The sequence below is a fragment of the Lissotriton helveticus genome, chromosome 3_1, assembly GCF_964261635.1.
Source record: "Lissotriton helveticus chromosome 3_1, aLisHel1.1, whole genome shotgun sequence".
NCBI lineage: Eukaryota > Metazoa > Chordata > Amphibia > Caudata > Salamandridae > Lissotriton > Lissotriton helveticus.
Window position 1 is genome coordinate 699,396,128 of NC_136061.1, and position 506,115 is coordinate 699,902,242.

General features: G+C 45.1%; 1 protein-coding gene across 3 annotated transcripts; it reads left to right on the plus strand.

The window, feature by feature from the left end:
- Positions 1-139,667: 139,667 nt before the first annotated feature.
- On the plus strand, positions 139,668-442,743 carry DNAJC24 (DnaJ heat shock protein family (Hsp40) member C24). Of its 3 annotated transcripts, none has more exons than XM_078680829.1 (6): positions 139,668-139,725; positions 148,185-148,280; positions 232,164-232,303; positions 350,577-350,715; positions 434,406-434,474; positions 442,295-442,743. In XM_078680829.1, the coding sequence occupies exons 3-6, from the start codon at positions 232,196-232,198 to the stop codon at positions 442,423-442,425; spliced, it is 447 nt and encodes a 148-aa protein (XP_078536955.1). In that variant the 5' UTR covers positions 139,668-139,725; positions 148,185-148,280; positions 232,164-232,195; the 3' UTR covers positions 442,426-442,743. The 3 variants fall into 3 exon arrangements, with proteins under 3 accessions (XP_078536955.1, XP_078536954.1, XP_078536956.1); XM_078680828.1 differs by having other exon boundaries at positions 139,692-139,788; XM_078680830.1 differs by lacking the exon at positions 434,406-434,474 and having other exon boundaries at positions 139,703-139,788; positions 442,295-442,574.
- The last annotated feature ends 63,372 nt before the right edge of the window (positions 442,744-506,115 follow it).

Genomic DNA, 506,115 nt, shown 5'->3' on the forward strand with positions numbered 1-506,115 from the left:
ACCATCCTTGATCATTCTCACCACATCACTCAACACAACATCCTCTTGCATATGTTTATACCACAAGTTCCTTTGAATTGCATTCACATACGACTCCAGAGCATCATCCACATTTGCCACAACCTCCTCCATCGGTAAATCCACGACCAAACCCTTTATGTCTGGTAAACACGACAAACAGTTCGCTACCCTGTTGCGCCAGCCAGGTAGATACTCAAATTTACAATCAAACTCTTGTAACTTGACCGCTAACCGGGCTAGTCGCCCAGAACAATTTTTAATTCCACCTGGACCCAGAACCTTCAACAAGGGTTTGTGATCTGTCCGTAACGTAAATGGACTCCCCCACAAAAATACCCTAAAGTAATTGGTTGCCCATGCTGCCGTCAATGCCTCCCTTTCAATTACTGCATAATTCCTTTCAACCTCAGACAAAGACCTGGAGGCAAAAGCAACCGTCTTCTCCTCTTTTCCATGTCTCTGTGCAAAAACGGCCCCCAATCCCGACAGCACTGGCATCCACAGTCACCACACACTCCAAGCCAGATTTAAATGGAGTTAACACTCCAGCATGTGTGATATCATGTTTAACCAAGTCAAAAGCTTCCTGCTGTCGCACCTCCCAAACGAACTTCCTTCCACGCCTCAACAACTCTCTCAAAGGCTCAGTGTTCCATGCAAAATCGAACACAAACTTTGCATAATATTCCACAAGACCCATAAAGGACCTTAAGGAATCATTGTCTTTTGGAGCTTGGGCATTGACAATGGCACTTACCAAATTTTCTTTTGGTTTAATTCCTTCACTGGTGACTAAGTGACCTAAATACTCAACTTCTCTTGTAAGGAACTTACACTTTTCCCTACGCAATGTCAACCCGCCTTAGCCATGCAGTCAAGAACTTTGGCCAAAGACTGATTATGTTCTTCTTCACTCGCCCCCAACACCAACGCATCAGCTTGAAACAAACTGCTTTCTTCACACCTACAAGAATTGTGTTCATCAACCGTTGGAATACACTCGCTGCGACTGCGCTTACTTGATTGCTTTTAATCAGCTGCTTTTGTTTTCTTTCACTTGTCACTGCCTTAAGCCAGCAGTAAATTGAAATTACTCACCGTGCTTCCGTTTTCACTCTTTTCTGTGCAGCTTGAGTAACTGTCACTTCTGCTCAAACGCTTCGGTTCGATTTTAGTTCTGAGTCAATCTATCTCCTGCTGCTGCTCCTTGCCACGCCTGGATGTCGCCAAAAATGTTGTAAACATATTACACAAAATCGGAGCTTGGTCTTGAGTTTAACTTTAATTCAGGAGAACCCAGAACCAACCCTACCAGGCGCAGCTGGCTAAACTGTCACAGCCCCCACGAGATGATGAGCTCACGTAAGGAACCATGAGTACCTCACAGGTGACATCACCCAGCCTAGCACAGGAGACTCCATTATAATATAACAACAATCTACAGGGATTTTTCCCATGTGGTAACTGAAAAGCATGTCGCAACAGTTACATGAAGAAGGAATTTTCTACATCTAGTGGTAAACCCAACAGGCAGATCATACAATTCCTGACATGTAGCACAACATTTGTGATCTTGAATGTCCCTGCAATTTGAGATACATTGTAGCATGACATTGATAGTCAAGAAACGTATATTGGAAGATATGAGGGCCATCGCGTACAAGGATCAACATTATCCAATTGCTAGACATTTTCAGGACTTTCACCTTTCCAATAGCTCTTTACTAAGCTACTTTGCTATGGAACAGGTAAAAGCCAGTCCTAGAGGAGGGAAAAGAACATTGGAATTACGGAAACGAGAAACTCAATATATACTAGATTTGGAAACTATGAACCCAGGGGGACACAATCTTGATGAGGAACTTGGGATACATGGTGATTAAGTTGTATGTAGACCATGTTATGCTTTTTCCTCCCTCCGCTGCCTGGTTAAATTACTCCAAGAACAGGTTCATAAAGGTTGTCCGTACTTTTCACATTCTGTCTCTCTTCGTTCTCATATATTCTTTAATAATGCCATCCCTCAAGTCTCGAGAGTGTTTCAAACTATTATGAGATTATATTTTTAATCCTGTTTCTTTGTTTGTTTTATTTCTCTGAGGAAAGGAAGGGACCCTACATGGGTGGGGAGTAATACATGGGTTCCCTACCCTTTCTTTATGAAACCCATCCATGGGGTGTCACTCTTGTCTAGAAGAGAAGAGGTTGTTTTATGTGTTTTTCTTGTGTCATTTTTGGTTTAGTATTCAATTTTGACTTTTCTCAAACCTTTGTAGTAGATATGTGAATGTTGTGTAAATTCATAACGCCTTTACATGCTAAAGATTTGCATGCTGCCATTGACATTCCTCTGTGTATTCATATTTGAAGAGATATATGGTGTTTCTCTGAACTCAGCCACTTGGCTAAGAAATGATGTATAATCGTATATTTGCAATACATTACAGCATGGGCAGACAAACATGTTCCTATTTTGCCGAGATATTGTCCCGTGCATTCATGAATTATACTCACAGGGAAGGAATACAGGACTTATGACCACTTGGGTCTCAGTATCCTTCCCATTGAGATTGTTGAGAGCGTCAAGACAGAACTTCTTCCCAGATTGTACACCATCTACTGATTTAAAACTTTGCAGACAAGTCACGTCAATATATTTTATTTTTATGAGGGGGATTTAGAATATGACAATATTACTAGTTTTCTAGCATCTATTCACACTGCAATATGCGTACATGGAGCAACATACTTATATTCATATTATGATACATGTTGACTCTTTAGTGACACTTATCAGTTTGACAATATGAACCCATGGTATCACCTATACTTTATATGCATTATTCATGCACTATGCATTAGAGAAGCTGAATCTGTCTTTTGATTATGCATAACTCATTGTATATCATTGGTTTCCTATAAAATTTGGAATATGTCTTGTGCAATTGTATATATTTCTAATCCAATTTATTTTGTCACAAGATGACCGCTGTTTTCTAGCATCACATCATTGTAGTATTTTAGTTCATCTTCCTTGTCTAACTTTATATGTACGAGGTAATCTCAGGATACTCTCTGTGTGAACAAGACTGTTCGCAGTCGAAAAGCGTTATGAGATTAAAACGTTTGCACTGTGATTCTCGTGATAGTGTGCTTTATTGCAGTACCTCAAGATTTAAAAGTGGTCCGTTTTGCTCTGCCGGCTCAGCACGACACGTCTCCATGGGCTCAGGGTGCCGGAAAGGGCAATCTTCAGAAAAAGGATATATATATTGGTCAGAACAGATTTTGTTATGGATTAGGGTTATTGATTACGTTTTCGTGCTGTGGCAGGACACGAAGACGGATATAGAATTATTCATCAGGGACCTTAACCAAAACTCTCTCAACCTGGAGTTTGTAGGACAACATAGTAAGACCACTATAGACTTCCTAGATATTCGGGTAAAACCTGTGGGAGAGAAATTGGAAACCACAGTTTTTAGAAAAGCTACAGGTGGAAACACTATCCTCCATGCGGGTAGTGCTCATCCTGCACCCTTAATTAGGCGTATCCCATTTGGGAAGTTCTACAGAGCACAAAGGGCTTGTAGCAATCAGGAAGAATACTGTATAATAGAACAGGAAATGACATAGAGCTTTATTCAGAGAGGATACTCGCCTGAGGTTATAAAATGGGCAGCCACTAAGGCCAGGAATCTAGAAAGAAAGAAAGTGTTTTTCGAGCCATCTAGAACACAACAGAGAAAAAATGACAGTAAAGAGCAGAAAAGTCTGGAGAATTCTAGATTCATAACCACATTTAATGTCAAACATAAAGAAATCAGAACTATTTTAAATAGACACTGGCATCTGATAAAAGATGATCAAGTTCTAGCATCAAAAGTAAAACAACATCCAAACATTACTTATAGGAAATCTAAGTCATTAAAAGATATGACTATCAGGAAAGGAGAGGAAGTTCCCCAATGTGGCTGCAACAAAAACCAGGTTTTTAAAAGTGTTTTAGATGCAAGGCGTGCCAACACGGCATGAATCGCATGGATTTTAAGAAATAAAACAATCACCATCAAAAGATTCCTGGCCTGTAGATCTAGTTTTGTTGTCTATCTATTAGTTTCCTTGCTCCAAAATGTATATAGGAAGTACAACCTTGCCTGTATGTAAACAAATTCTGCAACACAGGAGAGCGATTGTAAATCAGAATAGGAGTTATCCGATTGCAACGCATTTTGAAACCCATCACTAAAGCAATCGCTCAAGCTTGCAGTATACCTGTATAATAGAAATCCCCAGGAAAAGAAGAGGTGGGAATAGGGAAAAAGAGCTCAGAAAATTAGAAACTCTCTGGATTTCTGGATGTCAGATTTGAGGTACAGGAAAACACCATCCTTACCAAACTCCTCCGCAAAACAAATGCAGGGAACAGTCTTCTCCTTGCTTTTAGAAGTCACCCTTATAACCTCAAGTGGAGCATCCCGTACGGAGAGCTCCTTTGTGTCAAAAGAAATAACGGATCAGGCCTTCTTAGCTGAAGAGATCATGTATGCTAGATTTAAAGAATCTGGATACCCTTCATGAGTATTAGATAGAGCGATAATGAAAGCTAAGAAAGTATACAGAGCTCAGACACTGGTGGAGCAACCCATGAACAAGACGGAGGAGACCACCACCAATACTTGAGTTCAACAGCAATGAACCCCATGGGTTAAATGTAGATGAGGATCTATATACTTGCTTGTATTAAGAGAAAGATGGAGAAAAAAGAATGATAAGAAATCTGCACACAGTAAAGACATTAATCCTATTTTTGTTTTTAATTCTTAATATTTGTGAATGACTGTGGAACACAGGGGACATAAGCTCAAATAATCAATATGATAGAAAATACCATTGTAGAATAATTCTTGGACAAGTAAACAGTGCCAGGGTTCAGTTATATTAGTAGACATGAGAAAACGTTCTTAGATTATAGATGTTTGCAATAAGGAATGTTTTTAAGAGGTATTTGGCATATATATTTTCCAATGGAATCCTCCCTTATATATTCCATGATATATAAGGGTAAAAGACAATAATAATAATGCCATATAGCATGTATGAATGTTTATTGTCTTTTACCAGGTGCTTTGATAAAGTTTCAAATTCACCATTGAAAGATGGCGACTGTATTCAGACTCCAGTAGTCCTTTGTTGATCATTATACATTTTCTAATGCTGTGACCCACGCAATGTAAACTTTAAAATGTCTGCTTTGTTGGCGTGAATTATGAAAAACATAATACTTAGGCATCGCCGAAACGCGTCTATTTTTTCATGCTTTCCGCATATGAATTAAAATACCTTTGAAAACTGCAGCAGCCCCGTGAGTGCGTTCCTGGAACCAGTAACGGAGTAGGAATGAGCTGATGTGATAACACGAATGTTTGCAGCACCCGTCCCGGAGTGCGCCGTCCAAAGGTGCAGTTTGAGCGTGGATATTTGTATATATATATGTACATTTTGGGACCTGTGGGCGCCAGCAACCGGGCGTACATCGGGAGGCAATTGTAATGTATCTCACCTGGAGGGGGCGGAGCGGGCATCGAGCAGCAAGGAGAAGGCGGGCATTTAAACCTATGCACTAGCGCCTGCTTCCTTGACAAAACACCCCAGGCGCTGAAGAAGGCTTACCATATGCCAAAATGCATTCGCCAGGTCGGGTGCTTCCACAATAAAGCTGGCTCTAATATGGTCCCCTGCTCTGACCTCGTCTTTCTTTTTTGGAGGAAGGTTTCTTTTGGATATTTCAAACGCGATGTCCAGTGTCGCGTCTACGAGGCCCCCGCAGCATTAAGTTGGCCCCCGGTTTCACTGGTCACTGCCCTGGCAGAATTGTTGTTGTTTCCAGGTTACTGGATGTGCCTGGGCCCACCCTCAAGCCATGGAAGATATAGAGCGGTGTGGCAGTCACTTGGCTGCTCGCTGGGCGAGGCGGACTTTTTGCCTTGCCCCCGTTGTGAGGACTCCAACGACTTGGTGGTTGCTGCGGTCTAGGGGGCCAGAGGAGCTTGCTTGACTTTGGGACACTGACTTTGGGGAGTTTTTCTGCATTATTTCATCTTTGACTCTGTTCCACCCCCGCAATGCCTACCCACCTTTGCACTGCATTTTGGGACCTGTAGGTGCCAGCAACCGGGCGTACATCGGGAGGCAATTGTAATGTATCTCACCTGGAGGGGGCGGAGCGAGCATCGAGCAGCAAGGAGAAGGCGGGTATTTAAACCTATGCACTAGCGCCTGCTTCCTTGACAAAACACCCCAGGCGCTAAAGAAGGCTTACCATATGCCGAAATGCATTCGCCAGGTCAGGTGCTTCCCCAATAAAGCTGGCTCTAATATGCTCCCCTGCTGTGGCCTCGTCTCTCTTTTTTGGAGGAAGGTTTCTTTTGGATATTTCGAACGTGATGTCCAGTGTGGCGTCTACGAGGCCCCCGCAGCATTAAGTAGGCCCCGGTTTCACTGGTCACTGCCCTGGCAGAATTGTTGTTGTTTCCAGGTTACTGGATGTGCCTGGGCCCACCCTCAAGCCGTGGAAGATATAGACCGGTGTGGCAGTCACTTGGCTGCTCGCTGGGCGAGGCGGACTTCCTGCCTTGCCCCCGTTGTGATGACTCCAACGACTAGGTGGTTGCTGCGGATCCAGGGGGCCAGAGGAGCTTGCTTGAGTTTGGGACACTGTGACTTTGTGAGTTTTTCTGCATTATTTCATCTTTGACTCTGTTCCACCCCCGCAATGCCTACCCACCTTTGCACTGCATTTTGGGACCTGTAGACGCCAGCAACCGGGCGTACATCGGGAGGCAATTGTAATGTATCTCACCTGGAGAGGGCGGAGCGAGCATCGAGCAGCAAGGAGAAGGCGGGTATTTAAACCTATGCACTAGCGCCAGCTTCCTTGACAAAACACCCCAGGCGCTGAAGAAGGCTTACCATATGCCGAAATGCATTCGCCAGGTCGGGTGCTTCCACAATAAAGCTGGCTCTAATATGCTCCCCTGCTGTGGCCTCGTCTTTCTTTTTTGGAGGAAGGTGGTTTCTTTTGGATATTTCGAACGCGATGTCCAGTGTCGCGTCTACGAGGCCCCCGCAGCATTAAGTTGGCCCCGGTTTCACTGGTCACTGCCCTGGCAGAATTGTTGTTGTTTCCAGGTTACTGGATGTGCCTGGGCCTACTCTCAAGCCATAGAAGATATAGAGTGGTGTGGCAGTCACTTGGCTGCTCGCTGGGCGAGGCGGACTTCCTGCCTTGCCCCCGTTGTGAGGACTCCAACGACTTGGTAGTTGCTGTGGTCTAGGGGGCCAGAGTAGCTTGCTTGACTTTGGAAGACTGTGACTTTGGGGAGTTTTTCTGCATTATTTCATCTTTGACTCTGTTCCACCCCCGCAATGCCTACCCACCTTTGGACTTAATTTTGGGACCTGTAGGCGCCAGCAACCGGGCGCACATCGGGAGGCAATTGTAATGTATCTCACCTGGAGGGGGCGGAGCGAGCATCGAGCAGCAAGGAGAAGGCGGGTATTTAAACCTATGCACTAGCGCCTGCTTCCTTGACAAAACACCCCAGGCGCTGAAGAAGGCTTACCATATGCCGAAATGCATTCGCCAGGTCGGGTGCTTCCACAATAAAACTGGCTCTAATATGCTCCCCTGCTGTGGCCTCGTCTCTCTTTTTTGGAGGAAGGTTTCTTTTGGATATTTCGAACGCGATGTCCAGTGTCGCGTCTACGAGGCCCCCGCAGCGTTAAGTTGACCCCGGTTTCACTGGTCACTGCCCTGGCAGAATTGCTGTTGTTTCCAGGTTACTGGATGTGCCTTGGCCCACCCTCAAGCCGTGGAAGATATAGAGCGGTGTGGCAGTCACTTGGCTGCTCGCTGGGCGTGGCGGACTTCCTGCCTTTCCCCCGTTGTGAGGACTCCAACGACTTGGTGGTTGCTGAGGTCTAGGGGGCCAGAGGAGCTTGCTTGACTTTGGGACACTGTGACTTTGGGGAGTTTCTCTGCATTATTTCATCTTTGACTCTGTTCCACCCCTGCAATGCCTACCCACCTTTGCACTGCATTTTGGGACCTGTAGGCGCCAGCAACCGGGCGTACATCGGGAGGCAATTGTAATGTATCTCACCTGGAGGGGGCGGAGCGAGCATCGAGCAGCAAGGAGAAGGCGGGTATTTAAACCTATGCACTAGCGCCTGCTTCCTTGACAAAATACCCCAGGCGCTGAAGAAGGCTTACCATATGCCGAAATGCATTCGCCAGGTCGGGTGCTTCCACAATAAAGCTGGCTCTAATAAGCTCCCCTGCTGTGGCCTCGTCTTTCTTTTTTGGAGTTTTGGAGAAAGGTTTCTTTTGGATATATATATATATATATGTATATATATATATATCATTTTCTATCTCGGCGTGGATAGCACTGTGCTAATCCTCTGCTTAAAAACTTTGATAGAAAAACAGACATTTGAGGTGAGCAGATCTAGAGTGTCGCTGGTGTTGAGAGTGCTCTAACAGGGGCTGCTTTCGACCTAAACTTGAGAACTACCCAGAGTTCTCTCCTTCTTTTTTGCATAATTTATTCGTCACTCTATGCCTGAAAGGGTTTTGTTTTGACTTAATACTGGGTGCTCCCTTGTGTCTGGACAAAGCTATACCTCTCTGAAGAGCTCTAATTAGAGCGAAACACTGTGTCAGGGGTTGCTTTTACTCATTTCAGGTTGGCTTGAGTTGGTATTTTACTAATTCAAAGCTGTAATATTGTGCCTCGAGTGATGAATGGCTTTTGTAATTTTACAGCTCGGCAAGGACCGCACTGTACTAGTCCTATGCTTAAAGACTTTGCTGTATACATTTCAAAAGACTTTGTCATTTTCTATCTCGGCGTGGATAGCACTGTGCTTTTAACTCTCACTCACTTTCACCTGGGCACTTTGAGCAGCGCTAGGCTCGGGCAGTAGCCCTCAGCACGTCCACGCTGTCTCGACCCCCCTCTAAGCCCACAACAACCTCGGCACCGCGTCGACGGTCGCCACGCCCCCTTAGGCCACGCCCCCTTCGCGCCATATATAACGCTGACTACAAGCGTCAGGCGCCCAGAATTGTTTTGTCCTGAGGCGGAAAGCCGGGACTTTTGCTCCTGATTATTTTTTTTAAAACTGCATTTTTTGTGTAAAACTTACTTGTGCTTTTAACTCTCACTCACTTTCACCTGGGCACTTTGAGCAGCGCTAGGCTCGGGCAGTAGCCCTCAGCGCGTCCACGCTGTCTCGACCCCCCTCTAAGCCCACAACAACCTCGGCACCGCTTCGACGGTCGCCACGCCCCCTTAAGCCACGCCCCCTTCGCGCCATATATAACGCTGACTACAAGCGTCAGGCGCCCAGAATTGTTTTGTCCTGAGGCGGAAAGCCGGGACTTTTGCTCCTGATTATTTTTTTTAAAAAAACTGCATTTTTTGTGTAAAACTTACTTGTGCTTTTAACTCTCACTCACTTTCACCTGGGCACTTTGAGCAGCGCTAGGCTCGGGCAGTAGCCCTCAGCGCGTCCACGCTGTCTCGACCCCCCTCTAAGCCCACAACAACCTCGGCACCGCGTCGACGGTCACCACGCCCCCTTAGGCCACGCCCCTCTACAACATCACAATAAAATGTGCCTGGCCAGGAAGCGCAGCGGACGAGCGCAGCGGACGAGCGCAGCGGGAGCGCCGTTTGCGCGCCGAAGGCGCGCCTAAGGCAAGCCCGTCTGCGTCCGTCCGCGCACGAACGGGCACAGGGCCAGAATCTATGCCGGGGCCAGCTTCCAACAAGGTAAGCTATTCTCGCCGGGACCTTTTAAGCCTCAGATCCCTCAAGAATACTAAGTGCCACTATCTCCATGATTCAGACGGACCCTTTACCAGATGTGCACTCTGCCTTCCAGCCCAGCTACACCTTGCTGATCCCCCCCCTACACTGACCGGCCTCAAACTAGCCGTACTGAATTGTAGATCGCTCCCCATGCACGCCCTGCTTATCAATCTCTTACTTGTTGACCACGACCTCGACATACTATTCCTTACGGAAACGTGGCTCACTGCCCACTCTGACTCGGATGTGGTCTTAGCCTTACCTCCTGGCTTCCTTATCCAGTCTCAACCACGTCCCTCCGGTAGAGGAGGTGGACTCGCTATTCTCCACCGGGATCACTTCTCCTGTAGAATGAATGAAGCTCACATCTCGGACTCTGAAAGCTGCCACTTCTCCATCCAAATGGCCCCGACAAGCTCACTGTCAGGCCTCCTAGTATATCGCCCCCCTGGTCACTCCGGCCCCTTTGCTAGTGCTCTCTTGGAATTAATATACTCACTGGCCCATTCCACCTCCAACTTCACTATACTAGGAGACCTCAATATTCATTTCGACGACCCTCTAGACACAGGGGCCGTCGATCTGATTCAAGACCTGGCAGCCTACGGCCTTCAACTGACCAATTCGGGAGCCACCCACATCAAGGGCCACCTCCTTGACCCAGTCTTCACCAACGTCCCCTCCCTCCAAACCAATGTGTCCCTTCCCCTCCCTTGGACGGACCATTTTCTGGTCCCTTTCTCTCTACCAGGAGTCATCAGGAAACCCCACAAGCCCGCCACTTCACCAGGGACAGGGCATGGTCCAGACTCTCCACGGAGGACTGGACCAGAGTGCTGAACTCTACGGCCCCCACGCCCGCAGAAGACCCTGTTAGTGCGGACAGAAACTTCAGGGACTGGATTACCACCTCCCTCGACTCCATCCTCCCCATAAAATCTCGTGAGGATAACAACGGTAAGACAGGATCAGCCCCCTGGTTCAGCACGGAACTTAGAACTCTCCGCAAAGAGTGCAAAAAAGCGGAACGACTGTGGAGGAAAAACTGGCTCCACTCCAGTAAGGAGGCCTATCGTAGTTCGGTGAGAACCTATAAAGCCACCCTTAAAACTACTAAAGCATCACACTACGATGACAGAATAAAAAAGGCTACTAACTCGGCAAGAGAGTCTTACCTCATAGCCAAAGAGCTCCTGAAAATACCAGCCCCCCCTTCCTCCAATGAGATCTCTTTAGGCAGAAGTGAGGAACTGGCTACTTACTTCGACTCAAAAATCTCTGGCATCCTGGCCTCACTCCCCCCTCCCAACGAGTCAATCTACTTCAACATGGATGCTCCCGTGACCCACTCAGGAATTATCCCCCTTCCACAGCTGACGGCATTTAGAGCCGTAACACTGGAGGAAGTAGGTAAGACTCTGGCCAGTATGAAAAGCGGCTCCCCCGGTGACCCCGCCCCCATGAGATTCTTGAAAACAGTGGCCCCCGCTATTTTGGCCCTCATCACAGAGCTGATCAACATCTCCCTGTCCAAAGGCTCTATCCCCCCGAGCTGGAAGGGTGCAGTAGTCAAAGCACTCCTTAAAAAACCTCAACTGGACCCCTCCGATCTGGCAAACTACAGGCCAATCTCGCTCCTTCCGGGCATTATCAAAATGGCCGAAAAACTGGTCAATGTCCAATTGTCCCAGTTTCTTGAATCTAATAGACTTCTGCGTAGCTCCCAGACTGGGTTCCGTCCTGGCCACGGAACGGACACCGCCCTCCTCGCAGTCATCGAGGAGGCAAGGTGCATTTTAGATTCAGGAGGGTCAGTGGCAGTGATCCTCCTGGACCTTAGTGCAGCCTTTGATACGGTGAACCACCGTGTTTTGATCCACCGATTGGCCAGGGCAGGACTCGGGGGCACCGCACTTGCCTGGTAAGACTCTTTTCTATCAGGCCGCTCGTTTCAGGTTTGGGACGGCAACTCCCGCTCAGCCTCATTACCTCTTTCTAGCGGAGTCCCCCAGGGGTCTTCGCTAAGCCCCACCCTGTTTAACGCCTACATGGCCCCGCTGGAAGATATAGTTGCCCCATTCGGTATCAAGATAGTGAGCTACGCGGACAACACGCAATTGGTCGTCTCACTCTCACATCTTGACCACCACCCAGACAACCTGTTGAACTGTCTCCAGGAAATCCACCACTGGATGAGTGATTCGTCGCTCAAGCTCAACGGTTCCAAAACCGAAGTCATGCTCATGGGCAAAAAATGGTCGACTATTCCGCCCTCGGTCTGGCCTGATGTTTTTGGCGAGATCCCCACCCCGAAGAAGGAAATTAAGACTCTAGGAGTCTGGCTCGAACCCGAACTAACCATGAAGACCCAGGCAGCCAAAACAGCAGGGATCTGCTTCGGTCTCATGCGCTCCATTAGGAAGATTCTTCCGCTACTCCCCCCTCCATCAAGGAAGCTTCTGATACAAGGCTTGGTCCTCTCGCGTCTGGACTACAGTAACGCCGTCTATCTAGGAGCCCCCGAATCTACCCTGGCAAAACTCCAGCGCACTCAAAACGCTGCTGCCCGGCTACTAATGAACCTCCCCAACAGAACCTCTGCTAGACCAGCTCTCAAGGCTCTACACTGGCTCCCAATGCGACAGAGGATAGAATTTAAGGCCATGTGCATCGCCCACAAACTTCTCAATGGTCGAGGCCCCTCGATCCTGAGCGACATGGTCACTCCCTACAAAGCCCGTAGACTCCTGCGCTCAGACAATGAGCGTTTGGCCAACGTTCCTAAATTCAAGAAGGCCCGCACTGGCGGTCGACGCTTCACAGTGAAAGCTTCCTCAGGCTGGAACTCGCTCCCACGGAGCTTGCGGCTGGAACCCTGCCACCTTCTTTTCCGCAAAAAATTAAAAACCCTCCTGTTCCCCAAATAGACCCTCCTTCCCCCTCCTGGTCATTACAAGTCCTTACAGCGTGGGGATGCCTTCGAGTCACCAGGCGCTCTATAAATCACTAAAATAAAAAATAAAATAATAAATAAAAATTTTACAGCTCGGCAAGGACCGCACTGTACTAGTCCTATGCTTAAAGACTTTGCTGTATACATTTCAAAAGACTTTGTCATTTTCTATCTCGGCGTGGATAGCACTGTGCTAATCCTATGCTTAAAAACTTTGATAGAAAAACAGACATTTGAGGTGAGCAGATCTAGAGTGTCGCTGGTGTTGAGAGTGCTCTAACAGGGGCTGCTTTCGACCTAAACTTGAGAACTACCCAGAGTTCTCTCCTTCTTTTTTGCATAATTTATTTGTCACTCTATGCCTGAAAGGGTTTTGTTTTGATATATATATATATATATATATATATATATAAACCAGACCCTCCAGGATTTCGCGGTTTGCCGCGAAATCGGCACTTTTGTAAAAATGCCACGATTTTTACAAAAGTGCCCGCGAAATCGGCACTTTTGTAGAAATCACGGCATTTTTACAAAAGCTAATCTATCCTGGGGGGTCTGTTTAGCGCTGGCTGTCTCTTCACTGCTTCAGGCAGAGCGAGAACTGCTGATCTCAGGACCTTCCTTGACTGGGACAACCCGGGGAAGCGGAGAGCATTGATCTGTGGGGGGGAGCAAGCCTGGGAGAGCACTCAGCACTACTGTTTGTAAACAGAAACGTCTGCATCTGTCAGTGCACATCAATAAAGAGGCAGTGGGGAGATATCCCCTCCAGTTAACTGCTTATGTCATGCTCTCTCATAACACCTCTTTGCCCTACAAACGCAGCCCCCCCATCTGTCCATCCTTTATGAAAGTCTCTGCTTTCCTCTCGTGTTCTGTTCCATCATATTTTCTTCATCTCTGCAGCTCTTTTCTGCTCTGTGTGATTCCCTGACTCACCTGCATTGCGCTGCTCTCCCTTTTCATCTATACAGCTCTTCTCTGCTCCCTGTGTTTCCCTGACTCACCTGCATTGCGGTGCTCTCCCTTCTCACTCCCTTTTCATCTCTACAGCTCTTTTCTGCTCCCTGTGTTTCCCTGACGCACCTACACAGCACTGCTCGCCCTACGCGCTCCCTTTTCAAATCTACAGCTCTTTTTCTGCTCCGTGTGATTCCCTGACTCACTTACACGGCACTGCTCTCTCTTCTCGCTCCCTTTTCATCTCTACAGCTCTTCTCTGCTCCGTGTTTCCCAATCCCTGAGGCACCTACAGTGCGCTGCTCTCCCTACTCGCTCCCTTTTCATCTCCACAGCTCTTTTCTGCTCCTTGGGATTCCCTGACTAACCGCCACTACGCTGCTCTTCGGCAATATTTCGTTAGATTGATCTCGCTGTGCACTTTCTCACAAAACCTGAGGGCTTTGGGGATTGCTAGTATCAGGTGTTAAGTTTATACTTTACCCTTCGGTGGCCTTTCTACTGGCAACACAGTGTCCACGTTGTTCCCAGCTGTTAGCTGTTTTCTATCTTTTAACGTATGAACTGTGCTGATTTGTAGTGTGGTTTTCCCATTAGTTGTTGCCATCTAGCTCTTCTTTAACTAGTCTTTATGTTGTATCCTGCTTTTGTAAAGCTGTTAGATGCAGAAGCACTTGGAAGCTGCATTAGTGTAGAGGTCATTATCTTTACATGTATATAGTGTGTATACAGATGTGCAAATAACATTAAGTTATTTATTACATTTTTTGGTGTGAAAGTAGCAATGACTCACAAGTTGTCAAACCTGCAGTAGGCCACGATGCCCCTCAGCTCCCTTAATAGCGGTACTGAAAAGCATACTACTCTTTTCGATCTGCAAGTATAGTAGGCACCATGTTGTGTTTTGCGTGCATGATAGTTATGAAGAAAGTTATTTAACCCAAAGCACAAGGAGTGGAACTGGCACCAGTTGTTTTATTCTATGATGAGGAACGTGGAATTCGTGCGGCATTCTGCAGTGACTATTCAAGTTAGTTAAGCTATACTATGGGGAGAACTTTGAATTTTGCCTGCATATGTCTCTTTCTGCGTCCATTAATATTCTTATTTGAAATAATATGGTATATTGTGGTGAATGAATTTTTCATTCAAACAAGAAAGAAAGTTGATAAAGGCAAGTGATGCTTCTTTATTCACAAAACAAAAAAATAGAAGCAGGTCAAAGTATAGTTTGATTGCGTATTCTCCTCGAGCTGTAGGAAAAATGGCCAAATAAAATGCCGCAAAATTGCCGCTAAATTTCCATATTTGTGCCGCTAAATTTCCATTTTTGTGCCGCTAAATTTGCTAATCCATGCCGCTATATCCTGTGGGGTCTGATAAACTAAACATCATCTCATCACTTCCCTGGTAGGCGAAATGAGACAAGGACCCAGCTGATTTGGCAGGTAGTTCTTCTTTATTTGACCTTTCCTCTGTTACGCGTTTTGAGCACCAAGTGCCCTTGCTCACACAGCGGTAAACACGACAGCCATTCTTTTTTATGTATTTGCTTAGTGTTCCACCGCCCTGTGAGTCACATTATCGCATGTATGGACATAGAAAACATACTTATTAAAGGCTTTACATGTTGTCCTTCAAGTCTTTGACAGACGTGCTTCTTAAATATTAAAACATACTGAATATTTCAACATTTGCATCACTTATTGTTGCAGCTTCAATGCTTGTAATTTAGTAAAGTGACAAGTGCAATGACTTTGTAATAAATGTATAAAAAATATATATATTTCATATATATATATCACACGGTCATTTATATACAAGTTGTTTGATACCACATTTCAAAAAATCCTTTAAAATGCAATAAAATTGTTTATAAAAATGTTTACCTTATACCCTATACACTAGAAATCAATATATTAGTGCCAAAATGCTGTTGCGCAGATTTTGTGCAAATTATGCTCAATGTGCAAATTCCAGCAGTATAAATGGTCCTTATAAAATCATTTTTACTCCTTTTTGTTTATATCCTCTTCAGTACATCTCTTAGTCATTGCACCATGGCATGGTAAACACTTAACTATACAATACCGATTTCTTTAAACTGCTTAAATGCAAGAATAGGCAAATATCCATTTGTCATTCTATTCAGCCTCAAGGCATGAGTATATCTATCATTATCTATGTGCAAACAAAGCGATCCATACTAGAAAAAGTGCTTGAAGTGCTTTACAGTACTCTATATATTCAAAATTGTTCATAAAATCTATGTATTCACCAATATAAAAGAAACCCTAAAACCACAACTATTTTCTAAAACCCACATCGTGTACATAATGTAAAAAGATTAAAAAGTTTGTGCAATTGGGAAGCTGCTCATCATCTAATGTTCATTATTCATAATAGCTGTTTTTCTTATTTTATCAGATACATTTGCTATCAACACAGTAAATATATAGGGCCATAATATAAGAGTTCTCAAAGGTACATAGTTTATAAATATCGAGAAACATAAATGTTTTAAATATTTTTCTCTAGAGCAGGGGCTCTTGGTATTCATTATTTACAGGAAATGACGTAAATCTTCTGTCGTGTTTAACCCATTTGGACTTTTACTGTCCAATTCCAGGACATAACGTGTCTCCAGTTTCCTCAGTAATTTTTCTCGATTGCCTCCCCGCCTAGGGGGCGCCACTGCATCGATTACAAAATAAGAGAGGCATCCCAAATCATTACCATGAATGGCTCTAAAATGGCAGGCGACCAGATATGAACTATCGTTGTTGACGATCGCCCTGATGTGTTGCAAAATCCTGACGTGCACCTGCAACTTTGTGCTACCAACGTAATGTAAGCCACAGGTGCACACCAGAACATATACAGCAAACTCTGTTCTACAGCCATAGTTACCCTTGATGGCTATCTCACATTCAGAAAATGGTGTGCTGTACTGGGTCGTGTTCTTGCCGAATTTACAGGCTCGGCAGGATGAGCACTTGAAGAAACCTTCTTTAGGTCTTAACCATGTGTTGCTAATGCCCATTTCAGGACTTTCTTTTACCAGTTGACTACGCATGGACCTAGCTTTCCTATACGTAATGATGGGCATTTCTGGTAATCTGCTGCCCAAAACCCCATCAGTAAGGACAATTGGCCAATTTGTATTGATAATTGACTTAATCTGTCTTTCCTGACTGCTGAAAGTTGTAATGTGTCAGGGAATACCTTCCTGATCTATCTCTTTGGGATTATTTTGCATTAGCAACGTTTCTCTAGATCTTTCTTGTGCTCTAATCAGGGCCCTAGTTAGAGTTTTCTGACCGTATCCTCTTGATCTTAATCTCACCATCAGTTCCTTGGCACATTTGTCAAATTCAATGGAGGAACTACAAATTCTTTTTAGTCTTAATAGTTCTCCATATGGAATGCTTTCTATCAAGTGCTTTGGATGCAGATTACTGTCATGTGAAATACTATTGCCAGCAGTGGCCTTTCGGAACAAAGTAGTTTCTAGTGTGTGGTTCGTCACAGTTATCTGAACATCCAAAAATTCTGTTTTAACTTGGCTAATATTGGATGTAAAAAACAAATTGCAGTTGTTAACATCAAGAGCTTTTACAAACTCCTGTGCACTGGTTTCATCCCCTTCCCACACACAAAAAACATCATCAATAAATCTTTACAAAAAACAGAATATATCCTGAGCTAAACAGGGACGTCAATAAAAATTCTTCAAATAAATCACGAAAGAGGAGTGATCTTCATATCTTCTTTTATTTATGATGTTATTCTTCATGAAACAAACTAGCCGCCAACCATAGACTTCTTCAGGGTTATAGCTAGATTCTGTAAATAAATCAAATAGTAATCTCCGCAAGTAATGAGAACAATAGATATTGGTTATTTCTCTGGAGGCTCCTGAGTCATTCTCAATGCTACACGCCACGACTTTGGTTCTTCAACTGGTTCACACCACACTCGAAGGATACCTGGGGCTCACCATTGACTTTTGAAGTTTTACCGTCACATTGAGAATGACTCAGGAGCCTCCAGAGAAATAATCCTTAACATCACTAATATCATTAACATACGAGCGTCAAACTATGTTCACAATTGATCAATACATTGATCAATTGATCAATACTTTGCGGTGTGTTCTACCGAGCATACAATCGTTGTTTAACATGGGAGACCCTGGCATCATTTCGCTAGGATGAGTATTAGTCCCACACTAAGTTTACTGTAATAATCTCCCGCACGATCAACCTGATTTGCCACAGGGTTGCCTAGCAACCGATGACGCGCCACGCCACCTACGTCCTCGTGCTCGTCGGACTGGCTTTAACTAGTTGGAATCCGACGAGGCGAAGGCTTACAGCGAGAAGCAGCGCCGGTTCGAGCGAATCTCGCGGCCGGCCCATTGCATTCTGCCGGGATCACCCTAAGTACGGATGCGAACAAATCCTAGCTGTGAATAAGGTAAGAAGCTCACTGCTCTTGTCATTGTCCAAAATTAGCGCTTCTGTTTATTTTAGTCAAGCGCTCGAAGTCTGATCGTGTACCTTTTCCCTTCAGTATAAACCGGAAAAAAGGACACCGATCACTGAGACACAACCCTCTTTGGCAAACATAGATACCTCTGAGAGGTAAGCGTTCTAAATAGTATAAGACGCTCATTGGAATTCATAATTGATTTTGAAGCATACTAAAGAGCACTAATTAGGTTCTAATTTCCAAATAGGACTCGACATTGCAGGAGCCCTTTACCAACAAACATCATTCTCCAAGGGTTAGCCCGGCTGGGCTTACTAGGAGGTGAGTTGCATGCAAATAAGCTAGTTAGAATGGCCTTCTAGAACCACAAGACTAGAATCCAAACCTGATAGTTGTCCTTTTTAATCACTAAGCTGCCTCCCACCCCCACCTACCCCATACAGTCCTGATGAAAACCCGCATAGACACTCAAGTGCGCTAGTACAGGGTTGAAACGTCGACACAATATCTCGTTGAACCAATTCTTTAAGGGATCTGTACTGAAGACTAATGATTGTAGTGTACAGATAACATTTGTTGTGATAGAAATATTGGTCACAATTCCCCCCCCCCTTTTTCAATTTGCACTGGCACAAATTGCATTGAGCACCAATTGTCACTAATTCATCACCTTGCTCACCACTGTAAAAATATTGACAGCCTTTTACAGTTTCAAATGAAAGAATTTATAAATTAAGTTTAATTTATAAAGCATCTTGCAATTTCACAAATGGTTTGAATTCTCATCTTCTTTCATTTTATTTAATAATTGAACCTTGATTTTGTCATTTTACAATGATTGAATAATATGGTGTGTAAGAATAGGAGAGGAGTAAAAAAATTAGTGCGCCTGAATGAACCAATTGTTTACAATAAGAGGTTTAGTAAACTGCGTCATCTCAGGGGTTGCGATTTAGGATGCAAGACACTGGTAAGGGAGTTAGGTCTGAATGCGGCATAAGAGCTCTATCACAGATGGCCGCGGAATACCTATAACGAGAGCTGCGGTGCCACAAGTTGGTGTGCGGGGGTCGGGATGAGACAATGCCTGTGTTTGGCAGATAAGAGTATACAGAGCGACCTCTGTGTGCAAGTGCAAACACCACCACTGTTAACTAAGTTTGGAGGAGAGGTGAGGGGCAAGGGGGACGTTACAAGGGATGCTGCGCGACCGAGTTGTGGGTGGTCTGCTGTGTGAGGGAGAGGGTTGGGCTGGGTAGGGGTAACATTGTTTTTGATGTTAGAGATGTCAACTGAGCTGATGTATGACGCACATTACATATGTAAACCGCATGTGACAGGACACGCTGTGACAGGATGGCTATGACTAGTAGAGCTACTGACTCGAGAGCGATTGATTCCCTCAGAGCACTGTCGTGGAACGTGAGGGGCCTCAATGACCACCGCAAGCTGCGTAAGGTGCTGAGATACCTAAACAGACATGATATAGGTGTTGCCTTACTCCAAGACACACTCCTCCCATTACATAACCCAATAATGCACAGCAGCGGAATATCGGGCAATAATATTACCTCAGGCTTCTCAACCCACGCTAGAGGGGTAATGACCTGAGTAGATCCCAGATCTGACTACACGGACACGGAGGGACGGTTTGTGATCTCCAAAATACAGGGTAGGGGATTAGAATTGCTTATAGTGAATATATATGGCCTAAACTATGACTGCCCGGAGTTCTTTGCAACTATGGCTAACACGATAGGAGGTGATGGGGAGACACAAATACTTTGGGGTGGCGATTTCAACCTGGTTAGAAACCCCGAGATCGACAGATCGGGGGGGTCCGATGAGAAGGTCGGTGGCAGCGGCCAGAACTATTGAAAGCGTCATGATTAGCAAGGATCTCACAGTTGTATGGAGAGAGATGCATCCACATGACGGTGGCTTCACACATTACTCAGCATACCATAACCTACATACACGCATGGATTATTGGCTGGCATCGTCGTCCCTCATGTCTCGGATTCGCACTGGTCAGGTCTTGTCTCGTACTTTGTTCGATCATTCACCGCTTTTACTGGTTTTGTCCACACCTAAGAAAACAATACCACCATTTACGTGGCGATTTCCACCTTACTCGCTTTTGGACCCGGTCTTCAAAGAAGAGATGGCAGAAGCTATAGATACATATTTTGCCGCTAATATTGGCTCGGTGGATAGTTTTCAGACGGTGTGGGAAGCTTTCAAAGTGAACATTCAGGGGGTGGCCATGACTAAACATTCGGGGGTACTCCGCTCCATACGACACAGGTTTTTGACCTTGGAATGGGAACTGGAGTATCTGGAGTCACATCAGTCGGCTGGGGACGGTGAGGAGGTTGCAGATGCAATGAAGGCCTTGCTAGCGGAGTATCAGAAAGCGGCGGATAGTGAAGTGAAACACATGGGAAAATATGCTACGGCGCGCACATACGGGGAAGGAGACAGGCTGGGATCGGTGCTGCTAAAAGCCAAACGCAGTAAAACTTTTATAACTGCAATCCAAACGGAAGGGGGCGAACTGCTAACGGAAGAAGAGGACATTGCACAAAGGTTCAAACAATACTATTCGGAGTTGTACGCTTCCCGCTCGTTGGACATGGATGATGAAATCTTAGATTACCTGGCGCACATCAAGCTGCCCTACCTCTCTGACACGCATAGAGAGTTCCTCATGCATCCCATTGAAAGAGATGAGATCACTGAAGACACTGGCGGGGATGCAGTCAGCCAGCACCCCCGGAACGGACGGCCTCACAGTCGGCTTCTATAAGGTCTTTATTGAAATATTGCTCCCCCATATCTCAATGTTATGTGATGACCTATGCTTGACCGGCAAATTGCCACAAACCATGAGAGAAGTGATACTAGTGGATATCCCCAAGCCGGGTAAGCCCCCTCTTACCGGTCGTTATCTCTGCTGAATGTAGACACCAAGCTGTTCGCCAAGGTCCTGGCCAACCGCCTGGCACTGTTATCCCTGGAACTAGTTGAACTGGAACAGGCTGGGTTTATTTTGGATAGGAACCTTACTTACAATTTGCAAACAGTATTTGGCACTATGCAGCATGTTCGACAAAACATGAAGGCTATTGCGATATTCTTGGATATGGAAAAGGCTTTTGACTTGGTAGAGTGGCCTTTTATGTGGCAAGTGCTGACCAGAATGGGGCTAGGCCCCGTCTTTTTGCAATGGATTGGAGTGTTATACAATGCCCCATCGGCCCACATACAGCTGGGGAATCTAGTTACAGGAGCCATCTCCATTTCCAGTGGAACCCGGCAGGGATGCCCATTGTCACCGACGCTATGTGCTTTAATCGCTGAGCCTTTGGCATGTGAGCTTTGCGACTACCACAGCCCTAGAGGAGTCCAATTTCCAACCACGGTATTGTGGTCTCTACGTACGCGGAGGACACATTGCTATATGTGAGGGTCCCAGAAAGTAACCTATCCCCGGTCCTTAGAGAGGTGGTGCACTTTGGAGCATTATCGGGGTTAAGGGTTAATTGGTCAAAATCCATAGCCTTCCCGCTCACCCAGGCCACTACGCAATTCGAGATGGAATATCCTCTACAATGGATGGACCAGGCCACTACGCAATTCGAGATGAATATCCTCTACAATGGATGGATGACTCGGTCAGTTACCTTGGCATCAGGTTGCACACAGACTCGGAAATTGTGTTCCATGAGAATTACGGTACGGCAGTAGCTAAACTAGAGGATGACGTTGAAACCTGGATCGGCCTGCCACTGTCCCTCATTGGCAGGGTCTCTGTCATGAAGATGGTGGTGTTGCCCAGGTTCCTATTCCTGTTTGTAAATATTCCGATAGTTTTGCCACGCTCCTTTTTCGTAATAAATCATTAATAAGACTGGCTTGGGCAGGCGGGCAGGCATGGGTGCAATGGCGAATGCTTACCCTGCCATACCACCTGGGAGGGCTTGGAGCACCCGATTTAGAGTTCTACTACAGAGCATCACAGGGAGCGCAAGCACACAGTTGGATCCACGGTGCAGATGACATTCCGTACCTCCGGCTTGAGAGGCTTTTTGCAGACCCCCTCCTACTCCCAGCTGTCATTCTGGAGCCGGTAGATGGCAGGACAGGGATTCTTGACTCTCTCAATGCAACAAGGCACGCATGGCACTGCCTGCTACAGCAGCAAGCGGGGGCACTGTTATACTCTCCGGAAATGCCAATAAACTGGATGGTCTGGCTAGCCCCCTGTAGAGACGGAGGGGTCACGGGGGCATTGCAAGCGTTAGACTTACACAAAGCAGGAGACCTGTTCTTGGGTGGTATCGCAAAGACGTGGGACGAGGCCACGGCCACTGCGGAAGCCCCCACAGTGCTGCAGCGCTTCCAGTTCCATAGAGTGCGTAGGGCGCTGCATCAACAAATAGGGGATAACATGAAAGAACCCCCAGAGGTACAAGAGCTGACATATCTCATTAAAGCTGAGTCCCCTCGAAAAATTGTCTCTAATATATATATAAGTTGGCAATGTCGCACAGAGCAAATCAGTATACAAAGGCCAGACTGGCCTGGCAACGCGACCTGGACGTGACGATAGACGATGCCATGTGGTCTTATTGCTGCAACAACATGAAACGAATATCATTACACGGTAAACAGAGACTTATACATTTTAAATACATTATTAGAGTGTATTACACACCGGAGAGACTGCAAAGATACAGGCTGAGAGAGGAGGCAACATTTGATGGATGTCACTCTCTGGCAGCAGATTTCATACATTTGGCGTGGAACTGCCCAGGAGTTTTTCAGTACTGGAGAAAGGTATTTCGTGAGCTGAGCACCATAGTTGGTTCGGAGGTTCGCCCCGACTCGGCAGTGGCACTGTTGTGATATTCCAAAATACTGCCGAAGGCAATTTGCAGATTGGTGGACATGGGCTTGCTGATGGCAAAGCGCACAGTAGCTCTGTGCTGAATGAGGGGTCCCCTGCCCACAGTGCCACAGTGGTCACGAGATGTCCTTTATTGCTGCACGCAATCAGAAAAATTCACCGCGCTGCTTCCTCCCAAGAGTAGACCGAAGTACTTCTGGGGGCTGTACACAACATACTTGAATAGTAAAGGGGATGGTCCTACTGAAGAGACAACAACAGTGCCTGAAGTCGGGGCTGATACCCCTGTCTCAGAGTAGATGGCGTCTTTTTGCGGCATTGGGTACTCACAACCTGCAGGGCAAGGGGTGGCGCCCAGCCTTACAGATGGCATTGATGACTAGGATAACTAATCGGACGACATTGGGGGAGATAAGCGGAAGGGAACAGGCTCAGAGGGGTGACGGTATAAAGGCTCCATGGTCATAAACTGATGCAAGAAGTAGGGGTCCTGATAGCGGTATACAGAGTTGACATCTTTCTGTTTGTTATAAAATGTGTGTACTGTTTATGATTACTGGTGCGCAGCGTACGCTGACGACACTATGATGAGAGCTACAATCCTTAAATGTAACGCTGCCCTGCCTCCGGGATGTGGGCTACGAGTGTTGAATGCTTTATATTGACAAGCTGCCGGCCCTAGTGTTGTAGGCGTATAGCTGTGTATTCTAGTGACAACTTTTACAATAAAAATGTTATTAAAAAAATTTATGGGACGACATAGGGGATGGAGCAGACTAGACAGGGCTGAACCTTGTATCAGTATTCACTTTGAAACCCTTGCGGTCCAGTAGAGCAAGACGTATCAGGGTAGCATTGAGTATGCCACTGCTGGGAAGCAAACTGAGTAGTTCTGGAAGATGTGGACTGCAGCCAGCCATGAGTCAAAAAGGAGAAGAGGCTGAATCAGTCATGAAGACTGTATAATACAGGGGAAGAGGAGAGGTGCATGATGAGGACAAAATCTGCACACTCTATACAGGTGGCGAAACTGTAAGCCCACAGGCTACTACTCCAATCCTCATGGTTAGTGCACCACACCTCTGTTAATTGGGTCCAGGCCACCAATGTGCCTCTGAGACTGAGGTTCCCCCAAGTTGCCGAATATTGGTAGTTCCTCTATGATTGGGACGTGTCTGGCTCACAGGCCATTGGACCCATCTATCTACTGCTGTCTAGCCCCTGGGTGTCCCACCAAGCCCCTGTAAGCTGTAGAATCTGTTCTGCATTCTTGCTCTCACTCTCTGAGGTGCAATCAGGGCAGGATTGAGGTCAAGTCACCATAAAGCAGTAGTGAAGCAAACCTGTAAATGGTGTCCTTTCTCATGAGGCCAAATCACCCCATCCATGCATCCCTCACTCTTTTTTTAATGTTTTTATTTATTGGCATTTCAAACAAAGTACAGGACGTCTTACGTCCGAACATGAGGTAGTCACCCCTCTCACAACATCACTGCATTACAACACTCCACCTCCAACCGGGTATGATCTTGTACATTACACGTCAAACCAGTAAACATTACATCATGTGTACATTACAGCTGTTCGTCGAGTCCAGTTAAATAGTCAATTTAATAATGCCAATAGTCTTTTGGTCGTGATCCTAGTGGTAATTCTTCCTCAAACAGTTTCAAATTGTCTTTGCAATAAACCATATCAATATCCAGTGCTTAATTTGCGGTGCCATTTTACCTCCCCAGCAGATCGCTACTCTTCGTTTGGCCATTAGTAGGGCTATTACGCAAAACTTACGTCTGCGTGCTCTAACACCCGGCAACAGGCCCAGTAAGCATGTGCGAATACTACAATCAATCTGGATGTCCACCATCTTACCCAGTATATCAGTTACTGACAACCAAAACTTCGCCACCCCCCCACAATACCATGCCATATGTATAAAATCAGTGTTTTCGGTTCCACACCTTGGTACGTGTGATGTAAATATTTAACGTGTATCAGCCGTAGATTCCCATTTGGTGTCAGAAGTTCCGTGATCATGCCTGTCATAGCCCATTCTTCTTCTGTGAGTGGGTTGTCCAAACAGCTATCCCATTTCTGGATCGCCTTGTGCGCTGTGATACCCATTTCTGCCTGTAGTGATACATAGAGCTTGGACACTAGGTGTCTGGGGTCAGGTGTTATGAGTAGCAATTGTAGGGTCAGTAGTACGCATGGTTCTGATGGGTAAGTCGGGTATAGCGCTTTAAGTGCTTTTTGTAGTCTATAGAACGTGAATTTGAAGAGCATCGATTGGTTCTGGATGTATGCAAGGTCCTCTAACTTTTTGATCACTCCTTCCTGGTATACGTCCCCCATGGTATCTATGCCCACCTGTTTAAAGAGTTCCATCCCCACCTTTTCCTGTGTAACCGAAATATTCGGATGATAATGTAATGGTAGTTCCGGTGCGTAAATTGGCTGCTTTTTCACCTTTTTAGCTATCAGTCTCCAAGCCTCATTTGTAGCGTCTATTGTGTTTATATCTTGCTTGTGTAATGATGGTCTATCATGTGTCACGATTGCATCCAAGGGGATGGGATGGGCGTCTCCCTCTTCAACGGCGACATGGGTAAGGAATGGGACCTTGTGGAACCAGAAATGAGCATATTGGGCCTGGGCGCACATATAATAGAGTAGGAAGTCAGGGACTTTGAACCCCCCACGTGCAAAAGGTAAAGTCAGCGTTTGGAAGTCAATTCTAGCATTTTTACCCGCCCATATTAGTTTTAGCGTCATGGATGTAATTGTTCAAAACACTGCCATTGGGGGCTTTATCTGTATATTATTAAATAGGTAGAGTAGTTTTGGGAGTACCACCATCTTCACGATCGCTATTCTATTCAGATGTATCCATCTGTCAATTTTCTGTTCTAGCCCTGTAATCACTCTACCGTAATTCGTGCGTATCACTACTTCGGGATCCCTATGAAACCACAGCCCTAAGTACCTAACTGGGCCTGTTTGCCAGTCCAGGGGGTATTCCGTTTGGAATGGAAGAGTGTTGTCGGTGAGCGGGATGATAGTCGATTTAGCCCAATTTATACTGAGCCCTGATTGGTAGTCAAATTTGGCGTATTCGCGCAATAATGGGTTCAGATTGTCTTTCGGGTCTCGCACATACAACAGCATATCGTCAGCATAGAGCGATATGTGGAGTGGTCTCTGGGGAAATTGCAATGCTGAATAGTGGTGGCCCTGTCGTATCTTGCAGGCTAGGGGTTCTATCGCTAAGGTGAAGAGCAGGGGGGATAGTGGGCATCCCTGCCTGGTGCCTCTCCCTATGGAAATTGGCTCTGATACGTATTTGTTGACCCGGATGCGTGCAATGGGTTCAGTGTATAATAATTGCACCCACTGCAGGAACATCGGCGGGAAGCCCATCCTGACCAAGATTGTACGCAGATATGTCCAAGCTATGGTGTTGAAAGCTTTCGCGGCGTCTAATAGGACCGCCGCGGCCTTGGTATTGGGAGTCAAGTAGTGGGAGAGTGCGAATAAGGTTCTGGTGTTATGGGACGGAGAGCGGGATGGGATAAAGTCCAACTGATCGGGTAAGATCAGTCTGGTCATCAGTTGTTGCAGCCTAGTTGCCGAGAGTTTAGAGAGTATTTTAGTGTCAACATTTATAAGAGACAATGGTCTATAAGAGTCGCATGTCTCTGGGTCTTTGTCCGGTTTTAGAAACGCTAGAATCATAGCCTCCCTTAGCGAAGGCGGCGATGTCATTTTCTCGTGAGCATCTCCCAGCATAGCTACAATATGTGGAGCCAGTAGGTCTAAATAGGCTTTATAAAACTCTCCCGTATACCCGTCTGGTCCGGGCGCCTTTCCATTAGGTAGTGATTGTATGACTTCAGTGACCTCCTCCACTGTCACTGGCATGGAGAGGTATTCTCTCTGCGCGTCAGACAACCACGCTAGTGCCACATCGTCACAGTATGTTGCAATTTCGGCCTCCGATGCCGTTGTGTTTGCAGTGTATATCTTCCCATATGTATGCATAAATGCCTCCAGTATCCCTTTCGCTTCATGTCGTAACTCACCCTTTGCGTCCCTCACCGCTGTCACTACTGGTGGCGGTCTCTGCGCACTTATTTTGGCTGCCAATAAAGCACCCGGCCTCCCACCTTCACCATAGCTCCTCGCAACCTGTCTTTTATGGACATACTTAAGCTCCTCATCTGCACACTTTTGATACTCAGTTAGCTCAGTTCTGATTTTGCCCAGTATATTTGGATCCAGAGTCCTTTCGAACTCTATCTCCAGTTCTCGTATTTTTTCTTCCCTTTTCGATAGTTGCTGTTGTAGGTCTTTCAAGATACCTGCATTGGTACTGATGCATATACCCCTAATGGTGGCTTTGAAGGCTTCCCACAGCAACCCAGGGTCATCTGTGGTGGGTGCATTGAACTCGAAATACTCTGCAATGTCTTTTTGATTGTTTCTTTATAAATCGGGTCCAGGAGGGCCCTCCCATTGAATCTCCAGCTAAATGGAGGGGGTATATAGTTGGGTAGTGCTAGGGACAACATCACCGGATTGTGGTCCGACTGTGTACGTGGAAGCAGGGTTATGTCCACCATCCATTGTAACACTTCAGGGGAACCCAGCCAATAATCCATTCTCGACCAGCTACCATGCGCCGCTGTGGTATGTGTAGCTTCCAATTTGGTCGGTTTTTGGTTCTCCAGAGGTCTATTAGGTGCTTGTCTAGTAAGATGTCACGCAGTTTCTTTAATGCTTGTTTGTGTGTCTCCGCTGATGTATGTGATCTGTCAACTACGTCATTTAGTGCTACGTTGAAGTCCCCCCCCCACACCACTGGGACTTCAGGGAGTTCATTTAGTTTCATCCAGGTGGAATTGTAAAATGCAGGATCATCAACGTTCGGTGCATATATATTTGGTAGGTTGATCTTTTGTCCTCTCCGAGTGCCTGCAACGGCTACATATCTCCCTTCGCTATCTGTGTGTACGTGTTCCGTCACGAAGTTTAACCCTTTCCTTATGAGTATCAGGACCCCTCTCGAGTATGAAGAGTACGCAGCCCCATTGTCAGTTCCGCCCATCTTTTGCCTATATGCGTCTGTGCATGAGGGTCTATGTGTGTCTCTTGTAGGAAGGCTATGTCAATATGTAATCTTGTAAAATATGCTAGTATTTGTCTAATTTTCTTGGGGTTTTTGAGGCCCCGCACATTCCAGGTTAAAAGTCTTAGCTTATCCGACATTTGTTTCTCAACCATCACCTCTCTCTAATCTTATGCTGTTCCATCTTGTACTACTGGTAGTGTTTCTATTACACCTTAGCCATACTTGATGCAACATGTACTTCAATACATTCCCCGCTCGGATTAAGGCAGTGTATCTCAAATGCAGTGTTTCGAACCTATTAGTCCCAACTCCTCCCCACCTCCCCCACCCACTTTAGCATCCCAATCATGCCAAAGACATTCCCCACTATCAACATTTAACTTGACAAAACCATGGTATGGGGTCACCCTGTCGGGGGGTCCACCTGGGTCACACAACCTCATCCCACATAGAGGATGTGGCCAGGTTAGTAGTGTTGTATAGCTCCTATATATCCTTATATCGTGTTAAGTTAGCATAGGTACATTTGAGATTTAAACGCCATTTTTCCTTTCTTGCAACTTCTGCACACGACCCTTAATTGTTGACTTAGCTTTCAACCTAGTGGTTTGCCGTGGTGTATGTGAGAATAATATGTTATTGCTCTGATATCAGTTTTGTTTAATAAACCATGTCTGCACGGAGAGTGCTGAAGTTTCAGGAGCAACACGATATGGAATTGTTATGAGGTCTGATCTCCACGCCTTCATAGTCATAACACAAGTGCAGCCTTTGCCAACTTGGGCTTGAGGCGGGATTGATATTGCTTTGCACGAGAATTGTTAACACACTTGATGCGGTGCACATGCAGAGAGAGCTGATGTATGCTGATGTGATTCCTTCATGCTAGGACACTAAGGTATGGGCCCGCCCTAAAACAACCCAAAGAGACCTTCTTAGCTAATAATATAATATATGTGTTAGGGAGGGTGAGATATAAGTGTTGTTAACTCTTATTCATTACAGCATGTTAACATGCTGTCACCATTCGCTTTTTATGTCTTAGTAACTATGCTGATAATTTTGATACTGATAATAAGTATACTTGTATTATCTAAGATACTGCGCCTGAGAAGACGGCATTAGTAAATAAACATTTCAAATGCACATGTGTCTTCTTTACTCCATGTTCTGGTTTGTAATGATAATATAACGAAAGAGTGTTCATGAGTCCCACGTACCCTGAGGTACTGTAAGTTCATGTTCTGGTTTGTCTAAACATTGGGAGTTTGATATGTCCAATGAGACACTGTAGCTAGCTCGGTAAGGGGTGAGTTGGTTGCTAAGGTAAGTTTTGGGACACCCTAATTTGCCGAGGTTCCACTCCTCTGTGCACAGTTCTGTGTGAGTACAGAAACCCTGCAACATGGCGCCCAACGGTTTCGGTGGTCTTATATCATGACACTCGAGTAGTTTATCGTTCATGCCTTAACCCCTTCACGTCCGTTTCCGGAAAACGGGGTGTTGGTGAAACCTACCTATTTTTTGAAATAGGTCTTTATTCAAGCTTGATTCTTACCTAAACGGTTTCTTTGAATTCCTACCCAGTTGTGCTACAAAGTATTCTTTGTTTTTTCTTGTTTCCAATTCTGTAATGGCGGCAGCGGTGGCTATTGCACAGCATAGTCGGGTAGCGGTACGCAACCATCTTCAGACGTACCAGGTCCCAGTAGATGGGATGGCTGTGATTTTCGTGGTATGTGCAGATCTGGCGTTTCCTTACGAGTTGTTTTACTCTTGGGTTACGTTTCCGGCTGTGGACGCTAATTCTGGTTTGTTCCACTCCTACACCGCCTCGGATGTCCCGGCTGAATATACGCCGTACAGGGCATTGGAAATACCTATTGATCATTGGCAGCATCGAGTTTGGTTTGATGGCGCCCTCCCCCACTCTTTGTCCCCTGCGAGGTTAGGTCCACTCTCAATTCCAGGTACTAATTGGCCTGCGTTGGGTGGCTTTACCCCGCACCCGAATCACGGGGCTTGTACCCTGGCAGAAATTCGCAGGCTACATGTAGTTTCCATTTCCGTGATTCGTGCTTTAGTGCAATACATCGGTCGACATCTTCCTGGTGGTCCCCAGGGGGGTGCGGCCGCTCCCATGGAACGAGGCGGAATGCGTCTCAATCCAGTGATGGTAAATTCGGTTTTTGGTGCGCGTCCTGTTGACAACGATGACTTCCCATTCTGGCTAGCAGAGAAGTTTGATCAACTGGAGGCGGTTTTTCCGAATTCTACTCCTGCTGATAAACATAGAATGTTAACGATTACTCTACCGAAGGATATTACTCCTGAACTTGCTGACTGTGAAAGCTGGGGAAAAACATTTGCGGCTGTTTATACAAGGTGCTTCGGCACCCCGTCTATGACTGCCCTGCCTGAAATCATTAGACGTGTTCAGAATGATCACGGTCCAGAGGCAGCGGTTGAATTGGGTATGCGCCTGTGTGGTTCTTTTGAGATTGTAAGTGATCTCATTCTCGCCAATGTTAAAGGAGATGCAGTTAACTTTCAGGTGTCGAATGCTTTGGCTGCTCTGCCCGATGCCGACAAACCCCGCCAGTTAGCAAAGATTGTAGTGGCCGCTTATAAAACAATTGGCCGCACAAGTAGAGGTCTGAAATATTTTCCGGTAAAGGAGAAAAAACAACCACAGGGACAATCTGCAGTGACAGATGCCCAGCCCAAGTCCAAGAAACCGAATTGGCCTAAAAAACAGACACAGGGGAAGCAGACAACGCAGACTCAGGGTCCTTTTCCTGCAATACAAGCTCCTGCGCCACCTGAAAAAGTTTATGATTTGCGCGACCGCGCGATGATTAAATCGCCTGATCGTTTTCAGGGTTCTGATCAACGCTCTCCTCGTTCCTTTCAGGACACATCGGCCCCGAAGACCGGTGGAGGAGGAGGGGGTGGACGTGGACGTGGTGGCCAACAAGGACGTGGTCAGTCCCGCCAGACGGACGGCGCAGTGAAGCAGGAGGATTCTACGCCTAGGCGTCCGCAGTTTGCGAAAAAGAAAGTCGCAGCCTTAACAGCGCATCGATATGCCACAGATAGTGAGAACGCGGCTTCGGAATCTGACGTGGGCTCTGACCTTGCTGGACAGCGCGGCGGAGATAACCATAGTCAGAGAGGCGCTGCGTCCACTACTGAGGGTGACAGCGACTGATGTCTACGTTGTGATAGAAACAGCGGATACGAGACTTGCTCCCCCTGAAAGACTATATGAAATTGTCCTGTTAATTGAAGGTGACATACAGCGTACCGTTAAAGGTGTATTTTGGGAGAATCTATCTTCTACATATGATATTTTACTTTCGGAGGCTGACTGGCCCCCACCTTTTGTGCTCGCGGCGCCGCGAGGGGAGGAGGTGATCCTACCCAGTTTCGCGAACACTGTCTCGAAAGAGCATGCGCAGCATTTTGCAGAAGAGTGGGCTCGGGCTCTCGCGCCGGCTCTGTACCGTAACCAATGTGGTTGGGATAGATTGTCGCCTTGCCACGAAATTCCGTTGCGGTCTCAGCCGCAGCCTCAACCTCAATATCCCATTCGGCGTGAAGCAAAATCTTCCGTCGCGGAAATCCTTGAACAATTGGAATATCAGGGAGTTATTGAAACGTGTGTGTCACCGATGAATAATCCCCTTTTTACTGTGAACAAACCTGACGGATCATATCGTTTGGTTTTGGATTACCGGCATTTAAACTCGCATTGCCGTAACTGTGCTGTACAGAATACCCACGGCTCTGCCCTAGTGGATAGTCTCGTGCGTAAGCGTTTCAAGACAACGCTTGACATATCCAATGGTTTTTATGCCCACAGATTGGACAGCTTTAGCTCCCAATGGACCAGTTTTACGAGCGCTGGAGTCCAAAAGCAATTCCGGCGTCTTCCAATGGGCTACAAGAATAGTCCTGGTATATTTACCGCTCGAATTGTCTCTATTCTGGAGGCACTCGACCCTGATGCTTTTTCGTATGTGGATGACATATATCTCACAGACGACGATATTTGGGAGCATCTGTGTCGTGTAAATTCTGTTGTTTGCAACTTCGCAGACATGGGTTACAAATTTAACTTTGCAAAATCGCACATTGCTGAACACACAGTGTTGTTTTTGGGCTATGAGCTCAACAATGAAGGTAGAGGTTTGGCTCCTCACTTCTTAGAGAAGTGCGCACAATTGCGCGCTCCAACAACACTGAAAAAATTACAGTCTTTACTGGGCTTTTTGAATTTCGGCAGGACTTACATTCCGGAATATGCCCAGCGTATCAAGCCTTTGTATGCTTTGATACAACCAACTTTCTCGAAATCATGCTGGCTGCCTGAGCATTCAGCCATTTTGCAATCCTTGCAGGCTGATCTGCTCGCTTCTAAATATTTACTGACTCGTGATAACCACACCAACCTGGTAATAAGAATAATTCCTGGGACGGTGGGTTTCACGTACCTCACTTTTAATGAAGGTGACACGGTACCTATTGCTTACAAGTCACACTTGTACACTTCGGCTGAGATGCGGTTTCCCACAGTGGAAAAGGTTTTAACTGCTGTACAGATGGCAATTCTAAAAGAACGAGCACTGTCTCAGGGGAAACGCATGCTAGTGGTAACACCCTGTCCTCACTTGGAGGCAGTCACGAAAGCCAGTGTACCGAATTCAAAGGCTTTGCACCCTCGGTGGATTCAGTGGGCAGCGTCATTGTCATCCACGGATGTCATGTTTATTTTTGACGCTTCCTTACGGTCGCAGGAGTACTTGCAGTATGAATTCGTTCATCCGGCTCCTCTGGCGATGCGACCTTTGGAGGACTTCCATTGCATCATTTACACTGATGGGTCGGCGCAGGTTGCGCATGGCTCTAAACATGCCTACGTTTCCGCATGCGCCATTGTAGTTGGTGCTATGTTGAATGATGAGTTCATTTCCAGGGAGGTACACACGTTGCCCCTGGGCGATTGCACCGCACAATTGGCAGAGCTTCGTGCTCTCTTACTAGCTTTGGAGTACGCAGATCCAAGTATTACTACTCTAATTGTAAGTGATTCTTACTACTGTGTCCAGTCTTACAATGAAAACTTGTTCTTTTGGATTCAAAATGATTTTCATGATTCCAAGGGTAGCACAATAAAACATAAAATGATCTGGGTTCGAGTGGCAGAGCTTAAGGCTATGTTGCCACTCGTTTATGTGATTCATACTCTCGGTCATCAGCGCGTAGGAGTTCACGCTGTTGGCAACTCGCTTGCTGATGAAGCAGCGAAATCAGCAGTATCTACATACTTAGTTGCAGCAGTTACTAGGTCTAAAACCAAGATTGATAGCGACATCTTGGCAGCGATTGCTGCCTCTGAGAAGGGAAGTAAACATCCTGCTGGATTCCCTTCGAAGTATAAATACCACTTAAGTCCCGAAAAGGTTCCTTTTGTGACAATTCCTGATGTTGGGGAACGGCTGATTCCCAACTCGGATCGCAGAACAGACTTGATTACAGCGGCTCATGAAGGTGTGGCGTCTGCGCATGCGGGCGTCTCAGCCACTGTAACGCAACTACAACAACGTTTCTGGTGGCGGGGACTGTACAAACAGACGCGTGATTATGTCCTTCTTTGTGACATATGCCAGCAGATTAAACCTTCAACTGCTACGCGTCCGCCACAGACTCAGTTGTACATTTCTAATAAACCACTAGGCTGTGTTTATTTAGATCACTGCGGTCCTTTTTCATCTGATACTGCGTATAAGTACATCTTAGTAGCAGTTGACTCATGCACACGCTTTGTGTGGGTATGGCCACATCGCAGCGCTGATTCACGGACTGTCATTAGAGATTTGCGTATCTTTATAGGGATTTTTGCCTGTGGTACCTTCCATTCGGATCAGGGTCCGGCTTTCGCCTCTAAGGCGTATAAGGATGCCATGACTTCGATGGGGGTCCAAGTCAAGTTTTCGTCACCCTACAGACCTGAGGGTAATAGTGTAGTTGAACGAATGAACCGTGATTTAAAGCAATCTTTGACAGCCCGAGTTATAGGCACTGGCAGAAACTGGCTGGCTCACCTCTATGGCGTGCAGCGTGCTCTTAATAATCTCCCTAGAAGGTCTCTGGGTGGGCGGACCCCATACGAAATGCTCTTTGGCATCAAGATATACATCCCTGACCTTGACGGTCTAGACTCTGTGGTTCGCGCCACTTCCTTTGACGCAGATGAACATTGCAATGTTTTACAGAATCTACAAAAGACCAGAGACACTCTTGCAAAGGAACATTTGCCCTCCACACCGGATGATGCGTTGCAGATCCCGGTAGTTGGCTGGCTACCCCAAGTTGGAGAACTGGTTCGAGAGAAGATCGACAACAAGAAAGAGTTTGGTCCCTCCTATCGAGCTCCAGTCCCAGTGCTTGGAGTGAAGGGCACAAGAACAGTCATTTTACCACCACTTCCAGGTCGTAAGGAAAACAGGTTTATTTCTATTGACAATGTCAAGATACACAGAGTGGCCGATTCTTCTTAGCATGACACCGGCTGTTTCCTGTCCTTCCATTGTGAGAAATTCAATTATGCCCACTGCCTCTAATATTGAACCTGAAGTGGCCATCGAATTACCTGCTGTTTCCAGTCCATTATTAAATAATTTGCCCGGAACTAACATGGATGAGACAGACTATACATACCCCACTGATTTGTCCATGCCTGACCTGCAAGCTCGTTTAGCCACGGAATCCAGATTTTCATTTGACTCTGCTTCTCTTGCCTCGAAAAAACCCTCTCAAATTGCGGTATATGCTAGCCTGTTTAAAAAACATTTTTTGATTCCTCCTTGGATATACATTTGGCTGGTCCTTTTTTCGGTTTACCTTTTTATGTCAATTGGTTTTGTGTTTTATTTTTTTCGGATTATGAATGGACACTATGTCGAGGAGAGAACTTGCATTACTCATTTAAATGGAACATTGGCCCCACTTTCCTCTTCACATTCTACACACAGATTAAAAAAAGACTTGACTTTGCTTAACATCACAGCATGGCCTGTTCTGGATGGAATCGCGTGGGATGCAGTTCGTTTTCAGATTCATGGCCCAACGGAAGTCGTTAATGTTCCTAATGTACTAAGAGTTAATATGGGGGATGTGGTCAAACAAAACATTCGTTCTGATGATTGGGATGTTAATGCTGTGGAAAGTTTGTTTTCTGATTTGAAATACTATGCTGCTTTTGATGCTGAGGATTTATATTTAGAATCTGCTAATTATGGTGAATTGTTCTGTTACCAACATTATGGCAATCACTTCTTACACAAAACATCTTCCCGAAGGGAGGCTGTTAATTTTACTCAGTGGGAACATTGCCCAGCTCCTACACAAGGGAGTTCAGAAACGTTTCTTAAAAAGTATACTTATTTCACTGACTTTAACCAGTCCAATCCCGAGTCCTTTTATTTTAAATTTCACAAACAGCCACTGTCCAAGGTTAGACTTACCGATACAAAATTGTTGTACTCGAAGGCCTTCCTAGATCAATTAGTTACTGGGGGCTATGAGTTATGGAAGGAAACAATAGACCTTAAATCAGTTTGGGGTTCAAGGGCCTGGCAGGTACGAGGCACTGAGGCTTTGCACCGTGCATGTCTCATCCCAAATCATATGTTGTTTTTAAATGAAACCATTTCCCAGACCACATGCTTTGGATTGGCTACGTCTAAAAGGTTAAACACCCCGTCTTTCCCGGAGTTGGAGGAATATGAGAATTGGAGTAATTTTACTCAATTGTCCATTAAAGATATACAGGCTCTGCTTCTTAATTCCTCCTTTAACATTTCCAGTATGAATCCCAGGGGTTGGCTGCTTTGGCACCGTAGTGCTGATTCTTGCCAAAAAAGATTTTTGAATATATCTGACGGTTTTAAGACTGTTAGATCTGATCCCCGGTTTGATTTGAGTCATACTGTCACCTCTTACTCTGTGGGCAAGTTGTGTCAAGCTTGGCTGAAACATTCAACTTTACCTGCGGTTAAGTATCACCTTTCCAAACTGAATGCAGACGTGGATTTGAATGATTTCATTAAAGGCCCAGCTAGTGGCAGGTCGAAAAGGTGGTTATATGGGGTTTACAATGAAATTTGGAAACTCTCACAGATTGAGGCCGCTTCACGCCTTAGGGCTATTGATCAGGCGAATCTTGAGAAAGTGCTTGCAGTTGTTGACAATAGCATTAACGTGCTTTCCTCTAGAATTTACACATTAGATAATATTGTGTCGTCTGTTGTTGATATTGTGCATGATGAAGTGTCAGTATTATACCATGGTCAAAATCAATTACGGTCAATCATGCAGTTTGCATGGACACTTCAGACTCTGAAAATGGGTAAAGTTCCCTGGGGATACATGAACGTTTCCTCTTTATTTTCCCCGTTTAATTTGACAGACAAACAACGCTTGCTTTCAATGCGTGATGCTTCCTTTTCTATGCTCCATATTGAAAGATTGGAGTCTTTACCTTTTTCTGTGGCAGAAGCCACTACTGCTACGTGGCTTATCCACGGTTTAATAACACTGCCTTTTGCTTTATATAAGTTTTCAAATTGTATGAAATATGTGCCAATAGGTCGTTTTGAACCCTTAGGTAGCGGTTTTCTTCATGAGGTCTGGTCACTCCCATACACATACAGATGTTTCAAGGATGAACAAGAAGTTTATCTAACAGGGGATGAGTGTACTGAGACGCCAGATCATTCTTTAATGTGCAGACACATACAGTTACACGGTTCATGTAACAAGGACCGACCGAATATGGCTTGCGTTTTACAGGGCACGCCAGTTCCTGCTATCATCCCCACGTTTAAATTGTTAGAGAATGGTAGTTATTTAATGCTCAATAATGAAAACTGTTGTGGTTTAATTAAAGGTATAGCTTTCATAGTAACAGTTAGTGAGCGAGTTATTTGCTGCAGAAATGTTCTTTATCCTCCCACACGTGAACATAGGGAATCTTCCATTTGGCCACAGATACCGACCTTGGGAGCAGAATTCAGCGGCATGGCTAGAATAAGAGCTCTATTGTCCCAGAAAGAGGTGGCCTTGAGCTCGGCCCGTGAAACTTTCGTGCTTCACATTGCTAACACCCGTACGGAGGTTCAGGCTCTTTTAAATACTGATTTGCCTTTGCATTTCGGAGCCATGGTCCGTTCTATCTTTAACGCATCCTCCACAACGGGCCTAGCACATTTTTTTAAAGTTGTTAGCGGTGGTCTCGTGACTTCCTTTGAGAAGATTTTTGGAGTCATCCCTGCCTTCTTCCATTCTATTTTTTCATCCTTATTTGGAGGGTTCCCGTTTTTACTTGCATTAGCGGCTGGCGCATTGGTGGTTTTCTGCCTTTTTAAATATGGATGCCCTTCCTGTGCAAGACCACGCTCAGCTGCTACTGACGCGGTTTCGCAACCGCATGCTTGATTATTATGGCACACTGCCGTTGGCGACTCTAAGCACGGCGTTTGGATTATCTTTTCGGTTCTCCTATTTCACCTGTGTCCAGCCTGTATTTCGCTGCCTGACCTGTGATTTCCTTTGGGCCATTGATTTGTGTCTCTGCGGACCAATATCTTCTGACGTCGATTTTGATCAACTGATGAGTCCTATCATTGCTCACGAGTTGGTTTGTTCTGACGAAAGGATTATGGCCTTGGCGGTGGCACATGGACTAATGGGTCCCTGGGATGTGTTGTCGGCAGCGCGAAATTTCTTGGAACGAAGTTTTCTTGAAAACCCACCGAGCTGTCCTCTGATGGTTATAGAGGATCCGGTGCTGGAAGATCACGTATGTTCCTTTCATCTTTTAAATTGGATGGCTGAACTGTTTTCGGATGAGGACAGTGACTTCCTCCTGGAGGCTGTTGCGGCTTACTTTTCATATACAGTCTTATCATAGACACTGCCTCAAATTGACATGCTGATTGATAGCATTTCCTTGATTTTATTGACTTTTGGTCAAGACATTTTATTTTTGCTTGCCTATTGGCTTGAGCCACATTATACTTGTGGGCTATTTTTTAGCATTAGTTTTTATAAATTGAATTTTTATTCATGCTCGTTTATAATTGGATTCTGCTCTCATGTGATGGCACTTCTGTTATCTTATTTAGTCCGTTCTCGGATCATGGGGGGGTGTTGTATAGCTCCTATATATCCTTATATCGTGTTAAGTTAGCATAGGTACATTTGAGATTTAAACGCCATTTTTCCTTTCTTGCAACTTCTGCACACGACCCTTAATTGTTGACTTAGCTTTCAACCTAGTGGTTTGCCGTGGTGTATGTGAGAATAATATGTTATTGCTCTGATATCAGTTTTGTTTAATAAACCATGTCTGCACGGAGAGTGCTGAAGTTTCAGGAGCAACACGATATGGAATTGTTATGAGGTCTGATCTCCACGCCTTCATAGTCATAACACAAGTGCAGCCTTTGCCAACTTGGGCTTGAGGCGGGATTGATATTGCTTTGCACGAGAATTGTTAACACACTTGATGCGGTGCACATGCAGAGAGAGCTGATGTATGCTGATGTGATTCCTTCATGCTAGGACACTAAGGTATGGGCCCGCCCTAAAACAACCCAAAGAGACCTTCTTAGCTAATAATATAATATATGTGTTAGGGAGGGTGAGATATAAGTGTTGTTAACTCTTATTCATTACAGCATGTTAACATGCTGTCACCATTCGCTTTTTATGTCTTAGTAACTATGCTGATAATTTTGATACTGATAATAAGTATACTTGTATTATCTAAGATACTGCGCCTGAGAAGACGGCATTAGTAAATAAACATTTCAAATGCACATGTGTCTTCTTTACTCCATGTTCTGGTTTGTAATGATAATATAACGAAAGAGTGTTCATGAGTCCCACGTACCCTGAGGTACTGTAAGTTCATGTTCTGGTTTGTCTAAACATTGGGAGTTTGATATGTCCAATGAGACACTGTAGCTAGCTCGGTAAGGGGTGAGTTGGTTGCTAAGGTAAGTTTTGGGACACCCTAATTTGCCGAGGTTCCACTCCTCTGTGCACAGTTCTGTGTGAGTACAGAAACCCTGCAACAGTAGTAGTTCGGCTAGTACCCCTCATCTGTGCCCTCCCCACGTGTAGTAAGGTGTGGTGACGTCTACGCCAATATCAATCGTTTAATGACACTATGCTTCTGACAGTCGTAGAGCCGATCCAGTCGGTACCCCATGTCCATGTTCCTGCAATTCTATAGCAGTCTGACCAACTGTGTTATTACCACCGCCCCTCCATAACATACTAGTGCAGTGTACATTTGCTTTTACCTGGTCTAGAGGGAAATTGTTGAGACATATTACCATATCACGCCAGCCCTTCTAGCCTAGCCAATCTAGTGCCTTCGTCAGTGAACCCTTCTTTAGGTTATATATTATACCAGCATAACCGGCACCAACGGGCGCCTGACAAGCACCCGCCCGTTATGAGTGACTGATCCACGCCATTGCCGTCTCTTGGATAGTTTGGAGTAGAGTCCCGTTGTATGGTTTCCCCGCTTCACATCCGTGGTAAAGTAGTAGTCGAATTACAATGTTCCCAATCTGCTGTCGCCACAACTGGGATGGCTCCAACTTGCTGTTTACATCTTCGTTTCGCTACTCCGAGTCTTGGTTCCGTTCCTGTCTGCGTTGCTCGCGCCGCCGCTGTCCTATCTTTTTGATGAAGTCGTTCGCCTCTTTTGGCGTTTGACAAATCACAGTCTTTCCGTCCTTCGTCATTTTCAATCTGGCAGGGTAGAGCATTGCATACTCCACACCCATCTCTCTGAGTTTCTGTTTCGCCGGTGTAAATTCTCTACGAGCCATTTGGACGTTAATCGTGAAGTCGGGATAAAATTGCAGTTTACTACCTTGATGTTCGATCGTCTGCTTTTCCCTCGCCATTTTCAGCACTGTGTCTCTGTCTCTGTAATTCAGGAGACGAGCGACTATTGGCCGTGGGGGAGCTCCCGGTTTTGGTCTTGGTGCCAGGGTTCTGTGGGCACGTTCCACAATAAAGACTGATGACATATGCTCGGCCCCAAAGATGGTTTTCAATAGGTCTTCGACATAAGTTTCCATCTTGCCGGTGTTGGTCCTTTCTGGCACGCCCGGTATTCAGACGTTGTTGCGTCGGGACCGCGCTTCCAACTCCTCGGATTTGTTTTTAATGACTTCGAGCACTTTGTCCATTTCCGAGTATTTCTGTGCAGTAGTGTGGGATTCGTCCTCCACTGCTGACAGGCGAGTCTCCGCCTCTTCCAGTCATTTGCCATGTTTGTCTATTTTTGCGGCCATATTATCGACCCTCTGTGTGATCGAGTCTAGTTTCCCGTGCACATCCTGCAGACTTTTTTGGATAGCTTTCAATGTTTGCTCCATTACATTGCTTGGTTCATTGTCATTGTCCTGTTCAGTCTCCGAGGGAGCATTGAATCCTTTTGTTGTCTTCCTGGAGTCAAAGGCCAGCTTGGTTTAGATTTTCTCTGGTTTGCCCATGTTTTTGCCCCACCCGATCTCAGTGCGCGCAGTATTGTGCCTGCTGGTTTGTGGTCACTGTCGATTAGTGTACGCTCCCACCTCACTTGGCCAATGTGGTTCAGGTGCTGTGGGCGTCTTCCCACGCAGGATAAATATGGTGCTACTGAACACTGTCTCTTGGGATTTCGGGGTTTCCCGTCCCTGAGGCGGTTATAGTGGGGTGACACCTGCACTATTGGGACTGCTCTCCTTCACTCTGTCGTTTGGCCGTTTATAAGGGTCAGCACACTCAGGGTCTCACCGTTACACCGCCCAGTTCTTGTTATGTCGCAGCCTCCCCTATGATGTCATCTCGTATCTGCCAGTTGAGGCGGTATGATGTCTGTACCGCTGTCGCCGCAGCCAGCTCCGTGCCGTATGCGCTCGTTTCCTCCTCTAGCGCCTCCCTTAAGCAGTGTCCTCAACATGTGCACAGTGCATCCCAGACCTCGTTCTGGATATGGCGATGTCAGTGCAATTTCGCGTGTGCATTCGATAGTGGTACGGCCTCATTTGCGCATCTTACCGCTATTTCCCGTTCTCAATTCCGTGCCTGCAGTCCCACGTTCTGCTGTCATCTTCGCCTTCTAAAGCGCTATGGGCGCCGCCATCTTGTGATCGATACTGCAGTGGTCTTCCTGTTGCTGTGCATTTTTATGGTGAGGATGAAAGTGACTCGTGCCTTTTCTCTAGTGGGGCTCAGATCTGTGATTAGTTGGGTGCTTCTCGTCAGGGTCATTGCGCGCTACTGTCCCCAATCACCGCCATTTTGCGCCTCGTATTGTTGTGGGATGGGGTGTCTGGGATTATCCGCTTTGTTTGTCTTACACTGCTGTTAAGACCCTCCAAGTCCTGCTGCGCTCCCCTTAATTCCTTCGTACCTGCCTTGAGAGCTACACCGTGATCCTACCGTCCATCTGCTGCCTCCTCCGAGTAACGTGATGCGTTTCCTTCACTGACCCGCCATCTTGGACCTAATCGTTTGCCGGCACCTCAGGTCTCCGGGATGGATTTCTTGATATCCGGTTATTATCCACACATTTCTTCCTCACCCCGTTCTTCCTGTTACAATCCGGTTACGATTTTTGCCGTTTTTGTGTTTCGGGGCACTCGCCTTCCGCTAGCATTTGCCGATATTACAACCCTGCCGGCGGAGCTGTCTCAAGTGGCAGCCATTCCGCTGTGCGCCCTCTAGCGCCCCCCCATGCATCCCTCACTCTGCTAAACCATCAGTGCTAGTGAGGGTAGGCCTCCACCATCAATGAAATGGTGCCACTGTTGCACCATAGGAGTGGTAGAGTCAGTGGTGGTAGGACACAAGAGGGTAGAGGTCAGGCTTGATGGAGCAGAAGAAAGGAGCCGCTGCTGCCTCAGTGATTCCAAGCTGCTGTCTGCTGAAGTAGGTGCTCACAGCAGGCCGCTGAGGTAGGCAGCCATAGTGCTGTGCCACAGCAGTGTCTGAGAGGGTTTTCAATTGCAGTGAAAGGGTGGTTGGCTCCCTCCATGCTGAGTAGTAGTATCAGGAGGGCAGGACGACGGGCTGGCTCTGATACAATGTGGAGGAGGAGATGTCAGTTGTCCCGCACCTCGGGCCAGCCGCTCCTGAAGTAGACCAAAGGTGGAGTTGATCAGATGGATCCACATTTTGCCAAAATTGACCCCACATGGCAGCAAGTGTGTCAGCACCTCCCAGCAAGATGGTCAATACAGCTGCGGGCTCAGCAGTGGCAGAACAAGACAGCCAGACTAGCGCCACAAAGGAGCTCTATCAAGGTGCAGCGAATGTGGTCAGCTCCAGGTTCCACCTGCATTGAGCTGTCCTCTCATTATTTGCAATGAGATGATGAGTTGTCCACCTGATTGTGCTATTTGTTGCTGACTGATTCATAGTGGGTATTGGGTGATTTCACTAATTTCTGGCATATTTCTGTTGTATAATTATGTACTTGTACTGTCTGTGCACTAGAATTAAATGGGTTGACCATGTTTGTACTTTGCCATTTAGTCTTGAGGATAGTCTTACGTACTGTTGACTAAAAAGACTAAAACATCGATGAACCTTCCACATCTGCCACAATATCGCCACATAGTATGCCCCTCATAAGGAATATAATGACTATTAACAAATAATCATGAGGCTAGTGTCAGTGGCTGCTTTTACTGTGACCCCATGTATTTATGACACCATTACGATTAGTAATTTAGTACTGAAAAAAACCGTTTACCATAATAAACCGGTCATATTTGGGGTTGTTCCACAGAGTGCCCCTTTCTACATACACATTGTTGCATCTATGTTTACTTCTTCAATATTCATTAAACGTATTATAAGTTGGATTTATTTAATACCAACATTTACTCGTCAAATTGGGTCCCTGACATTATTCCTTCAGGAGTCGTAGTTGCTCTTTGAGGCATCAGACCGTATAAGTTGTTATCCATTTGCAGCAGTTGATAAATGTATTTTCAATAGAGCGCACCAATGTGAATTATATGTATTGTGTGTTTTGATAGTATGTCTCTTAATAATATATTCACGTATTAATTTGCGTAGTCGGTACGTAGTAACAGCATTATGGTTATAGGCGTTAACCTGAACGTGCTGCTGACTTCTCATGTTATTTTTCCATCAGACATCAAGATCAAGAGGTTTTATTTTTCTTAAACAGTTTGAATGGTATAAATTCACAGTCTTATTCGAGAGTGGGATTTTGAAGACACATCCAAGACAGCAGAGAAACGTGACTCCAAGCAGAGCCACACCAAGGTTGCTTTTCACAACCGTCTTTATGCAGAGAAATTATTAGTGTTTTCCTTTTCCCTTTGCTCAGAAATGTATGTTTATTTGCTGCCAGCATTGCAATATTCTATCAATGGCTGTAAAGAAGGTGAGTCATGATGTTGATACATAACATTCATAGTCCGCAAAAGAAAAAAAGAAAAAAATTTGAATGTTTATTTTACAGATGAGAAATGATTGTAGACTCTTAAAATAAATGCTTCAACATCTACAGGAAGGCCACCAATGGTTCGCTAGGCATAAATATGTAGGATGTGGGCAGACACTTTCATGAACATTTATCTAGATTGTCTTCTAGCAGTAGCTGAAAAATAGAACAGTGTCATCTATAATTCATGTCTGAATTGCACCAGAGCAATATTCATTAATTTCAAGACATGTTATGATAATAACGTACTCCACTCTTTAATTGCACAAGTAGACTTCACAGCATCAATGTCGAAGTCTATCAAAGTGTAGGGCACACCTGAAATTACACTGAAGTATCTCAACAAAAGCGGCTATAATTTAATGTTTCCATTGTTGGATGCACTAGTACCAACTAAGAAATATCCATGTTGTAGTGCAGAGTGCGGTAGGAGATAAGATGTTTAATAGAATCCCACCGCTGCTGATGTGACCTAAGTTTAAAAAGAAAACTTTAAGCACTGAAGTCTCCCATTATCAATCAATGTAATGTAATGGAATTGCAAAATCAAGTGTAAATGGGCAAACTCGTGAACGTCCACCAGTTCAGACCAAAGTATGTTTCATAGGCTGCCAATCCAACAGTAACCAGGTCAGATAAGAATGGGGCATGGTTGCATGTCGTTAAATGGTGTTGTACACTTTAAATAGTGCAAAATGTACAATACGAACAGTGAAAACGGCCATATACCAATAGCTGCTTTGGCAGGTGGAGTAGGTGATGGACAATCGGCTGATGAAGGCAGAAAATTATGGAACAAATCAATATCAAACTAGTCAGATCGATAACACTATCTAGCTATCTATATCTTCTGAATGCACTAAAGCTATGATTCTTAACCTTTTGACTTCTATGGACCCCCATTTAATCATTACTGGAATCAGAGGGCCCCCGCTGAGTCATTAATGGAATCCAAGGATCCTGACCTAAGCATTTTCGATGATTTGAACCATAAAGCAATATATATTTTTTTTTTTTTCACAAAGAAACATAAAAAAATCTACATTTTTAATGGGAAGGTTAAAGCTTGTCTACACTGCATTCTGTATAATGTGCTTGCACTGCTCCTGCAAATCAATCTGAAGGTGCCAGCTTAATTTTTAGCCTCTGATTTCAAATTTCTCTACATTTACAGCTCAATAAAACATTTTAATTTTTACATTTTGCTTCTCTATTTATATACACCTTATTAATTTGTTAATGTTGGTTATTTTTTTTAAGCAGTTGCGGACTCTCAGGGGGACAGTAGATGTCTTGAAAAGGCACATACAAACAGAGCTCTAATGCTCACACTTTGCTTGTGTTTTTCAATAGAAGAGTATGCAACTAGGAGTTCACTTATAATGTTACAATCTTAGCTAGTTGGGAAGGTCCTTATTATGGCAGGCTTAGCTCTGAAGTCTGGAGCTTTTATACGCAGCCATTGAGTACAATTTTGAACTAAACCATAAGATTGTGCTGTATATTTTAACAGATTACTTTCATGAAAAAATAAGTGTCAGAGCCAAGAGAAGGTACAGCACAGACACTATTCACATCAGATGGAATGCCCTTGTCAATAACTAACTTCTACTGGACTAGACTTCTCTCCTCTGCCACAATAAGCACATATCCAACCAGCTAAGGCTTTAAATGCACACGGTTGCTCTAGGTTGGACTCCCCTCTACTCAAAAACAGAAGCCAAGTATGCACACAAACGAGCAACTTTAAGAGAAAAAGAAAAACACCTTCTTAGTCTGCAGTCTATAGATGCTGCTTGCTTCATTTTTTTGTTTACATTTCTTTATTGATTTGACATATATTCATGCATGACAGCGGCATCTGTAAGTCTTCTCAATCACAGAGCAGTGCTGCCGCAAACTTTTGGTAATATACAAACATCATCACCTGTAATAGCATGTTAATTGTTATGATTGATTGAATGATTGAATAAGGATTTGTAGTGCGCAACTTTGCCCGAAGGCGTCAAGGCGCAAATGATGGAAAATAGCCAGGTACATGTATAGAAGTTATGGGATTAACATATAGGTGGGGAAGGGGAGGGGCGAAGGGGGGGGGGGGGGTCAAGGTGAGAATCACATCTCAGTCGGGTGTGGTACAGTGTGTGTAGGGTGTTAATACTATTGTATATTCTGATATGTCTCATCTGCCCTATCACTGCCTACACTGTCAATGTATACAGTGGATTGCCAATGCAAGTTGTCTCAGGTATTGAGCAGGGTTGCCCATCGCGCGGCATCAACGCTACTTTGCCAAGCAAGCGCGCATTCTAAGGCATATGGGGGGTGGGGAAGAAACCTCTCTGGCCCCTTCTGGGTAACCACTGCGTGCCCTCACATCTCGCTTGTCGCCTGGGACGATCCCTGTGATTCCGCCTGTTCCTGCCACTCACCCTGAAGAGCTATGAGTATGATATCCCAAACTGTGCCTAAGGGTATCTTGCGAATGCCTAAAGCATCCTCCCTCTGTAACGACACGCTCTCCGACTTGCGCCCAACAGAGCATGGAGTGATACCACGCCCTTGCCGATGGAGGGTCGGGCACCTTCCAGCACCGAGTAATGAGGCACTTTGCTACTATTATTAGTCATAGATCTATAAAACGGTTAGTCACCTTATACTTCTTTTGCCGTCTATACAGCCCCAAGATGCATACTTCCCATTCAATGTTAATATGCAATCTGTGCATTGCGCCAAGTGTGTGGTGATAATCTCCCAGTATGTGGTCAGTTTATGGCAGGCCCAAAGCATGTGGATAAGATCACCTCTCACCTGCCCGCAGCGTGGACACTGTGCATCTGCGCGGTTGAATATTCTATTGATCTTGTCCGGCATCATGTAGGCGCTTTGTGTTATATAGTACTGTATTAATCTGAAACTGGCATTTCTCGGTATACGAGTGGGGCTCTCTAATAATGCCGCCCATTCCTTCTCTGTGCTCTGTCGCTGCAGATCCACGTCCCAACGCTCTTTTAACTTTACTAATGGAGCCGCTGCGTGAATTTTCAGTGATTCCGCTATCCACTTAACGAGGTGTCGACCCGACCCCAGAACATGCAGGTATTGTAGTGTCAGGTGTATACGCGACTCCTCCGTTATGTCACCCCAGAGAAGTCCCAATTTTCTAATGATTGCTGCGTGCAATAAAAACTGACCCTGCAGCAGGCCATTCTCGTTCACAAGTGTATCGAAGGGAAGTAATTGGCCTTCTTGGTAGAAGTCCCCGATCCTATGGAGTCCCACGCCATCCCATGGATGCAGCTCTGCCTCTGTGGTGACCTGTTGCTGTCTTGGTGTACCCAGGATCAGGAGTGAGGGCACATACGAGGTGACCCCCTTAGTGAGCCGTAGCATCCATTGGAAACATATTTATGCTATGGTCACCATCTGCTGGGTGGGTCATGAGCCCTTGAACATCATTCCGGGTGGAACAAGGTGAGTATTTGCCCTGTTGTGTATCCCGGCAGCAGCGTTGCCGTGGCCTCTAGTTGCTTTCTGCCCATCCATCTAGCCACCCACTGTAGCTGTGCTGCCAGATAGTAGTGCTCCATATTCGGGACTGCCACCCCTCCGCCACCAATGGGCAGGTACATCTTTGCAACGCCACCCTATTCCGGCCCCCGTGCCAAATAAATTGTCTCATATCTGCCTTGAACGATCAAAACATCGCAGGCTTAATATACACTGACTGTTCACGAAGTGATATAGTAGACGCGGCAGTGCCACCATTTTCAAAAGCGCTATTCTGCCCAAGGTGGCAATGGACAGCTGCGCCAGAACCTCTGCGTTTGGGGGCCCGCTGCTGCTCTATTGTAGTTACCTTCCAGGAGGTTCCATGGCTCTCGGTATACCTGGATCACTGAGTGCCAGAAGGCGGTCTGCTGCCAGCGTACCACAATACCGTTTACCATCAATGTGGGATCCGGGGTGTTTTCGGTGCAGGGATAGAGGCAAGATTTGCCCCAATATAGCCCGGATAGCGCCACAAACCCCGCAAGCGTCGCTGCTAATGCCTCACATGGCAGCCAAAGATGCTGCTAGCTTCATATTCTGCTGCTTAATATCTAAACATAGATTTGCTTCTTTTTCCTGATAAAGTGGGAGTAGCATTTTCTAGAAGACTAAACAAATTGCACAACATAAAGGGCATTATTTGCATAGTGAATTGTGCAGTCTTACATACATCACAAATGTATCTACATGAATATAGTTGTGTAAGGCAGCAAAGCATCTCTTCGACCCCAGGATCCACTGCCAAAGCCTCAGGACTGTGAGGGGAAGGATGAATGCGGGTGCATGCAATGGCTTTCCAGGTGGAGCATTCGGCTGTTTTAGTTGTCACCCTAAGCTTTCCAAAGCGAAGCACAGCATACTGTGAGCAGAAGAACGGGTGCATATGATAGAGCGCGCGAGGCCACCCGACCAACAGTTTTCGCCGTTTCCGGCTTCAGGGCCCATATACTTTTCAAATCACCATATACATCGATCAGGTGACTTCACGAGCTCTATCAAGTTGGTGTGTGTGTGTTCCCTGCTACCAAATTTCGGTGCACCCGACTTACCATCCACCGTTGCGGGTGCCTAATGACCACAATGAATCAGGGAGCTAGCTGTAAAGAAAGGCAGCAAAATACAAACCCAACCAATAACATTCAAATACTGTTTAAAATGACCACGGACAACTGGAAGTTTTAAAATGTTTATCTAAAGTTCAATATTTTCTTGCATGAGGTACAGTAAAATAAGGCAATCAATAACCAAGATAACGTAAATCACATAAGCATGAAGAAATAATGACAGAGTAATCATCAAGGTACTAAATAAAATGTAGCGAGAAAAATACTATGTAAGTCAGTATTATCTAAACAGGGATACCTAAGTGTGTGTGACTATAGGAGAGCTTATAATGAATAACATGCTTCACTTAAGGTGAAGTGGCCTTTGAACAATCTAGGCAACGAAGTTCTGGACCATATCAGGAAATGACACACTGCTATGCAAAATATAATTTCTAACAAATGAGAAGGCATAGGAATAGCTTTGCAAAAATTATAAATGACTTTTCAATAGTTGCGGAAAGGCATGGAAAATATAACATATGCAATGTTGAACTTTATTAAAGCAAAAGTTAGAAATTCAGAAGGTGCAAGAATTTCAAGAGGTTCAGAGCAATATTTACCTAGAAAGGTGTGGAAACCAAACCCTGGCCACGGGTCAGTTAAGGACAGGAAACCCTCAAGGAAGGATACCCCTCAAAGGACAGCAGGTGCAGAATGGACACCCAGGATAGGACAGGATACCCTCGGAATAGGAATCAGGACAGGACCCTCAGGACAGGACAGCAAACCCTCAGGACAGGACCCTCTTCAGGACAGGACCGGAACCCACAGTTCGGAAGCAACGCCTGCGCTCCACCCGCTCTGCAGCTATCGATCAAGACCCCGATTGGGTCAGCGAACTCCCAGCTAAGTGCTTTGCCAGCACTTTAAGGTTCAGTAGAACCTTAGTCTATGGTCAAATTCGGACAGAGTGCTCCGCAGCGCTCTGTATCTTCAGTCACCTATTGAGTGCGTTGGGTCAGTGACAGGTCAGCTAAACCAGACAAGTCGGACGGTTCACTAGGTGAACCCAGGGTAGATATACAGTTTGGGGACGGTGTACCACCCCCCCAATGTTGCAAAGTGTCAGAATCCCTCAATTTCGATTGGTCCTAAGGTAGGGTTTGGGTAACACACCAATCACAATACACGATTTGAAGCCTTCATTAACATATTTGGGTACCGCCTAGCAGGTTTGGGGTTCCCATGAGAAGTTACACGGCAAACAGTAGCGCAATATTACAATGTATCATATAAGGAGCCACATTCGCTGTTCTGGCAGGGCAGAGGTGACTTTCTCAGGAGCATCTCGCCCATCACTGCCAACTGGCTATGTTCCATCAGCCAAGGTCCCTCGTGCTGCCGAATGTCGCACAGGCGCAGAAGGGACCTCCAATATGGCTCTCCTCTCACTCAGACCCCCATTTCCCGCGGTACATGAAAAGTAAGCGAAAACAAATTAATACATAATAATGTCATTATGAAAACACATCACAGGGTTTGTACTTTTAACTCATCATCAAGAAATAAACTAATTGCATCTAAATGTTAGCTACATTGATACGGACACAAGAGCAGTGGCACGAGCAGTACCACATGATAAGCACAGCTATGAATTACGCATGCGCATAACTTTCCCTCCACTTCTGCAGACGCGTCAGGACACGTGAGTGTGGCTGACGCATGCGCAGTAACTAAAATACAAGCGGCGGCCATTTTATTAGGGACACGGATTAATTCATTAGAAATACACATAGGCAAGCTTCGGGAACTTTGCTTAAACAAAATAAATGTTAGTAAAACATACAATTTTGTTACCTTATTACACATAAACGAGGTTCTTGATTTCGGCAAGCCGCAAAATATGCGAAGCTTTGCTTCATCAATCCCCTCTTTGATGATATCTACTATCATCACAAATTATAATGGAACCAGATGCCAACTTTCTTTCACACTTTATAAAGTTCTATTTCTTCCAGCAACCGTTCTAACTTTTCTCTCTCAGTTTTAGCAGGGTGAGAAGTCTTCACCTTTTTGTATATCTGATCATTCACTTCCTCTAATTCAATCTCATCCACACTTCGTTTCACTCCTCTTGCATTTATCTCGTGCTTTTTGGTGCGCTTGCGGCATTTACAGCATAAGAAAATGGAAAGTATAATAAGACCTATAATACCAATTGGCATCAGAATTTTGAATAATAAGCTTTTACCTATGCTAGCAAGCCAATGACCTACATTTGAGAGACCATCTACCAGTCTCTTCCAGGCACTATCAACCTCGAGTGGTTTGAGTTCCTTCGCCAAATTGGTAATGTTTTTCACATATCTTTTGATCTGCACACTTTTATCCGGAATATAAGTGCAACAATGTTGCGCCTTCAACATCCGGCAGACTCCGCCCTCTTTCGCTAATAAGGTGTCAAGAGCAAGTCGATTTTGTAAAACCATTGATCTGATCGCAACCATTTCGGTATTGACCAGCAGAAATCCATGAGCTGTTTCAGTAGACAGCACATCTACTATAGTAGACAATTTGCAAATTCTGTGAGTATTCAGAACCACTCCCACTCCAGGTATCAGTGCACTGAAAATACTACCCATAATTTCACCTATACTCTCTCTTTTACTACGCACTAAGCCATTAGTATCTTCATTGCTTCCAGCTTTTCCATTCACATGGTATATTTTCGGGAAAACAATGCCAAAGTAGCAGCTTCCATACCAGTGATCCGGCAATTTGAAATAAGCCTTGTCCCCACAAATGTAATAAATTCCAGGAAACACAGGCTCTGACCCATTTTTGAAACCCCAACCTCCAATTACCTTGTAATTATGTTCGCATTCACTGGAACCAATGAAAACATTATTATAATAGCTAGTCTTCTCGCGGTGAAGACATAGCTTGCCTTTCTTTTCAAAATCCAGCAACAGAGCAGGACCCGCTCCACCAGATGATGTGCCTTCCATGTTTTCTGCCCACTTTGGCTTTTTCTGACTTTCGTCATTAGCCTTCTTCTGAATTTTAATTCTCCTTTTCTCTGCCATGTTCAGGAACATCTTTTCCTGCTCACGCAAAGAACAAGTCAAGTTATCTCTGTGTGCGTCTGCTATGTCAATGTTCCCTATAGTCAGAAAGTAGTCTCCCATATATCTTATGGTGTCAGTTTTGGTATGTACAGGATTCAAGTTCCCACGTATAGGAAGTTCAGAAAAGATCACGTCATTGTTAGAGTAATAATACTGTAACGGTCCCCTTTTGTAAAATAAACTAGCTAAAATGCTACAGGAAATTCCATATGTCAATGGCAGATGATGGTATGTCACGCCTTCAGCCACCGAAGTAGGTAGCTTCATGCAGACATAGCAATCTTCAATTTCCATAGTCTCTACATAGTGTATTAACAAGTTTGCGAAAACGTTTAAGTGTGTCCTGTTCTTCATTCCATGATAATGTAGTCCTCCCTCATCTGATGCTTCTAAATTCTGTTTTGTTTGTCTCAGGGCTCTTTCATGTCGTGCTACACTCTGTGTTGTTAGCTCCTCACTGTCAGTATTTACAACTTCAGTAGGGACAATGTTAGTATCTTTACTTACAGCAAAGGGAATGAAAATTGTTAATCCTATCCAGATAACTATCAGTACTACTACACTACATATACACACCTTGCAACACGTCTTAAAACGGCTGCAACTAGGTCTACCATTCACTGTTGAATCAGACATTTTAGCTCAGAAGGAGTGTTCTCACCCCTCTTTTTAGCTTTTTACACAACTAGCTTACTTTGTGCAAATTCACGGTGGTTTGTCTTCCTCTTCAGCTGAGTACTCTGGGACAGGTTCTCCGTCGCTCACGTCAGTTATATCAAGATCTTCAAGTTCTTCCAAAACTAGTGTCCATTCAGGAGACTTGTACTTTTTGTTTTGTCTTTTTATTCGCTCACTCCTTCTTTTGGAAGAGTCTTCTTCTTGCTCTGCTATTCGAGCACTTCTTCTTGCCTCTGCACGTTTTTCTTCCACTGTCTTTATCCTTAGTCTCAATCTTTTTACAAACCTAGGCTCAAGGTTGTTTCTTTTCTTTAGTCTCTTAGTCGGTACTTGGACTTCACTTTCTTTTCTTATTTTCTTGTTCTCTCTATCTTGTGGTAATTCTTCTCCACTTTCTTCTCCTACTTCCCTTATCTGACTAGTTCCAGGGCTAGCATCAAATTCTTCTGCCTGGTTGCTAATCTGGCCTTGTTCAGGAATATTTTGTTTTTGGCTTTCGATTGTCTTTGTTTCTGTTTCTGTTTCCTGAACCCGTTCTCCTAACCCTCTCTGATCCTGTTCAAGCACTTCGATCTCTTGATTTTCTTCTGCTCGAACTATCACTCTATTTCTAATCTCTCCCTTATCTGCATCAGGTGTTCGCGGTGGTGTATCGAATACCTGCTCTGTCCCTGTCTGACCTTCTCCTTCCTCAGTTTTGATGTGAATCTCAAGCGGCTGAGGTTCTTCGCCTGTGCCTTGCTTTTCCTGACTAGTCCACTCTCTACCTTCACTAAGTCGTTCTCTTGTTCTGATAGGATCTTCAGTCAGATCAATCATCGGTATCCATTCTTCTGGCCATATGCTTGGCAGCTCGTCTTCAGCTACTCCTGGCTCAGTTTCCTGGACCTCTTCAGCAGGCTGGATTCTTGGCAGTTCGTAGTCAACTACTCCTGGGCCAACGTCTGCTGTTCCTGCAACCTGACTGGTGCTGGGCTGCTCGTTGTCAGTTGCTTCTGGTCTGGCTCCTTCAGGGTCCTCTGCTGGTTGCCCTTCTTCTTCAAATCCTCTGTCTGGCAATACCTTCTGGGTGTGTCCTGCGTGGATCCACTGTGGAACACCTGCGACCTTCACTGCAGTGGTTGTCACCAGGATTACTTGGCGTTTCTTTCCCCACCTTGGTGCCAGACAGCTTGATCGAGTGTGCTTCTTTATTTTGACCCAATCTCCTGGAACCAAGCTGTGGAGAGGAGTCGTTGGATTGAGGATGCCGTCGTCTCCAATCTGGCGAGAGATAGAACGCACTTGGTCACCCAATCTTCTGCAGTATTCAAGCACCAAATCATCAGTAATACTCAACAGTTTGCTTCCTGGCACCCATGCTTGTCTCATCACTCTTCCCATAATGATTTCATGGGGACTTAGGCCTGTCTTGCGGTCTGGAACACTTCTTAGTCCCATCAGGACCAGGGGCAGGGCCTTCACCCAGGTCATGCCAGTAGCATCTGTCAGCTTTGCTAGTCTGTTTTTGATAGTTCCATTTACTTGTTCCACTATTCCAGAAGCCTCTGGGTGGTATGCACAATGGAGTTTCTGCCTTATTCCGAAGGCCTTACAGAGTTCAGCCAGTATGTCATTCTGGAAATGTCCACCCTTATCTGATTCAATAATGCATGGTATTCCGAACCTAGGTATCAGTTCTTTTAGTAAACACTTCGCTACTGTCAGTGCGTCACTTTGAGGAGTAGGGTAAGCTTCTACCCATTTTGAAAATACGCAAACAATGACAAGGACATATCGTTTCCCTTCACAACGGGGCATGGTGATAAAATCAACCTGTATCCTTATAAAGGGACCCCCTGATCTCCCAATCTTGCTCAGTTCAACCATTGTCCTCTTGCCTGGGTTCATCTGTTGACATGACAGGCACCTCTGGCAGAGGGACTCTGCTACCTTCCTGAACTTTTTACTGTACCAAGTCTGTTGAAATACCAGAATCATGGCATCCCTACCAATGTGTGATCCTTCATGTATTAATCTTGCCATTGTGCCAAGCAAGTGTCGGGGTAACACAGGCATACCAGTTGGGCCCAAAATCACACCATCCACACGTCTCGGTCTACACCCATCCTCCTTCCATTTCTCTCTTTCTTGCCAAGGAGCCGACTCCTGCCACTCTCTCACCTCATCCCATGTAGGCACTTCCTCAAACACCTGAAGCTGGCAGCTGGTTCCTGGCCCCCCTCGTTTTGGATTTACAATATACCGATCTTTGGCACACCATTGAGCCACTCGATCAGCATAATCGTTCCCCAGTGATACTCTGTCCATGCTCCTTTGATGAGCAGTACATTTTACCACTGCCAGTTCTTTGGGCAACTGGATGGCCTCTAAAAGGTCATGAACAACCTTTGCATTCCGAATGGGAGTACCTGAGGAAGTCATGAATTCCCTTTGTAGCCATAATTGGCCAAAGTCATGCACAACGCCATAACAGTACTGACTGTCAGTATACACTGTTATGCGTAAGTCCTTCCCAATTTTGCAAGCCTTTATCATGGCTATCAATTCGGCTACTTGTGCAGACTTGATGTTATATAGGTAACCTGCTTGTTCAATTTTTGTGAAAGACACTACTGCATAAGCAGCACTCAAGCCTCCTAATTCATGTCTTAGACAGGAACCATCCACAAATAGTTCTTTATCATGCTCAGGCAATGGTACTTCTTTTATGTCTGGGCGTGGCTTGGTACTGAACTCTGTTAGGTCAATACAATCATGTTCATCATCATCCCCACCTTCCATTTCCAAGGGGTCGGGGAGTAAGGTGGCAGGGTTCAGAATACCGCACCTAACACTGCTTACATTTGCTGCACCCACAAGAATCCTCTCGTATTTAGTCAGCCGACTAGGGGTGAGATACTGTGTTTTAGTTCTGGTCAATAGAATTACCACTCCATGTGAAACATACACGGTCACAGGATGTCCCATGACAATGGACTCACTCTGTTCCAAACTTGCACAGGTAGCAGCTACTGCTTTCAGACAGCCTGGTAACCCAGCAGCTACTGGGTCCAGTGTGGCAGAGAAATAAGCCACAGGCCTTCTGGTCGTGCCATGTTCTTGAGTCAGGACAGACAATGCGCAATTATCGCGAGTGTCACAGAAAAGGGCAAACTCTTTGGAATAATCTGGCATTCCCAACGCAGGGGCGGTACACAGACAGTTCTTCAATCTTGTGAAAGCCATTAGACTTTCATCGTCCCACTGTACAACATCTGGCATCCCTCTCGTGGTCATTTTTATCAAGGGCCTGGCTAAGGCTGCAAATCCCAGAATCCACTGCCTGCAGTACCCTAATACACCCAGGAACATTCTGACATCTTTTTGAGTACGGGGCAACTGCATTTTTTGAATTATTCTCACTCTTTCTGATGTGACTTTTCTGACACCCTTTTCTATTTGGTGTCCCAGATATTTTACAGATTTCGCACAGAACTGTAGTTTGTCAGGGGCTACTTTATGCCCTTTCTCACACAGGTGATTTAGGAGGGCAATGGTGTCAACCACACAGTCCCGGTGACTCTTAGACGCCACTAGAAGGTCGTCTATGTACTGCACTAATACAGAGTTCCCAGGTAAGATCAAAGTCTCTAGACATTTTTTCAAGATCTGATTAAAGATAGAGGGGCTCTCTGTATACCCTTGAGGGACCCTGTTCCAACAATACACGTGACCCTCAAAAGCAAATGAGAAAAGAAATTTGCTGTCGGGGTGCAGGGGTATCGAAAAGAATGCATGACACAAATCAATCACAGTGAACCATTCAGCATCCCAAGGAATCTGGTATAATATCACTGCAGGGTTTGGGACAATAGGGCAGCAAGGAACTACAATTTTGTTAACTTTTCTCAGGTCCTGCACTACCCTATACTTGCCACTAGGCTTTTTGATGCCCATAATCGGTGAGTTGAATGGGCTGCTCATCACTTCCTGTATGATGTTTCCTTCCAATAATTTTTGTATTTCCAGAGTGACACCTGCTTTCACTTCAGCATTCATTCGGTAGGGCCTAGTGTTAGGATATACTGCATTGTCCTTGATGGCTATCTGTATGGGGTCCACATCTTTCATCAAACCCACATCTTTTCCAGTGAAATCCCACACTTCTGGCTTTACGGCTTCCTGGAGTTCTTGGGGCAAGTCCTGCAGGGTCAATCTTTTAATTTCTGAGTCAGGTCTGAGCAACAATAATTTATAAATGCCGTCTTCATCTGGGGTCTGTATTTCAACACCCTTTGGTGTGCAAAAGATGGTACAGTTCATTTTGCACAGCAAATCATGACCCAGTAGATTCACTGGACTGGTGTCACAGACGACAAATCTATGCATCTGTTTAAAATTTCCAATTGAAATCTCCATTGGTTCGGTAACAGGAGTACTAATCAATTGATTAGATACACCCACTACTTGGATATTTTCTCCCGAGAGGGGTAGGTTTGGAACGTCCACTGTTCTTACAGTAGAACGGGTAGCGCCAGTGTCCAACAGAAAGGTGACATCATTTCCGTCAACCTTTCCTTCAATATATGGTCCAGACTGGTCTACCGGCAAGGAAGCGCCAAGTACGCACTCCTCGTCCTCCCCTCTCAGGCCCCGTCAGTCCTGATCATTACAAAGGAAGGTATCATTCAGCAGATACTGCGAAGTTGCTGTATTTCTGTTCTCCCCGCTTTCCCAAACCTCTATCTCTTCATTTTCTGCCTGTCTTCCCCTGTATACCTGCTTGGGTGCTCGAGGCACCTGAACTGTTTTTACCTGGGGTTGAGTCTTTCTTGGTCTTTCTTTCTGCGTCTGTGGAGTTAAATCAGGAGTTTTCTCATTAACATCGACTAATTGGGGACACTCGTTTCGCCAGTGTCCAATTTCGCCGCACTGATGGCAGGGAAATTTTTTCATAGCCTCTTCCCTGCTAAATTTGGGCCGGGGCTTTCCTCCACCCCCTCCCCCAGGACCTTTGTTCTCAGCATTTTTAACCATGTTACTCAATTGTTTTTCCTGTTGTTCTGCGAGCTTCACCTGAGCCCACATAACCTTCTCCTTAAGGGCCTTTTTCTTTTCTGCCATCTCATCCTCGCAGTACTTAGCGTACCGCAGGACCTCATCCATTTTCTTAGTATGCCAACAGATTTTATTATCTTTTATCCACTGACAAATTTCAGGTCTTAAACCATTTACAAACCTGTAAATAAAGTGCGTCATATCCTTCAGGTCGATGTTGTCAATACCACTGTATGTTTTAAATACCTGCAATAACCTCTCATAGAAGGAGTGCACTGTCTCGTCCCTTTCCTGTGTTGTTCTATCTATTTTTGTCCAATCAGTTTCCTTTGCGGGCACCTTTTCTTTCAAATGCTGAATTACCTGCTCATATTTTCGCATGACATCCTTTGATGGCTCTCCAGTTTCCTTGTTTCTGGGGTACTCCTCACTCGGCCAGTCTATGTTTATTTTACACTGGGTCCATAAATCTACTGGAACCACAATGTCGAAAAATCCATCCAGGTCTTTCCACAGACATTTCTGTACCTTCACGAACCTTTCCACCTGCCTGTACCAGTCAACTGGTTTCTCTCGTAATTTTGGGAAATCGTTCGTGAAGGACACAATATCCTGCCTAGACCAGGGGACATGCACATATTTCCCCCCTGGAACTTCGCGCATGGGGCATAACTGCTCAGGTTTTTCTACCTCTCTTAAAGCAAACTCGGGAGTCACTTGTCGGGAGCGAACCTCTTCCCTCTTTTTCGCCCACCTGCTTCTCCATCTTTCCACATCTCCCCATTTCTGCAGTACCCCCATTAATTCTTTAATCTGCAACTTCTTTCCTGCCACATTCAGGTGTTCTATGTCTTTGTCTGAGAAGTCTGCTCTGTACGGTTTCTGTAAGGGCTTGGATTTTGAGATATCTACCCCCATACTAACTGCTGTTTCGGTCAGTTTTTCATGGAGCACTCTGGTGTTCCTTGTAAAGCTTTTACATATGAACGACAATTCTTCTTCAGAGTAGGTATTCAATCGATCCAACCCCACATTTCCTGCCATTAATTCTTCTATTTCGACCCTCAGCTTGTAGAGATCTAAAGGCTTTGTTTGCGGAGTCTGCTTCTCTAATTCACGACTCCAACTCTCAATTTCATCCGGAGTTACCAGAGAGACATTCCTAGTACCTGTTGCTGTCTCTAATTTAATTTCTTTTGTATTAAAAGGGTTATACCTCTGCTGTGTTCCTTTTCCAGTCTGTTTGTTTGGCAATTCCAAAAACGCAACTTCAGACTCGCACTCACTGGACTGATCATCTATAATGATCGGTTCCTGTCTCGGGGTTGCCATGACTGGGGTCATAACTGGAGTAATCGGATTTCCCTGACCATTTCCATATAACGGGACCACCGGTCCAATAGTTACTGGAATAGTCAATGCCTCAGGACTGGTATTTAACTGAGAAATTTTCTGAATTATTTCTGTTCTTTGTCTAGCTAGAGCCTCTTGCTCCTTTTCCACTAGTACCCTTCTTAGAGTTGTGTCATGTAATATCTGGGGGGTCAATGGAGGAGTAAAACTCGGGGCAGTAGGATGCGTTTCACTTGGTCCTCCCCCATAATTTGGTTTCGGGAATAAAGTTCCAGTATTAAAGGACCTGCGCTCTTCCCCATATGGAGGTTGAACAAAAGGCAGTCCTGAATTCGAGGGTTTCTCTTCGCTTTCATACAAGGGTCTGGGAAAAAAGGTTTTCGTACGTGAATATTTTTCTTCCTGACTTGCGGGCACTTTGGGATATATATCCCTTGTTTCCGTCAGTTCGGGTTTTTTCAGGATAGGGCAATACTTGACCACCCCCTCCCAGTCCCAGGGACCTGTCTTCTTCTTTTAGGAAGTGGCGTCGGGGAACATCTCCTACACTGGAAGGTCGGGTTCCCTCATTGTAAGGTGGCGGACTTCTGGTACAGATGTCATCTATTAGTTCATCATCTGAATCCCCCAGGGCCCCCCAATGCTTACATTTTTCAGTACTTTTCTCACCCGCTCCAATGTTATGACATGCAGGCATCATGGGAAACAGACCCTCAACAATCATGCTCTGCCTCCACTGTTTCATCCTTTTATCCCTGGATTCCTGTTTCTGCCTGGGGTACCACTTGGTCAAACCCTTGTCCATTCGGGGTCTTTCTCTTTCAAAAGCCTCAATCTCCCATTCCTCTAATGCCTCATACTGCGTTAGTCTCGGTCTGGGATGCAGTTCATTCATTCGGGTTCTTAAATTAAATAAGATCCTACCATTGAAAGTACCATCTAACGGAAAAGCCAATACTCCGTCATCTTTTGTGTACTTCACCCAATTCTCCAGCCACACACAGGTATTGTACCCTCGGTCAAACATCATGAATGAGGCGGGAGTATTGGGTGCTGGGACAAGAACACCTTCTCTAGATTTAATCGGTTTGTCCGTTTTAAAATAATTTTTCACCTTACTTACAAGGGACATTTTTCTCTTGGTTCCGTACATAATATCGTATCTATTAGCCTTCCACTGATCCCTTTCAAACCCTAGATGCCTTGGATCAGGTCGAGTCTCTGTAGTCCGCGAGTGCCACATACGACTTCTGCGCTAACTTTGTTTACAAACTACCTCCAATCAGAACGCGCTTCAGAAATTCGTGCAACCAATGGGTGCGCGACACAAAATAAGCTCCGCCAATGGGTGCGCGGCCCCTTCGTGAGACAGTTCCCACGCTCCGGCGCTCACCCCTCCTTTACAATTTCAGCTCCGCTACCCGCCCGCTGCTTCTACCAATCCCAGCGCGGCACAGAGTGACGTCAGAGGCGCTTCGCGACTGACTCCCTCCCTTCACAAGGTAACGGAAACTTTCTTTCTTTTAAAGTGCTCAGTGCTTGGTTATTTTACAACAAATACACATTCGCCACAGTGCTCAAGTGTCTAGACAGAGAAAGAATTCTTTTACTGCAAGTAAACTACTTCCATTTACTTTTCACGCGCTGCGGGCAGATCTCTTCCGCCTACCCTTCACTCTAGCATCGGTGAACCTGTTATTCCCCTAAACTCATCCACTTCTTTCCGGGATATATTCCGAGTTTAAGGTTTCTCAGCGGACCCCTCTGCTTTCACGCTAGCTCCGAGGAACCTGCTACTCTTCCGATGTGACCCTTACTAGGTTACGCCACTATGGGAATTTTGCCAATGAACCCCGTTACTGTCATTTATTCACGCATGTATTCAGAAAACCCTAGTTAGTGCTTCCCGGTTATCCTAACCTGCACCTAACTTTCCTCGAACCTGTGACCTCAGGACAATGGATTCTATTCACCACTTGCCCTTTCAATTCCCCGGGGAGTTCGGACAACACGTAACGATTCGATTTACAAATGCATGGATTAGTACATATAACAATATAAGAACAAGAATAATAACAATACAAAAATTCATGAATTTCAGCAGCGTATTCACAAGAGAGTGATCAGTTCCCTCAGAACAGCCGCTCTTATAGCAGCATTAATATAATAGCAGCTTCCGACTTAACTAGTCCAACTAATCCCTGCCTTACTCTCAACTAGTCCCTAACCATCCTCTAGCTACCAGAAAACTGATAGAGCGCGCGAGGCCACCCGACCAACAGTTTTCGCCGTTTCCGGCTTCAGGGCCCATATACTTTTCAAATCACCATATACATCGATCAGGTGACTTCACGAGCTCTATCAAGTTGGTGTGTGTGTGTTCCCTGCTACCAAATTTCGGTGCACCCGACTTACCATCCACCGTTGCGGGTGCCTAATGACCACAATGAATCAGGGAGCTAGCTGTAAAGAAAGGCAGCAAAATACAAACCCAACCAATAACATTCAAATACTGTTTAAAATGACCACGGACAACTGGAAGTTTTAAAATGTTTATCTAAAGTTCAATATTTTCTTGCATGAGGTACAGTAAAATAAGGCAATCAATAACCAAGATAACGTAAATCACATAAGCATGAAGAAATAATGACAGAGTAATCATCAAGGTACTAAATAAAATGTAGCGAGAAAAATACTATGTAAGTCAGTATTATCTAAACAGGGATACCTAAGTGTGTGTGACTATAGGAGAGCTTATAATGAATAACATGCTTCACTTAAGGTGAAGTGGCCTTTGAACAATCTAGGCAACGAAGTTCTGGACCATATCAGGAAATGACACACTGCTATGCAAAATATAATTTCTAACAAATGAGAAGGCATAGGAATAGCTTTGCAAAAATTATAAATGACTTTTCAATAGTTGCGGAAAGGCATGGAAAATATAACATATGCAATGTTGAACTTTATTAAAGCAAAAGTTAGAAATTCAGAAGGTGCAAGAATTTCAAGAGGTTCAGAGCAATATTTACCTAGAAAGGTGTGGAAACCAAACCCTGGCCACGGGTCAGTTAAGGACAGGAAACCCTCAAGGAAGGATACCCCTCAAAGGACAGCAGGTGCAGAATGGACACCCAGGATAGGACAGGATACCCTCGGAATAGGAATCAGGACAGGACCCTCAGGACAGGACAGCAAACCCTCAGGACAGGACCCTCTTCAGGACAGGACCGGAACCCACAGTTCGGAAGCAACGCCTGCGCTCCACCCGCTCTGCAGCTATCGATCAAGACCCCGATTGGGTCAGCGAACTCCCAGCTAAGTGCTTTGCCAGCACTTTAAGGTTCAGTAGAACCTTAGTCTATGGTCAAATTCGGACAGAGTGCTCCGCAGCGCTCTGTATCTTCAGTCACCTATTGAGTGCGTTGGGTCAGTGACAGGTCAGCTAAACCAGACAAGTCGGACGGTTCACTAGGTGAACCCAGGGTAGATATACAGTTTGGGGACGGTGTACCACCCCCCCAATGTTGCAAAGTGTCAGAATCCCTTAATTTCGATTGGTCCTAAGGTAGGGTTTGGGTAACACACCAATCACAATACACGATTTGAAGCCTTCATTAACATATTTGGGTACCGCCTAGCAGGTTTGGGGTTCCCATGAGAAGTTACACGGCAAACAGTAGCGCAATATTACAATGTATCATATAAGGAGCCACATTCGCTGTTCTCGCAGGGCAGAGGTGACTTTCTCAGGAGCATCTCGCCCATCACTGCCAACTGGCTATGTTCCATCAGCCAAGGTCCCTCGTGCTGCCGAATGTCGCACAGGCGCAGAAGGGACCTCCAATATGGCTCTCCTCTCACTCAGACCCCCATTTCCCGCGGTACATGAAAAGTAAGCGAAAACAAATTAATACATAATAATGTCATTATGAAAACACATCACAGGGTTTGTACTTTTAACTCATCATCAAGAAATAAACTAATTGCATCTAAATGTTAGCTACATTGATACGGACACAAGAGCAGTGGCACGAGCAGTACCACATGATAAGCACAGCTATGAATTACGCATGCGCATAACTTTCCCTCCACTTCTGCAGACGCGTCAGGACACGTGAGTGTGGCTGACGCATGCGCAGTAACTAAAATACAAGCGGCGGCCATTTTATTAGGGACACGGATTAATTCATTAGAAATACACATAGGCAAGCTTCGGGAACTTTGCTTAAACAAAATAAATGTTAGTAAAACATACAATTTTGTTACCTTATTACACATAAACGAGGTTCTTGATTTCGGCAAGCCGCAAAATATGCGAAGCTTTGCTTCATCACATACAATGGCTTTACAGAGGTTTCGATTGACCAAGCTGCTTTCATTGTCACCCAAATGTTTTGAAAGAAGGCAGACACTTACCTAAATGAAGGCTCCTCGTGTAGAAGGCAGTAAGCCATAGTACGTATCACTTCAGAATTAAATTCACATTTGTTGTATCTTAATGCAGATTTGGTGCTTTTGTCTGCAGTGCACGAGTTGATAAGGCAAGTCCTTTGTTAGTCTAAGAAGAACAAATCCTCTCAGGTGGCCAGTCATCCAGTGCATCTGTTTCTCAAAAAAGCCCAGCTTCCTATGAACTTTGTTGTACCTAACTGAAGATGCTACTGTAGTGTGGACACTTTGAAGTATTGTTCAGCTGCAGTTTCTAACTGGTTGATTAATATGATGCAATTTCAGACTCCAAGTAAAAACAAAATTAAAACATCTTTATTACTATAGCTTTTATCACCTCGGCTCTTTTAACAGAACCTGTCACACCAGTGAAATTCTGTGACTGGAAAATTGGACAATCAAATCTAGGGAAAACAAACTTGGAAGCAAAGCCTTCATTTCACATTGTCTTCAGACTCAAAAGAGGGAGCTAAACACCAAACACATGGAACCAGAAAGTAAGAGATTTGTCTGACTCTTGATCATCAAACATTGGTTAATAAAGAATGCACAAAAGCAGGACAAAGGAAGTCCAGAGGAAGCTTCTTAGCTGTGTTTAACATTGGACTCCTTGGATACCAGTAACTAAAGTGCACAGGTTTTACATGTTACGCTGGCCAAACACAAGAAACTCATAGACTGAAATATCTTGTTCTTGATTTTTATGGGATGAGTTCACACATACATACTGTTAAGCTGCAGTAGGAATATTACACTTACAACAATAAGTGTTTCATGTCCAGTCTTTATTGGCGCATCCACATACAAGAGAGACTGGTCACCATCTGAATAAGAACCCACAGCCCCAGAACCTAGAATGCCTGAGTCTCAAAAAGCTCAGCCGATGAATACAAAGATAAACATCAATAAGGAAAGTAGTACCTGTGGTAAAGAAACTTGATTATGGAACAAGGAGTTATAAGTACATGGAATTCTAATAATAATGCAGCTAACACTAGCTACCACATAAGTCCTATGAGAAAGTGGTGAGCAAATGGCTGAAAGCACTTAAAACTTTGGCGCTCCAGGCACCACACACATCACTTTAATCATCCTGCTATCCAACAAAGTGGACATATGCACCCACAGGGGAGCTGAGACCCTGTACGGCACAAGGAATGGCACTGAAACTCGGCTTCCCACTTAAACGAGGGCTAAGAAATATGCCGCCAGCTCGCTGATGTGACCCAGAGAGCAGTGAGGTAGAAGGAGGCCCTATGTGACACTGAGCACCCAATGCATGAACGTCTGTTCATCTGCTGGGCTGCTGGGATCTGTGTAGCGTTGGGCATTAGGTTCCTGCATCTGGTGACTGCCACAAGCGCTGAGGCTGTGTTTATGGCTGTAGCCGGTGCATGTTCCACTCTTCTTGATTTGCCTCCTGGTGGGGCATGACTTGTTGCAAATAGTGGTGGCTCAGATGACTGTTAGGGCCCTGGGCTTGTTTATTTCTGAATGACCTGATGAAATACAAGGCTATCTTTTATGAGCTGATGGAAGGAGAGATGCCTTAGTGAGGAGGACACCAGGTGGCCCCACTTTGGCACCAGGGCAGCTGTCAAACATTTGCTGATATCAGACTCAGTCCATACTAGGGACTCAAGTGGAGCAAATGTGTTAGAGATGGAAAATGGGAACATCTATGTCCACAGGAGTCGCTGTGCCTCGGTGCCTGGACACCTACATGAATGGATGGATATTTGATACTTTAGAGAAGAAAGCTCTCTGCTCAACTTGAAATTGTGGTTATCCTGGCCTGCTGAAATGTATTTTAGATTGAGACAAGATTAAGCCAAGACCCATGTGAGTTACACTAAACTGTACTTGTGAGGGACTGCATCGAATCCTGCTAGTGGTCTTTGCAGAAGCTTCGAGCGTTCACCCCTGCCCTCAGTTACCCAAATGCAAGTCTCTGATGTGTTTGTTACTTTTTAGTATTCATGACCACGACGCATGTATGCCAAGGACTGTTTTAGCCAAATGAATAGGCAACCCAGTGCAGGACTGTCTGTCCTGGAGGGTCATATAATGCATCACTTCCTTTGTAAATGGGGGACTGTTGCCTTGTGGGATCACATGAGCATGGTAGTGGTCACAAAGAGTGTTTTGGAATCATGGTCGCAGAGTAGGCTGTTTTCCTGTTCTCGGCACTTGGGCAAGTGGCCTATTAGCAATCTGCAGTGGCTTTGTAACCTCCCACCCCGCTATAGCAACGACTGCGGGGGAAGTTCCTTATGGGCCTCTTCTCTCTGGAACTCGGCAAACGAAAGCTCATAATTAATGCTATGAGGAAGAAAGAAGGAAGGGGTGACAGAAAAGGCAAAGAAGGATGTAAGATTAAAAAGAAGATTAGGTGAAAGTAAGGAAGGGTGATAGGAAGGATTGTCAGATGAGTAGGTGAAAGGATGGGTGAATGATAGGTGGATGGAAGAGTTAAACCATGGCAAAGTAAATGGAAATCTGAGAGTGTGGATGGATGAATTGATGAATGAAATAATTTATTGATGAATTGGCAGGTCAAATGATAGATGTATGGGTGGATCGCTTGTACGGATGGATGCATGCAAAGATGATCGATGTGTGAACGAATGATAGATGGAATGATCAATGGTTGGATAGAATTATGAAACGATGGATATCAGTGTGAGGATTAAGGGTGAAAGCATGAATTGATGTATCCTTTGATGAGTGAGACAAGGGAGGTTTTACCAGGCTAGTCAGGCTCACTTGCTTTTCTTGCTTGGTGCCGTCAGAGCTTAGGTACAAAGTCGGGAGTATTTTAATTTTTTGGCTACTGTCGTGATCCTATGTGCAAGGACAGTGCATGTATGTGGCAGAGGTGTGTGGAATTATGTTCCTAGACAGCGTGCACTATGTGGATGGGAGTTCAGTGAAACCATCTTTGACTGCTACTGAAATCATGTTAAACAAAATGGAAGCTGGGGATACCGTGGCAGGCCAGCATTTTGTGTTGCTAGAAGCCCTGTGTTGAATATAACTCTGATTTAGGGGGAGAATGGAGACAGGACTCCCTTTATAAGTGAAGAAGTGACATTTTGATGTGTCTTGCTTTTGTGCCTTCCTGGAGTACTCCCATAAGGATTCTAGCGAGACTGGGGTCCACTGAAATATTAGCTTGTTGACGAGCCTGTTCCAAGAGGTACTGCTTTCAAAAGGTTGATGGAGGTCAGGAATTAAAGCTTTTAGCATATTTGCGGTTATGTTGTGAGTTTCTCCCAGTGAAGCCTCACAGTATCAACCCATACTGCCTGCCACCATCTGAAGATTATGAGTGTGCCTGCACTGGAGGAATACACAAACCAAGTCTGAGAAAGGACTATTAGAAAAGGGCTGAAACTACTTTTCCGTTCTCCAGAACTTCTCATAAACCAATTTAGGACACAGGGTGACTGGGGAAATATTCTGAGATCCAGACCTGAGATCAGTGCTGTTCTGAGTCTGTGGTGGGCTCAGTTGCCTTGGAGTGCCACTGGTGGCCTCAAGTATCACCTCGCCCCCTCCTTCCATGCTCCCCATGCTGTCTCGGATTCACAGATAGATTTTCTGGAGAAAGAAGAGACGTCAACCAGCAAGAGCTACCCAGAAGCAGGTCTTATGGGTCCTTACACACAGCTACATCCTGTGGTTACAACTGTGCCAGTTATTGTGGGCCTGACATTTAGCGTGCAACACTGGAGAAAGCAAAGCCAAATCCTGTGGTTCAGAAGAACTGGGCCCTGTGTGCAACATGGTGGTGAGTCCAAGGCCTTACTATAGTAGTGGTATTGAGCACCTCACTGTCCATGAATTCTACTGCACAGGCTCCAAGCTCAGGAATCGTCCAAGTTTGAAATCCTGTGGGTGGGCCGTGGCCCTTGTCTCTCTGTGGGGACTTTGCCTTGGGTCTGAGAAACACCTCATCTGCATTCCTCTTCTACCACTGTCGTACAGGAAGGCCTGGAGTTGGCAGGGCTCTGGTGGAGCAAACCACAAACTGAAATTATTGGCAATGACCTCATTTCTGAGGTCCCTGTTGCAGTGACAGCAGGTGAGCTTCACAATACTAACCCCCTTATGGGGCAAAGAACTGCAACAGACTAGATTTAGGGGCAAACACGCAATGAGTCACTAAGCTTGGAGAGAGATGCTCACCATGCATAGCATTAGCAGCACCAGTCTAGATTTTCATTTCTAGTGCATATTCCTTTAAGTCCTAGCAAACATTATATTCGTATCAGCTCACCTTCCAATGTTACATATGTTCATGTAGTATCAAGGAATGGCATTTTAAAGTACTTTTTCTTATCAGTGGTTGATACATTGATGAGCTCCGAGTTTCTAACCCCATACCACTCCTCCGAGGAATCCTTGCGCTGCCTGCCTCACTACACTGAGAGTTAAGTGCTAAAAGGGAATTAGTGTTCAGTTGTCAATGTTCATGGTAGACCCACACATCAGTGATAAATGGACTTCAACATCTCTGTTGAGACCCAGTAACCCATGTGTGCATCGGGACCCCTAAAAAGGACTGGAATGTTTTGAACATACCCATTTTCAGTTATTCTGTGATTGGGCCTTTTCGATGACGCCTCATCTACAGCAATAAAGAATATGTTCATGATCCGTGAGGATATACTGGTGCATGTGGACTGTGAAAGTATCAAGTTTGTAGACTAATAACATAGATATTGGCTACTTGGGGATACTGTAGGATAGATGACTGCTGACAAATCTCTCAACACCGGCATCAGTGCTTGTCAGATATTGTCCTGCTGCTCAACAGAGAGTGGCTGTCATGGTGAAATATAAACATGGAAAGCACGGCAAGGCCTACAAAATAATACAACATACATCTGACCAAGTGAAGAGGAATCTCGTAGCACCACTGCTGATGGCACTTTAAGCCTTACAACAAATATATCAAGGGATTATAACAGTGTTACCCATTTGGTCACACAATAAGGACCAGCAATGGGTAGTCGAAATCAAGCAGGATTTATTAAACATTAAGGGCCAGATATACGATCATTTGAAATTGCGCCTCGTGAATTGCGAAAATAGTGAGTCGCAATTTGTGAGTCACAATTCCAAATGTACAACAGTGTCAGAGACACTGTTAGCGATTCCCAGTGGGGTCGCAAAATGCGAGGTTCATCAATATTCATGAGGGACTCGCATTTTGCGACCCCATTGAGAATGGCTGGCCCTCCCAGGGATGGTGGCCTGCTGGGCTCAGCAGACCACCATGTCTGCAACTGATTTTAGATAAAGCATTTATTTTTTTTAAATGCGGCCCGTTTTCCTTAAAGGAAACCGGGCCGCATTTAAAAAAAAAAGAATGAAACGTTTTTGTTTAATTTTTTAAGGGCAGGCAGTGGTCCCTGGGACCACGGCTTGCCTTTAAAAATACTTTCGCATGCATTTGCAAAGGGGAATGGGTCCTTTACGAACACCTTCACATTTGCGACTGCATTACCACCTACTTGAGGTAGGTGGTAAATTGCGACTGTTTTGCGACCGCAATTGCGGTCATAAAACAGTCATACATAGGGCTCAGAGTCGTAATTAGGAAGGGACGCCCTTGAAACGCCCCTTCCTAATTGCGAGTCGCAAATGCTATTTAGCGAGTCACAAATAAATTGTGACTCACTAAATAGCATTTGTAGATGGCCCTGTAGGGTTGTTTGCGCATGATAAAACGGGTCGTACATCTGGGCCTAAGTATCAAATGACCAAGTAAGCAAAACAGAAAAACATTATGCACTTTAAGCATTACAACAAATATATCCAGGCAATCGATATGGATTCCGACTTGAAAGCAAAAGTCCAATAAAGATGACAGTCACAATAATCCAAGTACGAAAGAACAGAATTCGGTGCTCCTCCGAGAAGGTCATTTCCTCCTACCTAAACATGAATATAGAATCTACCACTTTAAAGTGCACGACAGATACATGAGTAGAGGTGCTATTTCCAATAAATGTTAGATAATTACTAAAATCACTTTTACACGTGTGATGCACTTTTCATTTGCATGCCATTTAACTTGAAACAAAAGTGGAACAATGTATAAAAACGACATTTCTTTATGATTAGGCTAAACATTAATATACACACATTTATATTAGCTAGGGGAGAGGGTTGGCCTAACGGCTAACGGCTATGGCGCTCGACCTCGGACCTGGGGATCTGGGGTCGAGTCTCGGTAACGACGCCAAAAAAAAACCTGTGATTCTGGGCAAATCACTTAATCTCCCCGTGCCTAAAATGAAAGTGTGTCCTCATGTAACGTAACTGGTGTAAAGCGCTCTGACAACTGATTCGGTTCGGTTCTAGTTCGTGCTATATAAAACTCTGCAAAAAAAATTATGAATGGCTGGTTTCCACAGTGTATGCACTACAGCAGTGGTTCCCAAACTTTTGACTCCTGAGGACCCCCATTGAGTCACCACTGGAAGCCGGGGACCCCCAAGCAATTTGTATGAGTTAAATTTCAAATATAAAACAGTAATTCGAAAAAAATACACACGTGTGCACACAAAACAAATACTCAAAGTACTTAGGGGCAGATTTACAATAAGTGACGCATCCGTGCATATCAGCAGGGATGCGCCACTTATTGTGCGCTATGCCTTCGCTACCAAGGATGCGCCGTATTTACAATGCTGCGCCTCATGGGGCAAAAAAGCACAGTTGCATGACGCATCTGTGCAGTAAAGGTGGCGCATTGCTGGAGTTAAGTCACAAGCGCGACACAGCTCCAGCAATGCTCTGGGGTGCCGAATCTTGTTAATGCTGCGTCAATCCTTACGCCTGCTTCAAGCAGGAGCAGGGTTTTGACGCAGCATAGGCCCCAAAGTGACTGAGTGAAATCTTGTAGATTTCACTCAGCCACTTTTAGGAGGCGTTCCTGCGCCGGAACGCCTCCTTCTGGCGCAGAGCTTTACAACGTGGCGCATCTCTCAGATGCGTCACGTTGTAAATACCCTGCACCATGGCGCATCTTTTGCGTCACCGCTGCATCACGAAAGTGACGCAACGGTGGCTTGTAAATCTGCCCCTATGGAATTTGGGGCCAGATGTACGACCATTTCATTTAGCGTCTCGCAGTTTAAAAAAAATGCAGCCTATTTACCATGCATTTAAAAAAATAAAAAGAAAATGAAACGTTTTCGTTTTATTTTCTAAGGGCAGGCAGAGGTCCCTGGGACCACTGCCTGCCCTTAAAAAATAATTTTGCATGCATTTGCAAAGGGGAAGTCTTAAAACCATGTACAAATGTTTTGCGGTCGCAAATGCATTACCATCTACTTGAAGTAAGTGGTAATTGCGAGTGTTTTGCGACCGCAAAACATTTGTACATGGTTTTAAGACTCGCTATTTGGAAGGGAATGCCCCTTCCAAATAGCAAGTTGCAAAACCTATTTAGCGAGTCGCAAACAAATTGCGACTCGCGAAATAGGCAATGTACATGGCCCAATACGTTTTTGCATTTGAACGCGGGTTCACAAACCCGTTCACGCATATAAAAACGGATCGTACATCTGGCCCTTAGTATTTTATATTGAAGTAATAGCCCCTCTGTCACATGTATTTCATTTGTTTTATAGCATCTCTCATACCATTGTAGGATGTCAAAGCACTTTACATCACACACATATAGAGACATTGAATCGTACATGTAAAACAGTGTGTATATAAAATGTTTAAAGAGTGCTTGGTCTGGAAAAGCACAAACTCAGGATTCAGAACATAACACAGTGGCTAGCACTGACTTTAACATTAAAAATGTATTTCCACCCAAATAAATCTTTAGCAGCATCAGGATAATGAATAGCTGGGAAAAAAGTTACTAACTGGTACCATGCAGTTTGCAAGCAGCTCTTTGATGACAGTTTATAGGTCCCTCTGCTACATTACGATTGTCACTTATGAAGTGCACAGTAACAAAAGCATCTCTGTGACAAAAGCAGTAACCACAAACCTATGCACATAAAATGCTGCTTTTTAAAATTCATGTTACACGTTCTTTGCAGTAGGCACTCTAACCCTCTGTGCTACATTAGTAAAGTCAAAGCTGCCACTAAACAAAACTCTCCTCACACTCCAGCAGGTACATTAATCACGGGCTTTATCTTGACACTTTTATTGTTGCTGGAAAGCTGCTAATTATACAAGAAACTTTTCTGTGCTTTTAAAACTGTTGCCTGCGGATCCCCTGGGAATGTGTCACGGACCCCTGGGGGTCCGCGGACCACAGTTTGGGAAACACTGCACTACAGCTTACAATCGAGTGCGCCACTTTTTATTAATAACATTAGAACACACAAAGTATATGGTGCAATGCGCACGATTATATTGCATAGTTATGACGTGTAAGGATAGAGATAAAATAACGCTGTTCCACTGCCTTCATGAATTGAGTGTGGCAATGCTGGTGCTCCATTGTCCACTGATATCCTAATGGCGATACCAGACTCCCTTAGAACTCTTACACTTAAAAATGACTATCAGCTGAAATAATTCCTATAAATGCTGAAGAAGGTGGTGGAGAGAACAAAGTCAGCAGGAGACGCAGATGAGACGGTTATAGGAGGCATGTCAGAAATTAGAACTATCATCAAATTCCAGGTCAGCAGGAAACTTGAAATGAGAACTAAAGATGCTAAACGGAGATAAAGTCAGAACAACCTTCACTTTTTAGGATTTCCGGAAAAAGAAGGCCAGTAGGTTGAAAGATTTCAGGAAAAGTGGTTGATGGAGACGTTGAAACCTAGGTGAACTGTTCAACATTTCGTGCATTGAAACAGCCCACAGGGCGCTGGTGCCGCCTCCTAAGCTGGAGCATTGTCACGATTCTTCATCGCCTGCTTTTTCAATTTTCAAAATAGTGATGTAATATTACAGGGCGTGCCTGACAGCAAACATGTGCCATTGGAGATACTATCAATACAGATATTTCGTGACTTCAAATAACTGGTTCAGGATCAGTAAAGGCTCATTTGAAGCTGTCAAAAGACGACCTTGGCTTGGAAGACCAGGTCCTAAATAGATTCCATTCTTCCAAGCTCAGCTCAAAGCACTCAAAGATGGCCAAGCACAATTTTTTCACATTCCTGGAAACAGCTTGAGACTGGATTGATGGATGGGAGGAAACACATTGAGCTTATTTGACCAAAAGAACTGGTTAAGCTTTATTAAGTAGGCCCAACTGGGAGGGGAGGGTGGCGAACCAGCCGCAGAGCGGTGAGCACCGCATCGGCTTAGCATGTATCCTCTGAATTCCGCGACACAGCCCAGGCTTCCTGAGAAGGTGGGCTGACCACGGAGAGCCGGAGCGGCAGTGCCTGCTGCAGAATTGAGACCCGCGGTCAGGTCCGGCATCAAACCAGAGGCATTGAGGTCTGGCTGTGCCTGGGCCCCAGACTTGTGTGCTGGGCGGGCGGATAAAACCAAGGGTAGCCTGCTAAAAAACAGCAGCGACACCACGGAGGCCACAGCCGCGACCAGACGACGAGCTCCAGGCACTACCTTTGAAGTAAGTGGAAGGCGGGACGAACTTGAGAAGCCTGGAGACCAGTGAGGCCCGTACTGGATGACATGAGCATCGACCACAACTCGAAGTCGTGGCCGCGACGAAGTACGACGTACTGGCAGAGCCTAAACAGTAGAGGCGCCGCAAGCCGACAGCAAAGCGGTGAGTGCGGCTGGGGGGTTCCAGGTGCCCCCTGATGGGGTTGTCGTTTGCCGGCGGGGCCGCTGCCCTTGGAGGTCTTGAAGGGAAGGTAGCAGGGCTAGATCTCAGTGGGCAGCCTGTTGGGGTGCGGCCTGAGTGTGTGGCCCCAGTGGAGTGACAGACTCATAGGGGACTGCAGAAGCCTGAAGCCCTGGTGAAGAGAGTAATTCTGGCACCCAATGAGTGCATCCCTCCAGAGTGGTGGACAGTGGAAATGGAGGTACAGTGGACCCATAAGGCCTCAGTTGGATCACAGCGGAGGGGCAGGGAGGCCACACATTGGATTGGAACCCGGAGAGTGCCTGTGGTGCATTTGGGGGCCATGTGGTAGTCTGGACTCTCTCGTTGGGGGGGGTGAGGGATTGGAGGGGTCCCAATCAGTGGACACCAGCATATGATGCAGGGCGTGTTGTAGTACTGAAAATTCTGGACCCGTGTCATAAACATCGTCGTATCATGACGATTTTGGTATCAGCGGACCGAGAATGACAAGTACACTATATACGAGCATTTTCGGCGTATTCGAGTGGCGAGATCACCCTGAAATCAGGGATCTCGTTCTGAACCCTCGAGCTCCATTTTGTGCGTGGCAGCCATTTTGTGGTTGCCCTCACATAGGCCGATGACAAAGGCCGAATAAAGTCATTTGGGACACGTACACCTTTAGCTGACTTTTGTGTGACCTGGGCAAGCTGACTCCAATGCCCGAAGCCAAACCTGTTCGGCCAGTTCCTTTCCCAGTGGCCGAACGAGATTAGGATCAAGGTGCTGCATGTCATAAACCTTTCATTGCACACAACTATGCCTAATCTCGCACACACCTGTCTCTGTTTCTTTCTTTATGACTTGCTTTACGAGGAGGAGGTGCCCGATTTTATTAGGGGTCCGTCCGATATCTGATGAAAATGTTGGGCCTTGCAGGGAAATTGATTGTGGGCTGGACAAACTGAAAATGGGCTTGTCATCATGAATCTGCTTTTTCTTTGTCATCAAAATATGTGAATGGTCAACTGTAAATTAAGGAATGTTCGCCTAAAGCATAATATTTTGTATAAAAAGGGATGGCTGGCTTTGTAAGGTTGAGCAGTCTCCTGAGAATATACACCGTGTTGTACTTCTAGGATATCTGTTACTGGCTGCAGCCAATAAATTCGATCTTTGACTTCACCAAGAAGACTCTGTATTTCTATAGTCTGGGACAGGAAGGGCTCAAAGTCTTCGGGTGTGTTCCCTGGCACCGCTGGGTTCTTAAAAACCCAGTACTTCAGTTTGCGCCCAACGTGGGGCGATTTCAGCGGTACCGGTCCAAGCCAGAGGTTCGTGAGGAGCTTCGTGTGAAAATTCTGGAGGAAGGCCAACCACTTCATCGACCCCTGTATGTCGTTCGTGGTCCGAAAGTCTTTGCTGCGAGGTTCCCCGCTTCCCGACGGCTACGAAGGACTGCTGCCTTGACTATCGCCCTTGGACCCTTTGATGATTTGTAGAGCGAAACGATAGACGAGTCTTCTGGTGACGTCATCGATACCTCAGTTAAGTATGAGTGGAGCCCCTCCCAGTCCTTAGTTTGGTTCTTAGTTTGGGTATCCCCTTGGGATCTTTGATTTGGAACTTGCAAGTACCAAAGCCGAGGGACTCGTGTATTCACGAGACTATCGTATTTCGATAATCCTTTGAAGTTCGAATCTAGACCAGTGAGCAACGATGCCTGGTCTTAGCAGACTTGGAAATTTGTTTTGTCTTGGTTGTAATAGGGATTCCCGATTGGAGGACTCGTGTCCGGTTCCTCCGATTGGAACTCCAACCTATGAGCTCTATATGAAGCACGGCGTGGGCCCCATCAGGTATAATGAAGTATGGATTCGATACACCAGGAAGGATGGTGTTTTAAAATGGCCCCAATATGGTAGTTTTGACGCAGAGATATTAGATAATCTAGAGGTTAGACTTTTTAAGAAGAAAGCCCGGCCGGCGATGTTTGACTCTTTCCGCCTATGGCAAAAGGAAGCCAACCAGAAAGAAATTAAATTAGCTAAAAGGAATAAAATAGAAAGGGGCATCTCGATAATGCAAGCTGCTATGCAATATAAAGATGATGAAGAAGAACAAGCGAATGAGCAGTTGCACAGGCAACGTAAGATGGCAATCGATAAATGCTATCCAGTTTTGTCACCTCTCCAGCAGGATACAGCAAAGGAACTTGAGAAAGATCCTTTAATGTCGCATTTATTGAATTCGCCACCCCCTTATGCGCAGAGTGCTACTGCACCTCCGCAACACTTAGTTGTGCAACCTCCGGTTGTTGTGCCTCAGGTTCCTCCACAACCGCCAGCTCCTTTTCAGTTGGCTCCTACTGCTACGGCTCAGCCTCCTCAAGGGCCGCCGACTTTGCTACCTGCTCCCTCTGTACTTCCTACGACTTTGCCTACTGCATCGATTTCCTCTTCTGATGTTCCTACTGTTACTGCCTCTGCGTCTGCATCTGCATCTGCCTTGCCTCACTCTGCTTTCCCCCCTGTTCTTTCGTCGACTTCTCCATCTGTCCGACAGAGAATGACTGACACTGTTGCTAGTCTCCTATCTCCTCTTTTTGGGGCAGCAAGTATGACCCCTGTTTCAACGCACAAACAGTTGCGCAGTCAACTGCCCGACTCTAGAGAGCGGGAAACATTGGATTATTTGGCACATAAATGGGTTACAGACCCCACAAGATATGAGCTAGAGTCTGTTATGGATGTCTTCCATCAGTGGGAAGCACCGAAGCAAAGATACGTTTTTGATAAAATGTGTGCTTTTCTTTGTGAGGATTTGAAGGATACTGATTTGGAGCCCAATCCACCTGAGCTGTGCCGTGTACGGTTCGAGTTTGCAAAAGGAACAATCGTGGGTTCTGATGTTGAAAGAGCAGTTGCGACATTGTTGTCATTTAGAAGGGAGGCTATCTCTCGGTTGTTTTTTGAGTCTGGTCCCTCTGTTAGGAGGAAAGCGAGACAGTACCCTATGAGAGAGGTTCCTCCAGTATGGAAGGAAGCCGTTGCAGCTGATGTCGCTAATCAAATTGATGCCGTGCCGGCTCACTTTCAGCGTGTTTTTGTACATGTTCCTTGGAAGCGAGCTGAAGTTTTGGCCCTTAAGCAGACTTTGCCTGATCCCCATAAAAATCCTGCAGGGTATTATAAGGAACTGTCACAGACCGCAGACTCATGCATTATGAATTTAGCCGATATCGACATGTTGTTTGGAAATGTGGTTCTACAGCCTTTATGGGAATTGATTCGTCATACAGATTATGCGCCGGAGTTAGGTGATACATGGGCTAATATTGCTACTGCAGATGGCCGACAAGTTGGTGGCGCTAAACCTGAGCCTTTAGTTGCAGAACTCCCTGGTAAAATTGTTACTTACATGAAGACTTTAATGCCTGCTATGCGAGTGAACTGGGACAAATTGTCTGCATGTAAGCAGAAGAAAGAGGAAACCGTGTCTGATTTCTTCACCAGGTTTGAGGAGACGTTCATCGACCACAGTGGTCAAGATATGAGTACAGAAGGTGGTCAACGGTTGTTCGTTGACAAATTCGTACATAATTTGCTTCCTGAGTTGTGTAAAAAATTGAAAGATTCAGAAAGTTCTTGGGCCGTTTCCTCTTCAGCACAGATTTTGGCTACTGTGCAGTATTATGAAAATAGAGATAAGGACGAGAAAGATAGAGTAGACAAGAAAACTAAAGAGTTAAAGACGAAGGTTCTTTTTCAGCAAGCTTATCCGCCCCGTAATGGTCAGCGTGATTATCAGCAACCTCAGCCATTTCAGAGAAACTCGCAAAGGTTCGAGTTTTCTCAACAACATTTTCCTGTAGGCCCTAATCAGTGTGCATATTGCAAAGAAGAGGGTCATTTTAAAAGTAGCTGCCCTGCTCTGTTACAGCGTATGCATGGTGTTTCTAGCGCAAGAGGTCGAGGTGTTTCACAAACTCTTAGAGGTAGAGGGCGTGGAGGATTCTCCCAGAACGCACGTCCATTCCCTCCTCAGAATTCAATGAATAGTTTTGATCAGCAGAATAACGCGTCTGGTAGGACGCCTCAGTACTATGCTGATGACTACTATGCGGAAGATGAGAATATGGAAGGTAATGATTGCTAGGACAGCCATAGACAAAGAGAGGGAGTTGTTTCAGTTCCAGTAGATCAAAGTGAACCTTATGTTGGGGTGATTACATCAGGTGTGTCAGAGCCTTTTCTGTTGGATACTGGTGCTACAAAGAGTTCTATTATGCACTCTAAACTCCCTGGCGCACCTTTGTCCAGCGAAATGAATGTTTCAGTAGGTTTTTCTGGCGCCCCGGTTAGGAACCCGATTTCTAGTCCTATGTCCCTTTCTGTTGGACCTTGTGAATTAGAAGCAGCCCTTATTTTGACGACAGGTTGTGGTGAGAACTTGTTAGGATTGGATCTACTGAAAAGATTGTATGCAACCTTGTATTGTTACAGCTTACACTGGGTAAGAAAGTGGTCTCCCCAATGTATTTGTCGAAGAATAAACTTCCGGCAGAATTGTTATCTCTTCCTGATATTCTTTGGGCTACTGGTCCTAATGATGTGGGTCTTTTGGAAATACCGCCATATGTTGTGACATTAAAAGCGAATGCTAAAATGCCACATATTCCCCAATACAAGATCTCTAGTGAAGGTGAGAAAGCGTTGCTAGCGATCATTTATGATTTGATTGAAAAAGATGTAATTGAGGAGACAAGAGGCAACGTTTGCAATAGCCCAGTTTTGCCTGTTTTGAAGCGTACTGACCCTTCTCAGCCACCTGTTTACAGGTTTGTGATTGATCTTAGAGAGGTGAACAAAATCGTTGTGCCACAATTTCCAGTCGTTCCTGATATCACTGCCCTATTGACTATGATTCCAGCTTCTGCGACTTGGTTCTCGGTGATTGACTTGAAGAATGCTTTCTTCAGCATCCCGATTGCCGAGGAGAGCAGGGATATTTTCGGCTTCTGTTTAGGAGGACGAAGCTTCCGGTTCAAACGCGCTCCCCAGGGCTATTGTGAGAGTCCATCAACATATAGTCAGGCTTTAAAAACACAGCTTGATACAATTGTGTTACCTAATGGCGCTACCCTTATTCAGTACGTTGACGATTTGCTAGTCGCTGCAGATACTGAGGAAATTTGTAAAGAAGCAACGTTGTCATTGTTGCGTCATTTGTCTGATTTGCATCACAAAGTGTCCCTTTCAAAGTTACAATATTGTCGACAAGAAGTGACCCACTTAGGTCATCTCTTATCGAAGGAGGGAAGGAAACTGACCCCAGAAAGAATTCAGGCAATTGCAAAATTGAGTGTGCCTATGACACAGAGAGAAGTGCGTGCTTTCTTGGGTATCACGTCATATTGCAGACAATGGATACCGAATTTTTCTTTACTGGCCAAACCTTTGGTGGAATTGACTCGTAAAGATACACCGAATCCCCTTCCATGGTCTGAGGATTGTCAGAGAAGTTTTACCGAATTGCGTGATGCATTATTTTCGGCTCCTGTGTTGGGTACCCCAGACTACAGTAAGCCTTTTACACTGTATGTCCATGAGAAAGAAGGTTGTGCATTGTCAGTATTGACACAGTCTTTTGGGGACAAGCAACGTCCATGCGCGTATTTTTCGTCGACTTTGGATCCGGTAGCTAGAGCATTGCCGAGTTGCTTGAGAGCCACAGCGGCAGCAGCAGTTTCTATTCGACAGTCTGCTGGTTTAGTGATGAATAATATGTTGATTGTAATGGTTCCACATGCAGTGGACATTTTGTTAAACAGGACCAAGACACAGCACTTAACTAGTGCTCGATTGTCAGGTTACGAGTTGACACTTTTAGCGAGTCATGTGCACATAAAAAGATGCAACACATTGAATCCAGCTACGTTGTTGCCGATTGTAGCAGAAACAGATGTTTCTGAACAGCATGATTGTTTTCTTAAGACAGAGGAAGAAACGAAAGGGAGAGTAGATCACAGAGACACTCCTCTTGTGGAGTGTGATGGTACCTTATGGGTGGATGGTTCATGCTTCAAGCTTCCGAATGGTGCTACGACTGCAGCATATGCTGTTACGACTTTGCATACGATTGTTGAAGCTGCACGTATCCCACATAATTCAGCTCAAGCAGCAGAGTTGATTGCACTTACAAGAGCGTGTGTGTTATCAAAAGGAATGAAAGTGACCATATATACTGAAAGCCAGTATGCGTTTGGTGTGGCTCATAGTTTTGGACGATTGTGGAAAGAGCGTGGGTTTCTGACCTCGCATGGAGCCAAGATTCAGCATGGTCAGTTGGTGAATGAGCTTCTTGAGTCACTTACTTTGCCGTTGCAAGTTGAGATTGTAAAATGCAGTGCACATAAGAAGGTTACTGATGATGTTGGTCTTGGCAATGCATTTGCTGATGAAGTCGGGAAAGAAACAGCAAGAATTGTGATGAGTCGAATGTATGTTGCAGGCCCTGCGAGATGGGTTGGTGACATCGGAATGTGTGAAGATACGATAGAGAGTGTGAAGTCTATTCAAGCTGAAGCTACAGAGAAAGAGTTGAGTGTGTGGAGAGAGAGTACGGGTAAATTGGATGCAAATGGTTGTTGGGTTCAATTGTCAGACCATCAGCGATGGTTGTTACACGATGCATATGTGCTTGCAGTGGTTACAATGGCCCATGGAATGGCTCACATCAGTGTGAAAGGGATTTGTAAGTTGTTGGCTCCGGTATGGCAAAATGCTAGAATTCCTAAGTGTGCAGAGAATGTGGTCAAGAATTGCATGGTGTGTCTGAAATACAATCCTGGTAGGGGAACCCCAAATCCAGCTGGTCATTTTGCGCCTCCAACGTATCCGTTCGAGGTTTTGCAGCTAGATTTTATCCACATGGACAGGTGCAACAATTTGAAATACGTACTTGTTGTTGTTTGTGCCTTTTCGAGATGGGTAGAAGCATATCCCCTGAAAGATAACACTGCCATGTCCACAGCTAAAGCCCTTGTCAAAGAATTCTTCCCCAGATTTGGGTTGCCGAGAATGGTCTGGAGTGATAATGGGAGTGAATTTGTGGGTCGAGTGATGAAGAAAGTATGTGAAGGGTTAGGAATCCAGCAAAAATTTCACGCTGCAAATCACCCCCAATCAGCTGGATTAGTAGAGTGCTATAATGGCACTCTAAAACTTAAACTGGCCAAGATACAAGCAAGCTCTGGCCTTAAATGGCCCGATGCCTTACCATTAGCACTTCTATCTACAAGAATGACTGTGCATTCACGAGTAGGACTTAGTCCTTACGAAATCGTGTTCGGCTGCCCGGCCAACATATGGGGAGTGCCTAGGCCGACAAAATTCAGTGAGATTGAACACCCTGTATTGCTTGATTATTTGTACGATTTGACGGCTAAATTGCGTGTTTTACACCAACAGGTTCACGATACTCTGCATCAGGTCTCTGAAGCTCCAGGACACACTATCGATCCTGGTTCATGGGTCTTGGTTAAAAACTTCCAGCGGACAAAGAATGATCAGCCCCGCTGGACCGGCCCTCACCTAGTCCTTTTGTCAACGAGATCCGCCGTGCGAGTGGAAGGCAAGCGGAACTGGATCCACAGCGTACACTGTAAGAGGGTCCCTTTGCCTCTGCCGTACGACCGGTGGGTCCAGGAGGGTATTGCTGACTCTGAGACTGAGACTGTGCCTCGTTTTCTGCCTTTCAGCGATGCACGCGTAAAAGGAACAAATTCTGAGCGTGAAAGTGACAATCTTTTACAGGAAGCTGTGCCACCGTCAATTCGATTGGACACTACCAAGCCTGAACTGTTGTTCCAAGACCAGACATTACCTGGAAAAAGCCGTTATAATCTGAGGCCGAGAACTATGGACAAATAAAAACCTTTTTCTTTGCTATTTTTGAAAACGCAGCTCTCTCATCTGAGAAACTTTTTTATTTTTGTTTTTCGAACCACCATCCGGGTTCAGCTGTAGGGTGCGGGCGACAAGTCTTTGGAGTGCAAGCCGAAGACACAAGGTCAACGGTTCTGGTTGGTTCTTGGGCGTTTCCCTTGGACTGACAGGCGCATTCCTTAGCACGGAACACCCTACCTCCGCGAGCAGCAAGGTTAGAGGATGGAGTTTTTCGAGATGGAGAGACCTGCCAAAGAGATGAACTTTAAAACCAAAATGTGTATAATGATGGCCAGAAAAAGTAAATGTAAATGTATTGCGACTTATATAGCGCACGTATCACCCGAAGGTATCAAGGCGCTTGCTTAGGGAACCCGTCCTGGTATTCCCCTGTGAGATACCCCGGCAGGGTATCCACAAGGTGAAAGCCAGGCATCCCGCCGCGAGGGGCCATAGTGGAGATTAAGCAAGCTATTGCCCAGAGTCGCAGAGTGTGACCCCGTGAGTCGAGTAGGCACCGGAGCGAGAATTGTCGAGTCCGTGGAATTTTTGAGCCCGAGACCCGCCGAGGCGGGGAATCGAACCCTGGTCCACGGCCGATCTCAGCTTCCGGGTCTGCCGCCTCTAACCACTGAGCCACGCTCCAAAAGCTTTTTGATATTTTGCATTTTTATGATGCTTAGTGTAATGATGTTTTTAATAGGATATGTTTTATTTTATTTTCGAGTGACATTTGCACCAACTGTACAGCCCATGCCTCCTTCTACTGTTTCCTCACATTCTTTTAACCCTTTACCTGAACATGAGTCCGTTAGGAGATTAGAGTTTATCAATAACTCCTTCGTTCAGCTTTTGCACCAACACCAATTAGTAGTAAACACGACTAACTGTTGGGTGTGTGGTCTTATGCCTCATACTACTGATAAAGGTATCCCTTATTTGGTCCTGCCTTTCAGCCATAATGGTTCTGTATGGGCATACTGAACGATGTTCATCTATGCTCATGAAGTCCACCCCCTACGTTCTGAAAAAGATAATCCAAAGAATAGTGCTCTAGTTAAGGGTATAGTAGATATGATTAGAGAAGCTATTTCCTATGAGACTATCCCGAGAGATGAGACACTAGCGTATATTGGATGGAACATGACCGGGTATGGAGTTACTCTGAATGAAAACCAGCGAGCAAAGCGATCCTCCCCAATTTGGATTGTACCCCATCAGGGTCACCTATGTCTGCAAGGTAATGGCAAGAATCCCAGAGCTCAGCTAGGAAAGAGTATCTGCACGGAGATATATGTCTTTGCGCCTCAGACTTCCCCTTCGTTCCTAGCAGCTAAGGGTACCTATTTCATCTGTCATGATAGAGCCTACACAGGGTTGCCCCCTGACTTCTCGGGCACATGTTTTGTTTCGTTCCTGTTGCCACCCACCTACACAGCTGCGGCAGATTACCGTAAGACAAGGATAGTTAGAGGTGTCTTCAGTAAAGAAGACACTGCGGACAAGAATTTGGAGACTTCTTTAAGGGTTTTCTGCCGTTTTGGGGACCTATGGTTAACAGCAGGAACATAAGACAATTGACGAGGGTGGTTGAATCCACCGTAGTTGTAACTGCCGGTGCCCTTAGTAACTTGACTGCTGAGCTCCAGTCGGATCGCCTTATGACCCTTCAGAACAGGGTCACGTTAGACGTCATACTTGCAGACCGAGGTGGGGTATGTAAAGTGATCCAATCGAGTTGCTGTATTTTCATTCCAGATAACGCTCCAACAGTGTACCAGACCATTTCCAAACTACATAAGATCTCTGAATCTATTCATGTGGATAAAGGAGATTGGTCGTTGATGGGGTGGTTCTGGGAACTGATATCCGCCTGGGGATGGAAGACCGCCGACCAGCTCACCACCTCCTTCAACCAGAACCCACCTGCCAGCACACCGGACCCCAACGAAGCTGCCCGCAACTTCACGCACTGGCTGACAACCTGCGCCGACGACCTCGCACCACTGAAGAACCCTCCCAGCAAACCCAGAAGCAAGAAGGCTCCCTGGTTCACCGACGAACTCAAGGACTCCAAGAAGACCTGCCGCACCCTCAAGAAAGCCTGGCTGCTCGACCGGACCACCGACAACATGACCGCCCTCAAACACGCGACCCGCAAGCACCACCAGCTTATCGCACCACCAAGAAGAAATCACTGAAGGAGCGACTGACAACAACGCCCACGACAGCAAGGAACTCTTCAGCATCGTCAAGGAGTTCTCCAACCCCAGCACCGGCAACAACGACATCACCCACTCACAAGACCTCTGCGACTCCCTCGCCTCGTTCTTCCGCCGCAAGATTGCCCACATCCACAACAGCTTTGGCACACCATCCTCGCACCCAACCATCGAACCAATGCACCCCACCACGACCCTCTGCACCTGGACCGCAGTGACCACAGAAGACACAGCCCGCACGATGAACACCATCCACTCCGGATCTCCAACCGACCCCTGCCCCCACCACGTCTTCAACAAGGCCGACTCCACCATCGCACCCCAGCTCCGAGACGTCATCAACACCTCCTTCGACACCGCCACCTTCCCGGAGAGCTGGAAGCATGCCGAGCTCAGCGCCCTACTGAAGAAACCAACAGCGGACCCCACCTACCTCAAGAACTTCCGCCCCATCTCACTCCTCCCTTTTCCTGCCAAAGTCATCGAGAAGATCGCCAACAGACAGCTTGCCGCCTTCCTCGAGACGAATGGATCCCTCGACCCCTCGCAGTCCGGTTTCAGAGCCAACCACAGCACCGAGACCGCCCTCATCGCAGCCACCGACGACATCCGAGCCCTTCTCGACAACGGGGAAACAGCGGCACTCATCCTCCTGGACCTCTCTGCCACCGCACCCTAGTCCAACGCCTCAGAAACACCGGCATCCAAGAGAAGGCATTGAAGTGGATTATCTCGTTCCTCGCTGGAAGAACACAGAGAGTCCGCCTCCCCCCGTTTCGTTCCAAAGCCACCGAAGTCATCTGCGGCGTCCCGCAAGGATCATCACTCAGCCCCACCCTCTTCAACGTCTACATGAGACCTCTCGCAGCCATCGTACGCCAGCACAACCTCAACATTATCTCCTACGCCGACGACACCCAGCTGATCCTCTCCCTCACCAGAGACCCCGACACCGCCAGAACCAGCCTCCACGAAGGGATGAAAGACGTCGCCGAGTGGATGAAGAACAGTCGCTTGAAACTGAACTCAGACAAGACGGAAGTCCTCATCCTTGGACTATCACCCTCCGCCTGGGACGATTCCTGGTGGCCCCCAGCCCTGGGCACCGCCCCCAAGCCGACAGACCACGCACGCAACCTGGGCTTCATCCTGGACTCCTCCCTCTCGATGACCAGACAAGTCAACGCCGTCTCCTCATCATGCTTTCACACCCTCCGCAAGATCTTCCGATGGATCCCGATCGAAACCAAGAAGACGGTCACCCAGGCCCTTGTCACCAGCCGGCTGGACTACGGAAACACCCTCTACGCCGAAACCACTGCCAAGCTACAGAAAAGACTGCAACGAATTCAGAACGCCTCCGCCCGACTCATCCTGGACATCCCTCGACGCAGCCACATCTCCAGCCACCTGAGGAACCTGCACTGGCTCCCCGTCAACAAGAGGTTCACGTTCAGACTCCTCACCCACGCACACAAGTCTCTCCACGACCTGGGCCCCAAGTACCTCAACGACCGCCTGACCTTCCACACGCCCACCCGCCAGCTACGATCCGCTAGCCTCGTCCTCGCCGCCGTACCACGCATCCGAAGAGCCACCGCCGGAGGCAGATCCTTCTCCTACCTGGCGGCCAAGACATGGAACTCCCTCCCCATCCACCTTCGGCTGACCCAGGACCACCTCGCCTTCAGGAGACAACTCAAGACCTGGCTGTTCGAGCAGTAGCGGCCCCCCTCCCCCAAGCACCTTGAGACCCTTCCGGGTGAGTAGCGCGCTATACAAATGGTCTGATTGATTGATTGATTGATTCTGATGGTCATTGGGATGATCTTAGCCATCCTTTTCCTGTTCTGTCTGTGCGTACAGTATGCTCCTGCTTTATGTGGCCTCTGTACTGCATTATGTGTAAGGAAACCTGTATCGAGGGACGAACTAAGTAATAGGATGGTGCTACAGCAACATCTCAATGATTATATGAATATAGACCTTGACTCAGATTAGCGTGAGTGTAGGTTGATTGCCTATGTAAGGGCAAAAGGAGGGGCTGTAGTACTGAAGATTCTGGACCCGTGTCATAAACATCGTATCATGACGATTTTGGTATCAGCGGACCGAGAATGACAAGTACACTATATACGAGCATTTTCGGCGTATTCGAGTGGCGAGATCACCCTGAAATCAGGGATCTCGTCCTGAACCCTCGAGCTCCATTTTGTGTATGGCAGCCATTTTGTGGTTGCCCTCATATAGGCCGATGACTAAGGCCGAATAAAGTCATTTGGGACACGTAGACCTTTAGCTGACTTTTGTGTGACCTGGGCAAGCTGACTCCAATGCCCGAAGCCAAACCTGTTCGGCGAGTTCCTTTCCCAGTGGCCGAACGAGATTAGGATCAAGGTGCTGCATGTCATAAACCTTTCATTGCACACAACTATGCCTAATCTCGCACACACCTGTCTCTGTTTCTTTCTTTATGACTTGCTTTACGAGGAGGAGGTGCCCGATTTTATTAGGGGTCCGTCCGATATCTGATGAAAATGTTGGGCCTTGCCGGGAAATTGATTGTGGGCTGGACAAACTGAAAATGGGCTTGTCATCATGAATCTGCTTTTTCTTTGTCATCAAAATATGTGAAGAGTCAACTGTAAAATAAGGAATGTTCGCCTAAAGCATAATATTTTGTATAAAAAGGGATGGCTGGCTTTGTAAGGTTGAGCAGTCTCCTGAGAATATACACCGTGTTGTACTTCTAGGATACCTGTTACTGGCTGCAGCCAATAAATTCGATCTTTGACTTCACCAAGAAGACTCTGTGTTTCTGTAGTCTGGGACAGGAAGGACTCGAAGTCTTAGGGTCTGTTCCCTGGCACCGCTGGGTTCTTAAAAACCCAGTACTTCAGTGTCTCATTATGCCCGAAGAAGTGGGAATTGAAACAGCGACAACAAGTGGAACGGTGTTTAACCTGAGGCCACCTACCCATACTACATTGTGTGCAGAAACAACCCTGCTTGTCTTTTGCAGAGTGGGTGAAGCCCCTCCTTTCTCCCCCAAGATTCCTGAAGTAGGAGATCCTTGGTGAAAGTTTGTGGGGACCCGGTGGACACAAGGTGCAATCCCCCTGGAACAAGCAGCGCTCAGTTGCTGCTGCAGCGGTGGGTAAACCGTGAGGGAAACACGCTGGGACTATCCCAGAACAAGAAGAAGACCAGAGAGATCAGGCGCGGGGCAGCCCTGAGCCCCAGTTAAAACTGGATCCTATCCAGCAGCAGCTGTCCAAGATCCTGGAGGCCATCTCTGGCACGAAGGCCACACTCCACCAGGACATCAGCACAGTGTCGGTGGGCCTTGGACTCCTCCGCACGGAGCATCAAAAACTTAAGGAAAGGGTGAAGGTGATGGAAACAGGGCTCGAGGACCTATCGCCTGCGCACAAGGCCCTTTTGCAACAATTAGAGGAGTTAACCAATAGGGTCCGGACCCTAGAGCATCGAGCAGAGAACAGAGAAGGCAGCAGCCACCGAAACAACGTACGGATCCTTGGCCTCCCGGAAGCGATCTAGAATGGTAACATGGTGGCGTATCTAGAAAGATGGCTCAAGGAGGTGGTGGCCCCAGGAACATTGACACCGTTCTTCACACTGGAGAGGGCGCATCGAGTGCTGGCCCGCCCGCTGGTGTCAAGCCGCTCCCACGACCAGTGGTGGCCAGACTGCTGCATTATAGGGATAGAGACATACTCCTGCAGAAGGCCCGCTTGGACGGCCCCTTCGTGGTAAATAACGCTAAAGTCGTGTTGTTCCCGGTCTATACCTTGGAGGTCCAGCTGAAGCGCGCCTCATACATACAAGAAAGCACTCAGAGAGGAGGGTATTCAGTACTCTCTTATGTTCCCTGCTAGGCTCTGCATTGTTGTAGATGGCAAGACTCACTTCTGGGGGGATCCCAAAATGGCCTGGGATTGGATAGAGATTTACTGAACCGAGACGTCTGGGCCGGGGCCGAAGCCCTAGCGGGGGCAAAAATCCGCAGCCCCAGGAAGCGCTCTCAGCGATGATCCGAGAGTATTGGGGCAAAGAAACCAAACCCCTCGTAGGCAGAACGGGAGAGGGCTGCAGCGCGTCAGGCTGTTACTGAAATCGGAGGGATCAGGATCCATGAAAGGGACTGAGGGTTCGGAATCCGAAACATCAGACAGGAACTGCCTGGAACTCCCAGTGGTGACTCCAAACACCGCAGATGACATTACATAATGAGGGATGGCCAACCTGGGCTGGTTCCAATTCAGGCCGGTGCATGTGGCACCGCCACCCATCACAAAGTGCTTTATATTCTCGCTGTACTCAACACAGTACGTAGCCTTGTGAGTCCACGACCCCCTGAAGCCTCACACTGAGACTGGTTTGGCCCTTCAATGTTTTGCACTACAGTACATTTGGAGTTTGGGCAGATGGCCATTGCCAGGACGTCCTGGGTCCGGGGAGTTGTAAGTTGTGGTTTTTCATGTTTTATTTGTTATGTTCCTCCTGCACGCAGGAATGCCCCATTTCAGATTTTCAAGGGTCCAAAAGGGGTGGGTCACCATATGGGGGAAGGAGATGGGATCCATTTAAGATGGCGGCTACACACCAGGAATTGGAGTTAATTACATTGAACATTAGAGGGATGGGATCCATGTCTAAGCGCCACAACATATATAGCTATTTGAAATGCAGTGTAATACAGATAGCGCTACTACAAGAGATACTTATTACTCAAGGGGAGGTGTAGAAGCTGAGAAGGAGATGGAGAGGGCAGATCTTTGCCACTACGTTTTCGGCGTATGCATGGGGGGTGCCGATATGGATCCATCCAGGGGTCCCCTTCGAAGCAACACACACATTAATTGATAAAGAGGGAAGATATGTGTTGCTCGGGGGCAATTGCTAGGCCAGGAGATTACATTGGGCTGCTGCTATGCCCCCAACCAAGACCAAATGGCCTACTTGCCCTCCCTCTCTGCTAGCCTAGCTGACATAAAGGTGGGGCAGGTTGTGGTGGGGGGAGATTTTATTTGCGTAGCGGATTTACAGCTGGATTGATCCCACCCACCCCTACTGGGATCCCAAGCATACAGGATAGCAGCTGGCTTGCGAGAATGGATGGCCCAATGGGAATTGCAAGATAGATGGTGGCTCCAGCATGATGGAGATAGAGAATATTCCTTTTACTCCCACATAAACTATCTCCACACAAGGTTGGAGGCATTTTGTGCTCCCTACAATAGGTACCTCCATTAGAAACACCGACTACCTTATTCGGACATTTTCAGACCACAGCCCCCTGTTAATATTGTATCAACCACATGGACAGAGGCCCCCAGCACCTACATGGAGGCTTAACCCAACAGCACTAGAAGATACGTCATTTGCGGAATCCCTGCGATCCAGAATAGATACATACTTTACAGAGAGTACAGACACAGCCACTACAGCATTAGTAGAGTGGGAAGCATTTAAGGTGGTAGTGAGCAGACACTGCATGGGACAGACAGTTGGAATACAGAGAGAGCTACATAGGGAACTACTGTACCTGGAGGGAGAAATGCATACACTGGATAGCATGCAGGGTCCGGGGACACAGGTGCACGCTCAGTTACTGACTACTCAAAAAAAGATAATGAGGCTCTGGAATGGCTTTGATCCCATGACTATAGGTCATATATGAACAGAGTGCAGAACGAGTATGGGAAGGCCAGACGCTTACTGGCATGGTTCACTAGGCCTGAATCTCGGGGCTCCTCAATAACCCATATTGAAAATGATGATGGCATGATTGAATATGACCCGGATAATAGAATCTTCAGGGATATTATGAACGATTGTACACCGCCCACAGGGTGCTTCTCGTGGTTGATGACAAAATTGCGGAGGAATTGGGCGCCATGACACTGATGGCAGGTGAAAGATGCCATGTCCTGATCGCCTCTCAGCCGAGTTCTTTGCGAAGTATGGAGAAAGTTTGGCTCCCCGCCTGGTAACTATGTATAATAAGGATCTCCGACTAGGACACCTGCCGTCCTCTATGTGGTCTGCGCTTGTGCTCCTACTCCCTAAGGCTAAGGGCCATGAAGCAGGGGTGAAAGATTTCAGGCCCCTGACCATGCTCAACACTGACTTTGATAACTAAGTAAGATACTAGCAATTCAACTATTTCCACATATGAAGCACTTGGTTCACTCTGACCAGAATGGGTTTATATCCTCCCTTAACACGTTGTATAATCTACGTAGACTATACTCAGTGCTCTACCAACCCGATGCCAGTACTTTGTCACAGGCTGCCTTCCTCTCAGTTGCCCTGGAGAAGGTGTTTGATACAGTGAATTGGGATTACCTGCTTGAGGTCATGCGGAAAATGGGGTTGGGGAGGGTTGGTTGAAGTGGGTCCGATTGTTATTTACTACAGCGAGAGTTAAGACGAGCAGGATTATTTCCCCACAATACATGATATCACGTGGTACTCGCCAGGGATGCTCTCTGTCCCCACTCTTGTTTGTGCTGGCAGTGGAACCACTTGCTGAGCTGTTTTGCCAGGGTGGGGAGGGTCTGGGACTGATGCCGAATGGTAGAACATACGTGATCTCATTATATGCAGAGGACCTGTTGATATATCTGGGAGATGCCGTCAGGGGTGCGGGAACTGACTTGGGACTGTTGACAACTTTGGGTCGCTTTCGGGCCTACGGGTTAACCAGCACAAGGCACATCTGTTCCCCGTGGCTGGGCCTTCTCCTTGACCGCGGTAGCTCCCGGCAGATTACAACTGGAGTCCCAGTACCTTTAAATATCTGGGCATCCGGATGTTTCACTCGTTGGAAGATAAGAGGGAGGACAATCTGGATGGAGCCCTCTGTTCGCTCCTCTCTAGCATTGACTTTTGGAGCTCATTGTGACTAACGCTGATGGCAAGAGTCTTGTTGACCAAAATGGTCATTATGCCTCGTCTAATGTAGTTCTTCACTAATTTACTGGTGACGATGCCTGCGAGGTGCTTTCGACCGCTGGATGCACTGGTGCGAGAACTTATTTGGGCAGACGGAAGAATCAGATTATTACCGTGGACTCTGCAATGCCCCATGAGAGAGGGAGGGCTGGGAGTGCCAGACTTTGAATTTTACCAGCTGGCAACACAACTGCAGTGGGTGGCGCAATGGCTTCGAGGAGGGGAACCAGGATCGGACCTGTCTGATGGAGCAAAGTTGCTAAAACAGGCCACGAGGATCCCATATACCTCGTTGCTACAGTTCAGGGCCCTTCAGTGTTGGAAAAGGTGTATGATGAGGCTCCCAAGCACTCCGAGATGGGAAACGTCCATTACAATGCAGACATTACATTTTAATGCCTTTACAACGCAAGTACATTTACATCGCATGCCATTACAACGCATGCCATCACAACGCTTGCCATCACAACGCATTATAAGGTTAGTAATGGAGATTTTTACGTTTTAGGGTGGGTATAGGTTTTGGGGTAGTTGGGAAAAGTAATTTTAAACCCTACGCTAACAAACACTTTCCCTACTGTTGCACTCACTGGAGTGGGAATAGTATTTTTAACCCTTACGCCATCCAACACTTTCCCTACTGTTGCATTCACTGGAGGGGGAATAGTAAATTTTACCCCTACGCTATCCAACATTTACCCTACTGTTGCACTAAAAGTATTATGCATTGTAATGGTATGCGTTATAATGGAATGCGTTGTAATGGTAGTTTCAAAAATGCGTTGTAATGGTATGAGTTGTAAAATCATGCGGTGTAATGGTACTTGCATTGTAAAAATTGTGATGTATAAGCATGCGTTGTAAATGTTTGCATTGTAACGACATATATTCCTCTGAGATATTCCCCGACACTTCCACTGGTGGGGTTGCCTTACGGAGAACCGCAGGCAATTTTGAGGGCAGAGCAACTAGTAACCTGGACAGACGCTGAGATAGAGACAAAGGAAAATTGCTATCAAGATAAATGTTTAATTCCCTTTTCTGAACTGGTGGAGGGGTGCGGACTTCCACCAGGCCAGTTCCTTGCATATGAGGTGATTTTGGGGAAAGGGAAGAGAAGAGCCGGCCACGCATATGGTTCTTCATTCACTACTTACATTGGGCACAGCAGGGCACCAAATAAAGTGGTTCTATGCATCACTCCTTGAGAGATCCCTGAATAGGGCACTTACCGATATAGAATGGAGTAGAGTATTGGAATCTCTCAAAAAGATCTCCAGCAACACCCGTCTAAAATATTCAAAATTAAATTACGTACAAATGACGTACATGACACCCCACCGCCTCCAGGCTGCCTTTGGAGGAGAACCAAGAGGCTGCCCAAGATGTGGACAATTGGATGCGGATTTCCTCCACATGATTTGGAGCTATACGCCTCTGCGAAGTTTTTGAGTAGCAGTACTAGCTAAGATCAATGACACACTAAGCCATACGCTTGATCACTCTATAGAGGTTTGCTTACTCGGCCTATACCCTAGACCACCTAAGCGCAAAGTGGGTAATACATTTATTTATCTGTCTTTGTCACTGGCCAGGAGGTGGATTGCGATAACATGGAAATCAGCCATGGGTCCGCAGATTAACACATGGATTCAAGAGGTATCTAGGTGGGCTGCTGCAGACGGTAGAGCACTGAATAGAGAGGAACTGGGGGGTCTGTGTCAGCGCTCAATTGCTGAAGCCTGGAGTGATACATTGTTTAACTGGGACCACCCGAGCTGCCTTAATAGCGAAGACGAGGAAAGCGGGTAAACCACGAAGTTAGAAATTGAGGGCACTGAAGCGATGAGGAGGTGTTACATGGTAGCCGACGTGAAAAGAACACCCCAAATGCTGATTCCCCGACACCTTCAGCCTCCCACCTCCAAACAATAATAATAATACACATATCAGAACTTGGATACTTGGGTCTGCTCGACAGATATAATGGCTAGACCTGACCTGACTTAAAGAAAATACGCTGGCCTAACCACCCTTACCACAAAACCTGCCAGACTTATGGGCACCCGCATGCACTGCTTGAGGTAGATTTTTCCATTTTCATTAACTAGTTACCAAGTGATATTTACGGCATGGCTGTCACATGGAGTTGCCGGAGATTATCACAGCACTCCCTATTAGTCAGTCGGCCCCAGCGAAACAGGTTAAATATGTAAGACAAGAACCCCCTTGAGAGGGATAGGGGGGTCAAATTGATTAACAAAAGGTATTTGTATTCCCCACATTACTTGCCGCACACAAAATACAAATGTGATGCAATAATGCCCTGTATTATACATTAGGTGCCAGAATTGGAAGAAACTGGAAAAGCTCAAATTAATCTGTACTATAAGTCATTTAATGCCTACTGTACAATGTCATGTATATATATATATATTTTCGCTCCGATCACCTTTTCCGGAGTACCCCCAGACAGGTGCTGTGGACGCTCCTTTTTCTCTTCTCTCCTTAAGGAAAATAGCACTCATGGGGGCAATTGCAGTCAGTTTATTTTGAGCAACAAACAGATGCGTTTCGGCTTGTGCCTTTCTTGATGTGTAGAGCCAGGCCGCAAAACAGTATTTTTGAAAAAATTGAATGTTGTCACGTGGCATACATGGAAAGCAAAGAGAGACTATAATAAAGAGTAATCATATCCGCCATGTTGAAACTGTATTATGCTAAACTCATAATTCAATCCTTCAATGAAACAGTTTTTCTGCACATCACATATTTGAACATTGAATCAAATGTATCCGTGATTTCAACTAAATAGTTTTAAAATTCTGCTGTATAATGGCATCCTGCACTTAATTCAATACTTTTATGAATTTACTTTCACTGCGTATTTCACATATGATCGTTCAAAATTTTCAATAACATCTTGCCGTGCATCGGCATACCGCACAACCTGTGCCTCATGCATGTCACGTTTAGTCAATTCATTAATTCCAACAGATACCTTTACAGTTTATTCATGTTCCAACAGTAGCCAATTGTTCTCCTGCAGTGTATTGGCTTTCATTAAAGCAATCGTTAACCTTTTAAACAGAACCCATATTCAGTCACCTAAATGTACTGCAAGTTCCTCCCCACTATTCTTCCCTTTAGGGGATTTAGTCTGCAGGTCAATAATATACCTAGACTCTAACTTCCTGAGTTTAGTATTCCTGTCACCTCCTCTTGCACTTGCTGCTACATGATCTACATGATCTATGCCAAAATACTGTAATAGATCCCTATTACTCTGATGTTTCTCAGCAAAATGTCTAGCGACAAGATACGTGCCATCCTTTTTTAGCTATGGCACGCATATGTTCCAAAATCCAAATTTTGGTGGGGTGAATAGTGCTTCCTATATATTTTAGTCCACACGGACATATCAGGCAATACACTGAAGAAGCAGTATTGCAAGTAAGAAACTTATTTATTGTTTTGCGTTCTTTCAACCCTGGTATCCATACGTTTATGTTCTCTTACTGCCAAAGCACGCCATGCATTTTCCACATGGAGAAAACGCCCTCATTTCTTTAAAGGTACCCTTGTTGTGTGACTTCTTCTGTAGGTAACTATGCACTAAACGGTGTCTTATTGATCTTGCTTTTTTTAAAGGTTACTTGAGGGACTGATGGTATGTCTGGGCCAATAACCACATCCGTCTTAAGGATGTGCCAATTCTTTCTCAGTATTTTCTTGAGGTGATTGGCATCCTCTGAAAATGTTGTGATCATCCTGAACTTAGCTGTTTCTTCATCATTGCTCTTTTTGTCTTTATTTCCCAATAACTATTGCCTCAGGATATTTTCCACTTTTCTAAGTGTTGTGTCTAATAGTCCAACTTGATCCCCCTCCAGTGTGGTGTGCCGCAAGGCTCCTCATTGAGCCCTACGCTGTTTAATGTGTATATGTCCCCACTGGAGGAGGTGGTTGCCCCATTGGGGATAAAAATAGTTAGCTATGCAGACGACACACAACTTGTCGTCTCACTTACTCAACAGGTTCAGTGTTTCGAAAACCTTCATTCCTGTTTGACTGAAATACATGCCTGGATGAGTAAGTCCTCCCTCAAATTAAATGGATCTAAATCCGAGCTTATGTTTCTGGGGCACAAACTGACATCCCCACCTGATGCCATCTGGCCTGCCTGCATGGGAGCTCCCCCCCCAAAAAAAAATGAAATCAAAAGCTTAGGTGTATGGATTGATCAGGACCTTTCTTTTAGATTTCAAGCCCAGAAAACTGCTGGCATCTGTTTCGGCTTACTTCGTTCCGCTCGGAAGGTTCTTCCCCTTCTCCCTGCCCTTTCAAACAAAAACTCCTAATCCAAGGGTTGATCCTGTCAAGGTTGGACTATAGTAACGCCCTGTATCTGGGCGCCCCGGTAGCGACAATCAACAAATTACAATGTATTAAGAACTCCGCAGCTAGGCTGCTCACAGGTACTCTGGCAAGGTCCTCAGCGAAACCGGCCCTCAGAACTCTTCATTGGCTGCCTATCCGTGAGAGGATAAAGTTTAAATCCCTGTGCATTGCTCATAAATCCTTACAAGGCAAGGGGCCTCCCATCTTGAAGAACCTAGTGTCCCCTTACAAAGCCAACAGGCCCCTTCGCTCTGACCACGAGTGTCTGGCCATAATCCACAGAGTGAAGGGGCCGCGCACAGGAGGTCGACGATTTTCCGTCAACGCAGCGACTCTGTGGAATTCTTTCCCGATGAAGATTCGAGCTGAACAGAGCCATTTGCGGTTTCAAAACTCCTTAAGACCTTCCTTTTTCCCCAGGGTCCCTAACTCAACCTTTGTCCTTAGTAATCTTGGCTCAACAGTGCGGGGACGCCCCCGGGTAACCATGCGCTTTATAAATCTGCATTATATCATATCATCATATCAATAGTTCTTTGTCATAACCTCACATTGGGAATCTGTCAAAGCTGCCTTTTACTGCCATTCTGAAATCACTGTCCCTGGGGCTATTCCTTTTCAATCTTAAAAATTCACATAGGGAATACTTTTAATCAACTTGGGTGGGTGGCTACTCTTCGCATGCAGGTTAGAATTCCCTGCTGTTGGTTTGCGATACAGTGACATATTTAGTTTGCCCTCAACTACGCTGACCTTTAAGTCCAGGAAATTCGCAGTTTTGGAACTTACTTCCCCTGTAAATTGTAAATTTATTTCGTTGTTATTAAGGTGCGCAATAAATTACACTGCTAATTCTGTGGACCCACTCCAAATTATAAACAAATCATCGATATATCGATGCCATGATATTACATTTTCCATCCGGATGTATGACGTTACGACGCGTACCGTCACAACGCATCCCTTTACACCGCGTCCCTTACAACGCAAGTCATTACCACGACTTGCGTTGGGGGCGCGGATTTCGAATAGTATAATTTACTATTCCAACACCAGTCCCCGTGGACACTAGGGAAGGTGTTGGGATAGTAAATTTACTATTTTTAATCCTTTAGCGCCCTCCAGCGCAAGTCGTGGTAACGACTTGCGTTGTAAGGGACGCGTTGTAAAGGCCACGCGGAGTAAAATCCGCGTGGTAAAGGTTGTTTCCCTTTCCATCCATGATTTGTTTGCGAAATTGGGGACGAAGCAGGTGCCCATCGCCATTCTGTAAATTTGCCTATAGTAGTCTTCTTCAAATAGAAAAATATTTCAAGCTGAAACCAAAGAACATAAAATCAACCAAACTGAAAAGTAAATCCATGGCAACTGATGCCTCAACCGGTGAGGATTTATGAGCTCTAAAAAATATGGAGGCATTACGTACTGAGCAAGAGGACAAAACAACTAGTACCTCAGACATAGTCGAAAGAACAATGAGACTGGGATCAAACAAGAGAAAGACACTAGTCCCTTTAAACCAACATTGCGATTTTTACCCCAATTGCCCATGCTTGCAATAGATATATTTTTGGATGCAGTCAATAAGGATTTTCTCAAATTGAGAATAAAGAACAGCAACAAAAGAAGATATAATATAACCAAGGAACAACAAAAAGCTTTAGAGAACCTACAAAATTATGCGTCCATAATATGCAAACCCTCAGGTAAGGGAGGGAATATTGTTTTACAAAGAAGAGAGCATTATTGTGCTGAAGAAAATAGACAACTTTCGGATAAAAATTGTTATGATAAAATTAAGAAAGAAAGACACAACGAAAGTGTAACGCAATATAATTTACCTATAAAATCTTGGTATGGCAAATCAATGCTTGAGATAGACTAATATTTCTTTCTTCGTTGTTTGAATTCGACAATACCAACTTTCTACCACATACCCAAGATTCACAAAGACCGAGAACATTCAGCGGGTAGACCCATTGTGTCTTCCCAGGGAAGTCTAACCAAACATCTTTCCATATTCATTGATCACTTCTTGTTTAAATTCATGATTGAACTAACGCCATATATCAAAGACACCAAAGACTTTCTTTGTCGATAGAAGAACTGTCTTGGGATTCAATTTATAAACTAATTGTGTTAGACATCACAAGTCTTTATACCTGCATAAATCATGAAGATGGTTTGCAAGCTATGAACTAGTTTCTAAGTAAACAATCTTTAAAGTTTGTTGAACATAACATAATGCTTTTAGAGTTCACTGAATTTTGTTTGAAAAATAATATTTTTCTATTTGAAGAAGACTACTATAGGCAAATTTCCGGAATGGCGCCCCCAGTTACGCAAACAAATCATGGATGGAAAATGTAATATCAGGGCAACACAAATTATATTATGCATTCAGCATCACATTAGGCGTGAAATATATTCTGCGCCAACCTCATAAGCATAAACCGATTATGCATAACCTCCTAATCATGAATCACACTAGTGGCAGAAATCACAGTAGAAAGTAACCTCATCACATAGACCACAGTAGAGGTATAAATCAGGGTGCATAAATCACAGTTAACTGAGTTAGTTGCTGTACCTCCCCAAAAATTAGGCTGCACCGATCACCTGGCGCTAAAGTTTTCTTGGGCGTTAAGGAAACTGCCCGGCCCCCCACATATTCGCAAGGAGTTACGTAGATACTGGAAAAAGGTCACTCCCGCTCTTTTTAGTCTGGTTTATATCCCTCACCATACTGGAAAACTGTGACACCGCCTTAGAAAGGTTCGAAGCCTCTATAACGGATGGCCTCGACTCTATTGCACCATTAAAGAGGGTAAATATCCAGACGAGGGCAGCTCCTGCCCCCTGGTACTCAGACAGTCTCAAGAGAGAAAAGGCTTCATGCAGGGTGTTCGAAAGAAAATGGAGGAAATCCAAATCAAAGCATGAGGAATCGCGCTACCGAGTGGCTCATAGAGCCTACCTAAACAGCTGTAACATAGCTAGGGAAACCTACCTAGGATCTCACATTATGGAAGCTAGGAACTCCTCTCGGGAGCTCTTTTCCATCCTAAAGGAGTTCACGAACCCGAGGTCCAACAACCCACTCCCGCCATCCACTCAAGAGTTATATGAGGATCGAGGGAGCCACTTTATTAATAAAATCAACGTGATCTATCATGCCTTTGGGCCTGAAGAGGCAGCTCTTGAGAAGGTCACTGTGCCGGAAAACCACTGTCCTTTGAGCCTAGAATCTTTTCCTGACATCTCGGGGGGACAAGTAAGCCTGTTATTAACGCAGGTGAAATCTGGTTCGCCTCTAGACCCGGTGCCGCCTGCTGTGAAGTCCAAACTAACCCCAGTTTTATCTGATGCGCTTGCTGAAGTTTTCAATATCTCACGAGGCACAGCAACGGTGCCATGAAAATGGAAATGCGCTCGTATTAAACCGTTGCTTAACCCCTTCTGTGCCTATGACGAGCTGGACTCGTCATGGAGCACAGTGACCGTGTGCCCATGACGAGTCCAGCTCGTCATGACACCCAATCACGGGGGTAGCGCTGGCGCTCCCCCGTGGGTGGTCAATCCGGGTATTTTTACTGGGGAAGGCAGGGGAAGACCCCGCCCCACCCACCGCGTCCTCAATGACGTCAGCGCGCGAGCCGCGCAGACGTCATTGGAGGTTTCCCTTTCTTATCCGACGCACACTAAGCCACTTGCTTCCTGCATGTCGGAGAAGAAACAGGTAAGTTTGGGGCTGAGGAGGAGGGGATTTCAGTAACCCCGATGCCTTTTTTGTGCATTCCTGCTGCGCGATCGTGCAGCTGGAATGCCCACTAGAGCCAGGGATTTTTTATTTTTTTTGAAGTGCAATTGAATTTCGATGTTTGGGGGAGCGACCCCTTAGGCAAAGGGCGCTCCCCCTATGGGCCCTATATTTTTGGATGTGTGCGCCCCCCTGGGGGGGCAGATTTTTAATGTATGTGTGTTTTTTTGTTGTTTGGGGGAGCGGCCCCTTAGGCAAGGGTAACTCCCCTTAGAGGAATCATTTTTTGGGATTTGTCTGCCCCCTGGGGGGGCAGATTTCTTATATAGTTTATAAAAAAAATGCCCACTGGACCGCCAGGGAGTGTTTGTTGGGGAGTGGCCCCTTGGGCAAGGGTCGCTCCCCTTAGGGGGCCATGTTTGTTTGCTTTGGGGGAGTGGCCCCTTTGGCAAGGGTCGCTCCCCTAATGGGGCTACTAATTTAGGCTTTCTTATATAATTTTAAAAAAAATGCCCACTGGACCACCAGGAAGTAATTGTTGGGGAGTGGCCCCTTGGGTAAGGGTCACTCCCCTTAGGGGGCCATGTTTGTTTTGTTTGGGGGAGCAGCCCCTTTGGCAAGGGTCGCTCCCCTTATGGGGCTAATAATTTAGGCTTTGTCTGCCCCCCTGGGTGGAGGCAGATTTGTTATATAATATAATAAAATGCCCACTGGACCACCAGGGAGTGTTTGTTGGGGAGTGGCCCCTTGGGCAAGGGTCACTCTCCTTTGGGGGCTATGTTTTTGGCTGTCTGCCCCCATGGAGGTGGAGGCAGATTTTGCCATTTTTTAATCTAGGGCCCACTAGGCCTACAGGGTGGAGAGTGGCCCCTTGGGCAAGGGTCACTCTCCTTTGGGGGCTATGTTTTTGTCTGTCTGCCCCTATTGGGGGGCAGATTTTGCCATTTTTTTTTATCTAGGGCCCACTAGGCCTCCAGGGTGGAGAGTGACCCCTTGGGCAAGGGTCGCTCTCCTTTGGGCTCAATATTTGTGGCTGTCTCGGCCAGATTGCCATGTTTTTTTTTAATTAGGCCCACTAGACCACCAGGGATTTGTTTGCGGGGAGTGGCCCCTTGGGCAAGGGTCGCTCCCCTTTGGGGGGCATTAATTAATTTGTAGTGCCACTAGGCCACCAGGGTTTTTTTAATGTTTGGGAGCGGCCCCTTGGACATGGGTCGCTCCCCTTTGTGGGAGGATGATTGTGGCCATTTCTGCTCTCTTTGGGTGGCAGAATAGTAGTATATGTTTAGGCCCATCTGCCCCCAAGGGGAGCAGAAGCCAGTAGACACTAGGGTTTTGAAATTTTTTGTGTTGGGTAGTGGCCTCAAGGGCAAGGGTTGCTCCCCTTTTACTGGGTGAATATTTCATTTATATTCTTAGGCCCACCTACCCCCTAGCTTGGCTGCTGGATTGTATGTGGACTGGTGCATTATTTGCATATGTGATTGTAATGTTTTTTTCTCATTTTTATTCTAGTGTAAAGCTTTTTCTTCCTGTTTGGGGTTTCGACAGTGGTGGTTCTGCAGTTTTGCGTAGTTGCATTTGTTTGGTAAGAAAAACATTTTTGTTGTATTTACTCCAAATGAGTAATATTGTAGTGCATGAATGAATTTTTTTGTAAGTGGTGTCATAATGGCAGCATATTTAGTTAGTGTTTTGAGCATGAAATTCTTTTCGATATGTTTTCCATGGTTTTATGTGTATTTCTTTTATTTTTATTTTTTAGGGGGATATTGTTGATCCATACTGTGTCTGTGCAGAATAGGTGGCGGTGAGTTTAGCTTCCTCTGGCAAGTGAGTGGTATCGTTTTTGAGTATATATGTGTTTTTGATAAAGGTGCTTTTTGTTTATTACTTATTTTTCAAAGTTTTTGTTGTTGTCTATTTTGACAAGTTACCTTTATTAGTAAGCAATAGCGGCCCGTCCCGACGTTGTCTGGGTATAAAATAGAATGTGTGCAATGGTTTGAATAGGTAAGGATAGTTTATTTCACAACCTGCTTGTCCCGAATTCAAAAGCGGCACCGCGATGCTGTGCGTGACCCAAATTCCTACCTCTGCAGCCTTCAAAACCTGGGTGTCCTGAATTCAAAAGCGGCACCGCGATGCTGTGCGTGACCCAAATTCCTACCTCTGCATCCTTCAAAACCTGCATGTCCCGAATTCAAAAGCGGCACCGCGATGCTGTGCGTGTCCCACATTTCTGCCTCTGCATCCGATGATGAAGGTCGCCAACGTTCAGCATGTGTTGCTGCTGTCAAGTCCCTTGGATAACGGCGCCAACATCGCGTGAACGTCATACGTGATAGGACGCTATTCCCACGCCATAAACGCACACACCCACCACAATGCTGAACGCACACGCTGCAGGCGACGTACTCTAGAACGCTATTCTCGCCCACGCCCACCACAATGCTGAACGCACACGCCCACCTCAGAGCTGGTGCTACTTCAAAGGGACTACTTTGTCCCACAACGTGCTTTGTCCGTTCCAAACCACATTTTGCGCTGGAGTATAGCCTATGTCCATCTGCTTTGCCTCCCTTTTCCAATGCTGTATGCGGTGTTCCGGTTGGCGCAGTGGTTCTGGAGCTTACCCGCCTCAAAGGTTTGGTCTCTCTCTTTATTATATTAGTATGGATTATGGCTAGCCGTAGAATGACTGCTCAGCAGGTGGTTAGTATGCTTCTTGAATCTTCCTCTGAGCAAGATTATGAGACTGACAGTGCGTCTGAGGGAGAGGAGGCAGGGGAAGATTCTGGCAGTGAGTTTTCTCTCCACATGGCATCATCGGATGATGAAGGTTCTCTCAGTGCAGATGAAGGTACTCTTGGTGTGGATGAAGCAACTCTCAGTGCAGATGAAGTGCCTGTTTTAGAGGAGGAAACTGCTGTGCCAATGGTGCAAGAGGCATCTGGATTTCAGCCTTAGGCTGCTAGGCTTCCTACTGGAAGTGCTGGACTCTGGGTTGATCCAAACATGGTGCAGCTGGTGTTGCCTGCCTTTAGCGGTGATGCAGGGTGTAGAGTGGATTGTGAACATTTTTTGCTTATTCAGTTTTTTCAGTTGTTTATGGATGATGTATTTTTTGGTGAGATTGTTGACCAGACTAATTTGTATGCTGAACAGTTTTTGAGGGACAACAGTGACAAACTTAGGCCCCAGTCTAGAGCTACCCGGTGGACTCCCACAAATCTGGAAGAGATTAAGAAGTTTTTGGGTTTGACTTTATTGATGGGTGTGGTAAGGAAGCCGAACCTGGCTTCATATTGGGCCTACTAGCCCCTTGTTTGCAACAGCCATATTTCCTGCAGTTATGACTCGTAATCGGGATTTACTTTTGCTACGTATGCTGCATTTTGTTGATAATTCTATGGCGTTGCCACAAGATCACCCTGACTGTGACCGTCTTTTTAAGATTCGGCCAGTTCTTGATCACTTTGTAGATCGATTTTCTGAGATCTATATTCCTGGGAAAGAAATATCTATTGATGAGTCTTTGGTCTTGTTCAAGGGCCGTTTGGTTTTTAGGCAGCACATCCCTAGCAAGAGGGCACGCTATGGAATTAAGCTGTATATGTTGTCAGAGTAGGACAGGATATGTTTTTAATTTTCGTGTCTACACTGGCAGAGATTCTATTATTGACCCCCCATGTTGTCCGTCCACTTTTGCAGTTTCAGAGAAAATTGTGTGGGATCTTGCTAGAAGACTGTTTAACAGAGGCCACCATTTGTACCTTGATAACTTCTACACTGCTGTGCAATTATTTAAGGAATTGTTTAAAATGGACACTTTTGCATGTGGCACAATCCGCTCTAACCGTAAAGGTTATGCGAAAGAGCTTGTTTGCAAAAAACTTCAGAGGGGACAATGCAGTTCTTTGTGTAGTGATGAACTAATAGCTGTGAAATGTGTGGACAGGAGGGGTGTGTACATGCTGACTACCATCCATGATGAGAGTACTTCACCTGTGGCTGTTTGGAGTCAGGTTTCTGAAGTGCGCAAACCTGTGTGCATCCTAGACTACAATAAGCACATGGGTGGCGTTGACAGAGTAGATCAGAGGTTGGAACCTTACACTGCTATTTGGAAGGCTTATGTTTGGTATAAGAAGTTGGCCATCCATGTCTTTGAATTAGCAAGTTTCAATGCTTTTATTGTGTTCAAGGAGTGTTCTCCTGGGTCAAAGTTGACATTTCTTCAGTTTCATCACTCTGTGATAGCTAGCCATGTTCTTGTGGAACAGGCAAGTGTTCCTAGATTTGGAGTGGAGGAGGATGTGGTTCGATTGAAAGATCACCACTTTCCTGATTACATTCCTCCCACATCTTCAAAAGACTTTCCCACTAGGAGATGTAGAGTCTGTTGGCGAAGAGGTTTGCGGACGGAGTCTCGCCTTTTCTGCCCTGGATGTCCTTCTAACCCTGGGCTGTGTGTGCCTGCTTGTTTTAGAGCGTACCACACGCAAAGGACATTTTGGGAGCATCCATGAGTGGTAAAATGAACTGCCTGTTCTGTATTGTTTAAAAAAATTATTCTGTTTCAAGGTTGGCATTAGTGCAATGCATTTAGTTTCAGATTTTGTGTTAGTAGATTTGTATTTAGTTGCAATTTGTTTGTGTTTTTATTGTATATAAAATCCTAAATGTGATGTCGATGTGCGTGGACTGGCACTTGGCTGGCGGTGTGCGTGGACTGGCACTTGGCTGGCGGTGTGCGTGGACTGGCACTTGGCTGGCGGTGTGCGTGGACTGGCGCTTGGCTGGCGGTGTGCGTGGAGTGGCGCTTGGCTGGCGGTGTGCGTGGAGTGGTGCTTGGCTGGCGGTGTGCATAGACTGGCGCTTGGCTGGTGGTGTGCGTGGACTGGCGCTTGGCTGGAGGTGTGCGTGGACTAGTGATTGGCTGGAGGTCTGCGTGGACTGGCGCTTGGTTGGTGGTGTGCGTGGACTGGTGCTTAGCTGGAGGTGTGCGTGGAATGTCGCTTGGTTGGCGGTGTGTGTGGACTGGTGCTTGGCTGGCGGTGTGCATAGACTGGCGCTTGGCTGGTGGTGTGCGTGGACTGGCGCTTGGCTGGTGGTATGCGTGGACTGGCGCTTGGCTGGTGGTATGCATGGACTGGCGCTTGGCTGGAGGTGTGCGTGGACTGGCGCTTGGTTGGTGGTGTGCGTGGACTGGTGCTTAGCTGGAGGTGTGCGTGGAATGTCGCTTGGTTGGCGGTGTGTGTGGACTGGTGCTTGGCTGGCGGTGTGCGTGGACTGGTGCTTGGCTGGAGGTGTGCGTGGACTGGCGATTGGCTGGAGGTGTGTGTGGACTGGTGCTTGGCTGGCAGTGTGCGTGGACTGGCGCTTGGCTGGCAGTGTGCGTGGACTGGCGCTGGGTTGGCAGTGTGCGTGGACTGGCGCTTGGCTGGCAGTGTGCGTGGACTGGTGCTTGGCTGGCAGTGTGCGTGGACTGCTGCTTAGCTGGCAGTGTGCATGGACTAGCGGTCGGCTGGCGGTGTGTGAGTAGTGACTTGCTGCTGGTCACTACACACACTGCTAGCTGAACGCCACAAACGCAATCCATCAGTTTGTGTAGTTCCTGTGTCAGGAATGTGGGCGTATGGAAGTGATGGGCCCTTGAATGGCGCTGTCTGCTGGTGTGAGTGTTGTAATGTGTTGGGCCCGCGGCTGGCGGCGTGAAGGTTTTGTATTTGTCACATGTATGAAAGGTGTATGAATGGCCTGTAAAGAGGTTGGTGCCTTGTCGTGTCTTTACAGCTCACGAGGTGTGAGTCAATGGTTCAGTTTCTCGTCCTTTCAATTATTAACAGTGCATTTCATTTTTGTGAAATCACTTGCCAATACAATTGTATATAAAGAACCATTACTCACCCTCGTGCCAAATCCAACCAGTATGTGTGTCTGCTTTAGGATTCTATGGCTGTGCAGTAATATTTGTCTTTCTGAAGCAGGGTGTACCATGTCCCTTTTTGTGAATGTTGTGATGTGTTGGTTTTGTGCCTGGTGGTGTGAATGTTCTTGTGTGTATCCCGTATGAAAGGTGTGTGAATGGCCTGTGAACCGGTTGGTGCCTTGCCGTGGCTTTACAGCTCACGAGCTGCGAGTCACTGGTTCGGTTTTTTGTCCATTTAATTATTGACAGTGCATTTCATTTTTTTGAAATCTCTTGTTAATAAAATATTTTATACTGACCCATCACTCGCCCTCGTGCCAAATCCAACCAGTATGTGTGTGTGTTTGAGGAATAGATGGCTGTGCAGGAATCTTTGTCTTATTAGTCTCTCTGCCAAGGTGTACATTCCATCTAAGAATAACCTTCCAACTGCAGATATTGTTATTAACCCATGGGGGTACATGGTGATATGTCTCTTGTGAATTCTAACAAGTTATCTTATCTACAATTGTCCTGCAAACTTAAAAATGTCTGTCTCATTTGCCTTGTAATATTGTGCCAAAATGTTCACACTGCAGAAATAAACAACTAATTATGTCTGAACAATTTGGTTGTGCAAGGGGGGGTCACCTGGATTTTTGGCCCCGTGCTCAGCGGTCATCTAGGGAAGCCTACCAAACCCACACATTTCTAAAAACTAGACACCCAGGGGCTAACAGGGAGGTATGGCTTGTGTGGACCCCCAACATTTCCTTACCCAGAATCCCCTGCAAACCTCAAATTTAGCTGAAAAAAAAAATCACTTTTTTCACACATTTTGGTGTGGGAAAGTTGTGGCATGGGGGACTCACACAAATTTTCCACCACCCAGCGTTCCGCCAGATCTCCCGATACAAATGGTGCCTCACCCGTGTGGGAGGCGCAAGTACCCGTGACAGGCAAGGGCCCAAAACTTAGGTTTCCCTAGGTGCCGGCAGAGCTAGAGTTCAAAAACTACAGCTAGGCACTTTGCAAAAAAAGGGTAATTTTTCACTGAGAAATTGAGGTGTGATCACGTTGCATTTTGCGCCGTTTCCTGTCGCAGGTGCTAGGCCGACCCACACAAGTGAGGTACCATTTTTCTCGGAAGACTTTGGGGAACGCGGGGTGGATGGAAATTTGTGGATACACGCAGATTCCAGAACTTCCCACCACAGAAATGTGGGGAAAATTCGTTTTTTTGGACAATTGTTTAGGTTTGCAAGGGTTTCTGGTAACAGAACCTGGTGGGAGGCAGTCAAGTTACCCCATCCTGGATTCCCTTGGGTGTCTAGTTTTCAAAAATGTATAGGTTTGCTAGGTTTCCCTTGGTGCCGGCAGAGCAAGGGTTAAAAAAACGACAGCTAGGCACTTTGCAAAAAAATGGTAATTTTTCACTGCGAAATTGAGGTGTGACCACGTTGCGTTCTGCGCTGTTTCCTGTCGCAGGCACTAGGCCGACTCACACAAGTGAGATACCATTTTTCTCGGAAAACTTTAGGGAACGCAGGGTGGAAGGAAATTTGTGGATCCCCAAAGATTCCAGTACTTTCCACCACAGAAATGTAGGGAAAATGTGTTTTTTTGACAATTTTTTAGGTTTGAAAATGATTCTGGGTAACAGAGCCTGGTGGGAGGCAGTCAAGTCACCCCATCCTGGATTCTCGTGGGTGTCTAATTTTCAAAAATATATAGGTTTGCTAGGTTTCCCTAGGTTCCGGCAGAGCTAGGGTACAAAAACTAGAGGTAGGCACTTTGCCAAAAAAGGGTCATTTTTCACTGCGAGATTGAGGTGTGACCACATTGCGTTTTGCGCCGTTTCCTGTCGCGGGCACTAGGCCGACCCACACAAGTGAGGTACCATTTTTCTCTGTGGAATGCAGGGTGTGTAGAAATGTATGGATCCACGCAGATTCCAACACTTTCAACCACAGAAATGTGGTGAAAATGTGACTTTTTTTTAACAATTTTTTAGGTTTGCAAGGGATTCTGGGTAACAGAACCTGGTGGCAGGCAGTTAAGTCACCCCATCCTGGATTTCCCTGGGTGTCTAGTTTTCAAAAATGTATAGGTTTGCTAGGTTTACCTTGGTGCCGGCAGAGCTAGGGTTACAAAACGACAGCTACACACTTCGCAAAAAAAAGGGTAATTTTTCATTGTAAAAATGTGGTGTGTTCACGTTGGGTTTGGCGCGCTTTCCGGTCATGGGCACTATTCCTACCCACACAAGTGAGGTACCATTTTTATCAGGAGACTTAGGGTAATTCATATTTGTAAAGCAACTGTTATTACCTATTGAGTTTTGGTGCATTTCTGCCTTCCAAATTAAAGACATTGTGTAAAAAAGAAGTCATTTTGAAAAATGACCAATAATTCTCATGCTAGTATGAGTATTCCAATTTTGAAAATGTGCAAAAGTGTACTGTTTCTAAACTTTATAATTTGTCCCCATTTCAGAAATACATAGGTGTCTTTCATACCGATTTTTCCATGTATACACTTTCACAAAATAATTGCTAAATACCCGGTACATAATAAAAAGCCATTGCAAATTGCTACTCAGTTTTTGACTCTTGGTTCGTCTGGTTCTTGGTGAACATACAAGTCCTATATATCCCCACAACCAGAAAGGTCCAGCGGATGAAATGGTATATTGCTTTCAAAGAGCTGTCATAAAACAAGAAGTTACAGGTGAAAACAGTGACACAAAAGGCTGTTTTTTTCAACTAATTTACAGTTTTTCCAATATTTAACTGTTAGTTTCTATAAAGAAACATTGACGGATCTACAAAAATGACCCCTTTCTGAATTTAGAATTTTGTCTACTTTTCCAAAATGTATAGCTTTCCAGGATCCATTATTGCGTTCATACTCATTTTTACCATTAACTGGAAGGAGGTTGAAAGCACTAAAAATAGCAAAAATAGGCTATGTCCCAGAAAACTGTGTAAAAATTGTTGGTTTACTGACAAAAGACTGTCATTTCGTAAAAGCTGGGAAAATTGTGATTTCAGCCCCACAACCCCTTTTTTGATAACATTTGCAGGGAAAAACCCAGACACTTTCATTTGTAGCCCATTTCTCACCATAAAAACAAACATTTGCTGTATTTTGGCTCATTCCCATGACCCCTCTAGGGGAATCCACACGCCCTGAGTACCTTTAGAATCCCCATGATGTTGGAAGAAAAGGACGCAAATTTGGCGTGGATACCTTATGTGGTCAAAAAGTTACAGGGGCCTCAGCATGCACTACCCCAAATAGCCCAAAAAAGGCGTGGCACAGGAGGGGGAAAAGGCCTGGCAGCGAAGGGGTTAAAAAGGCATTAGCGGACCCTATTATGGAGACTCTAGTCAACTGGCACCTTTCCTGCTACTTGGAACAGAATGGACATATGCCAGCTTCCATGCCTCTTATAGCACGGAGGCCGCTCTGTTGGAGTTCACTGACACTTTAAGAATGTCTCTGGACAAGGATATCCCTGTCATGCTAGTGCTGCTTGATCGATCGGCTGCCTTTGACACCATCTCTCATCGCATCCTGTTAGACAGGCTTCAAGAGATTGGTGTCAGAGGCATGGCCCTTAAATGGATTCAGAACTATCTGTCTGACAGAACACAGTGTCCGGTTCGACTCTTTTGTGTCACAAACCCCTGTGGTAGATAAAGGAGTTCAACAAGGCTCAATCTTGAGCCCTACCTTGTTCAATATATATGTGGCCACCTTGGCAGCCATCATCAGGGATTGTGGTTTTGAAACAATATCTTCTGCAGACGACACACAGGTGATAGTCCCCTTTGAGGTCAACCCTTCAGTAACCAAACTTAAATTTATAAACTGTATGACCAGTATAGCAAGCTGAATGAAGAAGAATTTCCTCCAACTCAACTCCTCTAAAACAGAGAGTCTACTGTTTGGCAAGGCGAAGGAGATATGGACCTCTGATTGGTGGCCAGCATATTAGGAGAATCTCCTTCTCCTAGAGAATGGGCTAAGCATCTGGGCATCAAAATCAACAACATATTATCCATGGAAGAGCAGGTGAAGACCAGGTGAAGACCATGTCAGGCACGTGTTTTGCTATCATGAGGATGCTCAGAAAGATCTTTCCGTAGGTCCCGCTAAATGCCAGAAAGACTCTCATCCAGTCACTCTTAGTTAGTCGACTGGATTATGGCAACTCTTTGTTGGTGGGTGTAAGAGAGGACTTGGCGGCCAAACTTCAAGTGGTTCAAAACACGGCAGCCCATCTTACCCTCAACAAGGCTGCTCGAACCCCTCTTTACCTCTCCTGCGTAAATTGCACTGGCTCCCTATTAGAAAACGAGCCATCTTTAAGCTGTTATGTATGGTTTTCAAGGCCCTTCAGGGTATGGGGCCAACATACCCTTCATAAAAAAATCGAACGTTATCAACCTGCACCACAGCTTCGATCCAGCAACCGCAACCTGCTTTGTATTTGGAGAATAAGGTAGGCCATTGGCACTCTCTCCCCGATGAGCACCGCGCATGTTCCAATTTCTTTCAACTTAAGAAACTGTTTAAAACCTGGCTTTTTTAAGCTGTTAATAGGTTGTTCTCCTCTCAGGTGCCGAGAGATCTACCTTGGGATGATTCACCGTGCCCTTTAATTCACCAAAATAAAAATAAAGTTCCTGTGCACCACATAAATCACATGTAGGGCCTGGCGTCCTATCCTCTTAACACAGTCCCCCCTGGCCAACTGGCCTTCATAGAGGGCTCAAATGCCCTTGGTCAAAAAATGTCAGGGCTTGGCTGCAAATGCAGCAAACAGATGTGCGCATTTGCGCTGGCACCACTGTGCCTCCTGAGTCCCCACTGGGACCTGGCAAAACAAATGTGGCCGCACAGGAGATGTGGCACTGGCACCACTGTGCCCTGAGTCCCCCACTGGGACTCTTCAAGTCAAATGTGCCTAACGTGGCCACTGCCCGCCCTGGTGCGGTGCAGCTGTAATTACAAGGCCTGGTACCAACTCGGCCTGTGAGCTCCCATGCCGGGACTCTCACCAGAACTGTCCCCAAGACAAATGAGCACAGGCACCATTAGGCCTACTGAGCTCCCACTGGGGCTACTGGGCGACAACTGCCCCCATGGTGCAGCTGCCCAGTCAGGCGGGGCAGCTGTGGATGAAACAGACACTGGCATTAGGGGGTCCCACTCTGGGGCTCTTAGAACAAAATCACCCCCAACGTTGGAGCGGCCCACTCTCCTGCGGGCTCGCTCAGCAGCTGGGCACTTTACACTGTGCCAACCTAAAGCCCCACTCACCGGGCTCCCGGGGACGCCTTTGCGCTGTCGCTCGTGGAGGAGGCTGCTGGTCCACGAAGGGGAGTGCGACCGTAGGCACCTACAACAGTCAGGCAGCTGCCCCATGCACCGGGCTGCTGTTGGCCAGCTCCGTCTCATCTTCTAGCAGCATGCCCACCACTCACGGGGGCCCGCTCAGGGACACACCAACCTCCGGACTTCCTCTAGCACCATCCAGTGCGGGGTGGGCTCCCGCCTAGATTCTTCTTCCAGCAGATGCGGGGCTCTCACCGACAGGGGCGCTCTGCTGGGGCCTAAGGCGACTTCCAGTCTCTCTACGGCAGGCCCCGCCCATGTCCCTACAAAGGTTGCGTGACTTCCGGGGCCGCGGCGGTGACTTGTTACCATGAAACGTGGGGTGGGCTCCTGCCAGCAAAATAAGCAGGAATGTGGGTGGGCACCCACCGAAGTTTTCAAAATACGGGGTGGGCACCCGCTCTCTTTTTAAAACTGCAGACAACGTGGTGTGGGCACCCGCTCGTCACCTCAAAGCGGGGTAGACTCCCGTTCCTCTCAGCACACCAGAGGGGGAATCCCCACGTTAGGATTCCCTCGAGGTACGTTGCAGCTCCGTGCTGCTGAGCTCACGTGCTCTCCTCTAGGAAAATAGAATGCACACAAGGCGCTATGCCCTCAATAGTCCCAGGGCAAAGGCTGGGCAATAAGAAATAGCGCTCAAGAGGCGTTAGGAGCCACAGATCCAGCCAGCAGAGTGTCCTTTGTGCTGGGGAGAGCACAGACCAGCGCAGCTAAGCCGGCCAGCACACAGGGACCCCCAGAAGACAGCAGCTGGGTCCCACGGCGGTACCTCCTGGCAGAGGGTCCACTCCAAGTAAGTACAGGCACAACATTTTCATAGGGTCACAGCCCCTACATTTATACCACTTTTCCTCTTTGTTCTGCAGAGCACAGGGCTTGGGGAACCAGCAAAAACTGGTTCAGGGGGAATTGGAGCACTTTTTTTACAAGGCTCCTCTTTCTCTTTGTCAGGTGGGGGCTCGTCATCAGACACACCACAGGGGGCGAAGCCAGCATTCACTAGGGCAGGCACACTCCTGTTCAGGGACTAGGGACTTCTCCTCCCACTACTCAAAATGTAGATGTCCCATTCAGCCTAACGCTGACTCACCCTGCCCCTCCTGGAGCCACACACACCTCCCAGCCCCTGTTACTCAAAAGCCAGACATGCAATTCACATCAGGCAAGCAGACACATAGCACACAGAAATGCCAACTTCTAAAAGTGGCATTTCTAAAATAGTTATAATAAATCTGCATACACCATTGAGTAGCATTTATTATCACTATTCCAAACATACCAAACTTGACCATGCTGCGCCTCCCATATCAGGAATTACCACTAAAACACCTATCAGGGAATCCCCAATGCATTCCTAGGGGAGGACAGCCCCACAGTAGTGAGAAACCAAAATGGCTGTTTGTAGCTACCAGGACAGGTCACACCCTTAAGGTACATGTCCTATCTTTTACCTACAATGCACCCTGCCCATAGGGCTAGCTAGGGCCTCCCTTAGGGGTGACTGACAGCTGTAAAAGGGAGGTCACAGACATGGCACACACTTTAGGTGCCACGTCACAGCAGCATTAACACTGCCCACGCAGGCCCTACAATGGCAGAGGCATGAGATAGGTTTGAAAGGCTACTTTGGTGGGTGGCGCAATCAGAGCTGCAAGCTCACCTGTAGCATTTGATTTACCAGCCCTGGGTGTATGAGATACCACTTTACAAGGGACTTATAGGTAAATTAAATACGCCGAACAGGTGTAGACCAATCTTACCATATTTATCACAGAGAGCACACACACATTACACTGAACAGCAGTGTAAAGTGCTCAGAGTCCTAAAACCACCAACACCATGTCATAAAAAAGGCTAGGAGTTTAGGCAAAATGTTTAGGGATGACCGTGCAAAAAGGGCCAAGTCCAACACAACCCCCTTCCAGCCAAAACCCAGGGTTGACCAATCACCACCTTGATGGGCTTCCCTGCCTTGGGCGATAAAACACGGATGCAGGCCCGCCACTGAAGGGACACCCTCCAGTTCTATGCCATTCTGAACCCATGTGGTTTCCTCTGTAAAAGCTCCCAGGACCAACTAAGCTACCCCACTGGTACTCCCTAGTTGTCCACGGCCAGGACCCGGCCCTAGGCCATCCAGATGTATCTGGTCCTTGCCATCTCACAGAGTAGGGGGCCACAACCCCTGGCACATAGTGACCATTCTCCACTCTAGTTCTAGACTGCCACTGATCCTCCAGCCTTGGATCCGCACCCTCAGGCTGACCAGAAGTCACAGGTGAGGCTCTCCTCCCACTACCTCTCCTTCTAGGGTTCTGCACTCTCCTCCTTTGAGAGGCACCCTCAGAGCACAACTCTCCCACCAGTTCAGGACCTCTCTCTTGCAACTGGTCTCCCAACCTAGGGTCTAAACCCTCAGGTTGCACCGGGGTCTGAGGCGAGGACTCCCTCCCTCTGCACACCCTTCCAGAGTTCTGCACCCTCCCAACTGGAGTGGCACCTCTCAAAGCCAAACCGGTCAGAACACTGGTTAAAGATGTCCCTCCCTCCAGGTCAGGCAGATCCTGAACCTGTCCTCCCAACCTTGGGGCTGAACCCTTCGGCTGAGCACTTGCCTGGCATGCCAGGACCTCTGGGGACTCACACAGTATCCCCCGGTCAGGAAACCACCTACCAATGCCCTTCCCTCCAGGTCAGTCAAAACCTGAGCTGGCCTCCAACCCAGGGACCCACCCTGTGGTTGAACACTTGCATGTCACGCCAGGACTTCTGGGGACTCACACAGTATCCCCCGAGGGTAACACATGACTCATGGGTCGCGTGACGGTCTGCCTGGTGCAGATCTCCCGACCCCTGTCCATCTGACAGTGCGGGAAGATCCCCCAGGACAGAAGTGGTGTCACCAAGGTCACTTCAAGGAGACTCAGCCCTTCTGGCTGGTCCCTGACCTACTGGTCCAAAAATGTCAGGGCTTGGCTGCAAATGCAGCACACAGATGTGCACAATTGCGCTGGAACCACTGTGGCTCCTGGGTCCCCACTGGGACAAAAAAAATGTGGCCCTGCAGGAGATGTGGTGCTGGAACCACTGTGCCCTGAATCCTCCACTGGGACTCTTCAAGTCAAATGTGCCCAATGTGGCCGCTGCCCGCTCTGGTGTGGTGCAGTTGTAATTACAAGGCCTGGCACCAACTTGGCCTGTGAGCTCCCACGCCGGGACTCTCACCAGAATTGCTCCCAAGACAAATGAACCCAGGCACTACTGGGCCTACAGAGCTCCCACTGGGGCTACTGGGCGACAAGTGCCCCCATGGTGCAGCTGCCCACTGTCCGGCGGGGCAGCTGTGAAAGAAATGGGCACTGGCACTCGGGGCACCCGCTCTGGGGCTCTTAGAACAAAATCACCCGAACGTTGGTGCGGCCCACTCTCCTGCGGGCTCGCTCAGCAGCTGGGCACTTTACACTGTGCCAACCTAAAGCCCCACTCACCGGGCTCCCGGGGACTCCTTTGTGCTGCCGCTCGTGGAGGAGATTTCTGGCCCACTAAGGGCGGTGCGACCGTAGGCATCTACAACAGTCAGGCAGCGGCCCCACTCAGCGGGCTGCTGCTGGCGGGCACCGTCTCATCTTCTGGCAGCCTGTAGGGCTCCCACCACTCACAGGGGCCTTGCTCAGGGACACACCAACCTCCGGACTCCCTCTGGCACCAATCAGTGCGGGTGGGCTCCCACCTGGATTCTTCTTCCAGCAGATGCGGCGCTCTCACCGACACAGGAGCTCTGCTGGGGCCTGAGGCCACTTCCTGTTTCTATGCAGGCCCTGCCCACGTCCCAACAAAAGGTTGCCTAACTTTCGGGGCTGCGGCAGTGACTTGTTACCATGAAACGAGGGGTGGTCTCCCGCTAGCAAAATAAGTAGGACGTTTTTAAAACGCGGGTTGGGCACCCACTCTCTTTTTAAAACTCGAGACAACGCGGGGTGGGCACCTGCCAACTAGCGCCGCATGCTGTGTGGGCACCCGTTGTTTTAAATTACCGTAAAGCGAGGTAGGCTCCTGCTCGTCACCTCAAAGCGGTATGGGCTCCTGCTCCTCTCGGCACTCCAGAGGGGGAATCCTCACATTAGGATTCCATCGAGGTACGTTGCAGCTCCATGCTGCAGAGCTCACGTGCACTCCTCTAGGAAAATAGAGCGCACACAAGGCGATATGCCCTCAATAGTCCCAGGGCAAAGGCTGGGCAATAAAAGATAGTGCTCACGAGGTGCTAGGAGCCACAGCTCCAGCCATTAGAGTGTCCTTGGTGCTGGGAAGAGCACAGCCCAGCGCAGCCAGGCAGGACAGCACGCAGGGACCCCCAGGAGACAGCAGCTGGATCCCGCGGCGCTTCCTCCTGGCAGAGGGTCCCCTCCAAGTAAGTGCAAGCACAATATTTTTATAGGGTCACAGACCCTACATTTATACCACTTTTCCTCTTTGTTCTGCAAAGCACCGGGCTTGGGGAACCAGCAAAAACTGGTTCAGGGGGGAATTGGAGCACTTTGTTTACACGGCTCTTCTTCACCTTTGTCAGGTGGGGGGTTGTCATCAGACACGCCACAGGGGGGCGGAGTCTCCATTAACTAGGTCAGCCACACTGCTATTCAGGGACCAGGGACTGCTCCTCCTATTGCTCAAAATGTAGAGTCCCATTCAGCCTAGCGCTGACTCACTGTTACATTTATTTATGTCTTATTTACATTGCCCTTTTAACTAGTTATTTCCAATTAAATGTACAGTGTATTTTCAATTGTGGCACATGCTTTGCTGTTACTGTTACATCACTTAGAATTATTTATCTGGTCATTCTGACTTTGGATTACTACAGCAGCAGCAGTAGAATATTACTGTGCTCTCTTCATTAAATCTGGATTTTATTATATCTTGGATTCAAGCATTTTTCTTCAAGAATTTCACATTTTGGCGACGAGGGGCTACGTACTGAGCACAGGAGCGATACTATGTACTTTGGGATCGATATTGAGGACTTAACTTCTATTCCTGAATATTAGGAACATTATTCTGCGTTTGGGGTCTCTCTTATTTTTTTCCCCATCATCGTGTTTGCCACTATTTTCTAAGTGGTTCCTGTACTTCAAAATCAATTTTTGGATGTTTTCAACCTTTTCATATTCCTGGCATCTTTCACACTTCTAATTACCTGCCTCAAAGTCTGCGCTGATCTCAACGCTGGAATGAAGACAAAGACGAGAGTTTGAGAGTAAACAGAGGAATTCTTCAGCTGAAGACGTTCGATATTGAAGACGTGCTAAAGCTGTATTCACGTCTTCGTCGACGCCGATTACCTCACTACGTTGGAGGCCATTTTGTATTTGGTTTCCATAGATACTCTCGACAACAGTATCATGGAAAGTATTTTCGCTTTGGTTTTGTCTTCGCCGATGTGCACGGCAACATTGTGAGACGTCGGTGCACATTTATGCTATAACATCGATGCGCACTGCCATCATTTAACTTGTTTCTGTGTGTATCAACATTACTCCGTCGATACACATGACATTGGACTTCGTGGCACATCTAGTTGGTAATCGAGTTACATCTTCCATCAATTTTATTCTTTGTCTTCACTGTTCAGCATAGTAGTGTTTTTATTTGACTACATTCACTGAAGTTAACGGAGCACCTTCATTTGGAACTATTACTTTTATTATACCTTTTCTTTGTACAATTGACTTTTTGAGGTATTGTTAGAGATTTAAAACAACAAACCTATAAAGTATAATTGTATAATTGTTACATATATTTACATTCTTCTTTCTGTAATTCAGTACCATGCAATTTGACCCACCTACAACATTTTTACAATCTAAAGGTGAACCTCCCATCCCTTGGGCGTGATGGAAAGAAGAATTTTTGACCTATTTGAAAGCTATTGATGGGGAGAGGATGGGCAATGAGAGAGAAAAAAGTATTTTGTTACATTGTTTAGGGTCAGAAGGCCAAGCTGTTTTTAGAACCTTATCTGTTGCGTCTGGTTACTTTAGTACATTTGAAGAGGCTCTCATGAGAATGGAGACACGTTTTAAACCTACAATGAGTATTGCGCTCAACAGATATACATTTTATACTAGAGCTCAGAGGGATAGTGAGACATTGGATGATTTTTTGACTGCCCTTAGAAGCCTTGTGATCTCTTGCTATTTTGGGAATTTAGACGATGAAATGATTAGAGATCAGATTATTGTTAATGTAAAGAATAAGAAAACCCAAGAACAGTTATGGATTTTAGGTAATCCAAATCTAAATGACAATTGCTACAGCAAAAGCTTTTGAGCAATCGGGCTAAGTGGAGGAAAACCATCGATGATGTGAATGCTAACGGTGACAGTAGTAAATGCATTGATGAAGTTTGTGCTGTAAAGAACATATTCAATAAGACTACTCACTTGAACAATAGAGAGACCAGAAAGATTGCTTGTTTTAGGTGTGACAGTACCAACCATGTGGCTTCATTCAAATTTTGTCCTGCTATTGGCAAAGAATGTGTCAAAAGTTGTAAGATTGGACATTTTGCTAAGGCGTGTAAAGATGATCGTAGGAGGACCATCGATACTCATAGTAATGTAAATCCTAGGAATAATGGACTATTAGAACTGAAGATTATTTTTAGGAAAAGTATGGCAAAGTCATGTCAGTTAAGGACCTTGTTCCTCCTGATATTGTGGCTCAGAGTTTTGATGGTTCTGCCATAGATTTTTCAGGATATGTTGCTTCAGATGTTGAGTTCAAAGGAAGGACGGCATTTATTAAAGTGTATGTTGCTAGGAAGGGGGTCAATGTTTTAGGATGGCGTGACCAGTGGAGGTTGGGAATAATGCTCAATCCACGCAACAAAGAACCTATTATGGTGATTGAAGAAAGTGACAACTTTGGTGTTTAATCTGGAAGTGATAGTGCTGTTGATGTTGAAAAAATGTTCCCAGAGGTGTTTTCTGATACTTTAGAAAAACTCAAAGGCTTCTCACATGAGATTAAAATAAAAAAGGAGCCTCACCTGTTAAACAAAAACTCCGAAATGTACCAATAAATGTACGTAATGAATTAGGGAAACTTTTGAGAAGTATGTTGGATAAGGGAGTAATTGAAGACGTGGAGTCATCAGAGTGGGTTTCTCCGATTGTTTTGGCACATAAATCAGATAATTCTTTGAGGTTGTGTGTTGATCTTCGTGCTCTTAATGCCAACATCCTCATTGATTGCCATCCATTACCTAACATTAATGAGGTGGTCAGCATGTCAGGAGGGGCAACAGTTTTCTCCACTTTGGACCATAGGTCTGCCTATCATCAAATTGAATTAGCTAAAGATTCCCGTTCTTTGACTGCTTTTATCACACCACATGGATTATTTCAATTCAAGAGAATGCCCTTCGGGCTAGCATCCGCAGCATCGGTATTTCAGAGGTCAATGTGTCATCTGTTCAAGGAAATGGAATCTTGTGTAAAATGTTTCCAGGATGACATTTTAATTTATTCACCAGACAAAGCAACGCATGCTGAGCATCTTAATAAAGTCTGTGGAATCCTCAAGGACTTTGGTCTCTCTGAAGAAGACGAAATGCAAGTTTTTCCAAGAATTTGTCGAATACTTAGGACACACACTCTCCAAGGAGGGAGTTGTACCCAAGAAGTCATTAGTTGATGCTATACTTAAAGCACCTTCTACCGATACTAAAGAGAAACTTCTTTCCTTTTCAGGACTTTGTGAATATTATAGTAAATGTATAAGAGACTTTGCTTCAGAAATTGAGCCACTATCAGAAAAGATGTTGAATTTGCAATTATCAGAAAAGATGTTGAATTTGTGTGGGGTGAAAGACAGCAAATGGCGTTTGAGAATATCAAAGCAGAAATGGTAGCAGCTCCTTCCCTTAAACCCTTTTGTGTTTGGAAAACTTGTGTGCTGACTGCGGATGCCAGTCTATATGGTTTGGAATATGTGTTGTCCCAGTGTGCGGGAAAGGATGAATGGAATGTGGCTTTCGCTTCACGGACATTAAATCTTACAGAGAGGTGCTATGCTGTCATTGAAAGAGAATTGTTGGCGAGTGTATGGGGTGTAAAACATTTCAGCAATTACATTTGTGGTGCAAGATTCATTTATAAAAATGGATCATGAGCCTTTGATTCACATATTGGCTCCTGGTGGTGGACTAAATGCTACAGCAAGGATAGCCAGGTTAATGTCCCCTTTACAAGAGTATACGTTTTCCGTTGAATATGTTCCAGGGAAGGTGAATGTCACTGCAGACTGTTTATCACGGCTTCCATGTGAGGAATAGTTTCTAGTCTTTCCGAATTGTTATCAAAGGAATTTTGTTCCATTTCAGAAGAGTTGTGGAAAAAAGAAATGTGTGAAGATGTTCTTTTGCAGCAGGTTATAAATTATGCCAATGTGGGGTGGCCTGCCAAGAAATATATTTCTGATGAGTTATTTCCGTACTGGAAGGTTTCTGATGATATTGTTGTAGAAGGAGACTTTATGTATAGACAAGGAAAGTGCATTCCTCCTGTTTCTTTACGTGGTATAATTTTAGCTTTGAGTCATGAAAGTCATTTGGTAATGTCTTCGATGAAAAGACTCATTAGGTCGTCTTTTTGGTGGCCAGGATTAGAGAGGTATGTGGATAAATTGGTAAGAGAATGTCCAGATGTATGTGCAGCAAAAAATCTCTCAAGTGTAATCCAGCTCCATTTATTCCTGTTAAGTGGCCAGATAATCCCTGGCAGAAGATTGGATTGGACAATGCTGGACCCTTCAATTTTTTACTACAAGATTGCAGGTTTGCCATAGTCATGGTGGACTATCATAGTAAGTGGCCTGAGGTGAAGTTGGTACGTCGTGTTACCACTATTAGTGATGTTTTATTTTTAAAGGAAGTTTTTGCCAGGGAGGGTAGTCCTGAAGTCATAGTTTCTGATAATGGGGTACAAATCAAATCCTTCAAGATGTTAGAATTCTTAAAATTGCATAACATCCGTCACGTGACCACTTCCCTATATGAACCTTGGAGAAATGGTCAAGCGGAGCGGTTCAATAAAGTTCTCAAGCAGGATATTCTTTGGGCACGGAATTTTGGTGCACAATGGAAAGATAAATTAAGAGATAAGTTGTGGTTGTATCGTATAACTCCTCATTCAACAACTGAGGTTTCAGCTTTCTGTTTGTTTAAAGGTAGAGATCCAGTGTCTAAATTGTGCCCCTGGTGGTTTAAAAAAAGTGTCAAAATTCAGACCTCTGATGCGAATAAGGAAGACATAGCTCAAAGAGTTGAACAATAACAGCAAAAGAGTAAACATTCCATTGATCTGCGTATGAATGTTAAGATGCCAAAATTTGTAGTTGGAGAGTTTGTTAGAATACGTAAACCAGGAATTCTGCTGAAAAATGAGACAAAGTTTAGCAGGCCAGTTAAAATTGTTAAAGTCAATCGTAATAGTGTGGTTACCCAAGTTGGACAAGTTTGGAATGTGAGATGTGTTTCTAAATGTTCTATGGTTCCTTCTTAATGTTTCTAAAGGGGGAAATGTGTTACATGTATTTATGTCTTATTTACATTGCCCTTTTCACTAGTTATTTCCCATTTAAATGTACAGTGTATTTTCAACTGTAGCACATGCTTTGCTGTTACTGTTACATAACTTAGAATTAGTTATCTGGTCATTCTGACTTTGGATTTCTACAGCAGTAGAATAGTTCTGTGTTCTCTTCATTAAATCTGGATTTTATTATATCTAGGATTCAAGCATTTTTCTTCAACAATTTCACACTTACCCTGCCCCTCCTGGAGCCACACACACCTCCCAGCCCCTGTCACTCAAAAGCCAGAAATACAATTCACATCAGGCAGGCAGACACATAGCACACAGAAATGTCACCTTCTAAAAGTGGCATTTCTAAAACAGTTATTATAAATCTACGTACACCATTGCGTAGCATTTATTATAACTATTCCAAACATACCAAACTTGACCACGCTGTGCCTCCCATATCAGGAATTACCACTGAAACACTTATCAGGGAATCCCCAATGCATTCCTATGGGAGGGCAGCCCCACAGTAGTGAGAAACCAAAATGACTGTTTGTCACTACCAGGACATGTCACACACTTCCCATGCAAAAAATGCAAAGCGTGCATTGGCAGTAAGAGAAACATTAACGTATCTGATTTTTTTGTTAAACCGTTTTTATTGCAGCTTCAAATATACAGTACATCAATTAGGACAAGTTCCGTTATCGCAGAATCCTCGCCCCCCCCTCAGTCGAGCTTCCGTGTGTTGTACACAGCCATACTGCCCACATCCCGGAGGCCGGGCGGCAACATTCAACCACATGTTACATCCATACATGTTTCAATAAGTATGGTCGTCGTGTGAGGAATTCCGCCGTCTGCTTTTAGAGTTTTCTCCCCACTCCCCCAGAATTCTCATGGAATCCAAATTATCTCTGTTAATTGGTCTTGCAGTCCCTCCCTCAGTTCCCCCCCCACTCCCCCCCCCCAGTGTCCCCCACTGCACCTAGCCCGGGAAAGTTCGATTGTGTGGTGGTTAACAGGAAAATCTTATCATTTACTGGGTGTGTGGGATTGGTGAGGGTGCCGGCGCTATGGTTATGTCAACTGCGTTATCAGGTTCCTCCTCCTCTTCCCCCTCAGCTGGATTATCTCGCAGCGCCTGCACTAATATCTCCCATGCCATCGCCGCTTCCTGGGCCCTCTCATCTTGTTTGCGGCGAGCCAGTTGGTACCTGAGTGTGCTCTCACTAGCCGCCCATTTCAGAAATTCGTTCAGCCATCTCCGGTGTGTGGGACCTTGTGGAAAATGACAAAATGTATATGTACATAAGCGGCGTTCATTTGTGTTCACCCTCGCCACTGTTGAAGGTAAAGAAAGTCACGAAACAGTGGCCCCACCATCTTGTTCCCTTTTAGGCTCCATCACGAACATAGATAGTAGCCATCTTTGTGTCATGACCTCTCTGCCCATTGCCGATAGCCATCATCTCTCTCTCTCTCTCGCTCTCTCTCTCTCTCTCTCCAGCCCCGCAAGCACCCCGCGCCCCGACAGCCCCCGGTCTCTCCTGTTCGGGCCATAAACGCACCGCTAAACACGACCTTGTCTCCGTGCTGAACCCCTGCCCCTCGCTCTTTCATCCTACCCATAGAACGGGTCCTTTTGGTAACCTCTTCCTCCCTGCCCGATTGCCCGGCCAGATCCCAGGCCATCACCTAGCCCAACAGATGCAGTTTATTGCTTCCTACAGTAGGACCTCGCCTCACATCAGAGGAGCGGTGATTAATCAAGGCCTTCACACCCCTCGATCTGACCGACACCCCCGCATCCCTCCCAGGAACACCCTTCCTCTCTTCTGGTGGCCTCCCCCCCCCCCCGGCTACACCTGGCCTCTCGACCCAGTCCCACATCATAAAACTAGGTCTCGTGGATGTACCCCTCCGGCCCCGCATAGCGAAACATGATCTTATCGCCCGCCCAACCTTAGATCTGACCACCCCCTCCTGCCCTCGTGCCCCGTTGGAATGTCCGGCTGCAGATTACAATCACATGTCACATTTGGGAGGGGAAGACAACATCAGAGCGGTCAGTATGGGAATGGGCCTGGAGCTGGGGTCCCAAACATGCCCTTTTTGTACTTCAAAGTGTCTTTATTGCAATAAGGAATGTTTGGACATCATAAACCTGTGTATAAAAGACGGAGCCGTAGAGAAACTTGTCAGAGCACCTCGAGAAGATACCCTGTTGTCTGATTTGACGTGTTCTGTTCCGTCGGAAATAAACTCATGTTTCCTGCCTTCCAGTCTCCAGCGCCTGCCTCTTTATTTGGGTAATCGTGAGTTGGGTGAGAAGCGGCTAACGCCGGGCAAACCTAGAAAAGGGGTAAACGACCTGATCTGCCTGAACCCTTTTTCAGCAACCTGTCATCGATTTCCACCCCTTGGTCACCTCCCTCTTGGCCAATATTAGGCCCATGTCTATAAACTTGCTGGATATCTTATTCTTGGGCGTATGTGGGAACCAGTGAAGTATACTAACGGCCTTATCGTACTGTAAGTCCCTGTCCGCTACGTCATTTAATGTGTTGCCTATCTCCCTCCAGTAGTCCTGCAGATGTGGGCTGTCCCTCAGCATGTGAACCAGACCCGCTCCTATTTTATTGCATCTGGGGCAAGTAGCCTCCTCAGCCTCGAAGTATTCCCTCATCTTACCTGGGGTGAGGTACGCTCTATGGAGCACATAGAAATGAATCAGTTGGAATTGTGCATTCCTAGTGCTTTTCCTGGCCCTTCGCACTAGTTTTGTCCACGTGGTGTCAGGGATCTCCAGCTGCAGGTCTAGTTCCCACTTGGCCTTTAACGCTGCCAAGGGCTGAAGGGATTCGTTCAACATTCGCGAGTACAGGCACGTCACTGCTTTGAAGGTGCCTGCCGACATCATAGTGTACTGGCAGGCCAATGTTGTCATTGGCTCAATTAGTCCTTCTCCCCAATGTGCCTGTATGGCCCTCACCACCGCCGCGTGTAATTAGTAGTCTCCTCTCGGGAGGTCGTAGCGGTCCTGCAACGTTTGATACGGGATCAGTACCCAGTCATCGTATAAATCCCCCATCATCTGCAGTCCTGCCTCTTCCCATAACTGCAGCCGCGACCAGTCACCCCCATGTGGGAGTGCCGTCACCATGCCCCGTGGGATTTCGGGCGCATATGGGTGTCTAACTCCTGCACGTTTCTGTGAGCGGTTCCAGCATAGTCGGAACGTGCGCTCTTCCTGGGACAAATCTCTGAGTACCATTCTTTGCTGAAGGGCAATGTAAGCCAACACATGGCGGGGGGTGCCATTGTTCCTCTCCTGTTCCGGACCGCGGAATACCCTTGCTATTTCCTGCGTAAAGGTCTGCAGTTGAGCCGCCAGGTAGTAGAGCTCAAAGTCTGGGACCGCCAGGCCACCATCATCTTTTGGGCGGGTTAGCGTCGCTAACGCTATCCTGCGTCTGCCCGAGCCCCACAGAAAGGAGATTATTAACGACCTCAGCTGCCTGAAGATCGTGCCAGGCACCCAAACCGGGAGTGTCCTGAAGTAGTATAATAATCGGGGCAAGGCGATCATCTTCAGAAGAGATATGCGACCCGTTACTGACAGCGGCAGGGTGGACCAGAAGGACATACTGCCTCGTAGGGCTCGAATGCAGCGTCCTATGTTGCCCTCCAACATGTTCGCGGCGTCATGATATACATGCACTCCCAGGTAGTCCAGGCAACTAGGCTCCCATCTAATCAGCTGGCTGGTGGGGGGCTGTTTCTCTCCTTGCCGCAGGGGGAATAGACAGGTCTTGGTCCAATTAACTTTGAGGCCGGACAGCCTGCCGAAGCGCGCCAGTAGTCTTTCCGCACCTTTCACTGCTCCTTCGGCATCCTCCAAAAAAAGGAGGAGGTCGTCCGCGTACAGCGAAATAAATTGGTGGTTTCCTCTGAATTCTAAGCTTCCGTAGCAGTCACCCATTCTAGCCATAGCCGCGAGAGGCTCCACCGCCAAAGCAAACAGCAGGGGAGACAATGCACACCCCTGTCTGGTGCCGTGGCACACCTCATATGGTTGTGATACCAGCGTGCCCACTCTCACCCGTGCTCTTGCCGAGGAGTACAATACTTTCGTCCAGCGTATGTAGCCGTCGCCCAGGCCAAAACACCGCATTACTCTGTACAAGTACTCCCACTCCAAGCTGTCAAAAGCCTTCTCTATGTCGACTGACAGCACAAGGGGGGCCCTTGCCGTTGGTGGCGGTTCATTCACCAGTCTGACCAGCCGTCGGATATTGTGGGTGGTGTTACAGGTGGGTATGAAACCGGATTGATCCTTGTGAACCAGTTCTTGCATGTGGTGCAACAACCTGGCTGCCAGTATCGTGCTCAGAATCTTGTAGTCCGTCGTCAGCATGAACAACGGTCGGTAGGACGCCAGATCGGTGCTCTCCCTCCATGGTTTCAATAAGGGAATCATTATGGCCTCACTCATGGATCGCGGGAGCTGTCCCTTGTCCTTGGCTTCATTGTACACAGTTCGGAGCCTGGGGGCCAGTTGCTCCAGGTACCGCCCGTAAAACTCTATGGGCAGGCCGTCTAAACCTGGAGTTTTATTGCGAGCCATCCGTTTCACAGCTCCCCTAATTTCCGCTATCTCAATTTGACCGCCTAGGGCGTCTGCCTGCTCTTGCTCCAGGCGTGGCAATCGCAGCTCATCTAGAAATGCTTCTATTTCTTCTCCCTGGGCCACTAGCGCACTTTTGTACAACTTCTCGTAGTAAGACCTAAAGCTGTCCAGTATGTCCGGTTGCGTGGTGCACATACGTCCCTCATCCCCCTGTACAGCTAAGATCGGGCGACTGTTTCTTGCGGGGTTTGCTAACCAAGCCAGTAGTGTCCCCGCTTTATCTCCTTCGGCATGTGATTTAGTCAGATACGACCTGTAGTCAAAGCTGCGAAGACACTCTACCTCCACTGCCACCGCCTCTCGCCCCTCGCAGACCCTGTCTTGAAGCTCGGGCCGATTGGGACGCGCTAATTCGGCCTCTCTCAGCGCGCGCTCGGCCCTGTCCAAGTCGTTCAGCAAGGTCCTGCGCACCCCCGCATATTTTCCTATGCAGTGGCCTCTCACCACAATCTTGAAGGCATCCCACTCCGCCGCCCTAGAGGTCGCGGAGCCTTCATTCTCAGCGAAGTATTGGGCAATCCTCCCTCCCAGCGCTTCTCGGAACGGCGGGTCATCTAGCGTATCCGGCCCTAGCCGCCACGTCGGGACCCGTGATATTTCATTCATCCAGTCTAGCGTCAGTAGCAGGGGATTATGGTCGGAAAGTGTGCGAACATTAACATATCTGATACCAGGGTTAAAACAAAGTAAAACAACAAATAGGTTTCTAACTTGCAAAACTGCTTTTTCAGTGTATTGCTGATGGGTCCATGCAGACTAAAATATATAGAAGCACTATTCACCCCACCAAAATTCGGATTTTGGAACATATGCATGCCATAGCTAAAAAGGATGTCACATATCCTGTTGGCAGACATTTTGCTGAGAAATATCAGAATAATAGGACCTATTACAGTATTTTGGCATAGCTCATGTACCAGCAAGTACAAGAGGGGGTGACAGGATTACTAGCTCTGGAAGCACACAGCTCATCCTCTCCTTTACCGACTCATCCACCAACTGTATGAACAACTTTGCATCTTGGATTAAAAAAAACTGTCACCAGCTCAACCCAGACAAAACCGACGTCCTATATTCTGCAACAACCCCTCCCTCTGGGCTGCCTCTTGGTGGCCCTCTGAACTTGGCCCCCACATACCCCTGCTGACTAAGCAAGAACCTCAGGATCATCCTGGATACCACCCTCTCCATGAGCAGACAGATCAACACAATCTACTCATCATGTTTTCACATCCTGCGAATACTATACACGATTTGCAAGTAGATCCCACTGAATACCAGACAAATGGTCATCAAGGCTCTTACCACAAGTAGACTTGATTACAGAAATACTCTTTATGTCAGAATCCAAGCCCATGTCCTACGCCCACTCCAATCCACCCAGAATACCACCACCAGATTCATCCTGAACATCCGACAAAATAACCACATCCCTCCACACCTCAATAATCTCTACTGGCTACACTGGCTCCCAGTACCAGAAAGATGTACATTCAAGCTACTCCCCCACGTCTACAAAGCTCTCAACAACAACGGTCCAGCTTACCTCAACCACCACCTCAACTTCTACCAACCCATCAACCCCACCAAACAAGTTCAATCTGTGTCCTAGGCTAGAGCCCATCTCCCTTGCATCAAGAAGACCAGAAGCAGAGGACACTCCTTATTCCTCGCAGCCAAGACCTGGAATGACCCCTGAACACCGGAGAACCTCCCCCTATTTAATGGACTTCCGAAGTAACCTCAAAACATGGCTCTTCCAGATGACACAGCAATTATGTACTCCTCCCCCCTCAGGCCTGATCTATTCCGCATCTGGATATCCTCATGGGGATTAGCATGCTCTACAAATTAAATTCACACAACATGACATGTAGTACCATTTACTAGTAACTTACAAGTAAATTGTACCAATCAGGAAGATGCCAATTACACTTTGTTCTAGGGAAAGAGCACAAGCACTTTACCACTGGATAGCAGGGTAAAGGTGCATAGTGTCCTAATGCCAACACAAACAGGTTTAGTAACCGAAGGCAAAAATCGAAGGAGACCCGGTAAATTGGCCAGGTCCAAAATGAACCCTCCACCCTTAAGCCAAAAGCTGGGGTAGGCTAATCAATACATTGATGGATTTGTCTGCTTAGGATATAGAACGAGTAAAATGGCCTTCTTTTGCAGTGGCACTTATCAGTTTTATGCCCATCCAAGCCGAACTGTATCCCCATGGCTTTATTCCGTGGGGTCACTAAACAAGCCTTTGGGGAATGCTTCTTCTCAGCTGTGGACCGCATCTATGAAGCTCCCGACTCTATATCTTGCTCACAGGTGCATCCCAGTAGACAGACAGTACCATCATAGCAACTCATTTTCTGTGGATCATTCCATCCCTTTGGTCAGACTTCTGTCCTTAAACCAGTGAAATCTCTACCACAAAGACAGCAACCAACAGAGGCCACTGACAGCTGTCAGTGTCAAGTGATAGGTCCAGGCCATCCATTTTAAGTTGGAGGCTCGAAGTGGGGGCCTTTGGTAGGGCTCACTGCCAACCTTGGGAAAGGCAACTGGTTCCCTACTTGCTCCTGAGGTTTCCCTGACCTCTGAGGTTTGTCAGAGTGAGCAGAAACAGCTCTGTGTGTTATGCACCCTACTTTCATTGTCCTTCCCACCAGTTGAGCGATAGTATCCTGAGACTGACCTCTCAGCCTAGGGTCTGTACCCTGATCCACTGGTCTTCCCACTATGGACTGTCTCCACCTCCTGCCCCTCAAACTGGGCCTCCAATTTCTAGCAGTAGTACCTCAGAAACCTAAGCTTTCAGGGCAGCCGTCCTTACTAGCTCTTCTAACACTGGTGGCAACTAATTTCCCAAAAATTCAGTCAAAGGGAATCTAGGAACTAACTATGACCTTTCTCTGAGTTACCGCCTCATCACCTTCCAGGGACACCACAGCGATAGGGTGGACAAAGTCCTGCCATGGGCCTGAGTTACACTACACAACTTTCCATTGGGGAAATAGTCTTTGCATTGTGATTTTTACTTCGCTGTGCCGCATTTGTTTAGCTGGTATAGGCCTTTACCATGCATTTCAGGTAAGTATAAGGGGTAGGGGAGGGTCTCCCCCACCAAAAAATATATATATATGTATATATATATATATATATATATATATATATATATATATATATACACACACACACATATATACATATATATGGCTCATGTGATCAAGGCCACGGCGTTGGCCGAAACGCGTTATGACCGCTTGCAATATTTAATTTAATAAAGCACGATATACTTAACAGCAGAACAGCGCATGCCAGAGTCTGTTATTCTCTACATGGTGCCTGCATGCATCTTGGAGTGTAAACTTATATATATATATATATATATATATATATATATATATATATATTTAAACTTACCTTAGTAATGCGTGGTAATGGCATGCAAGATAAAAACATATGCGTGCTAAACAAATGCATTTTAAAGGCATGCAATGTTTTTACTAGTGTTGTACCATCATACAACCATCCAGTGTACTGTTCTGGGTAATCCAGTCTTTCCAACACCATGGTTTGACTAGCACAGGTATCCATTAGGGCAGTGTCAGGTATTGCGTTAACTGTAACCTGATGAAAGTGATGACTCAACTTCAGGGATCAAAAGTTTACCCTTGGAGTCCACCTCCATGCTAAGGGACACCAGGGCATGTTCCATCCTCTCCTCCTAGAGACTACCTCCCTCTAAGGCTACACTGGCTGCACCTGTGGAGTTTATATGAGTGGGTGATTGTAGTGATAGTCTGGACACTGTGAACTAATTGTAGTATGTTATCGTAAAGTAATGGCCTTAAGGGAGAGAAGTAAAAGCATACATCCAGTCCATGTGGGAACAGCCTCCAATCTGGAAGAACCAAATACATCATGGCATTCTAGAATCTAAATTCTACATGTCTAACTATCGAAACCCTAACTGGACAACAAACAAAATGACTACTATTAAATACAGAACACAACACATTCTCCCCATGAAAAGAAAAGGGAATCAAAAACATAACTACATTATTATGAATACATTATAATCAATTGCAGACAAAGTCTTATAGTTTATCTGGTCTTGTGATCCTGCGCCCCCTATCTACTCAACCTTGTTTCATTACTCTCAGCAGAGTTAGAAGGGTGTTGTGCCATCTTCAGTTGGTTACTCTCATATTCTTCAATCTCTCTTTGCTCCTGTTCATTACCACATTCACTACTTTCAACCACATTACCTCCAGCACCTGGAGGGTCACTCTCACACCAGAAGCAATCAGAATTTATTGTGTTCACATCAGAACGATTATCCAAACTTTTATTCTTGCCTTTGTATAAGGAAATACGTCCCAAATGCCACACATTGCCATCGCTCAACTGGACAGAGTTACACAACAACTTTTCTATACGTAAAGGGGGTATGAATTTCCCCCCCGCCTTTTCTGTAAACTCGGGGTCTTTTCACCCTCACCAACCAGAATAATAAGTTATTTAGTTTTACCACTTGTCATAATAACTCTCACTTTTATCCTGAGCTATAGAAAAATGAGCCTTAATTGCAAAGGAGGTCTACTCACTCCTCTTGAAACATTGCATCCATCCTACGTTGTCCTTCAAATAGGGAGGCCTACCTCTCTTTACCTCAAATAGGCTGAAACCTGAACAACCTCAAGGAGTAGCTCTGTACGCCCACACGGTTCTCCACACTTCCTTAACCCACAAAAGTTTCGCTTCCTTGGCCACTTGTATAGAAATCTTGAGCACTCTGTTTAAGTGTTCAACGGCGCCATTACCTGCTGCATGGCAAATGGATGTGGTCTTGTGCACAGTCTCATTCCTCTTTAAATACGCCCCAAGTACCTCTGAACAGAATTGGGAACCGAAATCCCTTAAAATCACCTTGGGGTAACCCCTCTCTTAAATGTAAATGTCCAGTATTTGTAAAGCGCCAACAATTACCCGAAGGTGTCAAGGCACTGGGGGCCGTCGGGAAGATTAAGCAAGCTATTGCCCAGAGTCACATGGTGCTGGGCAGACCCCGGCCACCGGAGCCGGGGATCGAACTGTGATCCCCAGCGTCCATCGCCCTGGCCGCTGCGCCACACCTCTTCCAATACCTTATCCAATACCGTATCCAAAAAACACACCACTGTTTGAGTATCCACCATTGTGACAACCTCAATTTCGGGCCACTTAACAAAGTGATCAATCAGACCAACAGTATACTTGGATTGATGATCTTCTTGAACTGGACCTAGAATGTCTAATACACCAATCCTCTCCCAAGGCATGTCTGATAAGCATTTTCTCTGAGTTGTTTTTCTTTACAATTTCAAGGTCGATACCTGGCCACCAGAATGTAACTCTAGTCTTGTTTTTTTCGTTATTCCTAGGTGGTTCTTGTGAAATATCTCTAGCAACTTGTCCTTCAAACACTCTGGGCAAATCATCCTACCTCCCCTAAGTATTTTCTTTTCCTCAATAGACAGCTCATGTCCTAAATCCCAATATGCTCTCAGTTCATTCATTACATTCCTCTTGATCACCCACTCATCTAGAATCCAAGCATGTAGTTTCTGCAACACAACATCCTTTTCACATGCTTCAACCCATTCACTTTTGTATATTTTTTCAGTAACTTCTGCAAGACATGTTTTCAAATTCTCGCTCTCCCTCTGGTTTAGCTTTAAAAGTAAATGGCTTCTTGCTCAAGAAGTCAGTGATCCTGTTCTTGACCCCAGGTACATAGCAAGCATTATAATTATAATCCAATAGTTTAATGGGCATGCAGGCTAGTCTTGGGAACACATTTAAAAGACCTTTAGTAGTAAGTACTTTAGTTAATGGCTTATGATCACTTCTGAGGATAAAATGAGAGCCCCAGATGTACGCTCTCTTATGCTCCAAACCCCCATATGCAAGGGAGGACCTCTTTGTCAATTATATAATACCTCTCTTCCATAGGGGCAAATGCAATGATACATTTGTTACCACTTTCAACTTTTTTTTTGTAAAACAAATTGAGTTTCCCAGTAATTAAGACATGTAAAGAACAATGCGTTCAACACGTTCTAAATACAAGATAAAATGACAAGAACTTTAGTTGTGTAGTATACGTGTGCACATTACAATTCTCTTCTAAATTGTGATATCATGCATAGCAGTATTTGGGGATCTAGCAGTATGCTTCCGGATTACAAAACACTATTGAAGAACCAGTGCTACTTAATTGGTAACTACATTAAAAAAAACTCCCTCAACTCCCAACCAGCAGGTGCACTCATCGTTGTGAAAAATAATGAAAGTGAGAAAAAGGGTGAGTTATCCAGTCTGTACTTATTGCCAGTATAAGTGTGTAAGTGTACCGATATGTAGTGTTGAGGGGTGTGCAAGAAAGTACAATTACGTCCATCTCCATCCATACTCAGGTAGTAATATTGCCTGTGCTTTGGTCCAGTGTGGAGCTAAGATTTGTGCTGGGGTCAAAACGTGTCCCCCTGTGGCTCGGATATGTCTGACTAGATTATGACCGTATCTAGTGCTTTTGACACCTTTCATAAATTTGAGAAAGTACTGCCCCCAAACCTTTGCATCTTGAGTCCTTGGTAACGATCCTACCCAATTCAGGGTCAAAACCCTGCAGAGCTGGTGCACTTCAAATGTTATCTTTCATTACTTAAAAAAACATCCTGACATTCCCTAGACCATATAAATTCACATTTTTCTTTTAATAGTTGTCTCAAAGAATATGATTTGTAAGAGACGTTCATGACATTTTTGGCATTAAATTCCACTATTCCCCAAAAACTTCCATCCTTATTAGATGGTGTGGGCGTTTCTGATCTCTTCAACTAAGGACGCTTTCGGTTCCACGCCCCTTCTACTAATCTCATGGCCCAAATATTTCACAGTAAGACCCTTTTCACGCAGTATCTCCAGAAGCTTCTTAAGTTTGGGGTCATGCTCGTTCATCATCTTCCCTATGATGAGAATGTTGTCCTGAAAGAAAAAAAAAAAAGATTAACTTTTCCTTCTTAAAGAGCTTAAATATCAGCTATTGGAACGTTGCAGCCCCAGAGGATAAAAATAATGGTACCCTTATGTACTGGGAACACCCAAACATCGTAATAAAAGCTGTCAACTTGCAGCTCTCAGGATAAAAAGGGTATCAGATGGCAGGCTGATGTAAGACGCATGGCTCCCTTAGTAATTGAGAGCATTTCATTGATCCTGGGTAGGGGAAACTGGTCGACCAAAATATTTCTGATTAAGTCTCTTAGACCACACATAGTCAGAGTTTGTCGTTGGCACATCATGCCACCACTAAGGCTGCAACCGAGTCAGAGGGCTCGTCTGACTCTAGGTCAGAGCTGTTAGGATACAAGATGATACTCAGATCCCCCTGGTCCCACCATCCTTAAACAGAAGGGCCCGATTTGTAAACATACAACTTCTCTGCTATCAGTTTCTTAATTGGAATATCAGATTCCTATACCCCAACCAGATAATGGGTTCACCAGTACAACTTTTGGGGGGGAATGTCTGAAGTGACTTAAACTTTCACGCAACACTGGTTTAAATTTCTCATTCCACACAGACTCACACACTATTGTGTACGGTGACCCTTAAGTGGCCATGATGGTAAGTGTTACACCTCCCCAATATTAATTTCACATTTTGTTTTTTCCTCTCGCCATGTGTACCTAATACTGCAGGGTCCGAGTCCACTCTTAAAACACACCTATTTGTATCATCAATGTCTGTGTCTTGCGCTTCCGATTCAGAATCCTCCTCAAAAAGTTTAAAGGCTGTATTTTCACAATTCTTTTCCTGCAAACTTTTTGATAGTGACCTATGATCCCACAAGCAGAACACCTTTGGTTGGGGGCTAGGCATTTTTATCAATTGCTAAATGGCTCAACAACCCACACGTATAACATCTTAAGTCGCTGCTGGAATCTGACTATTTTTTCTTGTAGGTGGACCTAGGTTTCTTTGCTCAAGATGAACTGGCTTTCTTTCCGGCTTTGATTCTGTTTACTATCTCCTTATTATTTTGTTTGTCATTAGTATCAGGAGACTTTTTGTTGTCAGAGAAGACTGACTTGGTACTGTGGTATTGGTAAATAAGTCCAGTAGCTGAGATGTAAGTATAAGATGATGATGGTTTATTCAGGTAGATAAGATAGCGAGAGCCCCACTAGGAACAACCTCCTTGCTGCTCAGCCCATACTCTCAACTGACACTCCCCAGTCATCCCAACACTCTATGACCTCACCACACATACCAATGTTCCACAGCACACTGACTGAGCAGCAAGGGCCATGAATCAGGAAAGATGCATTGCATTGAAGATCAGATACAACACATCTTCCCCTTTATATAACAGCAATAGGAACATAAATCAAGAAGTAGGCATATCAATAATATCAGTAACAATGAAATGAAGAAGCTACGAAACAACTTGAGTCATATGTCCACATAATGTGAGACCGGAATTCAACTTGGAAGAAAAAAGAAAAATAGCCAATCAAGGAGAATTTAAAAAAAGTAGAATTTAACGTCACATTATTTAAACTGCATTTTTGATTGTACACAAATCACGGAGTGTCACAGCACAAACACAAGTACTGGATCCCACTGCTGAACACCAATGTAAGAAATTGGGTTAATGGTTGAGGGGGTGAAAGCCCCACTCAGGCACCAACCACAATCTTTGTCAGGGTGAACCACAAAAGTCACTAAATAAACCTGCGGTTAACCATGGTAGCTGGGCATAAGAGCAGTCAGACTTAACTTAGAAGCAATGTGTAGAGCATTTCTGCATCACATAACCAGTAATAAAGTGAAAAATCCCAAACCACATAAGAGTATATTCTAATAAATAAAATGATACCAAGGCAACAAAAATACAATAAGTAGAACCAGATATATGCAGTTTGAAGATTTTTCATGGAAATAGCACCTAAAAGCAAAATATTCTACTAACGGTCATCTGGTTGCACTAGACAAGGTGAAGTTACAAGTTAATGCTGATGGACAGTGGGTCATGTACAGGAACTAATCTAGTCCTGCTGAAGAGTTACGTTCGACAGCTGGCATGTTCATGGTGGGGGAAACCGTGAGGAGCAGGCTGAGCACCATGGGTGGTCACTGTAGCGTGAAGAGATGGTTAGGTGTCATAGATAGTCATTAGTGTAGCATTGGCGGTTGTCATGGCCTGTTGTTGCTGTAGTAAGAAGTGCGGGCCTTTTAATGCTGGTCGTCGCTGCAGACGCAAACAGCATGTCTCGCCAAAGATTCGCTCTGGCGGTAATCATCAGTGGCAGAGTCTTGGTGCACACGGCCAGTTTGTGGTCACAAGGAGCTCAAGCTTCAGAATTTGCACCTTTACACTCTCATGTCCACCAAGGGTCAAGGACCTGGGGTGGTATATCTTGGGGATCAGGGACTGACCCCAGCAGAGGCCATCAAGGCTCAGGCAGGTATAGTTGCACGTCCTCTGAGGCTTGTGTCCCTGTAGCTTACAGAGGAGGTCAGACAACTGGCGCTTAGAGTCACTCTGGTTAACCTGGGAGGAAGATAAGCAGGTCCAGTCTTCCTTCGCAGGGACAGTCCTTCAAGGGACAAGGCAGTCCCCTGGTAGCAGGGCTCTCCTCCTTTTGTTACTACCACAGGTTCAGGAATGTTCTGATGATGGCTCAGAGGTACAATAACTATACCTGGTACCAGTCTTTGTGTGGGCACATCTGTTTCTGGAAAGGGCTTCATCTTCCTCTGTCAAGGCTTCAAATTGTCTGAGGGTGACAAAAGGCAGGGCAGGCCGGGTGTCAGATTCCTTTTTGTGTGCTGGAGGTGAAGCCCTTTGAAATGTAAATGGGGTCGTGTACAGTCTCTCCGTAGTCATCCAGGCAGGCTAGCTCATCCTGCCCGCACCTGAGCCTCATTTGTGTTAACGTTTGGAAGAAATACACAAACCCCAACAGCAGAGTGGTTCACAGTCATGTGTCCCTGGCCACTGGTAAAAGGTACAAACGGTTGGAAGAAGAAAATGCTAACTTTCTAAAAAAATATTTTTCAGAATTCTAACTTAAAACCTGGCTTTACCATTAAAGAGGATTTAAAACTACAGTTAATTTCAGTGTGATCAGCATATCTCTATCAGCTCCCAATCTAAAGTTAGCACTTATTAGTTAGCACTTATTAACTGTAATAAGGTAACCCTTATAAGCTCAAAGTCCCCAAAATTGTCAACAGACAAGCAGCTAGCTGGGCTGTGTGAGGAGGACAATCTCTCCAAAACTTCTGCCTGTGACCAGGAACAGGGATACGGCCTGACAGTCTCTCAGCTGGGTTAGGGGACATTACCCAGTAAATCCCAACACCACCTGCCTGTTTTCCAAGACCAGTGGGCCCTGTGAGGAAGAGGAGAGCGCTGGAGGGAGCGAGGTCCAAAGGGCGAATCCTCGCAAGCGGATCCAGATAGCAAGATGTTAGGAGATGCTGCTGCACCGATCAATGCCAGAGGGGGCTGCCAGGAAGATTGATAGACTGCTGATCCATTCGGGCCGTCACCTATGTGCAGTGGGAAGTAGGCCACCTAGTATACTGGACTGGGCTGCGTGAAGAGGAAATTACAGCGGTACCGATCGGGACATCGCCCATGTGCGGCGTAAGGTTGGTGACCCGATATGCCAGAGGGGGGCCACTAGAAAGGACAAGGACCTTCGTCTGGATTCAGCCATTCTCCAGAGGAGAGACTGCAGTGGTAACCCGTGCAGGCTCAAGCCCCTGACTGATGACTGGAACTAGAGCAATTTACCCAACACATGTGGGAAGGATCAGAGGAACTTAAAGTCTCAACGGAGGAGGCTTTGTGGACGCCAGGCCACTGCCCATGCAAAGCCATGGATTCTACTCACCAACAAAAGCCACTCCATCCCTCTATGAGCGAAACACTCTGGTAGCGCAAACCGTGCAGGAGCGGGCAAGGCTGTAGGGCCAGAATGTCTTTGGAGAACTTGGGTCTGCCAGATAATGCTTCGGACGCTGAAAAACGTTTGATTTTTTATAGAGCTGGAGTGGGACTTCTGAGACTCGGACAACTATTAGGGTCTAACCTGAACGACACCTATAGTCAGGGTCACAGGAATTATGCAGCAAGAGAGGGCTAAATTATGCGGCAGGGTTGAGCAAATTTATGCAGCAAGAAAAGGGAAATTATACGGTATAATGCGGCACATTTCGTAAAAGTACTATTCCATTATTCAGTTATTTTTAGGTCTCGTCCTTTTCCATTGCGAAGCAATGGGAAATGGGGGAGAATTCAAGTGCTCCATCGGATAGTCAAACCACCGCTTTTTTCCGTGGCGTTTTCTTCGAGTGCACGTACAGGCACGCGCATTTGGCCCATACACTTTCATGGCCATCTGTTCCTGTTCCTAATGGCCCTCCCCCAGCACAGAGCGCGCATCGCGGCCGCACAGCACATCAAAGGGCTTCTCCCAGCGTGTGCTGTGCGGCTTCTCCTCCCCTAATTATGTGGCCGGCCGTACTTGTGTTTCCTGGCCGCTTCGCGGCCGCTCTTGTATTTAATTAGCAGCTTCTTTTGTAAAGCGCTCTGAAACTTTTGGGTAATGTTTGCGCTATATAAAATCGCATTAAATAAAGTCTACACTCCCACCCGTTCATCTCCCTCCTTCCCCCACCAGTCCGTGCCCGGTTTTGGAGCGAGGAGGTGGACGGTGGCTGCTGGACACTGCGCTTCATGTTTGTTAGGGTATACTTTACAGATTATGCCACAGGAACACAACATATAAAGCTGTGCATGCGTCGCAACCTTGGATTGGTTACTGAAGGTTTTGTCATGTGTTTCGTCAGAAAAGATTTTCACTGAGTGACTTTGCGTGTTCTTTTCAGTAAGGAATCTGGAAGTCCTTGATAAGTCGTGTGAGATATTTATACATCTGTAGCTGGAATCACTCCTGGGCGCTGCATTTCTCAAATCAATCTTGCCTATGTCACCCGAGGGCCACTTGTATGCAAGAGGGCTACGGTCAGCTGACCCGCGATTTTAGCCTATTCTGAAAAAAAAGGAAATGCCGCACTGCAATGGTTTACTGGCACAACTTATTCCAAAAGCTTCACTTTTTACAAAGCGCTGTTGAATAATTTACAATCGATATGTTGTGAAAGTGTAAAATTAATAACCTTCTTAACATGCGTTTAAGCCGCTCCGTCATGCTCCAATCACAGCCGATGCCTCAGGTCCTGCGTAAAATGGCCATCCCATAATACACCATGTAGTATGTGCCTGCTGTCTTTTATTTCAATAAACAACAACCTTGTTTCAATAGTCATGTTCTTATGATCGTCAATGCTCCTTGTTTACTGACTGAGACAATTAACGACTCCGCAAGTACTCTGCACTAGGGGAGGAGGAGCAGGGGAGCCCGCGTCCATGTTTCATTTTATTATTTTCTGTTACTGATTTATTACGAAGCAAATAATGCTCTCTGAACATTTTAACAGCTACTGCACAACAAACTACCGCACATACCAAACTTCTTCACACGCTAAACAGACTTTACTTTACTGCTCCTCTTTCTGCTTTCTTGTTCCTCAGAACTGCATGAGAACAAATTGTCAACCAATGGAACATTGAAAAATAGGATTCTCTGTGGTCTACAACTGGGCTAAAAACATTAGCAAAGCCAATAGCTCTACCTAAATAAGGTCCCAAAGGCGAGACCTATTGGCTATGCCAATGCTTGTTTAAGCATGGTAACACTATCTGGGCATTGGTTGCGCCTCATTAGTATCATTTTAATATCAAAATATAGCAATAAACAACAACAAGCATTTGCAATGCAATAGGTCTCGCATTAATTAAGTTTGAGCTATTGAGCATTGCTATATATTGCAACACCAATTGCAACAAAAGTCTATAAATTGTAGGCCAAAAAAATGTGTATTTATTTTTGTAGCAATCGTGGCATGCTGCACTTTAGATGAATATGTTTAAAAGTGCGGTACAAAAGGGGCTGGTGAGCCATACTGCAATTGCTACAATAGTTAATTGTGGATGCGTTAACAATTGATGTGTGCACTGATGGTGTGGTTGTATGTCTGTGGTTGGGTGTGTGTGGGTGGGTGTGGTTGGGTGTGTGTGTGTGTGTGGTTGGGTGTGTGTGTGTGTGTGGTTGGGTGTGTGTGTGTGGGGTTGGGTGTGTGTGTGGGGTTGGGTGTGTGTGTGTGTGTGGTTGGGTGTGTGTGTGTGGTTGGGTGTGTGTGTGTGGTTGGGTGTGTGTGTGTGTGTGGTTGGGTGTGTGTGTGTGTGTGGTTGGGTGTGTGTGTGTGTGTGGTTGGGTGTGTGTGTGTGTGTGGTTGGGTGTGTGTGTGTGTGTGGTTGGGTGTGTGTGTGTGTGTGGTTGGGTGGGTGTGTGTGGTTGGGTGGGTGTGTGGGGTTGGGTGGGTGTGTGGGGTTGGGTGGGTGTGTGGGGTTGGGTGGGTGTGTGGGGTTGGGTGGGTGGGTGTGTGGGGTTGGGTGGGTGGGTGGGTGTGTGTGGTTGGGTGGGTGGGTGTGTGTGGTTGGGTGGGTGGGTGTGTGTGGTTGGGTGGGTGGGTGTGTGTGTGTGGTTGGGTGTGTGTGTGTGTGTGGTTGGGTGTGTGTGTGTGTGGTTGGGTGTGTGTGTGTGGTTGGGTGTGTGTGTGTGTGTGGTTGGGTGTGTGTGTGTGTGTGGTTGGGTGTGTGTGTGTGTGTGGTTGGGTGTGTGTGTGTGTGTGGTTGGGTGTGTGTGTGGTTGGGTGTGTGTGTGTGGTTGGGTGTGTGTGTGTGGTTGGGTGTGTGTGTGTGGGGTTGGGTGTGTGTGTGTGTGGTTGGGTGTGTGTGTGTGTGGTTGGGTGTGTGTGTGTGTGGTTGGGTGTGTGTGTGGTTGGGGGTGTGTGTGGTTGGGGGTGTGTGTGTGGTTGGGGGTGTGTGTGTGGTTGGGGGTGTGTGTGTGGTTGGGGGTGTGTGTGTGGTTGGGGGTGTGTGTGGTTGGGGGGGTGTGTGGTTGGGGGTGTGTGTGGTTGGGGGTGTGTGTGGTTGGGGGTGTGTGTGTGGTTGGGGGTGTGTGTGGTTGGGGGTGTGTGTGTGGTTGGGGGTGTGTGTGTGGTTGGGGGTGTGTGTGTGGTTGGGGGGGTGTGTGTGGTTGGGGGGGTGTGTGTGTGGTTGGGGGGTGTGGTTGGGGGTGTGTGGGGGGTGTGGTTGGGGGTGTGTGTGTGGTTGGTTGGGTGTGTGTGGTTGGTTGGGTGTGTGTGTGGTTGGTTGGGTGTGTGTGTGGTTGGTTGGGTGTGTGTGTGTGTGGTTGGGTGTGTGTGTGTGTGGTTGGGTGTGTGTGTGTGTGGTTGGGTGTGTGTGTGTTGGGTGTGTGTGTGTGTGTGGTTGGGTGTGTGTGTGGTTGGGTGTGTGTGTGGTTGGGTGGGTGTGTGGTTGGGTGGGTGTGTGGTTGGGTGGGTGTGTGGTTGGGTGGGTGTGTGGTTGGGTGTGTGTGTGTGGTTGGGTGGGTGTGTGGTTGGGCGGGTGTGTGTGTGTCTGGATGAGTGTGTGGCAAAGTACAAAGGCTTCAGAAAAACTGTGCGCACACATGCCTGCTGGGTTTTAGGGCTCTGTCTTTGCATCACTCATTAATGTTGTCCCTTCAGGGACCCATGTCACTCCCCATTAGGGGTCGGGAAATGCAAATGTCCAGATGACATTTTTATCTGCGTTCACTGCAATCTCCTAACTCCATCAGGCAGTAATAACAGAGTAATGGGAAATGTGCAGATCAAGTACAAACAAGCAGTTTCTGATGGATTGAACGAGAACTCCAGAGAAACCTCAATCGCCACAGGCAACCAGCCCTTTCAATTACACAAATAGCAAACAAAATAAGGAACCAGCATTACAACGGCTAAGTTATTTGAAGCATGTATCCTTATGCTTTGAAACGCATCCATGAAAACTGCCAGTGTTTTAGAAGATGAGCTGCTCTGCACACTACACAGCTTGGGGAACGTGACCAGGATTCAACAATGGAGCACACATTCATTTAGTAATGAAAACTCACTACAAGTTGCAAGGACACAAGTAATGCTAAAAAATATACAGTATTCACATAAATAAATGTGTTTAGCCTTCTTTGATTGACAACTTTTCAGTAGATCGAAAACTGTTCCATTTGGTCGAGAATCTTTAATACACGCAGGTGCACTTGGAACCAACATGGGACCTACAATACACGGGCAGTAATTTATTTTTCCTTACGGCGAAGAACTTTCTGTAAAACACATTTTTTAGGCTTTTTGCAATTTTCCACAACTTACACAGGCACGCACTACGTCACACATACACAAAAATACACATGCTCAAACACAAAAGGTGCATATTAAACAAGCAGGCAGGCTGATACAGACAAACCTCAAACACACATTGCAACGCAGGCATTCATTATAACACGTACGAAGCACACACATGCAGGGAGCTGCGTCTGAATTTGGCCCTTTAATGAAAACTCGTGCTTTCCGAAAAATGAGGAAGCTGGTCTGGGACGGAAATTGAGCAGCTGGGACCGAGAGTGGAGGATCGATGCTGCTCTTTTTTAAGAAAGGCAGCGCTATGAATGGGGGCTCTAACCTAGGATGGGCGCGTGCAGATATAGCGTGGAGCTTGCCGCGATGGACTAACATCTACCCCCTGGTAGCAGCTGCAGCACTTACCTGAGTATACGCTGGAATCGATGGTCTTCGTTCTTGCAGCAGAACAATGACGTCACTTCCGGCGCTCCCGGATGTGCGTAGGCTTTTTGCAAGAGGAATCCTCCGGCTTCAGGTTTATTCAAAGGTGAGAGAGCTGCTCTCCATTGAGGACCTGCGGTTCGAGTCCCAGCCAGCCTGATGGTTTACAGTAGCTGATTTTGGCATTGTGTTCGAGGCAGCTGTGCTTTTTAAAAATGTATTTTAATATTGTGATGGAGTGAATTCGGCAGTCACCATGACGACAAAGCTTGTTTTCCTTTGCAAGAGACCTATTCCTCGGGCCATGAGCAGGTCTGTCCGCAGTTGTTTAATGAGTCTAACAATCGGATTCCACTAAACTATGTGTTTATACTTTATGAATGAAGTGCAGCCTGGGGTACATAAAGTATCATTTGCAATCACAACAGCGCCTCCCGGCATTCCGCATTCATAAACAGTTTGGGGGTTTGTAGGGCTTTTGGATTTTAGGGCGTACATGGTCATTTTAGGGTTGAGGGTGGGTTTGTGTTTTGGGGGGGCCAGGTGTAATTTAAGGGTTTAGACTTTAGAGCATGTTTGGGTTTGGGGTGCGAGGGTTAATTTTAGGGTTTAGGGTGTGTTTGGGTTTTAGGGTACAAGGGTTAATATTAGGGTTTATGCTGTGTTTGTGTTTGGCGTGCAAGGGTTAATTTGGGGGTTCAGGGTGTGTTTGGGTTTTGGGGTGCAAGGGTTAATTTGGGGGTTCAGGGTGTGTTTGGGTTTTGGGGTGCCAGGGTTAATTTTAGGGTGTGTTTGGGATTGGGGTGCAAGGGTTAATTTGGGGGTTCAGGGTGTGTTTGTGTTTTGGGGTGCCAGGGTTAATTTTAGGGTTTAGAGTGTGTTTGGGTTTGGGGTGCAAGGGTTAATTTGGGGGTTCAGGGTGTGTTTGGGTTTTGGGGTGTCAGGGTTAATTTTATATTGGGGATCAGGGTGTGTTTGGGTTTTGGGGTGCAAGGGTCAATTTGGGGGTTCAGGGTGTGTTTGGGTTTTGGGGTGCCAGGGTTAATTTTAGGGTTCAGGTTGTGTTTGAGTTTTGGGGTGCAAGGGTTAATTTGGGGGCTCAGGGTGTGTTTGGGTTTTGGGGTGTCAGGGTTAAGTTTAGGGTGTGTTTGGGTTTGGGGTGCAAGGGTTAATTTGGGGGTTCAGGGTGTGTTTGGGTTTTGGGGTGCAAGGGTTAATTTGGGGGTTCAGGGTGTGTTTGGGTTTTGGGATGCCATGGTTAATTTTAGGGTGTGTTTGGGGTGCAAGGGTTAATTTGGGGGATCAGGGTGTGTTTGGGTTTTGGGGTGCCAGGGTTAATTTTAGGGTTTAGGGTGTGTTTGGGTTTTGGGTGCCAGGGTTAATTTTAGGGTTTAGGGTGTGTTTGGGTTTTGGGGTGCAAGGGTTAATTTGGGGGCTCAGGGTGTGTTTGGGTTTTGGGGTGCCAGGGTTAATTTTAGGGTGAGTTTGGGTTTTGGGGTGCAAGGGTTAATATTGGGGTTCAGGGTGTGTTTGGGTTTTGGGGTGCAAGGGTTAATTTGAGGGTTCAGGGTGTGTTTGGGTTTTGGGGTGCCATGGTTAATTTTAGGGTTTAGGGTGTGTTTGGGTTTTGGGGGGCAAGGGTTAATATTGGGGCTCAGGGTGTGTTTGGGGTGCAAGGGTTAATTTTAGGGTTTAGGGTGTGTTTGGGTTTTGGGGGGCAAGGGTTAATATTGGGGCTCAGGGTGTGTTTGGGTTTTGGGGTGCAAGGGTTAATTTGGGGGTTCAGGGTGTGTTTGGGTTTTGGGGCTCCCAGCTGCAGGAGGTCAGACGTTTATCTGCAATTCATTGTGCAATTATCCAACAGTTTGCATTTTTCTGGAAAACTGAAACCAAAGTGGTGGACGTGCTTTTTAAATAGACAAGCAATTCCTGTTAAAATCACCAGACGCAAAAACATCTTATTGAAAACACAAAAGTACCTTTGAAGTATTCAGATGCTTATTTTCAAATCACCCCAAAGTCATCAGGAACAATGTCATCTTGTAAAGTTATCGGAGAGTCATTTACAAGTCATCATCAGGAATAATGACACCTTCTGAAGTCAGCAGATACTAATTTTCAAGTCATCCATAAATCATCACGAATAATGACACCTGCTAAAGTCATCAGATACTCCTTTTCAAGTCATCACGAATAATGACACCTACTAAAGTCATCAGATACTCATGTTCAAGTCATCCTTAAATCATCAGGCTGAGCTTCTGCAGCTTGCTGATGACTTCTGATGATGTCTGATGACGTGTAAATGACTTCTAAGGTAGTTGGATGATCATCCAATGACTCTGGGGTGACTTCTAAAGTAATCCTGTTTGACCTGGGAAATGCATAGCTACCATGCTTTCATATCGGTATGTGTGACATTTTCATAATTTCAGTGCAATTATGAGTGACTTTTTAATGACTACAAGTGACACTTTCACGAGATCAAAATCAAGCAACGAAGACGAGGGAAATGTATAAATATCAGAAATTATACCCTTTCGAGCAACTCTAAAAAGGTATTACAACTGCCAAGTGCCAGAAATGGAAGGGCACTTAGGTCTGAATGTGTGAGGCGCTCTGCTTCTAAGCGCCTCGCATCACTGCCCCCCAGGACCTCCAGCCCTCCCTGTGTTCTGGGGCACTCCCTCCTTCCTATCATGACTTTCTCCATAGGTGCCAAGTTTTCAGTTTGCCTGTGTGTGGCATTTCCATGATTTCAGTGTACTTAGGAGTGACATTGTTCAGCCAAACCTTTAACACTTTGAGCGACCCTTTACTACTATGCACATTACAATCAATTACTTGCATAGTTAAAGTGCTTCCTCAGAGGCAGAAGGGGACGTCATAGCACTATAAATAGATAAGTTCAAGTTCAGTATTTGTATAGCGCACTACTCACCCAGAGGGTCTCAAGGCGCTTGAGGGAGGGTGGGTGCATTACTTATCGAAAAGCCAGGTTTTTAGCTGTTTTCTGAAGGAGAGGTGGTTCTGTGTAAGGCGGAGGTGAGTGGGGAGGGAATTCCACGTTTTGGGCGCTAAGTAGGAGAAGGATCTTCCTCCCATGGTGGATCTATGGATGCGCGGGATTGCGGCAAGGGCTTGATTGGATGATCGTAGTTGACGGGCGGGTGTGTAGAAGGACAGTCGTGTGTTGAGGCATTCGGGACCTAGGTCGTCGAGGGCTTTGTGTGCGTGGGTGAGGAGACGGAACAATATTCTCTTGTTGACGGGGAGCCAGTGGAGGTCTTTCAGGTGACCGGAAATGTGAGCTTGTCGGGGGATGTCCAGAATGAGTCTGGCTGAGGCGTTTTGGATGCGTTGAAGTTTTTTCTGTAGTTTGGCTGTGGTTCCGGCGTAGAGGGTATTTCCATAATCCAGTCGGCTAGTGACCAGTGCATGGGTGACTGTCTTTCTTGTTTCAGTGGGGATCCAACGGAAGATTTTTTTGAGCATTCGTAGGCTGTTGAAGCATGAAGATGAGACGGCGTTAACTTGTCTAGTCATCGAGAGGGAGGAGTCTAGGATGAAGCCTAGGTTGCGTGCGTGATCAGTAGGTATGGGTGCTGTGCCCAGGGTCGGTGGCCACCATGAGTTGTCCCAGGCAGAGGGGGATGGTCCTAAGATGAGGACTTCTGTTTTGTCCGAGTTTAGTTTTAAACGGCTGTTCTTCATCCACTCGGCTACATCTTTCATTCCTTCGTGTAAGTTGGTTTTGGCGGTGTTTGGGTCTTTGGTGAGGGAGAGGATCAGCTGGGTTTAGTCTGCGTAGGAGATGATGTTGAGGTTGTGTTGTCGCGCGATGGATGCGAGGGGACTCATGTAAACGTTGAAGAGGGTGGGACTGAGTGATGATCCTTGTGGTACGCCGCAGATGACTTCGGTGGCCTCTGATTTGAATGGGGGGAGGCGGACTCTCTGGGTTCTTCCGACGAGGAACGAGATGATCCAGTCCAAAGCTTTTCCTTGTATTCCGATGTTGTTGAGTCGTTGTATGAGGGTGCTATGGCAGACTGTGTCGAAGGCGGCGGAGAGGTCAAGTAGGATGAGGGCAACAGTTTCTCCGTTGTCCAGTAGCCTTCGAATGTCGTCTGTAGCAGCGATGAGGGCTGTTTCGGTGCTGTGTTTGGCTCTGAAGCCGGTCTGTGAGGGGTCGAGGTATTTGTTGGATTTGAGGAAGGCGGCGAGCTGACTGTTGACGGCTTTTTCAATGACTTTGGCAGGGAATGGGAGGAGTGAGATGGGGCGGTAGTTCTTAAGTTCAGAGGGGTCTGCTGTGGGTTTCTTCAGGAGGGCGCTGAGTTCGGCGTGTTTCCAGCTTTCCGGGAAGGTAGCGGAGTTGAAGGAACAGTTGATGACGTCGCGGAGGTGTGGTGCGATGATGGAGTCTGCTTTGTTGAAGATGTGGTGAGGACATGGGTCGGTTGGTGAACCTGAGTGGATGGAGTTTATCAGGCGGATGGTGTCTTCAGTAGTGATTGGGTTCCAGGCGCAGAGGTTGTGATAGTGCTGTTTAGGGTCGGGGGTGGGTGGAGTGGTCTGTTCTTCGGACTGTTTTTCAAAGCTGTTATGTATGTCGGCGATTTTGTTGTGGAAGAAAGAGGATAAGGAGTTGCAGAGGGCTTGGGAGGGAGTGATGTCGTTGGTGCCTGCGGTGGGGTTGGTAAATTCTTTGACGATGTTGAATAGTTCCTTGCTGTTGTGGGCGTTGTTGTCGAGTCGATCCTTGAAAGTTGATTTTTTAGTGGATCGGATCAATTGGTGGTGTTTGCGGGTGGCGTTCTTGAAGGTGGTCAGGTTGTCAGTGGTTGGGTCTTTTCTCCAGGTTTTCTCGAGGGTACGACATAGCTTTTTGGAGGTTTTTAAGGTCATCGTTGAACCAGGGGGCCTTTTTGCTACCTTGTTTGATCTGGTGTTTTTTTTGAGGGAGCTAAATCGTCAGCGCTGTGGGTGATCTATTGTGTGAGTTTGGTGGCAGCTTGGTTTGGGTCCGATGATATGGTAGGAAGGTTTTGGTTAAGCGATGTGAAGAGTTGGTCAGTGGTAATTTTATTCCAGTTTCTTCGAGGAATAGGTTGTGGGGGGTTGTGGGTCGTGGACTTTTTGTAGTTGAAGTGAACGCAGCTGTGGTCCGTCCATTGGAGAGCTGTAGTGTGATCGAAGGAGATGTGCTTGCTGGAGGTGAAGATAGGGTCGAGTGTGTGTCCAGCTAGGTGGGTGGGGGTGTCCACAAGTTGTTGGAGTCCGAGATTTGCCATGTTGTCCAGAAGGGTGGTGGTGTTGTTGTCGTTTTTCTTTTCCAGGTGGAAGTTGAGGTCTCCCAGTAGAATGTAATCCTCAGATGTGAGGGCATGTGGACTAATGAATTCAGTGATGTCTTCGTTGAATTGTGTGCAGGTTCCTGGTGGTCTGTAGATGAGGGTGCCTCTAAATGTGGTCCTGGGGTCGGTGTGGATCTGGAAGTGAAGGTGTTCGGCGGTCGCGAAGTTATCGTCTGAGCTGGTTGTAATTCGGATGGTGTTCTTATGGGCGATGCCTTCTCCTGTTTGGTTGGTGCGGTCTTTTCGGATGATTTTGTAGGCGTCCGGGATGGCTATGGCGATGTCGGGCGCTGAAGAGGCGTTCATCCAGGTTTCTGTGAGGAAGGCGACGTCCGGCGATGTAGTGTCGAGTAAGTCCCAGAGTTCAGTGGCGTGTCTGTGGACCAAGCGGGTGTTCAGCAGGATGCATTTCAGGTGGTTAGGGTCGGAGCTGTGTTTGGAGTTAGTGGATTTGGTGTGGGTCCTGATGCAGTCGAACTTGCAGGAGTGGCAGGCGAAGGGTCCATGGGTGAGTCCTGGGGTAGCTTTGTAGCAATGAGGTGTGCGACCGGGGTTGAGGTCACTATAAGTCACTATGATATGATATAAGTCACTATAGATAAGTCACTATGCCCTACTGTGCCAACCAGGATATCATTCTGTTTCTCTCTCTGCAGCTGATTGGAGGGGAGCAGAGAAGTTGAAGATTTTTGGGGGAGAAAATTGAAGGAGATTGGGTTTAGTCAGTGGGTGGCGTGTTCATTTGGAACATTGGGACAGGCATGTAATTTCACATGGCTATGTGTTTTATTTTCTTTCATCAAGCTGTCTGAGCCTTTAACTCGCCGTCACCTGCGTACCAACCAAACAACATGAGTTTTCTGCAATATCGTGCTCAGTAAAACCAACACACCTTGAAGCCTCTGTGCATAATATCTGGTGACAATGGTAAATGTCCTGGCATAGGGGTGCAGTATACCTGCGGCGGACATATCAGTCTTGCTAAACTGCTCCATTTTACACTTTCAAACACCTCCATTCATGCCTCAAGTTGCAATCCTGGTAAATTTTTGAAGAGCTGTCAGCTCGAATTTATGACTCCGTCCCAATGAAATCAGCAATATAATGCAAAATGTCCTTTAATGTGTCTAGTGTTTACAGGATATATATGTGGGTAGCACACCTGAGGCTTCCAAAAATTCATCCCTTTGTTCAATCCATCAAAGTTTAACGTGGGTGTGCTCACTGGCGACGTGCTCAGCCCAAACAGCACGTGATCAACTAAACGTCATAATGGGACCCTTTTAGGCCCCAAACCTGTAGCACAGCCTTTTTAATTGCATTTGCAATGACACTTTATTATTTGTCTCTTATTTCTCATTTCACTCCTTTTAACAGCATTTGTTATCCACTTTTACTCTTGACACTGTTTAAGTCTGCATGCAAGGAAAAAGCCATTTCCCAAATTTCTCATGTCCATGATGGGACACCCATAACTTTCTTCAAGAACACGTAACAAAGCCATATCCATCTCAAAGAAGTTTATCGACACCCAATGCATTTCAGGCCTCTGGGGTCCTTCGTCAGGGGTAAATGAAAGTAAACAATTAAACGTACATTATTATCCATGCGCCAATATTTTTACACAATCTCATGTTTTCTAAATTGCGCCTCTCTTCTCTATAACTTGCGCGCATCAAATTCACAACAAATTATTGTTATTATTATTTACACTATTCAAAATAACCAGCTAATGCCTTTAAGCAAACTCAATCTCTACACTATAAAATGTAATTCCCTCTCACAAAGTCAGTGATGCATATGCTGTGCCTTCGTGAACTGCAACCCACTTACTGTCCAAACATGTACACACAACTCTCCCACCATACTTTCAATCCCCTTACTACAAATCAAAACCTCAGTCTTTAATACCCTTAATTCGTAAACCATACTTCCCTTCCCTACTCTCAACCACACCATCCTCTATCTTGCCACTCACCATACTCTCACATCCTTCTATCACAAACCATCCTCTATCGTACCACTCGCCACAATCTCACACCCTTCCATTACGAACCTTCCACGCAATCTTTACCATTCCCTTTCAACTTGGAACATCACCACCCATCCACTAACTCCCGTGGTTTTCCCTCCTTAATCATGCACTCTCTTACCTGCTAACAAACAGACATCCTCCTCCCTCGATCAGAAACCGAGTTCCCTTTCCTTTCCGACCACCTGACTATAAACTTAACTCTTGTCCCTCCTACCATAAACCCTCCCACTTGGCCCAACATAATCACCACCTATGCCGTGTTTAACCTCCCCAGTCTGCCTAAAATACTACAACTCGCATAATGCAAACAATCCCTTCATCAAATTACCCAACACAGAATCTAATGTACGGATTGATGAATAATGCAACAATGCACGTTGCGAAACGCTGACAACATTATGCCCATATTCACTGTTCAGTGTTCATCAATACAATTTCAGTGTTATTCGGGAAATTTCCTGGAATTCTTTTAGCTCTTAAAATAGTCGACGAAGGGTGCCCTGAGGATCTGTAAGTGACAGCAGAATATCTTTAGCAAACATGGTGAGTTTGAAGGTATCTTTGCTCTGGTACCATCTCTGCTTCTGATCGCATTAGCTAGAGGTTCCAGAGATAAGGCACAAATGTGTGGGGATTTGAGGCATTCCTTTCTGGTTCCTCGTCCATCTAAAACTGGTCGTGACAGCCTTCGATTGACTTTGGTTCTTTCCCTTGGTGTTTGATAGTTAGCCATAGCCCACCTCAAGAAGCGTGGTCTCAGACCCATGTGTTGTAGAACAGTTCTCATATAGGTCCAATCCACCCTATTAAACACCTTTTCAGAATCGAGGGAGAGGGCATTTTTATATTTCAGTTAGGCATTCTCTTGAATGGGTACGTTTTTGTCATGCTATTCCCACATTGCCTGTTATTCCTAAATCTGCCATAGGCCTAGACCGTAATTTAACCCCTTTTGTAAACATGTAAACTGACTTCGCTAGGATATCAAATTCAAATGTCATAAGGCTAGTATTAATCAATTAAGCACCATGGTGCTGGAGACTGATGTGCCTGTATTCAATCGCTCGATTTTGATTTGTTTTGCAAAATTGTGATTTTCTTATTTTCTGAGAATGGGTGTGCCAACTTCTAGTGCCTGGACTAACAACCTGTGATCTTCTCTTTCAACAGTACCTTGCCCCAGAAGTTCTCCACAAGCAGCCCTATAATCAGACAGTCGATTGGTGGTGCCTTGGAGCTGTGCTCTACGAAATGCTTTATGTCCTGGTAAGTCGTGCTTTCTCAGGAGTTAGACTGTCTGTTGCCATGGGTTTGTGTCATGCACAGTTTTCAGCATACCGCCTTGCACACCGGCTCTGCAGTATATGGGCCACACATTCTTGGCAAAGGTTGTAATGAGTTAAACAGTCCACCTGTCTTGACTGTTGTTAGACTAGTCATAAGAAGCTATGCTGCTTTCTGCCATAGTTGTTCTTTCATAGTAGGACCATGGCAGGTTGCACACAATGGTGGAAGATCAGATCCAGCATCACACAATTCTGAAACAAACAACATAATTACACTCCACATAATACCACTCAGTGCCACTTAATTACACTCCATATATGTACACTGTACTCCATACAGCATTAAAACACCCCACATAAATGCACTCTTTGCCACATACCAGCAACCCACATAAATGCACTACACATCATGACACATAATTCCAAAATTTCTCTCAATGCCACACAGTTCCACGCCACACAATTCAACTCCACACATTTCCAATACACAGCACATAATTCACAACTCCAAACTACATCCAGTTCAAGTTTATTTGGTTTAGTTCTCTACTGAGAACAACACATTTTCTAATAAAACAGAAAATATATGGAATAAAATACATTTTTCAATATAATTTAAAAAATGATTACAAAAATGTAAACAAATTATGACAAACAAATTCGTTTGGTGGAGATTTACATAACATACTCAATCTTTCCACTGATGAACTATTGTATCTAAACTGAATCAATCTTAAATAACGCTTTCTGGCTTCAACTATCGGATTTGGACATATAGATAAAACATGCTTTAAATCTTGGATTCCTCCTTTACAAAAATCACATTCACTGCTAACTTTTTCTTTATAGTTCCATTTGGATGTCCACGTTTTAAGAGGGAAAATCCCAAGACGTAAAAGTATAATACAGCGCCGAACTCCATGCCTTAGGGTAAAATGGATATAATGTTGTAATTGTTTATATTCAATGGACGCAGCATGAAGTCCGTAATGATGGAGTTTAGAACAATGTTGAATGTCCAAGTCAAAACTAAGCCTCGGCGTTAGATGTTTTTAAAAAGCTTTAGTTGAGCAGGAGTCCATGATTTCAGAAGTGTAATTGTACAATTTGATAGTTTAATAGCAGAAATCAGATTTTGGCTAAAAATATACTTTGTTGATTCCTGCTCGAACGTCTCAAATTTTAGTAATGATCTTAGAGTACCTGGATCAGAGTGTAAAAGATTATAAGCCCATCTTAAAATGTTAGAGATTGCTCGAGCGTTGGAGCTAACTAAGGAACGTTCTAGACGTAATGCTTGTACCGGGATGGCTTGATGGACTTTAATCATTTTGCGTAGAATTTTCCCTTCCTTAATCTGCACTTGATGCCAGTGTTGTATTGGGATATATTCCAGGGCATATGATACAATTGGCGGGATCTTTGAACTATAAACCTGTAATAATGGGAGGAAATGCCTTTCTCCTGAAGAGGAATATAAACGTTGGAGCGCTCCGACGTGGATGTCTGCTTTTTGACTAATGTGTTGCAGATGCGGAGAGTATTGTAATGTTTGAGTGAATATTCGGCCCAGGTATGTGTACGCTTCTACCACTTCCAGCGATTCTCCCCCCCAATATCCAGTTGTACTTTTTGTATCTCTTTCTCCCTCTAAACGGTAGTATCTTTGTTTTTGTTGTATTGGGGATCAAGAAATTTTCGTTTGTGTATTTGGCGAGGGCTTCTAGATTCCTTTGGAGTCCAATTGGGGTAAGGTCAAATATTACAACATCATCAGCATACATTAGGATATAAATTTTGCAAGAGGTTTTTTTTGGAGGAAAATTAGTGTCCTGCAGAAAATGTGCCGGTAGGTTACTACGGTATAATGAAAAGAGGAGAGGGGCCAACAGGCTACCTAGCCTTAGTCCGTTAGATGTATCAATTGGTTGTGTAAGACCCTTCTCTTTTCCCATTAGAACTTGACACCAAGTTTCGGTGTGGAGTGATATAATTATGTAAAGGAGATTTGATGGAATTCCTTGGTTTCTGAGCTTATTCCAAAGGGTAGGTCTATCCACTGTGTCGAATGCTGTTGTAAAATCGACAAAGACAGCATAAACTATTTGTGATTTTGTAACCACATATTTATCTATGATTGTCTGTAATACTGCGATGTTATCAATAACAGCATGTTTTGGACGAAACCCAGCAGAATTAAAGGGGATGACTCCAGTGGAATAGGCCCAGGCTTTGAGATGGTACAATACGCTAGCCGCAAAGATTTTTCCTGTTGCATCCAATAAGGCAATCTGTCTGTAGTTACCGGGATGTAAGCGAGAGCCCATCTTAAAGATGGGAATCACTACACTCCCCTTCCATGATTTCGGAATTTGCCCTGTGGAGTAGCAATAAGAATATAAATGAGAAAAAACGTACTCCACATTTCCGAGTTGTTTTTAAGAGCCTTTACCGGGATCTGGTCCGGACCCATGGCGGCTGTAGACCTTGCAGTCTTTATATACTGCTCTATTTGATGAGTAGCAGGGGCAAGATTGTCTTCAATGATTTCCTCCAGTTCACTTGGTGCTTGCCTCCAATTTTCGCAACTTGGGTTTGGCTTATATAAATTGGTTAAGTATATTTCCCAGTCTGTTGGAGTAAGTGGTGATGCTTGCAAACATTTATTTGTTCCTGTTTGTTTAGCTATTAGATTCCAGTATGTACGAATATCACGATTATTAGCTACCATTTGAATGTCAATCCAATTTTTGTCCAGTTGTCTTTTCCATATTTTTTCCTTTTCCCTCCGTCAGCAGTTTTTAAAATGTTTGATTTCTTTATCTTTTGCCTCTGTAAATTGTAAAAATTGCTGTCGGATTAATTTGTTTAATGTACCAGTTTTTTCATTCACATTCTTTTTTCTATGTTTTATTGCCTGAGTATCCCGGTGTTTTGAGGTCTCCTCAAGAAGTTACATTATCTTGATAAGGGCCATTTCATAATTTGCTATTGGATCTGAAAAGTAATTTATTTGTAATAGTTGAGTTTTAATGATTGCAAGGTTGATTTTATTAAATACGGTAGAAGTCCATATTAGTTGCCCTTGGACATGGTTCACCATTACAGTACTATGAGAATACATAATAGTTGGAGAAGAAGTGGGTTCCAGCGTAATTCCATTTTCGAGGCTTAATATTGCGTGATCACTCCCTAGGACAAAAGTTGTAGTTAGTTTTAATACTCTTCCGAATAAACCCTGAGTACATATCATATAGTCCAGGATTGATGAACTAAAGTTGCCCTTTCTTGTAAAGGAAGCGGGGATATCTCCTTCTGTGCATCCATTTAATATGACGCCGTTTATTACTGGAAGAGAAGATAGTAGAATTTTCCCACGGTTATCTGCTTTAATCCCTGCAGGGAATAGTGGAGTAGGGATTAGCAGTACTTCCTCTTGTTCACCATATTCCCATTTTTCGAGAAGATCATTGGAGATCTTCCCATTAAAGTCACCTAATAGGAATACAGAAGGAAATCCTCCAGCTTTCACCACCTTTTCTATTTCCTCAAATGCTTTGAGGACGTAGATGTCTATTGAGGAACCTGGTGGAAAAATAAGAGTTGAAAATTAGTAAATTGAATGAAGTGTCTGTGGGAGTACTCCAACATTTGACCTTTATACATTGAGTATTTTTTTGATGCATAGGTAAAACTTCTTGGTCCCAACAGTAGTCCTCGTGGAGTAATATTGCTATACCTTCCTTGGAATTGCCCCCGCTTACCGATTCCGCTGGTATATCATATACGAAATAGCCATTTTGGAGAAAATATTTTATTTGCCAAATTTCTTGTAAAGTGACTATCGCAGAGGAATCTTGTAAAGTGACTATCGCAGAGGAATCTTTCAAAACTAATGCCATTTTCTCCTCACTCTTCTCTGCTATATTCCATGACGTTATGTTCAGCCTTCTGTTAAAAAGGGAGTTTATTTTCTCGACCCTGTTTGTGTCTATTTAAATTTTCCGGTAGCCAGGACCAATGCTGTTCCTTAGAAATAGTCTCCTTTTTTTCAATGTTTTTGTTCCAGATCTCTCTCCATTTTTGATCGAGATAATTAAGTTTCTATCCTGATTACTGGTAAGATTTTTTTGAACCCCTATCGTTTTGGTTAGAAACCTGTACTTTCATATTATTTTTTCCTTTAAACATCTCATGTGATTGATCTTCTTTGTTGCATATAGTTGCAGTATCATATCCGTTTTTATATAGGATCTCGATTTCTTTTAGGAGTATTGTCGGAATTACATTAGACCAGAATTCGACAGTAGCCACCGTAATTTTATCCTTTATTGGAAGCATCACTAATTTTATTTCAGAGCTTGTAATAAACTGAAGCGCAGGGATCTTCTAGATTACATTTATTATCCTTCCTCTATTTAAAGGGTCATTACCTGCAGGAAATAACTCAGAAATTTCCAAGAGACAAGACTGAGTTTGCTGTCTCTGAAGGTTAGTCACTCCAGAAATGTTCTCTGTGTTTTGATCTGGGATCAATACCAAATTCTCGTGATCAGACCTTGATGTAGAAAAACTTGGAGCCGATAGATTCAGTTGAATGTGGGTCTTTCTCCCTTTAGTTTCTAAATTATAGTGGTCATTTACTTGTGGATCTATTTCAGTTTTCGTAGCCCGCTCATTTACTGGAGATTTGCATTCTGAGGTTAAAATATTCAGCAATTTCAACTTCTGGGCTTTCTTTTTCTTGAATCTTCTTTTGGCTTTTTTCACGTTTTTTTGACATTGAGACTTTTTGGGCCTTTTTTCATTTTTGTTTACGTCTGAGGCCAGAGGATCTAAAGTTAAAGATTCAATTTTTGTTGTAGCTTTTTTGTTCATTGCATAATTATTAGAAATACCTTTGTCTCCTAGCTGATTAAAAATTGGATAAAAAGGAATTACTTCTGCTTGTTCTTTTTCAATATTTGACTCTTTAAATAACTGTTTTAGGGAATAAATGTCTCCATAATCTGTTTTCATCCTCATTACTTTGAGACTTCCATTCCGTTTGGGTTGCCTTTTGATTCTTACGTAAGGTTGACATTTCTGTTAACATGTTATCTTCATGTATGTCATGGTTTCTATCGCCCTCAGCCTGTTTGTGCAAAATGCTGATTAAGATCCTGTAATTTCTTTTTCTTGTTAACTAAATATTTGTGTGTCCAGCATTTGATCAGAATTGTCCATTATATTTCCCAAAAGAGATAGTATTGACGCCAAGATTTTTTGTAAAGTAAATAGTGAGTTAGACATTGAAATATAATCATTTGGTAAATTTGTACTGTTTAAAAATAACAGATCTGGAGATTGAGAGCAGTTCTCTACTAGGGCGGATATTTTTTTGGGGGTACTATTTAATGGAGCTGGCCTCTCCTTTGTTATTATCTCAACTTGGTGAGATAGGATGTCATTAATATTTATATCCGGTAGGGTAAAATCAGTATGAGAAATTTAATGGATCTTCTACCTTCTTGGTTAGTAGATACATCTAAACCTCCTTGTTGTTCGTCATTAGGTTTCGACCTGGCGAGAGCACGAAGTGCTCCGCCCAGGGCGAAAACTTTTGTCAACAGTATGGATGTTCGGCACGCCTCTGTTTCCCATTGGCTAGCTCCATAAATGGACGCTAGCCATTGGCAAACAGAGGCGTCCGTCATCCTGCGAGGCGACTCGTGGGCGTTCCTGTGATCTTTTTCTCATCCGGCCCCTTTTTGCTCGTCATGCGGCGGTGGGCGGGGTTTATTTTTTCCGACGTCGAGGTTTCATTTGGTCATTCCGCCGCCGGAGGAAGTCAAGGTGAGTGCCTTTCTTGCCGTTCCCACCCCCCTCCCGCTGTCCGTGTGCCCGTTCTGCCCCCCCTCCCGCTGTTCGTCTTCCCGCCCCCCCCCGCTGTCCGTGTGCCCGTAGGTGCTTGTTATTCTCTCTCTCCGCCCCATCAAATTCACACCCTTCTTCTTTCCATGACATTTTGTCTACATTCTTTGTCCAACTGCCTGCAGTGCAAGCCTACAGGGGTAAATCGGACATTCCCCATGTCAGCTTCAAATTCTTCTATGCGGGTGTTCGCAAATGTTGACATGCATGTACCCCAACCATATCTGTTGTTTTGTGGGTGCAATCGCCGTCATTGTACTGCCGTGCCTTGCTTTTCTTTGCTGCTGTATTTGTTTCTTTGTCAACCATGTCCTTCTTTCCGCGACTTTCCACGGTCCTTCGACCCCCAGCTTTGTCTGACCCTCTCCCTTCTATTTTATCTCTGATTTGCCATGCATTTATTTTTTAATAGCATATATTGATGTAGCGCTCTATGCCATTAGAACGGCCTAACAGCGCTATTGGTTTCGAGGACCTCCAAGCACTGGTTTTGAGGATGTCCTTCCATTGCCGCCTCTCACAATTTTCTCTTCCTCATCTTTGTGAGTCACCCCCGCTCCCCTCCAGGCACTTCTCTTCCATATGGCTGAATACCCCCCTCCCCCCGCCCGTTTTCCTTCTCTCATTATTTCCCCATCCTCTCCTTTGTCCTGTTTTACTACCTCCCTTTGACGCGAGCGGGTTACAGGTTTTGCAGGGCAGTCGTGTAAATGCTCGTTATTCCTAGCGCCTAACAACAGTGTTTACCTCATTTCTAAGCGCTTCTACATTTGGCAAATAATCGAACTGAGGATCGGTGTTAAAACAATGCATCAAGGGTCCTTAAGTTACGTGACTTGGGAAATCCGAGGTTTGAGCTACCGACTCCCTGTTTCGCATACCAGTCGGGCGGCACACTATGCTAAGAACAAATTTTTAGCAAGAAGTTTTATGTCATGCCTTTATTTACATCGGCCACGCCCCTTTGTGACCCTTCAGTTTTTTCATCCCGGTTAAAGCACTTGTTCCTAGAATGCTATGGTAAAATGTAGCCCCCAAGTGCTCAGATGCCTCAGTGCGACGACCCGTCTTAGTAAGGAGCCCACCCTCACTGCTTTGAGACCGCTGAGACGCCATTGTATCCTCTCAATATGGTGAAGTCACGTGGTATTGAGGGGAATCCAGCCTTGGAAAACCCTGATCGTGGTCAGGCAATGAAGCAATAAAACAACAAATGAGGTAAAAAGTGTTTCTTGGATGCCCCACGAACAGCTTTAAATATGTGGAATCACAAGAGAAGGCGAGGCATGGCAGAGGGCGGGGGTGGGGAGAACAGGGGAACCTTATTTTAAACTTGGCAGTAGGGAGGATAAAGCAATCTCCCTTCGTCCTTGTTATGTGACACACAACAAATGTGCTTTCTAAGGGAAACTGTTCTTACACTGGTGCGTTGTGAGCGCTGGATGATACAACTCTGCTTCCGACATAGGGGTACAGCCCTGCATGCTGGCCACCCACGTGCAGAGTGATGCAACCGTGCTTCTTACCAAGGCGTCTCGACCGGCATCGCGTACTGCCCCAGTGCGCCCTGCCGTTCCTCCACTCTTGTGCCAGGTCTTCCCAGCTCCTTCGCCTACACCCAGAAGTTCTGTCACAAATACGACTCCTCTCCTCCCTCGTACACACAAACCCAGCAGTTTCACCACAGTTCTGCCTCCTCTCTCAAGGCCACCGAGTACAATCAACTATAGACAAACAGGCGGTTTTTCGTTTTAATGTATGTCCAGATTTGTGTCGCAATGTATGGTGGTGCAGTGTATGACTGGGCGTTCGAGACCAAGTGAGTTGGGAAGGGAGCATGTATTGTATTGCACAGTCTTGAATACACTACCTCCTACAGGGACGCCTGCTGACTCTCCTCTTGATACTCTTCTGCAGGAGTAAATGCACAAGCCAGTTTTCATCGTAGTGCAAAATGATAACTGAAATAGTTGCAATACAAATTGCATTTGCGAGAGATTAAGCTATTGCCATTGTAAATGACAATGCCATTTATTTATCTGTTTTCAAAACCAACACATAAATAAAAAGTTTGTCATTCACAATGCCAATAGCTCAAACTTTTCCAAAGGCGAAACCGTTGCATTGTAAATGCTTGTTTTTCATAAATGGCAAAATTGTAGTGTAATTGTTCGTGCCTTTGACACACTGTTCATTTTTTCCTATCGGGATGTTACCTGTATCTATTTTATATAATTCCGTCTTCCTGAGCTGCTCCGTTTTCTGGTCGTACCTTCTCTTGATCGATTCTGGGAGTTTTGACGAAAAATTTGGATATTTTGGTACTCCCTGAGAGAAACCCAATATGGGGCGCCTTACCAGGGCACTTTCTTATTGGTTGTACCGTACCCATCCTTTTCAGGTGGATTGTACGTGTTAGTAATTTTTTGTAAGCCATTATATAAAAAAAAAATATATCACGTGGAGGGGCAAAAAGTTTTAATTATTTAAACTTTTATTTTAACACTGCGATCAATTACTGAAAGCAAGGTAGGGCTTTTTTTTATATTGCAATTTCTGGTCAGATATCCGAAGAGTGGTGGAAAAGATTTTGAACAAGTTGAGCTGAACAGGGGGGCAGGTGCTGCATCCGATACTAGCCGGGCTGCCTCTGCCTCTACCTGGAGCACACTCTCCGTCTAACAGAGCCCCACACGCACTGCACGTAGAAGATGCTCAGTTTCTAGTGTTGCTTGCTAAACACAAGGTCCGCTTGGTCCGAGTCCTTAATCGCAATCTCCCCAAAGGAAACTCGGTACCACAATGCACCCACAAGTACGCTCACCTGCGTCTTGGGTCAGACTGCGTCCGTCTTGCCTGTCTTTCTTGCCTTCCGTCTTTGCAGGGAGGCTGTTCACCTTCCGTCTTGCTGCCTCCTACTAAGTTCCAAGAATAGTCAGGTTGGTCAGGGGTGTAGCACACTTTGCACTTAGCCACAATTATAGCGGGATAGAGCAGAATAAAATCAACCACCCCTCCCTAAGCACAGGAGCGGAAAGATGCGTCAGTGAAAAATATCAGCGGGGGGTACCAGGAGCTGTGGGTCATGAAACAAGCCGCTGGTTACTGCCCGCAGGACACCTGCTACTGCTGCTCTGTGTCCTCTGCTCTCTCTCGCGGTCACTGTCCAAGCAGAGTCCGGTTCCAACCCCAATTCCGGTCCTGGCTGAGGGGTTTTTAGGCTTGGAAGCTGTGCTCTCCCTGGCCCCCTCGAATCCTTCCCGACTCTCCAATTACTTTCCCCAGCTTTCTGCTTTTCCACCGCCGCACGCCGTCCACAGGGGTCGCAACCTCATCAGGATCGGAGCACCGCGAGGCAAAATCGCCAGGTCCTGATGAATGGTGGGCTGCTGCACCTGGTTCGTCCCTGCTCGTCCCAACTCCGCACCACCCCCGCAGTCCGCCGCGGGAGATGCGAGAGCCGCAGGAGCTGGCGAAACCCAGTGGGCAGCGGTGGGGGACCTCAAGCTGGCCCAAGGCACTCGACGGGTCAATGCGGGCCACAGGCAGGCGGGAGAACTGGGAGGCAAAAGCTGGCAGTGCGCCGTAACAACAGCATCAGCGGGTAGCGGGCAGCAACAGCAACTGTCGAGTGGAACGAGTCTTCTCGTGAGTCACTTCCGGTCTACTCAGTCCAAACTACATATTTCAACTACACAACATAATCCCATTACACACAACAGATTTCAAGAAATTTTAACAGCACATCACATAATTCAAATCCACAACATGCCACTTCACAATAGCACTCCACATAATTAACTACATAACACACAATATCACTCGTCATAATTCCACTGCAGTTAATACCATTTAGTCACTATCCACATAATTCTACAGCACACCATGCAACATGTTTCCACTACACAACTCCACACAATTCCACAACAAACAATCCATCTCAACATCGCACTCACACCAATCCTGTTGTCTCTCCCAAGACGCACCCACTGCCCCTCTCATCTCTCCCTCACACTCCCACTACCCCTCTCATCTCGCAATTCCACTGCCCCCTCTCATCCCACCCTCACACTCCCTGTCTCCTTTCTGTACTGCCTCCTCACACATGTTACCTTCCTATACCTCCTAGTGCTGTGCACTGCTAAACCTGTCCCCCCCATCCCAGGTGTCCCTCCCACTCGTCTCGCTCTCTCTCTATGAATGAATGAAAGTTTGTAAAGCGATCTATTGCCGAGACGTCTTGGCGCTAGAACAGCAGAAATATGAAGGCAGGGGTGGAAATGATTACTCAGCAGGAAAATGGCAGGTTTTCAACAAGGCCCGGAAATGTACATGGGCCGGTGAGGATCTGATATTTAATGGTAGCTTATTCCATAGTTTAGGAGCTAGATAGGAGAGGCTTCTGCCACCCCACTTTGTTTTCTTGATTCTTGGAGTCTTAACGAGTGCTTGCTTTGTTAAGCGCAGGGAGCGACCAGGAATATACCATTGAAATAATTTACATTATTCTATGGGTCCACCTCCATGTAAGGTTTTATGAACCACACCTCTCTCTCGCTCTCATGCACTCTTCACGAGTGTCTCATCTTGCTTCACTTCAGGTCTTCAAACGCAGTTTCTTTCCTGTGGCCTTTCAAAATTCTCTTCTTAGGGTGCCTTCCATGTACAAAGGTGCACTCTGTTTATACGTCTGTGGCCTGCTGTTCCCTTCTTTCTCTCTTTCTCAAACACTCTTTCTGCTCCTCTGGAGTTCATTCACCACTTCATGCACAAACTATCTACCCATCTCTAGCTTCATTTCTATCTATTCTATGCAGCTTTCACCCCTGTCTATTCACCATGCCACATAATTCCATTACACAAATACACTCTACACTACACAATTCCACAACTAACAATTCCAATTCAATCCACGTAATACCACTCCAAACCACTTACATCCACTCCATTCCAAATCAAAATACATGGGTAAAAGACATTGTTATTTACATCGCCAACTGCTCTAACTATCATAAATGCGAGGCTGATTGCAGTGCAAATGCTTTCATTTATTTCTTTCCATGGCGCATCAGCCAAGTACTGTATCCATACGCTGTAGGTATTTGTGTTTTATGGGGACGACTTTTTATTATTCATGTGTTTCCCTGCCTGAGTGTGGTGCACTCTTCTTGTCTGCCGCGCTTTATCTTTTTTCCCCACCCACCCCGTGTCATGCTGTTTGTTTTCGTTCACATTTTCTTTCCGTGGATACATGAGGCATTGTAGCCCCTCTCACTCCCCCCTTGCTAAGCATGGCGGCGACTTTGGAGGTTGCATGCCTTTCTTTTTTTCTGCACATGGCCGCTTTTGTAGGCTCAGGGAGATTATGTAGTTTGCTCAACATCACAGGGTGTTGAAGCCGATACAGACTCGTTCTCTTTCCATTCAGCTCTGTGGTGCGGTCCCGTGTCACCTCTGAGGTGCCCGCGTACACTAAATGGCTTACTTCAAACGAAGGACGATGCTGAGTGTCCGTTACCAAAGCGTTCCTACTCTGTTGTCCAGATTGCGACGAGTCAGGTCTCCTTGTAAAGAACACACTTTAAGAGATTTTACTTGTCCGCAGAGGCATGTCTGAACTAGCTTTGAAATTAAGTATTTAGGTATACATAGAACGCTGTGAAAGTATGGATATTAATTGATTACACTTTAACAATTAATATACAAAATTATATTTTCTGCATTAAGTACATAAAAAAGTTTTCTAAACTATATGGCCATAGATGGTGTATTTGATAAAGAATGAAAATCCTCCTGGCTTTCTTTATGCTTTGGTTCTGTGCAGTGAGAAGGGTGTCCGTTGTAAGATGGCGGGTGGGTCCTGGCAGCCAAGGGGGCGTGGCCCTAAAGCGGGCTTGGCCCCAGTCCATTGTTGCTCTCTCCTTTCCATAACCCAACTCTGTCTCTGCATCACGATGGGCTTCCCATTGGAGTGCGCAAAGCCCCAGACCACCTCCAAGGCAATCAAGTTTCTCTTCGGAGGGCTAGCAGGGTAAAGCATGCCTGGGGCACCCTCTGGGAGCATGACACCCGCGGCTGGTGTAGGGTGTCTTCAAGGAACAGTACCCTGCACCCCAAGACACTATACCCTGCCAATCAACATTAGAGTCTGTGATCTCTGTACCCAGCCCACTCCCACCCTAGAAGGACTTAGTGTCCGCAGGAGGCAGCGCGCTGTCCCCTACTTCATAATGTTATGTTATTAACATTTATATCGCCCACGGCTACTCAAGAGTGTCCCGACGCAGAAGCCAAATGAAAACGATAAGGAGGTAAAAAACTGCAAAACTAGATAAACAGCAGAGTTTTTAGCCATTTCCCAAACAGCCTAGGATCTTGAGTGTTACGCAGCTCATATAGAAGGGAATTCCAAGCTTCTGCTGCCTTAAAGGATAGGGAGCTGCCCCCCATTCTTGTAAGAAGGAAGTGGGGGATCACTGTCAGACACTGCATGGCTGAACGCAGTTGTCTTTGTGGCGCCTAAAATGTTTCCTAAGATAGAGCGGGCCAGATCCGTCATGCAGCCATTCCCCCAAGCCTGAATACTGCCTACAGCCCTCAGAAGACCATACCCTAGGGACCCAGAGGAAACACTACACTGCACCACAGCACCCCCTCTACTGCCCCCTACACACATGCTATATGCACTGGTATCCTGGACACAGATTACTGTCCCCTCCCTACACCTAGATACTGCATTCACAGCACCAGAAGACTGTACCCTGAGGACCCACAGGAAACACTCAACTACACCATTGAGCACTCTCTACTGACCCTACATACATACTACATGTACTGGTATCCTGGATACAGTCTACTGCTCTCCCTACTCGTCGATGCTGCATACACAGCATCCAGGATCCTGTCTCCTGCTCCCTAGAAGACAAGACTTCCCCCGAACCCAAGGGCTTCATGCACATCATCCTTGATACTACATACTGCCCATGAAGAACAAACCCCAGGGGTCCCTAAGAAACAAAACTCTGTACCTCGGAACACCCTATACTACCCCCTTCACACACACATACTACATGCACTGGTACCATGGATACAGTCTGCTGCCTACCTACTCCTGGATACTCCATGGACAGCGCCCGGGATACTGTCTCCTTCTCCTTAGAAGACAAGAATGCCCCATAACCCCATTCATTCATACTTAGTCCCTAGACTGCTTCCTAATAAACTTTAAAAATCCTATTTAATTAAGGGTAGCTACATCTTTGAGGGGGCGCAGGGGGCTGGCCAGGCTACCACCCCAGGTTGCCAGTCACTATTTATTTATTTATTTTAAGAGTTTTATATAGCGCTGCTAGACCCGGAGGTATCAGAGCGCTTTACATGAGGCATTTAGCATTTAGCATATTACAAACGTTAAAAAATTTATCGTTGCGAGGAAGAGGAAAAACAAGGTTATACAAATACATCTAATGATTAGATCATTACAAAAACAGAAGATATTAAGGAGCAATGGGAGCGAGGGGAAAATAGGGGTAAGGGAAAAGAGGGAGAAGGGAAACGTGGGAATGAGTGGGAGCAGGGAGAAAGGAACTGACAAAGGACGGAACAAGACGGCAGGTCAGGATCAGAGGAGAGGGTGAGAAGGAAGATGGGGACAAGAAAAAGGGTTCTGAGAGAGGGAGAGGAGGTCGTCGGAAGAAGATATAAAGAGACAGCAGCTAAAGAACGAGGAGTGTCATGCACCAATGTCCGGCTGGGTAGGTGACGGCCGCGGGCGCCAGACTCCTCTATATCCGAACCAAGCGGCTCCACCGGGCATCGGCCATGTCGTCTCAACGTCTTTACATAAGTTTCCACAAAATTATAGAATTACACCAGTTACAAGTTACATGAGGGATTTAGCATTTAGCATATTATAAATAGCAGCACAGTGCCTGCACCCCCATGTCTACCAGCGAATGATTTATGAGGGAATTACAGGGACAATTCTGTGCAATTAATTATTGAGAAAACATTGAGAACGTTTTTCGAAAGATACTTAACAACTAGCTGCAGTCTTGGGACCCAATTCCATAGCCAACAATTCCAGTCCAACACATCTCTCCCTCGCACTTCCCTATCAACTCTCCCCCACACACCCACTACCCCTCTCCTCTCTTCCTCACAGTGCCACTACTCCCTCTCATCTCACAATCCCACTGCTCCCTTTCATCCCTCCTTCACACTCCTTCCTTCTCTCATCTATACTGCCTTCTCAAACATGCTACCTTCCTGTACCTCCTCATGATGTGCATTGGTCCACCACTCGTCCCCCCCCCCCACCCCTTGTCCCACTATCTGTCTCTTTCTCTCTTGTACTCTCACCTTCTCTATCGCTGTCTCAGGCACTCTTCCCACCTCTCTCATGTGGTTGACTTCAGGTCTTCTAATACAGTTTCTTTTCTGTGCCTTTTCAAGGCTTCTGTCACTCAACCAACGCTCTCCTCCTCCTCTTAGGGTGTATTCTTCGCACACAAATCCTCCCTCTTTATGCATCTGCTTTCTGCTCTCCCCTTCTTTCACTAATTCTCACACACTCTTTCTGCTCCTCTGTCTCGAGTTTATTCACCACTTCAGCACAAACTACCTATCCCTCTCTAGCTTACTTACTATCTTTTCTGTGCTACCCCAACCCTTATCTATTCACCATTCCACATCATTTCTCTACATAAATACACTCCACACCACACATTTTCACCCCACACAATTCCACAACTAACAATTCCAATAAAACCTACATAATTACACACCATATACATCCACTACACTCCAAACCAAAATACATAGGTAAAAACATTGTCATTTACAACACCGATAGCTCTAACTCTTGCAAATGTGAGACCTATTGCATTGCAAATGCTTGTTAATACATATGGTACCCCTATAGCAGGCCCTAAAGAGCCCATAGGGCAGGGTGCACATGTGTTTTCAAGGTTTACATGTCCCGTTAGTAAACCACTCCTAAATTCCTTTTACACTACTGTAAGGTCTCCCTCTCTCATAGGATAACATTGGGTTATCTGATTAAATGCAATAAGTGCTAACTTTTGATTGGGCCAAACTAAATACAAACCGTGTAGTTTGTTAAAGTTGCGCACTGTTCACATGGTGTGTTTACGATTTACTGTAGACAAAATCATCACAATGTTTAGTTTCACACTGTTATATTGTGTGCATTTATATTTGACAAAGTAACAAACATGTTTTCAAATAATGTTGACTTCAGTACATTGTCTATATGTGCATCATTCACTGTTATACATCTTCCAATATACAATACATAAACAAAATTCAATTCGTTGAAGTTCCATGTACATTGCCCAATGCATTTCGGAACCTAATGGTTCCTTCATCAGGGGCTGATCTGCAACAAAAAACATCATAATACACTGTTAGCGACCATGGGGATCAATAAAAAACCAAGTCTGTATGTGTTTAAACTCACATTAAGGTGAAAGCCTATCTTCTATGTTTGTAGTGTAAAGTACAAAGGGAAGAAATCCTCTTTTCTAAAAAAAGAATAGAGCACTATGACTAAGTGTGGTTACACTTCCTATCTTATTGACTTAGATAAGTCCGACAAACAACCTATAAACACCTCCGCTTACCATCAACGGTGAAATAATGGGACTAGATTCAACTGCAAGAAACAAATGTCAAAAAGACATCAGCTTGCACATTATAAAAAATAAGAATGAGTGACGAAAATTAGAGGTTACGCTTTTAAATGACATACCTTAGTTATAAGGAGTCAGTTTGTAGTGCTGAAAGACATATAAAAAGGCAACTAAGTTTCAGATCCTCACGTTAATACACAGACCGTTACAATCTCCATGTGAAAATCTTACCACTGAGAGTGGTAGTTGTGCTCCCCTAAAAAACTTAAAAAACGGAACGAATTACTATGAAAAATGAAACAGATGCAATGTTATAATCGAAAGCTGGACCATAACGGAAACCGTATGACATAGATGCATACCGTAGTGAAATGTCAACTCGCCAAAATGTCAACCCGTTCTAAACGCCCTTTCACCCTTCGCTGAAACCCGTTGGTTTTTAAATTGCTACACGAGGAAAACAAGAGAAACCAATGATGGACTCCTCCATGTACGACCGCTCGATATCGGCGGCCATCTTCAGGTGGAAATACCATGTTTGAAGTCAAATGAATTGTAATTTAAAATCCCCTTACATGGTAAGGTCGCATTTTAGATTACAATTTAAAAAAAAATCTCCTTTTAGAAAGTTGACATTTTGCTGTCCTAAATACGCTGAAACCTTCTAGGAGTTTCCAGCTGCTTGGGTCTGTTAATTCCTCCCCATCAGGAACAATAGGACCTTGGTGTAGCGGGAGAGGGCAATCCTGCTAGGATGGCAGCGGCAGAGCTGTTCACTGACCGACTTACATTTCAAAGGGTTGCCTCCAGTAAACTCACAAAGAAACTCTATCCCAGCCTTTTGTCCCCCTAGACCTCTAGGAGCCTGGGCAGAGTAAGAAAGGGGAAAGAATGAGCTTTCCAGAACCATATGTGAGGGTGGACTAGAAGTTTCCCCCACTACAAAGGGTGGCACTAGGTTTAAATTTTGCACCCTGTGAGTCTTGAATTACTGCCTTGGTCCGCAGGAGACTGCTCTGCTGCCTGAGTGCTGCCTTGTTCTTCAGAGGACTGCCCTGTTGCTATCAGAGGACTGCCCTGTTGCTTGAGTCTGCCTTGTTCCCTAGAAGACTGCCCTACTGCTTGAGGCCTGTCTGGGTTTCTGAAGAGTAAGGCTGGACCTGCTCCCATTATCCCAGGCTAACTTGAGCCACTCCAAAGGTCAGTTGGCTAGCCTCCTGTTCTGAGCTACCGGGACTCAACAAGCTCCTGAGGCGTCCCTGCAGCTGCCCAGCAGACCTGCTGCCACTGGGGCTGCCAGGACCTGCACTTGAAATGAAATGAAATGAAATGAGTCTTATAATGCGCTACTAAGCCCGGAGGCATCAAGGCGCTTGGCTCAGCCTGGACCCGCAATTGAACCTGCTTGAGCCCTGCTGGCCTCTGCTGGCGTAAGTTTGTGATCCTCAACCAAGAGGGGCCTCCCCAGATCCTGGACCCTTAGCTGGCATCAGTTGAGCTCCTCCTCTGAAATCCTGAAGGGTTGAACTTTGTGCACTGGGCTTTGCGAAAGTAACATTTTCAACAGAACTAACCTAGTCCCTGTATCCAGCCTGCACTCATTTGAGGTTGGCCTGAAAATTGTGGCTGTGCACAACCAAATACAATAGTTAGTGCTTTCTGTTTCTTGGTACTATTTTTACTTGGACATTTAAAATTGCATATCTGTGATTATCCTGATTTAGATTTTTGTTGTTTTGGTCTCATTTTATTTATTAGATTTTACTCTATTGGTCTACATTGGTGTGGTATATCTCTTGTGTTGTGTTTGCACTTTGGTACTGTTTGTATGCTGCATAAATACTTAACACAGTGCCTCTATGTTAAGCCTGACTGCTTTTGTGCCAAGCTACCATAGGGTTAATCACAGGTTAATTGAGTGATTTCTTTGGTTCATCCTGACAAGGATTGGTGGTTGTTGCTTGAAAAGGGTTTCTGCCCCCTCAATCAAAAACCCAATCTCTTATTGGTGTCACCAAATGTATTAAACAGATGTGCTGGGAACGGAACAAGTTTAGGGCAAAATATCTTAAAGAATGCAGCTATGTAGCCATCTGGGCCTGGTGTCTTATTGGGCTTTAGTTTTTTGATTGCCCAGATAATGTCTTCTACCGCTATTGGGTCGTTTCAGGATTTCTGCCACGAGTGAGTGATGGCATCTCTACATTGAGTCTTCCGGTAGCTTGCAATCAATTTTGGGCATGTTAATTGTTTGGTATATAGGTGTTGGTAAAAGTCAGTCGGGAATCACTGCACCAGCCTTTCTTTCTAGTCCCTCTGAAGAAATTAATGTTTGAACCCTGTTGTTTTGAGTGTGGGCGTGTAAATGGGCCGTCAGTAGTTCACCCACCTCTTTAAAGGCACAGTAAAACTGTTGTTTAGTGTGAAGTAAAGCATACTCTCCTTTGTCCTAATCTAATGCCCGAAGTTGGGCCCTAGCTGTGGTTACTTTATCCCAATTTTTGGTAGAATGGGATTAATGGTGGTGTTCTTTTGCCTATTGAACCATTGTTTCATGAAAGGAACACACCCCTCAAATAAGTCTTTAGTGAGTCCCTCTGTATTGTACGGGCCATATCAGTCAGGTGTGAATCAATTTTCTCACTTATTTCAGCTCTGTTGTCTAGATCCTGTAGTGAGCTATACTCAGTAAAGTCAAGGGTTAGCATATTAGACACGTGGTTGGACTGGGGTTATTTATCCTATTTCTATGTCTTCAAGGAATCCTGTCAATCTGTCGTCGCCTAGCAGGAAGTGGTCCAGAAGAGTGTAAGATGTATGTTCAGTTGAGTAAAACGTGTATTCTTTGCAAATCTTTTGAGTAGCAAGATCTTCAAAACGAGTAGTAGCTGTGCCGAGGGTGTCATACCCTATAGAAGTCATGACAATTGATTTACATAACTATGTTTGAGCCATCGCCGATTACTAGCTCCCCCTGTGTGTATTGTAAAGCAGATGAGATAGTTGTTTTGAGAAAGGAATCCTGCTGTTTGATATGTGCATAGACATTTCAGATTGTACATAAGTCAGTTCCCAAGTGTATCATCAGACCCATCAATTGCCCATTTTGTTTCTGGTTTCACCTCTAGGCTCTCCCTCAGGAAAAATCTTCATTTTTTTTTCCAAAACATATTTTATTAGTTTTTATACACAGAACATACTGAATTATTACAAAACACACGTTCCTTTCATCCCGTGATGACATAGCATGGATTACAACAGTTCTGGCAATCTGCATCCCATTTAAACAAGGTTTCGACTATTTTCCCCCAACATGCTTCTATCTAATATCTACCCCCTCCCCTCCTCACCAACCCCGTCACCGACGCCTGCAGATGATTTTGCCTCCTATATAGATGTGCGCAGGAAAATACGTGAGTTTTCACACTTGATGCCCTGTCGTGGTCCAAGGTCATACCTCGAACAATAATCTATTCTACATTATCATCTTGCGTCTCATGGTCCCGCAGAGCCTGAACTAGTGCTTCCCATTCTATCGCTGCTTCTAGCATTTTGTCATTCTTAAGTCTGCGCGCCTGTTGATACCTTAGTGTGCTTTCACTGCTGGCCCACTTAAGCAATTCGTTCTTCCACCTATGTCTGCTGGGACCTACTGAAGCTTTCCAGTGCTTTGTAATCTCGCGCTTTGCTAGTATGAGTCCCATGTCCACAAATTTGCTAGTGTTCTTATTCTTTGGTGTGTGAGGGAACCAGTGGAGAATACTGACGGCCATATCAAAATCGAGCTGTCTTTCCGTTATCGCATTCAGTGTGTCCCCCACCTCCTTCCAGTATATACTCACTTCTGGATATGACCATAGCATATGTGACAATTCCGCCTCTGCTCTCATACATCTGGGGCATGCCGCGTCTTCTACTTTGAAGAATTTCTTCACCCTCCCTGGTGTTAGGTACGCTCGGTGTAAAATATAGAAGTGTATCAGTTGAAACCTAGCTTTTCATGTGCTTTTCCAGGCCCTTCGCACTATCTGCGTCCATGTCGCTTCAGGGATGGCTTTCTCCAAGTCCTCCTCCCACTTCCCCTTCAAAGTGTCTAATGGCAGTATCGTTTCATTGAGCATTCTAGAGTATAAGCACTTAACCGCCTTAAAGGTACCTGCCGCCATCATAACATATTGGCAGGCCCTCGTTGTCTTAGGTTCCATTAGTCCTTCTTGCCAGTGTGCCTGCATCGCTCTTATCACTGCTGTATGCAGCAGGAAGTCACCTCTCGGTAAGTCAAATCTGTCTTGGAGTGCCTGGTAAGGCAACACTGTTCCATCTTCAAATAAGACTCCCAGCAGTTGGATTCCTGCCTCCTCCCAAACTTGTAAGTGTGACCAGTCGCCTCCGTGTGGTAATGCCGTCACCATTCCTAGGGGAATTTCGGGTGCATATGGGTTTAATACCCCTGCCTTACGTTGAGACCGATTCCAGCACAGTCTAAGTGTGTTCTCTTCCAGCGTCAAGTCCCTGAGGTTCAGTTTCTGGTGTAGAGCTATAAATGATAGAACATGGCATGGGGTTCCCCTCGTTCGCTTGTGTTGTGGTCCCCTAAACCCTCCCGCTACCTCTTGCGTGTAAACCTGCAGTTGGGCCGCCAAGTAATATAATTAAAAATCTGGTACCGCTAGTCCTCCCTCTGCTTTAGGTCTCATGAGCGTTGATTGCGCTACTCTACGTCGCCCCGAGACCCACAGGAAAGACACTACCATAGATTTCAACAGCCTAAATATAGAGTTAGGTATCCAAACTGGGAGTGTTCTAAAATAATACAGAAACCTGGGAAGTGCTATCATTTTTAGCAGCGCTATGCGGCCTGTCAGTGATAATGGGAGAGTGGACCAAAAGGACATGCTGCTTTTCAGGGCTCTTACTCCCCGTCCTATATTTCCTTCCAGCAGGTCTGCCGCCTCATGGTATATGTGTACCCCCAAGTATTTCAGGCAGGTGGGTTCCCTCCGTACCGTCCGTGGTGTACTGGGCCGTGCCGCCCCCTGCCTCACTGGAAACAAACATGTTTTGGACCAGTTCACTCTCAGTCCCGAAAGTTCCCCAAAGTTCGAAGGCAATCGTACAGCCCCTGACATTGCTTCGTCAGCATCTTCTAGGAATAGTAGCAGATCATCTGCGTATAGAGATATATACTGCTGGTCGTTTCTACTCCTCAATCCCTTGTAGTGGTCCCCCGTCCTTCTCGCGATCGCCAGCGGCTCTACTGCTAAGGCGAATAACAACGGGGACAACGAGCACCCCTGCCTCGTCCCTCTCTCCACTGGATGTTGCGAGGACACTAGTGTTCCCACCTTTATTCTGGCCATCGCAGATGTGTACAGTACTTTTGTCCACTGCAAGTACCCGTCTCCCAGGCCGAATCGCCCCAACACTTTGTATAAATAGTCCCATTCTAAGCTGTCGAAGGCCTTTTCAATATCCACCGACAGTATCATCGGTTGCTGCGCCTCCGGATGGTCTTCTCCCAGTAGGCGCACCAATCGACGGACACTCGCAGTCGTATTTCGCGTCGGTATGAAACCTGCCTGGTCGTCGTGGACAAGTGTGGTCATATGCTGTAGCAACCGGGTCGCTAATATGCTGCTCAAGATTTTATAATCGGTAGTTAGCATCGATAGCGGTCTGTCAGAGGCTGTGTCCCTGCCTTCTCTCCCTGGTTTCAGCAGCGGTATTATGAACGCTTCTCGCATCGAGTGCGGTAACCGCCCTAGTGTCCTCGCCTCCTTGTAGACTTCGTGGAGTCTGGGTGCGAGTAAATCAACGTATTTCGCGTAGAACTCTATGAGCAGGCCGTCCAGTCCTGGGGTTTTATTGCGGGCCATACGTTTGATGGCACCTCGTATCTCCCCTAGTTCAATATCTTTCCCCAGTTCCTCTGCTTGTTCCTGTTCTAACTCTGGTAGTTGTAGGTCCCTAAGGAACATATCCACGGTCGGGCCTCTGGTCTCTAGCCTACTTTTGTAAAGATCCCCATAATAGTGCTCGAAGCATTGCAGTATTTTCTTTTGGGTGTGCATTTCTTGACCTCCTGCTGTATCTACGGCTACGATAGGGGAGCTTCTTTTCATAGGGTTGGCCAGCCATGCCAGCAGAGTTCCTACTTTGTCGCCCTCTGCATGGGCCCTCACTGTGTATGCTTTGTAGTCAATGCTGCGCAAGCGTTCTACTTCCGCTGCCACTGTTTCCTTTGCTGCGCTAACTCTCTCCTGAAGTTCCGGACGGCCAGGCCGTAAGAGCTCCAGCTTCCGAAGACCATTATCAGCCCTGTCCAAATCCCTTAATAGTGTCTTCCGCACTCCCGCATATTTCCCTATGCAGAGCCCCCTGATAACCACCTTGAAAGCATCCCATTCTAACGCTCGCGTCTCAGTCGTCCCAGCGTTCTCTGCAAAGTAATGAGTAATCCCTTCCTCTAACGCGGCCTGAAAGAGTGGGTCTTCCAGTGTCTCAGGGCGTAGTTTCCAGGTGGGGACGCACATGACTCCAGGCATCCATTGCATCGTGAGCAGTAAAGGGTTATGATCCGATATCGTTCTGGTGAGATATTCAGAGTGGACCACAGTAGGCATCACCTTTGGGGAACATAAAACTGCGTCCAGGCACACGTGAAGTTCATGCAAGCCTGAGAAGTAGGCGTAATCTCGGTCCTGTGGGTGTTGTGCACGCCAAGCATCAATCAACCCCCATCGTGTCTGCCAGTCTAATCTCCCTTTCGTTAGTCGGTGTACCGAGGAATCAGCCAAGGTTGGGTGTGATCTATCTAACGGGATGTCCGTTACAGAGTTAAAGTCGCCGATCACCAGTGGGCCCGCTAAATAGCGCGCTAGTGACCCCGACATCTTCGTCAAAAAGCTCAGTTGATCAGTGTTAGGTGTATATACGCTGCAGAAGGCAACCTCCCTGCCCCTCAACCTTCCTTCGATGGCCACGAACCTGCCGTCGGGGTCTATCATCTGCTTAATTAGCTGGAAAGGGACCCCTGCTCTAATCCATATCGACTCACCCCTAGCGTACGCCGAATACGTGGTATTATAGAGTTGGCCTCTCCACCTGCGCTGCAGTGCTGCCCCTTCTGCCTTCGTTAAGTGTGTTTCCTGAAGCATTGCAACATGCACTCCCCTCCTAACCAAATAGGCTTGGACTTTGTGACTGTGTCTTCTTGTCATGGTGTGTAGACCCCGCACGTTCCAGGTTATGCATCTTAAGTTGGTAAAATCACCCATATCCCCACAGTTCCCCGCGCAACTCTACTAGCTTTTCTCCACATCTCTTCTGTGCATCAGCGTCAGTAACAGTCCCTCCCGCCCCCTTACCCAAACACCCCCCAACCCCCCCCAGAACAGGACCTAGCAACAACCATCTAGCTCCCATCCAAACTATCTCAACATTCAACATATCTCTAAGCCCGTCAGTGGCAACTGCGGGCATGCCTTAAGGACAAGGAGAGGGGTCCGGCAGCCGCCCGGTGGTCACACACTCCGAGAGGTCCCTCCAATCTCCGAGCCGTAGGTAAAAATACTCCCCTCTGGCCACTCCCCCCAATGCACAGCAAACAACCAACCCCCTTCGTTAAGCCATCACTGGAAGTCCTCACAGTTCCGATTTCACAGCTGAGCAGCTTCCCTCCTCCGCCTACTCTCCATCTAGCATTCCTTTTGTCGTCGCCCGTGTAACCTTCGGGAGCTGTACGCAATCTGTGTCCGAATGTTCTGAATCGGATCTAATGTTCTCTCTCTCAGACCCCGTACCATCCAGCGGTGGGTTATCCAGTGTAGCCGATAGTGTCCGCTCCGCCGCTGTCTGAGATGGGGATAGTCTCCTCAGTCTCCACTGCCTGTTTCGGAGTCGTCTTGATTTCCGTTGTGGTAAACCTTCTGCGGTAGTTCGTAGTTCCTGTTCACCACCGTCTTTACCAGTCTTATAGGTTTCCAGCCAGGCGCAGGCATCATCCGGGGTGTCAAAGAACCAAGTCTTGCCATCAACAAGAACCCTCAGCTTGGCCGGGAATAAAAGCGAGTACTGTAGTCCCTCGGCTCGCAGCTCTCTCTTTACCGCTAAAAAGGAAGTCCGGCGGCGCTGGGTTTCGTACGTGTAATCGGGGAAAATATTAACCTTACTATTCTCCACCTGAAAGGGGCCATTCACTCTCGCTTGTTGAAGTAGCAAGTCCCGGTCACGGAAATGCAGCAATCGAGCCACCACCGGTCTCGGGGGGCGGCCCTGTTGAGGTGGTCGAGCCGGTACTCTGTGCGCTCGCTCCAACGTGTAAAACGTCGACAAACCCTCCGGTCGACCACAGTTTGGAGCCAGGATTCTAAATAGCGTACCATATCCGATCCTTCAATTTTCTCCGGTAGGCCTACCACCCGTATGTTGTTCTGTCTATTGCGGCTTTCGGCATCCTCAGCTCTTTTTTCCAGGGCCCCTACTCGTTCCAATACGTTGTCTAGACTCAGGAAAAATCTTCATGCAAAGGATCATCACTTCCGTTCGCTTTGTGCTGGCAGAAACAAAAATTGTTTGGAAAAGAAGTGAGAGGGGAAAAGAAGTGAGAGGGGTACCTATCTGTATCAGTTGATAACAAGCGAGTTTCCTGGAAGAGACAGATATCTGCCCCCAAGTGCTTCAGTAGGTTAAGAAAGGGTAATGAGACCTCTACAATTTAAGCTCATGATTTTGATCCTGTGTGCAGATTGTGCCCATTTCTATGGATATCAGCTGAGGCGTTTGTAGGGGATACGCGGCCCTGTGAGGCCCCCCATCTCTTTCAACAACTGTGGTGGCATTAGCCACAGCTACCTCTACTTTACCCTTTCCCAAAAATATTGCCATATATATGAACAGCAACATAAAACAATAGAACTTGGTAATTCCCCATTTCCTTTGTGAGTTGTCATCTTAAATCAGAAATCTAGATCTTCGTTCCTCAACAACATCCGTACTTCAATCTTACCACCCCCTTTCTCATTGCAGTGTCAACCTGGACTCTGATTGTAGGTCAAACTCTTCCTGCTATTTGGCGACTGGGACTCCTCAAAGTCATCAATGGTGACATGATAGCATTGTTGTTACCCACTTTCCCTGCCTCTCTTATTGCAGCTTGTCTTGGTTGAGCTGTTTCTGTTGGAGGAGGTAGACTGTGTCTGCAGTGTCTTTTGGCAGATTGATAGGTGTGGCCTGTGCCTCTTAGAAGTTTAGGTCGGAAACGGTCTAGTGCAGGCAGTCATCCACAGGAAGTTGTAGGATCTTACAGGGTTCAATTGTGATTTTAATCATATGTTTTTAACCCTCTAAGACTAAATTTAGACGGAAAGGGTGGCCCCATTGGTAGGAAACAGCAAGAGTGGGAAGATATTCTGTGACGGTCTTCAGAGTTCTCCTTCTTTTCCACGTAGCGGGTGTGATGTACTTATAGAGGAATAATGTGTGACCTTCAAAAGTGACATGTGGCAAAGTGCACATTCAGGCCATTTTGTTCTCCTTTTCATTATAGAAGTGAACACTCATTAGACTGCCCAAGGAGGCCGCTGTGGGAGCAACCTGGTTGGTCCTGTGCATTAATTGTAATTGTATTTGCGATTCATATGGGCGATTACGTATGGTGATGATGAAGAAGACATTTGACAAAGCCCTGAATGTCTTGCCCCTCTGCACCCCGCAGAAGGCTCCGGATCCTAATGTTGTTACAACAGGGTCTTTTATCAAAGTCCTCTTGCTTGAGAGTGTGGTCTTCAAAGTGTACTTCTAGGGTAAGAAGTGTCCAGCTATTATCATGAAGTTCTTCTGTGGTTTCATCCACCATATGTTTCAGGTCAGATCAGGACCCAGCATGGCCAGATCCTGCTGTATTTCTTTCTGGTCTGAGTGGAGTGGACCCAGCTCCTCTTTCGTTTCTTTCAGAAACCCTTGTAGAACTTTTCAGGAGATGGATACTCCTGAATCTGCTGCTGCATCCTCACTGGAGGATCGAGTGAGGCTTGGGCAATTTTTGACCATTTTGTTTGCTTTAGAGCCCTTTTATGACAACATATGTTTGATCGAGGCGTCCCATCGATTCCTGTTGGGGGTCGTGCCACCATGTAGAATCCTCCCTGGGAATTGGGATGATGATAAGACTTTTTGCTTAGTTGGAGATTGAGTGACTCTCAAGCCGAAAGAAAGCACACCCTCTAGTATCCTTTACCAACCTATAGATCTTCGCCTGCACCCTTGGTTGAGGTAGGTGTGTGGGAGCCCCCAGACTCAGCATCCTCCTCCGATTCTTCTGGACCGATTTTTATGTATGTTATTTAGGGTGCTGTTCACATATGGGGTATTTGGGTCAAAAGCTGATTGGTCACATATTATTCTCCCAAACAAAGTGAAGCATAGTCTTTGGAGCTGTCATAGGAGTGGAGGTCATTTGACAGATATCAAATCACTGACAATAGTAGAGATATTACACTCTGCGGTCCAGACTCCTGATCTTCTAGGAGAGTACGAGAATCTCATCCATGTCAGGTCTGCTTTTAGAAGGCGGTCTGTATAGGCACCTAACAGCTGACTGCCCGGAGCTCCACTGGATGCAGGCACCTCTTATTGTTCAGGGATACCCTCTCATATTGTTTCCATGCCAGCAAGGAGCGAGGTCTATTCTCGGCCTTTGAATTCAGCCCTTAATCAGTGGGTGGGAGAGCGACATCGGCACCCACTGGTGTGACTCAAAGGACAGGAGCTCACCGGAGTCACATTTCCTAAAGCAGCTATATGGGTATCCAGGTCCTGTCACTGAGCCATTAGGCTGCACTGCGTGTCTATACAGACTCCGGGCTAGCATGCATTTGTCACTTGTGGCTACTTTGTTGGGGTTGTGTGTCAGGGTTTAGACTGCGCGCCTACCTGAACTACAATTCCCATGAGTATTAGGCCTTTGACTACATCTCCCATGAGCCTCTGCTTGCTGCTGGATATAGCGCGGTCTGGCCAGGAGGTGAGTGTACGTGATTTTGTTTGGCTTCTGGCGGGAGCGGCTAGCTCTCATTCCGGTGGTTTCCTGGTGGCGGTATCAGAAGAGAACAGGCATCTGCTGGAATAAGGCGTCCTGAACGGTATCGTTATCGCGCCTTTTCTTTGGCGCGTCCTTACATTAAGAAGAGCGCGTCGCTCTTGAGCCGTTTGCGAGCATTTTTTGTTCTCGCTTGTTTTGCGCTACATCTTTTGAATCTCTCACTATCGAGAGGGTGAACTTGGTGGTTTGCGAGCATTTTTTGTTCTCGCTTGTTTTGCGCTACATCTTTTGAATCTCTCACTATCGAGAGGGTGAACTTGGTGGTTCGTTTTGTTTTGGGGGTCGAGTTTTGTGATTCAAGTGGCGGAGTGCAGGGGGAGCCCTCCACATTGCCGTCATGAAGACATGACGTTTTGATTTACTATTTGGTGGAATACAAATACCAAAGCGGACGGCGGCGGTATAGGAACTACGCCCTTCCGTGTTTGGTTAACTATGAACTTGGAAAATTGCTCTTTGTTTTAATCGGTGTAGATGATGGAATCTGTACCGGTTGTCTAGGAACTACATTAGGATATCTCTCTTTGTTTGCATTACCTTATTGTTTATATAACATGGGAGCTGGATACTAGTCAAGATTTGATTGACTTTAAAGATTGTATTATATCTCAGTTCTTAACACTTCTGGGGTATGTACTCTGCATTAACATTACATACATAGGGCAGTGTTGCAGATTATGCAATGTATACTAACTGAGGTCCTTGTGTTGTTTAGGGAAGGAAGGCGAGAAGAGAATACCGTTGCATGGATGCTAAGAACCGTAGACAGCACAGGTGACACCCCATCCTTTAGCGAGAATTTAATGAGAGTAGGATTAAGGAAGTGTACTAACCTGCTGTGTATTTTGTCTTACAGCTTCCCTTCCCTGCTGTCCCTTTCCTTCCCTTCCCGGGTTTTTCCCCTTTTGGGGTTTTTTCCCTCACCGTATCGCTTGAACACCCTGTGTTTATATTCAGGGTGTTTGGGAGGTCCGGAGGTGGAGCTTTATTACTGCGAGCGGATCCTGCAGAGTGCCAACCTGACTTTGTGGGCTCGGTCGCGGAAGCTGCCCGGTTTGGCCTGCAGGGAAGGGTTGTCATGTATGCTTGCGCATGTGTGCCATGTGTGGGCCTTCAAGAAAACAGAGGCCTTTCTGGGGTCTCACGAGAAGCCTCCGGGATGGTTGTCAGCGATTGGATTCAGTGTAGTTGGGAGTAGCTGCACCTCTTCTAACTTTTGTCAGAAGTTCTGGAGAAGTGTGGCCCATTCTGTGGAGATATGACGACGTTGTATTGCCTGTACCACTTCACACTGTCTCGCATCCTCCTCTGCTGCATCCTACTTGCTCATTGCTCCCAGCCAGGCCGCCATTAAACGCCCCATTGGCGCTCGCCAGTGCATTGTGATTCCCCATTTCGGCAGGAAAAGGGCCAGGGACGCAAACTGTGTTTGGACTTTGTATTGTTTCAGGTGTCTGAATATTCCCAACGCACAGGCTTCCCATGTGGTGATGTCGGTTCAGTCCCATAATCCTCCCCCAGGGTCCTGTGGACAGTGTCCCAACAGTGTTGTAAGTTGGGGCAACTCCAAAACATATGTTGGAATGTTGTGCTAGGAGCCTGGAAGACAGAGCGGGAAAGCTGTAGCTCTGGGTTGAAGCGCTGGAGATGCACAACGTTAAATATACAAAACGTGAAAGTGTATATTTTTTAATCGTGAGTTACGGGACACTTTCTTTGGGTACTCTAGGGCTTGCTGCCATTCCCTCTCATGAAGTTGCTGTTCGAAATCCTCCTCCCATTTGTTTCAGTTGAGTGTGTGGTACAGCTGTGCGTTCCCGTATAGCTTTATATATCCAGGTGATCAAGTGGCGTCCTGGGCCCATGTGTAATTTTGTATAGAGCACTGGGTGTGTTATGGTTTCCCCTACTAATAAATCCCAGAGGCGGCGGCAGTCTGAGATGATTTGTCGATGGAGCAGAAACTACCCTTGTGGAAGACCACTCTCCTTTGCCAGTTGGTCAAATGAAAAGAGTTGACCAGCTGCAAAATGGGGTTCCACCTCCGAGACAGTCCATCCAGGTCTGCAGAGCGTGGGTGGTATAATAACTTATGTCACGAGGCAGGCCTGCCAGTGGGAGGAATGGGGCATACAGTTGGGTGTCGCGAGACATTCAATAGACCCCAGTAGTTTAGTGAAATGTTTTGTTCTTTAAAAAAAAAATGTTTTAAAGCAAAAAACAATCAATCTCGCTTTCAAGATTCTGCATATATTTGCATCTAATCAGAGCGCATTCTGGGAGCAGTATGCATAACCTCATATTGCTAAACATTGAATACATGTACACAAATGTTCATACTGGACCCACTGTCAGTAGTACAATCTGGGCTTACAACATGTACTTAGATCGCTCATCCTAATAATAAAGTTTTGCATTAATGAACAATAAATACAAGTTTGAACAGCGTTAACAAATGGACCCAAATATTACCTTAACTGCTGTCAATGTCTTTCCCTGATCCATAATGTGGTACTGTAAACCAGCAGCCAAATGGTTTGTGCGGTAGGGGGTTGGACCTACGTGTCCCAAGGACAAAATACAATTGTACACTTGTTGCCCCTGACCCCAAACAATATGTCCCTGGCGTCTGACTATAGGAATTCCCCATCCCTGGATCAGGAGTCAAAGAAAGAGCTGCTGTGGTGGCTCAGGAACGCATAAGCATGTAATGGCAGAGAACCTAAGAGACAAAGCCAAGACTGCATTAACCTGGCACGCACCTCTTCTCACGCAGCCGACCTCGAGAGCCTGTTGCTTGCGGAGGCCATTAAAGTTAACCGACAAACCAATGGCCCTGGCCCCTATGCAAGTAAACAAATAAAATTATTTTCCGTGCAACTGCGTCCCGGTCAAAAACTATACGCTGCAGTCACACACTAATAAAATGCATAAAGAAACATGACTCCAAAAGCTTTCCTTTATGAAAATATCACCAATAATAACAAACCTCTTCCGAACAAAACCTTTCACTCAACAACTTTACAACCAGATTTACAAATGACTAGTTTTGAAGAAAAGTAATATCATAACATATATTCCATACAATTCCTCATTGATTTCCTCACACTCTCAATACAGTTACTTATCTGCAGGAGCAGCAGCAAAAAAGAAGGCTGTGTGTCCGGTGTTCTGTGGTTTTATTTAGTTAGAATTCTAAAGTTCTGTATTCTTTAAAGGAGCTGCTGGAGTGTTTGGAATAAAGGATGTTGCATAATGTTAGACTCCGGGTCTTGCCATAAAACCTACATTCTTATTTCACTAAAACCAGTCATTCCAAGTTGTCCAATCTTTGTGGCTTACAGTGGCCATGCTAGTATATTCAGTCCTGAATTCTATATACCTTGTTTTCCCCCCTTCAATTTCTGTGACCCCCATTCAACCATTTTCAGTAATTCCCCTGTTATTTGCTAGGTTCAGCCACACTCTTCCTTATTTGTTAGATTGTCAGGTCTGTGGTTTCACAGAAATTCAAGATTCTTACTTCACTAAACCCAATCCTTTCAAGTTGTCCAATCACTGTGGCTTACAGTGGCCATGCTGATGTTTTCAGTCCTGAATTCCATATATTGTGTTATTTCCAATTTCAGTATGTACTACTACATTGTTAAAACATGTTTCAATCTGCGACTGCATGAAACAGAATAGTGCTATGTCTGCTTCTAGGAGATTGGTATTGGATTTCACTACAAACTATGGTCATTATTCTAGAATTTATATTGGAAATGATTTAGGCCCAATTGTATCAAGATTGGTCACAAAAAGAGGTTTCAAATAACACACTAACTTGGTCAATGAGGTTGCATCGCAAAATAGACAGTGATTGGGTTGCAGAATGACCTATCTAATGAATATTAAAGAGTTTGATCACTATTTGCGGCCCCCTGTGTTTGGCTAAAATCAAAGGGATGGTGGCCTCCAAGGAATGGAGGCCACTGTCCCTGTATTTGCATTATGAAACAAGACACTTTTTTGTGTAAAGCAACTTGTGATCCTTAAATGAACCAGTGCCTACTCCCAACTGAGGCTGCTAATACCATTCTCAAAGAGAAAGATGTTCTAGTGGGAATTGGTGGGAGTCATTTGAGGTTTAGGTTACTGATCAATGGTTTGTGACCGCATTCACAGTTGCAAGCCATAAGTCCTAAAGGATTGTTCAACTCACAAAATGTCTTTAGTACATACAAAAAGCCCTTTTGTGTTCACAATCTGTGATCTAGTGAATCACAAGGTTTGTGAATTGCTAAGGGCTTTGTACATCTGGCCCATAGTTCTTTACTCAAACTATTGATCTGGGGGTTTCACTGGACTTTGTACTACTGTCCTTTCTTTTTCTGTGCCTGCTTTACTATTTCTTTTTTATGGTTCCAGGTTTTTCGTTTAAAGCTGCAGTAATCAATACAAATGAGTTATCCTTTTAAGTGCCTGGGTCTTGATCACTATTCATATTTGCTTTCTCCTTGAATTTTTTGTAAGATTCTTCTTCAGTAAGAATACCTTCTTCTGAGCTACTGTTATTTGTTTTCTTAGTAATATGTTTTGACATACCTAGACTTGTGTAAACTCTGTGTAGTTTGCTTTAGCCCCCTTAAATGGCCTTATTTTTCATTTTTTTTTTGGAATACTTGTCTTTCAATATTTTGCCCCACACAGGTTTTATAAAAAAAAAATCTTTTTTGATCTGTACTATTTCTTTTTTCTAATTCTTTGAGTATAGTTGCTAGCTGTTCACTAATCATTAATATCAAGTCCAACAAAGTTTTGTTTGGTATCCTATGCCAGTATTTAGCATATTTTTACATAAACTGCTATATGAAGATCTCATTGTCTTCTCCTTACTTTAGAATATAAGTTGTTGCATGGAGGCACTGATTCAACTTCTGTCTCATTAAGTGTCTAATGTTCTTGTTGATATTCCCAGTTAAAGTAGCTTAGTGCATAATCTACTTAAATAGATAATACATTTTGTTGGTCTCTTCTTGTGTGAAATCTGATGTCTGCCCGATTTACTGTTTGAAGTGAAATCTTTTTGAAGAACATATTTTGAGTTTTGGTGCAATGGGGCCCATTGGCCAGGCGTCAGTATACATTTCCCAAGATGGATATCCATAGTTTATTGTAAATTATGTTTTGACTTGTAACTTGTTCTTTCTCTTCCCACCAGTGCAGAAGGCTGTACAGTCTAATTTCTTTGAGCCTTTAGCTTCTGTATATATGATGTTTCTGGCCATGAAAGTGGCTTTTTTAGTGTAGTCCCTTCTGCACACAGAATTGGGTGCTCTTCTCTCTGACTTCCTACTTGTTTATAGTAAAAGATGGGATAGCTTGGTGCCTTGACCCGATTATCCTTCTAAAAGTTGCTTCTGCATGGGTAAAGCAGAACAGATTATATTGCAAATGTTTCCTCCTCCTGCTTCCTCAGTTGAATTGCTATGGGATGTCTTAGAGGTCAGAAGGACTCCTTTGATATGCTTGAACAGGTCTAGATCTTGTTTAATGGGTAATTTGTTTGACCTTTGGGGTAGGATGTCAGGGGCAGAAAGCTTCTTTTTTGATGACCATCAGTTAGTTGGAGCTTTATTCTGCTATGAACAAGATTTTCTGTCACAGCTGTGGTTCATTTCATGCTTGAGCCAATGATAAGGGTTGCCTTTTGCTAAAATATTCACATTTGCTACTCCGAGATTTGGAGTCTAATGGGAACAAATTTGCTGAATGGATTGTCATTTTCGTCCTTTAAAATGTTGCTTTTAAATAAAGTAACTATGTGCTGTATTACTTGGCTTTGTCTACATATGTTTATGTATGGTGTTGAAGGCAAGATTGGTATTGGTATTCCTCTTTTGTAGTAACTGGAACGAAGCATATAGAGGTAATGTCCCAATTACTTACCAATATAATTCATTACTTCTAGTTCTACTTGTCCTCCCCAAACTCACTACAACGCACTCGCCCTCTTTGAATAGTCCAGCATGAGTCTTAGGCTTGGTATGTCAGGAGGATGCTGGGAAAAGCAGTTCTTTTATGCAATTCAGCAGTATGGATGTGTTTAATACTCAAAGCATTCTTTCTAGTGCTTAGTCTGAGCCGGTAGTTGGCAGTGGGGACCACCTGCTCTTTTCCTCATCTGACATTTCCCAAGAGCAAGAAAGAGGAAAACAGGAGGAAGAAAAAAAACTGTTATAAAGGGCATAGGAACCTCCAAGAGTGAAATAAAGGGCTAAGGAGGTCATGACTATAAAGTTGCGTATTCGTCGTGAAGCATTTAATACCTGCAGCCGCTGGCTTCTGAGCAGAGCTTTGGGCACCGCCACTAATTTATTTTACAAATTAAGCACTGATCCTTTCCAAAGTGTTTTTTCCTGTCTTGAGGTGGATTCATTTCATAAGCAATGCCATGGATGAGTAAGAGAAGGAGTAACGCAGATTACCACTAAGTAATCGGGACATTCCTGCTCGAATTCACCCAGTCACATTAACCTACCGATCAGTCCCTACATTAATTGACTCACCCATTCAAACAACCACACACAGTCACCAATTATATTATCAATTACTTGCTCTTATATAACGCCATAACTGTTGGCTTTGACAGTGCTATATTGTTAGATTTGTTGGAAATATTTTGCACATGCAAAGCTGGAAAACAGGATCATCCATGAAAACGAATACAAAAACAACACCAAATATAGAAAGAGAATATCTTCGAGTTCTAGCCATGAAATGTTACAAAGTACAGTGACCTATCAGGAGAAGGATGAAAACGCAGTCTGTATAAAAAGAATTGTAAGACGCAAAACATTATTTCAAAGATATTATATATTTCTCACTGTGTTGTGGCAAACGGCACCCGATTCTTGTACTCTTTCTTTTGGTCCACAAACGCTGAGGTACATGTTTACCTGTCTCAAGCATACAAGTTCATCCATGTAGGCTCTGAGCACCCCCGCTCTTTCTAATCAGTCTCGCACCGCAGACTCTGGAAATCTCGTCATTACATGATTTAATTGAGCTAAATAGACTTCCTCTCAACTATTTAACACGTTTTAACCTGCAAATTATCACCTCTTGTTCATACAGATTATCTTCTCATCTGTGAGTCAATTAACTGGTTGAAATGAATGTGCTTTTTGTTGGCGAATTGCATTATAGTGCATACACCCTAGTAGCATATCTGATCGTGTAACTTTTGTCCGTGATTCATTCTAAAACCAAAAATATTGACATTAATGTGAAGTTTCTATTCTTGTTTTTCTTGAAAAGCTTAAGCATTTTGGCTGGCATCATTAAAATGTAGTTCTTTATTTGAGCATTATGTTAAAGAATGCGCAAATGTTATGCTGCCAAATGAAAAGTCATAGTGTGGTACACAATTCGTATATAACTTTTTGTTTACATTTAACCAAACATAAATAAAACCGTTTTGTGGCATTAGTATGCATACATTACATCATTGCAATACAACAGGTACAACATTTTTTTTCAATAAAACCGAACTTTTAGTACTAGAAGCCTGACACATCGCTTTGTAAGCAGCTAGTTGATTGCTGCTATAGGAGGGTACGGTAATGCTTATGCTCCTGTGTAACATTTGATTTCAGTGGGTGGAGGGCCTATCTGTTTTAAAAGCTATCGTTCTGTTTTTAACTTGCCCTGAACACCTACCTGACTTTACTGCCTGCTCTGGTGCCCCGGTCCACCGCAGCCTTGTGGCTGATTGTTGTGGAGGGCTGAAAGAGGAGCAAGGACCGGAAATATCCACTTCCGTTAGCGCGCACTGACCCGCCATTTTGGTCGGAGGTCTAGTTGTTCTACGTCCCCTGACCCCTATTTTAGACAGGCATGAAGCGCGGGCACGCCGGCGGCGCGCCCGTCCACGCCAGTACGTCGCCTCTCACCAGGAGTGCTGCCCGATGTAGCCCAGAAAGACGCACTTACTCGAGAGAAGCTCTGCTTAATGTGCTTCCGTTAGTCCATCATTGTACGAGCCCCCCATTACATCCTTTGAGTGGCCCTATTAGATGCTCGTGTGGGAGGTTTTCACTTCACTCACCCATGCTCCTCCCCATCCCCCCCCCGATACCTTTTCCCAACGTCGGCTTAAAATCCTTCAGTTAAATGTAAGATCTCTTGTCAAACACCACGCTGAAATATATGACTCATTATAGATGAAGCCCCTGATATATTCTTTTTGACTGAGACATGGCTCAATGACGATGTGGTTGCCGAGCTAAATCTGGCCCTCCCCCCTGAATACTCTATCTATAGATCAATCGAGATAGCAGGTGAGGTGGCATAGAGGTAATTACTAAATCTTGTTACCCCTGTCTCTTCAATAAAATGTCTATAGAAGGCTGCGAAAGCGCCCGCTTTTGCATCTTTGTAAGCTCCCACCTCACTCTTTCTCGACTATTGATTTATTGACCCCCAGGACAGGACACCGGCTTTACAAACGCCCTTCTAGAGATAGTCGGCCCACTTGCTATGGGAACTGCCAACTTTAGTATCTTTGGCGATTAAAATCTACATTTCGACCTTACCCAGGCCCAGACTATCGGCAGCTTGCTCGCTGATCTAGGGGCTTTTTCAACTCCACCAAATGGTCACCAGCCCCACTCACGTAGGTGGCCATCTGTTAGACCCCATATTTACAAACATGGAGACTGCCACGGTGACGACCCCTACCCCGGTGGCTTGGTCTGACCACTTGACCGTTGAATTGTTCCTTCCCATTTCAGAACAACTTCATAAAAATACAGAACGAGTTGTTTTTAAGCGTCCTTGGAGGAAACTCAAACTTGAGGATTTCCACCATCTCCTTAGAGAAGACCCCCCAGCCCCCTTCTGCAATGTAGAGACAGATTACGACTTATTTTGTGCCTGGATTACCCGGGCACTCGACTCTCTTATCCGAGCAACCTGGAGCAAGTGCCGCTCCCAGGAACCTAGCCCCTGATACAATGATACCCTGACACTACTGAGGAAAACATGCCAAAAAATTGAGAGAGATTGGACAAAAGACTATGACCCAGGGAAAAAAGTGCTGTACCTGGCAGAACTAAAAGCCTATCTTAGAGCCATCTGTAAGACGCGAGCAGCATATTATGCCAATGAGATCAGACTCAGTCCCAACCCTGCCAAATTTATATTTAAAGTCTTCAAAGATCTTAGTGCTAAGAAAGTCTCGGCGCCGACAATCTCTTCAGAATTTCATAGTGAAGAACTAGCCTCCGTTTTCTTGGAAAAAATACGGGCTATTTACCGGTCCTTTCCTGCCGTGACCTCATCCCGCACGTACACCTCCCCTAGATCCAGGCCGGGTTCATGCCTTAACGTTCTCCCAGAGATCTCCGTCAAAGAACTGAGTAAATTATTTGTAAAAATCAAATCCGGCTGCCCAGCCGATACGCTTAAGCCTGTTCAGATCAGAGAATCTTCTTCGCTCTGTCTGATACCTCTGTGTCAGCTAATCAATGCCTCTTTTTCATCTGCCATAGTACCTGCTAAGTGGAAACAGGCCTGGGTTACCCCCATCCTCAAAAAACCCACCCTGGACCCGACTAAGCCTGAGAACTATTGACCTATTTCTCTCTTCCCCTGGTTGGCAAAGGCTGCCAAAGCCCATGCTAATAGCATACTTACCAACTTTTTACATTCTAATAACATTCTAGATGCCACTCAGCATGGCTTCCGCGCTGGCCATAGCACAGAGACTGCTCTCCTTGCGATGGCGGAGCATCTGCGATCCATGCTTGATTCCGGTCAAACGGCGGCTCTGATCCTTCTGGATCTCAGTGCCGCCTTTGATACGGTTTCGCATGAGGTCCTGCTTCGCCGCCTGGAGGAGGTTGGGATCTCTGACCTGGCCCTCAAATGGTTCAGAACGTTCTTGAGAGGAAGATCCTTCCGTGTCTCTACTCCTCCCTTCCTATCCTAAGCACATCCGATTGAGCAGGGCGTCCCCCAGGGCTCGGCATTGAGCCCCACATTGTTCAATCTCTATGTTCAGCCACTGGCTGCTGTCGCCAGGCAATGGGAACTTACTATGGTCTCATATGCTGACGACACACAGCTAGTGGTTGCTCTTTCGGATGGCTCAAGTCAGGATGCCTCCAAGTTTAAAAATGGACTTGCTGCTGTGGCAGATTGGATGACGTCTAACTACCTACAATTGAACACTAATAAAACCGAGGTCCTGAGAACACCGAGCTCTGGGGTGACCAGTGGTGGCCCACTGTCTTAGGTAAGACCCCTGTACCCAGAAATGAGTTTAAGAACTTGGGGGTATGGATAGACCCCTCTCTCAGTTTCTGCGGCCACACTAAAAAAGTTGCGGCCACTTGTTTTGGCATCCTATTTGGCATTAAACCGATTTTTAAATTATTTGACGCATCCACTAGGCAGCTGATAATTCAGTCCACCATTCTTTCTCGTTTGGATTACGCCAGCGCCCTACTTTTGGGGGCTAATCAAGCCGAAATCATCCGGATGCAGCGTATTCAGAACGCAGCTGCCAGGGCCCTAGTCGGCCTTCCGAGGTTCTGCTCTGCCACCGATACCATCCGGAAGCTTCACTGGCTCCCGGTGGCACAAAGGATTCAATTTAAGACGTTGTGTCTGTCCTTTAAAATCCTGAAGCTGGCCACTCCTAAAATCCTCTACAGCCTTCTAATTCCATACGTCCCGTCTCGCCCTTTGTGCTCCATGGGGCAGCACTTGGTCATGGTGCCTCGCATTAACCCCTTCCATGCTGATGACGGCCCCCAGCCGTCATGCACTACAGTGCTCGTGTGCTGATGAAATCTTCAGCACAGGAGCAGAATCGCGGCAGCATGGAAGGGGTTAAACGCTGTAGAACGGGGGGTCGCTCCTTCTGCTATCAGGCAGCAAAACTGGGGAATTCGCTTCCGATCCACATTCGAGCACAGAATGACCTACTTACTGTCCTTCAGGAAGGCAGTTGAGACTCATCTCTTCCCTCTCAAAAAAAAAAATTCTCCTGGTATTTGTCTTACTGAGCCTCTATAGCTGCTTTTTCCTCTTTGCTGCTGTAAGCGCCGGGACGCCCCTTCGCTGGGGCAGCTGAGTGCTATATAAGTAGATATAAGATAACATAACATAACACAAAGGTACACTAGTAATGAAAACCGTCTGATAGGTTCCCTTCCCAACCCCTCGCAGCCCTCTTAACAACCCTATCCGTATTAAAGCATTTAAATTGGTTTGATCAACTTAATATAACAAAGTTCCTCAGCATGCATATGCATAAACTAATAGAAAGCTCGTTTTGACTTTCACAGCATAAAATTGTTGCAATTTACTGACATGAACTTGGCTTAAAGTGATCAGTCTTCAGTAGCCAGAGCAAACGTTTCTCCAGATTAACAAGTATCATACACGTGTGTCTATTAAAGATGTTCAAATATTGTACATGATATTCAAACTGGTCATCACACTTGCAGTTGGCTATATAAATAACCACATTTGTGATCAAATGTCTAGAAATTCATTGAAGACCCCGGTAATATTACATTTTCGGCATCTAAGAGTAACTTCAGGCTATCCTACCTTGCAAAGAATACAGTCCCTCAGGGCTTTTGATCTTGCTAGCCAGGGTGCTAAATGTAGTTTCAGAACTGTGGAAAATGGTAAAGGTAAAACGTATCTTTGCCATAGCTTGCTGTTGTGCAAGCAGTACATACTGGAATTAAATAAAGTTGATGTACACATCTTGGAGCCACGGCATTTTGCAACCAGAGCTGCTTCATAGATCCATGATGTGTATCTTTGGCGAGTGAATGTAGCACCAGTTCTTGATGATATATAGATATTATACTACCTAGTGCTTCAAGCAGGTGCTATGGAAAATCGTTGGCTTGCCTTCTTGTGTTTTTCTCTCCCCTTGGAGCATAGCCTCTTTACCATCCTTTGTATTGACTGACTGCTCACATTTAAGGATCTCTTTTCTTTTTCATTAAGCATTCCTTAAGAGTAGGGGTTTACTTCCTCTCTCATATTTTGTGCCGCTTTCCCCTGCCCTCCAGTATCTACCCCCACTAGTTGCTTCATCTTCACCCTCACCAACCATGTCCTCCATTGCTTACCTAACCGTTGCAGTGGTTGTCATGTTTTTTGGGAGGGCCCCAAGTTGTATAAAGTACCTGTGTAGACCTCCAATTCTCCCATGATCCTTCTTACCCCCTGTTGCTGGTCCCCAGTTCTCTGCAGGGTGTTTGCACAATCTATCTAAAACAGAAATACAGTGGGTCAGACTATTGTGTCAAAAATATAGAGGAAAAGAATATTGTGAAGGTAAATTATATGTATATGTGTATATATGGAGGATGTGTATATAAGTGATATCCTATGGAGGAGCAACCCCTCCACTCGAACAACTCAAAGCAACCCAAAGGAAATACAAAAAAACACATCAGCAGCGAAAAATCCACCTTCTTTTGCGCCGTCTGAACAACGCAAAAAACAGGTCCAACAAACTGTTCAAAATCATCAGGCAACAAACCTCCAAGCCACCGGAAGCCCCCTACAGTCCTCCAAGGACCTGTGTGAAAACTTCACCATCTTCTTTGAAGAATAAATCGCCAAGATTGAGCTCTCACTGGACATCAACATCAACCCAGTCTGCAAAAGCCAGTAGATAGCACGCTCAAAGACCCCACAAAAACCTGGAAGTCTTTCAACGCCATCCCGGAAACCGAGATCCTCAAACTGATCTCCACCGCCAAACCAGCCTCCCACGTCCTCGACCAGACACCCACCCAACTGACCAAAAAACTGAAACTCTCCGTTGCACCCTTTCTGGTGCAAGAGAATAAACAGCTACCTGAGAAGTGGCATCATACCAGAATGCCTCTAAGTTGGCCAAGTCAGGCCACTACTAAACAAGCATTTACAATGCAACGATCTCGCCTTTGCAAAAGTTAGAGCTATTGGCATTGTAAATGACAAAATGTTTATTTATGTGTTGCTTTTGAAAACAGATAAATAAATGGCATTGTCATTTAGAATGCCAATAGCTTAATCTCTCGCAAATGCCACACACAAACACACAGACCCACACCCACACACACACACAGACCCACACACACAGAGCCCCACACACAGACACAGACCCAGACCCACACACACAGAGCCCCACACACAGACACAGCCCCCCACACAGACACAGCCCCCCACACACAAAGAGCAAAGCAATTATGCGAACGTGGACTGACCAAAAAAGCATGCAATATACTTAAAGACATGGAAATAAAAACGGTGGTCCCGCCCTCTCACTGGTCTAAGCCAATGAATGGCAGCCCCATACCGGCAACATTTTCGGTCCCGGGAGCCACTACGTTGGTCTCTGCCACGCCTATCCCTACTGCAGCTACGACGCTTTTGCTCGTGGTTCTCCTTGTCATGTTCTATAAAGTGAAAAAAAAATTGTTTCAAACAAATAGCAACGTAGTAACAATGAGCAAGATGAGGTACCTCGGATGAACTTAAAAGAGTTCATAGATAGGCAAAGCTATTGCTTATCCATGGGACCACTGAGGAACTCAAATGTTAGTAAAATTGCATTTTTGTACAACTGCAACATTACTGAACTACTTTGTACACATTGATGCTTCATTTATCTGAACCATTGCTCATTTCTAACGGAGCTAAGTGACCAACAATGCAAGTTGTGCTCCCATTGGTGTTCCTAATATGTATGCAATATGGAAAACACACTAAAAACACTTGCACTTTTTTACATCTATCTATGAGGTCCAACCCGTGAGAGCAATCTCCTTAGTGCAATTATGTCCAGGTTTTATTCTACCTGAATGAAGACTTATCAATGATTTTTTTTTATGAATCATAGTTTTAGTGGTCAGTCTAGCTGATGGATCCACCTAATAGGAATTCGGACGTTGCACTTATAATGCATTAACTTTATGCTTTTAACTATGTATCAATAAAATATACACACTCGCACTTTACAGTAATCTTTGTAGGGTTTTATTATGTGCGAGCCTCATTCAGCTTACTCGCACCCCAAAAGTCCCAATTTTAACCATTTAAGAAGTTGATATATTTTAATCTGTCAGTTAACATTTGTCTGCAGAAAGAGTTATGGTAATGAATGCATTGGTGAATACACGGTTTTGTACTTCTTTGCACTTTGACAGTCGTAATGACCGAATAAAGTCCTCTGACTAACTGCCTGGCATAAAATACCAGTGCGCACGAGTGCAACCGTACTGCTTTGCCAGACTAATATAAAAAGTAGTTGTGCCTTCTTTCGGTTTTCACAGTAAACCTCGGTGCTCATTTCAAAACGCAATTTGCCTCAGTTGCATTAAATGCACCAAAAGCACAAGCCAATGTTTTCAGACCACATACTTTAAAGTATCTATCGCTATCCGGTCCAAATAACATACATTGCAGTATTTAAAATGTCACTTAACGAGTGTGCTATAAAAAGATGTAAAATATCGTCCTAATATACTGATAAAAATGGCTAGTTTTATTAACACCTTAAAGCCTGCACCCCTAACCCGTTGAAAGTTTTCAGGGCGAAACACTGTTCATGTGCTCACTTGCCTAGATCAAAAGCGATGTGCATCGACCCGCTAGGAGAAAGGATAGACAAGCAGGTGAAAGAGACCGGGGCATAACTCTAGCATCAGTGCTCCCCCTCGGTGCTGAAAGCAGTACGCTTAAAGTGGAGGAGTGGCTGCGTGATTGCTGGTTAGAGGGAACGGGGCGAACAATGAAACAGCCTATCGGTCAAGTACGTGCGCTTGACCACGGTGCATACTTACAAACTTAAAAAAACTCATCTTGTGCCCCACGACCAACATTCGTTCACAGATGCCCTTGTCAATAGTCTCTACAGCGTGCGTAATTAGCCTAGAAGTACTAAGAAAAAAAGCCCCCAAACTAATCTAGCACAGGCTTTAGGCCTAGAGCGTCCTCCTTTTTCCCGTGATAGACTGCTGCGCGCATCGATTTTTGGGTCAGCTTCTGTCCCCCCTCTACCGCGCTCCTCACCTTGTTTGTTTTTGTTCAGTTGCCGCTCAAAGTCGCCGAATTCGGACATGTTGGACACCCTGATGGTGGTGGTGGTGGTAGTGCCGCTGCCGGGGGCTTCTTTCGACCCCTCCTGCCGTAGCCAAGGAAAGAGAAGACAGCAATCCAAACTAATATCTCCTGAAAAAAAGAGGCGGTATGAGGGCGAGCCTGCCCTCCCCGCAAATCTCAACAGCCAATCATCTACCGCACTGAAGCCGGCAACCACTGAGGATCAGCTGTAACATTTACGGCCAATCATAAACAAAAATTTCAAGCAAAATAAGCCAATCAACAGAGCAGTCTTCGCTCCACGCCACTGATGATATGTTCTGCGCGCTAGTTACGTAGAGGCTGTCGTGAGGCTATACAGCGAACACACGCACATATATATATTTAAAATATAAATAGACCTTAATTTACAGATTAACAAAATATAAAAAGGGTTCAGGACGAGAAAAATGCCCACGGCGGTGGGAAAAAAAACCTCAATTAAATAAAAACACAGTTGTGTCTACAAGATGCCTTAGATAATTAGCGCAAGATAAAGTACACCCAAAACAACAGATATCGCGTGAGCTTATTCCCACGCTGAACGCAAATAGCCACGAAACCCGTGGAGCTGCAGATCGACAGAAACGTGACGGACTATTGTACAGCAGTCACCCACCGGCAGCTGGGATCAGGAAAAACAAGCGCTTGCCATTTGTTTCTAAGCTCTGTCTTTTTCAGGCTGGGGGGCGTGTTTTTGACTGTTCCAGCCAATGGAGAAGAGGGTAGAAAGAAATTCAAAAACACGCCCCCCAATCCGAAAAGGACAGGGCTTAGATCGAAAGAATGTCGTCACTGGGACCTCTTCTCCAATGGCTGTTCGCCGTTTCGGAGGCCAGCCAATGGAGAAGAGGTGCTGGGCTTAACCTCGCTACTCCAAGTCATTAAATCTCGCCCGCGAGACTGTTCATGTGCGCAGCCTACGCTAGCCGAGACCTAAAAAAAAGGCTCCAAGGAACTGAATAACTTCAGACCTGTCTCCCATCTCCCCCTCGTATCAAAAATCCTGGAAAAATGCGTCCTCCGACAACTGACTCAGCACATGGATAGCATCTACCTTCTTGACCCCCCACCAATCGGGTTTCAGAAAAGGCTATAGCACCGAGACCATTATCCTTCAAATTACAGATGACATCCACAAATCCCTCGATACCAATCAATGTTGCCTCCTCGTTCTCCTAGACCTGTCGGCAGCCTTTGACACGGTTGATCACCAACTTCTCATCAAGGCTTAGCTGATGAGGTGGTCCTATGCTGGTTCTCCTCCTTCTTACAAAGCCGTTCACAAAGGATAAAACAATTTTTTTTACCTCCGCCCTACACCCCGTCAGCAGGGGCGTACCCCAGGGTTCAGTGCTCTCACATCAACTGTTAAACATATACATGAAACCCCTCACCACCCTACTCAAAAATGCTAACATCCCTTTTCATCTCTATGCAGATGACACCCAGATCTATCTAGAAACCTCCTCCATAGATGACATTCACAGATTAAATGTCACTCTAAAGGAAATCCAACACTGGCTGTCGCTTAACCACCTTAAACTTAACCAAGATAAAACCAAAATCCTCATCCTCTCCAACAAGGAAGATAACCCCCACATTTCAAAATGGCTAAAAGCTCTGGATGTTCTTTATGGAAATAACACTCTGACCCACTCCACAGAATCATTAGAAATCACGCTAGACTCAATACTCGACATGGCCAAACACATGAAGAACTCCGCAAAGAGAGCCTTCATCAACCTGAAGCTACTAAATAAAATAAAACCCTTCATCCCAACCAACGACCTCAAACAAGCCACCCAATCACTGGTGCTATCCAGACTCGACTATGGGAATGCCACCCTCGCTGGTACAACAAAATCTCACCTAGCTCCCCTCAAAACTACTCTCAACGCAGCAGCTAGAATGGTCACTGGAATCAGGAAATACGACCACATTTCACCAGCACTCAGAGAATTAAAATGGCTCCCAGCCAAATTGCGTGCCAGTTTCCGAACTGCCTGCCTCTCACGCAAAGCCCTGTACACAGGAAAAAGTATTTGCACGCTAAACTCAAGAGGGCTGGTCAGACAAGGAGCCTCAGGAGCTCCAGCACCCTACTGCTCATTCCTATAAAACCATGCAAACAAAAAACTGCAGAACGGTCCTTCGCCGGAAATGTGCCCCAAATCTGGAACGCCATCCCATTCGGTATCAGGACTATCTTGTCCTTCACAAAATTAAAAAAACACCGAAAAGTCCTTTTCCTCAACCGCTCCTTTCTGAATGGATAGCCACCAACTAAACGCAAATTACTGCTCGCTCGTCTCTCCCAGACATTGAAGCTCTAAGACTTACCTCCTCCCTGCTTTTTGACACCCAACTGCTCCTCCCCCACCCCCAGTGGTTCAACCCCAAGACAACGTACACTCCATGAGGTTATCTCAGGACTCACGGACTACCTCAATGCTGCTCAGCACACTTGGCCTTCCGAACCTGTATATAGAACACTGCTTTTTTTAGTATCAACCCCAAGACATCGTGCACTCTACGAGGTTATCTCTGGACTCACGTACTACCTCATTGCTGCTCAGCACACTTGGACTTCGGAACCTACCTAAGGGGTTCTACGTCAAGACAACGTGCACTCTATGAGGTTATCTCAGGACTCACGTACTACCTCAACGCTGCTCAGCACACCTGGACTTCTGAACTTACCAAAGTGGCTCAAGCATAAAACAAAGTGCACCCTATGAGGTTATCTCAGCACTCACTGAGTACTTTTGACACGAAATTCTGTCCACATAATATTTGTGTTTTTGATATTCTGTCACTGATCCCCTTTGTGGTCATTTATTTATTTATATGTTTTGGGTGTACCTGGCAGCTGCTATTTGCTGCCAGGCCACTCCCTGTAAATACAGATGCACTCCTTGAGATAATTCGCAAGGCAAAGAATTTGATGCAACTTACTCAGGTAGTGCTACTGGTTCACTCCTGAATATTACAAGAGCAAGTCACACCTACTCATAGCAAAATCCTTGCGAAATGGGCCCAGTATTTCTCTGGGTTTACCTTTGTTCTTGGGCAGACCAAATTAGTACCATTGCTCCAGTCACTCTGTTATTTAGCTTGTGAACTCCGAAAACCCTTTAATGAAAAAATCCTTATATACTTAACTTGTAAAATACATAAATAAATGTATAAATATCTGTACTCATTAGCATTAATTGTCGTATTCATAAAGATAATAAAATAATTTACCCAGTAAAATTCTTATCAATGCAGGAATGGAGCACAAAGACTGTTAATGCATCAATGACTAAATCAAATCAACAAACTACATAAATTGGCCTGCTCCATTGGTTTACTGAAAATGTCACAAATACATTACAAAGCTAATCATACGAACATATCAATTTTAACGCAGGTGAAACCTTTAAAGCAAATTAATTTGTTTAAAAAAATCCTCAATTTAAAGAAATTATGTATATTGTATTTCTTAAGCACAAATCTAGCCAAAATATTCCTAATCATCCAGCACTCAATCAGACTACTACACAAAAGAAAACTCAACTCATAGCATAGGAATCAGAACTTGTCAAACTTTGGAGTCAAAAACAGCACTTGAAAATCAACTGGGAGACTCCGATGTTATGTTGCGTACCTATAAAAGGACATAGCTATGGAAAGGCGGGATTACACCTCTAGAGTCTGCTTACCATTCTCCAAAATCCCGTCACAGGTCGACTGGACCTTTTTACCTGTCATAGAGTGAATTTAGGCAATCTAGTCACAACTAAATAAATCAATTTCAGAATGCCCAATTGCTTTCCCCAAAGAACCGCTGACTAAAGACTGAATTTTATAAGGTTTATTACATAACCAAAAATAACTGGAGATACAGGCACCTCAGCAAGAGGTTCAGGAGATAAACGGGTACTAATACAAACATAATCCTACGGAAAAGTCTCAAACGACTAATGAAAAGAACGAGAATCAACTCCAGATCCATCAAACTAAACAGGATAGCTATAACTTGAGTTCAGGTACTCATCAGGATAAAAGACATAAATTCAGATTAGTCTGTCCCTACTCTATGCTAGATGACATCCCTACTCAACACCAGCCCAACCTAACCAAAAGGTGTCAGCCGTGGGGACTTCCTAAGAAGTTCACCACCTTCTCCCTTAGACTGGAATTTCCATCCCCGCTGCTAAGCTCCTTGCCCATGCGACCACTCTCTCTAACTCCTCAGCCATCTGCTCTGCCTCCACCCTCGGGGCACTGTCCCTAATACAAAACCCCACAATGTTGTCGACACGCCTATAGGTACGCCCATCTAGAAGGTGTTGGGTTCTGTAAACTTCCACATGGCATGGGTCCATCCTTGTCCGTTCAAACGTCCTTGGGTCCCAGGCTCTTCATCCTTTCAAGTTGCCTTCTTGAATTCCTGGTCTACTCCTCCATGTCTGGGTCTAGTATCCTAACGTTCATACACAATGGGCCCTTCTACTCTACTATCTGCTTGATGAGGCGCCTGCAAAGAAATACACGCAAATAGCTCACAGTCTACAATCGTTGCAACATTTTCTAAAGGCTCTTTTATAAAACATTTCTACAGTTAAATGTTAAGCAAGACATTTTCCAACGGGCCTGCGCCATCTCCATAAACTAGGCCTCAGCTAAACTATAGGCCTTACGTTTAAATGAACAATTCTCTGTGTTCACTTAGGTCTTCAACTTTAACGACAAATGCATTTTCTCTATATTCGACTAATTATTGAGTACATAAAACATGATCACATTTCAGTTAACCAATCTGAAGACACATTAGTAAATCAATTAAACACTCTTCTAAGTAATAAAGATTTCATTTCAAAGCAACTCTACATTGCAGCAAATATGAATTTGCACCTTGTAACGTTGGTTCTGCACATTCTCTGATCCCAATTTGCTTGGGTACTTGTCATACATTGCGTCTAAACATGATTAAAGTCCTCTATATATGCGGGTGCTAACTACTTGTACATATGCTGCACCCCTACAAATCTCACTGTAAATGGCGCTCTCTCAGTTCCCCCCTTTGATGACCCGTGTCATCACCACCTTCACATCATCCTCAGGGTAAGAACTAAGCTAAACTGAGCTTGTGGCCATTTTTCCCCTCTTGAGCATCTCCAATGCTCTCAAACTGCGGTATTGATTATCTTGCAGTCTTTCCATTCGCATCTCTTACGCTCTCATTGATCTCGCCAATCTATTTGCCCTATACCACTTACCCAACCTCACTAAACCCCACAAGACGATCACACATACCACTGCTATGATAAGGGGTTTTAGTACAAATCCAAGGAAACCCTTTCCTAGGTTGGCAAACCAGTTTCCAACCTTTCCAAATCCCTTGCCAACGGTCTCCCATGCATTCTCTCGGGTCAAATCCTCGATCTCATAATGGATTGCAGTAATGTTGGTTATATATGTCTCCAGATCCTTAGAGTTGTCTGGTATATAAGTGCAGCATTCCTGAATCTTCAAACGTTTACAGACTCCGCCCTCTTTTGCTAGGATGACGTCTAGGGCAAGACGGTTCTGTAAAACCATTGTCCTTATCGACAACATCTCACCCTCAACCAACACTAATGACTTGGCTGTATTCATTGACAGCTCATCCACTACAGTTGCTAACCGCCTTATCTTGATGTCATTCAAAATGACCCCTAACATAGGTATCGCTGCTCCAAACACATCTCCAATTATCGCTCCAGCACTCTCTCCCTGCTTCACCCTCCTCTGGGACCCTCCCTCCAAGAGAGCAAAATCCTCAGTATGATAAATCTTGGGAAAGATAATTGCTAGGTAACACGTTCCATACCACTTCTCTGGCAATCTCACATACGCATTCTTTCCACAGACAAAATATACAGTAGGGATCACCTGCACCACACTCTTCAAGAAGTCCTTTGTGTAGTACTCTAATGTAAAGGTGTGTTCACATGTAGTATGGCCTACATAGACATTTTCATAGTATGTCTGTGGTCTGTGCAGGCACAGCTTCCCCTTCTGTACTTCATCTAGAGCTATTGGACCATAACTCCCCCTTGACTTGTGTTTCTTCTCTTCTTCGGTCCAATCTACCTTTCCTTGTCCTGAATCTCGCAACTGTTTTTGCTTCGTGTACCTGTCCTCCACCTGCTCAATGAACTTCTTTTCTACCTCTGACAACGAACAAGTCAAATTGTGTCGGTGTGCATATGGGGTGTCTAGCTCTTGTGTGGGAATGAAAAAATATCCCAGTCTGTCCTCTGACTTATAATAATCCCACTTATTCAAGTGCTTGTAATTAGTGACTTCTGGTAACACGGCATCATAATTGGAAAAATAATATTCAAAATGATTCCGTACATATAATATGCTAATCAACAAACTACAAGAAATTCCATATGTCAATGGAAGGTGATGGTATCTAATACCCTCATCTACTGAAGCTGGCAATTGCATACACACGTAACAGTCCTTCGCATCCATCGCATCAATGTATTCATACAGCAGCTTTGCAAACGCGTTCTGTCCAAAATTTCCTTTAGACAGATCTGTATGTAACCTACGACTTTCTGCAGCCAGCAAGGCCTTTTCTCTCTTTTCCCTTTCTTCCTTCTGACTAGGGGTGTCAGGTGCCTGTGTCCCCTCAGCCTTCTCTACTGGTTCGTGTGGTACAAAATAGGAAACTGAAACTACTATAACTATAAGGAGGATAACTCCTGCTAAAAGGGTGCCTACTATGCACTTGGCTCTACGATTCGGGTTTCCAGACGCCATGGTCTCAGTACAAAGTAGTTTGTTCTCGGAAAGCACCCAAAGTCTCCTTCTATGCTATTTGAGTCTCTCGAACCACATCTGGTAACCTGAAATTCTGTTTCAGTTCTTCTTTTGTTTCAATCAACAGACAGCCCTAACCCTTCTCCGTCCTCTGTGGAAAGTCCCTAAATTTGTTCTTCTTCCACTGGGCTCTAGGTTAAGTTCAACAGCTATTGACAAAGTCTTTTCAAAGTCTCTTCAAAGCAAATTCGAAGTTAAGCAACTCTAAAGTTCAAAGTTCAAAAGTTCAGATTTCAAAGTTCTCAATAGTCTATGATTATACTTGATCCGATGGCCTGCAACACATAATCTAAGAGTTCCATGCGGAGCACAACTTCATCATATACTGGCATGTCGGGAACGAATGTAGGAAAAATCAGTCTATCCAGGAGTAAATCACGTATCTTGCTTAGGAGAGGGGGGTTGGGAATGGTGAGTGTCAGTATACCTTCAATTTCAAGTCCAGGTACCAACAGCATCACTTCCAGCTTAACATTGGGGATTGTGCTGGTCACTGCTACTGACCTCACCCTCCCGGACCTCAGTACCCCCGGCATTGGTACTCCTAGCATAGGTAAAAGGGTAGGTCCACTCTGGGGTGGCGTATCTCTGGCAAGGTACTCTCACCCTCCTTGACCTTCTCGGACCCCCCTGCTCAGCTCCTTCGTTTTCCCCTTCCGGATCAGATTCTTCGGACACAGGGGCAAGTTCACTTTCGGAAGCCAATCTCACATTCCTTCGCCTCCGTCCAATGAGCCTCTGCACCTCTTGCTCGTCGGCTTCTCGTTTGCACACCCTGTTCGTCCCCGCTGCTAGGCTCTTCTGCACTCAGATCGCCTTCTCCGCCACTTCCTTCTTCTGGGGCGGATTCGGTGTCACTGTCGTCGTGATCATATACAGCCTGATCAGGGGAATCCCCGACTTCCACTGGCACCCCCACAGCTTGACTTGTCCCCTCTTTCGGATCCTCTTCTTCGTTATTGTCCTTCTGCGGGTGCTGGAACTCGTCGGGTGTGAGAAGCATGGACCCAATTTGGTAATCCGCCACACTTCACAGCAGTAGTGGTGATTAGAATCACTTGGAAAGGTCCTCTCCAACGTACGTCCAGGCAGCTCTTTCTCACGTGTTTTCTTACGAGGACCCAGTCACCCGGGCACAGGTCGTGACATAGGTCGCTAGCAGCCGGAACTTCAGCAGCCTGCACCTGAAGGGACACAGAACGGATGACATCAGATAGTCCCCTGCAGTAATCAAGTAATCTGTGATATTCAGCAAAGCAGTTGTAGGAATAGATGGCAGTCTCATAGCCCTTCCCATCAGAATTTCATGAGGTGAGAGCCCTGTCCTCCTATCTGGGGTACTGCGCATACTCATTAGTACCAACGGCAGTGCATCGGGCCATTTCAGGGACGTGGATGAACACACTTTTGCCATTCGGGCCTTTAGGGTTCCGTTGATCTGCTCTACTATGCCCGAAGCTTCCGGACGGTAACTACAATGCAGTCTTTGATCAATGTTCAGGGCAGAGCATCTTCACAACTTCGCTATTAAAGTGTTTTCCTCTGTCCGATTCCAGAGAGGTCGGAACCCCGAATCGTGGCACCAATTCCCTCAACAATAGTTTGGCTACAGTGAGTGTATCGCACCTACGAGTGGGAGATGCCTCAACCCATCTAGAGAACACACACACAATCACCAAGACATACCTGAGGCTATTACACCTTGGCATTTCAATGAAGTCTATTTGCATCCTGTAAAAAGGTCCACCGGACCTTCCAATGTGACTCAGGGTGACTGGTGTTCTTTTCCCAACATTTATCTGTTGACACGTTACACATCTCTGACACACTGCTTCCGCAGCCTGTCTAAACTTGGGGTTGTACCACGTCTGCCTGAACACACGCAACATCGCATCCCTTCCCAGATGCACAGGACCATGAATCTGGCGTGCCATCGCACTCACCAGCTCATTCGGCAACACAGCTCTTCCATCAGCTGAAACCCACATGTCCAAGTCTCCCTTGACACAACCAGCCGATTCCCACACCTTTTTCTCATAATCTGACGTCTGCTCTTGCATGTCTCTCAACTCTTCCCATGTGTCTGCCACCTCAAGCATCATGCTTAGCTCAGTTCTTTCCCTTGGTCCCTCAATGTATTGTTCAGTAAAGGAGTATCCCTGCTCCGCACAGTAGCGTGCAACTTCATCTGCATAACGATTCCCCATTGTCACGAAGTCCGTGCCTCTGGTGTGAGCTGTACATTTTACCACTGCTATTGCGGCAGGACCTTGCAACGCCTCCAGTAATAACCTGACGAACTCGCCATTCCTGATTGGGGAGCCCGATGATGTCATGTATCCCCTCTGCGACCACAACTGTCCGAAATCATGAACCACCCCAAATCCATATTGGCTGTCAGTGAAAATGGTGATCCGAATCCCATTGGCTGCCAAACAGGCACGCGTCAGTGCAATTATTTCAGCCACCTGCGCGGAGTGTACTCCTTCCAGGCAGGCAGCTTCAATTATTCCAGAAATAGTGCAGACAGCAAAGGCTGCTCTCAACTGACCAGTATTGTCTCTTATGCATGAGCCATCCACAAAGTAAATTTCATCGGGGTCTGTCAATGGCACATCAACAATATCCGGCCTAGGTTTGGTGCATAGTTCAGTTACATCAAGGCAATCATGGCCTTCCCAATCATCTTCTATATCATTCGGTAATGGCAACAGGGTAGCAGGATTCAAGACAGAGCACCTCCTGAGAGTCACATTCTCCGCAGCAAGTATAACCTGCTCGTAGCGTGTGAGCCTGTTGTTGGTTAAGTGCTGCGTCCTGGTCCTGGTCATCAACAATTCCACAGAATGAGGTACATGCACTGTCAGTGGATATCCCATCACTATGCTTTCACATCTTTCAATACTGACACCTGTTGCAGCAACGGATTTGAAACATCCGGGCAACGCTGCGGCTACTGGGTCTAAGGTAGCCGAAAAGTAAGCATCTGGTCTACGGACTCCTCCGTGATCCTGTACTAAGACAGCTAAAGCACATCCTTCCCTCTCGCAGCAGAATAATGCAAATGATTTGTGGTAATCTGGCATTCCCAGAGCCGGAGCACGACACAAGTCCTCTCTCAGCTCAAGAAAAGCCATCATACAATCTGTGTCCCATGGTACCGGATCAACCACATCTTTGTGCGTCAGTTTCTGCAATGGTTTCGCCTTCAGGGAAAAGTTAGCAATCCATTGTCGGCAGTAGCCAACCATGCCCAGGAACATTCTAACCTCTCTTTGGGTTGAGGGCACAGTCATCCTCATGATCGTCTCTATTCTGTCAGGCGACACTTTCCTCTTTCCCTGCTCTATTCTGTGGCCCAAATACTGCACTTCCTGCAGGCAGTACTATAACTTGCTGGGTGATACCTTGTGTCCATTCTCTCCCAAATGGCTCAACAAGGCGATGGTGTCAATCCTACAAGCATCTTCGGTGTCTGACGCAACAAGGAGGTCGTCTATGTACTGTACGAGAACTGAGTTCTGTGGCAGTACCAGACTTTCAAGATTCCTTTTCAGCAGCTGATTAAAGATCGATGGGCTCTCTGTATACCCTTGGGGGATACGGCACCATGTTAAAACGCGACTCTCTATTTTGAACGCAAAAAGATATTGGCTTTCCTCGTGCAGTGGGATAGAAAAGAAAGCTTGACACAGATCAATCACAGAGAACCATTCGGCTTGGAACGGTATCTGAAACAATATTACTGCTGGATTCGGTACCACTGGACAACATGGGACAACTATGTTGTTAATTTTTCGTAGGTCCTGTACTATCCTGAACTTCCCACTTGGCTTCTGCAGGCCCATTATCGGAGAGTTACAGGGACTGCCCATAACCTCCTTCAGAATCCCTTGTCTAATCATTGACTCAATCACGGGTTTTATTCCTTCCAAAGTCTCTGGAGTCAGCTTGTACTGTGGTGTTCTAGGGAAGTCAGCATTTGGTCTTACTTGAATTCTGACAGGCTCTACTCCCTTGATCAGTCCTATCTCTTCCCCCGTAAAGTCCCACACCTCCGGGGAGACTGAATCTCTCAAATCCCATGGGAGTTCATCCACAGTTATAGGGTATAATTAGATGCACTCATGCGTGTTTGTCTGCAATTCTACTCCCTTGGGGGTACAATAGATGGTGCAATTGAGTTTACACAAAAGATCTCTTCCCAGTAGACATACAGGACTGGAATCGCACACTATAAACTGGTGTCTATCTCTGAAACTTCCGATCTTTACCGGAACTGGCTCAGTCAGGGGATTTGTCATTCTTCTGTTTGCAACCCCCACCACTTGAATAGTCTGTCCTGAAAGGGGCAAATTAGGGACCACTGCGGACCGCACAGTAGACCTGGAAGCACCAGTATCTACCAAGAAGGTGGTGGGGTGTCCATCTACGTCAGCCTCTACAAAGGGTCCCCTCTGGTCTACCTCTAGTACTGCTCCCAGGGTACAGTCTTCCTCCCCATTCAGGCACCGTCCTGACACTGGATCAAAGTAATAGTGCTCATCTCCCTCGACTATGAAGGGCATCTGCTTGTAAACCTTGTTCCCTCCTGAAATCTTAGGTGGTTGAGGGACCGGAGCCCTAGGGGCCGATGTCCCCCCTTTTGTCATTTGGGGCTTAGTCACTGTCACCTTCCGCCTCGGAGGGGCTTCGACTTCCTCCTCTTCCTCCTGCTGCACCTGGTTGTCCGGATTATGGGGGCACTCGCGTTTCCAATGCCCGACCTCATGACACTGATGGCACTTGGTCGTCTTCTTCAGGGCCGCTATATCTATCCTAGGTCTCGGACCTTCTTCATTGTCTCTTTTCTGTCCCCCTGACTTCCTCCACAAGGTGCCATTGCCTGACTGACCCTGTCCTCCCGCTTGCATCTGGACTAACATCAGTTTATCCTTAAGCTTCTTTGTCTTCGAGTCTATCTCATCACTGCAGTACCTCGCATACCTCAGAATCTCATCTAGGGGCTTGTTTTGCCAACAGATCAAATGTTGCTGTATCATGAGGCAAATATCAGGCCTCAATCCCAGCACAGACTTGGATACAAACTGTCCCATATCCTTCGGATCCATCACATCTAATCCGCTGTACTGCTTGAAAATCAGCAATAGCCTCTCATAGTACTCATGCACCGTCTCTTTTGGTTCCTGCCTGGTACGATCTATCTTTACCCAATCTATGTCTTGTGGTGGTACTTTAGTTTTCAGCCACGTGATTGCCTGTTCGTACTTTGCCATCACCCTGGGCGACGGTCCATTCGTGGCAGAATCACGTTCTGGCTCTGCCGTGGGCCATTCAACACTGACCTTGCATGCTATCCACAAATCGCTTGGAACCACAATGTCAAACAGTGTGTTTAAATCAATCCACAGTACCTTTGAGATTTTAACGAACCTCTCTACCTGCTTGTACCATTCCACTGGACTCTCTCGCAACTTTGGGAAGGTGTTTGTAAAGGCAGCCAGGTCTCCCCTGCTCCAAGGTACATGTACATATCCACCATGAGCCACCTCCCTCAAGGGGTACGCTTCAGCGTGCATCAACCCTCCTCCCGGGGGTGTCCCGATCACACTCCGCCTAACAGTCTTTTTCCTTGACCACCTTTCCTCCCACTTCTCCATGGTGGACCATGTTCGAATTCCCATGATCAGCTCCCTGATGTGGGTTTTTAACCCGATCACCCTCTTTTCTTCTAGGTCTTGATCCGAGTACTGTAACCTGTGGCCCCCTTGTAGGGCTTTAGTCTTTGTCAGGTCCACCTCATACTTGTTCGCTAGTTCTGAGAGTTTCTCATGAGCTGTCCTAGCTTTCCGAGTGACATCCTTTGCTATGAACAACAGCTCATCTGGTTCGTAAAGTTCGATCCTTTCTATTGGCAGTGTACCTTCCACAATCTCCTCTACTTCTGATTTTAGTCTCAGCACATCTAACCTCCTTGCCTTTATTGCCGCTCTCAAGGTGCCTTGGCTAAAAGTTTCCTTAGTGTCCCTCCCGCTTGTATCCTGACTCACTCTCCTGTTTTCTTCAGGTGTGTTAGGAGAAACCCGTCTACCTTCACAACCCTCTAGTCCCACTACTGTCGACTGTCTCTGGAGGTGCTCCCCACACCTCTGTGTTCCCATTCCTGTCTGCTTTCGCTAGCTCCACAGTGAGAACCCTTCCTATTCTCCTCATTCCCTGACCCAAACACGTTCCTTGACCTGTCGCTTTGGGTATCCACAACTGTTTCCCAAGTTCTCAAATCTGGCCTTAGCTCCCTCATCGACCTCGGCCTTGGTCCTCTCAGATCCATAGATCCCCTCCAACCCCCTCTCTCCTCCGAGGAGTCGGCCGTTGCTACCAAAGGGGTGCTCCGTTCCACAGGTGAGGTAATGTCTTCCACCCATCTGCCACATTAGTTCTGTCTCCACTGGCACTCCTCTCACTCCCCATCTGGAGTGGATTCTCATTATGGGTCTGTTCTGGATTGTACACTGATACTATGGGACCTATGGTAACAGGCACTGTAAGGGCGTCTGGCAGTTTCTGAGAGTGGACACCCTCTTCCACCCGTACCTTCTGTACTGTAAATCTTCCCACTACTCTCGCTACTGGGGAGGGTGGTGGTGCCTTTTCTCCCTTGTCTGGGGTAAACTTGTCCCCTGGGGTTTCCCATCCGTTCCCCATTGGAACTCCGCCTTCCCCTACTGGGGCTTCCCAGTGCTTTGCCGATGTTTGTGTTCCCTCTAGCTCTGGATTGTATGGGGGTGGCCTTTCTGACAACAGCCTCTCTATCAGACTGTCGTCTGTCTCACTGTCTTCATCCTCTGTGCTCTTTTTCTGCCCATCCCCTGCACTTTCCAGCAATGGATACAACTTGTCTACTGTAATAGTCTGTACCCTCCATCTCTTTTCCATGGCATCCCACCTCGCTTCTTGGACCGCCCTTACCGATCGCTTCACTCTTTCCTGTCTCCTGTCTCTGTTCCTGTCATGGGCTGCCCTGATCCATGCATTGAGCGCTTCAAACTGTGTTGGTCTGGGCAAAGGCCGCAATGCAGCCATAATCGCTTTCAACTGGTATAACACTTCTAGTCTAAACGTTCCATATTTAGGAAAAGTCAATTCCTCATTTCCATCAGTCATCTTACACCAATTATCGAGCCACAATATGGTATGTAACCCAACATTCGTTGCCATATAATAAGCTGGAGTGTCCTCGGGTGGAGCCTCCTCCCCACCCCGAGGTTCTATCCTGTTTTCTCCTTTGAAACATTTTCGCAACACTTTAAAACATTTCATGATGAAAACCACGACGTTTCCTTGTTTACAACACTCGTTGTACTTCCTGATGACAATCCACCAATCTCAGCGCGGCTTCACACCAACCGCCCTATCGCAGCGCGGCTTCACACCAACCGCCCTATCACAGCGCGGCTCCTTCTGATGTCACTCGCCTCCGTTTCGCAGCAGTTCCCCTCCTTTCTCCGATGTCTCGCCGGTCACGCATGCGTCCCAATCATACACTAGAAATGATTACTTCCGACTAAGCAACCACTTCCTTGACTGTACGGCCACAGTCTAACCGTAATTGTCACCCAACCGGCAAATGCCTGTCCGCGAACGGACAATCACCTCAACTGTTCAACACACGGTAACTTCCGACCAGCGTCCGTTACCCCCGCTCCCTCTTTCCTCATCCTTCGGGCGATCAATGGTACCTCATGACCCCCTTACAATGGTCGACAATTACTTTGGGTGTTCGATACACCCGAACCACTTAAACTTCCCTTAAGCTTAAGATTTTCACCGGTTGCGCGCGCTCACAACCTAATCTCCTTTCACACTACAGGCATTCAACTCCGCAAGACATTACAACACAATGACACAACATAACATCGCAATCTAGCAACGCATGACCCTTTTCATACTCACTCTCCTCCGACCTGCTGCTTTCTGCCGCACTGTTACTCTCCGTCAGTTTCCATGGAACGCCATCCTCCGTCCGCGATTCTCTGGACGTTCTTCATTTGTTCTCTATGGGCCTCGGGGAAATCTCAACCTACTTCTAGATTACCCTTTCTCTAGAAGGTAACCATCCTACACTGCTACCAACTGGAAAGGCGGGATTACACCTCTAGAGTCTGCTTACCATTCTCCAAAATCCCGTCACAGGTCGACTGGACCTTTTTACCTGTCATAGAGTGAATTTAGGCAATCTAGTCACAACTAAATAAATCAATTTCAGAATGCCCAATTGCTTTCCCCAAAGAACCGCTGACTAAAGACTGAATTTTATAAGGTTTATTACATAACCAAAAATAACTGGAGATACAGGCACCTCAGCAAGAGGTTCAGGAGATAAACAGGTACTAATACAAACATAATCCTACGGAAAAGTCTCAAACGACTAATGAAAAGAACGAGAATCAACTCCAGAACCATCAAACTAAACAGGATAGCTATAACTTGAGTTCAGGTACTCATCAGGATAAAAGACATAAATTCAGATTAGTCTGTCCCTACTCTATGCTAGATGACATCCCTACTCAACACCAGCCCAACCTAACCAAAAGGTGTCAGCCGTGGGGACTTCCTAAGAAGTTCACCACCTTCTCCCTTAGACTGGAATTTCCATCCCCGCTGCTAAGCTCCTTGCCCATGCGACCACTCTCTCTAACTCCTCAGCCATCTGCTCTGCCTCCACCCTCGGGGCACTGTCCCTAATACAAAACCCCACAATGTTGTCGACACGCCTATAGGTACGCCCATCTAGAAGGTGTTGGGTTCTGTAAACTTCCACATGGCATGGGTCCATCCTTGTCCGTTCAAACGTCCTTGGGTCCCAGGCTCTTCATCCTTTCAAGTTGCCTTCTTGAATTCCTGGTCTACTCCTCCATGTCTGGGTCTAGTATCCTAACGTTCATACACAATGGGCCCTTCTACTCTACTATCTGCTTGATGAGGCGCCTGCAAAGAAATACACGCAAATAGCTCACAGTCTACAATCGTTGCAACATTTTCTAAAGGCTCTTTTATAAAACATTTCTACAGTTAAATGTTAAGCAAGACATTTTCCAACGGGCCTGCGCCATCTCCATAAACTAGGCCTCAGCTAAACTATAGGCCTTACGTTTAAATGAACAATTCTCTGTGTTCACTTAGGTCTTCAACCTTAACGACAAATGCATTTTCTCTATATTCGACTAATTATTGAGTACATAAAACATGATCACATTTCAGTTAACCAATCTGAAGACACATTAGTAAATCAATTAAACACTCTTCTAAGTAATAAAGATTTCATTTCAAAGCAACTCTACATTGCAGCAAATATGAATTTGCACCTTGTAACGTTGGTTCTGCACATTCTCTGACCCCAATTTGCTTGGGTACTTGTCATACATTGTGTCTAAACATGATTAAAGTCCTCTATATATGCGGGTGCTAACTACTTGTACATATGCTGCACCCCTACAAATCTCACTGTAAATGGCGCTCTCTCAGCTATTTCTAATTTAATCTCCATATGAAAATGTTGTTATATTCGCAGTTATGGGTTATAGAGTGATGCAGCGGAGGAACCATCAGTGGCATTTCAGTCCATCCAGAAACAAAACGGAGGTTTTTAGAACCAAGACTAGTAGGTTGTTGACAAGGTTACTGTTTTCCATATCTTCTGTTTTGAAATGTATATGCACAGTAGTTGGCAGCAAAAAGAAATTATTTACTCCGTTTTGCCAACTCAGTCTTCTAATTTGTTAATTATTTGACTTGCTAAACTTACTACTAGTTTGTGGTAGTACTGGCAGCATGTTACTTTGCTCTGTAGCTGCCTGATGGTCACTGACCCCCTCTCTCTGTTCCATTGCTGGAAGACAAGTATATGTTCAGAAGGGTTCCTGCTTGTACCTACCTGCAACATTAAGCCCCTTTTTAGGCTGACTCTTGGACTGGGGCAAATCCAGAAGAAGATGGATGATGGCACAGGAGCGTGTCTGATTCAAAGTGCAATAATATACTCTTGCATTAAGGGAGGGTTTCACTACGTTTTGAGTTCCCCACAAAAAACAGAGCTCATGTGATCAATATCATTGATCCTGGTGCTCTGATGGAAACTTGAATGATCTTTAACCTTTCTGGTTGTCTCTATCCCTGGTAGTAGGCAAAAGAATGAGTTACTGTATGGTCCTTTTTCCCCAAGCATCTTAAACCCAGCTCCAACTTTGCTGTTTCTGGGAAAGCTGGATTGATTGTGAATTTCCTTTTTATTTTTCCCTGGCAGGTGGTAATTTGGCTTTTTCATCCTGCTTCCATGGTGAGGTCTTCAGTATTTTAGGTGTTATATGCAACTCCAAAGTCTCTAAGCTCCAGCTAAATCACAATCTGTAGGATGTCTCATGCATTTTACCTTTAATGGGCAACAGTTTGTGACCCAACCCAGCAATAGATTTAGTAGCCACTCTCATGGCCAAAGATGCAAACTTTTCTGTCATCCTCTCACTTTCTGTTCCCACTTAGGTCTAACTCCTCTGCTGTTTCTTGCAGGGCGAGACTTTCCGAGTCCTAGTGTAGGAGCTTTGTTGCATAGTCTTGGTCTCCTCAATCTCCAGGCTCCAAGGCAGTAGCACAGACCTTTCCAGATCCATGCTTCTTTTTCCGCTCACAGACCCACTATCTCCGGTTACTTTACCCCCTCCTTACATCCCATAGATTCCATCGTGCTCACTCCCCCTCATTGTGTGATTAGCCATTAATAGTTACTGTCTAAGACATTAACAAGCGTATCTCCATGTCAGATACCTTGTTTGCTCGTGTTTCTATGCTAAACCATCCAGCAAACTCAGGCTCTTAACTTAGACACTGCCTTGATTATTCAGTGTATTTTGCTACATTCCTTTCTTGGAATAAAAAGCTAAATATTTTGGAAGGTATTCAGCATTTAACAAGCAAGCTTTTTGTTGATTTAGCTTTTGCTGCTTAAGTGACTTTATTACATGTATATATCGCTCTCCAAGCTAAGGTAGCTCTAGGCGCTCTAGCCAGTATAACCTTCATATCTCAGGGTGCAAATGTATCTGTGGCAATAATACACTATTTTTAATGCATTTTGAAATTAAAAACCTACGCAGTGGGTCCCTTTTTTGGGACATCATTAAGATTTCAGAATTCCTTCCCTCCCTCTAGTAGCACAAACCAGCTTGATTTGCTTTTAATTAGATTTTAATTTCTTGACTGCAGTTCCGTACCAAAATTAAAGCTTAAATTCTGCTGATTTCAAACAAATGAACGCGAAGAATCCGAAATTCACGCAATCCCATTAACTTTCTTCATCATGACTGCTTGTAGTCACGGAGGTGCCCTTCTGTACTCTCTCAACAATTAACGGTGCTGTATTTCTGCATACCTTGCTCTAATGCAGCAATTAACTGTATTAGAAACGTGAAGAGCAAAAAGGAACCTGTATAATGTTCATGCTTTTCACACAACATATTTACTTCTTTGTTCAACAGAAAATAAGTAATTATCACAGCAACTGCCACATCACATGCGCTCATGCTACAATACCTCTGAACGGAAAATGAGAAGCGCTACCATCTTGTGTGAATGTTTCTATTTTTTTACAGTGCTTTACAAGAAAACATAGGTGTTAAGGCAAACTTAAATATTCCCCAGTCTGCCTTTAGAGGTACAGGGTTAAACACATTAGATCTGTCTGCTGAAGAAATATGCCTCTATGATTCTAATGAATAATAGGCACTAGGAATAGTTGCAAAAACTATTGCCAGTCGGTTATACTAATTAAGGCTAGCTGATGCATATATAGAGGCATCAAACTATGCACCAAATGGGAACCACAAGATCAATCTCATCCCAGTTTTTTGCTTCTAGGCGTCAGCCACGTAGATCTTCATCAGGATAGCCATGTTACTGTTGAAGTCTCACGTAGATCCTGCATCGTTTGCCTGACCATAGTTCATGGAGTTTTCTTCTTTTCCAGTGTTTTTTACTCTGGTGTAGCATTTCGCCTGTAAACTGGTTACATTTCCTCGTAAGTGCTACTTGGCACTGACAATCGATGTGCCATTGTTGGAAATTGGGTTACTGGTTGAGCTGTGGCTGCAGCTCAAGCAGCAGCCACAGAGCCATCAGGGTGAAACATAAGCAAACCCCAACTTAACCTGTGCTTAACCCTTTGGTAGCTTTGCACAAAGCAGTCCGTCTTAACTCCGAGACAATCTGTAAAGTATTTATGCAGCACTTCAAACAGTAACAGAAAAAACACACTAAAAAAATCCCAAACCAATTTAGAAAATAGACTAAACTTTAATAAATTATTTTAGACCTAACCGACAAAAATCCAATCAGTAGAACCAGAGATCTGAAGTCTCAAACTTTTAAGAATAGTGAATAGTGAATAGTGGATTGAAGCACAAAGCTCCAACTGTGGTTATCTGGTCGTGCCAGAGGGTGATAGCCACATGGTCAGGCCACTGTGATGGATTGCAGGCCGGATACAGGGACCAAGTTAGGCCCAGTAAACAAGAATACCTTAAATCCTGGTTGGGGAGTGTTGTGAGATCCTGCGTCGAGGATGCATCCTGCTGCAACGGTTCCAAGGAGCCATGAGGCTGCAGTGTGAGGTCCGTCATTGTCGAGGATGCCATTGAAGAAGGAATTGTAATGTGAAGTTCTGCGTTGAAGATGCATCGCGCACTGGATGGTTCTGAAGAAGCTGCGGGTCTGTGACGCGAGGTCCTGCATAGTCGTCGAGGATGCTGCTGGTGAAGGGCTTGAGATGCAGAGGCCTGCATTGAGGATTCATTGCTCTGCAACAATTCCGAGGAGACAGCAAGCTGCAAGATTCGGTGTCGGTGATGGGTCGCACTGCAGCAGTTCCAAAGTGGTTGCAAAGAGATGTGTTGCTACATTGGTACTGCTCACAGGACTACTGCTGGGCTGGTAGAGCCCTTTCGGTGCCCCTTAAAGGGGTCCAGGACTGGGTTGGGACCACTTGGGGGAGGGGGATAGGACTCGCAACAGACTGGGTGCAGGTCCTGGGCTCAAGATGTTTGGGGGCCTTCTGCCCCTAAAGCTCTGGTCAGGAGGCCAGTCTACTATACCTTCAAGTCACTCTTGTGGATCTGGGTTCAAGATGCAGGTCCAGAATTTTTACTCAGGCAGCAGGGCAACAGAATAGCAGTATTTCTTGACGAACATCAGTACATCTGAGTCTTCCACAGGTCCAGAGGTGTACTGAAGAGTTGGGTCTGACGGTCCAATATTGATACCTGGTGGCCTCTTTAAAGTAGAAGGTTTTGAAGTGTTCTGCCCCCAGAGGTGCTTTTTTATTTTATTTACATTTTTTATTAATTTTATTATACAGTAGAGCAGTACCATACTACAAACAAATAGCAGGTTAAACATTTCAATTAGGCAGCCGTTACCGACATTATTACATTCAAGGGCAGCAGTAGACATACTTCAGCAGGATACACAATGAAAATAGCTCTTATTTACAGGTGCAGCATTAATAGAGCTATCAAGAAGACCCAGGGCATACATTTGACCCATCTGTATCTATACCAGTTGGGGGAACTCTATGCCCTGCACCTCCCTCTCCCCAGCATGCTGGACAGCGCACTCGTGGTTCATCAATGTGGTATGAGAAGCCAGAGGTAGTCCACATCTATTATGTGTTATCTTCGGATGTTGCATCTATCCTTTCCGAGTCACGTTGAAGCAAATAGCTGTGAAGTGGTCCCCATATGTCTTTCGGCCTAGTTGCCCTTGGGAGAGTTTCCGCATATGCAGTTGTTTGTTCTTGACAGTATACTAAATCAGTTAACCAATCCTTAAATTTAGGGGCCCGTCCCCCTCCACATCTACAGGCCACTTTTCGTTTAGCTATATTGCTGTAAACTTCCGATATGACGTAGGGATGTGTGCTGTGTAGCTGAGGAGGCCCATCATGGGATCCCTCTCAAGTGTGATATTTATCATCTTCCCGATCGCCTCGTAAACTTGGTCCCAAAACTCCTGCACTGAGGAACATTCCCTTGCTAGATTAAAAAAACCTGCCCCCTTCCTACCACATCTATCGCATCTGTCATGATCTTGTAAATGAAAGCAATGTTTTTTTGGCCGGTGTGTAGTATAAACGTTGTAGAAATTTAAAATGCATGACTCTCAACCTGCAACTAGCTGATATTTGGGATGTTTGTGCGCTGCAATAGTCCCATTGCTCATCCGTTACATCAACCTGCAGATCCTCTGTCTAATGTACACGTGCGGGGCTCAAGGAAACCTCTTGATAAGCGTGTATGCATCTATATAGATGAGACACCAAATTCTTCCCATCTACTGGTTCATGTGGAAAATCCGGGAGGATCGCCTTTATCCCTTGCCTCAATCTCACATAAAGAAAGACATGCAGTAGAGTAGGTTGTATCCCCTGAAATAGGTAGTCTGAAGATCTGAACCGTCCTTTATGAAATAAGTCTCCCCACACCGTGACATGGACCCGGGCGCACAGGTTTTGAAACCCCTTTTCCTGTAGTTAGGATATGGCAGGGTGATATGTCAGGGGCAGCCTCGAGGAGTACAACAGAGTTTGAGAAAGTATTTCTGTTATACGATTCCAGGCATCAGCCGTACTCGTAACCACTGTGGATGGAACTGTGCGCGACCATCTAGGTGCCATTTAATGGGATAGGATCTGCGAGCCAATCTTCTGTGGCTACCTGTGGTATGTACTTGAGAGGGTATATCCAATAATAGGCGTTTTGGGCCTGGGCACTCAGATAATAGATTTTGAAATCTGGGATGTCAAATCCACCTTGTTCATACGACTTAGTCAGGGTCTTCCAGTTAAGCCGCGGTTGTTTCCCTCCCCACAGCAGTCTAGTCAATTAAGTGCATAAGGTTTAAAAAAAAAAAAAGAACCGGGTATGTTCAAGAAAAGATATCAAAATTGGGGAAGCACTACCATTTTAAAAGGGAGGCACGACCTGCCAATGATATCGGGAGCGATATCCAGCGTGTAATATTACTGATTGAATTATGGTACTGCAATCACAAAGTTAGTCAAATCGTCTCCTCCCTATCCCTTGTCACCTGAATGCCTAGATACCGCACCATTCTAGGGGAAAGTCGAGATGAAACTTAGGGACCGCTGGCGTGAGGGGAAAAACCTGAGATTTCCCCCAGTTGATGTTAATACCAGACACTCTGCCAAACATTATAAATTCTCGCAATAAAAGGTTGACATTCTGTTGGGGGTCTCTGAAATAGAGCGTCATGTCATCCGCATATAATGAAATCAAGATTTGGCGGAGGCAGCAGCGGAACGCCTTATCCTGATGAAATTGTTGAAGCCTGCAGGCCAGCGGTTCGACTGCTATGGCGAACAAGAGTGGAGATAGTGGGCACCCCTGTCCGGGTGCCTCTTGAAATGGAAAAGGCAGTGGACATACGGCCATTAATTAAGACTTTCGCCATTAGCCGGATATACAATAGTTTAAACCAGGAGATAAAGATCCGCGGGAATCCCATACGCTGCAATACTTCAAATAGATAATCCCATTCTAGGGAATCAAACGCCTTAGTGGCGTCTAAAACAAGCATTGGAAATGCAATAGGTCTCGCAATAACGCGAGTCTGAACTATTAGCATTGTAAATGATAATGCCCTTTATTTTTGCGTTCTGGTTTTTGGAACATAAATAAAAGGCTTTGTCATTTACAAGGCCTATAGCTTAAATTTGCGTTAAAACGAGACCTATTGCATTGCAAATGCTTGTTTTAATTTGCAAGAGTTTATCATATTTTATGTGGTTTGTGTTGTACAGTGTGCATGCGGCTTGTGCAGGGGCTCTTAGACTTCGGCCAGACCCTCATCATGGCATTTGCTGGTAATCTGTTGTTCACTGGGGTGAAGAAAGCTGAGTTCCATGCATGAGACCTTGTGTAGACCTTTATTAAGTCTGTTGAAGAGCGCAGCAGTACTTACTTCATGCTGCAAACACGAGGGCAGCAACTCAACGTTAGGGCAGATACGTACGCCTTGGCCGGACAGGTTTTTAGCAATGCATCTGAGGTGAAACAGCATGGAGGGGATGTGTGGTTGCGCGAAGAAATCAGGGGCCCAATTTGAAGTGTGTGTTGTAATTATGAAAGCGGGCGCGTGTTAAACATATAGCACAGCGCCCATGTACGTCAAAGCTATGTGCAGCAGCCTAGGAAGCGACTGCTGTGGCTAGTCATTACGAGCTGCTCTCGAAGGCGGCTTTGGAACAGATGGTAATTTAAGTAAAAAAAAAAAAGACTTTGATGCAGCAGGGGGCGGAGAGCAGGGGGTCGGAGCGGGAAGAGCTGCTGGCGTGGGAGGGTGATTGATGGGCGGGGCAGCGCTGGGGAAGCCTGGGATGCCTTTGATGTGGGGAGGGAGGAGAGCCTTGTGCAGGAGAAATGAACAGATGTCCGTGAGGTGTGGGAGGAGTGCCTGATGCGCGTGCTTGTGTTTCACGTGAACTGAAAGAAAACGCCGGCTGAAAGCCCTTTGGTTTGACGAGGATTTTGCCGACTTGAATTCTCGCTCCTCAATGCGCTTGCGCGCATTTAAGGTCACGAGACCTAAAAACTGCTGCGAGGGGGAAATCGGGCGCTACCGTCTGAACTAAAGAGAACAAAGTACGGAGATTATGGGAGGTGGCCCTACCAGGAATGAAGCCTGATTGATCTGGCAAAACAAGCGTATCAAGAAGGAGTGTAAGGCGATTAGCCAATACTTTAGCCAGTATTTTAGTGTCGCAGTTGATCATGGACAGCGGCCGATACGAATCACTAGAAGTAGGATGCTTCCCGGGTTTCAATAAAGAAGTGATCATCGCCTCCCTCATTGAGGGGGGTAGTATTCGAACCTCCAGGAATTCCTCATATACCTCTTTGAGGACTGGTGCCATAATGTCTATATAACTCTTATAGAATTCCGCAGGGAGACCGTCCATCCCCGGCGCCTTCCCATTGCTCAGTTGCATTATCGCCTCTCTTATCTCGTTTATCTCAAATGGTAAGCTGAGGAACTCTCTCTGTGTATCCCCCAACCATCCAAGTGTCACGTCTCCCATAAAGCTACCCGATCCATGCCGTTGCGAGGAGTACAATGTCCTGTAGTGTGTGACGAATATTTCAAGGATTTCAGTCGTGTCTCGGTGTATTGTCTCCCCAGGTCCCTCCATCTCCACTATTTGAGTTGCGAATCTTGGGTTTTGCGCCACTTCTGCCAGTGCCCTCCCCGGCCTCTCCCCCTCCCCATATTTACGAGCCACCCAGTGTCGGCCTTTGAAGTTTGCCTCCCTGGTCGCGGTCTCTTCATATTCCGACAGTTTCTCCCGAAAGTCTTTCAGTGCCTGCCCTGCCTCTCTTCCCACCATCTTCCCTTGCAACTCTTTCAGTTCCTCTCTAATTTCCGAATTGTTCTTTGAACGCCCCTGAGCACTCTGAAACGTTTAGAGATGCAATACCCCCTTATCGTAGTTTTGAACGCTTCCCAGATCACATCCACACTGTCTACGGAACCCTTATTTCTGACAAAAAAGTCTTTTATTTCCTCCCCCAATTCAACTTGAAAGACCATATCTAACGGGGCGCGTGGTTGTAACCTCCAGCTTGGTCAAGGCCTATCGTATCCAGGCAGTGCAAGTGTTAATTTCACAGGACAGTGATCTGAGAAGGATCTAGCGAGATGAGTGACATTGCAAATGTTAGTTGCTAACCCTCTGGAGAGTAAACAATAGTCGATGCGTGCCCATGGGCCTGTATGTGTCAAGTGGGTACCCTCCTTCAGGTGGGGATGAGTATGTCGCCAGCTGTCTATTAACCCACCTTCCTCTATGATTCCCTGCATCACCCATGAGATTTAGTGTAATGCTGCATCGTGGGGTTCGGCCTGTCACAGGCCGGGTCCAAGGCCACATTAAAATCCCCTCCCCATATTAAGTGAGTAGATCCCACATTGAGGATTTTTCCCCAGATGGTTGAGAAGAACTCAGGGGTGTCAATATTGGGACCATAGCAATTTATTAACGTAACCCTGTCTCTGCCAATCCTCCCCCACACTAGAACATATCTCCCATGTGGATCCTCTACTGCTCCCATCATCTCAAAAGGCGTTCTTTTTTTGATGAGGATAGCGGTGCCCCGGGCGTAGGAGAAGTAGGATGAAAATAGTCTTATGCTTGCCCATTTGCTGGCAAATGTGTTTGGAGCCCTTGGATTCATGTGTTTCCTGTAGCATTGCCACTTGTATCTGGTGTCTATCTAGATATGCCAGGAGTTGTCTGCGTTTCCTCGAATCTCCTAACCCCATAACATTCCACAACATCAGTTTCAAAATACATTCATTATCCACAGCCATCCCACCAATCAATCCAACAAAATGCATATGAGTGATGCAACAATGGCAGTCAACCGGCCTGCTAATAAATCATGACATTTAGATGAAACGCACCTGCTAAAAACAGCTTCCCCCCCCTCCCCCCTCCCCCCTCCCACTGAAGCATCCCAATCATGCCAGTCGTGTCCATCACAACCCCCTCCCCAACAACAATAAAATTGAACCATTATAGTATGTATCGTCAATAAGGTCAAATAGATCAAACGAGAAACCGTAGTGGGGTACACCCTCACGGGGATGGTCTGCTAGGTGGCCCCCGAATACCTCACACTCCTCCAGGTGAACACCAGCACAGCTCTATTCCCTGGTTGAATTGCGAGGGTGTCCGGTTGTTCATTTATTTCCTGTCCACATCCGAGTCCATATCCTGTTTATCACAGTCTATCCTATGAGCCGCGAAAGCCGTGTCCAATGTTCGCTATTATCCCCATCTCGTCTTTACCCGTGCAGAGCATGGAGTACAGTATCAGCAAGTTAGATGTCAGTCCGTCTGATCACTATTCCACATCCGACGTCTGCGACTCCAGGCATACCTCCGTATTTGAGGACACATGTTTTTGTTTCTTGAGTTTTTTTAGGAAGTCCTCCACGTGTTGCGGCGTAGTAAAGATTATGTGCTCCCCCTGATATGTCACATGTAGCAGGGCAGGGTAGAGTAAGGCATAGGCAATTTGGGCTTGCCTTAATTTCTGCTTGACAGCGACGAACTTGCGCCTTTCCTCCTGGACGTGCATAGTAAAATCAGGATACATGGTAATTGGTATTCCATCGAAATTCAGCTCCTTTTTCTCTCTAGCCACCCGTAATGCTGTATCTCTGTCGCTATAGTTTGAGGCGCGTTATTATCGGTCTTTGTGTACTTCCGGGTTGGCGGTTTGGGCCCAAGTGAGCGGTGGACCCTCTGTACGATAAATTGTGGTGACAGAGATTCCGCTCCTATTACCTCTCTGAGCAACCTTTCAACATACTCCTCCATCTTGCCAGTGTTTGCACTCTCCGGTATTCCCAAAATTCGCACGTTATTTCTCCTACTACGTGCCTCAAAGTCCTTGTTCTTGGCGGCTATGATTTTTAAAAGTTTGTCCATCTGCGTGACGTTTTCTGCATGCGGGCCGCCGTGTCTTCTGCATCTCATATGTGCTGTTCAGCGTGTTTTATGCGCGTTTCATGCCCGTCTAGTTTGTGAGCTATTGCGTCCATCCGTATTGTGAGAGTGTCCATTTTGTCTGTAATAGTTGCAAACCCCTGCCGCACTTCCGTGAGCATCGACTTCAAATCCTCTCCTGGTTCTGTCTGTGGGTCTGATGTCCTCCATCCGCACCTACTTCCTCCTCCTTCGATTGCTGCTTGTGACCCTTCTTGGCTTCAAATGTGATGCCAGGCTGTCGCGTGTCCATTTTCCCCATTGCAGTGATTGGTTGTGTCGTAAATGTAATGTAGTAATAAAGTCTCTCGGGGGCCCACTGCACTTTCCACCTATAGCTGATGCTATCGTGCAACTTCGCAGCTCTGGACGTCCCCTCTGAGAGATCAGTACAGATGAGCAGGCAATTATCACATCGCCAGGTCGCGCTTAGCACTGTGGTCGATATGGCCGCCTTTGGCCTGCCTGCTTATCCTTGTGCCTGCCCACTGTGCACCAAAAATATCAGCAGTTTGTCCCCGCTTCTATCCGGCCGTTCTCAACCACTCGGGTGCCGATTATTATTAGTGCTGCACTGTATGCGCTCCCGTGTTTGCGGGCTTTTAAAAAAAAAAAAAACACTGCAGGATAGTGCTCTGCTCCATGTGGTGGGCCCGCTGTCCCCGACTCACCACCCCAATCAGCGGTGTATGGACTCTAAGTCGCAGCTCCAACAGTATATGTTAGCGTTTATGCTGCCAGAGTTGGGGCACTGCGCAATCCAAATCACTCCGTCTCACGAGCGATGAAAGCTGTGCTGTTAGTGCAGCCCATGCAGTCCTATGCGCCACGCCGTGTGCACGGCGTTACATGCGACCGCTGCGGGGGATATCGTATTGCCTCATTAGTTGCTGCCCCAATCTCTTACCGCCGTCTCCTACTGTCACTGCTCTGATGTCCGCTGACCCTCCGTGCGGCAATGCACCAGTTAGCAGATTCCGGCAGAAACGCGCTTGAATTCAGGGCAGTAGCTCCTCCATTTTACCACGTCAGGCCTGTCACCTTGTGTGCGTTCCGGAGCTTGAATAGACACTGTGCCCCGCTCACTGCTCCAGTCGAGGGCAAGGGACGTCCCGGTCCCAGCTTCTCCTCACTGCATACAGCCGATGAGCACTCCTGGTGCCATACAGGTCAGCACCGCTTCATGCGCACATATTCCGCTTCCTATTCCTGGACTTTCACTGACCCAGCAATAGATTAGGACAAGGATAAATGATGAATTATTGCCGGACTGCGGGAGCCTCACTCAATGGTGGCCATTCCGCTCGTGCGCCACCTAGCGCCGCACCCCAGAGTTGCTTGGAATTTCCTACCTTCCTACCCTGGCCCCAGATTGTCTGGGGTCCCAATAAACTAATAACAAACTCTTTGTCAGTGTGCTAAGGCTGAACCTTTGTGATGTGCAAGTTTGGTAGGTGACCGCTCCTCCCCCTCAAGTCAGAGATGGCATGTCCTGCCAAAATCTATGGCTCTTTGTTTCACTGTCTGGGAGCAATACACAAAGGCCAACTGCCACCTACACCTAGTTATGCGACCCAGTAAACAAGCTCCATGCACCGAATGGTTAAGACAAGAAAATGGCAGCTTTCTAAAAGTGCAAAAAAGAATCAAAGTGCCTTGCTTGAACCACTTGAAAAAGTCACTTTATACATAGCTCAAGACTTATTGTACAATCCCAACTAAACTGAGTTTAAAAAGTGTTTTCACAGCCCCCGGTTTTGTTAAAAAGTGTAGAATACTGACTTCAAGTTATCAGACTATAGACATTTAACCGTTCTATGTTTCTGTACGGAATAGGACTGGGCTCGGTCTTCTTTCATGTTTCTCTAATTAAACACGTTTTACTCCCAGTGATGTTTTGCATAGCACAATTTAGCATGTCATCTGTTTGTGCCTGAGGTGCATCATCAGAGCTGTGTGAATAATAACTGCGGCAGCCCCGTGCCTGAGGTGCATCATCAGAGCTGTGTGAATAATAACTGCGTCAGCCCGTGCCTGTGATGCATCATCAGAGCTGTGTGAATAATAACTGCGTCAGCCCCGTGCCTGAGGTGCATCATCAGAGCTGTGTGAATAATAACTGCGTCTAGTATGCTGGACTACTGCTAGCTTCTTGTTTTATAAAGTGTTTGTAGTTTTGCTGATTATAGCGCTGTAAATAACAATTGCGCTATTATCCAACTTAGCGGTAGGCATTCTCACTTTTTTCTTATGCTTCTTTCTTTCGTGAAGGTTTTTGAGGTAATAAGATCTATCAGGTGATTTCCAATATGTAAGGATCATATCCGTTTTTGTATGACTTTTATGTTCGCTTTGAGCATCTAGGTCAATCTGAGTTGGGTTAGTAAGATCAAAAATGAAACATTCCATTTGTAAATTTCTAGATTATAAAAGTTGTAATTTACTACTTGCTTACGAAGCAGTCTTTGAATTTCAGAGTCTGCCGGGATCCCTCTGTCCTCCCCGTGAACCCCTGCGCCTGTGAGCTCCGTGCCTGTTTGACATTCCGACGCGCGCCTTGGGTCGCGCCCGTGAGCTGTCTAAGTTACAAGCTCACGCGCGCGACCCAATCCCAAGGCGCGTGTCTGAATCCGCCTCTGCCATAGACAATGCTGCACGCGTGGCCGGCTCTTGTCTCAACTCCTTGTCAGCTGAGCCGACGACTATGGTTCTCTGGCGAGAACGCGCTTCGCGCACTTCTAGCCGAGACCCAGGGATATTGGGCCTGGCAAGAGATTTATCTTGCCCGGTCAAAATGGCAGTTTAAAACTGCACATTGAAGCTGCAGTGGCAGGCCTGAGATATGTATAAAGGGCTACTTAAGTGAGTGGCAGAATGAGTGCTGCAGGACCATTAGTAGCATTTTAATTTACCAGGCCTGGGTACATGTGTTACCACTTAACTAGGGATTTACTAGTAAATTAAATGTGCCAACTGGGTGTAAGCCAATTTTACCATGTTTAACGAAGAGACAGCACAAGCACTCTAGCACTAGTTAGCGGTGAAGTGCACAGAATACTAAAGCCAACAAAAACGGGTTCAGAAACAAGTAAACAGGAGGGGGAAGGCAAAAGGTTTGGGAATGAACCTGCAGAAAGGACCAAGTCCAACAGCTAATTTTCCTGCATTTTAATGTGGAAACCTTAGTCTGACATCTTTGAACCTGGTTGGATGTTGTTTCCGCTAGCAACTTGCAAGGGGCGCAAAATGTCTGATTTTGACAAAAAATTGCAATGCGGAAAACTGTTTAAACTACGAGTAGTAAACAAAGTATTTGCTAGTTACAGGAAATTCACAAAAGATAAACTTGAAGCTTCTCCCACCTATGCTCTACTCTTAATTTGCAACCACTACAGCTGCACTAACTGTGTGTCAGCATTGTAGAAAGCTGCTGTAGTTGTGGCCACAGCTCCTGCTGGTAATAATCTTAAGGTGATCACTTACTGGTGAATGAAGACTTTTGAAGGTCAAGCTTAGCCCATCTTAATCATAGCCCGTAGCTGTAAGAGCCTCATTTGTTTTATGATTAGGAAGCCCGCCCATAGACTGAAACAATTTAGTGGTGGCATCTGCACCTTTGGGAACATACAAATATTGGCTTGTACAAAGGTGTTCATTTTATTTTCTCACTCGAGCCTTGCATTTCTTTTTTATTTTAAAACAAAGTTTATGTACGTTTTTGGTCTTGTGCTTCCTTCCATGCTATAAAAACATAATGGGATACTAACATAAGGACGAGCTACAATATCGCTGAAAAAGTTCAGTGGGTGAAAGGGAAAGATATAAGTTGCCATTTGTCATACCACTGAAGAACGTGACGTGTTTGCGTTTGTTAACAGAGCATTCCATAAATGCTTACTTTAAGTATTCATTGCTTTCATGCTACGTGGTTTACATTTTGTGTTCTTTTTGCCAATTAAACGTGCCATAATTTATATTTGTATATCTCTTGCAAGTTACAGAAAGCTCAAGAATAATCACAATTCTCAAAAAAGCATGAGGCAAACAGAGAATGTTTGTAGAGTGCAAAACCATATATGCTAAAGCAGTTAATAAACAATGACTTTGTTCTGCATTTTAATCTGGCATTTTTCCCTGGTGTGCTTTTGTGCCAAAATAGGGTACCTCTTCTCAGTAATTACTTTTCGTGTTCACTTGTAACATGTTGCAATATCATGCAAGTTGGTTTTTCAGGAACTCAAAGATTATTCTTAGGTGCCATTGTATTAAACTGGACAACTATACTTACTCAAGAAATAGACGTGTCCCTTTTCTGTTCTAATAAAAAAAACTTTGTCAGGGGTGTCCAGTGTAGGTCCTGTGGCCGAAGCGGTGCCAGATTTTCTAGATATCAACGTTGTAAATGATTCCCATGTAGATTCATTGGTCGTAAAGGAATCTGAAGCGATAACTCTAAAAATGTAGTATGACTTGGATCCATTCAAGACCGACATTGAACACTGCTGTTTCAAGACACATTGGCTTCTAATCTCTTTTTAATAAAACGCACACAAAAAGAAAGATTGCAGTAATCACACTCATTATTAGTAGGTAAGTAACTGCCTGCTGCATTTCAAAGTATGCATCTCTGCTGTAAAGCTCAGTGAAGAATAGAGGATCTTTAAGTGAAATATATCTCAAGTCTTTCTGTTGCGTGATACATCCACTTGTATGGTACTGGCTTAATGTGATTAGTGGTTGGTGGGTACCGTAGAACCTCATTTGGAAGCACAAGATATTGCGACAAACCACTTTTTGAGGTTCCTTTTCCATGTTTCAGGTACCATAGTCACTTGCCTCCCAAACCTCTTTCTCCATGTCCTGCAAAGGCTGGTATACCTATAGGAGTCTCCAGACCCCCACACAATAATGTATTTGTTTGGCTATGTACTGGAAGGTCAACATAGCATCTTGCAGCCACTTCAAATCCACATCTCATAAGGGAAACATGAGTAAGATGAGAGGTTGGGTGAAGGCACATTGTCTTCTTTATTTAGTGGAACCCAGCCCTCAATATCTGAGGGGCTTTTTTTGTTTGGCAAGAGGAAGTAGTCTGTCTCTCAATTATCCTATTAGCACAAGCTTGCAGTAGTTCTAAGTAGGTTAAACTTCTGGTATAAAGAGTCATTCTAAAAACTGCACTTTTTTACTTTCAAGGAGCACTGTCCTTCCTTGGACCTGCTCTCCTACTCCTCAGTGAAGCTCAGATCTGTGTTGCAGCCTGGACCTGCTCTCTTACTCCTCAGAGAAGCTCAGATATGTGTTGCAGCCCAAACAGAACGAATTCACCAATCCAGCCTTCCTATGGGCCTCAGGCCTGTGATAATTGGTGAAAAGGAATCTGAGCATGGACAGTGGCTGTGCCTAGAAATGGGGTGTGGACACGCCTATATACTAGAGTTCCTAAAACTCATGATTGCCCAGGTTGATGTGAGAGATCAGCTTTTTGGACATCTTAAATCAGGGCAGCCGCCGTTTGTGAAGATGTGAGCCTCGGTTTAACTGAGTGCTTTAGAGTTTCAGCAAAGCCTTGGTAGAGGTAGAGGTAGGTGAAGTGATTTTTGAAGCTACCCTGGAACCCACTCAGGCAGGTGTCAAGCCTGGGTAAAGTTTGCATGTGTCACCAGTCACCCACAAATGGCTGTGGCAGGTTAAGTTTAGAGCTTTTGGGCAGTGAGAGGGCTTAAGTAGATTGACTAAGAGAACAGATTATTCAGGGCCCAGAGGATCTAGGATGGCAGTGACTGAATGACTGTCATGTGTCGGTAGAGGCGTTCTTCAAGAGAATGGTGCGCAGTATTGTGTGTGACCATTTGTTCCTCACCAAGTGCATAACACCTGACTTTTTTGCAGCGGCAGGTCCTCTGCTAAGGCAGAGGAGTGTAAAAATGAACACTAAAGCGATAAAAACTAATGTTATCGCTTTAGTTGTCCTTCCTGCTCGTGGGCGGGCAGTTTGGCCGGGCTGGCCAGTGCAGGGGGCATCGGAAGAATGTAAAGCACACTCTAAAGTGGACAAGACGTTTTGGCCGGCCCAAGAGGGCCAGTCAAACCGTCATACGCACTTTTGCATCTTCCCCACCTGTCTGCATTACACAGCCTGATGAGGAACATGCAAAGCCTCCAAGCCCCTGTCTGAGCGCCAATCCACGGCGCTCAGACCAATCACAACGCTGCTTAAGGTAGCGTTGTAATTGGACAGGGGAATCTGGGAGCTTCCTATTGCGGCGCAGAGGCGGCAGCACCTGGCGACACCCAGGTATATCAGTTTAAATTCATTTTTATATTCCCCTGAACTGCTCTACCCCGCTTGTTCTACCCCTCTGTCCCACCACCTGCGCAACTGCTTTTTTTGTAAATCTGCTTGAGAAATTAGAGATGGTGTTTAAGTTGTTTCCAGACTTTGACTCAGTGCCTATTTCGTTTGCTAGTTTTAATGAGACTTTATTGGCCAACCTGGATCCATTTATCCATTAAGCAGTGCAAGTTACAGGTATAAAAACCCTCTAATCTAATGGATGGTTTATTGAATTATTGTGGAAAAGTTGTCTCGCTCTAAGGCGGTTTGAAAGGAAGTGGTATGCCTCTAATGATTTGGAAGATGCCTGAGAGTATAGAAAAAATGGAAATATTATAAAAGGAAACTTTTTTTAGTGAAGTCTTCCTACATTTGCAATACTATCCTGGGCTCAGAAAATCCCATAAGAGAACGTTTTAAAGTCTGTGATCTTCCCACTATGAAGTTCCTGTCCACTGCTGGCTTCACCAGAATATTGTGATAAAATAGTTACTTTTTTACTGCCAAAATTAATAAGATCTACTTAGGCATACATAACCTGCTTGCCTGCTTGGAGGATAAGTTTCCCCAAGTAGAGCTCGATGAACCAGTGGATGTCAGGTTAACACTTTTCCTGGCCTGCCTTAACTCAGGGAGTTAAAATAGTGTTCTCCTGCTGATCTCTGTCCATTTTCCTTCCTCCTAGCATGTTCCTCAGCTCTGTTATCACCATTCACTAACGCTTCTGCCTGCCCCAAGTAAAACTGTAAAACAGTGTAGCAGCTTAGCAATTGTCCCTCTATCGCGAGGAATCAAACTGTCTAGTTGCAGTTAAGCTTCCTTTGATTTATCCCTGATGAGTTCAGATCAATTGTGGATCAGGAAGAATCTGTGGTCCTCCAAGCTGCTGGATGTTGTCCATGACATCCAATACGTGGAACATGGTATACTCTTGAATCATCTGAAGAAGGTGGGACTTGATGGCTTCTTTCTAGCTTGGGTTGCCCCATTCCTGACCAATAGTTTTCAAACGTTGCCTCTTCCCCCCCATTTCGTTCAGAAGCTCAAGTGGTTGGTTGACTGGTTCCCCAGGACTTTTCTTTGTCCGCCCATGATGTTTAACATCTATAGTCTTCCTCTCTTATAGATCATTTGACTGTCCTTCTGTCTCCTATGCAAAAGATACTCATTTGTAGTCCGTATTCACCATTTTACATCTAATGCGACTGAGAATGTGACAAATTGTCTTTCTCCTGTTTAGAACTGGATGTCTTATGTTTTCCTACGGTCGAATGGCAGTAAAACTGAGATGTTACTGGTTTGTAACAACACTGATAGATGGCAGAATTCCTTCTGGCCAGACTCATGAAACAGTCTTCTTCCCCTATCTTCCAAGGTCAAATCTCTGCTGACCGTATGGGACTTCTATTTGTGCTTGAAACTCCAGATTAAATCAAATTAATCTTCTTCTTTTTTACGTCCTTAGAAAGGTAAGGAAGATACTGCCTTTCCTTCCCAGTATCATATGTAGTTGGTGTTGGCATGAATATTGTCTAGGGTAGATTGTTATAAAATGCTTTATATACCGATTCCTGACTCTTCTGTGGCTTAATGAGATGTAACTACATTTTGCTGGTCTAAATCATACCGCACTGGCATATTCCTGAGCAGATGTTGGTCTTCAAGACTTTGTGTTATGCATAAAGTTTATTCTGGCATGAAGAAATGGACACTCGCTCTCCGCTTTTAGAAGTATGTCATCAAAGATTGTTCGTTCTCGTACACAGTTATTTATTTATTTTTTATACCACTTCAGGAATGTTGGTTGGTGGAAAGTCCCTCCTTGAACCAGAGTTGTGGAATGTTCTACGAATATGGGTTAAATGTACTTGTTTGTGGGGGTGTAGCTTGGAACCGTCTGCAATGACCCCACACTAGAGGGGCCCCGGGCTCTGCAACGTAGAAAAGCCTGATATCCGTCCTAGACTCAGATTGCCACAGGGGAGAGAGGTGCTGAAGAGACCGCCACACACCCGAGGTGAAATTCAGAGAGGTACAGAAAACAGCATAGATTGCGACCGCACAGAGAGATCTAGCAGCAGCGAAACGCGCGAGCTGAAGCCGGCGAGCAAAACTGAAGCCAGAAGGCGGGTGACTGATGAGAAGCCGTTGAAATTTGGAAAAACCTGGTCACATCTTTCCCTTCTCCCCACCTTCTTTAACGAGAGATTGGGACAGTGGTGCCATTACCGTTCATCAGTTGAAGGGCAAGGCTGGGATTGACGAGCGCCGCAGGAGATGGAGAAGCAGGGCCACAGTGAATCAGAAGCAGCCTGGGCATCGCAGAAGCAGCCTGGGCATCGCAGAAGCAGCAGACCCAGAGTAGGAGCATGGCCGGAGGTACTCCAAGAATTAAATGTGCTGGGAGAGTGGTGCAGGGCCCGTTCCTGGGGGTTGGATTCCCGGCTGCGCACTAGGGAAACCAGTGGTGGTTATTATAGAGCCCGGGCAGAAGCGGTCGGAGGGGCAGGCCAGCGACTGGCTTCAGACTTGCAGGCCTAAACGTGCCAGAGTGAACAAGAGGAAGTGATGGCAATCTGGCAGCACTCAGACTGAAGATAGAAATAAGGATCTTGGGAAGTCAAGTGATTATGAAATTGGGATCTATCAACGAGACGAAGAGGTTCGAATGGAAAGGAGGAACACCTTGAGGGCGGTGCGCCGTTAGGGACCAGAGAAATCTAAGGCCTGTCTGGCGATCGGAACCACATATAGCCACCACATAGTCACTACAACTGGGCCTTGATGTTCCTGCCGGCAGAGGCGTGAGAAACCATCTAAAGTGTGGGCATCCTGGGGCTGGGCCTCAACAGCTCCACTGCTAAGTAAAGCAGAGTGGAGGGCATCGAATCAAACCTATAAAGAGGTAGCGAAGTCCCTGGACTGGGATAGCCTCACGAGGAGGACCAGGATCCGCCAAATTGCAGGAGTGCCACCCGGCACCCCATCAATAGCAATCAACGCGTAAATGGTGAAATCAAAAGGCCCATCTACTACACAAACAAATAAAATGGACAAATACGTGTTTACCAAACCTCAAACAGCAGATTCGGAAGCTCCAATGATAGAAACGAGAGCAGTAGAACCTTCACTAGCAGCAATCATGGCAGCTATCACAGACTTGAAAGGATCTCTTGAACCTATAATAGATACCGTCACAGTGGAAATAAACCTCTTGAGGGTGGACGTACGGAAATATCAGAAAAAGTAACAAATGCAGAAGGAAATATCACCCAGCTCCAGGACGCTACACAAAATATAGAGGAATAAGTGCAGCATCTCAAGCAACAGCAAGATGTATTGGCGGCAAAACTCGAAGACGAGGAGGGGCGAGCGCGCCGGAGTTACATAAGAGTGGTGCGTGTGCCGGAGGGAATGGAAGGGCCCAGTCTTGAGCTCTTTGTGGAAGATCTTATCCTAAAGCATCTACGACCCAAACGGACGTCAAACTGAGTTGAGCGGGCACACAGAGTACCCGTCCCGAAACCAAGGCCGGGGGCTACCCCACAAACAATCATTGCTAAGATCCTTATCTATAATATATAGAGATGCTGTATTACAAGCGGCAAGATCTTGCAGCGACCTCAAATATGAAAACGGAACGATCCATTTTCTTTCCCCCCAACTTTACCCTCCAGGTTCAAAAGGTGTGACGAAGTTTCCAGGAAGTAAAGAGAGAGATGCGGTCAAAAAACATCATGTACATGATGTTCTACTCTGCGAGACTGCGAGTAATGGCAGAAGGGAAATCATGGCACTTTTCTAGGCCAGAGGAGGACTCTGAGTGGCTAGAGGGGTGACGAGAGGTGAAACAGAAGTCCTCCAAAGGGATTGACCAGCGGAAAATCTAGAGGAGCCAGAAAGATTGGAGAGCGCTTGTATGGTGTAGGATAAAGACATACGATGAAGCAGAGAACTGGACCCCAACAGAAGTGATGCCATGTACGCAAAAACAGGTAGTTATAGATCTGTCTAGCAGGGAAGCAGGGAGGGGGTGCAAATTCAAGGGTTGGGATTCCAGCAAGTTAGCAAGTGTTTTCTAGAATTATTTAGTTGCAGGCTCAGTGACATTAAACTTGGAAACATACAAGACCATACAAATAGGCACTCAGGTATACTAATTGATCCCACATGGTGAGACACAATTCGATGATGAGCCGGAATCACACATTGGTGAAGCCGGCGGACCGGCGGACATATGAGCATCTATCCCAACTGTCTCTCCAGGTGTTGACGTGGAACGTCAATGGGTTGGGAAGTAAGATAAAGCAAACACGGGTTCTCCAGTACCTTCGGTGACACAGTCCAGATGTGGTGCTCCTCCAGGAAACCCACTTAGGGGTAATTAATGCGAGGCAATGGATAGATAGGGATACAAATTACAAGCACATGCAGGTTACACCTCAGGTTCTAGGGGTGCGGGGATATTAATTAAGACCTCAGTTCTGCTGACAGTGAGTAGGTGTTGGCATGATAAACTAGGAAGGTACGCAGCACTCACTGGCACTTGGGAGGGATCAACTGTAAACATTTGCTGAGTGTACATTCCACCAATGGTACACAGCCACGACACCCTGGCGGCGCTAGGAAGCATTGTACTCGAGATGCCCTTAGGCACGCTCATCCCTGGGGGCGATATGAACACAGTCATGGACCTACAGCTAGACAAGATGACAGGAGTTGCGAGGATATTCAGCAGAGAAACATTAGAAGGGTTTAAAGCAGCGATGGGCATGGTCGACTTGTAGCATGCTCACAATCCAATCAATGTGTCAACTATACTTACATACCTCTGCTGCACACAAAAGCCACTCCAGGTTATATTATATTTTCACATTTCAAACACAGGCGGGACAATTCAGGAAAGCTGTACATAAAGCGCGAGGTATTTCTGACAATTCACTGAAGTACTGCTAAAAGAGCCAATACTACCCCGAGAATAAACTCATGGCATTTTAGAAACCAGCAGTTTGCGCAAAAAGTACAGACATGCACAACACAATACATCCAGGAAAACGAGGGCTCAGTGAAACCGGCTGCCATGCAGTGGGAGGCCTGCAAGACCGTAATTAGAGGATATACTTAGGCGCAAATTGGCACTCAGAAAAAGGAGCAGAGTAGAGAATTAGAAGAACTTGAAACAGAGATAAGTAGACTAGAGAGAGAAACATGGGAGAACACTATGGACGACGAGTCTGTGACGCAGAGACTCCGACTCAAACTACAGGAGTTAAGACCTTGGGGAACAAAAGGTGAGAACACAGGCTCTATCCACTCAAAGGAAATTATACGACGTGGGGGACAAAACTAGCAAAATTATTGACTGGCTGGAGAAAAGGGTTAGAGACAGAAGCTGGGTGTTGGAAATACAAACGCACGGGGGAGGAATCAATCATAAAGGTAAAGAAATAGCAGAAGCATTCGTAAAATATTATGAAGAACTTTGTACGTCCTCAATGATGAGAACGGTGGTGGACTGTATTGAATTGCTACGGAAAATGAATCTCCCAGTCCTAGACGCAGAAGACTTCCAGTAGAGCTCTACAAGAGCTTGGTAAGGATGGTTGCTCCCCACCTCCTAATTATGTACCTAGAGTCAAGTGAATATGGGGAACTTCCCCACGACCAGCGTATTGCCACGATAGTGGTGGTCCCCTAAAAGTGTAAATTGCCGTTTGAGTGTGGATCGTACAGGCCGATATCTCTGTTAAATGTTGAGACGAAGGTGCTGGCAATGGTAAAAGCAACCAGATTACGGACAGTCATATCCACACTAGTACACTAGGATCAATCTGGGTTTATGCGACAAAGGAGCACATGAACTCCTCAACCTGTGAAAGCAATATAGGGTGCTATACTGGACAAAAACGGTACAAACAGAGGAGGCGGTGCTGCTCTCCTTGGATGCCCAAATGGTATTCAATAGCATCGAATGGCTAGTCATATTCACAACACTGAATAGACTGGGCTTTGGACCAAACTTCAGGGCATTAGTAAAACTCCTATGCCTAGATCCTCAGGCAAGGGTGAAGGTCAATGGAGAAGTATTTTGTTCATTTCCACTTGGAAAGGGCACGCAGCAGGGCCTCCCACTCTCGCCGATGCTCTTTGCCCTGGCATTGAAACCATTAGCCACATGGGTCCGAAACGACCCAATAATACAAGGTATACAGGGAGGGGGCACAGGGGAAGATTGAATATCATTGTATGCAGATAATATACTCCTGTATTTGACCAAACCATATAGATCAGTGCACAGGGTGCTCCAGATATTCCACTTGTTTGGTACCTACTCGGGCTACACAATAAGTTGGAATAAATCTCTAATTTTCCCATTGACGGGGACAGTTCCTCAGAGACTGGTGGGTTCCACTCATTTGGTAGACAAGACAAGCTTCCCATACCTAGGTAGCCAGATATCCACAAAGGAAGAGGACTTCCTAACAGATAATCTATATCCCCAAATACAGCGACTGAAGAACGATGTGGAGCATTGGAGGAAACTACTGGTTTACTTGCTAGGAAGGGGGATCGTGTTTAAAATGTTACTACCCAGGTTGCTATATGTATGACAGAATACCCCATACAAAATACCCAAGAAGGTGTTTCGAGATATAAATAGTGAACTGCAAAAACTCTTATGGGATGGAGGTAGCTCTAGAATTGCTCTCTGTAAGCTCCAGAGGGGGTATACGAGGTAGGACTTGAGTCCCTGACCAATACAAGTACTATTGGGCCTGACAGTTGATAGTAGTAAATGACTGGGCATTCACTGACCGTGAGGATGCAGCCTTCAGGGCAGATCACTGGGCTATGGGTGAACGGGGGTACCCAGCAGCACAATCTAGCAGAAGTAAGGAAAAACAGCTACCGCCACATACTCAGACCGTAGTGCGAGCTTTGAGAGAAGTGTTAAAACACATAGGCTGGGAAGGGAAATTGACGGGGAGAACTTCACTGTGGGACAGTGACCAGTTGGCAGAAGTGGGACCCTGAAGGGGTTCCTTAAAAAATGGGGAATGCTAGGAATTGAAAGACTGGAAGACATATGGAGGGGACAGAGACAGCTCTCGTTTGAGGACCTAAAAAGTGAGTATGAAATAGCAGGAACAGAAAGATATCGATATATGCAACTAAGGCATGACACGCCAATATCTTAGACAGGGGGAAGCTCTCCCAGACTGCTCGCCATTAGAAGACAGATTATTGATGGACCCAATGGTTACACAGGCCACTTCATTAACCTACAAGAAAATAATGTATAATTCACTTAACCCGGTGTAGCCCCTGAGGGTGACGTGGGAGGTAGAGCTGGGACTTCTGGAGGACGAGGACTGGGAGGAGGTTGTGCAGAGCCCACGCAATGTAGCTGTAGGGGCTCGATTTCGTCTAGTCCAGCTACGTATACTCCATAGGTCATATGGATCCAGAACACTGCTACACCGAATGGGGCGTGATGTGTCCAGATATTGTGCGAGGGGATGTGGTGAAACTTGTTCCTTCTTTCATATCATATGGCAATGTCAATATATCCAAGTCTTCTGGTGGGAGGTGACGAGAGTTATGACCGAAATCACTGAATTGGACATGCCAATAGAACTGAGATGGCTAATACTATGTGTTCCTGGAAAAGAAAAATGGCTGAAAGTAGCAGCAATGGTGGCCAAAAGGAACATAGCCAAAAAATGGGGAGTGAGCCAGATACCAGACCTGCGGGAGTGGGAAACTGACTTAGACTGGTGTTCAGGGGCTGAGAAGGTAATCTATAAAGCCAGAGGATGTCCACAAAATGGAGTAAAGTTTGGTGTAGTTGGAGTAAGTACAGGGGATACTGCAGAAGAGGGAGAGGGGGGAAAGAAGAAATAGGATTGTACCTAAATGTAGGCCAGCGGAGTCCTGAGCCCTGTTAGCTACTTGAAACGAGGGTATACCTGAGAAGTAAGGAAGTACGGTATTGATATGTCTGTTCCTTGTATTATTATTGAAAAAATGTCCTGAGCTATTTGTTTAATAAAAAGAGCTTAAAAAAATGTATTTGTTTGTAATGCTCTTTCAGGAAATCATTGAAGACCTACCAGTTCTGCTTAGTAATCTGCTAACTTCTTGTAAATCTCAGAAGGTGCTGATTTTTAGTGCCAAGTTGCCTTGTTGGTGCTCATTGCGCTTGATAAGTTCTGTTCGTTAGGTATCACTCCTCTCTTGTCCTACCAAGTCCTTTTGTCATAGGAGCATGTTGTGGTCTTATGTAAATCCAAGTGCCTCAGCTCTGGGATTTGGGCCGTAAACCCTATCTTTGCACTTTTTAAGTAAAATATACTTACAAGATAGCTGGGTGCTATTTTCCCATTGTTTACTAAGAATATCCTTTGTCACAGCAGGGCAAAATAATAAAAAACATACACTCTGATCTCTGAGTAACCACAACAATGCTATTCAAGATAAACACTTCAAAACCTTTTCCTTTCTATAACTTGAGAAGAAATTCTCCTTAAAACAAAAGCCACTTACCTGCTTTAAATTTCAGGCTTGTGTGTGAGTACGCCCTTGTAATACAAAAATCAAGATGCCTCGATCTTATATAGCCGAGGAAAACGTTACCAGTTTTTCAATTTTTTAATATGTTTTTGTTTTCCTAGTGAGCTTTGCCTTTGTTGACAAAGGGTCTTATGTAGAGTTTGGCGGACGGGATACTTGGTCACAAATGTGGTGGATGTACCGGCTGCCGTATTGCACGCGCATTATAGTCTGTGGCACTTGTAATAAGGATGGCAGGATGTTCTCCACATTTTGACTGACTATCCTGTCCACCAATCTCTAAATAAGGCCATAAGTTCTCACTTAAAATGCCAGTGGACAAATGGGTTTTTGAAACCAGGTAAGTATCTGTTTTCATTTCTATTACCCAAGAATATCTCACGAGTTACTGGCATTCATGTTTGAGGTTGATGGGGAACCTTGTAGACAAGTAATCAGATCACTGAGGGATCTCAACAGATTGCAATTTTAAAACAAGTTAATATTAAAATGTTCTTGCATGTGATAGAGGAGAGAGAACAACTCTGGAAAATAGGAGTGGCCCTTGGAAATAAGTGCTGTGTGAACGAAAGCTAATGAAACGATGAATGACACAAGTTATAAACGTCATATAAATTCAGGTATTTTAACTCAAAATATTTGTTTTTTCCACAAAGTTCCAATAAGATTGTGAATTAGACGTCTAAAGATGGCTTCTGGAACTTTCGCAGAGAAGGACTGGTATGGTGTTTTGGGTGCGAAGCCTACAGACAGCCTAACAGAACTGAGACAAAAGTATCAAAAACTAGCAATTATGGTAAGTGCACCTTAATCCTATTGATTAAATAAAAAGTGAACTAATTTCAACAGGTTTGTATCCCTCTAACATGACTTCCTACCATGTTGGAACTCAGAGCTTTGTCCCGAATATTTCATCCCAGCACAGAGTATGTTTGGGAGCAAGCACACTTAAGAAACATTATTCCATTGCCATTCTACGTGTCTTGGAACTTTCAAGACATATCCTGTTATCTTAACGTCTATGATGTGGGACGTCGCTAAGAAATGTACTAATGGCAAAATGTACAATTCAGAACTGTTGATTTTGCCGCTGGCATGTTTTTTTGTGTGTGCGTAACATAGTTCGAATAACTGATTTATTTCACTTGTAAAGTTTCCTTTACAGGCCTCTTTGTCTCTTTATTGTTTAAACGTATGTTTACAAAACTAAAACTTTGAGTAATACTTGAGGATCCTTGGATTGGAAGGAAATGGCAATAAGATCACTAGAGGATATAGAAAAATAATTGGGTATCCTTTAGCGGAGTGAATGGGGGGTCATGTGAGGGGAAGATTACATTGCCAAGATCTACCTATTACTGCTAGCCCTTCATTTGCTTGGGGGTTCGCAATATAAATGTAATCCCGTCCCCAAGTCACCATGTGCTTCTGATACAGAATTGTCATATTGTAGCCAACAGTGACCGTGCCAACACTGCCAAGAATTAGGCCCACCTTTTGCTGCACTATGCCTAGGCAATAATTGCTGCTGTACAGCGAAGATTCCCATTGAATCCATTTCAACCCTTGGAAGGAAGGTATGGCAGTTGCCGCCTTCTCCAAAGAGTGGGAGAGTGCCAGACTTCCTCCCTCCATTCAGCTAAGCTGTGACATTTACACCTTTGGCCATTAAAATGGCCTAGAGCCAACCTCTTCTATAGTAGGAGCTACTTTTGTTCAATAAAAATCATTCCGAGCTACCAACACATAAAATTATGGTACCATAGTGACCACATCAGACAAGATCACATTCATGGCAGGATTAGCACAATGTCCATCTCGATGCATCTGGCAAAGTTAGCAGTAGTAATGTCAAATAAATGCTTTATCAATTTTAATGCCTCTACATGTCATAGCAGCCATATAAGCAATGACACCTGGGAAATAATCTAATTAGTATATCCCATGAAGGGTGCATTATTGTTCGACTATCAACTTTAAAAATGTTTTGTCTCCAAACATCAAACTTAGCCTTTCTGAAAATACATACATTTTACTCCAAATTGCCTGTTTTTCAATCGTAGAAGCATGTTTAATTTAACGCAAAAAGTTCTATTTACTAAGCATAGGGGGAGCTACTTACAGGTATCTGAGAGCTACCAGTATCTCCGGAGCTACTCGCTGGTGAAGCCTGTTCTATCTATCTATCCATCTATCCATCTATCCATCTATCTATCTATCTATCTATCTATCTATCTATCTATCTATCTATCTATCTATCTATCTATCTATCTATCTATCTATATATATATATATATATATATATATATATATTCACTGAAAAAACCATAGGTTTCACACCAGTTATAGTTAGGTGGAAATTTTACTCGCATAAAACCATTGAAATTCCCACGTTATAGTTAGTTGGACTCACTATAACTTGCGCGTGCAATGCACTGCTGATGACGTCACATATTACTTCACTCATGACATGGTCAGTGACATCACTCATGACATCACTGATGACATCTCAAATGACATCACTGATGACAACATCCTTGTGACAAAGTGGCAGACCTCCTATCAGCATAAAATAACCTTTGACACACACATTCAAAAATAGAAACTAACATTTTCTTAAAAAAGGAGAAACCAATACCAATTACAACAACTTATTAGGTAATTCCAACATCTACATACACATTTTCTCATTCACCAACAGTTCTATATAGTCACTCATGCATGTACTTACTCATCATATGTACTCATACACCTATACTTCCTGTTACACACTAATACTCATCCATATAGTTACTCACACACAAATTCACACATGCAAATAAACTATCAAAAAAACATTTGCTTGATTATACTGCTATATACACACCACTACACATACTTCTACAGAAACGGAAACATATTTACTCTCTTAAACAATCAATTATAAAAACACATACTCACTAACCCACCCATGCACACAATCATCCACCCATACAGTCTTGCACACATGCTGTCTTCAAAATACATACAAATAGTGAGTCACTCATTCATGCATCTGTGCTCTAAGTAATATCCCCCACCGAACCATACAGACACTGATACTCAAAAAAACAACTAATAACCCATATACACACTCGTGTAGCTACTCACCAACCCATGCAGCCACTTATACACAAAGTGAGACATAGATACAGATATTTAAATATTTAAACATTACTCGCTAATATATGTATTCACTAAGATACATTTAATAAGTCAGTTAACCAATCAATTTTACACAAACAATCATCCATTTAGACATTTATTTACCCATTTATTCTTCCATCAACCTTTAGATATACATATATAAAAAATATTTATTTTTCAGAAAGATACACATTCACTGGATGATGTCATCAGTGATGTCATTTGAGATGTCATCAGTGATGTCATGAGTGATGTCACTGACCATGTCATGAGTGATGTAATATGTGACGTCATCAGCAGTGCATTGCACGCGCAAGCTATAGTGAGTCCAACTAACTATAACGTGGGAATTTCAATGGTTTTATGCGAGTAAAATTTCCACCTAACTATAACTGGTGTGAAAGCTATGTTTTTTTCAGTGAATTTAATAGGTTTTTTAAATGCTAATTCCTAACTATAACTGGTGTGTAACCTATGATTTTTTCAGTGAATATATATATATATATATTTATATAACATTTCTATGGCAAAATGAAACCCCTCATTTTGTTCCTTTTCAAATTAAATGTATTAAGTGTTACCACTTTATTCCAATCAAGATGACTTCAGGTGTGCCATACTTTTGTCATAAGTAAGACTGTTAGCGTTCTAGTTGTTCTTTAGAACACTCTGGGACTTTCTGTCATTGGGCTATAGTTGGGCTACATCTGGCTGATATTTGAGCTACATTTGGGCTCTTTTGTCTCTGGTGGCCATCTTGGGAGACTGCATATCAGAATTTTTTTTATGAAATATAAGAGGATTTGAGAAGTCACTCAAAATATGCCCTAATTTTTCTTTCTTCAGCACTAATCATAATTTCTATGGCAAAATGAACCCCCTCATTTTGTTCCTTTGCAAATTAAATGTTTTAAGTGTTAACACTTTATTCCAATCAAGATGTCTTCAGGTGTGCCATACTTTTGTCATAAGTAAGACTGTTAGCGCTCTAGTTGTTCTTTAGAACACTCTGGGACATTCTGTCATTGGGCTATAGTTGGGCTACATCTGGCTGATATTTGGGCTACATTTGTTTTTTTTTGTCTCTGGTGGCCATCTTTGGGCTACATTGGGCTACATTTGGGCTCTAACATATATATATAGCCCAATGTAGCCCAATATATATTTTTTCAAAGTTAATTTTCGTAAAAACCACTGGAGCATATATCTTGAGACATAGCAAAGGCACATCGGGGTACCAGTCCCTACAATTTTGCCAAGTTTGGTGGAAATCCATTCAGCCGTTCGGGCTAAAAGTGAGTCCAACCGCCCTATGGAAATTAACATGGGGAAAACACGTTTTGGGACCCCCCTTTTATCTCGGCCCCCGCTTGACAGATCCCCCCGAAACTTTCAGGGACGGAGCGGAGGCAAAGTTAAGGAAAATTACAGGAAGATCCCTCATTCGGCACCAAAGTTATTCCCAATAGAATGTTGCGGATTTCCTATGGAAAACGATCCTAACTATAACTACCTACCGCCAGTAGGTTATTTATTTATATATATATATATATATATATATATATATATATATATATATATATATATATATATATATATATATATATACCTCTCTCTCTTCTCTCTCTTCTCTCTCTTCTCTCTCTCTCTCTCTCTCTCTCTCTATATATATATATATATTACCTACTGGCGATAGCCAGTAGGTATATATAGTTAGGATTTTTTTCCTATGGGAGTTTTGAAAATTCTATGTCGAATAACTTTGGCGTTTGAGGACAGAATTGGCTGAAATTTTCAGGAAAATGGAACATTTTGTTTCTGAGCAGCCCCTGAAAATTTGGGGGGTATTCGTCAAGGGGGGGCCGAGAAAAAAGGGGGGTCCCAAAACGTGTTTTTCCCATGCAATTTTCCATAGGGCGGTTGGCCTCACTTTTAGCCTGAACGGCTGAATGGATTTACACCAAACTTGGCAAAATTGTAGGGACTGGTAGCCCGATGTGCCTTTGCTATGTCTCAAGATATAGGCTCCAGTGGTTTTTACGAAATTTAACTTTGAAAAATATATATTGGGCTACATTGGGCTATATATATGTTGGAGCCCAAATGTAGCCCAATGTAGCCCAATGTAGCCCAATGTAGCCCAAAGATGGCCACCAGAGACAAAAAAAACCAAATGTAGCCCAAATATCAGCCAGATGTAGCCCAACTATAGCCCAATGACAGAATGTCCCAGAGTGTTCTAAAGAACAACTAGAGTGCTAACAGTCCTACTTATTACAAAGGTATGGCACACCTGAAGCCATCTTGATTGGAATAAAGTGGTAACTCTTAAAACATTTAATTTAAAAAGGAACAAAATGAGGGGGTTCATTTTGCCATAGAAAGTATGATTAGCGAATATATGACGAAATCCCGCATACCATCAGTCCGCAAAAAAAATCCCGCATGTACTATTAGGCCGCAAATTAAAATAACGAAAACTTTTAGAACGAATATGCCTTTAGCATACACTAAACAACTAAACTACCCTAAACCCTAAAACACTACCCCCAGCATGACCCTACACTACACAAACAGTACAACACTACCCTAAACCCTAAAACACTACCCCCAGCATGACCCTACACTACACAAACACTACAACACTACCCTAAACCCTAAAACACTACCCCCAGCATGACCCTACACTACGCAAACACTACAACACTACCCAAAACCCTAAAACACTACACCCCAGCATGACCCTACACTACGCAAACACTACAACACTACCCTAAACCCTAAAACACTACCCCCAGCATGACCCTACACTACACAAACACTACAACACAACCCTAAACCCTAAAACACTACCCCCAGCATGACCCTACACTACGCAAACACTACAACACAACCCTAAACCCTAAAACACTACCCCCAGCATGACCCTACACTACGCAAACACTACAACACTACCCTAAACCCTAAAACACTACCCCCAGCATGACCCTACACTACGCAAACACTACAACACTACCCAAAACCCTAAAACACTACACCCCAGCATGACCCTACACTACGCAAACACTACAACACTACCCTAAACCCTAAAACACTACCCCCAGCATGACCCTACACTACGCAAACACTACAACACTACCCAAAACCTTAAAACACTACACCCCAGCATGACCCTACACTACGTAAACACTACAACACTACCCTAAACCCTAAACACTACCCCCAGCATGACCCTACACTACGCAAACACTACAACACTACCCTAAACCCTAAAACACTACCCCCAGCATGACCCTACACTACGCAAACACTACAACACTACCCTAAACCCTAAAACACTACCCCCAGCATGACCCTACACTACGCAAACACTACAACACTACCCTAAACCCTAAAACACTACCCCCAGCATGACCCTACACTACGCAAACACTACAACACTACCCAAAACCCTAAAACACTACCCCCAGCATGACCCTACACTACGCAAACACTACAACACTACCCAAAACCCTAAAACACTACCCCCCAGCATGACCCTACACTACGCAAACACTACAACACTACCCAAAACCCTAAAACACTACCCCCAGCATGACCCTACACTACGCAAACACTACAACACTACCCAAAACCCTAAAACACTACCCCCAGCATGACCCTACACTACGCAAACACTACAACACTACCCAAAACCCTAAAACACTACACCCCAGCATGACCCTACACTACGCAAACACTACAACACTACCCAAAACCCTAAAACACTACCCCCAGCATGACCCTACACTACGCAAACACTACAACACTACCCTAAACCCTAAAATACTACACCCCAGCATGACCCTACACTACGCAAACACTACAACACTACCCAAAACCCTAAAACACTACCCCCAGCATGACCCTACACTACGCAAACACTACAACACTATCCTAAACCCTAAAACACTACGCCCAGCATGACCCTACACTACGCAAACACTACAACACTACCCTAAACCCTAAAACACTAGCCCCAGCATGACCCTACACTACGCAAACACTACAACACAACCCTAAACCCTAAAACACTACCCCCAGCATGACCCTACACTACGCAAACACTACAACACTACCCTAAACCCTAAAACACTACCCCCAGCATGACCCTACACTACGCAAACACTACAACACAACCCTAAACCCTAAAACACTACCCCCAGCATGACCCTACACTAAACAACCACCACAACTCTACACTACACTAACACAACACTACACTACACAACACTACACTACACTACACAATCACTAACCCACGAAAAAATTAACACAAACCCACTTACCTCTCTCGTCATCGTGGTTTTCACAACGCAAATGCATTTACCATACATGCCTTTAAAACGTAATTCTTTGTAAAGGCATGCGCGATAAATGCACATGCGTTTTGAAAAAATGCGGGATAATGGTATGCGCGGTCAATGACCTTGCGGGATAATGGTATGCGGACTGAAAGTCTGCGGGATAAAAAATGCGGGAAAATGGCTGCAAACCATGATTAGCAGCAGACTTCCCTGGTGAGCACTAGCTTTACTACAGTGATCTAATGAGCAACTAGAGTGCTAACATTCAGAATTTATGGCAAATGTGTGACACATCTGAATGCCTTCTTGATAGAACCAAAGTAAACAAGCATTGAAAATGCAATAGATCTCGCCCTCGTTTAAGTTAAAGCCATTCTGTTTGTAATGAGGTGGCTTTTTAGCTTTGCTTTTATTAGTGTTTTTAAAACTTTCATGTAAATAACATGCATATGTATGCATATATGTATATGTATGCATGCATTTATATTTATATTCACTGAAAAAACCATAGGTTATAGACCATATATAGTTAGGAATTTGCATTTACAAAACCTTGAAAATTCACTGAAAAAACCATAGGTTAGAGACCATATATAGTTAGCTGGACATTTTATTGACATAAAACCAATGAAATTCCATATATAGTTAGTTGCACTAACTATATATCGCGCACCCGCAATCCACTGCTGATGATGTCACATATTACATCATTCATGACATGGTCAGTGACATCACTGATGTCATTTGAGATGTCATCAGTGATGTCATCAGTGATGACATCACTGATGACATCTCAAATGACATCACTGATGACATCATCTAGTGTCTGTGTGTTTTTGTAAAGTTTAAATATGTTTTACATATTGAAGAATGAGTGGATGTATGGAAGACTGAGTGTGTGTGTGGCTGGCTGGGAGGTGTGTGACTCTGTGCATATCAATGTGTACTTGTATCAGTGATTGTATAAGAGAGTAAGTATGTGTTAGTATATGTGTGAAAAGTATGGTGTTCTGTGTTTAACTGTATAGATGAGGAAATCGAAGTGTGATTGATTCTTCACAGGACTGACTAGGTGTATGAGTGCATATGATAGTGTTGTAATAATGAGTGACTGTATGTATGAGTGATTGTATGGGTGAATGAGTGAATGTGTGTGTAGACGTAGGAATCTGTGAGTGCGTATGTAGTAACTGGTATTGGTGTGTCATGATGTCATCAGTGATGTCATTTGAGATGTCATCAGTGATGTCATTTGAGATGTCATCAGTGATGTCATCAGTGATGTCACTGAAGTATGGTGTTCTGTGTTTAACTGTATAGATGAGGAAATGGAAGTGTGATTGATTCTTTACAGGACTGACTAGGTGTGTGAGTAACTCCATGGATGAGTGGCAGTGTGTGAGTGTCTGCATAGGTGTATGAGTGCATATGATAGTGTTGTAATAATGAGTGACTGTATGTATGAGTGATTGTATGGGTGAATAAGTGAATGTGTGTGTAGACGTAGGAATCAGTGAGTGCGTATGTAGTAACTGGTATTGGTGTGTCATGATGTCATCAGTGATGTCATTTGAGATGTCATCAGTGATGTCATTTGAGATGTCATCAGTGATGTCATCAGTGATGTCACTGACCATGTCATGAATGATGTAATATGTGACATCATCAGCAGTGGATTGCGGGTGCGCGATATATAGTTAGTGCAACTAACTATATATGGAATTTCATTGGTTTTATGTCAATAAAATGTCCAGCTAACTATATATGGTCTCTAACCTATGGTTTTTTCAGTGAATATATATATATATATATATACATGTGTGTGTGTGTACACACATATATAGAGAGAGATATTTATATAGACATATGTGTGTGTGTGTGTGTGTGTGTATATATATATATATATATATATATATATATATATATATATTTGATTCGAACAAAGGATACGGCACACCAAATGGATTTAAGCTTATTTTATTGATAAGCTTCCCCCACCAACGCGTTTCAGCCACCAAGGCTTTGTCCTTCTTTTATTTTACCTTATATACCCACGTCTGCCCTTAAGTGGCATTGTGGGATATGTAGTTCAAAACCGTTTTTTCAAAACTTTACACACAAACAGAAAGACAAATGCGCTGTTTTAAGTGAGTATTATCGTTTTTTAAATGTTATCGTTTTTTTAAACTGGAAACAATTGTTTAAAGTATTCAGGGTTAGTACCCAGCATCATATTAATGAGTTCCTGTAGAAGGTGTAGTACCCATCTACCTTTATTGAGTTCAGGCAAAGTTCTTCGAGAGCCACGGGATTATTCCAAGTGGACATAAAGTTCCTCATCGTTGTTGATTCCTCCTGGGTGTTTTGTCCGGAATTTTATGATAAGTCGTGATTCAGCTTGATGTAATTTTTGAACACAATCACCTCCTCGAATGTCTTCTGGTACCATTCTGATCCCATAGAAACACATCGCTCTCCAATCGCCCTTTTGGCATGTGAGGATATGTTTGGCTGTTGCATATGTCATATTGGCATTTTTCACTGCACCTATATGTCCAAGGATACGCTTCTTTAGCATGCATGTCGTGCTCCCGATATATTTCATACCACATCTGCATTCAATCATATATATGACAAACTTGGTTGTACAGGTTATATTCTCCTCAATTACCATGATTTTTCCATTTGGTTCTTGAATGCTTGTCATGTTGTTGCCTATTTTGCAGGCTTTACACGATTTACATGCTTTAAATCCTTTTCGTTGGTTTGTGAGCTGTTTTCTGTTTGATTTGAAAATGGCTCCTTACCAGCATATCCTTTAGAGAAGTATTCTTTCTGTACGTTACAGTTGGCTTGTCACCTATTAGTTCTCCAATATCAGGATCCCTTGAAATTAGATGCCAATATTTCTTCATCTTGTTCACAATGCTTCCACTTTCCTTGCTATAGGTGGTAATGAATCGAGGAGGATTTTATTCGTTAGTGTCTTTGGGTTTTTCCATTAGGATTTCTGCTCTAGTTTTTTTGTCAACTCTTTTCTTACATTTCTCGAGGGTACGTTCATTATAGCCTCGTGCTTTGAAACGTTTCTTACACTCCTGAATTTTGTCTTCCGCATCTGCTGTTGTGGAACAGTTCCTCTTCATCCGAATAAATTCCCCATAGGGGATGCTGTTCACTAGTTGCCTGGGGTGGGAGCTTGTACCATGTAAGACACTGTTTGTCGCAGTTTTCTTCCTGAACAGTGTGGATTCTATTTTATCATTGTCTATATAGATCCTTGTGTCCAAGAAGTCAATCTGTTTTTTACTGGTGGTACATGTGAATTGTAGACCCACTTCATTTTCATTTAGTTTGGTAAAGTATCTCTGGAATTCTTTGTCAGTACCATTCCAGATCAGAAATAGGTCGTCGATGTAACGTACCCATAGAATGATTTTATCCATGTCCAGTTGGTTTTCGGTGTCCCAAGCAATGGTGCGTTCCCACCATCCCATCGTGATGTTGGCATAACTTGGGGAAAAAGAGATTCCCATAGCTGTTCCACACTGTTGTTTGAATAGTTCTGTGTTGAATAGGAAGATATTATTCGTGAGGCAGATGTTGATCATATTGAGCAGTATTCTAGTGTGATTCAGTTGTGTTATGCTCCGTTGTTTTAAAAAGTATTGGCAAGCTGTGATTCCGATGTCATGTCTTATGGATGTCTACAGTGATACTACAACGATGGTTACGAATTCCACGTTATTCCTGTGAGTATCCTTAAAAAGTCTCCCGTGTCTTTCAAGTATGAGCTCATGTTTCGCGCGATCGGGGCCAGAAATGTATCCACATACCTGGATAGATTCTCATATAGGGAGCTACATGAAGAAACTATCGGTCTCCCAGGTGGATTAATTGTAGTTTTGTGAATTTTCGGGGGAGAAAATATATATAGGGTGTTGCTGAAAAGTCTGTGATTAGAAATTTTCGTTCTTCATCATTGATGAATTGTTCTTGATACCACCCTTGTATCTTTTCTTAAAATTCCTTTGTCATTTTCTCCATTGGATTAGTTTTCAATCTACAATAGTTGTTGGTGTCGTTCAGTTGTCTTAATGCTTCTTTGACATAATCACGTGTGTCCATTATTACGATATTCCCCCCCCATGTCGGCGGGTTTTATCGTTATTTTCTCATTTTCCATCAATTTCTTGACAACAGCCCTTTCTTTAGTTGATAAATTCTCCCTTCGGTTGATGTTATGCGTTTTGGGCAGTCTTTCCAATTCCTCTATTATCGCGTCAGAGAATAGGTCAATCTTATTATCTGGTGACAACACAGGACAATACCTTGATTTCTTTTTTAATCCAGTGTCTGTGCTTTTATTTGTTTCAATTTCCAATTGTTCCAAAATTTCTAGCTCCGTCATTGCGTCATCCTCCATTTCGTACATGTCAAACATATTTTTAAGATCTGGTTTTTGATCTATCGTTATTTGTCCACTTTTTTCCACATCTGATATAGCACTGGGTTGTGTCATAGGTTGGATTTTATTTGCGTGAATCAATTTTCTGATATATTTGTACATATCAATGCAAACTTGAGTGTAGTCAAAACGTGTTTCTGGACAAAATGATAATCCTTTGTTTAAAACTGTTTCTTCTTCTTTAGATAGATTGTATTGGGAAAGATTCACAATTACATTTGTTTTTTCCTGTTCCGAAGGGGGTATTGCCTTCTTGCGTTTTGACCTTCTGGTTTTTCTTGTGTTTCTGAGGTGGTCGGTGTTGGATTTCCTCGACCTCGACTCATTGTTCTTCCTCGGCCGCCCCCCCTTCTCAAGGATTTGTCCAGATTCATCAGTCTGATTTCCTCTAAAAAAAATCAGCCTGGTTGTATTATCCCTTGTGGATTCATTTTCACTGACATCTGACTCACTCGTGCTTGTAGCAGTTTTATTGGTTCGCATGGGATAGTTCTTTTTTAGATTGTCATAGCGTCTCGCAAAGGTTAATATCCTTCCATGGAGATAATCTTGTTCATCACGTTTGAACTTGCGTTCCTTGCGTTCTTCAATTTCTTGTTCGTATTTTTCCATTCTTAACTCCATGTCTTTGCGCAATTTTCCCAATTCTTCCTGATTTTTTTCTTGACTTAAACTTGCTTCTATGTCTTTGATCTTTTGTGTTATGTCGGAGATATCTATTTTTGCGTGTTTTATTAAGATGTGCATCATATTCATGGAGCATTCTGTGTTGTTTTCAACCCAGTCAATCAAAAGCTCTTCTTTAGTGTCTGGGTGCGTGGGCATTGTAAAGATCCTTAACCCTCGTGGGATACGCTTCACTTCAATATAGTTTTCCAGAGCTAGGACTTCCCAGCTCTTGTTGGTTTCTTTTTTATAGAGCCTTTCCAACTGATTGACTTGTTGTTTCAACGAATTGTCTATTTCCTTCTGATTTCCGTCCGCCTTTTTGGTACTTTCTTGACATTCCCCTGACTGGAACAACGTAGATGCTTTAGACGCTCGTTTTGCAACTCGAGCTTCCATTTTATTTAATGGTTGTTACACAGCGCTTACACTTATGGGGGTTACTTTATGTAATTCAGCTTTCAATTTAAAAGCGTCACCATTTGTAATGTCCCACTCGGCACTGCTTGTATTGTATACATACGCCGTGCTTGGTGCAAGTCGGACAAAAGACTTCGAATCTTGGCTAAGTAATTGTTACAGTTTTGCTCAATTAAATTTGTTTTTTCCTGTTCTGAAGGGGGTATTGCCTTCTTGCGTTTTGACCTTCTGGTTTTTCTTGTGTTTCTGAGGTGGTCGGTGTTGGATTTCCTCGACCTCGACTCATTGTTCTTCCTCGGCCGCCCCCCCTTCCCAAGGATTTGTCCAGATTCATCAGTCTGATTTCCTCTAAAAAATTCAGCCTGGTTGTATTATCCCTTGTGGGGAACTCACAGGAACTCATGAATATGATGCTGGGTACTAACCCTGAATACTTTAAACAATTGTTTCCAGTTTAAAAAAACGATAACATTTAAAAAACGATAATACTCACTTAAAACAGCGCATTTGTCTTTCTGTTTGTGTGTAAAGTTTTGAAAAAACTGTTTTGAACTACATATCCCACAATGCCACTTAAGGGCAGACGTGGGTATATAAGGTAAAATAAAAGAAGGACTCATTAACCGTGAACAAAGCCTTGGTGGCTGAAACGCGTTGGTGGAGGAAGCTTATCAATAAAATAAGCTTAAATCCATTTGGTGTGCCGTATCCTTTGTTCGAATCAAATTATTGGACCAGGACCCGGTCCCTATACCGAGCACCATCTGGCGAGCGCCCTGCGAGCAGTGGGTCACTTTGGAGCAAAAAAAAAAAAAAATATATATATATATATATATATATATATATATATATATATATATATATATATATATATATATATATATATATATATATATATATATATATATATATATATATATATATATATATATATATATATATATATATATATATATATATATATATATATATATATATATATATATATATATATATATATATATATATATATATATATATATATATATATATATATATATATATATATATATATATATATATATTCACTGAAAAAACCATAGGTTTGACACCAGTTATAGTTAGCTGGAAATTTTACTGATATAAAACCAATGAAATTCCACGTTATAGTTAGTTGGACTCACTATAACTTGCGCGTGTAATGCACTGCTGATGACGTCACATATTACATCACTCATGACATCACTGATAACACCATCCAGTGAATGTGTGTCTTTCTGAAAAATAAATATGTGTTACATATGTATATATTATTGAATATCTTAGTGAATACATATATTACTGAGTAATGCTTAAATATTTAAATATATGTATTAGTGTTTCACTTTGTGTATAAGTGGCTGCATGGGTTGATGAGTAAATACATGTGTATGTATATAGGTTATTAGATGTTTTTCTTAGTATCAGTATGAGTGTTTGCATGCTTTGGTGGGAGTATTACTTAGTACATAGATGCAAGAATGACTGAGTCTCTGTTTGTATGTGTTTTGAAGACCGCATATGTGCCGGACTGTATGGGTGGATTAGTGTGCATATGTCTGTGTTAGTGAGTGAATGACTGTCTTATTAGTGTCTTTATCAGTAACTACATATGTTTTAATGTAGTATATGTGAATATTGATGTATATAAGTGACTATATGTGAGAGTGAGGTATTGTAAGAGTTCCTGTTTAAATTAGTATGTGTTTCTATAAGTGATTTTTAAGAGAGTAAGTATGTGTAAGTTTCCTTAGAAGTAAAGTGGTAGTGTGTGTATAGCTGTTTATGCAAATAAATGGATGTTCAATAGTTTATTTGCATGTGTGAGTATGTGTGTGAATAACTTTTGGATGACTGTCGGTGTGTAACAGGATGTGTAGGTGTATCACTACATATGATTAGTGAATATATGTATGAGTGACTATATAGAACTGTTGGTGAACTGTTGGTGAATTAGTGCATGTGTATATAGATGGTGGAATTATTGAATTGGTTGTTGTAACTGGTATGAGTATCTCCATTTTTTTGAACATTTTAGTTTCTATTTTTGAATATGCGTTTCAAGTGTTAGATTACAGTGAAAGGAGGTCTGTCACTGTGTCACAAGGATGGTGTTATCAGTGATGTCATGAATGATGTAATATGTGACGTCATCAGCAGTGCATTACACGCGCAAGTTATAGTGAGTCCAACTAACTATAACGTGGAATTTCATTGGTTTTATATCAGTAAAATTTCCAGCTAACTATAATTGGTGTCAAACCTATGGTTTTTTCAGTGAATTTCATAGGTTTTGTAAATGCTACTTCCTAACTATAACGTGTGTAAAACCTATAGTTTTTTCAGTGAATTTCATTGGTTTTTAAAATGCTAATTCAAAAATATCTCGTGTATACAACCTATACTTTTGTCCATAAAGTTCTGGCAATATTTTTTTCGGAAACAAGCCGTTTTCTTCACTGTTCAAGTTGCATAGAGACTCCTTGTAAAGCGATACAGAATTAGAAAGTCTGTACCTTGCCTTTTTTTCAACGCATTAAAATTTGTCTGTAAATAAAAATAGCCTTTCTAAACTTTCGTGCGCGACCCGGTGTGCGCACTCTCGGCAACAGTTCTCAATAAAATGGATAGCGCATTTCCAGGCTTTCGTGCGCGACCGTGTGCGCACACCCACCTATATATTTCGTGAAAACTTTGCAATCTGAACTTATTGAATTTCTTCATAGACCCATCAAAGAACTTATAATACGTCAAACAGACTAAACCTAGGCTTCTTTTTTAATATTATGAAAATTTTCATTAAATGGAGCCGAATGTCTTTTTAAACTTTCGTGTGTGACCGAATGTACACACCTTGGTATTTTAAAAAAATATATAAAAGGTTTTATACTCTAACAATTGTATGCTTGAATCGAGCTCAAAAGATATATTAAATCCGAATATGTTTGAATTTACTTCTTTTCACGTTTTGAAACTTCGCTGAATTAGACCGCTACTTCCAAATGACGTACGTGACTAGATACTATCACCGCGTACACGTCCTGAGACGCGCATGTGAAGTCATGTGACTTGAAAACAACACTTCCAATTGGTTCTTAGTAGTTTCTATTCTGCAATTTACACGGAGGACTCCACCCACTTCCCTCACTATCTTTTGTACTCTCAAAAGAGAACAACGTTCAACACCCTTCGGAAGACTTTGCTGAAATGGCTGCCGCCCCGCATTCATCTTCCGAATCTGAAGGAAATGAGCGACTACCTTTAAAAAGAAAAAAGGAATGTTTTATTTGGAAATTTTTTACTTATCCTGAAGAATTAAAGAAAGTAAATGCGCCAAAAGTTACCTGCACGATATGCAATTCGGTTCTCTCAAGAGGAAATCCAAGAAAAAAATATTCCTTTTCCATACATACCATGATGCGGCATGTCAAACCAGTGCACCCTGTGGAATTTGCAAAGGCATCGACAAGAGCCCTGGCCACGCTATTACCATTAGAGGTGGCCAGCACATCTTCTGGTGGACGACCTGTATCTCCATCGAGTGCTGTGATGGACTTGAGACCATATCTTGCAAAGGTGCACATGAAATGCAACGAGTGTGGAGAAATTCTTCTGTACGGAGAGCAGAGCCTCATTCTTACTAAACTAAAAATTGAGAGTCATAAATGCCCCGAGAAAAGATAAATTTCTTCATTTCATTTAAAAAACAACATAACAGTTGTTTAAAAAAAAAAAAAGTTCTTTTCAGAACTAACTCATTGTACCAAAAACAGCTCCAGGAGCATATTATAAAGGGCGTTTATCTCCCCGTTTTTGGCTTTCGATCGTGCACGACCGTGTGCGCGCACCCGCCGATATATTTCGGGAAAACTTCGCGATTGTAACTTATTACATTTCTTCATAGACCCATCATAGAACTTATACTACTCAGAAGATATATTCAATCCGGATGTGTTTAGATTTACTCCTTTTCACGTTTTGAAACTTCCCTGAATTAGACCGCTACTTCCAACCAGATACTATCACCGCGTACACGTCCTGAGACGCGCATGTGAAGTCATGTGACTTGAAAACAACACTTCCAATTGGTTCCTAGTAGTTTCTATGTTGCGTCAATACCTACGCCTGCTTCAAACACATGCACAGTTTTGAAACAGCATGGGCCTGAAAGTCACTGAGTGAAATATCATACATTACAGTCAGCCACTTTCAAGACACATTCCTTCAGAGGAACACTTACCGTTTATTAGAGGTAGATCGTCCGACTCCACCGGAGGACACCCCTAATAAAAAAGACATATATATAAAATGCGGACTAGCCGCTGTATCGTACTAGCAAACTTTAACTTAAAAATCATTAGAGAAAACAAAAGGAATCGAACAAAATCAGTAGGCCACTGATAGGATCTCTTTTTGACCTTGCTAAAATAGAAACATTAGGAACAACCCCTCATGAGAAATATGAAACTAGTGAGAGAAACCGAGCTCGACGCCATCTTGCCCCCTTTTAGGCCCCATCACGAACATAGATAGCCCCACATAGCAAAACGTGATCTTATCGCCTGCCCAACTTCAGATCTGACCCCCCCCTTTTGCTCTCATGTCCTGTCGGAATGTCCGGCTGTAGATTACAATCACATGTTACATTTGGGAGGGGAAACGACATCAGAGCGACAAATATTAGAAATATACCACACGACAGCAAAATAACAGGTTAAAACGTTTTTATTCTTGAACAAAAATATATTAAAACAACTATTTACATGACAAACGGCCGCAGCAACAAACCCACAATGCATTTCGCCGTCTACTTGACGCCGTCCCTGTCCCTCCTTCCCCAAAGTAGCAATGTTGGGCTACTTTTGGGCTGCTTTCTAGTAGGGTTTTTGAGCGTCAGAAAGTCTACAAATGCCGTCGGCAACGGCCTGGGGTGGAGAACCATTATGTGAATAGTCCGTAGGCGACACCACTCGCCAAGGCCTGTCCCCAGGATGAACTAAGGGATCCGTTCCTGGGGCCGTGGCAAAGAGCGGCCGGCCGCCATCGGCCAGAGAAGGCATGAGCCCTACCCGAGATGTAGTTGTCTTCCCATTCTCTTCTTTTTTCAGCGCCTTGCAGGCCACGAGGGGGGAATGTCTTGCATATGCCTCCGACCCCCCCCCCCCTCTCTTCATCGCCTGGTCCGGCCATAACAAATGTCAGCAAGACGCCGTGGGGTGCACTGGGAGGGAGAGGCGGCGCGGACGAGCCTCTCCCGCCTCCCCAGGTGGAGGCCCCTCAGCTGCACCCCCAACGATCCACGCACCCGGCAAAGGGTTCGTCCACTGTGGCGATATAGGGACGCTCCACGAGCCCAGCAAAGGGTTCGCATACTGTGGCGGTATAGGGACGCTCCACGAGCCCAGCAAAGGACTCGCCCACTGTTGCGGTACAGCGACGCTCCACTCACCCAGTAGGGTCTCGTCCACTGTGGCGGTGCAACGATGCTTCGCCCGACAGGCTTGAGTCCATCTGCTCCTGCAACCCAGTGACTGCCGGTGGTTGCAGATCTCCTAAAAATGGCGGTCGACTTTGCAGGAATGGGCCTGGCGTGAAAAGTTGGCCTGGTCGCCTGTTAACCAGAAAATGGGCCCCTGTCTTTCCTTTCAAAATGCTGCCAACAATATTATATCAGACTCTGCATCGGTACTTACTTATAAATGCAGAAACAACTCAATTAACACAAGGGCTCTTTTCAGAGCCACCTTATATCAAAGCACTCAAACTTCTGATTTATCTCCATTTTCACACTTTTGTAAATAGTTGTGCGCGCCCGAGTGCGCGCACCCCGCAACTTTTTTCGGAAAAAAAATATATATATTTTCGCGTTTAAGGTCCTTACTGCACACCCTGAGAAAACCTACGCAGCAAAACAATCTCTACCTTCACCCCTTTCCATGTTCCAACGCTTTGAAACGAGAATATATTTACTCGCGCGCACCCCGCAACTTTTTTCGAAAAAAAAATATATATATTTTCGCGTTTAAGGTCCTTACTGCACACCCTGAGAAAACCTACGCAGCAAAACAATCTCTACCTTCTCCCCTTTCCATGTTCCAACGCTTTGATATGACAATATATTTACTCGCAGTGACAAAATGGCGGTCAACACTTCCTGATTTCCTTCGAATCGAACGTTAACAGACGTCACGCAGCAAAAAAAAATTCCGCGCGCGCGCAGCCGCTTGAGTGCGCGCACCCGTCCGCGCTTATAGATATATAATTGACTTTAACTTTAATTTTCTCAACAACTACTGAACGGATTTACACCATTCCACAAAAAGCGTAATCTGCGAGCCGGACTCACCACTTCACCAATCCCCCCCCAACTTTTCAGGGAAGGAGCGCAGCGGACCGAGCCATCTTCTTTGAGAAATTCGCAAAGATTCATCCACCAGGGCCAAAGTTAATCCAAATAGAATGTTGACGATTTCCTATGGAAACTAAGTCCTAACTATAACTACCTACTGGCGACCGCCAGTAGGTAATATATATATATATATATATATATATATATATATATATCCTGGCTCACTGCTCCAAAGTCCGGGGCACTCTTGCAGCGGGTGCTAGTCCAAGCGCGTCAGAGCTTCGCGCTTCAATATCAAAGCTCACTCCCTCCCGATCCCGGGTGGAAATAAGGACAGCACACACGGGGCTATTGGAAATCCAAATGGCAACCTTTGTGTTGCCACAGGCCGATCCACGGCAAGATTTTAGTCCATCGCCCACTGTATTAATGAGAGGGTCACTTGCCGATCCACGGCAATATCACTATGTAAATTCCTCGTTGTAAATATGTGAGGTTTTAAAATGTTTATGAATATTAGTAATCACTAAATGAGTGAGTATTGTTTAATCACTTTCATGTTATTGCAGAATTATATGCACTAGCAAGATGGCGCTACCGCGTCAGTCCTCTCTCTATGTTTACCAACGTGAGTCGTTTGTGTGTTTTGAAATAAAATGGCGCCTAATCGCACATTGCGGTGTAACAAACATTGAGGAAGGAAGCTTGGCTTCCGAAACGCGTCTGTGCGAGTAAAGTTGCTTCTAAGGAGAATTCCCGTGTGTGCTGTCCTTATTTCCACCCGGGATCGGGAGGGAGTGAGCTTTGATATATATATATATATACACACACACACACTCCCAGTATTGTGCAATAAAATATTTGTGCGTAAAGTTTCAATGTAAATCCAGCATATGAAAGACAATAACTTTTGTTTTGAATACAGCCCCTGTGTGGGCCAGGTCCTGGTGGCTCTCTAAGCCCTGGGGGCCACCACCTCCCCGGGGCTAATGAAAGATTAATGGAGGGGTCTTGTGAACCACCCCCCAAAGTCCCGGGGGCCACCACCACCACCTTTCAGTGGGTAAACAACACCTAATGGTAGGACCTCGGGGAACACAACCTCCCTGGGCCCAAATTTATTTTTTAAAATTTGAAGAGGGGGCACATGACCTGCTCCCGGGCCACATAAGGCCCTGGAGACCTCCACCTCCATGGTGCCTGCCCTGAAAATTAAAGGTGGGGGGGTTGCACGGGCTCCCTCCTTGAGCCATACGTAGCGCTGGGGACCACAATCTCCCAGGGCCAGCTCGTGCTATGCTATGTCCATGGGTGCCCACCCCCGGGACATACTTGTTTACTTTCGCATGGTGGGAGCTGACAGCTCCTGCCAAGTGGAAGCAGACTCTCCGGGTCCAGTGGGCGGGAGCTGTCAGTGCTCCCGCCCGCTGGGAGCAGAGGTTTCATCATATAGATATTTTACAAAATGCCTAATTATAAAGGGATTATATTTTGGAGTCGCTCTACACTTACCAGGTATTATTGTCTGACAGAAAGATTTCCGACCCACCTAGTTGTGGGGTTTAAGGTATGTTGTAAAATACTAAACAGTGTTCACTCCTATCATATATTTATTGAAAATGGTAGAAAATGTACTTTGAAACATGTTCACTGATTTTTGGGCGTCCACTTCAAGAAAACGTAAACTTTTTCTAAGATGATTACGGCACCTGCCCTCAAGATATGCCATTATTCCATTAAGAGCATCACATTTACTGGTGTCTATCGTATAATTCTGACAGTATGATAACGTTTTATTTCTTTCTGAAATGACTTTAATTTCTGCACTTTGTGTGCTACATTGGGCCCTTAAAGCATTAGCAATATAGCATCTCATAAGAAAATACGAGGAACAGTCCCTCATAACAATTACTAGGGGTGCTCATATTCTACAATTTAGCAACTGTGATATAGAGAGAGAAGCTGAATAACCCAATGCCAAAAATATTGTCAAGCCGCTTCTCCAAGCCTTGAATTTCTGACTTCTCAAGTGTAATGCCAGTGTGCTAATAACTAGATACAGATTAATTAAAAGTCAGCAATCTTAATAACCTGTTTAAAGAATTGAAGCTTTTGAAATCCATTAGATCAAACATTGTTTTCCTGGAACAACGTAATTCTTTCACAATTAAGAAGAAAGGAGAAATGTTCTAATACCTTCAATCCTTAAGTGATAGCTGTTTAGAGGGGCAGTAGCAGTAAAGGATCATAACCAATGTGCTCAGTGAAAGTGATGCCTTCCTGTTCTATTGTTTTTTTATCTTGGAATTAAACAAGGTACGGAACAAGAGATTCCCCTTCATTCATACACATTTATTTGCATTCAGTAATTTATTTTAGATCATACGTACATATCAAAATGTCACTGACATGGCACATCCATACACGAAATTCGCATTTACTTAAATGGGTTATTCTAAGCATTCTTCCCTTTCATACTCTATTCATTCAAACTTAGTAAAGTGATCACTTTATGATAATCTACTACTCTTATATCCTTTTTAGGTTTCGCCTGGCGTCCGCTGCGCAGCAGCGTTCGCGCAGGCGAAAAAGTTTGATAAGAGTATGGTGCCTTTGTCACGCCTCTCACTTCCATTGGCTAGCTCCATAAATGGAGGCTAGCCATTGGAAGTGAGATCTGTCCGTCATGGTCCGAGGCGATTCGTGGGCGTTCCGGCGATGTTTTTCTCATCCTGCCCCTTTTAGCACGTCATGCAGCTGTGGGCTTGTGTTTTTTTTTTTTTTCCTCCTGATGTTTTTGTCTTTTTGGAAGTGCCTTTAGCCGGAGTGGTCGGCGAGATTTAAGTTGCCAGGAAGTTGTTGTTTGCAATCAGGTAAGCAGCATTTTGTTTATAATTTTGTTTTCCCTTTGTACGTGTACCCCGTTTCATGTCGTCTCCCTGTTTGTTTTACGTTTTTGCGTGTTTTGCTGCTGTTCCACGGTATATTTTTACGTCTTTGTGTGTCTAGAATCCCGTTCCCGCCCCCCCTCCTGCTGTCTGTGAGCCCGCCCCCCTCCCGCTGTCCGTGAGCCCGTCCCCCCTCCCGTAGGCTGCCACGACCGTGGTACTCCTCTGAGACCTGTACTTGCACCATCTTCGGTATCGGTAAAGATGAGGAAGGACTCATTCACAACTCCTAGGGATCAGCCGTTGGGTTAAAATAAAAAAATCCCTAATTAGATCATTAGGTGTACCACCGCTTACTCTTACCGGTAATATCTAGAACTTCTCACAACTTTTCTCAGTGGTTTGCTAGGCAGTCCACAAAGTAAGCCTACGCTAGCCACGCCCATTCACTTCTTACACGCCCCGTGGTGTATGTTAATTATAAACTGTTACATCTAGAACTTGTTACAACTTTGAGGGCTACAAGTAGCTTTAACTCTTATGTGATCTCGGTCCTTTTCGTTCGCGCTGTTTACCCAGGAGGCCGCACTGACCTGATTGGAACACTTGGGCGTGCAGTGTGGAGGAACAAGGGACACGGGAGTTGAAGGATCTCGCCCCGAAACAGCTAAAGCATAAAGCCAAATTGATTTGATTAGAACATGCAACTCGACCCCTTCGGTCTCTTTTGTGATTTCCTAAATATCCAGCTCTGTCCTGGGTCCCAAAATAACAACTGCAATCAGTGATGCATGTTTTCAGGCCGATGGTATTTCGCCGTACAGATCTGAGACACCACCCCATCATTGTTGAGCTAAGCCGTTAGTTATTTTTTATTTACATCAGAATTGGGTTGTTGTAAAATTGCACACTTTCCAGTTCACGAGTGACTAGCAGAAACAGAGAAATGTGTTACTTATGCTTTTACCAGCAAATGTACTTTCTAATACAAATGCAGCCCACGTGTTGGCTATATGAAGCTGCTGAAGTAATATACGGATGCCAAATCTTTTCTTAAACATAACTAAAAATGTAAATAATAAAAAGTATGTTTTATTCGTCGGATAAGAACACTATTCTGTTCTTTACCACATACCTCCTTTCTATAAAAGAATATCTTTACATAATAACAGATGTGAAATACATTGAATCCGAAGATCGAAACCGGCATGATCATGGTTGTAAGTGACGAGGGGTTTACTCAAAATGGGTCCCGTGGTCACTGAAAACATGCTACACTCAACTGAAAAAACCCTATTGGGCCGAACCTGGGCCTGTGTTCAGGTACAAAGAAGACCTGGTTTATCAGTTCTGTTTGAGCTGTTCCAATTGGAGCAGGACCAATGCTGATTTGCATGTGGCGGGATCTAATCTGAAGTGAGGAAAAAACACAATGGGCTGGAATTCTGCTCGAACAATTGCCTGTAGCTGGACTTTTTGTAAGCATTCATCCATCCTCTTTTGTTCTTTAGCGTGTAAAGTTGACATTTAACAACCTTATTCACTGTTGGGCTTTATTTCCCACCCCCTTTCTTCTTCATGGTAGTCTTGTCAGTTGTGGCCAGAAAATCACTTGTCAACCCCGACCTATACAGTAATTTAGATTTTTATTTATGAATGCATGCCGATTATCAGTACGCTTATTTCAGTAACTGAAAACTTGACCGTAAAACCATACAGCTAGGATCAATACTGGTGCTAGACAGAAATGCAGAGCACAGAATGTGACATTTTTACGTAAAAAATACTGTGACCATTGTGTTGCCTTAAAATGCATTGCCTTTGTTCTTTTTAGCTTTTCTTTCTGTTGGCATTTTAAGCGACATTGATGTAGTGCTGCATATGTATACACAAATATGCCTTATGGTTTTGGTATGTTAGTCCTTGAGAGTACATAGAATATACTGCTTGTCCTAAACCCTGAAACCTTTGCCTTTATTGTAATTGTTAGGCTAACCTGCCTGGGTTCCGTCACATGTAGCGTGTTCACTATTTAATTATATATTTGTCTGACTGCAGTTTAAAAATGCACTCTTGATGCGTCAATTTATGTGCCTAAATGGAGTGTGCTTGCTTCCCTGCCCCCTGGCTGTGCTTGCTTCCCTGCCCCCTTGCTGTGCTTGCTTCCCTGCCCCCTCGCTGTGCTTGCTTCCCTGCCCCCTCACTGTGCTTGCTCTCCTGGGTGGGTGTGTGTGGCTCTGGGTGGGTGTGTGTGGCTCTGGGTGGGTGTGTGTGGCTCTGTGTGTGGGTGGGTGTGTGTGGCTCTGGGTGTGTGTGTGTGTGTGTGTGTGTGTGTGTCTCTGGGTGTGTGTGTGTGTGTGTGGCTCTGGGTGTGTGTGTGTCTTTGGGTGTGTGTGTGTCTTTGGGTGTGTGTGTGTGTGTGTGTGTTTGGCTGTGGGTGTGTGTGTGTGTGTGTGTGGCTTTGTGTGTGTGTGTGTGTGGCTTTGGGTGTGTGTGTGTGTGTGGCTTTGGGTGTGTGTGTGTGTGTGTGTGGGTGGGTGTGTGTGTGTGTGTTTGGCTCTGGGTGTCTGTGGCTCTGGGTGTGTGTGTGTGGTAGTAGTTGCTGTCTGCTGAGCTCGTCCAGTAGGGTACAATAGGTCTCACATTTGCGAGAGATTAAGCTATTGGCAATGTAAATGACAATGCCATTTATTTATCTGTTTTCAAAACCAACACATAAATAAAAATTTTGTCGTTTACAATGCCAATAGCTCTAACTTTTGCAAAGGCGAAACCATTGCATTGTAAATGCTTGTTCAATAAGCAGCTCCTCTATCGCAGCCATGTTTCTCACAAGATCATCATCAGATTCTTGATGGCAGTTTATTGAAAAATTGTTGTGGGATTTCATGTGGTAAGATTTGGGAGGCATGTAGGAGTTTGGAAAGTGCTATGATTTTATAAAGGGTTATCCTACTTAAATCGGCGAGTGATGGTGTGTTCCAGTTCATGAGATTTTTAGCCAAAGACCCCAGCAGGGAGGACCGGTTAGCTTTTCAACACAGGTGTCCGTTTATGAGTGAAGTTGATATTTGAAGCTGTTCATTTGAATACGCAGCCTAGACTAATTGATTTCACCCAGCACATCAACTGCAAATCGTATCGTCTTCTCCAAATTAACCTTTATATCCAAGGCTTCCTCACAGAGTTAATTGTCTATTTGTTGATAGCTTTTAGTTCTTTTCTTCTCTGGTTCATTCCTATTGTCAGATCTATATGTCTTCTATCCTGCTTCTAGCGCCCTTTGCCTTGAATTTGCTCTTTCAAGTAACATTTAATTATTTCTCACACCCTGCTTGTCTCATTTCCCAGCTCTCATTCTGGTCTCTCTAGTAGTACAGTTCTTCTTCACATGAAGGATGTGCACGAATAAAGATATGTTTTCATCTTAATAAAATATAGGAGCTGCAGATAAAGCATTAATATTGGGCATATAACACACTTTCATGCTTCTCCTTTTTTCAGACCATGGCATAGATCAGTCGAATGAGGTGTGCAGGGTGGACTATTATTACATGGTAATGTCACATTGCCCTGTCCTTTGTCCCCAGATACAAAGAAGGGACAGGGCGAATAGGGGCATGACTCTCTAATCTAGTTATGCGTCTGCTTGGCCGGGTGACTAGGAAGATGCCTGCTGTGGAATTAGTGTGCATGCTGTTAGATATAGGTCCTCAGTGACAGCAAACTGCGCTGCTCTATGAAGCAGCTGCTAAGGTAGCAGGGAAACTTCATGACCTGCAGCCTGTCTTGACTCACTTCCTTATTCGGTTCAAATGATTAAAGAAGTTTACTTTATGGTTCAAATCTCTTTATTAATTTATGCCAATACGTACAACGTAAACAGGGCTGGCTTTAGCGCTGGTGGCGCCCTGTGCAACAATGTTTGTTGGCGCCTCCCACTGACTCCCTCACTACTTCCCTTAAACAGTGCCCCCTCAAGTCTCCATAACCACTCTCTCTCTTATAGTGCCGCTTATAGCAGTATACGGTGCACTCGACATCACACACATTGCACAATTAATCATATGTGTATAAATAAGTGTATAGGAAATGTAACATAAGCCAGAAGACTACAAGGTGAGCCACATGTCATCCATGCGGGTAGACAGTATAGTTTAAGAGTACTTGGTCTGGAGAAGCACAGACTCCGAATTTAAAACATAACCCTATGGTTGGTGGTTACATTTAATAATACGTTTTTTTTTTAACCGAAATTAGCACTTTTTGAAACATTCGAATAATGGAAGACGGGGGGGGGAGGGGAGGGGGAGAATAATTCTAAGGCTCTAATTTAAACCTTGCAGTTAGCATGTAGCTTTCTGATGACCGTGATTAGCTCACTGTTCCATGCTGGGAGTTTAACATCTACCCTGCAAGTAACAAAAGGATATATCTGACAAAAGCACTGACCCATTCATTAAATTATATGCACTTTGTGATCTACATGGTACACATTCTCTGCAGCAGGCATATTAACCTTCTGTGCTACCATAAAATGAGTTAAAACTTCCACTAGACACTACTCCTTCTCTCTTCATGAAGAACAATAATCACTAGGGTTCTCTTGACATTTTTATTGTTGTAAGAAAATTGCTGGAGGCCAGCAACACAGCAGCAGGTGCTTTTTAAACCATAAAATACTTCCAAACACGGCACCCCTTCAAAGTCAACACCCGGTGCGAAGGCATCGGTTGCACCACCCTAGAGCCGGCCTTGAACGTAAATGCGCAATGTGCAATACTTCATGCCAATCTACAAATTTTGGCTTTGATGAATATAAAAAAAAAACAGGCCCCATCCCGTCCCCTCCCACCCAAAGACATTTGGCGTGCTTCTGTAAAAGTGCACCAATCACAGGACCAAGTTTATTTCTTTGAACCAGTGGTAAGGGTTAGTTCGGATAGCCACAGGATGCGGAGGTATTTAGGGCTTTTCAGTTCTGCGAGACAGACAGGTACAGCTGCCGAAGGTCTCCACAAGATGCCCCTTGATTGGTAATAGAAAATGTAATCTTTTCCATACCAAGGATATACCACTGGTGGTGAAGCCAGCCTAGGTGAGTAGGTATATGTGTCGCCCCCCAGTGTGTGAGTATATTCTGTACCTCCACACCTAAAGCTAAGTCAATCTGCTGCCCTCTTCTGGATTTTAGAGGGTTAGTGGGAGTGTTTGGTAAGCCTAACCGTGTATAGGAAGGGAATCGCGGAAATTGAGTGTCAAGGTGTCAGTCAATGTCGTCGAGTATTTGTGCCCAATATGCTTGAATCCATGGCCACTCCCATAAAAGGTGCAAAGGGGCCCCATAATTCCACAGCCCCTCCAGCAGTCCACGCTTTTGTTTGTCAATCCTATGCAGCCGTTCCAGAGTCAAATACCAATATGTAACTACTTAAGTAAACGTTTTAGTAAGGGCGGTGTTACAGGCAATATGACAGGCCCTATAATCTATATCCTCCCATTCCTTGGCTGTCTGTCTATCTCCCAAGCTCGCTCGCTCTCCCAGCGGGTTTGAATAGGTTTGTATATGTGTCTTGTGGGCTGGAGCAGGAGGGCATGTAGCTCAGAGATCAGCCTTTGTCAGACGTTTTAAGGATCAGCCACTTCTCCTAGGTAGTGAGGTGTCTTTGGGTGGCAGTCTTGTTAGTGGAGAGGTGTGGCTCACTGGTTAGAGGCGGCAGACCTGTAAGCAGAGAACGGCCCGGGACCAGGGTTCAATTCCCGACGCGGCAGGGTCTTGGACCAGGGTCAACGGACTCGATAATTCTCGCCTCAGTGCCTACTCTAACCAGGGAGCACACTCGGTAACTCTGGGCATTAAGCTTGCCTCATCTCTACAACGGCCCCCCACAGACGCCGGGGATGCCTGGTTTCACCCTGGAGATACCCAGAAAGGGACCATCTCACAGGGAAAACCAGGACGGGTTCCCCAGCGGTCTACAGCGCCAGGACACTCGGGTAGAGTAACAGTGCGCTTTACAAGTATCCCACATTTACATTTACATTTATCAGCTTGGAGAAGCCAGTGTCGGAGTTGCAAGTAATGCAAGCGTTCCGTCTCATAGAATATAAAGTCCATGCATAGGAGTGTGAATGAGATCATCCCCTTCTCATTTACCATGTGTGCTGCTGAGAGGCATTTGGTCTGGCGCCACTTAGTAAATGCTGCAGGGCTATTTCCAGGCGTAAAATCTGGATTTCAAGCAGGGGTGTCAGCGGGGAGGTGTAAATTACAATAGTCCGCCCCTAACACTGCTCCGATCCCAGGTGTCCATAGTCTCCGTGGTGATCGGCGAGAGGTACAAACTTGAAGGTCTTTCTCTTCAGAAAGGGGATTTGCCATAAAGAGGTGCCAGCCACCACCCAGTTTTGGAAGAGTCAATGTCGCTCAAATTTATCTTCCATTCGACCAAATACTGTAGCTGGGCTGCCTGGAAATATAGTTGGAGATTCGGGATGCTGGGCCACCCTTGTCCAGGGCACAATAGCCAATATCTCTCTGCACTCTGGGCCTCTCCCCAGACCATACAAATTGGTGGAATTTGGCTTGCAGCCTGGATATAATCCCTTTCAAAGGAGTCAAGGAGAGTGTTTGAAACAAATAGACAACCTTTGGCAAGATAGTCAGCTTAAGGGCTGCAACTCTTCTGAGCCAAAAGATCGGGTGGTGTTCAGTTTTGATGTGTTTATATAGGGATTGGTAATTAATTACGGAGGTCATCTGTAGTGAGAAAGCCAGGCGAATTCGCAAATAAGGGACCTCCATCTTCGTCCATTGTATAGGATATTGTGCTGGAAGATGGGCTTCCAGCTCAGAGAATAGTGATAGGTTCAGGGCCTGAGATTTAGCAACATTGGCTCAGAAGCCTAAGGCGGGGCCAAACGTCTTTAGCTTCGACAGGAAAGTTGGCAGCGCCGAGGTCGGTTGGTCCAGGGTTTCCAGCACATCATTGGCATATGGGCCGATCGTGTGTTCCTCCGCCCCCGAATGTGGCACCGGTAATCTCAGGGTTATCTCGACTCTCTGAGCCAGGGGCCCCATATAAAGAGCAAACAGCAGGGGTGGCAACGGGCACACCTGCCAAGTACTCCTGCTAATGGAGAAGGGAGCGGAGACACATCCGTTCACCGTGACTGATAATGAGGGAAAGTGGTAGCAGTTTAACACCCAGGTTCGAAATCTCTCGGCTATCCCAAAGTAGGCGCAAACTTGCTCTATATAAAATGCCAATCAATCCTGTCAAATTCCTTCTCTGCGTCACTTGCTAACAGCATAAACTCACCCAACATGTGCAAGGCGTTTTCTATGATGTGCAAGACACTCTTTGTTTTGTCGCTAGTTTGGCGTTTGGGAATGATGCCTGTTTGATCAGGGTCTATAATAGATGGCATGTGCGGGCTCATCCTGGCTGCTAAGATCCTAGTGAACAACTTGAGGTCCACATTTAACCGCATGCGCGCTAGCGGTTTTCCCGCTGCGCGCTGCGATTTTAAAAAACCCGCGTTACGTGACGAGCTCAGCTCGTCATCCGCGTAGCGCAGGTTACGCCCATGACGAGCTGAGCTCGTCATGAGCGTAGAAGGGGTTAAGAGAGATAGTGGATGATACGAGCTGCAATGTTGTTTATCTTTGCCAGGCCCGGGAATGGCTGCTGCCAAAAGCTGTCAGCATCGAGGAGGGAGTTGCCCCTGGGTCAGAGGAGGAGTTAACCAACCGAGTTAAAATCTGACCAAGCGTATGTCAAAATATTTTATAAAAGATAAATGGGAATCCGTCCAGTCCCGGGGATTTCTAGAGCTTTTGTCTGGAGATCGCTGAGATGACCACCTCCACCCTAATGTCATGTTCTAGAGCGTCTGCTTGGTCTGGGACTAGCGGTGACGTGGGAGCTTCACCGAGATAGGACTCGCTATCTGTGGGATCTAGCGGTTGACTATTATATAATTCTGCATAAAAGTTTATAAATATGTTGGCAATTGAGTCATCATCTGTAATTCTTGTACCAGTCGTGTCGCAGAGTGAGTGCACTCCAGTATTTTGCTGCTGGATACGCAGTTTGTTAGCCAAGAAGCGGCCCCCTTATCTCCCTCTACCTAAAAAGCATGGCACAGACCAAGGTCTGCGTACTGTGCTCTATCAAGGTCGATGGTTGCTAATTGTGTGCATGCAGCTGTCATTTGACACCAGGTCCTTGGAGCTCCCGTGTGCTGATGTATGCCGTACTATTTCAAGGAACAGTGGTCCCTAACAAGCGCAAAATAATAAAAAATCATATAGATCAAAATTGAAATCCATATAGTCTGTCCAGCCGGACAGGGTTTAATGACAAGAATGTAGGTATAGTCAGTAAATTCAGTACAATATCAAAGGTGGGACAGAGCCTGTGTCCTACTGCTGTACAGAGACATTTGTGACATACATAGACAAGTGAGGCAAGCATAGGCAGTCTGCATATATTCCAGATTTTGCAGACAAATATTTGCAGAGAATACACTGTTGTGATTTAGCAAATAATAAAATCAAATCATCCAGTGTAAAATGTCGACGGCGTTTCGATCCCCTTAAAGTATAGCGGGATCATCATCAGGACATTAACCATTCATGCCTTTAAATTACACAATGGTATGCGGTTCTCAAATATATGAAGGAGTCCGCTTTACGTAATTGGAAACAGAGACCGCAATTGCAGGTCTGCTGGGAACGGGGACTCAATGGTAGCCCCGGGGAATTTCCGCGATGGGATTCCGCTGCCAAAAAGCCAATGCTCATGTGGACGATGTATGCCGTACAGCTCTTTCACCATTCTGGATAAGCAGTCCCTATTTTCCTTGTGCATCTTATTATCTGCTGATGAGATAGCTATAAGTTCCCCGCGAATGATCGCCTTAAGGGCCTCCCTCAGTGTTGCAACAGAGATTTCAGGGGTGTCATTTAGCACTAGGTAGTCAGTAATATCATGGCTAACCTGTTTCAGCATTTCAGGGCGCTGTAGCAATGTGTCTCTCAGTCGCCAAGTCCGTGTAGGTGAAAATGTCATTGTTTGGAAAATCGCTGCATGGTCCGACAATGCAGCCGGAAGTATCTCGGAATCAGAGGTGAGATTGAGGTTATCCTTTGTACCCAGAAAGAGAGCCATCCATACGTATGTTTTGTGTGCGTGAGAACAATAAGCGTATTCGGAAGTCTGGGGGTGTAGTGTTCTCCAGATATCTTGGAGTCCCATATCGTTCAGCCACCTGTGCCCCTCCCTCGTCCGTGCCCCAGCTTGGCCATAGCTATGTGTGAAACTGTCAAGATCATTATCTAAAACAAATATAAAATCCCCTCCAAGCAGAACCCGTCTTTCTTGGGTGGACAAAACCTCAGAGAGCGCCAAGTGTAGAAACTCCTCCTGACCCTCGTTCGGAGCATAGATGGAGGCCACCACAAATGACCAGTTGAGGGTGAGGTGAAAAGCGAGGAGACGGCCCTTCACTTCTGCCACTTTGGTGCCTATTTTCCTTAAAAGTGTGTGCAATAAGGAGAGCCACTCCTGCTATCTTGATTAGTGCAGAGGAAAAGAATTGGTGTAGGAAGATGCGTGAGTGAAGCCTGTGGTAATCATGTGGGAGGAGGTGTGTCTTTTGGAGCAAGCATATTTTAAAGAGGTTGCCCCTCATTGCATATCCAGAAATAGCTGAAGGCTAGCCCATGTGTGAGTCGTCTGTCGTCTCCTAGAACTCGCTTCTTCTGCGTACATATTGTGTTGTGATTGTTGTGAGCATGAGTGTATCCCAGAACAAAACAAAAACCTCTTCAGAATATCAAGTAAAAATGCAAACAGGAGTCCTCAATCGGGGTATCGGGGGCTCACCCTGTGGACATCCCCCCGCCCTGTCACACTACCGCCAGCAGTGCAGTCCGCAAAGTTCCTTGCCCATCAGTGTTAAGAGGAGTCGGTTTAACCAATGTTCCAGGGAGCAACTGCAAGTGTGCCTGCTGCCACTTCACGATTGTGTCTGGGTCTGGTGATCTTTTTCCTTGGTCTGCGGTTTCACCAGCAAGGACGACCATTTGTTGAGCGGGATGGGGATGATCGAGATGTAGAGCCGTCTACTGCCGGGTCGATGCCCAGCACCTTACATGTTTCTTACAGAGAGCGAAATTGTAAAAGCTTCCCCTCTAGACGAAATATCAGGCCGAATGGATGTTCCCAGGAGTAAGGCACCCCCATGTTCTGGAGGCAAGAAGTTGCGGCCTAAAGCCACGCCTCTTTTGCAGGGTAGATGCTGCAAGATCTTGGTAGAGAGTGAGTGTTTGGTCTCTGAAGGCGATAGGATGTTTCTCTTGGGACTTGTGCAGGATATCCTCCTTTATCTGGAAGTTGTGAATGCAGACGAATATGTCCTCTCAGGAGGTTAGTCTCTGCCTGTGGGAGACCGACTCTATGTGCACGGTCCATCTTTATCTTCAGGGTTGGGGGGAGGGCGTCCAAGATTGAGCGAAAAAAACCCTGAGATCTGTGCCTTCTGCCTTGGGCGATGCGCCTCTGATCTGGATGTTATTCTGGGGGCATCTATTTCCAAGGTTCTCATCATGGGCCTGGAGGTCCAAGTGCTGATCGCAAAGCGAAGGATTTCCTGCTGCAGAGCCTCAACATCTTCCACATGGCCACTCCTCCAAGGTGGCAACGCGGTCCCCCATGGAATCCATATCTCTCCTAATCTCCCGAATGTCGGTGGAAAGGCCCTTTTCGACCTCTTGCAGATCCTCCCGGAGAGATGTGAACAAGGATTCAAGGAAAGAGCGGGGTTACTGGCTCTTCTGATCCATCTTTGTCTTGAGTGTGTGGTGCAGCCGGCGCGGGGGGTTGATCTACAGAGGCACCTCCGACCAGCCTAGAGAGCAAGTCCTTCAAGTTTTTATTTTTTTTGGATCTGGCTGTGCCCATCATGGATTGACTACATAAGTGTCCCTCAAGAACATAGTATGTGCAGGTTTCCGGTGTTCTCGGCACAAGGTAGATCTAAGGCCGCAGGAGGTTTGGCTGTTTGCGGGGTGCAGGGTATCAGAGCCCTAGCAATTCCTTCCCCTCTTCCTGGGGTGTTACTGCACGTAGAGTTGCAGTCTGGTAGATCAAAGACCGGGGCCCCTGGTAGGGTACCAGCTCTGCTCCAGGCCTCCACCCCGAACTTCAGATCCCGTGTCCACATTCATCGGTGGTCTCCATGGGCAGGGCCAGGCCAATCGAGGTGAGGCAACACTGAGTCAGTGTCTGTGCTTGTCCTGGTTGCTAGGGGGCATTTGTGTCAGCCACAGAGGGCAGATGGTATACGGCCCAATCACACCTCCCCTACTCAAAGCAGGAGAACCTCCAAGACCTCAATTATAGGCCCCCGGGGTTCCAGTCCACCATCGCTCATTGTTCCCAGGGGTATGTAGTTTGAGTGTTTAGGCCCAGTTATAGTCCGGTCCATGTGCTCAAGAATCCGATCCCCCGGGTAGCTCCGGCCTCGGACACCCACGTTTTAAGGAACTCTTCTCTATCCCGTCCAGGCTCAGCTCGGTCATCTGCATGCTGTCCTCCAGTGTCGTCCACCGCCCGGAGGCCTCAATCCAGGTCACACCTCCAGCGGGGGGCACCCAGTGAGTCTGCAGCTTTGCCCCGGCTGTCTGTTCTCCGTAGGTCCTCCCAGTGAGGGTAGGCCTCGGTGCTTGTCGAGCGTGGCCCTCAATCACCGCCAATCTCAGGCCATCCCCGGGCCGTGACACATCCTTGCCCGAACCCCTGGCTCCTTCGGGACTCCCGGCTGGGCTCTTTAGGCCACCCTCACAATAGGCTCCGGGCTCTGGTGTGTGTCGCTGGGCAGCCTATCAGCAGCCACGGGAGAGCGTGGCCACAACGTGCAGACCTCTTCGGGCCTTGACTTGTCCCCACAGCCCCAACTCCTGACTCTCAGTCACTGCCTCAGCCAATGGGGCTGCTCCCGCACTCGTCTGGGCATATTTTACGGGCAGAAGCCCGGCACGTTGGTCCCCGATGCTCGGTGACTTCAGGGATAGCCTTGACAGAGCAGTAGTGCAGTATACGGCAGGAGGTATAGGTGGCAGCACCGGAGAGACTGTTAAGGACGTCTCACTCGGTCGACATCATGGCCACGCCCGCAAGAAGTTTATTTAAACTTTTTGGCTATGTCTGCAGGACTATGGGTTGAGTTGAAAGCCAACAAAAAGACTGCTAAACATTGTCTTTTGCAAAGCATTTTGGCCTTTGTTTATTTGAAAGCAGTGCGGGGACAGTGCTCGTGACAGGCATGTGTGAGTTGCACAAGACACTCTATATTAGTTGTTTGTGCCGCATGTGCTATTCTAGTGCTTTTTCCACCTTCTGGGAAGAACAAGCACAGCTCAATATATTTTCATTCAATGTAGTCAAAGTGACATGTACGAGTGATCGTGGCTTATCTCAAACATTGTTTTAGCACCATAGATCCCCTGCTTCATTTTGAAATGGAGACAGTATGATTGAATGTTTTATTGTACTGTAGCATTTTGGACCTGGAGCTGTATGTGTTGCATAGGCTCACAATGGATCCTTGTACAGTTTTTACTGAAATTGCACATACTAGGAAACGCAGAGCAGTGGTTGCTTCTTCATGTTTCTGAGCAATATTTTGTATGGATTATACACTTACTCGTGAATTTTCTGAGTTAAGGTATGTAATGCAAGCAGTGCTGTTTCAGAAAAACCGGTAGATGGACTCCTTGACTTTCACAGGATTGCAGTATATGTTTGTGATATGGCCGCTAATTCTTCTTTAAGAGGTACTGTGGCTCCTATATTTTCAGACCATTTCAATGTAATACTTAAAATGCGATTGTCGGCGGTATTTTATGACACAACAGTGAATCTAGAGGCACCCGTATGCACAGTGATCTTAGTTGCTACAATCCAGATGCCTGAGCTTTCAGAAAGCTAGGTTTTGTCCCACTCTCAGTGAAGGAAGATGACATCATGGTGGTGCCGGCTACTCTGGAATGAAACCTTTCTCACAATTCAGCTATGAAATTGCTTACCACCATTACATCGCAACATGCAGTGAACAGTGAGCTGAAAGCACTAGGTGAGCCAAGATGCCAAAACATAGTGGTAGTAGGTCCTGGGTGTCAAGGAACCTTGCAGATGATTACAAGGGCATTTTAAGTCGCTTTTTATGGCCCAGGTGGGTCTCAGAGTAATCTTCCATCATAGAAAACTGCTTTAACCTAAGGGCTGCACTTGTACTGCTTTGATTACAGACAATACCAAGCCAGTAAAAGTGCAGCGAAATCTAGTGTTTTCGGGTTTCTACTGAAAACCAAATGTTTACTTTGGTAGTGTTTTATTGGTTCTAATCTGTTTAAACTGTAAATGAAAAGTCCTATTTATATAATAAAGTATCTTGGCTATTAAAGGCCTAGGTTGGGACCCTAGGAGTGGGGTTCTGGATCAAGACCTGATGAGCCCGCTCAATAGCGAAGCTTATTTGTTAGCATTAATGTATGTAGATTATCTTTTAAGAACTTAATTCCCTCTGGAAAACCGATGAAATGGAGATTGTACGTCCAAGTGCAGCTCTCCACATTCTCTGCATGCCCCACAAACACTTAGGATGTTGTAGATATGTTCTGAGCCAATGTTTTGAGATTTTTGACAGAGTCCCAAAGCCCTGAGATCAAGCACTCTGTTATTCTGTCCCCAGCATTCAGTAGGTTCTGTCTCAGGAGAAGCTGTTCATGCCTTTTTCCAAGATTTTTGTCTCCATTGCCATCCAGTAGGTTTGACCGGCTTGCAGTATCATTGCTGTTCAATAGGAGGGGCGGTCTCTGTTTTCTTTTGTTGTTCTTGTGACAATTGCTCCTCTTCAACAGTTTAGGAGGCGCTTGTTTTTACTCTTACAAATTGATCAGTTTTCCCTTTGTTGTAGGTGAGAGAGATCTTATCTTTGACCATTTCTTAAGGTGAGTAAACCAGCTTGAGAATTAGGTCTTGTCAAGTCTGCTGACTACACACAGGGAAATAATGGGTCTCGAGAGAGGGAAGTGTTTGAAGAGGAAGGACAATGGGCAACCACCATGCATTGCGATCAAGCCAGAATATCTAGTCTGGTCTCATATAATGATGTTTGTCTCTCCTGTACCATCTGTGTTTACAGTGCTCACAGACTTGCTAACCAATTGACAGTTCAGTGTGTATGCTTTCAGACTTATAGAAGGCTCCTTATTTGGACCTGACTGCTTGATCTCCGCTTCAGAGCCAACCACTGACGGAGGCACATCAGAGGCCACAAATGGAGTGGGCTATTTCACCTTGGTACCAGACTATCAGCCTACGAGGCTGTTATAGTTTTACCCTGTCAGGCTAATGTCCTGCGCAGTTCTAGCAAATTGCAGTGTGCCCGACAGGTCGGTCTCATGGCTCAATGTCTTGAGTGATCTCTCACTCTCTCAGACCCTGTGCCCAGGTCTCTGATCTGTGGGGGGTGGGAGAAGTCAGTATAGGCCAGTCTATCACCAGCTTCTACCTCTGCTTAAGTCCTGGAAATGGTTCTGGTGGGAGGCAAGGAAAGAGAAGATCTGGACTCGTACAAGCCCTTCTACAGGTCCGATCTGCCAATGATCTGTGGATGTTCCTGATCCAAAACCCAAGGCACTAACAACGTTCAGGAGACCGGGCATTCCCCAAAAGAAGAAGTGGTTCAGAAGCATCCCAGGGGCCTCTCCCACTGCCACCACCAGCCGCAGCACTGGCCCTAAATTCTGGGCCTCTACACCTAGCCCTGGGTGCTGCACCTACCGAGGCATTGACAGCCCCGCAGCCACACCAGGTACTGGATTCTCCTCTCGGTGGAGGCTCGCATCCTATATGCAGCTGCCACCAGGGAGCGCCACCAATAACATGAGGAGTACTGCTCCTATCTGGGAGTCTAGAGACCTGAAGCCCACAATCCATATCTGTTAAGTTTTTAGTCTGCTCTCCACTTGTAGCCACAGCAAGGATGAAACATAATGATTGTGCGCTGAGATGGGTGGCTCAAAGGTACATCAACTATCTTGGTCTGGCGAGCGCTCTCCCTAGATTCGGTTTTGTGTAACAGCCAGATAGTAAAAACCCTCTCCCTTTGAGCTATTATTTTACAGTTCATGATAGAAAATAGCAGCTTCCACCTGTTTGCCTACTCTGAAGACCAAAGAAATATAGTTGAGTAGCCTTTATAGCAGATATCTTTTCCACTAAAAACAGTCCTGACCGGAATCTGAACTGGGCGCCGTGAAACAATAAACTAATTTCGAGAAGAAATTGCAAGTTGTTATGCCAAAATTTCTTGTTGACCTGTGCCGGGGTTCTCACATCAGTGGAGATTGTTTTCTGAGCTCCAGGGTTGGGTTTTGGTTCAGGAACTGCAACCTGAAAGAACAGAATTTTCCTGGAATAAGCTGCCTGCAGCTTTCTTGAAGGAAAGAGCCCACCAATTTCCAAGGAGCAATACTGGAGTTATTTCTACTTGAAATAATGGTTGCTTTGATGAGGAGGCTGACAGGAGCTGCTCAAGAACTGGACATGACCCGCTGTAGCTTAGGGAAGGATCTGCTCTGCCTGGTCAAGTGGGAAGACCTTTGACTCTGGTTCCCTTAAAGTGAGCCCACAGCAAGGTAACTTTCTCAGAGACATTGTGCGATGGCTGGGGAATTTGACCTCCAGCAGATTAGTCCACAGGGAGCAGTGGAAGACGGAGGTGAAAGTGGCCTGTAAGGAATGACCTGAAGATGAAGACGCATCTGTGACGGTGTGGCTAAGACAAATCCTAACAACATTTGCCGGTTTATTTCAAACCTCTGAAAAGATCACTGTTACAACTAAGAGTGGGCTCTTCATTTGTCAGGAGATGGGCTTGAGCTTTGGACAGCGGTAGATCCGAAGTAGAAGCTTCCCTCTAACAATCGCACATCCTAATGAGTGTGGCCTCTACTTCCCATGTGCCCTCATAACCCCTCCATTCTGGAATCTAAGCTTCCATATGTGCTTATGCACAGCTGGAGGATGTCATTGGAGTGAGAAGAGTGGAGAGTCAGAGTCTGGGCAGCCCTCTGTGAGGCCCATGTCAATGCCTCCATATAAATGGGAGTGGTGGCCCAGTTTCTGGCTAGCAAGGTGCAACAGAGAGACTATCAGCTATTTAATGGTACAGTTAGCTTCTAAGATGGCGGTGATAGCATTAATAGTAACAAGCTCCGGGCCAGCATTTTTATTCTTCCATGTAGCCTTGGTAGAGTGACAACATTGTACCCCATCAAGCCCTTGAATGTACTGCAACCTGATCTTGCAAGTCTGTCTGTAGGAATCCAGAAGGAGGCTGAAGTTAGGACTGGCTGTCTCCCTAACCTTACGATTCCCAGATACAAATTGTGTGTACTTACTTGTACCTCAGCATTTTATACGTAGTAGCTATTTCTGTACTGTGATTACAAGTAAAAGCACTGGCTGGCCAACTAATTATTAATTGTTATGGGTTTGAGTATCTTCCCCAGACATGAATATGGAGCTCTGGAGCGCACATCAACGTAGTCTGGGGAGATGATTCCATATATCAAGTTTTACAACCTTCAGAAAGGAAGGAGTGGATTCAGTCTACAACCTTTCTGGATATGCCAGTACACTCTTAAAGTCCTGACAGCAGGATATCCTTGTTCACTGTACCATAAGCAGCAGAGAGGTTGAAGAGGATCAGGGAAGTTTTCTTTGACTCCATCAATTACATTGCTCTCCTTTCTCAAGCAAGGATTTTCATAGTTTTGTTTCTAGGAGCCCCTGTAAAACTGAAATAAAAGCGAGGGGGAGAGAGCTAAGAGTATGAAATAAAGTAGCTTTTACATATGTTATACACTGATATCCTAGAAGACCATGATGTCTGCCTCTTGGGCACTGCACTAAGTGGACAATTAATCAGCAGTTACTATCATCTACGGTATTTCCTGTTTTAGATGTGTTGTTGCCCTATAATTGAGCTTCTGTAGTAGATATGTCATGATTAAATTTGTGTCTGCTATGAGAGGTTGAGCAGGGAAAGCTGGAGTGGGCAGAGAATGACGACTGAACAAAGTGGGCTTTCCTACATCAATAACCTTTCCCAAATGAAAAGAGAGTGTACTGGCAGTGCAAATATTAGCGTTCTGGATTAATGGAATACAGTTCTTCTCACTGATACGGGCAGTTGGATCTGCTATTGTTGTATAATGTGTGTACTTTGAATGTATTCCTCCTAATCTAGAGCAAATAAGAGAGCAGAAAGTGGTTGACCTGTACAGGTAGTTGTGAAGTGTTTTTAATTATTCATTTTGTGATGAAAATTACGGAAAGAGTATTATGCTATATTTGCTATAATGCAGATTTGCCACAGTTTTAATGTAAAGAAAATCATGCTTTTATTAAAGGCACGGAGGCTAATATTATGCATAATCCTTTATTACCGCCCAACAAAATATTACAGAATTAGAATATAGCAAACATTCCAGAACGTAGAACATGTATAAAACCCAATGATCAGCAGCCATCTTCCTCTTTTGTAGCTGCGAGAAAATAATAAGTCCTAAATTTTCGACGTCTTCTTTCTTCCTTAAACTTATCTTCCAACTTGTCTTCCTTTGATCCTGAACACCTTCTTTCCATTTTCTTTTCAACTTTAACCTAAAAAATAAATAATTAATCAATAGCAGGGTGGGCATTGCGGAGGGATAATATTAGCCCCCGTGCCTTTAATAAAATCATGATTTTCTTTACATTAAAACTGTGGAAAATCTGCATTTTATGTCAAAGGCCGGAGGCTAACATTATGCATGTTCAAAGTTCCTCCAAAACTTTCCCCAAAACATTTTCCACAGGTTTAAAGTAAAACGTTCTAAAAGTTGAATTATTTGACCAATCAGCAGCCTTCAAAATACCACTTAAACTGAAACCTTTCATAAATGCTTTAATAGCCATAGCTCCCCTTGCTGAGTGTGATCCAAAAACACTAATATCTATCCCTGCTTTGTACATCACATGTCTTATCCATCTTGCCAAAGTGGGAGTAGAAACTGCTTTATATGGTTTAACATAAGAAACCAACAACTGTTTACAACTTCCTATTCTCAAACCTAGAGTTCTCTTTTCATATTCCTTCAAACATTTAACCACACACAAAACACTCTCTCCTTCTAAATATGGATAAAAAATAGTTTTTGACATGGTTTTCATCCGTTTCCTCAATTCAAAACATACACCTTCTGGTTGATAAAACCTGGACTTCATCTCTAAAGCTCTAACATCTGATACTCCTCTAAAAGAAACCGGACACAAAAGCATTGTCCTTTTCCATGTCACAAATTTCAAATCCAAACCTGAATTTGCTCCCCAACTTTCAAGCTCCTTCAATACCAAAGAAACGTCTCAAAGGGAATCATATTTTGCTTTTGGAGGAAGAACCACCCTTACACTTTTAACCAACATTTTGACCAGAACATGTTGACCCACCGGATTTCCATCCACCAAAACATGCCCTGCCGAGATCGCAGACCTATTCATATTAACCGTATTATAAGCTAAACCACCACAAAAAAGTCCTGACAAATAATTTGCCACCCCTACCACAGGAGCTGAAATGGGATCCAAACCCCTCTCAACACACCAACCATTCCACTTTCTCCAAGCTGATTCATATACCCTTGATGTTCCTTTGGACCATGATTTAGACACAAGTTCCTCAGCGTCTTTTGATAATCCCTGCATTTGCCAGATTGTCCTGAAATCAACCAGGCCATCAACCTTAACTGTCCTGACACTACTAGATCGTGAACGTTTCCCTGAACATCTAGCAATATTTCCCTGCAATTCGATAGCAGTACAGGATCTTCCACCAACAAATTTGTTACATCTGGAAACCAAACTTGTGTCTTCCAAAAAGGTGTTATCAGGACTAACTCCACTTCTTCTCTCCTGACCCTGTTCAGAACCCTCTGAATCATTGAAAATGGTGAAAACGCATAACTCCTTCCCTTTTCCCAACTTTGAAGAAATGCGTCCACTCCCTTCGACTCCGGATCCGGCCTCCAACTGTAAAACTCTCTCAATTGAGTGTTCAACCTGTCTGCAAACAGATCCACACTCAAGGGGCCCCACATCCTTTCCAGACTCAAGAAAACTTCCCTCTGCAATCTCCAACTGCTCGTATCCCTCATATATCTTGAACACCAATCCGCTTCAACGTTGTTCAATCCCGGTATGTACTGTGCAAAAACCATAATTTCCCTTTCCAAACAAAACTTCCAAAACTCCTTTGCTAGTTCCGCCAATCCTTTCGACCGAGGACCTCCCATCTTGTTCACATAAGGAACTGACAGATTGTCCATCTTCAGAAGTACACAACATCTCACCCTGCCATTCACAAAGCTCTTTATCGCAAATGAACCCGCTAGTAACTCTAAACAATTTATGTGCAAATGACCTTTCTCTTTTGACCATTGTCCCCCTGTTGCAACCTCTCCACATCTCGCTGTCCATCCATATAGACTCGCATCCAATTCTATTTCCACCTCTGGCATCATTCCAAATATTGCTCGTCCGTTCCAGGCTTCCAAGCTCATCATCCACCATTCCAATTCTTCCTGAGATTCCTGATTTATCACAACCTTCTGTGAATACCTCACATCCATCCTTAAATAATGAGCTTTTAACCTCTGCACCGCACGATAATGTAGGGGAGCTGGATAAATTGCCTGAATTGATGATGACAGAAGACCAAATAGACGTGCTAACTGTCTCAGAGTAATCCATTCTGCTGATCTCACACCCTTCCCCTCTTTCCTGATCTTCCTTACCTTCTCCATAGTCCACTTCAACACACATTCCAATGTCTGTATCTGAAAGCCTAAAAACTTAATCTCCTGCTTTGGATCCACACAAGATTTCTCTTTGTTTACCACAAACCCTAAATCCTCTATAACCTTTAGCGCGAACTCCGTCTGCTCTATTGCTAACATCCTTTTCTCTGCCATTATCAAAATATCGTCCAGATAAACTATCAGACGAATCCCCCTGGACCTCAACCAAGCCGCCACCGGCCTCATTACTTTTGTGAAGCACCATGGAGCTGACGTCAGTCCGAATGGAAGACTCTTGAACCTCCATCGCTTCCCCAACCATCTGAATTGCAGATAATCCCTCTGGCTTTGACACATCGGAATTGTCAAATAAGCATCCTTTAAATCCAACCTTGTCAGCCAATCTCCTTTTCTTAACAAATCCCTCAGCATGTGAATCCCTTCCATTTTGAAATGATTGTAAATTACCCAATTGTTCAACTCTTTTTGATTGATCACAGGTCTCATCTTTTTGTCCTTTTTTTCTACTAGAAACAAATTGCTTAAAAAACAACCTGGTACCTCCTTCGCCAACTCTATTGCACCTTTTCTCTCCAACTCTAATACCTCTTTTGTTACCAATTTTTCCATTTCCTTCGAAAACCTCTACAATTTTGGAATTCTTTCCTGAACCAGAACACTGAAAAAGTCTATTCTGTAACCTTCCACAGTTTCCAAAACCCATGGGTCTTGTGTAATTTCCTGCAACCAGGAAACAAACTGGGCTAGTCTGCCGCCCAATTTTATTTCCATAAATAAAGGGTCTTGAAAGAATCTTACCCGAGACTCCTCTTGGTCGTCTATCCGATCTTGAATTTCTTTTTCTTCCTCTCCCTCTGTCTTTGCGGAAAGAAACTTCCCTGATCGGTTCTTGAAAAACCATATCCTCCTCCATATCCAAATCCATTTCCTGTACCATAACCAGATCCATAGGGTCTGTTACCTCTTCCAAAACCACTCCTGGTAACTCCAAATCCTTGGCCGGGGAACTGACCCCTCGTTCTCCCGGCCTACCCAAAAATTTGCATAATACCTTTTTGAGCCTTCTGTAATGTATTAAATGTACCCACGTACTTTGACATGTCTTTAACAAAATCATCTCCAAACAGAAGCCCATCACTCTCTTCTCCCAATTCCTTGCCAGCCAAATCTGCAAATTTCGGGTCAATTTTAAATAAAATGCTTTTTCTCCTCTCCAAACAAATTGCCCGCGTTAGCATTTCCAAGTAAACAGATTGAGCGAAGCACCCACTGGCGCATCTCACTTACGTCAATCCCAGTATTGTTGGAGTGAGCCTCCTCACACAAATCAAAAAATGTTATCAAGGGTCCCATTATATCTAACAATCTGTCTTGGCATCCTTTTAATCCTTTATCTAAACCCCTCCTTAGATCTTTTCCTCCTTTATTATTGATAAAGGTTAACATTTTTTGATCCAGCTCTGGAGTAAATGCCACTTTACTATTAAGGGTAGGCCTCGGACATTCTGATCTCAGCCTAGTCCTTGTTTCTTTAGGAATTTCTCTTCTAATCCAATATCTAATATATTTGGCAACGTGTTCAACTGTAGACCGTTGGGGCGATAGTGGGTGTTGAATGAGTAAAGGATCAAACATCTCTTCTCCTTGCGGATCCACAAAATCCCCTGCTTCCAATTTAATCACTCCAACATCGATTTTCCTTCTCTTAACCTACACCTCCTCAACATCAGAATCTTCTAAACTCGAACTGCAAGTAAGTTCTACATCACCACTTGTAGAACTTGTATCACACGTTACAGTAATATGCCCCTTTCTTTGCGCCTTTATAGCGCTCTCTCTGGCCTTTATAGCCAACTCTCTTTGGACTTTATGTTCCTTCTCTCTTACTTGTTTCCCTTTTAACAACATTCTTCTTGTTCTCTTTCTTTTTTTATACTTATCTAGAAGTACCTGCCACCATTTCCACCTCTTCTGTGGTATAAAAACCATCCTCCTCACCAGACCTCTGTCTGTTCTCTTTTTCCTTTACTCTTTTTTCCATGCTGCTTTCTATTTTGTTGTCAATAGAAGCACTTAACTCCCCAAACATCTTTTCCATATAATACTTCATCCTCTGTTCAATTCCTCCTTCTGTACTCTCCATCTCAAAAATGTATCTATAAAATCCAACATGAATCAATAATTCTCCTTATAGAATCTTTATTTTAACCTCAAATCCCAAAAGAATCGCCAAAAATAAACTTCACCTACTCTCTAATCTACCACACACCGATAACGACGCCCTCCGATTGACCTGACAAACTTCGTCTGACTGAAACTGACATCGTTCAGTCAGACGTTAAAACTCATCCCCAAAACATTGCCGCCCACATAGACTTAATAGAAACCTCACGTTTCCCAAACTCTTAAGATGGCCGCCGCACGTATTACGTGTACGGCGGCTCAGCCATGCCTAAATTATTCCCTTAAACACATTCGAACACAGAAGCACAAGGAATGCTTCACGCGCCCGATCGCGTAGGAAATAAACAATGCGTATAGAGCGGTCACGCGGCAATTCAACTGCGCACTCCGTTCTCCCCTCAACGGTAACTCTAACTCTTTAAAAAAAAGCGCTATTCTCAAATTAAAACAAATGATCATAAAACGTCCCCGCTCTCATCTAACAACTCTACAACACATCCTCGTTTCACCCGATAACACACTTCTTTCAATTTCGTTTGTTTTCAATTCTTTCTTACAGATAAGATATCCTAAGTCAACAATCAATTAAAATTACTCATTTATAACTTCTCTCGTCATATGACCATTCAGCAAACGCAATTCAGTCATTAAGATCCAACATATATAGCAGATAAAATGTAAACTTATCTCTGTGTTCGAGCAGCAACAAAAGAGGAAGATGGCTGCTGATCATTGGGTTTTATACATGTTCTAAGTTCTCGAATGTTTGCTATATTCTAATTCTGTAATATTTTGTTGCTGCTGTGTTTGGGCGGTAATAAAAGACTATGCATAATGTTAGCCTCCGGGCCTTTGACATAAAATTTGAATTGACAAATACTCAATTCTACAACTATTGTTTCAGAAAATAAAATCACAAAATAATTTTTAAGGCCATTGTTCGCCTTCATCAGTATGGATTTTTGTTCTTTCAATTTAGCTTTGTTTGTATTTTCATGTCAATACAGAATCGTCTCTACATTTGCCTGCAGCCGTTGTCCACTGAATCCTTTGTCTCATCCAAAATATACCTCCTTGTGTTGATTCTGATGTTATTACGAGGGTGTTTTTTTAAATTGTGAAATGTCAATAGTATAAATCATTGTTGAGCTTTAATTTTTGCATATATGAATTTAAATCAGTCTAATATTGGCATACTTATAATATTTCACTAGGTCCGAAATGAGAGCAATTTCATTTCTCACAATTTTTGCTAATAGAGTAAATCCAGTGGCAAGGAAATGAATTTTGCATCACAATATTCCCAACTTTTATAATGTTAAAAATCAGGCCATATTAGTTATTGTATTCCTACGGTAGCTGTGAAATGGCAACAAATGTATGTCATATTCCACAAGAAAAGATTTCAAAGATGAAACACGGGTCAGAATAATATAATTTTGAGTGGAAAAAAAAATCTAATATCTTATTTAGTGAGTACTTTATTTAGTGGTTGTTTTCCATCAATTAATGAGAATTGTCACAATCTAATGGCAGTAATAGAAATAGCATTTAAGCTGGTAAATCTCAGAGTAGCCTTCTATGTGTTCTTCTGAGCACATTTTAATATCCCATCATTTTTGCAATTGCACTCGCCTCTGCTCCCTCATTCATTGATGAGGTTGGTTAAAAGAGTGTGGCCGGTAATTCGTGACACCTCTAAGATTTAATTCATGGGTCCGCATTGAGGTCAGTTTACCTGTAGGGTGATTTGAGTATAGAGAACAAGCCCTCAGATGCAGGAGGTAACATTGTTATGTGGGGCATTGATGGTGTACAGCCAGCACCATAACATAACATGTATTTGTAAGGCGCACGTTCACCCTCAAAGGGGCATCTTGGCTCTGAATAATTGATGTTTATTGTTACTCAACCCAATGTTACTCATTTTATCGACCTCAGAAAGGATAAGAGGCTGAGAGGACTGCATAAAAAGAAAAGAAGAATGAATAAAACTTACCTCGCCGCTGGGTCCCGCGTCCTCTTTTCTGCTTGCCTGTGTCGGACTCCAGGTTGGAACAGGAAGCAGGCAATTATATTGCTCCAGGGGCTGTAGGGGTGGCATGTTCTCCATGCCGGCTGCAATACATGGAGAACAGCGGAGTGCGCATGACTGGTTTGGGTGGCCCGAGAGGGCCGACCATTCATTGCGCACTCAGGAGTGGGCAAACCACTTGTCCCCTGCCCTGCTGCTCCATAAGCAGAGCAGCCCCGCCCGCCTGCAAAAAAACTCATAAAATGGTAATAACGAAAAGTTATTACCATTTTATGTTTTTGCTTCGCGCATTGTGCCATAGCAGAGGAGCCGCCCCTGATCTCTGATCCATGTTATATAATGGCTACCATGTTAAAAAGATCTTGGAGTCATTTACTAAGGGCCTGTTAATGCCTCAAACATCTCGGGAGTATTATGTTCGGCTGAAGGATTGGATTGGATGATAATTTATTTTAGCCGTACAAGAGGTCTACTATTGCTTGCTTTTCATTCGCTTAAAAAATGTCTACCTTTTGTATGGCTAATAAATAACTCCCCTCACACATCACTTCTTCTCTCTCTCTGATTTTAAGAGTAACTTTTTTAGTTTGAGAGTGTACATATTACAATTAAATTCCGTCTAGTAAAAAACAGAGGCTGGCTGAGTAAGCAATGACCTCAACCTCTTTCGGAAGCCTAAATCCTCAATCTGACTAGATCGGAGTCATCGTAATCTAATTTCTGCCATTCAGGCCTTCCCTTGATGATTTGTAAAAGAGGCAGATATCTCTTATGAAACACCTACTTGTGTATGAAGTGAGTTTTGCAAATACATATCAAGAATGCCACTCAAACCATTTTCTAATCCTGCTTCTGAAAAGCCACAGTGCTTGAAGACCTGTCCTATTTTCAGTGGAATTGTACTATGGCATGCATTAGGTGGCAGTAGTGTGTTATAGTTGGCATTGGCCTTGGTATCAGTTTTCTAGTTTGTTACATTGCTTTGGCAAGAAAGGTTGTATGTATTGTATTCTTACAAACATATTTTCAATGTTCACAAAATTCTGTTATCTTGAGGTGCTGTTCATTTGATATATGTTGTACCTCTGTGGCAGTCTCCACTTTAAGGTGCCTTCTGATGTCTGTTAGCAGTGGTTGTGAAAAGTAGTGGGGCTGTTTCTGCTCTGGTTATTACTTTAGAGTCCTTCATAAATGATTATATGCAGCACCAAAATACCTGTTTACTGAAAACCATGTAGAATATTATACGTTCATGCATAGCTGCCTTCGAAAAGTTAATTTAATCTCATCTATTTGAGTTAGGAACGTAAGAAAATGTATCTGCTGCCTCGCACCAAATGTGAAATGATTTCTGACGTTTGTAAATCTGCTGCTTCTTCCTGTTAGATACAAAGAGTTAATGTGTCCTAATAATTAGAAGTCCTTGACACTCGGGGTTAATTATCGTGTGTGTGTTTGTTTGTTTCATTTCATTTAAGGAGAATTGATCTCCATTGGTGTCACCACTACGAAGCTACCCAGTTTCTTTCAAATAATGAAGTTACGGTTGAGGACCTTGTGGCCTCTTCCTATATTTAATGCTAAATAGTAGCAGGGTGAGCAATGGAGTAATTTGTTTCCCTCATTACAGCAAAACATGGAAATTAGCAGTAGAAAAAACAACCGGTTCATCCAGCCTGACCTTTTCTTATCTTTTTAATTTAATACCAAGAGACTCTCCTTAGGTCCTTATTAGAGTGGGTTCGAAAAACGCAGGTGCAAATTGCACACCTTTTAATTTGTGTTAGCGTGTGGTGAACATAGTCTGTGTGCATTTTGCAGCCTAGAATGCTTTACTTATCCAGGAGTGAATATTCACTGGTTATTCCAATCATTACCAGGTACTTAAAAGGACATTTGGCGTAATTTGCACCAATTGCAAAATGTGCACATCGCAGGGACATACTCCAGAGTCTGGAGCAACTTCTGCTCGATGTATTTTGTGTTGGGTACATTCGGAACCAGGGCCTTAGTTTCCATCTTCACTCTGGGTCTCCTCCCCAACGATTACTCATCGTTATGAATCAGAGGCATTTTGAAATTCTGTGTCTATCGTTTTACTATTTCCACTTTTGTAAACTATTAGATTTTGTCTTCTGGTCGTTGCCAAAAACAGAGCAATTTTCTAATATAGAATCACGCAATAAACTAGCTTCATGGCTACCCGCTGATCACAAAAGTTATCAAGCTTTTCATGTGCGATCACAGCCGTATGAGTAAAAGGTAACTTTCAAATGCAATTGTGTGTTCAAAAGCTGGTTACATAATGCTATAGGGGGAAGTCTAATTGAGCCTGACCCTTACCACGAGTAGGCCTCCTCCCATCTATATCACAAATGTTGTTGTTATTGCTGCATCTCAAACATGAGGTGCTGCACATTGAACAGTATGGTAGGTAAAGTGTTATTGAAACTGTTCTTGAAACTTTAAAGAAATTAGGGTGTGATGGGTGGCATGGTTTAGTCATATGTAATTGGACCAGTGCTAGATGTCACATTATACAGTTTGATTTTTATTATTACAACTATATACATGTTTTTACATTACATTTCGATTTACAAAACAACAATTTAAATAGATTTTATCAAAATCACATGATTTTTCCAATGAAGTACCAAGTTGGGATTAGAGTTTACGGTCTCTTAGTTTAGACCTAGGCGAAGGCATTGCCTCTGCTGAGGCTTTATCCCTACCATGGATGCCAGTGGTAATTGCCCTGAGTTACAGGGATACTTAATTGTGGTTGGACTATGGCCACTGGGGGCAAACATCGCTTTTTGGAGATTACTTTGCTGTACCTGGTCGCCGAGTGGTCCTAGGGCATTATGGTAATCCCATGTATGTTTTTCCCTTGGTGCATCCTATACCTTGTCAAAAGGGAAATCTGGATGCTGTCCACGTCCGTATCATGCATGTATATCAGATGGCGAAGGGATGCTAGGGGTTTCCCTGAATTGCGGGGAGGAGGTGGTAGGTTTCTGTTACCAGCTATGAGCTGGTGGACCACAAGACTATCCGTACAACCTACTTTCCAACAAAGCAAGTGTGTTGATAGTTTCGCACTTCTGAATATAGAAGAGTTACTCTTACTATCATCAGTTTACAGGTCCACATTTTTTCCAGGGTTGACTTGGCCAGCACCTATCAACAGGTCGAATTTGAGGAGCATTTGAGACATTTTAAAGACTTCATCAGTCTGAAAGATACGTTCTAGTACAAGAGAGTGCTTTTTGGGTTAGCAGGTGCTACAGTTCCAGACAGGCCCGGACTGGTAACGCCGGGCACCGGGCAATTCCCCGGTCGGCTGGATGGGGTGGGGGCCGGTTTCATGACTGGGGGCCGGTTTGGACCCTGAGGGCTGCGTGACCGTCCGAGCAAAGAAGCACAACAACTATTCTATCTGCAGATACAATGCATTTGCTGCTTGACCGTTATATCAGTGTCACCCACATTTTATTAGTTAGCCTCTTTATTATTATTCATTAAAAATCCACCGGCATTTAATGCGCATCATACGCCGCGCGCAGCGTGCAGTGATATTTACTCCCTCTCTCTCAGGGCCGGACTGGGAACTGAAAGCAGCCCTGGCAAATGTAGCCAGACCAGCCCCAGTGTGGCCGTCGCGAGCAAGTGCGCCAACCAATACTAGGGTGGCTTGGGGGGATGATTCTACCGCCAAGAACATTTTGGAAAAAGACAGACCAAATGGTGCATTTTGCAGCACATTTTTCATTACATATTTAATTGCATCAACTTTCAAAGCACAGTAAATAGTTGATGATGACCTTAAAGAGCACCAGGTTACCCACCACGTCGTATGTACCCATAGACATTCTTTCAGAGAGCACCAAAAATAGACATGAGTAGTGAATCAGAGCGAACAAAGTAAAAGTGAGACCAGCCCCCATAGGGTGTGTAGCGAGCAAACACAGTGAGCAACTACTACTAGGGGGAGCAGTGTAGGATGTTCCCCGCTCACGCAGGGGCACCCTCAAATTTAGGACCCAGCACCCTGCATTCCGTATTTAAAGGCCTTAGGGGCGACTGGTAGGTTTTAAGTGTAGTGAGCTCAAATATAGGGAAACCTATATCTAACATAAATGGCGCTAGCACAAGCTTACACAAGCTGCAATGGAAGACCTGATGTCACAATTTGAGTGGTCTCTCATGGGTGGCATAAAACATACTTCAGTCAGCCCATGGGAGACCCCTGGGGCACCTATGCCCTGGGTACCTTAGTAGCATATACTAGGGACTTACATGGGTATGCCAGTAGCCAATCAGTAGTGTACCTAAGTACTCACCATGTCAAATTTAGGGAAGAAGCACAGAGACTGGGGTCCTCATTAGCAGGATCCCAGTCAGACTAGTCAGAAAAACATAATGACACCAGCAAAAAGTGGGGGTGACCAGACCATGAAAGCACATCCTACTTTCCTACGTGCCATATAAAACTGGCTGGGCCAAAATTGATGTGCAATTGTAACATTCTCTCTTCTTATGGTAGCTTATATTTTATTAGTTCATGTGTCATCATGTCATGGTTGGGACTTGGAAAGGGGCAGCACAATAACTTTCAGTTACTTCAGAGCACTGACCTACAGAGAGTAAATACAGCACAATAACTGGAGGGAACATGAGAGCAAACTACACTTGCTAGAAGACTTCTACCCTAAATCAGATAGGCCAAGCAGCAGCCAATCAGGTGCTCTGTGACATCCCCGTCGTCTTGATGATCTCTGAGATGATTTTCATAACACAAATGAGTTCAGTTTGTTGCTCTCCAAAGTTCCTCTATGCAACCATCTTGTTACTACTCCATCTTACCGTTGCTTTTTATAGTGAATTTCATAACACACGTTTGTAGTTCTTGCACCTTGTACATCACAAGCGTTGCTATTACCCAACGCAATTACAGTCAATTTACCATCCTAAGAAGGATGGAAGGTTGAATAGGCTCTGCTGGCTTCAGAATTGGACCTGTATACCACTGCATAGCTCAGAGTTTAACTCACTGAGACATCCTGCAGGATTTGTTTCCACTCTCTGCGGGTCCTAAGGACACCCTGCAGTCTCTTTATAGCCACCACATCTATCCTACCTCCTGGACAGGACCGCTCCCATTTCGACTCTCCATCTTTGAGAGCTCTCTCCAGTACATGAAAGATGTCTCAGTGAGTAATGGCCTCTCTGCTGACATCTGTTAACATTCAGACCACAAGATCATATCCTGGTCTGGTCAAGTTAGCCTTTCATCCTCCCGAGGGCATTAAATTCAAGAGCATAGCATTAAAGCAGGGAGTAGAGGAGTTGATTTTATTACGGGGTTCCCCTTATTTACTGAAGTCCACAGAGCCGCCATTAGTTCATGAACCACAGGTGGTGGTGACTCGTGGACTGCTGCATCCATGCCAGGAACCTGTGTTCAGCTCATGGGTACAAGTGGGAATCCCGGCGCAGCCACTCAGCCTTTCATCCTTGCGAGGTCGACAGATTCAGTACCACTGAGTTTACTAGCAGTCAACTGTTACTCAGTGCTCGAGGGGTGAAGTGGCACTTTAAAACTACATGTATAGAAGTATGGGGAAAATAAAAATGCAGCCACATGGTTACCTCATACTATATCACCACCGGACTTTAACTTCTCAGAATGCAGAGCCATTTCTCCGAGTCCCTATATTGTTTTAGTTCACAACAGATGCAATAAACCGCATCACTCATAGCGGGTGTGTTCCTAAAATATTGACCCTCATTAAGTGTGGCCCGTTCTTTCCAAACCCTGCACCACCTACTGTTTGCACTGGGATCAGAACTACACGATTTGAGGAAATTACAACATGCAAATCGCACTGTTCCCCAAGTTAAATTTTACTTTACCAGAATAGATATCCAATAAATACCAGCACGTCTGGATTTTGATGCGCACAGCATTAACATGCAGGCCACGCCCTAGAGTTAGGGTACGACTTGTGATAGCTGATGATTTACGGGACGTTTTCAATTCCGATCCCCTGGTGTCTGACTTTAAAAGAGGCACTCCCACCCGGGCCACTCATAATCAGACCAAGATGTGCACAACAGTTTGTAGCATAACCGTATTGCAAAAAATACTTAACGTTTGCACGGGACTCTAAATACACAGCATGGCGTAGATTTACCAAGGATGCATAATCTTTGATTGGCGCTGCACCTATCCTGCGCCACTAGGATTTTTAATAGGAACTAAATTGACGGAGAGCTTTACCTTGCTTTGCGCCATTTTGTGCCACACGAGCGTTTAAATAGCACAGTGGTTGTGTTTAATTTGTGAAAGAGTGAGTGCCCCAAGCTCTGCTCAGTAGCCCGGGGCCGGTGCAATTAAACGCTGGGGCGCACAGTACCAGGGTAGATACTCTGAAATCCACCTCAGACCTCTTTAATCCACACCCAGACACTCCCCACCCCTGTATTGCAGGTTCCTGCTTTCTCTTTTTATGACGGGTTTTCCGTCCATCTCTTCCTCTCTCTTTCCAATTTGAATGTTTTTCCATCTCTCCCGGAAAATGATTCATGAGAATAAAATAAATGTCGGTGCCCAAAAAGAAGTCCTGCAAACACCAGCTCAAATTAAGCACAGCGACCCCCGCGTGTTTTACATTTAGTTAGCCCCTGTGTCTCACAGTGTTTCGGATGGCCAAGATACATGATGATAGATTTATGATTACAAAATAATACAACAGCTTTAAAAGAAAACTATTCAGAATCAAAGTGCTTGTTTACTTTTAATTCCAATCCCGGGGACAGCGCGACGTTACGCCCCCAGTCCCAGAGTGCTTGTGGCCATGAACTGATCAGGGATTCAATCAGGGTGGCATGCATTACAAATGCAAACGGACATACCGAAACGATCACTCACCTGCGGGCGCCGCCTATTAGAAATAATTAAGTTATGAGGTCTCCAGGATCCGCTCCAGCCTCGGCGTGGTGGCACCGTGGCCTCCCTCCTCTGCCTCGCAGTCACGTGCATTTACTGCGCGAGCGCGACCCCCAATGCGCTTGCGCACGATCCACCACTAGACTCCAGACCTGACCCCACCTTAAGGGTACGTACCGCGGCGCGCAGCGGTACGTACCCTTAAGGTGGGGTCAGGTCTGGAGTGGTGGATCGTGCGCAAGCGCATTGGGGGTCGCGCTCGCGCAGTAAATGCACGTGACTGCGAGGCAGAGGAGGGAGGCCACGGTGCCACCACGCCGAGGCTGGAGCGGATCCTGGAGACCTCATAACTTAATTATTTCTAATAGGCGGCGCCCGCAGGTGAGTGATCGTTTCGGTATGTCCGTTTGCATTTGTAATGCATGCCACCCTGATTGAATCCCTGATCAGTTCATGGCCACAAGCACTCTGGGACTGGGGGCGTAACGTCGCGCTGTCCCCGGGATTGGAATTAAAAGTAAACAAGCACTTTGATTCTGAATAGTTTTCTTTTAAAGCTGTTGTATTATTTTGTAATCATAAATCTATCATCATGTATCTTGGCCATCCGAAACACTGTGAGACACAGGGGCTAACTAAATGTAAAACACGCGGGGGTCGCTGTGCTTAATTTGAGCTGGTGTTTGCAGGACTTCTTTTTGGGCACCGACATTTATTTTATTCTCATGAATCATTTTCCGGGAGAGATGGAAAAACATTCAAATTGGAAAGAGAGAGGAAGAGATGGACGGAAAACCCGTCATAAAAAGAGAAAGCAGGAACCTGCAATACAGGGGTGGGGAGTGTCTGGGTGTGGATTAAAGAGGTCTGAGGTGGATTTCAGAGTATCTACCCTGGTACTGTGCGCCCCAGCGTTTAATTGCACCGGCCCCGGGCTACTGAGCAGAGCTTGGGGCACTCACTCTTTCACAAATTAAACACAACCACTGTGCTATTTAAACGCTCGTGTGGCACAAAATGGCGCAAAGCAAGGTAAAGCTCTCCGTCAATTTAGTTCCTATTAAAAATCCTAGTGGCGCAGGATAGGTGCAGCGCCAATCAAAGATTATGCATCCTTGGTAAATCTACGCCATGCTGTGTATTTAGAGTCCCGTGCAAACGTTAAGTATTTTTGGCAATACGGTTATGCTACAAACTGTTGTGCACATCTTGGTCTGATTATGAGTGGCCCGGGTGGGAGTGCCTCTTTTAAAGTCAGACACCAGGGGATCGGAATTGAAAACGTCCCGTAAATCATCAGCTATCACAAGTCGTACCCTAACTCTAGGGCGTGGCCTGCATGTTAATGCTGTGCGCATCAAAATCCAGACGTGCTGGTATTTATTGGATATCTATTCTGGTAAAGTAAAATTTAACTTGGGGAACAGTGCGATTTGCATGTTGTAATTTCCTCAAATCGTGTAGTTCTGATCCCAGTGCAAACAGTAGGTGGTGCAGGGTTTGGAAAGAACGGGCCACACTTAATGAGGGTCAATATTTTAGGAACACACCCGCTATGAGTGATGCGGTTTATTGCATCTGTTGTGAACTAAAACAATATAGGGACTCGGAGAAATGGCTCTGCATTCTGAGAAGTTAAAGTCCGGTGGTGATATAGTATGAGGTAACCATGTGGCTGCATTTTTATTTTCCCCATACTTCTATACATGTAGTTTTAAAGTGCCACTTCACCCCTCGAGCACTGAGTAACAGTTGACTGCTAGTAAACTCAGTGGTACTGAATCTGTCGACCTCGCAAGGATGAAAGGCTGAGTGGCTGCGCCGGGATTCCCACTTGTACCCATGAGCTGAACACAGGTTCCTGGAATGGATGCAGCAGTCCACGAGTCACCACCACCTGTGGTTCATGAACTAATGGCGGCTCTGTGGACTTCAGTAAATAAGGGGAACCCCGTAATAAAATCAACTCCTCTACTCCCTGCTTTAATGCTATGCTCTTGAATTTAATGCCCTCGGGAGGATGAAAGGCTAACTTGACCAGACCAGGATATGATCTTGTGGTCTGAATGTTAACAGATGTCAGCAGAGAGGCCATTACTCACTGAGACATCTTTCATGTACTGGAGAGAGCTCTCAAAGATGGAGAGTCGAAATGGGAGCGGTCCTGTCCAGGAGGTAGGATAGATGTGGTGGCTATAAAGAGACTGCAGGGTGTCCTTAGGACCCGCAGAGAGTGGAAACAAATCCTGCAGGATGTCTCAGTGAGTTAAACTCTGAGCTATGCAGTGGTATACAGGTCCAATTCTGAAGCCAGCAGAGCCTATTCAACCTTCCATCCTTCTTAGGATGGTAAATTGACTGTAATTGCGTTGGGTAATAGCAACGCTTGTGATGTACAAGGTGCAAGAACTACAAACGTGTGTTATGAAATTCACTATAAAAAGCAACAGTAAGATGGAGTAGTAACAAGATGGTTGCATAGAGGAACTTTGGAGAGCAACAAACTGAACTCATTTGTGTTATGAAAATCATCTCAGAGATCATCAAGACGACGGGGATGTCACAGAGCACCTGATTGGCTGCTGCTTGGCCTATCTGATTTAGGGTAGAAGTCTTCTAGCAAGTGTAGTTTGCTCTCATTCTACACTCTACAGTAGCTCTCCCCAGTGAGACAACTGGGGCTGCGAGCTGCATTTGATTTCTGAGAAATTGTGGTGAACTATTACTCATTTTAAACGGCGGAAAGCCTCTGTGTACTCTTTTAAAATGTAATCATTTTATTGTTTCTAAATTTGGGGGACGTGCCTGCAGTTAAGGGGAATTATTTTTTGTTAGGCACACTGACACCGCTGACACTTCAAACTCCGCATTTCGGCATTGCCGCTCTCCTCCAATACCGGCGACGGTGGGCGCCATCTTGAGGGAGGCAGGGAGAGCGCTCTAGTCGCGCTATACTCCCGCCCCCCTGGAATATTTAACTCGAGTCTTCCCCGCGCTCGGTGCTCTACAGTAGCTCTCCCCAGTGAGACAACTGGGGCTGCGAGCTGCATTTGATTTCTGAGAAATTGTGGTGAACTATTACTCATTTTAAACGGCGGAAAGCCTCTGTGTACTCTTTTAAAATTTAATCATTTTATTGTTTCTAAATTTGGGGGACGTGCCTGCAGTTAAGGGGAATTATTTTTTGTTAGGCACACTGACACCGCTGACACTTCAAACTCCGCATTTCGGCATTGCCGCTCTCCTCCAATACCGGCGACGGTGGGCGCCATCTTGAGGGAGGCAGGGAGAGCGCTCTAGTCGCGCTATACTCCCGCCCCCCTGGAATATTTAACTCGAGTCTTCCCCGCGCTCGGTGCTCTACAGTAGCTCTCCCCAGTGAGACAACTGGGGCTGCGAGCTGCATTTGATTTCTGAGAAATTGTGGTGAACTATTACTCATTTTAAACGGCGGAAAGCCTCTGTGTACTCTTTTAAAATTTAATCATTTTATTGTTTCTAAATTTGGGGGACGTGCCTGCAGTTAAGGGGAATTATTTTTTGTTAGGCACACTGACACCGCTGACACTTCAAACTCCGCATTTCGGCATTGCCGCTCTCCTCCAATACCGGCGACGGTGGGCGCCATCTTGAGGGAGGCAGGGAGAGCGCTCTAGTCGCGCTATACTCCCACCCCCCTTTCTTACTATATTATGTGTAAGCCGGCCAGACGGCGCAGCGGGCTGGCGCAGCGGGCGCGCCGGATGCGCGCCGAAGCCGCGCCTAAGCCAAGCCCGTCTGCGCCCGTCCGCGACCGGATCGCGCTGGGCGCAGGGCACGCTGTTGGTCTAAAACCCGTTATCAGGTATGACAACAATCATTTATTATCCCTACGCCCTCCTCCCGCCCCCCACGGTCGCGCCTGCCCCCATATTGACCCCTATTTCAGCCCCCTGTTATGTCCTTGCTGTAAATGGACTCCCCTTATACCCACAAATGGCGTCGATGATATGCACGCCCTTCCAAAGCCTCGCCCCGCCCTCTTCAAGGGAGGTCTGGTTAATGCCAGGTCTTTAGCCTGCCACTGCCAAGATGTACACGACTTAATACTAAACCAAGAGCTGGATGCCTTGTTCATTACGGAAAGTTGGCTTAACGACTCCTCCAACCCTGACCTTGCTATAGCCCTCCCCCCAGGTTACACTATTTTTAGGAGGGACAGACCCTCAGGTCGAGGCGGTGGGATAGCATTAATAATCAAGGATACATTTCCTTGCCACACATTCGACCTATACCATCTTAAAGACGCTGAAAGCCTGGGTTTCTCAATTAAAATCACTCCATCGTTCTCCCTCTCGGCTGGACTTCTCTACCGTCCTCCGGGCAATCCCTCCTCTTTCCTTAACTCCCTGGATGAGGCCCTCGGCGCACTTATGTTACAATATTCTAATTTCATGCTCTTTGGCGATATGAATTTACACATGGAATCATCCACTGACCCCCACACCATCTCCTTTCTACAGTCCCTGAACATCTTTGGACTTTTCCAACTTATCAATATGGCCACCCATAGTGCTGGACATACCATTGATGGTATCTGTTCTAATATTCCCACCCTTTCCACTTCCCCTCCATTGCCCTTAATCTGGACCGATCATTTTTTCATCCCCTTTGACATCACGACACCCACTGCTCCCCTATCCAACCCCAGACATACCCAAGCCGTCTTCACAGTCAATTGGAAGAAGGTGGCTGAACGTATACAGCTCGAGCCAAAACCACTGCCCCCACCCCCCGCGTTAACTGGAGATGTCGAAGTTGACTCATGCAACTTCCACATCTGGATGCACCAAATAGTTGCGGTTAACTCTGAACCCAAAAACAACCAAGGAAAGGGACCCAAGAAGAAAAAACCCAATGCCCCATGGTACACTAAGACCTTGGCAGATAGCCACCTCCAATGTCGGAGACTAGAAAGACACTGGAGACAAACATATGACACGGCCTCCAAAGCTCGCTATGTTCAACAGAGAAAAGTATATCTCTCTGACATCAAAGCAGCTAAAAAAGACTATTTCACTAATCTCATAATGGAAGCGCGCCAAAACCAAAAAACCATCTTCACCATAGTCAAGTCCTTCACCCACCCGAAAGCTCTCACCGTTGATATACCTCCGTCAGAGAGTCTCTGCAACCAAATTGCAGACTACTTTGTTGATAAAATTGTCAACATTCAGAAAGACTTTCCTCTACCTCCGACGACCATTACACAAGTTACAGTCAATTACCCTCCTCTCTCCAGTTTTAAACCAGTAACCTTGCAACAGACAAGCAAGGCAATCTGCGCCTGTAAATCAGGAGCACCTACGGACTCCTGCCCCCCTATCATCCTTCACCATCTGATTGATACAGTCAATCCCCACATTAATGGAATCATTAATGAATCCCTTGAATCCGGAATTGTACCTGCCGAATGGAAGAAGGCTACTGTCAAACCTCTGTTGAAAAAGCAGAATAAACCATCCACAGATTTGACTAATATGCGGCCCATCTCCTTACTTCCTTTCCTGGGCAAAGTCACGGAGCATCTAGTGCACGAGGAACTTAAAACCTTCACAGAAGCCCATAACATCTTGCACCCACAGCAATCGGGCTTCCGCTCCGGTCACTCGACCGAAACAGCTTTGATCGAGCTTGCTGATTCTATTAAATTCCTACAGGATGAGGGCAAGCAAGCTGTCCTCATCCTGTTGGATCTCACAGCGGCATTCGACACCATCTCGCATGTTATTTTAATCAATCGAATGCGAGAGATTGGCGTGACAGACTCAGCCCTGGCCTGGATTTCATCATTCCTATCAAATAGGTCCCAGACTGTGGCACTAGGACCACATCTTTCCAGCGAAAAGCCAATTACATCTGGAGTGCCCCAGGGGTCCATATTGAGCCCCCTATTTTTTAATATCTATATGGCACCCCTCTTAGCTGTGATAGAATCACATGGGATCCTGGTCACGTCCTACGCTGACGACACGCAATTGGTCGTCACCATTGACAAACAGCGTATGGACGCAGAGCTCCGCTTTAAAAACTGCCTCTCTGATGTCTTTGAATGGCTAAACACTAATCATCTTAGATGCAATAGCGCAAAGACAGAGATCATCCCTATAGGCAAGAATTCTTTTTCTCCTAAAGATTGGTGGCCCACAGGATCCGAGGCCCCTCCTAGTGCAGTTACATCAGCCAGAAATCTGGGCGTACAATTTGACTCTTCCCTTACTTTTGACGATCACGTCAAGATCACTGCCGGTCGTTGCTTTGGACTAATAAAATCTCTGAGGAAATTCTTTGATTTCCTCCCAATTGCAGCCAGAAAGTCAGTCGCGGTAGCCCTTTTACTTTCCCGACTTGACTACTGCAACGGCCTTATGGCCGGGGTGAAAAAATCTACCCTCAGGAAGTTGCAGAGTTTACAACATGCTGCAGCTCGACTGGTTTTACAACTCCCCAGAAGGTCATCTGCATCTGCAGCCCTGAATTCACTTCATTGGATGCCACTGCACAAAAGAATCTTTTTCAAATTGCTTCTCACAGTTCATAGAGCCATGCAAAACACAGGACCCCGTTACTTTGTAAAACGCTTCAAGCGCTACAACCCTTCGCGCTGCTTGAGATCTTCTGGGACTAACCTTGTTCAAATCCCCAGATTTAAATATAAGACCAGAGGAGGGAAATCCTTTAATGTTCTGGCAGCTAAAGCCTGGAACACCTTACCCATCGACCTTAGAGCCATTAACAATGAGAACAATTTCAGGAAACTTCTCAAGACATGGGTCTACAAACTATCAGACTCCTCTGTCCTGGCTGCCATTTAGCTCTATCTTTCATTCACCACTTTTCCTCAGTTATTCCTCCGTAACTCGCCCAGCGCCATGATGCTCCCCTGGGAGCGAACGCTTGCGCTTTACAAATACCCACAAAATATCAAATATCAAATGTTCCCTCCAGTTATTGTGCTGTATTTACTCTCTATAGGTCAGTGCTCTGAAGTAACTGAAAGTTATTGTGCTGCCCCTTTCCAAGTCCCAACCATGACATGATGACACATGAACTAATAAAATATAAGCTACCATAAGAAGAGAGAATGTTACAATTGCACATCAATTTTGGCCCAGCCAGTTTTATATGGCACGTAGGAAAGTAGGATGTGCTTTCATGGTCTGGTCACCCCCACTTTTTGCTGGTGTCATTATGTTTTTCTGACTAGTCTGACTGGGATCCTGCTAATGAGGACCCCAGTCTCTGTGCTTCTTCCCTAAATTTGACATGGTGAGTACTTAGGTACACTACTGATTGGCTACTGGCATACCCATGTAAGTCCCTAGTATATGCTACTAAGGTACCCAGGGCATAGGTGCCCCAGGGGTCTCCCATGGGCTGACTGAAGTATGTTTTATGCCACCCATGAGAGACCACTCAAATTGTGACATCAGGTCTTCCATTGCAGCTTGTGTAAGCTTGTGCTAGCGCCATTTATGTTAGATATAGGTTTCCCTATATTTGAGCTCACTACACTTAAAACCTACCAGTCGCCCCTAAGGCCTTTAAATACGGAATGCAGGGTGCTGGGTCCTAAATTTGAGGGTGCCCCTGCGTGAGCGGGGAACATCCTACACTGCTCCCCCTAGTAGTAGTTGCTCACTGTGTTTGCTCGCTACACACCCTATGGGGGCTGGTCTCACTTTTACTTTGTTCTCTCTGATTCACTACTCATGTCTATTTTTGGTGCTCTCTGAAAGAATGTCTATGGGTACATACGACGTGGTGGGTAACCTGGTGCTCTTTAAGGTCATCATCAACTATTTACTGTGCTTTGAAAGTTGATGCAATTAAATATGTAATGAAAAATGTGCTGCAAAATGCACCATTTGGTCTGTCTTTTTCCAAAATGTTCTTGGCGGTAGAATCATCCCCCCAAGCCACCCTAGTATTGGTTGGCGCACTTGCTCGCGACGGCCACACTGGGGCTGGTCTGGCTACATTTGCCAGGGCTGCTTTCAGTTCCCAGTCCGGCCCTGGTTCCAGACGTTTGTTTGTGTGTGGGATTTCGGATGGGCAATAGTGAGCAGACGTTTTCCAAGTAAACATTTTGGGATTCGGAAAACAAGTAAGAGCATGACACTAATTTCTGGAAGGTGTTTTTAGCTTTGCAGAAAGTAGCAAGGCTATCAATCGCAGCAGATGCAAAGTGAGGTGGGGTACTTGGGGCGCAAGGATGGTATTCACCCCAAGGACGTCCATGTAAAAGCTATTATTATGGGACCTGTTCTACTTCAAAGTAAAAATGTCAGTTCTTGGTGGTTCTAGAATAAAACCCAGATTTGTATTCTGCGTTGATTGAAAATTGTTGTTAAACCTGTGTTTAATGAAGTTTAAACAATAAATATAGATTAATGAAGAAAAAGTGACTTTTTGTGGGGGTCTGAACAACATATTTTAGGAACATTTAGTTTGAGGTTGTTGGTGAACCTTGGCTTCAGTCCTTTGTACAGGGAAATAAAAGTGGATGTGTGTTCCTATGCTTTGGAAGTGGTACCTATGCAAAAGGATAGTACTAACTAATGAAAAGTGGTTTATGGGCCCTGTGCTTTGAGACCAACAGAAACAGCATATTCTGTGTTAGATTGCAATGCGAGCTCTTAACTTGTACGTGGGCTGCCATACTTTTCATGATATATCTTTGGGGAACAAAGACTGTAATTTGCATAGACCACAAGTCTTTAGTCACTTTATTGGCACAAGGAAGCAGCATGGTGTTGATGTCTAGATTGACAAGATTGTACTGCAAGGATATGCCTGCAATTTCTACACCAAAGTACGTGGCTGGAAGGAAGGGGTTGTTAAATGGACAAGCTGCCAGGCTTTTTTTTAAGTGCCATTGGACCTTGTTTTACAGATGAGTAGGATGAATGTAAAGTTGTCGTAATCTGAGGATTTTTGTGAAGAGTTTGAGGGGCATATTACCTAGATTATGAGGGAAAATACTTGGTTAAAACAACTAATGAAGGTTACACTTTTATAGGATGTGTACGGCTATTTGGTAAGTTGATGGCGTGGTATAGGTATTTGCAGAAGGATGTATGTGCCTACAATAAGGTGAAGGAATTGATGGCACACAGTGACTTTGTTGTGATAAAGTTGTATAACTGGAAGCATTGTGAGTAGAAATAATCAGGCTTTGTCATGAAAGGCATTATGGTATATCTAGCAAGAAGAGTAAGGCTAAGCAGCTGCGGCCCGTGGAGGGAGTTGCGGTGGGCTGGGGAGGGGCAGAGTGGGGGGTGCTAAAAACCGGAATATGATAATTGGAGTTAAGTAAATAATTTAACTAATAAAACATTTCGTAGCGCGGGCTGCATCGCATTATCCGATGCAGGGCGCGAAATTCGTTTTATTTATTAAATTGTTTACTTACCTCCAATTATCCATATTCCGGTTTTTAGCACCCCCCACCTGCCCCTTCCCTGCCCCGCCTTTCTGCCCTACCGCAACTCCCTCCACAGGCCTTGGCTGAGGCTCAGGTGTCTCTGCCTTGATTCTTCTGTAGTTATATAGGTGAGTGGGTGTGAAGTTTGTGGCAAGAACGTTAAAACTGTTAAAAAGACTTGTGTTCCTGCAAGTCCAGTCGAGTCACGGAATGGACATTGGAGGAAGTTAACTGTAGATGTAATTGACCCATTCCCAGACCTTTCCCAGACAGTGTGCCATTGACCTTGTGAATTAGTATTTTAAAAAGCCAAAAGTGAATATGGATAGTAGTGTGACTACAAAGTAATCATGAGTTTCTTGAAAAAACTGTTTTTTCAAGAACAAATTCTGTCGTTTGAAAATGAGGTTCATGTGTTGTCAGTGAAAATGCAAGCTTTTTGTGAAATCAACCATTCAGATATGGCAGTGTACAACCCTGCCAGTGATCAGGTGCAGAGGTTTAAAAGAGTGGTGAGGTTCTGTGAATTCTGAACCCATGGGTTCCATTTTGTGTATGGCAGCCATTTTGTGGTTGCCCTCACATAGGCCATGATTGTGGCTGAAACTAGTCTTTTAAGGACATGTAAACCTTAGCTTGAGTTCGTGCTAACTCCTGTTTGACCTGAGTGAACTGACCCTGGTGCCTGAAGCTGACCTTGTTAAACCAGTTCCTGCCCTTTAGCTGATCAAGATTGAGAATCATAGCACAGAACATTGTAGAGTTTGGTATGCACACACACACACCCCCCTTAGCCTGCTTCTTATCTATTTCTGTTCCTTCTTTTATGGTCTGTTTATGATATGGGTTGTGGTCCTTTTATTATGGGTTTGTCCGGCTTGTGTAAGAAGGAATGTTAGGTATTTTGCATGCTTGCAAAAGCTAAGACTGCCCCTTACTTGTATGCTGAAGTTTGTAACCCTGAGAGCATATAAAAGGCCTCTGTTCTCTGTACTCTTCAGACTACCTCATTGAGTTGCTACAGCTTCTGTGTGACGTGGCCTCACTTATTAAATTTAATAAAGATGTCTTTTCATATTTTCAGCTTCTGTGCCAAGTTCTTTTTATTAGTAAGTATTCCCTGAGAATGAAGATTTCAGTTCTTCAGTGGTGAACGAATCAGTAAAATTGGTTTGAAAGTGCAGGCTGTGCTTGAGGAAGTCCTGCCAATCTTAGATATTGTCCTACAGATTTACACCCAGTACTGTTACAGGGGAAATCTCTCTTTCAGTAGTTGAAGGGACGGAAACCAGTCACCAAGTAGGTGCCATGGTTGTTGATAAGGAGGAAAGAGTGAAAAGAGAAGTAGAGGAAATATATGGAAATGAGAGACGGAGTTAAAAAATACCAACAAATGAAGAAGAATTCTATAAAGTAGAGGCCGTCATTGATACATGGTCAGAGATCACAATTGATCAAATGGTTAAAATACAAAAAACAGGTGTGGTATGTCAAGGGGATGGTATGCTGATCAGATCCTCAAAGTGTGGTGCAGGTGTTGAGGTTTGCTGAGAAGGTCCAAGATTGAAGGCTTTGGAGTAATAAGAGGGATGTTCTTATGTCAGGATAACACTGGTGTTGGAGCCGAGAAGGTGCATGGCGAAGGAGATGCAGATTTATGTATTAGGTATGCACTGACAGACTCCCAACACCACACCCTCTCCTTCCTTCCTTTTGGCCAGTCCACATGAATGTTGGACCCAGCTTCTGTCGCCGTTTTGTGGATTTTTTGTGGATTGGAGGCCAGGAATATCACCTTCTGATTTGTGGTTTAGCCACTCCCACACCCACCTTGTAATTTGCAGCTAGTTGATAGGTGCTGAGCCTTATCAGGAGGAAGCTTAAGCCTCCCTCTGTCAAGAAATAAATAAGGGTCAAATGCATTAGACCAAATCTCCTTCAAGCCCAAAATATTTCTGCTAAAAGTAATCCTTCCAGCTTTTCATAAATAAAATGTCATTAATGACTGCTAGACCTACCTCACCTTTGCTGTTCTCACTGGCTTGACAGTTCAAGTTCTTGATAGAAAACAGTATTTGAGGAAGGGAGCACGCAAAATGAGTTAGCAGTAATGTGAACGCTGCACTTCATATTTTCCTCCTCATTCATGGCATTAAGCTGGATTTTCTGGATATATCCTTGATCATTTTCGGAAGTAGACTTGATTATTCCAGGAGAGACCCTATGTTACCCTGGGAGACGGCCTTACTGAGGGGACAGTTAATGGTTGGATGCTGGTCATCTCTTATTGTGCATTCTTCCAACTGATGAGCAGAATTGGTAATTTGCTTTCATTTACAGGATATGTCAGGGTTTGACTAGAAAATCAGGTAACTGATGCATGTATATTGGGGCATAGGCTTTACAAGCCCAATATGTTGCCAGCCAGGCAGACACAAATTTACTGTCTCATTTGCATTTTTCCATGAATGGAAAACACACACGTGATTTGTCAACTCAGGAGATATAGTCCTACTGTTTTGAAAGTAATCCTTGGTTCTTTTGCATTTGATTTCTCTTGCCACATCCATGAGCTTGTAAATTGAAAGGCAAATTCTTCAATTCACGTTGGATAATCTACAAGATTTGATATGTTCATGCTTCAGTGCTGTTTCCCCAGGCTGTCTGTGAAGGTTCTGCTATTCATGCTAATCTTGATAGCTACTAAACCGGCAGATCCATATTTCTTGCTCTATTCTATATTGATGTCAAACCCTTTACCATCTGCACACCGCAGCCGAGGTGTTCAGTACACAGACTACAAGCCTCTGGAGTTCGAGAGCCTTCACATCTTTCCACCTTTATGTATTTGGTGTGGCTCTACTTTCATTGTGATACACTGTCAATGTTGACATTTTAATTTCACATCTGGTGCAGGATGATTTCCCCATGGTTCAGACTCCTTCTATTTCATGAGCTGTGGTGTTTTATATAGACAGTAAATCTCTTTATCTCCCAGACACGTCATGGCTTCAACTTTGAACACTGCCATCAAAATATGTCCATAGGTAAATGTTATGTTATGTTATTTTATTTTTATATAGCGCAAATTACCACTGGTCTCTAAGCGCTTTAGAGAGGAAGCAGAGAACTGCAGGGCAGCGAACAAAACAGATGTCAATATTGCTCTGAACAGATGCGTTTTTAGCAGCTTTCTAAAAGGGAGCAAGGCAGGTTCCCTACGTAAGGACTCTGGCAAATCATTCCAGATCCTTGGCAGGAGAATCGAAAACGCTCTGCCCCCTTTAGTCTTAAGGTTGAAGCTAGAAGAGGCTAGTCTACATGATTCTGAGGAACGCAGGGTCCGTCCCGGCACGTACTTTTGTACTCTGTCTTTTATATATTGTGGCGCATCTCCGTATATGGCCTTGTGGGCTATACACAAGCTCTTAAAGTGAACCCACTGTACTATCGGTAGCCAGTGTAATTTATGCAGCAAGGGGGTAGCTCTTGTGCGCCTAGGTAGGCTAAAAATTAGCCTAGCTGCGTCATTTTGGACCACCTGCAACCTCCGTAATAGCTTCTGTGGGATGCCTAAATAGAGAGCATTCCCATAATCAAGCCGGGAAATTACCGTGGCTGATACAATTGTTTGTAAGACGGAGGTGGAGAGAAGCGGGACCAGTTTCCGTAGTTGCCTAAGCAGGTTCATGCATACACCTACCACTGTCGATACCTGGCTAGACAGCGACAGTTCAGAGTCAATCTTCAAACCCAAGCTTTTTACTACTGCTACTGGGGTTGGTGCCCCGCCCAACTCCGGGGGCCAGAACAATTCACACCAAGGGCTATTTTGAGCTGGAACAATAAGCACCTCGGTTTTGTCTGGGTTAATTTTTAGTGAATTCACTGCCATCCAGTTTACAGTGTAAGTGAGAAGATTTCTCACAGATTCTTGAGCCTGGCTGGTATGGCCAAGGTGGACCAGGAGTTGGGTGTCATCAGCGTAATTAAAGACCTGGCAGCCCCTACCTGTGAGCGCCTCCACCAAGGGCTGCAAATAGATATTAAAAAGAAGTGGAGACAGCGCAGAGCCCTGGGGGACTCCACAGGTCAGGGAGTCCAAGGTCGGCACCTGGTCTCCCATTTGAACTCTTTGGGTACGGTTGGTCAGGAAGGACCTTAGCCATTGGAGGGCTTGTCCTTTTATTCCCAGATTAGACAACCGGTACAGCAAGATGTCATAGCTGACCGTGTAGAATGCCGCTGAAAGGTCTAATAAAATCAGGGCACTCGGAAGTTTGTCGTCAGCCCTACGTCTGAGCTCATCCAGAACAGCCACCATCACCAGCTCAGTGCTATGGTGTGCCCTGAAACCCGCTTGTCTAGAATGTAAAAGCTGGTGGTCATCTAGATATTTTGACAGGGATTTCAGGACATGTTGTTCTAGTATTTTAGCAAGGAACGGGAGCTGTGATATGGGTCTGTAGTTTTTTACGGCTGATGCATCCGCCCCTAGTTTTTTCAACAAAGGAGTGACCCGTGCTTCTTTCAGTATTTCTGGTAAGTAGCCCAGATGCAAGGACTCATTGAGTAGTTCCAGAGTCTGCTCTTCCACCCCCGGCAGGGCCATTTGAAAAATGCCCGGCGGGCAGGGGTCCAGTCTTGAACCTGATCTGATTTGTTTAGCCACGGTGGTTAAAGTAACTTGGTCGAGATTTGGAAAGCTAGCCAATTGGCAGCTCTGGCAGGTGGGGTGTGAAGGGACATACTGGTCTAGGAGACTATGGTCTATGGGATTAGCAGTGATTTCTGAGACGATATCCCGGACCTTTTGTGTTCTTTCACTGAACCTGATACCACATAACCCTAATTTCTGTTTTTTTCTGCTGTCACCATTAATTCAATAAGGAAGCTTGGAGCATTTCCCAAGCAGCAATCTCTCCAGTAGTATTTTCCCTTCTGGTTCTTATATTTGGTCTTGTAATTCTTGCCACTTGTGGTAACCTACTTTTACATTAACCATTTCAAAAAGATTGTTTTGTAGAGCGCCACATCACCTTACACTCGCTGGACCATGTTTAAACTTTCTGTCAAATGAAAACCTGAAACGTTCAGCTTAAAGGAGTTCGCAAAATCACAGCTTGTTTGTTTTTGTGCTGAGCTTTCTAGACTTTGGAACCACAAACACTCAATGATCTACTATGGTTTGAAGGGACATTGTGGCTTCAGGTAAGAGGTGGCTGATCAGATATTTGTTCAGGGGAAGACATTTTGTGGCAACTTTTGATGGTGTAAAAGAACTGGCAGACTGGAGAGCATTTTGGGATGCTCTTGATAGCTGTTTCTACATGTTCAAAAACATCCTTGTGGACTTGTCTGGCATCCTTGTAGAGTGTGAATCTTTTGATTGGTCCAAGGAGATCACATTCAAATAGACTAGGCGCCCTGTACCTAGCATCTCCTCACTTTAACTCGGTGAAGAGTGCGTAGATGAGAGAGAGACAGAGAGAGAGATTGAGCGACAGAGAGAGAGATTGATGAAAAGAGATTGAGAGAGCTAGAGATTGAGATTGAAATTTCCACAAAAGAAGAGCTAAGATTTTGATTTTGGCTCCACTGAGACTCCGGAATCTTTCTCTCACCCACTGTTTAACGTGGTTTAGACATATGGTAATGTTGGTCTCAGTGTTATGTGGATTTGAATGTTGTGCATCTACTAACATTTGAGGTCCGGCCCAAGAGGATTAATGTAGCCATTGAATAATGGAGGAGAGGTAGGGTCCCAGACTACATAACCACATATGTGTGGACAATTAAATTGATCTGATGCTGACTTCTATACAGGCTGGGTCACAACCCTGCCTTTCTTACTGTACCTGGAAGGCTGGGCCTGCAGCTTTGGAATTGTGCAGCCCTCGGTTCCGTTGTTGCAGAGTTCCCTAATTTTGACCCATGTGTTCCTGCTACTGGGGATGGTCGCCAGCACAGATCCTGTGTTTCCAGAAGAGCCCCAGTAACTCTTTGGACATATCAGGTGCCTGTTTTTAATGTGTTGCAAAAGTACAAATTGCAATAATACTCGTTATATAAAATGAATATATTAATGGTGAATGCATATTTTCTACTGGAGCTTGCAGTGAATGGTGTTTCTTTTTTGTTTTATATACCTCGTCATTAAGCCCTTTTCATATTAGCCACCTCTTGTGCTTCTCCTCCATCAAAGCATATCTGCTACATCATAATGACAAACCCCATAAGGAGAATCATCGGAGCATGAATTAGTGTTCGATAACATATCACATGGTTGATTTCTGGTGGCAACAATTTGATTCAAGTTTTGGTCATCTTCTTTATTTTGCATAGACAGGGAAACCAACAGATACAGTCTTTTGCACAGCTGGGAGACGGACTAGTTGAGAATGTTCTGTCAGGGTTAGAAGAAAAAATTGGTCTGTACCTGTTGAACCCTGAAAGTGTTGCGTCCTGATGAAGGCATTAGCTGCTGTTTTTGCTTAGAATCAATGAAGTCAAAGGGGAATTATGTCATAGGGAAAATTCAACTACCTTAATTCTGGGGTTAAATCCCCCTAAGAGATTCATGTAGAGATAGATACATGCACATTGTATTGTTCCACTCATGTATAAAGATAAATCTCTACTAATGTTTACATGATAATATACACCTGAGTCCACATTTCTTCCCATATGTAGATAATTGTCCGTTTTGGATTGCCATTTATTGTTTCACTGCAAGGGTTCTACAACCAAAAGCTAGACGACCATTCTGTTTTTTTTACCATACAATCACGTCCTTGTCCAGTAGCTGAATTTAAATCAAAGATGTTTATGGTCGCATCCTATCCACTTGCTTAGAGGTTTTGATTTGTAAAATAAAATGTGGTTTAAGCATTGTTTTTTCCTTTTTTAACGGGAGAGGAAATTATGGCTCTGGGGAATTTTCGTTTGAAACCAGGTCTGTGTAATTAACCTTTCAGTATGGTGTTGTCCTCAGTTGTTTCAAATCCCGGACAGGTACAGTTAACTTGTGACCTCTGTGTTTCTTTCCTAGCCCTCCCTCCTCCTGAGTCTCGCAGGTATAGCAGCTCAGGGAATTGAAAGCCAGAGGAGCGGTAACGTTAATTTGGCACAATCATCAATTAACAGAGGAACAGCATGAAAGTGTTGACAGGACACGCTACCTAATTGCTATCCAATGAACCGCGCAGGCCACCGAGCAAAGTGTGCAGTGGGCGGCTTCAGAGTAGCTGCAGCACAAGACCTTTCCGTGGCAGCAGGAAGCACAAACCTACTTGGCGCACGCTGATTTTCAGATTCTTGAAGGTTTTATTTCTAAAAACATTACAAAAGACATAATATTGTTATGGTCAAAGCTCCCTTATACCAACATTTCAAAACTGTGCTTGCTGCCAACTATCAAAGATATTGTACCTTCTATTCAAGTTTGCTCGAGGGATAAGTTGGTGTAGCAATGTGGGCGTGGCTCCTGGGCTTTATTGAAATCAATGGAAACTGACTTCCCTAGCTCCTGACTGGTTACTAATAGACATCATTGGGTTATTGTGGGCCCCCACACCCATGGGCCCCAGTGCCACTAAAGACAGCTGTGCTCATTGGACAGATGGAAAAACGTCTCGTCTATGTGAGAGATATTGACTTTCCAAGGTCTTTTCGTCTTTTTTTTAGAGCAGTGTGGCAGCTGTTCAGCATGGCTGAACGCTGTTTGAACAAGCATTGGCAAAGCTGATAGGTCTCGGCAATGGTGGAACTCCGAGCTATTGGCGCAGTCAATGGTATAGGTCACATAGGAGCCCCAACAAACATCACACCTTCCTGTGCATTTCATTGTAGAAAAGTACATATTTGATTGCCTCAACACAGCCTATTCGGGCAAGCAAGCTGTTGGCAGCGGGAAAATCGCCAGCCCAAGCTGGTATTGTTGTGGTTGTCACCTACAGTTGTAGATGGTGATGTAAGGCTGGACGACACACTAGGTTTTCACTCCTGAGGCATTCGAGCAGCCCTTGCTTTATACCACCGAGAAGCGACACAGCGCACAAAGACGCACGGAGGGCTGTGGGGGTTGCTAGCACAAGAACTTACATTCACTGCCGTTCAGTGCTCGACTGTTACTGTGGGCGAGGTGCGTGGGAGGTGTCAACAGAGCAGCAGGGACACTCCCCACTCTGAGCTACCGCTCATTGGCCAGTTGAGCAGCAGGTGCAGTGACATGGCAGAAGGAGCTGGCTCTCCAGAAACTGCTCCCCGGTGGGTAAAAGGGAACAGAGGAGGTCTGGTGGGCCTAAATACCAGAGAGCACAGCGTGCACCATTGACCGCTTCATGAAATATGATGGAAGAGCGGAGTGAGTGGCCCGCCATTGAGGCAACAGACACGACCATTAAGATAGCGTGACAGCAATTTAAAGCGAGATGATCCTTTACTGAAAATGCAAACAAATTGTGTATGTAGTTAAGTAAATTTCAATGAATGCAGTATAATGCCAACATCTTGTGTAAGACAGAAGCAGACTGTAGCATGCGAAAAAATCATTATTAGGAGAGGTTGCTTGTTTGTAAGCATGTGTTTTTTATAATGCTGCCTTCTTGTGTGAGGCAGACTGTAGCATTCGAAAAATACATATTAGGAGATGTTGTTGGTTTGTAAGCCAGGAGTCTTTTTTAAACCAACTCGCAGCTAAAATACCAGCAGATACAGCATGTCTCTGAGGCAGCACATGCGTGCCGTCTGGAGCCGAGACCTAAAATGCTATAAAAGTTATTTTTAAAAAGTGCTGTGATGTAAGAAGGTTAAAAAAAAAATGCCTGCAGTGCTTTTTTAAATAACTTTTAGCCATGCTGCTCCACAACATGGCTAAAAGATATTGGCAAAACCAATAGCTCTTACATAGATGTAACCTATTGGTTTTGGCAACGCTTGTTTCTCTATACATGGAAATCAGAAACCGCTCTAAAAATGTATGGAACATGTTAGTGTGAATGTGTGTTTAGGATTGGATTTCAGTGTGAGTGTGCCCCATCGTACACTAGAATGTCAGCAAATAACCAAACTATGCAACTTTCTAGCTAACTGTTACTTAAGTGTTTAATTGGTTGTGTCCTGAGTGTTTTACAGTGTGTCCCAACAGTGCCTTTTCGCTCTGGTGATGGAAACCTCTGCAGAAGTGCTCGGTGTTGAAAGCGGTGTGTGCAGAACGTTGCCCCAGCTCTAGGATCCCTTTTGTTTTACTATCACTAGAAGCCTGTCATTAGGAGATACTGTCTGTGGTTAGGGAGCTTCATACAAGATCACTGTTGTTTCGCCAACCTTTTTACTATGTTTGTTTGAACTTTTGGCAGAAAAAGCTTTGCAATCTGGGAAAGTTTTCAAAGTGAGGAGATTGACGAGTAATTGTTTGCGCTGGCCATCTCTATAGGTTTCGTGAGCTGGAGGGGAGTTAAGTTAGGCTGATTTGTTGAGCACACAGTTGCCCCAGCAAAGGGGCGTCCCAGCGCTTAAAGCAATAAAGGCGGCTGACAGCAAGGAGCCCATCAAAATGAGCGAGGGAAAATCCCAAGGGCCATACAGAGCCACAGAGACAGACAGAGGGAGTGGACTGCAAAACCTAAAGAGATGGGAAAAGATGAGTCTTCAGTGCTTTCCGAAATGTCAGATAGTTATCCATGCTTCGGATGTGTACAGGAAGGGCATTCTACAGTTTGGCAGCCAATGTGCGAAAGGAGCGACCACCGGCACGAGCCCTCCTGGCCCAGGGGACAACTGCCAGGAGTTGACCTGCTGAGCGAAGTTGACGAGTAGGAACGTAGGCAGAGAGCAGTCCCGCTAGAATACCAGGTGTAGGGTGTACAAGATACTGAACGCAAAGCAGAGGGACTTGAACTCCACCCGTTTTGTCACCGGCAGCCAATGAAGCTGACGAATGGCGGTGGAGGTGGGGCAGCGTCTAGGCTTGCCAAGAAGAGTTCTGGCGGTCACATTTTGGACTCTCTGCAGTCTCAGAATCTCCGTTGTGTTGGCCCCCAAGTAGAGCTAGCTGGCGTAGTCCAGTCTCGACAACACAGATGCCTGGACAATCACCAGTCGGATGGAAGGGTAAAAAAAAAACAGCAGAGGTTTGAGCCCACACAGGATGCCAAAACATGTCGCTGCCACCTTCTTAGTCTGGATTTGGAAACTAAGGGCCGAATCAACCTAGTCCCTAAGGTTCTTCACCACCTGTTTGAGGGTGGTTGCAAGGGACAGTGTGGTGGGCCACCACTGTTCACTCCATAGCTCAAGAACTTTTCCAATCAGCAAGACCTCAGACTTTCTGGCGTTGAGCAGGAGACCGTTGGCAGTCATCCACCCTGCGACGTCCGCAAGACCACTCCGGAATTTTGTAGCATCATTCAAACAGTCACCGGAGAGGGCGACTACTAATTGTGTATCATCAGCATATGATACTATAGTCAGCCCTCTCCTCTTGGCTACCGCAGCTAGGGGCTGAACATACAGGTTTAAAAGCGTTGGACTTAACACAGAGCCCTGTGGCACTCCCTGTTTGATAGGATGGAATCTGGAGGTGAAAGGGGGGCAGACACCTGGAAGGACCTATCCGAAAGAAAGGAGATAGACCAATCCAGGGCAAGGCCCACTATGCCAGCCTCCTTCAACCTCTGTATCAAAATCTGGTGCGAGACCGTATCAATTGCGGCACTGAGATCCAGTAGGATCAGTGCCGAAGTACGTCCCTCATCCAGTGCTGCTCTCAGATGTTCAGTCGCAGCTAGGAGGGCTGACTCCGTGCTCAAGCCCAGGTGAACTCGAAGAGCTAATCAAAGTCTATAGACAATTGGTTCAATGTGTCATGCAGACTCTTACAGTCCAACCAGCAATAATGATTCCACAGCTTCCCCCCACTAGGGGAACACAAATAAAATTACACCACAGACTCTACATTCGGTCATTGGTAAATTACCCGCAAAACGGGAACAAATTCCCTTCTGGATAGCTCAAAAAATTACTCAAATTGAGGCAGTATTTCCTAATACTACCCCTCATGAGAATACGGGGCAGAGCCTGCTTTAAATCTAGGTATGAAATTACTGAAAGATTTCAAACAGTTCTCAACGATAATATTAGCTAATATTAATGGTGAAGCAGCATCTGTGGCGATCCGCCAAAAGTTAAGGGAATTCGATGTAACTGAGCAACTACAAGAACTGGCCAGAATAATTGACAATTCCTATGAAGAATTAGGCCAAGACAGTCTGGGAGGGAAACCAGTTGAACCCCAACTGTCAGAAAGTCCTGAAAAGGTCTTTACTAAAAACACTACTCCTTCTAAAAAGAAGTGGGAGAACACTAAACAAACTTCTAAAGAGGAGCGTTCTCAATCCCGGGGTAGGTCTCCTTAAAAGGAGCCCTCTGAAAGGAGGTATAACCTCAGGAATAGGGATAATTTGAGAAAACCTATTATATATCAAGATACTGATACACGCTCCTCTCGTACCTTTCAGACTTCGTCACAGAAATCCGAAAGAAGAGGACAGTCCGAACACAAGGAAGAACACGTGAAGTCCAAAGACTATCAACACGTTCAGAAAAACAAGAAACCTCAATTCACCAAAAATAAGGTAGCAGGGCATGCCGAGGAACTTGACGACACAACTCAAGAACGGGGAATGGGCGCAGACAACGTTGGACAGCGAAGCAGAAGTCACCATAGCTCGCAAGAACTTTAAGGATCATCTGGAGACAGTGGACTTGAATGAATTTATTCAAGTTAAAACTGCAGATACTAGGGTTAGTTGTCCACATAAGTTATATGAAATAACACTACGGATGGAGGGGGACATACCAAGAAAAGTGAGAGCACTCTTTTGGGAGCGACTTTCTAAGGGTTATGATATTCTTCTAGCTGAACAAGACTGGTCACCACAATTTGTCAGGGAGTGCCCACATGGCAAAGACATTATTATGCCAGCCTTCTCCAACCACATTCCAATTCATTTAAAATATACTTATGCCAGGAAATGGGCAGTTGCCCAAGCTCCTGCATTATATAAAAATCATGTAGGATGGGATGCGGACTCACTTTACCATAAAATCCAACTAAAAAATCAACCAACTGCACGAAGGCAGTACCCAGCTAAGCAAGAAGCTAAAAAACAGGTCAGGGAGATCTTAGATCAACTTGAATACCAAGGGGTGATGGAAACATGCACCTCGTCAATGAACAATCCTTTGTTTTCCTGGCTCCCAACCAGACAATACGTATCGTCTAGTATTGGATTACAGACATCTAAACTCTTGTTGCAAAACCTTTGCAGTACAAAATGCACACAGTGCAGCATTAATGAATAACATTGTGCATAAAAAATATAAAACCACATTAGATATTTCTAACGGTTTCTTCTGTCAAAACATTGCACCAGAAAGTAGGTATTTAACCGCTTTCTCAATTATGGGGACACAGCGTCAATTCTGTCATCTCCCACAGGGATTCAAAAATAGTCCTGGGTTATTTTCAGCTAGAGTAACAGAGTTACTACAAACCTATGATGATGAGGCATTATCATATGCAGATGAACATCTATCTAACATACGATGACTTGGATAAGCACTTGAACAGGGTGAATACAATTATACTTGGATTCGCCTCTGAAGGGTACAAATTCAATTTCAAAAAATCGAGAATGGTCCATTTAAACATCCTTTTCCTGGGATATGAATTATCAAGTGAAGGCAAAAGCCTGGCAGCAAACTTTCTAGAGAAATGTGCGCTGCTCCTACCTCCAAAAACGCTGAAAAACGTAGTCGATTCTAGGTTTCCTGAATTTCAGAAGAACATACATTCTAAATTACGCAGAAAGGGTTAAACCTCTCTACAAATTAATCAAACCTGATTTCAAAACAGTAAATTGGACACACAAACACACAGAAATTTTGCACTCATTGCAAACAGACATGTTAGCAACAAAACATTTGCAAACACACATAAACGTCCACAACTTAGTGATCCGAATCATTCCAGGACAATGCGGATTCACGTGCTTAACTTTTACGGAAGGTTAAAAAGAACCAATAGCTTACAAATCACACTTATACACACAAGCAGAAATGAAATTCACTTCAACAGAAAGAATTCTGACAGCGGTTCAAACTGCAGTAGCAAAATAGAGAGCCCTCTTACAGGGTAAACAAATTACGGTCGTTACACCTGTACCTGCCTTAGAGGCAGTGACAAAAGCGAGCATTCCAAATGCTTAAGCTTTACATCCAAGATGGATACAATGGGTTAATTCTCTTGCTGCAACAGACTTTGAATACGTTTTTGACCCATATTTGAAAACACAAGCATTTCTACAATACGAACAAGAATGTCCTCTGCCTACCGTAATTCTGCCTCTAGAAGAGTATGAATGTATAATTTATACTGACGGATCAGCGCAACCCGCTACGGAGGGTAATATAGTGCGGCGTGCGCGATCGTTAAAGTTTGTTGGCGCGATGGCAAATTCCGACCAATGGTCACTAAAACACAATCTCTAGGAGATTGTACAGCTCAGCGAACTGAACTACAAGCATTCAAGATGTCGCTTGAGAATACGGACCGCGAATTCCCCACACTCATAGTTTGCGATTCGTATTATTGCGTTCAATCTTACAATGAATACTTGCAGAACTGGATTCAAAATGGTTTCATAGATGCAAAAGGTGGTACGATCAAGCATAAACTGCTTTGGGAACAATTAGTTCAGTTACGACAAGGACTACAAAACACACGTGATACATACGCTAAGTCATCAAAGTGATGGCGTTCACGTTGAAGGGAATTCATTGGCTGATGAAGCCGCGAAGGCAGCTGTGCAAATGGCTTCCGTAGCTGCAATCACTCGTTCAAAAACGAAAATAGACGAAATAATGCTAGCTGTCAATGCTTCAAGCAAAGACAGTGGTAAAACATTACCGAAAGGGTTTCCACTTAAATACTCTTCTATAACTGATGCAAACAATGTTCCGTTTGCTCGAATCCCTGGAGTGGGGGATAGAGTAATACCAAACATGGAACATAGATTAGGACTAATCTTAGCAGCACATGAAGGGCTCGCTACTGCACATGCAGGTGTTTCCGACACAGTGTCATTATTGAAACAGAGATACTGGTGGCAGCGCATGAGGAAACAAACCAGAAACTATGTTTTGGAATGTGAAATCTGCCAAAAGATGAAAGTCTCTACAGTGAAATGTCCTGCGCATACACCCCTGTTAATTTCAGATAAATCATTAGCTTGCATTTACCTGGACCACTGCAGTCCCTTACAGAGGGATGGTAACTATAAATATATCATGGTCGCAGTGGATTCGTGCTCGAGATTCATTTGGATGTAGTCTCAGAGCTCGGCTGACGCTCGAACTGTTATAAAAGATTTGCAAATCTTTATCGGCACATACGCAGTCGGCGCGCTACATTCTGACCAGGGTCCTGTGTTTAGCTCTCGACCTTACAAGGAGGCCATGGCCAAATTGGACGTTGCATTGCGGTACTCTAGTCAATTCCATCCTGAGGGAAATTCGGTACTGGAGAGAAAAAAACGGGACATAAAGCAATCTATAACAGCTAGGGTATTAGGCTCGGGTGACGGGTGGGTCAAACATCTAATAAGTGTCCAACGTAGTCTTAACAATCTGCCAAGAAGTTCTCTAGGGGGTATCACTCCATATGAAGTCCTTTTTGGGACCAGAATGTTAATTTCGGATCTCGATTGTCAGACTTCAGTGGTAGACCAGAAACCCTTTGATATCTAAGACCGTTTGGCTGTTTTACAGGACTTAAATGAAATAAGAACAAAACTAAGTAACGTGTTCCTGAAGCCAACCACCGCTGAATAGAAACCAACCGTCCCAGCAAGGCCTGTCTGGATTCCTAAGCTTGGGGATCGAGTCAGAGAGAAGATCGCGCACGAGAAGGAATTTGGACCTTTTTACAGACAACCAGTTTTTTCTGGACTGTTAGCACCTTTTGAAGCAGTCCTAGGAATATTTTTTAACTTCGTGCACTCTGTGTTTGGCGGATTGTCTCTCATTTTGGGACTCGCTGCAGGGATACTATTTTTGCTCCTACTGCTGCGATATGGCAAGCCAATCCACAAGCAACACCCAGTTCACCGTGGAAACAACTCTACTGGTGATGAAGTGTCGTGAGCGCATCGTCCAAATTTTGGGACTACCTCGTCTAAGAGAATTGAATACCACATGGTTTCTAGCATTCAGACCAATTTTGCAAGATTGCATCTTACCTGTTATACGATGCCTGCAATGGGGAGAAGAATGCGCGCTAGACACATGTCTGACACTCCAATCAGTCATGCCAATGGATGTTGATACTTTGCTTGAACCAGTAACGGCCCATGCACTGTGTTGTCCCCATCGGCTACCAATTCTGATGACGGCATTCGTTGAGATCTCACAGACGCAAAATGCTGACGGTGAGGTACTAGAGGAAACAGGCACACAGGTACCTTCCAATTCGAACATTGCTAATGCGACCAATGCTGACAGCGATGCTTCACATCTATGTGCAGTTGATCTTCTTAACAAGGTAATCCAACTCTCACCTACAATGGTAGACAAATTCTTTACAGACTTCGAAGATTTGATGTTTTCTCCAAACAATAACAGTGACTTTTGATTTGGCACAGAGTGTTCTGAGAGACTCTGAATTCGACCTTCATTTTTTCAAAACAAAGTTCTAACTTTAGAACTCTTTTTTTCTATGATTATTAATTTTTCCAAATTTGTTTTTTTCATTTTTTGGCACAAAGTAATCTGCTTAAAGTAGAACTATTCATAGAGAACTAGAATTCTTTGAAAAACTTCCAGAGACAGTATTTGACCTTGTCCTCATACCAACATTTATATGTAATATGACATGAAATGGTTTCGGCACCTTTTTTATTCTGTATTTACGAGCCATTTCATAAATGTATTTTCGTGATTCATTCAGACAGCATTTACAAATATCAACTTTATGCTTAGAATGAAACATTGCTTTGAATGCGTACAGCACAAATGTTCTTTTCGTGTATAACCAGTACCAATGCATTTCTTATGTATTTTGGGTGGGTTTTTAACACATCATGTTTAGGTATGTTTAACGTGTTTAGAACGTAGTAATGTCGTACATAAGAAAGTGGAGTGGGTGTTGTATGGCGTTTTAGATTCCGAATGGATTTTCCCGATTCATGCCCTTATATAGGTACAATTCACGTTGCCCTTATATAGGCCTAGAAATCAAGCCCTTATTTAGGCATAGCCCATGCAACTCAAATACAGGCATTGCTACTTCCATCCGTTCACCAAACGTCACAACGATTTCTTGGAAAACCAACTTAAGCCGTTAGGGACTTCCCCTTGCTTGAATATTGATTTCTCCAAGAACTCAGTTAGTTTTACAATGAACAACTATTCCCCAGGGGTTCATTCATGACGTTCATATGCCCGACTTTACGTCGAACATAGCATTCCTAAACACCGTCAAGGTATAAATATACCTTCACTTGCTATGGCAAAGCACAATGGTTCGGAGCAATTTGAAGACCTACTTGCCCGACGCAGCTCGCTACAGCAAGTGCCGAAGGAAGCCGACTCTCCAGATGACGCACTGATCAGGAAGCTGCCCTTCTCTGCCGAGAATCCAGCTCCGGTGTTTCGGACTCCCCTTGCAGGGTGTTGGGAAATTGAGTCCCGAGACAGAGATACCAGACCTCCTTCATTCTAAAGGTATGGAGCTGATTAGAACCTAGAGAAACCTTTGGTAGATTCTTGGCAAAAACTAAACCTATGCTAAAGACCATACTTACTTCTTCCCTTGTACTAGACCTAGGTTAGGTACATTGGTGTAGGCGTATTTTAGAAGCACCAGTTGAGTATTTTAGTCTGTTATTTATGTATGTATTTTTATATGGCTTAGAAACCATACAATGCTATTACAGTATTATTTTATAATACTATTCTCACTGTAGGCATTATACTTTGCATTCTGCCTAACGATTGTAGCAGTTCACCTCTCTTGCATGAGAAAGAAGACTGTTCAATAAACCCTTTTTATTAAAAACGCCTGTCTCACTATTTCTCTGCAACTCTGTAGAAACAAAGCACGCACGATTGACTGAGTAAAATAGTTATCTATTGTTTCCACGGCTCTGAAACATATGTTCTTATTCTTGGGGAAACAAAGTTGTCATGTTTATGCGGTTGTCAGAAGCTAATCCCTTCTTGTGTATTCGAGAATGTTTCTAGTGACCTCTGAGCTGGCTGGCACGCACTATTAAGTTTAGTTTATTCGATTCAGACCTACTGACGTAAGTCCTACGTCATATCTATAGGATATATTATTCCAATACGCAGAGTCTATTGGGAATATAGGAACTACACTACAAAGTTGACTGCTTCTGGGTCATGGAGATTGTCAAGATGCAGATTTAAGTCATCTATAACAGAAATGTTGGCGTATCTCACAACCAGAGAGCCCACTATGTCAACCAGTGCAGCCCTGCATTCCTTCGAAGGGCCTGGGGGCGGAATAGCAGTATGCCAGACGTGGTGTAGTTGGAATTAAGAGATCCCAAACCGACCGCATTCACAGCCCATTACAGTTTCCTTAACTAATGTACAGGTATAGCCTGATTTAAAAACAACTTCCACACCGCCAACTCTAGTCTCCCGATTAAGGGTGATGATGTTATAGCCTGGGGGGGGGAGTGCCAACCCTGGTTCTGCCACCGTGTCAGCTGACAACCATGTCTCTGTCAAGAAAAGTACATCACATCCAGATAGTGTTTGACTAATGATCGGCAATTGGGACTAAACAATTTAATATCCTGACAAGGGCCAGATGGATGGATGGATGGATGGATGGGAAGAGATGAAGTGGGCGCCCATGAGTTAAAGCCACAGCTCCTACAGCAGAATGGACCCACAGGGAGACTGCAGGGGGGAAGGCCGCAGTTGTTCCTTGCTGGCCTAATGGCTAGAAGTTAATCTCTGGAATAGGAAAGCATATTTTCCCCAAAACCGGCAGCATAACTGGCGTCTGGCGATACCCATGCGCAGACTGGCTTGCCTCTGGCGTGCCAGCGGTGCGCCCGCTACGCTCGTCCGATGGCTGCTCATGCCTAAATGCCGGCCAAGTGTGCTGTTCGGACCTCTCCACCCCTGGAAATGCATCACCAGGCAGGTTACAGTGCCCAAAGACGTTATCGCCCTCCACAGTAATCGGAAAAATGCTGCAGTTGACTGGAGCGGGTAAGTGAAAGTGTGGCAGGTAGGCAAAGAGGAGAGGATAAAACGTTTAAAAACAATTATGCACCATGTTAGAGCAGAGAATGCTGTTTAAAAATAACGCTGCAGCTCACCCTTGTGTGCTGCGCGTCCATGGTCTGCTCGTGCCTAAATGCCGGCAAAGTGAGCAGTTCCGCCCTCTCCACCCCTGGAAACTGTCACCAGGCAGGTGACGGTGTCCAAAGACATTACCGCCCTCCACAGCAATAGGCAAAATGCAGCGGTGGACCGGATCAGGGAAAGGGAAAGTCTGACAGGTAGGCAAAGCAGAGAGGATAAAAAGTTTAAAACACAATTCTGCACCACGTTAGAGCAGAGAATGCTGTTTAAAAATAATGCTGCGGCTCACCCTTGTTTGCTACGCGTCCACGGTCTGATCCTGCCTAAATGGCAGCAAAGTGAGCAGTTCCACCCTCACCACCCCCGAAAATGCGTCACCAGGCAGGTGACAGTGCCCGAAGAAGTTACCGTCCTCCACTGCAAAAGTCAAAATGCTGCAGTTGATCGGAGCGGGGAAAGTGAAAGTCTGACAGGCAAAGTGGAGAGGATAAAAAGTTTAAAACACAATTACGCACCACGTTAGCGCAGAGAATGTTGTTTAAAAATAACGCTGCAGCTCACCCTTGTAATGAATGGTTTCCACTAAATGCAGGGGTTTCAGCAACTACAGAATATGTGCTTACAGCACAGAAAGAACAAGTAACATGGCTTAAAGTAAAAAACTCTTTAAAAAACATTTTTTTTAAAGTGTTATGACTCGGCCAGTGTTGACTGCATCATAGCATTTTCATTTTTTTGCGCTGATGTGGCGTTTGAAAAAAAAAAAATTAAAGAAAGGTTGAGCAGGCATACAGTGTAATCAAAATGAGGGAGGTGAGGTGGAGTAGGGAGAGACTACCAAACAGGGGAGTCAGCGGTGAGTAAAAGAAATAGTACCTCAGTCACATTAGGAGCAGCGACGGGCACTAATTAAGTTGACTCAATCTGTGCTTGGTCCCTGCTCCACAGAGCCGATTGGACGTGATGTTTGGTGTGCACTGGTCAATTAGGATGCAGCAAAGAAGAGTGAAGCTGACACCAACAAATGGAAAGCAATGGGATGGCTGCAAACCCTTAATTGAAAACAGTAGTGCCTAGCAAGCAACCGCACAGTCTCTTTCAAGTTCGATCCTGGGGAAAAAACTGTGGCATGCACAAAAGTGGAGTTCGAGCTCACTGGCTGTGAGCTTCTTGGCTCGTCAGACCTGGAAAGGATCCATAATGGAGTGGTGCACTACTCTATTATGGTCGCACACATGATTTGCAATGGCGGGAAATACATCTGGGTGCTGAAGCAATTTCTATAGTCTTGGGCTATTTTATGACTTTCTCATCAAATCTGTGTGCAAAATGAATGCTTTTTAGCCAATACTTTGGAATATTATGCCGTCAAATTAATTATTAGGTACCTTTTTTAAGAAAAGCTTTCTTCACTAACATGGTCCAGCAATTTGTGGAGGTTGACAGACAAGCTTGCTACACATACTTCCTCTGTGTACGTTCTACAACCTTATTTATAGCTGCTTTTGCTTCCTGCACTGAATGATAATTCATTTTATTTGCAGAACTCCAGAGAGCTAAGTTAAAAGCCGAGAAAGAATACTGCAGGTTAGGGTTCAATGTTTTCATTCCTGGCTTGCCTAATGCAGCAGCATCATAATAGCCTTTTAGCGTATGTATACACATTGTGGTATATAAGATAGAGTGTCTCTTGTATATAAGATAGTGTCTCTGGTATGCAAAGGTTTTCTGAAAGTAAAAGTAATGCCTATAATTTCAGGTGCTGGAGATGTCAAAAATAAAGGGGAATGAAAAAAGACGGGGTGCTATAATACAACAACGTGTAACCTGGATTAGAGTTTTTTTGTGTTCTGATCATTGCAATCCGTGAATAGGCTAGAGTATCTTTTTGGTGTACCTATGGGATCATCGCTATTGCCTTTACTTTCCAATGGGACTATTGTTCCAGTTAATGCTTTAGCTCTATGTGGACTAAACCAAAATGCATATGCAATTTGAGTAATGAAGCCGACAACGAAACTGGCATTATAAATTGCTAAATCATATCTCACTCTGTGAGGTAGAACTTCCTGGCGAAAATGGCACGAAAATGGGAATTCCATTGCTGGCAAACTCAAAGACTATAACAGTCTCGGCCTCATCACATGCTATCAGAAATTGAATTTTCTTTGACATAGAGCTTTCCACCACTCTACAACTTAACACAGAGGTCAAATCATGCGCGCAATGCACATTGTGCTCAAAGGGCTTCAGCACCCCCGTCGTGTGTGTCAGCCTTGTCTGAGACAGCTTCCCGGGCTGGCAACCATCTTATTGCAGTCACACCCGAGTACTTAACAGGTCTTTAAAAGACCATTTTCTTGTTAACGAGGCTTTGTTGTGTTTTCACCCGTCTTAGAGCCCCTGCATCTCCACTCTGCCTACTGCTGGAAGAATTAGCCCCCCTTCAGAAATTTGTATCACCCAGACCCCTCCTCACTCCTCCTCCCTCCCACACCGAAATTTGGCTCTAGTTGCGCCTCTGGGTCAAATACACCACTTTCGGAAAAATTCTTCTTGGCAAAGTGTAGCTACTCCTGCAGTCTAATCAGAGAGTGGAGCCTGACCAATGATTTGTGTAGGGACAATTAAACTACTGCTGTGTCCTGTGTAATCAGGTTATCAGTGCTGAACAAGATGGAAATCTTTGGATTTAAATGAAAAATGCAAGATCACTTTAAACCAATTTGTTAGGCACTTTAGTGCTTCCTAATAGAGGGCAGGATTAAATTCAAAATATCATGCAGCGTAAATTAAATGTTCTGAAACGGATATCCAGGTAACGTATTGTTGGAGCAGCAACACTCACCCCCAACTTTAATATTCAGTTGAGGAAACACCAAAATCAATATTCAGACCATCAACCAGATTAAACTTAAACCCCACCACCACCACAAAGGCAGATCCCTGTGGGTGCAGTTAACCACACTCTGAATTTCATATCAAGATCGGAGACTACCATTATGAATGACTTTCTTTTAATGCCATTCTGCAGCACCTTTAAAAACCATATCTAACAACAATTTAGAGTTAAAACACTACTGTTCATAAATAGTCTTCTCTCAGAAAACTCTTCCTCTTTTTAACGCTGCTCTGGAAAGATAAGTACCTATATTGTGTGTTCATTTTGAATGTATAATCAATCAATCAATCAGGGGTTTGTAAAGCGCTCTACACACCGGTAAGAGTCTCAAGGCGCTGGGGGGGGGAATGGGGAGGGGCAGCTCCGGGTCAGTTGAAGAGAGCCAGCTCTCGAGTCTCTTCCTGAGGTGTTCAGAGTGGTGGAGCGTCTGATGTTGACTGGGTGCTCGTTCCAGGTCTTTGCTGCGACATAAGAGAAGGCAAGGCTGTGCCGCCTGCTCTGGTTCTGCATATGCGTGGGGTCTCTGCCAGAGCGAGTAAATGTTCTGGATGGTTTGGAGCTTGTGTAGCAGGGTTTTGTTAATTTGCCGTAGTCCACTCTTCTAGTTACTAGTTCATGGGTGACGGTCTTTCTGCATTCGTGGGGGATCCACTTGAAGGTCTTTCAGAGGATGTGGAGGGAGTTGAAGCCGGTCGAGGCAACGGGTTGATCTGGCGGGTCATGGTGAGGGAGGAGTCCAGGATGGTTCCAGGCATGGTCCGTTGGCATGGGTGGGTTTCTGAGAGCAGGGGGCCACCAGGTGCTATCCCACCCCATGGGGGAGGGTCCAAGGATGAGGACCTTGGTCTTCTCAGAGTTCAGCTTTAGGCAGCTGTCGCTCATCCAGACTGCGACGTCTTTCATTCCTTCTTGGAAGCTGAGTCTGGTTTCTTCGGGGTTTTTTGTTAGAGATAGGATGAGCTGGGTGTCGTCGGCGTAAGGTACTATGCTGAGCCCATGCTGTCTGACGATGGCGGCGAGGGGGGTAATGTAGATGTTGAAAAGGACGGGGCTGAGCGAGGATCCTTTGGGAACTGCACAGTTTATCTCTGTAGGTTCGGAGAGGAAGGGAGGAAGTCTGATCCTTTGGGTTCTGCCAGAGAGAAAGGAGCGGATCCAGTCGAGGGCGGTTCCTCTTATTCCGGCGTCGTGGAGTCTGGCTGCGAGAGTGTGGTGTGATATGGTGTTGAAGGCTGGGGAGAGGTCTAGAAGGATTAGGGCAGCGGTGTGGCCATGTTCGAGTAGCATGCAGTTGATTAAGATAATGCAGGATAATGAAGAATTAATGTTTGTTTGAGTTGTGGTTATGGTGGTAAGAGTGATATGCACTTCTAATTTATAGAAGCATTGGTTTAGATAATTAAACAATCTTTTAATATTATCTTTATTTGGTACTCGAAATAAAAAATAAAAAATAATTTGGTATTTTTGGTAACAAACGCTGTAGTTCAGTTGCGAGCTTTTATTAACATGTGCTGAAACATATGAATGATAGTTAAGGTTTGTTGAGCTCACGCGTTGTTTAATTTTGAAATTTCAACACGTTGAGCCTTACTGTTCGTTGTTGGCTTGATCGATAGTTGTTCTCCACGAGGACAATCACCGGACCCATCTGGTGCCGAGTACACTGAAGGACACGTCCTCTTGAGCGCAGTAACCGGAGATCTGCTTGTGTTGAGTCAGTCTTGAATGTTCATGCAGGAGTTCTGACAGGATCTCAACGCTATATTGGTTTGGGAGTGATGTAGTGTGTGTGATGGAAAAGACGTTAGCGTGATGTGCGTGACGTCGAGATAATTAGAAAAAATTCAAAAGGAAGAAAAGTGACAGTTTACCGGTAGGTGCTGCTTGAGGTGAGGAGAGTGCTGTTTTGTTGTTGGAAAATATTGGTATTTATATTAGAAGAAAGGAAGTATTTAGAGAAGTTAGTTAGTGATAGTTGGATAATTTATTATGGAAGGAGAACAAGGTCGTAGTGGAAGTTTGAGTACAACCCAGTTGTATGAAGAGATGGTGAGGAGGATTTTTCTACAGGAGAATACAAATAAGATTCAAGAGTCTGTGACTTATGTGTTACGTAAAAAAAGAAGACTTGGTATGGATTCAGGAGAGGTATTATTTTCACTGAGTGAGGAGGATGAAATATCTGTTAGAATAGGGGGAAAAAGGTTGAAAAAAAAATAACGTGGAGGACTTAGTGATGACCAAAAGAGGAAAAGATGGTCTGAATTCCATCAGGAAAATAGGTGCCCTTGGCAGCATCCATAGATTGGGTGTCCCTAGTGGCACGCATAGAAAAGGTGCCCATAGCGGCACAAAAAGAGATGAAGCCTATTGGCTAATGGGAGTATATCTGAAAATGAAAAAGAGTGGAATGAGTATGTTTTATATCCGCAAGGGGAAGATTATGATGAGTTTGACAACTTGGATGACTGTAGTTTTGGTGAGATACTTAGAAACCCATTAGGAGAGGAGATGTTTTCACCACTTAATATAACACATCCAAGGAGTGATGATTGGTGGCCAATCGACCATGTGAGAAGGTTCATTAAGGAATGGATACGCAGGCCTTTGGATAAGGAGGTAAGACGTGTTATGAGGGCAGAATGTTCTCGACCTGATATTGAGGAAAAAGTTTGCAATACACCAAATTTAGATCCAGAACAAATAATCTTTCTATTTAAATTAGGTAGGGATCCAAGAAAGGGTCTAGATCTACCAGGACAGGGTATTGGATGTGATGGGGCCGGTTGCCCGTATTATGAATATGGTTGAAGAAGTGCATGTGAATGAAACTCCAATTGATTTAGAACTGCTGAGAGGATGGAGCCAGAGAGCTGTAGTGTTTCTGGGTAATGCAAATGCGGGTTTACTGGCATAAAGAAGAAAAGCGATTCTTATGAAGATAAGCTCTAAGTTAGGAAATATGGCAAAGAGACAACCCAGCGAAGATGGAAAGGGGTTACTCTTTGGTGAAGGGCTGGTTAAAAGTGTGGGCAAATATGTAATTTATGCGATAATTCCTGTTGTGTATTCTTACTTGTTGTCGATATTGTATTTATGTCCTTCCTTCCTTCTGTAAAGCACTCTGATATCCTTCAGGATCTTGTTCGCGCTATATAAAACTTTATAACTAAATAAATGTAGCCACTTTTACAACATTGGCTAAGGCTCAGTCAAACATGAGGAAGGTTTTTGGAAGTGGAATTTTTGGACGGGCCAGCAAAAGGGGACCCACTACTGGCCGGTGTATGCAAAAGTCCCAGTATTACTCTCAAAACAGAGGGATAGCTTTCCAGACCTCTCAAGGTTTTTTTTCCAAATCTAGGAAGAACTGGAAGGGCAAGTAGAGGCCGATTCTTCCGCAGCAGCAGAGTGCCCTCTAATGGAAAGCAAGGTGAGTATGGAGAATATTATTGGTTCTTTCCTTAGAAGAGTAGGGGGACATTTGAAAGGATTTATAGAACACTGGGAAAAATTAACTCAGGATCCCTGAGTATTGCAGACAGTGAAATGTTTTGTGATACTGTTTTTAAGTTTTCCTGTTCAAAAGAGAGAACTGGGAGGATTAACAGTAGGTGGAGAATTATTAACAGTAATAGATTTAAAAATAGAAGCAATGTTAAAAAAGGAGCAATCTTGCCTTTAAAAGAAACAGAGAAATTCTTCGTAAGTAAACTTTTTTTGGTAAAAATGACAAAGGATGGAACTGAACAAATACTTAGTATACAGACATTTGAAAATGAAAGGCATTCATTGTCCGAGGGATCTGTTGCTAAAAGATGATTGGTTGGTGAAATTAGATCTAACTTCACTATTTCTATGGGGAAGGTGTGCCAGAAATATTTACAGTTTTGTTGGAAAGGCCAGTCATATCAGGTTCAGTAACTCCAGTTCGCACTTTCTTCAGTACCGCAGTGTTTTACAAAGGTGATGAGAGTAGTGGTAGCTCATTTGCAGCAGAGAGGAATACTTTTTATTGTTTATTTGGACCACATTTTGATTATGTCCCAAGATGAGAGAGTTGGAAATGGTAAGGAACATGATGGAGAATGTAGGATGTATAGTGAACAGAGAAAATCTGTTTTGGAGCCTTCTCAGAGTTTGGGGGTTTTCTATAAATACAGTAGGGTTGTTGTTGGAACTTCCAGTGAGTAAAGTAAGACTAATAGGAAAGCGATATCTCAAGTATTGAAGTGAATGTTTAGATCCTAATGGATCTTGCTCATATGATTGGTCTGTTGTCTTCCTCCATCCAAGCAATTTTTCCTGGTCCTTTGCATTATTGTGCTTTGCACAGGTTGAAAGGAGAGGCATTAAAGAATGGTTTTTGGTATGGAGATGGGAAATGTATGGGTTTTGAAGCAAGGGAGGAGTTGCTTTGGTGGTTGGGAAATATGCAGGCGTGGAATTGCCCTGCCATTTTCGGGTGTGCACCGAGCTTTGTTCTAGAGGCAGTTGCAAGCTTAGGATGTGGGAGGAAGATGGAGAGCTCGTTTGGGAGATTTGGAGACAAGTGAGATTTGGTCTCAGAAGGAGATGAGAAGACATGCAAATTGTTTGGAATTAAAGGCTGGCTTGTTTTCTTTGAAGAGTTTCAAAGAGATTTTGAAGGGCAAGTCAGTTTTGATCAAGATGGACAATGGTTCAACGCTAGTTTACATCAACAAATTATGAAGAAACTGATCCAAGGGTTTAGCAGAATTGACAAAGGATTTTGGGATTTTTTGTACAGAACACATGATTTTGGTGAGAGCAGAATATTTACCAGGAGAGATGGATCTTACTGCAGATTGGAATGCACATCATTTGAGAGATTTCAGCGATTGGCAATGGAATCTTCTTTGTTGTAAAGATAAACAAGTTTTGGGGTTCATTAGAAGTGGATTTGTTTGCGAGCAGGTTAACTTGCCAGTTGCCAATTTATTACAGTTGGATGCCGGATCCAGAAGCAAGTGCGGTGGATGTGTTCCTGCAGGTCTAGTTGGGGAGAAAAGCTTGTTTTTCCTCCATTTGTAATGATACAGAGAGTATTGTTAAAGGTGGGATAAGAGAGATGCCAGATTGTTTTGGTGACACCGTTTTGGGCATCACAAGTATGGTTCCCGATGGTGATTGAGTTGGCTTGTGCAATACCGTTGTTGATTCCAGTAGAAGGTCTTTTGATGAATGGAGAGGGGCAAGAGCACCCTTTGGTACAGGAAGAAGTTTTGAACCATCTTGTTTGGAAGGTGTCAGGAGATATGGATGTTTGCAAGGCTTTTCAAGACAGGCTGAAGATTTATTGGAGGAATTATGGGCACCAGGAAAAAGGAAGAGCTATTGAGGGATGTGGAGAATCTGGGACAGTTGATGCATGGAAAGGAGTCTGGATCCTGTGGAAGCCCCTTTTGTGGAAGTGATTAATTTGTGGGTGGAGCAGTTTGAGAGAGGACTGGAATACAGAACCATGAATTGCTATAGATCAGCAATTTCTTCTGGGCATGCTGTGGTGGATGGTAGGTCAGTGGGGAGGAATATTATGGTTTGGAGAGTCATGGAGAGTATGAGATTAAGGAGGCCTCCTAGTGCTCGATATGCAGTTTTGTGGGATGTGAATGTGGTCTTCGGTTTGTTTCAGGAGTGCCCTGTTAATAAGTATTTAGATTTTAAAGAGGATTACACAGACATTAGCTACATTATTATGTCTAGTTTATTGCAGAAGGTCTTCTGATGTTAAGGCAGTGGAAATAGATAGCAAGATTTATAGTCCAGAGGAGATACATTTTGAGATATAGAAACAAACTAAGACAAAGTTAGAGCTTGTTTTCTATCCGAGGTTTGCACAAAATTCGAAACTGTGTTGTGGATTGTTTGCATGAGTATGAAGGAAGAATGTTAGAGAATAGAAATGATGCAGAGAAACAGTTGTTGATTTCGTATGTCAAATCACGTAAGGGAGTGAGTTCTGCAACTAAAGCACGGTGGCTGAGATACATTATGATGCAAGCAGGTGTAGATGTGAATATGTTTATGCCACACACTCTGAGGGGTGCAATGGGGAGTAAATTATATCTATCTGGGGGGGGGCATTTGTAGGAAATACTTAAAGCCGCAGGTTGGTCTAATGCTGGAATTTTTGCAAAACATTATTTCAGACCTATGAAGCATGTGTTAAATGTAGTAATGCACGGCTCTCAACATGCATAATGGTAGCCTACAGTCTTGATATGAAATGGCGATTCTTAAAATGAAATGAATAGAAAATCAAGATTTCATGAAAGACACGGAGACCAACATTATCCCTCCCACCTCTTCCCAAGAAATAAAAAATAATTTAAAAAAAATAAAAAAGTGTAATAAAGTATAGTAAGGAGAATCTGAGATTAATGATTCAGGATTATTGTATACCATGTGTAAGTTATATTAATTGTTTGTAGAGTATATATTGTATTGCTGTTGGTGGATTAGATTGTTTATTATGATTCTACGGTAATTATTATTTTATTGTTAGATAACCCTTAAAGAAGTGGAGAGGAACACAAAGCTGACTGATTAGAAGTAAAGCAAAGAATAAGAAAAAGAGTTGTTCGTTGTATTAAGAGGAAGAGTGTTCTGAGAGGAGACTATTTGTGGACGGTAGTGATCTATCTCTAGATTGTTGTTAGTTATGTTCTTCAACGATACAGCAGAGTGGCATTAAAAGAAAGTAATGCATAATGTTAGCCTCCCTGTCTTTCATGAAATCTTGATTCTCTATTCATTTCATTATGAGAATCGCCATTCCCCTCAAACCTCCACATAAATTCATCATTTCTATCTACTCTTAAGGAAACCTCTGAAATTGTATTAGCTTTCACAGTTGAGAATTGAGATCCCGGGACACTACTAATTATATACGGCCAGATCCCAGCTGCTTGCCACAGTGCATCTACTCCTGGAACGCTTTACCGCCAACTCCAAGCTTACTACCTTCCATTCTTTCAAGAACAGCAGCAAGTCTGCAACATCAAAGATCGAAGTAAGCATGCTACCTCCAGTTGATACACTATCTTCCCCTGATTCTGCATATCTACCCCAGTGTTAGCTGTGGCACACACATTTTTTACATACATGTTTTTTAACAAAGTTCCCCGGGGTCAATATTATAAACATTTTGTTATGCACCGATCTCAATACCTGGGTCTGTAACAGGGGTTTTGCATGTCAATTAGCTGAAATCCTTGGATATCAATCTTTAGTTGACCCATTAGTTTATTTTTATTAAGAAAACTCTGCACACATGTTCTGATGCATGACTGGACGACTTTTGGGTGATCAGTGTTAGTTATGCAGTATCTGGTACTTTGCCTCATTTGTTCATGCTTTTGTGACCACATCACTGATTTTTGGAAGAAAGTTTTTGCTTGTCTGAATTCGATATCAGACTTGGGACTTTAACTGCTCAGCCCTGTTGACTCTTGTTTACCTTATTGGGTTTTTCTCCCCTTTTTCAGTCGCTTAAATGGAGCATAATATTTAGAGTTTTCGCAGATGAGACACAAACAAAAAGTTTAGCCCTAGATGACCAAACAACCCTTTGTTTAAATAACCTAGATTTTCTGCAGCTCTGTGTTGATTTCATTCCAGAACAATATGGGGACGTTTTAAAGAATGATATAATTAACAGCTTTTTGATGCTTTCTCTTCGTTTGCTTTGTAATGTAATATTTTGATTTTGCTTTCTGTATTCATAGTGGGCATTCCATTTAGGTCGGATAGTTATTTGGGATTTTTCTTTTCCATAAAAATAAGTTGTGTTAGGTGCACTTATTACAAGAAAAACTATTTGGACGTTTTTTTGCTAACTCAGTTTCCTTTTCGCATGTTCTCTGGTAATAAGGGAGTTTGGTTGGCTTTGATGGAATATTTGTGAAGGTCTCAATCTAAGCTATCCTGCTTTTCATTTCAGTATTCTTTAAAAAAAATGGGAGTTAAAGAAAAACTGCTTTGAAGCCTCACATTTCACTGATGCCAGGGTCCGGTCTCTTCTGTGCCAGGGTACTAGGGTTAGTCTCTTCTGCTAGCTAGAAATAATAAATCTGTAGTCAAATAAAAACAGTTGTTGGGTGATTGTACAGATGGTGAACAAAACAAACATCTTTCAATACCAGTACAGGCTTCTGAATGTGTGATGGTAATTGTTATATCTCTGTTCATTGTTTATATATGGTAAAGGTACTTGTACCATTTATTTTAGAATGTTTTAGGACTTGTGTTCTAGTGCTCTTTTGTACTGTGACTCAGCTGGGTATTCGACTGTTGTCAGGCCAAGAAGGTAATAAGGGGGATTACAATTCGAATGAGAAGAGTGACCGGAGGATAAAAGGGGGTGATTTGGTAACGGTAAAGCCTGGACGTTTTGAAAGAGGTATTCTAGGTGCGAGAGAGAGTAGTAGCGAAGGACATGTGGTGGTGCACTGGGAGTTGGTAAACATAGGTCACCAAGGCGAAGAGTACCACCAAGATACTTAAATAGTTACATTTGGTATGTTTATTTAGCATTTTGTTTCATTATCTCTCATGCTTCTAAAGAGTGTTATTTCTGTAAATTGAGGAAGATCTGTTGTATCTGTGTTCATGGTTTATGTATGATATACAAGTTATAGGACTTGTGTTCTTGTGTTCTTTTGTAATGTGACTCAACTGGGTTCTCTCTTGACTCAGTTCTTGGCTGGCTAGAGAGGGAGCACCAACTGTGTAATCTGTATTGCAATAAAGTACTTTTTTTCACCCTCTACTGACTCCTGGAGGTGTATCACAAGAGTAATAAACTATCTGGGCCACATTAGAAGCATTCTTGCAATGATTCATCATTGAAGCCCTGAACACAACTTATGTATGTATTTATATGTTTTTCACGAGGTCATTTCAACCAGGACCCCCACCCTGTCACATTACCTGATGTAGTAGTAGTGAGCCTCCTTTCCAGAGGACAGGTCTGATACCTATTTTGCAAGTCAAGTGCTTGCTGCATGAACACAAAATAACTGGGTATATGGCACTAGCTGTGACTCAGCTGTTTTATTTCGCTTGAGCTATATTCCCATGTTGTACAACAGATAAGTGGATTGGACATTAGGTTGAGACAGTACCCATCCTGCGTGCCAAGGAAATATTCACATTATCACACATACCAGTTTCTGCCACTCCTTATATATGTTTTCCTTTGAGATTGGATTCCATGAACTCTTCTTGTTCTTGCCCATCATTTGTTCATCCAAGCAGATGATATTGATTTTGTTGAAAGTGACATGATAGTATGGATAAGACAGTGAGTATTGGCATATACAAAAAAAGCATGATGATTTTCATATACACCATCACTCACCATACCCCATTCACAACCATAGTAACAAACTCACAGCACATGTACTCTACTCATTTACTACAAACTAACCCTACACAAAGTTCAATGTCTCCATGCCCACTACAAACTCCAGAAATATAACCTTTACACCCTTCTATCCCATCTACCACACAAATTTGCACCATCACCTACAAACAGTAAACAACTCTATCCTATACCACTAACCAATCCACTCATCACTAACACAAATCAAGTCAACACTATACTTAACTATAACCCATCCAGACACACTCCCTGCTGTAATTACTCCTAACAGCCCTCTTTTTGTCACTAACAAACCTATACTCAGCCTACCATAATTTCTCCAACCCACACCCTCCTCTTCTTTCTACCACAATAACACAACCACACAACACTTACACTCCACTGCACCACACATGTTACCTCTTGCAGCAATCAACTCTCAGACACTCTTAACTCTACTTCTACTTCTAGCCCCCCGAGGACTCAAGGTTGGTGGCAGCACCTGAGGTTCTCTTGGGAACCGCTCGCAATACCAGCGCCATATCGCGCACACTTACTTGCAGAATGCCTCAGATAGCGCTGGCATGATTTAGATGTCGGTGCTGTCTTGCTTATTTTAACAGAATATTTTTTAAATCACTCACCATCTATGTGCACTGTGTAGTTGTGTAACTCTATAGCTGCTAAGCTTTATTTTTTGATCTGTACCTCGCCCCGTTCCACCGCGGCTGACTGTGCCGTTTGCGTGGAGGGCGAGGAGCCATCTTTGATCGGGCTGGACCGGAGTTAGCGGTCTAGCTCTTCTGGGAGGCAGGGCTTAAAACGCCATGTGCTTCTGGGAGCGCAGCGGACGAACGCAGCGGGCGCGACGATGGCGTGCCGAAGGTGCGCCTAAGGTAAGCCCGTCTGCGCCCGTCCGCGGCCGGTCGGGGCAAGGGGCCATAAATTATGGCCAAAAACATACCTACTCCTCTCATGACTTACTCACTCTGAGACCCCCGTACGTCTTCGAATGGGATCTCTAAAATCAAGCTTACAGCTGGAAGCCCCATTCTCGACTCATGCCCACGTGTTGCCCCTCAGTCCTTAATAAAACCACAGACTAAACTTCGCTGCATTTATCTTAATACGCGATCTATGGTTAAACAACAAATGGACATATTTCTCTTGCTGACATCGTACTACTCACGGAGACTTGGCTTAACCAGGACTCATTGCCAGATATTCTGTCCTCTGTCCCATCTGATTATTATATCTTAAACGCTAACCGACCTGCTGGCAAAAAAGGTGGAGGAGTAGCTGCCATTATTCATAATACTCACAAATTTATTACACTCCCTCCACTTGCCACTTGCCCTGGCGAGCACGGAGAATATTGTTTTTAAAACTGACACTGATAGTGGAGCACTATTACTAGTCTTGATTTATCTTCCCTCTTTATCGATGCCTACTTTCTCCGCATCTTTGGTCGAGCAAATGGCCTCTCTGGTAACAAACTATTCCAAAATTGTTTTAATTAGAGATCATAATTTTTGGTTTGATGATCTTAAAGCAGACCCCCAGGCTGCAGGACTTAAGGATTTACTGCTGGATTTGAATTTAACCCAACAGATCCACTCTTCCACTCACGAGCAAGGCCATAGCCTGGACCAAATATGGTCTCATAATCTCTCCCTATCCATCTCTTCTATAACACCCTGCATATGGTCGGACCATTTCATTATACATTTTACAATTACCATGGATAGAAGCACAAAACAGTCTTTCCAGGCGGGTGGAAAAATTAGGAAATGGAAGGAAATGGAAGGGCATTAACACATCGGCTTTTTTGGACAACTTGGCCACTACTCTTCCCCCAATAACTAAAGACATTGATTTCATAGAAGAAACCTTTTCACACTGGATCCAACGGGCAGCTGATATCCATGTACCCTATGTAAACTTCCCCCGCTCACGCCCTAATGACTCACACAAATGGTTCACCCCACAACTGAAGATCTTAAAACTCGAAGTGCGTCAAAAAGAGAGGAAGTGGAGGACCAGGTATCTGTCACAAGATAGAGCCAATTATTGTCTGGCTCGGAAAATTTACCAAAAATCTATTTTAAAACTGAAAACTGACTATTTCTCAGGAAAAATACTGAACTCACATAACAAGACAAAAGACACGTTCAACATTGTGAACGATCTTTGTATCAGTGACAGAACAACTCCTTTGATCATTCCCACACAGGAGCTTTGTGACTCTTTGAATGTCTTTTTCTTAAATAAAATCATCACTTTAAAACAGAGCATCTCTAACTCTTTGTCCCCTATTGAATTTGAATTTGAATTTAAAGTATTTATATAGCGCGACGTACACCGTGCGGTTTTTTGGCGCTTATAAGTACAGGCATAGATGGAAACCAAAATAAAAGGACCGCTAAGCTGAAATGGGAGAGGAGTTACAGATGAAAAGCTTGAGAAAAGAGGAAGGTTTTTAGTAACTTACGAAAAGAAAGATACTGGGTGGAGGATCTGAGGTGAATGGGAAGGGAGTTCCAAAACACTGGGGCCAGGTAAGAGAATTTGGCTCCACCCCATTTCTTGCGCTTGAAACGTGGTACAGTGAGTAGGCAGAGGGAAGATGAGCGCAATTCTCTACAGGGCACGTAGGGCTGTACCGCCGAGGAGATAAAGGCGGGAGCCAGACCCAGACGGGCCAAGAAAGTCATGCATCCCAGTTTGAATAATGCACGCTCACGAACCGGGAGCCAATGGAGTTCCTTGAGCAGAGGAGTGACACGATGAAATCTAGGGAGAGAGTAAACTAAGCGGGCCGCCTGGTTTTGTACCAATTGCAATCTCCGTAGACTATAAGCCGGGATGCCGTTATATAGGGCATTCCCGTAGTCTAAACGGGAGATGACCAGAGCGGACAAGATAAGTTTACGTGCAGAAAAAGAAAAGAAACGGGAAACAGTGCGAATAGTACGAAGAGTTAGAAAACAAGCGGAAACAACAGACCCGATCTGAGAATGGAGAGTGAGATGGTCATTGAGTTTAATGCCCAGAGTTTTAACGGAAGAAGAAGGAGAGGGAGGGGAACCTAAAGAAGGAGGCCAAAACAAAGAATTCCAGGGGCTGGATGAACCCCCCGTCAAGACTAGCTCAGTCTTGTCCGGGTTCAGTTTAAGATGATTATGATTCATCCAGTCCCTGATGAAAGACATCACCGAGTGAAAGTTGGAGACAGAGTGAGAGGAAGAGGAAAGATTAAAGATTAAAGATGAGCTGGAGGTCGTCGGCATAATTATAGACGGTGACCTCCAGCTTCTGAAGAGCAAAAATCAAGGGGGCGATATATAAATTAAACAGAAGAGGGGAAAGAGAAGAACCCTGGGGGACCCCACATGAGATCGGAAGAGAGGTAGAGGAGAAATCTCCCAACTGAACCGCCTGGGTGCGGTCTCTCAAAAAAGAGGAGAGCCAGACAAGGGCTGTCCCCCTGATACCCGCCGCCCTGACACGGGAAAGAAGAATGGAATGATCCACCGTGTCAAAGGCGGCGGACAGGTCCAGGAGGATCAGCGCCTGCGGTTGGTCTGAGTCTAGGCCCTCTCTCAGATTATCCAAGACCGACACCACCACAGCCTCAGTGGAGTGTCTAGCCCGAAAGCCAGGTTGGCGGGGGGCTAACCCCCCATTCTCCTCTACAAATGTGCTGAAAACTGCGGTGACGTGGCGTTCCAGCACCTTGCCCAGAAAAGGTAGCAAGGAAATGGGGCGATAATTAGTTAGGCAGGAGGGGTCAGCCCCTGGCTTCTTCAAGATGGGAACAATGGTGGCTGCTTTCAAAAGAGGGGGGACAACTCCCTGCGCAAGGGAGCAGTTCAGGAAGGAGAGGGGGGGCAGGGTACATGCAGAGTAGATTTGACGAAGAATGCGGGCAGGGCAGATATCAACAGGGGAGCCAGACTTGACTTTGGGAAGGATGGCAAGAAAAGAATCTTCAGTAAGGGGCGGAATAGAAGACAGGTAGACATCAGGAGGGGGGGGACAAGGGTCTACATAGGACTGGGAGGGGAAGGGGAATATTTGTTTTGATGGACTCAATTTTCTCCAAAAAATAGTTGTTCAAGGAGTCGCACAAGTGTTGGGTCGGGGTGGGTTTCAAAGAGGTTCTATCAGAGAACGCCAGATCGTGGACAATGGAAAACATTTCCTTAGGCTGGTTCTCTGCGGTCAGTATTTTCTGTGAAAAATAGGACTTTTTAGTGGAGAGGATGGCTCTTTTATATTCCCCTAAGCGAGATAGAAAAAGAAGTTTCAGCTTGGGGCAGTAGGCCATTCTCCACGAACGCTCCGCCTGGCGAACCCCCAACTTGAGTGATTTTAGCTCCTCAGTGAACCAACAATTGGCCTCCTTGAGTCTTCTAATCGTGATCCGTCAAAGTGGGGCCACCGGGTCGCAGCCACTCGCAAGCCAGGCATCAATAGTCTCTGCTTGTAAAGAGGAAGGGAGTTCCTGCAGATTGGGTGGGGAAGCCGAGAGGGTAGACGAAATGAGTGACACATTCACGCGGTTCCAATTTCGAGCCCATAAGTTCTTCTCCAACTGTTTTTTTTTTACTGGGCTCAAGCAAAGGGAAAAGGAAATCAAAGAGTGATCGGACCAGGGACAGGGAGCAATAGACAAAGATAGAACTGGACAGTTGAGGGACCAGACCTGGTCAAGGATGTGTCCATGGGTGTGCGTTGGGGCGTGGACATGGGAGATAAAGTTAAGCTCACGCAGTGTCTCCGTGAAATCTTTGGAAGACGCACATTCTCGAGGGTCAGAAGGCCAAAAATTGACATCCCCGAGTACCAGGACTGACGAATTATTGACCGAGATGGTAGATAGGAGGTCCTGAAAATCAGAAAGAAAGGAGGGAGTAGACTGGGGGGGGCGATACACCAACAGACAAGTGAGAGGAGGAGAAAAGGCAGAAGAACGAATAAGTAAATGATCGGTGGCCGCAATAGGGGAAGAGGGGAGGCACTGGAATTGATATTCAGAAAGAAAGATAAGGGCAACGCCACCACCGAGTTTACCTGCCGGCCGGTCAGCCCGGAGGGCGCAGTAAGATGGAGGGAGAGCCGCAAGTAAAGAAGGGACGAGAGGACTGGGAGAACCAAGTCTCCGTGAGAAATAAAAGATCTGGTTGAGTAGTGTCGAGCAGAACAAACAGCTCGTGATGGTGACTAACAGCGGATCTAGTATTCAACAGGCAAACAGTTAACAAGGGGGGGGAGGGAGAGGACCCCAGGGGGAGGGAAACAAGGAAGGGCTGTGGAAGAACAGAGGGAGGTATAGTAGGGCGGCTCGAACAGAGGCCAAGTGAAGCAATGTGGTTGACAGTGGAATCAGACAGTGGCCAATCCCCCTGAAGAGTACAAAGGTCCAGAGAGGAATACACAAGGATTTGACCATAGTGAGGTGTCCCTAGCCCCGTCCGGCCGCGGACGGGCGCAGACGGGCTTGACTTAGGCACCACTTCGGCGCGCCTTCGTCGCGCCCGCTGCGCTCGTCCGCTGCGCTGACACATAGTGGCTGTTTAAATAGGGGAGGAGCGCGGGGGGTGTGTCCCAGGTCTCGGTCACCTGGACAAGCCCAAGCCAAGATGGCGCCCGCGATCGGTGGGAGCCCGCCGGGACGTTCAGCCCACCACCGACCGCCGAGCCTCAGGAGGGAGAAAAACCAAGTTAGTAACCTGTTAACTTTGAGGTGGGTTAGACACAGGTTTTGCAATAATTTAAAACAAAGCGCGCCTACGCTCGTAGTCAGCAAGGCAATATTATAAAAATACAAGCAACTTTTTAAAAATACAAGTAACACTCCTCTGGATGATGTCTACTATAACCCTTTTATTTTGGAAACTTTTCATCCCATCGAGGTTAAAGCCTTGTACGATCTCTTCACACGCGTCAAGTCGGGATCACCTGATGACATCTGTCCTCCATATATTTTCAGAGAGGTGGGGTTGGCTATCCCACATGGCGTTCTCTCGATGCTTAATGAATCCCTTCTGCAAGGCAAAGTGCCGAGCAGCTTTAAGAAAGCTCTGCTTATCCCTCTGATTAAAAAGTTAGGAGCAGATCCACATGACCTAACAAATTACAGGCCAATATCTCTTTTACCTTATGCATCAAAAATTTTGGAAGCCCATGTCTCCTCGTGTATGTCCAAATTTGGTGAAGAATCTGAATACCTAGAACCTAACCAGGCAGGCTTCCGTCCCTGTCATTCGACGGAAGCCGTGATCCTAGCTGTTCAAAACACTCTAAGACACAATGCTGATAGAGGCATCCACCAGGCCCTCGTGCTCCTTGATTTGTCGGCAGCGTTCGACACAGTTGATTACTCCATTCTTATCAACCGTGTCGAACAAGCCGGCCTCAGGGACCCTGCATTAAGCTGGATCACTTCTTTTATCACAGGACGTTCGCAATCGGTGAGACTTGGCACTTTCACAGCCTCTAGAACTCCCATTACATGTGGGGTACCTCAAGGTTCATCATTATCACCTCTACTGTTCAATCTTTACCTTCGCCCACTATTACATTCTTTAAGGAACGCCAAAGTTACCATTTACAACTATGCGGATGATCTCCAACTTGTCTTTCCTCTAAACGATACAGACTCCGTGATGGAATTCCAGAACACCATGACACACATACAGAGGTGGATGAATCTCAACCACTTAAAGCTAAACCCAGGCAAGACAGAATTAATCTTGCCTGGGAAAAGTGAATTAAGTTGGAATCCATCCTTTTGGCCACCTAGTATGGGAGTCCCACCAATGAATTCCTTCTCGGTTAAAAGTCTGGGAGTCACACTCAGTGCTGATCTTTCCCTGAAAGGACAAGTTGGTACAGTGGTCTCCGCTAGTTTTTTTCAACTCAGGAAAATAAAAAAAATAGCCCAGTTTCTGACATCACCTGCACTTATTCAGGTTATTATTGCCCTTGTTCTGTCCCGACTGGACTTTTCAAACAGTCTTTACCTCGGACTTCCAGCGGGCCTGTTAAAAAGACTCCAACTTGTTCAGAATCAAGCTGCCAGGCTTAATCTGCAACAACCAAAATGGCAGTCTATCAGACCAGGTCTGAAACAACTTCATTGGCTGCCTGTGAAGCAGCGGATTGCTTTTAAAACAGGATGTATTATTTTTAAAACTCTACAAAACACAGGTCCAAAATTTATAAAAAACCTTGTCTTTAGATACAACCCTTCTTTGAATCTTTGTTCTGCCCACAAAGCTTTATTGGTTGTTCCGACCTTTAAGAAAAAACGTCTTGGCGGCTGCTGCTTTGACCATCTTGCAGCCACCTTTTGGAACTCTCTACCACCTCCTTTCAGAAAAAGCCCAGACCTTCTTACCTTTAGACATTCTCTTAAAACTTGGCTTTTTTATCAGACTTACCTCTGAGTATTAGTGCGTTATGTTCCTCTCGATAGCGCCATGAAGCCTACGGACGTACGTGCGCTTAATAAATAAATTATTAACATAACATAACATAACTTAATCCCTACATAAACACAACATACACTCTACTCACAAACACATCACTACCCCCTTTACCTTACAACTTCCACTCACAAACAATACTATACAAATAAATCTGTGTCCTAAAACAAATGCATCAGCACCTTGTTTCACTACTCCTCAAAAACAAAACTTAATATGCACACCAGCACAACAAAATCTCTCATGCAACACCTCATAATACTTTCCATCACAAACTACATGCATACACCCAGCTTTCACACTACACAAATGAACAAATTCCAATGCTAAGCTTTCTCTCTTCCCGCACACCTAACACATATATAGCAACTCTTTTTTAGCCACTTCTCATCAGTTGGACAATTTAGAAACTTACTACATGACCTGCATGCTGCACCACAACCCCTAACTCATACACCTTCCGCCCTAAACAGACACAAACAAAATAAGCAACATTCCACACCTCGCAACTTCACTTCTCCATGTTAACTGTACAACAAGGTTACACTACAAAAACAACACAGCGTACCAACTCACTCTCAACCACTGTCTCCACCACCTACACCCCCAGAGCCATCAAAATGCCTTCTCTGCCTGCTGAACGAGGAACACAATACAGAACAGTAACACAATTGCTATTCTCATGGAGCTAATACCAAAAGTGAGGGCACACCTGCTACATGCCAACAACATGCTGCTCAATCTTTTACAAAACAAAGTTACACTATCGCCAAAGCACGTTCTATAAACTGTCTACTAATAAATGCTCGATCGCTCTCTAAAAACAAACATCGCATCTATGACCTTCTCACTGACGCAGAACCTAACATACTATTCATAACTGAATCATGGTTGGAAGATGATATGGCTCCAGTCCTGCATGAAGCCGTGCTTCTAACTATCACCCACAATCGTATATGCAAAAGATGAGGTGGCCTAGCTGTTGCGTTCAGACATACACATATCACTAAAGCTGACAACGTCCCCATAAAGGATTCTGAGGTCCTTTTCACCAGATGCAATCCTATACATCATCCTCCGGTAACTTCCTGCTCCTTTACAGACCTCCACCTAGCAATGCAGCATTCCCAGACACACTTCTAGACACGGTTTCAAACCTGATAATACAACACTCCAAGCAATGTGTTCTGGGTGACCGCCACACTTGTCGTTGTTGGAGGAGGAGCAGTATCAGGCTGAAGAGATGGAGGAAGGTGAAGTCTATGATACAGAGGATATGTTTGAGGGTTTGTGTGAGACAAGTGGACTTGATACTACCCTGGAGTGGGACTTTGCTTCACAGAAGGCTTCCCCCCAAAAGAAGTTGCACCTTACCATACTGCGATAAGGAAGGCTGCAGAGCTCTTGGATTTGTAGCTCCCTATGGCTGAGTATAAGCCTAATTTGCTCACAGAGGTGCTTCATTCTCCGTCCTCTGTGGTTGAACCACTCTTGCCATTCAATGGTGCCTTGACTGAGCCAATCCTTGATGTGTGCTCCTGCAGTTTCAAGGTCGGTGTCCAGAAGATATAGGTCTGCTCCAGGGGATCCGGTGTTCCTTTCATCTCATCCCTCTCCTGAGAGTTTGGTGGTGCAGGCTTCTTGTTCCAAGCAGTCCACTGGAGCTTTTTCGCAGGCTCCTGCTGACAGGGATTCAAAGAAGTTGGAACAATCTGCAAAAAGGGTCTTCTCTTCGGCTAGTATGGCTCTGAAGTCTACCAATGCTACATATGTGTTGGGTAGATACATTCAGCCCTTATGGACTCTGCCAAACAACTTATTCCTAAATTATCTGAGGAAGATAGGGGAAATTTAAGTGAGGTGCTGGTAGACTCACAGGCTGCGGCTCGCCAAGTCATCCAGTCTGGCTTGGACACACTGGATTCGGTTGCCAGGGTGATGGGTTCCTCCATTGCAACAAGAAGACCTGCTTGGTTGAGGTCTTCTAGGTTCTCCCGATGTACAGGCTGCCCTTCTCGGTCTACCTTTTGATGGGTCTAGACTGTTTGGAGAGAAAGCTCATTCTGCTCTGCAAAGATTTAAGGACAGTAAGGCCACAGCGAAGTGTTTGGGTCTGCAGACTCAAGCGAGGGGTTATGGATATAGAAGATACAGTGGCTTCGGAAAGTCTTCCTTTCGAAGTTTCAGACAGCCACAGCAACAAAACCCCTTGTACAAGTCCTATAGGGGTAAGGGCAGAGATTGCCTTCGTGGAGGCGGACGTCAGCCTTCTTACTCCTCCTCCTCCTCCTCTACCTCCCCAACCTCTTCTGGTAATGCAGGAGAGCAGCCCTAGATCTGCCTTCCTGGATCATGCAGGTCCCGTGGGAGGCCGGCTTACCGATTTTCTACAGGATTGGAAATTGATCACTGCGGACCTTTGGGTTTTGGCTCTGGTATTAAATGGGTACACCTTTCCCTTCAGGGGATTCCCTCCTCCTTATCCTCCTTGCCAAGGGGTTTGCACAGAGGATCATTTACTTCTCCTTCAGAAGGAGGTTCTTGTCCTGTTACAAAAAGGTGTGATAGAGGTGGTTCCGGAGCAGGAAAGGGGTCAGGGATGCTACTCCCGGTATTTCCTCATTCCCAAGAAGGATGGCAGGTTACGTCCTATCCTGGACCTCAGAATCTTGAATCTGTTTCTCAAGCAGGAGAGATTTAAGATGCTCACCCTAGCGCAGGTTCTTCAGGCGCTGCAACAAGAGGACTGGATGGTGTCCATCGACTTGCAGGATGCGTATTTTCATATTCCAATCCTGAAGTTGCACAGGAAGTATCTCCGGGTTGCGGTTAGTTCGTCACACTTGCACTTCGCGGTCCTTCCGTTTGGTCTTACTACTGCACCTAGAGTCTTCACCAAGGTGATGGCTGTCCATCTCAGGAGGACCGGGGATCCCGGTTTTCCCCTACCTGGACGACTTGCTACTGAAGGCAGAATCGCCAGAGATGGTTCGTCGTCATCTGCAGGTAACAACCCAGCTGTTGTACAAATTGGGTTTTTCAATAAATGTTCATAGGGGCAGTACTGGATACCACTGTGTGTCGAGCTTTCCCATCTCTGCAAAGGATTCTCGACATTCAGGAAATGATTACCCTTTTTTTACAATGGAGCGGTTGTTCTGCAGGTTCTTAGCCTGCTCGGTCTGTTCACTCCCTGCATTCTATTGGTCAACCATGCACGCTGGCACATGAGGTCGCTCCAGTGGTATCTCCGCAGGCAGTGGTATCAGCACAACGGAGATCTCAGGCAGTCAGACAGGATCTTCAGAGATGCTGGAGCGAATCTGTCTTGGTGGAGCGTGGAGGGCAATCTGTCTCAAGGAAAGCACCTTCATCTTCCTCCATCCGTGGCCACAGTGATAACGGATGCTTCTACCCTAGGGTAGGGTGCTCATCTGGGAGATCTGGAGATCAAGGGTCTTTGGTCTCCAGAAGAAATATTGCTTCATATCAATATTCTGGAATTGCGGGCGATTCGTTTGGCACTCAAGGCCTTTCTCCCTTCCCTTTGCAGTCAGTTGGTTCAAGTCCTGACGGACAACACTGCTACGATGTGGTACGTCAGCAAGCAGGGAGGAGTAGCTTCGTACCGTCTCTGCAGAGAGGCGTTGCGGCTCTGGTCCTGGGCTCAGGACCAACGAATTTGCTTGATGGCAAATCATCTGGATAGGGTGTTGAGCGTGTGTGCGGACAGTCTGTCGACATTTCTCCTCCGACCACAAGTGGAGGCTTCATCCGGAGGTAGTTCGACACATCTTCCGTACGTGGGGGACTCCTCGGGTGGACCTGTTTGCCACTTTCGAGTACACGCACTGCCCGTCATTCTGCAGTCTCCAGTTTCCAATGCAGGGGCGTTGGGGGACACATTTCAGTTGAGTTGGAGCTCACAACTCCTTTACGCGTTTCCTCACATACCCATGATTCCTTGGGTTCTGAGTAAGATTTGCCAAGACCGGGCCCAAGTTATATTGATCGCCCCGGATTTGCCAAGAAGGGTGTGGCATACGGACCTTCTTCACCTCTCATTGCACCCTCCGCTCCTCCTCCCTCTCCTCTCTGTCGGAGGGGCTGGTTCTTCACCCCCACCTCCAGAGCCTACACCTTGGTACCTGGAGATTGAGCGGTGCAACCTGAATTCCTTCTCTCTCCCTCCTGGTGTGGTGGATGTTATATGATCAGCCAGGCGACACTCCACCAAGTCTATCTACTCCTACAGGTGGTCTAAATTTGTTAAATGGTGTGGAGAGAAGTCTATTCATCCCTTAAGAGCTCATCTTTCGGATGTTCTTTGTTTTTCGTTGCCTATGGCCCAGCAGGGTTGTGTTATGGCTACTGTTAAAGGATATTTGTTGGTTTTATCGGCATTTCTTTGTTGCCTGATCAGCCGTCTCTTTTTAAATCTCCGATTGTTTTAAGTTTCATTAAGGGGCTTACTAACATGTTTCCGCCCACTCCCTTCATTATGCCCCAGTGGGATTTAAATCTAGTTTTAACTTTCTTAATGGGTTCCCCTTTTGAGCCTATACATAGTTGTCCTTTGAGACTGCTGTCATTCAAAAAGGTCTTCCTTGTGGCTATCACCTCAGCCAGGAGGGTGAGTGAGCTTCAGGCTTTGAGTTCACAGCCTCTGTTTCTGACCATAAATGCTGAAAGGATGGTCCTCAGGACCAGAGCTGCTTTTTTTGCCTAAGGTGGTAACTCCCTTCCATCTAGGGCAGTCATTACCCTCCCTACTTTCTATCCTTCCCCTCACCCTTCCAAGGAGGAGGAGAGGCTTCATTAACCCCTTCGCTGCGGCGGTCGCATACTCGTGACGGAACCGCTCCGTTACAAGCCTCGGGTGGGCTGTGCTTGTGACGGAGCGGTTCCGTCATGGCCCGCCTGCTCAATAGAACGCGCAGGCGCGGCGGCCGGGCCGTGACGGAACCGCTCCGTCACCAGCACATCCCACCCAGGCTCGTGATGGAGCGGTTCCGTCACCAGCATGGGAGGGGTTAATTGGATCCTAAGAGGTCAATTAGTTTCTATCTGGATAGAACGAAGGTCTTGCGACAGGATGATCAGCTCTTTGTGGGGGACGTTGGACGCAAGAAGGGCAAGGCGGTGCACAAGCGCACTTTATCCAGATGGATCATCTTGCGCATCAAGATCTGCTACACTCTGGCTGGTAAAGAGCCTCCTGAAGGATTTAGAGCTCACTCCACCCGGGCTAAATCATCTACTTCTGCCTTGTCCAGCGGTGTTCCTGTGTTGAACATCGGTAAGGCCGCAACTTGGGCCTCCCTCCACACTTTTGACAACTAATTAAATGAGGTCCCAGCAAAAAATGTTACGATCAGCGGCAAGAAACTAATCGGTGTATGAGCGCTTTAAAAGAAATGTTTAACATAACAAAGAATGCAGTAATTTTTTGTAAATGCAGTTGTATACTTTACAGTATTGAAATGCTTTCTGTAACTGCCAATCAAATAGAGTTGTATGTTTTTTGCTGTGAAAAGGTTAGAAACTTACAATGCAATCCTCTGGAGGAAAGAAATGTTATACAGTTTGCAGGTAAGTGCTCAACTTACTCCCCAGGCTTTGGAGGTTTAGGACAACACAGGGCAAGATTCAATACTAGGTAGGTATTGCACCACCAGGGGTGCTGGGGTGGCAAGGCGCAGAGGTCACTGGGCCCAATGTTATCCATTGGAGCCAGGGGGCTACCTCGAAGAGACAAGGTTTGCATGTAGCTACCCACAATCTTAGGGCAAATGCCCCAGGAGTTGAAATGAGCACAGAGGGCCCCGAAGCAGCACCAAAGCTACACCACCAGCAGTACAGGAGTGGCTGGGTGCAGGATGCAAATCAGCATCCGGTGCCAATGCTTTTCAATGGAGATCATTGGTTTCGGAACGAGGCTGCCGACTTGGACCAGGAGACTGGATGAAGGCAACTAATGGCGGGTCAGGGAAGCTGGATAGCTGCGGGACACCTGGGCACCGTCTGCTGGGCTTCCCAAGGTCAGATCGAAGGGTGCAGGGGTGCCTTCTGGTGTCTGGTTTTCTCAGCTGGTTCTGGTTGCGGTCGGGGGACCCTTTGAACAGAGGCTACAGGCGTTGATGGAGGTCCTGGAGAGGTCAGCCACCAATGCAGACGAAGTCAGTATCGACTGTGAGACTTCACAGGAGAGGTGAGCCAGTCAAACTCGGGCCAAGGGCATCTGGTGCAGAGTGATGCAGTGTTGCGGATCGGGAGGCTGGAGTTGGTTTCTTTGCTGGACAAATCAGGTGTCCACAGGAGACAGGAGTCTTTGTCAAAGACAGCACAGGTCCTTTTGGGTTCTTGAGGTTGCTGGCTACAGGCCTCACCGGTTTCTTGAAGCAGGGTCGCTTGGGGAGGAGACAGGCTGGTAGGGCTGGGGCCAAGTTAGTCGCCATCTTCTTCTCCACTGCTGCACAGCTCTTCGGTCCTTCTTCCTAGGTCCTCAAATCTAAGGAGCAAGGTTCGGGGTGCCCCTAAATACTAGATTTAGGGGAGTGCGGATCGGGACCAATGGGTGCCTTCCCTGGGTTGTCTACACCCCCTCTCATTCCACCCTCCAGTGGAAGGGGGCATATGCCTCATCCTGATGGGAGGGTACTAAGATGTGTGCTTCACTTCGCCTCCCTTACCTGAGGGATGGCGTTGGCAAAGATGAGTACACCTCCCTTTCTGTCTAGGTTTTCCCGCCGATTCTCCTGCCCAAAGTGGGGGTTAGGCACAGGGGAATGCCAGCTGCTGATAGCAGCAAAGTCGGGGGCAGCTAACAAGGGCGGCAAGCCTTTGAAGCTTCCCCTTCGTGGACCCTGCCCCTCGTGGGGGAGGAGGCATGTCGCCTCTGCCCAGGATGTACTTTGTTTCAGGAGCCAGAGAGTGGGGGCTCTCTACCCAGGGGTCAAGAAACTTGTCTGGTGGTGGCAGATGCCTGGGAACCAGTCAGGTACCACACCATGGCTGTTTTTTTTCAGGTGGCATCTCTAAGATGCCCTATGAGTGCATTTTACATTAAATCCCAATCTGGCATCAGTGTGGGTTTATTGTGCTGAGTCGTTTGGTACCAAACTTCCCAGTTTTTAGTGGACCATAATGGAGCTGTGAAGTTCATAATGACTAACTTCCAGCCACTATACTCCAAATGGCTTCACTGCACTTAACAATGCCTGTGAATGGCACAGGAAATTCACGCTCTGATGATGTGCACTCAACGTTGGTTTTTTCAGAAACTGGCCTAGTTGTAACTAGCAATGGCAAAGCCAGAAGGAAATCTCTTACATATCTGTTAGGTCTGGCAGTGTTATTTCTTTATTCCTTTATTCTTTACTGTATCAGAATAGCTGCTTTACTGCATGAAAGATGGATGAGGATGAAAAGAAAAAGCAGCTGCTGGGCTGTGTCACTTTGTTTGTGCATGAATGAGTTAAACACTCCTGCACACACCTACAAAATGACGCTGGCCAGGGGCCACACCATCATGTTTTTTCCCAAATGTTATTGGAGCCAGGGGTCGGAGTAATGGGGAGGGCATGGGACAGCCATGTCAAGGGCGTGGGACGGCAATGTGGAGCAAGGGGAGAAGCAGACAAATAAAGGAGAGCTGAGAGCAACATGGATTAGAGAAGGGCGGCACAGAAGCACGCAGATAAACAGGAGCAAATTGGGGGGGCAGAAACAAGTGAAGAGGAGGTGTGAACAGAAGGAAGTGGACAAACAAGAGCATCATTGGGGACTCATAAGCACATTGGTGAGAGACGTCGTATGAGAGTGAGCAACGTGGGTCCACAGTGATGCTCACGGGTGAGAGAGGGCAACATGAGTGAGGGTGGGTGGGGGGGCAGAATCAAAATGGTGAGAGGGAGTGACCGAGTGGGGGGAGAGAGAATCACATGATGGAGGCAGCTCGAACACACACAAACATAAAGAAAAAGGTAACTCCCAAAACGCGAGCTGTGGAAGGACAGAAGTACTTCGGCCGTGCTCCAGGGGGAGGAGCAAGCACAAGAAGAGGAAGCAAAACCCAAAGAAAGTAACAAATAACAAGCAAGCAAATGAGATTGGCAATACAGCCAATTAATGGTAACCAGTGGGCGGATTCCAAGCCCACTATAAGTTGACATTAGTCTCACTACAGACAGCAATGTCTAGTAAGCGAGACATAATAAATATCAGTACACCACAGACATTTATGTGAGGCTTATTGCTTGAAGCAGTACCCCATGACCATTACTCATATGTTCGTCTGTTGGATAGACTCACTCTAATGAGTTTGACTCATATGAGGCAGGGTGTAAGGAGATTAAATCAAATTTATGATAACATTAGCTGTGTACATCTGCAGCAAACTCTAACTTTAAATACTTAAATGGGGCTGGCCACCGAGGAAATCTAAATGAAATTGAGAAGATCCGAAAAGGTTAAATCAGATTAGGGATTCTGTTTTGCCCATTTTGCGTGGTTATGTGGCCTGATATGTTACATTGGGTTGGGCTTGTCGAGCTACTGTATAATAAGATCCTGTCTATTGTTTTGTTTAGAACTGCCAGAAAATATGCAAATACTCACCAATTTAATCCATTACTTTACTCATATATATTCTAAATGGATATCCTGAGAGCGTGGCTGGATTTTACTGTTTAGTGGCTCAACAAGCCCAGCTGTTTTAATGCATAATTTGGAAGTAATTCCATTGCTGTGAGGATATACTTTTCACATGGTAGTATAGTTCTCCAGTATTGTATCTTTCATAGATTCACATGCTTGTATCTTCCCCGTCGTCATGGTGGGAGTCTCCCGGTAAAAAGAATAACCATAGCAGTAGAAGAAAAAACTGCCTGGAAACCATAGAGAAGCATAACAATAGGTAAGCTCTTCTCATTATGTGGTCCAAACCACAGCCAATCAGCTGCCAGCACCAAGATACACCATCCCCAGTAGAGCCACCATACCTCAGATTTGCAACCGCCTTTGTGTGAGAAGGAGTCTCCCTGAGCTGAGCTCAGTTCATTCTCTATTGAACTTTTGACCTTCTACAGGTGGAAGTAAGGTGCTGATTTTCAATCTTATTTACTTGAAAATGTCTGAAGGCTCCAAGAGGAGACTTTTCAGATCTTGCAGATCCTGTGGCAAAGCCAGATTATTTTCTGAAAACCCACATAAGGATTGCTTGTACTGCTTGTATCCCAAGCATGTTCCTAAGGACTGCAAACATTGTCGTACCTTCTCTGCTAAAACACTCAAGGACAGAGAAGCACGCCTATTACTATGGCTTCAAAAGAAGAAAGCTACAGACTGAGTCTGATGGTGATGCCAAAGGACATTCCTCTAGAAAGCACAAGAGAGAGTCCTCTGATGAAAAAGGAGATCAAAAGAGACAAAAATCAGGAAAAACCAAAGAAGGTGAAACTTCTTCTTCTCTTCCTCCAAATCCTCACAAGTCAACTTTAGAAAAGAAGCCTCCGACGTTGTTGCCGGCGTCGAAAACTAAAGAAATTCCTATCAGATCAGCGACGAAGGCGTCGACGACCCCGACGACAATCTCATCAACGACGACGACCATCTCGACGACGATTGCATCGTCGACAATGGTGACGATGACGACTACTTCGACGGTGAGTGTCAGACCTTCGTCGACGTCAAGATCTTCGTCGACGACGATCCCGTCGTCGACGACCCCGTTGACGACTAGAAAATCGTCGACGATGATAGCTGTTGGATCTCCTACAATGATGACTTCAACCTTCATATCTATCAAGAGAATTACCCCATCGACGGGCTCGTCCACGAGTAAAAAAGGAGAGTTTTCCACTCCCAAAATGTCTCCGCTTCTTCCATCCACTATTCCAGATTGCCAGGAATCTGAGGATGAGGGGTCTTATGGAGCTGCCTATAGCCACTCGCAGCTACATATTAAAAATCAAGAATCAGAGGATGAGGATTTCCAAGAGGTTCAAGAACAATTCTCTTTTAAGGATCGGCCAGTAAGAGGCCCTAAACGTTATGAGTCATTTCCTCAGGCTTATAATTATGAAGAGGAGGAGGAAGTGAGTCCCAATGTTCAGGAAGAGTCTATGTCGGTGCCTTTATCTTTAATTTCTGATTTAAGGCATATGATAGACAGTTATTATTGCTGTTTCCCGGAGGATAACGCTGCAGCCCCAGCTCCTACTCCTGCAAGTATTCCTCAACCTTTGAAGGAAACACCTGTGGTTCAGTCTCCTCCTCCAGTACAACGAGTAGACGCTCCGAAAATAATATCAATTTGGGATGACTTAATTGATGGTGATCATGAAGATCAAGCTGAAGGAGAGATATTCCCCAGGATAATGTAGTTGGGGATGAATGGGACCAATACATCGTTCCAACTTCACCTTCGTCACCGTTACCTCAAGCGAGTTCTCCACCAGAGGATATAGCCAGTTTTCATGACCTGATTGAAAAAGCTGCAAAAAGATTTGAGCTTACTATGCCTGTAAAAGAAAGTGAATGTTTCCTTTATGATTACAAAGAGTCATCTCGAAAGTCAGTTAGAGCTATCCCGATAATCCAGCACATATGGGATGAAGAAATAAAATTAATGAGGAATCCAGCATCAGTTCCAGCATCGATTCCTAATCTTGATAAGAAATACCGTGCTCCAGAGACCGCTCCAGCATGCCTAATTGGACATCCTCGTCCTGAGTCTGTTGTTACTCAAGCGGCGCAAAGACGCTCCAAAAATCTGGTGACAGCCTGTTTGGCGCCTCCACTGGTGTAACGAAAAGTGAGGGGGCCTCCCTGCACGATACTTGGAGGGGCCCCCTCTGGGCTCAATCAGGAGCTCTCTGGCCACATTGCAGTGCCAAGGGGGCCCCTTGGAGCTAGAGGCCCCCCCGCACCGCGGGGGCTGCGTGGGCCTGTTACACCCCTGGGCGTCTCCTGATAAGGAAGGTAAAAGAATGGACAGTATAGGAAAGCGATTTTCAGTTATGGCGGCAGCGTCTATCAAGGCAGCAAATTAACTGGCACTTATCAGTAGATTTAACAGGCAGATGTGGTCGGACATCGCACCAATCCTGTCCTATCTCCCATAAGACAAAAAAGAGGAAGCAAATACAATTTTGCAAGATGGAGCCAGAGCAGCGTCTGAGTCCATTGATGTAGCGATGGACATTGTGTTTGTAGGTTTTCGTCAAACGGCTGGAGCGGTTGCTCTTCGTAGGCAGGGATGGCTAAAATCAACATCTTTTAGGCCGGACGTCCAATCGAAAATCATGGACCTACCTTTTGATGGAGAAAGCCTGTTTGGGAAGCCCATTAACGAGGCGTTTCAAGGAATAAAAGCAGACACTGATACTGCTAGAGCTTTTGGATTTTTACAGCAAGGTCGTGGCAGAGGATCAAGAGGACATTTCCAGCAACGTTCCTCTTTTCAGTCGAACAGGTTCCAGCCATGCCATCAACAGGGGTACTATCAGTTCTCCTCCAATCAGCAGTATCGGTCCTCTAATACATTATTTCAGCAGCAAGGAAGGAGAAAATCTGCTGCAATAGGAAAGGCGCAAGATTCTGGTCGAAGACAGTGACATTCTTCAGGCGCCTCCGGCCCCGTCTCATCTCAAACAGTTCCATTACCTTTCTCAATTTCTAAATTATTGGCAATCAATAACATCGGACAAATGGGTGTTAGACATCATTACACAGGGTCACACCCTGGAATTCTCACAAAATCCTCTGAATCGTCTACCTCTTTACAGAAATCAAAATCATCTTTCAGCCCTCAAGACGGAAATTTTAACTCTCCTTAAGAAAGTGGCAATAGAAGAAGTTCCACCAGAACAACAGGGGACAGGATTCTATTCGCACTTTTTCCTCATAAAGAAAAGGCAGTCTTCCAAATGGAGGCAGGTAATGGACCTCAGAGATCTGAACAAATATATAAAGAAAACCTCGTTCCGCATGCTGTCCTTACAGGAAATCCTCCTTTTACTTCGAAGAGGAGATTAATTGGTTTCTCTAGACCTTTTGGATGCATATTTCCATATCCCAATCCACAAAAAATCACACACGGTATCTGCGGTTCATGGTGGCGGGCGCCATTACCAGTTCAAAGTATTACCTGTCGGCCTAAAATCTGCCCCAAGGGTTTTCACAAAATGTATGGCACCGATCGCAGCACATCTAAGACTACAAGTTCTCCAAATTTTTCCATATTTGGACGACTGGCTGATAAAAGGAACATCGTACAAGGAGACACAGCACTCTTTACAAATCTGTATGGATCTTTTCCAGAAATTGGCCTTCGAATAAACAGAGAGAAGTCCTCCCTTACTCCGACACAGTCTCTCCAATTCCTTGGGGCGCTATTGAACACCCAGGAAGCAAAAGCTTTTCCCTCAGAGGAACGCATAACAAAGATTTTAAATCTGACGGCATCAATAAGATCAAAAAAGTCCACTTCCATCGGGATCTTCAAGTCTTTACTGGGAATGATGTCATCCCGTATCCCATTGATTCCCAACTGCCGTTGGCATATGAGACCGCTACAAGAATCCCTAGACAAACAATGGGTTCAAGCACTAGGTTCATTCGAAGACAAACTAGTGATCAACTCTCAGATCAAACGGGCAATGTCATGGTGGGGTATCAGGAGCAACTTAACAAAGGCCTACTGTTCGAACCTCAATCTCCAAGTTACGTCATGGCATCAGACGCTTAATTACAAGGTTGGGGAGCGCACCTGCAAGACCTAGAGATTCAAGACCATTGGTCACCTCGAGAGGCAAAGCTACACATCAATCTTAAAAGCAGTTTTCCTGGGTCTTCAAGCCTTTCTTCCCAGGATTCGTTGTTCATCGGTCTTGGTAAGGACCGACAGCACAGCAACGATGTTCTATCTTCTGAAACAGGGTGGCACACGTTCGAAGCCCCTGTCTGCTCAGGCACAAACAATTTGGAATTGGCTTCTACGTCACAGCATAGCTCTACAGGTGGAACATGTTCCCGGGGTACAAAACACAAGGGCAGATTTGTTAAGCAGATCATCTGCCATTTGCCACGAGTGTGAACTGAATCAAGACCATCTACGTCAAATATTCAATCTATGGGGCAAACCAAATTTGGACTTGTTTGCGACTCACAACAACAAAAAATGCAAACATTACGCAAGCAGATTCCCACAAGAAAGATCAAGGGGAAATGCTCTTCATCTCCAATGGACAGGGATGTTTGCTTATGCTTTCCCACCATTTCCTCTAATTCCAAGGATATTGAGAAAAATGAGATCAGAACCATGCCACATAATTCTAATAGCCCCAGCCTGGCCAAGACAGTTTTGTTACACAGAACTTGTCCAATTATCAGTGGAGCCCAGGATACAGTTTCTAATGGTCCAGAATCTGATTTCCATGAATAAAGGCCAAGTTCTTCACCCACAATTGACCTCTCTAAAATTGTCAGCTTGGAACCTTTCGAACATGAATTTCAGTCACTAGATATTCCTCAAGAATGTTGTGAAATTCTGGCAAATTCTACAGCAAGGTCTACTAACAAGACATATACAGCAAAATGGAAACGATTCTGTAACTGGGTGTATTTCAAATAATGTACATCCTTTTAACTCCTCACTGGAGCAAGTTATTCCATATCTGCTTCAACTAGCCAGATCGGGACTTTCTCATTCTTCAATAAAAGTTCATTTAGCGGCAATCTCCAGATACCGCAGATCTCCAGGATGTCCGTCGCTTTGGTCTCAAAGACTAATTAAGAATTCCTAAAAGGTTTATTCAGGAAATGTCCTCCAATTAAACACCCTCTGCCTCCTTGGCAACTTAACACAGTCTTGTCACAACTCATGAGAGCACCTTTTGAACCAATTCACTAAGCGGAGTTGCAATTTATCTCATGGAAAGTAGCCTTACTTCTTGCTCTCACTTCAGCGAGGAGAGTCTGCGAAATTCAAGCTTTCTCAATTCTGGATCCCTTCATGCAGTTCAGATCGGATAAGGTACTTCTCAGAACGAATCCGAAATTTATCCCTAAAATACCTTCTTCTTTTCATCTAAATGAACCTGTGATCCTGCCTACATATTTCCAGAATCCTTCCACTACGGCAGAAAATGCTCTACTTACTTTGGACATTGGGAGATGTCTAACATTTTACATAGAGAAAACAAAATCATTTTGTGAATCAAATCAATTATTTATAGCTTATTCAGGTCCAAGAAAAGGTTTGACTCTTTCAAGATCCTCCATTTCAAGATAGAGTGCATCCGCCATTATCTTCTGTCATGAAAAAGCGGGAAACCCTCTGTGCACAAGAGTACGTGCTCATGATACATGGAAGATGGCAACTTCAACAGCCTTGCTAGCAGGCGTATCGCTTCCAGACATCTGCAGTGCAGCAACTTGGTCTAATGTTCATACATTTACCAAACATTATTGTCTGGACACAGAATGGAAAGCAGACTCTGCAGTGTGGCAAGCAGTTCTGCTACACCTATGTAACTAAGGTACATGTTTTTTCTCTTTACAGTTTCTTACTTCTGTAATGATGTTATACATAAACATTTTTCAATGGTGCAAAGTTGTTACATAAATTCTTAATGAGTCCTTTCTTTAAAAAAAAAAAGTTAGGCAACTAACTGAGACAAAGGGGTCTAGCCTAGAAACGCTCTTGGAAAAGGGCTGCTATCTATTCTGATACAAGCATGTGAATCTATGAAAGATACAATACTGGAGAAAAAACTAGTTACTTACCTGTACACTACGGTTCTCCAGTATTATCTTCCAATAGATTCACATGCGCCCACCCACCTCCCCGTTTTTCTTCTAGGTAGACCGCCTTTATCTCTGGTTTCTTACTTAGCCCACTCTTGGGCTGTTGGAAATCTGAGGTGTGGTGGCTCTACTGGGGATGGTGTATCTTGGTGCTGGCAGCTGATTGGCTGTGGTTTGGACCACATAATGAGGAGGAGAGGTTACCTATTGTTATGCTTCTCTATGGTTTCTAGGCAGTTTTTTCTTCTACTGCTATGGTTATTCTTTTTACGGGGAGACTCCCACCATGACGACGGGGAAGATACAAACATGTGAATCTATGAAAGATAATACTGGAGAACCATAGTGTACAGGTAAGTAACTAGTTTTTTTCAAGAAATTATTTAGAAAGCCAGGTTTATGTAGCACAAAATCTTTTACAATGCACATTCTTTGGCCTCTGTGAGGAAATGAAGGGGAAATAAGCTGTGGCCAATGATCTCAGGGTTGATTTTTTTTTTTTTTTTACTTTTCGCTCATAGCGCTTTACATTACTAGTAATGAAACAAAAACACCAACTAAAATGAATGTGACTATATCATAATCATGTATCTAGTGTCATGATTTATACATGAGGTGTCCAACATAGGTCCAAGAGGGCCATATCCATGGCATGTGTTCTGGATATTCTTATTATTTGTTGTATGATGAATCAGAATGGACATCAGTGGTTCTTAACCTGTGGTTTGAAGCACCTGGGGTCTGGGAAGCTTGCTCATGTGATTGTTTAGAAGATTAAATAACAGATTAATATAGTGTATACTAATAAAGAAGCACAATGAACAATTGAAAATGTTAACATGTGTAAATGTGAAGGAATTTGAAATGGAAGGCTAAAAATTAAATTGGTGTCTCCAGATTGATTCATGGGAGTAGTGCAAGTGCATCAAGCAGAATGTAGTATGGACAATGAGGGGCCTCTATTAGATTTAGAAAAGCTCCAACCTTCCTATTAATTTTGTTCATATTTGTTTGCAAATTAAAAATGTTTTATCATTTGTGTATTTGTTTTATGGATGGTTGTTTCTTTATTGTTTTGTGTACGTTTTTGCGATTCAAAGAATTGAAAATGCAGAGGTCTCTGACTTCTAGTAATGTCTTAACCCCTTCCGCGCTAATGACAAAGCCAGCTCGTCATGGGCGTTACCTGTGCTACGCGGATGACGAGCTGGCTTTGTCATAAACAGCGCATTTTTGAAATTCCAGCGCACAGCGGTAAATCGTGGTAGCGCGGAAGCGGTTAATGGGGTTCCAATAATAAATCAGTGGGGGTCCAAGGGTTCCAATATTGATTAAGTGTGGGTCCCCAGAATCAAAAGGTTGAGAACCACTGCGTTACATAGTTCGTACCAAACCTAAAATCTTGGCTTGGACTGACGTTCCTGGGCCAATTTTGGCCACTCCCCACTTGCCGGAGGCTAGATGTTAAGCCTAGTTTTTTTTATGTAATGCACATACAACAGTAGCTCTTTTCTGCCTTATCAGTTATCAATCGAGTTGGATAATCTCACTGGCAACTTTTAATATTGGGCAATATTTGTGGGTTTCTAATGCATGATCAGAGAGAGAGAGAATCAATAAAAAAAAGTATCCGTGTAAATTGCTTTCCTCAATTTTGTGTGAATGATATGTGTATTAATATGTGATGTTATGTTATGCTTGGCTTTGAAATATCTCTTTTAAAAAGGTATACTTGTGAGCTAGATCCTAGACTTTAGATAGAAAGGGGCTTAGTGTAGTAGGTATCTGGCAGATAACTGCCCTCACCCACTACATACGAGTTGGTAATTGGCTGACTGCATGACGTTTGGCAGATAGCAGGTTTTATTTAGAAACACTTTTTAAAAGAAAGACTTTCCTTGGTATTAATTTTCTGTGTTAAACCTTCAAAGCTTATAGCCTTTCCTTAAAAACATATTTTCAGAAATTGCTTGGAGCCATACATTTTATTCACACACAGACTAGAATGCTCCATACCTTGCTGAACTGTGAAGGGCGACTATTAAAAATGCCAATGTTTATTAGATCAAACAGGAGAGAGTGAAAGTAGTTGATTGATCGGCTTTACCACCAGTGTGCAGTAGGGCACCAGGAGATCCTATAATAATAGCTATAATAAACTCTGTGGGATTGCAAATCATTTTATAGTGTGTTGTTTTCCTACTGTGTGCGGTGTCTGCTGTGCTCATTGCTCTGGGGTTTGGGCGCTTTCTGACAGCCAGACATTTTAAGCCTTAAATTGAGGCTCCCGTACGTAAATACAATGAAGCCTCAAAAGGCCAAGTCAGTTTCACAACTTGTTCTCTAGGTCTGATTGTAGAAACATAGACACACAGCAGACTTGAGAGCAAAGCCAGTCCTGCCCCATCACTGTCCATCGATATTGGTTCAATAAGCAGAATGCGTTTTTAATGTCAGCCGCAGAAACACAAGAAATTGGGATTGCAGTTCAAACGATTTTGCCCTGTTCGGGTTTATCTTTCAGCTCTTTCCTCAAATAACCATTTCCTAACTATTATGTCACAAATTATAGAGCCAGTGATCCGTGCCTTCAAACGCCGAATATGAAAGGGCTGTTGAGCCACTGAAGTAGAAAACATTAAAGATGTTAAGGTACAGCTCCAAAAATAGTGATACATCTACTGCAAATTATACATCTGAACTTTGGACGCCCCAGTTTCTAGTCGTAAAGGTTGTGACATCCAGCGCCCTTTTCAAGCCATCAGTTCCTGTCAGTGGCTCGCGTTTCCTCGTGGAAAGTATGGTATGTACTGATTTCCATGAGGACTCGCATCATCAACACACATTCCTTTTTCTCCATCCCGTATTCCTGTACTGTTACATATTTGCGCGTGTATTATTCACCCTCTCTCTATCAATCACCCACAAGATTTCATTAGGGAATTTTCCAGAAAATGCACTTCTGCTTATTGTGGCAGTCCTGCCACCGATGCTGTCTCTCTGAACTTCAACGGTCTAATTACCATGCCCGTAATCTCCTGTTCCCGGCACTGCTGTCCCTCTTCCATGACACCTAGGTTCACACCATCTCCTCTTCGATACATTTGAGATGTACTATCGATTTTTGTCCACCCCCCTTCTTAACTTTTATTCTCTCTACCGTTTGATTGACAGTATCATCCAGACAAACAGAGTGCAGATGTGCCAGCAGGAGAACTGAAGGAGCGCGTGCAGAGGTTCATCGAAATTGATCAGGCGTGGAAAATTCTAGGGAATGAAGAGAGAAAAAAAGACTATGACCTGCAGCAGCGTGGTAGGTCTCTGTCGGCGCGTTCTGCGGCGGAAGCAGCTTTTCGAGCACAGGGCGTAAGAGCGCTTGGCAGATATTTCAAAGTGCTTTTGTGTGATCCGTGATTTGAGTTTAATTGCTTTTTTTGCTAGCAAACTGACGAAGGCATTATTGTTTTTAATCTCGCGTGCATTATGCTATTTGTCGGCGCCAGTAATGTTATTGTGTGCCCATTGTTAGGAAAACAGTCCTGCTCCGTTTATCATTAATATTGATAACCTATTTTGATTTCATTCCAAGGATGTTCCACTTCCATTATAGGCAACAGAACACTTGGATAATGCCACACCAACCATAATGGTTGTCATTAGGTCAGGCGTCCGCATTAACCACATTTTACGGTTCTGTATAATGTTAAGGAGGCAAAGGCAAACCAGTGTATATAGAAGGACAGACGTATGGTGCAAATACAGTGAGAGCCACAGACGTCACATTTGCTCTTGTATTCTTGACAGGCTTGACCAAACTGTGAGAAATGTGTCGAACTAAATTGTATCTTTCACGTCAGTGTGCCCCATATTTCAGAAGGAGGAACGATGGTTTGATTGTTACGTGCTCGAAATTATCTATGTATATTTTTGGGTTTCATACTCCAGGCCATATTTTTAAAATGTTTGTTTAGGCTAAGTTTTTCCTAATATATGAATATGTTTGAATAAATATTTTCCAGCAAAGCACATTATCCCTGCAGTCTGGCTGCCTTCTATTCATGCAGGTCGACAAAAATAGCCTCTTCAATGAGCGAGAAGCTACTGGAAACCAGTAAAATGGGAGAAATGTAGGTCAGGCCTGTCACACATGAGCTAGCGTTACATGAAGTGATAGGCTGTCCTTCTGTCCTAGCCTCGGGATAGGCGTCCCTCAGCCGTCCATTAGAACCTGCAGTAAATGTATATACACCCTACATGTTAATGGCGGTCGTCAATAATAATGCTTTGCCCGTGGGGAAACAACTCCGCGCACTCCACAGTAACTTACTCACCCCTCTACTGCCATGTAGTCGCCAATTCTTTTCAACATGTCGCATAAAAGCCGCTTTATTTTTCTGTAGTCTGTTAATTTGTCATTTTCCACAGCCAACTGGTAAGCCCTCTATCCTACCATCTTGCAGTCAGCGTTTCTTTCTGTTAAATGGACAGATGCACTTAAAGAAATAAATCATTTGTATGATAACAGTGCATTTTTTTCTTTGTATTGAGGGAGGGGTGGGAATGAAACATTTCTGCTTGGAGAAAGTATTTTTTAGATGAATATTTTTTTCACAGAAACTTATAATGATTGCATGATGTTCTTTTTCTTAGAATTGTTAATGAGATCCTTTGACCCTGCAACAGTGTGATTTATTGTTTTTTTTGGGGGTGTTTACATTTACCCCACAATTGGAGGAAGGATTCTGACATGGTCAAACATGTTAAGTTTAACTTTGCTTTAGGATTCTCATGTATACGGTAAGTTATATATCTCCATGTATGAAGACGGAGTGTGTGTCCACTGGAGGTTTTTAGTTATTACCGCGCCAGACGTATGCCTCAACCAGCACAGTCTTCACCAGGCTGTGAGAACTTGAGGTGATCCTTGGCTATGCACTACAATCAGCCCCTGTGGCCCCAGAAGCTGCTTCACTTTGCTTTAGCCACACACAGCAGGTTTAAGAGCATTTCTTGGCTGGGCCATGTACCAGCTGCCCTCTGCACTCATTTCAGCATCGAGAGTTGTCGTTTTTTAAAAATTTACTTTATTTGTGTTTATCTGAAGAGAGTACCATAGATGCAAGATGGACCTCTCCAAGGTTTCTTGGCATTGTCTTAGTGCTACTGGATCAGTGGGTCCTCAGCTTGAGTCCATGATTGCTTTGTTAATCTTTTTATTTTTGCCATTGATCTGGCCTTCTGCTTTTCCCAGCACATATTATCGGAGTCTACGGATGGTCCTTTAGCCACTTTATGTTTCACCCCACAATTTGTTTCTGTGGCTTCTGATTGAAGAATATTTGGACACCCTTATGTGGCACAACACAGCACACATGGCAAGCCACACTTCCTTTGATCCACAGATCCTACAGTTATGTTTACACTCCCCATTTTAAGCATGCCATTTAGCCAAGACTTCCTGATTTGGTGAACATCTATATATATATATATATATCTTTTAGGGAATTTCATCCAGTCCTCTTTATTCATTGGTCTGCTGTTGTCATTCACGTTTTTCTTCTGCTCACTTCAGCCTTTCGCTAACTTCAATGTGACAGAGAGGATCCTGCAATATATCAATTTTGGTGACACAAATATTTTTCTCTATAGCCATTTTTTAAATTGAGGAGGGCCTGGTAACTCCAACCAACAATAAAGTTTTTAAAAACTAACCACAAATAATCATAGAGAAAAAAAAGGTTGGTAGCCAATGCCAGACCTGTTGGCTTTGCTAGTGCTCTTTTTTAGGTCGTGCCTAGGCAGCGCACTTGCGCTGTATGCAAAACCAACTGTATTCAATAACATGCTCCGGCCTTGTTGCTTACCATAGATTTATTCCACTGTCGCTTTTATTTGCTGCCTCCTAACTGGTTCCTGCAACTAAAACGTCACTTTGATCAAGGCTCAGGAGCACAGGCCAAATGCAGTTTCCTTACTCTGGCAGTGTTTAGCGGGAGGAACTCTTTTTTTAAATTTTTTAATTTTTTTAATTTTATTTTTATTTTACAGAGTTTTATATAGCGGGAACTTGACCCTAATCGGGTATCAGAGCGCTTTACATAGCACCAGTTGCATTACATGAGGACACATTCATTTTTGTTAGGCACGGGGAGATTAAGTGATTTGCCCAGAATCACATGATGTTCAGCGTCATTGCCGAGACTCGAACCCAGTTCTCCAGATTATCACGTCTGAGTCATTTTCCACTTTACAATGTAATCATTTCCTACACCATAGATACATGCATGTTTGGATCCCCATATGAATACGTGTTTCTTTTGGACATATCTGCGATATACACGGCAACAGATGAGCAATGAGAACATATTGTTATTATTCTCATTCTGTAAGACTACATCGCAGAATCTGTTATGAGGTGGAGAAGTGAAGGATGAATATTGGGGACAAGTAGGCTAATAGTAGGGAGCTCGCGCGGGCATGCTGCGTGTTTGTATTTAATGTCTCATTCCGTGAGCCTACACTGCAGGACCTGTCTTACGTAGAATTTTAAACATGCACATGTGTCCTGGTATTTGAATGGCAATACACGCTGTAGTTGTTTTTTGGGGTGTGGCCAACGAGTATATAGGAGTGTGTGGGCTAGTGTGAGTGTGTTTTTTGGCTAGTGTGTTAATGATCGGATTAAACTATAAACAAAGATCGGCTTTCCCAGAATGAAAGAACAACCCAAATGGGTTAGTACCACCGAATTCCTGTGCCTGAAGTTGCAGAGAAGTCATCCAATCCATCAGCACAGTCTGTTTAGCTGCTAAAATTATAAACCGATCTAGAACGAGTAAGTGAGACCTTATTTTTAGCATCTGTTTTACTGCGCATGACATAATGTGGAGTTAATCTTTTTAGCTATTTATTATTGCCATTTATTATGCTTTATGATTGTACCCAGAAGGCTTCCAAGTCGTCGGGTCGTTTTTGGATAACCACTAAAAAAATAAATAAACACACAGAGGCCCCCGTTGTGTAACAAGATTCATATTTGTTCTCCTTTATAATCTTCTCCAAGCAAATCCTTCTAAAGGAAAGAAGTGCTCTTTAAGAGACTCGACTTTCGATGTACACGATGTCCTACTTCTGTTCTTGAAGTTGTCGAGGCAGTGGCTCTGAATACCATGTTATTTGTATTTAACACATGGCCTTGTTCTTCCCGTATATCGTTTATTTGCAATGTATTATAAGCTATGATTGAGAGGCGTTCTGAATCCAGACAAACGGATATAAGGTGGAGCTTGAGATTCTGCAGGAGCTGGTGGGGCTTGCTTCACACACTCACTCGTACATGGGAGTGGGGTGGTGAGCACCTCCTCACGGCTGCTTATGGCTTCTATTCTACCTCCATGCCCCATCAGGGACTGTCCCTGCCAGTGCAGGACTTTCAGCCCTAACATTTCCTGGGCCCATTTTACGACACAGCAGCAACTCTCATCGCCCCTCGGAGTGCCGCTTCTTTTCGGTGATCAAAAGTTGAACAGATTTAGCCGAATAAACGCTGTCCCGGGCTCCGGGTGAATTTTTGCCAGTATTTTCTGGCTAACATCAACTCGGTCAATTTTATTAAGGGGGCGACGAAGTCCACACCAGTTTCTTCCAACTCTTCCTTTTTAGTTAAGTACATCGTTTCATTCGCGTGCTGACCCGGAAGCGTGGTCTGCCCTAAATCACGCGTTTATATCCAAAAACCTGGACGGAACGACGCCCCAAATCCTGATGCGCAGCTTAATCTTCCTTGCATAACAAAGATGCCACAAAATTCACCATATTTCACAAAGTTTAATTTTTCTCATTTATATCCAAAGTTTATCATTCTCATTGCTTTTCCTCATGGCACCTGAGAGACGCTTACGTCGTCACTATAATCTTAATGCTGCAGAAATGCCCATCCAGGCCTTATTCTGGAGCACGAAAGTGTGCGTAAGTTATCTACAATCGTTGGTCTTAATTACCCAATGCATTTCGGGCCTTTCTCGGCCTTTTATCAGGGGTTATCTACAAATTCAAAACACATAACTTAGATTGTGTGCTTACATCACTGTGACTTCATTCAATATTGCACATAACGTAAAAGGTTTCACTTTACATGTCACCCCATAATCAACGTATTCCCGCTAGAATCGTAGCCTAACACTACCTCCTCATAAATACCCAAGTCCCATTCTCCCAAAAACTACCGTCCTTCCCCTGTTTTACCCCTCGTATCCACCCTCTACATCCTTTCTCAAATCACCACTTTACAAACCACTTTTACTTCAAATCTCGCACGTGCCCATCAATACAACATCATTAACACTGATCCATACCATATTAGCACAGCGGCTTCGGCCCCATTTACAGGACCTGGTCCCCCCGGACCAATGTGGTTTTATGCCGGCCAGAGATACCCGGCACTGTATCCGCCGCCTCCACCTAGCTCTGGCCCATCGCTCATGCCTCACCCCCTACCTGGCCCTCCTCTTCCTCGACTTTGAGAAGGCCTTTGATACGGTGGGGTGGACGTATCTACAGGATGTGCTGGTGGCCATGGGCTTTGGCCCGAGGTTTTATAGATACATTGGCGTTCTCTATGCGAATCCCAGGGCTAGAGTGCTGATCAACGAGACTCTCTCGAAGGCCTTTCAGATTTGCAGGGGTACGCGCCAGGGGTGCCCCTAGTCACCACTTTTATTCGCCCTAGCGATGGAGCCCCTGGCAACGCTTATCCGGCAGGACCGCCTAGTTTGGGGGTGGACCTGGAACGAAGGCCACACAGACAAAATAGCCCTTTACGCCGACGACGTGCTCCTGTATTTGGCGGACCCGGAGACCTCTGGCCCTAGATGCCTGCAGATTCTTATGGACTTCGAGCACGTCTCTGGCCTTTGGCTCAACGCGGCGAAGTACATCCTGGTTCCACTCCATCCCTCCCGGGAATACTTCGACTGGCCGTCCTCCATCCCCCTCAGGCGCCGCTCGGTCAAATGCCTGGGAATCTGGGTGACCCTCCAGCCTGAGCTAGAATGGGCGCTGAACATAACGCCCCTGGTTACTCGTATGAGATCGAACCTGAAGAAGTGTCAATCTCTTCCCCTCACCCCCTGGGTCGGAGCGCTCTGTTCAAAATGATGGTCCTCCCCCGCTTCCTTTATGTTCTGAAGAACATCTCTGCCCCCCTTCCCCGTGCCTGGTTTCGAGAGCTCGACGGAACTCTGTCCCGCTTCCTCTGGAGTGGTGGGCGTCCGTGGATATCCCTCGCACACACCCGTATCCCTCCCTTTGATGGAGGCCTCGGGGTGACCCATCTTTATCTCTACTACCTCGCCACCAAACTGATCGTCATCCATGACTGGTATGCGGGCGGCTGGTCCGACCCAGCGTACAGGGTGGAGCTAGAAGAGACGGACTTCCCCCGGCTACAAGCATTCCTCTATGGCTGTCTGGTTCCGCGCACCATGGCCACCGTTACCAGAACAGTCCTACTGGCCTGGCGCGCCGCCCTCCGACATATGGGATGGGACCGCAAACTAACTTGCCAGACGCCACTCTGGCACGGAAACTGGCTCCATGAGGTCTCGTCCCTCGGCGGGTTCCGGCGCTGGGATCTCATCGGGCTGTCGGTTCTTGGGGATGTCTGGGTGGGAGACCATATTCGAGCCTTCGCGGAGCTACAGCTAAGCCACGCCCTTCCCCATACCCAACATTTTAGGTACCTCCAGCTGCGCCATGCCATCCATGTCCACCTTCCTGCGCCTGCCACCATTCCCGAGTTCAGTCCGCTCGAAGCTCAGGTGATGATGGGGGACCTGGGTAGGGGGGGTATCCCGAATTTACCGCACCCTTGTAAACAACAGCCCGTCGACCCTTGACCACTTACGCACCCGGTGGGAGGGATGAGTTGGGCCCCTGGAGGAGGCCGACTGCAGGGATGCCCTGATGGCCCCGCGTACCCTAACCACATCCTCTAAATTGAGGCTCGTGCAGATCTATTACCTTCACACGTCCTACCTTACTCCAGAGCGGCTGTTCCGGGCCCGGTTGAGACCCTCCCCGGACTGCCCGCGATGTGGGCACGTGCCTGCCGATTTTTTTCCACATGGTCTGGTCATGTCCCGGGCTTGAGAGATTCTGGAGAGGGGTGGAGCAAGACCTCACGCAGGCCCTGGACTGGGAGGTCCCCCACGACCCGATGCGACTGCTACTGGGGATCTTTGACGGCCTGGACGGAACTAGAGCGGATAAACGTCTGCTGGGAACGGCGGTAGCCGTGGCCAAGCGGGATATAGCCCGTACCTGGCTACGTGACACACCTCCCACGGCGAAGGGGTGGCGGAGGGGAGTGGACTGGTGTGGGACCCAAGAGGAGGCCTTATTTGAATCCCGGGGCTCTCCTGAACTGTTCTCTAAGATATGGGGGAAATGGTACAACTTGATTCCATCGTGAACCCAGAAGTGTCTACTGTACTAGTCACCTTTGCATACAATGTATTGTCGGAACGGACGGCTCTCCCCTAACCCATGTGTACCGTTGTCTCTCCTCATAACGTGTTCGCTGAGTATGTGCTGCAACCAATGAATTCCTTCTGTTTTGTTCTTCTTAAAATGCTAATAAAAATTGATTATCAAAAAACACTGATCCATACCTTCAAACTGTAAGAGCGAGCGTCTTCATGACATATTCGCCACCAATCAACTGTTCAACTCTACTCTCTACTCTCTCTACTTTTTCAACTCCTATAACATGTCTCCACCCCTCCACTTCACCTGTTTCCAATTCAACTCCCTCCCATTCTTTAACCTGCTCGTACAAACCCTCCAATCACGATACCTGCCTACAGATCGCACACTGCACTCTGTTTGTCATCCTGTTATGTTCAATGTAAACTTACCTCAACCTTCTGCTGCATTAAGATTATAGTTACGACGTAAGCGTCTCATGTGCCATGAGGAAAAGCAATGAAGAATAACGAACTTTGGATATAAATGAGAAAAATAAAACTTTGTCAAACATGGTGAATTTTGTGGCATCTTTGTTATGCAAGGAAGATTAAGCTGTGCATCTGGATTTGTGGCGTCGTTCCCCTCCAGGTTTTTGTAACATCAACTTGGTGCCATGAACTTTGCTGTGGCACGCTCTGTCCCCTCCGAGTAATTGAAAACAGAAGGCTGAGTTGTTCTGCTACCGATGGTTTTTTAGGTCGAGTGTAGGCAGTGTGTTTCCCCAGAAAATTCCAACGCTATCCACACAGTTACATGTCACACAATTAAACTCCACACATTCTAATCCAAACCACATTAATTCGACACTAAAACACATAATTCAATAACAAAATTACATCCAATCCGCACCACAAACTCCACATCATTCAACAGCACACTACATAATTAAACTCCATTACATACCACTCCACAAAATACCATTTCACATAATTACACTCCATAACGCCTAATGCCATACCAGATAATTCTAGAACAATCAGTACCACATATTTACTAGCCACACAATTCCACTGTTCACCATGCCACATAATTCAACTCCACAAATCCACTCCACACCACAAAATCCATGCCATACAATTCTACAACTAACAATTTCAACCCACCTCGCATAGTTCCACTATATACCACATACATATCCTCCAGGAAACATGGGTAAAAGACATTATCATTTACAATGCCAATATAACTCAAGCAGATGCGAGTCCTATTGCATTTTCAATGCTTGTCTGATATGGTTCCATGACAAGCTGTGGGTTACTCGCATCGCCATAGAGCAGATGTAACAGAATCTTTCTCCATTAGCCCACCAATTAGATCTCATAGTCTAATTAGAGATCAGCAGGTACTGGACATATACTTTATCCTTAGCAGTTACTGGGAGGTGGGTATGGCCTTTAAATAGTCACCCCCTTCACCCAGCCCCACTGTTTATTTTTGTAAATGTCTGAAAAGTTTAATTCCAAGTTTGTAAACCACCTCCCTTTTTATTCATTAATTGTAATTAATAGACTTCTACAAACCGTACATTGGTCTCTGCTGATCCCAATCATTTTAGGTGTGTCATAGCTTCCCTTACTGGCAGTCAGTGGCCCATAACCTAATTTTGAGGTCTAATAACCCGGCAACATGTTGTGTGTTCCAACCTCCCCCTTCTTGCTAAAATCCTTGAAAAATGCATTCTTTAACCACTAACTCAGCAAATTTACAACCTCAACCTTCTAGATCCCCACCAATCGGGATTCCGAAAAGGCTAAAGCACAGAGACCGCGATCCTAAACATCATGGACGACATGCACAAATCTCTAGATACCGACAAATGCTGCCTACTCATCCTCCTGGACTTATCGGCAGCCTCTGACATGGTGGATCACAATCTACTCATCAAGGCTCTGCAAGACAGAGCAGGTGCTGACGAGGTGGTCCTACAATAGTTCTCCTTCTGACAAAACCTCTCCCAAAAAATAAAACTCAAATCCTTCACATCCGACTCACACCCCGTCAACAGAGGTGTCCCACTAGGATCAGTGCTCTCCCCTCAACTGTTCAATATTTATATGGAAAAGCCAACATCCCTTCCACCTCTCTGCAGACGACAACCAGATCTAGCCGGAAACCTTCTACTTTGAAGATATTCAGAGACTACACAACACTCTCAAAAAAGTCCAGCATTGGCTAGCCATAAACCACCTCAAACTCAACCAAGACAAAACCAAAATACTCCTCATCTCCAACAAAGAAGAAAATCCCAAAACCTTGGAATGGATCAAAGCACTTGATGCTCCCAATGCTAATCTCACCCCGGCCTACTCACCCTAGACCCTAAACTGGACATGGACAGACACATCAAGAACTCCGCGAAAAGTGCCTTCCTTAATCTGAAGCTTCTCAACAAAATAAAACCCTTCATCCCACCAAAGACCTCAAAAAAGCAACCCAATCCCTGGTGATATCCAGACTCGATTATGGAAATGCTATCCTCACTGGTACAACGAAATCCCACCTAGCCCCGCTCAAAACTACTCTAAACGCAGCAGCCAGCCTGGTCACGGGAGTCAGGAAATTTGAGCACATTGCACCTGCACTCAAAGAACTAAAATGGCTCCCAGTAGAGATGCGTGCCAACTTCAAAACTGCCTGTCGCACGCACAAAGCTATCCACACAGGGAAACCGGAATACCTGACTTCCAAACTCAAAAAGGCCGGCCAGATAAGGAACCTCAGAAGCTCCAACTCCCGACTGCTCATCCCTATAAAAACATGCAAACAAAAAACTGCTGCACGATCCTTTGCTGGAAACGCACCCAAAATCTGGAACTCCATCTCAGCACACATTAGGACTATCCCGTCCTTTGCAAAATTAAAAAAAACTCCTAAAAGACCTCTTCCTCAACCGTGCCTTCCCGAACAGTTAAACCTTGCTGACACTTGCCAACTTTTTGCAGCACCATGCCACTTTGTCACCATCATCTACCTCCTCCAAGTGCCCTTACACCCCTCCCTGTAATTGGTTCCGTTCAAGATAGGGTGCTAGGCTCCTATCTCTCACCAAGGACCCCAGCACCGCCAAAACTAACCTTCACGAAGGAATGAAAGAAGTCGCCGAATGGATGAAACAAAGCCGACTGAAACTGAATTCAGACAAAACAGAAGTCCTCATCTTAGGTAAATCCCCCTCTGCATGGGACAACTCCTGGTGGCCGGAAGCCCTCGGAAATGCACCCATCCCGACAGACCATGCACGGAACCTTGGCGTCATCCTGGATGCCTCACTATCAATGAACAGACAAGTCAGCGCCGTATCCTCTTCCTGCTTTAACATTCTTCGCATGCTCAGAAAAACATTTCGCTGGATCCCCACCGAAACAAGGAAAACAGTCACCCATGCTCTGGTCACGAGCCGACTGGACTACGGAAACACCCTCTACGCAGGTACCACCGCTAAACTCCAGAAGAAACTACAACGAATCCAAAACGCCTCAGCCAGGCTCATATTAGACATCCCACGCAACGAACACATCTCTGGTCACCTTAAAGACCTCCACTGGCTACCCGTCAATAAGAGGATCACTTTCCGACTGCTCACCCACGCACACAAATCACTCTACGACATCGGACCAGATTGCCTCAACTCTCGACTGTCCTTCTACTCCCCCTCCCGCCAACTCCGCTCTTCCAGCCAAGCCCTCGCCACTGTACCTCGCATCAACAAGACCACCATGGGAGGCAGATCCTTCTCTTACCTGGCTGCCAAAACATGGAACTCACTCCCCGCCTACCTTCGCCTAACCCAGAATCACCTAGCGTTCAGAAAGCAGCTTAAAACGTGGATATTTGACAAATAATCCTCCTCCCCTTCCTAAGCGCCTTGAAACCCTCTGGGTATGTAGTGCGCTATATAAATTTCATGACTTGACTTGACTTGAAGGACTGCCTCACCTCATTTGTCGCGCCACATGACGGGACGTTATGAACCACTTTATATACCTATGCCTTATTCTGGGACTTCTGCATTATAATCTGTTGTAAAGCGCTCCGATACCCTCGGGTCTGGCCAGCGCTATATAAAACTCCTTAAATAAGTATATATATTTGTTCTGTGACAGAGTGATATGGAACATTTTAACTTTCACCAACCAAACCAATTTCTTGGGTTTACAAACTTTCAGTAAGGTTTGTACACCTGACCAATCAGTTTTCACATCTGTTCATAAATGGTACGCTTTGTGAGTCAGTTCATAAACCTACTAGAGCTTTCCCACCCAGATATGTTAAAAATTACCCCTCTTACTGCATGCTTAATACAAGTATTGTGTTCAAATGTCTCAAAAACTTATTTCCCACCAATTTGTAAAAAAGTACGTACGAGACACAGGTCTCCATAAACTCACTGCAGTTGGTGTTATTCCATCCACTTGTGTTTTTCTTGTAACGGATACAAAACTACCTATCATAATTAATTCAAAAGAGATCACGTAATGGGATTCTCCCTTATAATTTGCCACCAACCCAATCAATCCGCATGAAACGTTCAGGGATCTGAACAAACGTTTTGCAGATTTGTCAAACAGCGCTGAAGTGTTTAGTGAAACAAAAAATGCTTTTCCTATGGACTTAACAATATAAAATTAACTATGGAGGCGTTTCACCAACTCTGTGAAATACATGTTAATTGCTCTTTAATCTACTACTGAAAAATGGTGGTTTCTTAATTTAAATTTACCTTGTCTGCGCCACACAAGGCAGCCAATGCAATTTGGCAACTAGAATATCACATCAGACTCTTGCGTCTTTCAACACCACCCCTTTTACTGGCTGAGTGTGGGTAGTTGTGGTGTGCTAGATGGATGTATTTTTTAAGCTAAAGACGAAGTATCTTTTCTGGTTAAAACGTTAGACGCTTCATATTTACTGAGGATTCACAAGGTACAAGAAGTAGAAAAAATTATACTGTTAAGTATGTATATTTGCCTTTAGACCCTTTCCACTTGTTCCAACTTGATCTGAATAGAATTTAGGTCCATATTTACTATGAAATCTGCAAGATCCAAGTGCAAGTAGTGCATCTTGAGAATATCACACATCACAACTGCGCATGTGTTGTAGTTTGCAAAGTGATTATGTACATATAATGAGTTTTGTGAATTGTACATTGTTTTTGTTTTCCTTCGCAGGACGCGTGCCACATTGTTTTCTTTTAAGGTCTCCAAGGCTTCTGAAAGGCTGACTTATGTTCAGGTTTCAAACGTAGCAAGTAAGGCTTGCAGGCTGGAGCCCGACACAATAGCTGCACAGACTTGGAACGCTTGACTGTTCTCTTTGTTGGGTGCTGGTTGGACAGGTCAGCCTCTGCCCTGCATCAATCTCTGCTTCCCAATGCAGCATACAGAGGAACGATCATGTCTGGACTCCACTATTAGGGTTACACAAAGGTGGTGGTGCTCAGTTGGAGCAGACCTATTAGTGACTGGATATTAATGCCCTGGTAGAGCTTCTGTAGATTAGAACAATTCCCAACAGGTATCATTTAAAAGACAATTTCAAAAGTGTATGCAATATGCATTACAAAAATAAACAAAGGAGTCTCTAAGGTTTTTGGGAAAAGGGTATTATTCACCGCTTTAAGAAAAAAAGGGGGGGGGGGTTTCACATGGTAATACAGTTGAACAGCACTGTACAGAACAAATCATGTGACAACCCAGTGGCACTTGGTGAAAAGTGATATATACAGTGATATATACAGTTGGTGAAATTATAAAACAGTAATGTCTCCAAGGATCAAGTTGTAATCACTTAAAACATGAATGGGTCATTTTTTGAGGAGTACAAAACATTATAGGCGCCATAAAATTAAGCTGTAAGGTCGACGGCGTTTCGATCCCCATCAGTCGGGATCGTCATCAGGACAGGGTTGTCGATGAAAACAGTGATCGTCACCCAAGGCGAAGTAGCGTGGATGGAAGGGGTCCAGGCAGTCTGTTACTGGTCCACGGCTGATCGAGGATTCGGCAGACTCTGGTCAGCGGGGACGGTGGACATCTGAATGAATCAGGGCGGAAGAGGCGATAATGGTTTCCAGTACACAAGCCGCCGCCATCGAGCCGCGCGGAGCTCCTGCATTCACTGCGAGCCACGTCCAACTGAGAGAACCCTTATCGCCTCTTCCGCCCTGATTCATTCAGACTGCCTGGACCCCTTCCATCCACGCTACTTCGCCTTGGGTGACGATCACTGTTTTCATCGACAACCCTGTCCTGATGACGATCCCGACTGACGGGGATCGAAACGCCGTCGACCTTACAGCTTAATTTTATGGCGCCTATTATGTTTTGTACTCCTCAAAAAATGACCCATTCATGTTTTAAGTGATTACAACTTGATCCTTGGAGACATTACTGTTTTATAATTTCACCAATTGTCACTACGCGCCAACCACACTGTTCACTCCAGCACTTGCACTGTCACTATCACCAACTGTATATATCACTGTATATATCACTTTTCACCAAGTGCCACCGGGTTGTCACATGATTTGTTCTGTACAGTGCTGTTCAACTGTATTACCATGTGAAAACCTTTTTTTCTTAAAGCGGTGAATAATACCCTTTTCCCAAAAACCTTAGAGACTCCTTTGTTTATTTATGTAATGCATATTGCATACACTTTTGAAATTGTCTTTTAAATGATACCTGTTGGGAATTGTTCTAATCTACAGTATACACCCATCCCAACGTGGTTTATGGGTCCCCTCCTGTTATTCTTACACACTGGTAGAGCTTCAGCAGCAACATTATTAGATATACCTGCAATCCTTAAGAGTAAACACAGCTATTGCAGAAGGTATCATTGGGGGCAGGAATTACCATTGCTCTTCTGTACTGCAACTTTACTGTACACTATTCCTTTGCTGAGTTCCCATATAGTTAACCTCACTTCACCATTGGGTGGAAACCAGGAAAAATCTCTCTTTTTTCCCCTTTGTTTCTTAACTGTAGTAGGAATGGAATGGGGCTGAGCCAGGTGTTGTTTACAGGCTGGAAGGATGCTAGCTACCCGAAAGAGCTTCCAAAATTTGGAATATCCTGGATGCAAAGTGAAAGTTGTCTGCAAAGGCCTGTAAAGGAGATGAAAAGCTGGTTCCGCTGACAGTGGCGTACATTTGCAGAAACCTTACAAATTGCTACATGAAAGTAGTCGGCAAGAGTGAAGTCCTAACAACCACAAAGAGACAGATATGTTTAAGACTGTTAACAAAACTGACAAATGAGACCGCTGTTGAAGGAAAATGGCATTCTCTCAATCAAACCAGTGTACCTGAAGTAGTGGATCAGATGGAACCAGGTTACGATTTTGGGGCTACTGACGACAGGTCAGGTGGAAGACTTTCAGTGTTTTTCTGTTTCAGTGAATGAATAAACTTTTTTGTCTAGGGTGGGTGTTCCAACTCTGTAGGAAAATCTGAGCGAGAGTTTGACGGTGCTAGGTCTGTCCTTGATCGATCATTGTCTGATCCAAAAGACATATCGGGTGTGAATGCCATCAGGTGCAAACTTCCTTTGTTGTTCAAAGACTCACCCTAGAGCCCATTTCTTTCTGGTCTGTGCACAAGAGGCCTCTGAGAAAAGGCAGGAATTTAATATTGTCAAAAGGGGCTTCCTGAGAGAGGATGTGAAGGCTGGCCTGTCAGCCACACTGGATTTCCCTGTATTCCAAACTATTCAACAGTGTCACTGCTGAGCTGCCTTCCCGGTAACATTTTGGAAACGGAAAGTCGACATCAGGAGTGGCATGAGCATTATACGTTCTAGTTCTTGATAGGCTATGGTATTTCGTCTCTAGGGAGTTATCAAGTCTGAGCTTCAATTCAGTTGACAGATCGTTGGTGGCTACATTTCCAATCGTAGAAATAGAAAAGAAGCGATTTGTATAACTTAGTTTCTCGGGGTGATTCCCCTTAACTGTTTAGTAAAGTGGACCTCATACACTTTATAGTCACATGGCAATACATTTTGTATCTACTGAGTATATGATTAATTTTAATTACTGGTGAACTGTATAGAACCTTGGTCTTCCTTGGGGTCCGCGGCGGTCGTCACGGATCGGAGGTAGGGGGGCGGGGGCAGAATTGGGGGGAAGCCGGTATAAAAATTAAAAAAAAATACAAACTTAACATCTTGCTGCTTCTTCGCCGCGTCTCTACTCTGTAGTCCTTCCTCGCTTTGCTTCAACAGGAAGCACACCCAGGCTCCCTGTCAGCCACTCACAACGCTGCCTTAGCCATGTTTCGGCACTCAGATGCTGACTGGGAGCCTGGGCATGTTCTTCATGTAGGCTGTACTGCAGCCTGCATGGAGAACATGTGAAGTGCGCAAGGCTGTTTTCGGAGGCCCGAGAGGGCCGGCCAAGCAGTCATTGCGCACTTAGGAGGGTGCTGCTACTCCTCCCATGCCCCCCCACACAAAGCTGCGGAAGTAGGAGAAAATAAAATGATTATAACACAAGTTATTATTTTATTTTCCCTTTGTTTCACTGCAAAAAAGCAGTGGGGCGACGCTCCTCCACCTTAGCGGAGGAGCCGCCACTGCTTGGGTCACCTAATTTCTTTTTTCAGTAGTCCTACAATACTGAAGGGAGCTAACAGGTTATGTAAAGACAGTCAATCATGTGAGTGACCGTTTTTAGCGTTCTTTGGAACAATTTGAAAAAGGCACTGAGGCCTAGGGGTAGAAGTGGAGTGATACGAACAAGGGAGAAGAATTAAACTTCTGTGCTATTATATATCACGAGGAACATTTGTGTTTTCATATCTTTCGTGATTGAGTCCCACATTGACTGCAGTTCCTAGACACATGGATAAACAAAGTGTTACATCCAATGAAGAGATGAGAAGTATAATAAATAAGAATAAGATTTATTCTTATACAAGTACAACACTCAGATCCAAACCTAGTGTTTCTTCTACCAGCTCCAGCTTAGACTGACCAGCCAGAGCCCAACATTCTAAACTGCTAGGCAACATCTAATTGAAAGATGCAATAATAACATAACATTGTTAAAGGTACATTAAATGAAAATATAAACAGAATAATACATGAACATAAGATATAACACACCTCCTCTCCTTACAACATCTAAGACAAATTCAAGTTACCTAATCATACAAATACTTAAGTGTAGACTTTAACCTAGAACTAGTTCTAATAGAAGAACTAGACAATTCTGGAGAAACAATAGAATCATTCTCAACATGTGCATCAGAAATTGACTCAGAATTTTGTGAAACATATAGGCTACTATCTTGTGAAACATCTCTTAGAACAGATAAGTCACTGGCTTTTGATGACTAACAAACTGTGTGACTGAATGGACCATAGAAAGAATCATCAGATTGAACCATAAAATCTGATTCTACTGAATTTATCACTCTGGCAACATTTCTGTTACTCCACCATTTTCCACCTACTACCATAACCAAATGTTTGCCTACTTTGACAATAGTTGTTTCCGAATACAATCTAGACCCCTTAACTTTAAAAGGTCTTTTGATTCTGACTCTGTCTCCTACTTTAAATTCCTCTTTTTTTACATGTTTGTTCTCATCATATCTAGATTTTGACTTAATTTGAGAACTTTTCACTTTCATTTTGACTATATCCAATTTGGGAGCATTTTTCCCAAAGTGAGTTTTACTCACAACCCATTCTGGAGAAAGTTCATTAAATGACTCTCTCCCACGCAACATAGCAAACGGAGTGACTCCAGTTGTGGAATGGGGAGTGTTATTATACGACCAAATTCTGTCACATACTACTTCTTGTACTATCAGACCTGAAGAAATGGCTAATTGAACAGAATCTTTTACAACACGGTTCACTCTTTCTACTAAACCATTTCCCTGTGGGCTGTAAAGTGCCGTAGTTAAATGTTTTATTCCAAGATTACTCAAAAAATCTCTCATATCGTGTGAAACAAATTGCACACCGTTATCCGAAACCAGATATGCAGGAACCCCTTCAGATCTGAACAGTTTTTTCAAAAATTTAATAACACTTTCAGTTTTGGGATCCTTCATAAATTTGAAAGACACCCATTTTGAGTGGTAATCTACAATTGTTAAAATAAATCTGAAACCTTGATTTAAACCACCCACAGGACATAAAAAATCAATCCCTAGCTTCTCCCAAGGATTTTTTGGAAAATTGACTGGAGATAAAGGAGAATTAGATGTGTGAGAAGACTTTTCAGCATGAGTGTACTCAACACAATTGTTCAATAAGGTCTCCACACTGACATCCATTCCAGGCCACCAGTAATGTAACCTCAATCTTTTTTTTGTACTGGTGATACCCCTATGACCTTTGTGGGCCAGGGCAATACTTTTATCTCTGATTGAAGTTGGAGGAATGAGTACGGAACCTCTCAAAACAAAATTGTTTTCGAGACTTAATTCCTCCTTGACTTTGGAAAAAGGAAGTAAGTACATTTTTGTCAAGTTGATTTTCTCTTGGCCATCCCTCAGATATAAATCGTCTAAGAATTTCTTGAGAGTAATCTTCTGCCGAGGCTTTTACCCAATCAGATTGAGAAACGACACTCTCCATCAATCTTAAACCTTCGACCAGACTGATTACAACTTCTTTGTCATCAATCACGGTATCATACCCAGAATCTTGTAAGGGACACCTGGATAAAAAATCTGCTTTAAAGTTTTTACCACCAGGGATTTGTCGCATTACAAAATGAAAATCATAAAGTTTTAAAAACAAACGAACCAACCTAGGACTAGCATTTCTTAACCCCTTATCATTCCAAATAAAAATTAGTGGCTTGTGATCAGAAATCAGGATACATTCTCTGCCCCAAACATAAGTGGAAAAATGTTTAACATCCCACACACAAGCTAGGGCCTCTTTCTCTATAGTGCTGTAGTTCTTCTCCGAAGAAGAGAGTTGACGTGACGCAAATGCAATGACATTCTCAATCCCATCAACCACTTGACTAAGTACAGTACATAACCCAAATTTACTGGCATCTACTGTAATATATGAAGTGTTTTCCTCATTAAAAGGTTTAAGAGCAGGAGCAGTGATTATCAAATTCTTAAGTTTCTCAAATGCTAAAGTTTGTTCACTACCCCACATGAACTTAACCTTATTCCTAGTTAAAAATCTTAGAGGTTCGCTAATCAAGGCAAAATTTTGAACAAACCTTGAGTAGAACTCACTCAACCCTAAGAATGACCTCAACTGATCTTTGTTAGCAGGTCGAGCACATTCACGGATAGCTTTCAACAAATCCTGTTTAGGACTAATGCCACTTTGAGAGATGACATGACCCAGATATTCTACCTGATCAAGTAAACAATTTACATTTTTGTTTCTTGACCGTCATGCCATGCTTGTTTAGTATACCTAAAACTTGATCTAATTTTGAAAGATGTTCCTGTACTGTATTGGTGGAAATTAATATATCATCTTGATATGCTAAGACATCCTTGACATCTCCAAAAAGTGGTACATTAATTTTTGAAAAACTGAGGCTGCAGAAGCCAGACCAAACGGTAACCTCAAAAATCTAAAAGCACCAAATGGCGTATTAAAACCGGTTAGATCTTTAGACTCATTGTGCAATTCAATTTGATGGTAAGCAGCTCTTAAGTCTATAGTGGAGAAGACCTTCGTACCTTTTAATTGAGCCAACATGTCCTGGATGCGGGGTAAAGGAAAACAATCAATTTGAATATTTTTATTCAGTGACTTTAGATCAATACACAATCTGAGCTCATCACAATTCTTTTTAAGAGCGACCACTATGGGAGAAATCGACAGCGATTAATCAATTTGTTCAATGACCCCATCATTGCATAATTGATCAAGATGACTTTTAAGTTTATTTCTAATACTGAGAGGGACATGTCTAACCTTATGGATAGTTGGAAAGGCATCTAGTTTAAAAATTATTTTATGTTCAAATCCTTTGACTGAACCTAATTTGTCTGAGAAGACATCTCGATGTTTATTAATTATATCTTCTAAGGACAAACGATCAGTGAACACTGAATTCACATTCTTGGAACGATCTAGACAAATTGGTTTATCAGTACCCGGTCTCAATACCATACCAAATTTCCCTTGGTCCTTCCAACCAAGAATATTATAACCCTTATTTGCTATATAGATCTTAGATTCAATAATCCTATCTTCAAAGGTGAGACTATCGTTAAAGTAACCCATCATGTTAATTTCCTGTCCGTTAAAGGCTACAGTGCGAATATCAGGAGGTATTAGATCAACTCCTTTCCATTCTTTAAAGAAAAATATGTCAGAAAGGATAGTAACAGGAGAAGCAGAGTCCACTGTCACCTTCACAGGAACTTCACCAATTTTCATATCACATATAGGATCATCACCATTAGAATTTTGGTGTGAGTCAACCATGTCAATGGATAATAAAATCTTTTTAATAGACTCATTCTGCTTAACAATGCCCACCTCATTTAAATTATCCATTTCAAGATACATCGTTTTAGACTTAAATTTACATGCAGAAGTAAGATGTCCAATTTTCTTACAATTGGCACACTGTTTCTTTAAGGCCGGACAGGTAGGGGAGTTAGCGAGATGTGACTTTGACCCACATCTGAAACACTGGAGAGATTTATCTCCTTTTTTTGATTCATTTTTGTTAGTAAGCTTATCTTTATGAGAGATTTGAGAGAAGTGTTGTGACACTTTATTTACCGATTCAGTAATAGTAGGCTTGATAGAATTATTACCAAGTTCTTTAGAGGCAGAAACGGACCTCTCAATGCCCCTTGCTAATTCTAAAGTTTCAGTAAGTGAGGGATTCCTACAACATAAGATCTTCTTTTGAATTTCATTATTAAAACAATTAACAACTAATTGGTCCCTTAAATATTGTTCAATAGGACCTTCAAATTCACAAGAAGCAGCGAGAATTCTCAGTTCTGCCAAAAGGTATCAATGCTTTCTTGTTCCCTTTGTTTTCTGGTGTAAAACTTATGTCTTTCGACAATAATGCTTGGCTCATCTTTAAAGTGGTTTTCTAATCTCGCTACTGCCTCAGTGTATTCATTCCAATCATCAGAAGGTGGCCGAATAACTTCAGGTTGATGATCAAAAATTATTTGGCCTTCTGCACCCAAAGCGCTGTATAACATGGCGTTTTTCCTTGTGGGAGGACATTTTACTCCATCAATTGCTATTATATAGCTGTTAAAAGCTTTAAACCACTGGACACATTTAATTTTAGGTGTACCAGGCTCAGGGAGAAAAGGCGAGGGAAGGACTGCTGTTTGTAAGGCCATAATGTAATACGAAAAATATTAAATTAAAGAAATAACCAGGCAAAATATCAGTAAAATCTTATGTAAGTGTAAACAAAGTAGGTACACAGAAAACGTTTGATATTAAACAATAAATCCTAAAATCATTTCAACACCTACTATTTTGGTAATGATAAATGAACATTCTAAAAAGATTAGCATCAAAATTAACATTAAACATTAACATAAATGTTAAGCGATGCACACCAGCGACAAAAATACCTCACCAAATATAAAATAAATGTTTTAAACAGGAAGTTGTGTATATCAGCGTAAAAATACACAGTAGAATTAGGGCATGGATATGAGAATGAGAAATCAGCATGAAAAAGAATATTAAACAGAACACTGTGTACCAGCGAAGAAATGCACGATAATGCCTCAAGTAAACGATAATTATGTGTTAATGAAGCTGTGCACATCAGCGTGGAAATGTACAGAAAATTAAAATGTAAAATAAATGTTCACTTCATAAAATTGTAGTCTTGAAAAATATATGTAATTGTTACTCGTAGATCAGCGTATAAATACCGAGTTGCGATATTGCAGCCGTCAATATTTGCTTCGAGAAATTGCAGCCGGTTTAAGTGTTTCCGGTTGAAGTGTATTTGCATTGTGATGAAGAACAGCTGCCACGTTGTGATGAGGACGGAACAGCGTAACGAGCGTAATGACGTTCAGGACCAACGAGATGAAGAAAATGAAGACAAGCCGCTGTAGAAGGCTCACGCTGAATTCCTGAATGGAGCGGCGATTTCAGACCGGCAAAGAAGATGACGAAACCGGAGACGAGCGTTCCACAAACAGCCGGTAAAGCTTTTTAAAAGATGCCATCAGGCAAGATATCCATGAGTTAAAATTAAGTATATTTTAGTATATTTTCCCCAAAAATTTAATTGGTACAATTCCAACGTGTTGAATAACCAGCAGAAATAACGCGCAAAGAGTTTATAATTGACTGAGTACCTCTACGAGCAGTAAATGCAGCGAAGCTCCCAGTAGATAAAATATGAATTCAAAACAATAGAGTTTACAATGAGGGAATATTAAGTATAAAAGAGCTCTAGTTAGATGAAGTTAAGAATTCAAAATGCTACGAGCCTGCATCGATAAGGTTAATGAAAAAAGTTCCCAGTAGAGTTAAACTCAAAAGCGCAATTAAAGTTTTAAAAGCTTGTAAAAGGAATTTATCACAAAATCAAACTGGATATAAGTGAAGGCTTATCTCAAAGGTAGATGATAATCTTCTTAAAGGTCAGCAGGTCATCAATCAGTTATCAAGAAGCACTGTAGTTCTGATAGGATCTTCTTTAGAGGCCAAAAGTGATGGGTTCAGGGAGTGCTGACTTGACCACCTCGTCGCCAAATTTATGTTACATCCAATGAAGAGATGAGAAGTATAATAAATAAGAATAAGATTTATTATTATACAAGTACAGCACTCCGATCCAGACAGAGTGTTTCTTCTATCAGCTCCAGCTTAGACTGACCAGCCAGAGCCCAACATTCTAAACTGCTAGGCAACATCTAATTGAAAGATGCAATAACAACATAACATTGTTAAACGTACATTAAATGGAAATATAAACAGAATAATAAATTAACATAAGATATAACACAAAGGAAAATAGTTGGTGACGCTCATTGACTCAGTTAACCTAATATAGTTCTTGTCCTTAACATCCTGCTCTTCCTTCTTCCCATTTGTAAAAAAACAACAGGAGTACAACCCATAAACCAACGTGGGAGCAGGGTAGGAGGATATAAAAAACAAACAATATCCCACAAGGTAATATTTGAGAGGCAGGTAAATGTGCATGCTTACAGCATTGCTAGCAAAGATACAAGGAGACTCAAAATCGTTTCTAGGGTGTGCATATAGCATCATATATTCAAACAAGGGTATACATTTAGTACAGTTAAAGCAGCACTGTATGGACAAGAGTACAAAAAGCAACCCCAATTGTACTTGGTGCAAGGTGTATGTGAGTGACACAAGAAGGCGTCGCAAGTGACAATTGTGCACAGCTAAGGACGGCGCAAGTGAAGTGAGTGCAAATTATATACAGATGTGATGAGATAAAAATGGCTAGAGACACGACTTAAACACTATTTAAGTTTGATCATTCTGAGGAGCCATTTTAGGTGGAGCGCCAGCAGATGCGCTGTGTGTTGTCGACGAACGTTTCGATCCTCGGTTAGTAGGGATGGTCATCAGGACAGGGATGCTGTGAATTTAGTCAGTGCTGTGGAAAGGAAGGGAAGAGTTAGGCTTGGGGAAAAGGGGCTGTCTAAGTATCATTAGGTCAATAGGGTGGGTCTCGAAGGGACATTTTTATAATTAGGAAAAGTGGACAACTATGTCAAACTGGCATGAAGGAAGCGGGTACAAGGGCTGACACGCACACTCTATGGAGTAGCTGTCTACATTACAGAAAGCTTGGTATCGGGATATAATGGGCCGTACCTGTATTAAAGAGGAAACCAATGTCCAAAGGCAGACAGGATTATCAAAATGGGACGTAATCTCAGTCAGGAATCAAAGACGGAGCCGAAGGCTGAGGGATAAGAGAAAGTAATTAGGCTGAGGGCCATCTGGACAGAGGGAAGGAGTAAGGAAAAATTGGATAGGTCGAGGGTACCTGAAGGGGAGCAACGAATTACCAGCTACGAGTCTGGGGAATCAGATCGATATCCCTTGTAGTTCAGCGCTGCGTGGAGACGCTGAAAAAGCATAGGAAAGACTAATGTTAGACCGTCATGAAAATGACCGGCGCTGGAGTAGATAGCAGGGTGGAGCAAACTGGTAATGGTTATTTACCTGGATGCGTGGTGCCGAAAAGGGGGGGTGGCGCGGTAATTTGTAGTCCCGTATTGTCCAGCGCCGCGTGGAAAACGCTGAGAAAGTACAAGAAAGGAGGAGATTATTAGCTCGGACTCGAGTGGAATTAAAGCGGGTAACAGGATGAAAACAGACCGCTGGTGGTCTATTACCTGGATACGTGGCGCCCTCGGAGGTGGCGCGATAGTTTGCAGTCCCGCGATAGTCCGGTTGATTAAGGCTGTAAAAACACCAGACCGAAAGGTAGACCCCTGAATGTAAAGCCGCTCGTGAATGGACATCGGCGGAGGGTTAGAGGGATAAATAGACATACCTGGGTCGATCGGCTGAAAAAGAATGAATTCAAGCGGGGTAGTGACGGTGTCCGGAGTGGAAAAACGCCAAGGCGCTTCCGGTAAAGAAGGCAGGGGGGGGCCAATCGACAAGGGAAGGCACGTGGTGATGGGCGGGAAGGAAAATGTGTAACGTGATGCAGGGACGGAGGGCCAATCACCGGGACAGAAGGGGTGGAGAGAAGGGGCAGCGTCAGAACTAGTCACAATATCATATAGCAGGCACAATGGCAACCAGTAGACCTCTTAAATGACAGGGTATTGTGATTACCACGGTAACCGGGATACAACATTACGGGAGTAGACACAGTATATATTAAGTATATCTGTTATAGGTTGGGCATGGAAAGCAGCAAGGAATAACAAACAGTATTGTTGGATTGTAGTTTGGCACATAAAAGACATGATATATATACAGACAGTAATCGTGGAAAAACATAGTGTTATTCAGTTGTTATTTAGCAAGAGAGAAATGAGCAATTGCCAGGATAGCACGTATGTATACAGCTGGGAACTGAATACAGGGTGAATTGATTCTTGTAATAAAGTAGCTAAGGAGGGAGGCCTAGAGAGCAGAGGAATAGGATGAATAAGATGGAGATAGTACTATTCCATTCATCAATTGTGTTTAAAGCTTGGTGAACAGTGTTACATAGAGTCATCCATTTACATTCAGCCCTATTGAGTAGTGTCTTGATAAAACCCCCTCTCTTAGGTAGGGACAGTTTTTCAATGACTTGCCATCTCAAGTCGGTGTCTGCGTGATTTTTTTCCATGAAGTGGGTGACTAACAGGGCAGTTGTCACTTTGCAATTTATCCTGCTCTTATGTTGTATGATACGTTGTTTTATCATTTGCGTAGTTTGTCCGATATATGTAAGATTGCATGGGCAGGAGATGGCGTAAATCACGTTCTGAGAACAGCAGTTTGTGAGCTTCTTCAATTTGTATGTTTTGCCTCTGTTCATGAAATCTTTGGTGTTGATGGTCAATTCGCACACACTGCATTTATAGTGACCTGTGGCGGGAACTAGACCCCACGTCGCGGTGAGAGTATGTATCTGGTCTTCTTCCTCCGGCCATGTAATGGCGCGGACAAGGTGACTAGCCAAATTTGCTCCTCGTTGATACGAGAACAGTGGGGGATCCTGAAAAGAATTGGAAGGGCGAAGTAAAGACCAGTTCTTTTTGATGATCTTGGAAATATTGTTACTTTCTGGGTTGAATTTTGACACAAAGGGTATCCGGGTCATAGGTGATTTGGGTTGTGGTGTAAGAAGAATATCTCTGTGGCAATACCATGCCCTCTTGCGGGCCCGGGTGACTAATCGTTTAGGGTATCCTCTGTTGATCAATTTGATTGTAAGAGGTTCAGCTTCCCGAAAATAGTCTTTTCGCCATTTGCAGTTGCGTCTTATACGCAAAAATTGGCCATACGGGAGCCCGTCTTGCAGCCTCCGGGGATGACGACTGGAATATTGGAGCAGAGTATTCGGTTCCGTAGGTTTACGATAGAGGACAGTTCCTAGTTTTCCTTCTTCGGCATGTATGCTAACGTCGAGAAAAGGGAGATCATTTCTGGTGCAGTTACTGGTAAATTTCAAGTGGTCTTGGGTTTGGTTTAGCCAATTCAAAAAGAGATTGAGAGCAGTGTCTGTACCATTCCAAAGCAGCAGGACGTCATCAATATATCTTTGCCAGAGATTAATCTGGCCATAGAAGGGATTATTGCTGGAAAGAATAAGGGTTTTCTCAAGATGGTAAACAAAGAGGATGGCAAAATTTGGAGCAAAGCAAGCTCCCATGGAGACACCCTTAATTTGGAGGTAATGCGTGTCACGATACAGAAAATAGTTGTTATGTAAAGCTATTCGCAGCAGATTCATGATGAAATCCGTGGGGATGCGTGTTGGTTAGGGTCTGAATTGTAGTAAAGATTCAATGACTACGAGGCCCTCTTGATGAGGAATGTTTGTATATAATGACTCAATGTCAAGTCCGGCCATAAGTTGTGAATCTGGATCAAATGGAAGTTCTTCCACAATATTGATAAGGTCCGCCGTGTCTCGTATGTAGGTTTCGGTGCTGGGTACGAATTCCTTAATGATAGCATCTATGTATTTTCCTAATGGCTCTAGGATAGAACCACAACCACTCACAATAGGTCTTCCTGGGGGGTTTTGGCTGTCCTTGTGTATCTTCGGAAGTGCATAGAGTACTGGTGTCCGGGGATGTAAATTATTAAGGAAGTCATATTCTTTTTTAGTCAAAATGTACATATCTCTGGCTTGTCCAGGAATCGTTTGTATCTTTACTCTGATGTCGTTCATAGGATCTTTGGTTAGTTTCCGGTAGTGGTCAGTATTGGCGAGTTGTCGATTGATTTCCAGGTCGTATTGGTTAATTCCCATCAACACGATGCCTCCGCCCTTGTCTGCTGGCTTTATGATGATCTCAGTGTTGTTCTTCAAAGCAAGGAGAGCATGTTTCTCAGTCAAGGGTAAGTTATAGGGAACATATTGGAATTTCGACTGAAGTTCACCAATTTCTTGCATTACCCGGCGTTCGAAGGTCAAAATCTCGGGAGGCATGGAATGAGATGGAGGGTTAAATGTGGATGGTAGATGGAATTGTGATTGTCGGAATGAACCGGAGTCAGGCTTGTCCGCAAAGAATTGTTTGAGTCTAATGTGTCTAAAGAATCTCAAAAGGCTTGCTTGTAGTTCAAGGTAGTTAGTTCGTTCAGTTGGAACGAAACTTAAGCCACGTGATAGGAGCGTTGTTTCCTCAGGGGTCAGACAATGATTGGACAAGTTAAAGATGGGGATACAGAGGTCTGAAGAGAGGGGTTCTGTAAGGGATCAATAGATTGCGTTGTAGCCAATCGATCATCTGTTGCTGGATCAGGATTCGTCGTTGAACTTAGCAAATTCATTGTGGTGGTCCCCATTGGTAATAACGGTTCCGGGTTTGTTGGTCGCCTGCGAATTGCGGTTGGTATTGACGGCCTCTGGTGACACGTGGTGGTAGTTGTCCGCGGCCTCATACTAAAAAACCGGATGGAAGAAGGGGTTGTGGTCTGATGGCGGTTCCAAAAGTGCTGGGTCCGTCTGAGGAGTCAGAATCGTCAACTGAGGTGTTTGAGGAGTCCGAGAAGGTGATTCTCTGATTGTTGCGAGAGCTACTGTATTACAAGAATCGATTCACCCTGTATTCAGTTCCCAGCTGTATACATACGTGCTATCCTGGCAATTGCTCATTTCTCTCTTGCTAAATAACAACTGAATAACACTATGTTTTTCCACGATTCCTGTCTGTATATATATCATGTCTTTTATGTGCCAAACTACAATCCAACAATACTGTTTGTTATTCCTTGCTGCTTTCCATGCCCAACCTATAACAGATATACTTAATATATACTGTGTCTACTCCCGTAATGTTGTATCCCGGTTACCGAGGTAATCACAATACCCTGTCATTTAAGAGGTCTACTGGTTGCCATTGTGCCTGCTATATGATATTGTGACTAGTTCTGACGCTGCCCCTTTTCTCCACCCCTTCTGTCCCGGTGATTGGCCCTCCGGCCCTGCATCACGTTACACATTTTCCTTCCCGCCCATCACCACGCGCCTTCCCTTGTCGATTGGCCCTCCGGCCTTCTTTACCGGAAGCGCCTTGGCGTTTTTCCACTCCGGAGACCGTCACTACCCCGCTTGAATTCATTCTTTTTCAGCCGATCGACCCAGGTATGTCTATTTATCCCTCTAACCCTCCGCCGATGTCCATTCACGAGCGGCTTTACATTCAGGGGTCTACCTTTCGGTCTGGTGTTTTTACAGCCTTAATCAACCGGACTATCGCGGGACTGCAAACTATCGCGCCACCTCCAAGGGCGCCACGTATCCAGGTAATAGACCACCAGCGGTCTGTTTTCATCCTGTTACCCGCTTTAATTCCACTCGAGTCCGAGCTAATAATCTCCTCCTTTCTTGTACTTTCTCAGCGTTTTCCACGCAGCGCTGGACAATACGGGACTACAAATTACCGCGCCAGCCCCCCTTTTCGGCGCCACGCATCCAGGGAAATAACCATTACCGGTTTGCTCCACCCTGCTATCTACTCCAGCTCCGGTCATTTTCATGCCGGTCTAACATTAGTCTTTCCTATGCTTTTTCAGCGTCTCCACGCAGCGCTGAACAACAAGGGACATCGATCTGATTCCCCAGACTCGTAGCTGGTAATTCGTTGCTCCCCTTCAGGTACCCTCGACCTATCCAATTTTTCCTTACTCCTTCCCTCTGTCCGGATGGCCCTCAGCCTAATGTCTTTCTCTTACCCCTCAGCCTTCGGCTCCATCTTTGATTCCTGACTGAGATTACGTCCCCTTTTGATAATCCTGTCTGCCTTTGGACATTGGTTTCCTCTTTAATACAGGTACGGCCCATTATATCCCAATACCAAGCTTTCTGTAATGTAGACAGCTACTCCATAGAGTTTGCGTGTCAGCCCTTGTACCCGCTTCCTTCATGCCAGTTTGACATAGTTGTCCACTTTTCCTAATTATAAAAATGTCCCTTTGAGACCCACCCTATTGACCTAATGATACTTAGACAGCCCCTTTTCCCCAAGCCTAACTCTTCCCTTCCTTTCCACAGCACTGACTAAATTCACAGCATCCTTCTCCTGAAGACGATCCCTTCTAACCGAGGATCGAAACGTTCGTCGACAACACACAGCGCATTGCTGGCGCTCCACCTACAATGGCTCCTCAGAATGATCAAACTTAAATAGTGTTTAAGTCGTGTCTCTAGCCATTTTTATCTCATCACATCTGTATATAATTTGCACTCACTTCACTTGCGCCGTCCTTCGCTGTGCACAATTGTCACTTGCGTCGCCTTCTTGTGTCACTCACATACACCTTGCACCAAGTACAATTGGGATTGCTTTTTGTACTCTTGTCTATACAGTGCTGCTTTAACTGTACTAAATGTATACCCTTCCTTCTTCCCAAGCATTTTAAACACCCCGCTAACCGAGGCATATTACTGAGCAGCTCTAAACAGTGGAGTTACTTTTAAAACATCACAGGTGTCCCCTCATCCCAGTAGCTGTTGGCTGTCCATGCGTCCTCCGTTTTCCAGCGGCAGCAGTATGAACTTAGCTCCTGGGTTTTGTTTTTTTGTGGATTTTTTTAATCCGTTGTCCAGATTGAGAAGTACATTGTGCATCACTCTTCCCATCCGTACAGTGTTCCCTTATTGGCTTCTTTTTCCTTCTGTAAGGCTCAATCAGCCCATCGTCTTCCATTCTATGGTGCGCACATACAGCTTTAACCATACCCAGTCCTCCGTGGCTGACATGCTCTAGAGATACATTGCTAACTTGGGATATTTATGCCTAGCCAATGTGTCCATTTATATATCAATAGGACAGAATCCTTTACTGTGAATGCTTCCATCTCCACGTTAGAAAGGCCAACCCCATCCCCCCCCCCCCCCATGCTTTAACCCCTTCGCTGCTAGGCCTTTTCCCCTCCTGTGCTAAGCCTTTTTTTGGCGTTTTGGAGTAGTGCGCGCTTAGGCCCTTGTAACTTTTTGACCACATAAGGTATCCGCGCCAAATTTGCGTCCTTTTCTTCCAACATCATGTGGATTCTAAAGGCGCCCAGGGTTTGTGGATTCCCTTGGAGGGGTCCCAGAAATTAACCAAAATAGTGATTTTTTTGTTTTTTTCAGAAAAATGGGAAAAACGGGCTGCAAATGAAAGCCTCTGGATTTTTCCCTGAAAATGGTATCACAAAAGGGTTTGTGGGGCTGAAATCTCCATTTTCTCAGCTTTCAGGGAATGACAGTCTTTTGTCAGAGAACCGAAATTTTTCACTCAGTTTTGGCATTTTTCTGGGACATAGCCTATTTTTGCTATTTTTAGAGCTTTCCACCTCCTTCCAGTTAATGGTAGAAATGAGTTTGAAAGCAATAATGGATCCTGGAAAGCTTTACATTTTCGAAAAGTAGACAAAATTCTGAATTCAGAAAGGGGTCATTTGTCTAAATCCATGAAGGTTTCGTTATAGAAACTAACAGTTAGATATTGGAATATTTGAAATTTTGTTGAAAAAAACAGCCTTTTGTCTCAACGTTTTCACCTATAACTTTTTCTAATTTTGACAGCTCTTGGAAAGCAATATACCGTTACATCCGTTAGACCTTCCTGGTTGTGGGGATATATAGGACTTGTAGTTTCACCAAGAACCCGACGAACCCAGATCCAAAAACTGAGCAGCAACTTGCAATGGTATTTTTTCATTTACTGGGTATAGTGCACTTTGTCTTGGAAAATGTATACATGGAATAATCTGTATGAAAGACACCTATGTATTTCTGAATTGGGTACAAATTATAGAGTTCAGAAACAGTATATAATTGCACATTTTCAAAGTTGGAAATACTCATACTAGCATGAGAATTATTGGTCATTTTTCATAAAGATTTTTTTTTTACACAATGTCTTTCATTGAAAGGGAGATATGCATGAAAGCTCAATTGGTAATAACAGTTGATTTACAAATCTGAATTACCCCAAGTGTCCCGATAAAAACGGTACCTCACTTGTGTGGGTCGGCCTTGTGCCTGCGACAGGAAACGGCGCAAAATGCAACGTGGTCACACCTAAATTTTGCAGTTACAAATTGACCCTTTTTTGGCAAAGTGCCTACCTGTAGTTTTTGCACCCTAGCTCTGCCGGCACCTAGGGAAACCTAGCGAACCTATACACTTTTGAAAAGTAGACTCCCAGGGGAATTCAGGATGGGGTGACTCGACTACCTACCACCAGGTTTTGTTACCCAGAATCCCTTGCAAAGCTAAGATTTTGACAAAATAAACACATTTTCCTCACATTTCTGTGGTGGAAAGTTCTGGAATCTGCGAGGATCAACAAATTTCCACCCACCCAGCGTTCCCCCAGGTCTCCCGATAAAAACGGTACCTCACTTGTGTGGGTCGGCCTTGTGCCTACGACAGGAAACGGCACAAAATGCAACGTGGTCGCACCTCAATTTCCCAGTGAAATTTTACGTTCTTTGGACAAAGAGACTACCTTTTGTTTTTGAGCCGTAGCTCAGCCAGCACCTAGGGAAACCTAGCAAACCTATACATTTTGGAAAACTAGACACCCAGGGCAATTCAGGATGGGGTGACTCGTCTGCCTACCCTCAGGTTTTGTTACCCAGAATCCCTTGCAAATCTAAAAATTTGACCAAAAAAACACATTTTCCTCACATTTCTGTGGTGGAAAGTTCTGGAATCTGCGTGGATCAACAAATTTCCACCCACCCAGCGTGCCCCCAGGTCTCCCAAAAAAAATGGTACCTCACTTGCGTGGGTAGGCATAGTGGCCGCGACATGAAACAGCGCAAAACGCAGCATGGTCGTACCTCAATTTCCCAGTGAAATTTAGCACGTTTTGGACAAAAAGTCTACCTTTTGTTTTTGCGCCGTAGCTCTGCCAGCACCTAGGGAAACCTAGCAAACCTATACATTTTTGAAAACTAGACACCCAGGGCAATTCAGGATGGGGTGACTCGTCTGCCTACCCCCAGGTTTTGTTACCCAGAATCCCTTGCAAACATAAAAATTTGACCAAAAAAACACATTTTCCTCACATTTCTGTGGTGGAAAGTTCTGGAATCTGCGTGGATCAACAAATTTCCACCCACCCAGCGTGCCCCCAGGTCTCCCGAAAAAAATGGTACCTCACTTGCGTGGGTAGGCATAGTGGCTGCGACATGAAACAGCGCAAAACGCAGCATGGTCGCACCTCAATTTCCCAGTGAAATTTAGCACGTTTTGGACAAAAAGACTACCTTTTGTTTTTGCGCCGTAGCTCTGCCAGCATCTAGGGAAATCTAGCAACCCTATACATTTTTGAAAACTAGACACCCAGGGCAATTCAGAATGGGGTGACTCGTCTGCCTACCCCCAGGTTTTGTTACCCAGAATCCCTTGCAAACATAAAAATTTGACCACAAAAACACATTTTCCTCACATTTCTGTGGTGGAAAGTTCTGGAATCTGCGTGGATCAACAAATTGCCACCCAACCAGCGTGCCCCCAGGTCTCCCGAAAACAATGGTACCTCACTTGCGTGGGTAGGCATAGTGGCTGCGACATGAAACAGCGCAAAACGCAGCAAGGTCGCACCTCAATTTCCCAGTGAAATTTAGCACGTTTCGGACAAAAAGACTACCTTTTGTTTTTCGCCATAGCTCTGGCAGCACCTAGGCAAATCTAGCAAACCTATACATTTTTGAAAACTAGACACCCAGGGCAATTCAGGATGGGGTGACTCGTCTGCCTACCCCCAGGTTTTGTTACCCAGAATCCCTTGCAAACATAAAAATTTGACCAAAAAAACACATTTTCCTCACATTTCTGTGGTGGAAAGTTCTGGAATCTGCGTGGTTCAACAAATTTCCACCCACCCAGCGTGCCCCCAGGTCTCCCGAAAAAAATGGTACCTCACTTGCGTGGGTAGGCATAGTGGCTGCGACAGGAAACGGTTCAAATCGTACGGTGGTGAATTTACATTACCTTATTGCAAAACTACCTTGATTTTGGGGGGGGGGCATCTGAGTTTGTGGCCCGGGGCTCGGTGGTATTCTTTGCAAAGTAGCAAACCCAAACAGTTCTGAAAACTAGACACCCGGGGGAGTCCAGGGAGGTATGGCATGCATGGGTCCCCCAATGTTTTCCTACCCAGAATTCCTTGCAAACCTCAAAAATAGGTAAAAATAGCACTTTTCCAAACTTTTTGGCGTGGGATCGCTGTGCCGGCAAAAAAGTCCTACCACCCTGCGTTCCCCTTGTTCTCCCGAGTAAAAGGATACCACACCTTAACAGAGTTACTCAAAAGTCAAACATTCAAGCACGGCTATCTATTCCTTAAAGACACACACGTACAGGTTGGATTTGGCACAAGGGCGAGTGATGGTTCAGTACATAAAATTTTATTAACAAGATATTTCAAAAAAATGAAATGCTCTGTCAATAAATAAATGCATAAAAACTGAACCAGTGACTCGCAACTGGTGAGCTGTAAAGCCACGACAAGGCACCAACCGTTTTACAGGCCATTCACGCACCTTTCATACCTGATACAAACCAGACCATTGACACCATCCGAATGGAAAAGCAACACATAACAACAATCACAATAAGGGGCAAGGTACACCCTACTGCAGAAAGAGAAAAAAAACAATTATTACTGCACACCCATCTAATCCGCAAGCACACACACATACTGGTTGGATTTGGCATGAGGGTGAGTGATGATTCAGTACATACAATTGTATTTGCAAGTAATTTCACAAAAATGAAATGCACTGCGAATAATTGAAAGTATGATAAACTGAACCACTGACTCACAGCTCGTGAGCTGTAAAGCCACGTCAAGGCACCAACCTCTTTACAGGCCATTCATACACCTTTCGTACGCGTGACACATACAAAACATTCACACCGCCAGCCGCGGACCCATCACATTCCAACACTCACACCAGCAAACAGCGCCATTCAAGGGCCCATCACTTTCACACGCCCACATTTCGGACACTGCAACTACACAAAATGATGGACTGTGTGGAGTGTCACTCAACTAGCAGTGTGTGTAGTGACCAACAGAAAGTAACTACTCACACACCGCCTGCCGAGCGCCAGTCCACCCACACCACCATCCAAGCACCATCCAAGCACCAGACCATGCACACCGCCAGCCAAACACCACTCAGCGCACACCGACAGCCAAGTACCACTCCACACACACCACCGGCCAAGCATCACTCCACGCACACCACCAGCGAAGCGCCACTCCACGCACACCGCCAGCCAAGCACCACTCCGTGCACAGACAGCCAAGTACCACTCCATGCACACCACCAGCCAAGCGCCCCTCCACACACACCACCAGCCAAGCGCCACTCCACAAACACAACACCAGCCAAGCACCACTCCGTGCACAGACAGCCAAGTACCACTCCACGCACACCGTCCAGCCAAGCGCCACTCCACACACACCGCCAGCCAAGCACCACTCCACACACACCGCCAGCCAAGCACCACTCCACACACACCGCCAGCCAAGCACCACTCCGTGCACAGACAGCCAAGTACCACTCCATGCACACCACCAGCCAAGCGCCCCTCCACACACACCACCAGTCAAGCACCACTCCACGAACACCACCAGCCAAAGACAAATCCAAACACAACACCAGGCAAGCGCAAGAGCACGCACACCGCCAACCAAACACCAGACCACGCACACCGCCAGTCAAGCACCAGTCCGCAGACACCGCCAGACAAGCACCAGTCCACAGACACCGGCAGTCAAGCGCCAAACCATGCACACAGTCAGACAATGGACACTACACGCAAACCAACATCATACTTTAGTTTTTTTTTTAAATAAAAGAGAAACAACAACAAATTGCAAATTGATACAAATCTACTAACTCGACAACTAAATCTAAAAAGACTACACAAATACAAACTTTTAAACTGAACAATAACTATTACAGAATAAAGACCAACCAGTTCACTTTACCACTCATTGATACTCCCAAAAATTCTTTTGCGTGTGGTACAATCTAAAACAAGCAGGTACACACAGCCCGGGGTTTGAAGGGCAGTCGGGGCAGTACATGCGAACCTCCTTCCGCAAACCTCTTCGCCAACAGACTCTACATCTCCGACTGGGAAAGTCTTTTGAGGTTGTAGGAGGAATTGTATCAGGAAAGTGGCGATCTTTCAATCTGGCAACATCCTCCACCACTCCAACTCTAGGAACACTTGCCTGTTCCACTAAAACAAGGCTGCCTATTACAGACTCCTGAAACTTTACAAAAGTCAACTTTGACTGGGGACAAGATTTCTGGAACACAATAAAAGCATTAAAGGTTGCCAAGTGGAAAAGATGGATAGCCAACTTCTTGTACCAAATGTAAACCTTACGAAGAGCAGCATACGGTTCCAACCTCTGATCAACTCTGTCAACACCACCCATGTACTTATTGTAGTCCAGTATGCACACAGGTTTGCGCACTTCTGCAACCTGACCCCAAACATTCCGCGGTTCAGTGCTTTCATCATGTATTGTAGTCAACATGTAGACATCTCTCCTGTCTGTAAACTTCACAGCTAGAAGCTCCTCACAACGCAAAGCACTGCACTGTCCCCGAGCAAGCTTTCGACAAACAAGTTCTTTTGGGAAACCTTTACGGTTTGAGCGGATTGTGCCACAAGCAACAGTGTCCACTTTGGCCAATTCCCTGAACAACCGCACACCAGTGTAGAAGTTATCGACATACAAATGATGGCCTTTGTTAAAAAATCCACGACCAAGTTCCCACACAATTTTCTCAGTCACACCAAAAGTCGACGGACAACCAGGGGGGTTAATCCTGGATTCCTTACCAGTGTACACCCTGAAATTAGAGACATATCCAGTCTCACTGTCACACAGCATATACAGTTTGATTCCATAGCGTGCCCTCTTACTAGGAATGTATTGCCGAAATACCAAGCGGCCCTTGAACAACAGCAAAGACTCATCCACTGCAATTTCTTTCCCAGGATAAAAGATCTCAGAAAATCGATCAACCAAATGATCAATGACAGGCCGAATCTTGAAAAGACGGTCACAATCAGGGTGATCTCGTGGCAAAGCAAGACTATTGTCAACAAAATGCATCATCCGCAGCAGAAGCAAATACCTATCACGAGTCATGACTGCCGGAAATATAGCTGTTGCCATCAAGGGACTAGTAGACCAATATGAAGCCATTGATGGTTTCCTAAGCAAGCCCATCAAAAGAGTTAAACCCCAAAACTTTTTCATCTCCTCCAAATTGGTGGGAGTCCACTGGGTAGCTCTAGCGTGGGGCTTAAGGCTGGCACTGTTCACCCTCAAAAAAATTTCAGCATACAAATTAGTCTGCTCTACAATCTCTGCCAAAAACACATCATCCATAAACAACTTGAAAAAATCAATAGGCAAAAAGTTTTCAGTGTTCACCCTACACCCTGGAACACCAGTAAATTCAGGCAATGCCGGCTGCACCATGCCTGGTGCAACTCAGAGGTCAGAACTTTCATTGTCAAGTCTTGCAGCCGCAGGCCGCCGCCCAGCTAACTCTTGTCTCACAACACCAACTGGAAGTCTAGCAGCCCCAGGCTGCAGCCCAGATGTCTCTTGCCGCACAATTGGCACATCACTGTCCTCCGCAACCACAGGCACAACCATGTCCTCCAAAACCGTAAACACAGCAATGTCCTCCCCAACCACAGGCACATCATCCACACCAAAAGTAGCTTCATCAGCACTCAAAGTGTCTTCATCATCAGATGAAGCCATGTGTAGAGAAAACTCACTACCTGAACCTTCACCTCCCACCTCTGGCTCAGAATCAGAGTCAGACTCTGGACCATGGTCAGAGGAAGAATCAAAAAGCATTCCAACAACTTGCTGAGCAGTAATCCGGCGGCTAGCCATTATCCTTACAAATAAAGGAGTCTGCACAAACAACTCAACAACCCCAACACTGCGCAAAGTAAGATACAAATTTAACACTTTTTCACCAAAAAATATATTTAGAAAAAATATACAATTCACTTACAAGACACAACTACACTCACCAGCACCTACTCTGCAAAGACACAGCAAATAGGCAACGATATCCCACTAGAAAGAAGAAAAAAAAACCTTACATCTACAGAAGGACACATCAAAAACAAATGCAAACATGTTTTACAATCACAACAAACAGCAACAACACATACTCGGATTACTACACACTTTGCAAAATAAACAATTACATTACAATTGAACAAAAAAAAGGTCTCTTACCAAACACATGCAACTACAGAAACAGCAGAACAACAGAACCACCAGTAACGGAACCGCACACTGCAACAATCTAAAGAGAAAAAAACCAATACACATTAGAAGAAACAAAAACAACACACATTACAACAGGCTATGTCACAGGGTATGTCACAAATGGGGTGTCTGTCCCCAAGGGGGGAAAATTATAAATCATTATAAACGTGGGCCCCCTGGAAGCAACCCTACGGAGGGCAGAGAGGCCAAATAAAGACACGGCAGAACATACTGAAAACAAATGGGCCCAAGGAAGCAACCCTTGGCCCTTGAGTCTAGTGGGCTTTTGTATTCCCCCCCCCCCTAAAAAATATTAGGGCCACTAGGAAGCGACCCTTCCCCAAGGGGTCGCTTCCTTTTCAAATAAAAAACGATCCCTGGTGTCTAGTGGGCTTTTCTGCTCCCCCTGGGTGCAGATCGGCCGAAAAAACGGCTGATCTGCCCCAGGGGGGGGGGGGGGGGGCAGAAAAGTCTGAAAAATATTTTATCCCCCTAAGGAAGCGACCCTTGCCCAAGGGGTCGCTTCCTTTATAAATAAAAAACAATCCCTGGTGTCTAGTGGGCTTTTCTGCCCCCCTGGAGGGCAGATCGGCCAAACAAAACGGCCGATCTGCCCCAGGGGGGGCAGAAAAGTCTGAAACATTATTTGGCCCCAAGAGGAAGCGACCCTTGCCCAAGGGGTCGCTTCCTCGACAAATAAATATGCCCAAAAACAATCCCTGGTGTCTAGTGGGCTTTTCTGCCCCCCCTGGGTGCAGATCGGCCAAAAAAAACGGCCGATCTGCCCCAGGGGGGGCAGAAAAGTCTGTAAATATATATGCCACCCAAAGGAAGCGACCCTTGCCCAAGGGGTCGCTTCCTACACACAATTTGCCCAAAACAAACAATCCCTGGTGTCTAGTGGGGCATTCCTGGTGCACGATCGCGACGCTGTGCGCGATCGTGCACCAGGAATGCCGTGCATTGGGACATCAGGGGAGAGGAAACACAGTTTCCTCCCCCCCGATGCCTCAAGGCACCGAAAAACGGCCCCCCCGCCCCACCGGAGCAGCAAACACTAACCTGTCTCCTGGACGCGCTGGAAACAAATGGCTTCCAGCGCGTCCAGCGCTTCCTGATGACGTCGGCGCGCGCTGTGCACGCTGACGTCACCAGGAAGCGTGGGGGGGCCAGGGGGTGGCAGCAGAAAGTCTTCCGCTGCCACCCCTGCAAAAAAAAAAAAAGATCGCCGCACGGGGGGGGGGGGGGGGGGGGAACAGCGCTCTCCCCCAGGGCTGTACTGATGACGGAGCGGTTCCGTCATCAGCACAGCCCAACCGATGCTGATGATGGAACAGCTCCGTCATCCGCATCGAAGGGGTTAAAAGGACTCCATCCCATTTGTTTACATAATGATAAGGAAGCGTTTCTCAACTTTGTGATGGAGTACAGAAAATCAGTTCAGTCTGGGGTACATGCAACCAGAAGTGATTCTGCAGTCCGCAACATGCTCGACTATACCAGTCTGAGAAAAGGTGTTTATAGGAGCACAACGGCAAAGAGCTACTGGGTTCTATGTGACACAACTTAAGAAATGATGGTAGTGCATGCCATGTTGTGCCGCTGGTATAGGGTGCATTGTTTAACAATGAGCCGGAATAGAGTGCCCCAAATTTGTGACTTTCCGCCGCCTTTGCAGACTTTAATTGTTCATGTGTCCTGCCACCCAATACAGATAATTGCCATGTAAATGATCATTACAACGCGGCTGGCCCAAAGTGGTTGTAGGCGACTTGCTGTGTTACAATGCATAAGAAATGCGGATCATTTGTTACATGTTTGTGGGAACTATAGCGGCGCTGCCGGCCAGGAATTGGTTGTAGGCACAGAGCTGTGTTAATATTTACACCTACTAATAAAGGTTTTTGAAAATTAAAAAAAAAAACTTAAGTAATGATGGGGCTTGACAGATCTCCAAAACTTTTATTGTCTGGGGCATTTGATCGGATCCATTCAATTAGACCAGTAGTGGAAGATCCCCACGTCATTTAGGAACCTTTTTTGGGAGCAGAGACTACTGGACAGTTATAATTTTGATAAACGAAACAACTTTGATAAGTCTTCAAAAGGGGTTGAACACATTTGGTGGCAGGACTAGTTTGCAAGTTGAGTGGAGAGCAATTTAAGTAGGCCCTAGATGACAAGTTGCGAAATAGGATAAAGTGTGATGCGTTGAAAACACTAACTTGTAGTATTTTCTTTCTGTAACCACTCGGCTGCAATATTTCTTGTTTGGATAGTTTCTTCCCTACCCAATAAGCAAGAAGCAATTATGCAGTTAGTTAAGTCTTTCTGTTACCTATATATGGACAGTAACCACAGAGGCATAGCTGTACAGCACCTGTGCATGGCATGAGCAAATCTGATCTGCAGACTCTTTCATCCATTTGTGCATCAACACATGAAAGCATCTGGTGTAAAGGCCAAGACTGACGCCAAATGTGGCATATTGTCAGGTGAGATAAAGTTGTTTCTGTACTGTGGAGAACTGCCCTTGGGTACCAACCCATAGAAGCTTTGAGGTCCTAGAGTGGATCATACTTGGACTACATCCTGGGTGTTGGGCCTGGCCCTTTTTGCAGGGTTATCCCCAAACGTTTTGCCTTCTTCCTCCTATTTTTTCTGACCTCTTTTTGTTGGCTTTAGGAATCTGCACTTTACCTCTGCTAACTAGTGCTGAAATACATATCCTGCCTGTCTAAATTGTATTGGTGATTGGTTTATCCATGATTGGCATATTTGATTCACTAGTGAGTTTCTAATAAAATGCATCAGGGGTGCCCAGGGTCTGTAAATCAAATGCTACCAGGGGGCCTGCAGCACTGATTATGCCACCCACACGAGAAACCCTGCAAACCTGCCACTGCAGTGTCTGTATGTGCAGTTTTAAACTGCAATTTCGACCTGGCAAGTGCACCAACTTGCCAGGCCCGAACGTTCCCTTTTATTACATGCAAGTCACAACTTAGGTAGGCTCAAGGCAGCCCCATGAGCAGGGTGCAGTGCATTTAAGTGTAGAACATGTACTGGTGTGTTTTACAAGTCCTAATAGTGAAATACTGCCAATTTCATTTATTACAAGTGCAAGGACTCTCTCCCATAGGCTAACATGGGGATTGCCTTGAAATATCTTTTAAGTGTAATTTCCCATTGGGAGCTGTTAGAGGTTTGGAGCGTGGGGTCTCTGACCTCACAATTTAAAAAATACATATTTTTGGAATTTAGTTTTTAAATTGCGTGTTTGAAAATGCCACTTTTATAACGTAGGCATTGTCCTGCTTACCCATTCTGTGCACCTGCCTGTCTGTAGAATCCACCTTTGGGTTAGGATGACAGTTTGGTTCTTGTGTATTCACTCTAGATATTTACACAAAGGGACCTGACGTGTGCCTTGCATATCATGGTGGGCCATCAGCAGGCTGATGGGCCTTCCTGAGGTACAGTGGTGGGAGGAGTTGTCACTGACACCTGAAAAGTGATGTGCTTGTCCTTACTCAAAGCTGTCTCCACCCCCCTGTAGTGTGTCTGGAGCCAGGTCGGGTAAAGGCAGGGTCCTGTGCACTACAAAGACTTTCCTTTGAAGTTTGCCTACTTCAAAGGCTGTAAGGGGTATAAGTATTGGACCTCTGACACTCTCAAATCAGAACACTTGTGGAACAAAGGACATTCTGGCAGGAAGAAGAGCTGGATGCTCTGCCTCTTGCTTTGGTCTGCTGTCTTGCTGCTTGTGTCCTGGTAATGAAGGGACTTTGCTTTCTGTATACTGCTTCCAAGGTTCTTTTGGGGCTTGCATGTGCTTGCCTCCTGTTAAGAAGTCTTAGGGCCATCAAAAACTTCACTTACCCGTGCCTGGGTTCTTCTGCTGAGAGTCCTGACTTGCCAAGTGGTGCCAAATCCAGTCATTGGGCCCTTGGAGGTAGAACCTGGTGAACTGAAGAAGAACGTCCAAACATCAACTCCCAGCTTCTGTTTTTATAGACGCAATGCTGCTGCCAGCACCGGAGCGTGGTTACCAATTGGAGCATCGACCACGGCTTTTACCTCCGGCCCCAGCTTACCATCGCAGCATGTCCGAAGAACCACAGCAGCGTGAGTTTCAAGCACCACATCACCAAATTCCTTGAAGCACCAATTCAATTCCAACGCAGCGCCTGCTTCATCTCTGCGGAAATGATGCATCGCATCTGGATTTTTGACCCATTATCCCTGCGTGCCGATTTCTTCATCAGCATTGCCCAGCAGTAAGGAACTGAGGTTGCATGTCCGGAGCCCAATGCATCACCTCCCCTTCAAGTAAGGAACTGATGCATCACCTCCCCTGACAGTAAGTAACCGATGCATCACCACCCTTGCACAGCAGTTAGGAACTGACTCATCACCTCCCCTGGCAGTAAGGAATCGATACAGCACTTTTCTTTTCTGGCGCCTCACCTGCGCCTGTTTTGTCTTAAAATGTTTTTTTTTTTTTTTTTTTTTTTCAAAAGACCTTTATTGCACATTTAAATCAAGACACAGTTGAATGCCTACAACCTCTGGGGCCGGCCTCAAACATTTCAGCGAGAATGATGGAAATTGAAAATTTACACAGCCGTTTAGCCGGCATCCCTGAGGCCCGGCGGCAACTATTCCATGCGTGCATCTTTACATTGGCATTTTTGTCGGAAGTCACAAAGGTCTGCATTTTAACCGTAGAACCAAACATCACCAAACAAGAAGAGCACAGCTATCAAATACAACCACAAAGTGTACCCAAAGGGTAGACAGATCCATAGGTGTCATCAAAACATCTGAACATTAGTGACGTAGTCCATGACCCCTCCCGGCTCCCCCCTTTCAAGCAACAGCAAGCGTCCACCAAGGCCAGCGAACTCCACAGCACACACGCCCTCGTTAAAATTCTAAAACTCAATCCGACAAACCCTCATCCAAATCATCTCCCGGAGGTTCGCAGATGTCTCCCCTGTACTTGTTCCACGCCCCCCAGATCAGACCCCATTTCCTGGGGCAGCCTCTCCGGACAAACACCGCCCTCTCCGCCACCATTGCGTCATCCATATCGCTGCACCAATCCCTCAGCCTGGGCACCACAGGTGAACCCCACAATTTAGCCACATTACGCTTCGCAACCATCAGGCCCAACACCACCCAGTCCCGCTGCCGATGGGTCAAGTCCGTGGCCTCCCAAATGTTCAGCAAGCAGCAGCGCGGGTCTAACTGCAGGGAAACATTCACAGTCTGGGAAATAGTGCGGAACACTGCTGTCCAATACCCTGCCAGCCTCCCGCAATCCCAAATGGTGTGGAAGAATGTCCCCCGCTCTCCGCATCCGCGGAGGCAGTACTCCTGATCAGCCCTTCCTATTTTGTATAGAACCGTCCGGGTATAGTACGTACGGTGCAGGACTTTTAACTGTACCAGCTTAAGCCTGGACGGAATCGCCGATTCGCAAGGTGATGAGAGAGCCTCCTGCCACTCCGAGTCATCAAGGTCCCCTATGTCTGCTACCCAACTGGAGCGCAATTTGGTCAACAAGTCAGGGAGATTGTTAACCAGTTTCCTGTACGTGTATGAAGTGGCTTTTTGGGGCATGTGCTCGGTCAGCAAGCGGTCCTCAAGAGGGGTAGATTCCTGCAGAGACGCATCTGCCGGAATGGCCGCCCTCAGTGCGTGCCGTATCTGCATGAATCTGTATCGTTCGGACTCTCCCATACCATATTTGGCCTGTAAGAACCCAAAATCTACGATTCTGTGATTTTTCCAGAGGTCCCCCACCACTGAAATTCCAATGTCGTCCCATGCCTTAAACCCTTTGGTATTGCCCATGTAACCCAACCTGTGTGAGTCCCATAGGGGCGTCATCTGTGTAACAGTGTGTGCGCAGTGCAAGTGCCTGTGTGCTTTATACCAGAGTTGGATCGTGTGACGTGTCGGGCCCTGTAGCCCTGGCGGGACGGTGCGGCTATAGAGGTTCCTCAGCAGACCCCTGGGTTCGATATTCTGCCTGTCCGCCATGTAGGCTGGGTCTGTGTGTGGGACATGTAGCCAGTAGTTGATCTGTTTAAGGTGGGCAGCCCAGTAATACAGTTCAATACTAGGGAGCGCTATCCCCCCATCGTACCAGTCCCGCGCCAGCTTGCTCTGCGCAATGCGGGCCGGCTTTCCATCCCAGAGCAGATTAGAGATTGCCGCCGAGATGGCCTTAAAGTAGGCGGGGGGCACCGGAAACGGCGTATTCTCCAGGAGGTACAAAAAACGAGGCAGAGCCATCATTTTGAACAGGGCAGCTTTGCCCAAAAGAGTAAGCGGAAGGGAGCGCCACACCCTGACATCCCGAACAAACCGCTCCAGGGGGGGTCTCAGGTTCAAAGTATGGAAGACGTCTGGACTAGGAGTAATGTAAACCCCCAGATATTTAAAGGGGGCAGTAGTGTACGCTAACGGACAGCCCCTCGGAAGTGGGGGGGGGTGGCCAGTAAGAACGAATAGCACCGACTTCGCCCAGTTAATCCTATAGCCGGATACCCTCCCGAACTTCTCGCAGACATTGAGCAGTTCCGGGACAGATTTTCGCGGGGCGGTGAGGTAGAGCAGGACATCGTTGGCGTAGAGCGATATCCGATCTTCCCACGTTGGTGACCACTGGATACCCTTAATTGAGGGCTCCCATCTCACCCAAATCGCCAATGGCTCAAGGACTAACGTAAACAACAGAGGAGACAACGGACAACCTTGTCTCGTCCCACGCCCAAGCGGGAAGGTCCTAGAGATGTGGCCATTTGCCACAACCTGCGCGAGGGGGCTAGTATATAGAAGGCGGACCCACGCACAAAAGCGAGGCCCAAAGCCCATGCGTCGGAGCACCGCGAAGAGATAAGGCCACTCCACCGTATCGAACGCCATAGTGGCGTCCAGGGAGAGCAGTACCGCTGGTTCTCGTATACTCTCCTTGCGAGCCAGGACCGCCTGTAAACGCCGCAAATTATGCGAGGTATTGCGATTCTGCATGAAGCCGGACTGGTCCGGGTGAATTAGAGTGGCAAGGTGGGGGGTCAATCGCAACGCCAATAACTTGGCGAGTATCTTTGGCTCCGCGTTGAGCAGGGAAATGGGGCGGTAGGAAGTACATTCCTCCGCCCCCTTACCGGGTTTATGGATCGGGATGATAGCGGCCAGGCGCTGTTCACTCGGCAGCATTCCCAAGTCTAGGCTGTCCTCGAGCATGGTGAGAAGATGGGGGGCAGTCGTCTGGGACGTCTGTTTGTACAATTCCACCGGGATGCCGTTGGGTCCCAGGGCTTTCCCAGACGCCAACGCCTCAGTCGCGTCCCTCACTTCCTGCACGGTAACATCGGCCTCTAACAAGAGTGCCTCTTCCGGCGAGAGACAGGGGATCGTCAGATCCTTGATGTAGTCGTAGGCCTCCTCCGTCGTGAACCCCGCCTGAGGAGCGTAGATAGCTTCATAATGATCAGCCAGCAGGTCGACAATAACCCCGGGGTCAGAGGTCGCCCGTCCGTCAGGCAGTGTCAGTTGAGCAATAACCCTGCCAGCCCGCTCCTTTTTATCGAGCCAGGCCAACATCTTTCCCGCTTTATCGCCCAGTTCGTACACTCTATGGCGGGTGGCCTGGAGTGACGCCCTAACCGATTCTCGCTGGTACGCCATCCATTCTACTCGGCACAGCCGGGCCGCTTGGGCAGCTCCCAGAGATGGATTAGATTCCTGTCTAGAGATGGCCACTGTGAGGGCCTCCTCCAGGGCGCAGAGTTCCTGCTGTTGTGTCCTCCTGTGTGCCGTCACCGACGCAATCGCTTGCCCCCGCAGCACTGTTTTAAACGCCTCCCACAGAGTACTCTGGGAGGCCACTGAGCCCACATTCTCCCGAAAATAGTGCTCGGCAGTGGTGGTGAGTGATTTTTTCAAAGGGGCATGTTGTAAATAACTCGCATGGATCGGGAACGTACGGCACCTGTGCGCGCGGCGACTCGTGTACGTGAGCAGGAGAGGGGAGTGGTCGGAGATACCTCTGGGGCAGATGGCCACCTCTTCGACCCCGCCAAGCCCTTCACCGGACACGAGCACATGGTCAATCCGTGATAGGCAATTATGTGTTGCTGAATAGTATGTGTAATTTCTGTCGAGGGGGTGTTTGTAGCGCCAGCAGTCCGTCAGGCCCAAGGCGTCCAACAGGCCGGAGAGTCGCCCGCCTCCCCGCACTGTCGCAGCCTGTGGGTGTCTGTCAAGTGTATGGTCCACCAAGTCATTGAAATCTCCCCCTACAACCAGTGTCGCTGTCGGCAATGCGAGGAGGAAGGAGGCTAGAGCAGTATGAGCTTCGGTGTGTAAATTAGGCGGGATGTATACTGACACGAAATTAAAGAGCTGGCCTTCCCACTGTACTGTTACTGCTGCGAAGCGGCCCTGAGTGTCCACCCTCGTGTGTGTGCACACCATTGGGAAATTTTTCTGTATAAGGATTCCAGTCCCTCTAGAACCGGACGAGAAGTCTGCATGGGTGACGAATTTGTATCCCCACCTGTCCATCGCTCTAGAGGCCGTGCCCACTAAATGGGTCTCCTGCAGCATAACTATCGCCGGCTTACAGCGTTTCAAATATTGTAACACCAGGCCTCACTTCACCTTATCACCCAATCCCCGAACATTCCATGTGAGTGCCGTCAGTGTCATAGAGCGGGAGGGGCTTGTCATGTGGAACTCAGGTGTATCCTGTGAGTGTGTCGCCATCTGTCAGGGTGCGGTATGAGTCCAGGAGGAATGAACGTAGTGGAGCAACGTCACCTATGACCAGGTCACCCTCATTCAGTGCAGAGAAGTTTGTGCTGTGCCCAACATAACAACGAAGAAACCAAACAATACAACAGGTAAACAAAAAATCTAGCGCCAAAAGAATCAACCATCCCCCCCCACCCCCCTCCCTGCCTCCCTGCTGTACGGGTCTGAAACCACCCGCCTCCCCCAACTTAGCAGAGCGCTTTGCCCCATCCCAACCCATTGTACTTGCTTGTCGGGGGTGTGAAGCTCCTCAACCCTACGGCAGCTCCATACGATCTCAGCTGCTCGGCCCTGTACTGGGCCCAAGTGACCACAAGCAATACATGACACACGATCGTCAGTCCTCACTCCTCGGAACTTTCTCTCTCCCCCAGACCCGGCTCCGCAAACAGGTCTTGACTATGGCCTTGGGAAGGCTCCTGGTCCGACTGTTGCTGGGAGCCTCTGTCGCGTTGAGTTCGTCTATCTCGCCTCGGCGCCTCTACTCGCCTCCATCCGTCCAGCCACTCCCTCGCCGCATCCGGTGTGTCGAAGAACCATGCCCTGTGATTGTCCACGACCCTCAACCGTGCCGGAAATAACATAGAGTATGGTATGTCCTTGTCCCGCAGGCTCTTCTTGACGTCCATAAAAGTCTTACGTCGTCGGGCCACCTCAGCTGTATAGTCAGGGAAGAACGCTACAGTGGAGTTCAGCACCTTGATTGGGGCGGAATTCCTGGCGGATTGGAGTATGGCATCCCTATCCCTGAAATTGAAGAGTCTGGCCAGCACCGGCCGCGGAGCCGCCCCAGGTTTCGGCGTCCCCCCCGGGACTCGATGCGCCCTCTCGACAGAGAAGAACCGGGAGAGGCCCTTCGGCTGTAGTTTTTTCGTGATGAGCTCCTCCACATACAAATCCATCGAGCGTTTGCCTTCAGATTCCGGAATGCCCAGGATGCGAACGTTGTTCCTTCGCGACCTCCCCTCCTGATCATCCAGGCGGTCTTGTAGTTTCTTGGCAATCGCTTCTAAGCGCTCAGTGGCCAGCTGCAGTTCAGAGGTGTCCTCCACCAGCGATTTAGTGACCACTTCCACCTGGGCCACCCGCTCCGTCATTTTGTGGAAGTCCGCCCTCAGCAGCCCAACGTCAGTAGAGATTGCTCCCACTGTCGCCTGCAACTCTTGCCCCCCTGGGGACGACGCTCTGAGAGATTTGTGACGCTTTTTTCAAAGGCATATTTTTCTAGCTTCGCCTGTGCAGCTGCACTTCTGTGGCCTCTGTTCGCCATGACTGCGGCCGTCAGCACGTGAGGGGCCGCTTCAAAGGACTCTCGTGACTGAAAAATGGCGCCAAACGCGGAAGCTCCCCCACTCCTCCGGGTGTGTTGCTCAAGAGCGGCGTTGGGCAGGGAGCAGCGGTCAGAGTGAACCTTTCTGGCGCGCGATGGCCTCCGTTGGATCTCGAAACCCAGGGTCCTATGTCGCTCCAGTCGACTGCCGTCGTTACCGCCTCCTCCCTCCCACAGCCAGAAACAGAGCCGGGCAGCTGCAGGCGCGGAGGCGCCAAAAAGGGGACCAAGTCCTGTGGCTCAGGCCAGGGGGGGTGCTGTCCTCGCGCCCAAAAGTCCGGGACTCTGGCGCAGTGCCAGGAATCGTCGTCACTCACAGCCCTGTGGGTCAGGGGCACCACACGCTCCCCCGCACTACCAATCTATTGCGCCCTCCGTCTATGGACGCTCTACCTGCTGCGCTGCCATTCGGTATGTAGGCGCTGTATTGCCACCAATGTCCGCCGAGTACTCAGCCCCACAACTCCGCGCTCTCGTTCTCCCGGCCCCTTACCCTCCGCCGGGCTGGTTTCAGTGTACTCACGGAGCCTCCACGCCCCTGGGCAATCCGGACTGCGAGGGGGGGTCACTCCGTTGGGGATCCCCGTTCACTATGGCCCAGCACCGGTGGGGGAGCAGCAGTCACTTCTGGGGAGGGTCGGTGTCTTGAAGACCTCTTTCCGGTGTGGCTGCCCGTCTCGCGGCCACTTCCGGGCGGGGTGCAGTGTTACGGCAGGCCGGTGCTTTCTCTCCCGGCAGGGCCGCCACCAAGCCACACACGCCCCACCGGCAAACCGAGTCCAATTTCAGCCGGGGAAACGCCAGCCGGCGTCGCAGGATTGCCTCACTTCGAATCCGTCGACAGTGGTATGCTGGAGGCGGATTCTGTATCGGATCAGTGGCACAGGAGCTGCCTCGGTGCGAGAGCTCTCTCGCTACACAGCCATCGCGGTCGGCTCGTAGCCACGCCCCCCTTGTCTTAAAATTTTGACGCATCCAACATACTTTTTGTTAAGAGTGACACATTAATAGATTTTTATGGACTGAACTAATTTAACCTTTGAAAAGTGATATCTTGTGTATGTTAGATGTTTTGGTCTTGTTTTATTCGGATAAATATTGGCTATTTTTCTAAACTGGTGTGGACTCATTCTGTAGTGTTTTCACTGTGTTACTGTGTTTGTATGCACAAATGCTTTACACATTGCCTCGGAGATAAGCCTGACTGCTTGTGCCAAACTGCCAAGGGGGTGAGCAGGGGTTTCTTACCTGTGTGACTCCTTTACTCTGACTAGTGAGGGTCCATACTTGGACGGGGCGCAAATCACTGCAAACTAGAGACCCCATTTCTAACACTGGGCAAGGTCTTATCAAACCCTTCACTTGGAGGTTGTGCTCAACTCCCATCAGGATGTTTGTAGCACAGGATGTGTTTTCATTGCTCCTGATGTAGAAGACAGATGGGTCTATAAGGATTTTAGTACCTGAACTCTCGTTAACCCATCTATATTCTGAAGATCTGTGAAATATAAAACGATATCTACAGGAAGCAGTAGGGAAAAGTAAGCATTCTTCTTTATTACGTATGGGTCTTGATCTTCACCAAATCTTAAACAATGTGCTTTGTAAAATTGTATACTCTGTGCAGATCAGCTGCAAAGGACCTGATAAATCTAGGTCCAGCAAGTTATTCCTCATTATCCCTATTTCTGTGACTTAAAATCCTAGCAGGGAGATAATGGCCTGAATCAATAATTTCAGCCCTCTATGTTCCCTGCGAAATTAACAGGGAGCTTGTAATGAGGGCCTAAGTGTTTCCCTTTTTAATGAATACATTGAATTTTTCATTTTGTTTAGAACAATCCTCACTAGGGTGTAATACTAGAATTAATGTTGGTGAAATAATGGCCATCTCTACTGTTCACTGTAGAGTTAATCAAGCTTCTGTCATCTCAAATGTATTGTTCTACCTTTTTAAGACAAGGATCCTTTCATTGCTCACCCTCTTATACTGGTATAATTTTGAATAATGATTAAGGCTCCCAGTTGTCCATTTTTATTTATTTTTACATATGAATACCGACAGAAAATAATGTGTTTCGTGTCTGTATTTATTTGTAGAAGTCGATCAATACAGAACATTGTGCATCTTTTGAATGACTCTTCATGCTGTCCTTCATAAATGCTACGCCAACAGTTAAGTAGATAGACATCTTGGAGAGTTAAATAAAAAACCACATTGAATTTCCTTAATACAGGCATATGTTAACAAATATTTGTATATAATGATAATATTTTGCTGCGGGTGTAGTATTTTGTTATATTTGGCTGCTTAATTAGCTAAAGCTTGACAGGTACCAAAGTATGAGTGCCTGTTTATCTGTGAAATGTAGAAATATACCGTTTTACGTCTCCATTTACACAAAATAAAGATGGAAAACCAATAAGATGTCAAAAAATAAATATAGACAAATACAGACGAAATGTTTTTTAAATAAAATAAAACCGGAGACCCTAATGATGTTCATCCATGATGTTGTGCACCTGCTGTGAAAGTGTAATCTTACACCTGGAATAAGCTCACCTTCGTGTATTAATCAATATCCAAACTTTCGTGATGGGCAGAGAAGATTGTGAACTTTGAGACTGGTTCTGAGAATAGTCACTTGAAGTAGGGCTATGGCTATATCTCTCAGAAGAGAGTGATTCTGCTTAAACACTTGAACAGCCAGAAAATAACAGCACCCGAAGACACAGCACACAACTTTACCCCCTTTGAATCTCCTCCAATTTCAATGACTGTCAGCAAACATCATGAAGTTGAGAACGTTGCTGAGGCATTTTCCATTCATGGGAGCACACTTCCATAGGCATATGAACAGGCAAATGTCAATAAGTGTTATTCTGGGCACTTTGTGGATAAGAGGCAACTTAAACGGACAAATCAAATGTACATGCTGGTGCTTTGTGAACCAGACTCTACTACTGACGCACATCTTGATAACCTCCAAAGAATTATTTTTCTTATCTACAGTATTTGCCCTGTAGAAGCCCTTTCTCTGGGCGAAACACGTTGGCTGATTTAATTCCTGTGCATACTGCAAATACATCTGACAAATAAAAGAAGGATAACGACACAAGACCAACTTCGTCAGTCTAAATAAGTACATTTGATTTGTCCGTTTTATGTTGCCTCTCATCCACAAAGTGTTATGTTTATTTTATGATCTACTGGCAGCAGATCATTTGAGGTAGGCAATATAGTTTAATAAGACTGTGGCTAGTTCTGGTAGTGCTGTCCGCTAGAACCCAGCTGCTTGCTGCTTAAAAATAAAGTGTTATTCTGGTGCTGCCCAACCTGGCCCAAACAATCCAGAGCAGAGAGAATTTGCCTTATGCGAAAATGAGGCTGAGTTTAACGAGAAACTAGATGCCCAATAACATTGCATATCAGGGCATTGAGAGGACCATGGGGAACTGATGCCAGCATTCAGGCCAACTCTGGTCTAGTGGGACGAGCAAAAGAATCTCTGGGACTTCTTCTCAATTACCAAGTGAGCTTTGGAATTTGTGAACAAAACCCTTCTCGGGGAGTATGGGGGTGTTGTATAGCATTTTAGGACCCTAGTGTAATTTTCCCGATTCATGCCCTTATATAGGTATAAACCACCATATCCTTATATAGGCATAGAAATCATAACCATATTTAGACATAGCTCATCCAGTCCAAATACGGCATGGCTACTTCCACTAGTTCCGAAAATCCACAACGATTTCTTGGAAAACTCGGCTTCAGCAGTTAGGGACTTCCCCTTGCTTGAATATTGATTTGTCCAAGAACTCATGGAGTTTTCAAACAACTGAGACTCTTTGATGACATTATTATGTCCAACTTTACGTCAAACTCTGCACCTTCAAGGTATAAATATGCCCACACTTGCCCAAACAAACACACAGTGGTTTGGAGCAGTACGACTATCTACTTGCCCGATGCATCTCGCTACAGCAAGTGCCCGAAGGAAGCCGACCCTCCAGCAGACGCACTGAGAGAGACGCTGTCTTTTCTCTTGCCGAGAAATCCAGCTCCAGTGTTTCCAAGCTCGCCTTGCGGGGTGTTGGGAAATAGAGTCCTGAGACAGAGAGATACCAGACCTCCTTCATTCTAAACCAAGGTACGGAGCTGATTAGACCCTCAGAGAAATCTTGGATAGATTCTTGGCAAAAGAATACTACACTTATGCTACACCTCACTTACTTCTTCCCTCGTACTAGACTTAGGTTAGGTACATCGGGGTAGGCGTATTTTAGAAGCACCAGTTGAGTACTTTTAGTCTTTATTTATTCATGTATGTATTTTATGGCTTAGAAACCATACCATGCTTTTTCAGTATTATTTCATAATACTCTTCTTGCTGTACGACTTATCCTTTACAGCCAGTTTTACGAGTGTAGCAGTTCATTTCTTCTGCATGAGAAAGAAGACTGTTCAATAAATACTTTTATTGAAAACGCCTTTCTCTCTATTTCTCTGCACCTCTGATGAAACGGAGCATGCACGATTGACTGAGTAAAATATCTATCTATTGTTTCCACGACTCTGAAGATCAGTTTTATCTTGTCATGTTTATGTGGTTGTCAGAAACGAATCCCTTCTTGTTTATTCGAGAATGTTTCTAGTGACCTCTGAGCTAGCTGGCACTCACAATTAAGTCTAATATATCCGATAGAGACCTAGTAGACATAAGTCCTACGTCAAATCTATAGGATATATTATTCCTTAGCGCAGAGCCTATTGGGAATATAGGAACTACACTACATGGCGCCCAACGTTTGGTAAGGCACTAATTTAACGCTAGGTATTAGAGTAACTCAGTCGTGCTTTTCACAAAGACCCCTTTTTCCCGTGAAATACTCCAATAGACGTCTGGAGTGGGTTAAAGGATAAAATATCCGCCATAACTGAGTAGGACGAAAATCCTATGCATTAGTTTTTGGTTTGTTCAACGTTGAAGGATACAGTGTTCCAAAAATATTGTGCACCTTATCTTTGTTTCCTTGAAACTTGCTCTGCAAGACTTTCAACAAAATGTCGGATACCGACGAAGAGAACGGTAGATCCGCAGGCAATAATGCCTGACCGGGTTTAGACGTTACAGGTCTCCAACAGAATGACCCGGATGCTACAATCATCCCGGAAAACTTAAGGAAAACAATAGCTTTAAAGCTTATAGAAAATGGCCTATCACCAAGAGGTGGTAGAGTTATATTTGTCATAGAGGCACATGCATATCGTCAGACAGAGGTATTCTATTCATGGATTATCTTCCCAGAAGCAAATTCAACAACACGTGTTCCACTTCTACAAGATAGAGGAACCTCCAGCGGAATACGCTCCTTTCGAGGACGTTGAAATTCCACTAACTTACCAAGAGCATCAGCTCTGGTTTAAAGGCTCCCTGCAACATTAAAATCACATTACCAGGCTCGGTCCATTATGTAGACCAGGAGCAACATGGCTGGTACTAGCCAGCTATACACCACATCCTGCCATTGAATAAATGACAGGTCCAGAATTGTTAGCTCAGCTAAAACAATTAATTAAAATACATAGACAATTGGTTCAATATGTCATGAGGACTCAAACAGTCCAACCTGATATAACAAAATCACACCACAGACTATACAATCAATCATTGGTAAATTGCCCGCAAAAAGGGAACAAATTCAATTCTGGTTAGCCCATAAAATTACTCAAATAGAGGCAGTATTTCCCGATAGTACACCTCATGAGAAACACAGGATTCTAACAATCCGTTTACCAATGGGGATCGCACTACACCTGGAGGACTGTGACACTTTGGGTACCGTCTTTGCTGCAATCTACACAAAAACACATGGTGTTCCGTCCATGGTGGTGATACCAGACGTCCTGAAACAGATTCAAAATGAATACGGGGCAGAGCCTGCTTTAAATCTTGGTATGAAATTCCTGAAAGATTTCAAGCAGGTCTCAGCTATAATATTAGCTAATATTAAAGGTGAAGCAGCATCAGTGGCAATTCACCAAAAACTAAAAGAACTTGATGTAACTGAGCAACTGTATCAACTTGCCAGAATAATAGAAAAATCCTATGAAGAACTAGGCAGAGATAGTTTGGGAGGGAAACCAGTAAAACCTAAAGTAACAGAAAATCCTGAAAAAGTTTTTATTAAAAACAATCTCACCAGTGGGAAAATACTAGACAGACACTTCCTAAAGAGAAGCGTTCTCAATCCAGAGGTAGGTCTCCTCAAAAGGAGCACTCTGAAAAAAGATATAATCTCAGAAATAGGGATAATTTGAGAAAACCTGATAGATATCAAGATACTGATACACGTTCCTCTCGTAGCTTTCAGACTTCCTCGCAGAAATCCGAAAGAAGGGGACGATCAGAACACAAGGAAGAATGCGTGAAGTGCAAAGAGGATCAACACATTCCAAAAAATAAAAAACTCAATTCACCAAAAAGAAGGTAGCAAGTCTTAAAATCAGACATGCCGAGGATCTTGAGGACACAACTCAAGAACGGGAAGTGGGCCCAGACAATGCTGGACAGCGCAGCAGAAGTTACCATAGCTCGGAGGATCCTGAAGGATCATCTGAAGACAGTGCACCTGAATGAATGAATTCAGGTTGAAACTGCAGATACCAGGGTTAGCGTACCCCATAAGTTATATAAAGTAACACTCCGGATAGAGGGGGACATAACTAGAAAAATAAATGCACTCTTTTGGGAGAAGCTATCACAGGGTTATGACATTCTTCTGGCTGAAAAAGACTAGCCACCTGAATTTGTCAGGGAGTGCCCACATGGCGAAGAGATCATTATGCCAGCCTTCTCAAATTATATTCCTATTCATAAAAAATACACCTTTGCCAGAAAATGGGCTGTAGCCCAGGCTCCAGCATTATATACAAATCATGTGGGATGGGATGAGGACTCTTCTCACCATAAGATCCAGTTAAAAAATCAACCTACTGCTCAGAGGCAGAATCCAGTTAAGCAAGAAGCTAAAAAAAACAGGCCAGGGTGATCCTGGATCAACTTGAATACCAAGGGGTGATTGAAACATGCACCTCGTCAATGAACAATCCTTTGTTTCCTGTCTCCAAACCAGACAATACCTATCGTCTAGTTTTAGACTACAGACATTTAAACTCTTGTTGCAAAACTTTTGCAGTACAAAATGCACCCAGTGCAGCACTGATGAATAACATCGTGCGCAAAAATTATAAAACCACATTAGATATTAAAACGGTTTCTTCTGTCAAAACATTGCACCTGAAAGCAGGTACTGGATCGCTTTCTCAATTATGGGGACACAGTGTCACATCTGTCGTCTCCCACAGGGATTCAAGAACAGTCCAGGATTATTTTCAGCCAGATTAACAGAGTTACTACAAACGTATGATGATGAGGCATTATGTTATGTCGATGACATCTATCTTACAGACGATGATTTGGACAGGCACTTGAACAGGGTGAACACCATAATACTTGGTTTCGCCTCTGAAGGGTACAAATTCAACTTTAAAAAATCAAGAATTGCCCACCTCAATGTCCTATTTTTAGGATACGAACTTTCAAGTGAAGGCAAAAGCCTGGCAGCAAACGTTTTAGAGAAATGTGCGCTGCTCCAACCTCCAAAAACACTGAAAAACGTAGTCCATTCTAGGATTCCTACATTTCGGAAGAACTTACATTCTAAATTACGAAGAAAGGGTTAAACCTCTCTACGAACGAATCAAACCTGATTTCAAATAAACTAATTGGACTCAAAAACACAGACATTTTGCGTTCAGTGAAAACAGACATGTTAGCAACAACACATTTACAGACACGCGAAAACGTACGCAACCTTGTAATCTGAATGATTCCAGGAAGATGCGGATTCACATACCTAACCTTTAATGAAGGTGAAAAGGTACCTATAGCTTACAAATCACACGTGTACACACAAGCTGAAATGAAATTCACTTCAACAGAAAAAAATCTGACAGCGGTTCAAACTGCAGTAGCAAAAGAGAGAGCCCTCGCGCAGGGAAAACGCATAAAAGTCGTTACTCCTGTACCTGCCTTAGAGGCAGAGACAAAGGCAAGCATTCCAAATGTAAAAGCTTTACATTTAAGGTGGATACAATGGGTTAATTCTCTTGCTGCAACAGACGTTGAATACGTTTTTGACCCCTACTTGAAAACTCGGGAATTTCTACAATACCAACAAGAATGTCCTCTGCCCACTGAGATTCTGCCTCTAGAACATTACGGATGTATAATATATACAGACGGATCAGCACAACCCGCAATTGGGGTTAAACAAGCTTATAGTGCTGCGTGCGCGATTGTTAAAGGTCGCTGCCGCGATGGTAAATTCAGACCGATGGTCACAAAAACTCAATCGCTAGGAGACTGTACAGCTCAGCAAGCTGAACTACAGGCTTTCAAGATGGCGCTTGAAAATACCGATCGCGAATTCCCCACGCTCATAGTGTGCGATTCGCATTACTGCATCCTGTCTTACAATGAATACTTGCAGAACTGGGTTCAAAACGGTTTCAAAGACGCAAAAGGTGGCACGATCAAGCATAAATTGCTTTGGGAACAAGTAGTTCTATAACAAGTAGTTCTATAACAAAAAGAACTACAAACTACAGTGATCCATACACTGAGTCATCAGCGTGATGGCGTTCACGTTGCAGGGAATTCATTGGCTGATGAAGCCGCGAAGGCAGCTTTGCAAACGGCTTCCGTAGCTGCAATCACTCGTTCAAAAACAGAAATAGACGGTGAAATAATGCTAGCTGTCAATGCCACGAGCAAAGGCAGCAGTGCAGCGTTACATCTAAACTATCCACTTGAATATACATACATAATTGATGCCAACTCCGTTCCTTTTGTTCGAATCCCTGGAGTGGGGGATAGGGTAATTCCAAACAGGAATCAAAGAGGTGCTTTGATTCAAGAAGCACATATGGGAGAGGGTCTGATACATCAAGGGAACTCAAAATCTCTACTAGAATTAAGAGATGTAGTGGTGGCCAGGGATGAGCGCCCACATTTACGAATTTGGAATTAATTGCGATGTCTGCTACAGAGATCACAGCTTGGAGCGCCGCCAGATACCGGACTTCAGTATAGCCAGCCCAGTACAGACACCATTGTTAGACATCATTATGACTTTCTACACCCAGACGTCACCGTGGACAAATGCGGTCCCACAACTATTAGGACAAGATTTATTTGGATATGGCCTCAGCGCTCGGCTGATGCCCAAACTGTTATAAAAGATTTGTGAGTCTTTATAGGCACATATGCAATTGGCACGCTACATTCTGACCAGGGTTCTGCGTTTAGCTCTCGAGCTTAAAAAGGAGGCCATGGCCAGCTTGGGCGTTGCATTGCGGTTTTCGAGTCAATTCCATCCTGAGGGAAATTCTGTAGTGGAAAGAAAAAAACGTGACATTAAGCAATCTATAACAGCTAGGGTATTAGGCTTGGGTGACGGGTGGGTCAAACATCTAATAAGTGTCCAACGTAGTCTTAACAATCTGCCAAGAAATTCTCTGGGTGGAATCACTCCATATGAAATCCTTTTTGGTACTAGAATGATGGTCGAAGACCTCGATCGTCATACTTCAGTGATAGAACAAAAATCCTTTGATATCAAAGACCGTTTGGCTGTTTTGTAGGACTTAAATGAAACAAGAAGAAGTCTAAGCAACACCATACAGAAGCCAACGACCACTGAAGAAAAACCACCTGTCTCAGCAAGACCTGTCTGGATTTCAAAGATTGAGGATCTAGTCAGAGAGAAAATAGCGGCTAAGAAGGAATTTGAGCCTTCATACAGAAAACCAGTACCTGTACTAGCAGTCCACGGATCAAGAACAGTGTTACTGCCCCCCCTTGCTGCAAGAAAGGAGAACCGGTCCGTATCTATTAACCTGGTAAAACCACATCATGTTTCCGATAATAAGTAGTAGGCCCAGTGGACTCCAATGATGTAGCAGACGACCAAATCTTGCTACTATCCACGAGGTTCAAACTGAAAGACTCATCACCTTTGAAGAATCTGCAGTAAGAAAAGAAGGACTATCTAACAAAGCCATGGAACTTGTGCCTCTTGAAACCCAAATAACAGTTCGTCAAGACACTCCTGTCTACAATGATGTAGCATCTGACTATACCAATATGTCAAGGGAACAAGCAGCTCCAGCGATTTGAAATAATCCGGATGCGATACCAACAATTGACAGAACTGCCTCTGGCTATTTCATTAACTTTGGAACGTTTTCAGAGGATCCCAGTGAGCCCGAAACGACGCCAGCAAATAAAACTTTCAAGGAACAAGTAAAAGAACTTTGTCACCAGCTTGCAAATACATATCTAGTTTCACCATGGGTTGAATTTTGGATTGTGTTAGGTGTACTTTTTCTCCTACTATGGCTCATTCTTCTTTTAAGTTTGGGAAAGCTAATAGATGGAAAATATAGTAAAATGGACACCGCAAGTAAGAACATCAACTTGCTCCTAAAGCCACACAAATCATCTCATCGTGAACAAAGAGACCTGTCATCAGTGAACATCACAGCCGTTCCTCTACCTGGTGGTATAGCATGGGACAGAACTGATTATGACATTTATGGTCCTGTAGATCTGTTGAAGATTCCACACAAATTTAAGGTTTCCTTGAGTGATTTTGTTTCACCCAGCACATTTTCTGATGATTGGGACTTTGAGACTGTATTTTTAATAATAATAAATAATAATAATAATAATAATAATCTTTATTGCGTGATTTAAAATAAACCATTGCAAGTACCCCCAGCACTCAGGGTGATGGCGGCGACAACGGTACAGTCTTTAGCCGTAGGGGTCAGTTTTTAGTGGGGACTGGGTGTGGGTGTGGGTATGGGAGTAGGTGTAGTTGTTTTCCGCCGTGTCCCGTCAACCCAAAACCCAGAAGGCAAGCAACAGTTTTAGATAACACGAGCCTCAAACGCTGCACCCCTACCTCTTTGGGTGTGGTTAGGTCACGACGCGTGGTCCAAGGACTGGGTCCGACCCCTTGGAGCAGCCTTTTGAAGCAGCCGGACTCTTCCTGCCAGTACCCTCAGCAGACTTGGCTTGGCTCGGCACAGCAGCTCGGCGCCACTCACACTGTCTCCCTAGCGCTGTCTCTCTAGCGCTGTCTCTCTCCCTGCCGTGATACCGAAAGCACAGGGCTGCCGGCAGCTTCAGGGAGTTATGGCCTGATTGGGGAGGGCCAAGTGGGGCCAAAGGCGGCCCAGCCAGCCCGCGCCAGGTGCAGCCCGGTACTGCCAAAAATGCTGAAAACGCCAGACGCCAAACCGCTGCCAAAAAGACTTTGAGACTGTTTTTTTTTTTTTAAAGACCTTTATTGTGCAAAAGTAGTATACAGTTACGGGCCCACAACCAGTCCGGCTGGCCTCGAAATCAAATCAGAGCACATACGGCAACAATAGCACAGCTCAGCAGTCCCCAAAGACAGAAACCAGCAAACAGTACAATTGTCATTTATATCGGATGCGATCACTCAGCGCATGAGTTAATAAGGTCCATTTTAAAATTAAAGTATAGTACAAGAAGGATCAGAGACCAGATAGTCCATTGAAGACACGTAGTGGGCAATACGCACAGAAGGATGTCCAAAAACGGAGAATATTAATCGGAGGAGCGGTACAGAACCATCTTAATCAGGATAAAGAGGCATACAGTCAAATTTCGTATCAGGCAATACCCACCCCATATACATATACAACCCCGTGATTGTGAACGTGGACCACAAAAGAGACAGAAAAGGCAAGCAACTCTACACCTAGCCTCCATACTGACCCAGAAAAAGAGGAAAGAAAGAGAAGACAAGCAAAAAGGGAAAATAATGGAGATAATGGCCCATGGAAACTAAAAAAGGACTAAACAAACCACCCCCTACCCCCCACCCTACACGCATGCAGAGGCTATGGCCTACCCCCCCCTCGCAGTGTGCCTATCGCCCGAAAACGAGTACCCGAAATATAGAGAAAGAAAGAGAAAGAAGAAAAAGAAGAAAAAGTAACATAAAACGGCAGGAGGTACATATATGTACACATACACAGGCTCCCGGTCTCCCCAGCCAAAAAGGTACATTATACCCCAGAAACCACAGCAGCAACAGTAATCGGTAGTGCGATAAAAATGGGGAGAGGCAACCTAAACTGCGCAGAGAAGTGTAGCGTAGAAATACACCAACCCGCCCCTCCGCTAGCCATACAGATGTCACACAGTAAAGAAATCACCTAGCCTTGGCCCGATCTTGTGGGTCCTCCGAGGGATGTTCGCCCAGTAAAGCCCGCTTCAGCCGACATAAAGGAACAAAATGGCCACAGAAGATAAAAGAGCAACATGCAAATGCAAATGGGACGCCACAGACTACCAACAAAGTCACCTTCACTCATGACCATCACCCCCAATAACACCCCAAGATACTGTTGCCATAGCCAGAATACAGGGGCGAGGAGAGAAGAGGCAGTCACCGGAGCCAACAGTCGCTGAGGCAATGTCTGGGCCACTTGCAGCGATACGATGGGCGAGGTCACCATTTCCTGCCGAGAGAGGAACCCTTCAGTGTAGCAGAAGCATACGGATGTTTGTCCACAAGCATCAGTACAGTCCGGGATCTGCAAGACTCCCCCGCACTCGAGTGCGACCACAGTACCACCCTCAAAGACAGTGAGGGGCAAATCCTCGCACCCCCAGGAGCCATCCGATCGCGATCGTTCCAGTGTGGATACAAGATCGTCAAGCTTACGTCCCAACATACGGGATCCTTCCTCCCAATCGGACTGCAGGGCAAGAAGGGCAGCAAGAATATCACCACAAAGCAGCGCAGGCTGTGTGTCCCACCATACAGCATCGCTCGGCAAACCGCAGTTCCCATCCCACTGCGCTTCAGTAGGCTGGGCGATGTCCTGCCGTTCAATCAGGCAAGCATCAAACGGGGCTATCCGGGAGGGAGAATGAAGACAAGGCAGGGACGAGTCCGGCTCGGGTAGATTGCAGTGCGATACTCTGGGGCCGTCACAACACACACCCAAGGAGCGATCTCCCCTCCGAGTCGGCAATGGCAGCGAATTCGGGAGCGGCCCGCAAAGATCGGGCAAAATAGCAGACATAGCACACCCTCAGCGCTCCACTCGTAAACAGTATGATAACCGAGCCCTCACTTCGAGGGTATAAGCCGGCAGTGTCGTGTTGCAATCAGCTCCCCAGCGATGAATTTTCCCACAGCAGTCACTCCGGTCCGGCGAACCGGCTCCACCCAGGCTCAGCTGGCCGCTGTTGACACACTAGCACTCGGCCATGTTTCGTGGGTGAGGTCCAGGCTCCAGGGCCGCGGGGTCACAAATCTATTCCGTGGATTACTCCGGCTACAGGGCCGTCAGAGGCGTCAGGATAGCGCGAGTGATGTCTGCGCGCATTCACCGTCACCCCGCCGCTGGTCAATCACAGGAGTACAAGCAGGATGTCCGTGCGGGGCTCGGAGGCTTGAGGAGCCGGGAGCCTACGCTTCCATTCAGGTCGCCATCTTGGCTCCTCTGACTTTGAGACTGTTAATAACATGATGGCAGACTTAGAAATGCCAGCAAAATTTGCAAAACATGAATACTTAGAAGGTTCATCAAATTATGAAGAAATGTATTGTTTTAATCAATTTGGTCATCATTTTTTGCACAAATCTGCAAACCCTAGAAATGTTTTAACTTATAATCAATGGGAACATTGTCCAAAGCCACCAAAGGGTAGCTCTAAAACATTTTATGAAAAATGTCCACACTTCTTAGGTTTTAATGTCACAAATCCAGAAACATTCTACTTTAAAAATGTTAAATTTATTCTGCGGACTTTTATGCTCAATTGTCCACATTAGGTTTTGACTTTTGAAAAGACAACATTGAGACAAAAGCTGTCTGGGGCACAAAAGACTGGCAGGTACAAGGTTTAGAAGCCTTGTTTTGAGCCTGCATCATCCCAGAACAAATAATGTTTTTAAATGAAACTGTTCAACAGACATCTTGTCTTGGCCTGGCTAAGATAAAAGACTTAAACAAACCGTCCATACCTAAACCCACACCTGATTATAATGGAACTTCAGATGAGGAGGTAGACGTAAATTATATTTTACAATAGAACAGAACTAATCCTGATTGGAAAAAATGGTTAATCTGGCCCACAGACACGAATAACTGTCAAGATAGATTCCTGAACAAGACACAAGGGTTTACAGTAACTAGGCCAGATCCAAGATATATCCAGAGACAACATCCAGGGATAATAACAACTTACAGTGTAGGAAAACTGTGCCTTGAGTGGCTACGAAAATCTGCACTCCCAGATATAAAACAACACTTAACTTTACTTAAAGATGGCATTGATTTGAGAGAATTCTTACCGGGACCTCGCAAACAACGTCATAAACGTTGCATATACGTTGCTTATAATGAAGCATGGAAAGTCACGCAAATGGAAACTGCAGACCGCATACGAGAAATTTATCATATTCATTTAGAGAAAGCTCTCTCTGTAGTTGACAATGGGTTAACAACTCTGTCATCCAGAATTTATTCTTTGGACAGCATTGTATCCTCCGCCATAGACATAATGGAACAGGACTTGCTCATGTTACAACATGGCCAGTCTGTATTCAACAAGGGGGAGAGAGAGAGGAGAGCAATTTCCACTAGTCAGGAGTGGGAGGTCCAGCATCAGCGTGTGCCCCAATGGAGTAATAAATACAAAGAATGCTGAGCAACAACTGCAAGTAATTACTAAAATAATGGGATTTTTAATTGGGACGTTCTATGCCAGAATATGCAGACAGGAGGCGGCAACCTTTAATAACACTATGCCCCCCTCTAAGTAAAACCACAAACCACGGCTCCTTTGTGGGGGCTCCCTTATATCTTTAAGTTATGGGGGTTTGTTAATGGGGATTCACCATACCACTGTATGTAGGCAATACGCGGCAACTGTATAGAAACACTATGCCGCCCTTTAAGTAAAACCACATCCATAAAACAGAACCACACCTATCGGGAGCAATACGCCAAGCCACAATTTGCAGGCAGGACGTGGCGACTTTTAACAACACCATGCCGCCCCCCAAGCGGAACCACAACCACGGCGCCTTTGTGGAGGGCCCCCTCATAACTTAAAATGTCCCATCACTGTGGACATTAGTGACGAGCACTTAGCTTAAACGCCACCACGATGGCAACCACGCCCTCCTCTTGAGCACGGAGGCAGCAACCTAACGATGCCGTACACGGAGGCATATCAGATACACTGCAACCTACAGCTATATTAGATTTGCATCAGACATGACGTCATGTCCTAATTGTTGTACCGAACATTTCAACTGCATAGTAGACCTGAGTTCCCACGCCCTCATTTCACAGGATAGGAGCCTTTTATAACATTGAAAGCCATGGTCAAATACTGGTTTAATTTAAAGAGACAAAGGGAAGAGAGGACCATGACTCCACCACCATTAAATAAAGAATAATGTAAGAGAGGACCATGACTCCACCACCTCTCAAATGATTCAAACTATCCTTCCATACACAGCCATACTTTATGGAAGCCTTAACCTGTTGTGCAGACTGCAGGGTACTGTTGATCCTGGGAACTACACATAATAGGTGAGTCCTGTAATTAACATCGACCACTAGGTTTTGTGCTGTTTTATCCACAGGGGCATGCTGTCCACCTTTGCTCACTGAGGATATATTTCCACATTGGTTTTAAATAGTTTTTAATCAAGACGCCAGTTGCACACTAACTAGCGTGTTTCTAGCAATGTATAATGTCACCATCACTATTGTCTATAAACTGTACCCGTTTTTACATGCCTTTGTGTTTCCTTATTACAGGTAGATCCAGTTCATCATAGGTACATTGGCACATTAAGCACATTTTCTTTTTGTGACATTCAGATTAGCCTACAGGATACTTATACAGATCCTTTAGTGTAGACAGTTTCCATAACATTTTTTCCAAGGTCCTGAAGAATCGCAAGTTATTGAACAGAAGTGCGAGAAACATGTCGACCATCACAAGCACACACTAAATGATACTCAAGTAGGAAACATTGTATTCCATCGAGTACCGCTTAGCTTCCTATTTTTAACTAGAGCAGGAGACCCCCAGAATAAAACTTGGTACTTGTACTCCCAGCCCTAAAACTCACTATCTCTACACACCTTTGGCCCCACACCCGCACTTCACAAAACAGCTGTTGGATAAAAGATCTCCGGCAAAGTGCCCCTCTTTGAGGTGAGCCCGTTGGGTATTGCACCGCCGACCCAACGAGGAGCAGCCAGATGATGAAGCATGACACCTGAAAGGGTGTGTAAGGGCATTACATCCAACAAAATGGATGCCCGACTGTAGGTCTCAGTGAGACCAACAGCATCCAGACAGTAGTGTGATGCGTACATCATCCCTCTGAGGAACAGCTCAGCATTCTTTGTATTTACAACATGGCCAGTCTCAACTACGTTCTATAATGCTGCTAGGCTGGACGTTACAAAATCTGCATTCGGGCTATATGCCTTGGCGTCTAATCAACACCACGTCATTGTTTACTGGATTTAACCTTACAGATAAACAAATCTCTTTGGCACAGAGGGGAGCAGACTATACGGTGCTGAGCATTGAAAAACTGGAAAGATTACCATTAACCGTTTCTGAGAAGCCAGCCGTTGAATGTATAATACATGGCACCATCACGATACCAGTGACGATTTTCCAGTTTCAGTATTGCTTAAAATACATACCAGCAGGCCTGTACGAAAGGTTGGGTAAAGAGTACATAAAGTCGACCTGGGATTTACCATACACATACAAATGTTGGAGTGGGGTAAAGGAGGTATTTCTTAGTGGTAAAAATTGCAAAACCACACTGAGCGGTACACTTCTATATCAGGGCATTAATTTGCATGGAGCCTGCGATGGTTCTTCAAACAACTTATCATGCCACCTGCAGGGTTCCCCGGCAGCAGGGATGGATCCGGTTTTTTAGGCAGCTTTCCAATGGGAGTTGAATGATCACAGCTGTTGTGAAATGATGCCATGAATAGCCTATCTCATTCGTGTGTCAGCCAGGGTCACTTGTTGTATGCAAGTATTGTTTCCTAAAACTATGACAGACGGCGAGTCGCCGCCATGGCCTTCACCGAACATCTCTTCTATACGAATTGATACTTTAAGCAGAATGAAAGCCATTCTTTTACAAAAAACTGTGCCACTGACCGCGTCCAGAGAGACGTATGATCTGCAAGTTGCAAGGGCCTCTGCAGAGATACATGCCCTATTATCAACAAACTGCCCAATACATTTCGCAGAAATGTTAGGTCGTATCTTAAACATGTCTGGTACCAGTGGTATTGCACATGTATTTAAGGCTATTTTTTCGGGACTGTATGCACCCTTTGAAGCAGTCCTAGGCATTTTTCCAAACTTCTTGCACTCTGTGTTCGGCGGCCTGCCTCTCATCTTGGGACTCGTAGCAGGGATACTATTTTTGTTCCTTCTGCTCTGTTATGGCAAGTCCAGTCACCAGCGATCCCCAGATTACCATGGAGAACACTCTTCTGGCCATGCAGTATCGTGAACGCATAACACAGATTCTTGGCTTGACTCGTTTGAGAGATCTGAATACCACGTGGTTCCTATCATTCAGACCAATCTGGCAAGATTGCATCTTACCTGTTCTACGATGCCTGCTTTGTGGAGAGGAATGCGTGTTGGATATCTGTCTAACACTTTCATCAGCTCTGCCAACGGATGTTAACGCTTTGCTTGGTTCGGTAATGGCTCATGCATTGTGTTGCCCCCAACGGCTACCAATCCTGATGACGGCATTCATTGAGGTCTCACCGGCAATTCCAGCTTAGGGTGAGATACGTGGAGCAACAGGCACACAGGTACCATCTACTGCAAACATTGCTAATGCGACTGACGCTGACGACGATGCTTCTCATCTGTGTACGATTGATCTACTGAATGAAGTGGTTCAACTTTCACCTACTGTAGTAGAAAATTTCTTTGCCAGTTTAGAAGATTTCATGTTTTCTCCTGACACCGAGAATAATTTTTGAAATTAGCACACAGCGTTCTATGAACTCTGAATTCGACCTTTGCTTTTTCAAAACAAAACTTCTAACTTTGGAACTCTATTTTTCTACGATTTGATTTGACTTTTTTCCAAAACTGAACTTTGGCACAAAGTAATCTGCTTAAAGTAGAACTATTCATAGAGAACAAGAATTCTTTGAATACTTCCTAGAAACAATATTGACCTAATCCACAAACAAAAAAGGTTAATTTATTTTGCTATGGGATGGTCTCGACTTTTTTTCTGTAACTAAGAGCCATTTCATGAATGTAATTTCCGTGATTCATTCGGTTAGCATTGCTAATATCATATCATATGCTTACAATGAAATCATTGTTTTTAAATGCGTACTGTACAAATGCTCATTTTATGTGTACAACCATTTTCAAATGCATGTTATGTATTTTTGAGTGGGATTGTGAACACATGCTTTAGATATGTTTTAGTGCTTAAAATTTAGTAATGTCGAACATAATAAAGTGGAGTGGGTGTTGTATAGCATTTTAGGACCCTAGTGTAATTTTCCTGATTCATGCCCTTATATAGGTATAAATCACCATATCCTTATATAGGCATAGAAATCATAACCATATTTAGACATAGCTCATGCAGTCCAAATACGGCATGGCTACTTCCACTAGTTCCGAAAATCCACAACGATTTCTTGGAAAACTCTGCTTCAGCAGTTAGGGACTTCCCCTTGCTTGAATATTGATTTGTCCGAGAACTCATTGAGTTTTCAAAGAACTGAGACTCTTTGATGACGTTATTATGTCCAACTTTACGTCAAACTCGGCACCTTCATGGTATAAATATGCCCACACTTGCCCAAGCCAACACACGGTGGTTTGGAGCAGTTCGACTATCTACTTGCCCGACGCATCTCGCTACAGCAAGTGCCGAAGGAAGCCGACCCTCCAGCAGACGCCTTGAGAGAGACGCTGTCTTTTCTCTTGCTGAGGAATCCAGCTCCAGTGGTTTCAAGCTCCCCTTGCGGGGTGTTGGGAAATAGTCCTGAGACCGAGAGATACCAGACCTGCTTCATTCTAAACCAAGGTACAGAGCTGATTAGACCGTCAGAGAAATCTTGGATAGATTCTTGGCAAAAGAATACTACACTTATGCTACACCTCACTTACTTCTTCCCTCGTACTAGACTTAGGTTAGGTACATCCGGGTAGGCGTATTTTAGAAGCACCAGTTGAGTACTTTTAGTCTTTATTTATTCATGTATGTATTATCTGAAAGAGACACGTTAGTATTAGATTCCTTACCTTAGAATATCCCCAGGCGTCAGACTGGATCCGGAAACTTTTGCGTAGCAGTACCCATGCGCGTCGGTAGGCGTCGTCTGCGGCTCCGCGTCCGTTGTCTGCGTTGTGGGCGCCGTGATGACGTCGTCGGAGTACTTAGACGCCGCCTCCGCGTGCTGACATCAGTTCTTCTTTTTTCCGCGCCAGCAAGCGCAGATCTGGAAAAAGCAGTAACCCTTAGTCAATTTTTGACTAACTTTTTGGATCATTTTGATAATTTCTCGAAGTCTTACGACTCCGATCGGTGCCGTAGGGATGTCTGGCTTTAAGCAGTGCGAGGATTGCGACCGCACGATGTCGGTCACGGATCCTCACCACTTGTGTTTTACTTGTCTAGGCGTCGACCACGACGACAAGGCCTGCTCCGACTGCCGGGCCCTCTCTGTGAAAGCCAGGCGGCAGTGGTCCCGCAGCCGACTCGAACTCCGGCAGTCGGTCCCGCGCCGCGAGAGGTCTCGGTCCCAAGGGAGGTCGAGAGACAGGTCGCGGGCTCGGAGCCACCACAGTTCCGAGAGTAGGCCGCACTCCTCCGGGTCGAAGTCGTCATCAGGTAAGAAGCACAAGAAGTCCAAGAGGCGTCATCGCTCTTCGGACTCCCCCCGACGCTCGCGCAATACGGCCGGGGGTTCGGGTGACACCACCCACGCGGCTCCGTCTGAGTCGCGGGCGCCTCGTCCAGCTCCACACCCTCAGGTTCCTGGGCAAGACGCGACGCCAGAGGAGATCGAGCGCTTCCTCATGGCCATGAGGAAACTCTCTCCTCCGACGGGCTCCGCGGCGCCTTCGGGCCCAGCGGACCCGTCTGGGGCCTCTAGCGGGTCGGGGGCTTTGGCCCCGACGCCGCCGATGCCTTCGGGCCCGGCGCCGCAGGGCTCCACAATCCCGACACCGCCGGTGCCTTCGGGCCCGGTGCCGCAGGGTCCAGCGGGCCCGGCGCCGCGGGACCCCGCTAGACCTTCTTCGGGATCTGGGTCGTCGCCGGTGGACCTTACGACCTCCCCGGCGTCGGACCATCAGGTGTCGCCTCTGGTGCCGTCCTCGGGCGGCACCGTCCCCGATGCCCCCTTCGTTCCTGTTCCGACGTCGGGACGGCCCCGATGGGTGCCGCTCCAGACGTCGTTTGGGGAGTTTCACTTCTATGAACAGGCCCCATTGATTGAGAACCCTGAGTATCAGGAGATGGGTGTTGAAGGGGATTGGGAGGGGTCTGAGGACCCGCTGACCCGAGAGTGTCAGTCTCATGAGGACTGGGCCTTGGGGAGGCCAGTGGCCTGGACACCTCTCCAGACACTGGTTTTGTCTCCCCTCCTACCGTGGCTTCGGAGGAGGGGGCAACCTACAGTGTGGTGTTGATGAGGGCTGCCAAGGCCTTGGGCCTTGAGCTCCCCGTCGCGGCCGTGAGGACTAATCTCCTCACTGAGGTCCTTAAACCCCAGTCAAGCTTGGCCGAGCCTCTGCTGCCCTTTAATGAGGCCTTGACCGACGTTCTTCTGGGCACCTGGTCCAAGCCCGCTACGGGTTCGCCCATAGATAGGAACGTGGCCAGACGCCACCGCCCAGCCCCGGGCGACCCATGTTTCCTGTCCACCCATCCCACACCGAGAGCCTGGTCATCCAGGCCTCCAATTCCCAGACCACATTCCCGTTGGCGCCGCCGGACAGGGAATCCAAGAGGTACGAGCAGTACGGTAAAAAGATCTTCTCGTCCCTTAGTCTGGGACTGCGGTCTTCCAATACCGCATGCCTCTTGGGCCGCTACACCCACTCTCTGTGGGATACGGTTGCGGATGTGCTGCCAGAGTGTCCGTTGGAGGTACAGGCCAAACTCGGCCAAGCCCTTGTGGAGGGCCGGGATGCAGCCAAATATTCTATCCGGTGTGGGCTGGATACCACCGGCTCACTAGGTAGAGCGATGGCAACGACGGTGGCGGTCAGACTCCACGCCTGGTTGAGGTCCGCCAACTTTTCGTCCGATGTCCAAAACACACTGATGGACATGCCGTTTGATGGCCGTCGCCTCTTTGGTAACAAGGCAGACCATGCGCTTGAGCGCTTTAAGGACTCCAGGGCTACGGCCAAGTCCTTGGGCCTCTCGGCCCCGCGCCAGCAATCGGCTGCCTTTCACTCCTTTCGTGGCCACGGAAGGGGTGTACCCACACGTGCTGCCAGCCACGCTCCGCAGGGTAATACCCAACGCGGTGGCGGCCGTGGGAACCGCCGTCCCGGCGGTCGGGGACAACGGCGAGGTCAGTCCACACCTTCCCCCGCAGCATCCGCCTCTAAACCCTCCTAGTCCGTGCTTTCAGGCCCATGTGACACCAGTGGGGGGCAGGGTTCGCCATCACCACCTCCACTGGCGCACTGTCACTTCGGACAGGTGGGTGCTGCAAATCGTCCAAAGGGGCTACTCCCTCCCCTTCGAGGCGACTCCTCCAGCCATGCCACCGCAGAACCACCGTGTATCGGGGGTTCATTTGCGACTTCTGCAGGAGGAAGTTACGGCCCTCTTGGCCAAGGGGGCCATCGAGCGCGTTCCTGGGCCAGAAGTAGGGTGTGGTTGCTACTCCACTACTTTCTGGTACCCAAGAAGGGCAAAGGGGGCCTACGCCCTATCTTGGACCTAAGGAACATCAACGGCTTCCTCCGGAAGGAGAAGTTCAAAATGCTGACACTGGCTCAGGTCCTAGCTGCCCTGGACCCAGGAGAGTGGATGGTAGCGTTGGACTTGCAGGACGCTTATTTCCACATCCCCGTCCTGCCGGCCCACCGGCGCTACCTGCGGTTCACGGTTGGCCACGAGCACTTTCAGTTTACCGTGCTCCCCTTCTGCCTTACCATCGCCCCACGGGTGTTCACAAAGGTGATGGCGGTGGTCGCAGCTCATCTGCGCAGGTTAGGGGTTTCAGTCTTCCCCTACCTCGACGACTGGTTGTTGAAGGCGGGCTCGCCCCAGACAGTCGTCAGCCACCTCCAGACTACGGCAGATCTCCTGCACCGGCTGGGGTTCTCCATCAATGTGCGAAGTCACACCTGTGCCCCTCTCAGAAGCTCCTTTTCATCGGAGCGGTTCTCGACTCGGCGTGGTTTCGGGTTTATCCACCCGAACAGCGGGTCCGGGATATTCAGGCTCTGATTCCCATCTTTCAGCCGTTATCCCGGGTCTCGGTCAGGTTGACGCTCCGGCTTCTGGGGCTGATGGCCTCCTGCATCCTACTGGTGCATCACGCCAGGTGGCGGATGCGGGCTCTGCAGTGGGACCTGAAGTTTCAGTGGGCCCAGCATCAGGGCAACCTGTCCGACCACGTCCTGATCTCGGAGGGCACTGCGAGACAGCTGCAGTGGTGGCTCACGGACCGCGATTGGGTCAGCGGCAGATCCCTCTCCCTTCCCCAACCGAAGCACATAGTTGTGACGGACGCGTCCCTCCAGGGCTGGGGTGGCCACATGGGAGAGGCGGAGATCAGAGGCCTCTGGTCTCCGACGGAGGCCCGGCTCCACATCAACCTGTTGGGAGTTACGGGCGATTCGTCTAGCACTGAAGGCATTCCTCCCCTCTGTCCGGGGGAGTGTAGTGCAGGTGTTCACGGACAACACCACCGCCATGTGGTACTGCAACAAACAGGGCGGGGTGGGGTCGTGGACCCTTTGCCAGGAGGCTCTGTGCCTCTGGCAATGGCTGGAACGCCAGGGCGTGACCCTGGTGGCTCAACACCTGGCAGGTTTTCTGAACGCCAGGGCGGACGAGCTCAGCCGTCGGGGCATTATGGATCACGAATGGAGTTTGAACTCGGACGTGGCGCAAGGCCTCTTTCAGCGATGGGGAGAGCCTTGGTTAGATCTATTCGCCACCGAAGAGAACGCGCCATGTCATCAGTTCTGCGCGTTGGAATTTCCAAGGCGGCACTCGCTCGGCGACGCTTTTCGTCGCGTGTGGAGTTGCGGTCTGTTGTACGCCTTTCCGCCTATACCACTTCTGCCCAGAGTGCTGAAGAAGATCAGGTGCGACCGGGCCCAAGTCATCGTTGTGGCTCCGGACTGGGCACGAAGGTACTGGTATCCAGAGCTACTCAGTATGTCAGTCGATCCCCCGGTTCGTCTGCCTCTTCAGGAGGACCTTCTGTCGCAGCAACAGGGGACAGTCCTCCACCCGAACCTGTCCAGTCTCCACCTCCATGCTTGGAGATTGAGCGGCGACAGTTGAGGCCATTTGACTTGCCTCCTGAAGTCTGTAACGTCATTCTGGCAGCCAGGCGTCCCTCCACAAAGTCGGTATACGCCTGCAGGTGGAACAGATTTGTGGCATGGTGCACAGCAAAGGCTGTGGATCCTCTTGCTGCCCCTCTCTCTGAGGTTCTTCTCTTCCTTCTTTCTCTTGCCCAGCAGGGCTCTGCTCTGGGCACTATCAAGGGCTACCTTTCTGCCCTTTCAGCCTTTCTGAGGCTGCCTGATCAACCTTCTTTGTTCAAGTCCCCTATTGTAAATAGATTACTTAAGGGCATCACACACACACGTTTCCTCCTGTTCCGTTTATGATGCCTCAGTGGGACTTGAACCTGGTTCTTACATTTCTGATGTGCGCTCCCTTTGAGCCACTTCACAACTGTCCTCTCCGCCTTCTAACTCTGAAGACTGCTTTCCTGGTTGCCATCACCGCTGCCAGGAGAGTGAGTGAGCTCCGGGCCCTTTCTTGTACTCCACCTTTCCTTTCTGTCCATCCGGACAAAGTGGTGTTGCGTACTAAGCCATCTTTCCTGCCCAAGGTTGTCACGGCCTTCCACATCGGGCAGTCTATCACCTTGCCAACCTTCTTCCCGCCACCGCATCCCTCTAAAGAGGAAGAGCGGCTCCACCGTCTGGACCCAAGACGTGCGCTCTCATTTTACTTGGATCGCACACGCCAGTTCCGGGTGGATGACCAACTCTTTGTTGGTTACGTGGGCGCTAAGAAGGGGAAAGCGGTGCACAAGAGGACCATCTCCCGGTGGATCATCTTTTGTATCCAGGCATGCTACTCCTTGGCTAGAAAGGAGCCCCCTGTTGGATTACGGGCTCATTCCACCCGAGCCACGGCGACTACAACTGCCCTGGGCCGGGGGTGCCCTTACAGGACATCTGTCAGGCGGCTACGTGGGCATCGCAGCACGCGTTTGCAAGACACTACTGCCTGGACAGCCAAGTCCGGAGGGATGGCTTCTTTGGCCGTTCTGTCCTCCAGGACTTTCTGGTGTGATTATTGGTTCGTAGACCCACCACCGGGGTTGGTATTCCTGGGGTATATATTCTAAGGTAAGGAATCTAATACTAACGTGTCTCTTTCAGATGCACAAGTTACTACTTGTGTAACGATATATCTGTAAGAGACATTAGTTAGTATTAGATTCCTTACCGACCCACCCATCCTCCCCGTTCTGCGAACCGATATCTAGGGTTACGGTTACACCCTTTCAGGGCCCTAGTTTCAATGGCACCAGTGTTGGTTTTTAACATAGCTCTGCGTTTCTGGCGCGGAAAAGCTGTGTTTAAGAACTGACGTCAGCACGCGGAGGCGGCGTCTAAGTACTCCGACGACATCATCATGGCGCCGACGACGGACGTGGAGCCGCATACGACGCCTACCGACGCGCAAGGGTACTGCTACGCAAAAGTTTCCGGATCCAGTCTGGCGCCTGGGGATATTCTAAGGTAAGGAATCTAATACTAACTAATGTCTCTTACAGATATATCGCTACACAAGTAGTAACTTGTGCTTATGGCTTGGAAACCATACCATGCTTTTACAGTACTATTTCATAATACTCTTCTCGCTGTACGCATTATACTTTACATGCCAGTATTACGATGGTAGCAGTTCATTTCTTCTGCATGAGAAAGAAGACTGTTCAATAAATACTTTTATTGAAAACACACGTCTCTCTATTTCTCTGCACCTCTGATGAAACGAAGCATGCACGATTGACTGAGTAAAATATCTATCTATCTATTGTTTCCACGACTCTGAAGATCAGTTTTATCTTGGGGAAACAAAGTTGTCCTGTTTATGCAGTTGTCAGAAACTAATCCCTCCTTGTTTATTCGAGAAAGTTTCTAGTGACCTCTGAGCTAGCTGGCACTCACAATTAAGTCTAATATATTCGATAGAGACCTAGTAGACATAAGTCCTACGTCAAATCTATAGGATATATTATTCCAATGCGCAGAGCCTATTGGGAATATAGGAACTACACTAAAGGGGGGTGGGGGAGAGTGCACCTAGCAAATTGCCCTACGAGGTGTTTCTAGAGGACAAAACACTTCATGTGAATTTATTAGAGCCCGCACATTTTGGTTAGCTGTTTGCTTCCTGCTGAAGTTTTAAGAAAACAATGACTTCTGACAGACAGTATGAACACCTTGCAGTCTGTCTGGAAGCAAGAGGGAAGAGAGAGGAGATCTTTTGCCCAGATGCATTGTTGTGATGGAAATGGATGAACCAAAATGGCATTCAGATCAAATTCGATTCCATGACTGGAGTGGTGAATGCCATGGCAAAATAGTTAATTAGAGAAAATGAAGCATTTAATAAATGGGAATAGAAAGCACACAGACATAATTTAATTCCACCTCTTAGAGAATGCCACTACTATATCTAATTGCCAAAGCTTTAAATTCAAAATGCTACAGATTAGGCCCCAGACAGTGGCACCTGGAAACACTGAAGGAAACTTTTGTTTGTTGAAAACATTTGTGTATGCTGTTCCTAAGATCATGCGGATTTGAGTGCCCTTGATAAACATAAGTGGGAGAGATGCAATATGGTCCTCCTCATCTAATTGGGGTCAAGGCAGATCCATCATATGGACTTGTGATTGCTGCTCCCGAAACCATGAACCAAAGAGTAATCTTGAATGGCCTCCGCTTGATAAATTCCAAAAGTGTATTCTGTAGGCGTCCTAGAAGACTGTAAAGCAGTCTTGCTTTCTGCTAGGACAACTTCAGTCAGACCAGCATACTCCAGTAAATGGAAGAGAGAAAGTAAGTAGTGCAAACAGAAAGACCTTCATCCTGCAACATTATTTCCTCTTGAGGTGTTACCCTACTTGTTGTTTCTTGCACATGCAGGCCTATACTACTCTTTCCTAAAAAGGGGTCCATTCAATGTCCTTTTATTTTTTACAAAGAACCATAAAAGAATGCCTGAGGTGTCTCTTTTGGATTGTCGTTCTCCTGTAAAATCTCCCACAACATGGGAGCTACGACAGTCCTGGCCAAGTTTACGTGGCAAGCCTTTTGAACTGATGTATAAAGTTTGTTCCTTGGAAGCCAATGTGCTTCTGCTATTCATGTCAGCTTGTTAAATAAGTAGCTCTCAGCCTCAGTTAGAGTTCTGCTCTAGAATGTTCAAATAGAATGTTATCTTGAAAAGTAATACGAAGTGTATACCTAAAGCACCTGTTAAGTTATATTTAAATGATACATTTGCTCCCTTTTTTCCATGAACGGTCTACTGACTCTGGGAAGTCGCTGCACATATTGCACCCCAAAGGACGTCTTTGTCCGTTTGGAAGCTGCATAATGACCATTATGGCTATTTGCAGTCACGATGTAGGGGATGCTGAACAAACGTATGAAAGACTGATACTTTGTGTTACAGTCAAGGAGAGCAGCCATAGTGCAACACTGAGTGCTGCAGAATCTGTTTCAGTTTAATATTAGTATATTGCTTGTTAGTAGAATTAAAAAAGCATATGAATATATAAAAGAACACATGCTGGGAAATAAGACCACCCTTAACTGCTTTTCTCCAACTTTGATATCTTTCATATATTAATATGTGACCCACCCATCTCCTGTTCAGGCAGTATAGCATAATGCACGTGTATGCTTTATAATCTGAAGATGATCTCCAGGTGTAAGAGTCTAAGCCTTATAAGCTGCTTGGTCATTAATACCGATGTAGAGGGGCTACATCAAGTACTGTATTAACTGTATGAAATGTTTGCCGTTAACTCTTACGTGAACGCCCAGCATGGCAATGGACTTTAATTTTAAAAAAAATGTGACTTTTGAAAAGATATCCGCACGGGAGAAGTGTAGCTCATCTGAGTAATGTTTTACTCTTAGTAGGAAACCTCCCAGTACACCTCTTCTTTATGCATTTTATGTACGGTTGCAAGATCGCTTTAAGTCTGCGGACCTTTCCTTTCATAAATTATTTTCAGGTCTGATCCTCCTGTTACCATTGTAGGCCTCATAATTCACGGCTTTGGTGAGTGAAAGTCCGGAGCTGGAAAAGTGATAATCAACCCAGATTTCGCCATAATACTGCTTCTCTCCAACGACCCCTTACTCAAAAAAGCATTCATTAATTCACTTTCTAACGTCGCCACTTATTTTCAAAGCCGCAGCCTCTTAAAAATACATTTCCCACAAGCCTATGACTGCGTTTAGTCATCTCCATTTCTCGTCTCTCCTTCTGTCTGAGCGAATCAGACATAGTTTAAATTTAGAGCCGTTGAGGGGCAGGCAGGCCTAAGGCGCGCGCCACCTCTCCCAGAGGTCGCTCCTGCCTTGAACAGCATTTCGTTTTATGATTGAACTGTATGTACACCGTCCAGCGCATGTGCAGCACTCGATAACGGATAAACAACTGGGGCGCCGGCCCTGGGAAGGCATAAATAGCAACCGTGGACTTACGCAGCCTATTTAGTCACTCATTCAACCCAAATTAACGCCTGCTGTCTTTAGCGCTTGGTATGTGTAACAGGAGCAACCATTCACTGTCCTTAGCTTGCCTTGTTTGGTTGGAGCTTGCGGTCTTGGGATGTGCTGACTTTTAAAACACGGAGGCCATCCTAGTTTCCGCTTTGACACTTTGTTGTCAGGACTAGAGACGAATGTGTCGTGCCTGAAGCAAGGAATATACATTCCACTTCTGAATGGACCTGGGAAAGAAACGTTATTCTTCAAAACTATGAATGACCCAGCAAGAGCTCTAGCAAATCTTTTCTGACTCAAGCTGCTAATAGTTATTTAATGGTATTCTTCGCTCGGGAAGAATCCTGCCAGGTTTTCTTTTCTAATCTCTTTGAATTGCGGCCTGAGCGAGTACTGTGATGAAGCCGGCTCGTGTGTTCTCAGAGCCTGCAGCTGAGACAATGGGGCCGCAGAATCCTTTCACCTCTTGTTGTCAGACAAATCCAGAACTAGGACTGTGGGGCCTGCACGTCTGAGGACGCAAATATCCTTATCCAAGTTGTCTTGCACGATATTATTAGGAAGATAAAATGGTTTGCTACACTATTAGTAAACCTGTCAAAATATGTAAACCATAATTCAGAAGAAATAACACGTAGTGACATCTTTTTCTGATAATATATCAAAAAAATGTGGTGCACAGCGTTACAAACACGGGTATGAAGTGGGCCACATGGAAAATCTTCAGGCACCTATCCTACATACTTGGTATTTGCCACAGATAGGACTATAATTTAAAATGGAGAACGTTCAAATATTACGTAATGTCTTTTCTTTTTTTTTTCAGAACAATATTTTATTGTGCTGCTGAAGAGTTACATAAAACATACAGCGTCCCGAGCCCGGGGAGGCTGCGAGCATGAAGGCAAAAATCACATTGTGAGACAATTCAAACAGCCATTTAAACGCAAGAACTAACCCTAAAACCCTCCCCCCAGCACCCCCCTAGTCTCCCACCCGAATTCCCCCTACCCCACCCCCTGCACAGCGTCGTATCAGTCTATACGTATAACATAACGAAGTAGATGAAGTGTGTATCCCTCCTCACATGGGTTCAATGTCCAAAAGTCTTTCCCCCGGTTCATCACGTGCTGGCGGCTCCAGCCAGAGCCCCCTGTACTCGGCCCACCTCTTCCAAATTTTGTAATGTTTCCTGGGGCAACCCCTGGCCTCAAATATCGGGCGTTCCAGGCCCATAGAATAGTCCAGCCCCTTCTTCCACACACCCAACAGGGGGGCTTTGGGGTCTTTCCAGGCACGGGCCACGTCCCTCTTGGCCACCACAAGACCCAACAACAACAAGTGGTGTTTGTAAACATTTCCTCCCACCTGTTCCAGAACATGAAGAAGGCCTAATTTTGGTGTGCGAGGAAGGTCCCAGCCCAGCACTTCTGACAAACAATTCCACACACCCGTCCAGAACTTCCGCAGACCATCACACGCCCAGACAGTATGTAGGAACGTACCTGTCTCTTTGCCACACCTCAAACAGACGGGAGACGCAATCAAGCCCGCCTTTCATAGTCTTTCCCTAGTGTAGTATGCTCTGTGCAAGTAATTAAACTGTATAAATCGTAGCCGTACTGCAATGGCCGCCCCTCTGGGAGCCTCAATTGCCTCCCTCCAGTCTTCCTCCTCAAATGCCCCCAGATCACATTCCCACTTGGCTCGCAGAGAGTCTAGGGGGGTCGAGCAGTGTGTAACTAACGTTTGATATATAGACGAGATTTTTTTGCACTCCAATTCTCCCATGAAGACCTTCGCCTCCAGTGGGCTGAACTCGGGCAGCGAGTCCAGACCTCTTATGGTAGGGGCAAAAGCGTGACGAAACTGCAGATATTTAAAGAATTGGGTCTGAGGCATGTCCTATTCCTCGCGTAGTTCCTGGAATGACTTAAGAGTCGTGCCCCTGACCACATGACCCACGGCCGAGATGCCGATCGCATCCCAGCCACGGAAACCCCGCAGGGACAGCAATTCCGGCAACTGCCCATTCTGCCACAACGGGGTCTCCCTCGTCAACTTGTTCCACCACCCCATTCTACGGAGCGCGCCGCGCCATATGCGGAATACGGTTTGTGTGGCTGCAGGGAGCCCCCTCCTCTTAACCGCCGAATACAGTATCGTATGCAGCGTGTCGGGATCCATCAGGAAGCGCTCCAGGGCGTAGGTAGGGTCACTCCGCTCCCCATACCACCATTCATTCAGCACCAAGAGGTGGGAAGCTTGATAGTAGGACAGAACATCCGACGTTGCTAGCCCGCTGCAATATGTGGACAAAAAGCATGTGCGGAGCACCACTCTCGCCGCTCCCCCCGCCCAGAGGAAAGTACTAAGTGCCGAATTCACCAGCCTGAACCACCGCGGTGGTATAGGGTATGGGTGGTTTTGTAACTGATATACAAGGCGCGGAAGGGCCACCATCTTAAAAATGGCCGAGCGGCCATATACGTTCAGGGGCATGCGGGACCACGTAGTCATATCAGAGCGGATACGCTCCCATACCGGCACGACATTGCGCGCCCAGGAGACTCCCGGAATGTCCGTCAGAAATATCCCCAGGTACTTACGTAATGTCTTTTCTAGCGCTTTGTTTTTGTGAAGTTTTTCAGAACGTGGAATTTAGCAATGAAAACATTCATGCCCTGGGTGATTCCCACACTGTGTCTGCATGCCTGCTGAGGACTGGAGTGTTGGTGATGGTTTACTGCTCACTAGGCGCAACCAGAGCATATTTTGATTGTATATTTGATATAAATTTGGCACGTGCAACACCCGACTAGAAGAGAACTTGTCTTTAGACTTTACGACTATATGTTCTAGTTGGCCATGAGCAGCCTTGTATTGGCACCTTCCTTGAGCTAATGGTGTGCCAGGATCGTAGGTTTCTATGCTAGTGCTACAGAACTGTCTCTTGGTGGTTCTTTGATAAAAAGATGTATGGAAGGGCAATTGTCTTCTTAGGGGAGGGGGACGCTTCTCCTCCCGTTCACAGACCTGGAATTACTAGAACTACATCTAGTTAAACCACTGCCGGTTCTACTTTGGAGCTGGAGGCACAGCCCCTGCCCAATTCCTACAACACCATGAGAAGAGGTTACACATTGTCACTCCTGGCACCAAGGAGTCAGCCCTAGCTGCAGACACCAGTTTCCTCCCCAAGCATCGATCCCCTCCCTCCCACACACACACACACACACACACACACACACTTCTTGTTAACCTCTGCTCAAGGTAGGTGGGTAAATGGAAGCAGAAAAGAGTCTGTCAATGGGTCCGGAATAGGGGTCCTCATGCAGAAATGGACCTGATAAATAACAGGTCCATGTTATTTCTCAACCCAGGCCCAGCAGCTCATGATAGCCAGAGATTGGGGCAGCTGCCATTCCATGTTGGTAGTTCAGGTAGGGAAGATCTTCCTGTTAACTCAGGCATCTGGTAATAAGCAGTACTTAAAATAATTAGTGCCTGTGCCCAAAGCTGTGGTCAGAAGCCTCTGGCTAGCGCTATTAAAGGTCAGCCCACCGAATACCAAGGCTTCAATCCACCTCATGCATCTTTAATCCACTATCAAACACCCTTTCCCCTTTATCTCACTATTGCAGTTTTCTCCCTTTGTGACAGGGTTTTCCATCTGTATCTACCCCCTTCTTTAAGCTGTGTGTGATTTTCTCTCTCTTGTAAATGTCTGATAAAGAAAAAAGTGTTGCTCCCAAAAATTATTGCCGTTGTCCCCCACCAGCAACCATAGGCTCAAATTAAGCACTGCCAAGGCCCTAAATTGGAAGCATACAAATAAATTATATGTACTCTTGAATAAACACTATACATTTTGTAGCTAAACTCACGATTAGGAGTGCTGATGAAGCTTCTCCATGTTTTTTAAATGTAATCACCAGGGGAACAGAGCTAAAAACTGTTTGCAACTTTGGGCTGGTTACCCTTTTCACCAACATACCTGACTTAGTCACTACAAACGGAATCTTTCCTTTGGAGTTTTCTTCTCTGATATCTCCCAATTAAAAAAAAATACTTCTCCAGTCTTGTAACCCTCTTGAAAGGATCACCACGTACTATCACAAAGGATCAGCTGTAGGCTAAGTGCGCAGGTTATCTGCACCGAGGGGGGAATTCATCCATTATTTGTTTTTCCTCATTAAATGTCTATAATCTCATTTGCATAAACTTTTGTTACCGCATGTTTTTTTAGACCTGGCACTGCCTATTTATCTCTCCTTGATCCAAAAGTGGAGGCAGAAATAAAATGTCCGCTGGCAATTTTGAAAATCATTCGCTCATCAAAAAAAGGGTTGACAGCTTGCAGAAAAACACAATGCACAGTTGTATAGCTCTTAGTTTAAAATAAAATGTATATATATATATATATATATATATATATATACCCAGGTGCACTCTGCTTTGGAAAGTGATATCCTTTTGGATACTTTGCACTCTCGTTTCTTGGCCTCTCAGTCTAGATTGCTGAGAGGCATACAGGTACAGCACGTACTATAATGTTGTTTTTCGTTAAATGGTTAATGCATAGGTCATGTGCTGAGACCGGGCCTGTACATTTCACATCCACTACTGAACAAGGCACCTGGTAATGCATTTCTAACGCTACCGAAATGGATATGCTTGGACCTGTTCTGGTGAGCTAAAAGGATCTGTGACCCGCTGGCAGTCGCCTCTCACTGGATCTGGCAGTTTGCTTTAATGGGAAAAGGCCAGGTGGGAATAAAGACAGAATACAAAAAGGTTACCTTTGCTGCGTTGTTTTTGTGCAATAAAATCCTGCTTTTGAAATTAATGGAAGACCCAGTTTTTGAAGTGCTTATTGATCCAGTTGTTATTTCAAGCACTACAGGCAACTTTAATTGAGATTATCGGATTCCTGTAAATTTACTGCATTCCCAAGTGTGCAATGGGTTATATCTCGCTTAAAACGATATTCATGATATAAAGCCAGATGAACAGTAAAGAAAGACAGTTCAATTTCATGCCGACTAATCTAATACCAATTAAGAAATTGCATTGGAAAAAAGATTTTGTCCTAATGTTAAGTGCTAATTACATTATTTTCACCAACGTATAAGGGCAGTTAAATATAATAAGGTGTTTCATTTTACCACCGATAGGTTATTATTCATTGCTAACTACTGCGGTGTGAAGTGATGGACACCAATGCTGTGCCTCATTGTTCTCCACGGTAGACTTTAATGAACTGAGTTTACGTTTTAATGGGAAAGATACAGTGTGCTTTTTTTCTTTTCAATGGTGGCACACTGTTAGAAGAACATATGCCTGAGATATATATTTATTTTTACATTATGAGTGTAGCTTCTTGTGATCTTTCAGATGAAAAGGCCTTGTGACAAATTGAAGCAATTGTGGTACAACACAAAAGCAAAAATAACACCATAACTTAGTTTGAACTGAGAAGACTAGTAGGTGCTCAAAATAGAAATATTCAAGGATTTATATGAATGTTAAATGTTTCCTACAAAATGAGACAATACTACCGTCGTCGATTTGAGTAAAAGAATAGAATGTGCTTGTCTCTTATACTACTTACTTTAGATGTATTTATTTCTTTAATATTTATAGCACTTTTGAGAAAGTGCTTTGCACAAAGGAGTATAACCAGCAAAATAAATGAGACACGGATGTAAGTGGTTTGAGGGCAGGTTTAGTTTTGAGTACCATTTAAAAGTGTCTATCAGAGAGAAAGGGGGTTCTTAGACCATTAGCAATCAAGATGGTGGATGAGCTTGTATCTGGAAAGGCGGGCAGAGAAAGATCTGGTTGCTGTGACCTTATCAACATTTCAAGACTGGTGAGTGTTTGGAGCTGGTCCCACACGAGGTGGTCCCAGGATCTCAAGGGCCACTTTGAACTGCACCGTTCCCAATTCTATAAATTCCTGCAGCTCCATCTTGTCCTGGTGTCCCTGCGATAACCACTTCGACAAGGTCTCAGAGTTCAGCCCTTTAGAGGCAAAGCTCCTTTTGGTGCCCATGGGGAAAAGGCACATATCACATATCTATACATTTCTAGTTATCAACTCCCCAGCCCTCTTCGCTCCTTGAAGGAAAAATAGAAACATGGTAGGCTCCTTAGACAACAGCAACTGGCGGATGCCAGGATGGCACCGCCGGTTCTTCTGGAGACTTGGAGTTATACAAATAAAATACTACACATTACATACTTGACATGCTATGGCTGTGGCTAGTGCTGAGAGGATGTGGTGTAACTGCTAGGGCGGTTGATCTCAAATCTGATAAGCGGGTTTGCGTCTCAGCAATGACGCTCAACATCCTGTGATTTTGAGCAAATCACTTAATCTCCTGTGGGAGTTTAATAAGAATGTATTACAAGGCCAAGAATACAATTTAGCAGGTCACATACAGGTACGGCAGGGTAACACAACAAGACGTGACACACCAAGCAAGAAATGTGCCACATTACTGGAAGAACTGTCACCGTTCTCACTAAATGGACTAAATAGACCCTCAATAGCCCAGCAGCCTTTACAAGAGTTATGGATAAAACTGGCGCAACCATCGATTTACTTTGGCGGACCCAGGCCTGTTTCTACATATCTCCAACTTTCAAATAAAAGAAAGAGGCGAAATCGAGTCCTACCCCCAAACATTTATACTAGCTCGCATTCCGGAAAGGACTCGGCAATCCAAGGCCCTCATAATAACAACCCATCCTTACAATTAAAAACTACTTGGAACGAAAACAACATAGATGCCATCATGGAGGCTTGCACCACCTTACTGTCAACAGCCAATGCTAAGCCACTAGGGATAGAGGCCTGTAGGGACTTGTCATCAATCTAAACACAAAATTCCCTTACAGCATCCCCAGTCACAAAGCTTTCGGAAGCACTGGCGCAGCATGGTTCACACATAACCTAAGGATGAAAAAAAGCAACTAAATAAACAAGTAAGCTCAATGCGCTCCCAGGGCTTACAGTCAACTCAGTACTCACTTGCAAAAAATGAAAAGAGACTTCGAAAAGGAAATCAGGGTGGCAAAACGCACATATAAAGAGGCAATTTCGTTAAAAATGCTTCATGTCAGCCAGCAAAGAAACGTAAAAAATTTCTAAACAAATATTAACATCTTACTGAGACTTCAACTCCGACATAACGGAACATACCTGGAGTGCCCACATAACCACATACAACAAGGTGTCTCACTCTAGTGCAGCAACCATTGATAAAACACCGAATGTGACCCAGTTCGCCTCCATCTGGAAAACGAGCCTAAAGGCCCCATCGCCCAAAAACAAATCAAAAACAGATACCAAAATCTGCCTACCAACAATGATAAATCCCCCTAAGGCCCAAGATAGTTACATAGACGATAACGTGAGGCCAGCAGCACACGCAATATCAAGGGCCTACCCAAATGAGTTTTACGCACATTTCACGCAAAAGCAGGTGTTGAATGCCATAAAACAACAAAGATCCAATAGGGCCCTGGGGCCAAATGGCCTGCCCATTGCCTTAATTTAAAGAAGATCCATCTTTCTGGTCCGCACACCTAACCCCCCTGTTGGAGACATATACCATTCCAAAGTCATGGCGAGGAAGTATCTTCCAACCGAAATACAAAATCCAACCAATGATAGACTAATAGCACTTACCTATGTCAATGTATACGCTTCAAACCTGTTGATAGACCTAGAGGATTGGGTTAACCGCATAAACTTAATCCCTAAAACACAAACAGGATTTCACACAGGAATGAGCACCTTAATGAATCCTATCAGCAATTACGCTTCTGGCCGACCAAGCCCTCGCTAAATCAAGCTTCCTGCATGTGTGTTTTGTAGACCTTAAAGCCACTTTCAATAAGGTTACCAGAATAAAGCTATGGGCGAAAAATGAAATCTTGGGGAGCTCCCACAAAATTGCTTGCAGCAATAATCAACCTCTACTCAAGAACGTGGGTTCAAATAAAATTGGGGGATGTTCGATGTGTAACCAACAAAATCTCAACCACCAGTGGCTTAAAACAGGGGTGCGTCTTGGCCCCCTTGACTGTTTAACATCTATACAGCAGCTCTAGAGAACCACCTCAGCCTAACCCAAGGAGAACCCCAAAATTGGGTAATGCCCCAATAGCAACCCTGCAATATGCCGACAACATTGTTCTGCTCAGTAAAACGCCTGAGGTCTACAGCGGCTGATCACTCAGCTAGTAGAATACATATCCATCGCCCAACTAGATATTAACTTCCAAAAATCGAAGGTTATGTGCTTTTCAAGTCCTCACAAAAAATTACCCTATTTACCTGGTCAGCAAACAGTAACGTCTTGGACCAGGTGGAAACATACAAATATCTGGGGTACTATTAGATCAGCATCTCAACTACTAGCCGTACCTGGCACAATGGCAAGCACAAGCAAAATAGTTGCTATTCGCATTAATGTCAATGTCAATGTGGTAATGTCATGCTGTATTTCCTTTTCCATTATGCACAGTTTTGAACTGGAGTAAATTATTTAGTTCACAGAAGAGTATTGCCAAATTGCAAGGTCAAATGTGATGAGCGTTTCAAATAGCATATTAATAAACTATGTTTATATTTACAGAATTGGAGTTAACAAAATCCTGGCCAGTAGATGCACAGATTGCTCTGGAAGACATGTCATGGGATAATGGTAGGAATATCTTCTGAATGGCCCAAGTTAGTTGTGGATTTAATGCTAAAAAGACCCATCTTTTGCTTCAGTGTAATTGTAGTTGCTCTCCTTACTTGTTTCAACATTGAATTAAGGCCCGAATTAATTCCCTTTATGTTTCAACACAGAGTTATGATCTTCATTGACAGTAATGGTGGTAGGTCTGCAGTACAGCTGATGTAGTGGAGGCAGTGCCTAGGTCTTACCATATCCTTTTTACTCCTATAATATCTGGTAGCAGATTAGTGAAGCAGCAACTGCAGTATGTGTGATATTGAAGTGTGTGAAGTCATCGTAGAGACTGTAGTACCATAAAGTAGTTATTCAGGCAAAAATAACCTGTTGTATGGATGGTGGACTATCTTTTACTGCCCAGTTAGAGCCCGTTGAATTGGTCCAATTGCAGTTGGGTCACATCAATTAAAGCGGTCTGCCCCAAAGCATGGTGGATTTGTCATTTCATAAAACAAATATAATTTTCAGGCTCATCAATGAGTCTTAAACGCATGTCTATCAGATGTATGTATTAATGTATTTGTTATATGTATTTTTTGGGCTCAGATCTAAAATTGTGGAAGCCGGTACATTGCTATGTATCTTGCTTGCACCACTTAATAAATGTATAACGAGTTAGACTAATAAGTAACGTGATCCAGCTCATTTAATCAAGTCCATGTGTTGGAGGCAAAAACAATTTCATGAATTTATGGACAGTCATGGTCATTGCTGTACTTTCAGACTTTGGGATCAGACAACTTAAGGGTGGGCCCTACTGGTTGTGGAAATGTTTTTTTATAGCACAACGATCGAGAAACAGAATTTAATTTTTTTAAGTGATTGCCAGTAGTTGCGAATTTGTGATTTTAAATGGAACGGATACACAAAAGTGCCCTTTCAAGCCCACATGGCTGCTCTTTTAAATACCTATATCTCCAATATTATTGAATAGATGTAGATCAAACAAATAAAATCACACTTTCTGAGTAAAGTTCTATCTTCAGGCTTGGTTTGGAGTAAATCCACTCAGTGGCTTTAGCAGTGGGCATGGGCAAACCATCCTATGGGTGCTAAAATGCGAAAGCATTTATTTTATTTAACCCGGGACCAAACTTCTTGGAAACTGGTATGCAGGACTTTAGTGGACTACGCCAAGCGATTGCCAGATTTGGTCTAGGTGCCCTAATAGCAATTCCTAGTAACGCCATGATACTTGCAAAAATTGCAAAAAAATAAACATTCATGGAAAGATCAGAGGTCAGTATTATGCATTTGTCCTATATTGCCCTCTTACAAAGCAGCAATAAAGATAGAACATCCAAACTTAGAATTGTTTAAAAAGTCTGGAACATGCATAAATACTGAGAGCCCACAGTTATCTTCCTTCTTTTGTTGCTGCTCATACAAGTACTATACATGAGGGTTCTTGTTATTATGAATGTTTGTGAACCGTTTCATATTTAAGGAAACTGCAGGTTGCTAGGTTTACATTATACAAGACTGCAAAATGGGGAGGAAAAAAATGTGTTTCAAGTATTCTTTGGGGCGGCTTCATTATTGACTCATGTAGAGTGAAGGAAAACTTGTTTTGGCTTTAGATTGTAGATTAGATGGCCATGTTTCACAAATATTTGTTTAGACAGCGATTTAGTGAATTGTGTTCAAATTTTAAGCTGATTTGTTTTTGTGAAGGGAATCTGTTGTGAGTTGAACCGGAGAGTTGGAGATTGTTGGGCATGGAGTTGCGGCATGAGTTTTTTGGTAAGGGATAAATACAGTGAGTTAACTACACTTACCTTGCAAGTCATCGGGTTATGACAGTTTGTAGCAGACGTACAGTGTCCTGGGTTCAAAGGAGAAGGCTTAACAAGTGGCACAGATCCTCCTCCCTATTAATTGGTGCTTGATATTGCACATGTACACCTCTAAAGGAGTTTGACCCAAAGAAGCTGTTGTACGTGTTTGTGTATGTGGCAGCCATTTTGGGAGATTAGAATAAGCTACATATGGCAGCTTTCAAGGTAGCCAGCCATGTTTCGGGGATCGTGCTGATGAGAACAGTTCACGTTCAGTAGCGATCGCGATCATATGCATTTTTTTGGGAGCATTAGATTGTGATTACTATTTGTAATAGCTATTAAGAGGATAGTAGTTTAAAATTGCTAAACTTTAAAAAATATTTTTGGAATATTAGATTGTTTTCAATATTCCAATTAGTCATCATCAGAACAATCTGTAAATGTGCAATTGAAGGAAAGAATTCCTGTATATTTAGATAGAGAGGTTACTAGCTTAGCAGATCATTTTATAAAGTGCCTTGAAGAGCGAGTAGATAAATTGATGCCTGCAATAAAAAAAAAGTGATGTACAATTGTTTGGGGTCCAAGTGGTAGATGAGGAAGGTTTTTGGTTAATGAGTCAGAAGGGTTGGTGACTTCCAAGGCAAGCTACATGGAAGAGAAAACATTTGGATGGAAAACTCACCCATCATGTGTCTCGAGGATGACACATGATGGGACATGGTAGACCCTAGGATATGAAATGGACATCAAACCTCACAGATTTTAATGTGAAGTCTATACACTCCAATACAGGGGATCACAAAGTGGTTGCTTGTGACGGATCTTCAAATAGTGGCAATGTCAAGTCAAGTTGTTAGTCTGATTTGAATGAGTCAGATGAAGAAATTGTTAACCCAAAAACGCAAAAAAGGATGTTAATTTTAATGTACAGGATGATAAAGGATTAGTGGAGTGGTTAGAGGAGGGAACGTTTGATAATTGGTACAGCATCAATTATTACCACAATGGGCAACATCATTCCATGAGGCACAGTATGTTGAATGTTGGCTACCAAAAGAAATTCCTAAGGAGGTGAGGACATGTTTAAGATCCGAGTGTACTAGTCTATTAAAGTGGCCAGTCCACGAGAATTGGATACTGAGATGATGGTATTTTAAATAAATCGGGACGGGATCCAAGGAAAGGTCTGGACAAGCATAGTAAAGGTTGTCCGGCCCATTAACAAAAATATTTGTAATGTGCGAGCAAGCTGAAAGCTTATTGTTTGGTGAAGAATTTGTGAAGTACATGTCAAAGTATATGGGCACTTTCAGCTCCAATTAGAAAGTACATTACACATCTAGAGAGTTTTTGTATGAGCCAGGAACATGTGATGTCGGTTCCCTGGGTGAGGTTAAAGGAACACACATACTTAGTTTACACATTGCACAAGACACTGTGGTGTATAAAATTCATCAGTATTCTATGTCGGCAACAGAGGATTGGAAAAAGACTTTCATTTTCCCATGTTAAACTGAGTGGCAAACTCTCTCAGTTTTTGTAAAGATGGAAGGAAATAACAAAGGATCCTTGGGTCTTAGAAACAGTGAAGGGATAGGAAATAGATTTGATAGAGAATCTTGTTGAGGTGCGGAGACCAAGACCTTTGTTTTTTCCGAAGAAGGATTAACAGTTGGTAGATCAGAAGGTGAGAGTCTTATTGGAGAAAGGAGCAATAGAACTGCCAAGGAATGATTCAGATAGTTATGTAAGCAATATATTTCTAGAAGAGAAAAAGAACAGAGGTATGAGGCTGGTGATATGTCTTCAGGATTTGAGCAATTGGGTTACATACAAATATTCCAAGATGGAAAATATACATCTATTAAGAGATTTGTTGAGAAGGGGTTGATGCGCCTGGATTTAAAGGACGCTTATTTAACAGTTACAGTTTGTCAGGAACATTGGGATTATCTCAGATTTACAGGGCAGGCACAGGTATCAAGGGTCAATTGTCTGCAATGCAGTCTAACATTACCTTCATGGCGCTTCACCAAGATGATGAGACCGGTGAATGCATGGTTGAGAGGAATTTATCTAATAGTATATCTGGACAATGTGTTGATCATGGTGCAGAGCAAACGGGTTTCTAAGGAGCTAGTAGTGTTGATGTTAGAGGATTTGGGGTTTGTTGGAACCAAGTCAGGAGACAGATGTTTTAGGCTTTTAGATTCAGACACTGGAATATGTGCTGAGATTGCCTTTAGAGAAGTAGAAGAAAATTAATTGAGAGATAAGGCATGTAAGGAAGCAGACTCTGTGTCATTGCGTCAACTGGCAAGGCGAATAGGTATCTTGTCGACTTCAGTTCACGCAATATTCTTAGCTCCTCTTCATTGCAGAGGTTAAAGGCGCATTACTTGAGAATGGGGATGAGGTATTCAGACAATTGTTAATGAAGAAGCGGTAGAAGAGTTGGATTGGGGGTTAAAAAACATGGTGGCATGGAATGGCCAAGATATTTTTGGAGACGTACCATAGGTGATTATAGAGTCAAATGCCAGTCTTCAGGGTTGGGGAGCGAGATGTGCTTCAGTGTCAATTGAGAGGTGGGGCAGCACGTCATCAGAGAAGAAGACACATATAAATTACCTAGAGATATTATCACATTCCTTGCAATCAAACGTTTGGCTAAGAATCAGGTGAAATGTATTTTATTAAGGACGGAAAATGTGTCAGCAGTGAGGTTTGTGAATAAGTTAGGGGTTTTATGATCGAAGGCACTGGGTCTGAGTAATTCAGTAGCAGATTGAAATTTAAGCCACTTTAGGGAACCGAGTGATTGAAGATTAGCCAAGACATTTTCAAAATATTGGAGATAATATGGGATCCTTTTGAGATGGATCTTTATGCCAATAGATTGAATAGTTTTCTTCAACTGGAAACAGGATCCAGAGGTGAGTGCAGTGGAAGAATTCCAGCAGAGATGGGAGAGTAGCCCTATTTATGGGTTTCCACGATTTGTAATGTTTCAGAGGGAGATGATGGAGGTGAGGAAAAAGAAAGGGAGATAGTTGCTCAGTGCTTTATTTGTGAAAGAATGAGTGCCGTGCCCGAAGCTCTGCTTAGAACCCTTCGGCCGGCACTTTTAAATATCAGCATACTGAATACCAAAGCTGGTAGCTTGAATTCCACTTTATGCCTCTACAATCCACCCCCAAACACTCCCTACCCTTTATTCCACTCTTGAAGGTTTCTGTTTTCTTCCTTTGTGACAGTTGTTTTCCTTTTTGTGTGTTTTTTCTCTCTTGTGCTTAGTAAGTGTCTGATGTGGAAAAATAAGTGCTGGTCCTCAAAAATTAGTGCTGGTGCTTCCCCCTGCCCCACCCCCTCTCCCCCGGCTCAAATTAAGCACTCCAGTGGCTTATTAATAGCTATTTTTTAGGAAACACAAGCCTGGTTTCCAGATGTCTTGAAAATATTGGTAGAGGATCCAGTGTGGATTCCATGTTTCCCACGGTTGTTAACCAATGCGATGGGAGAGTTTCACAAGTTAGTGTTGGCCTGTCAACTATGTTAGATGGCTTGGATGATTTCAGGCAAGTCTGACAGATGTTTGATTTGTTAGAACAGGCTTCAAAGCTCATTAGTAAATCTTGGGCCCCTTTGACAACAAAGGCATATTGTTAGTGTACTGAGAGGAATCTGGATCCCATCTCGTCCCCTGTTGTGATTGTCTTGATTTTTTTATCAGAAAGTTTCCATATGGGTGTGGCCTATGGTACAGTTAACATTTATAGATCGGCAATTTCGTCAGGTCACCTTTTAGATAATGCTTTACCTGTTGTAAAGAAACAGTATGTTTAGAGGCTTCTCTACTACCAAACTATCAGTCACTTTGGGACGTGAATATAGTACTGAGAGAACGGCGAAGTTTGGAGGATAACAGGATGTTAATATTGGGGAGTTAGATAGCAATTCTGTTGAGTTTGTTTTCCTTGTGTCAGACTGAGGATGGATGTTTCCATAGAAGATAGAGAACTAATCCTACAAAAAGAACTATTTTTTAGCCACGTTTGGGAGACTATGAGAAGTTGTTTGTGGTTGGATGTCTGAAAGAGTATGTCAAGAACTAGGAATCTGAGAGAACAGGATTATCACAATTGTTGATTTCTTTCAAGATTTCGCATTGTTCACTTTACTTCCCTAACATTAGCAAGATGGATTACAAAGGTAAGGTGATGAAAACAGCTGGTGTAGCTATTTATAAATTTGGGGCACATTCTGCCCAGGGCGCAGCGGCTAGCAAGGCTATGATGGTTGATGGAAATTCAAGTACATGTTTAAGGTTGGCTGATTGGGTATATGATTCAACTTTTAAGAAATCTTATTTTAAACCAGTTGGCTGTGCTTGGAAAATGTTATGGCTAGGCTTTAAATATGCATAGTATTGGCCTCTGTGCCTTGCTAAATAATGCAGATTTTCCAGAATCCTGGTGGGAAGAAAATCATGATATTATTAAAAATGCAGAGTATAACAATATCCTACCCTATGGCTGCATTTTTTCTGTAGGTCCGATTTAAAATTTAAAAACTCAGAAATAGATTACTAAACGGTTGACTGGAAAATAGTCATTCTTTAGATAACGTTGAAGAACTACATTAGCAACAAAAAAAGAAGGAAGATAATTGCGAGTTCTCAGTATTTATGCATGTTCCAGAATGTTTCAAGATTTATAGATTTTGATGTTCTATCTTTGTTGCTATTGTTTATGAGGGTGCTAAAGGAGGAATGCATAATACTGGCCCAAGTATCTTTAATAAAGTCATGATTTTCTTTCCACTACAGCTGTGGGAAATATGCATTTTGGAGCTGTGGAAAATCTGAATTCTTTTCTCGCAGACTTGCTGCAATGCCAATTTTTCATGCAAGTTACTGCTAATTTCACTTGATTTTATTACCCTAACTGTACATTACACATTTGCGAATTTCATAATTTGTACTTCCACTCATTTTTACAGTTTTGTACAAAAACAACTACATATTTTACAGTGCATTTTTCTGACCTGGTTGGTCAATTTAGTGAATATGTGACACCAAATTTAAAATGTTTTCCATATGTAAAGATGCTATGTTTACAGTGTTTGTGTCCACAGACTAATGGCAAATCAATTGGATAGTATAATTTCTACAAAAGTTGAAGTCTCTAAAAAATATATTTCTCATCTCAGGATGTGAATGACAATATGAAAATTGGCTATATAATAACCATAATACAGTTGATGTACTTGAACAACTATTTCCACCATACTCATTTTTATGTCGCTGGGCTCGACCTATTTTTCAGGCAATCCAAATGGTTAACAAACCATGGACATCTATATTCTAAAAAAAAGCTTGTAAAAGTTTGTCTGATAACCTGTAGCACCATTACATGAACAGCTCCAAACGGCAAAACCTGGCACAAACCATTTTCGCAATGCACAGACTTGCACCAACTAGTGGGTTGTGGAAAGAACCCATAGTCTGCTCTGCACGTGCTCACTGCAACAGTATGTCTTAGTGTTACATGCTTTTCTTTTAAGGTGTACTGCAAGCTAATGTATCTTTCCTGTAATGGTCTGAGAGGCCTCAAAATGGTGACTACTTAATTTAGGTGACCTAAAATTAAAGAGTTATGCACCTGTGTCTAGATCTAGTTGCTTTTAGTCCACCACAAATGTTTTCAAACAGAATTTTTTTAAAATCTTAATTACAACACATTTTCTCTGTAGTTGGAATGCTTCCTGATGCTACACCTGTAAATGTGTTTACACTTCAGATTCTAAGATGAAGGGACTTCGTAAATGGAAATTCTTTCCGTATTGCCCCACAGCTCGTTGAGAGGTGTATTCCGAATGACAATTTTTCTTATACAACTCAAATTTCTCTATTACATGACCACGGAATCATTCTTAGTGTTGTTCTGCCTATATTTATACTACCTGTTTGCAAATTGAATTACTTTTTCTGTTTTACAGATGAAGATTGCTATTCGTTTCTTTGTCGCTGTGGTGGAAAATACACGCTATTCGAGAATGAAGCTGATGCGGTTTCCCTGGTTGGCTGTAATACATGTTCATTAATTGTAGAAATAATCAAGAACAACTAGATAAACAGTGCTGTTGTATTGTGGACCACAGGAAAAACAGCAACGAAAGCTGGAAATTCACAAAAAGAAGACAAAGAATATGTTCTTATGAATATTACATTTACGCATATTCCTCCTTAACTCGATGAACCATGTGGGAGTGTTATACCCTGGTATGGTATGATCCTGTCCAAAATCCTAGAACATCATCTTGCACAGAATGGACAGGGGGGATTTTTTTGGAGTCCTGGAAAGCATGTCAAGTTGCAATTAGTGCCTGCAAAGAGATGGGTTTATCAAAAACAATTAAATGTTGGAATTTGTAATGAGAATCTCAGACGTAAACAGGTTCCAGCGAAATAATCATCATTTCTGCAAGAGGTTCATAAAACAGGTTTTATTCCAGGTTTTTCCAGCTAACCTAATGATCCATACCGTATCTTGGCTTTGTTCTGCCTATGTTTGGACCGAGGAGAGTAAAGAGAACGGTTTTCAAATGACCGGAAACAAAAAGATTTCTGGCATGGAAATGTGAAAACCAAATAGTCCGTCGAAAACTATGAGCAAAATTGCCAGGAAACTGCATAAAGAACGAAGTCTGAGTAAGCATGAAATGCCACCTAATAGCTAAAAAAGGGATAGGGCAGCCAGTCTATTGTTACTTAATTCTTGTACCACCTCAGCTAGTAATGAATACAATTTACCATGGCCTGAAGGGATCAAACAGATCAGCTTGTGTGTGTAGGCGAGGATGAGTGGGGGTAGATAGCACCTAACATAACATAACATGTGTATTTGTAAGGCGCACGTTCACCCAGAGGTCTCTTGGCGCTGAATAACAGATGTTCATTGTTACCCAACTCAATGGCACTCAATGGTACTTCCCCCCCAAAGATGCTCCAACCAAATCTTGTAATTGCAGTGAGTGGCTGTGTAAACAGGTTTTTCTTTGCAGGTGGAGTGTCTTTTGGGTGGGAAAGATGCTGTATTATTTGGCTGGCATAAGGCAGAGTAGAGGGCTAAGGTGTTCCTGTTTTTATACCATATGTACCAAACAAAATGGTAATGGATGGAATGCTTGAATACATCTCAGTATGCAAAGAAGGTACGAAGTTCCTCAGAAGCTACAGACAGGGAGAGGAGATACTATAAGGCGAGGGTGGTCAAAGGTAACCACACACCAAATCAAAGATATGAAAAAGGGGGGAAATCCCCTTTGCGGAACTAGGGCTCTCACACACCCAGCAAGCTAGGTGTTATGCTTCATCATATGAGCCTTCCCCTCGTCAGGTCGGCGCTGCAATACCTGACGGGCTCCCAAAGCGGGACTCTTTAGCGGGGATCTTTTGTTCCTGCCGGTGGGTGCAGTGGGGGTAAGGAGCCTAGTGTGTGTAGATGTAAAGGAAAGTGGATTAAAACAGGTCTGTTAATCCTAACCATTATTTTATTCATAAGGTAAACTGCCTGATTAAAAATATAAAGAGAGTGGCAGTGCACTAGATGCAATGTGTCTAGTCATGTACCCCAACTCTCGGTTGATCAACATGATTCGTGGCTCTAATGTTAGGGGAATCTGGGCACTTCCTCAGGATCAGAGTGAAAACTATCTACACTACGCGTTCAAGTGAAATCTACGTACCACGTTCTCAGGTCAGTGACCTATCCTGTTGTCTAGAGTTGCTAGCAACAGTACCAGCGGTTATAAAATGGACACCGATGGTGATCCCACGTGTGAGCACGCTGAGCCTGCGACCTACCCTTGGATGGTATGGAAATGTGAAAAACAAATAGTCCTTCGAAAACTATGAGCAAAATTGCAAGGAAACGGCATAAAGAACGAAGACTGAGTCAGGGCAGCCAGTCTACTGTTACAGAATTCTTGTATCACCTCAGCTAGTAGATGAATACAATTTACCATGGCCTGAAGGGATCAAACATATCCATAGATAATGGATGGAATGCTTGAATAAATGTCAGCCACTGCTGATCACTAGGGTCGCGTTCTCTTTCCATCTACACTAGCAGTCTAGACAGAGGCTCACCTTATGAAAATTCATACTGACCCCGCTCCTCATGGGCACAGTCATTCTTGAGCTGCCAGGTGAGGCACCCCTTCAGAAGGGAGCATAAGAAATACCAGACCAGTTTTGGCCTAGTTGTACAACATCAGTATAGTACATCTGGAGTCAAATAGCATGCTGAGCAAGGGACCCACGTCTGAGTATAGTTGTCACACAGAGCATTCGCTGCAACAAACAACAAGGTGATAGATGGAATGTTTGAAATAATCTCAGCCACTGGTGATCATTCTGGACTGTCTTCCTGTTGTTCTTTTCTCATTCACCAGGACCCTGCAGAAAGAGGCTCACCGTATGCAAGTCAGTATTTGCGCCTCAAGGGAACAGTCCATCTTAAACTGCCAAGCCAGAAACAGCGTAGGACCAGTTTTGGCTTCTTTGGGCTTTGTCAGAAGGGTGTGGGTGTACCTGTCACACTTTAGACATCAACTGCAACAAACAAGAAGATACATGGAATGCTTTAATTAATCTCAGCTACTGGTGATTACTCGGGTCAGCATTCTAGTCCCACAACCACCCTGGGGTTGCTTGTTCCCTTCTGTCTGGCAGTTCGGTATGGACTGCTCTCACGAGGAGCAGGGTCAGTATGGATTTGCAGACCTGAGGCCTCTGTTTTAAGTGCCACATAGAATGAAACACACTTGTTTGAATGCTCCCCAGAGTGTGTTTCAGTGGTTTAGACAAGTGGCTCCTTACCTTTTGACTTCTGTCATTATTGGAATCATGGGACCCAGATCGAAGCAGTTTCAATTATTTGAACCGCAAAATAATACATAGAAAATACTACAACAACAAAAAGCTTTCAATAAACAAATATACATATTATGAAATATATTATTTAATTCACAAACACATATAAAAAAACTACATTTAAATTTAAATAGGAAGTTTGGAGCTTTTCTAAATTCAGTTAAGACCACTTATCATCCATACTATATTCTGTGTGATGCATTTGCACGCCTCCCATGAATGAATCTGAGAATACTAACTTCATCTTTTTTTGGGAGCTGGCAGATGCCGGACGCTTGAGACGGCTGTGTGTAGTTTCCCCATCAGTTGCCAGGTTTATCCCCGCACCTGCTGGCTTTAGCACAATTAAACATTCTGGGTACTACTACAACTACCATAGCATTATTGGTGAATTAACCCACCTGGACCTCACTCTGCTCCGAAATTGTCCTGAGGCAAGCAGAGCTTGTACTTGCCTGCCGGAGGTTGCAGGAAGTGGCAGCCAGTGCAGATCGAAGACGCCCGCAGCTGACTGGCTACAGAGCGCTCGCTTTGGGTCCCAAGACAGCCGGTGGCAGAGGAAAGGTGACTGCGTCCCCCGCTGCCCGGAGCACACTCATCGGCGGCAGTCCCAAGCACAGACACGGCTCCAATGTCCGCTCCACGACCTGGGCACCAACTGCAGGTCCCAACCTAAATCCTGACGGAGACCTCAGCTGAAAGGAAGTGGAGGGAGGGATTGCACCTCCCCAGCAACGCTTGCCCGGCACAACGGTATTGGAGCGGCTTTGCAGCTTAGCAGCCAGGACACCTTTGGGTCAAGATCAACAGCAACCCTCCAAGGGAAGTCAGCAGAGAGATATGCAGGAAAGTGAGCGCCTGTAGCAAGGTGAGGAGATTGTCCTACCCTCGGATGTTACATCTGAAGCCTCGAGGGAGATGGTGGGACAGGCAGAAGCAACTGCAATAGAGGAGGTAAAAAATGTAAATCAGAATCAAGTATGGAGTCAAGTGAGCTAGAGAGCTTGCCTGATACTAGTAGAGTGGACTCAGCAGTTACTGCTCGCAAAGGGACCAGGAAAGCAGATGGCCATGATAGTTAGGGGGGCAAAGATCTCAAGTGGGATTAATCCCTGGGTGACTGGCTAGTGGGAAGAGCGGCTTTTGGGCTGCAAGAGGTTTCCACAACTGTATCCCCAATCCTGGACACTATCCTACAGTATGTCATGTTGCATCGCGAAGAGGCCCGGCAGGATACCTGCCGCTCGCAGGCTGCAACATGTAAGCTACATGGTCTGTCAGGAAGATTGCCAAGACATGCAACGCCATTAGCGTGTGGTTGATGGACCTAGAGCTCAGTGCTGCTGCCTTTGAGACAGATATTTCAGGCACTCGTGGACAAACACAAGTACATGAATCCCAACTGATCCAACATACAGTGGAAGTTGGAGGACCAGGTGAACCGCCAAAGACGTAATAACCTCCAGTTCTTAGGAATTCCAGAAGGGAGAGAAGAATCGAACATGCCGCTGTACATGGTAGAGTTACTGAGGAAAGCTCTTACGGCACTAATAGGATGGAGCTGGCATCATGAGGTTCAGCAAGCACACTGAGTCCCCTTAATCCTGCTACCACCTGTCAAAGTTGACGCAAAACACAGCGCCGTGCTAGTGTACTTTGGAAACTATTTAGTGAGACAAAATATCTTTGAGAAAGCCAGACCTGAAGCTCGATGATCTGAGGACATCTCATTTTTTGCCAGGCCGGATTTCTGCCACCTAACTGTTGAGCGCCGGTGGCGGCTTCGTCAAATGATTTCAAATCATCCCAGGAGAAAAGCGCACAGGCTTTTGTAATGAACATGTCTCGTTTGAAAGGGATCTGGGGGAGCGGCACCAATTCTTTACCTCGGAAATTAAAGCTATGGAGTTCCTTGCTTAGGGTGTGGAATAACCTTAGGCTATTTTGGCAGGGCAATCCCCCTACCTCGTCTTTAAGGTTTTAGTGAGCAATACACTTGCTAAGATTGATTTAGGTGGTGGAGTATAGGGTATTGGGTGGTAATTGATAGGTAATATTAGCCACTTGTTTGGGGAGCTACTCTCCATCCACCACAGACCAACGCAGGTCTGTTTTCCCTCATTATAGGGGTGCGAGAGGGTGGGGGGAGGCGCGTTGGCGATGAGGGGGATTGTGAGTGGTGGTGGAGCAGGGGGGGGAAACGTAAAGAACCAGCGAGGAAAGTAGCTAACTTTAGAATGGATATTAGAATGTTTACCTGCTACACATATGGGTAAAATTTCTATTTGTTCAATAAACATTGGTGGTCTCCATGACACAGCAAAATGTCGTAGGGTGGGTGAGACATTAAGATCCTTGGGATTTGACATAATATGTCAACAGGAAACTCATATTCTGTGGGATAGGAGAGAATCTATCTCGATTTCAGGATATATACTGGTGGCATGTTCTACCCAGACCTCCACGATTAGAGGGGCGGCTATTCATGTGTTAATAATCTGGCATCTGCCACGTGAGTGTTGGAAGATAAGTGCGGGTCGGTACCTATAGGGCTGACAATATGCACCATTTATAGTTCTAATCAGTACGACCCTAGGGTAGTGAAAGAACTTGAGGTGGAATTAGCCTCCTGGCCAGATCCCTTGATAATATGTGGGGATTTGAATATCAATTTGTATGTTAGCGTAGCTCTGACTAACCAATATCAGGGGAGAAATCCACAAATGTATAAGGCATCAGCCACATTAAGGGTTAGCCGCGGCTTAGTGGATGTCTGGCCCATGAGAAATCCATCATATTCGGGTTATACGTACTTTGCATTTCCCCACAGGAAATATGTGAGATTAGATTATTTCTTTGTGTCCACCACACTCCTTAATGATACAAGCATTAGGAAATTATCCAAATTACTTTGAGACCATAAACCCTTGGTTCTTGATATAAGGGTACAAGGGCACATAAACACCGGTCCAGATAGGAAATTACTTGCTAATGACCTATTTATAGAACATATGAGGGTTTGGGTTCAACACTTTTTTTTATATGGATGGATTTAGTGCCTGGAAGGAAATAGTTTGAGATACGTTTAAGGCAGGATTAAGGGGTGAGGTCATTAGCTTTATAGGACAGAGCAGGAAAAAGTCAGCAAGATGAGATGCACTGGCTGGCCGCATAGCTTGCTTCACTTGAGGAGAAACACACTATTGCAATAGCCCAGAGACAGGAAGAACAGCAATCTCAACTACAGCTAAAAGTAATTCGGATTAAAGCAGAGATTAATAGCCATTACTATAAAAAGGTGGCAGTAGCCTATAAAGCTTACAGCAGAGAAAACTATGAGTATGGAGACAACTGGCAAGCACCTAGCTCTGCGCACAAGGCAGAAAATGACTAGAAACAATATTGCTAAGATCAGAAAGAAAGTTTGGGCTTATATAACGGATCCAAAGGAGGTCCTTAAGGTATTTACAGAATTCTATAGGGAGCTGTACCAGGCAGGAACACAGGACATTGCCTTAGATACAGGAAAGGTAATAGCTGCTAGGGGAGGGGATAGCAGAGGTTATTCTTCCTGTACTGCAAGAACTGAGGCATTTCAGATGATGGCCTTATGGAAGGCTGCAGGCCCGGATAGAATTCCTATGGACATCCATAAAATGTTTCAACTAGAGTTGGCTCCTGTACTATTAGATTTGTTTCTGGCTGTTCAAGATAAGGGGCATCCCCTGCAATCTTGTCAAGGCCCTGATATAATCTTATTGCTAAAGAAAGGGATATCCCCAGAGGCCCTAGCGTTGTACCACCCTATCTTCCTTTTCAACTTGGACGCAAGACTTTACTCTAGAATTTTTACGGTTTGATTAGGAAAGATCATATCCCGGTTGGTCAACCCTTGGTAACATGGCTTTATACCGGGGAGAGGGACCACGATCCATATTAGGCGAGCCATTACTCTGTTTGATATAGTCTCTGGAGAGCAGATGGCCCCGATTCTTCTTGATGCACAAACAACATTCGATTGAGTCTCGTGGGATTATCTTTGGGATATTGTAAGGTAGAATGGCTTCGGACCACGAACAACCATCCTGTTCCCGCGGAGCCCGAATTAGGTGTAAACCCGTGTTATCCTTATCTCCACAAATAGTGAAATAAGGGTTCTCCCCACCCGTGACCAGAGTTACTTTGTATTTTCGTAAACCAGCGTATTTTTCATAGGTAGACGCGAATTACGGTCAGTCCACAGAGCATAATTTAGCACACCTTAGCGGATGTGCTACAAATGCATATACACGTGGGGTAAATCTCTTTTGCCACTCACGTTTCACTTTTTTTACCTACACAACTAATTTTAATTCACTGTGAGAAAGATCCTGAAGAAAGCCCCACAATTGTTTTACATGGGCTGAAACATGTCGACCTTGCTGATAACTGAGATGCAATTAACTGTCTCTTTTGTTATCCATTCGTTTTTAATATACCATGGACCACTGGGAATAAAGTAATTATCAGGTAGAGAGCCAGAGGTATTTTTAATACACCACTTCATCACACGCACACACACAAAAAAACCCAGCTCCACTGTAATCCGGTGTCGCAGCACAGCTGAGTAGCATCCGGCTACTCGGCTGGGAACCCGATGATGAAGCATGACACCAACTAGGTTGGTGTGTAAGGATTCTTCTATCAAACCCTTGTGGTACTGGGCACTGCAGTGTCGGACAAACTGGTAGACCGGTCCGTCCTAGTTGTTTATTAATATTTACCAAGGGACAAGGACGGCCCACCAAAAGACCTAGCTGTCCCATTTGTTTATCATGAAACCAGATAAGGGACATACAGAATCACGGGAAGCTGAAGCTCCCTCCTCAATATATGAACTGGCTATTGAAAGAGCAGTACGGGGTGCAAGTATGACAGCTGGAGGCCAGCTATTATCAGAAAACATGTTTTAAGTCCCTTAAAGCAGTCTGGAATGTATGGCATAACGTTGGCAAACTGCTGAAGCTACTAAGGTACCACAGATATATACCCTTTTGGCGATTACCAGTTTTTCCGGCCTCTTCTTATGATGAGATGGAAAAGCAATGGGAGCACGCTGGCATAAGTAAAATAGGGGATATCTTTCTTACTGATCGATTGGCTTCATTTGACTAGCTACAGGAGCCCTATGGAATAGATGCTGGGTTTTACTTTCAGTATATTCAAGTTAAAGAAACTATTAAACAGCCTAAGTCTGAAGTGTTTTCTACAGACAAAAGCCCTCTCTTAGAAGTGGTTAGCCATAGAGATTGCCGGAAAAAGCATATATAGAAAATTCTTTTAGAAGCAACCCCGGATGATCTAGTGAAAGTAGAATCCAATTGGGCCGGGAACCTAGGGAAAAATTATATGGATTTATATATGTCTATTGCTCTAGCCAAAAAGATCTTTCTTTCAGCCAATTTGAAGGCTCAACACTACAAACAGCCTTTAACCTTTATTTCACCCCAGCCAGGCTATTTGTGTGGAGGGTGGGGGAGGAGGGGGAGGAAAATTACCACTGCCAAAGAAACGGGCAAGGCCCAGCAGATGTGGTCCATATGTTTTATGACTGTGAAAAACTAGACCCTTTAAAAAGACGAGTCAAAGCCTTCCTGCAAAAAGCATTGGGGCAGTAAGTATCTCCTCACCCATGATGCTCCTAGGGTACGATGAGAAAGCTCAACTGGAACAAACTCAGACATATTTCATTTTCAGTTCGGTAGCAGTAGCCCGCTTGCTGATTGCAACAAAGTGGAAAAATTCAGACCCACCTACCTTTTCTACTTGGCTTGCCCAGCTATTCCATGTTTATAACCAGGAAAGTGTTCTATATAACTGTAAGGGGAGGCTTTCTAGGAAACAAGGTAGTAAGATCTAGGCCACTATGTGAACCTGGACTTTTGATGGATAGTAGAGATTGGCTTCCGCCTGTGCCCTCCTGCAGCCAGCTTTTTAATAGTAGTTAAGGGCTATACCCATAGTTAAACCTGTATATATTGTGGTATTTTTGGACCTTCCGTGGCCACTATTATAAATTTGTAGAATATATATCCCCTCTTTCTTAGCCTATATATGAATATGAACTAACTAATTATGACATCTTTTAGCCATGTTTAGCTATCTTTTAGGATTTTATGGCGTAATGAATTGGGGCAGCACCATGAAATTTGTATTACAGTTATTCTTTATTATCTTGAATGTAGCATATTGTACTGTTCTTCTGGATCACCAAGTTTTTATACCCTTCTTATATCTCTTTACCGCTTTTCCGATCATAGCTACACTTTGATGAATTGTCTTACTAATCGCTGTATTATCTGGGATAAAAAAGAGACTACTAACTTAATCTTTAGCCTCGAATTTCAACCGCTTTCACTTTTAATGAAAGTATTAACATTTTCCATTTTGCTTCTTTATTTATATACAGTTAATTTGTTAATATATTGCAATTTTTTTGGCAGTCACAGACCTCCCCTCCTGAATAGGTTACGCGGATCCCTAGGTTCTTAAACCCCAAGTTTAAGAACCACTGGTTTAGACAGTTTGCAATCATTCATCCCTTCTATGTATGTGAGTTATACTATGTAAAATCATGCCTTAGTGAAGTTCTTTTACAGGCATCAGGAACTGGGTTTGAACAATATGAATTATTTTAAGGGCTTTTACTGTAATCATTGCTGAGGAACCACTCTCTGACCTTCTGACTTCCTTGAGAATAGTTGCGTTTTTAGGCCAGTGACGTACATTTTGTAGGGAGAAGACCACCATAGGTGGGACTGTGGTACTTGTATGATTACTTACTGAAATCTGTGTTGGAAATTATGTAACACAGTGCACTGCACAAAGTTTGGATGAGAGAACGATTTAAAATTGGGTACAAAACAGGGGGCACCTTGAGTTCAAGTTCAGCCCAAAAAACAAGAGAAACGAGAAGGTTCTTTATCTAAGGCAAATACGATGTTCCTTCGCAATATGCATTTTCAGCTCTTTTCTGAAGTGAATAAGGGAGCATGTTACTGATACTGGATAGAATCATAATCTTCATGGACACATGTACTATCAGCATTCAGGACTAAATGGCTAGGTGGAATTAACAGGGAGCAACTTATGCCATGTGCGACCGGGTTGAGGTGCTATATACAACTCCTTTGTCCTCCAGTGAAGGGACCGTCAAGGCCCAGCAAGAAGTATGCTTTCAATTTCGTGAGCTCTATTCCATGCTGGGTGCAATGGGGGAAGTATATCTACCACCACATCTGGTGACTGGGTTTTATTAATTGGAACATTTTGACAGTGCAAATTTGGCCTTAAGAAACAAAACAGATTAAACACAAAATATCATCTAACAGGATCAAATGTCTTGTGAAAACAGGTAGCGATATCAGATTGGCAAAAGGGTTTAGGCAGAAAGTAAGTGTAAATACATTAGGCTCTGTAGCTCCATTGTCGAAGGGCATCTTTACCAAGTGTGGTGGCTGTAGAGCGCCTGGTGTGGTATACTGTTCAATTTAAATAAGATTCTGGTCTCCAGAGATGGCTGCTGTGTTTTCTTTTTAGGCGTAGTGTAATGTGCCATATAATAGTGTTGTTCCTCTAGAACAGAGCAGTGAAGATTTTAGTCAAGGATGAAAATGGTATTGAGTTTAAAATCCATGGTGGTATAGTACTTAATGTTGTTCCTCGTGGAAAAAAGGAGGCGTATACATATTATTCAAGGACAAGAAATGGTGCAGAGTTTAAAATTCAAAGAGATAACACATAATGCAAAGAGCATGATGTGAAGCATAACCAAAGAGCCACATATTGCCGACTGGCTAACAGTTAACTGAACAGCTTGAAAGAACTGCCCACAAGTAATAGCATTCAGTGGTGTGGTCCACCTAGGGTGATGGTGTGGGCATTACAAGTGGACGAAATGCGAATTTTATTTAAACCATTCACCGAACTGTAGTAGGGAGAAAGATGAGCATAGGAAGAAGCTGCTAAAAGGCACCAATTTCAGGCTTCTGCAGTTAAGGTAACAGAGTCCAACCGTCAAATATAACTTGTGAGATCACTAGTCCTGGCTAATCTGGATAGTTGCTACTTTATACACATGCTTACGTATCTTAAAAAACTAGGCTGTCTAATTGTGAAACAAATGGTAAAATACAATCTACGAAACAAAGTCTTCATGATTAACTGCCCATAATAAACTATACATCTAGGCACCTCTTAACACTGGACCAGTTTAAGTACAAACCTAAAGTAACATGAGGACACGTCAATCAGTCTACTGAGGTATGTATTCTGGAGCTTACACAATCTCTGAGAACTCAATCAAACATTTCACTCTTCAAGAAACAACCAATAAATGCTTTGTTGAGAGACTATGCTACCTTATGCGCCTCATGTTTATCCCCTGCAATTTGACTATATTGGATATGAATACTAAGTTATTGCCCATTTCCGGTTAATAACGAGCACCCACAAATCCACAACCTATCATGCGAGAAATCCAAGAACTTCTTGGCAGCATCTACCAACATTACTGAAACATTTTCTTGAATGTACAGCCACCAACATCATCAATATATAATTAAGAAAACCATACAGGAAATAGATTATATGAAAAACAAACATTTTGACTGACTCAGTGTTGGCTGAACTGCATTAAGTACCATGAGCATTACATAGGAGTGGTACTTAGACTAAAACGCATGTATGTGTGAATGTTTGTGATACTAATGAGGTTATCTGAATTGCTGCATTTGGAATGAGCTTTTTGGCTCAAGGGAGGACTGACCTATGGTAGGAACAGAGGTTCAGTATGTGGTAATACACCCCATGCAAGCCAAGGGACACCATCCAGTCTTTCGCTTTGAGCACAGGACCTAAGCGAGGAACAATGTCTTGTATTTTTTAAGGCACAGAAACAAGATCAAAATACTGATGTTTAGGATTGGACGGCAGCCACCGTGCTGATTATGTACAAGGTGTGACAGGCTTTATTTCATCCACTCTTTGTGAGTGCTGGCTGGATGAAGGGCAGTTCACTTTTTGTTCCGTGTTTCACTTTTTTTTGTTTAAATCTGTTTTATTGTTTCATAAAAAATATAATAATGCCCTGGGCCCAAGTGATCCTCCACCGGGGCCCAGTCTGCAGAGTGTAGCCAGGGGAGATACTGTCAGGGGGGAGGGAGCGGGGAAACCGCCCGCTACGTGACCACTCGCCTGATTGCCCAACCCCACCAGGGAGTGGGCCCACAGAGGTTTTTCACCCGGTTTGGGCTATGGCTGCAGGTCGGCTACAGTTTCATGCAGGCCTCAAGGGAGGCATCAGCAGCAGGTGAGCAATTACGGGCAGGGGCCAGGACCATCCCCCGTCAAGCCTCAGCCCACAGCCAGATAGGGGGGGGGGGCGCCCAAGGTAGAGGGAGCGAGAAATCCGGCCGCCACGCGGCTATACGTCCAATCGCTCCCCCCAACAACACCCTCCGATCCCCGCGCCTCGTGGGCCTCAGCCGTTGCGGGTAGGCCCCAGAGGAGGGAGGTGGGCAGGTGGGTGCAAGCAGTGCTTCCAGTGACCCCCGTCCTGACGTGTGGGGCCCCAGTCAGTCCCACCACAGTTCACGGGTAGTCCGCTGAGAGCCGGCAGGAAGTCTGCAGGCACAGTCTGTCCAGGCCGCAGGGTCTGCAAGATGGCATCTCTAAGTACTGGCAGCCGAGCCGCACTCCAAGACGGGCCAGACAGCAGCATGGCCATTCTCGGGCTTCTCCCACCCGAGGCCTGCGAGGCAGCCCCCTGGTGTGGCATCCGATCAGCAGCCAGCTAACTTTCAGCATCTCGTAGGAGCTCTTTCACCACTGGGGCCGAACCCAAGATGGCGGGTCCAGCCTTCACTCGTCACCAGGCTCTCTGTCGTTCTCTATGCTCTGGAGGCTCAAATCTCCCAAAAGCTAGGGCTGGTGCAAACTGCAGCGGGGCGTTGTGTCTGCCCTTAATACCCAGGTTCCAATGCCACCAGATTCAGCAGGGCCAACCACGGGAGGACGGACACACCGCAAAATGAGTCCTACTCCATCGGCAGCTCGGCAGCGCCCCCCGTTTCACTTGTTTTTATTGAATTAAATATACTTGGTCCCTTGTTGTGTCGTACCGTTAGTTGTTTTGTGTTCTATAGCTGTGATACTGCTAACTTGTTTTTGTCTGTGTAAGTTGTATGGGAAATACTGTAATGCTAGAGAAATGCTTCAAAATGTTAATAAACAAATTTAAACATAAAATTAGGATGGTGGACCAGAAAAGGGTCTGTGTCCTACTCCATGCCAGAGGAAGCCTGCACCACCACTTTCCAGGGAAGGTTATACTGCAAGACCAGCGGATCCCCTAGTGCCAGTCTGTATCTCCTGGCCACCAAGCATTTTACTGCTGTGACTAGTGGGCTTCCCCCCAGTCTTACTCGTCCCATAAAAGGACACTAGCAAGCAGCTCTCCCAATGAGTTAGCAGAACTTCAGTGATGATGTTGGACCTCGAATCTACAGAGGGAAGAGTCAATTCAAGTTTGCCACCTTCCTAAGGGTGATATGAAAGAAAACTGCTTCCGCAGAGGCTGGCCCTGCAGTATAGTCATTGTCTATATCGCTCGACATATTTAGTCCGCATGTGTTTTTAAACACGTAGTAATCTGCAGTAGTGGAGCAATGGGGCACTGCAAATTGCCCTTGCGGCAGTCATTGGCATCATGTTTTACCCTTTCTGGCATTTGCAAAGGATCCAAATCTGAGTCAAATAGATCCAGCATGCTTTTCCTGTAGCGCTGGTGTGAGTAGGTGTCCCTACATACCTTATTCTTCCTTTCCTTCACAATCCTCTGGACCTCAAAATGATCTTTCCTGTGATGTAATTGGCCGTGCCAGTGAAGGGCCCACAGGTGAATGTCTCAGTGCTGGGCTGGCTCCAGCCGGCACCAGAGGTGTTCCTTGTGAAACAAGGGGAACACTCCGTGCCAGGAGAAGTCTTGGTGTCTGAGCCCCGAAACGTATTATAGGGCTAAGAGGTACAGCAGAGGGAGACTGATGCACACTGGACCATCATCACATGGAGGAAAAGCGGTAGGACAGCCCCTAGTGCCAGGAGCTCAGGGCTCATTAGCTACGGCAGGATTCCAATAGCCCTGGAACTGGCATTAACTGCGCTGCTGGTGGCAAACCCTCAGGCAGAGAGCTCTTCATCAGCTACTGCCCCATGAACAGTTCCACTGTAGAGAGGGTGATTTAAAGAGACATACCTTTTGATCGCCAGGGAGGAGAATCCCTTTTTCTTTTGCTTTATCTGGTTTTCCTAGAAGGCCGTAAAGGAAGGTGAGGAATGGGAATGGGAGACATACCAAGACCTGGAGTGTGTACAACACTGCACAGTCGTTGGGAGCACAGGCCATGAAGAGCTTAGCCTCGCACTCCTATAGTTGTGGGGTGTTGGAGACTTCACTACTTTTAAGAGCTTGAGTCGAGCCTCCACTTAAGGCAATACAGACAGACTAAGTCCAAAATTAAAACTTGCCCGTTGTAGCAACAGGACTTAAAGCCTGACTTCTTGGGAGGTGACATTCCCTTTGCACTGCACTGATGAAAGGGAATTGTGAGCCCTTTTTAACAATAAGAGATCAGGAACAAGAAGAAGAGTAACTTGAGATCGGTGTCAAAAACGGAAACTGATGTTGGTGTGCAAGAGTAGGTGCTTTATTGCTACAGTGACGTGACTTCTTTTGGGTCTGTCGTCAAGGCATAGTGTTTGCACCCATCTGCGCTCCTTGCATTGGCTGCCAGTAGAAATGCGCCTGAAATTTAAAATGTTGTCAATCGCTCATCGGTCCCTTTATGGTATGGCTCCTATCTACCTGCAGAAGAGGTTTGTCTTGTACACACCAGGGAGACATCTGCGTTCGTCTACTCTGCTGTTGATACAGACCCCTAGGTTTAATCGCCAACGACTTGGTAGGAATTCTTTTGTGCGTAAAGCGGGTCTTGCCTGGAAGTTGTTGCACTTGGCTCTTCGGGGTATCCAGGACCCACTGCTGTTCAAGAAAAAACTTAAAACGTTGCTTTTTTAATCTCTGATAGGTGTGCATTTTTTCTTTTTTCTGTAGCGAGCGCCGGGACACTTTCGAGTAGCCGTGCGCTTTATAAATGAAATATAACATAACATAACATTGTTTTTAGTGGCGCGATGAAGCCAGTATTCCTTATTGGTGTGAGAGTGCTACATAAAGGTTTCCAGATCAAATGTGCCACCTGGGGATATATCCGGATGTGAGGAATCTTCAGGTAGAGGTACCCATCAGAAACAAGAATATTATTCCTTTAAGACTAAACTAAATTAGTACTCAGTTTTACTATTTTTTTATAAATATTTTGTAAGTGGTATTGAATGTCTCATTCATATCACATATCATTTAATTTCTCTTCGAGCAAATTTGCTCCTATATTTTTTCTTCTCTAGATAGGCAAATTATTAGTTTGCAATATATCAGCCATGCTGTTTACAGTTAACCCTGGGCAAAGTACTACGCTACGCTTGTGTAGTATGCGCTGCTTCACACTATGCACAGTGCAAACACGCATAGCGGTCATTCTTGGTTTGCTTGCGGTCCTCAATGGTAAGTTGGCGACAGTGAGCGAGCAAAATGACATCCCGGCAAGACTTTTCCCTCGTTCGCGATCAGCAGCATCAACTTGCCAAGTGTGGAAAATAAACCTCCCGGCAAGATTCTCAATGCGGGGAGGTCAGGTTTCTCATTGCGAGTGGTCGCTCATGATTAGAAACTACCAGTCTTCGTTGAGAAAGCTGCTGCTTGAGTAGAAATCTACTAGAGTGGTAGAAATCGACCGCTTGCACTGTGCAAGATGCGGTTTGCACTGTTTGCACAGTGCAGACAAGCATTCGGCACTGTGCAATCAGGGCAAACAGCATTTTGCACAGTGCACTACGCAGTTAGTGTAGCTCGCTTAGTGCGAAGTGTATTTCGTGTAGCTACGGGTAGCGCTACTACGCGAACTACGCCCAGGGTTATTTACAGTACTACATACCAAAGCATACACCATTTGGCTTGGTGGGAGGTGGTTAGAGCAACTAGACCACTGACAAATAATACTGTTATATGTAGAGCTCTTTGAGTTTGAGATATTTTGCAATGTAATGTTTTCTGTAATGTTCTCTACTGATCCTTGGGGCCGGGTTTACACTACTTCATACATCTAAAATAAATGTTTACCTGTTTTTTTTTATACTAAGTAGGTCTGTTACTTACCCGAGGATGTACTGGGTTGACCTGTACTCCTAGCCAAATTCTGGGATGGTGCATACGGAACACATGAGCAAGTTTAATATCCAAAAACAAAAGGGCAAGCATTTCCTTTTTTCAATGGGAATTTATGAAAGCTATGCAATTCTCAAATCCATGGAGAAGTCGCAGTGAAAAAATAGTGTTTCTACCAGGAACCTTCACACTGAGAATGTTTACAATATGTTGTGTACCCTATTTATGACACACCAAGAATCTGAAAGAATATCAGATAATCTTATTTATACTTCAGTCATAGTAATGTGGCTAATACAAAAATGTTTTTTCTAATAGAAACTAGTGATGTCACAACATTGAGAAGAGTGAAACACCAATGTCACAGCTTGGTCGCTAGATACTCATTTACTTACTTAAAGGTCACACTTGCCAATGGCTGTATACTGAGAAAAAAAAGCTGACCCTTCTTACAGATGTGTGAACTGGGTCACTAATCAGTGAGGAGTGCCTTAGGTAGTGGAGGTAAAAAGGCATAGCCGATTTTGATCTGAAGGTAATACACTTTGATTAGGCCAGCCCAAAAAAAAGGGCAAATTTCCACGCCTGCTAAAATGTGTATTTCCTTTTCAAACTATTGTTTTTTAAACTCTGGGCTCCTTTTCTTTCGTAGTATGAAACATTTGGCTTTGTGTAGCAGAGGTTTGTTGTACCAAAATCTGCTAAGTTGATTATATGTAAGAACATTTTGGCCGATGGCAGATGTCTCCTTGCTCTATTAAAACTTTCATTTTTTTAAACCAATGTCTGTTTTTGTTATCATTTTCAATAGTTATAACATTTTTTTCCCGGCCACTTTGTTTCATATTTTGGAGAGCTTAATATAACTTTTCTGTGACCTAAATAAAGCTGCCATTTCAAATAACTATTGCATAAATTCAGTGTAAATCTTACAAAAAGCAGACTGTAAAGAACACCAACATCACAGACTATAATAGCTTTACAATATCTAACCGTTTGCTCTTATACCAATATTCATTCTTATATTCTTTGTTTTTCATATCAAGATTGTGATCTTGTTTTGCCTTTTTCAATGATTTTTGTTGATTTAGATTGCATTTAAAAAAAATGGCAAGTGGTTTAATTGCAGCCATGTTGTATATTTATGTTCTACTTAGGTCAGCGGTGTACTTACACTTCTGAAATATTCAGCCTTTATTCATAATGGCAGTTAGAAGTGAGGATTCACAAATAGCTAGTTCAGCCTTTAAGAAATATATATATATATATATATATATATATATATATATATATATATATATATATATATATATATATATATATTATCTTTATCTTTTAAAGGTGCTCTGTGTACTCTTCATGAGAAAGCACTGTACTTGCTGAAACAGTCTGAGTTTCAGTTCCTATCCCGTTTTTCTTTTCCATTGCTGCTTATCAGACAAAAAGGCATGAAAGGTAGTGCACCATAGGAGAGGTCAGAAGGTCAGAATTACCTGCTCAATACCTCAGAGATGCAAAGCACTGTCTCACTCAGTGCTAGGTCTCTCTATTTTTGGCTTAATAGATATGCTCTCGAAGACTTCAAGCAAGCACAAAGCCATTGAAATTTATTTCACATTCTAATAATAGCATACTTTATACAAATCACAAAAGTAACAGCACTAGCAAACAGTATTCGTAAAAACAAATAATGGAATATTACAAATCTTTAGAGTTTTAAGATTTCTGAAAAATGTCTATCTTAGAACTTAATTTATTCAGTACCAGTTTTGTCTGTTTTCTTTCTAATTTTATCCTAATTATCATATTCCAAGCAATGTTCCTATAGGGGAGCCAAAGATCTGAGGTAATTCTTCTGTCTAAATGTTTGTGAAAACATCAACTAAGCCCTGCAGTCAAACATGGTGATTTTCAATGTGTATTACATATGACCTCAGATCCCTCTGTGTTAGTTATGTATTGTGAGTTTATGAGTACAGCTATTCACCACAAGAATTAAAGCTCAGTCTTGATCTCATGCAGACCATTTTGGACCTATTAAAACATTTGTCACTTATATCAATGTTATTTAGAAGAACTCTGTAATATGTGGATCATTCACAACATCAGTGATATTTATTCCCCAAGTCATACGCCGTTAAAATGATAAAAGAACAAAATCTGAAGGATAGAGTTGAGGGATTCTTTATAACTGTTTAAGCTCTCTTACTAACTAATCTCTAGATTCCAACACAATGTATTCTTTGTTCTTTCATTCTAGTCATGGTCACTATTTGAAAGACTTCCCCTTTGGGTGAACAATTTAGGATTTGCAGATCTAGATCAGGAGCTAACCTTCATATGTATCTATAATATAAACGGATAGTTTTTCACTGTATCAAATCCTAACTTTACGAGATCGTGTCGGCGGCAAACAAGATGGCCGCGCCCTGAGGGAGCTCCGTGGCATCGGCACCGACAATCTCCACGAAAGGATGATTAATGTGCTCGGCTCCCGCTTTTAACCTGCTGCACCAACGCCGAAACCTCCGTGACCACTCTGGTATCTTCTCTGAGCACCAAATCTTAAAACAGGTGTGTTTCTGGCACTTTCAAATAATCTCCGAATCGCGGCCGCCATTTTGAAGGCTTCCGACGACGTGATGGAGATTTTCCTCAAAGAGCGGCGCTCTCTTGAGTATTGCTTGCTCTAACTTGGCAATATTGGCATTTAAATGCTTATCATTTCTCTCTCCTTCCTCAAATGTTGTTTACACACCACTGGCTTAAAATGGGGTGCATTTTCGGCGACTTCGAATGTTTCCTCAGCAATATTTCATCTGCGTCATTTTTTTTTCAAGCAATGTTACATCTCAACCTGTTTTGGTGCTCGCTTCACGTATAGCGACCCTCTACTACCTACATCTTTGCGCTATGATTTTTCTATCTCATACTTTTTTTACATAGTGCTGCCCTATTACTCCTGCTGTTTATTCTGCGCTTCTCTGGTGAATGACTATATTAAATTTTTTGACATTGCTAATGTTATTTATGGTATCTGTGTTTCCTCAGCTACAACAGGGTCACCTAGTAACGACTGCCATTTGTTTTTTCACTCAGCCATTTGACTCAGTAGTTTATTTTCACTGATACCCAGTTTTTCAGTCAAGTTGTTTTTGCGCTTGTGCTGCTTCCCTCTTAAAACTTCCATTTCCTGCAGTTATGGAGCACGCGCAAACGAGTAAATTGCATGGTACCTTAGTTGCATCCTCTGGGGGTCGTAAAGATGGCAAACGTTTGAAGAAAGACCCCCCATCTCCAACCAAGTCTCCTATTCCGATCACGTTGGAGGATATTATGGATGAACAGCGTCCTTTTATGTCAGACACTATCACCTCACTACAAAGAATAGAAGAAAAGTGGTCTGGCCTTGACTCCCGTCTGTCGGATGTAGAACAAAAAATAAGCGATGTACTAGCAAAAGTTGACTCTCACCAAGGAAGTCAGTTTTCTGAAAAAAAACACAGAGGACTTGGAAAATCGAAATCGCCGCAATAACCTACGAATTTATGGAATACTGGAGGGTTCAGACGGATCCGACATGATCCTCTTTTTGAAAACTCAAGTTTTACAAATTGTAGGGCTCCCTAAGACTGTTGACTTTAACATCCAAAGAGCTCATAGACTGGGTCCTCAAAATGCATCCCCAGTTACTAAACCACGAGGCATCATAGCATATTTTTTGCTATATTCTGATTTAATGTCAATCCTTCACGCAGCTAAACAGCACAAACAACTGTTCTGGTCACTAAATCTTTCTCAGTCAAGATGTGTCCAAGTCAACTGCTAATAGACGCAAGGAATTTCTGGATCTTCGGCCAACGCTGAAATCAATCAATGCTCGTTATGGTCTCATCCAACCCTGCTTCTTTAAAGTAACTTATAAAGACAGAACTTTCTCATTTGACGACCCAGCTGATCTTCGGAAGTTCATTCACACTCACCGAGAAGACAGATGGAATTGAGCAAACATTGACTGTTTTATTAGTGGTTCTTTTTTGGATTCTCACCAAATTTTCTCTTTCAGGATAATGTCTTTCATTTTTGTCAATGTTATCTGTTAACTGTTCTTTGTTTTTTTTAATTTTTAATTTTGTCTTAGGTTCCTTCTGTATTATGGTCCAGATCATCTGCGTGTCTCATTCGTATGTTTCCTTGTTTGATATTATCCGTTGATGTGTTCTCCCATATCCTGGTAAGCTTCTTCTTTTTCCTTTTTTGTATCCTTTTGTATCTCCTTTGTTTATCTTATTTCGCATGTACTATGTCCTCCCTTCTTTTTTATTCCATTGCATAAATGTCGATATGCCATTGTTCTCCCCTCGGTGGTGTGGCTGTCTTGGTTCTTCATTCCCGCCCCCCTCCACCTTCATTATTCATTGTTCTTTATTTATCATTATGACTGAGGCTCCTCTGCCTCTTGTCATCTCCTCTGTCTTATCTTTTGGGAGATTTGGCTCCCTTCTTCTTTTCCCTTTCTCCCTTTTCCTTCCTTTTCTTTGAGCTCTTCTCTTTCTTCTTTCTCCTCATAGATTGTAGTATCCCTTCTTTTCTCACGTCTTTCTTTTCCCTTGGCAATTGCAGTCTCTTTTCTCATTTTTCATCCTCTTATCCTTCTTTCATCCTCTATTCTATTGTCTTTTTACAATTTTCTAGTTCAAATTTTGGACTGGTGCTTTTTGGTGGTTACTTACCTATTCTCATTCTTTGGTTACTCTAAATGATTTTCTCTCTTTCATTGCATGTTTTGATCCTTCTTCCTCCTTCCTCACTGTTCTATGCTTCCTCTTTTTTTTTCTTCATACTTAATCCTCACTTTTTCCTATGAAAGGTCTTAGAATAGTTTCATGGAATGTTAAGGGTCTCCGCAACCCTATCAAGAAACAACGTGGCTTCCATTGCGGTAATCCTCAAACCGACTAAACCACCCACTGACTGCGGCTCTTACTGACCAATCTCCCTGATCAGTGCGGAGGCAAAGGTCCTAGCTAAACTGCTGGCTAACCGTCTTCTTCTTGTACTTCCCTCCCTGATACACGACGATCAGTCCGGTTTCCTTCCGGGTTGCAATACGGCTTTGAATCTGCGAAGGGTCAACAATGTCATGAGTCGCCAATCCATTATCCAGCAAGACGCGGCCATCCTATCCCTTGACGCAACAATGGCGTTTGACTCGATCGAATGGCCTTACCTCTTCGAGGTTCTGGCCCGCTTTGGCTTTGGGCCCCACTGTATTAGCTGGGTAAGACTCCTATATACGAACCTTTTTGCCCAAGTCAGGGTCAACGACCACACATCTCGACGGTTTCGCCTCCACCGGGGTACCAGGCAGGGCTGCCCCCTATCCCCACTGCTCTTCGCCCTTACCCTCGAGCCCCTTGCCCACTGGATCCGCACGGATGTCTCTATCAGAGCGATGAAATGGGGCTCCCAAGACAGACCGTTGCTGGATGGCCGAGATGGATCGATGCATGATTGCAGAAAAGACAGTGTACAAGGTGCGTGGTTTCCCTAGGGTGTGGGACAAGAGGTGGGGGTCGCTGGAATGCATACAGGGGTGGACTCTGTGACTCTCCTACAGCTGCATTAGCTATGTCACGTAATGGACCTATAGGACGACTCCTACGCTAATTAGTGATACGTTTGAATTAGATACTGATTCCTGTATGATGCACTGACTGTGACTATTATTTTACTCTGCTTTTCTTTTCATTTCCATGTTCATGTTATAAAATTGCCACTGTTTAAAAAACAAGAAAATACCAAACAGTTGATTCGAATTTACTGCGATCATATACCTGGTTACAGCATTACATCATGATATGCAATCGCCGCCGAGCCCCCGGGATGTTGGCACGAACGCCGTGTACTATTTTCATTTCTTACAACTGTCGCACGCTGCCGGCCTCAGGGTTGTAGGCACTAACCAGCAGTGTATGCTCTGCCAACGACAATAAACTGTTTATAAAAAAAAAAAAAGAAACCACGTATTTTGTCTCATTTAGCTAGTTTGAAATGTCAAGTGGCTTTGTTGTAAGAGACGCATCTTTCCTCACAAGATATTTATTCATTGCGTAAACAATGGGTGGGAGAAGCCTTTTGCTCCTCTGCTGTTAATAACAAAAATGGTGTCATCATTTTATTTCACAAATCCTTATCTGTTCAAGTACACAATGAAATTTCAGATTCCAATGGTAGATGGTTATTTCTAGATAGTACTGTAAATAATGTTCATTTATCTTTCTGTAACGTCTATGGCCCCAATGGTGTTGATTTGGCTTTTTGGAATGACTTCTCCTCACTCCTCTCCTCCCAAGCGACTGATGATTTGATTGTGGGAGGTGACTGTAATCAACTTATGGATCCTTTCCTTGACCGTAAATCACTAACCGCTATATCCCCAACAAAATGCAAAAATCATTTCACAAATCTATCTCTTCCAGGGGTTTGATAGATTTGTGGAGAATCTCTCACCCAGATTCCCTAGAATTTTCTTTTTTTTCCCCTGTGCATTCCTCACACTCTCGTATTGATTACATTTTTCTCTCACACCATGCCTTTCAATTCATGACCAACTCCGAAATGGGCTCTATTCTCATCTCAGATCATGCTCCTGTAATCCTAGACATGGACTATCCTTCGCCTATTTCTGCTTCTCGTCGTTGGCGATTCAATAACTCACTGCTCCTTGATCCTCAGTTCATTGATCACTTTACCCTTTTTATGGATGATTTTTTTGGAAAGAATTTGAATACAGTCTCAGATTTTCACTTCCTTTGGGATGCTTTTAAGGCAGCTGCACGGGGTTGTATTCTTGATTTTGTTTCCCAAAAAAAGAAAAAAGCCATCAAACATGCGTCACACATTCTCCAAAATATTAAGGACTTAGAGCATCTCTACTTCACTTCCAATTCCCCTGATAAGTTATCCTCCCTCATCAAAGCTAAAATGCAATATAATAAACACTCTTGGAACTCCGCATCCAATCACCTCCTTAAATTTAATGCCAAAATGTATGGTGGTCGTAATAAAGCAGGCAAGTCACTTGCGAATTATCTCAAAATTAAAAAACAGAAATCCAATATTGTTGTTATCAAAGATTCTCAGGGGGTTCCGTAATCCTCGGATGCTAATATTCTTGATTGCTTTGTTCAATTATATTCTTCTCTCTACACTCCTGAATCTAATCCTTCTCGTGAGCAAATTGATTCCTTTTTTCACTCTCTTCCTCAACCTCCTTCCCCTCTTGTAGATTTCTCTTCCCTTGATCTCCCTATTTCAGAGAAGGAGATTATTCATGCGATCTCTCTTCTTCCCAAGGACAAAACCCCGGGTCCATATGGTTTTACGGTGCGTTTCTTTCCTCACTTTAAATCATTCCTTGTACCTCATTTACTTACCTTAATTAATCACTTCATCAACTCGGGCGAATCCAAAGGCTCCTTTACTCACGCTATGCTATGCTTAGTCCCTAAAAAAGATAAAGATCCCTCTCTTTGCAAGAATTATAGGCCCATTTCGTTAATCAATACCGATTGTAACATTTATGCAAAAATCTTAGCTATTCGCATTAATAACGTCATCCCCGACTGTAGTGAATGAGCCACTTTAGTGGTCTGATGATCTTTGAAGACCCTCGATCACCACCATTGTGTACTGATTTTAGTGTGCTATGTTACTTTAGCCTTAATGTAGGATGGTCTTGCATTACAATAATCTTGCCAAAGAATAGAAGGTATGTGATGTCGAGGTGCAGAGTTGTTGGTGATGGTGCACACATGTGCTCCATAGGGGATACTGAGGGATTAAGGGCATAGTGTTATTTGAGTTAGGTGAATTATGACTTTAGCCTATTGGCTTTGACATGGTATAATATCATTCTGCTTTCCAAGTAGTAGAGGCCTATGCTTGAGCAACTCCATATTCTAAACTGCAGCCATCTTCTGAGCCTCTGTAGGTGAGAGGTGATATTTGAGATTACATGTGTTGTTCACCGGCAGTGAACCAGAGCAGACCAGTTCTTATCAGGAGGAATGTGCCTTCTTCGCAATGGCGCCATAACAAAACGCTTGGCCAGCTGCTGTTGGGTGCCTGGTGTGGAAGGGTACAGGAATCTTGTGAGAAAGGTAGGCGGGTTCTTCCAGAAGCTTCGATAGAGGATAGAGTTTTATATTAGAGAGAGAGAGTTTCTGAGAGGCAGAGAGAGATTCTGAGATGCTGAGAGCTGTAGAGATGCTGGTCTGGTGTTTTGGCGGTCTGATGATACATCACGGTGCAGACGTGTGTGTGCAACAGAGAGTCCGGAACCAACCAGTGAGGGAAAGAGAGACGGACCCTTCTTCAGATGACAAGACGCCTAAGATTATGGTGAGGTGTTCGATGTATATCTGACTTTATCTAACTATGCTTTTATTTTCAGGCTCTATGTATATCTATGTGCTGATGATTGCTGCTAATGTTTACTGTGATGTTTAGTTATTTCTTTCTTTTGTCATCCTATTATCATGTAATAAAGAAACCCTAGAGCATATCATTTGTTGGTATTCCCTGTGAGGGAAGGTTGAGACCCTTTTTACCAAGTACTTACAGAGGGATGGGTGATTCCCCTCTAATGGGTAATTGTTGATACGGAAGGGAAAGTGCCTCCCATCAGGGATGTCTAAATTACATTGCCAGGAGGAGCATGCAGTGTTTACCCTCTTGGATTGGGAGGTGTTGTGACTTGTTGTTATTTGCGAGCTCCTCAGCAATGGTCTTATATGTTGTCAGTGTTTATTCCTTTCTTGAGTAAGTATTGTGAAATGTGGTGTCTTTCTGTAACCTGAGAAAGGATGTGGTAAGTAATGACCTGGTGACTGACAGAAGCACCAAAACATACAGAGAAGGTGGTCATTACACCGACCTAGTGAACATATATCAATCTGGCTTTGTGAAAGGTAGGTCCATTACTGATAACTCGCGCACCCTTCTCAATATTATCCATCAAGCTGCTAAGATGGATTCCCCTGTTGCTGCAATCACCCTAGATGCTGAAAAAGCCTTTGACCGTGTTAATTGGGACTTTATGGTCGGGGCGCTCAGGTAGCATGGTTTCAGCCCTCATTTTATCAAATGTATTCAATTGTTGTACTCTGATCCTAAAACTTCTATCTGGGTTAATGGTGCTCAATCGGAGTACTTTTCTCTTCATAGAGGCACCAGGCAAGGTTATCCTCTTTCCCCTCTTCTCTTTATTCTCGCTTTAGAACCTTTCTTGGAAAAAATTAGAACTTCTTCCTATTCCGGATTTGTTTATAAGGACGTCAAAATTAAATTCACTGGATATGCGGATGATATTCTACTTTATATCTCTGACCCTTCTGTTTCATTACCTGCCCTCTTTACTTTGCTTCAAGATTATTCGTCTGTTTCTGGTTATAAACTGAATATTGACAAATCCAAAGTCCTCCCTTTAAATAAGTTTTGCCTTTCACATATGTTTGACGGATCTGGTTTCGAATGGAACCCACGGTCTGTTAAATGCTTGGGCGTCCTTTACACTAACACTATTAAGGAAACCGTAAAAATCAATCACTCTGATATACTTAAGAAAATATCTTCACTCATTGACGCATGGTCCCCTGTCTTTCTCTCATGGTGGGGTCGCTTGGCGACGATTAAAATGATGTTACTCCCTATTATTAATGTTTATCTCTCTATGCTTCCCATCACCTTACCTCATTACTTTTTCAAGTCTATTAATCGTCTCTTAGTGAAATTTTTATGGAACAATCGTAAAGCTAGGATCTCTCTTTCTCGTCTCCAGCAACCCAAAAGCTCCGGTGGTGTCAACTTTCCTAATATTTCTCGTTTTTACTCTGCTTTTACACTTAAACAGATTTGGCCATTCCTCACTGACTCGGCATCCTCCCCCTTGACGGCTTGTGGCACCTTAGAACTCGCACGACTCTCCCCCTTTTCATTCCTCACAGCTACTTGTTTATCTCAACCTCCAATTAGAATCCTTACTCCTGTTTTCAAACACTCTAAAGCTTTAGCCCTTTCGCTCTTTCGATCTTTCCTCTCCTCTTCTCAGCTTCCCATTTTGACTCCAATTCGGTACAATAAACACATTAAACTTAAGAACAGAGCTCTTTTTTGGAAGGAATGGATTGATAAAGGAATAATTACTTATGACCACTTAATTAAAGATAACTCTTTAAGAACACTTCCAGAACTACAAACCCTATTTAACATCTCTAATACCCACTCTCTTCACTTCGTTTCTGCACACTTTATCCTCCCTTATTCTTCAGAACATTCCATCATCCCCAGACACGCCTGCCCTTATTTCTCCGCCTGACTTTGCTACTTCCCTTCGGGCTTCTGCCATTTACAAGCTCTTATCACAACTTTCTTCTGATAGGGCCAAATCCAAAATTGAACTCCTCTGGGAATCCGATTTAGGCCAAGAATTTTCACCACAAACCTGGGACTCTATTTGGTCTAAAGTACATACAGTTTCTCGCTCAGCTAGCACTACCCAAACTTTTCTATTTCTTTAATAATAGGCTTTTTTTTACACCCCCTGACTTATATAAATTTAAAGTACTTGACTCAAAAAAGTGTTGGTCCTGTTCTTGTGAGGACAGTGATCCTCTTCATATGTTTTTTCATTGCCCAATGGTTAGAACGCTTTGGTCACGTATTTGGTCCAAACTCAATGATATTTTATCTACTAATGTTCCCTTTGACATTGTTCATGTTCTTTTGGGTGGGTTTTCCCCCATTTGGAATGTTCATTATAATGTTCGCAAGTTTATTGATGTGTTTATAGCGATTACATTTCAGATTATCACCACTAATTGGAAGGATACTTCCAAGATTGCCTTTAATGCTTGGTGGAATTTGTTATGCCATCACCACAGACTTGATCGTGCTTACGCTACAACTGTACCTCTGTTAATCAAAAGAGACTTATTATGGCTACCTTTTACCAAATACCTCTCTTCCCATGCTCCTTGACTGAATTTTTATTTTTCATCTTTAGTCTTTATTATTTGTTGTCAATTGTATTTTGGTAACCATATGTATTGATTTTGTATTGCTACTTGCCCCTCTTTCTCTTGCCCTCCTCTTTCTTCTCCGTTTTCCTACTCTCCTTTTTCTCTTTTCTCTCTCCTTTCTCTCTCCTTTCTTTCCCACTTTTCCACTATGTTAAAATACCCATAAAAGCTCTTGTTCTAGATAAAGATTTATTAGTTTAAGGTATTTTTTCTATTCTTTTTACTTCTAAGATTGCCCTATTTAGACCTTGTATCTTTTATCAATTTAATGATGCTTTACGTTGTGTACTTTACTTCTCAATAAAGCTTTTAAACTCAAAATAAAATCCTAACTTTACTATGACACTGTTAATCTCTATTGGTACAAAACATTTGGTACCAATGTGAGTCCGGCATACTATTTATCAACTTCACGTTTTAACCTCCCTAGCAGTAGCTCCATGCTTATGGTCAGTCATAGTCCAGAACCAATACAGTGGATATCTTTCTACCCATCCTTTACAACTGAATTCTTTCTCTATGTCAGTGCGTTGGAAAGCCCATCCTTTTCCTTTGGAAATCAAGGAGTGACTAGATATTAACTCTTGTAAATGACCCCTGGAACTAGTTCCTTACACATACATTTTGTACAAGATGCTATCCTCTTAGGGAAATATGTAAGATGTTCTACTGCATATGCACTCCAAAATAAACCTCTATCAGATTGTTGCTGCCTCCATGGTATTGAAAAATGAGTCCTTGTGCAAGGGATGAGGTCTGTCTGTGAGCTACATATATGATATGAAACAGTACATTGGTAGGCAACAGTAACTGGGTTTTCCACATTGCATTTAAGTTAAATTGCAACACACATTTGTAGCTTTCAAGTGTCAAATCTCAAATACTATACCCAACAACTTTCATGTCAGAAAATGTTCTGTTAAATTGCCACTATATATACTTTCTTATGAGAACCACGATCCACATAGTTTTTGTTGTTTAGGAATCACGTTTCCCATCATATTTAGAACTATTTCCACAAACCTCCTGAGTGGTTAGCTTATATACGCAAGGACAATCAAGGTTTATGTGTATTATTCTGCAGGCGAGATCAGGTCAGTCTCAATAGTTGACTCAAATGACACACACCCTTTACATTGGAAATCTCCTTTTTTTTGCTGCATACTCTCATCCCAGTGTTGTTACTGAATTTTGGGTAATTTGGCAATCCCAGTATGACTGTACGAGTGATGCGCAAAGGTTTATTTTAATTGTGTTCACATAGCATGGACCTACACATGGGCAATGGAACTCTTTACACAATTAACAGGAAATACAATGAAGAACGAGATGCAGCATATTAACTATATTATATCAATAACAAACAAGAGCAATTACAAAGTACAGAATGTGTCTCTTAAGTTAGTTGGTCGGCTTAAGTAAAGAGCTTTGTGGTTTAGCATGCTCCCTTATATTGGAACCAAGCCCTTTGGGGAAGTCAGTGTAGGTGTCTTAGCATGGTGTTGATCTGGTCAATTTATATACACCCCTAATAAGTCATCCAGTCACGTGTACTACATGTCTGAGTGAGGTTATTGTATTTTTGGTTACGCCTGCAAGTGAGGTGTTACCCCATCTAGGTTTAAAAGCACCAGTTCTTTCCTTTCGTATTTGCAAAGCATTTTTAGATTGTATTTTTGAGCGGCATTTAAGATTCTCCAATCTTTTTGAATTGTTTTTAAACTGTAACTAACCATATTAAAAGTTACTGAAACATAAAATACTATCCAGTGTGATGTTCTCTCTTAATATGGGGGTGCGCAAACCTTCTCGGGCATATTAGCAGGCCCCCTTTTTGGTTAGCCTATCCAGACCATTGAGGTGCCCTCTTGATTGTCCTCCCATTAAACTCTTTGGGTGCACACTAGAAAATGTATTCAAGTGTTCTTAACCGTGGTCTGCGTTACCTGCTCCTTCTGTATTTTGGATCCAAAGTTTAGAAAGGATATTGCGCTTATGTGTGACTTTCATGTTCAAATCACAGGTGTTTAATAACTTAAAAGAATAGCATTAGAGAATGACGCTTGAGCCAGTTTGCAAGCATGAAGTTGATGCCAACTGTTAAGGTAAAATGCAATATATAGAAAATACTCTGAAGTTACAGATGTTCAGTTCATTAACATACAATAAGGTGTCATTTATAACGCTTTGATACTGGTGGTAAGTCGGATTCTATGTCAGGACCAGAGTCGAGGATTATGCTGTAACTTCCTTTATTCCTTACAGCCAGCAGTGTTCAACGTTATGTTATGTTATGTTATAATTGTTTTATATAGCGCACGGCTACTCAGAGAGTGTCCCGGCGCTTTTCGCTACATACTGAAAACATAACACAGTTAAAAGAAGCAGGGCAAAAGGAGGAGAAAAACAGAAAGATACAGACTCGCCTAAGAAACCAAAGCTAAGTAGAAAAAAGCCAGGTTTTGAGGCCCTTCCTGAACATCAGTAAGTTGGATGTGCTGCGCAGCGCCAGTGGTAAAGAATTCCAGAGCTGGGGTGCCAACAGTCTGAAAGAGCGGCCACCTATGCGGGCCCTCTTGATCCGAGGAACCGCCGCAAGAAACAAAGATCCAGACCTCAGGGATCTTGTAGGGTGATAAAAAGCTACCCTTTTCCGGAGGTATTTGGCTCCTGACCCATAGAGAGCTTTATGAGCCAAGGTCAGGGCCTTGAAAGTTATTCGCTTCCGAATAGGGAGCCAGTGCAGAGCCTGCAGGAGACCCGAGGTTCGAGCCCGGCCTGACAGACCAAAAATGGCCCGAGCTGCCGAATTCTGGACCACCTGTAATCGTTGTAACAGATACTCCGGTAGGCCAAGGTACAAGATGTTGGCGTAATCTAGTCTAGAACCGATTATCGCCTGTACCGTTACCTTCCTATGGTCTTCTGATAGGATGGGAAGAAACTTGCGGAGCATCCGAAGCAAACCGAAACAGGTGCCAGTGAGCCCAATTACCTGAGAACGCAAAGACAGGTCCTTGTCGATCTTAATACCCAGGTTCTTGGCCACCTGAGATGAACCTGAAGGTGGAAACATGTTCTTCGGCCACCATTCCTGCCACTCTGGATCCGCGCTGCATCCAAAAAAGAGTACCTCAGATTTATCCGAGTTGCACTTGAGGCCGTTCAGATGGAACCAGTTAAAAACGGCCTCAAGGCAACCCTGGATACTCTCTCCATCAAACTCCACACCCTTAGGGCATGTAAAGAGGAGCTGGATATCATCGGCATAGGACACGATCTGAGCCCCGAAAGACTCCGCCAGTGCCGCCAGAGGAGTCATGAAGATGTTAAAGAGCGTCGGGCTCAATACTGAGCCCTGAGGGACTCCGACACCCAATGGCGGCATCTCAGCGGAGCCAGAGGAGGCCCAGACCGTTTGTCGGCGGCCAGCCAGGAAAGATCGAAACCAGCTGAGCACCGTCCCCCTCAGACCGATCTTATAAACAAAAACTAGCACTCCCATGGTGCTTTAGGCAGTCCATCACACCCACCATTCAGCGTCCTCCATCAACCCCGAGGGCGTGTGCTTCCTATGGCAACTCTTCTTTCTTTCCTGCTGCCAGCAGTTAAGTTGCATTTTCCAATCTCTCATTCTGTGTGAAATCATAATCTTGCAGTGTATTTAAGGGGCGCTGTGTATGTATATTTGCGCTGAGGTTCTCTTGCCTCCCGCGCTTCGGCAGCGGTGAGGAGAGGTTGTTTGTCAGGAGACCGGTTGCTTAACTGCACCTCCAAATTGTGTTTTTTCCCCTGTTTTAGGCGCTTCCGCTAGTGTTTGGCTCTGATTTCTATCCTCTTAGGTGTTTTTCTCTTTGCTTGGGCCGCTGGAGCATTGTCGGAGTTTCGCTCGCGGCCCCTCAGTCACAGGCTTGCGGTGCAGTGCGTCTCGGCATGCAGGGGGGGGGGGGCGCAGTTTTGAACTCGTTGATCCGAGCCGCTCCAGAAGGTGAGGAGCGGTGAGTTCAAACGCGCAGCCCGCGATTTCAGCCGTAATGATTTGCCTGTGCTGTCTGGGAACCCTGCCATCTGTCTTCTGGCCAGGTGTATGAGAATGCTTTTCTCCGCTCGGGTCAGGTTGATAGATTATTTTGCCTTGGGTTAGTAATTTACTTTTCTCAAGTCTTTAATGACAAATGATTCGAACATATCCAGGGTTTTGTGTGACACAGGAGCCTCAAAGGTACTCTCAGGCTTAAATTCACTTGCTCTCACATCTGGAGGATCGTGTACGCGAACCACGTGTAAAAAAAAAAACTGAATCTTAACATCCTCATAAATCTGTAAAGGGAAATTTCATCTTCAAATGAGTTACCTAGGAATGTGGGCACAAAAGAGGTGCCTTTATTCAAAATGGATGTTTCCTTCGGTGTGAGTGTTTGCGAAGATATATTGAGTACGAGAGTTTCCCCTGGCTAGTCTGAACGACGTTTCGTTGTCAGGTGCCCTTAGCACCATAAGCAGTTTCAGTTTTATACTTCATTGATGAAAAATAGGCTTCTTGATCTGCAGTGTACTTTCATTATTATTCTAATTTTTTGCAGAATTTATGTTTTGCAGCAATGCCCCTGAAGAAGGGACAATGTTGGTCCCGAAATGCATTGGGCTTTCATCATCAATTTTGTCAAACTTATTGTGATGTGATGTTATGCTATCATCAGTAGAATTGTTAATTACACACTTTGTCAAAAGAGCTTGTTATGTATCAGGCTTTCTAACATGTTTTTCTGTGATATCTATCTCTAAGTTTATCGCATGAACCTATAATTGATGAAGTGACTGTTTTCAAGTCAATATATGTCTTGAGTTTATCTTGTTCATAAGTGTAAGTAAATCAATGTATAGTTGTGTGCTGCCGAGCCCAGGGGTCTGGTTGGCCCACTGGCCTGTTACTGATTCATATTTGGTGTGAATAGGTATACACTGTCAGCTGCAGCACACTGATCTATTTAGTTGTTTAATCACCGAGTATAGTTTAATAGCGTTTCAGATTGTAAGAGGTTTGGTCACATCTCCCCAATCCTCAAACATCTCAAATGGCTTTCCATCGAAGGCCGATCCACCTACAAGAATGCATGCATTACGCATAAAGCCTTGCATCTTCATACCCCACTGTATCTCTCACAAAAACGTCACAGGGCGGCTGCTCTAGAGAAATACTCTCATACTGGTACCTCCCTTGGTAAACAAGATATCTACCCAATCACGCTCTTTCTCCGGAAATGCGCCTACTATCTGGAACTCAGTCCCCAAAGATCTACGTTGCAACCCCTCCTACTTCAGCCTCAAAAAATATCTCAGGCGGCACCTTCTCAACAAATAATGGGGTCCTAAATCCTGCCACCTAACAGGATCTCACAACCTGCCCATGATGGTGCTATGTTTCTCACCACATTATACCTGACTTACTACCCCCCTCTTCTCATTCTCACATATACTTCCACCCTCCTTCTACTAGTTTTCATATAATCACTGCCTACTCCTACATGCTATTTCCTCTCCTATCACCCTCCTCGGTTCCACCCTACCTCCATACTTTCTCCCCACCATCCCTGGCCACCCACGCTTGCACAACTATCCAATCCTGGTTATGGACTAAATGTACTTCTTATTTTCTTGTCCATGTATTTATTGTTCTTTGTTAATATTTTCTTGAGCTTTTCCTTTTTGTACAAATGTTACATTACAATTTGTTTCCACTTCCAACCCCTATAAAGCGCTCTGATACCTTTGGGTCTAGCCAGCGCTATATAAAACCGTTTAAATAAAAATAAATAAATAAATTAAATAGAGGTGTGCACAATCCACATTTATTCTTTAAGGAATACGAAAGCATGACAGGAGACGTGCCCTCTTGGGTAACGACCGTTGTTGATTTCCTTACGAAAGCCCTTCAAAGCGGTTACACCACAGACTATAGCACGCTGGATCCGATGGGTGATGCAGGAAGCGGGCATAAACGTCAAGTAGTTTGGGGCCCATTCGGTGCAAGGAGCCATGGCGTCAAAAGCTTTCTCCCTGGGAGTCAGGCTGTAAGACATTTTGAACGAAGCAGCCTGGTCATCGGATTCGATATTCAAGAGATTTTATTTCAAACCAGTCGTGGATATGGACTCGCTTATGGTGGATAAGCTTTGAACGAGCATAATCCTCGCCTCGGGTCCGGACATAGAATGAAACATTTCCTAGTAATCATGACGGAAAGTTTCAAACGATCTCCTACTCCCACCCTCGTGGCTTCATATTTCTGACCGTTGAGATGGAGATTCTTCGTTTGGTATAAGTATGCCCACCTTGCCTCATTTGTATATCCTACGGAAATGTGTGTTCTCTTTGGTAATCAGGTACTTATGCCTTCGTTATGCTTTGTATTGACAGTCAGAGTCACAGAAAATAGATTCATGGTCCTTCTAGTTGATCTGTTTCAGGTTCTGAGGTGTGCCAAGAATAAATGATCTGATGCAAGGTTGTTAAGGCCGCAGTCTCGAAAGAGGAGTTGCCACAGGAAGCACACGCCCTCGGGGTTGATGGAGGACCCTGATTGGTGGCTGTTATGGACTTCCTAAAGCACCATGGGAGTGCTAGTTTTTGTTTAAATGTTAAAGTTGAACACTGCTGGCTGTAAGGAATAAAGGAAGTTACAGCATAATCCTCACCTCTGCGTCCTTAATAGAATTGAAACTTTCCGTCATGATTACTAGGAAATGTTTCATTCGGAGTGCTTCTAACTATAGAAAATAATGCAATTGATACAGTTTAGGAATATTAGTGCATAAGGACACATGAGCGGGGAGATGGAATTATAATGTATGCCATATACTCCACAGTCAGCGATTTAAGCAGCAGTAGTAGTAATACAATTTATTTCAGATATTGTCAACATCCAAACAAACATCAGCAAAATACCATGAAAGTACATAAAATACGAAGTACATAAAATAATAAAATTGAAACTCAATTTTCATATCATATTTCTTTGATGGACAGCAGCTGATAAACAAACAAAAGGCGAGTCCAATAACTGTAAACACAACTACGCGGGGTTACATTTTGTAATCCTGAGGAGGTGCAAAATAGGTTTCAAATATTTGGCACAGACTTCGCTATAAAAATTACAGAAAATAGAGAAGTGCCGTACATCATATCAAGACAAATCATCACAAGGCCAGGGTTTGCCATCAAGAGAATTATTCCAGCCCTTAGGAAAGTACAACTTGTTGCTAATTGAGCCCAGTCTAAATTTGGATAATAGCCATATAGCATAGTTAGTGGAGACTATCGTTAAATAGAACTCCATGCCTAGGAATATCTTAAGCAGAATAACATTTCTGACATGGATCTTCTCGACTTCCTTTTGTCCCCTTTTCAGGTTAAGGAGAAATACAAAGGCATTTTTCGCCCAGTACATCTCATCCTAGTGATGTTCTGGGGGTTCAGATAAATGGCTGACCTGCCAAAGCCAGCACCTAGGGCCTCATTTATGAGGTTTTGCCTACAGCAAAAGAAAAGGGCAGGAATATACCGTGCGGTCCTTTTCCCCTTCGCCGGCGCACAATGGGCTGCGGTGCGCCAACGCAGGTACCTATGCCCCATGGTGCAAGGGAGCCTGCATTGCAGAGATGATTATTTTTGTGCAGGAAGGAATCCCTTCCAGCACAAAAACAATCACAAGAGGCTTTTTCTTCCTATGTGTGCTTCTGAATGCAGCACACATAGAAAAATAGGAAAAACAAGGAGTCTTAAAGATATTTCTGCTTGTTGTGCCTACCTTATACCTCCCCTGGGGAGGCGCACGTTTTTGGCACTGCCTCAGAGTTATGATTTCTTGTAAATCTGGGGCAGTGACAAAAAGCCATGGATGTTGCTGGGAACGCCCCCAGCAACACCCATTGCATACCCCTTTAACACAGAAAACTGCGCTAAAGGGAGCCAAATATGTGGCATAGTGCTGCCTCATAAATATGGAGCAGGCTTCGGTGCCATGGAACGTCGCAAAAAGTGACGTTCCTGCGATGCAATGTGCCTCAAAAAAGACACCCTTAGTTTTTTTTGCTACTTATAAACCAGGGTATCTGATGTGAATTATCCAACTTAAAACAAGCTGCAATAACATCACTATTGAAAAAAAGTGGCTGGATTAGATCAAACTGATCGCCAAAGCAGAAGTGGGGCCAGTCCGATCTTATCTTCACTGTAGAACATATCCTTGTGACAGGCCTAGTTAGAGGTGCTAGAGGGAAGCCCCAACAGTTTCTTGCAAAAATGGATTTCCAAAATCTGCAACTAGATGATATTAGCAAATCCTCATTACTCTTCACCAAACTGCTTCATCAGATATATACAGAATATAGATTTAACCTGCTAGTTAGCAGTTTGGAAACAAATTTAAAAAGACAGCCCATTGATGATGCAAACTGTACCTTATGAGTTTGCAAAAGAGGAATCCAAAAGTTGGCATCACTAAAAATGATACCCAAACAAGTAAGTGCCCTGACTTTACCCATTTTAACACCATTTAGAACAAAGTTCCAAACGGGTAGCCCTTGGCCAAATAGACATAAAGTGTTATTTTGATGAGCTTGTTTCTAAATAAATTTTGTTAATAAATGTCACATACCTTTCCAGCAGTCTTTGCAACCCGTTTTCTGTCAGTCATAATTATGGCATCTTCAACAAACAGAAGCACGGGCACATCCCTTGTGCCCAACTTAGGGGTGCGCTGTTTAAGCAAATTAAAAAAAAAATCGCCAAACCATTGGTATATAAAATAAATACATGTGGGCAGCCCTGTTTAGCTCCCTTAAAAGACCAAATGAATTAGTGCATTCTCCATTTGTACCAAATAGGACTCTAGTGGATAAATCAGCTTGTAAATTACGTGAGAAGGTGATTAGCTCTGCTCCAAACCAGTCTGCCACAATGTATCTCTATTGACAGAATCAAAAGCAGAATTGAGATCCGTAGAGGCAGACGATTACTTCATGTCCACCGCATACTTAATAATTTGTGATTGGAGGAGAGGAGCCGCGCCAGCGACCAAGATGGCCGCTTGAGCATCGGCTCTGCCGGCCGCCACATCCTGATCAGCTATCCGGCATAGTATCCTGAACCCCGTCCCTACCATCGGGTGGGGGACCAGCGCCTGAGTCACTGGGTGAAATTCTGGTCCGATTGGACGCCTCGGCGACCGATTATCGTCGTCGGGAAAATAGGGGCCTATGGTCTCGGACGCCGGGACCTCAAGTGTGGAGCTGCCCGTGACGGAGTGCGACAACAGCGGCCTCTCGGACCGGAAGTGATCGGTCGGAGCTTCCTTTGTCACAGCGGAGTGACGGACGGGACGTCCTGGGTCCCCCTGCCCTCGCCGGAGGCTAATTATCGAAGAACCTGCCTGGACTCGACTGAAGAGTGGTGGGTTTCCCCTGCCTTTGCGGTGGCAATGGCGTCAAGAGGTGACCCTGAGAAGCCTCAGCTGAGAATATCGAAAGGCACTCGGCAGGTCCAGTCAAATAAAATAGACAAATATGCTATCTCCAAGGGATCCCCAGCCGATGCGAAAAGAGCCCCGGCGGGGAGCAGGGATGGTGAGCAACTTGAGGATGATCCCACTATGAAGGACCTGATGGCTCCTATCACTGGGGTCCAGTCCTCCTTGGGCAGGATGGACAATAAACCTGATACAGTATTCATTGAGGTGGGTCTCATAAGGGCTGACCTCACCAAAACTTCTGAGAAGGTCAAGAACCTCGAAATAAAGACAAAGAGTCTCATTGAGGATGTGACTGAACTGCAGAAGGAGGTACGTGATCTCAAGACGGCCCGGACTCAAACAGATCAAAAGCTCGATGAGTATGAAGGTCGGGCCCGCCGCAATAACGTACGCATCTTGGGAGTGCCAGAAAAATCAGAGGGGATGGCTCCAGACCTTTTCGTTGAAGAAATTGTCCTACAACATCTCAAGCCCAAGGGCCTTAGTAACTTTTTCACTGTGGAAAGGGCCCACAGAGTCCCCGGCGGTCGACCAAAGGTTGGTGCGCCTCCGCGACCCATTATCGCCCGAGTCCTGAACTTTCGAGACCGGGATGCTATCCTGCAAACGGCGAGGGCCACGGGCCTGCTGGCCTATGAGAGCACTTCACTGTTGTTTTTCCCGGACTTCACCCAGATGGTACAGAGACAACGGCAAGGCTTTATGGTCATCAAACGGCGACTGCGAGACCGGGACATCAAGTATTCGATGGTGTATCCGGCTCGCCTGCGGATTGAACATGATGCTAAGACTTGGTTCTTTGACTCTCCTGAGGTCGCCGCGGACTGGCTGGATCGGATCGAGGGCTCGGATGCCGGGACTAAAGCCCAAACAGATAATGAAGACTAGTTGACTTTATACTGTATCAATATGGCTAGTGACAAAAGGGGTCTGGTAGGGGTTGATCGTTCTTCCTCCCCCCCGCCTCCCTTTTTTGCGGACTATTATACGGTGATTCCTGTTTGCCTTTACCAGGTGGGGGGGGTAGTGGCTGGTTTGGAGTGGCGGGGTCAAGCGGCCTGTTGTAAGGTCCTCCTCTGTTTTTCTACTTTTAGATACCTGTAGTTAGTTGGGGGCGACAGGCACACTGCGAGTTGGGGATGAGCGTATGCTACATGCAGGGGTTCAGGGAGGGGGGTTGGGGGGATGGGGTCCGAGGGGCTTTTGTTTGTTGGTTTGTTTGTTTTATGTGACCAGAATTCGCTAAGGGTACTCGTGGATATCCTGTTCTTTTTTAGAGATGTGAATGGCTTCCGGTAGGTTGGGCCTGGGGTTTTCCGTCCTCTGCTGGAATGTGAATGGCCTGGGTGACAAGATAAAGCGCACCATGGTGAATCAGTTTATAAGAAGGCACTCGCCAGATGTGGAGTCGTTGCAGGAAACCCATCTTATGGGTAAACGATGTATGGCACTTCACCGTGGGGGCTACAAATTAGTGGTACATGCTGGCTTCACTTCTGGCTCTAGAGGAGTAGGGATCTTGGTAAAAAACTCCTTTCCCCTCACTATTCAGTCGACATGGTCTGATAATAGAGGCCGATATGTCGGTATATCAGGACTTTGGGAAGGTAGGACTGTCACGTTTTTGTCTATTTATGTCCCCCCCAGCGCTGCAAGTGGATACTTTTCGCGATTTGTATAGAGTGTTTCTTACGCTGCCTGTTGGAACTTTGGTGCTGGGCGGGGACTTCAACGCTGTGATGGATGGTGAGCAAGACACGACTCACCCCGTGTGCTTTTGCCTTCCCGCAGATGGCTGGCGGACTTTGTCGCTGCGTCAGGTTTGGTGGATGGGTGGAGACTTCGACACCCCAGCGAAGTGAACTATACCCACGCCTCTGCAGCGCACCATTCGCTGTCTCGGATAGACCATGTTCTACTGCCGGCATCTCAGGCGGCCTTTACTCAGGAGGTGACTCATCTGGCGCGGGGAGTGTCTGATCACTTGCTGATTTGGCTCCGATTACGGATGGGACAGGGTGATGTTAGTAGGGTTGCACTAATTAACGCATGGCGCCTGAAAGACCTTGCGGTCAGGAAGGAGCTTGTGATTGTTACGGATCGTTATTTTTGGGAAAATGAGGGGTCGGTTACGTCGAAATGTTCCCTGTGGGAGGCCTACAAAACTGTTGCACGGGGGGAGGCACTCTCCCTAATATCCGGGCAGAAGAAGAAGAGCAGGGCCGAAATAGATAGAGTGGAGGCGGAGCTGTTGGTCTTGGAGACCGCTGTCTCCTCTGGGAGCGACCCCGGGGCGGGGCACCGTCTCGGGTTGCTCCGTGATTAGTACAGGACCCTGAAACGTGACAGAGCAAAGACGCAGCACGCTAACACGCAGAGTAGATTATACGAACATGGCGATAAGGCCGGGAAGTTGATAGCTTGGTTGGAAAAGGGCGATTGGGGTTCTCGGCTGATACCGGAACTGCGAATTGTGGGCGCGGTGTCGTCGGCCACCCTAGCGATAGTAAACGACTTTGCCCGGTACTTTAAGGAGGTTTATACCTCAGCTGGGGGCTACACGGAGGAGGAGAATGCTGACATGATTCGTGACATTCCTATGCCGGTTCTATCTGTTGAGCATAAAGAGTTCTTGGATTCAGCTCTCACTAACGATGAGGTGGCAATGGCCATCAGGGGTGTCCACTCTGGCAGGGATTTTGGCCCAAACGGTTTTCCCATTGAATTATTTAAATTACACGCCGACCGCTTGGCCCCATATTTAAAAGATATGTATCTTGAAAGCAGGGACCGTGGCGAGCTGCCGTATGATCAACGTCTCGCTAATATAGTGGTCATTTATAAGGAGGGTAAGCCACGTTAGGACTGCTCGTCATATCGCCCGATCTCTCTGTTGAATGTGGAGCCTAAGGTGCTGGCCAAATTGCTTGCCGCCCGCCTGGTGAAGGTTATTACGACGCTGGTGCATCCGGACCAGTCCGGCTTTATGCCTCGTCGGAACACCGCCCTTAATATCCGTCGGCTTCATGGGGTGGTGGCAAGCGCGTCCCACATCCATGAGCCGGCGGTGTTGTCTCTTGATGCCACTATGGCTTTTGACACAGTGGAATGGTCGTATCTTTTTGCGGTCCTGGAGAAGATGGAATTTGGCCCCGAGTTTATTGGTTGGGTCCGCCTCCTTTACTCGGCCCCACTGTCTCGCGTTGTCGTGAACAATCATAAATCCAGCGACTTTTTGCTTGGAAGGGGCACTCGACAGGGCTGCCCTCTTTCACCTCTCTTGTTTGCCCTGGCTCTCGAGCCGCTCGCGGCCTGGTTTCGGTGGGACGGCTCGATCAGGGGATTGCGCTGGACCTCAGACTGGGAAGATAAGATCTCGTTGTATGCAGATGACATTCTGTTATATCTGACCTCCCCGTGCAGTTCCCTGATGGTTTTTATGGATATTCTTGCGATTTTCGGGAGGTACTCGGGCTTTGCAATCAATTGGGCGAAGTCGGTCCTCTTCGTGCTGAGTGGTGAGCCTCCCAGGGTGCCAGAAAATTACCCAGTAAAGCTGGAACTGGTTAGTTTCCGGTATTCGGGAATTCAGATTTCGAGAGACCCCAAGGTTCGCTTCAGATTTAATTTATTGCTCCCGCTGGACAGGTTGTGTGGTGATGTCACTAGGTGGAAAACACTCCCGCTCTTCTTATTGGGCTGTGCGGTCCTCTTTAAGATGATGGCCCTCCCGCGTTTTCTATATGCTCTACAGAACTCCTGTGATCCGGTGCCCCCATCGTATTTTAGTGAGATAGAATCGTTGCAGTGAGGCCTTCTGTGGGAGGGGAGGCCCCGTATTGCATTGTCGAAATTGATGTTGCCTTGGTACGACGGGGGTATAGGTCTGCCCAACATCAAGAAATACTATTGGGCGTCCCAGTTGGCGCCCATTAATCAAGCAATTTATGGCTCGCCGATGGATCCGGTTTTTGCTATGGACCGTGGGCAGGTGCCCGGGGGAGTATACTAGAGTGTTATACGCAAAATATGGTTGTTTCCCCATTATAGTTTACATCAGATTAAATTTTATCATGTATAATTCTACCAGCCACTTTTTAGGCCTCGCCTAAGCCATCCCGTTAGCGATGCTTTGGCGAGATATAAAGTAAGTGCGGATCAGGTACAGTGCATGTGGGCCGGGCGCGCGCACCATTTGTCTGCCTGCTGATCACTTTCGCAGCCGCTTTGATGTTCTCAGTGAGCCGCGCGGCCACTGAGAACATCAAAGCGGCCACGAAAGTGATCACCATTTGCCACCCCTTCCCTTCTCCCACTTCCTGCTTGTTTTCATGGTCTTTCATTCAGGTTTGCTTCAGTGAGGTGTTGCCTACAGTGACTGCCACTAGACCTGTTTGTTTATTCCTTTATATCCACTACTAATGAAAGATCTCTATTTCTGCTTTTTATCTGCCACGCCATGGTGCCCACTTGTTCATGTTGTCGGGCGATGGAAGTCTATAGTGGAGGCAGTAAAAACAGTGCCGGTGTACCAACAGCACAATTGCACTTATTGCGGCAAACCGAACATTTTGCAGTAGCACGATGAGAGTTAATTTGAAGATAAACGATTCTGCCTTACCTTTTGTGTTGGACATGAAGTTTCAACAGTTTTTTTAAACTGATTAATGTTTATCTCGTGTAAGCAGCTTCCAAGTTGTACGTTCCCCCGCATCACCACCCCACGTCCAGCTTTGATTGCAGAAATTTGTCTTAAATCCCTGTGGCAAGTGGTCACGCCTTGATACACATTCCGAACCACATTTACACATTTTACGTGGATACCAAGGTCACGCTGCATGCTGGTTTTAATTCACTCATGCGTCTCCATCCTTATCAGAGAAACGCACCGAGGACACATTAGGCCATGAACTGATGAGTAATTGCATTTGCAAGTGCTTTGAGTAAGACGCAGAACGTGGAAACGTTAGGGAATGTTTAATAATAACTTCTTAGCAGCTAGGGCTTAGCTTTTTAACGCAGATGCTCTTAGGGACTTTTAACAGGTTGCTACCAATAAGTTGGCGCGGATTTCCCTATATTCCTATCTTTTAAACTACGATGCATCTATATTTGAATAAAGTAGTTGTCCAAGTGTTTTTACTTACTATGAACGCTTTCCATTGAGCCTACGCTGCGCCCTTTGTGTACAAATGCGTGTATGACTTAGTACTTGCATTTGTTTCAGAAAGCAAATAGTTATCATGCTGTTGATTAAGTCCATCACCCATAACAACAAAAATCATAAAATTTAACTACTGAAAAACAACACACCATTATCTTGCTATTTATGTGTAAATTGTACAGCAAGCGTCCAATAAGGAGATTGCCTGGTCTCAAGATGTTGGGTCCTTGTCTCTTAATGCTGCCAGAATGTGTATTAAACCACTTATTTTATCCAAATCCCACTCAGTGCCACATAATTACACGCCACATAATTACACAGCACTCAATGCAACATACACTCCAAATACCACTCAGTGCCACATAAGGAATTAGTTACTTACCTGTACACTATAGTTCTCCAGTATTATCTTTCATAGATTCACATGCTTGTATCTTCCCCGTCGTCATGGTGGGAGTCTCACGGTAACAGAATGACCAAAGCAGTATCATAGAGAAGAAAAAACTGCATAGAAAAGCCCCTAGGGACTGTAGTACTTGGTAACCAGACCTCCTCATTGTTTGGTCCAAAAGTCAGCCAATCAGCATTGCTGCCCTGCCCTCACACTCCCCAGCAGAAGCTTCCTGCCTCAGATTTCCGGCCCCAAGTGAGAGACCTGGATAAATACCGAGACAATAGGTTCTGCCTGAGAAACGGGGAGGTGGGCGGGCGCATGTGAATCTATGAAAGATAATTCTGGAGAACTATAGTGTACAGGTAAGTAACTAATTCCTTCTCCAGTATTACATCTTTCATAGATTCACATGCTTGTATCAGAGTAGTAAGTAGTACCCAAAAAGCCTGCAGCGTTTCCAGGATAGAACCCAGAAGAAAGTTCTGCAGCTAAAATATCGTTAGAACATGATCTGAAAATACACAGGGCAGAAAGAATAGAAAAAACATCTATAACAATATCAGGTTGTACATATAGATATATATATATAAACATATATACACATTGTATAGAGTATTAACAAAGAACCAAAGAATACCTTATTGAAATAGACGTTTCAGAACAGCTTGCCTCACTGCCGTGTCCTCTTTCCACACAGTGTCGAGACAGTAGTGTTTGGTAAATGAATGCACACTCTTCCAAGTCGTCAGGTAGGGACACTCCTGCAAATAAGGCTATCGACGTCGCCATCTTTCTTGTGGAATGAGCAGTCACTCTGGAATGAAGCGGCTTACCAGCTTTTTCATGACACTTAATGATAGCCGATGATATCCATCTGGCGATACTCAGTCTTGACAGAGGGAGCCCTTTCCTCTGACCTTCAAATGCGACAAATAACTGTTTAGATTTGCGGAATGTTCTTGTTCTTTCGATGTAGAATTTCAAACATCTAGCGATGTCCAAAGAATGCAACGCTCTTTCCGCTTCAGATGAGGGATTGTTGAAGAAGGTAGGTAAAATAATAGGCTCATTGAAATAAAAAAAGGTAGGGACCTTGGGTATAAACGTAGGATTTGTCCGTAGTATAACCCTGTCCCGTCGAAATTGCAGAAAAGGCTCTTCCACTGAGAAGGCTTGAATTTCGCTAACTCTCCTCGCCGAGGTTAGAGCTAGCAGCAGTGCTGTCCTCCAAGATAGGATTTGTAAGTCTGTCTTGTGTATAGGCTCAAATGGTGGCCTCATAAGCTGCGTCAAGACTGTATTGAGATGCCAGGGTACTGGCGGACGTAGAATGGGTGGAAAAGCTCTAAAGAGCCCTTTAACGAACTCCTTGATCAGTCTATGGGACCAGAGGGACGGCTCGCCTGGTATTCTCCTAAATCTTGAAATCGCCGCCAAATGCACCTTCAACGAAGCATGAGACAGACCTGCTTTTGATAAAGACAACAGGTAAGGCAGAATACCTTCTGGGGGTACCGTCAACGGTTGTAGACTTTGACTGGTACACCAGTGACAGAAGCGTGTCCACTTGGCTGCGTATGTCTTGTTGGTTGACATAGCTCTGGATTGCGAAAGTATTTGTCTGCAGTCTTGTGGAATACTCAAGGCGTGAAATTCCCGCTCATGAGGTTCCATGCGGATAATTTTAGCGATGCTAGGTCCGGGTGCAGAATTTGTCCATTGCTCATGGATATGAGACTCTGGAATGTCGAGAATTGCACCTTGTTGCCTTTCGACATCTGCAGCAGATCTGAAAACCATGCCTGCCTCGGCCAAGCTGGTGCTATCAGAATGACATGGCATGGTTCTGATCTCATTTTGCGAATCACTCGTGGTAATAAAGGAATTGGTGGGAACGCGTAAGCGAACATTCCTGTCCAGTCCATGTGAAACGCATTCCCTTTGGAATCCCGCTGAGGGTACCTGGACGCAAACTGAACGCATTTCGAATTGTCCCGGGTTGCGAACAAATCGAATGTTGGTGTGCCCCATCTTTGGAATACTCTGCGAAGCTGAGTGTCGTTGAGTTCCCACTCGTGCAACACACTCGTTTTGCGACTTAGGACGTCTGCTCGTGTGTTGAGGATGCCCTGTATATGCTGCACATGAATAGAAATGTTGTGGTTTATCAGCCATTTCCAAATTCTTTGCGCCAGCGCAGAAAGTGGTTTGGATCTTGTTCCTCCTTGCTTCAGAAGATAAAACATAGTCGTGGTGCTGTCTGTCTGAATGAGCACCGACGAATCCTGTATTCTGGGCTGGAAAGCTTGAAGTCCCAGAAACACCGCTTTGAGCTCCAACATATTTATGTGAAGCTGTGCTTCCCACTCTGACCAGTGGCCCTGGATCTCCAGCTCCTGGAGGTGCGCGCCCCATCCTTGCAACGAAGCGTCCGTCGTCATCACATATTTGTGATTCTGAGGTACAAAGTTGAGACCCTGATTCAAGTTCTTCTGAACCTTCCACCATGACATGGCCACCTTCATACGGTGAGTGATGGTAATCCGATCTTCGAAGGTTCCTTTGGATTGAACCCACTGCTCGTCTAGATGTTCCTGCAAGGGTCTCATTCGAAGACGGCAGTTTGGAACCAGTGGGATGCAAGAGGACATCATCCCCAACAAGGATTTGTACATCCGCACAGAAGTGAACCTTTTTGTTTGAAGGGATGTTGCAAGGCTTATTATTTTTCTCATCCTTTCCTCGGAAGGGTATGCTTTCGTTTCTTTGGTGCATATCCAAGCCCCTAGGAACTGAATGCCCTGAGCTGGAATCAGGGAAGACTTTTCCAAGTTGGTCCTTAATCCTAACCGATGGAAAAGATGGATGCAGCACTGGAGGGACCTTCTGGCCTTTGTGAATGATGGTCCTGTCACCAGCCAGTCGCCCCGATACGGGTAAATGTAATGACCCTTCAATCTTAAGTGGGCCGCCACCGGGGCCATGCATTTGGTAAACACCCTCGGGCCGATTTGAGGCCAAATGGCAACACCTTGAATTGGAAATGGCGACTCTCTACGGCAAATCTTAGGTATTTCCTGTGCTTCCGATGGATTGGAATATGGAAGTATGCATCCATAAGATCCAACGAAGCCATGAAGTCTTTCCTTTTTAACAGAAGGAGGATCTCTTGTAACGAGAGCATTCGGAAGGGAATTTTCTTTATATATTGATTCAGATCCCTCAAATCCAATACCTGTCTCCACTTCGTAGTTTGCTTCTTCTTGATGAGGAAGAAATGCGAATAGAAGCCTTTCCCTCGGTGTTGTTGAGGTACTTCCTCTATAGCCCCCTTCTGCAAAAGTGAGTGGACCTCCTTTTGCAGTTCCTGACGATGTTGATGGTGTCTGAGCACCGGGGGATGATCTGGTGGTATTTGTACAAACTCCAGGGTATGGCCTTTGCTTATAACATCCAACACCCATTTGTCCGATGTTATGGACATCCAATTGTCGAAGAAGAGAGACAGATAATGGTTGTTTTCCGGGATCTGCTGTGTGGGGAGCGCCAGCATTAAATCATTGTCGCCTGTTAGATTGCTGATTCCTTCCTCTATTGGAGGACTTGCCTCTGGATTGCTGTTGGAAAGAGGAATTTGAGGCCTATATTGATTGCCCGTATTGTATTGCTTATATCCCTGCTGGTTATAAGGCTGATATCTGTTGGATGAGAATGAACATCTCTGATTAAACTGACCCCTTGCACCTCTTTTACGAAAGGACTGGAATCTTCCTTGCTGAAGGGATCCTAGCGCCCGAGCAGTGTCCGTATCTGACTTGATGCCCTGCAGCGCCTCATCGACATGTTTGCCAAAGAGATTCTCGCCATCAAATGCCATGTCGCCTGCACCTCCGGACGAAAGGATGTAGCCTTCAGCCAACCCTGTCTTCGGAGAGAAACTGCTCCTGCCATCTGTCTGAAGGCCATAGAGGAAACATCCATGGCAACATCAATGGATTCCGCGGCCGACTTTGCCCCATCACGGAAAATAGCAGCTGCTTCCTCTTTTTTTATCCGCTGGGAGCGCAGCCATAAGGGGTGCCAAATCCGACCACATCTGCCTGTTAAAACGGCTAATCAAGGCCATCGCATTGGCTGCTTTAATAGTGGAGGCTGCCATGACCGCAAACCTCTTCCCGGCTCCATCCATCCTCCGTCCCTCTTTGTCTGGCGGCACCATAGAAGTAGCCACAGGGTTCTTAGAATTCCTCTGAGCTGCTTGTGTGACCACCGACTCCGGTCTCGGGTGTCCTATCAGGCAGGCCGGAGAAGACTCTGGTGCTCTATACTTCTTTTCGATTCTAGGAACCGAAACTGTGATGGAGGCCGGCGTCTTCAAAATCCTTAGTCCCTCTTCCCAAAGGTGAGGGATGATCGGGATTGAACGAGCAGACTTTCTGGCGTCATCCTTAAAATCATATAAGAAACATTCAGTTTCTTTGACCTCCATTTCCAGGTCAAATCTCTTGACTACTTTTTCCATAATGTCATGGAAACCTCAGATATCCTGAGGAGGAGAAGTGGTTGGTGAAGGAGTAGGTGAAGGATGAGACGGCAAAATGTACTCATGCCATTCCTGACCTCCCGTAGAATCTTGAAGGATTTCACCTTCCTCAGGTTGCTCTTCATCGTCAGTGTCCGTTAGGTCATCCCTGATCGTGACCACTGGAGGTGACCTCACAGACTGCGTGTGAGGAGTAGAATGGGTTCTCGGAGGCTGTGTTGCAGGTGCCGGCGTAGATGGGATAGGCTTATTCGCCTCTGGGAAACGACGATAATAGTCGTTAATCATGAATCTCAGGTCAGAAACCAAAGCTTAAGGAATGGAGACTGACTCTTCTTGCGACTCCTCTCGCGACTCTTCCTGCTGCTCATCTTCCTCAGCATAGTCACAAGTCTCCTGGAAAGATTCATATCTTGCAGAATGAGACTGAGCTCTCTCCTTAAAGGAAAACACCTCCTCATCGTCTGTGTCCTGGCTCTTTACTTTAAGTTGCGTGGGACTGTAGGCCACTCCAGACGACTCCTCTCCTTCTGAATCCTGCTCCACGAAAGAAGATGGGGGTAGAGGCGAAATCTGCGTCCATGACGTGAATTCTGCAGATTTGCTTATGGTTGCCGAACCTCTCGACGACTGAAATAAGCGAAAGGATATCAACGTCTTCGATTGCGGTCATTTAAACGCCTTTGCCGTTGAAATTACACTCGTCGTCGACGGAGTCGTCGTCGACGGAGCAGACGTCACTAAAGCCATCGTCGACGGGGCCGTCGTCAACGGGGTCGTCGACGACTTCGGCACCGATTTCGTCATCGACGGTGTCGTCGGCGGTTTCTTCGTCGACGGTATGATCAAACTTGTTGAAGTAGTCGTCGTCGATACAGTCTTAGTTCCCTTCGTCGACGCGGCTGTCGTCGTCGAAATAGTAGTCGTCGGCAGTGAAGTCGTCGACGGAGCTGAAGTCTTTGCCACAGATTTTACATCAGAAACCAGGGAACTGGTCGACGGAGCAGACCCTGCCCCCTTCTGACCTGACGACTTCTTGATGGGAGTAGGAGGGAGAGATGAGGCTTCCTTCACCTTAGATTTAGCCTTCTTAGACTCCACCATTTCCCCAGAATGTGAGCCACAACAGCAGACAAGCCTCTCTGTCCCTCAGAGTTTTAGCAGAGAAGGTTCTACAATATTTACAATCCTTAGCCACATGCTTTGGATGGAGGCAATATAAGCAGTCCTTGTGAGGGTCTTCAGAGAAAAGCCTAGCCTTTCCACAGGATCTGCAAGGCCTGAAAAGTCTCTTCTTAGAGCTTTCAGCCATCATAAAAGAAATAGGTACACACAATACCTTAGTCCAGAAGATTATACAGTTGAAAAACTAAAGGTCAATAGTTCACACTGGAACAGCAAACTGAGCAGAGCTCAGGGTGACTCCTTTCTCACACGAAGGCGGTTGGAAATCTGAGGCAGGAAGCTTCTGCTGGGGAGTGTGAGGGCAGGGCAGCAATGCTGATTGGCTGACTTTTGGACCAAACAATGAGGAGGTCTAGTTACCAAGTACTACAGTCCCTAGGGGCTTTTCTATACAGTTTTGTCTTCTCTATGATACTGCTTTGGTCATTCTGTTACCGTGAGACTCCCACCATGACGACGGGGAAGATAAAAGCATGTGAATCTATGAAAGATGTAATACTGGAGAATTACAAGCCACATAATTACACTGCACTCAATGCAACATACACTCCAAATACCACTCAGTGCCACATAATTACACGCCACATAATTACACTGCACTCAATGCAACACACACTCCACACAATACCACTCAGTGCCACATAATTATATGCTACATAATTACACTGCACTCAATGCAACATACACTCCAAACAATACCACTCAGTGCCACATAATTACACGCCACACAATTACACTCTTCTGAATACAACATACACTCCATACAATACCACTCAGTGCCACATAATTATATGCTACATAATTACACTGCACTCAACGCAACATACACACCAAATACCACTCAGTGCCACATAATTACACACCACATAATTACACTGCACTCAATGCAACATACACTCCAAATACCACTCAGTGCCACATAATTTCACGCCAAACAATTACACTCTACTGAATGCAACATACACTCCATACAATACCACTCAGTGCCAAATAATTATATGGTACATAATTACACTCCGCTCAACGCAACATACACTCCAAATACCACTCAGTACCACGTAATTACACGCCACATAATTACACTGCACTCAATGCAACATACACTCCAAGTACCACTCAGTGCCACATATTACACGCCACATAATTACACTCTACTGAATGCAACATACACTCCACACAATACCACTCAGTGCCACATAATTATATGCTACATAATTACACTGCACTCAATGCAACATACACTCCAAATACCACTCAGTGCCCCATAATTACACTTTACTGAATGCAACATACACTCCACACAATACCACTCAGTGCCACATAATTATATGCTACACAATTACACTGCACTTCATGCAAAATGCACTCCACACCATGACACATGTTCACTAAGCATAATTTCACAGAACACCACAGTTCCAGGCCACACAATTCAACTACACACATTTCCAATAAACACCGCATAATTACACACCAAACAACATATTTCAACTCCAAAACTCCACAATCCAAACATACCTCCAATCCACACCATATAGTGTCACCATCTGAGCACCAAACATCATTCACCACCACCATTTTGCACCAGTGCACCACCTAAGCATCACGTCAGTCTGCCCTTGGAATCTGACATCTGTTGATTCTCCCCTAGTGTCTGTCCGCTGCTCGTGTTCTAATTAAATTACTGTTTTCCAACATTCACTCCCCCGTTATTTATGTTCCGCTCCCGCATTACAAAAAAATTATAACAAACAAGCATGAGAACAGGCAGGAAGTAGTTGCCAGCAGTGCAAGCACAAAAAAAGTAGAAGACAATTTTTATGTTAAAATCTTTTTTTATCAGGTTTTTCTGTTGCATATAATGTTGCCTTTGTTTGTTTTTCCTTTGCATGTGTCTCTCGACAGGATTTGCTTCTATCGCTCTCTCTGTCTGGTAAATTAGGTTCTTTTAGTATGCTGGTTTTCCAAGGAGTGTTAATGTTTGCCCGTTAGCAAGAGATGCTTCCTTTTGCATCTGAAAGGCTATCTCTGCCCTCTCACCCAGGGGACTGTTTAACCTGTGCCTGCTTACAAGAAAAAAGTCAGAAGGCCAAGAAGTAAATTTTATTTTGCATTTCACTACCGCGCTTTGGGACTGACATTAGATACCAACATCTATTTATTAAGTCTCGCCTACACAGTGCTTGCGCTATCTGAAAGAGACACGTTAGTGATGGAGTAGTTTCTGTCCTGTAGCTCCAGTTCTGTAGTAGGGGTATCTCTGTTATAGTCATAATCTAGTGAATAGTCCCGCCCATGTGCGAGGACCCCGGCAATCAAAAATAATCTCTTAAGTTGTCAGAAAATTGCAGAACTGCAAAGACCCTTAAGAGAGAATTTAAAGACAAATAATGCAGCTTATATCCACAGGCTACACTGTCCATTACTTCAACTAGAAATTCCACCAAAAATCCACAAACAGCAAAGCCTGTCCAGATTTCCCTTGCTTTAACAGCAAAAACCCTCTGGAATGATAGAGAGGAAGGAATGGACAGACAAGCCCCATAGGCTGCCATTATGTGGCTTAAATAGGATACTGTGCCTTTAAGAGAACTTTCCAGAACTTCTCCCAGTATCCCAGAATGCACAGCAGGTCCCTCTTGCTTTCAGTTCTTTTGGAAGGCGTAACACGCCAGACCTGTAGCATTCCTTACATGAATATCTCTCTCCACCGGGGAGGAGGGCGGGCGCTTATGACTATAACAGAGATACCCCTACTACAGAACTGGAGTTACAGGACAGAAACTACTCCTTCTGTAGTAGATCTCTGTGTATAGTCATAATCTAGTGAATAGAATGGCAAGCCCATCCCCACACCAAAGCGGCGGTGGAGAAAAGAGAAATAACACCACTATTGTGCGAACAGATTTCGCAGCGAAGCCTGCCCAACCTGAGCGTCTGCCCTGCCATCAGTGTCCAGGCAGTAATGCTTAGCAAAGGTATGGACCGACTTCCAAGTGGCCGCCTTGCAGATTTCTGCAATTGGAACATTACGGAGCAGAGCTGTCATGGCAGCTTTGCCCCTGGTGGAATGAGCCTTAGGTTTACCCCCTAAGGTCTTATTAGCTTTTTGGTAACACAATTGTATGCAGGACACAATCCACCTAGAGATAGACTGCTTAGAGGTCGCAAATAAACAATTGGTCTGACCTACGAATATCTTTAGTTTTATCCAAATAAAATTTCGACACCCTCCTAACATCCAGGGAATGCAACGACCTTTCCGCTGGAGATGAAGGGTTCTGAAAAAACCTAGGCAAAGTTATGGTCTGGTTGACATGAAAATCAGAAATAACCTTGGGAAGAAATTTAGGGTGAGTACGCATAACAACCTTAGCAGCATGAAATACAGTATAAGGTTCTTGGCAACACAATGCCTGAATTTCACACCTGCGGGCCGATGTAATGGCAACGAGGAACGCCGCCTTCCAGGACAGGTGCTGCAACGAAGCCTTATGAATAGGTTCAAAAGGTTCCTTCATCAATTTGGACAGCACCACATTCAATTCCCATGAAGGCGAAGGAAGCCTGACAGGAGGGAACACTTTCTTCAAGCCTTCCAGAAAGTCTTTGATCACAGGGATCTGGAAAAAGGAAGTCTGTGAAGGGCATTTCCTGTAGGCAGTCAATGCAGCGAGATGAACCTTAATGGAATGGACATTAAGGCCAGACTGCGCCAACTGTAGAAGATAAGGAAGGATGACATCTTCCTTACATGTCGTCGGATCATAGTTCTTGGACTTGCACCAGATACAAATCTCTTCCACTTGTACGCATAAGAAGTCCTAGTGGAAGGTCTCTCAGACTCCTTCAGTATGTCCATACAATCTGCAGGGAGATTCAAATATCCATATTGCACTATCTCAGGAGCCATGCTGCCAAACTCAAAGATGAGAGGTTGGGGTGCAACATCTGCCCCCGAACTTCGTGAGAAGGTCCGGCCTGCACGGCAGCCGCATGTGAGGAAGGAGAGACCGGTGAAGCAGGTCCGTGAACCACCACTGCCTGGGCCATTCCGGGGCAATCAGTATCATCCGCGCCCTGGACTGGGACAGCTTGATGAGAACCGTCGGAATCAGGGGAATGGGTGGAAAAGCATACAGAAAGCTGTTCGACCAGTTGATCCATAACGCATTCCCCAGCGTCCCCGGCTGGTAGTACCTGGAGGCGAAGTCTCGGCATTTGCTGTTTTCGGCGGTGGCGAACAGATCTACACCTGGAGTCCTCCACCTTGCGAAGACTTCTCCTAGTACTTCGTCGTTTATCACCCATTCGTGGTTTTCCTGAATCAGTCTGCTCAGTGTGTCTGCCTGAACATTCTGCACACCTGGTAGATGGGTAGCCGTTATTGTCAGTCCTCTGGCCAGAAGCCAGTGCCAGATCGCCTGTGCTTCCTGCGACAGGGTGCGCGATCTCGAGCCCCCCTGCTTGTTGAGGTAATACATCGTGGTCGTATTGTCCGTCTGTACAAGTAGGGAGTTGGTCTGGAAGGACGGAAGAAAGGCCTTCAGCGCCAAGTGAACAGCTCTGAGTTCCAGGAAATTGATGTGGTACGTGGACTCAGTCGGAGACCACGTCCCTTGAATCTGTAAGTCTCCGGAGTGCGCCCCCCAGCCGTGGAGAGACGCATCCGTCACGATAGTCTGCGTCGGAATGCCCTTGTGGAAGGGAACCCCATCTCAGGAGATTCTCCGCCGAACACCACCACTTCAGAGACTGAAGAGCATGCAGAGACAGTCGTATCTTGTCGTCCCAAGATCCTCTCCTCTGATCCCACTGATCCTCCAAGCACTCCTGCAATGGTATCACGTGAGGAAGATACAGGAGGCCATCGATCCCGGTAGAGAAGACACCGTCCTCACTGTTGTAGATGGAGTTGTCATAAGAGCCTGAGCCTTCCGAAGCAGTGATAATCGTCGCTCCTCCGAAGGAGACACGCTTGCTGACAGCGTATTGATGGAGGCTCCCAAGAACTGTATGCACTGGACCGGAGTCTGGACCGGAGTCGGGACAGACTTGGACATGTTGATGTGCAACCCCAGCTTATTCAGTAGAACGCACGTCTTCTGGAAGTGAGCTTGCGCTTCCGAGAAGGAGGAGGCCTTGATCAACCAATCGTCCAGGTACGGGTAGACAAACACCTTGTTCTTTCTCAGGTGCGCCGCTACCACCGCCATGCACTTGGAGAACGTTCTCGGCGCAGACTTCAGTCTGAATGGCAGTACTGTGTATTGATAGTGATTGGTGCCCACTTGGAATCGCAGGAACTTCCTGTGTTTGCATGCAATGGGCACGTGGAAGTATGCATCCTGGAGGTCTATGGCACACGTTGCAACTGAGGATAAATCTGATGCAACGACAGCATGCAAAACTTTTCTCCGCGAATCCACTTGTTTGCCTGCCGCAAATCCAGAATGGGCCTGAACTCGTTCTTGTCCTTTTTTCGAACCAGAAAGAACCGGGAGTACAGACCTCTTCCTCTTTGAGACCGAGGTACATCTTCTATCGCCCTTTTCCTTAGCAGGATATCTGCCTCCGCCTGGAGCTCGTGAAGTTGAAACAGCGAGCTGACCGGTGGGATTGATGGAGGCGGGCTGGTGAACCGAAGACTGTATCCATTGCAAACAATATTCAGCACCCACTTGTCCTGAGTAATTTTTCTCCACTCTGCCAGAAAAAATTGAATGCTCCCCCCCCCCCCCGGACTGGGTAACAGTTGCAGGGGAAGTAAGCGCTCAGGGTCTAGACCCGGTCTGGCCTTTAGTCGCTGTTGCCGACTGGTGGCCGCCTCTACCTCTCTGGCGCTTCTGGAACGGTCTTCTGAACTGCTGCTGTTGTTGCTGCTGCTGTTGTTGCGAAGACTGTCCACGCCCTCTGCCTTGGCCACCGTACCGCCGTTGGAACGGGCGGTACGACTTCTTGGTCTCCTTGGGTTTTTCCAAACCCACCGCTGTGAGGGTTTCGGCCTTCGCCTTCATGCGGGCCATTTCATCATCCGCGTGTTTTCCGAACAGGGTCTCGCCAGAGAACGGTAGATTGGCAACCCTTTGTGTGCGTCCGGTTTTAGGGAAGTGAGGCGGAGCCAGGCGTGTCTTCGCTGGTTAATCCCATGGCAGAAACCATGCGCCGCCAGCAGGGAAGAGTCGGCTGCAGCACTGATGACCTGATTTGCCACCAACATCCCCTCATTCAACACCTCCTGGAAGTCTTCTCGCTTGTCACGCGGTAGATGTTCCACAAACTGTTGTAGGGATTCCCAGAGGGCTCTGTCATACCGTCCCAACAAGGCCGTGGCACTAGCGGCCTTCATGGAAGTCGCCGAAGTCCCACAAACCTTTCTCCCAGACGAATCCAGCCACCTAGATTCCTTATCTGGTGGAACTGTGGAGGACGGAGTGGTGGCATGCTGCTTACGGGCTGCCGTCACAATCACCAAATCTGGAGGGGGCTCCACCCTTAGAAAGGCTGGATCCGATTCCGGAGCCCGGTATTTTTTCTGCAGTCTCGAGGGTGCCGCCTTAGTCACCGCCGGGGTGAGAAAAAGATCCATGGCCGGTTCTTCCAGGCCCGGTACCAGTGGTAGTAACGGCCGAGACAAATGTTTCTGGTGCAGCGTCTCGAAGATCACCGATGTCTTGGGCACCGTCAAGGCAATGCCCAACTTCGCTGCACCTCGTAAAAGTACGTCCTGGAAAGACACCAGATCATCAATCGGTGACACCCTCGTTTCTGGCGAATCCGACAAGGTCGGAGAATAGTCCCTGGTCCCTGAAGACCTTGTCCGTGAACGAGATCTGTGCCTCCTGTGGCGTCGTCTCGACCGTGTGGACGACCTGTTGCGCGATCGTTCCCTCCTCCTGGAACGAGAGCGCGATCTCCCAGCACGTGGGCGCTCCACCGGTTTCCGTGGGGGCGTCTTCCGTGGCCTATCCTGGGGTTTAGGTTTTGGAGTCCCTTTAGGCGGTGTAGGAAGCGGAGGCAGTGACACCGATCTCGGTGGTAGGACCGGAGGTACCTCCGGACGAGGAGAGGGCCCACGAGGTGGGACCGGTGGAGGAGGTTGCCCCGCAGGAGGAAGCGGAGGTAGTGGAGGTAGCGGCGGATTGGACGGAGGAGCCTCCTTACATAGAGGAGGAGGAGTGTTAGGCCGAGGTGGTGTGTAGACCACCGAGTACACCGAGCCCGGTGACTTCTTCGGGGGAGGAGACTGCGAACCAGACCCCCCAGAACGTGAGAGACGCCTCCGGTGTCCTTCACCAGATCCAGCGTGACTTTTCGCACCAGAATCCCTTCTGCGCTGTTTAGGGGAGGTGAAACCCCTCGGGGACGCCAACCTCTTTCTGCTCGACGTCGAGCGTCGTTTTTCAGGTGTCAAACGTCGACCCCGGCGTCGAACGCCATCTCCTCGACGTCGAGTGCCTCTTCCTCGACGTCGACCGTCGCCACCTCGACGACGAACGGTCAGTCCTCGACGACGAGCGTCGACTTTTCCTTCGCGTCGACCGTTTCCTCGCGGTTCTCGACGTCGAGGATCCCCTCGACGGCGACCGGCGGTGTCGCTTTGACGGCGAGCGCCGGTGCTTGTCGGTCCTTCTTCGACGTCGATGGCTCGACGCCGACGAAGACGCCGTCGGCGGTGACTTCGACGGCGGCCTAACCAGGCCTCTCGACGTCGACCATCCACGCTGTCTTGACCCGGAGCCCTGGGGAGAAGGGGAACACACCGTCGTCATCCCTCTCGACGTCGTCGTCGATGCGATCGACGTCGACGGAGACCGGGATCTCTTGCTGGGCTTCCTGCCTCTGGGGAGCCCCCCAGAGACCTCAGCAGGGGCAGAGGGAGCCTTGCCAGCCTGCCCAGACCCACCTGCAGCCTGCAGTCGCCTCTCTTCCAGGCCTTGAAGCCTAATCTTCAGCCTGTCCCTCAGGGTCCTTGTAGTAAAGGTCTGGCAGATGTCACAATCTTCAGGGACATGTGCTTCAGGGAGGCAGAGTATGCAGACGTCGTGCGGATCAGACTTGGCCTTCTTCCTTCCACATGCTGGGCACTTGTCGAAGAGAGCAGGCATTTTAGAGCCCTAAAAAACCTGAAGAAATACACAGCAGTGAAGGGAAACGCCAAGTACAAAATAGAAAACACTTTTAAAGCCAAAAGTGCACAAAAATCCAATAAACCCTTGAAAAAAGGAGAGCTCAATGCACCAGGGTCCTGTTAGCAGGAGCCGGAAAAAAGAACTGAAAGTAAGAGGGACCTGCTGTGCATTCTGGGATACTGGGAGAAGTTCTGGAAAGTTCTCTTAAAGGCACAGTATCCTATTTAAGCCACATACTGGCAGCCTATGGGGCTTGTCTGTCCATTCCTTCCTCTCTATCATTCCAGAGGGGTTTTGCTGTTAAAGCAAGGGAAATCTGGACAGGCTTTGCTGTTTGTGGATTTTTGGTGGAATTTCTAGTTGAAGTACTGGACAGTGTAGCCTGTGGATATAGGCTGCATTATTTGTCTTTAAATTCTCTCTTAAGTGTCTTTGCAGTTCTGCAATTTTCTGACAACTTAAGAGATTATTTTTGATTGCCGGGGTCCTCGCACATGGGCGGGACTATTCACTAGATTATGACTATACACAGAGATCCCCTACTACAGAAAGATTGCTTACCTTAGAATATCCCCAGGCGTCAGACTGGATCCGGAAAATGTTTGTGTAGCAATACCCCTGCGCGCCGGCAGGCGTCGTCCGCGGCTCTGCGTCCGTCGTCAGCGCCGGAATGATGTCGTCGGAGTACTTAAGACGCCGCCCATGCGCGCTGACGTCAGTTCTTCTTTTTTCCGCGCCAGCTAGCGTAGATCCGGAGAAGCTCTACCCCTTAGTCTTTTTTGACTACACTTTTTGATAATTTCTCTACTCGAGTCTTCGACTCCGACGGTGCAGGTAGGGATGCCCGGGTTCAAACCCTGTTCCAAGTGCGACCGACTGATGTCGTTTACCGACCCCCATCGCCGGTGCCTGAAGTGTTTAGGCCTCGACCACGACGACCGTACCTGCTTCGACTGCCGGGCCCTGACGTCGAAAGCTAGGCGGGAGCGGTCCCGCAAGCGGCTCGAGCTCCGGCAGTCGGCCACGCACCGCTCAAGGTCCCGGTCCCACGGGAGGTCGAGGGACCTGTCGCGGGGTTGGAGTCCTCGCAGCTCCGGGAGTGGACATCGGTCATCGGGATCCAAGTCCTCAGGTAAGAGGCATGAGAGGTCGGAAAGGCGTCATCGTTCCTCCGACCCACCCCGACGCTCGCACAATGCGGCTGGGGGTTCGGGTGACACCACCCACGCGGCTCCGACTGAGTCGCAGGCGTCGCCACCTGCCCCACACCTTCGGGTCCCTGGGCATGGCGTGACGCCAGAGGAGGTCGAGCGGTACCTCATGGCCATGAGGTCCCTCCCTCCTCAGCCGGGTCCCGTGGCGCCTTCGGGTCCAGCGGCCCCGGCTGGAGGCCCTAGCGGGTCGGGTGCTTCGGTCCCGGCGCCGCAGGACCTCGCCGGATCCGCTTCCGGGTCGTCGCCGGTCGACCTCACACCTCACCGTCGCCGGCCCCGTGGGTGTCGCCCCCGGCGCCCCTTGTGGACGCCGTCCCCAATGTTCCCTTCGGTCCGACTCTGGCGCCGGAGCGGCGCCGCTTCCGACGGCCTTTGGAGATTTTTATTTCCATGAGGAGGCCCCGTCTGTTGACCCTGTTCTACAGGAGATGGGTGACGAGGGTGATTGGGAGGGGTCTGCGGTCCCTCTGGCAGAGGAGTGCCAGTCTCAAGAGGACTGGACATATGAGCTTGGGGAGCCAGTGGTATTGACACTTCGCCAGACACTAGATTTGTCTCCCCTCCAACCGTGGCTACGGGGGAGGGGGCTGCTTACAGTGTAGTGTTGACGAGGGCAGCTAAGGCCTTAAATCTTGAGCTCCCCGTCGCGGCCGTGAGGACTAACCTCCTCACTGAAGTCCTTAAACCGCAGGCAAGCTCCAGTGAGCCTCTGCTGCTGTTTAATGAGGCCTTGTGTGACGTTCTTGTGGGCACTTGGTCCAAGCCCGCCTCAGGTCCGCCTGTGGATAGGAACGCTACACCCACACCCTGTGGGACACGGTCGCGGACATGCTGCCACAATGCCCGGAGGAGGTCCGGGCTAAACTCGCCCAAGCCCTTGTGGAGGGTCGAGATGCAGCGCGATATTCCATCCGGTGTGGGCTGGATACCACGGACTCACTGGGCAGGGCGATGGCAACGACGGTGGCGGTTCAACGCCACGCCTGGTTGAGGACCGCCAACTTTTCGGCCGATGTCCAGTCCACTCTTCTGGTCATGCCGTTCGATGGCCGTCGCCTCTTTGGTGACAAGGCAGACCATGCGCTTGAGCGTTTTAAGGACTCCAGGGCTACGTCCAAGTCCTTGGGCCTCTCGGCCCCACGCCAGCAATCGGGTGCCTTTCGCTCCTTTCGTGGCCACGGAAGGGGCGCCCCCACACGAGCTGCCAGCCACGCACCGCAGAATGTTCAACAGCGCGGTGGCGGCCGTGGAAACTGCCGTAACGGCGGTCGGGGACAACGGCGAGCCCAGTCCACACCTCCCTCCGCAGCACCTGCCTCAAAACCTTCCTAGTCTGTGTTTTCAGGCCCATGTGACGCCCGTGGGTGGCAGGGTTCGCCATCACCTCTTCCACTGGCGCAATGTCACGTCGGACGGGTGGGTGCTGCAAATCGTCAGAAGGGGCTACTCCCTCCCCTTTGAGGCGTCCCCTCCAGCCATGCCGCCGCAATGCCACCGAGTATCGGGGGATCATTTGCGACTTCTGCAGGAGGAAGTTACGGCCCTCTTGGCCAAGGGGGCCATCGAGTGCGTTCCTGGGCCAGAAGTAGGGTGTGGTTGTTACTCCCACTACTTTCTGGTACCCAAGAAGGGCAAAGGGGGCCTACGCCCTATCTTGGACCTACGGAACGTCAACGGCTTCCTCCGGAAGGAGAAGTTCAAAATGCTGACACTAGCTCAGGTCCTAGCTGCCCTGGACCCAGACGACTGGATGGTAGCGTTGGACTTGCAGGATGCTTATTTCCACATTCCCGTCCTGCCGGCCCACCGGCGCTACCTGCGGTTCACAGTTGGCCACGAGCACTTTCAGTTTACCGTGCTCCCCTTCGGCCTTACCAGCGCCCCACGGGTGTTCACAAAGGTGATGGCGGTGGTCGCAGCTCATCTGCGCAGGTTAGGGGTTTCAGTCTTCCCCTACCTCGACGACTGGTTGTTGAAGGCGGGCTCGCCCCAGACAGTCGTCAGCCACCTCCAGACGACGGCAGACCTCCTGCATCAGCTGGGGTTCTCCATCAATGTGCCAAAGTCACACCTGTGCCCCTCTCAGAAGCTCCTCTTCATCGGAGCGGTTCTCGACTCTGCACAGTTTCGGGTTTATCCTCCCGAACTGCGGGTCCGGGATATTCAGGCTCTGATTCCACTCTTTCAGCCTTTATCCCGGGTATCGGTCAGGTTGACGTTGCGGCTTCTAGGGCTGATGGCCTCCTGCATCCTTCTGGTGCATCACGCTCGGTGGCGGATGCGGGCTCTGCAGTGGCACCTGAAGTTTCAGTGGCCCAGCATCAGGGCAACCTTTCCGACCATGTCCTGATCTCGGAGGGCACTGCGAGACAGCTGCAGTGGTGGCTCACGGACTGCGATTGGGTCAGCGGCAGATCCCTCTCCCTTCTCCAGCCGGAGCACGTAGTTGTGATGGACGCATCACTCCAGGGCTGGGGAGGCCACATGGGAGAGGCGGAGATCAGAGGCCTCTGGTCTCCGGTGGAGTCCCAGCTCCATATCAACCTTTTGGAGCTGCGGGCGATTAGTCTAGCACTGAAGGCATTCCTCCCCTCTGTCTGGGGGAGTGTAGTGCAGGTGTTCACGGACAACACCACCGCCATGTGGTACTGCAACAAACAGGGCGAGGTGGGGTTCGTGGACCCTTTGCCAGGAGGCTCTGCGCCTCTGGCAGTGGCTGGAACAGCAGGGCGTGACCCTGGTGGTTCAACACCTGGCAGGTTCTCTGAACGCCAAGGCGGACGAACTCAGCCGTCGGTGCATGATGGATCACGAATGGCGTCTGAACTCGGACGTGGCGCAAGGCCTCTTTCAGCGATGGGGAGAGCCTTGGTTAGATCTATTCGCCACCGAAGAGAACGCGCAATGTCATCAGTTCTGCGCATTGGAATTTCCAAGGCAGCACTCGCTCGGCGACGCTTTTCGTCGCGTGTGGAGTTGTACGCCTTTCCGCCTATACCACTTCTGCCCACAGTGCTGAAGAAGATCAGGCGCGACCGGGCACAAGTCATCCTTGTGGCTCTGGACTGGGCATGAAGGTACTGGTATCCAGAGCTACTCAGTATGTCAGTCGATCCCCCGGTACGTCAGCCTCTTCAGGAGGACCTTCTGTCGCAGCAGCAGGGGACGGTCCTCCACCCTAACCTGTCCAGTCTCCACCTCCATGCTTGGAGATTGAGCGGCGACAGTTGAGGCCATTTGACTTGCCTCCTGAAGTCTGTAATGTCATTCTGGCAGCCAGGCGTCCATCCACAAAGTCGGTATACGCCTGCAGGTGGAACAGATTTGTGGCATGGTGCACAGCAAAGGCTGTGGATCCTCTTGCTGACCCTCTTTCTGAGGTTCTTCTCTTCCTTCTTTCTCTTGCCCAGCAGGGCTCTGCTGTGGGCACTATCAAGGGCTACCTTTCTGCCCTTTTAGCCTTTCTAAGGCTGCCTGATCAACCTTCTTTGTTCAAGTCCCCTATTGTAAATCGATTTCTGAAGGGCATCACACACACATTCCCTCCTGTTCCGTTTGTGATGCCTCAGTGGGACTTGAACCTTGTGCTTACATTTCTGATGTGCGCTCCCTTTGAGCCACTTCACAACTGTCCTCTTCGTCTTCTTACTTTGAAGACTGCCTTCCTGGATGCCATCACCTCTGCCAGGAGAGTGAGTGAGCTCCAGGCTCTTTCCTGTACACCCCCTTTTCTTTCTGTCCATCCGGACAAGGTTGTGTTACGTACTAAGCCATCTTTCCTGCCCAAGGTTGTCACAGCCTTCCATATCGGGCAGTCTATCACCTTGCCCACCTTCTTTCCGCCACCGCATACCTCTAAAGAAGAAGAGCGGCTCCACCGTCTGGACCCAAAACGTGCGCTTTCATTCTATTTGGATCGCACACGCCAGTTCCGGGTGGATGACCAACTCTTTGTTGGTTACGTGGGCGCTAAGAAGGGAAAGGCGGTGCACAAGCGGACCATCTCACGGTGGATCATCTTGTGTATCCAGGCATGTTACTCTTTGGCTAAAAAGGAGCCCCCTGTTGGATTGCGGGCTCATTCCACCCGGGCCACGGCTACTACAACTACCCTGGGCCGGGGAGTGTCCTTGCAGGACATTTGCCAGGCAGCTACGTGGGCCTCGCTGCACACGTTTGCAAGACACCACTGCCTGGACAGTCAAGTCCGGAGGGATGGCTTCTTTGGCCGTTCCGTCCTCCAGGACTTTCTGGTGTGATTATTGGTTCACAGACCCACCACCGGGGTTGGTATTGCTGGGGTATCTATTCTAAGGTAAGGAATCTATCACTAACGTGTCTCTTTCAGATGCACAAGTTACTACTTGTGTAACGATATATCTGTAAGAGACATTAGTTCGTGATACCGACCCACCCATCCTCCCCGTTCTGCGAACCGATACCTAGGGTTAAGGTCATCCCCTTTCAGGGCCCTAGTTTCATGGCACCAGTGTTGGTTCTATCATGGCTCTGCGTATCTGGCGCGGAAAAGCTGTGTATCAGAACTGACGTCAGCGCACATGGGCGGCGTCTAAGTACTCCGACGACGTCATTCCGGTGCCAACGACGCCGACGACGCCTGCCGGCGCGCAGGGGTATTGCTACGCAAAAAATTTCCGGATCCAGTCTGACGCCTGGGGATATTCTAAGGTAAGGAATCTATCACTAACTAATGTCTCTTACAGATATATCGTTACATAAGTAGTAACTTGTGCGTCTCTTCGAGACCTGCTGTATTCAAGTAAGGACTTTAACCTCCACCCATCTTTTCAATTGGCTCCTGTTACTGTCCCTTGTAAATGGTGGCCTTTGATTTAATAGGCTTAGTAATCCCTCCTTTTCTCATATTGTAAACTCCCACGAGGACTGCCCCGCTTACCTGTGTTGTTACTTTGTATGTTTTATTTAGTCTGTGAGCACTATTTTCTAACATGACTTTCTTCTGCATCCTGTTGCAGGCACGACACGCTCTCCTGCAACTTTATGACTTCGTTTTGCAGTGCAGTGCAGCATGTTATGTTATGTTTATGTTATGTTATGTTATGTTTATGTCTCTTTTATAGCGCACGGCTATCCGAAAGGGTGTCCCGGCGCTTTGGCAAAGAGAACTGAGGGAGAGAACACAACACAGCTGCTCGCAGAGGCCGAGAAAGATCATACCGAAAAGAGCCATGTCGTGTTTGGACTTTAAAAATGGTGCGACTTTTCATTTGTTGTGCACGGCTCACCCAACTCTATTTTTGCAACATTGTCTTTTTTTAGGTCGAGCCTGGGCAGCGCATGCGTTGCTCTGCGAGGCATGCTGTATTCGAGTATGGAATTGAATCTTCACCCACTCCCAGCCCATATTTTCAATTGGCAGCTTTGACTTGTGTATGTTGGCTTTTGATTTGTTAATAGGCTTATTAGTCCCTCCTTAGTACTTCCCTGTCTTCAGGTGTAACCTCCCATAAGGACTGGACCATTTACTGTGTCCTTACTGTATAGCTTGCATTAGCCCTTGGGAAGAACTCTTTGCTTAATTAATCTAAATAGCACTGATGGGATGCCAGCTTTCGCAATGCGGGTGTTCTTTTTGTTTTGGTATTTGAAGCGTGATTTCACGTAATATATAACTTTTAAATATGCCCCCTCACACCCGCTGCATGGACGCTTGGTGAAGCGGGCGCTGTGTTAATTCGAGAAATCTATAGAAGCTTCCTCCATTGTTCCCTCTCCCTCCTCCATCCATGTTCTTTGCATGGCTTGTTATAATTTCTCTCCCCACCTCCCACCCCCCAACACTGCATGCCCGCCTCTCAAAGAGATCACTGTTTATTTATAATTTAAATTGCTAGATCCTGGGCAGGAGATTAAATGTTTTGCTAAAAATTAAAAAATGTTGAGCCTCACAGAGGCTCAAACACTAGTCGCCAACTCCAGAGTCAGGAGCTCCGACCGCTGAACCACAACCTCTCCCTCTAACAGCAGCATGATAACAAGCATGTGCAATGGAATAGGTCCCACACTTGGTAGAGTTTAAGCTATTGGCATTGTAAATGACAGTGCCTTTTGTTTATGTTTTAAAAATCAACACATAAAGGCAGTGTCATTTACAATGCCAATAGCTCAAACTCTTGTAAAAATGCAAGACCTATTGCATTGCAAATGCTGTTTTTTAAAGAAGTCTGTTAATGATATAGGTCTTTAGCAGTGAGGGTTACTGTGTTAGCCCTTGTTGAATAGAGGGACGATAATACATTGAGACGTCAGCAAACTAGTTTTACGAAGTGCATTTA

What these genes read in the sequence shown, in the direction of transcription:
- DNAJC24 (XM_078680829.1), top strand. Translation starts at nt 232,196, where the DNA reads ATGGCTTCTGGAACTTTCGCAGAGAAGGACTGGTATGGTGTTTTGGGT. An exon ending in ATCAAAAACTAGCAATTATG is followed by an intron (nt 232,304 to 350,576) that starts GTAAGTGCACCT and finishes TTTGATTGACAG; the next exon opens with TATCATCCAGACAAACAGAG. An exon ending in CTATGACCTGCAGCAGCGTG is followed by an intron (nt 350,716 to 434,405) that starts GTAGGTCTCTGT and finishes TTATATTTACAG; the next exon opens with AATTGGAGTTAACAAAATCC.